Source organism: Elephas maximus, chromosome 25, assembly GCF_024166365.1.
Source record: "Elephas maximus indicus isolate mEleMax1 chromosome 25, mEleMax1 primary haplotype, whole genome shotgun sequence".
Taxonomy (NCBI): Eukaryota; Metazoa; Chordata; class Mammalia; order Proboscidea; family Elephantidae; genus Elephas; species Elephas maximus.
The window spans coordinates 57,529,815-58,085,829 of record NC_064843.1 but is presented as its reverse complement, the minus strand read 5'-3'; the positions used below and the strand labels follow the sequence as shown (position 1 = coordinate 58,085,829).

Below are 556,015 nucleotides of genomic sequence, written 5' to 3'. Positions count from 1 at the left end.
GAGGCGTGGGGGGCCGGGCCGCCTCCGCCAGCTCGGGCCTCGGGGGTCGTGGACCCCCCGTCGTCGGCCGGGAGCGAGGAGGGGAGCTTGGCTGGCACCTGCCGCTGAGGGGCGGGGAGAAGCTGGGTTGGGGAGGGGTGGTCCTCGCGCCTCCAGGGGCGGGACCACGTGGCGCCCCGCCCCCTGCGCCGCCGTTGCCCTTATATGGAAGTACGTAGCTACCTGGCCAGGTACAGGCCGCCGCTGGGGGCGGGGCCTGGGGGGCGGGAAAGAAAGGCTGGGCGGGGCCCGCAGGCCCCAGGGAGGGGGCCAGTGGGAGCGGTGGGGCGCAGTGGTGCAGGCAGGGGACGCGAACCGCATTTTTTACCTACTTTGGTGCGATTCCCGCTACCCTCTCCGGATTGGCCCAGGCCGGCACGTCAGGCCCTCGGGTGAGGGGAAAAATCTGCACATTTTTCCCCCTTCCCGCGGCGACCGTGGCCATTTCGAGTGCTCTATGACTCACCGCTAATTTCAGGTCTGGAAAACAAGCAACGATTTATTTATCTTTGGGAACAGCCTGGGGAAGGAGGCCCGGCAGCCCGCAGGGGTGTGGCTGGGAAACGGCAAAGTTGTCTCAGCACGATGGCGCCAGCCCCGCTGCTCGGTTTGGGGGCTTTTAAGTTTGGGATTGTGATCTTTTTAATGGATGGTTGCATCAGAAACCGTTTTCAGAGAGCTAGAAGGAACGAATCCAGGCTTTTTGCTGAGGGCGTTTTGGTGGAAAATAAAGGGAACGGAGACAGATTCCCAGCTGGAATGATTACCTAACTTTGTTTTAAGTTTAATTTAGGCTACCGAGAACATCGTGGCTTCTACCAAAACTATTTTAATTCCCCAAATGTTGAGGCTTTTGGACAAGGCGGTTAGTATGTTTTTTTCTTCTGGGCTCTGTGTAATATATAGGTTGTCTGAGGTTCTTTTCCTGCCCGCTCGACATAGAAACCTGTTTCTCTTTACTCTTGTCCTGGGTTTTTTTTTTTTTTTTTTAAGAGAGCAAGCCAAGTTGTGGCATTTCGTGGCTTTTCCTACCTGCCCCCCTCCCCCCGATTTCTGGGCAGGCTAGAGCAGTGGTTCTCAAACTCGGCCATTCATCAGGATCACCTAACTTGTTAAAAGTCAGATTTGTGGGCCCCACCCCCATAGTTTCTGTCTGCATGTCTGGGGTCAGGCCTGAGAATTTGCATTTCTAACAATTCCCAGGTAAGGCTAATGCTGCTGATTTGGGACCACACTTTAAGAGCTCTCTCTGCTGAGGGAACCTACCTGTATCCAACTGCAGCTGGAACCTTTTCTCTATCATATAGAACTCAATGGCCCTCCCACCTCCAAGTCTTTAAAGACTTATTTCTGGTCCAAAATCGAATCGTGTTCGTTTAAGGACACGTATCTGCCTGTTCCAGCCTCTCTGCTACATTTCATCCTCCACTTTGCCACCAAACCAAAAAAAAAAAAAACCCAAACCCACTGCCATCCAATGGATTCCGACCTATAGTCACTCTGTAGGGTTTCCAAGGCGATGGAAGTGGAGTGCCACATCTTTCTCCCATGGAGCAGCTGGTAGTTTCGAACCTCTGACCTTTGGGTTAGCAGTTGATTGCCTTAACCACTGCACCACCAGGGCTCCTTTTGCCACCAGAGTTATGTCCAAACCTGAATCTCATATCACTTCCCTGCTTAAAACTGACAGTGACTTCCTCCCAGTTCTCCTAGGTCAGTCTGGCCCTTCTGCTCTGGCCTCAGCCTACCTTTTCTGCTGTGTCTACCACATCTTCCTAAGCGTTTCTACTGCTCCACTCAGACTAAACTTCTAATTCCAGAATCCTTCTTGGTCTTTCTAACTGCCATGATCATGGGCCTGGTCTTTTCTCAGCCTGGAAGTTCTTAATCACCCTCGAGTCTGTGAAGACTTCTCTGACCAATTCCCAAAGACTTCGACAGTGGTTCCTTCTATAATTCTGCAGTTCAGCCTTCTCAGACTTTACTAAGCATCCAGATCACTGAGGATCCTGCTAAAATGCAGACTCTGATTCCGGAGGTTAGAGGTGGGGCCTGAAATGCTCGCAGGTGATGTGGATGCTGCTGGTCCTGGGACCACGCATTGAGTAGAGAGGACTTCAGGTTTTCCCCTACTCTTCAAGTAGCTCAGTAGTTGTTTATATGTATTTGCCACCACCACTGGTTAGACTGGGCTCTCCTCGAGGAGAAGGGGGTTTAGAGTACATCTTATATGAGCTGGCATAGCCTGGACATATTGTCAACCCAACCAAACAAGTTGCGGTTGAGTCGGCTGTGACTCATGGCGACCCCATGTGTATCAGAGTAGGACTGTGCTTCATAGGGTTTTCCATAGCTGACTTTTCAGAAGTAGATTGCCAGGCCTTTCTTTCCAGGTACCTCTGCACATGGACTTGAACCTCCAAGCTTTCTGTTAGCAGCCAAGCATGTTAACTGTTTGCACCACCCAGGGACTTGTGACACACAGTAAATTGCTCAATAAATATTTATTCACTTAAATAACCAGTATCTGAAGAAGTTTTAGGATTTATCAGGCAAACTTCTATACCAGCTCATTGTAACCTAAGATGAGCCCCCATTTTTCTTAAGGTCCCATTGAACATTAGTCTCTGCATTTGCACCCTAATTTTCCTGGGTATTTTCATCCCTCCTCAACCTCTAGCGGAATGAAAAGGGGAAGGGTTTTAACATAAAAAAAAAAAAAACAACAAAAAAAACATAAGTCTCTCCTTAAGTACTAAAGCTGTATTCCATTTCTCATTTAGAAAACATTTTGCATACTTGATAATCTGTGAACATACAAGCACTTTCATTTAAAACCGTAAGTGGCAGGGGAGAATAAATTATGCATTAATGAAGAGTTTGGGGAGAGACATGTGTTAATATTCTGGGAAAAGCTCCTTTGCAAGGGAACATAACCCTATCGGTATACAGCATAGCAAAAAGTATTTTTAGTCCCTTTTCTACCTCCCTGGAAATTCACCTGTTCCCTATCCAGTGCTCTTATTTATGTCTGTAGTCATTTTAAAAAATAAATTTTATCACATAAGTAAGACATGAATGTATTATCATAAAATGCTCAAACACTACAAATAAAAGAAATCCGCTGGAGCACCCCTACTCCCCACTCCCATACTCTCAGTCCCCTCCCCAGAGGTAACTGCTGGCAATGGTTTGGTCCATGGTGCTACAGACTTTCTATGCCTTTACAATATGTAGGTACTCAAAGGAAGATACCTTGTGAATGTGTTTTTGTGTGTGTTTTGTGTAATAGTTTTATGCCGGGTGTTGTCAGGTACTGCCCCTTGCTTTTGTGCACTTAATGGTGAGCTTGCCGTATCTATAAATCATCCCTCATAGTGGCTGGAGAGCACAAGTGTCGTTTGTTTAACCTTTCTCCTATTAACGGCCATTTAGGTTGTTTAAAATTCTTAGCTATTACAAAGAACGCTGCAATAAACGGCGTTGTGCACAGCCTCTTTGTATGTATAAGTTTGTGTGTGTATACACACACAGGAAAAAAAAATAGACATTCCTTCTGGGCTCATAATTTCAACTGCAGGTATTTCTCTGAGAAGTGAGATATACCTGCAGTTGAAATTGTTCGGCCAGAAGAACTGTGTATATTTTTAATAATTAAATATTAAACATTGCTGGATTACTTTCCAAAAAGGCTGTGCCAATATATACTCCCACCTACATACAGTATTTGAGAATATCTGTGTATTCTCCACTGACTTTTTTTTTTTGCTTTGCAAATTTTTTTATGTAATTTTATTTATTTTTAGTTTTTGAGACTATACACAACAAAAGATGCACCAGTTCAACAGTTTCTGCATGTACAATTTAGTGACATTGATTACGTTCTTCGAATTGTGTAGCCATTCTCATCCCTTTCTGAGTTGTTCATCCCCCATTAACGTAAATTCACTACCCCCTAATCTTTCGGGGCTGATGTTATCAATTTGGTCCATATAGATACTTCTCAAGGCAGATATCTTTTACTAAAATTAAACTTTTGTTTGGTTTTAAGAAGACTTCGGGGGATATTTTTGGTTTAAGGTTTAAAAATTATCTTAGGGCAATAGTTTTAGGGGTTCATGCAACCTTCATGACTCCAGGAAGTCTGGAGTTCATGAGAATTTGAAATCCTGTGCTGCCTTGTCCCTCTTTTGACTTCTTATTAAAAGTTTGAGATGTCCCAGAACAGACAAAACCTAAACTATGATGAAAAAAATCAGAGCAGGTGCTGACTGGGCTGGGAGTGGGGATTGACCCAAGAGGGGCCTAAGTGAATTTTTAGTGATGGAAATGTTTTATATCTTGATAAGGGTTTAGGTTATATGTTGCTGTTAGGTGCCATCGAGTCTCTTCCGACTCACGGTGACCCTATAGGTTACATAGGTGTATGGCTTTCTCAAAATTTGTCTTAAGATTTGTGTGTTTCACTGTATATAAATTTTACTTACAAAGAAAAGTTGATAATAAAAAAGAACCCTGGCCTAAACAAATACTGAACTCTAATTAAGTGTATGTTGAAGTGTTTACAGTGAAGTAAAGTGATGTCTGCAACTTACCTTGATATGCACCCAAAAAATGAGATGGATTAATGATGGATTGATAGATGGATAGGTCTGCGATAATGTTAGCCTATGAGTGTTACTTGTAGAATCTAAGTGGTGAGTATTTGGATGTTCACTGAACAATTCTTTCAACTTTTTTGTATATTTGAAAATTTTCATATTAAAATTTGGAGGGGGGAATTTTGAGGGGAGAGAAAACATTTATTGAGGACATACTATATGTTGGGCACGTATATCATCTCATTTAGTTTTTCTAGTACAAGCATAACTCAGAGATATTGCACGTTCCGTTCCAGACCACCGTGATAAAGTGAATATCACAATAAAATGAGTTGCAGGAATTTTTTGATTTCCTAGTACATATTTTTTTTTTTATAAAAGTTATGTTTACACTATACTGTAGTCTATTACATGTGCAATACCATTATGTCACAAAAAAGTGTACATACCTTAATTAAAAAATACTTTATTGCTAAAAAATGCTAACCATCAAAATGCTGGCCTTCGGCCAGTCACAATCTTTTTGCTGGTGGAGGGTCTTGCCTCAATATTGGTGGCTGAAACTGATCAGGGTGGTGGTTGCTGAAGTTTGGGGTGACTGTGGCGATGTCTTAAAATAAGACAATGATGAGGTTTGCCACATCGATGGACTCTTCCTTTCACGGAAGATTTCTCTGTAGTATGTGATTCTGTTTGATAGCATCTTACCCACAGTAGAACTTCTTTCAAAACCGGAGTCAGTTCTCTCAAACCCTGTCACTGCTTTATCAACTAAGTTTATGTAATATTCTAAATTCTTTGTTGTCATTTCAACAATGTTCACAGCATCTTCACCAGGAGTAGATTCCATCTCAAGAAACTGCTTTCTTTGCTCACCCATAAGAAGCAACTCCTCGTCTGTTAAAGTTTTGTCATGAGATTGCAGAAATCAGTCACAGCTTCAGGTTCCACTTCCAATTCTAGTTGTCTTGGTATTTCCAGCACATCTGCAGTTACTTCCTCCACAGAAGTCTTGAACCCCTCAAAGTCATCCATGAGGGTTGGAATCCACTTCTTCCAAACTCCTGTTAATGTGATATTTTGACCTCCTCCCATGAATCCTGAATGTTCTTAGTGGCATCTAGATTAGTGAATCCTTTCCAGAAGGTTTTCAATTTACTTTGCTCAGATCCTTCAGAGGAATCACTATCTGTGGCAGCTATAGTTTTATGAAAAGTATTTCTTAAATAATAATAAGACTTGAAAGTCGAATTTACTCCTTGATCCATGTGCTGCAGAGTGGATGTTGTGTTGGCAGGCATGAAAACAGTATTAATCTCCTTGCACATCTCCATCAGAGCTCTTGGGTGACCAGGTGCATTGTCAGTGAGCAGTCATATTTTGAAAGGAATCTTCTTTTCTGAGCAGTAGGCCTCAACAGTGGGCTTAAAATATTCAGTAAACCACGTTGTAAACAGATGTGCTGTCATCCAGGCTTTGCTGTTCCATTTATAGAGCACAGGCAGACTAGATTTAGCATAATTCTTAAGGGCCCTAGGATTTTTAGAATGGTAAATGAGCACTGGCTTCAACTTAAAGTCACCAGCTGCATTAGCCCCTATAAGAGGGTCAGCCTGTCCTTTGAAGCTTTGAAGCCAGGCACTGACTTCTCCTCTCTAGCTGTGAAGGTCCTAGGTGGCATCTTCTTCCAGTACAAGGCTGTCTTGTCTACACTGAAAACCTGTTGTTCAGTGTAACCGCCTTCGTCAGTTATCTCAGCCAGATCCTCCGGATGACTTGCTGCACCTTCTACAGCAGCATTTGCTGCTTCACCTTGTACTTTTACGTCATGGAAATGGCTTCTTTCCTTAAACCTCATGATCCGTCCTCTGCCAGCTTCAGACTTTTCTCCTGCAGCTTCCTCACCTCTCTCAGCCTTCATAGAATTAAGAGAGTTAGGGCCTTGCTCTGGATTAGGTTTTGGCTTAAGGGAATGTTGTGGCTGGTTTGATCTTCTATCTAGACCATTAAAACTTTCTCCGTATCAGCAATTAGGCTGTTTGCTTTCTTATCATTTGGGTGTTCCTTGGAGTAGCACTTTTAACTTCCTTCAAGACCTTCTCCTTTTCATTCACAACTAACTGTTTGATGCAAGAGGACTAGCTTTTGGCCTATCTCAGCTTTCGGCATGCCTTCCTCACTAAAACTTAATCACTGTTATCTTTTCATTTAAAGTAAGAGATGTGACTCTTCCTTTCCCTTGAACACTTAGAGGCCGTTGTAGCATTATTAATTGGCCTAATTTCAATATCATCATATCTCAGAGAGTAGGGAGGCCCGAGGAGGAGAGGAAGAGAGATGGGAGAATGGCCGGTCAGTGGAGCAGTCAGAACGCACACATTTATCAATTAAGTTTGCTGTCCTATATGGGCATGGTTTGTGCCGCCCCTAAACAATTACAATAGTAACATCAAAGATCACTGATCACAGATCACCATAACAGGTATAATAATAATGAAAAAGTTTGAAATATTGCGAGAATTACCAAAATGTGACACAGAGACATGAAGTGAGCATGTGCTTTCGGAAAAATGGTGCTGATAGACCTGCTCAACATAGGGTTGCCACAAACCTTCAATTAAAAAAAAAAATGCAACATCTGCAAAGTACAATAAAGGGAAATGCAATAAAACCAGGTATACCTGTAATTTTTTGAAGCTTCCAGGCTATCTCTCTGATCTCAGGTCCTACCACTGTCTCCCTCGTTCACTTCCCTCCAGCCACTTGGCCCTTCCTGCTGCTCCTCAAAAACTCCAGGCATGCTCCTTCCTTACCTGGACCTTGGGGCTTTTACACTGACTGTATCTCTGCCACAAGAACACTTCTTCCCCAGACATGCACAAGCCTTGCTCCTGTGTGACGTCCTGGTGAAACATCACATTCTCATGGGGCCTTCTCTGTCCACCTACTTAAAATGGAAACTCCCTCCCCAAACACCCTGCTTCCTCTTTCCTGTTGTATTCCTCTCACTGTGCTTATTATTTTCTAACACATTGTACATTTTGCTTACTTCTTTTTATTTTCTTGCCTGTCTCCCTTACAGAAACGTAACTATCAAGGCTGGAACTTGTCTCTGTTCTGTTTAACTCTCTGTCCCAAACCCCTAGAGTTGAGATTGTCACAGAGTGTGTATTTAATAACTATTTGTTAAATGAATAAAAGAGGTAGTGCTTTAGCAAGGATTGTATTCTGCTGTAAACTTATGAAATTGTGTTGTTAAAAATAAATCAGAACTCTAAAGAGATTGGAACATAAGGTTTATTCTGAACAGTTATTCTATATTCATATAGGGAGATCGTTCTGATTGCCCAAAAAAGGCTCGAAGTAGGCTAGTTACAAAAAAGCTTATAAAGAGAAGAGGAGAGAGAAGAATAGAAGAGTGACCATTGGCTAATCTTAACAGGATTGATTGAATGCTGCTATGATACCTTTTGAAATTTAAGTAAACCTGGCTTTGAACAGGAAAGAAAAGATTAGCAACTTTGGGTGAAAAAAAGCAGCTGGTGGGATTAATTTTGGGTCAGGAATCTTTTTTATGGATAATATTTGGGTTCTGGGGTAAGAAAAGCCTTAAAATCAAAGCAAGATGTCAGTTATTAATTTTTTTTTCTTTGTCAGTGTCTTAAGCCACTATTTTTTTATATGTGAGGTTTATTTAATATACAAAAGAAATATATAGGTAAGAAATTCTGATTTGGTTTATTGGCTGTACTGTGTTGGAGACCCAGGCTCAATCTTGTTGATTTCTACTGCATAGATTCCCAAGATCAACTCATGGTCCAAGATGGCTATTAGGGCACCAGCCATTAGTTCCACATTCCAGGCAGTAAGAAGAAAGAAAGAAGGTAAAAAGGGCAGCCCTTTCCTTTTAAAGAAACTTCTCCAAAGTACCACACAGGGCTCCCACTTATGTCTCAGTGACCAGAACTTAGTCACATGGGAAATGTGGTCTGTTCTCTGAGCAGCAATGTGCTCAGCTAAAAGACTAGGAAGAGTGGCTGAGTGAATATTGGTAGATAACTAGCGGTGGCTGCCACAGGCAGGTATTGTTATTGGTCCCATTCTATAGATGAGGTAAGGTAAAGAAGTGTTCCTTGGGAAGCCAGAGGGGTAAGTGATCTGCTCCCAAACCCATGAATTTTAACACCAGGCTACATGACACATCACTCATGGATGAGACTGAAAAGAGAACTGAGCTCTCTCTTGTTGCTTCCCTAATACCGTAAAATAATAGAGGGGGTTTGTTGGCAAAACTAAATAAATGGAAGCTAGAGAAAATACATTCTGGACATCCCTTCATTCACTGCTCATAGCTTAGTCCTGATGGATCAGGCAGCCCCAAGGGTCCTGGCATCTACTTTAGAGAAAGGCCAGATATACGTATGTATATTCATGGGAGTGATGCAGTTCCACATGGTAACAGTATTGATTTCTCTATTAGTCCTCAAGGTAAAGTCACGAACCTCTACTTTATTTTAAAAGTTGTACCAGCCTGAGACCAGAAGAACTAGATGGTGTCCGGGCACCACCAATGACCATTCTGACAGGAGGGAACACAACAGAGAGTCCTGCATGGAGCAGGAGGAAAGTGTGGAACAGAACTCAAATTCACATAAAAACCAGCTTAATGGCCTGACAGACTGGAGGAACCCCTGAAACTATGGCCCCCAGAAGTTCTGTTAACCCAGAACTGAAACCATTCCAGAGACCCACTGTTCAGATAAAGATTGGACAGGCCTGTAAAACAAAAAATAATTCATGTGAGGAATGCGCTTCTTAGTTCAATCAGATACAGGAGACTAAATGGGCGGCACCTGTCTGGAGGTGGGATGAGAAGGCAGGAAGGGACAGGAACTGATTGAATGAACATGGGAACCTGGAGCGAAAAGGGGGAGTGTACTGTCGTGTTATAGGGCTAGCAACTAATGTCACAAAACAATATGTGTATAAATTTTTGTATGAGAAATTAACTTGAGCTGTAAACTTTCACCTAAAGCACAATTTAAAAAAAAAGTTTGAACAGCTATCATAAGTATTTTTTTTTCCTCAGGTAATAAATAGTGTGCTTCTTGAGTTGAACGATGAATAAATGGAGTAGAAAGTGGAGCAACAATAGTAACCCATAATCCTTAATCTTTGGAACATATACTGTCTCTGAGAGTCTGATGAGAAGTATAGAGCCTCTCTCCAGAAGAACATTCACTTCTACTCAAAAGCGTGGCCTACAATTTCAGGGAGCTCATGGACTATCCTGAAACCTGTCCTTTAAGTTAGATATTTCAGGAAAGCTTTGGGAAATGTTCTAAAAAGGAATCCAGTGTAGGGGTAAACAAACAATTCCGCAGTCCCTCACCCCTGACCCCACCCCTACACCAAAATAGGAGTTGGTACTACAGTGGTTATCAGTTTAGCATGGAATCTTCCAGACCTTTATAAAAATATTAAAAAATATATTTTTATAACATAGAGCACTTTAAAAAATGTAAATGGTCTCAACAATTCTTATAGGACTTCAGCTTGGTTTTATTCATTCGTTCAACATATCTTGGGGATCTAATCATGGTGTCTTCCCATTCTTAATTAGCACGGTACATTCTTTCTGTGGTTGTGAGCTGGTTGCTATATTTGCAAAGAACGAAAATGAGCCACAAGAGATTCTGAAAGGGACACGTAAAGGAATCAAGTATTTGGCTTAAGAACAGACTAAATGAGTTTGAATTTTTCAGAGTGGGAAGATGAAGCCCAAGGGTTGAATATAATCCCAAGTTATAAAATCATGAAGGGTAAGAATGAAGTGAATAGAAATTTCGCGTTAAATTCTAACAAATAAGAATAAGAGAGCTTCTCTTAAAGCTCAAAAGAGGTAATTTTAGGTAAAATAGAAGTACTGTTTCACACAGTGGGTAAGAATGGGAGGAAGATGGCAAGGGAGAAGGAAAGTGTGCCACAGATATCGACAGGCCAGGAGTAGCAAGCTCTCTGGTTGGGATCCATCTTTCCCACCCCGATCCTATTACTCTCTGCAGACCTCTGCCTCTCCCGTGGCGACTGTAGGACAAGAAAGCCTCAACCTGCAAAGCACTAGAGCCCTGCTGGTATGGCGAAATGATACCAACACACACAAGTGGGCTGCTCAGGCCCTAAGCTTTCCTTCCCCTGCCCCCTCACATCCTGGAACAGATAGGGGCAAGGATACTAGGAAATCATCTTTAGGGTACAGGACCTGCTGGTTGGGGTGTGGTGGAGGTTGAACTCAGATCGCAACATCAGAGGTTCCCGAGCTTGGTGCACCCCCATCTGTCCCCCTAAACCCTGTGAGACCGGCATCAGTTCTCACCCCTCCTCCAAGCCAAGGTAGATGAAAATCCCGAAGAAATATGAGCCCACAGGTAAAGATCATGAGACAGGTGGAATTCAAGCATTATGAATGAAAGACAGCATGCTAAATAAACTCAACCAGAAGATGCAGTACAGGAAATTAGAAATCAAAAGATCATAGTAAACATTCTCAGGGAGAAAGGAAAGATATTGGGAAACCAGAAGCAGGACCAAGAAGTTGTGGAAAAGTTGGATGCATTGGGAATATAAAAAAAAAATTTTTTTTTGTACTAGAAGACTCGATGGATGGATGGAAAATAAACTAAAAAAAAAGTTACGAAGAAAAGACAAAGATGCAAACAGTACTCGGTTTGGCAGCACATATACTAAGACTGGAACATTGCAGAGAAGATTAGCATGGCTGCTATGCAAGGGTGACATGCTAATTCGTGAAGGTTTGCATATTTGGGCAGACAAATACCAAGAATGGTGACATAATGTGAAGAATGTAACCAATGTCATTGAACTGTACATCTAGAAATTGTTGAATGGGTGTTATGATCTACTGTGTATATTTTCACAAAAATAAAATAGGCATTAAAAAAATTATTTGTAAACGTCAAAAAAGAGATGTGGAGAAAGTGTATGGAGACCAAAGCTTATTAGCGTTACGAGGAGTGGGATGGAAGAGGGAAGAGGGAGTCAGTGCTTAGGAGGCACTGAGTTTTTGTTAATGATGGTGGAGTGATTTGGGAAAGAGATGTAAAGCATGGGATACAAGTTGAAGAGGCGTGGAGGACAGAGGCAGAAGGGACAAGATCCGTGTGAAGGAATCCCAGGAGAGTGAAATTAGTACTGAGGGAAGGAGATGTTTGAAGATATATTGACCACAACTTTGGTTCTGCTGCATTTTTAAATTACTGAATGCATTATTTTAACATTTATTTTGTGCCTAAAATGTGCTGACTCTGTTCAGAGTCATGAATAACACAGAGAAGGTTCCTGCTGTCCTAGATCTCCAATTCTAGTGTTGGCCAGAGGCAGACAATACACAAATAAAAAGCACTGGGTAGTGATAGGTGTTGTGTTAACAATAAAAACTGGCTGATGTGACAGGGAGTAACTGGGGGAGGGGGCAGATGGCAGCACCATTTACCTTGGTGCTCAGAAAAGTCTTCTCTGAAGAGGTAAAATTTAAGCTGAGACTTAAATGCCAAGATGGATCTCAGCCATGTGTGAAGTTAGGAGGTGAGAACATCCTAGGCAAAGGGAATGAGCTTGGTGTGTTCAAAGAACAGAAGAAAGACAGTGTGGCTGGAGCCTAGTGGGCCAGGGTGGAGGGACCCAGAGGAGTTAAAAGGGTAATCAGTGGTGACCAGATGTCACAGAGCCATATGGACCATGGTAAGGAGATTAGAGGTGCCTGGGTGGTACAAATGGTTTGCATTCAACTACTAAGTGAAAGCTTGGCAGTTTGAACACAGTCAGTGATGCCATGGAGGAGAGGCCTGGTTATCTGCTTCTGAAAAAATCACAGCCAAGAAAATGCTATGGAGCACAGTTCTACCCCATAACAGATGGGGTCACCATGAATCAGAATTGACTTGACGGCAACGAATTTGGTTTTGTTTTTTAAGGAGATTGGGGGAAATTAATGGAAAAAACTGAATTATGGCCTCAGTTAAAGGAGGCGTATTAATAGTTATATTATTTTCACTTACATTAGGGTGAACGTAGGAAATTAACAATATTCTACTATCTTCGAATTTCTTACTCTTCAATCTAATATATGCCAACCGAGTAGGAGTCTAAGCAGCCTGGCTCTTTTGAAGGATTATTTGCATCCTATCATCTGTTATTACCACCTGAATTAATAAAAGAAGCTACACGTTTAAAAATAAAAATTTGTGGCTGGAGGCAAAACAAATATCTTGCTGTGATGAAATGAGTTCCTTTTTGCAGCCTTTTGCCTTGGTTGTTTGGAAAACCAGCTTAAGAGATTTTTCCCCTAACCCCTGAGGAGTTACCTTTGCTCTAGTTTTCTACCCCTCAGATTTTGTCATTTTTGTCTAGGTTGATTGACATTTCCTGGGTAAACTGTAAACAACTTGATGGTTTGATACCTTTTGTCTGGCCCCGGGCTGCAGCCTGTCCTGTGATTTGCCTATTTTATGTAACTTATAGGGATTGGTCAATACACTATAGACTATGCAATGAAATAACTATAAAAAAAAAAAAAAAAAAAACTATAGACTATACAAATTAAGTGACTATGGTCCACCCAGAGGATTGATTGGTTCATGGCCCTGCTCGGGGAGCCATGCCTTGGAACTGACCAGGAGTTTGGTTATATATGCAGCCAACCCCACAGAGGTTTCACAAAGAAGGAAAGGCGAAAGGCAAAAGAAAGAAGCAGCAAAGAGAGAGGAGGTGAGGAACCTCCTAAAAGAGCTGTAACACAAGTCAAGGGCTGTAACACTGAATCCAGGGGCCCTGCAGTAGAACTGGTGGTAACAGGCCCCGAAGGGCCCTGCCGCAGAGCTGGCAATGGCAGAAACCTGCTGCTAGGAGTGCAGCCAAGAGAGCTGAACAAAGCTGCTACACTTGCTGTGAGCTGGGTCAGTTAGCAGTGGGGAGGCTGATGGCAGAGACATGTGTGGCTGAGAGGGGGTGTGTCCTGAGAGGGCTGAAAGGAGGCCTCCCGGGCGAGAGAGGGTATGCATGGCTACTAAGGAGGCCTGTCCTGAAGGGGGCCAAGAGGAGGCCGACACAGCTGCCAGGATATGCACAGCAGAGAGAAGGGCCTGCTCACAGCCAAAAGGAGCTGAGAGAGCTGTACTTCATGAACGAGGGAAAGATGTGCTCTCCTCTTCTAGGGGAGCCTTCCATACTCTGCCTACATGCTCCCTGATCCTGATCCCGAGTTGTACCCTGTTTCTTCCTTAATAAGCCATTTAGCTTTAAGTACAGTTCATGAGTTCTGTGTGGCCATTGCAATGGATTATCAAACCCAGCAGAGAAGTAGAGAGTGCCGCGGCGGGGATGGCTGGTGTCAGAACTGGTAAAAATGTTGGAGAGCGGAGGCATGTCTGACCTCCGCCTCAGGGGAACCAGCTGTATACTGATCCTGTTTCTTATCCCTAAGGAATCTAGACAAATTCCGGCCCTACTAGAACATTACACTTGCTTATGTTCATAACTGGATGTGCCACCCTGACATTTTTTCAATGAGATTTTACAGGTGCTTACTGAGGTCCTACTGTGTGTCAGCTGTGGCTGTGTTAGGTACCAGGTACCAGGAATACAAAGATGACTAAGTCATGGGCTCACAAGTGAAAGTGAATAAACACCAAGATAAACTTGGCCCAAGTTCCCTTGGGAGTTCTCAGAGCCTAAATGGTCCGGGCAGATGGAACTGGGGAGATACCCAGATCTTAACAAGGTGACAGGCAGCCACAGAGGAAGGAAGTTAGCATTTGTTACCTCCATCTTTCACTTATGTTGGTGAGTATGAGTATGACAGAGTTGGCTAGAGGGTTCACTCAAAGTTTGATGTTTAGAGGAAGAGAACACTAAATGTTCCTACCAAAAAAACAGCTTCCATGGACCTAGATGTATAGCTATATTTTAGAAACTCTACGGGGCAGTTCCACTCTGTTCTATAGGGTCGCTATGAGTCGGAATCAACTTGACGGCACTGGGTTTTATCTATCTATATATATATATATATATTTGCTTTGTTGGGCTTTGCTGGCTTGCTTCCTAGTTTTCCCTTTTTCTGGGGGTGGAGGGAGATGTCAAATGATGGTTCAGACAAAGAAACCCAGCTGTATCCAATGAGAGAATTCAAAGTATGCTCAAGGAAAATTCCATCAGAAATAGCCAATGGATGATGGTCACAATATTAAATGTGAGTGTCTTTTACCGTAACTGCTCTGCTTTTATCACTAAGACTCCGGTGTTTCTATCACCAGTCCATCAATGAGGTGTTTGACATGGGTGTCACATGTTCTAGTCTTGCCTGGCCTTGCTATTGCCTGGCTGAGTGGCCTTGTGCTGTGTGACCCTCTCTGGACCTCCTCTTCCTCACCTAAAATCTGGAGGTGTTGATGAGTTTAACCCTTTTAGCTCTAGCACTTGATGTCTGCACTATACGGAAGATTTATTGAGTACCTAGCACAAAATTGTCCCTGGATGGTGCAAGCAGTTGATGTCCTCGACTGCTATCCAAAAGGTTGGAGGCTCGAGCCCACTCTGAGGTGCCGCAGAAGAAACGCCTGATGACCTACTTCTGAAAAATCAGCCGCTGAAAACCTTGTGGAGCACAGTTCTGCTCTGACACACATGGGGTCGCCATGAGTCGGGGCTGACGCAACAACAACTGGCTGCTGGCAGCACAACGTTAGCAATTTGTAGAGTATCCTCCTCTAGCAATACCAAGGCAGACCCTTGGGTTTTGGTTTATAACCTCTATAGCCTTAGATACTAGACTCAAGCCCTGCTTTACAGCAAAATCAATAAATTGCTCTAATTTTGGTGGATGTGGACTAATGGTGCTCTCTGAGCTATCCGTGCCTGGGAAAAGCAGCTGGTGGCACAAAACGAGCCAACAGCATTAGCTTCACACACTCTGAAGCATAAGAGAGGCAAAGCCGTTATATCTCGCAATAGTCAATTCTGCTCTCTCTTTCTCTCTCTTTTTAAGTCAGTAAATTCAGGCCAGTCATTAAGAGGTGGCCCCCTCCCAAAATTTTCCATGATGGAGGTAGAAGGAATCATGTGTTCATTTATGTTCCTCTCACTCCTGTGGAAAACCTTCCCTCCCATCCCTTGAAGCAGTGAGTCAGTTCCTCCCCTTAAGCTCGGAAAGCTCCCTTTCCATCCCAGCTCAGGCCTGGAGAAGGTTCTGGGCTGTTGGGTCTGAAGGGTGCTTCAGGAGGCAGGCAGGACACCTTGGATTGCCTTTGACAAGTTGGAAAAGGCAGAAGATAGGTGTGTGGTCTGAAAAATGCTGAGCTCTGGATTCCAGGTTCAGCATTTTCCCTGTTACTTTAAACAACTCTGGGAAAGTAACACCCATAGAAGGTACAGTGGGTTGAGGGTTTATTCTATGACTCATGGAAACTTCTAAAATGATAAATATTGGCTCAGCAGAAGCCTGGTATAAGAAACACTTGACTAAACCAGACACTATGGTTACAAGAAACAAGAAGAGTGTGGTCAACAAATAAAGCATGACTCCACAAAAGAGAAGAAAGCCAGGCCTGGCTTCTGAGGTTCACTTCCTGGCCACACCAAGGTTTCCACTGCTTTTCCTGTAGCCAGAAACTGTCCCAAGATGGTTGCAATATCTCCTTGGCCAGGAAGACATTTTAAATAGTTTTCGGTTTAGCTTTTACTTACTCCAGATTCTTTTTGGCTAATATAATAAAAGTACTTTGCCAATCATAAAAATTAATTAGGGTGAAAATGAAAATATTTTTCCCTCAGGAAAAAAAAAAAAAAGGAACATAAATATTTTCCTTCCTGAGTAAAAATCCCTCCATCTGTATGTAGAAAAACCTGGGCATCCTGGAGAGATGTCAGGACTCGGACTATCAATGTGTTTCAGAGGAAATTTGAAAGTCTGAACCGTAAATAGTAGTTTGGTCTCTGAGTAAAGTTTTCATTTCTTATGAAACAAATCCAGTCGGCTGGTTTTATTTTCTAAAGAAAATGTAATATTCTAATGTTCACAGTCAGTGAAAAGGCTAGTAAAACAACTCATCAGAAACTAATAATGAGAAATGTGAGTCTGCCTCTTGGCTGGTTTATCCACTATAACAGTTGTGGGTTTGTTAACAGAGCAGCGTTGCTTACTAGCAGTGTTCTGTGATAAACACATAGTCAGGTGAATTGATAAATGAAGTGAGAAAAGACTCAGTCAGAATTTTGTGCTTCAGCAGAAGGGGCTGAAGGACTGTTAAGCTTTTGAAGATCCCCAGGAAGGGACCAGGAGGAGGTACCAAATCTGAGAAGGCATTTCGGTAAATCTGCCAGGCTATTTGGAAGCCCCCCTTACACCCAGTCACGGCCGTATGAACTTCCTTTGGGAAAGAGGGAGGCTGTGTTGGGACAGACGTAGAGACGCCGGGACTAAGACTCTGCAACACATTGAGAGTAAACAGCTTTACGGCATCTCTTGCAGAGAATTTGTCTTGCGGGAAGAGAGAGCCAAGGTGCCTGGCATGGTCTGGAACACACCTGTGGGTGGGAAGGATGTGAAAGAGATACTGTAAGTCAACTGCCCTTTGACCCAGCTGCTGGGAAACTTGTCTCAAGTTTCTCGAGAGAGAGAAACTGTGAGAGTCAGGTTAATCAGAGAGATGCGTGATATGGGCCTGGTGTCCCTACTGAGGAAACAGGAATTCTCCTTTGGAAGACCTGGCCCTCTGTATTTTTCCTTTCTTTCCATCTCTGCTCACCTTATATTAATAAGCATTGCAACCCGATGTGGGGAGAGATCTCCCCACCTGAAAGACAGTGGCACGCATGCCTCTCAGGTAGCCAGGGTAATGCTGGCAGCCCCAGAGGCAGCAGGTGTGGAGATGGCTCTGGCAAGATGCCCTGATGGCTGCCAAGGGGAGAGAAAGCCACACAGGCTCTGGGCCAGGCGATGTCGTGCCCTGGGTCATTCTGTTGGTTGAGCCAAAGAGCATTAAAAATAATTTCAGAGTAGAAATCATAGTGTTGCTTTTTGTTGTTGTTGTTGTTATTAAAAAATACAGATTTTTTTTTTTTTGCAAAAAAAAAAGAAACATGAAAATGTACAACAAAGAAAATGTAAGTCCTCTATTCACTGTTACAACACCATTTTATCCAGTGATAAGGACTTTTGAAAAATTTTAATTACCCAAACTATCTGGTAATGGAAACCCTGGTGGCGTAGTGGTTAAGTGCTACAGTTGCTAACCAAAGGGTTGGCAGTTCGAATCCTCCAAGTGGTCCTTGGAAGCTTTATGAGGCAGTTCTTCTACTCTGTCCTGTAGGGTCGCTATGAGTCGGAATTGACTCGACGGCACTGGGTTTGGTTTTGTTTGGTACCTGGTAATACCTTCTCCTCATTAAAAAAAAGTCCATAGAAAATTTCACCTTCATCCCCCGCAATTCTTTTTCCATCACCATAATTAAATGCTATTGTTAGTTTGAAATGTATCTTTCCAGAACTTCTATGCATTTACACGCTGCACACCATACACAAACACACACACACAATGTAGATAAATACATTGCATAAGATAGGTAGGCAGATAGAAAGACAGATGTTGTTAGCTGTCATTGAGTAGATTCCAATTCAGAGCAACCCCAGGTGTCACACAGTAGAACTGCTCCACATGGTTTGCTTGGTTATAATAATAACAGAAGTAGATTGCCAGGCCTTTTGTTCCACAGTCCTGCTGGGTGGCTTCCAACTGCCAACCTTTAGGTTAACAGTCAAGCGCAAACTGTTGGTACCACCTAGGGACCTCATAGGTAAAATAAACCCATTACTGTGAAGTTGAGTCTGACTCTTATCGACCCTATAGAGCAGAGTAGAACTGCTCCATAGGGCTTCCAAGGCTGTACATTGTAAACTTGATGGCAACTGGTTACCTGCCTGCCCGCCTGCCCGCCCGCCTGCCTGCCTGCCTATGAGGAGCCCTGGTGGTGCAGTGGTTAAAGTACTCAGCTGCTAACCAAAAGGTCAGCAGTTCGAACCCACCAGCCGCTCCATGGGAGAAAGATGTGGCAGTCTGCTTCTGTAAAGATTTACAGCCTTGGAAACCCTATGAGGCAGTTTTACTCTGTCTTACAAAGTCTCTATGAGTCAGAATCGTTTCGACAGCAATGGGTTTGATTTTTTGGGGTTTGGTATCATATTCCATCAACAACTTGCTTTCAGTCAGCAATATATCTTGGAGACTGTTCTACATCCTTACCTTATGAATTTTCCAGAGTTCATTTTTCCATTACCTTACCAAGAGATATCTAGGTAGCTTCTCATGACAAGTAAGGCTGCAATTAACATCCTCGTCCGTTCACCATACTTATTCAATCTGCATGCTGAGCAAATAATCTGAGAAACTGGACTATATGAAGAAGAACCCGGCATCAGGATTGGAGGAAGACACATTAACAACCTTCAATATGCAGATGATATGATCTTGCTTGCTGAAAGCAAAGAAGACTTGAAGCACTTACTGATGAAGATCAAAGACTACAGCTCTCAGTATGGATTACACCTCAACATAAAGTAAACAAAAATCCTCACAACTGAACCAATAAGCAACATCATGATGGAGAAAATATTGAAGTTGCTAAGGATTTCGTTTTACTTGGATCCACAATGAATACTCATGGAAGCAGCAGTCAAGAAATTAAATGACATATTGCGTTGAGCAAATCTGCTGCAAAAATCTCCTTGAAGTGTTGAAAAGCAAAAAGATGTCACTTTGAGGGCTAAGGTACACGTGACCCAAGTGACGACATTTTCAACTGCCCCCCACCCCATACGTGCAAAAGCTAGAGAATGAATGAGGAAGTTTGAAGAAGAATTGTTGCATTAGAATTACGGTGTCAATGAAGAGTACTGAATATACCATGGACTGCCAGAAGACTGGTAGCATAGTGGTTAAGTGCTGTGGCTGCTAACCAAAAGGTCGGCAGTTCAAATCTGTCAGGCGCTCCTTGGAAATTCTACAGGGCAGTTCTACTCTGTCCAACAGGGTCGCTATGAGGTGGAATCAACTCCACAGCAGTGGGTTTGGTTTTGGTTTTTTTGCCAGAAGACTGAACAAGTCTACCTTGGAAGAAGTACAGCCAGAATGCTTCTTAGAAGCGATGATGGCAAGACTTTTTCTCGTATACCTTGGACATGTTGTCAGGAGGGACCAGTCCACAGGACTGAGCATGTTTCATACATGGAGTCCTATGAGTTGGAACCAACTCGAGGGCCCCTAACAACAACAATCAATTTAGAATTAGTTTTATGTGTTGTGAAGTATCTAAGTTTATTTTTTCCCAATGTATATCCAATTTCTGCAAGACTGCTTGACGAGTCAACTCCTTTCCCACTGAGGTGAAATATCATTTTTACCATATGTTCAGTTTCCATGTTGAGACAGACCCACATGGACTTATTGCTTATTCTATTTTTTCCACTGGTTTGTTTATTCTTAAACAGATACCACCTTCTTAATTGCTCTAGCTTTATAGTATATTTTGAATATTTGATAGATCCTTATTCTTTAAATTGCTTTGTTAGTTTTTTTTAAATACATTTTCTCTTCCATATGAATTCTAGAATCAGTCTGTGAAGTTCTGTGAAAAGTTATAATGGCATTTTGCTGGGATTACACTGTTTTTAATCATTAATACGTGGAGAATCTTGACTATTTTCATCCAAGGAGATGGCATGTTTCCACACTTGTTTAGTTCTTCCTTTGTGCTACCGAGGAAAACTTGATAAGTCAGAATTGACTTGATGGCACACAACGACAACAAGAGCAACAGCATCTGTGTATTTCCGAATTAGATTTTTTAAAGATATTTTATGAATTTTATAATTAATTATTGTTAGAATAATGGAAAGCAATTAATTTTTGTATGTTAGTCTTACAGCCAGCTACCTTGCTGACCCTCCTTAATTCTGGTAGTTTCCCTTAGATTTTTTCTGGGGAGATTACCATATAAGCCACAAATTATTATAATTCTCTTTCTTTGTTTTCAATATAACTAAATTTTAATTCTTGTCATTGCATGGGTTTGGTTTAAAAGCAAAATGGTGGCTAGTAGAAAGAATAGTAGATGTCTTTGCTTCGTTCCTGACTTTAGTGGGAATACTTCTATTATGCTCTTTGCATTAGGGTTCTGGCAGATATCCTTTAACAAATCAAGGAAGTTTCTTGCCTAGTTTATTAGGAGTTTTTATCTGTTAAGGGTGTTCAGTTTTATCCAATATTTTGGGGGATGTTATAGGATTAAATTTGTTAATGTAGTAAATTGTATCAATGGATTTTCTAATGTTGAACCATTCTTGCTTTCTAGGGTAGATTCTACTTAGACATGATGCTAGTTCTCTTGACCCACTGCTGGATTTTGTTTATTTAGAATCTTTTAATCTATTCTCACAAACGACGTAGGTCTATATTTTGTTTTGATTTTTATGTTTGTGATATCCTAGTCCATTTTTGTCCCCAAGATAGATAATAAGTTAGGGTTCTTTCCTTCTTTGCCTTTGTTCTGGAATGTGTTGTATAAGGTAGGACTTAACCTATACCTTAAAAGTTTGATTAATTGACCCAAGAAGCAATCAGGTTCTCAGGCCTAATCTTAAACTTAAGTCTAACTTAAAGTTAGACCTTGAACTAACTTCTAATTTTTATCTGTAAGTGTTGTTCTACTCAAGTTTTTATATCTTGTACCAATTTTGGTACTTCATCTTTTTTTTTCTAGAAAATCATGCATTTTATGCAGATTTTCAATTCAGGGGATATAATTTTGTACATAATGTTCCCTATTTCCTTATACTAAAAATATGTCACTGGTAATTGCAGATTTCATACATTTTTGCACTAAATATAAATAACTTGTCTTATTTTATATTGATCAGACTTGCCTATATATGTATATGTATAATTATATAATTTAATTTATACAATTTTAATATATTTATGTTAAACTGATATTTTCAAAGAAGTAGTATTTGGTCTTATTTACCAGCTCTAATGCCTCTATTTTATTTCATTAATTTTTGATTTTATCTTTAATAATTCCTTCCTTCTACCACTCATTAGTTAAGATATTTCATGATTGTTAAGGTTGTATGGCAACTTGGCTGGGCCATGATTCTCAGTGGTTTGGCAGTTATGATGTAGTTTGGTAGCCATGTGATGATGTAATCACCTCTAAGATGAGATTTGGTATAACGTGATCATCTCATGATGGGATCTGCTGTGAGTGGCCAATCAGTTGAAAGGGAGTTTCCTTGGGGGTGTGGCCTGCATCCAATGTATGTGGACTTTCTGGCATGGTTCCAGGGCTTTTGCTCGCTCTGGATCCTGTAGCTGGCTTCTGTTCATCTGACTTCCAATTCTTGGGACTTGAGCTAGCAGCTTATCTGCAGTCTTGGCTGCCAGTCTTGGGATTCGTTGGTCTTTGCAGCCTGTGAGCAAGAGCCCAGCTGTCTGTCCTGCCAATCTTGGGTTCACTGGTACCTGTGGCTAAGTGAATCATGAGAAGCCTCCAGCTTGACCCATGGACTTGGGAGGTTCTAGCCTCTACAACTGCATGAGCCATTTCCTTGATATGAATCTCTCTCTGTATATGTATTTGTATGCTTTACTGATTTTGTTCTCTAGAGAACCCAGCCTAAGAGATGTTTCTTCTAGCTTCTTGAATGGAAACCTTAGTTTCCTTATTTTAGATTTTTGTTGTTGTTGTTCTTCAGTTACTGCATTTAAGGCAGAGTCATAACCTCAATTGACTAGGGGAGTCAGGCACTTTATATAAATAAGTGAACCAGACTACAACTGGGGAGCACAGGAACCATCTAAGGGGGCAGCAGCCTCTTCGTGTCAGAGAACTGTTGCCATCAGGAATGCGGGCCCCTTGTTGCCAGCTCAAAATTTCCAAGAGAAGCCAAAGTCAGAATTTTTCTAACTCCTCACTTTCTCACAGCCCATCTCTAACACATCAATAAACTCTGTTGGGTCTACCTACCATAAAACATTCAGGATCTGACTGCTTCTAACCACCTTCATTACTACTCCTGGTCCAGGCCACCATTGTCTTTCACCTGGTTATTCCGTTAGCCTCCTAATTGATCCTCTTGCTTCCACTCTTGCCCACCTACAGTCTGTTCTCCATAGAACAGCTTGAATGACCTTTTTACAAGGGAAGTCAGTGTTGCTCCTGCTTCACTCCAATGGCTCCCACCTTACTCAGTAAAAGTTCTCACCTGGCCTATAAGGCCCTACATGGCTACCCCTCTGAACTTACCTCCTGCTCATCTTTTCTTGGCTCTCTGACATCCAGCTACACTGGGTTCATTGCTGTTCTTTATCATGCCGAGTGTGTTCCCACCTCAGAGCCTTTGTGATGGCTAGTACCTTACCCCAGATATGCTCTTGTTTTTTTCTCCCACCCATATCTGTTTTCCCTCCCTTGCTTAGAAATAGAATATCAAATTTGTAGCTGAGTACATGGCTATCCAGGATAAAGACTGCATATCTCACTCTCCATAGCAACTTGGTGGGTCAGGAGACTAAAATCTGGCCAATAGCATGTGGGTGGAAGCATTGTATGTCCCTTACAGAGTATGTCCTTAAAGGAGGAGAGGGTTTCATTTTCCTGTTCTCTTTCCTTCTGGCTGGAATATAGATGAATTAATTGGAGTACAAGCAGCTATCACTGACCAGTATGAATTGGAAGCCACATGCTGAGGATGGTTGAAAAAAAGGAGGAGGCTAGGTCACTGATAATTTTGTGACACATTCTTCTAGAAGCTTCGATATTGTTTAAGCCATTGTTGTTTTGGTTTTTCTGTCATTGAAAGGCAATCCTAATCCTAAGTGATGTAAGATCTCTACTCAAATGTCACATAATCAGAGAGGCTTTGATGATCACCCAATCTAAAATAGTATGCCTTCCATCACTCTCTATTGTCTTCCCATTCTATATTTCTTTTCAAAGCATTTGTCAAAACCCAACATATTACATATTTATATGTTTAGTTGTTTGTTATCTCCTTAGCCCCAATAGAATATATGCTCCATGAGAGCAGGGACTTTGCTTTCTTCATTGCTGAATTGCCAATTCCTAGAGCATTGCTTGGCACATAGAAAGCAAACATCAAATTGTTATTGGATACTTGTGAAAGTTGTTGGTTGTGGTAATTATACCTCTTTTGAAGCTTCTTTTGTCTGTTCTATTAACAATTTTCTAGGTGTTGGTTCTTCTGCTTGTTGAGTTTGGCATTTCGTCATCACAATTTCATGCCCACCACTTTCCTGAGACTGGTCTTACCAAGGTGACAAAGAACTTCACACTGCTCAATCCAGTGGCCAATTCTTGATCCTTATCTCACCTGACACATTCGATCACACCTTCCCCTCTCCTTCAAACACAGTATCCTATGCTCTTCTGATTTTTCAACTACCTGTCTGGCTGCTCCTTACTCTCCTTTGCTGGTTCCACCTTACTTCTCTGACTTCTAATCCCTGGAGGGCCCCTGTACTCAGTTCTTGGACCGCTTCTCTTTTCCATCTATATTCACTCTCTTGGTATTCTGATTCATTTTCATGACTTTAAATATCATCTTTTGTTTGACGTTTCCTACATTTACATCTCTACCCATCACCACTCTCCAGGGCACCAGACCCAAATACACCTGTCACTGGTGGTTCAGTGGTAGAATTCTCACCTTCCATATGGGAGACCCAGGTTCAATTCCCAGCCAATGCACCTCAGGCACAGCCATCGCTCATCTTTCCCTGGAGATTTATGTGTTTCTATGATGCTAAACAGGCTTCAGTGGAGCTTCCGGACTAAGATGGACTAGGAAGAAAGGTCTAGTGATCTTGTGAAAGTCAGGCAGTGAAAACCCTACGCATCACAATATATTCTAGTCTGATCCACAACTGATCATGGGGATGGCACAGGACTGCGCAGCTTTGTTCTGTTGTTCATAGGGTTGCCAAGTCAGGGGCTGACTCAATGCAGCTGATGATAACAACAACATTGAACATTTGCCCTTGGGTATTTGATAGACACCTCACTTACAATGGTTAAAACAGAATTCCTAAGATTCTCGCTTCACCTGTAATCTTCACCATCTTGTAAATAGCAATATCATCCCTCGGTTGCTCAGGTCAAAACTTTCAGGCATATACTGGACTTCCTCTCTTTCTCTCATACCTTGCATCAGCAAATCCTGTTGACTTTACCTTTAAATAATATCCAGAATTCTATCCCCTCTACCACCTCCATTAATACCACCCTGGTCTGACTCACCATCACTTCTGAAGTGGAGTTTTACAATTCCATCTTAACTGGTTTCTTTGCTTCTGCTATTGTCAACACAGCCAGCAGAGTGATCCTGTTAAATTGTAAGTCAGTTTTTCATTGTCAAAATTCTCAACACCTCTTTTCACTCTCATAATAAAGGCTAAAATCCTTATGAGGGTTTTGTTACCTGGCCTCTTGTTACCTTTCTGACCTCATCACCCACCACTTTACCCTAACTTAGTCTACTCTAACTATCTTAGCCTCCACCCTCTTCCTTGAACAAGCCAGGCAGGTTTCTTAGAATTTACTCGTCCTATATTTTTTTTTTATATCTGGAATGCTCTTCCATCAGGTACTCAAATGGCTTCCCATATCACTTCCATCAAGTCTCTGCTCAAATGCTACCTCCTTCATGAAGCCATCCCTGACCACCCTGCCTAAGGTTACCACACATATTCTCTATGCTGCCCGTTCTCCTTCCCTCCTGTATTTTTCTCCATAACACTTATCACCATCAAGCACAGTGTATTTTTCACTCATTTATTTCCTGTTTCTCCCATTGGAAGATAAACTGTACAGAACAAGGATTTTTATCTTTTCTTTCACATGTGTATTATTAGTGTCTAGAAGAGTGTTGGCACATACTAGGCTTTCGGTAAATATTTCTTAAAAAAATAAATGAGTCATGTTCCAAAAAGTTGGTGGGAAGACACTGTTAGTGTAGACATGATGTTTAGAGGGGCAGTAGCCATCTCGTCAGCCTGGACACCAAAGCCACATACTAAGGAGGGTAGAGGGAAGAGTTGGAAAGAGTCCTGGGCTGCATGGATCCACTATACCAGCCCTGAAATGTCTACCTCTGGACTCCTTCTTATAAGATTAAAATAACCCTTATCTGGTTAAGCCATTGTTGTTGGGTGCTTGTTACAGGCATTCTGAACACAATCCTGAGAGATAATCTATGGCTCAGAAAAGGTAGAAAACTACTCTAAGGGTGAAGAGAGAAGAGGGCTTTGGACAGAACGTCCAGGAATCCCAATTATGAAAAAAATGTACAGTTGAAGAGGCTGCCTTCTTAGATGTTTTAGGTAGAGTAAAGAACGGGAGAAAACCCAGAGGCAAGTGGAATCATGGTGCTCAGAAAAGAGAGTGATTCAAAAAGGAGAATGTGCTCAACAGAGTCACATGATGATGAGAGGTCTCCAGGAAAGGATGATGGATATCGGGCTAAGCATACAGAGGACAAGAAGTTGAGAGAGTGTCTTTTTGTTGTCTCTTATTCTCTCTGCAAGATATTAGGCATGACCATCCACTGAGAGTATGAAATATTCAGACATCTGTGTAGTTATTTCCCCAGGCTAAACTTCTGGAAGTAGAATTGCTAGGTCAAAGTTCATGAGCTAATTAAAGAAACGTGATGCATATTGTCAATTTGTTTTCTAGAAATGTTACATCAATGTATACTCTCAGGAGTAGTGTAAGCATGTCTAGGTCCTCAGCCTCACATCAACACTGGGTAAGTATTATGACCTTTTCATCTTTATCTGTTCTTTGGGGGGTACTACCTTCTCATTTTATATTTGGAGTATTTTTTGTAATTTTTATTGTAGTAAATATATATGTGGCGTAACATTAGCCAATTCAATATTCTTCATATGAACAACTCATTGACAATAATTGTATTTATCGTATTGTTTAACCATCACCATTATCCGGATCCAAATTTTTCCATCACTCTTAACAGAAGCTCAGTGTCCCCTAAGCAATGAGTCGCTCTTTTCTCCTACCTTCTCCTCACCCCTGGTAACACTAATAAACTTTGGTCTCTGTATCCTGCATATTCCAGATATTTTACATAAGTGGGATCCTATAATGTTCGTCCTTTTGTGACTGACTTGTTTCACTCAGCATAATGTTTTTAAGGTTCATCCAGGCCACGGTATGTGTTATGGATTGAGTTATGCCCCCCAAAATATGTGTCAACTTGGCTAGGCCATGTTTCCCAGTATTGTGTGGTTGTCTTCCATTTTGTGATCTGATGTAATTATCCTCCGTTTCGTGATGTGTTGTAAATCCTAACCTCTATGCCTGTGATTATGATCTCATTTGTGAGTGAGTTGTCTGTTACGTTAGTGAGGCAGGATTAAGGTGGGATGTATCTTGAGTCACCGCCTTACTAGAGGGTACAACTCGAGTCACCACCCTCACCACCCTTATTCAAGTCATTCCCTTACTTTAGTCACACCTTTTAACTACAAGAAATAAGAGGAGAGAGAAGCAAGCAGAGATAGGAACCTCAATACTACCAAGAAAAAGAGATGGGAGTGGAGCAAATCCTTTGGACATGGGGCACCTTTGCTGAGAACCTCGTAGAAACAGAAGACACAGAAAGAAAAGTAACACTGGAGATGGAACAAGATGGTGAGAAGCAGTGGCAGAGAAACAGTGGCAGCAGAACCAGGAGACCAGCGCAGGGTGGCAGAGCCCACCCATGGAGTGAGAGATAGCTGAGCACCTTCTGGCAGCAGGCTTCCTGGCAGAGTGGGGTGCCTCAAGGCATTTACCAGTGGAGCTAAAGAGCTTTGTAATCCCTGCTTAAACGGGGGAGAGGCTGGGCCAAAGGGCTGAGAGGCCAAGGGCCAGAGAGAGGGCTGCCTGTGGACACAGCTGAGAACAGGCTGTCCTGATTGACAGGGGCCTTCCTCAAGAGCTCACAGAGAGAGAAAGGCTTCCTCTCAAGCTAGTCCTCTAAATTCAGACTTCTGGCCTCCTAAACTGTGAGAAAATAAATTTCTGTTTGTTAAAGCCATCCGTCTGTGGTATTTCTGTTATAAGCAGCACTAGATAACTAAGACAGCATGTATCACAACTTCATTTCTCTTTATGGCTGAGTAATATTTCATCGTATGTATATACCACATTTTGTTTATCCACTCATCTGTTGATGGGCATTTAGGCTGTTTCCAACTTGTTACTATTATGAATAGCGCCATAATGAACATTGGTGTACAAGTCTCTGTTGGTGTTCCTGCTTTTGGCACTTTGGGTACATGGCTAGGAGTGGAGTTGCTGGATCACGTGGTAAATTCTATGTTTAACTTTCTGAGGAACTTCCCGACTGTTTTCCACAGCGGCTGTACCCTTTTACAATCAGTGGGTAAGAGTTTCTGCTTCTCCACATCCTCTATGCTTGCAGGATTTTGATGAATAGTGACATTAGACATCTTTTCTTGTTTCTTCACCATCTGCCTTTCTTTTTAAATTCTAACATTTTCTGTCCATCTCTGAAGTAATTGCTTATTTTAGAAATTTAGTCCACTTGTGTATAGTTATTTCTCCTTTTTGTTTGAAAAAGTTGCAATTGGTCAGATTCTGTAACAGAAAAAAATCTCAATTGCTTACGTCCTTTATCCACTTTTCTATCAAATATTTGTCTTTTTCTTACTTATTTGTAGTCTCTTTCTATATAGTTATACTCAGATTCATACTTCCTACATTCCACATTCTGATTATTAATGGATGTTTGTAGCTGTTTTCTTCTCATTTTGGGTCATGCCACATCAGCAAATGAAGGTCCCGAAAGCTTTACTCCGTCTACATCATTAAGGCCAACTCTACTCTGAGGAGGCAGCTCTTCCCCAGTCATCTTTTGAGTGCCTTCCAACCTGGGGGGCTCATCTTCCAGCACTATGTCAGACAATGTTCCACTGCTATTCATAAGGTTTTCATCGGCTAATGCCTTTCAGAAGTGGACTGCCGGGTCCTTCTTCCTAGTCTGTCTTAGTCTGGAAGCTCAGCTGAAACCTGTCCTCCATGGGAGACTCTGCTGGTATCTGAATACCTGTGGCATAGCTTCCAGCATCACAGCAACATGCAAGCCCCCACAGTATGACAAACTGACAAACTACTTGCTGAAAGTGAAGAGTAAAGAGGACTTGAAGCACTTACTGATGAAGATCAGAGATGACAGCCTTCAGTACAGATTACACCTCAACATAAAGAAAACAAAAATCCTCACAACTGGACCAATGAGCAACATCATGATAAACGGAGAAAAGATTGAAGTTGTCAAGGATTTCATCTTACTTGGATCCACGATCAACAGCCATAGAAGCAGCAGTCAAGAAAACAAACGATGCATTGCATTGGGTAAATCTGCTGCAAAGGACCTCTTTAAAGTGTTGAAAAACAAAGATGTCACCTTGAAGACTAAAGTGTGCCTAACCCAAGCCATGGTATTTTCAATCGCAGCATATGCATGTGAAAGCTGGATAATGAATAAGGAAGACCGAAGAAGAACTGACACCTTTGAAGCCTTTGAATTGCAGTGTTGGTGAAGAATATTGAATATACCATGGACTGCCAAAAGAACAAACAAATCTGTCTTGGGAGAAGTGCAACCAGAACGCTCCTTAGAAGCAAGGATGGTGAGACTGCATCTTACATACTTTGAACATGTTGTCAGGAGGGATCAGTCCCTGGAGAGGGACATCATGCTTGGCAAAGTACAGGGTCAACAGAAAAGAGGAAGACCCTCAACGAGGTGGTTTGACACAGTGGCTGCAACAATGAGCTCAAGCATAACAATGATTGTAAGGATGGCGCAGGACTGGGCAGTGTTTCGTTCTCTTGTGCGTGGGGTCACTATGAGTCGGAACTGACTCAATGGCACAACAACTTCTATATGGTATTTTGTCTTTCATCTAATATGCAAATTTCCCCCAGTTTTTAAATTAGCTTTTAACATTGTTTGTGTTTTGTTTTGCCATGCAAAAACTTATATTTTATGTTGTCAAATCTACCAGTCTTTTCCTTGTCAAGCTCTGAGGCAGTTATTTATTTTAGCAACGTTGTCTCTGTGCGTACGTTTTCACGTGAGAAGGACGCAAATGATCAGATTATGTAACAGATAAGTTTCTCACTTTAGCAATGGTGTTTAGGGGTCTTATTTACCTTTTTAGTGTTTGAACCTCTGTCTGAATGCATGAGAATGTCTTATAATGCTATTTGTTCCCAAAACTTGAGTGATTTCAGTTACTGGGGAAGGCCGTCATTGCTGTTACCGAAAGCATGGAGATTTTTGGAAAAGAGGGTGTTTTCCCTTTTCACGAAGGCTTGGCTATTCCACAGCACAGTGAAAAGTATTAGGTACATCCCTAGCTTCTGGCCATGGATATTCGGGAAGAGGTAAGAGGTTCCAAGCAGATCTCGGGGTTCAACTCCAGATTTTATTCCCAACCCTGTGTTGGTCTGATAGGTGCTTCCATACAAAGTTTTTAAAGTGACATAATTTATTTCTTGCCTTAATGCCTCCATTAAAACCAGCATAGAATAAACACAGTTTGTTTTGTTGTATTGTTGTCATGGGTTGGCCTGTAAGACAAATTTATAGAGAAACTTCAGCTAATTGACTCATCTGGAAACAATGGCTCAGGGCTGTGGCTGGTACTGCTGGTACCCTCCCTGTCCCCTCAGCCTCACCTCTGCATGCTGAAGGCTGCCTACTCTGCACTACCTGGCACTTCCTGTCAGATGTGCTGAAGCGTTAGGGTTCCTGGGAGCAGCCTCAACCAATAACAGACAGGGGAGTTGGTGAGTAAGGACCTACTTCCTCACTCCTTGAGTGGGCAGGCCACCACTGTGGTGTGTTCTACCGTCTCCTAGAGTCTCCAGATGCATTGAGTTCCAGTTGCCCACAGTGGTAACTGACTTGACAATGCCCCCACTATTGGCCGTCTTTCTTTCCCTGTTTCACTTCCCCATTCTTCCACTAGGGTTTCCTGGGCTCACCTCCCAAATAAACCACTTGCACTCAAATCCTTGTCTCAGGGTCAGCTTCTGGAGGACTTCAAACTAAGACGAATGCTTAAAATAAATCAGGTCACATGCAAAAAAAAAATGATGGCCAATATTTATTGGACGCTTACTCTGTGCCAGATGCCACACTAAGCACTTGGCAGCATTTAGCACTCACAACAATCCTTTTGGGAACTACAGTGACCTCCAGTTTACAGATGCAGCACGTGTGGCTTAGAGAGGTTAAGTATCTTGTCTGAGGTCAGATAGTTAATGGCTCCTGACAGATTTAAACCTAGACCATTTAACTTAAGTGTACATGCTTTTAACCACCGTCTGTCCTGTGACACAGTATGTTAACTTACTTCAGATACCTTCACTGATAAATATTTAATGGGCTTGCAAGCGCATTTGGCTTACGGGGGTGAAATTTGGGTGAGCTGATCGGTTTTTTTTTATTTTGTTTTGTTTTCAGATTGTCAGCAATAATAAGTTTGCAGAATATAGACCATCTGGATCACCCAGCTGGAGCCTGTGTCACATGCAACAAGCTTTCTTTTTCTCCAACCGTGTCAGGAAGTTCAGCAGTGTTTTCTTCTCTCCTGGCACTTCTCAAATTTAAGTGTGTTTTTTACAGTTAACCACTGTTCCTGCTGTTTTGGTCCAAACTTGCACCCCAGTTCACAATTTATCAAATGGTAAAGAAAGGCCACCATCTATGCCCTAATGAGCAGCTGAGTGGATCCAGGATTGTAGCTGGTTGTGATGTCGTATGTGCTGTGTTCATTACCAATGTGGAAGACAGTATTTCACGGGCTCTTGGTGACCCTTATATGAACTGAAATGTTCCTCCAGAAGCCGACCTTACCACGGCTTTCCTTTGTTACACAGCTAAATATTATGCTCTCCACCCACCCAGTGCTGGCCTTCTAAAAGATAAAACAAATGTTTTGTGCTTCCTAGAAAATGTTATAAAATTGTTTCCCAAGTTAGGTCATTGCAATTGCAAAGTTTTTCTTTCAGTAGAAGACTTGGCCAAAGATAACAGAGCTGACTGTCAGCCATTATTTCAGGGAAAAAAAATCTTGAGATTAGCTAGGGACTGCTCTCTCCCCTACCACTGAAATAGAGACGAACTCCTCTAGAAGGCTTTAGGCTATTTTTGAGATAAATCTCTTTCTCTCTTTATAGAGAGACATTCGGTTTACTGGCTGACTTCCCTGATTTCTGAAATGGCCCCATAACATTTTGGAAAGCCTTCTAACTTTATAAGGCAATTTATCATAAATTAATTTTCAGAAACTTCTTGGGACAACTTAAAATCAAAACAAACCATGTTCTCAGGCTGTATACTCTAATTCTAGTCTCTCTCTTTCCTTTTTTTTTTTTTTTTAAACTGGGCATTTAAATTTAGGGCAATTTTTTTTTTTTGTCCCCACTTTTTTTTTTTTTAATTGTACTTTGGTTAAAGACTTACAAGACAAGCTGGTTTCTCATTAAACAGTTAGTACACATATAGTTTTATGGCATTGGTTAGCAAACCCATGACATGTCAACACTCTCCCTTCTCAACCTTGGGTTCCCTATTACCGCCTTTCCTGTTCCCTCCTGCCTTCTTGTCCTTGCCCCTGGGCTGGTGTGCCCCTTTAGTGTCATTTTGTTTTACGGGCCTGCTCAATCTTTGGCTGAAGGGTGAACCTCAGTAGTGACTTCAGTACTGAGCTAAAAGGATGTCCGGGAGCCATATTCTCAGGGTTTCTCCAGTCTCCGTCAGGCCAGCAAGTCTGGTCTTTCTTTTTCAGTTAGAATTTTGTTCTACATTTTTCTCCAGCTTTGTCTGGGATCCTCCTTTGTGATCCTTGTCAGAGCAGTCAGTGGTGGTAGCTGGGCACCATCTAGTTGTCCTGGACTCAGTCTGGTGGAGGCCATGGTAGATGTGGTCCATTAGTCCTTTGGACTAATCTTTCCCTTGTATCTTTTAGTTTTCTTCATTCTTCTTTGCTCCTGAAGGGGTGAAACCAGGGGGGTATCCTAAATGGCCACTCATAGGCTTTTAGGACCCCAGATACTACTCACCTAAGTAGAATGTAGAACATTCCCTTTATAAACTGTTATGCCAATTGAGCTAGATGTTCCCCAAGACCATGGACCCCACAGCCCTCAGCCCAGTAATTTGGTCCCTCAGGGAGTTTGGATGTGCCTATGGAGCCTCCATGACCTTGCCTTGTACAAGTTGTTCTGGCTTCCCCAGTATTGTGTACTGTCTTACCCTTCACCAAAGTTACCGCTTATCTATTGTCTATGTAGTGTTTTTCCATGCCCACCCCTTCCTTCCCTCGTCACCATCAGAAAGATCGTTTCTTTTTGAGTATAAACCTTTTCATTAGTTTTTATGGTAGTGGTCTCACATAATGTTTGTCCTTTTGTGACTGACTTATTTCACTCAGCATAACCCAAGGTCTGGCAGTTCAAATCTGCCAGGTATTCCCTGGAAACTCTACGGGGCAGTGTTACTCTGTCCTATAGAGTCACTATGAGTCGGAATCAACTCGACGGCACTGAGTTTTTTTGGTTTTAATGTAAGGCAATGTTTTAAATAGCATACCCAGGAAGACTAATTCTCTCCTTTGAGCTTGTAGAGACTGGGAAAAAGACATCAAACATTTCTTCTTATGCATGTGTCAGTGACAACCACCACCACAATAAAATGTGCACAGCTCTAGCATTGTCTCCAGCAGTTTCAATCATTTGACAGATGACTCTACATTATTTCATGGCAATGTGATGCTGATCCATGCTTACCACCAATTCTCCAGTGGAGAAACATTATGCTTTGTAGTGCTTGTTGGTTTCTGTGGTACAAATACGCCCATCATGGCTGAATTCAAGCTACCAATGAGGCCTCAACCAGCTCAAAAAGTTCCTGAAAATTTAACGCTTGGCTCTCATGAGCTCCTACGAGCCAGTCCAGAACAACACTGCAGATGACTTGGCCAGTTAGTGCCCCAAATGCAGGCTTGGGAACACGGGTTGGTTGGCTCTGTGATGCCCTGGAATTATCTTAGTGGTCGCTAGGACATCATGTAGCAAATCCTGGCAAAGTGGCACTTTTGGATCCAGTAGTATGTGTTACCCAAAGACTCAGGCTATCTTGGGGAAAAAAATGTACCCTGGGGGAATTTGACCCCAAAATCTCTGTTTAATTGCTGTCCTTGCAGATTATAAGTCATACAATTAGGGTCATTGAGGTCCAAGGGAGAAAGATGTGGCAGTCTGCTGTCATAAAGATTACAGCCTTAGAAACCCTATATAAAAAAAATAGGGCAGTTCTATTCTGTCCAATAGGATCTCTATGAGCTGGAATTGACTCAGTGGCAATGGACTTGGGCTTGAGGACAGTCCAAAGGCATTTTGGAGACAGAGGCATTCACAGCTCTGTGGCTCAGGTTTAAATTGCTATGTTCAGCAAGGGCTGACCGCAGAACAAAACAAGCAGTCAGAATCCAACTGGAATGCCACCCATTATGATGGATTTTATTTTAGGTTTACATCTGAAAAGCCACAGCCTTTGAGGATGTCTGGGAAGTGTCTTCATTATCTATCACTTGAGGACATCTCTTCTTTTTTTCATAGTCTTAAAATAGAAAGCTTTTTTTCAAGGAATTGATTTTTCCCTTTAGTGTGTTTTGTTAACTACTGTCATTCTGCTGACTGGTGCGCTATTCTCTTTTTTAATGAATGTATTTTTTTCTCTGTCCCTGTGTATTTCTTCTAATGATGAAAGACAGCATAGACCTAGTCATAGTGGAGAACGAAGTAAATTTCACTTCGGGGCTGCTACTAAATTTGGTCATGCCCTATGAAACAGCCCTGTCAGTGAGCGTGGGTAAGAAGGCCAGGAACGTCAGTACAGCTGTGAATCAGAGCTCTTGCAATGATTCGTCTTTGGTCAAGTGACTCCAGCTTCCCCATCCAAAAAGTTTAACATGAATCTCCCACATTTGAAAACTCTATGTTTCATCTCAAGTTTCTATCTAAGATTCACTCTTTTTTTTAAATTGTGTTTTTGGTGAAAGTTCACGCGGCAAATTAGGTTCCCATTTAACAATTTCTATACGTATAGTTCAGTGATATTGGTTATGTTTTTAACAATCTGTTAACGTTCTCATTATTTCTCTTCTGGTTGTTCTGTTTCCATTAATCTAGTTTCCCCACCTCCCACCCCCTTAGCTTCTTGTCTTTGCTTTAGGGTAAATGTTGAGCATTTCATCTTATATAGATGATTTTTTTTAAATAAAGGAGAACAGTACTCTTGGGTGACATTTGGGAGTGGTTTCATTATAAAGCTTAAAGGGTATCTCAGGGTGATAGTCTTGGGGGTTTGACTAGTCTCTACCAGTCCAGTTAGTCTGGACTTCTTTAAGAATTTGGGTTTTGTTCTGCATTTTTTTCTCTTTCTATCCAGGACCGTATATCGTGACCCTAGTCAGAACAGTTAGTAGTGGTAGCCAGGCACCACCTAGTTCTTCTGGTCTCAGGATAGATGAGGTCATGGTTTGTGTAGGCTATTAGTCCTGTAGTCCAGTTTCTTCTTTGAGTCTTTGGTTTCTTCTACCTCTTTTGCTCCAGATGAGTAAAGACCAATAGCTGTATCTTAGATGGCTGCTCGCAAGCTTTTAAGATCCTAGATGCTACTCACCAAACCAGGACATAGAATCATTCATTCTTTAATTCACTTTATTGAGCACCTACTTTGTGTCAGAAGCTATACTAGCTGATGAATGAGATATTGTATCTGTTAGCCTTCTGTATCTAGCAAGAAATAAATGGCATAAACAAAGGGTTTAACAGAAGAGAATTAAATGAAGGGACAATTTCCAGAGTTGTTGGGAGGGTTAAGGGAACCAATAAAGAATGATGAAACGTCTAGGCACTAGCACTAGCTGAAAGCCATTGCTACCCATAGGTCTAAAGGGGCAAGATGAGGGAGCCATGGAAGGGAGGTTAGGCTTAGAGGGAGAGGGAAGCAGGAAAGGTGTCATGACTACTGGTGATTCCCATTTGCCAAGCCCTACAGGAAGCCATCTGTCAGTTTGTCATACTGTAGTAACTGTGTGTTGCTATGATGCTGGGAGCTGTGTTACTGGTATTTCAAATATCAGCAGGGTCACCCTTGGTGGACAGGTTCCAGTGAAGCTTCCAGACTAAAATATACTAGGAAGAAAGCCGTGGTGATTTACTTCTGAAAATTGTTGGTGAATATTCTATGGATCACACCAGAATATTGTCTGATACAGTGCTGGAAGATGAGCCCTCTAGTTTGAGAGGCACTCAAAATACACAGTGGCCTTAACAACGCACTCAAGCATACCCACTGATCATGAAGATGGCGCAGGACAGGACAACATTTCATTGTGTTATACGTTAGGTTGCCATGAGTTGGAGCCTACTTTGATGGCAACTGACAACAGAAGCCAGAGGGCAAGGCAGGTGCTGCAGTCTGGGAGGGTCAGCCTCTTAGGGTTTAGAGCAGCATGGAGAAGGTAGAGGATAGATCCCTGTGGTGATTGGGTGGCTAATGAGGAATGACCAGCATTGAAGTCAGTCCTGCCCTCAAGGAGCTGCCATCTAATGAGAATATTCCTGTGGGCTGGTCTGCCAGGACGGTGAAAGGTGGAGCCTTAGGCAGAAGGGTGTATTGGCTAAGCTTTTGCTGGGAAGGGGTGTACCTCAGGTGTGTGGAACTGAAAACCTCAATGGATGTCTATTTGCATACATTAATATGCATGAGAGGTTGGGTAGGAGGTGCAAAGGAGTAAAAAAGACTTTGGTATCCAAATCTAGGGAGACAGGCAAAAGGAGAACAGGATGGTGTCTGCCGGGTGAGAAGAAAACCTAGATGACAAAAATTTTAAATAAATGAAGGAGTGGGGTCAGAAGATGTCAACCATGAGCAGGTGAAAGAGGCTGTAGTAGGATAATACATCAACCACAGCCCCTTTCCAAATGAGCTGACTAATCAAATGGTTGGAATAGGTGGTTCTTTGAATTTTAGCCAGACCCATGTGCCTGCTAATAATGGTCATCTTCTGAAAATAGCTTATTGTTAGAAATTTTATTAGAAAACTTCTTGTGAAGCTTAGAGCTGAGAGTTGAAGGGTAGGGCTTATGATATACAGTCTTAATACCCCTTACTGTACTTTTAAACTGAAAGTGGCTGATAAAATAGCTTGGGGTATTGTCTCTCCCGATTTCGGATCAAAGCTGAGAAGTTGGTAAACTTTGGAAGATAGAGTAGGTTCTCTGGTGAAATAGTTCTATCAGCTTCTCATGGTATTGGTGGGAAAGTAGACATGAAATATTCATAGAAACAATGTATATTTCAAATGTATGTTTGAGTCTGTGAATGTATATTTCTTTTTTTTATGTAGAGATATATACATATAATTTTATTGTACTTTAGATGAAGGTTTACAGAGCAAATTAGTTTCTCATTAAACAATTAATACACATATTGTTCTGCGACATTGGTTGCCAACCCCACGACATGTCAACATTCTCCCCTTTTCAATCTTGGGTTCCCACTACCAGGTTTCCTGTCCCCTCCTGCCTTCTCATCCTTGCCCCTGGGCTGGTGTGCCCATTTAGTTTCATTTTGTTTTATGGGCCTGTCTAATCTTTGGCTGAAGGGTGAACCTCAGGAGTGACTTCAGTACTGAATTAAGAGGGTATCCCGGAGGCCATACTCTTGGGGTTTTCCCAGTCTCTGTCAGACCAGCAAGTCTGTTTTTTTTTTTTTTTTTTTTTGGTGAATTAGAATTTTGTTCTACATTTTTCTCCAGCTCTTTCTGGGACCCTCTACTGTGATCCCTGTCAGAGCAATCGGTGGTGTGAATGTATATTTCTATTAGAAACGCCTTCATTATGTGTGTGTCCAATTCCTTGGGATTCATTTCCTTAGTGGTGTGAAGAAGATTCTGGAACATTCTCCTGCAAGTGCAAAGTGGGCATTCCAGTTGGTCAGCCATGGCTAGATGATACATCAAAGCACTTAGAAGTCTATTCCCATGAGAAAAGGGGCTGTGTTTCAGATGTTTTGCTGACTCAACTTCAGAGTAGTGGTAGGACTGTTTAATGCTATCTTAAAGAGAAGTAAAAAGTACAAAGCAGAAATAGGAATAGCTTGGATAGATTTACACCCACAAAAATTATAACTGTTAAAGAGACTTCTTCATACTCGGTCCTGTGGACAGTGCCTGGTGGGACAATGACTCACTTCTGCATCCCTAAGATCATGAGTATAGCCACTTTTCATGCATAACTACAGTGATGACAATGAGTAGGTGTGACAATGTCCAAAAAAGTATTTATTTATTTATGTACATATTATTGTAAGGAGCCCTGGTGGCACGATGGTTATGTGCTGCTAACCAAAAGGTTGTTGGTTCGAACCCACCCAGCGGCTCCACAGGAGAAAGAACTGGCAATCTACTTCTATAAAGATTACAGCCTAGAAAACCCTATGGGAAGGTTCCACTCATCACATGGGGTCACTATGGGTCAAAATTGACCCGATGGCAACTAACAATAACAATATTATAAAATATATATATATATATATTATACATATGCACATATATAATTAGGTATGTATAATGTGAGCCCTGGTGGCATAGTGGTTAAGAGCTATAGCTGCTAACTAAAAGGTTGGGAGTTCAAATCCACCAACCCCTCCTTGGAAATCTTATGGGGCAGTTCTACTCTATCCTACAGGGTCACACTATGAGTTGGTTTTATGGATTTTTTATACATAAAATTTGTAGGTGTCATGGGTTGAACTGTGTCCCCCAAAAATATGTGTCAACTTGTTTGGGCCATGATTCCCAGTATTGTGTGATTATCCACCATTTTGTCATCTGATTCGATTTTCTTATGAGTTATAAATCCTAATCTCTGCCTGTAGTTAATAAGGCAAGATTAGATTATGTTAAAAAGGATTAGGGTGGGATGTAACACTCTTACTTAGGTCACATCCCTGATCTAATGCACAGGGAGTTTCCCTGGGGTGTGGCCTGTACCACCTTTTATCTTACAAGAGATAAAAGGAGAGAGAAGGGAGCAGAGAGGGGGTGACCTCATACCGCCAAGAAAGCAGTACCAGGAGCAGAGTGCATCCTTTGGACCCAGGGTTGCTGCACGGAGAAGCTCCTAGTCCAGGGGAAGATTGATGACAAGGGCCTCCCTCCAGAGCTGATAGAGAAAGCTTTCCCATGGAGCTGATACCCTGAATTTGGACTTCTAGCCTCCTAGACTGTGAGAGAATAAACTGTTTATCAAAGCCAACCACTTGTGGTATTTCTGTTATAACAGCACTAGATAACCAAGACAGTAGGTATACATAATATATGTATATATGTACATATAATATGTGTATATAATACATAATTTATTTTCTGAACCACTGAGAATAAGTTGGACATTGTGCCTTCTTGTCTTCGTTATCTAGTGCTGCTACAACAGAAGTACAAGTGGATGGCTTTAACAAAGAGAAATCTATTCTCTCACAGTCTAGTAGGTTACAAGTCCAAACAGGGTGTCAGCTCCAGGGGATGGCTTTCTCTGTCAGCTCTGGAGGAAGATTCTTTGTCATCGATCTTCCCCTGGTCAAATAGCTTCTCAGGCCTAGGGACCCTGGGTCCAAAGAACGCTCTCTGCTCCTGGTGAAGCTTTCTTGGTGGTATGAGGTCCACCTGTCTCTCTGCTTGCTTCTTTCTTTTACATCTCAGGAGATTGCCTCAAGACACAATCCAATCTTGTAGGTTGAGTCCTGCCTCACTAACACAACTGCTGCCCATCCTCCCTTATTAACATCATAGAGGCAGGATTTACAGCATACAGGAAAGTCACACAGTACTGGGAATCATGGCCCAGCCAAACTGATGCACACTTTTGGGGGGGGGGGATGTAATTCAATCCATGACACTTCTTATTCCTAAATCAGTGTGTATTTCCTGAGAACAAGGTCATTTTCTTGCATGCCATAATAAAATCATTAAAATTAGGTGTTTTCTCACTGTTACAATATTTCATCAATCATGAATGTCCCTCATAGCTTTTTCCCCAGTCTAGAATCCAATCCAGGATCATGCATGTAGTTTTCATGTCATGTTGATGCCCGTCAGTCAGACCACCAGGAACACACTTATCGTCAAACAAATTTGGGTTTTGATTCCTGCTTCTGCATTAGATCTTGGAAAAAGCAGGTGTGATGCTTAATGTGCCCTCTTGCCTTTGATAGTGTTTGAATCTCTGACTTCGCTTTCCAGAAACTCTGTAGGATCAACTATGTGTGTGTAGTTGGAGAAGCCTTATTTCTGAATGTGTTTGCCCATCCAGTGTCACCCTTGTGTGTACTCATCAGTTACAGGGTGCTGAGCCTCCATGACACTGTGTTTAGAGACTGGGGTATGGTGGCCAGGTCTGTCTACAGGGTCAGGCCTTCCACCCCTTGTTTTTCTGCCACCTTGCTCGATGAGCCTTCCCATGGCTGACTTACCTTTTGAGTCTCTCTGGACTCGTAGAAAGACCTCAACCAATGCATCTGGGTGTATGTGTGCTTTAGTCTGCCCCTGCCGCTCTCTGCCATCAGCCTGGGAGGCCACAAGGCAGGATGCTCCCTCTTAAGTGAGGGTGCATGGCCCTCTTGTGGCAGACAGTTGTGTTCTGGGAAAAGGATGGGCTGTGCAAGGAGATTGTGCAGAAACACAACGTTAGAGCTGGAAGGAGACCTTAGAGACTCTTTAACTCAGATCTGCCACTTTAGAAAACAGGTTAACTGATTGTCCAAGGACATGGCTAGAGGACAGCAGGCACCCAACATGAATCTACGTCTACAGAATATACAGATTCTCTTCACTACCATTTGCTTCTATAAAAAGCTCAATGCTAACTCAGAATAATGTGAAACTGAAGAAAAGATGAACCTTCTATGCCTATTTTACTAAGACTTTCTTATACTTATTCAGTGGGGAAAATGTTAATTAAACTCTAAACAGTTTCTTATTTATTCAAACAACTTTAAATGGAAAAAAAGATGTGCTGACAACTCACCAAGAAGACATAACCTTAATAAATATCGATGTACCCAAAAAAGGGCTCTAAAGTACACAAAACAAACTCTAACAGCACTGAAAAGAGAAATACACAGCTCCACAATAATGGTAGGAGACTTCAACACTCCACTTTCATTAAAGGACAGAACATCTAGAATGAAATTCAACAAAAGATACAGAAGATCTAAAGGCCAAAATCAACCAACTTTACTTCACAGAGGTATTTAGAACACTGCAACAAAGTATACATTCTTTTCCAGCACACATGGGACATTCTCCAGAATAGACCACATCTTAGGCCACAAAATAACCCTCAATAAAATCCGAAACATCAAAATAATACAAAGCATTCTCTCTGATCACAATGCCATAAAAGTAGAAACCAGTAACAGGAAGATCAAGGGAAAAAATCAAATACATGGAAACTGAGTAACACCTTGCTTTAAAAGAACTGGGTAATAGAAGAAATCAAAGAGGGAATAAAAAAAAAAATTCCTAGAATCAAATAAGAACAAAAACACATCATACCAAAACCTTAGGGACATAGCAAAGGCAGTGCCCAGAGGTCAATTTATAGCAATAAACACATCAGAAGAAGAGCAGCCCAAAATCTAAACACTAGCCCTGCAAGTCAAACCAATAGAAAGAGAACAGCAAAAGAAGCCCACAGGCACCAGAAGAAAGGAAATAATAAAGATTACAGCAGAAATAAATAGAATACAGAAAAACAACAGAAAGAATTAATAAGACCAAAAGTTTGTTCTTTGAAAAGATCAACAAAATCCACAAACCACTGGCGAAACTGACAAAAGAAAAACAGGAGAGGAGGCAAATAACCCAAATAAGAAAGGAGGTGGGGGAAATTACAACAGACCCAACTGACATAAAAAGTATCAACAGAATACTATGAAAAATTGTACTCCAACAAATTTGATAATCTAGAGGAAATGGAAAAATTTCTAGAAATGGACTACCTACCTAAATTAATACAAGCTGAGATAGAAAATCTGAACAGACCCACAACAAGAGAAGAGATTGAAGAGGTAATTAAAAAAAAAAAAATCCCCAAAACAAAAACAAAAGCCCTGGCCCAGAAGGCTTCATTGAAGAAGTCTACCAAACATTCAGAGAAGACCTCACGCCTATGCTCTGAAATAGGACTACTCCTGAAGTCATTCTATGAAGCCAGCATAACCCTGATACCAAAGCCAGGCAAAGACACAACAAAGAAAAAAAGAAACTTACAGACCAATATCTCTCATGGGTAAAGACACAAACTTTCTCAACAAAATTTTAGCCAACAGAATTCAGCATCATAAAAAAAAAATAATACGCCATGACCAAGTGGGATTCATACCAGGTATGCAAGGAGGGTTCAACATTAGAAAATCATCAAGGTAATCCACCACATAAATAGAGCAAAAGAAAAGAATCACATGATCATCTCAATTGACAAGAAAAGGCATTTGACGAAATCCGACACCCATTCCCGATAAAAACTCTCCATAAAACAGGAATAGAAAGGTCACTCCTCAACATAATAAAGGGCATCTATAAAAACTAAAGCCAACATCATTTTCAAGGAAGAGAAGCTGAAAGCATTTCCCCTGAGAAGGGGAACAAGACAAAGATGTCCTTTATCATCACTCCTATTTAACATTGTGCTGGGAATCCTAGCTAGAACAATAAGGCAAGAAAAAGAAATAAAGGGCATCCAAATTGGAAAGAAAGAAGTAAAACTATCCCTATTCCAGATAATACGGTTTTATACAGAGAGAACCTCAAGCATTCCATAAGAAAACTACTGGAACTAATAAATTCAACAGAGTAATGGAATATAAGATCAACGTAAAAAATCAGTCAGATTCCTATATGCCAACAAAGAGAACTTTGAAAAGGAAATCAGGAAAACAATACAATTTATAACAACCCAGAAAAAGATAAAATACTTAGGAATAAATCTAACCAGGGACCTAAAAGACCTATACAAAGAAAATTACAAAACACTAAGAAAGCAAGAGACCTACATAAATGGAAAAACATACCATGCTCATGATTAGGAAAACTCAACATTGTGAATATGCCAGTTCTACCTAAAGCGATCTACAGACATAATATGATCCTGACCCAAATACCAACAGCATTCTTTAACGAGATGGAAAAACTAATCACCGGCTATATGTGGAAAGGAAAGAGGCCCCAGATAAGCAAAGCATTACTGAAGAAAAAGAACAAAATAGGAGGCCTCACACCACCTGATCTCAGACCCTACTATACAGCACTGTAATCAAAACAGCCTGGTACTGGTACAACGATAGACACATAGACCAAGGGAATACAATCAAGAACCCAGACACAAATCCATTCACTTATGGCCAGCTGGTCTTTGACAAAGGACCAAAGCCCATTAAATGGGGGAAAAGCAGTCTTCTTAACAAATGGTCCTGGCAAAACAAAATGTCCCTCTGTAAATAAATGAAACAGGACCCATATCTCACACCATTCACAAAAACTAACTCAAAATGGATCAAAGACTTAAATGTAAAACCTAAAATGACAAAGATTGCGGAAGAAAAAATAGTGCCAATACTAGGTGCTCTAACACATGGTATAAATAGAATACAAACCATAAAAACGCACAAACACCAGAAGATAAACTAGATAACTGGGAGCTCATAAAAATGAAACACTTAGGCTCATCAGAAGACTTCACAAAAAGAGTACAAAGAGAATCTACAAACTGGGAGAAAATTTTTGGCTATGGCATATCTGACAAGGGTCCAATCTCTAAAATCTTTAGAATACTTCAATACCTCAATAATCAAAAGATAAATAATCCAATTAAAAAATGGGCAAATGATATGAACAGGCACTTCACCAAAGAAGACATTTGGGTGGCTAACAGACACATGAGGAAATGCTCATGATTGTTAGCTACTAGAGAAATGCAGATCAAAACTACAATGAGATACCATCTCACTCTGACATTACTGGTACTAATCAAAAAAAAAAAAAAAACCAAAAACAACAAATGTTGGAGAGGTTGTGGGAATATTGAAACTTTTATGCACTGCTGGTGGGAATGTAAAATGGTACAACCACTATGGAAAACAATATGGTGCCTCCTTAAAAACCTAGAAACAGAAATACTATACAATCCAGCATCCCCACTCCCCGGAATATATCCTAGAGAAATAATAGTCGTCACACAAATAGACATATACATGCCCGTATTCATTGCAGCATTATTCACAATAGCAAAAAGATGGAAACAACCTAAGTGCCCATCAACAGATGAATGGATAAACAAACAATGGTACATATGCACAATGGAATACTATGCAATGATGAAGAACAATGATGAATCCATGAAACATCTCACAACATGGATGAATCTGGAGGACATTAGGCTGAGTGAATAAGTCAATCACTAAAGGACAAAGATTGTATGAGACCACTGCTATAAAAACTCAAGAGAAAGTCTATACACAGAAAAAAAGCAATCTTTGATGGTTACGAGAGAGGGGAGGTGTGAGGAGGGGAAATCACTAACTAGACAGTAAAAAAAAAAAAAGATAGTAGACAAGTGTTAAATTTGGTGAAGGGAAAGACAACACACAGTGTAAGGGAAGTCAGTACAGCTTGACCAAGGCAAAGCCATAAAGGTTACCTAGTATATCTAAGTAGCTTGCTGGGGCTGAGGGCTGGGGACCATGTTCTCAGAGGACATCTATGTCAATTGGCATAACATAGTTCATATGTTCTACGCCCTACTTTGGTGAGTAATGACTATGGCCCCCAGACACCCTGCTCCCTGAGAACTGAAGTCACTCCTGAAGTCAACCTTTCAGCCAAAGATTAGGCAGGCCTATAAAACAAACAATAATACATGTGAGAAATGTGCGTCCTAGTTCCATCAAGTATATGAGACCAATTGGGCAACACCTCCCTGAAGCAAAGACGAGACGGCAGGAAGGGACCAGAAACCTGGATGAATGGACAAGGAAAACCCAGGCTGTAAAGAGAAAGGGAGAAAATGCTGATGCATTGTGGGGATTGCAACTAACGTCACAGAACAATTTGTGTATGACTTTTTGAATAAGAAAGTAATTTGCACTGTGAACTTTTACCTAAAACACAATAAAATAAAAAAAAGTGCTGAACATAAAAGCCAGTATATTCACTAAACTCTGTATAGGTATAATTTTATATGACTGTAATCACTATGCCTATAATATTCCATTTTCTGTTCCCCTTCATGTTTGTTATAGACATTTTTCTTTATAGCACAGCATTTCATGATTAAAATTGTTCGGTGGTTATATATCATTTTTTCCTAGTGCTACTACACAGTTGGCTAAACTATTTGCCGGGCCCTTGCCCTTGCCCTCTCTCTTCGCTATTGTCCAGGTGTCTGTAAAGTAAAGCAAGCATTTTTAATTGCCTACTCTGCGAAGTGCTTTATTTATAAGGTGTTCATGTTGTTGTTGTTTGGTGCCGTTGAGTTGATTTCAGCTTAAACTTCTCAAAAATGTTTTTGAAAATAATTTCAAACTTTCAAAGAAAAAGTGCAAAACCAGTACGAAGAACATCCCTATGCCCTTTACTCAGATTCTCCCACTGTTTACAGTTGGACCCATTTCCCTTTCTCTCCCCATGTATTTTTTTACTTATGGCTCTATTTACATATGTCATTTTTTTCAGAAGCATTTGTGAATGAGTTGCATACATCATGGCTCTTTACTCCTAGGTGGCTTGGAGTGTATTTTCTAAAAAGAAGGATATTATTTTACATAACCATGGTGTAGTTATCTACTGCAGTAATTTAACCTTCATACAACCATTTCATCTGAGCCACTGTCCATATTTCAGTTTTGCCAGTGGACCTAAGGACGGCCTCTAGAGCATTTTTTCCCCTCCAGTACAGGATCTAGTCTAGGATTGAGTATTGCATTTATATGTAGCATCTCCTTAGTTTCCTTTAACCTGAAATATTTCTATCGCTTCTCGTTGTCTTTTATGATACAGACATTTTTGAAGAATACTGTCCTCCTCCTGTTTTTTTTGGAGTCCCTGGTCGTTGCAAATGAAAGGTTGGCGGTTCAAGTCTACCCAGAGGTGCCTCAGAAGAAGTCTGCGTAATGTACTTCCCAAAATCAGCCATCGGAAGCCCTGTGGAGCAGGGCTCTGCTTTGACAGACACGGCGTCACCATGCGTCAGGATCGCCTCCATGTCAACTGGTTTACTAATTTTGTTTTTATTAATAGAATTACCCTAAATTTAAATCTGCCTGCATGTTTTCTTATGATTAGATCCAGGCTAGACATTCAGCTTAAGCAGGCCAGAATACTGCTTCAGAGATGTTGTGTCCTTCTTAGACAAACCAAGATACTTTTGAGGGTGAATATGCCCTCTATTCCCACTGAATAATCTCTCACCAGAGGTACAGTCATTAGGGTGTTTGACAAATATGCCTACCCTTTCTTCTTCAGGTAGCTGGAGAGATTGCTTTTCTCAGCACAGTTTGAAGTTAGGTGGGGCTGCGTGACTTGTTTTGGCCAATTTAATGTGATTGGGTGGAAATTTTATAAGCCAGTGCTTATTGTCTCTTTTCCTCTCTTAGGATGACTGGCAATGTTCAAGATGGCAGCCGCTTCAATAGCCCAGGTGCCAGAGCGAGGACCACATGAGCAGAGCCCCCAGCTGACCTTAGATGGGCGTGTATCACGAGTGAGATTGGAGGATTAGTTGTTACTATAGCATAATCCGGGAAACTCTGGTGGCGTAGTGGTTAAGTGCTACAGCTGCTAACCAAAAGGTCAGCAGTTCGAATCCGCCAGGCGCTCCTCGGAAACTCTGTGGGGCAGTTCTACCCTGTCTTATAGGGTCGCTATGAGTCGCAATCAACTCGACGGCAGGGGTGGGTATAGCATAATCCAAACTATTGACCAGCCCACCTTACTTTTGTTTTTAATTAATTAAAGTAATATATAAACATTTTTTAAAAGTCAAATAATACTACAAAGTTTAATTTGGTAATAAAAAGAGCTGCCTTCTGTCCTCTTTCTCCTCTTCATACTCCTCTCCATTCCCCAGAGCCAATCACTTTTAACCTCCGATTACTTTTTCCGGTATTTATATCTCTCTGTAATAAGCTAATATTATTATTTTTGGTTTAACGATTGTAAACAGTATGTATTATCTTTCTACTATGAAAGATGAAAACTGAATTTCTTATCAAAGTTAGTAAGTCCTTTTACACACATATCCTACTCACCCCCTCATTCTCCTAATACATTTATATTCCAATTTTTAGATAAATCAATAATGAGTGTTTCATCAGTAGGACCAGGTATATATGATTTCTCTACTGGGTCCAGTAGAAAACTTTGATTATATTTCCTTTCCCCTTCAATTTTTTGTTTTTCCTGGAGTTATTAATTGTATTGTTTTTTGTTTGCTAATTTGTCTAGGCACTCATCATTAATCTCAAAGTCTCTAAGAGAAACATAAAACCTCCCTCAAAACTCAATTCTACATATTAAAATGCATCAGGTAATTTGTCATCTTTTTTTCCTTAGAGACTTAGATTAGAAGAAAATCTTAGTGGTCAATAAATCCACATAGTACAAGTATAATACATTATACAGTAAGATAACTGGTATGAATTCATATACAGCCCAACTCTATCATTCCTAAGAGTGGTTAACGCAGCTGCAGTAGCCGTGGGGCTCTTACCCATCACCAACTTGTATATGCCTCTCCTGTGGCTAGATATCAGCCCCCAAATCAGCTCTTCACCTAAAGAAAACAGGAAGTTTTGATGGAAGTTGATTTCTGTGTTGGGGTGAAAAAAAAAAGCAGATGTGTCTAAAATATCTTGGTCCACAAGGGAAGGATGCTTTCAAGAACAGTACGGACAGTTGGTGGCACAAATGGTTAGCTGCTGGCCTACTAATAGAAAGGCTAGCGGGTTAAACCAACCCGGAGGTGTCTCGGAAGTAAGGCCTGGCCATCTGCTTCCGAAAGGTCACAGCCTTGAACCCTATGGTGCAGTTTTAATCTGCACACATGGAGTCACCATGAGTCGAAACCAACTCGATGGGAACCAACAGAAACAGGGACGGTGGTAGACTCCCACTGACCATGTTGGAATAGGCACATAAAATAATTAGACTGAAGATAATGCCTAACTAAGACAAGTTGAGCCCATAAACAATTATTTATGATACCCAAACCCAATGCCGTTTTTTCTGATAGTGATCAAAATTTCAGTGAATACAATGCATTCTAAATAAATATTTGTAAAACAAAAAGAGAATGAATATAATAAACAACATTTAATTTTTTTGGTGATTTTAACAAGAGGGAACATGTTAACACATATGGGTGCTTTGCTTCTCTATTAAGATCGTATCAGCGTATAATGTATAGATAGGTACCTGTTGTTACCTCCTTAAACAGGAAAAAGTGAACCACACTTGTGAGAGAGTCCATTAGTCCCAAGAAGTACAGAAATCATGTAGGGACAGGGAGGAACAAAGACTGATGGTCTCCTCTCACTGTTGTAGGAGCCGCCGTTGATGCCCTGACCATTTCCATGCTGGCTGGCCCATTTTCCCACTGTCAGCAGCTGAGTCTGGCCACTGGAGTAGGAGTCCATATGGAGCGCTCTGGTGCCCCCCATGGGGCAGGTCAGAAATCCTGGGCCGCAGGGGTCTGCCCTCAACCAGCGGGAGTTGGTGGGGAATCTCTAGCTCCCTCACTTCTTCATGGGGTAATTTGGAGGCAGCTGTCCTACACAGTCTCCCAGAGTCTTGGCAGGATTAGGATTGCCGTTTCCCCACAGTGGTAACTTGCTGGTAATATTCCCTGCTTTGCCTTCCATCTCTTCCCTGTCTCCCTTTCCACCTCCCTCCTGCTTCCTGGGACCACCTTTCCAATAAACGACTTGCATTCAAATTCTTGTCCCAGAGTCTGCTTCTGGGGGACCCAATCTAAGACAACCAGGTAGAAGGGAAATCCAGCTGTGGGCTAGCACTGGTTGTCATATTTTACAAGCCCTGGTGATGCAGTGGTTAAGCACTTGGCTGCTAACCAAAAGGTCGGCAGTTCAAACTCACAGCCACTCCACAAGAGAAATACGTGGCAGTCTGCTTCTCCCTCTCTCTCTGTAAAGATTACAGCCTTGGAAACCATATGACGCAGTTCTGCTTTGTCCTGTAGGGTTGTTATGAGTCGGACTCAACTTAAACAATAGGTTTTTTGGTTTTGTCATGTTTTATAACCAATTAAAAATAGAATTCAATAGAATGTTCCAAAGTCACAAATCAGCCAAAAATCCCATGGAGAAGAGCTAACCACACCAACTTAATCTCTTGTACTATAGGAGATGAAAACCTTACCAAAGCAGGAGGGAGTAAATTCTAATGAGAAATATTTACACTTTTAATACCATCAACAGATAGGGTCAGAATGGCAGATGAAATAATGGAATTGCTAGTTACATACATTTTAGAGAATCTATACTTTTTGGGGGAAAACATTAAGTTTCAAAGACAAAAATATGATTGAAAGAGATTTAAAAATCCAATGATGCATGCAGTAAGTAAAATTTTATTTTAAAAGGGGCCTAGTCTGATGATCAATGGCTTGGGCTTCAATTACCTTGGACCACAAACCATGCTCCACGTTTGGACCAAAATTCCAAATTCAGTATCTGGAGGATTTTTTTCTCTGAAGTAATTCGGTTTCTCTACAGACTAATCCCTAAATCTGCCTGGTAGAACACATGCCAGGTGACCTCCTGGGAGTGAAGTCATCAATGGGAAGTGGGGAGGGCACAGCTCACCCTTCACTATGCATCTGCTCCCTTAATCCCCTTGTTCTTAGTATCATTCCTGCCCTTGGCTGTGCCTGGTGTCCTTGAACTCAGGACCTCTCTGGTTCAACTTCCAGGTCTGTTATGATGACGGGGCTTGGGCTGTTGCCTGGTTGTACAGGAATGGGGCTGTTGTTAACTGCCATCACGTCAGTCCCTAGCTGGCAACCCCATGCACCGTGGAATGAAACACCCTGTTCCCTCCACGATGGATTTCAGATCAGACTGTCGTGATCCACAGGGCTTTCCTGGCTGATTTTTGGAAGTAGATTTCCAGGGCTTTCTTCGTAGTCCATCTTAGTCTGGAAGCTCTGCCGAGAGCTGTTTAGCATCACAGCAACAGGTAATCCTCCGCTGAGGATGGAAGGTGCATTGGCCGGGAATTGAACCCAGGTCTCCTGCATGGTAGGTGAGAATTCTACCACTGAACCACAGTACCTGCAGGACTCGGGTAGGGGATCTGTAGGTGTAACTGCTCCTTATACAGACTCTCCACCAACCATCTGTTTTTCTAGCTCTACTGCTCACCCCACCTTCTGAGTTGTCTGGTGCCTCTCATTCCTGAGCTTTTCGGAAGCATGAAATCAGCTTGTTTCTCTTTCCCGTTTCCCTCTGTAAGCACTTCTGTTTTAGCTGTCCCCACTCCACTCAGTCACCACTAAACTACCTCTGTTTAGCCTTCAGAAAACTTGACATATCTTGTCCACTGTAATCTTTTCTTTAGTTCTTTTAATGGAATTTTAATCTAAAAAAATTCTTCGCCGCCCTTTTTAGCGGGGTTTGGGAAAGGAGTAGAGATACTGCCCATGTTCAATCCATTGCAACGAATTGGAAGCCCAGCAGTCCTTTCTAGCTTTGTTTTTGGGGACCCTTCTTGCCACGAGGGGTTCAGTGGCAGAATTCTCACCTTCCTCATGGAGACCCACTTTCAATCCTTGGCCAATTCACCTCATGGACAGTCACTGCCTCAGTTGAGGTGTGTGTGGTGCTAGGATGCTACACAAGTTTCAGTGGAGTTTCCAAACTAAGGCTAGGAAGAAAGGCCTGGTGATCTGCTTCTGAAAACTAGCCAATGGAAACCCTATGGATCACAATGGTCAGATCCGCAATGATCATGGAGACGGCACCGGACCAGGTAGCATTTCTTTCTGTTATGCATGAGGTTGCCATGAGTCAGGGCTGACTCGAGGGCAGCTAACAACAACATCTTGCCATGTGTTGTTCAGTTCGGCCTCACCATGTTACGGGAGAATTTGCTCACTCTCCTGTGGAACTGCTGGCAGGTTCGAAACTGACCTTTTCAGTTAGCAGCCTAGCTCTTTAATCATTGCGCCCCTAGGGCTCCTTAAATGGCAAATAGATTACTGTATATAACTTTACAACTAAGACAGAAGCCAAAAAAAAAAAACAAAAGGAAAGAAAGGCTGTACCTGTTGATATTACATAAATACAAATAAACACCTCAAGTGAATAGTTATATCAAAGGTTTGGCCCAATACTGTATTTAGAGTTTCTGTCATACCTCCTAGTTCAGTGTGTAGTGTCTGGGGTCTTAAAAGCTTCCGAGCAGCCGCCCAAGATACAACAAATTGGTAACTCTTTGTTTGCAGCAACAGAGGATGAAGGAGACCCAGGAATTTGAGAAAGTCTAATTGCCTCCATGAACTACTACCTCCTTTGCCATGAGACCAGAAGAAATGGTTGGTGTCTGGCCACCCCTACTGAACGTTCTGATCAAGGACTCAATGGTTGTATCTTGATCAAAAGGAGGAAAAATGCTCAACAGAACTTTAAATTCTTACTGAAAACTAGACTCACTGAATACACTGAGACTGGAGGACCCCTCAAATCTATTGCCTGGGAACAACTTTTAAGCTTTGAACAGGAACTATCCCATGTAGTCATCTTTAAACTATTTAGCTCATGTCATAAAGAATGTTTATCTTGAGAATTGTGCTTTTTAAAAGAATTATCTGTATGAGATTAAATAGACAAGAGTAAGTCTAAAACACAGACAAGAACTTTCAAAGGCGCAGAGTCCAAGTTAATGGTGGTTAAATATGGGCATAGATAGAGAGAATGGTGCCATAGGTGAGTATGTAACCACTGTCAAACAGCTGTACGTGTAAAAATTGTTGAACAGGTGTAGGTTTTGCTGTGTATATTTACACACACACACAGACACAGGCTCTCTTGCCCTCCTGACCCTCCATTCAATCATAAAGCCACAGGCCTTAACCCTCACCGAACAAAGAGCTCATTGACGAATTTAACCTTCCGACCCCAGAGCTTTTGTGGTCTGCTAATCTAGCCCACAAAAGCAGGCGCGCGGCTCTTTTATTCTTTCTCAGCCTGGGGATAGTGCGGAGCTGAGCTCAGCAGCTGATCGGTTCTAGAACGTCCCAGCCATGCGCCAGGGTCCCCCGACATTTATTTAGGAGGTTGCTGGCCTGCGGGGGCCTCGTGGAGGGGCGGCTCTGCGCACTCCGAGGAACATGTACAGGCGCAGCTACGTCTTCCAGACCCTCAAGGAGCAGTACAGGCGCTCCGAGGAGGTGCCGCGCTCCCCGAAGCCCGACGGCCTGGCCACGGGCGCAGGCGCGGCGCAGAGCCTGGCGGCGCTGCAGGGGCTCGGCCAGCGCGTGGGTGCCTACGTGCAGCGGGCCCGCGCTCTCGAGCAGCGCCACGCCGTCCTCCGCCGGCAGCTGGATGCCTTCCGGTGCCTGGGCGACCTGCCCGACCCCGAGGAGGCCCTCGCCCGCCAAGTCGAGGGCAACCGCCAGCGCGTCCGGGACCTGGCAGCCGAGCGCGCGCGGCTGGAGCGCCAGGGCGCCGAGGCGCAGCGCGCGCTCGACGAGTTCCGGTGCAAGTAAGCGTTGGTGGTGGGGGGAAACTGAGGCAGGGCGTTGGCGGGTCCGGGAGCACGCTGTCACCAAGGTTGGAGGGCCGCCTCTGGTCTCCCGGCGCTGACGATCTTATCCCTTCCGAAGACGTGCACGTGGCACACTTCCTTAAGATAAGACTAGCTTCCATTTTGAGGACATTTCACAGATTACAAAGTCCCTTTATATGAAAAAAAAAAAAATTTTTTTTTCATAAATGAAATGGTGTCATTTAAGTTTTAATGCATTTTTTAAAATCTAGGTATAATTTACATACAATAAAATGCAGATTTTAGGTTCATAGTTCAATGAGTTTTGACAAATGTGTATACCCTTGTACCAGCAAAACAAGCGAGATACTTCCACTACCCCAGAAAGTTCCCACCTGCCCTTTTTCCGTCAGCCCCCCGCCCCCAGGCCCTCAGTGTTCTGATTTCTATCGCCATGTATTAATTTAGCCTGTTCTGTTGTTGTTAGGTACCCCGCAGTGGGTTTTCACTCATTGTGATCCCATGTGACAGAGTAGAACTGCCCCATAGGTTTTCTAGGTTGTAATCTTCATGGGAGCAGATCACCGGGTGTTTCTCCTGGGGAGCCGCTGGATGGGTTCCAGCTGCTGGGTGGGTTCGAACTGCCAACCTTTTGGTTAGCAGCAAAGCACTTAACCATTGTACCACACGGCTCCTTTGAAGCTCTCAAAAATGGAATCTTAGAGTATGCAAGCTTATATGTCTGGCTCCTTTTGCTCAGCACAGTGTCTTTTGCGCTTCATACATATTTAATCCTCACAGCTTCATCCTATTATAGACAGCACTGCCCCTATTTTACGGACTAGGGGATTGAAGCTCAGAAAACCAGGGATTTGGGGCAAGATCACTCAGCTAATAAATTGCTGCACGTGGACTGGAATTCCAGTCCTGGGCATGCTAGTCTAATTAATTGTCTTTTTATCATATCACAGCTGACACCTGGAAATTATATTGTAATGTGTCCTCTAGGGTCTTGCTATTCCAAAGTATGGTCCGTGGACCAGCAGCACCAGCATCACCTAGGAGCTTGTTAGAGATACAGAACCTTCAGGCACTTTCCAGAACACCTGAGTCAGAATCTGCATTCTTAACAAGATCCAGAGGTGATTCCTGGTTTAAGAAATTAAACAACAATGTTTAAGAAGCACTGCGCCAGGGCACTGTCCCTCCTCCCCATAGTCCGAACTCGGGGTTAAAATCACCCAAGGAATTGTTAAAAAGACAAAAAGCATGCTCAGCAGTTGTTAACATCTTTTAAAGTTATACATGCCTGTGCTCTTTGACTCAGCAGTGCCACCGAGGAATTTACCCTATAGATACCCTCCAACAGGTCTGCCTTCGCAAAAGTCTGGAATGAACCTAAATGCCCATTAGTAGGAGACGGGCCATACAGACCTGGTTCATCCATGCAATGGAATACTATGTGGTTGTAAAAAGGAATAGTATGTTATCGTTTATTTAAAGAAGAAAGGGGGGAAAGAATAAAAAAAAAGTTTTTTTTTTTTTTTTTGCTTGCGTAAGGGTAAAGAATTGCTGGACACACACACACATAAAAATAATGACACTGGCTGTCTGTGCAGGAGAATGGAGCAGGAGCTGGGCAGATGGAGACAGAGGTGGGAGGGAGACTTTTAACTGTACATATTTTTATATCTTTAAAAAATTGCTTAACCATGTAAGAGATATATCCATTTAGGATTATGTAAATTAGTTTGATTTTAGAAAATACAGATGTCCAGGCCCTACCCTGGACCTCAAGTGGGGCATCTAGGAATTTTAATTTTTAACAAGCTCTGTGGGTAATTACAGTGCACAGTCAGGTTAGGGGACCCCTAGCCTAGAGTCCCCAGAGTGTCCTCTCCAAATTTGTTTAAGTTCCACATATTCAAACCCAATTTTCAGCAGGCTATTCAACATAGTACACGGAGCACATTTATCAAATAGTATTCGTTGATGATTTAGTTCCCATCCGCCTTTTGGCTTTTGATTCACAGAGACAGGTTTGGAGCTGGAAGAGGGACCTGGAAATCCCCTTCATGGGGCAGCGGAGACTTGGAGAGGGCCTGTGGGCGGTAAGGCTTGAACTTGAGTTTTCTTGCCCGGGGCACTTATTTTTTCCAGAACAGCATGTCCTGGAGAGAGGCTGTTCTTGGACTCTTGTGGAGCGATGCCCGGAGATAGGACCACATTCAGCTGAAGCACATGTTCTCCCAAGTGAAGGGAGGCGGACCTGGTTCAGACACCCGGGGCAGCTCTCAGGATACCCTAGGTCCAAAACTGTCTTTAGGTGGTCACTGGGCCAGGGTCTGCTGTGAGTAGGCTGGGCAAGCGTGACTCTCCTGAGCCCTCTTTGATGGAATGGCCTGGTTGAGTTTTTCCTGTCTTTGCTTGATTTCACTTGGTTCTGAGCTAAATACCCATCACAGAGCAGTTCTTCAGGTTCTGCGACTTATGTAAAAATTTCCTTTAATTTATTCCCTCCCACTGCTGCATTCCAGAGGTTTGATATTTTGGTAGTGGGACTTGTAATTTATTATAAAAATCACACGTGCACGTGCAGACACATGCACCCATGCACACGTACTGAGTTAGGATTTACAGTTCAGAGGTGAATTGATGACTAGTCAAACCAGGTGAAAATAATGCAGAAATGGGAAGGTGTACGCAGCCTTGGTTGTATTTTGGCATTAGGCATTTAGGCATATTCTCTACCTGGGTAGTTGAATAATTTCAAAAATCAGGTCTTCAGAAAATCAAACAAAGGCTAAATAAGACAAGAACTAAAACATAAATAAAAGTACCAAACTACAATGAATAGTCAATTACAAGATTACTGAAAACCACAGATAATTTATTTAAGACAATTAGATAATTGAGGCCCAAGTGTTTTTTAATGAGCTTCCTTATGTATTTATTAACATGAATATTTATGACTATATGGTGGTATAGTGGTTAAGGGCTTTGGCTGCTCACAAAAAGATCGGCAGCTTGAATCCACCAGCTGCTCCTTGGAAACCCAGTGGGGCAGTTTTACTGTGTCCTGTAGGGTCGCTATGAGTTGAAATTGACTTGATGGCCAACAGCTTTTTTTGGTTTGTATGAATTCTTACCGTGAATTCTTTGTAATGAAATCACTTGTATTTAACATAATATACAGACTTGTTATAGCGTGGATATTATGCGTGGTATCATTTTAGTGTATTATTTATCAAACTTTTTTCAGCTACAGGGACTCTTAGATGTTTCTAGCAGGGAAGAGCAATGAGAAAATTAGATTTTGTTAAAAGTTTTATTCTCAAAGCTAATTATGTACATAAAAATAATTTCTGGCTCCATTAGGGCTGCACACAAAAGAAACGGCTAAGTGTGACATCCTGGTGTGAAATGTACAGGTTGTGCAAGTATGTTTTGCTTACTGGCTGTAACTACTTCTTAGGTGGCTTTAAAACTGTGCACACAATCCTGATTATCCTCTGCTGAGTTCAGCACTTTTATTCTGAGGACACAGTTCTAATACTTTTCTCATTTGTGAATACGGGCACCTAAAGCTATGCCTTGTTGGTTGGGCTGAGTGTTAACTAAGATTCGTTTCAACTGCAGATGACATAAACTTGGCAACAGTGGTTTATCCAAGATGGAAGTCTGTTTCTCTCTGTGAAAGGTCTGGGAGAGTTTAGTATGGTGCTCTGTAGTATTTGACAGCATCCATGTTTCAGCCTGTAGGGTAGAGGGAGAGATGCGGAAGAGAGGCAGGGAAGAAGAGGCAAAGGGCACACCTATACCATCTCTTACAGAAGGTTTCTGGAAACTGCCACACAGACTTATGGTTACATCCCATTGGTCAGGACTTAGTTTACACCTAGCTGCAAGGAAGGCTGGAAAATGTGGTCTCGTTTCGAGGCAGCCATGTTCCCACCAAACATCAAGAGTTCTAACCCTGTGGAAGAAGGGAAGAATGGATATTGGGGTGCTATGTATCGGTCTCTATGAGTTGGAATTGACGGCACTGGGTTTGGTTTTTTGGTTTATGTATAGGGAGGAGGGGAGGGGTCATTTGGAAAGGGCCTTCTGTCTTTCTTGAGGGGGTGAAATGCCCAAAGTAAACCCTTGATCTGATCAGAATAATCCCTATCATTTTCTAGAAGTCAAGGAAAGAAATTAACTTGAAGAAAAAATACACCTGCTCCTAGTATCTGTTGCTTCTGTTAATCTTGTGTATGTTTAAATTTGGGGGCTTCCCTGCTCTATTGAGGCAATTTGGTGTGGTTGTTAGAACACAGGTTTGGTGTCAGACAAGTTCGAATTTTGACTCCACTGCTCTTGTAGTTTGGGGCCCTCCAGGAGCCAACCCTGAAACAGAGATTTGAGGACAAGTGGCTTACTTGGCAGATGGCCTCAGAGCACCAGTAGGGTAGAGGGGAAATGAGACAGAGAAGGGGAGGCAGCTAGTACTGAGTGCATTTTCAAGTGAGTGACCATCGTGGGCAACTGCAGACTAACCTGCGGGGGCTCTCAGAGCCAGTGTAAAGTACTTCTCAGTAATCCCAACTAAGGGGCAAGGGAGCGAGGGTATTCACGTGCCAACTCCCCATCCTTCAGAGGCTGAGGGCTGCTCCCAGGGGCACTGCCTGTCTGGTGAGTCCAGCCTGCTCTGCTCATTGGCCCAGAGGAAAGCCTCTGGTGTGCAGGCGAAGTGCTGACAGCATCTGCTTGAGGCCTTGGACAAATTTCTTAGTTTCCATTTTCTTACCTTTAACACAGGCATAACAATAACTGCTCTCATACAGGGTTTGTGAGATTAAATGACGTAATCCAGAAAAACTGACCTACGTTACATGTATCAGTAAAGAAAGTAGTGTAGGAAATCCACACAGATGTCAGATTAGTGTGTTTGCTGTAGGCCGTGTAGGGCCACCTCCCAGTCTCTGCTTCAATGCTGCACTGGGTTCCAGGTGTGCCAGGAAAGGATTTCCCCATCGTCAGGATGGCTGGGCTGCTGGTGGGTAGGGTGAAGGGCAGAGTGGGGCCGGGGGCTAGGGCCCCCAGGCTGTAGACTCCTGGTCCATTTCAAACAAACAAACAAACAAACAAAACCCTGTTGCTGTGGAGTCAATTCTGCCTCATAGCAGCCCTCTAGGACAGAGTATACTGCTTCCAGTGCCCCCACGTACCGTGCAAATACTATCCCTTTCTCCACGCACCGCGATGTGAGCAAGGTTGGAAAGTAGAGGGCTAGGAAATTCAGCATCACTCACTGCTTTAAAGTGAAGAATTCGTCACTTCAGCCTTAAAGGAGAGGGTGTAATTCTCATCTTAGAACAGTTGCGTGCTCGTTATATGATCAACACATTCGAAATCACAGAAGCTGCCCGACTCTTATTTATGTATCTGATTTCAGGTATGAAAATGAGTGTGAATGTCAGCTGCTGCTGAAAGAAATGCTCGGACGGCTTAACAAGGTGAGCTGAGCACGTGCTGGGTTCACGTGGGTTATTACCAGGGTCGAACTAAATGGGGGAGACGATTGTTTCTTACACCTTCTCTCTGTGTCACTTTAGGATTTGCCAATTTCTTTAGCTGTCACTCTCCTCTTAACTTCAACTACATCTTTGTGCGTGAACTCACCCACCCATACACAGATGCACATACACCCTTCTAACACAGTAAACATGCTTTCATGATAGAAATATGTCTGTTAGGCTTATTGGTGATGTTAAGCTGCCAAAATGGGGCAGTGGTGGTTCTGTGGTAGGCTTCCTACCTTCTATGCAGGAGACCTGGGTTGGAATCTCAGCCAGTGGGCCTCATACCCAGACACCACCTGTCTGTCACTGGAGGCTTGCGTGTTGCTATGATGCTGAACAGGCTTTAGTGGAGCCTCCCGACTCAGACGGACTGGAAAAACAGGCCTGATGATCTACTTCTGAAGATGAGCCAGCGAAGACCTTATGGATCACAGTAGACCCATCTGCAGCTGATCGTGGGGATGGCGCAGGACTGGGCAGTGTTCCATTCTGTTGTGCATGGGGTCGCGTGAATTGGGGGTGACTCGAAGGCAGCTAACGATAAAAAAAAAAAAAAAAAAGATAACAGACTGCCAAAACATGCCAGCAGTACGATGGCCAGCTGGTACTTTACCATTCATACATACTGGCACCAAACACCAAACTTAGGGAGGATCTTGCTTTGGGCAGTGGTTGGTTATTTCAATCCAGTGATTGTCTCCATAGGAAAACTCTGAAGTGAACAGAGGAAGAAGTTTTCATTTCCTCTCAAGTTCCCCTCTCCTGGAGCATAAAAAGTAGCCACAGGGGGACCATCAGCATTCTTAGCTTCTTGCCAGAGGCCCTCTAGCAGGGGCGTGTGGGGTCCTTTGCAGGGGCAGTTTCCTTCTTCAGATCCTCCATTGTCATCCTAACTGATGGGATTTTTTTGCTTTAGCCTGGAGAATTTGACTACCAAATAGCTGAATAATCCTGGAAAACAGAGGCTGGACAAAACCAGGGATGGCAAATGGCTGTAAGCATAACTCATTTCCGTTCATTTCAGAGCACAAATGTTGGAGTGGAAGGGCCCGTGGGGACTGTTTAGTTGAAAAGTTGCTTATTTAAGGCACAGGGTCTACCATCCTCATGCCTATAACCTCATCAGAATTGCTGACAAAATTCAGCATTCAGAATTGCCAATAAAATTCACCCTTTCCTGCTATGCCTAGATGTTGCCTTTGAGTTCTGCACAAAGACCTCCAGGCAACCATTTCAGACAGCCAGGGTGAGTTCAGGATGTTTGCCATCCCTGGCTTTTGTCCAGTCTTTGTTGTCCAACTATTCTGCTAGTTGGTGGGAAAGTCAGAACTAGAATCAAGGACGACCAAATTTCGCCTTCCCCATGTTACCTACTGCACGATGCTTCTGTGCCTTTACCTGGGTGAGTGTATAATGTATCATCCAAGCCAGGACACTTGTGTGAAAGGGGTGCTGTCAATAACTACACAGGTCAGTTGGCATAAACTGGGGCTGTCTCTGGCCAGCTGGCACACGTGAGCCCCCTAGATACAAACATACAGGTGGCTATGAGAGTGGTTGGCCTCTGGGTAGAGATGGGTCCCTAAATCCTGTTGGAAGGCTGAACTGAGATTTTGGCCTTAACATCCTATACCTCCCAGCTGTTCAGCTGAATGCTAGTAGCTTGTCCCCATTCTTGCTTTTGGTGGTGATTCCAGGTTGCAAGATGGAGCTGCCATCTTGTCCACAAACTACCACCTTCAAGGATTTATATATCTACTATCCTTCACTTAGATGCTGACTCAACCCCTCTCAACACCCCCTTCCCAACACTGCACCCCCAACACCACCACTGTTTTGCTTTCTGAGTATTTATCCTTACTGCAAGGAGGGCTTTCTCTGGACTACCTCTAAGTTTATTACTCACACCAGTGCCATCTTGTTTACTCTTCAAAGAAAAAGGAGAAGGAACGTAGTTCTTTTTACCATTGTTGGAAAGTGACATTGAATTTAAAATCAAGCTCCAACCTTCTATAATACATACTCTCAGTAGAAAAAAAGACAATACAGGTAATGAAAAATAAGAAAAAAAAAAAAAGCAACAACCCATTGCTGTTGAGTCAATTCAAACTCATAGCGACCCTCTAGGACAGAGCAGATCTGCCCCATAAGGTTTCAAAGGAGTGGCTGGTGGATTCGAACTGCCAACCTTTTGGTTAGCAGCGGAACTCTTAACCAGGACTCCAAATGAGGAAAGGGCATCCACAATTTCACCACCCAGAAAAAAATGGCTACAATGCTTTCACGTATATTTGTGACGCAGAGTTATCAGCCCTGTAAGAATATCACGAAGGTTCTGGGAAAGATACTATCCAGTACATGGATGAGAGCCAGCACAAGGAATGGACATGGCTGCTTCCTGGGTCCAAAGGAGGATCCTACTTTCCACAAATGAGCTGCTCAGTGCGAACAAGAGTGAAGCCTTTTAATAGGATCCTCATGCCACTGCAGAACGTTGGGCAAATTGCTTTATCTCTGTGTGATAGATTAATTACCTTTGTTTGTGGGCTGTATAGCCATGGTCTTATAACTCCCAACCAGGTGGTAGTGTGATGGGGTAATTGTGACCTACCAAGGGGATTGTTCAGTTTTGCCTTAAAAGAGCCAATTCCAGAGCAAAAAGGAGAGCCCACCACCACCAAGGAAGGCGAGACCAGCAGGAGATGGCGCAGTGGGCTTCCCGGACCTCGGAGCAAGAAAGCTGAATGCCTTTTGACAGAGACTCAGGGCCGGGGAGAAGCCTATGCCTGACCCATGAATTTGGGACTTGCCATCCTCCAAAACCTTGTGAGCCATTTCGTTTATATGGTCCGTGAGTTCTGTGAGAAACTAGGGAACACAAAGGCAGGAGGGAGAGTAATGAGGCTAGAGGGAGTAGTTGATGTTAGAGATGATGGAGTGGGACAGCAGCTTGGAAAAGCTGGGCATTTGGGACATCTTTAACCTCTGCCTCATAGGAACCAGCTTTGTGCTGATCCTTATAAAAGAAATGATTTGTTTATTCTCTGAGCCTCCGCTTCTTTATCTGTGGATAAATAGCCCCCACCACACAGGAGTGGAAGTCTGTCTAGTGGGAATTAAATGACAGTGACGTCTGTGACTTGCCTGGAATGTGGTGGTTGCCATGCTTATTGCAGAGCACTTGACGTGATAGACGCCTGCCTCGTTTTCTCCCCAAAGCAGGTGTGTAACCTGGTGGGGTGGGAGGTGCTTTTAGGTGGTACGTGGAGGACAGTTTAATGGTTGTGAGTTTATTCTTACAGTTACCTTTTATTTAAAGCAGGAGACATAAAAAGTTTCTTTTGACATAAATCTAAGTAAAAATGAGTCAATTTAGATAAAAATACAGGGTGAATAATAGCACAGGTGGTGCTGGCATAGGGCGGAAATCTTGAACACAGCATGCAGGTACAGAAAGCTGGGGCAGCCCCTGCACTAGCCCATGTGATCCTCAGGACAGCCTTGGCAGCTAGAAGGAAGGTGACCTTAACATTTTTGGAAGGGTTTTTGACATGTATGGTTGAAGTAAAAGTTTTTTTTTTAATTAAATCCTAGTTAATTAGATATCTTAATAAACTTGAATACCGTTATTTAGCAGTTGGGTTTTAAATGGTCTTTCTAGAATCCCTGTGAATGGGCTGATGAGGCTAGTTTTAAAGGTTAATTGGACTCTAGTTATTTCTCCAATCCCTTTCTCAAAAGTGGTTGTAACTAGTCTAGACCAGTGGTTCTCAAACTTGAATGTATATCAGCATCACCAGGAGGGTGTGTTAAAGCCAGATTGCTGGACACCCCCCCCCCCCAGAAATTCTGCTCTAGCTGGTTTGGGATTGGCCAGAGAGTTTGCATTTCTAACTAGTTCCCAGGTGATATGGTCAGGAACCACAGTGAGCACCACTGGTCTACGTGTAGACTATACAAAATACCAGGCTTGGGATGTATTGGACAATGTTTCTAAAATTAAACTGTTGACTCAGAGCCTCACTGTGAAAAACTAGAGGCTTCTGCTGGTGGAGCTTTAGAAAATACAGCTGACAGCATCCAAAGCGTAATAAAAACACAGCAGCCACACATTTCTGAGTTCTGGTGCAAACAAAAGAAGACCCTCCCAGATGAATTCTCGGTTTGTCAGTAGCTGCGCATTCCAGTGGCGCTGACTCACCTCTGCGGGGTTTGGGTGCTTTATCAGAGGATTGCCTTCGAAGCAACGGAACATGCTTGCAGAAGCATCTGGTGGAGTCCCTGTTTTAAGGACAAATGTCAACTGACCTTTTAGTACCACGAGAACTTTTTTTTAATTTTTATTGTGCTTTCAGTGAAAGTTTACAAATCAAGTCAGTCTCTCAATACCAAAATTTATGTACATCTTGCTACTAGTTGCTGTCCCTGTAATGAGACAGCACACTCCGTCCCTCCACTGTCTCTTTTCGTGTCCATTTGGCCACCTTCTGACCCCCTCTGCCCTCTCATCTCCTCTCCAGACAGGAGCTGCCAACATAGTCACATATGTCTGCTTGATCCACGAAGCTCACTCCTCACCAGTATCATTTTCTATCCTGTAGTCCGGTTCAATCCCTGTCTGAAGTTGGCTTTGGGAATGGTTTCCATCCTGGGGTAACAGAAGGTCTGGGGACCGTGACCTCCAGGGTCTTTCTAGTCTCAGTCAGACCATTAAGTCTGGTCTTTTTACGAGAATTTGGGGTCTGCATCCCACTGCTTTCCTGCCTCTCAGGGGTTCTCTGTTGTGTTCCCTGTCAGGGTAGTCATCGGCTGTAGCCGGGCACCATCTAGTTCTCCACAGGAATTTTTAATTAGAGTTTTAAAGGCTTGGCTGATGGGACCCAGAAGGAACTTGTTTTGTATGATCCTACAAGGTAGGTAGGGAAGAGTGGCAGGCACCTCGAACGATGGGGTCAGGATTCAGCACTCAACTCTTGACTAGGAGAGAGAAGCCCAAGACAGATTCCAGCCCCACTCTTTCTCATTAATGTCCGTTAAGTAGCTAAATGCTATGTTGTTGTTAACTGCTGTGGAGTTCGCTTACAATCATGGTGAACCCATGCACAACAGAACAAAAACCGCCCTATCCAGCGCCATCCCCGTGATCGGTTGTCGATGGAGCCTTTGTGACCATTGGGTTTTCATTGGCTCATTTCCAGAAGTAGATTTCCCGGCCTTTCTTCCTAGTCTACCTTAGTCTGGAAGCTCTGCTGTAATCTGTTCAGCATCACAGCAACATGCAAGCTTCCACTGACAGACGGGCGATGGCTGCGCGTGAGCCCCATTCGCTTGGAGTCAAACCCGGGTCTCCCGCGTGCGAGGGAAGAGCTCTCCCACTGAACCACCAAGGCCGTTAACTGGGACCTTGAACCCGCTTGACCTGTGTGGCCTTCGCTTCCCCATCAGTAAAATGAGAGTCTGGTTTTCTTGTGCATTTGGCAGAGCCCTCAGTCCAGTGGATTGCTTGAAGGCCTCTGAGGAAAGAGGCTTGCTGGGCAGGAGGGAGTGCTTGTGGTCCCCTGTCATGCCCCTCAGGAGGAGCATCTCTGCCCTGCCCCTTCATATGTTGGCTCCGTGGGGTGTTGTGTGGGAAGAATGACACCTGTGGCTTAAAAAAAGTTTGAGGACCGGTGACCTCTAGCATCCTTTCTATTTCTAAAATTCTGCGTGTTTGACCCTTTTATAAGGAATAACACAAAGGGTTCTTGAAGCCCTATTTCCAGTTCTTCAGCTCCAGTAATTATGGATAAACTGTGGATGGATTTCTGGTAAAAATTAAGGTGATGAAGAATCCTCCGCCCCGCTCCCACCCTCCAGAGTCTGAAGAGAAGCGGGGGCGGGGGAGGGGCAGGAAAATGCCCAGAGGGACTGACTGGCTCAGTGTCGGCACCCCTCACCTCCCCCCTCCTCCACCCCAAATTCGGCCATGCCTCTCAAAGGGGGTGCCCGCATCCCCAGGGTGGGGAATCACTGCCACAACGACCCACTTCTCCGGAGAGGGGTGGAGATGATTGTCCTTCCCGGCACTGTGGTCCTGGTGGGGACTTCCGGCAAAGTGATGGTCACGTGACCCATCTGGCCACTCGCAGCTGTCTCCCAGAGATGCGATTTCTGAGGTAGAGATGGAGCCTTTGGGAGCCGGGGAATTCTGGGGGGAAGTGTCACTAATTCCTGCTACCTAGATTGCTGCTACATGGATTCCTGGGACCGCCTTGACTCCTGCCCTGCCTGAGGCCTGGGTGTTCCCCCTTTGAGTCTATAAATTACCGAGGATCTTTCTGGTTCTTTAGCCCTTTCCCTTTGCTGGAAAGACACCTGGGCTATGTTTTTCCCACTGTTCCTCTCATGAAAGGGGCTTGACTAGGGCTTCTGTGATAATTCTGCATAGTTCAAAAAGCCAGACACCAGGATTCCCAACGGGCCTGTCCAGTTTCCCATGGGCAGGAGCGCCTTGGTTTGCAGGCGTGAGTCATCAATGAGGGCTGATCGGCCAGGGGTGGGTGGTGTGCATGTTCCCAAAGAAGCCAGACTCTAAACTCTTTGGAACCGACCCTGTGGCGACACAGGATTTGGGGACCCATCATCATTAAGCCCCAAGAATTGTAAACTCCTGAAGGCAGCGTTCATGAAATGCCAGCGACTGATTAAGTAATCAGACGAATGAGCCCAGAAGTGAAACACCTACAGTTAGAGCTCACCTTTGTTTAGAGCTGTTACCCGCTTAGGGTCTGTGCCCTGGAGCAACCGAGCCACTGAAGAGGACTCCAAGTTGGAAAGAGTGAGAAAGTTTACTCAGGAGATGATACGTCACCGGGGACCTGGCAGCAGCACAGGCTGCCTCTGTGGAGTCCCGAAGAGCACTTTTTACATCAGAGCTTGTATATCATTTTGGCCAGGATTACCTAATGTTTTTAAGCACGTAGCCCACAGATAGTCTTTTACATCACAAAACAACTGCAAGAAACTCTTTATTAAACTAAAGATATGCATGTCAGACATCTGGACTCTAATCTGCATCTTTGTAACAGTCTGAAAAAAACTTACATAAGAATTTCTCGGCTAGTGGACCTGCTCTGCCAAATCCACTCTGATTGAGATAAGAAGAAAGAAAGTTGCAGAGCGAAAGCACCAGGCTTCCGAGCTGCCATCTCGCAGGCTGAAGGCAGTTTCTTGAGATAAGAAGAGGAGAGAGCCCAAGGCCATAGGAGCTGAGAGGGCTCCTCACCCCTTTGGAAGAGACCAGTGCAGCTGGTGCAGTAAAAAATGCTTAGAGATTACTTAGCTTATCATTATGGTGTCAGTTATGTCAAGCTCTCGATCACCCGTTTTCAGTAGGAGAAAACATGGTGCAAGGCATTAGGGTCACAGAACCCAGATAGTTTGGAGCCCTGTACCTGGAAAAATGCCTTTTTGTACTTTGGTCCATTCTTTCGCTTCTGATTTAAAATAAACAAACAAAAAACCACTTCAGACCATGTGTGGATTTCTTTAAAAGAACAGTTCTCCCACAACCACTTGCTTCTCCCAAAGGGCAGTGCAGCAGAGGCTGGACTCGAGGGCAGAGAAGTGAGTCCAGTCTCTGAGGAAGCAGGCAGGAGAGTCCAGGGGGTCCTGGGTGAGGAGCCAGCATTGGGTTTGGTGTCTTTCCCTCCTCTGAAGAGTCCCTGCGTGGTTCAAACAATTAAGCGCTCAGCTGCTAACCGAAAGATGGGAGGTTCAAGTCTACCCAGAGGCTCCTCGGATGAAAGGGCTGGCAATCTGCTTCTGGAAAGTCAGCCATTGAAAACCCTATGGAGCACAGTTCTACTCTGACACACATGGCATCGCCATGAATCAGAATAAAAAAACGACTGGTTCCCTCCTCTGTGCTCCTTACATGGTCGCCCAGTGTTGGGGTCCCTGGTGCCAAAAGAAGGGGCTTCAGAGTCTTCAGAAGGAAGGATTCGGTAACTGGAAATTAGAGGGTTAAGAGGCTGAGGTGATTCACCCCGAAGCAGAAACCTGGAAGAGACACCGGATCGGATCGATGAGACATTCCACTGCACTTTAAAATTAATCCCGGAAATCTGTGCTCCCCCGTGTGGGAGCCACCAGCCAGGTGTGGCAGCTGAAATGTGGAGAGTACACAGGAGATGCGCCTGCACTTGTAAAACGTGCCTGCTTTCTAAGGCCTGGTATAAAGAAGGCAAGATACCTCGTTAGTGTCTTCTTTTTATATTGATTACATGATGAAATGATAATGTTTTTGATATATTGGGTGAAATGAAATACATTATTAAGATTAACTTCACTCGTTTCTTTTTTGTTTCCTTAATGTGCCTACTAGAACATTTAAAATGATGTCTGAGGTTGTCACTATACTTCTATGGGACAGTGCCATATTAGAATAACTTATTTAATTTTTACTTGCATGAACCTTATGCAAAAAGGAATGCTTTAAGAGACAGTCTTCCCTTGGTATCCATGGGGGTTACTCCAGTTCCTTATATAAAATGGCATAGTATTTCCATGAACCTAGGCACATCTTCCCGTATTCTTTAAATCATCTCCAGATGACTTATAAAACCTAATACAAAGTAAATGCTGTGTAAATAGTTGTTATACTATATTGTTTAGGGAATAATGATGAGAAAAAAAAAAGCCTGTATGCGTTCAGTAGAGATGAAACCGTTGTAGTCCTCACTACCTACTACATGTCAGACACGAGGAGAACAGTGCTCAGACGGCGGGCGCTGGAGAGAGACTGAGGGTCTGTGAAGTGGTAGGAGCCGCGGCAGGGCCTGCCTACACATCACCTTGTTTTTTCCATCCGAGCATGTGGAACCCGTGGGGATGGAGAGCCGACTATACACTCCTAATGGTTGCAACTTGACTTGAGCCCATTTGATCTTAAACAACTCTTAAGTTATTTTGGGTAGGTTAAGTAGAAGTTCGAGGTGGGTGAGGGCTAGTTATTCCCCTACAATGTTGCTGAAGTTTTAAACAGAATTCTCAGGTGCCTATTTATTAAATGAACATTTTTTCAGATGCAGGGCCCCAAAAGTTCGTACAACCTATTTTGTAGGCTCCACGAAGCCCCAGCTCTCAGTTGTTTTAGGTGCTAAGACAACACTTTGCATGAAAAGTTCACTCAAGGCAGACGCTACAATAGTCCAGGGTCAGAATTCTGATGTCCTTGTAGTCAGCATCAAGCAATCAAAAATCTTCCTACACCAGTGGTCCTTTATGGAACAATTAAGGAATCAAGCGCCTTTCGCCATAGTACTGGTCAGAGGCCTCCTGGAACCTTGACCTGTGAGTGCAAGGTTGGAGTGTGTCAGAAAGATCCTGGCCAATCCATATACTTTGACTGTCTTATCTCTGTTCACTCGTGGATGGGAGTATATCTACCTTTATTAATGAAAGACCATTTCTAACATTCATCATACTTATTAACAAGTCAGTAAGTTAGTAAAAATCAACTGAATATTCAGTAAACCATGTTGTAAACAGATGTGCTGTCATCCAGGCTTTGTTGTTCCATTTATAGAGCACAGGCAGACTAGATTTAGCATAATTCTTAAGGGCCCCAGGATTTGCAGAATGGTAAATGAGCAATGGCTTCAACTTAAAGTCACCAGCTGCATTAGCCCCTAATAAGAGAGTCAGCCTGTCCTTTGAAGCTTTGAAGCCAGGCATTGACTTGTCCTCTCTAGCTGTGAAGGTCCGAGACGGCATCTTCTTCCCGTATGAGGCTGTCTTGTCCACACTGAATATCTGCTGTTCAGCGTAGCCGCCTTCACCGACTGTCTCAGCTGGATCCTCTGGAGAACTTACCGTACCTTCTACGTCAGCACTGGCTGCTCCACTTTGCACTTTTACGTTACGGGGACGGCTTCTTCCCTTAAACCTCATGAACCGACCTCTGCCAGCTTCAGACTTTTCTTCTGCAGCTTCCTCACCTCTCTCAGCCTTCACAGAATTGAAGAGAGTTAGCGCCTTGCTCCGCTTAGGCTCTGGCTTAAGGGAGTGTTGTGGCTGGTCTGATCTATCCACACCCCTACAACTTTCTCCACATCGGCAATGAGGGCAGTTGCACTTTCTTATCGTTTGTATCTTCACTGGAGTAGCATTTTTAATTTCCTTCAAGAACTTTTCCTTTGCACTCACAACTTGACTAACCATTTGGTGCAAGAGGCCTAGCTTTTGGCCTCTCAGCTTTTGACATGCTTTCCTCACTAAGCTTAATCATTTCTAGCTTTTGATTTAAATTGACAGATGTGTGACTCTTCCTTTCACTTGAACCCTTAGAGGCCTCTGTAGGGTAAATAACTGGCCTAATTTCAATATTATCGTGTCTCAGGGAATAGGGAGGCCTGAAGAGAGGGAGAGAGACAGGGAAGTGGCCGGCGGGTGGAGCAGTCAGAACATACAACATTTATTAAGTTCGCCATCTTATATGGGTGCGATTTGTGGCACCCCAAAACAATTACAATAGTAACATCTAAGATCATTGATCACATGTCACTGTAACAGATACCATAAAAAAAAATAATAATGAAGAAATGGGAAATATTGCAAGAATTACCAAAGTGTGCCACAGAGACATATATAGTGAGCACGTGCTGTTGGAAAAATGGTGCCGATAGACTTGCTCGGCGCAGGGTTGCCACAAACCTTCAATTTATAAAAAATGGAATACCTGCAAAGCACAGTAATGTGGAGTGCAATAAAACGAAGTATGTCTGTATATATTTACTAGAATTCAAAAAAAAGTTTGGTGAGAAAATTCAGCCTTCTGTATAAATGTCATTTACAACTTTAAAGGAACAAATGCTATTTGACATGGCAGTCATGCTAAAAAAATGCACGTTTGTATTAAAAGATACATGGTCTTAAGGTTAAGTTCAAGAGTTCTTGGAGAAAACTATGAAAACAAAGGTTTTAGTATAAAGGGTAAACTATCTCTCTATTTAGTAAACTCTAAGAAACTCAGCTCACTGGGGATGCTACAGAAAAATACAGATGTAACGTAATTTTTAAGATATGTGAATAATGGTGTGTATAGTATGGTTCTGACCATTCTAGCTCAGGGCTTCTCAACCCAAGAACCGTTGACATTTTGGGCCGGGTCATTTTTTTGTTGTGGGAGACTGTCCTGACTGCAGTAAGTTCCCAGGTTACGAGCATCTGATTTATTTATTTTTTCTACTTGCCCTTTAATGTTACGTAAATTTGGCTCACTTTGAAATGACTGGACCAACCTGTACTCGCGAAAAATTCTTCATCACAGTCACCTTCACTTGCACAGCTTTTAAATCGTTGAAAAGACTTCTGGCCTTTTCTTGCACTAAAATAAGGCTAAATAAGAACTGTATGTATCTGTTCCGACTTACCTACAAATTTGACTTAAAGACACACTTGGGAACAGATCTAGTTCGTAACCTGGGGACTGCCTGTGTTCTGAGATGTTAAGCAACATCCTTGGCCTCTAGCCACTAGATACCAGCAGCAGCCCACTGCCCACGTTGTGATAATGAAAAGTGTTTCCAGACATTGCCAAATATCTGCTGGCGGACAAAGCCACCTACAGTTGAGATCTACTATTTTAGACCAGGGCCAAGGGGCTCACCTGACACCTTGCTAGAAGGGCTCCAAGGTGGTTCGCGTGCTCATGCACCTGGTTGATTGCACGCCTGTGTCTTGATGCCTTCACTGTAGGACCCTCCAAGGCTGTATACATGATTCTTTCTCTCATCACAGGAAGCAGATGAAGGCTTACTGTATAACCTTGGCCTTCAAATCGAAGCCCAGTTTCTGCAGGACGATATCTTTGCAGCAAAGGACAGGTTCAAAAAGGTAACTGTGATCCTTCTGAAGCCCCCTGAAAAAATCGAGTTTGGGTTTGGTCAGACAAGGCCAGGCCACTCGGGCTGAACGATGAATGAGACTGCAGAGTGGGCTCCCTTTTTGAGTGCATTTTCCCTTGAACCAAATGGGTGATGGGCTGGTCACTGGACGGCACTTAATTAGCCAGCTGGAGTTGGCAAGCGCCTTGTGTATGCGCACATGCACACACACACACGTGCACATGTTTTGGGGGTGGTATTGGAACTAATATTAACACAGGACTTTACAGTTTGCAAAGTAATTGTACGTAGAACCGATTGATTCAGCTACAATCTGTCGACTGTTTCAGCTCTGAGAATACAGGCGCACTGCTTTTCAGCTTTGCCCCCGAGCCGATTAATTAAGGGAACACGTGGCATTCTGGAGCCTCCTCTCTGTAGTGCTCTGAGTCCTTCCTCGCCTCTCCCAACTTTGGGGTGCCTCTGTGTACTGGAAAAATCCAAGGCTGCCAGAGTCAAATCTGAGTTCAGATTCTGGAGTTGTATAACCAAGGGTGAGTGGCCTAGCTCTGAGCCTCATCTGAATCTCTGAAATGGGTTAAGTGAGTGCAGCTGACCTGGGGGCTCCTGACCTGGATGCCAGTTTACCTCTGCACGGGCTCTGGCCTGCCTCCGGTGGTCAGCATCTGCATCTCTTCACCTTAGGGCTTTCTCCATGGCTGCCCTATCTTAAAGCGAAATCCAAAAAAAAAAAAACACCCCTTTGCCATCGAGTTGATTCCAACTCATAGTGACCTTACAGGACCGAGTAGAGCTGCCCATAGGGTTTCCAAGGAGCGGCTGGTGGATTTGAATTGCTGACCTTTTGGTTAGCTGCCAAGCTCTTAACCACTGCACCACCAGGGCTCCCCTTATAGGGAAGTGCTGGGGAATTACTGCCCCTTCACCCAGTGACTGATGGGCTGTATATCCCACCAGTTGCCAGGGAGTCAGTTCTAAGTCATGGTGACCCCGTCCATGTCAGAGTAGACACACCATAGGGCTTTTAATGGTTCTTTTTCAGAAGGATTGACAGACTATTTTGGGGCACCTCTGGGTAGATTCAACCTCTAACCTTTTGGTTAGCTGCTGAGCATGTTAACCATTGGCACCACCCAAACCAAAAAAAAAAAGCAAACCCGAAAAAATTCCGACTCGTAGCGACCCTATGGGACAGAGAAGAACTGCCCCATAGGGTTTCCAAGGAGCTCCTGGTAGATTCAAACTGACGACTTTTTGGTTAGCAGCTGTAGGTCTTAACCGTTACGCCACCCGGGTTTCCACTGCACCATCCAGGGACTCCAGAATAGACCAAGCCTCAGTTCATTCATCTCCCTAAGGTTCTTGTGAAGATTAAACGAGATACGAACCATCCACCGCAGGGACAGCACATGGTGGGCGGGGCCGGAAGCGGCAGCAGATTCACCGTCTTCATCGTCATCTTGTTCACAGTCTGTCCTATTTGTGATGGTGAAACACAGGAAAGTATTCATCCTTTAGGTTCCTAGTGTTATCAGGAGAAACTCAGGCAGCTCAAGTGTTAATGAGAATGCTTTCCGTCCCCCAACAGAATCTTCTGGAAGTTCAGACCTATGTCAGCATCCTGCAGCAGATCGTACAGGTGACCCCTCAAGCATCTACCATGCTGGGTGGAGTGGTGGAGGTAAGGATTTGAGCTGCAGCTTGCAGGGAAGGTAAACCAGGCCTGAGGGAAATCGCTCCCGGGGATAATGTCTCCCACCTCCCCTTGGACCTGCTAGACCTGGGCGGAGACCTAGGGAAAGGTGCCAGGCAGAGCTGTTAGGGGAGAAGCTGGGTGTTTACCTCTTCCCTACTTCCACCTTGTATCCAAATCTGAATACAAATTTGTATTCCTGTTTTTTTTTTTTTTAAACTCATACTGCAAACAGTGATACTTGGACATCTGAGGACATAAAGTACCCCTGACCGTTTTTCTTGGTATTTCCTTTGGAGAATTATGGGACTTCTTCCTTGTATGAATTCACTCAATAGCAGCTAGTTCTTCCTTGTGCACTTTATAAGAAACGAGCAAAGCCTGTGTGCCATTGTTGATTCCCCAGCAGCTCTGTGTGGGGATCTTGTAGCTTTGCACTTGATACTCAGTTTTTTTTTTTTTCCTTTTTCTTGCTATTCTAATAGGTGTGTTGTACCTCTCTTTGTGGTTTTAATTTGCATTTCCCTAAGGACTGATGGCATTGAGTATCTTTTCATGTGCTTATTTGCCATTCATGTATCTTCTTTGTAGAATATGTGTTCAGATCTTTTGCCTTTTTTTTTTTAATTAGGTTTTTTGTTCCTGTTATTAATTTGACCATAAATTTTGAACATAGAGAGCCTCAGATGATTAAGACGTGTTTTCAAGACCAGGTTCTGCTAATGATTACGTGAGGCCAGATTATGTGTGGTGAACAATTTCACACTTTTTTCACCACATCAAAGATTCTGCTTCTAGGTATGGCTGGCATCTGTCTCTCTCCCAGCCCCACAGCAGCTTCCTACAGAATCAAAACCTCTTTTCGAATTTACAGTCCCTGACAGGGGCGAATGACCCAGTAAGCATGCGTAAACCTGGGCTTACGTGTGCTGACTTAGAGATCTGAAGTGAAATTGTCTGCTACAGAGGATTTGGTAAGCAAGGTACGCACCGTGCTTGCCTTGCCTACTGGATACCCCACCCCTGCACTGTGAGTCTGTGGCATGAAAACGATTCGGGAAGGCAGTAGTTTAACTAATAAAGAATTCTGCCTTGAGCATTATTATACTCTTGTAAGATCTGTCTGCATGGGATCAAATTGACAACGGCAACTTGAAAGATTAGATGGGAACCTGAGGAGGCAGCGAGTTTATGTTCACAGGGGAGGAACAGCTCAGCTCACAGAAGGAGGTGAGAACAGTTACGCAGCTTGAATTGCGCATGTAGAAACTTGAATTGGTGTATGTTTCTGCTGTGTGTATTTTCAACAGCAACAGAAAATAAAATAAATTATAAAAAAAAAACTATTTGGACAGGATAGAGATTATTGAAGCTGGTTTTTTTTTTTTTTTTAAATGAGGCTTCGGATGTAAACCGTTATTCCCAGTATCAGGCTCCAAATTTCTTCTTTGCGTAGCTTTCTAGCTGCTCAACAGGATGGTAATGTATTTTTTCCCTGATGTTGTTCCTATTATTTTGTGATGTATAATATGATATAAAAACCTGTTGCTGTTGAGCCAATTCTGACGCATAGCAGCCCTATAGGACAGAGTAGAACTGCCCCCATAGGGTGGCCTAGAGCAGCTGGTGGATTCGAACTGTTGGCCTTTTGCTTAGCATCCAAACACTTAACCACTGTGCCACCAGGGCTCCATAATATGACATATGTGGACATAAACTGAAAAGGTTGCCAATTAAAACAAAAAAATGTAACTTTGCCCCTTCTCTGGAGAATATTGTGGGCTGATTCCATGGACAACTCAGCTGGTAAGAGTCTGCTTCCTTTTGTAGGGATGGGAGGGAGCCCTGGTGGCGATGTGGGTAAGCATTTGGCTGCTAACCAAAAGGTTGGCAGTTCAAACCCACCAGCTCCTCCTTGGAAACTTTATGGGGCAGTTCTACTCTGTCCTGTAGGGGTGCTATGAGTCGGAATCGACTCGAAGGCAGTGGGTTTTGCAGAGATGAGCAGGGACAGTGGTCCTCACCCCTGGGGGCACTTGGGATCACAGGGGAAGTGTGCTCAGGCCACGCCCCAAGTAGATGCAAGTGAGACTCCAGGGAGGCGGAGCCCCACCTCAGTGGTTTTCAGCTCCCCAGGGATTCCAAGGTGCAATGTCCTTGAGAACCAGTGGGCCAGGACAGCTAGTTGCTTGAACTTTTCTTCTATCTTAATTTTTTATATCAAAGCCAAAGAAATCCCCCAGTTTGTTACAAAATGGACCTTTGAACCCTGCCAAGTAGCATCTAAGAGGCAGGAAGGTTACCTTTTTAGCCTTCATTAAGATATTCTTGTCTAAATTGCCCCCAGTTACCTCTGCAGGTTCTTGCTCTCGTTAATTAACCTAATAACCAAGGCTGCTACAAAGACCTAAGATAGTTTCCCCTCAGCCTTCATTTTCTGTGTCAGGGATTACTTCCCAGATACCTGATTTTTATTTTTCGCTTATTTCCCCTCTAATTCAAAGGTGTCCTACATCGGAGTGCACCTTTTAAATCTTAATAATCTATTACAAAATTCTTCTACATTATGAGAATATAGATAGAGGTTGTCTGAACCTACTTTATATTGTTGAATTGGCATCCCCTGGGGGCTGGTTAGAAATGCAGGCTCCCCAGCCCCTGCCCTCAGGCCCACTGAGTCAGAACCTACGTTTCAGCCAGACGCGGGCAGTTCATGTGCACAATCAGGTTTGAGAACTCAGTGCTGACTAAGAAAGCATTACGTTCTTTATTAGCCTTAGCTTAAAAATTCTCAATACAAGTTAGATGGTTGCTTTCAGTTTACTTCTGTGGGCTCTTATTACTGTCCTAGAAAATGTCCAAGTTGCTTTTGCACAGATGAGGGTTCAACCAGCGTGATCCCGGGGAACATAGGCCAGTTAGCTAACATGTCAGTGTGCACCAGCCAGAGCCCACTGACAGCGTGATCCCTGGGAATGCAGGCCAGTTAGCTAACAAGTCAGTGTTCTACCAATCAGAGTCCACTGAGGGTTCAACCAGTGTGATCCCTGGGAACGCAGGCCAGTTAGCTAATATATCAGTGTTCTACCAATCAGAGCCCACTGAGGGTTCAACCAGTGTGATCCCTGGGAATGCAGGCCAGTTAGCTAACATGTCAGTGTCCACCGGCCAGAGCCCGCTCAGGGTTCAACCAGCATGATCCCTGGGAACACAGGCCAGTTAGCTAACATGTCAGCATCCACCAGCGAGAGCCCACTGAGGGTTCAACCAGCGTGATCCCTGGGAACACAGGCCGGTTAGCTAATATATCAGTGTTCTACGAATCAGAGCCCACTGAGGGTTCAACCAGCGTGATCGCTGGGAACGCAGGCCAGTTAGCCAACATGTCAATGTCCACTAGCCAGAGCCCACTGGGGACACCCTTCTGGTCAAATACAGTTGGGTTTGCCATCTACTCTTAATCAAGGGAGTGTGCACTTGGGGAGAGCTGAAGCGTGTCTCAGCAAGAGGGTGTGGGAGGGACTGTCATAGGAGCAGGGCCTGTGTCAGGAGATTTTGGAGAGGGGTCACATAAGCAGGGAGTCCCTAGATGGTGCAAATAGTTAACACACTTGACTGAAAGGTTGGAGGTTCAAGTCTACCTAAAGGCACCTGGGAAGAAAGGCCTAGTGATCTATTTCCAAAAAAGCAGCCGCTGGAAACCCTGGTGGCCTAGTGGTTAAGTGCTACAGCTGCTAACCAAAGGGTCGGCAGTTTGAATCCACCGGGTGCTCCTTGGAAACCATATTGGGGCAGTTCTACTCTGTCATATAGGGTTGCTATGAGTCGGAATTGGCTCAGTGGCAATGGATTTGGTTTTGGTTTTGAAAACCCTGTGGAGCACAGTTCCCCTCGGACATGTAGGGTCGCCATCAGCTGGAGTCGACTTGATGGCAGCTGATTTACTGGCCTTTTCAAGTAAGCAGGGGCTTACTCTGGGTTGGGTGTTCTCAGGAAGAGGGGGCTAGTCCTATGATCCAGTACCTTCATCTTCGTAATTTGTATCTAGGAGGTGGGAGGAATGGAGTGTGGCCAAACTGCAGTTGACAAAGGAAACTGCATCACGTGTGTTAATGGGGAGAGTGATGTTTGGTCGTTTTTGCGGTTGCATGATGCTCTTTTTGTCTGCACTCAGACATGGTGATAGTGCAGTCTTGTTTTTGTCCCATTCCTGGCCACCAGCGGATGGCTGCAGGGCTGTTTTGCTTCCTTTTCAGTAAGTACGTGAGGTCTGAGTGCTTAGTACATGTGGGGCACTGTGCTGGGCACCCTGCAGACAGGGATAGGGCAGGTATAAAGATGAATAGGTGTTAAGGAGTGAGCAGAGGCCTGGCCAGACGCATTGTTTAGGGGCTGGGTGGGAGGTGGTCTGTGTGTCTCCCTCCATGCCGAGGCTGCAAGGCTAGAATTTGCAAAGCTGGGATTTTTGCATATCCCTTATACATCAGTCCCCAGGGATATGAGTCCCTTCTGCTCCCAGCTACCCCCTTGTCTGTGTCTTTGAGTCAGGGAGACAGGGACTGAAAGACAGAGAAACAAGGAACACAGAGATGGAGGGAAACAGACTGAGAGACACAGAAAGAGAGGCCAAGAGAGACCTGTGCCTCCATGGTCTGAGGAGCGCAGGAATGAACAGGTGAGGGCTTCTGTGGTTTATGTCTCCAGATGTCTTCTCCACGTGGTTGGCCCTGAGACCTGGGGTCACACCTGCTTCCTTTGCTGTTACTCTAGTGTTGTGTCTGTGTTTCTGCTCCCGCCACATCGCTAGGTGTTTGTGCATCGGGGGCTGCTATAAACATATAGGCTTGGACATGTGAGCACTTGGTGTACATATTTGTTTTCTGTTTTGAGGAGCTTTGGATTGGCGTGTCTGTGTCAGAAGGCGCTGTTCTAGTGCAGCCAGGCTTTGGGAAGCAATTGAGATACGGGAGTTCCCGGGTTAGGAATGTCCGACTTACACACAACCCTTCGTTATAAGCCAATCCCCGTAAAGCCTATTGTATTAAAATTCGAGTCACATTCAATGGCTCATAATAACAAACAGGCACTACTTTGTGACGCACATCAAAACATTATCGTTATTGCCGTATTATTATGTTAAGGATGTCTTCATGTATCTGGAAGTGTTTAAATTTTTATGCGTAGAAAAGTACACTCTGTACTATATACTAACACAAACATTTGACTGACTGATGTTAGATACCAACTATACCGAACTGTTTCAATTTACGTACAAATCTGATTTAAAGACAGATTTAGGAATGGAGCTCGTTTGTAATCCGGGAACTGCCTGTTTGAATAGACAGTGGAGAGGCCAGTCAGAAAAGGGGCGTCCACTGGGCAGAGTGTGCAGGGGTCGAGGCAGGGTTTTCCCCTCTAAGTCATTCTGAGCAGTGTTAACGGTTCCTTGGCCGCCTCCCCGGGACTCCCAGCTTCCCTCTCACCTCTGGGAGCCCCAACGGCTCAACTCCTGCCGTAAAGTCTAGCATGAGTTGACAGCTCAGAGTTCAGACTGACCAGGCTCACCCGAGTCTTGTTTCTAGCAGCTATCCGGTTGGCCCCGTTCATGGTGACCCCACAACACAGTAGAACAAAATGCTACCCAGTCCTGTGCCATCCCCATGATTGGCTGCAGATTGTACCATTACGATCCACAGGGTTTTCATTGGCTGATTTTTGGAAGTAGATTGCCAGGCCTTTCTTCCTAGTCTGACTTAATCTGAAAGCTCTGCTGAAATGTGCTCAGCATCATAACAACATACAAGCCTCCACTTAGAGATGGGTGGGAGCTGTGCATGGGGTACACTGGCCAGGAACTGACCCTGGGTCTCCCCCACAAGGTGAGAATTTACCACTGAACCCCACTGTCATCCATAGACACAGAGAATTAGAGCCAAAGAAAATTCCTCAGTACGAATTTTCTTTTTTACACAAGAGAAAACCGAGGCTTTGAGAACAGCCAAGTCTAAGCTCGGGTCTCCGGACACAGTCTCGTGCATTTTCCACTCATAAGCATTTGATGATTCTGATGTGACTGAAGACCAAGTAGAAGGGCAGTCACAGTGGCCATGTGGACCCTACACCTCCTTTGCCTGTTCTTTTCTGGATTTGGGAAGTGAGGCCCTCAGAGGCCCAAGCGTGCATGACAGCTAAGTCTGGCCTTCTTCCCACAGGAGGAGCTCCTGACTGAACAGAAAGTTGCTGCCCTGCAGAGCCGGCTGGAGGAGAGCCAGGCCACCCTCTCCCACCTGCAGACACAGAAGTCCAGGCTGCAAGCTGAGGTACTGCTCTGCACCCCACTTTCCACTGCTTGCTGTTGGTGGGCCACTGTATGAGTGCCCAGCAGGTTAGGTTGGGTTTTACACCATGCGTAACATACGTACGGAAAAGCATGTAAGTATTCAGCTGATGGACTCCACAAAGTGCACGCACCCGTGTACCCAGCATTCAGCTGAAGAGACAGAGCATCCCACGCAGGGGACCAAGCATCCTGGTTTGCCCAGGATTGAGGAGCTCCCAAGGATGCTGGACTTTCGGTGCTAAAACCAGTAGAAACCAAAAAAAAAAAAAAAAAAACCACAATCCCGTTGCTGTCGAGTTGATTCCTACTCATAGTGACCCTATAGGATAAAGTAGAACTGCCCCATAGTTTCCAAGGAGCGCTTGGTGGATTCGAACCTTTTGATTAGCCCCTGAACTCTTAGCCAGTACACCACCAGGGTTCCCAATAGAGTGTTGGGCAATTTACGACAGTTGGCCATGCCAGTTCCCAGGCCCCTAGAAGCTTCTGGCATTTCCCCTTCAGTCACTACGCTCCCCTACCAAGGGTAGTGCTGTCCTGACTTCTAACACAAGTGACTCGGCTTGCCCCATCAACTTGTTTTAAAGAATAAGAAGAAATGGACACATTCTGAGATTTTGGGGAGCCCTGGTGGCACAGTGGTTAAGAGCTCAGCTGCTAACCAAAAGGTTGGCAGTTTGAATCCACCAGCCGCTCCTTGGAAACCCTATAGGGCATTTCTACTCTGTCCTACAGGGTTGCTGTGAGTCAGAATTGCCTCGATAGCAGCAGGTTTGGTTTTTTTTTTTTTTTTTTTGGTTTGGTAGCGCAGTAGTTAAGTGATTGGCTGCTAACTAAAAAAAAAAAAAAAAAGGCAGTTCAAACCTACCAGCTGCTCTGAGGGAGAAGATGTGACAACCTGCTTCTCTAAAGGTTTATAGCCCTGGAAACTCTGTGGAGCGGTTTTATTTTGTCTTACAGGGTCATTATGAGTTGAAATTGACGGCAGTGGGGTTTGGGGATTTTTATCCCACATGTGCTCGGATCCGTGCTTCCTGTTTCTCGTCTCACGTCCTTGCACCCTCTCCTTTGGAATTTGATTACAGACCTGGGAGAGTGGTTGTGTTGGTTTCTGCCTCAAGTCAGACACTGTTAGAGGAAAGCTCACATTCCCCCCCCCCTTTTTTTTGGTGAAGCTTAATTTGGAAACTAAACTCTATGGAAAATCTCAATTCCTGTTTTTGTGACCTGCCTTCTTGGCTAATGAGTTTCATGGTTTGTTTGATCATTCCTTCCGGTTTTCTTGTTACGGTACACCTGGCCGTTCTGATGGAGAATGTCGGGTTAAAATATAATACCATCGTACAGTTGTATAGCCACATTTTCCAAATCAAAAAGTAAATCAACATTTAGTTTGACACTACTTGGAAGGGGCAGGAGAACAAAAATTGTAAACATCTGACTCTAATAGAAAACCTAGAATGTTTGGTAACGTATGTTGTTCTGTCTCCTACCGATGCCTTGTTGTTGTTGTTAGCTACCATTAGTCATTTCCAACTCACGCCCCCCTCCCGCCCTGTGCAGAGTACAACTGCCCCATAGGGTTTTCCTGGCTGTGATCCCCAGGCCTTTCTTCTGTAGTACTGCCTGGTAGGTTTGAACTGCCAAGGTTTAGGTTACCCGTCGAGCGTAAACTGTTTGTACCACCCGGGGTCCTTTACCAGTGTCTACAAAATTGGCATAATTGTTAAACCCACAACTAAAGGTGGCAACTTTCAGACGATACTCAGTGCCCTCCAGATCTGCTCGGGATGCTATTTTGGGACGTAGAGGTAAGATATCCTAATTCCCACCCCCACGCACTGCACAAACCTCTGTGTCCACCTCTCCCTACACGGCAGGTCTTTGAGGGCCAGTGGAATGGAACTGGGGTCTTTTGATTATCCGCTGAGGTAAAGGTCACGGTTCGAGAAGTGGAATATGCCCTTAAAACCCATCCTCCTTACATGGACAAACCATGGCTTAGGGATTAGACACTTCAGTTTGGCTGCTAGGTGATGTGCAGTTTTTCCTGAGAGGGAAGGTGTGTGTGTGAGAGACAGAGTATGTGTGTGTGAGAGACAGAGTATGTATGTGTGAGCGTGTGTGTTTGTAGGTGCGTGTGAGTGATTAGGGAAGTGGGAGGCGAGACCTCTCCTGGTCCTCCAGACCAGTATTTTTCAAACAGTGAGTTATAACTCGTTAGTTTCATTTGTGGGTTGTAAAATCAATTCAGTGGAATCAGCTGGCCTTAAAAGAAATCAACACTAGACTAAAATAGAATAAGAAATAGCAGCGCACACTGCAGGTAAAAAGGTAGGATTTGGCTTGAGGAACCTGTCTGAGTACACACACGCACATTCGTATGATGTGAATAGCTTACAGTGTGAAATGTGTTTCTTCCTGTGGTCATGGTTGTAAAGCTGGACAACACTTCCCTCAACACTGAGAAAGATAAAGGGCCCAGCCTCATACAGTAAACTCCAGTTCCAGGGTAAAAAGAGTGTTTCTCTCTCTGTGTACCTAGGTGTGTTTGTTGAGTATAAAAATACATTTCATAAAAGATTAACTTAGTTTCTGAGAATACAAAACAAAACCATCTGGCTAGCCACCCATTTCCACCCTTAGTTGCTACCACAAGACTTACTAGTTTACTCAGATGCTTCCGTTTCTCTAAAGCGGGCTCTTAACCTTCTCATTTGTGCCATAACTCCTCCCCACTTTGGTGTCTGGTCAACCCCGTGGACCCCCTTCTCAGAAAAATGTTGTTAAAGGTACATATAATTAAAAGGAAACCACTTATATTGAAACAGGTATCAAAACATGATAAAACCATTTCATATATCATAATATGTTACCTTAAATAACAAGACCTAGCAGTGGGCCTAGTAAAATACAAGTCATATTAGTTTTCTGGAGTCCTGGGTGGTGCAAACAGCTAATACGCTTGGCTGCTAACCAAAAGGTTGGTGGTTTGAGTCTACCCAGAGGCACTTCGGAGGAAAGACCTGGCCATTTATTTCTGGAAAACCAGCCACTGAAAACCCCATAGAGCACACTTCTGCTCTGACACATATGGGGTCACTGTGAGTCAGAATTGACACCGACTGGAATGGAAATTCATTTTCTATTGCTGCTGTAATGAGTTACCACAAATTAAGGGGCTTCAAAACAAAACAAAACAGCCACTCATCCCACAGTTCTGTAGGTCAGAAGTCTGGTCAGGCTTTGTGGTAATTGAAAGATTTTAGTGGATTCCTAATGGAGGAGCTAGCTAAGCTGAGAGCTGCAAGGGAGGTTTGGTGGTCCAGCCCTTCAGCATGGCCACCGTGATTGTGGACACGGTGGTGATGGTGTGAGTACGCCTTGCAGCCTGAGGGCTCCAGCCTGGCGGGGCTGTGGCAGCTGGTTCTGCCTACGGTCAGGGCATCACATCTGATGCTTCCAGAACCCTCCACAGCAGGGGTTCTCAGACTGTGGTCCCTGGACCAGCAGCATTACATCACCTGGCAACTTGTTAGAAATGCAAGCTCTTGAGCCCACCTCAACCTGCTGACTCAGGAACTCTGGGGAGCGGGGTCCAGCAATCTGTTTTAAGAAGCCCTCCAGATGATGATGCAGGCTCAGGTGTGAGAACACTGACCCACAGGATGGAAGATTGCAGCTGCCCGAGATTGGAGCTGGTAGCCCCTCCTTCAGGTAACCTGAACTTAGACCACGTGCAAAACCCCTGGGGGTGACACCTTTACAGGTGCAACAGAAAGGACAGGCAATTCTGGTTCCCTGAATCGCATCAACTGAAGTTTCTGTGACAAGGAAATGAAAAATGCCATGCTAATTGCAAAGTCTGAACTGCCCAGATAGCGTATTTCATTAAAGGCACTTCGCGCCATCTAGTGGTAATTTTTGGTAAGACACTATGTAGGGGCTCTGGTGGCGCAATGGTTAAGAGCTTGGCTGCTAACCAAAAGGTTGGCACTTCGAATCCACCAGCCACTCCTTATAGGGCTGATAGGAGTCAGAATCGACTCGATGGCAATGAGTTTTTTTTTTTAAGGAGCCCTGGTGTTGTAGTGGTTAAGTGCATGGCTACTAACAGAAAGGTCGACAGTTTCAAAGATGTGACAGTCTGCTTTTTAAAGATTACAGCCTTGGAACGCCTATGGAGTAGTTCTACTCTGTCCCACAGGATCGCTATGAGTCGAAATCGACTCGATGGCAATGGGTAATCACTCAAGGACACTTGATTTCTTCAGCTTCCTCTTTTAAAAAGACTTTGAACTCTGGGGGCCTAAGAGATAGGTGCTCCTTGTTCAACAGTTGCCCTGGGTTGAGTCATGCTCTGTAGAGGCCAGCTGTCCTGGTCCCTGTTGACCCACGCTGTGTAAAGCCCAGCCCTGTAGCCACGCCTCTACTGCCAAGCTCCACATGAGGTTTGGAGAGCACCATATGGAGGACAGTGAGGGGGTCCTGCCCTCAGCTGCTCAGGGCCTGCTGGGAGGGCACACAGACAGAACAAGTGATAGAAGTGGTCCACACAGAATTCCACAGGTGCCCTACTCTGGACAAAGTTCAGGATCTGCAGCAGGGGCCCACAGCCCGTCTCTCTCCAGTGCCTCTCCGGCAGCAAGCCTGGGTGGTTTGTGGGGTGTTGTCTCCTCCTCTTCCTCTCCTGACCCCTCATGCAGTTTACGGCACCTGCCCCTTGGCTCATCACTTTCTGGAAGTCTCTGTCCTTCTTTAGTACCCAGACAGGCCCCAGCCCTTCCTGGAAGCTTCTCTGATACCCACCCACCCCCGAGCACCCTGGGCCCTCCATGTGTTCCATGACACCCTGGGTATGTCTCTGTAACTAAGTACAGGTCACTCCTGGCTTCCGCCTCCCTCCCTCTCCCTCCCCCGAATGTAAGATCCAAGCAGGTGGGTTTGGGTCCCATTCTCCTGTTGTTGGTAGCTGCTGAGTTTCCCGTAAGTCATGGGGACCCCATGCATGACAGAATGAAGTATTGCTTGGTCCTGTACCATCTTGGTTGTTGATATGTTTGAGTCCATTATTGCAGCCACTGTGTATTTAGAGTGCCTTCCAACCTAGGGGGTTCATCTTCCAGCACCGTATGGGACACTATGCATGGGACATGGGTACTTCATGCAGAAAAACACCCACCAGAAAGCAGGCAAGCAAACAGCAACAATGACAAACCACTGACTTTTGAGACATAAAAAAGATCATACTTGCCCTGTAGGGTAGAGAGATCACAGATGACTTTTCCTAGCCTCTAATTTCTCCATTCGTTATTCTATTTATAGCTTAAAAGTTTTCTAAGTAAAAGCACTTGGGGAAGGATCTGCTGGGGTCACACGGAGTCCCCAGTGTTTTCAGGGGGATGATGCTGGTCCAAGGTGGCCTGCATGATGTGGGAGAATGGGGAGCTTTCTAAGAGGGCCCTGAGGGGAGGGGCTGAGGCAGGGAGGTCTGTGGTTTCAGGAAGGGCCTCAGACCTGGTACAGGTGGGTTTGAATCCTGCTGTGGTATTTATGGGTAAGTTGCTTGGCCTATGTGCCTCAGTCTCCTTCTCTGTAAGGTGGAATGAATACCTGCTCTTCCCTCTTAACACTATAGGGAGGTTGGATGAGTTGATACATGTTAAACTTACCAGCATGTTGCTCTCGCCCCAGGCTGGGGAACCCATACCCAAGGGGACAATAGGCTCCTTTCATACAGTATTTTTTTCTTTTACTCTTTGTGATGGAGCACTTCAAACACATATAAAAGTGAGAGAATAGTTTAACGAGCCCCATGTCTCCATTCACATCTTCAACAGCTACCCACAGTCCCTCTTATATCATTTACCCACCCCGCCCCAGCCCGCCATAATTCTGAAGCAAATCCCAGACACTGGCTCATCTTATCCATCAGTAATCCATATCTCCCAAAGATGAGGGCTCCGTTTATAGAACGTAAACACAAGACCATTAACTCACTTTTAAACATTAACAGTAATTCTTTAATATCATCAAATGTCCAGTCAGGGGTTACATTTTCCAGTTGTCTCATAATTTTTATTTATTGAGGTAATAATTACAGAGTAAGTTTTCTTATTGTGTGTTAGGTGAAAGTTCACAGAACGCATTAGTTTCTCATTAAACAATTAATACACAAATTGTTTTGTGACATTGGTTACCAACCCTGCGATGTGTCAGCGCTCTCCCCTTCTTCATTCTGGGTTCCCCATTTCCATTCGTTCAGTTTTCCTGTCTCTCCCTGCCTTCTTGTCTTTCCTTTTGGCCAGGTGTGCTCATTTGGTCTCGTATACATGATCAAACTACGAAGCATGTCTCTCATGTGTGTCATTGTGTGTTTTATAGGCCTGTCTAATCTCTGACTGAGGGTGAACTTTGAGAGTGACTTTGGTTCTGGGTTAAAATGGTGTCCTTTTCATTTTTTTCATACATAATTTTTTCTTTTACTCTTTGTGGTGGAACATTTCAAACATGTATAGAAGTGAGCCGTAATCTCAGGCTTTCTCCATTCTCTATCAGACCAGGAAGTCTGGTCTTTTTTGTGTGAATTTGAGTTTTATAATACATTTTTCTCCTGCTCTGTTTGGGACCCGCTGTTGTGATCCCTGTCAGAACAGTTGGTGGTGGTAGCCAGGCACCATCTAGATGGGCTGGACTCAGTTGGTGGAGGCTGTGGTAGTTGTGGTCCATTAGTCCTTTGGGCTAATCTTTCCCTTGTATCTTTGGTTTTCTTCATTCTCCTTTGCCCTGGACAAGATGGGACCAGTAGTTGTATCTTAGATGGCTGCTCACAAGCTTTTAAGACCCCAGATGCTATTCATCAAAATCAGATGGAGAACATTTTCTTTATAAACTGCGTTATGCCAGTTGATCTAGGTGCCCCCCAAGACCCTGGTCCCCAGCCCTCAGCCCAGTAACCTGATCCCTCATGGAGTGTGGATGTGTCTATGAAGCTTCTATGACTTCGCCTTGGTCAAGTTGTGGTGACTTTCTGTGTAATGTGTATTGTCTTTGCCTTCACTAGGGTTACCACTTATCTGCTATCTAGTTAGTGACACCGTCCCCCCTGTAACCATCAAAGATTGTTTCTTTCTGCATGGAAACATTTTCATCAATTTTTATAATACTGGTCTCATACAGTATTTATCCTTTTGTGACTGACTTATTTCATTCAGCATACAAAAACCTAAACCCATAGCCATTGAGTTGATTCCAACTCATGTCAGCCCTATTAGACACAGTAGAACTGCCCCATAGAGTTTGCAAGGAGTACCTGGTGGATTCGAACTGCTGACCTTTTGATTAGCAGCTAAACTCTTAACCACTATGCCACCAGGGTTTCATCACTCAGCATAATGCCCTCCAATTGATCCATGTCGTGAGATGTTTCATGAATTCATTGTTGTTCTTTATCATTGCACAGTAGTCCATTGTGTGTATGTGCCATAGTTTTTTTATCCATTCATCTGTCGATGGGCACTGAGGTTGTTTCTATCTTTTTGCTCTTGTGAATAAAACTGCAGTGGACATGGGTGTGCATATGTCTAGTCGTGTGATGGCTCTTATTTCTCTAGGATATATTCCTAGGAGTGGGATTGCTGGATCACATGGCATTTCTATTTCTAGCTTTTTAAGGAGGTGCCATATCATTTTCAAGAGTGGTCCCACCAGCAGTGCATAAGAGTTCCAATCTCCCCACAATCTCTTCAGCATTTGTTATTTTCTGTTTTTTTGATTAGTGCCAGTAAAGCTGGGGTGAGATGGAATCTCATTGTAGTTTTCACTTGCATTTCTCTAATGGCTAATGATCAAGAGCATTTCCTCCTGTGTCTGTTAGCTGCCTGAATGTCTTCTTTGGTGAAGTGCCTGTTCATATCCTTTGCACATTTTTTAAATTAATTTCTCGTCTTTTTGTTGTTGAGGTTTTGGAGTATCGTACAGATTTTAGAGATGAGACCTTTGTCAAATATGTATGTAGAGTAAATTTTACCCTTTTTAGTGCACTGTTCTGTCCATTTTGACAAACGCCTGCAGCAGCGTAACCACCCCCACAGTTGAGATCTAGAACAGTCCCTTTGCCCCCAAAATGCCCTCACACTGCCCTTTGTAGTCAACCCTCCCTCCCACCAGGCCCCTGGCAACTACAGATCTATTTTCTGTCTCTATGGGATTGCCTCTTCCAGAACGTCCTATAAATGAAATCATACAGTGTACAGCCTTTTTCGTAATTTTTTTCTATAGTTTGTTTGAATGGGGATTCACATAAGGCCCACTCGTTGTAATTGGTTGATATATTTCTTAAGTCTCTTTTAATCTATAGGTTTCCCTCATCTCTATTTTATCTTGAAATTTGTTGAAAATACATACTTCTAAAGTGTAGGTGCTGTGGGCACCAGCTGTTTGCTGCACAGATGGGAGAAAGCTTGTTGTTTGTTGTTAGGTGCCATTGAGTTGGTTCCGACTCATAGCAACCCTGTGCACAACAGAATGAAACGCTGCCTGGTCTTGCACTATCCTTAAAATCGTTGTTATGCTTGAGCTCATTGTTGCAGCCACTGTGTCAGTCTACCTCATTGAGGGTCTTCTTCTTTTCCGCTGACCCTGTACTTTGCCAAGCGTGATGTCCTTCTCCAGGGACTGATCCCTCCTGACAACATGTCCAAAGTATGTAAGACGCAGTCTTGCCATCCTTGGTTCTAAGGAGCATTCTGGTTGCACTTGTTCCAAGACAGATTTGTTCATCCTTTTGGCAGTCCACGGTATATTCAATATTCTTCGCCAACACCACAATTCAAAGGCATCAATTCTTCTTTGGTCTTCCTTATTCATTGTCTAGGGTTTGATAAAAGGCCATTGTGCTGGACTTCTACGCCCTCCATGCTGGTCTCTGCCCTGACCCTGCAGTGGAGGTGGAAAGCCTGGCTTTGTGACTCAGTCATTCTTGGGTGGCCTCTTGTCTCTGAGACTCAGGCCTCAAAGGAGTCTTTTAAATCCTTCTATTTCTTGGGAGCATTTCCTGGAGTGTGTAATGGGCCCAGTGAACAGTCTTGTGTGGGTGAGCTTGTGTGACTGCACCAGGAGTCAGTGGGTGTGATCTGGTATTTGACAAACAGGCGACTGTTTGAGTCAAGATTTTTTTATTGAGGAACAGAAACTTCATCAAACTAGCTTAAACAGAAAGGGCACTATTTTATTTTGAAATAATTTTAGATTTCTAAAAAGTTGTAAAAATAGCACCCAGATTTCCCGTATAATCGTCATACAGTCTCCCCAAATGTTAACATCTTAATCACCACAGTGTTAGTGTTAGGTGCTGTCAATTCTGACTCCTAGTGACCCCATGTGACTGAGCAGAACTGCCCCATAAGGTTTTCTAGGCTGCAAATCACCAGGTCTTTCTCCTGGGGAGCTGCTGGGTAGGTTTGAACTGCCAGCCTTTCAGTTAGCAGCCAAATGCTTAACCATGGTGCCACCAGGGCTCCTTAATAACCGCAGTACAATTATAAAAACCAGGAAATTAACATTGATATGATTATCTACAGACCTTACTAAAATGTCACCAGTTATCCCACTGATGTTTGTTCTGATTTTCCTTGATAGGTGTTGTGTCTTCTTAGTCTCATCCTATGTGGGATAGGTCCTCATTCTTTGTCTTTAATGATGTTGATGCTTTTGGAGAGCCCAGGGCAGTCGTTTTCTGGAACGTCCATCAACTTGGGTTTCCATGATGTTTTCTCAAGGATTAGATTGAAGTTATGCATTTTGGCAGGAACACCCTAGAAGTGATGTGTCCTTCCTGGTGTATCATGTCAGGAGGCACATCGTGATAGAGTCCCTGGGTGGGACAAATGGAAATCACATGATAGAATTTTGCAAGACCAATGACTTACTCATCAGAAATACCTCTTTGCAACAACATAAACAATGACTATACACATGGACCTTGCCAGATGAAATACACAGGAATCAAATCCACTACATCTGTGGAAAGAGACAATAGAGAGGCTCAATGACATTAGTTAGAACAAGGCCAGGGACTGATCACGGAACAAACTATCAGTTGCTCATATACAAGTTCAAGATGAAGCAGAAGAAAAGCAAATCAAGTCCACAAGAGCCAAAGTATGGTCTTGAGTATATCCCACCTGAATGTAGAGACCATCTTAATAACAGATTTGACACATTGAACACTAATTAAGAGCAGATGAGTTGTGGGGTGACATTATACATGAGGAAAGCAAAAGTCCATTAAAAAGACAGGAAAGAAAGACAAGACCAAGATGGATGTCAGAAGGGACTCTGAAACCTGCTCTTGAGTGTAGAGTAGCTAAAGTGAACAGAAGAAATGATGAAGTAAAAGAGCTGAACAGAAGATTTCAAAGGGTGGCTCCAGAAGACAAAGTAAAGTATCATAATGAAATGTGCAAAAAGCTGGAAATAGAAAACCCAAAGGGAAGAACACGCTTGGCGTTTCTCAAGCTGAAAGAACTGAAAAAAAAAATTCCAGCCTCACATTGCAATATTGAAAGATTCTATGAGCAAAAATTGAATGACACAGGAAGCATTAAAACAAGATGGAAGGGAGAAAGAAGAATCTCTTCAATAAATGGCGCTGGGAAAACTATTTTTACATGCAGAAAAATGAAACACACCATACACAAAAACGAATTCAAAATGGATTAAGGAACTTATTGTGCCAACTAAAACCATAAAATTCTTAGAAGAACAAACAGGGACTAGGCTGTCAGGCCTAGCTTTCAACAATGGATTATCTAATAACAAAAACACAATCTACAAAAGACAAAATAAATGAACAGGACCTCATAAAAATTGAAAAATTTTGTTCATCAAAAGACTTTACCCAAAAGGTGAAAAGACAAGCTGCTGACTGGTAGACTATCTTTGGAAACCATATATCCAACAAGAATCTAATAACCAAAATATATATAAAACTTTGACAACAATAAAAAGACAACCCAATCATAAAATGGGCAAAGGACTTGAATAGACATTTCACCAGAGTTGACATTCAGATGGCCTCCAAATACATTAAACAATCATCAACGTCATTAGCCGTCAGAGGGATGCAAATCAAAACACAGTGAGATATCATTTCATTCCCACTAGAATGGCTAAGATAAAAATAAATAAATAAAAATAAAACAGGAAATACCAAATGTTGGTGAGGATGTAAGGAATTTGGAACCCTTACCCATTGCTGGTGGGAATGCAAAATGGTACCGCTGTTGTGGAAAACAATGTGGCGGTTCCTCAAAAAACGTAAAATAGACCTACCGTAGGAGCCAGCAATTCCACTCCTAGGTATATACCCAAAAGACTTGAAAGCAGATACTCAAGAAGAGAGTTGTATACCAATGTTCATTGCAGCTCTACTCGTAATAGTCAAAGGCAGAAGCAGCCTAAATGCCTATCAGCAGATGAATGGATAAACAAAATGTGGTATATACATGCAATGGAATACTACTCAGCAGTAGGAGAAATGAAGTCTTGATACATGCTACAGTAAGGTTGGAGCTTGAATACATTATGCTGAGTGAAATAAGTCAATCCGAAAAGGATAAATACTGTTTGATCTCACTTATATAAAAAAACAAGAAAAGGCAAATGTATAGACACAGAAGTTTATTAGTGGTTACCAGGGGCAGGAGGGAGGAGGAAAGGAGAGGGTAATGGTGATGGAAAAATCACATTAAGAGTAAGGTTTGCACAGCTGATTATTGTAACTGCTGTCGTTAAGTTGTATACCTCCTTCTGGAGCAAGGGAGAATGAAGAAAACCAAAGACACAAGGGAAAGAATAGTCCCAAGGGCTAATGGACCACAACTACCACAGCCTCCACCAGACTGAGTCCAGCACAACTAGATGGTGCCTGGCTACCACCAGTGACTGCTCTGACAGGAATCACAATAGAGGGTCCCAGACAGAGCTGGGGAAAAATGTAGAACAAAATTCTAACTCACAGAAAAAGATCAGACTTACTGGTCTGACAGAGACTGGAGCAACCCGGACGGTATCGCCCCTGGATACCCTTATAGCTCAGTAATGAAGTTACTCCTGAGGTTCACCCTTCAGCCAAAGATCGGACAGGCCCATAAAAGAAAACAGGACTAAATGGGCACACCAGGCCAGGGGCAAGGACAAGAAGGCAGGAGGGAACAGGAAAGCTGGTAATGGGGAGCCCAATGTCAAGAAGGGGAGAGTGTTCACATGTGGGATTGGCAACCAGTGTCACAAAACAATGTGTATTGCTTAATGAGAAACTAGTTTACTCTGTAAACCTTCATCTAAAGTACAATAAAATAAAAAAATAAGTTGTACACCTGTAAAAAATTGTATGATATATTTATAACAATGACTAAAAAAAAAAAAAAGTAGCTGCTGAGGCTGCTTATGTACAACCAAACACCTCATGGAATTTGGTTCCTTGGTTTGGAGGTTTAGGGTCATGGTTTCATGATAAATCCCAGTTAACTGGCCTAATAACATGTTTCGTGCTTCTGTTCTACCTTCTAGTTCATTGTACAATACCAGGGGTCTTAGAAGCTTACAAGCAGCCAACAATTGGTCTCTATTCACCTGGAACAACAGAGGGAGAAGGAAAGTCAGAAATAGGAGGAGGATATGGAATGTGTGGCTAGCTGCTTCCATGAATAACTGCCTCCTTTGCCATGAGAACAGAAAAATGGATGGTGCCTGGATACCATCACTGAACATTTTGATCAAAGATTGTGTACAAGAATCCTGATCAAAAGGGAGAAACGTAGAACAGAATTTCAAATTCTCATGGACTCTAGACTTTCTGGAGCTATGGAGGGTAGATGAACCCCTGAAACTATTGCCTTGAGATAATCTTTAAACCTTAAATCAAAAATATCTCTTGAAGTCATCTTAACACCCAAAAAAAGTAGTTTAGCATAACTAGTAAAAAAGGTCTGCCTTGAGCATTTGCTCTTTTAAGAACTATCTATGTGGGATCAAATTGACAACAGCAACTCAAAAGATTAGATAGGAACCTTAGGGGGTAGTGAGTTTATGTTAATGAGGGAGGAACAACTTAGAAGAGGAGAGTGAGAATGATGGCACAACTCGAAGAATGTAGTCAATGATGCTAAATTGTACATGTTGAAACTGTTCAATTAGTGTATGTTTTGCTGTGCATATTCTCAATGACAACAGCAAAAGAAATAAAAAAAGGTGGAAGGAATACACAGAATCACTGTCCCAAAAAGAATTGGTCGATGTTCAACCATTTTAGGAGGTAGCAAATTGATCAAAAACTGACAGTACTGAATGAAGAAGTCCAAAGTGCACTGAAGGCGTTGGCAAAAAACAAGATTCCAGGAATGGACGGAATACCAGTTGAGATGCTTCAACAAACGGATGCAGCACTGGAAGAGCTCATTCATCTGTGCCAAGAAATTTGGAAGAAAGCCACCTGGCCAACTGACTCTAAGAGATCCATATTTGTGCCCCTACAGAAATTATTGAACAGCATCATTTATATCACATTCAAGTAAAATTTTGCTGAAGATAATTAAGAAACGGTTGCAAAAGTACATTGACAGGAAACTGCCAGAAATTCAAGTAGGTTTAAAAAGAGGACGTGGAATGAGGAATATTGTTGCTGATGCCAGATGGATCTTGGCTGAAAGCAGAGAATATCATGAAGATGCTTACCTGTGTTTTATCAGCTATGCAAAGGCATACAACTGTCTGGATCACAACAAATTATGGATAACATTGTGAAAAATGGGAATTCCAGAACACTGAATTGTGCTCATGTAGAACCTATACATAGACCAAGAAGCAGTTGTTCAGACAGAACAAGGGGATACTGGGTGGTTTAAAATCAGAGAAGGTGTGTTTCAGGGTTGTATCCTTTCACTATACTTATTCAGTCTGTATGCTGAGCAGATTAATCAGAGAAAGTGGGGTATATGAAAGAGAACATGGCAGCAGGATTGGAGGAAGACTCGTTAACAACCTGCAACATGTAGATGACACTACCTTGCTGAAAGCTAAGAGGACTTGAAGCACTTACTGATGAATATAAAAGACTACAACCTTCAGTATGGATTACACCTCATCATAAAACAGACATCCTCACAACATCGTGATAAATGGAGAAAAGATTGAAGTTGTCAAGGATTTCGTTTTACTTGGATGCACAATCAACACCCATGGAAGCCGCAACCAAGAAATTGAACAACATATTGCATTGGGCAAGTCTGCTGCAAAAGACCTCTTTAAAGTGTTGAAAGGCAAAGATGTCACTTGTGGACTAAGGTGACCCTGACCCAAGCCGAGGTATTTTCAATCATCTCATACGCATGCAAAAACTGGAGAATGGATAAGGAAGACCAAAGAAGAAGTGATGCCTTTGAATTATGGTGTTGGTGAATATTAAATGTACCACGGACTGCCAGAAAAAAAGAACAGGTCTGTCTTAGAAGAAGTACAGCCAGAGTGCTGCTTGGAAGCGATGATCCTGGTGAGACTTCATCTCCCATACTTTGGACATTGTTATTAGGAGGGACGAATTCTGGAGAAGGACATTCATTATGCTCAGGGAAAAAGAGGAAGGAAGACCCTCAACAAGACAGATTGACACAGTGGCTTCAACTGTGGGTTCCAACATAGCAGTGATTGTGAGGATGGCACAGGACTGGGTAACACTTTGTTCTACCTCTGAAAAGTCAACTGTTGAAAACTCTGTGGTGCAGAGTTGTATTCTGACACACATAGGGTTGCTGTGAGCTGGAACCAACTTGACAGCACCTAAGAACAACAGCAATGCACTGTTAACTGGTTATCGTCGAGCTGAATCTTGACTCGTGGAAACCCCACGTGTGTCCGCGTAGAACTGTGCTCTGTAGAGTTTTCAATGGCTGATTTTTCAGAAGTAGATTTCCAAGCCTTTCTTCCGACGCACCTCTGGGTAGACTCGAAACACTAACCTCTCGGTAAGTAGTCACGCGTGTGTTAGCTGTTTGCACCACCCAGGGACTCCTTCTCCTGCATTGCTAGAAGCTCTTAAAGTGTGTATAAGACCACCCCTTCCTCTTTTTTGCCTTGATTTTTACTTGCCCTTGGTTAGTATGTATTATGTTCCTAACGTCATTTTATGTATATGCAAGTACGTGCACACACACACGCGCGTTTTAGCTGCCAAAACATATGTAACTTCACTGATCAAAATCAGGAAATTCAAATGCCTTAGTGACTGATTTAAGAACAGGAAACTTCCCTGCCTTAATTATTTTGGTGACAAATAGTATCTTACGTATTTAGTATGCATTCTTCTTTTTACTTACTTTTTGCCGTCAGACCTGTATGACTCCATCAAAGCGTGAAGAATGTACTTTAATTTGGTTACAGGTGTTACCCCGTGGACCCCAGGTTGTTTTCACTTCCGGGTTGGCCATCTTGGGGTGGGGCTCCATCATGGCTGAGCTCAGAGGGTGCAGCTGCTGCAGGAGACGTGAGTCCAGGTCTCACATTCCTCTTTGGCTTAAGGATTCCAAAGTGATCCATCGCTCTTCTCTTACTGACAGAAAAGCAAACAAACAGCAATAAACTTCTTCATTCCCTGAGGCTTGGTTCTCTAGGAGAAGTCTGTGTCCTAGGGGAGATAGCTGATGGTTTCCCTTACAGTTGTGTCTTTACCTACAGACAGCAGGCCTGGAGCAGGCAATTAAAGATGCTCAGGAGTGTTACGACGGTGAGATCCAGCTTTATAACGAACAGATTGAAGGCCTGCGGAAGGAGATCGAGGAGACCGAGAGGGCTCTGGAGAAGTCTTCCTATGACTGCCGGCAGCTGGCAGTCGCCCAGCACACCCTGAAGGCAGAGCTGGACCGGTATCAGCGCATCATTGAGAATGAGGGCCACAGGTGTGGATACGGAGGGCACCGTGGGGGGCGTGCACATGTCTCTTCACCCTGGCTTCTTCCTGGGTGCCTGTCATGCATTGGTCTGCTAACCAAAAAGTTGGTAGTTCAAACCCACCCAGAGATGCCTCGAAAAAAAGGCCTGACGATCTACTTCCCAAAAATAAGCCATCAAAAACCCTGTGGAGCTTGGTTCTACTCTGACACACATGGGGTTGCCATGAGTTAGGGTCCAGCTCGACAGCAGCTAACAACAACTATGTGCCGGGCTCAGTCTGGACAGCGGGAGTGTGGCACGGGGAATAAAACACAAACACCCATGACCGTGCGGAGCTTGGATACTATGAGTGAGGGAGAGACAGTTGGTGATGAATGTGTAACCTAGGGGGTCTGACATACAACAGGTGTGGTGGAGAAAATTATGGCAGGGCGGGGTGGCGGGGGTAACAGCTGGAGCACTTGAGGCTTTAGGGTAGTCAGAAGAGGCCTCACTGGGAAGGCAGCTCTTTGCCCCACAGGCTTCTGGGGACATAAATGGCTTAACAGATAGGATGACCAGGAGTGTTAAATGAGAAATGCAGGTGAGGCACCTGGCACTGTGCTGGCCCATGGCAGAAGCTCAGAGGTGTTGGTGTTATTAGCATTGTTACCTTCAGTAATGTGGCTGTCGGTATCCTGTCTAGTCTCCTCCATAAACGACCTGTGACTTGAACCCAACTCATTTCAGTACAACTGGGACATGTCTGTATGTCTATGTATCTCCATCTCATCATCTCCATCTCCAGTCTCCAGCCGCGTCTGTGTCCTCGTCTGCGTCAGTACGGGTATCCACATCCATATCTGTATCCGTGTCCACCCTAGTTACCTCGTGCTGCAGTAACAAACATACCACGAGCGAGTCGCTTTGAAGAACAGAAATTTATTTTCTCACAGTCCTGGAGGCTAATAGTCCAAATCAGGGCCTGGCCACGTTGATTCCCTCTGCTAGCCTCTCTTAGTTTCTGGCATCTGCCGGCAATCCTCAGTATTCCTGGGCATTTGTCTTCCCCTGTGTGTGTCTCTGTGTCTCTCTTGGTCTTTTTGTAACTCAGAAGGGATTAGGTTTATGAATGACCCACCCTACTCTTCAATGACCTCATTAATATAACAAAAGGAAGTTTCTATATCCAAACAGGGTCATATTTACAGGTACAAGGTTTAGGATGTCAACACTTATTTTGGGGGGACATAATTCAGTCCATAGCATTATCCATACCCACATCTGAGATATCCTTCAGAGAAAAGACTGGGCACAGTGACCTCATAGAAGGGTACTGATTCTCTACCAAGTCGTGCTGCTTCATTCCATATTGCGAATTTTCTATGTTCACGTACATACACACCAGCTGCTGTGGAGTTGGTTCCCACTCATGGTGACCACATACATGTCTGGGTAGAACTGTGTTCCATCGGGTTTTCAATGGCTGATTTTTCAGAAGGAGATTGCCAGGCCCTTCTTCCAAGGAGCCTCTGGGTGGACTTGAACCTCCAACCTGTCGGTTAGCAGCCGAGCGCGTTACCCGTTTGCACCATCCAGGGACTCCTTTCTGGGTTTATGCTGAATTAAAAGAGAAACACCTGACATAGCCCACAAGGAGCAGTTCTTTCCTCCACTCGGGGCGCTCTCTCTTGGCTGCCTGCGTTTGAGTGTTTAGCGGGAGGAACAAGGTTATCTTTTTCTTTCTCTGTTTACGGTTGATGTTCCAAATCATATTTCTGTTACAGTAAAAGCTTTATGTGGACATTTACAAAAATAGGTCTTGATCTAGCTTTCAATGCCCTTGGGAAAATTTTTGTTCTGCGGACACCCCTTTGCCCCCCCATCTCTTCATGAGAAGGTAATGGTTACCCCTCCTGTTTGTTTGTAACTTAATTTTGGTAGAACTTCAAATGAAGAGAAGTGTTGCAAGAATAGAACAAGGGACCCCAGAATACTCACTGCCTGGAGCCACCACCTGTTTACATTTTGTCCCAATTGCTTGATCATTTTTTCCCTCTCTCTACTTACATCTAATGTATCTTATTTTTTAATAACAAGTTAGAGATATTATACCCTGTTTGCCTTTGGCATGTACTGGCCGCCCTGTTATTAAATCCAAAACCAAATAAAAACCCTGCCCAACAGAGAAGGGGCATTTTTAGATTATAAACTTGCCCTACTTCACAATTTTTCTGCAAGCGTGTTTCACAGCTTATGAATTGAGCACAAAGAAATGTTCATTTCCTTGACATTTTCACCCAGTGTATTAGTGTATATGTGGTTACCTGTTTAAAGTTGTATGTAATAAATAAGCAGCTGGATGTAGGGAAACTTTTTTCATTTTTGCTTAACATTAGAGAGAGCTGCCCTGGCTCCTGGCCGTCTCTTTGGCTTGGTGAGATAAAGATGGCAGCCACACTCTTTCTGGTTCCTTCCCTCAGGCTTAACTCCGCCTTCACGGAAACTCCTGTCACCCTCTTCATCCAGTGCCCCAGAGCGTCCCTCAGCCCTCTTCCTGGCGGGAAAGGTAACACACTCCCCAACCCTGGCTTCTGTTGTTTTCTGTTGTGTCAAAAATAGAAAAAAAACAAGCGGCTTTCTTCCTGACCTTCACATTCATGCTTCCTTCTAATGCGTCTGGGAATTACATGCGTCTATGTGAGGGTCCCATCCCTCCCTCTTTCAGGTAGCCCTGCGGGTGCTAAATGAGCAAAGAAGTTTGCAAGGAGAGAATCAGACTTGGGGGATAGGTTGTCCCTTGAATGCCATTCCTGAATGTGAAGCAGGTTACCCTGAAAAAATCCCTGAGCTCAAATTGCTGAAATAAATACCAACTTGTATTTTTTTCCCCAAACTAAACGAACTATCTTATGTAAGGTGCGTCATCCAGGGCCTGAGTTGGTGCTCAGTTATTGTTCGCTTTCTCCCCTTTCAAAACCCAGCAGAAATAGGCCTGCCGGGCCAATGCAGCTTCTGCCTTTAACTTTAGGTCTTTCTTGGATTGGTTGCACACACCTTTGAGGGGTCACCTCAGACATCTAAATCTCCCCGGTTCTGAACCAACACAGCATTTCGGAAAGAAAGAAAAGATGGTAATGTCAGTTGTTCGTTATTTCTAGGGCCTTTAAATCCATGTTTCTTATGTGGAAATGGGGATTCAGAGTCAGAATGTTGTTGGAAGGAACGGCAGTCCCAGTGCCAAACCCCCAGGGCCGGCGCCATGTTGTGCGACCTGGGCAAGGGCCCGTGCCCCCAAGGGTGTCCACCTCTCTGCTCAGAAGCCCCCTCGCGTACCTAGAAGGCTCCCCCCAATACTCAGGGTCTCCACACTCAGAAGGGCTCCCATGCTCAGAAGGGTCCCCTCATCCCCATCCCAGAAGGGCTTAATGCTCTGCTGCTGCTGCCTTGAAATTCTTAATGAGTTTTGAACAAAATCACCTAGGCTGTCTTGCAAACATGCCTTCCTCCCCGCCCTAGCACCCTGGCTGGTCTGTTCCTCTGACGTGTTCCCCCTCTGCATCCCCTTCTCATTACTGTTTCATGGCCGCTTTCCACTCCCTGAGTTCTCTCCATCTTGAGTCGACCCACCTAGATGCCATTGTGTGTCTGTCTCGGGCCAGTGGCTGACGGTGGAAAGAGATGAAGAAGGCCTTTGGGATGAAAAAGCTCAAACATCACTACGTTAGTGAAGTGGGGTAGAAATGCTTCTTAGAGTGAGTCAGGGTGAGATTGTTGGATGATCTTCTCAACTTACAGTTTTTCCTTTCGCTAGTCTGAAGAAATGAACGTGGCCTTGAGAGCACATAATTCCTGTTATTTCTGAATTTAATAGCATCACTTTCTCTGTTTGCTCAGGAGGAAGGGGGTGTGACTCAAAGGGCAGCCATATTGTTTAGCTTGGGTCAAGTGGAGGAAAAGTATGTCCTGTAGATTCCGTAGCCTGTAATTGTTCTGAATATGTCAGGGGCACAGGCTGCTGTCTCTCTTTGGAGGAGAGATTGACCTTTGAGGAAAGGGTGTCCGTTGCCTGGCCTGTGGATCCATGTATCTGCCATTAGCTCCGCAGGGGCTGTAGTTGGCAGGCGCTGTTGCCCACACTGAGTGTTAGGGCAGTAATATCAGTGTGATGACCAGTGTTATGGCGACTGACAGTGTCAGAACAGGAGCCTTCAGCAGCTCCTTCCCCCAGCTCTGGAAGCCCAGAGGGGCCGAGTGATTCATTCAAGGTTGCCCAGCTCCTTAGCAGAGCTGGGACCTCAACTTAGGCCTTGGGTGCTAAGAACCAGGGCCTTTGTCTCATTGCTTTTGTGCCATGTATAAAAATTCTGTTCCAGTGCTAGGCGTTTGTCTCCAATACAGTTAGTGTATTTTTGAATGAATACTGTATTTTCTTTCCCTTTCATTGCCAATTATACTTGATTTATTATGTATTCTCCTTTCCTTTTTTTTTTTTTAAGATCTCACCAGGGCTGTGCAGGATATAACAACAGCCAAGCCAAGACAAAAAGGCCTCCTCAAGAATGTTTCAAGGAGAAAGGAGATCATAGTTAAAGACAGAGCAGATGAAGCTCTGGAAGACATACCATTCAGCGGTCTGGAAGACTCAGAGCAGGTGCAGGTGGTACTTCAAGAAGAAGGTGAATTGAAGCTCGAATCAGGGGCTGAGAAAGCAAGTTCCTCAATGCAAGAAGGGGCTCCAGAGGACATCCCCGATGGAGGGCAGATAAGCAAAGCCTTCGGAAAACTACACAAGATGGTCAAGGACAGGGTGAGAAGCCCCAAAGAGCCTGAGCCCCCAGCCGACCTCTATACTAAAGGGCGGTATGTGCTGGTCACAGGGGACGCCAGTCATGTGGACCCTGGGTTCTCTCCCTCCTCTATCCCGGCCAAAGGTGGGGTGATTGTTTCTACTGAGGAAGACTCTGTGCATCCTGACAGCCCTGTGGAGCCTACTCCTGAGCAGCCCACGCCCCCTTTGGAGAACGGACAAGGGGATACCCAGGAGAGGGAAGATGGGCACCCTGCCGACCAACCCACCACAGACGAGGAGAAGGAGATAAATGCTGAAGAGCTTAAAGGGCCTGAGGAGAAACATGATGGCCAGGAGGGCGAGGAGACTGGGAAGCCCCACGTCGAGGTCATTCCAGAGGGACCATCTACACCCCAATCTGAAAAGCCTGAGGCCGACCAGGATACCTCTGAGGAGCATGGGTCTACCAGCAGTGACCTGATAGGAAAAAGCCCTCCCAAGGCATTGGCATATGAGAAGGTGGAAGTGATGGAATCCATTGAGAAGTTTTCGTCTGAGAGCATTCAGACATATGAAGAAACTGCCATCATTGTGGAGACCACAGTGGGAAAGACAAAGGCAGACAAGAAGAAACTGGGAGAGAAAGGCTCTTAAAATGCCTAGGCTCAAATGGAGCAAACGTCTTTGGGATGGGAAGTGCTTTGATTTTTTAGAGCAGATGATCTAAGAGTGAAGGTTTTTGTTTGGATTAGACCGTAGTTGACCCATCTGGCATTGCCAATGAAGCCTTAATTAAAAAAATTTTTTTTCCTTGCACCATCCTTTGTCTAATTAATAGGGGCCTTGGGAATGTAGGTGGGTCCACCACACTTAGGACTAAGGCGTGATGAATATTTTAATGAGCATGCTCTGTTAGAGGGCCACTAAACCAGACTTGTTTAGGAAAGAGAGATTTGCCCTTTATCATGGTTCATGCAGAAACTCATCAGAGGCCCAGATAGTGTCTGAATTTCACACAGAAATGCTAATTGTTGACATTTGGCTTACTTTCATTCCATTTCCAGCACAAGAGCATGCTCCTGGTGGATGAGTGTTTTGTTAAAGATAAAATGACTGGAGGTGTCTGTTTGGGTTCCCCCAAAGGCAGACCCTGAAGCCAGTATTTGGATGTGAGTAGTTCCTTTGGGACGAGATCCCAGGAAGCACCAGTAGGGGAATGGAGAAGTGTGACAAGGAGAGCCAGGTAGCCAGTAAAAGATGTTAGTATTTTCAGAGTTGTGTGACCATCGCCACAGTCAATTCCAGACTGTTTTATCACCTCCAAGAGAAACCTGTATCCTTTAGCTGTCACCCTTCCGCCCTCCCTCCCCTGTCCATACTGAATGTACTTTTGCATAAAAAAACCAAAAACCAGTGATTGTCGAGTCGATTCTGATTCACAGTGACCCTGTAGGACAGAGTAGAACTGCCCCATAAGATACTTAATATTTTCTCGGTCAGAGATGACAATTTTAGGTCATTGAATTATTAGTCCAACAAGCATTTATTGAGCATGTTGTTAGGTGCCGTCGTGTCAGTTCCAACTCACGTGCCAAATGGTATGCTGCGTTGGTAAGGGGAGATGTTTTCAGTTTATCAATGATCTCAGTTTACTCTAACCCTGTCGTGTGTGTGTGCACACTCTTACACACCCACACATACCCACACACATGTGCAGCCATGTCCTTACCCCGTGTCACATCCTAAGAAATAGAAATTACTCAAAACTAGAATCTTTACAAAAATCTTAATGTTACCTTTAGGCACCTATTTTTTTCACTAAGAGTCCAAAAATGTTTTTTGTTTATACCAATTACAGTTTTTTTTTTTTTTTTTTTACTTATCAGGAAAAGTGTATGTGAGGGTTGTATCCTTTCACCATACTTATTCAATCTGTATGCTGACCAAATAATCCAAGAAGCCGGACTCTATGAAGAAGAACGTGGCACCAGAATTGGAGGAAGATTCATTAGCTACATGCAATACACAGATGACACGATCTTGCTTGTTGGAAGTGAAGAGGACTTGAAGCACTTACTGATGAAAATCAAAGACTCCAGCTTTCAGTGTGGACTCCACCTCAAAGAAAACAAAAATCCTCACCACTGGACCAGTAAGCAACATCATGATAAACGGAGAAAAGATTGATGTTGTCAAGGATTTCATTTTACTTAGATCCACAATCAAAGCCCAGGGAAGTAGCAGTCAAGAAATCAGAGGACGCATTGCATTGGGCCAATTTGCTGCAAAGGACCTCTTTAAGGTGTTAAAAAGCAACGTAGTCACTTTGGGGACTAAGGTGCGCCTGACCCAAGCCATGGTATTTTCAGTTGCCTCATATGCAAGTGAAAGCTAGACAATGAGTAAGGAAGGCTGAAGAAGAATTGACGCCTTTGAGTTACGGTGTTGTGAAAGATATTGGATATTCCATGGACTGCCAAAAGAATGAACAGATCTGTTTTGGAAGAGGTACAGCCAGAATGCTCCTTAGAAGCAAGGATGGTGAGACTTTGTCTCACATATTTTGGACAAGTTATCAGGAGGGACCAGTCCCTGGAGAAGGACATCATGCTTGGTAAAGTCGAGGGTCAGTGAAAAAGAGGAAGACCCTCAACGAGATGGATTGACACAGTGGCTGCAACGATGGGCTCAAACGTAACTACAATTGTGAGGATGGTGCAGGACCGGGCAGTGTTTTGCTATGTTGTGCGAAGGGTAGCTATGAGCCGGAACCGATGTTGACAGCACCTAACAACAACAGCCTATTTTTTTAAAAAAGCATTTGCCATTGAGTCGTTTCTGACTCATGGTGACCCCATGTGTGCCAGAGTAGAACTGTGCCCCGTAGGGTTTTCATGGCTGATTCTTCAGAAGTGGATCTCTGGGTGGACTCGAACCTCCAACCGTTCAGTTAGCAGTTGAGCACTCCAACGGTTTGCACCACCCAGGGACTCCATACATCTCCCCTGTGTAGATACTCTAAGGTAGATGCTGGGCACTGAGTAATACGCTTAAATGGATTCTTGCATCAAAAAAAAAAAAAAAAAAAATCTGTTAAGACAACTACGCTCATCAGAGAAGATCAACGGGGCCATCGGTTACATTCTGTAGTTCCATTGTTATAAATAACAGAAAGAATACTAAATGGAATCACCTTTCCTTTCTATTAAGAGCTTAAAAAAACTCAGAAATGAGCTTTTAAAAAGATGAATGGAGAGCCCACTCCATTGCACAGTTGTGAAATATTTCTAATTTAAAAGCTGAAGCAAGAATGATGAAAACCATTAGGGGGAGCTCAGAACATACTAGGAATTCTGGCCAGTGTGTGTATTTAACATGAGTAGCCACAGCAAACGCTTTCTTTTCCCCCATTAAGTCTTTATTTTTTGACCTATTTGTTCAGTTAGTATTGTTATTTAAAAAGGGCAGGGCATATCTTTTTGGAAGGAGTTCCTGGGTGGTGCAAATGGTTAACATGTTTAGCTGCTAACTGAAAGGTTGGTGGTTCAAGTCCCCACAGAGGCACCTCAGAAGAAAGGCCTGGCACTCTACATCCAAAAAATCAGCCGTCAGAAGCCCTGTGAAGCTCAGTTCTACTCTGACGCATATGGAGTCACCATGAATTGGAATCCACTTGACGGCAACTGTTTTTTAAAAAATATTTTTGGAAAGAAACTTCATGTTTATATTCAATCTATCAAAAAAAAAAAAAAAAAGGACTGGGGGCTCCTTCTGTGCCAGGCACGATTCTGGGTAGCAAGGAGGCAGCAGAGAACAATCACAGACGTGATGTTCCAGTGAGGAGTAAGGAAATGCCTAAGCAAGCAGATAACGAGAAAGTTAGAGACGGTACTAGAAGTCATATAGGGCGACGTGCTGGTGACTGGGAGCGGTGGTGGCGATTCGGAGTTGGTGGTCCAGGGACCTGGTGGAGGAGGTAACACGTGATCTGAATGACAAGATGGGGCCAGTCATGTGAAGGTCCGAGGGAAGAACATTTCAGGCCTTGGGGGCTGCAAGTGCAAAGGCCCTGGGGTGGGAATGGGCTTCATGTGCTTGGGAGGAGAAATAAAGGGAACTGTAGGGGGACGATGGAAGGAGATGAGGTCATGGGGGGTGGTGGGGAGCAGGACTAGAGAAGCACCATTTTCTGGGCAGGCTCACCTCGGCCTGAAAGTTAGGCTCACAGTGTGAAATGTGGGGACAGCTGGTGGCCAAACTGCAGTGGGGACTTTGGGGCCTAGTCGGGCTCTTCGTTCCTCTGAAAGCACCAGGACTTGCCCCGCTTGTTCATTTTCTTTGCTGCTCTCCTTCTCCCCTGCTTGGAGAGCTGTGTAGTGGGTTAATTTCCTGGCCCTTCCTCTCCCTGTGATCTCTGAAAACAAGCACAGTCACTAGTGTTTTCTGAAAAGTATTTCTTGTTAGTAAACATGGTGCTGAGCGTGGGCCTCCCGGTGGCATCGATGACAAGAAAACACGAGGACTTTGACAAGACCTGAGATACATAATGTACTGGGGCTGGTCACAGAGTTAAGCAAGAGGTCTGGGCCCCTCCTCCCTGATTTGGCCTCAAGCCTGGTCTAGAAGGGAGACTCCGCAGCTGTCTCCGTAAAGAAGCCTTATCCTGGCTCCCTACCCCTCCTATTTCCTCAAGCATTAGGGCTGGGACCAATAACTGCTGCTGGATTTGGCTGCTTGCGTGCTTCGCTCAGATCCCCTGACACTAGGTGCACTGGTTCATGTCTGCACTCCGTGGCTTCTCATGGCAGGTAAACGTACTTCCAGGCCTTAGGGTTTCCTCTGTCTGTAGCTGTATGCTTGCTGCACGAACTGGGTAGGTCCGAAGTGCTGGGGAGTTAACACCTCCAGGAGCAGCCCTCAGCCGGTGATGGACATGACCTAGTGGATAATCACCCCAGTTCTCTCCTCTGTTAGGCTAACCCTGGGGCATGCTCTATCTAGTCTCTCTAAGGTCCCCGGCGGGTTTGAGCTTAGAAGCCTGTAAAGAAACCCACTCAGCAATGTGTCTTTCCCTGCCCTGTCTCACTTTTCTGCCCCTCTAGAAATGATTTCTTTCAAATAAACCGCTTGCCCTCGAATCCTTATCTCAGGGTCAGTTTCCGGGGGGACCCTCCCTAAAACAGCTAATCGGCGTGTGCTGCCAGATACTGTATTCAGGATGCTCCGCCCACACTGGACACAGCCCTGACCCGACTGTCAGGTTGTCTTGCCTTTGGGTAAGCAAGTGACAGCAATTAGATTCTCTCTCCTGGGGATTTGAAATCTGAGACCAGTGAAACTTTGTCCCTCAGTGGGGTGTTCTCACGAGGCCATCCACTGGTCCCTGGAGTGTAGTCAAGTCCCCGTCCCCAGCCGTGCTGTAATCTCTATGGTCTTCCAGGGTGGTTTTGGCTGGTTCTTCAGGCTTTCCTTCAGTTCTGAAAGTGACTCCACAGGATTTTGATATATTATTTCACTAATTAGCATTGGTCTGTTGCTTGCAACCCAAAGATCAGAAAGATAACTGCTACTTCATGAGGTTTAATATCAACAGAGGACTTGAAGGAGGTTTGAATCAAGTTAGGTTGTCACCAAAACAGACCCTAAACAAGGTCTTGGTTGCAGGTGGTTTGTTAGAGTGATGATCAAGGAAGCTTGGGTGCCAGCTAGTAAGCTCTTGTTTTTCTCAATCCAGACCTGCCCTCCTGTGCCCTGTTCTGTGGAGCTGGAACTGGGACTCTGCAACCTCCTTCCTGCTTTGCCAGCTGCTCCCTGGTAGGCTCTGTCAGTAAGGGAAGTAGAGGAAGAATGAATGGCTGGAGGAGGGAGAAGGCACTCGTTCCTTTTTGCTTCCTGTACCTGTCAGCGTCACTCAGGAGTGCTGCTTCACCTGGCAGCAGCAGTGCCTTCTTGTAGCAGCAATTGATCCAATTTGCAGTTTTTCCAACATTTGCGGAACCAGCCTTGTTCCCTTCTCCTCCGAGATACCAGCACCTGCCTGTTACACTCCTCCTTAGGGGTCTGGGTGCCAGCCCCATGGCTCTTCTTCAAAGCTGAGACGTCCCCATACCACAGTGTGTGCCCTCACAAAGGTCTGGGTGCCAGCCCCACTGCCGCCTCCTCCAGGTTTTAAGCCTCTTTCCTTAGGTAGCAGTTGCTTCTGGAAGTTGCTGCCTCTGTGATACATTAATGTTCTCTTCTGTCTTTTTTTTTGTTGTTATTGAGAATGTACGCAGTAAAATATACACCAGTAGTTTCTGCGTGTAATTCAGTGACATTGATTACATTCTTTGAGTTGTGCAACCATTCTCACTCTCCTTTTCTGAGTTGTTCCTCCCCCATTAACATAAACTCACTGCCCCCTAAGGTTCCTATCTAATCTTTCGAGTTGCTGTTGCCAATTTGATCCCAAATAGATAGTTCTTAAAAGAGCATAGTGCTAACACACCAACTACCCAAACTAATGCAAACTGAGGTAGAAAATCAGAACAGACTCATCACAAAAGAAATTAAAGAGGTCATAAAAAAAATTCCAACAAAAGAAAGCCCTGGCCCAGACAGCTTCACCATAGAATTCTGCCAAACATTCAGAGAAGAGTTGATACCAATACTACTCAAACTATTCCAGAACACAGAAGAGGAAGGAATACTCCTGAATTCATTCCATGAACCCGGCTTTCATATATCGAATTGTGTCCTCCAAAAATGTGTGTCAACTTGGCTAGGCCATGATTCCCAGTATTGTGTGATTGTCCACCATTTTGTCATCTGATACAATTTTCCTATGTGTTGTAAATCCTACCTGTATGATGTTAATGAGGCAGGATTAGAGGCTGTTATGTTAATGAGGAAGGGCTCAATCTACAAGATTAGGTTGTATCTTGAGTCAATCTCTTTTGAGATATAAGAGAGAAGTGAACAGAGAGACAGGGGGACCTTGTGCCACCAAGAAGGAAGAACAGGGAGTGAGCACATTCTTTGGTCCTGGGTCACTATGCTGAGAATCTTCTAGACCAGGGGTAGATTGATAAGGACCTTCCCCCAGAACCAACATGGAGAGAGAAAGCCTTGCCTTACAGCCAGCACCCTGAATTTGGACTTCTAGCCTCCTAAGCTGAGAAAGAATAAATCTCTCTTTGATAAAGCCACCCACTTGTGGTATTTCTGTTATAGCAGCACTAGATGACTAAGACACCAGCATAATCCTGACACTAAAGCCAGGCAAAGATACCACTAAAAAATAAAATTATAAATCAATATCCCTCATGACTATAGACACAAAAATTCTCAAAAAAATGCTAACCAATAGAATTCAACAGCATACAAAAAAAAAAAAATGACTAGGTGTCATACCACATATGCAGGGATGGTTCAGTGTTAGAAAATGTATCATTGTAATCCACCACATAAATAAAGGACAAGAATCGTGTGATCATCTCAATCAATGCAGAAAAGGCATTTGATAAAGTCCAACACCCATTTCCTGATTAAAAAAACTCTCAATGAAACAGGAGTAGAAGGGACATTCCTCAACATAATTAGGAGCACATACACAAACCAACAGCCAACATTCTCAACAGAGAGAGACTGAAAGCATTCCCTTTGAGAATGAGAACCGGAAAAGGATGCCCTTTATCACCACTCTTACCCAATATTGTACTGGAAGTCCTAGCTAGAGCAATAAGGCAAGAAAGTGAAATAAAAGGCATACAAATTGTGAGGAAGAATTATCCCTATTTGCAGATGACATGGTCATATACACAGAAAATCCCAGAGACTCCACAGGAGAGCTACTGAAACTAGTAGGAAGATTCAGCAAACCAGCAGGGTATAAGATCAACATGTAAAATCAGTTAGATTCCTCTACACTAACAGACAGCTCCAAAAAGGAAACCAGGAAAACAACACCATTTACAGTAGCCTTCAAAAAGATAAAATAGGAATGAATCAAACTAGGGACGGAAAAGACTTACACAAAGAAAACTACAAAACATTACTGTAAGAAATCAAAAGATACATAAATGGAAAAACATAACCATGTTCATAGATAGGAAGACTTAACATTGTGAAAATGTCAATACTACCTAAAGCGATCTACAAATATAATGCAATCCTGATCTAAATTCCAACAACGGTCTTTAATGAGTTGGAAAAACTAATCACCAACTTTATGTGGAAAAGAAAGAGGCCCCGGATAAGCAAAGCATCACTGAAGAAGAGCAAAGTAGGAGGCCTTCCACTCCCTGATCTCAGAACCTACTATACAGCCACAGTAGTCAAAACAGCCTGGCAGTGGTACAACAATAGACACACAGACACATAGGCCAACGGAATAGAATTAAGAACCCAGAAGTAAACCCATCCACCTATGGGCAGCTGATCTTTGACAAAGAGTTGAAGTCCATTAAATGGGGAAGAGAAAGTCTTTTTAACAAATGATGCTGCCAAAACTATTTGCATAAAAATGAAACAAGGTCAATCTCTCACACCATACACAAAAACTAACTCAAAATGGATTAAAGAGACCTAAATGTAAAACCCAAAACAATGAAGATCATGGAAAGAACAGTAGGGACAACACTACGGGTTCTAACATACAGCGTAAATAGAATACCAAATATAACCAAAAATACACAAATACAAGAAGATAAACTAGATAACTGGGATCTTCTAAAACGTGAATATACTCATCAAAGACTTCACCAAAAGAGTAAAGAGAACGTACAGACTGGGGAAAAAAAAAATTGGCTATGATATATCCAACAAGGGTCTAATCTCTAAGATTTATAGAAAATTTCCAGGCCTCAAGAACAAAAAGACAAACAATCCAATTAAAAAATGGGCAAAGGACGTGATCAGACACTTTGCCGAAGACATTTGGGTGGCTAACAAACACATGAAGAGATGCTCTCACGATCATTAGCCATTAAAACCCAAAAAACCAAACCTGTTGCAGTCGAGTCGATTCCGACTCATAGCGACCCTATAGGACAGAGAACTGCCCCATAGAGTTTCCAAGGAGCACCCGGTGGATTCGAACTGCTGACCTTTTGGTTAGCAGCTGTAGCACTTAACCACTACGCCACTAGGTTTTCCATTAGCCATTAGAGAGATGCAAATCAAAACTACAATAAGATACCATTTCACCCTGGCAATAATGGCAATGACCACAAAAAAGAAAACAAAAAATGCTGTCAAGATAATGGGGAGATTGGCACTCTTATATACTGCTGGTAGGAATGTAAAATGGCACAACCACTGTGGAAAACAGTATGGCGCTTCCTTCAAAAGCTAGAAATAGAATTACCATATGATCCAGCAATGCCACTCCTAGGTATATATCCTAGAGAAATAAGAGCTGTAACGTGAATAGACATGCACCCACATGTTTATTGCAGCACTATTCACAGTAGCACAAAGATGGATGCAACCTCAATGCCCAACAATGGATTAACTGTGGTACATACACACAATGGAATATTACCAACAATAAAGAATAATGATGAATCCAGGAAACATCTCACAACATGGATGAATCTGGAGGGCATTATGCTGAAAAACCATAACGCTGAAGCAGTGTGGGTCTTTGAGTCACTGTATGGATCCATGGTTCTGAAGAGTCACCTGAACCCTCAGTGGAATTTGTGTAAATGATAAAGAAACCTCTGTTGTGTTAAACCAGTAAGATTTTGAGGCTGTTCGTTACACAGCATAACAGTCTAGACTGACTGATGTACTCTAGAGCAGTGTTATGAAATATTTTTGACCATTAGCCACAATAAGAAATGTATTTTACGTTGTGAGTCAGTACATACACATTCAGACACACACACCCTCTTCAAACAAATATTTCAGGGAACAGTAAAGGACTAGTTGCTGTCAAGTTGACTCTGACTCATGGTGACCCCATGTGTGTCTCAGTAGAACTATGCTCCACAGGGTTTTCAATGCTGACTTTTCAGAAACAGATTACCAGGCCTGTCTTCCAAGGTGCCTCTGCGTGGATTCCAACCTCCAACCTTTCTATTAGCAGCTAAGTGCATTTGCGTCACCAAGGATCTCCCAGGAAATGATACGTATCTATGAAATGTGTTCTGTTGTTGTCTTAAAAAGATGCTGCTCTTGACCCTCCTAAATTGATTTTATAACACCTGAGTTTGAAAAATGCTGATCTAGGTCATAACTCATATGTGATTTATATGCTAATTATAACCCTTTCATGCATATTTGTTAGAGCTGGTTTTCTAGATTTCTCTTTGCAACTTTTTATTATGTCATGCTCGAGTGGTTGGAAACATTTTTATGTGATAGATGGCACATCCCACGTCATTTCTGGAAGGTAATGTTTTATTGTTGAGCCTCCTAATTTACATGTCTTTTCCAATACTTATAAAATTTTGTCACAAGGAGTAACAGTGTTAACATGATTAATCATTATTCACTTCTTTTCATTTTTTTTTAAATAAATGACTAGAAATAACTGTCTCTTGCATTAGGATCAGGGATCTCATAAAAACATCACTAGCTAGACATTTTTCAGTGTTAATACTGATGCCAAAAATGAAAGAGACCAAATATTTATATATAGCATTATATATATACTTTTATATACTGTATATTCATATCAAAACTTGCCATTTCAATTAAGAAGCTGATAAGTTACTCTCTAATTTCATAAATTATACAACTGTGAAAATACGGACAACTATTTTATATTTTTGCTGCTATATAAGACATTTAATGTTTATACAGAGAGCTGCAAAATTACAGAGGTGATGGTATGGGAATAGATGAACATTTTCACCTGAATTTCCACTGGCCTTTTTCTTCAGCCAGAATAATCTTGATATATTCTTCGAATATTCTTTTAGAGATGAGTGTGGTGTCTTGTCTTCAATAAATAAATATACACACATTCTAGGTATATGTGTGTATATACATTTATACAAGTGTGTGCATATACATGTATATTCACACACGTGTATACACACATGTATATAGTCTACATATGTATGTATATATTTCTGTGTGCAGTTATACACATGCACACATAGTGTCCTTTGGTTTATTTTCAGACCACTAATGTGAAATGAATTTTGGATGATTTCCATTAATTTTTTTCTTTAAATCTGAACTGGTTTAAAAAGACCTTCACAACAAGTAATAAATTTCTTTAAAAAATCATAAATATTCTTACATGTTAAAGCATTATATAGATCACAGGTATTAGAGAAGATGTAACCTCATGTCAGCGTAGGGGGGAAAAGAAAGAAAATGGATTTTCCAGACTGGGGGTTTCCAGACTTTTAAAGTTGCTCCCTTTGGGGAACTGAAACCTAGTACAGCACTGACTTTAAATAAGGAACTCTAGGCTTAGCTACATGCTCCCAGGGGAAGGGCGAGATGGAGCGGGAAATGGCTGAGAATTGGTGGCCACTGGGACTGGGGACGCCAATCCTCCGTGACAACAGGTCAGAAAGCATTTCTATTTAGTAATGAAATAGCGGGGTATCTTTTGGGGTTGGCAACTATAGCCTTTGGGCTGCATGTTAACACCCTGGAGGATTTGTAGTTGGCAAGATGGTAACTGTATGCTTTCCCAACAGAGGACTTCTCTTGCATCCTTTAGGCTTCAGGGTACCAGTGGACGAGCTGGTCCTCACCCTTCTTGGCAGAAGTTGGAGGTCCATGTGGAGATGCCCATATCTTCACACAGGCCCCCTATCCCCTTCATATACCTCTTCCAGAACAGAAGCTATTTCCCCAACACATCAAAGAAATCCTAACATGTGGGAGTCAGTTACTATCCTCCATTTATATTTTTTGGAAATCAAAACCCAAGTATGTATTTGTAAAGCTGTCAAAAATATCTCTCCTCTCACATCAGATTAAGATGCGCCAAAGTGACGTAGGGCAAGGAATGTTCCTGATATAAAAACTTCTAAGCTGCTTTTCACAGACATGTTGCCAGACCTGCCTCACCTGTTTTTCTTCTGGACAGCAATGTGAGGAGCCCCAGAAAATTGGGGCTGGGATGAACTCTATACAAACTGGGGGTAATGTGGGCTGCTCTTGCAGACTTTTCCTTCAGTGAGAGCAGCAGCTGGTGCAGGACAGCCAAGCACTTACATCGCATATTCACTGTCTGGCTGAGCAGGGGGAGCTACGTATGGCCTTGGGGCTGGTGGTAACATTTCCCATGCCTGTGCTTTCTCTTTCCCCATCTGATAAATAGGACTCTCTACCAATGGCATCTTTCGAATCATGGCACCTTAATCGATGTCACTGACCTGTCTTGCTAAGTTCAAAACACCTTTCCCCAAAGGACTGGCACCATCTCTGGTCCCTTATGACGCTCAGAGCTCGCCCTCTGTCATAAGCGTCCATTTTGTTTTTACATCACAGGTCCTCCACTGAGACTACTGAAAAACGTTCTTGGAGTCTCTGTGTGTGGCTTTTTAAATTATCTTTTTCTCTTCTTGGATATGAAAAAAGTGAGGGGAAATCTGTCCTAGTTTTGTTTGCAAGATACCACCTACTTGAATGACACAAATAAAGAAGTTAGAGTCACACATAGGACATGGAGGGGGTGGAGTGGGAACACTATGTATTTGTGGCATAGAATAAAAAAGATTTTCTCCATTGCAATGAAAGGAATCATTGACAGTGAGTGAAGCGTCTGGGTGAGAAGACAGAATCACTTGTCCGGGGTGACAGTCATTGCTGGGTGCCTAATAGGAGTGTGGAGCTAGGGAGGGGCACCACAGACAGGGACGGAGGGAGTCAGTGCAGACGGGCAGTGCTAGTTCTTGCTCAGGAGGCTCTTGAGGCTTCTCTCCACAGCTTCGTCCAGCTCCTCCTCCAGCTCTTCCTTCTTGGACATGGCTAGCTTGGACTGGTAATCTCTCACAACCTGGTCAATGTAAGGGGCACTCTGGGTACCATGGAGCATCAAGGTCCACTCCTTCAGCACCCCCCTCTGGGGCGCACTGCCAACAAACCCCAGCTCAAGGGTCCAGGTTCCCCGGGCGTCTTCCCCCCAAGTGTGCGTGGTCATAAAGGGCCACTTGTCGAAGCCCACTTTTGAGTCATCATCTCTCGGGCGCCGGCTCAGCAAGATGGATTTGGTGCCCATTGGGGAAGTCATGTTGATGTTCAAGTCCCCTCTCCTGCTGGCGTTGACCGTGATGACAGCTTGGACGTGCTCAAGGTAGCGGACAAAATTTTCCTTCCCCTCGCAAGCGTCAGTTGTGAGCGTCAGCACCAGTTTGCCAGTGGATGGTATTTTCCTGGGGAAAGTGATAAGGAAATCTGTTAACGGAGGAGCACCACAAGCTGCATGGGTTTGGGTAGCATCAAGAGCAGGTGCTTTGGGGTTAGTAAGAAACACCTGGGTTTAATTTCCACACTAGCTGTGTGAGCCTGAGCAAGTTACTTGTACTCTGTGAACCTCCTTTTAGAATGGGGAGTGGAGCAGGTGCTACTGAACCCCCTCCACACATCTCCTATCTCACCTGAGTTCACCTGCAGCTGCAGTTCCGTGAACCCTGACTGTTTCCCACCTCAGACACCTGAGCTTGTCTCCTGGGGCTTTTTCGGGCACCATGGAAGCTTTCAGTGGGCAGGGTACCCACCTACCAATGATTGACAGGAGGTGCAGGATAAATATCCCAGTTTGCCCAGTGGAACTGAGCCTGATGGAACTGAGCCCACTGTGATACACTTGCTCATTAACGCACACTTCTTGGCCTTTTCCCCCCTCCTTGTTTTACATCTCTACTTCTCACTGGCGTTTCCTAGGATCATCTCTCAAAAAGCTATCAGCATTCAAGTCCCTGTCTCAGAGTCTGTTTTTGGGGGAACCCAAACTGAGACAGGGTGCCAAGTACCTTGATAAAAAGAAACTATTGCTATATGGTTGTTATCACTATCATAAAAAGAAGCTGAAGTTAGGCTAATTAATCCTATAAAAGACAGTTTTGAAAGATCAGGAGACTTTGGAGGTCTCTTTGGTCTCGGTGTTGGAACTTCATGGAGGCTCCATCTAAACATCACCCCAGCTGTCTTTCCATACAACCGATCCCCTTTCTGGAGATGGCTTCCTTCGAATATGAGATATAGTAAGTCAAGCTACATTTGAGGATTGCATGGTGTAATGCAAAGTCTCCAGACTGTGGGGACAAACCTATTTGAATTACAATTCTGCTTCCACAAGTACCAACCATGGGAATTTGGACAAGCTATTTAAGTACTCTAAGCCTCAATGTCATTGTGGGGTAATTTTTGTGAAGTTAAAGAAAACAATGTATGTATGGGATTCTGGGAAGATGGCAGCATACACAGACCATGATTCTTACCCTCCCCCACAAATACAACAAGGAAATTGTGCTTGGCTTTGAGGGCCTCTGAATCAAAAAGCAGAGGAAAGCAGCGGGGAATTGCAGACAGGTAAGAATCAATGAATCAACAATGAGTTGCACATGGTAAAAAAATTCCTTCTCCCACTGTCCCTGCCCTTTCCTTCAGCCATGCGCAGGCTGCCGGCTGCTATGAATTGGGAAGTGGCCCTAGCAAAAGAGCCAGCTTCCCTAACCACCACAACCCCTGCCTGTACAAAGAGATAGGACTCCAAGCTTCTGCTCTAAAATCAACAAGACAGACCTCTCTGTGGGTTCGCTTGGAGTGTGCCAGCATCCCTCCCATGCAGGCACTGTCAGCTGCAAGCCTACTGTGAATTACTAAAGAAGGCCCTTACAGTGGAGTCTACTGTTGTAGTCAACACTCCACCTGCCTCCCTGCATACACCATGGCTCAGGCCTCTGAAACCAACAGGACAAACCTCCTGGGGAATAAGTTCTGGTCTATCTGCTCCCTCTTCTGGTTGGCACTGGGAACTGCTGACTAAGACTGCTGTTTGCTAGGAGGAAGGCATCTTGAGTGGAGGCCAAACCACAGCCAATATACTACAGAGGGGGCTCTGATAGCAACAAGGCAGACCTCCCTGGGGGTTCATTTGGAGTGTGACAACCTCTCCCCACACAGACACTGTCAAACACAAGCAGGCTGTGAATTGCTACAGAAAGCCCCTGCAGGGGAGTCTTCTCCCATAGTCGGCACCCTACCTGCCTCCCTGCACACCCCGCAGCTCAGGTCTCTGACACTAGCAGGAAAAAACTCCCTTGGGGTTAATTTGGGTTAGCCTGCCCCACTTCCTGTTGATGCTGAGAAGTGCAGACAGAGGCTGCTGCATGCTAGGAAGCAGGTGTGTTGAGTGGAGGCTGCACTCACAGCTAACAATTTACCAAGGCGGCTCTGATAGCAACAAAGCAGGCCTCTGTGGGGATCTGACTGGTGTGTGACACTCCCTCCCCACCTGGTAACTGTTGATTGCCAGGCTGTTGGGAACTGCTGCGGGAGGTCTCTGCTGTGGAGCCTGCTCCCATTGTCAGCACTCTACCTGCCTCCGTCTTCACCCCACAGCTCAGGCCTCTGAAAAGAACAGGACAGACCTTCCTGGGAAAAACTTAAGGTCTGTCTGTTCACTTTTCTGGTCAGCACTGAAGACTATTGACTAAGGCTGCTGTGTACCAGGAAGCAGGCATCTTGAGTGGGGGCTACACCTGCAGTCAACACACTAGGGGGTGGGCTCTGATAGCAACAAGGCAGACCTCCCTAGGGGTTTGTTCAGAGTGTGACAACCCCTCCCCAACCTGGTAACTGTCAGATGTGGGACTAATATGAACTCCTGCAGAAGGTTCCCTACAAAGGAGCCAGGAGGAGGGTCACCTAAGTGGAGATTGCTTCCCCAACCACCACAGGGCCACTGGGGCTCTGAAAGCAACAAGACAGACCCCTGGGAGGTACTCCTGGGGAGTGCCAGCCCTTCTTCCTCCTGAAATGAAGGAAAGCCTGCCTGTGCTTCCCCTGAATGCCAGCTCGGTTATGAGGAACCCCCATAAAGCAGAGAAGGAAGCCTCAGGCAAAACCCAAGGGTAACACCCAGCCCAGAGGAGGGCTCTTGTGAGTGGGTTTTCTGACAGAAGATGTGGTTGCAGAAAGAGAGACAGGAAGAGAGTAATAACCAGAGGGAGGACTGTGCCCCCTGGTGGACAGATTGATTAGTGCATGGTATCTCACACGAGTGGTGGTGCTTGTTGGTAGAGAGATTGATCACAGCATATTCTCTTGTGTGTTTGGGAGACATTGAAAGTTGAAAATCGACATCTGGAACTTCTAAATCCTAATTAAAGACCAGGGAGGGAGAAGGAGCTATCACAGACAGAGAGGGGAAATGGTAAGCAAAGGCTGAAGGCTCTAACAGTTTTTTTGCAGAAAGTAGCACAGGTAAAAATATAAAATACTGGGGAGAACTGATAAAGTTACACCTTCAAAAATTCCAGTGCCCCAACAAAAAACCACAAGACACACAAAGAACGAAAAATGATAGCCCATCCAAATGAACATGACAAAGGATGTGAAAGTGCATCTAGGGATGGCCAAATAATGGAAAAAAAAAAAAAAAAAAAAAAGGAAGAATATAATACAACAACATAAATATAATTAAAAAGTTAAAGGAAACCACAGACAAGATAAAAATCTCAAAGAAATAAGAAAAACAATACAAAATAAAAGGAAAATCTAAAAAAGAGATATTGCAACTGAAAGGGACAATAATGAAACAAGAAACAAAATGGAAGGACTCGTCAACAGATTTAATCAGGAAGAAGAAAGAATCAGCAAATTAGAAGATAAGATAGTTAAAATTACTGAGGCTGAAGATCAACAAGAACGCAGGCTCAAGAAGGCTGAGCACATTTTAATGGAATTATGGGACAACAACAAGAGACCTAATATATGCATCATGGGAATTCCAGAAGGAGATGAGAGAGAGGAATGGACAGAAAGAATATTTCAAGAAATAATGACAGAAAATTTCCCTAATCTAACAAAGGACATAAATCTATAAATCCAAGAAACACAAAGAACCCCAAGCTGGATAAACTCAATGAAATCTACAACAAGACACACCATAGGCTCTCAAAAAATAAAGATAAAGAGAGAACCCTGAAAGCAGTGAGAGAAAAGCAAACAGCTACGTACAAAGGATTTCCAATAAGATTAAGTGCTGATTTTTCTACAGAAACGTCAGCGATGAGAAGGCAATGGAATGAAAGATTTAAAGGGCTGAAAGAAAAACAAAAACAACAACAAAAAACAGTCAACCAAGAATACTGTACCCAGGGAAATTGTCCTTCAAGAATGAGGGTGAAATTAAAATATTTCCAGACAGAAGCTGAAAGAGTTCATACCCACCAGACTGGCTCTACAGAATGTGAGTTCTGTGGATGGAAGGGAGAAGACATTAGAGAGTAATTCAAACACACACACACAAAGAAAGATTCTTAATAAAGGGAATTGTATGGACAAGCATGCGGGCAAGTAATAAGGTATTCATGCTTGTTAACTCTAATCATTTTGTCATTCATGCTTTTTAATGACAAATGTACAAAAAACGGGTAAAATTTTGTTATAGGGCACATGAAATGTAAAGACATAATTAGTGATAACCCAGTACCATCGAGTCCAGCCTGGCAGATTTTAACTGCCAACCTTTTGATTAGTGATAACAACAACGAAAAATTAATAGCATAATAATAACAACAAAAAAAAATTAGTGATAACAACAACAAAAAATGGGGAAGGAGGGCAGGAGGAATGGTATAGGTATAGAATTTCCTGTATGGTATTGAAGTTAAGTTGGTACCAACTTACCCTGGGAGGTTATAAATACAAGCTGTCAAATGCAATGTTCATGGTAACCACTAAGAAAATATCTAAAAAACATGCAGAAAAGAAAAGGAGAAGGAAACCAAAATGAGTCACTACAATAAAATAACAAACACAAAAGCAAGCAGTAGTAAAAGACAAAGAAAGCTTAAGACATACAAAAAAACAAAAGGAAGAAGTAAGTCAGTTCTTATTGGTAATTACTGTGAATGCAAATGGACTAAAGGATCCAATCAAAAGGCAGAGAGTGGCAGAATGGATAAAAACAAGACAAGACAAAACAAAACAAAACAAAACATGGTCCTACTATAAGCTGTTTACAAGAGACACACAATTAGGTTGAAAGTCAAAGGATGGTGTCTTAGTTATCTAGTGCTGCTATAACAGAAATACCACAAGTGGATGGCTTTAACAAAGAAATTTATTCTCTCACAGTCTAGTAGGCTAGAAGTCCAAATTCAGGGTGCTAGCTCTGGGGGAAGTCTTGCTCTCTCTGTTGGCTCTGGAGGAAGATCCTTGTCATCAACCTTCCCTTGGTCTAGAAGCTTCTCTGCACAGGAACCCTGGGTCCAAAGGACTCGCTCTGCTCCCAGCACTGCTCTCTTGGCAGTATGGATCCCCCATGTCTCTTTTATTTCTCAAAAGAGATTGGCTTAAGATGCTATCTAATCTTATAGATCTCATCAATATAACTGCCACTAATCCATCTCATTACATCATAGTGATAGAATTTACAACACATAGGGAAATCACATCAGATGACAAAGTGGTAGACAATCATACAATACTAGGAATCATGACCTAGCCAAGTTAACAGATATTTTTTGGGGGACAAAACTCAACCCATGGAAAAAATATTCCATGCAAATAATAAACAAAAGAGAGCTGGAGTGGCGATCTTTATATCAGACAAAGTAGATTTTAGGACAAAAGCTGTCAGAAGAGATAAAGATGGACATTAAATAGTGATGAAAGAATCAATTAATCAAGAAGATTTAACAATCATGAATATATATGCACCCAAACAATGGAGCACCTAAATATATAACATGAACACTGACAGAATTGAAGGGAAAATAGGTAACACTAGAATAATAGCAGACTTCAGCACACCACTTTCAATATTAGACCGAACATCTAGAAAGAAGATCAACAAGGAAATAGAGGATCTGAATGACACTCTAAATCAACTAGACTTAACGGACATATAGAACACTCCACCCAACACCACGATATACATTCTACTCTCATGCACATGGATCATACTCCAGGATAGACTCAAGAGGAAATCAAAACCCATAACAAGCAAAGAGATCAAATCAATGATCAAAAACCTTCCAACAACAACAAAAGTCCTGGACCAGATGGCTTTACTGGGGAATTCTACCAAACATTTAGAGAAGAACTGACACCACTGCTGTTTAAACTCTTAAAAAGATAGAAAAGGAAGGGGCACTTCCTAATTCATTCTATGAAGCAAACATAACCCTGATACCAAAACCAAAGACACCAAAGAAAACTACAAGCCAATACCTGTTATGTAGGTAGATGCAAAAATCCTCAACAAAGTACTAGCAAACAGAATCTAACAGCATGTTAAAAGAGTCGTACATCATGACCAAGTAGGATTTATTCCAGGAATAAATTTATTCAACATTAGAAAATCAATCAAGATAATACACCACATCAATAGAACAAAAGAAAAGAACCACATGGTTATCTCTATGGATGCAGAAAGAGCATTTGATAAAATCCAACACCCTTTCTTGATGAAAAACCTCAAGAAGACTGGAATAGAGGGAAAATTCTCAATATGATTCAGGACATACACGAAAAGCCAACAGCCAATGTTATAGTTAATGGAGAAAACTCGGAGCTTTCCCCTTGAAATAAGGAACAAGACAAGGGTGCCCACTCTCACCACTTCTAGTCTCTTGTATTAGAAGTCCTAGGCAGAGCAATAAGACAAGAAGTATTCAAGTTGGAGAAGTAAAATTATCTTTATTCACTGATTTTATGATCCTAAAATCCCAGAGTCTGCAATAAAACTTCCAGAGCTAATAGAGGAACTTAGCAAAGTTGCAGGGTACAAAGTCAACAAATATAAATCTGCTGGGTTTCTATAAACCTGCAATGAGAAACCTGAAAGGGAAATTAGGGGAACAATTCAATTTACAAGAGCATCTAAGAGAATACTGAGGAATAAACCTAACCAGGGATGCGAAGGACTTATACAATGAAAATTATAAAACACTGCTGAAAAAGATTAAAGAACATTTAAATAAATTGAAAGATGTTCTGTGTTTTTGGGTTGAAAGACTTAGTATTGTTAAGATGTCAGTACTACCCCAAATGATCTATAAATTCAACACAATCCCAATCAAAATTCCAACAGCCTACTTTACAGAAATGGAAAATCCAATCCTCAGCTTTATATAGAATGGCAAAAGGCCTTGAATAGCTAAATTAATGTTGAAAGAGTAGAACTAAGTAGGAGGCCTCACATTTCCTGATTTTAAAACATATTGCACAGCTACGGTAATCAAAACAACCTGGTACTAGACACAGACCAATGGGATAGAATTAAGAGTCTGGAAATAAACCCACACATCTATGGTCAAATGAATTTCGACAAGGGTGCTAGGTCCATCTGATGGGGTAAAGACGAGTCTCTTCAATAAATGGTTTTGGGAAAACTGGATTTCCACAGGCAGAAAAACAAAACAGGATCCATATTTCACACCACGCACAAAAAAAAAAAAAAAAATCAAAATGGATTAAGGACCTAAATGTGAAAAATAAAACCATAAAATTATTAGAAGAAAATGCAGCGGCAAGGCTGTCTGGCCTGGCTTTTAACAAAGGATTATCTAATAACAAAACACAAACAATAAAAGACAAAAGAAATAAATGGGACCTCATAAAAATTAAAAACTTTTGTTCATCAAAAAGCCTTACCAAAAAGTGAAAAGACAAGCTACCACTGGGAGAAATATCTTTGGAAATCGTATATACAATAAAAATTTGATAACTAAGATATATATAAAACTTTGACAACTTAACAACAAAAAGACAAATAACCCAACTATAAAATGGGTAAGGAACTTGAAGAGACATTTCACCCAAGAGAACATTCAAATGGGCACCAGACACATGAAAAGATGCCCAACGTCATTAGTCATCAGAGAGATGCAAATCAAAACCACAACGGGATACCATTTCACTCCCATTAAGATGGCTAAGATAAAACAAAAACAGAAAATAATAAATATTGATGAGGATGTGGGGGAACTGGAAGCTTTATTCATTGTTGATGGGAATGCAAAATGGTACTATTTTGGAAAACAGTGTGACAGCTCCTCAAAAAACTAAAAATAGAACTACCATAACCCAGTGCCGCTGAGTCGATTCCGACTCATAGCGACCCTATGAGAACTACCATATGCCCCAGCAATTCCACTCCTAGGTATATACCCAAAAGCCTTTAAAGCAGAGACTCAGAGACTTGTACACCAATGTTCATTGCAACACTATTCCTGGCAGCCAAAAGATGGAAACAACCTAAAAGCCCATCAACAGATGAATGGATAAACAAAACGCGGTTCATACACGCAATGGAATACTACTCAGCAAGTAGAAGAAACGAAGTCTTGATATAGGGCTACAGCTTGAAGGCATTATGCTGAATGAAATAAGCCAATCACAAAAGGCCAAATGTTGTATGATCTCACTTATATAAAAAGACAAGACAATTCAAATGTTTAGAGACCAAAGTTCATTAGTGGTTAGCAGGGGCGGAAGGGAGGGGGAAAGTACGGGTTAAGAGTAATGAAAACAGTCACAGTGTGCAAGGCTAGGGCTGCACAGTTGATTATTGGATTGCTGTCAATAAGTTGTACACCTGTAAAAAGCTGAAGTGGCAAGAGTTGTGTGATAGATATAACTATCAAGACAACAAAAAAAGAGTAGCTGCTGAGGGTGCTTGTATACAACCTCATGGGATTTGGCTCCTTGGTTTGGAGGTTTAGGGTCATGGTTTCATGGGACATCCCAATTAATTGGCCTAAACATATTCAGTGCTTTTGTTCTACCTCCTAGTTCTTAGCGTAGTGCCTGGGGTTTTAAAAGCTTGCAAATGGCCCAAATCCAAGCCATGGTAATTGGTCTCTATTTGCCTGGAGCAACAGAGGAAATAGAGCCAGGAATAGGAGGAGGATAGAGAAAGCGTGGATAATTGCCTCCATGAGAAACTGACCCCATTGCTATGAAAGAAGAAGAAGTGTATAGTGTCCAGCTACCATTACCTTAGTCCTCAAAGTGACATTTTAGCTTTTCAACACTTTCAAGAGGTCTTTTACAGCAGTTTTGCCTCATGAGATGCGTCCTTTGATTTCTTGACTGCTGCTTCCGTGGGTGTTGATTGTGGATCCAAGTAAAATGAAATACTTGACAATTTCAATCTTTTCTTTGTTTATCATGATGTTGGTTATTAGTCTTGTGAGGATTTTTATTTCCTTTTTGTTGAGATGTAATCCATACTGAAGGCTGTGGTCTTTGATCTTCATCAGTAAGTGCTTCAAGTCCGCTTCACTTTCAGCAAGCAAGGTTGTGTCATCTGCTTATCGCAGGTTGTTAATAAGTTTTCCTCCAATCCTGATGCCCTGTTCTTCTTCATTGAGTCCAGTTTCTTGGATTATTTGGTGAGCATACAGATGGAATAAGTATGGTGAAAGATACAACCCTGACGAACACCTTTCCTGACTTTAAACCATGCGGTATCCCCTTGTTCTGTCTGAACAACTGCCTCTTGTTCTATGTGCAGGTTCTTCATGAGCACAATTAAGTGTTCTGGAATTCCCATTCTTCACAGTGTTTTCCACATTTGTTATGATCCACATAGTCAAATGCCTTTGCATAGTCAATAAAACACAGGTAAACACCTTTCTGGTATTCTCTGCTTTCAGCCAGGATCCATCTGACATCTGTATGATATCCCTGGTTCCAGGTCGTCTGAATCAGGCTTTAATTTCTGGCAGTTCCCTATTGATCTTCTGCTGCAACTGCTTTTGGATAATCTTTCAGCAAAAAAATTATATATATATGTGTGAACATATATATAATACGTATATTGTTGTTAATGCTGTCAGATGGGTTCCAACTCATAGCAACCCTATGTACGAGAGAATGAAACACTGCTCTCACAATCGTTGTTATGTTTGAACCTATTGTTGCGGCCACTGTGTCAGTCCAGCTTGTTGAGGGTCTTCCTCTTTTTTGCTGACCATCTACTTTACCACTATGTACATAAACACACTCATATACATAATAGTTTATAAATATTTGGAGCATCCCTGTCCAGTAGAACTTTCTGTGATGAAAGAAGTATTCTATATCTGTGCCGTCTAATACAATAGCCACTGGCCACATGTAACTATTAAGAATTGAAATATGGCTAGTGTGAATAAGGACTTGAATTTTTAATTTTGTTTATTTAGTTTTAGTAAACAGTCACATGTGCCTAGCTGCTTCCGTACTGGTCAGCACAGGTCTAAATTGCTTGTGGGACGTTGATTTTGGATCTGGTAACAACAGGAACAGTGACAACAACAAAACCCAGACAATCTCTGGGCTCCTGGCTCACAGATGTTCCCTTCGCCCTGGCTAGTAGACCCTAGGAAGGGCGACCACGGAGACTGTAAATCCTATTACATAGGTTTTCTGGCTGTCTCTCTGGGGGGCCTCAGGAACGTCAAGAACCATAAGGACTACCACAGGCCTTCTTCCTAGGCAAGTGAAAAGGTCCTGAATGGAACTTTTCTTCTATGGTTGAGGCTGAGGGGCTTTGGAGTGCTCCCAGAAGCACACTTTGAGGTGACAGAGAATGAAGAAGGAGCTGCGGCAGGAAGAGAGGCCCAGCTCTGAGTCCTGTGTTGAGTTTGATCACCTTTCCTATCTTACAAGCGGGGCTGCCTTGAAAAGCTCAAGAAGAAAATTCACCAGACAGCAACCAGGGGCTGTTACTCTGAGTGAAAACCATTCTAGGTATTATAAAAACCAGTTGCTGTCAAGTATTTCTGACTCATGGTGACCCCACGTGTGTCAGAGGAGAACCATGCTCTAGGGTTTTCCATAGCTGATTTTTTGGAAGCAGATCTGCTGGTCCTTCTTCTAAGGCACCTCTGAGTGGACTTGAACTTCCAACCTTTTGGTTAGCAGTCAAGTGCATTAACCATTTGCCACCACCCAGGAACTCCACAGCAGCTGTCTTATCTGTTTCTCCATGGTAGAAGCCCCATGGGTAGCAGGGCAGCAATAGAGACGAAGGCAGAGGGAAGTGACATGATGGCAACAGTGACAGGGCTGCTTACGGACTCGTGGGGAAATGAGAACACAGGCTGCCCACTGCCCAGTCTAAGGGTCTGATGTGAGAACAAGCCTGTGTGTTTGTGGAAGAGGGCAAGAGGGAGAGACAAGGACATTGAAATAATGATTTGAGTCTCACCATGCACCTTGGAAAGGCTAAGGACAGGCTGGAGTGGGAAAAAACAAACCTGTGTTAGGAATCACAGACATGGTCCTAGAAGCCTTGGGTGTTGAGGTGTTTGGAGAGGTCAGAGGTCATGCCAGGTGCCCGTGGGAGTCTGGTTGGTTAATGCCATGGAGGAACTGCCTGCTGGCCCTGGACTCAAGGTGAGCTGGTCACTGAGAGCACACTAGCTGGTCCTCCAGAGAGGGAGACATTGTGTTCGGACTCTCCTCTGAATTTTAAGTTACTTTGAATTAAGTTAAAAGCCTGATGTGAATTCCAGAAGCAGCAAGCTTGGCAAAGAAAGAAGACACACCTCTCACAGATAAGCAGGCTTCATGGCACTGGGAAAGCCTAGGTGCCGTATTTGTCAGGTGTTTCTTGTTGACTTCCTTTTTTGCTCATTTGCGTTTTCTGATTTTCCTATGGTGACCATAAAACAACAACAACAACAACAAAAAAAACTAAACCCGTTGAGTTGATTCCAACTCATAGTGTCCCTATGGGACAGGGTAGAACTGCTCCGTAGATTTCCCAAGGAACACCTGGTGGATTCGAAATGCTGACCTTTTGGTTAGCAGCTGTGGCACTTAACCACTACGCCACAGTGACCATAGATAGCTTTTATAGGAAGAGAAGCAGTAAAATTCATTCTTATTTTAAAGAAAAAAAGAAAGATGCTCAGGAAGTGTCGATTTATAAGAAGGTTAAAGTAGAGGATGCTTGCTTGTGGTACAAAAGGAAGCTCTGCAGAGACCTTTTAAACAGCCCCGGGGTGTTAGTCCCCAGGCCAAGTCCCAGACTTCATTCACCGCAGACAGTGAAGCACACGTCCAGAAGGGTAGGAGCTGCTCCCGAACGGTTAGAGGTTATGTACAAAGCCTAGCGTCCAAGTCCAGTGTCAGACACTTGGGGGTGGCTTATAACTTATCTCATTGCACGTTGTTGCAAGTAAGTGGTCAGCTGCCTTGTGCCTAGAAATAGGCGTTTCCCAGAGGGCCTGGTGGAATGTTTTTTGTGTTACGAATCTCAACCGTATGATGAAAACAAAGACTTATGAAGCTGTAATGGTTTTGTTGGAACAATGCTAGTAATAAAAGCAACCAAACCCAAACCAAACTCACTGCCGTTGAGTCGATTCTGACTCACAGTGACCCGACAGGGTTTCCAAGCTCCATAAATCTCTGCCGAAGCATACTGCCACATCTTTCAGAGCTGCTGGTGGTTTTGAATCACCGATCTTTTGGTTAGCAATCGATCACTTTAACCACTGCACTATGAGGGCTCTTTATAATAGTAACCCTGAAAAAACCCTATGGCTCTCGAGTTGATTCTGGCTCATAGCGACCCTACAGGACAGAGTAAAACTGTCCCGTAGGGTTTCCAAGGAGCGGCTGGTGGATCTGAACTGCTAACCTTTTGGTTAGCAGCCAAGTTCTTAACCACTGCACCACCAGGGCTCCTATAATGGTAACAGTCCCCTTTACTGTGTGCCCAATGCCTGCTATGTGGCCCTCACGTAAGAACACTCAGCAGGTGGTTGCTGCGATGTCAGCTTTTTCCCATGTCATGGCGGCAGGTGGGCATCAACTCCCATAGGAAGAAGCAGCAGCTCAGAAGTGACTGGCCCACAGCCACACAGCTGGTAGGTGGCCAAGCACACCCTTGTCTCTCTGTCACTTGCTGCTTCTGGCATTCTTAACAGGGTTTTGTTTCCCCCTCTCCCATACAGAAAGAGTCCCCGCGTGGTGCAAAAGGTTAACAGGCTTGGCTGCTAACCTAAAGGTTGGTGGTTCAAGTCCACCCAGAGGTGCCTTAAAAGAAAGGCCTGGCAACCTAGTTCCGAAAAATCAGCCATTGGAAATCCTGTGGAGCGCAGATCTACTCTGACACACATTGGGTTTCCATCAGTTGGCGTCAACTTGACCGCCTTGACTGGTTCATTTTTGGTTTCTCCTACAGAAATATGTTTCATTTTTTTAAGAACTGGAACACATATGTATATATATTTTTCTTATCGTGGTACGATTTATGTTAAAAAAAGTGCACAGATCTGAATGTGTGCAGTTCATACCAGGCTGAAACATTTATTTTTAATTTCAGAGGATTGAATCATACGTTTCGCCTAAAGGAGGTAAATGGACAGTTCTCAGGGGCGTAGAGGAGGGTGGCGTGTGCTGAGCCGTTCACTCTGTAGGTAGCACGTTTGGGGGCGACATGGCCGCTGCCGGCCTAGGGGGCCGGCCTGGCTTTGTTCTGCTCCCTCCGTAGGCTCGTGGAGCACAGTGGATCACAGCCAGCTTTTTCCTTCTCTTTTAGTCGAGCTCCCTTCACTACTTTTTTTTTTTTTTTGCTTAATATCGAATCCAGTCCACCAATAAAAGATTGCTTTTATTGCAGCCCACATCCCATACAACTGACGATAAATGCAGTTCCAGTATGTGGCTCTATGGAGGCTGCCGTGCTCTGGAAGTTGCCATGAGGATACTGGCAATTGAGCAGGCCTTCGAAACAGAGAGCAGGAGTAATGGGACTGTGTCATTGAATCACAGAGGGCTTTCATTAGATTGAATCATGTTGCTTTAGATTGCTACAAACATAGTTAGAATGCTAAGAACGATGTTTCTTATTTCTTTTTTCCTAATCTCATCCGCCATCTTTCTTCCAACACATAGGATGACCCAATAGCAATTCATACTTTTTAATGCAACACATCTATAAACTCTAGCCCCTTTTTCACATCAAGCAAATATCCCTTGAAAATTCATAAGAAACACCATGAATATACTGATAGTTACTCTGTGTCCTCAGAGCTTCCCTGGACGACACACTGGTGGGTCATCTGATGTCACTGACTCTCTTGATAAAATCTCTTCAGAAAACTGATTTCCAAATCTCGAGGAAGATTAATGCTGAGGACACCCACAAACCTGACAGTCAACCTCGCCCCACCTCTGAAGCGGTTTCTGTGCAGCCCTGCGTGGCTGTTCTGTCCTCGCTTCTGTCCCTCGATGCTCGAGCCATGGAGAGAAGGGCCTCCCCTGCTACATGGCCCAGCCAGCCCTGGGTGCTCCCCCAGCCTCTCAGCCTCTGAGCTCTCCAACCAGCGCATGCTCAGGGAAGCACCTGCACCTGAGAACAGAGCAGGTGTGCAGGGGAGTGACGCAGAGCAGGCGGGGGCCGAGGGAGCAGAGGACCCTGGAGGGCACACGGAGCCCCGCCAATGGAGCCTGGGCCTCCACTGGTCCTACTCTCACCGTTTAGACCTTTCCCTTGTGTCCAGCCAGTGCTGGCTGAATGTCCATTCATTCAGAAAATATTTAGCACTATCCTAGCACCGGAGCAGGTAGCGGTGGAGCAGTACAGCAGAGAGGAAGGGAGACAAGGCCCTGTCCTCGTGGGCCTGGCTGAGTTAGCACCGAGCTGGCTCCCCAGTTGCTTTCGGTTAAAAATAATGCTCCTGGTGTCAGCTGGTGTGGGATGATGGGACAGTAACATCTCTGGGCCTCAGAGTTCTTGACCGTAAAATGATGGACTTGATCAACAAGATTCCCAACGTTCCCCCTCGCTCCAAATTCAATATTTATAGGAATTGTGACAGAATGCTAAATGCATTCAGTAGCTGAGCAATAAACTGTCACTCATCTCCACAAGTAAGCTGTCATTCATTTCTCTTTCCCTCCCCGTGTCCTCCTCTCACAAACACACGGATTCTCCGTCCTTCTCGTCCAGTGTAACCTCGGAAGACAAGGGCTTATGTTAACAGGCACCGTGACTCAGGGGGCCCCAGCACATTCCCAGCTGAGTGGTCCCTTCATGCTGCCGTGATGCCACCTTTTTGTTACTTGCGAATTAGCTGATGTGCAACTGGCTGTAGATGCGGCTCCAGGCTCTGCGTGTGAGGTCCTTGCGGCCCTGCCTCCTGCCGGCCTGGCAGCTGTAAATGCACAGATGCCGGACACCGTTCCCTCTTTGCAAGTCCCTGGAAGCCCCTCTTTGTAGGCCTTTCCCTCTTTGCAAGAAGGGACTGCAGTTCCAGGCCCCAGGGCCTTGTAGAGTGAAGAGGAGGTTGGAGTGGCTGGTTCTATGAACGAGAGTCTTTAACTTTCTGAGCCTCCATTTTCTCTCTACAATGAGTCCCTGGGTGATGCAAATGTTTAATGTGCTTGGCTGCTCCCCACAAGTTTGGAGGTTGGAGTTCATCCCAAGGCGCCTTGGAAGAAAGGCCTGGCAATCTACTTTCAAACCATGAGCCATTGAAAACCTCACGGAGCACAGTTCCACTCTGACACATGCAGGGCTCCCATGAGTCTGAATCCACTGGAAGGCAACCAGTAAAAAACCAAAAAAACAGACTAGTGATGCCAGCCTCCTGTGAGTTAATGAGATGACAGACAGAGTCCTGGTCCTGGGACTACGGGGCACAGTTCCTAGTAGGTGGTAGCTTCAAGGACTCCCTGCATTCTGATAGGGCCGCCCTGAGAAAGCCTTCTGGGCTGTAGGGGCTGGGGCATCCCGCTGTCTGCATGTGGGGAGTGAGCAGTGGAGGCGGGTGAGGAGGTGGAGGGAGCCAAAGCAAGAGGGTCTTCAGGGGAAGGATAAGGCCGTGAAGTGGGCTGGCCACACTCTCCAGCAGTCTCCACTTCTTGACACTCCTTCACTGAGCTGATGTTCCTAAATTTGCACTTCCCATTCTGTTTGCACTATTTAGTATCCCTCCTGCTAAGGTGTGCCTTACAGCAGAGCCTTCCAACCCATTAGTCTCATGTGGCTGTTTAAATTAATTAAAATTAAATTAAAGAAAACTTTAGCCCCTTGTGTCATAGTCACATTTTCAGTGCTCAATAGCCACAGTTGTTGGATTAGATAGCATAGATACAGAACATTTCCGCCATTAGAGGAAGTCTCCAAGCCCTTCCAAATCACTCAGAAAAAATTATGAATTCTGACAAGGGAAAGCCGGTTGTCAATACCCATTCGATGTTTATTTTGGGTAAAGTTAGTTATGATGAGTAGGGGTTAGCTTTAAATTCCCCATTTGGACAGTGGTTCCCAGGCTTGTCTCTGTTCAGTCACTCCCAAAGGAGAGTCTAGACCCCTGCTGGTGACAGGGCCTCTGGAATGGCAGCTATGAGCTATGAAGTTCGGGGAGGGAGACCCACCCCTAGATACGTGTTTCAGAGTTCCTGGGGAATGTGTGTTAGAGAAGGCCTCCTCCCAGGCCCTTCTGATATTCCTGAGCTTTGCGCCTTCCAACAGAGAGTCACAGAAGTACAATGAGAAGCCCTCAGAGGGGTGGGTTCTGTAGTCACAGTGCCGGGGTTCAAATCCTGGTTCAGCCACTAAGCAGCTGTGTGAACTTGGGTGTGTCCTTAGCCTCCCCAAGCCTTTTCTCCTCCTTCGTAATGACCCTACTGAGCTTATACAAGGGCCTAAGTGTGCAGTGGGCATGGTGTAGGGCCTGACTGCACAGCTGGAGCTCATGAAAGTCAATGTTGGGTAGTATAAAAAGCCTGGGATTTGGATTCAGATTAGCCTTGCTTCAGGTCCTGTTAGCCTTTTGTGACCTTGAGCACGTTTCTTATCCTCTCTGCATCTCAGCTTTACCACCTATAAAAAATAACAATGACAGCACATAGCTCTTGTAAAATGAGCCCCTGGGTGGAGCAAATGGTTAACATGCTCGGCTGCTAACCGAAAGGTTGGAGGTTCGAGTCCACCCAGATATGCCTTGGAAGGAAGTCCTGGCAATCTACTTCCACAAAATTAGCCATTGAAAACCCTATGAAGCACAGTTCTACTCTGCCACACATGGAGTCACCATGAGTCAGAATCAGCTCGACTACAACCGGTTATTTTAACTCAAATTCTCCATCAGAATGATAACATGTACGGTAGCAAGAGAAGGAAAACACAGTGTTTGCAAAAGGTCTAGCACATGCTGGGCGCATAGTAGGTGCTTCACCCTGAGGCATAACATAAAACCAATTTGTCGTTAATGCTTCGAAGTATTCATCACCCTGATGGTGTGAGTGTATACAAGGTTAAGTGGAGCTCATTCTTCTGGAAAGTGTGCAACACAGTAGGTGCCCAACCAAAGTCAGTTCCTCCCTTCACTTACGGATACAGACTCTGTGACCTTGGCTGAGTCAATGGACTTGTTGGGCCCCGTGAAGCCTATCTTACCAGCAGTGGGTACAAGGAGCAACAGACATGATGTAAGTACGTGGCAGCTTGGGAAAACTTTCAGGACCTCTGCAGAGCAGCTATTTTTATTGTAGGACATTTATACCATCATGCAGGACCTGCGCAGTTCTGTTTTCTGAGATTACGATAGGGCTGGGGCTGAGCTTTTCTTTCCCACGTAGGCCTGACTGGAGCCATGCCTTATGGGATCCTGGGCCTGTCCTGTCCAGGGAAATATGCTCTCTGCTCTGCAGTGGTCCCATTGGTGCCTCATATCAGGAGGCATCCAGTGCACAAGGACACTTGCCTCGAGGAGGGGCTCTTATCCATGGGGGGCCCTCGTCCACTGGGGGCCCTCACCAATGGGGGGATGCTTGTACATGGGAGATGATTGTTCATGGGGGAATGCTCGTCCATGGGGGAATCTCACCCATGGGAAAATGCTCAGCTATGGTGGAATGCTTGCTGGGGGATGTGATGGTGCTTATTCTTGGCCGAGATGCTCGGCCTTGGGAGGATGGTTACCTGGAGGGGATGCTTATCCATGGGGGAGGGAGGCTCAGCCACAGGGGGATGCTCACCTCTGTGACTTTAGGCCACGGGGATATACAATCCAGAATTCACATAAGAATCAGACAATTATTGCATTCAAAATTCTAGGAGACTGTTATCTTTCTTTTCTCCACAGTGTGAGTTAGAAGTGTCTAAAGTCATGGATGAGGGGAAAAGGGGGAAGTGACATTTATTGAGTGCCTACTCTGTGCTAGTTTTTCACTTGTCTTGTTAAAGTCTCCCAGCACCTGATGAAGAAGGAGATAACAGCTCCATCTCACTGGTGATGAAAGAGATGAGGCTCTTATTTTGTGATCCTTAAGGCACCCATGGACAGAATTCTGGGGGTCTAAGAATTTAGATGGAAAAAACTTGACATCTTAATTGCACTAACCTATAACTGAAATTTAGCCCCTCCTTCGATCATGAAAGCAGGGAATACAGCAGACTGTTATTAGCACTTCCTCACACTTTGTAGCCAAAAGCTCAGATATTTCCACATTCCATCACAGCATTGCAGCTATCTTGAAATAACATTTTGATCATTACACTATTTTGAAATTATTGTTGCCATTAGACTTACCACTAGAGTTTTTTTTAATTTAATATGTTACTAAATTTGTTTTTTTAAAACATTTTTATAACTGGTTTTCAATATAATTGGCTTCCTTTGTAATCCTATGTATTTTATCTAATGCATTTAAAAACATTATACTGAGAAGGCGTCCATAGTCTACACCAGACTACCAAAGGGGATCATGGTACAAATAAAAGGTTGGGAACTGCTAGGGGGTCAGAGTAGTCGAAAGTCTTGTCCAAGCTGGTGACGTCAAGATGTGAATCCAGGTCTGGATAACTGACTACAAAAGCTGCAGAGAACACAGGACCAAAGGGGAAGGGAAGAGAGAATATAGCCTGAGAGGTGTCTGACTCTGGCCAAACTCAGATGATTGACAGAAATAGGCCATGGTGGAGGTGGTTAAGGGGGATTAAAAAACCCAAAAAGCCAAACCCACTGCTGTTGAGTCGATTCCGACTCATAGTGACCCTATCTATAGGACAGAGTAGAACTGCCCCATAGAGTTTCCAAGGAGTGCCTGGCAGATTCGAACTGCCGACCTCTTGGTTAAGAGCTGTAGCACTTAACCACTACGGCACCAGGGTTTCCAAAGATGTTTCTGCCTGGTTTCGAACCAGGGACCTTTCGTGTGTTAGGCGAACGTGATAATAGAACTGCCCCATAGGGTTTCCAAGGCGCGGCTGGCAGATTAGAACTGCCAACCATTTGGTTAGCAGCCATAGCTCTCAACCACTGTGCTAGCAAGGCTCCTCCTGTAAGGGGGATAGGTGGCATATTTTACCATCATTTAAATGACAGAGACCACAGAGTTGTATTCTCACAATGAAATGCTACACAGCAACGAGAATGAACACACTACTACTACACGTGATAACTTGGATAAATCTCACAAACATGATGTAGAGTAAAAGAAACTGGCCACAAAAGTGTACAAACCATGTGATTCTATTTAGACAAAGTCCAAGAGCCAGTAAGACTAATCTGTGGTGATAGGAATGAACAGGGGTTATACATGGGGTGTGGGGATTAACTAGAAGGAGACATGAAGAAACTTTGCGGGGGTACGGCAATGCTCCATCTCTTGATTGGGTGGTGGTCATCTTGGTATACACATTATCAAAGCTCAAATAACACACAAATTTTATGCATTTTGTTGTATGTAAATAATACCTCAATTAAAAATAATAATGATAAAAATTGCTATTTCCATTTTACTGATGGATCAATGAAGATAGAGAGAAATTAAACAAAGAGGTATCTTTATTGGCCAAATCCTTTTGCCATGATAGGGAAGCTGGAAGGGGAATAGGTACACTAGACCAGGCCCATGGCTTCTGTATGGGGAACTCTTTGCTCGAATCCCTCCAAATGGCAAGTGACCTCACTCTGATAAAAATCAATCCCTTACCCTGGCCCACAAGTATAATGAATAAATAAATTGTGTTATCGTCACATAATTGAACACTATTCAGCACTGAGAATAAACAAACTGTGAGAATAAACAAACTACAAGTACATGCTACAACATGGTTGTCGTGGATTGAATTGTGTCCCCCCAAAATATGTGTCAATTTGGTTAGGTCATGATTCCCAGTATTGTGTGATTGTTCTCCATTTTGTGATTGTAATTTTATGTTAAAGAGGATTAGGATGAGATCGTAGCATCCTTACCCAGGTCATATCCCTGATCCAATGTAAAGGGAGTTTCCCTGGGGGCGTGGCCTGCACCACCTTTTATCTCTGAAGAGATAAAAAGGAAAGGGAAGCGAGCAGAGGGGGGACCTCATACCACCTAGAAAGCAATGCCAGGAGCAGAGAACGTCCTTCCAGCCCAGGGTCCCTGCGTGGAGAAGCTCCTAGTCTGGGAGAAGATTGATGAGAAGGCCAATAGAGAGAGAAGGCCTAGCCCTGGAGTTGATGCCCTGAATTTGGACTTTTAGCCTACTTTACTGTGAGGAAATAAACTTCTCTTTGTTAAAGTCATCTACTTGTGGTATTCTGTTATAGCAGCACTAGATGACTAAGACAATGGTCAAATCTCACAATTCTGAACAAAAGAATCTAGACATAAGAGAGAACATACTGTATGATTCAATTTATATTAAATTTTACCACCAGTTGACCCATGTGAGTCAAAGTAGAACTCTGGTCCATAGGGTTTTCAACGGCTGATGTTTTGGAAGTAGATCGCAAGACCTTTCTTCTGAGGTGCCTCTGGGTGGATTTCAATCACCAGCCTTTCAGTTAGCAGCAGAGTTCATTAGCCATTTGCACCACCCAAGGACTCATATTAAGTATAAAACAGGCAAACTAATGTATGGAGTTAGAAGTAAGAATAGTGGTTAGCCTTGGGGAGATGATGACTGGAAGGGGGCACAAAGGAGCCTTCTACAATATTGGTCATGTTCTGTTTATTGATCTGGGTGCTGCTTACACCCAGATTTGTGAGCCTACAAAGAAAAAATGGCATAAGCTGCTGAAGTAGTTAGGGCTCACACCAAAAAGCAGGGGTTCTGAGTTACACAATTATATTTTATGTTAATGGCACCCCTGAGGTTGTGCAGCTCTACAGCTCTGCCTAGAAGCTGGCTGTCCCTGCATCAAATCTAGGCATTTCAACATAGAACACAAATTTGATATTGTTGCCAATGCCATGGTGCCATCTCTGGGACATTCTCCACAAGCAGCAGCAGAACTGCCACCCTCACTTACTCAGGGTCCTGCATGGAGCCGCCCACGCAGTGAAATCGCTCGGGCACGGTTTTCCAGTCTTTAGCCATTTTCACCATCGAGCCTGCGTCAAGGACCCCGTAGCCAAAGAGGTGATTAAACTCCAGGCCGACCCCATTCCGCCGCCACTGATGGACCTCGTCGTGAAGCTGGTTCCGCTTGGAGGTGAGCACAGTGAGATGCTGCATGTCTCGCCAGGTCAGAGCCAGGCTGGGTATTGGAGGCAGATGATGAGAGAGCAAGAGAGCAAGGGCAAGGGAGAGGGTGAGAGGGAGAGAAAGGAAGAGAGATACGGTGACTAAGATAAGTAATATAGGCTTCTCGTAAGACTTTAGAACATCTGTGAACCCCCAAGTCAAGAGAGGGTTCTGTGTACTATTAATAACCATTATGTATGTCAATAAAAACCATCTTCTTGCCTTTCTTATTTAAATAAATTTATTTCAAAAGAGAATTCTAATGAGCCCACTGGAATGGCCAAATTGGAAAAGATTGACAATACCAAGCGTTGACAAAGATGTTGGAGCAACTGGAACTTACCCACATTGCTGGTAGGAGTGCAGATTATTGCAATTACTTTGGATAACTACTTTGGATAACTTAGAATCTTCTAAGGTTGTTCATATTGCATAAGCTATGGCCCAGAAATTCCATTCCTAGATATGTACCCAACAAAAATGTGTATATATATAGCCACCAAAGACACATACTAGAATGTTCATAGCCCCAAACTGCAAAGCTTCCAAATGCACATCTACAATAGAATGAATAAACCAGTTGAGATGTAATTATAGAATGGAATACTATACAGCAATGAGAATGAATGAACTACAGCTACTCGAAATAATATGGACAAATGAATCTCACAAACAAGTTGACTTAAAGAAGTCAGACGCAAAAGAGAACATGCTGTATGATTCTATTTGTGAAAACAGGTAAAACTAAGCTGTACTGTTAGAATCAGGTTAGTGGTCAGCCTTGTAGGGTGATGATTGCAAGGGGACCCAAAGTGACTTCTAGGTGGTGGGGGTGCTATTTCTTGATCTGGGTGACGGATGTGTGTGTTCCTTTTGTGAAAATTAATAGAGCTGAGCTCTGAACTCTTACGATTCACTTTCTTTGTATGTTTGATATATATAAAAAGTTAAAAAAGAAAACTATTTTACTGGTATAAACGTGGAACCAATATTAATATAAAGAATAAAAATAAATATAAATAAATTGATGCTTTTTAAACTTCAAGTTAGATACTCTTGTGTGCCAAGGGTTCTTAGCCTGAGACCCATTTGCTCTTTGTTAAAAAGGAGGATCAGCAAGTGGTAGAGCGGTGTTAAAAACATGCAGGCACCAAATGGAGAAAGAGAATTGAGAGGAATAGCTTCCTCATTTTGTGATCCCAAGTTTTTAAATGACATGTTTCTGTCTCAACTGAAATCATCTCAGAAAACCATCATGACACTTCGTGTGATGGTTAAGACTGTGTTTCAACTCGGCTGGGATTCTCAGTGTTTTGGCAGTTGTATAATGTTGTGATTTGGTACGTGATCACCCCCATGATGGCATCTGCTGAGTGGTACCAGCGGGGGTGGAGCCTGTGGTGGCTTACTGCCCCCGCCCCCTCAGCCTTCATCTCTCTGCCTTCTGCCTACTTACTTCCTGCTCGCCTTGCAAAGGTTGTTGGCTTGTTTTGGATCCAGCAGCTGTCTCTTGTCTGACCTCTGGTTTCTGGGACTTGAGCTAGCAGCTTACCTGTCCATCTTGGGATTCACTGATCTTCATGGCCTGCGAGCAAGAGTTCTGCTCCCCAACCTACCTATCTTGGGTTCACCAGCCCCTGCAGCTAAGTGATTCAGGAGAAGCCTTGCGGTTTTGACTGCTGACCTTGGGGATTCCTCAACTGTTACAATCTGTGAGTGGGATCCCTACTCTCCAACCTGCTCATCTTTGGTTCACCAGCTTCTGCAGCTCCGTGAATTTGGAAAGGACTCTATCCTGATCCAAGGACTTGGGACGTCCCAACCCCTACAATCACGTGAGCTGTTTCCTTAATATAAATCTCTCTCTATATATTTATATGCATTACTGGTTTTGCTTCTGTAGAGAACCCAGCCTAAGACACTTGGGTTGTGCCATTTGAGTAGATGGCTTGGTAGATGGAAGCTGTGGCATGTTTGAGAGGACTTAGTTTCCAAATAATCCTCCCAAACATACAAATGTAGTTATGGTATTCTCAAATGCTGTTCCATCTGTCTGGAATGCTCTTCTCCATCTCAATCTGGAACACCTTCACTTAGCCTGGAGTACTCAGGTGTTGCCTACTCCCAGACATCCCGTGGTAGCTTCTTGATGCCTTGGTTATAGCAGATATTCTACTGCATTGCTACAGCCTTGATACACACCCCTCTCTCTCATGAAGCTGCCAGTTCTTTTGGGGTAGAGACAATACCTTCAGCACATTTCTGTACTCAGTACCCAGGACAGATCTTGGCACACTGTCCAGTAAATAAACGAATCTGCTTGCAAATGCTACTGTCTTGGGAAATTTGTATATCATATTACTCGGTATCTGTATTTTTAAAACTACACATCATGACCCATTTGTGAGCCAGAAAATCAATTTATTGTAGAGGTTCTCTACCTGGGTTGCACATCAAAATTTTTGGGTGGTAGTAGGAGGACATTTAAAATCTCACTGCTTAGGCCACACCCCAGACCAATTACATCAGAATCTCTGGAAGTGGAGACCAGGCTCTAGAAACTGTTACTACTTCCCAGGCCATTCCAATGAACACCCAAGTTTGAGAACCGCTGATTTAATGGATTGGACTATCATTAAAGAAATGAAATGAAATTAAAAAAGAATAACTGTGCATTGCATGCAATATGGAAAACTATTTCTTTTTTCTTTTTGCCTTCTCACAGTATTAACTTTACGTATTTAAAAAAAAAAATAGTTTATTGTTTTTTGGTAAAAGCTTACCCAGCAAATTAGATTTCCATTTGACAGTTTCTACACAATTTATTCAGTGATGTTAGTTACAGTTTTCATGGTGAGTCAATATTCTCTTTAACTGTGTTCTCGCTGTTCCATTTCCAGTGCTCTAGCTCCCCTGTGGAAACCCTGGTGGCATAGTGGTTAAGTGCTACGGCTGCTAACCTAAAGGTTGGCAGTTCAAATCCATCAGGCACGCCTTGGAAACTCTACGGGGCAGTTCTATTCTGTCCTATAGGGTCGCTATGAGTCGGAATCGACTCGACGGCAATGGGTTTGTTTTTTCTTGGTTTTAGTTTCCCTGCTCCCTTACCTTCTCATCTTTGCCTTAGAGTAATTGTTGACCTTTTGGTCTCATATAGATGGAATCTTAATGGCACACCATACTCACAGACAAGACCCTTAATTTTGTGCAACAATCTGGTATTTCGATAAAAAGTGACCTCAGGGGGTTGTTCCGGTTTAAGGTTTAAAGGGTATCTCAGGGTGATAGCCTCAGGGAATCCTTTAGTCTCAACTGGTTCAGTAAGTCTGGACTTTTTAAGAATTTGGGTTTTGTCCTGTGTTTTTGTCCCATTCTTTCAGGGTCCATCCTTTGTGGCCCTGATCAGAATGGTTGGTAGTGGTAGCCAGGCACCATCTAGTTCTTCTGGTCTCAGGGTAGATGAGGCCATGGCTCACATAGTATATAATACTCCTGTAGACTAGTTTTTTTCTCTGAGACTTTGGTTTCCTGTCTCCCTTTTTGTTCCTGATGAGTAGAGACCAATAGTTAAATCTTAGATGGCAGCTTGCAAGCTTTTGAGACCCAGACACAACTCACCTGACTTGGATGCAGAACGTGAACTCTGTGATGCCAATTGACTGAGTTGTCTCATGAGACTAAGGTCCTAAGCCTTCAAACCCAGAAAACCATTCTCACAAGGTATTTGGTTATATCTGTGAAGTATCTGTAACTGTGTCCTCTATGAATATATATGCGTGCACACATATATCTGTATGTACATGTACGTAGAGGTACTTCTATCTGTGCACACAACTGTAATCAAATGTACCTGCCCATACACATGAATGCCTGTATACCTACATATGTAACCATACACTTGTTTTGTGGCTATTGTTCCTGTTGTTGTTAAATTATATACGTCATATTCTTTAGCACAAACAGCCTTTTCTCTTGTGTTTCTTGGTGGCATTGTTTACTTTGGTCAAGCTGTGCTCATTACACCCACATTCTGTGCTACTTTCCCCATCACCAAAAATAACAAGTATATACAATCTAGGGAGTAACCACCCTCTTGCCCCCCATCCCTGGTAACCACCAGTGAACACTGGTCTGTGTATATATATATTCTTGTGTTCTTATAAAAGTGGGATCATACAGTATTTGTCCTTATGTGATTGACTTATTTCACTTAGCATTATGTCCTCCAGATACATCCATGTTATAATATATTTCACGGACTCATCGTTGTTCTTTACGGTTGCTGAGTGTTCCACTGTATGCGTGTACCACATTTTGCTTATCCATTCATCTGCTGAAGGGCACTTAAGCTGTTTCCATTTTTTTGCTATTGTGAATAAGGCTGCAATGAACATAGTTGTGCACATGTCTGTTTGTGTCACTTCTATTAAGTCTCTAGGGTATACACCTAGGAGTGGAATTGCTGGATCAAAAGGTAGTTCTATTTTTTTGAGGAAATGCCATACCATTTTCCATAGTGGTTGTACCATTTTACATCCCACAAGCAATGGATAAGGATTCCAACCTCCCCACATCCTTGCCAACATTTGTTAAAGTTTTTTTTTTTTTTTAAATTCAGTGCCATTTTAGCTGGGCTGAGGTGGTATCTAATTGTAGTTTTAATTTGCATCTCTCTAATGACTGATGATCTTGAACATCTTTTCATGTGTTTGTTGGTTGATTGAATTTCCTCTTTGGTGAAGTGTCTGTTCAAGTCCTTTGCCCATTTTTTAATTGGGTTGTTTGTCTTTTTGTTGTTGAAGTTTTCTGTATATTTTAGAGATTAAAACCTTATTGGATATGTTGTTTCCAAAGATTTTTCCCAGTCTGTAGGTTGTCTTATTACTCTTTTGATGAGCATAAGTATTTAATTTTTATGAGATCCCATTTATCTAATTTGTCTTCTGCTATTTGTGCATTTGTAATTATGTTTGTTAGCCTATTTTTTAAAATTAGGTCCAATAGTTTTCTTCCAGGAACTTTATAGTTTTAGGTTTAATATTTAGGTTCTTTGATCCATTTTGAGTTAGTTTTGTGTATGGTGTGAGATATGGGTCCTGGTTAGTTTTTCTGCAAGTAGATATCCACTTTTGCCAGCATCATTTATTAAAAAGACTATTTCTTCCTTATTGAATGGATTTTGAACTCTTGTTGAAAATTAGTTGTTCATAAATGGGTAGATTTACTTCTGGGGTCTCAGTTCTATTCCACCAGTCTATATGTCTATCATTGAACCAATACTAGGCTGTTTTGATTACAGTGGCTGTGTGGAATATTTTGATATTGGGGAGTAAGAGGCCTCCCACTTTGTTCTTTGTCTTCAATAGTGCTTTGGCTATTTGGACACTCTTTCCTTTCCATATAAGGTTGGTCATTAGTTTTTCCATTTCAGTAAAGAAGGTTGTTGGAATTTGTATTGGGATTGCATTGTATCTGTAGATCGCCTTATATAGTACTGACATTTTCACTATATTAAGTCTTCCAAACCACGAGCATGGAATGTTCTTCCATTTATGCAGGTCTCTTCTAGTTCCTTGTGGTAGCATTTTGTAATTTTCATTGTAAAAGTCTTTTATATCCCTGGTTAGGTCAATTCCTAGGTATTTTTGGGAACTATAAATGGTATTGTTTTCTTGATTTCCTTTTTGGAATACTCCTTGTAAATGTCAAGGAACCCTACTGATTTTTTTTTGATTGCTGAGGGAAACTATTTTTTCATGAAGCTTTTGTGCCATGTGTGTGGGTGTGTATTGGGTGTAATGCAAAAGTTATTTCTCACTAAAAGTCATGGTTATAAAAGTTTGAAAACACTGCACTGTGGCTCTCTTCAGAATTTGAATAATTCAAAGGACTAGGAAGAACATAACCCATTTGATAAAATATCAAGACACATAAAGTTTGTTGGCTTGAAGGTTTGAATGAGAGCCAAAAGGTTCTAATTATTCACATGCTCTTGAAATACAGACCTCCTTTTAATGAGAAAGCTTCGGGGAAGGCTGATGCCTTTTTGAGAAAACTCAGGACATATCTTGGATATAAATAGGGTCCCCCAGGACTGAAGTGAATGATGTGAAACTTTCTGATGTAGATCCTGGCTAAGAGCTCGGTGCCACTAGAATGGGACTCTGAATTTGACAAGCTCAGAGGTGTTAACAGAGGAGGATCTGAATGCCCTGAGAGCTGCTGGCAGCTGTGCTTCCCAAAGGCTGGAGAAGGACCCCCTCAAACTTTTCTCCAAAGATTTATTCTCATGGGGTCCATGAGAGAGTGAAACTGTCACGATGAGCTTCTTACTTCTGCATAGTTCATACCCCAAGGTGGCCAGCCCTTTGCCTATGTCTGAAAAGTAAAACTGGGTTAATATCTCCTTCTGAGCCATTTCAGAATTGACTGAGAAGTGTAAAGCAACTATTGTGTAAAACTAGGTATTTCATCGACATGTCTTAAGCTTTAATTCTTCCAGAGCATCAAGAATCCCAGGTGATAGCTATTAAATAATAATAATAAAAATAAATTTACAGAGTATATCTAGAATGTAAAAGCCACTTGTTCAGTGTAATGTGTTCTTCCTTGTTCTCAGATATTTTACATAAAAGCTGAGCAAACAAGAGACAGATATGGGAAAAAGTAATGCACTGTTAAATGAATGCATGCCTGCTTTCTAAGTGTCTTCCACGTATAGGCACGATGCTAGTGGGCAGACGAACAACTCAGTATTTAAAAAACGACGAATGCCCTGGTGGGGGAAGCTCAGGCTTTTGAGGGAGCCAGCAGTGGAGCCCCTGTGCTATCCCAGCTCAGGTTTGCAGACTGTGGTTCTCAAACTCCCAGCACCAGGATAACTTGGGGGCTAGTGAAAAAAGGTAGATTCCCGGCCTCAACTCCAGCTCTCAGGTGCAGGATCTCAAAGGTTGTGGGTCTGAGAATTTGCACTTAAAACAACTCCCCAGCTGATTGCTCTAAGACGGTGGTTCTCAACCTTGACAGCACACGTGATCATCTGGTGACTGTTAACAAATAATGATGTCAGGGCCCAGAGATTTTGAGTCCATGGACTTGACCAAGCATATGGCAATTCCAATATGCAGCCAAGCTTGAGCAGACTCATCCAGGGGAGTGTTTCCTAACTTCATGGACAGCCCTGGTGTCCTTGTTAAAAATACAGCTTTCCAGAAATTTGGATTCTGTGGATCTGAGATGGGCTTGGGAATCTGTATTTGTAAAAAGTGCTCCAGAGACTCTTATCATCAAGAAATGTGAGAAACACTGGTTCTGGGGGTCAGCAAGGATCTCTTAGGAAGTGACAAAGGGACTCGTAGGAGTGGCTGAGTGAAAGGACAGGGAAGTGGGGTCTTAGAAGAGAGAAGGTTCTGGAAGGAAGGATCTAGAGGAGGGAGAGTGCAAGCATTGTGCAGGTGATAAACTTAAAACATCTCTGGAGGGCAGGAGCAAGGAGCGTGAGCAGGGTGGAAGGGTCACCGGCAATGAGGTCAGAGGATGACAGGGTATTGTTGGCATGTTAGAACATTGGGACTTTCATAAACATCACCAGAGAGAATGGGATGGAGAAGTGTGGGACTGAAAGGCAAGACTGTACCCATTAGAAGGCTGTTGCAGGAATCTGGCTGAGACTCGACCATAAGGAATGAAGTTGGGAACTGTCATGAGGTAAGAGAAGAGTAAATCCCAGGTGCATTGTCAGTAACGACTGTGAACTGTGACCTTAATGCTGCTAGTGGGAACTCGCTGGGTGGGTATGATCACTTGTAGGACTCTGTGATGTTCAGGAGTAAATGGTTAATTGCTAGTAGATTGGTCTGAGGTCAGTCAGGATGGACCAGCTGGCTCTTGGTTCAAAGAGGACAATCACAGAGAACAAAGTGGAACCCAGGACTTCTAAAAGAGAGGTGAGGATGATTAAATTTTCATTTGGAGGGACCAGGCTCCAAACAGAGTGGTCACTTAGGACAATATGGAGAAAACCCTGGCCTGAAATGGCAGTGAACTTGAGCAAGAAGGCTGTGAGGGGCTTGGAAAAGCCAGCCCAAAGCACTGGACTTCAGTGGCTGATAGAGAATCGTGTATCAGTGAGACTAGGAAGAGCTGTTTCCAGTTAAGCAGTTAAAGTTGGGCCCTGTAACTGAGAGAGATGCTTAGGACGTCACCTCTGAGCAACCGTCAGCACTGTATCTGCCAGAGTCCTGCATTTGCCAAAACTTACATTTGGTTTATCGACTTCCTGCTAAGAAGAATAAAGTGCAAAATATTGATCTTTTTTTCTTTTGAGTTTCCTGTTCGTGAGGATTTTTCCTCATTATCTCTCTGAGTTCTGCAATTTATGTAGTATCAAATTCTCCCGGAGCCAATTAGCATTTTTCACCTAATTATCCAGGCAGCAAGGGGAGCTTAAGGAGCGCACATCCATCTTTAGAAACTGAACACTGAAATGTTCTAAGGAGATTGCAGTTTTAAGGTTGGAAGAGGAACTTCTACTAACACCTGGTGCATTGTAGGAGCCAACGGGAGAATTTTAATCCCTCTTCTTCTTGGATATGACCTTTATTTGAACAAAGTAGAATGTGTGAACCTGAGCAATCAGCTTCACTTTTTTTGGTCCTGTTCTCTTGATCCTTAAGAAGAGAAGTTTGGAGTAGTAAAAGATCCATCTGGTTTCTTTCAGCTTCAGAATTCTGAGTCTATTCTCTAAACTCTGATAGCGTTAAAAAATAATTTCAAAGGTCTGGATTATTTCCAGTCTGAGAAAAATAACGCATGTCTAAATCAAGTAGTGTTTTCGCCACAGCCCTAGTCTGCCACTTCTGTAACCTGTGAGAGAAAATTCAGTTTACATGATAAGCTCATGTAGCTGTGATGTGGAAAACCTCATCTTGAATGAATCGAAACCTGAGTTTTGGCAACATGTTTGAAGAAGAGCCAATTCATTCGCTGTGGGCCAGTGGACAAAATGAGCGGTGGGATCCTCCGCCATGATGGTAACCAAAGGAGTGGACAAGTTGGTGGGGAGTTCTCCTATCCCCCATAACTGGGCTGAGGAAAGGCCCCAGAGCTGGAACCCTGGCACTCCAGGGTTGAAATCCCAGCTATGCCATTTTCCAACTATGTGAAGGTGGACAAGTTACGTTACCATTCTGAGCCCCAGCCTTTACCTCTGTGAAACAGTGCTTAGGCCTCATATGCTTGTTCTCGGGTGTAAATAGGTAATGTGTGTAAATTACCTAGCACCCTGCCTAGCATGTAGTGAGTACTCCATAAAGTTTATCATTATTTACAATAAATTATATCTCATATTTTGGGCATGAAGTAAGTTACAAGAGACAATCTTTCCCAAATAAAGTATTGGCTGAAATATTTAAGACTATGTAAAGGAATGCTTTTCATTTTTAAGGCGTGGTCAGCCCTCAAGCCAACACACACCCAGTCAAAAACTGCACTTTCTTAAAAGTATGATATTTTGGAAACAGAGCTACAGTATTCAAGGAGGTCATAGGAACCCTATTCATTATGTAACTTTCTATACTTTACAGGTAATAGAGATCCAGAAAAGGTGAGTTCACTTAGATTCTTTAAGACACAAGCAGTTGCCCCCCTCTATCCATTCTCCTCTTCTTCCTTATTAAGAAAACCTCAATTTTATTTGGGAAAGCAATGTAATCAGCTACAAAACCACATTTCCCAGCCTCCTTTGCAGCAAATGTGGTCATGGGACAGTTCTGGCCAATGAGGAATAAGCAGAAGTCACGGGGCAGGGCTTCTTGGAAAGGCTGACCTTAGCTGGTAGACTTCATATTTGCCCTTTGCTCTTCCTCTTTTCCTGCCTGAGACATAGACATGATGGCTGGAGCTCCTGAAGCATCTAGAGAACATGAAGGTGGCAGAGTAGAGAGCTAGAAAGAGCTGGGATCCTTGACTCACAGTGGCACCCTCCTACCAGGTTTCACTTATCTCCTGTCTTTCACTTGGGAGAGAAATAAGCCCGTCTCCATTTAGCTACTGTTGTTTGGATTTCCTGTTTCACACAGCCACATTCAATCTTGACCTAATACTGACACTTGGGCAGAGCTCACACACCCATGCTCCACATGACTACATCCTGATTCATAGATTCCCAGAGCCATTGCCTTATTGGTCATCTACACAGTGATTACACCCACCCCAGTCTACAGACCAGTCATAGCTGGCTGCTTACATCTTCTCTGGGAACAGGGGTTGGAAAGACGAATTCCTGGGCCAGCTCAGACTCCAGGGTCCACTCAGGCTTCTGGGCCCACTCAGGCTTCTGATGGTTTCACCTACAGGAAATGCACATACTTAACAGACCAAGAGGACCAAGTGAAATGCTTCGGCCAGTGTCCATCTCATGGTGTCCTCAATTTTCCACCTGACTTTTGTTAGAAGAATCATTTTGGCCTGTTCCAAAGAGAGGGGTCACTTGACATTTGAGGCCTTATCTGCAAAAGGAGGATAATTATGCCATATCTGTTTGAAGGCAGAGGGTTGGACTAGATAAGCTTTTAAGGTCCCTTCTGGGAACAACTTGCACTTCCTTTGCAACTCAGAAAACACACTGCACATGTGGAGAGAGACAGGCATGACTGCCTGGAGATTGATGCTGGAAGCTCAGGTTGCTTAGCAACAGCTGACAAGGATGGTGAGCTCAGCTTCCCTTCTCCAGGAGTCTGAATCCAACTTCTCACAAATTTCTGAGTGCTGGCATCTCAGACAGCTCCTCACACAGCCGGCTCTTACACACACCCTGCTTGGTGCCTGGAGCCGAATGATCACTCCTTGAATACAGGTCAGCCTCTGGTTTGCACTGAGAAGAGTTAGAGCGGCAGGTGGGCAGGTACCTCCACTGAGGCTCAAATCCAAGATGGGTCCAGCAGTTGCAATAGGTGGGAGGTGGAGATATGGGGAATGCTTCTTCCTCTCCCTGTAGTTTGGAAGCTTTCCCAGGAAAGTCTGTTTCTTGGTCTACATGGCATGACTTCGCCCACCTTGTTTCAGTGTTAAGATGGGAATTCTTATAAATGAACAGATCTTGAGTGGGAACACCATGTGCTCCACATGTTCTGAAATACCTTGCTATACACTCAGCTTGATGATGGTATTTTTTCTTCAACCAGCTCATTGTGAGTATTATGGGAGTAAAATAGCCAAGGGGATACAGAGGATAAAGGGTTGGGTTCCATCTTTTTGTGCTCTTATGTGGCACCTGAGCAAGTGGCTGATATGTGCTGCTGGGTGTTGGGGTTTTGGGTTCTCTTTGGTGTGTGGTTTTGTGGGGCAGTGGTATGTGTATATATTTTGTGTGTCTCTGTATGTGTATCATTTAGGGCCAATGGCTCATTTAGAGATGCTCACCAGAGTTCATGGGTCCCAAGTATTCATTAGCTTTGCCTCCCACTTTTGCCTCCATGAACCCGTGGTGTACGAGTGGGGAGATACATCTTAGTCCGCTGCAGAGCTGACCCGGGGCCCACATCTGTAAACATACTTAGCCTCTAAAGCCAGTGCAAACACGCCGGCTGCCTCGGGAGCAGCCGCGGACGTCCCCGAATGCCTCAGAGTGCAGTTCCCATACAAATCTGTGGTTGCCTGGAAGGGAAGATATTGATTAATGAGTGAACAAGTCACGCTGTTTGAGCTCCAAAACAATATGGAGCAAGGGATTATCTGTTTCTTTTATTTAAACCATGCCTCTTTCTGAAGTTTAAGATGAAGCTAAGGAAAAGCTCAATATTAACACATATTTCGCCAGAAATTTTATCTCTGAGCTTCTCAGTAGCCCATACAAAAAAAGACATATGTTGGGCTATAATTACTGTGTCTACAAAATAAAAATGAGTTAATTTTTCAGAGAAGCAAAGCTGTGGCTTGTTCCAGAGACAAGAAAGAGATTTATTTGCTGGATCTGAAAAGGAAACACAGCAATGGAGAGTGACAGATCAATCTACCACCACAGTTAAGGCAGTGGTGAGTTTCGTTGCATTGGGACGAATTCTTGGAAGGCCTCAGGGCTATTGCACCGGCTTTTCTTTTTCCTTCAGGAAGGAAATAGTGGCACACCCAAAGAAGGTAGAATAAATATGTCCAGCTAAATTCTATCTAGAAGGACAGGCCATTAAAAAGAAAGTATTTCTCTACATTTAAAATTCATGGAGAGATTCTAACACATGCTGAGCCAAGACAACCCAATATGTGGTTGATCACCTCTACAACTCTTATTTACGGAGGAGATCAATAAACTCAGTTTTAAAGGATTTTCACAAAGCGAAAAATATTATTTTCAGTGCTTGTGAGAGCCAAGGTTTTCAGTAAATTTATGTACCTAAAAAACAAACAGTCGCTGTTGAATAGGTTCTGGCTCATGGCGAACTCACGCATGTCACAGTAGAACTGTGCTCTACAGGGTTGCCTTTTTTTTTTTTTTTAAATCTTACTGTGCTTTAGGTGAAAGTTTATGGCTCAAGTTAGTTTCTCATTCAAAAATTTATACACATACTATTTTGCGACATTGGTTGCAATCCCCACAAAGTGATAGCACTCTCCCCCTTTCCACCCCAGGTTCCCTGTGCCCATTTGTCCAGCTCCAGTCCCTTCCTGCCTTCTTGTCTTGTTTTTGGGCAGGAGATGCCTGTTTAGTCTCATATATTTGATTGAACTAAGAAGCATGCTCTTCACATGTGTTATTGTTTTTTTTTTTTTTTTTTTACAGGCCTGTTTAATTTTTGTCTGGAAAGTAGGCTTTGGGAGTGGTTTCAGTTCTGAGCTAGCAGAGTGTCGGGGGCCATAGTCTAGGGGGTTCCTCCAGTCACTGTAAAACCAGTTAGTCTGGTCTTTTTTCGTGACTTTGAATTTTCTTCTACATTTTTCTCCCACTCTGTCTGAGACTTTGTTGTGATCCTTGTCAGAGTGGTCAGTGTTGGTAGCCAGGCACCATCTAGTTCTTCTGGGCTCAGGCTGGTGGAGGTTCTGGTTCATGTGGTCCTTTACTCCTTTGGGCTAATATTTTCCTTGTGTCTTTGGTTTTCTTCATTCTCCTTTGCTCCTTTGCTCTGGACAGGATGGGACCCGTAGATGTATCTTAGATGGCCGCTCACAAGCTTTTAATTATATTATGCCAATTGACCTAGATGTCCCCTGAGACTATGGTTCCCAGCCCCAACAACTTGGTCCCTCAGTATGTTTGGGTGTGTCTAGGAAACTGCCATGCCTTTGCTTTGGTCACATCGTGCTGACTTCCTCTATATTGTGTGTGGTCTTTCTCTTCACCAAAGTTGACACTTGTCTATTCTCTAGTTAATGATTTTCCCTCCCCCCTCCCCCGCTTACATCAAAGAATGTTTCTTTCTGTGTGTAAACCTTTTCTTGAGTTCTTATAATAGTGGTTTCATACAATATTTGTCCTTTTGTGACTAACTTATTTCACTCAGCATAATGCCCTCCAGATTCATTCATGTTGTGAGATTTTTTGCAGATTCATTATTGTTTTTTACCATTGCTTAGTATTCCATTGTGTGTATGTACCATAATTTGTTTATCCATTCATCTATAGATGGGCATTTAGATTGTTTTCATCTTTTTTCTATTGTGAATAATTCTGCAGTGATCATGGGTGTTCATATGTCTATTCACGTGATGGCTCTTATTTCTCTAGGATATAGTCTTAGGAGTGGGATCGCTGGATCATACGGTATTTCTATTTCTAGCTTGTGAAGGAAGTGCCGTATTGTTTTCCAAAGTGGTTGTACCATTTTACATTCCCACCAGCAATGTATAAGAATTCCAATCTTCCCACAACCATTCCAACATTTGTTTTCTTCTGTTTATTTGAATAGTGCCAGGAATGTCAGGGTGAGATGGTACCCGATTGTGGTTTTGATTTACATTTCTCTAATGGCTAATGATCTGGAGGATTTCTTCATGCATTTGTTAGTCACCTGAATATCTTCTTTGGTGACATGTCTGTCATATCCTTTGCTCATTTTTTATAATCGGATAATTTGTCTTTTTGTGTTGAGGTGTTGAAGTATTTTGTAGATTTTAGGGATTAGGCCCTTGTCGAATATGTTGTAGCCAATTTTTTTCCCCCAATCTGTAGGTTCTCTTTTTACTCTTTTGGTAATGTCTGTTGATGAGCATAAGTGTTTAGCTTTTAAGCGGTCCCAGTTATCTAGTTTCTCTTCTGGTATTTGTGCATTGTTAGTCATGGTTTATATAATATTCATGCCATATATTAGGGATCCTAGTGTTGTTCCAATTTTTTCTTCCATAACCTTTATTGTTTTAGATTTTATCTTTAGGTTTTTGATCCATTTTGAGTTATTTTTTGTGTACAGTATGAAGTATGGATCTTTTTTCATATTTTACAAAGGAACATCCAGTTATGCCAGCACCATTTGTTAAAGAGGCTGTCTTTTCCCCATTTAATGGACTTTGGCTCTTTGTCAAATATCAACTGCTCACAGATGGATGGGTTTATGTCTGGGTTCTCAAATCTGTTCCATTGGTTTTTATGTCTGTTCTTGTACCAGTACCAGCCTGTTTTGACTACCGTGGCTTTATAATAAGTTCTACAATCTGGTAGTGTGAGGCCTCTCACTTTATTCTTCTACAGTGGTGCTTTACTTATCTGGGGCCTCTACCCTTTCCATATAAAGTTGGTGATTTGTTTCTCTATCTCGTTATAGAATATTGTTGGAATTTGGTTTGGGATTGTATCTGTAGATCACTTTGGGTAGTATTGGCATTTTCACAATGTTGAGTCTTCCTATCCATGAGCATGGTATGTTTTTCCACTTAAGTGGGTCTCTTTGGGTTTCTTGCAGTAGTATTTTGTCATTTTCTTTATATAGGTCTTTTACATCCCTGGTTAGGTTTATCCCTAAATATTTTATGTTCTTGGGGGCTATAATAAATGGTATTGATTTGGTGATTTCCTTTTCAAAGGTCTCTTTGTGTAGAGAATTCCAACTGATTTTTGTATATTAATCTTGTATCCTGCCACTTTGCTGAAATCTTCTATTGGTTTCAATAGCTTTCGTGTGGATTCTTTGGGGTTTTCTGTGTATAAGATCATATCGTCTGTGAACAGGGATAGTTTTACCTTTTACTTACCAAATTTGGATGGTTTTTATTTATTTTTCTTGCCTTATTGCTCTAGCTAGCGCTTCCAGCTTGATGTCGAATAAGAGTGGTGATAAAGGACATCCTTGTCTGGTTCCCATTTGCAAGGGAAATGCTTTCATTTTCTCTCCATTTACAATGATGTCGGCTGTTGGTTTTGTATCAATACCCTGTTTTAGGTTGAGGAATTTCCCTTCTATTCCTATTTTGCTGAGAATTTTTATTGGGAATGGGTGTTGGACTTAATCAAATGCCTTTTCTGTGTCAATTGAGATGATCACGTGATTGTTTTCTTTATGTGATGGATTAAGTTGATTGATTTTCTAATATTGAACCATCCCTGCATACCTTGTATGAATCCCACTTGGTCATAATATATTATTATTATTTTCTGATATGCTGTTGTATTCTATAGGGTAGAATTTTGCTGAGAATTTTTGCTTCTATGTTCATGAGGGATATTGTCTGTAGTTTTCTTTTTTTTGTGGTTTTTTGCCTGTCTTTGGTATCAGGGTTATGCTGGCTTCATAGGATGAATTTGGGAGTATTCCTTCCATTTCTATGCTCTGAAATAGTTTGAGTAGTATTGATTTGAGCTCTTCTCTGGATGTTTGGTAGAATTTACCAGTGAAGCTGTCCAGACCAGGGCTTTTTATTGATGGGAGTTTTTTTTTTTTTTTTTTAAATTACCTCTTCAATCTCATCTTTTGTCATGGGTCTGTTTAGTTTTTCTACCTCAGTTTATGTTAGTTTAGGTAGGTAGTGTGTTTCCAGAAATTTGTTCATATGCTCTAGGTTTTTGAATTTGTTGGAGCACAATTTTTCATAGTATTCTGTTATGATCATTTTTATTTCAGTTAGGTCTGTTCTGATATCACCTGTCTCATTTCTTATTCGGGTTATTTGCTTCCTGTCCTGTTTTTCTTTTGTCAGTTTGGCCAACAGTTTGTTGATTTTGTCGATCTTTTCAAAGAACCAACTTTTGGTCTCGTTGATTCTATTGTTTTTCTGTTTTCTATTTCATTTATTTCTGCTTCTGTCTTTTATTATTTTCTTTCTTCTGGTGCCTGTGGGCTTTGTTTGATGCTCTCTATTTTTTCGAGTTGTAAGCTTAGTGTTTTGATTTCGGTCCTTCTTTTTTGATATGTGTGTTTATTGCTATAAATTGACCTCTAAGCACTGCTTTTGCTGTGTCCAAAAGGTTTTGGTAAGATATTTTTTCTTTCTCATTTGATTCTAAGGATTTTTGTATTCCATCCTTGATTTCTTTTATTAACCAGTAGTTTTTAGCTTCCTTTGTGGTTACATTGAAATTTACCTTTAGTTTTCTAAGTTTAAATACAGTTTCCATGTATTCAATTGTTTTTCCTTGCTATTTCTTTTATTTATTTCTTCTTTCACGACATTATGATTGGAGAAGAAGCTTTGTATTATTTCAACGTTTTGGATTTTTTTTTAGGCTTGTTTTGTGACCTAAAATGTGATCTATTCTGGAGAATGTTCTATGTGCTTTGGAAAAGAATGTATACTTTGTGGCTGTTTGGTGGAATGCTCTGTATATGTCTGTGAGGTTGAGTTGGTTACTTGTGGCATTTAGATCTTCTGTATCTTTGTTGAGTTCTTTCAAGGTATTCTGTCTGTCACTGAAAGTGGCATGTTGAAGTCTCATACTGTTATTGTGGAAATGTCTATTTCTCTTTTCAATGCCGCAAGAGTTTGTTTCATATATTTTGAAGCCTTGTCATTGGGTGCCTATATATTTATTATGGTTTTGTCCACCTGGTGTAGTGACCCTTTAATCATTGTATAGTGTCCTTCCTTATGCTTTATGGTGGATTTTGCTTTAGAGTCTATTTTATTGGAGATTAATATTGCCACTCCTGCTTTTTTTTTTTTGGTTATTGTTTACTTGATATATATTTTTTCCATCCTTTGAATTTTAGTTTGTTTTTTTTTCTTTGTATCGAAGGTGTTTCTCTTGTAAACAGCATACAGATAGTTTTTTTTTTTTTAGTCCATTCTGCCATACTCTGTCTCTTTATTGGTGCATTTAGGTCATTTGCATTCAGTGTAATTATTGGTAAGTGTGAGTTTACTGCTGTCATTTTGTGTGTGTGTCTATGTAGTTTCGACAGTTTCTTTGTTCTGCTTAATTTTTTGTGTTGAGTTTTTTTTTTTTTGCTGTTGTCTATGGACTTTCTTTTCATTGCTTTCATTATTATTGATTTTGTGTTTGCTGAGTCTTTATGTTTTTCTTCTTTTTTGTTTTGATGGGTAGGTTTGTTAGCTTCCTTTGTAGTCACCTTGAAATTTACCTTAGTTTTCTAAGTTTAAACCAATCTTTTATTTCTTGATATCACCTTGACTTCCTCTCCATATGGAAGTTTTATGACTATGCTTTTTATTGCCTCTTTTTGTTTTGATGTTGTTGTCATATACATATTGATATCTCTGGTTCCTTAATTTTAGTCTTTTAACTTTGCTTTATTTTTGAGAATTCCCTATCTGGGTTGGTATCTGGTTGATATGTCTTGTTTCTTAGTCTTGGATTGTTATCTGATGTTGTTGGTTCTCTAACTGGAAGACTACATTTAATATTTCTTGTAATTTTTGTCTGGTTTTTACATATTTCCTTAATTTCTGTTTATCTGGAAATGACCTAACTTCACCACTGTATTTGAGAGACAGTTTTTCTGGATATATAATTCTAGGCTGACAATTTTTTTTCCTTCAAGGCTTTACATATATCATCCCATTGCCTACTTGCCTCCATGGTTCCCGCTGAGTAATCAGAGCTTAGTCTTATTGGTTGACCTTTGTAGGTGACTTTTTGTTTACCCATAGCTGCTCTCAAGATTCTGTCTTTTTCTTTGGTTTTGGCAAGTTTGATTATGATATGTCCTGTTGAATTTCTTTTCAGGTCTATCTTTTATGGGTTTTGTTGAGCTTCTTAGATATCTTCTTGTCTTTCATGATATTAGAGAGGTTTTCTGCCAGCAAACCTTCAACAATTCTCTCTGTATTTTAAGGTATCCCCCCTTTTCTGGAACTCCTACCACTCTTAGGTTTTTCCTCTTGATAGTATCCCACATAATTCTTAAGTTTTCTTCATATTCTTAAAATTCTTTTCTTCTGATTTTTCCTCAAAACAATTGGTGTCAAGGGACTTACCTTCAACCTCACTACTTCTGACTTTCATTGTTTCAATTCTGCTCCTGTGACCTTCTATTGAGTTGTCTGATTTTGAAATTTTCTTGTTAATCCTTTGGATTTCTAGTTACTGTTTTTGTGAGGTTTCTAGTAGCCTACTTATTCTGTCATTTGGTTGTTGTATTGTTTTCCTGAATTCTTCTATTGCTTTGTCTGTTCTTTGGTTTTGTCTGTGTTTTCCCTGATCTCTTTCTTGGTCTTTTAGAGAACTCTGTATATTACTCTTTTGAATTCTTTGTCAGGTAGTTCCATTGCATTATCTTCCTCTGGAAGGTTTTGTGGTTCTCTATTTTGGTTGCTTTCTGGAGCCGTCATGTCCTTCTTCTTCATGTGATTTGATACTGACTGTTGTCTCTGAGGCATCGAGAAGTTATTATATTTATTTATTGTATGTTTGTTTACTGTTTTTTTTTTTTTTTTGCTATATCCAAGTAGGCTGGGCGTGTGTGCTACTCTGGTTGTAAACCTAGCCACACTGAAGCTCTCACCTCCTGTCTCCAGGTGGGCAGAGCAACTACTAGGTGTGTGAGCCTGGGAATCTGTTTGCTGTTTTTGTGGGGCTATTGAGGATTTAGGTAGCATTTTTTGTGATGTGATATATCTGTCCTGCTGGTCACCTGGTCATGGGTGCAGAGGATGTTCTCACTTGTTGTTGGGTCTGGTGTTGTGTGTGTGTTTCAGAGCTTGTTGGATAGTCGGGGCAAGGGTGCCTGAGTCATTGGTTACTGAGTGTGTGGTGTGGAGACTCTTATCTACATTCCTGGGTGGATAGGGCTGTGTGATGGCTTTCAGAGCAGGCATAGGTCTCTGCTTGCTGTGGGGGATGATGTGAAGGGTGAGGTAGAGGGCTGTCAGCTGCCCCTGGGTGCCTGGATGGAGGGCGTGACCCTGTCCACTAAAGCGTGTAGTCGGGGCGGTAGTGCTGCCAGTCCTTGGGCACCTGTTGCTGTTGGCTGGAGGGATTGGGGGGTGCCACTTGTCCTCAGGCCCCCATTGTGGATGGCTGGTACCACTGGCCCTCAGACCCCCGGAATGAGTGGTTGTGGCCCCTATTTAGGGGGTGGGGTGTGTCAAATGCCACAGATCTGTAGTTATCACATGGCTGTTGCGGGTGAAAATGGGCTTTAGCTGGAAACCCTGCCTGCTTTGTCCTAATGAGGGTGTGTTGTGCCAGGTTGGCCAGTAAGGCACTGGTGTAGGTGATTCGCAGGGGTGAAGGATGCTGCAAGTCCATGAACCCCCTGAGACAGTGGTTGGGCTAAGGGGTAGGCTTCTGGGACAGTGCTGAGAACTATGGGCTTAGGGGGTGGGAGGCGTTGAATGTCACAGATCTATAGCTCCCACTTGGCTGCTCCTGGTGAAAATGGGCTTCAACTGGGAACTCTGCCCACCTTATGCCAATGTATACTTGCTGTGCTGACTCAGCCAGCAGTGCACTGGTATAGGTGATCTGAGTAGGTGGAGGGCACTGCAAGCCCATGGACCCCCTGTGCCAGTGGTCAGGTGACTCCAGACCAGGCTGTGCATTTCCCACTTAGGGGACATGGCACTGGTGTTGTTGCTGGATCAGTGTCAGAACAGGGAGGGGGTAGGTGAGGGGAGGGAGTGCTCCGTGTCCTGTGGTGCTCTGGTGAGATGGGCTGAGCTGTGGTATAAGTGGTGGGTTGGGAGCATGCATTTAACTTTCACAGGTTTAGTATCATTCATGTTTGATTCTGGAGGTGTGTGCAGAGTTGCCCCTCCTTAGCAGGACCAGATGGAGTGGGTTTTGGCTTGGGATGCTGCTGCTTGCCTCAATATGACCATGTTGTGGGGGATTGGCTAGCAGGATGCTGGTGATTTGGCGATCTATAATTCCCTGTTTCTGCTGTTTTTGAATTGTCTTTCCTTCCACCCGTTACTCAGTCTGATTCTTCAGCTTTGTCTTTGATGCTTAGGGTTCCTAGATTGTCACATATATCCAATTTACTTTTTTTTTTTTAATCTTTGTTGTATAAGGGATGGCATGAAGCATCTGACTATTCCACTGTCTTGGCCCCACCTCTATAGGGTTTTCAATTGCTGAGATCTTTTTAAAGAAAGATGGATTTGAACTACCAACCTGTCAGTATCCACGCATTTAACCGTTTGCACCACCCATGGACCTAAGATCGTGGATAAACCACATGAGCTCTCTCTCCTCTGTTTGTCTGTAGGATCCTCAAGCAGGCCTGCTATTTTGAGGAACAAAGTGTCAGGAAGATTTAAAAGCATCTATTGGGCAAAACTACAGTATTCAGAGAGAACTCAGGGCCCCTTACCAGCCCAAGTAGAGAGGGCCATAGGTAAGGGTTGAGGACAAATGGACACGAAGGTCATTGTGAGGCCTGTGGGGTAGAGCTCCTAGGGGGAGAAGCAAACCATTAAATGGAACAGGACTGAATCTTCACTTACTCATTCCTTTTTAGGGGCTTATGGACCTGGAACAGTCCATCCATGGAAGCCGTTTTTAAAATGCTATAATAAATGGAAGAGTTCTTAGCTCAGACGGGTGGTGGTGTGATGCCCTGATGCTTACAATTAGTTTTCCTTATAAGTGACTTGCTGGGACAACTTATTGATAAACAGAGTTCCTCATTATTTGGAAGCCAAAACGATGAGCAAGAAAGACAATCTATGGAAAAGGATTGGTGGGGTCATCATGTTCTTGCTTCCACTTGCAGACCCCATAACTCTACCTTGAGAACAAAGCTTGGTCAGGCACTGGAAAAAATCAGTCTTCCCCTCAGAACACCTGCTAACTCTTTGTAGGAAGGGAGGGAAGCATAGTGATTCCTTGTTCCCAGGAGTCATACAGGTGCCCTTGCCTTTCACCTGCACCACCTAGAGGGCTGGTGGGATCTGAGAACAAGGACAGGAAGCTGGCTGCACTTACCACGCCAGCCTCAGGGTTCCGCTTCCTCCCGTTGCTGAAGGTGGAGGCCAGGGTGGAGGAGCAGCTCTCGTCGTACAGGGCCGTCCTGCCGTCGTTGATGGCCGAGTTGATGGAGATGGTCCACATGCTGGAGGCATAGCCGTCGCAGTTACAGTCATCGTAGCTGCCGCCATCCCCAGAGGCCCACACATAGATGCTGCCCTTGCCCCCTCGGCCCTGAGGGATAGACAGACAGACAGACAGACAGAGAGATGATGATATTCCACTCGACACTAACTGGATGAGGGCTGGGCCTAGCCTTGGAAGTGTCAGGGATGTGGGCTTCCCCAGCAGCTGAAGGAAACAACTGAACTGTTTTTCATCTGCAGTTGAGAACCACTATCCTTCTGGTGGAGCACTGTGCAAAGTTTTTTTTTCAGGAAGTTTCCAATATAAAAAGTCACATGAATTTACAGTGCAAGCTGATGATAAAAAGATTAAAAAAGTTGAAGGAATCGTTTTCAACAAATGAAGTACTTTTGAAAAAGCTATAAAGATTTCACAGTAAAAGAGTGAAAGCGTATGGAAAGGAAAATGAAAAAAAATCCTCTGTAGTTGTGATCAATTTCTTATATATCTTTATAGATTTTTTTTGGTGAAAATGTAAGTATATATATTTATACTTAGGTATGTAAGATATTTATAATAGATATGTGCCTTTTATTTTTATATAGTTATATTCATAGATATTAATTTACGTACATGATATATAAAGAAAAAATAGCTACTGTAAATATAGAATACACCTTTTACCCAAAAATACATAAATTATATATATATACATTTTTTTTGCTCAGTTAGATCACACTAGTATTCTTTGAAATATAATATTATATGACATTTTATTTGTGTAAAAGAACAACAAATATAGGAAAGAAAGTAATATGATCAAATAAAACACACACATATAAAGCAAATATAACTTTAGACACAATAATGTGCACAATGATTACTTGTTGTTGGCGTTAGTTGCCTTTGAGGCAGCTAGTTATAAACGAAAGCGTCACAAAATATCTACAGTTAACATTGGGCTTCTGCCTCAAAACATGTTCTTATTGTTTATCTTTTATTTTTCCATTTCCTGTCTTCTGTGACTGTTTTCCTCTATCTCAACAACCCAGGATCGGGCCATTAGCATCTTACGTTTTATTTGCTCACTGCTGATGCAGTAGGGGTTGGGGTACTCTATTTTCACCTGCAGGTGGACAGTAGGAAGGACAGCAGTGATCTAACATGGGAGATGGGGAGCAGTATGTACAGCCTCCACCTGCTCCACAGCCTGGCCCAGGGCTGCTCAGTGACCCTCTTGTGTGAGCAGACAAACAGAAGATGTCGGCAGAGAAAGTCTGCCCTGCCTAGCTCTGGGTTCCCAGGTCCTGACTCAGTCAGTGGTTAAGGGCAGACGAAGATGCCAGAAGGCAGTGAGGTGGACTAGATTTACTTTCAAGTTCTCTACTTTCTCTGACAATGAGAAATTATATTTTTCATTGCTTCTAACAGGACTTGGAGTTAATTAGCCTGTGAGTGATTGAGTCAACAAGTCAACAAATATTAATTCAAATACTAGCTGGGAATGGTCCTCCCTGTCTTGGTAAATTGACATTGGAAAATGCCCACCAAAGCAAGCAACTCTTCTCAGAAACCAGGACAGAGGAAGGAAAGGGTCATCCTTTCGGTTAGTGCATAGGATCACAATCTCCAAACAGACTCAGCAAGGGAAACTCATGTGAAACAGGACAAGTAGATGAGATGGACTATGTGTGGACCTTCACCAGAATCAGTCTACAAGTAGGCTGCTAATGAGATGAAATAAACTTGGCTAAAATGAAATCAATGCTAAAAGGTTCTCACTTTGGTGCTGTTTGATTGTGACCCCAATTTTTCATGCTTCCTTGTTTTCATGTCCCTTTGTAATGTGACTTTGCAGCTCCCCACATCAAGAGGTAGGGTTTGTCTCCCCCCACCTCCATCTGGGATGGCCTGTGACTTGCTTTGGCCGGCAGAATGTGGTGGAAGTAATCCTGTGACACTTCCAAACATAGGTCTCAAGAAGCCCTGGACACTTCTGTTATCTTTCAGAACCCTGCTGCGCCGTGGGGATAGACCCGGGTTAGCCTGCTGGTTCATTAGGGACACATGGCTTAGTCAAACTCACCACCTCAGCTGACAGCCAACCAACAGTTAGACATGTGAGGAAGGCCATTCTAGACCAGCCAGTCTCTAGCTGACCCTCCAGATGACCATGGATGCACGAGTGAGGCCAACTTCAATTAGCTGAGGCTGGCCCAGGTCAGGAGAACCACCCAGCTGACCTGTAGACCCTTGAGCAATCCTCAGTAGTTGTTATTTTAAGCCACTGACTTTTGGGTCAATTTGTTATGTAGCCTAGCTCTGGGATATGAAAGGAGTACTGTCAACCTGTTTATGAATAAACTGATTCTAAAAATCAGTTTTGTATTGGGCTGTTAAAAATTGCTCATCAGAATGCTTTGGCTCCTAGGAATGTTAGACTTTGTTTTTCTAAGCAAGCTAGAACCCAGGAGCCAATAATAATTATATCCTTGCTTCTAATGATTGGTTTTATCCCCATTTTTTCCCTGTTTTTTGGAGAAGATAGGCCAGTGAGGAGAAAACCCTAGTTCTTCCGTATTGGTTTTCTAACTCTAGGTCTTTGCACATTTCGTTATAACACTTTACTTTGTCTTCTTGAGCTGCCCTTTGAAATCTTTTGTTCAGCTTTTATTTAATCATTTCTTCCATTTGCTTTAGCTACTCTACATTCAAGAGTAAGTTTCAGAGTCTCTTCTACATCCATTCTGGTCTTTTCTTTCTTTCCTGTCTTTTTAATGACCTTTGGCTTCCTCCATGTATGATGTCCTTGATGTCATCTCACAATTCTCTGCTCTTCAGTCATTAGTGTTCAGTGCATCAAATCTATTCTTGATATGGTCTCCAAATTCAGGTGGGATGTACTTGTTTGTACTTTGGCTCTTGTGGACTTGTTTTAATTTTCTTCAGCTCCAACTTGAACTTGCATGTGAGCAATTGATGGTCTGGTCCATAGTCGGCCGCTGGTCTTGTTCTGATAGATGATATTGAGCTTTTCCATTGTGCTTTTCCACAGATGTAGTTGGTTTAAAGTCTGTTTCCCATCTGGTGAGGTCCATATGTATAGTTGCTGTTTACATTGTTGAAAAAGATATTTGCAGTGAAGAAGTTGTTGGCCTTGCAAAATTCTATCATTTGATTTCTGGTGTCATTTCTATCACCAAGGCCATATTTTCCAACTACCGATCCTTCTTCTTTGCTTCCAGCTTTTGGATTCCAATCACCAGTAACTATCATTGCATCTGGATTGTATGTTTGATCAATTTCAGACTGCAGAAGTTGGTAAAAATCTTTAATTTCCTTACCTTTGGCATTAGTGGTTGATGGGTAAATTTGAATAATAGTCATATTAACTGGTCTTCCTTGTAGGCTTATGGATATTATTGTATCACTGCCAGTGTGGTACCTGAGGATAGATCTTGAAGTGTTCTTTTTGATGATGAACGCAACGCCATTCCTCTTCAATTTGTCATTCCTGGCATAGTAAATATTATGGATTGAATTGTGCTCCCCAAATATGTGTATCAACTTTGGCTAGGCCATAATTTCCAGTATTGTGTGATTGTCCATCATTTTGTCATCTGATGTGATTTTCCTATGTGTTGTAAATCCTACCTCTATGGTGTGAATGAGGCAGGATTAAAGGTAATTATGCTAATGAGGCAGAACTCAAGCTACAAGATTAGGATGTACCTTGAGTAAATCTCTTTTGAGATATGAAAGAGAAGGGAGTAGAGTGTGTCCTTTGGACCCAGGGTACCTATGTGGAGAAGCCCCTAGGCAAGGGAAAGATTGATGACAAGGGCCTTCCTCCAGAGCTGACAGAAAGAGAAAGCATTCCCCTGGAACTGGTGCCCTGAATTTGGACTTCTAGCCTACTAGACCGTGAGAGAATGAATTTCTGTTTTTAAAGTCATCCACTTGTGGTATTTCTGTTATAGCAGCACTAGATAACTGAGACGGTAGACCATATGATTATCTGATTCAAAATGGCCAATACCAGTCCATTTCAGCTCACTAACCTGGTGCACAGTGGTTAAGAGCTCTGCTGCTCACCAAAAGGTCAGCAGTTTGAATCCACCAGCCACTCCTTGGAAACCCTATGGGGCAGTTCTACTCTGTCCTATAGGGTCGCTATGAGTTGGAATTGACTCGATGGCAATGAGTTTGGTTTTTTGGTTTTAATGCCTAGGATACTGATCTTTATGCATTCCATTTCATTTTCGATGACTTCCAATTTTCCTAGATTCATGCTTCATACATTACAGGTTCCAATTATTAATGGATGTTTGCAGCTGTTTCTTCTCATTTTGAGTTGTGCCACCTCAGCAAATGTATGTCCTGAAATCTTTACTCCATCTCCTCTGAGGAGGCATATTTTGAGTGCCTTCCAGCCTGAAGAGCTCATCTTCTGGCACTATATCAGATAACCTTCTGCTGCTATTCATAAGATTTTCACTGGCCAATTTTTTCAGAGGTAGACTGCCAAGTCCTTCTTCCTAGTCTGTCTTAGTCTAGAAGCTCCACTGAAACCAGTCCATCAAGGGTGACCCTGCTGGTATTTGAAATACTGGTGGCAAAGCTTCCAGCATCACAGCAACATGCAAGCCCCCACAGGAGACAAACTGACTGACGCGTGGTGGCATGAAGAATGATCTGGTCCCAAATGTCAATAGGTTGAAAAACCCTGCTCTAACCTAATGTCAGAGAGCAGTGAATTGGGACTTGGTGGTTTTAAGGGTGTAGGCTAGTAAAAGCAGCCTTTCATAAGCTCCAAACTTCTTAAAAATGTAGGCATATTTTGTATCTTGCTTATAATATAAAAATAATGTTACCAGTAGTTTACTACTAGCTAAGGTGAAGTATCAGATAAAGACTGGGTCTGTGGCCCCCTCCCCCTGATTGCCTATACCCCAGAGGGTGAAAATCCCACTTTAAGAAGCAGGGCTAATGCTAGACAGTCTCTCCACCCTAACCAATGAGTGCTGGCTGGGTTAATGACCAGACTGACCCTGGCCCAGTGGACTTATTGCTGTGCAGATACCTGGTAAACCAAGTTTGGGATTGCTTGCCTTTTCCTAAATGCTCAATTATACTAGTTTTTATTTTCTCGTCATCTTAATACAACACTGACATACTTAAAAAGAAGTTATTGTACTTTTTATTATAAAAATAATATTCATTGTAGAGTAATTGGAATATAGTTTAAAAAAAAAAAGACTAAGTATGTAAAATAAAGTCCTTCATAATCTTCCATGATTATCTATCCATCACCACTGGTAATATTTTGTGGATTCTTGCCAGTTTTGTATATAAATAGAAAGTATATGCATAGGTTTAAAAATGAAATTAGGATCATAAAATATATCCACTTTTGTGGCCTGCTTAAATGCAATTCTCACTATTATATCATTAACACTTCCTCATGTAATTAAATATTCTTCTACACTATGTTTTTATTACCATCTGTTAACCAGTAATTCCATAATTTTTACTCCTCTTAGATAAGTTGGAAAGTTGTTTCTAGTTTTTTAAAATGCTGCAGTGACCATCATTCTGTACAGGTCTTTGTACCTCTTTTTAATTCCTCAGGCAAAGTTCCTGAAAGAGGAAGCTTGGGTGAAAAGGAATGAATGTTTGAAGATTCTTAATCCATGTCGCCATTTTACTGCTCTTCAGAAAGTTTGTTAAAAACTTATATTTTCACCAGCAGTGAATGGGAACTCCATATTCAGCCCACCTGGGTCAAGATTTAGAATGATTTATTATCATTTTTTGAAATAGTTTTGCCAATTTAGTGGGCAAAAAATGGTACCTAATTGTTTCGGGTTTTATATTTTTGCACTACCAGTTCAGATTATCTGTTTGTATCTTTACTGCTCATTTAAGGAGCCCTGGTGGTATAGTGGTTAAGAGCTCGGCTGCTAACCAAAAGGTCAGCACTTTGAATCCACCAGCTGCTTTTTGGAAACTCTATGGCGTGGTTCTACTCTGTCCTATAGGGTCACTATGTGTTGGAATCGGCTCAACCATAACAGATTTTAAGGGTGGCACAATGGTTAAGTGGTCAACTGGTAACCAAAAGGTTGGCTATTCAAAGCCACCAGTGGCTCTGTGGGAGGAAAGGCTTGGTGATTTGCTCACATAAAGATTACAACCTAGGAAACCTTATGGGACAGTTCTACTGTGTCCTATAGGGTCGCTGTGAGTTGATATGGGAACCTACACACAACAGAAACAGAACAGACTGCTCATTTGTATTCTTTGTGACTAGCTTTGTGAATAGCTTAGCAAAACACCAAGCCCCAAAAGATAATATCCTTTTATTGATTTGTAAGAGCTCTTCCTATATTAACCTTGTTTTTGTCATCTATGTTGCACGCATATTTGCCCAATTTTTCCTTTTCCCGTTTTTTCGTGTATTGTGTTTTTGACTTGCAGGAGTTTCCCACTGTTAACCTAATCTATTAATTTTTAAAAATACATGTTTTAAGTGTCATGTAAAACCATGTATTAATTTAGAAATATTACTCCTTTGCACTCAGTCCATGAAACAATTTTCTTGAAACCATTCACAAAGATCTTTGATACTCATGCCTCTGTCCTCACTAGGTCACTGGTTACATTTTGAGTAACCTAACCATTTTTCTGTGTTTTTTTTTTAACCATTTTTCTGGGCTCACTGTGGTAGTCATTGGTGCCGTCGATCAGATATTTCCAGCTATCCTCTGTCTGGGCCCATGATAAGGCCCCTTATGATTGGGTGGGGCCTTACAGGTCATGATCTGTGAGTGGGAGGGATTGATAGGCGCACCTTCATTCCTAGGCTCGAATGGTCAGCTTGAGAAGATGCTGCAAAACTCTCCCTTTTCCTCTGTGTAGTGACTACTAATGTTCTGGAGGCCCTGGATGGTGCAAAGAGTTAATGCGTTCAGCTGACAGCCAAAAGATTGGCAGTTTGAGTCTACTCAGAGGTGCCTCAGAGAAAGGCATGGGGATCTACTTCAAAAAACAAAACAAAACAAGCCATTGAAAGTTCTATGGAGCACAGTTCTATTCTGACACATGTGGGTGCCATGAGTCAGGATTGACTCGAGGGCAAGTGAGAAAAGCAATGTTCCAGATGTCAGCCTTGATCCATGAGAGACCATGATGAGTAGACCGCTACTGAGCAGGATGGGTGTGTAATAGTTTGAAAAATACATCTTTGTGGTTTGAGGACCCTGAGCTGTAGGGGCTGTTTGTTACCACAGCATAACCTAGACTCTCCTGACTGAAACAGTTCATTACCTTCATTTCCATCTAGGTTATAACAGATACAGCATTTTTTGTATCCCTGTGTGATACAGTCCCTGGAGTTTTTATCTCAAACCACAAATAGCCTCTGACATAATATTATGGCGGTTGCTGTTTTCATTTTTTCCTAGATATGTACTCTTACTCTTGACAACTTAAGCACTTGCTGTACTGCTTTTCATTTTTTTAGTGTGAATAAAAACTTTTATTTTGAAAAATGTTAAATACCACAAAAGTAGAGCGACTAATGTAATGAACCCCAAGTATCCATTGACTAGCTTTAACAATTATGAACATCCTGACTTGCAGATATTTTTAAAGGTTTTATGTAATAATATTTATTACTCTTTTAAATAAGTATTTTCCCTTTCCCTTTATGTTTAAAAAGTCCTCCTGAGTCACAGTATCCATGATGCAATTCTATTTTCTTTTAGCTGCTTTATGCTTTCATTCCTTATTCACTTTTAGGCTTTTCTGTATTTGGAGTGTTGGAAGTGGCAGCTGAGCAGAAAGGGCTGTTACAGGGAGATGACAGGTGACTGAACCCTCCTCCTCCTCCTCAGCTGGCTGTACTTCTAGAGAACCGTTGGCCACATCTACAGGCAGAAAGGGACTGGCAGCCATGTTGATTTACATCCTTTTAAAATTAGATGCTGAGGCAAGGACTTGAGAGCAGGTATTTATTTGGGGATTGGGGGGATGGTCCCAGGAAGCCCAAGTAGTAACTGGTGGACATGAGACAGGGAAGGAAAAAGGCAATGAAGAAAAGACAATGACGAATGAGCAGGTTACCACTGCTGGACCTTGGGCTTAGTCTCACTGGGACTGCCTGAAGAACTATGGGAAGCCCTTCTGAGGAGAGTGAGATGGAGTTTGCCCTAGGGTGTTGCCTCCCCCACATTTCTGTGCTATGTATTCCCTGGGGGAGCAAACGCCTGTAGTGCTGAGAAGATCCTTATTCAGAGAAGCAGAAAAAGGTAGGCAGGTGAGGCTGGAGCTGTTGGCTTGAGGAAGTGTCCACCACAGCAGTGGTGGAGTCAGGGGGCCACGGGTTTCACAAGGTCTGTGTAGGTAGTTCCACACAGGGTTTGGTGGTAGTTCAGCAGGAGTGGTGTGTCAGGTTCTCCGGAAAAGCCCAACAATGAATGGCATAGTTGTCCTTAAGCTTCTGATTTAAACCTTTAACTCAAGGCATGTTAATTGCCCCCACGGTCATTTCTAGTTATTGCCTGGCTTGCTGAGTAATTGCCATGGAGGTAAGAATCCTGTGTAATCCTTCCTCATTTCTAACAGGATCCAAACACCATCCTTGTTGTTGTTAGCTTTCGTTGAGTCAGCCCCAGACTCATGGAGACCCCATGCACAACAGGCACCATCTTCAAGATTGTTGGTATGCTCGAGCCCATTGTGGCAACCACAATGTATTTTGAGTGCCTGGGACTTTCAGTGCTAAAGCCAGCAAAATCCTGGGCAAACCTGGGTCACTCTACTAAGGCTGCCCATCACCGAAGAAAAAATAAAATAAAATAAAAACCACCCATTGCTGTAGAGTAGATTCCGACTCATAGCGACTGTGTAGGACAGAGTAGAATTGCCCCACAGGGTTTCCAAGGAGTAGCCTGTGGATTTGAACTGCTGACCTTTTGGTTATCAGCCGAGCTCTTAACCACTATGCCACCAGGGATCCAGCACTGAAGAAGGATCCCTTAAAACCCACCAACTTTTTCTTCCATTTTTCTGTATCATAGAACTGAAAGGAGGGATTTCAAATGCCCTGACTCCTTCAGAGGCTGCATTGCTGACGCCACACTGCGGCAGTCCCTGCTCAATTGAAAACCTTCGTCCGGTTTCAGACATAAATCAGGGCTCATGAAATATTCCTGAGAGCTCCTTGGCAGAAGCTTGCATTCATTGCCTGCCAGCGACCTGACACTTGCTGCCACTGTGTCATGCCTGTGGCTCTGATTAAGTTTCCACAGGCGGCACCAGGGCCCACCCTTGCCCTGTCTGATTAACCGCTGTCTCCCTAGGCAGACATCTGACCTCACTTTCCTGGATGATGGTTGTACAGCCACGTTCTTGCAAGTGACCTCTCACCAGCAATTCCAGCCCAAAGATGTGGGATCCGTGATTAAAAAAAAAAAACAAAAAACGCTTGCAATCCCTCAAGGCAATAAACAATCAATTCTCTGGCTCACTTGTGCCTCAGGATGTCTTCTGCATCCCTGGTCTTTAGGTTTTGTTAAGATGGTCCCTCTGGTAGCAATCCTGAAGAGTGATTAGAAAGAGGTTATGGTGTTGCCATCAGGGCAAGCCAGACTTGCCAGTGCTGCCCTGGGTGGTTGCATCCTCTGGATATGGAAAGAAGTTCATGAATCAGTGGTCCCTTTTAAGGCCCTCAAGTGTTGTCTGAGACCGTTCTGGTTGTCAGAGCCACACAAGACGCTGTTTTCTCTGAGAGCTGGCTCTTGTTGCTCCATCATCCTTCCCCGACTAGTAAACACAATGACTCTAAGTCTCAGACGAACTTTTGCTTGAAGTACACTCTAGGGGGTTGTAGCAGGGGGCAGTGGACGTTGTCCATATATCCCTTAGACCTTAGAATGTCACTGGGCCCTGATGATTTCCAAATGCCAGGACATGCATCTGTTTGTCTCAGGGCTTTCTCCCAAGAAACTGAACCTGTTCTGCACACCTTTCTGGGGTCAAAATGCTCCCTTGCCACTAGGGGTTCCTAGGTGGTGCAAATGGTTAAATGTTCGGCCACTAACCAAAAGCTTGGTGGTTTGAACCCACCCAGAGGCACCGTGGAAGAAAGGCCTCGTGGTCTGTTTCTGAAAGGCCACAGATAGGAAAACCCTATAGAACACTGTTCAACACTGAAAGACATGGGGTCGCCATGAGTTGGAATTGCCTTGATGCCAATGAGTTTTGTTTTCCCTTGTCACTGAGGTGGGGTCACTTCATGTGCGTTCTGCCTGGTTTTCTAGAGCTCCCCGGTGGCACCGAGCTCCAGCTGCTGACAGTGCTAACTGGCGCAGCAACACGCCCTTTATTGGCCGCTTCCCTTCTCTGTCTTACCTCCCCATTCACTGCTGCTGTTCCTTTTACCTCCCGAACAAGCTACCTGAACTCAGTTCTTATCAGGGGCTGCTTCTGAGGAAACCCAAACTAAGGCAGAAGTCAGTTATTGGACTATCTCATAATTCAGGGGTCTCTGACTTTCACCCGCTTCCCATACGTATTGTGAAAACTGCTTCAACTGTAAACAAATGAACAAAAAAGTAAACTACAAAGTTAGAGAGGAAAAGATTAAGATAGGCAAAGGAAAAAGATTTCTTCTTTCCTTCTTTCTTGCCTGCTTCTTGTGGCCTCCCTTAAGTATTTTTTGAACAAACTTAGGAGATGCAAACTCAAATTCCTAAGGAGGCAGGCAGGTGACTTTTACATGTGAAGCAGGCATTAGACAACTGGGAGCGGTGGGGTCTGTGGCCGTCAGTGCCTGCCCTGATAAAGGTGTTTTATCCTTCTCGTCTTCCTCTTCCTCCTCCTTTTTAGCATCACTATGTTGGTCAAGGAGTCCCCGGATGGTGCAAATGGTTAACGTGCTAGGCTGCTAACAGAAAGGTTTGAGGTTTGAATCCACCCGGAGGCACTCTGGAAGAAAGACCTGGTCATCTACTGCCCAAAAACCCAGCCATCGAAAACTCTGTGGAGCACAGTGCGGCCTTGACACATATGGGGTCGCCATGAGTTTAAATTGGCTCCACGGCAACTGGTTTTTTATGTTGGTTAAATGAAACGTTTCTGCAAGGTGATAAAATCCAAACACCAATGTAAGAACTGCCTTTGTGCAGTAAGTAATTATTTGACCCCTTTATTGAGGTGGAGCTCACCTTTCTGACACAGGCTTTCCTTTAGAGTAGACCAGAACAACTGACATACTGGGAGGAAATCTTTACTAATGCCACTTCTACAATCCTGTCCCAAATATGTCACCTTGAAACAGTGAAAGAATCCTTCCTATAACCTGGGGAGAAATGGCGTGTTTTTCACCATATTCACTTCTCTTTCTAAGATATTTACATGCTGGCATCTGAAGAGAAGCCAGAGAAATTTTCCTCTTACGTTTCAGCTGGCTTGAAATGCTTCAGAGCAATTACCCTGGGAACGGCCTTTGAGTTGTAGCGGGGAGACCACAGATTGAGGAGGTGGAAGTCCTCAGCCTTGAGATGCCCCTAAGCAGTTCAGAAGTCAGGGGCATGACAGGAGCTGCCTGTGTGATTCGATCAGCGAGCACCGTCTGCACTGGGAATCTGGGCAGGGGGCAGAAGTCACCTACTTGCCTGACAAAAATGTCTTTCAGTGAAAATCCACATCTGTTGGGAAAACGGGCATCTGTTGAGTGTTCCCCTGGTATCTGCTATCACCTGGTCCTGGGCTGGGATGTGTGACCATTTCGCTCCAGACACACAGTGAGTAATGCAGCAAAGAAACAAGCTGTTTATTGTCAAAAGTGTCATCCTAAATATTCCCAAGGGTCCCGGCGTTGGAATGGGCAGCTTCAGCCCTCCTTCCACCCATCCTGCTGGGAGACGCTCTGCAAATGGCACTGTGCTCCTCTTGTATCGGGGCCTCGTGGCTGTTACAGATGGACTGCATTTCAACAGCAAGCAAGTGTGACCTTCTTAAAAAATGCCATTTCATTATTTCCTCACTTGCCTGTGCAAATGTAGCAGCTGGTGTTTGGCCACAGTCACAGATACTGCTCACTTTCTAGGACTTGAGTTCCCGATCCATAATTGTATTTCCAGGATCCTTTTGTTAAATGTGTGAGTGCTGAGTCTCTCAGAAAAGTTGCTGTTATGGTTTGAGCTGTGTTCCCTAAAATCTACATTGAAGTCCTAACCCCTGATACCTGCGAATGTGACCTTGTTTGGAAATGTTATCAGTTAATACGAGGTCATGATGGAGTAGGTGGGTCCTAATCCAATCTGAGTGGTGTCCTTGCACAAGAGAAGAAGAAACACCAGAGAAACCGTCAGAAGGAAGACAGCCAAGGAACGCTTGGGGCTACTGAGCCGAGAGACAAGAAAGGCTCTTCTTTTAAAGTCGTCAGAGAGACCATGACCCTGCTGACACCCTGAATTCAGACTACTAGCCTCCAGAACTGTGAGGTAATACATTTCTGTTGTTTAAAACCACCTGCATTGTGGTATTTTGTTACGGCAGCCATAGGCAGCTAACACAGTTGCCCTACATGGTCTTTGGAAAATTCTATTGTCTGGTGTTTTTCCCCTTCTCAAAGGGAATTTCTGAACTCATTACATTCAGACTGGCCTTTACATGCAGGGAGATAAGATGAGAATCTAAATGCTATAATTTAAAGGAAGTAGCAGAGCCCTCAAGGAGCCCTGGTGGTGCAGTGGTTAAATTGGTTGGTTTCTAATAAAAAAATCAACTTTCAAACCCACCGGTTGCTCCACAGGAGAAAGATGTGGCAGTCTGCTTCTGCCTCTAGGGCAGTTCTCCTTCATCCCATAGGGTCGCCATGAGTTGAAATTGACTCAATGGCAGTGGATTTGGTTTGGATTAGCAGAGCCCTCTAACCAGTGGTGTGCTGGTAAATGTCTAACAACCAGCTCTCTGATCTTTATTTGTAGTGTTTGCCAATTTCCCTATCTGAGTTCAAGCTATCAAAGTGATGCCATTGGGAGCCAACCCCCCCTGGCACTACCCCTAACTCAGGAACATTTCCTTCCTTGCATTACATCATAAGAATGTTTACATTACTGCTTTGAGGTACCTGTTATAGGATGGAGGAAGGACACCGCTCAAGGTCCCAAGTGAAAAGAAAAAGTTGTAATTGGATTAATTCAACCATTTTGGCTATAAAAGAGAGGCAAGGTGACATCGAGGGTAACCTTGAACAGTGACTAGATCATTCCTACACTGTTTAAATCTGGCCGGAGTCCCAGCCTGGTGCAAATGTTTAATGCACTCAGCTGCCAGCTGAAAGGTTGGCCATTGGGGTGCACCCAGAGGTGCCTCAGAAGAAAGGCCTGGCAATCTATGTCTGAAAAATCAGCCACTGAAAACCCTGTGGAGCGCAGTTGTACTCGGACACAGCGAGGTCGCCACGAGTCAGAACCAGCTCTACGGCAACTGGTTTTGACGCTGGCCAAATCCCTGTTTGCCTGTCCACCCTGAGACTGGGAAGGGTAGCGCGTGGTCTCATGTCTCTGTTCAGACCTTTGAAAGGGTTCAGCAGTTGACGAGAGCTCCACCAGAGCTGAAAGACCAGAGCGAGGAATGTCTGACGGCCACTCGGTACCGCCTTGAACAGAGAAGAAAAGGGTTTTGGTGTCTAACCCTTCAAGTTCTGACCCTTTACTTCCTGACTTATAAACAGAACCACATTTCTTATTTTTGGAGCCTAGCTGGGAGGAGAGGGTGTCTCCCCTAATTTTGAGACAAAATCTCCGCTAAAGCACTGGGGCGGGTAGCAGCTGGAGAAGAAGCTGGAAGGTTGTGGCAGGCAGGGTCAGAGATGAGCCACGTTCAAGAACTATGAATGGAACGTAAGCGTCAGGGAAGAGGAAAATGGATTGAAGAGGGAGACAGAGCGCCAGGAAGAAGCAGACCGAGCCCCACGAATGCAGAGCCCTAGAGCGGACACCCACTCTCTTGCGAGGCTGTGCTTTGCCACAGCCTTGGACGTGGAATGTCTTTCTGGTCCTCGACTTAATGAGATCCTGTCTGAATGCTTCCCATCGCATTCTGACCACAAGAAACCCTGTTAGTTGAGTTGCCTGGACCTCTGTTCCTGCCACACAGAGACAAGCTGGAATGCTCTGTCATCTAACAGTCCATCCAGAGCGTTGTCCTGTGAGGAAACAGTGTCGTTGTCTTCAGAAAATGAATCACCACTCTGCCTTTCTACTCATTGTTATGTATTGAATTATATCCCCTAAAGTGACCCTGTACCCTTCATAGGCACCTCTTCCAGTAAGTCTCTTGAATGTCTAATCTTGTCTTGGTGTCTATTTCTTGGAAGGACCCAAACTAACATGCAGAGTAACAGCCCGCCTCTGCCGCCTGCCTGCCCCTCCATCTATCCATTGTACTGTCTGTCACCCATGTCTCCCACCTGCAAGTGGACCAGAAACACCTTTACCTTGTTCACACCATCAGCCATCGCCTGGAGAGTGAGCTCCCGGGGCCCATCCACCGTCTTCCCGTTGTCTGTGGGGCCCCAGCTGGCGCTGTAGATGTCGATTAGCTGCGGCATGTGGCTGATGGACGAGGCCTCAATGATGTCAGTCATAAAGGGCTGGTCCAGCATCCGGATACCTGCAGACATGTGTGAGCACAGAAACACTGGTTTTTGGTACCACTATTTATGAGACAGCAGCGTTGGACTAGTGCAAGTCCTGGGTGTGGTTGGAAGGCATTGTGATCACTGGGTCCCTGGGAGGCATGCTACGTAGGGTGACACCACAGAGGGTCAAGAAGCAGGTACAGCCCATCCTACTTGCTCCTATTTGGGACCCACCTACACCTTTCCTAATGTAACTATTGGGAGAAAGCTGTATTCACCTAGCAAACATCACCGGAATTCCTCATGGGGAGAGACCATCTCTGTGAAGAGATTCCTTGATGCCCCTGTTTCTAAGTGGAAGCTCAGCCTCCAGAAACTGGGTGTCGACATGGGTAGGGTGTCAGAGAAGAAATAAAGCTACTGTCCATGACAGGTATTTGATATTTTAGGAGAAATGCCAGAGGAAGAGGCAAGGTGCTGGGAAAACAGGAACTCCAAGGAGTGTTGTGGCTGAGAAGGGGCTTTGGGGAGGACAGAAATGTTGAACGGGCTATCCTAAAATAAATTAGTAATGGGGAGTGTGATACAGCTCCCTTTCTTTCTTCTCTATGACATCTTTGTAAAGTTTGTGTTAGTCTCTGGTGTCCTGAAGGAGTGACTTCTAACTGGGAATTTGAAAAAGAGCAGAGTTCTGCAGTCCAGGTTTGTGTGGGCATGGAGAGACAGGGCAGGAGTGCCCTCCGTTTCTGGCTGCCATTGCCCATGGGCACCATGGTTCATGTCTCCTCTGGCTGTCCATGGAAGGCCACTCCAGGATCAACTCAGCAGCAACCACTGGGACGAGCGTTCTCCATCACTACCCTCAGAGCATCCCTCTTTGGTTCTTATCTCTACAGGGCTGTGTAATAAGGGGTGTGTCAATCTGAGGCACTGTTCCATGGCAAGAAGTCTATCCATGGGGATCATGGGATGGAGGGGCTGGATCCCACAACACACTCAGACACCTGGACCCTGGTGCTCCTTGCTTGTCACGCTTGGTCTAAGGGCATTATTTCACAGGCATCTCTTTTAAACATGGTGTGGAAATCAATTCAATTAAGGGCAGCTTCCTTCTTGCAGGGCACATGAGGTTGACATGAATGTGCTCTCTAAGTGTGTCCTACTTTCAGATCTCAGCAGGCCCAGGGCTTCTCATAGACCAGCCCTGTGCATGGATTGAAATTTTCCCCAGTGCTCACCCTTCTCCTGACTAATTCCTGCCTGTTCAGTAGGCATTTCCCCTGGGAAATCTTGCCTAATCCAGCTGTCTCTCTCTCTTTGTACCTCACACTTCTGTGTTCCCAGCTTCTAATTTCTCTTACGACTGCTTATTTGTGTTTCATACGCCACCGTTAGCAAGGTCTTTGGTGCAGGGGATGGGTTAGTTCCCATATCCCTGGGTGTCAGCATCATACTTTTTGTTTATTTTAAGCTTGATGAATATTTGGTGAATACATGCAAGGTGTGATCGCGTAATATAGTTGTGTTTCTGTCTAACAGAAGGGACAGGTAATAGCAGGTCTAGATTTTCCATCCTCTACAATTAATCCATAAATCAGGTCACTGTTTTTGGCAAACCAGAAGACATCCAATTATCAGTTAACATTCTTTCCCTTGGAGGAAGCTTATTCAGAATAAGCGTGATCTTTGGTTGGAAATTTCCAGAATCTAAGTTTTATGGTTCATTTTATAAGGAGGTAGGAAGTGAAAGACCCCACATTTTGCTCTTGTTCCCCCTACATTTTATTTATTTTAAAAATTTACTCAACAAAGGTGGTCAAAAGGCCACAGAATAAACCGAAGAGCACAGCCTCTTCTTGTGCTAAGTCATGCCACCTCCAGGGTGGGAGCATGGGAGACAGCAGGTGTTCACTTGCCCATGGGGAGGAAACTCATATGGTCTTGAACTCTACTGTAGTGTCCAGATGACCGGGACCGAACAACCCACCTCGATGGGAAGGTGAGAGAAATTCATCCCAAAGTAGGGCTTGATTCTCACATTGGCACAACGCTGACATGTGATTCACCCAAATGCTGCTGCCTGGGCCCTCTCTCACAGACTTTGTCCCTCTGCCTCTTGCCCTCTTCCTAGTGTCCCCCTCTGCCCTGCCCGAGAACATGGGAACTCGGGCGTATCAACCTCCTGGCTGCTTCAGCATTAGGAGCACGGGGCCACAGCTTGAGAGCAAGGTTCTTATTCACACTGGGGGTGGGGGCAAGGCTCTCTGTCCTTTTAATCTCATTAAGCTCAGGAGGAACGAGGCATGCGTTCATCAAGTGAGATAAGAGTATTCATTTTGCAAGTTACTGCACCATCAGCAGCCAAGACACAGGCTCCGGGGACCCCAGGGTTTTAGGGAGGGCCTCGCCTCTGCTCCTGCCTGCTCTGAAAGCCTGATTACCTTGAGCTTCTGCGGGGGAGGGTGGAGAGGAGGAAAGACAGAGGAGACAGCATGGCAGAGGGAGAGAGGGCAGACGAGCGAGTGGAGTCAGTGTTTTCACTCTTGGGAAATGCTCTACTGGCTGATGTGACTCAGTGGGTAATCACTCCTTAAGATAAGAGCCCTGGTGGCACAGTGGTTAAAGCGCTTGGCTGTGGACCGAAAGGTCGGTGGTTCAAACCCACCAGCTGCTCCTAGGGGAAAGATGTGGCAGCCTGCTTCTGTAAAGATTACAGCCTTGGAAACCCTGTGGGACAGTTCTACTCTGACCTGCAGGGTCGCCATGAGTCAGAATCGACTCGACGGCAATAGGTTTGGTTTGGGTTTTCCCTAGGTAGGCCTGAACACCAGCTAATGACCTTTGGGAACTCTGGGTCCCTTTCTCCATTAGTTTAGAGCTGGAGCCCTACTGTCTGTGTACAGCCTGATCTGCTGCTAGCGCTGGTGGCTGGGAAGATTTGAGTGAAATCCTTCTGTCTCAAAAAGCATCCTTGAACAAAAAGCTCCTGTTACAAAAAGTACCCTTGTACCCGACGCCAGTACATCTGCACACAAACCTCAGTGTCGGCCAGCTGTCACCTGTGTGCCCATTGATACTAGTCCTGAAGGGTAAGGAGCAAAGTTGTGCTCATCCAGGTCCTAAGGGTCTGAAAATTCGTGTTCATCATTGTGCTAATGGTAATTTTCAATGTTTTAGTGTCAACTCATGGAAATCTTATAAGATTTATTGCCCAAGTATATGAAATTTACTTAATTAACCCAGAGAAATTTCAGGGTTTTTTGACAACGGTCAATGGTGTGGTTTTCAAATGTCTTTTAGAAATCTGATCAAAGGTGCTGTAACGCAGAAGCACTGGGGGATTGCTTCGGTTTAACAAGGAAGCCGAGTAAAGCCCCACACATGGCATCATCTCACCCTGGGGGAGCTCTTTGAAGGCCCTTAAGTGTTGGACTGTGGGGTTCCCCTCAGGGGCTTGCTGCCCCACCTTGTTACTCTCTGCCATCTCACTTTGTTTCCTTCAAACCACAACTCATTATCTGAAATTATTTTCATATTTGCTCATGATCCATATGGCCTACTTGACTGTGCTGTACAAGGGCAGGGGCCGGGCAGCTGGTTCAGCACCTATTCCACCACCTGGAGCAGGACTGGCCGAGGTACGCCCCCTGCAACAGTCATGTTGATTGGTGACTGGACTGAAGGCAGGAGGTGGCAAGTCCCCAAAGTCTTAGTGCAGTTTTAATAATTTCAGAAATATAAATTTGACAAACTGACAAAATACTCCATTGGAAAGGCTTATTGTTTATATTTGTCACACATTTATTTGGCTTTGTGCTTTTGAAATCTACATTTGTTATTTCAATGTTTTGTTTGGTTGAAAATGTCAAACATTGATTGAACAGCGAAAAATAAGAAAAGAACTGTATTATCTTCTTAAGGAGTTACTTGAATTTTTTTCCAAGTCAGAAATTTAAAAATTTTCTTCAAAATTTATAAAACTAAATAAGGAGATAAAACAATATAAATAATTAAACTCTTGAATACTCATTTCTAAAAAGTTATTAAAGCCCCGTGACTGCATTAAGACTTTTGGGACATGCCTGTTGTCCTGACGACATGGCACTGAGCAGCTACTCTTCGGCAGCTAAATGAATTAGAAGTTTTCCTTCCTCCCTATCTTGCCTGCTATCTAGAAGAGCTGGTAATAACTGTGTCCATGAAAACGGGCAACCAAAACAGCAGTACTAGGATCAGGGAAATCAAAGAGAGAGCTCATCTTAAAGAAGACATTTCTCACAGTCAGTCACATCCAAAGGCAGAACAGACTTCGTTGGAAGGGAGTGAGTTTCCTGTCACTGGAGGCATTCCTCGTTGGATTCAGGTCATATCAGGAGGGCCGGAGAAGAGGGCTTTCAAGCATTTTAGCGCAGTAGTCAAGGGGCAAAGTCCTGAGGCTGCTCTGTACTGGGTGCTAAATTGTTCCACCACTTACTAGCTGTGTGGCCTCCAAATTTCAGTTTCTTTTTCTGTAAAATAGGACTGATTTAAAAAAAACATGCTACACATTACAGTAAAATATGTAACATATTACAGTACAATATGTAACATATATTAAAAAACCAAACCAAACCCAGTGCCGTCAAGTCGATTACGACTCATAGCAACCCTATAGGACAGAGTAGAGCTGCCCCACAGAGTTTCCAGGGAGTGCCTGGTGGATTTGAACTGCCAATCCTTTGGTTAGCAGCCATAGCACTTAACTACTATGCCACCAGGGTTTCCGTAACATATATACGTATATCTAATATATATTTGGAAACCCTGGTGGCATAGTGGTTAAGTCCTATGGCTGCTAACCAAAAGGCCGGCAGTTCAGATCAACCAGGTGCTCCTTGGAAACTCTGTGGGGCAGTTCTACTCTGTCCTATAGGGTCACTATGAGTCAGAATCAATTTGTTGGCAGCGGGTTTAGTTTTTTTGGTTTATATCTAATATGGAGCCAAGGTGGGGCAGTGGTTAAGAGCTCAGCTGCTAACCAAAAGTCGGCAGTTGGAATCCAATCTAGTGGGGATATCTAATATATGTATTAGATATATACCCATAAAACCCATTGCTGTCAAGTCGATTTAGACTCATAGTGACCCTATAGGACAGAATAGAACTGACCCAAAGAGTTTCCAAGGAGCGCCTGGTGGATGTGAACTGCCGACCTTTTGGTTAGGAGCTGTAGCTCAGCTATCAGGTATAAAATACATAATAATGTATCATAGGGTTGTAAATAGGGTTGAATGAGTAAAGGTTTTGCATTGTGCCTGACACACAGAATCAATAGATGTTAGTTATTCTTATTACTACTGTTATCGTTGCTATCATTTTGCAAGTATCAGTGTGTGTTTGAGCTAAAGGATATTTAGGGCTCCATTTGCAGCCCAAGATTTTGAGATTCTGTTGGAAAAGGCGGAAAGATGAGCCCCTGGAAAATTCACACACTATACTTTCACTGCCTGAATGACATGTGGCCCTGCAGCTCCATCTGCCTACAGCAGTCTGGGGTGGGTGTGCAGGGGAGTCACCAGCCTGTCTGGGCCCTGGGGTAGCTCACACTGATATGGTTGGTGGTGCTGGCCCTTAGGAAGCTCCCACAGTGCCCATGAGAGAGGGAAGGAAGAGATGAGAAGGCCCAGGTCTCACTGGAGCTGATTTGATAGGCAAGAAGTTGCAAAGGTGAGGTGGGGCCAGTTTTTGTTTCTTGGGTAGAAATTCTACCCCCTTTGGGTCTTTAGATCATCATGGCCTTAATCCTTCAATTCCATTCACCCACCCATTCTGTCTTTCATTCAACAAGTCATCTCGTCTGCTTATTAATGGGTGTATTCGTTGACTCTTCCTTCTCTTTATTTCTTCATTGCTTGATTTCTGTCATTCAGCAAATAGGGTTTGAGTAGCCCCTGTGTTCAAGGTGCTGAGGTAAGAGTAAACAGACATGGTCCCTGCCCTGTGGAGACTGCTATATGCTGAGGGAGAAAAATACCAATCAAGTAATCCCTTAGAAGAATTTGTAATAACCAGCAGTAGTTAGGGCTGGGGAGGAAAAATTCAGCGTGCTTTACAAAATGAGCACATAAATGAGGAGACTGGTCTGAAAGGTGAAGTTGGAGGAAGTAATGGGGGAGCGGAGAGCTGAGGGATGGAAAGCAGATAGCCAGGTGAAGGGTAGGGGGTTATCCTGGGTGAAGGGGAGAGCATATACACATGTCCAGTGGAAGGACAAGCGTGGCTACACTCGCCACAGGTGCTGGGGGGCTTTATCTAAATTACATTTACTCAAAGACTGGCCCGTGTATGTGGGAACTTCAAATGCAATAAAGGTGTACCACAAATCAAAGGACAGGATAGAGTGTTGAGCAGATGGAAATGGGAACATTGGTTCACCATTTGGAGAAAAAGAAAACATGATCCCATCACATACCACGGTGGGATTCAGACGGGCAAATGACCTCATGTGAAAGTCTGGGAGAAGGTATTTGCAGTGACTCAGATTGACAAGGGGCTAGTAGCTAGGATATATGAAGAACGCCTGCAAATCAACAAGAAAAAGACAGAAGCCCCAACTGAAAAATAGGCAAGTTTGCGAACAGGCAGTTTATAGAAGAGGAATCCCCACAGGCTAAGAAGCAGATGAAAAAATGATCAACGTTCTTTTTTCCCCTTCAAATAACTCATTTTATAATCTAATTTTAATTTTTATTTCTCTTTCTGGACCAAGACTTGACAGCACTTTAATCTTTATTTTGAAGAGAGACAGTGCCTCTTTTAACCAATCACCCAGCACCTTGAGACCTCCAGAGACTAGCAATAATCCGGATTGGCCAGCAGGTGGTGCTCTAGGCCTCTCTAGCTCAGCGCTGGAAAGACTGGAAGGGGCTGGTATTTGTGGGGTTCATTTTTAGCGAATCATTTAAAACCATCCAACTATTGGAATTGACAGCAACAGTCAACGGAATGTCCCCCTTAAATCTGTAAGGTGGAAGAACCCGAAACGAGAGCTTCCCGGGCCCTTAAGCAGGTAAAACCAGCATGCGTGGTACCTAAGAGCAAGGCTGGGCTAAGCTGGTGGAAAAGGGAGAAACTCTCTGTGTGACCAGGGCATGCATCCCACATGGGCCGTTCCTGAGTTTCTGAACCTCAGAGCCTTGACGTGAAGCATCAGGCTGTGTTCGCTTTGAGATGCGGAGGCAGGCTGGGGGCGGGGTGGGGGAGCAGTCAGCAGAGAGCCAGGTGCGATGGCTCAGCCCGTTCTCTGGCCACCGAGCAGCAGCGCCATGTTTCTTTGGCGGGGACCTTCTCTGGCCTAGCGAATTCCCCTCAGGCCAAGCAGTGGCTGACTGAGTGCACCAGGGTGTTAATGGCCTAGGAGCCACTCCAAACCAACAAGGGATGGGAGTTGGTGGGTAAACCCCCCAGTCTCCTCCCCTTTGAGTGGGAGAACTCTGAGGGGTCTTCCCACGGTCTCTCAGAGGGTCCTCTGCAGGACCAAGTCCCAGTTGTCTGCAAGAGCAACCCAGCTTATCAACACACTCTGTCGGCTTCCCTCCCTTCACTGTTTTCCTTCCCCACTCCCTCACTCTGGATTCCTGGGACCACCTCCCAAACCAACTGCTTGCACCCTAATCCTTGTCTCAGGGTTTGCTTTTGAAGGAATCCAGGCTAAGAGAGCAGGAGGATTAGGCAGACTTGATGAGCAGCTCAGATGTTTGCACAGTGCAAACAAAGAGAGAAAAAAACAGAAGCCGCAGATGGGTAAGGCCCCCTAATGAACCTCCAGAAAGCCAAGAGCTGCTTCAAAGTCCTAACTTTTTTAAGCAACCCTTCTACACATCCTTTTGTTAAAAAACCCAGCTACTTCGGGCATGCAGACCCTTCTGCATTTCTCAGGTGCTTCCAGTTCTGCTTGTGAATAGAGACCCCACCTCACCTCAGATACTACCACAGGTGGGAGCCTGGCGTATCAAACATTAACCCAGTGATAGTGTTTCTCCTCAGCCCATAATGGCTCCTGACATTTCAATGCCAGCATTTTGGTTGCTCATAAAGTCCAGAGAGCTGAAACCTGAGGGGGCAAAGCTGGTCTATTTACATTGCAGAACCTTCCAGATGTATTCTTTTGTGCAACTCAGCACCCAGTGTTGGCAAGCCTCTTAGCAAGCAGTGTTGAGAAAGGCGGATGGCTGGTTTGTACAGGTTGCCTTGCTTTATTTAGATCTCTGGAAATGCAGGTGTCAACTTGAAGTATGTTTATGGTTCTATTAAATCGCCAGGGAAAAAAATATCAAGACTGTTGAAAAAAAGAAAACTAAGGTTGAGTGACTCAGCCTGATAAATTAAGGACCAGTTTGATGCAAAACTTGGAATGAACCAGGAGTCATTCCATTCTGGGCATTTTGTTGACGTCTTAATAACCTCTTTTGCTCTCTCTTTGGAAGGAGTGTGTTTTGAAATGTCCAGCAACCTATCACCCCCATGTCTAAAGCCCCTATAAAGGGGAAATTGTTAGATATCATACTCATAGGAACTTTAGAAAAAGGTTCTAGTTGGAAAATATTCCCTTATACAATATTTTGAAGGGCTCTGAGCATGTTTACAAATAATTTGTAAAGAAATATTATACATATTCTACCATTTTATACATTTGAGTCTCATTAAAAAGTTACTGATACTGACACAGAAGAGTACAGTCTGTACGATTCCATTTGTAAAAACTTCCAAACCTGGCAACAACCCATTTTTGCTGCTAGAAAACGGTTGTGGCTATCCTTGTATGGAAGGGTAATACTTGGGAGGGGACATGAGGGTGGCTTTTGGGGTGCTGGTAATGTTTTGTTTTTTGATCTAGGTGCTGGTCAGTTTGTGAAAATTCATTGAACTGTGTGCTTATGATCTGTGCACTTGCCTGTATTTACATTAAATTTAATTAAAAGAGTTAAAAATTTGTTGATATTGTGGTGCAGATTAAAAAAAAAATTCACTCTTGCTAATCCAAGAGTCCCAGCTCTTCTGCCCCAGTGGATATTTTTGCGGGGGCCCTGGCCAGGCTGGAGACCAGCGGATGTGGCCTACCGGTGCTGGTTTCCCAGCATGACACTTAAAGTTCGGCCTGGGACAGCTTACCTGCGACCTTGGAGTTGTATGCCACCCCGACCCCACAGATATTGTTGTTGGCTGCAGCAGACACTTCCCCTGCACATCGGGTCCCGTGGCTGTGGAGAAAAGTAAAGTCAGGTTGTGGAGACGGCATCACAAGAGTTTGGAGAAGTTTCTTTAACCTAGTTGCCATTGAGTTGACTTGATTCATGGTGAGCCCACGCGTGTCAGAGTAATCTATACTCCACAGGGTTTTCAGAACTAAATTGCCAGCCCTTTCTCCTAAGGTACCTCTGGGTGGGTTCGAACCTCCAACCTTTGTGTATTAGCACTACCCAGGGACTCTGGAGGAGGTTTTTTAGATTGTATCCATTGGAAGCAATTTGGTTCTTTTCAATGGTTCTGCCAGCAATGAGCTAGCACGTGGCCCACCCAATTTGCTCTGGGTTCCGTCTATATATCCCAACTTCCTGTTTGTTCCCCACAGCTGCCCTCTTGACCTTAGGTTGTTTCTCCCATAAAGAGGCTTCTCAGAATATGAACCTTAAGATTTGATCTTTACTTTAAAATTCTAAGTATCTTGCTGCAGAAAATACAGTTACAGGTTTCCTGTGAAAACAACACATGTTGTAAGAGAGGTTTGTGCTTGTTGGAACTGGTCTCATTTGTTTGAAGTGCTGGAACTACGGTCTGGTGCTATTTCCAAGACTGGTTCAGTATTTTGGGGTGTGATGCTGCCTGTCGGTAATGGGATGGTGGTTATTTGCCCTTTTGGGTCATAGTCTCCTTTGAGGGCATATTGAATGCTATAGGTTCCCACCTTTCTCCAGTGGGGAAAAGTATATGTTGGCAATAATTTGCATTAAGAACCCCAGGCATTAGATGATCTTTTCAAGGCTTGCTCAGCCTTATGATTCTGAGCAAGGCCTTCTTAGGGCTCATGTACTAAACAGAATGTTCTTTGCAACAGACACAGTAATCTTATTAAATTTCTTTTTTTTTTTTCTTCTCCCCTCCTTTATACCAGGAGGTTCCAAACAGTTCCTTCTTCTCTGTACATATTTCCCCTCCCCTTGAATTGGCCTTGCTTTGACCAATAGGACACAGCAGAAGGATGCTGGGCCAACTCGTAAGAGGCCTGGCAGCTTCCACTTTCATTCCCATGGGTTGCAGGTGCTGTAAAGGAACTTAGGCTGGCCCTCAAGTGAGAAGCGCCACGTGGCCATGGAGTGGTCCCACATCCTCCAGGTGTTCTGACCACCTGAGATGGGGCACCAGACCTCAGTGTGAGGGAGGACATCCCGCATCCCCCAGCCCAGCCCAGCCACCCAGTCAACAGCATGTGGGATAGAGACAGGTTGCCCCTGCTGAGCCCTACCCAAATTACAGGATTGTGAGCAAATCGGTGTTTGCCCTTTTTTAAGCCACTGAGGTTTAAGGTGGTTTCTTAATTAAGCGGCAATAGAGAACAGAAATAAGCTAAACTCTAAATCAATCAAAATACTGTGTTTTAAGCCCTAAACAGTACCAAAGATGTGGACAATTCGAATGATACCAGTCATTTCAAAACTACCTGCCCCAACCCTGCAAAGTCCATTTCCTTAAAGTCTACTGAGAAACCGAAGTCCGATGGGATGGTGTGGGCACAGCCTTCCGCAGGGCCAGGGCAGTGAGGGCACCTTCCTGCCCTCTGTTCAAGCTGGGTGAAGGAGCTTATCTGTCGCTTATCTGAGAAAAGGTTGATTTCTGCAGTGCTGGCTAGAGTACTGCTACGCACATTCTCTCGGATGCTATTGCGTCAGCTCTTAAAAAAAAAAATCACATGAAAAATTGTTGCACATTTTTCTTTCTCTATATGAGTGAAAGTCAATCCTGCCTCCATAAAGGCTATATGTCTCATGGGCTCAAAATTCCCTCTGGAACACGGCTGAAATCTGTATACTGTGTAGAAGTTAACCTCGTAGCTGCTGCGGAGATTGGGCCCCTGTGTATGCGGATCTGGGGAAACTTAAAGTGTTCAGCAAACCATTGTTGGCTTGTCTTGAAGGGCTCCGAAAACCACGTTTGAGGTTTTTGAGAAGGTGCTCACTATGGTTTTACTAGATGAGGCAGCCTGTCATGGGTGTGGCTTTTGTGGCTATCTTCTTATTCCCAAAGCTGAAAAAAAAAAAGCTAAATAAAATACTGTATAAAATGGCACTGACATCCACCACACTGATTTATATACACATACGGTAAATGTGTGTAAGTATATATTTGTACTTACATACACTTCTATACAGGGGACAGTGGTGGCTCAGCGGTAGAATTCCCGCCTTCCACATAGGAGACCCAAGTTCAATTCCCAGCCAGTGCACCCCATGTGCAGCTACCACCCATCTGTCAGTGGAGGCTCATGGGTTGCCATGACGCTGAAGAGGTTTCAGCGGAGCTTCCAGACTAAGACGGACTAGGAAGAAAGCCTGGTGATCTACTTCCAAGAAGTCAGGCAATGAAAAACCCTGTGGATCACAATGAACCAATCCCATTGTGCATGGGGTCACCATGAAAACCCATTGCCGTCAAGTTACTTCTGACTCATAGCGACCTTATAGGACACAGTAGACCTTATAGGACAGAGTAGAACTGCCCCATTGGGTTTCCAAGGAGCAGCTGGTGGATTCAAACTGTGCACCTTTATGGTTAGCAGCCGTAGCTCGCCGTAGCTCTTAACCGCTGCACCACCAGGGTTCCGGGTCACCATGAGCTGGGGCCAACTGAATGGCAGCAAACAACAATGAAACACATATATTTATAAATATACACCTACAGTTTTATATCATATATAGAAGAAGAATTGACGTCTTTGAATTGTGGTATTGGCAAAGAATATTGAATATACCATGGACTGCCAAAAGAACGAACAAATCTGTCTTAGAAGAAGTACAACCAGAATGCTCCTTAGAAGCAAGGGTGGTGAGACTGTGTCTTACATACTTTGGACATGTTGTCTGGAGTGATCAGTCCCTGGAGAAGGACATCATGCTTGGTAAAGTACAGGGTGAGCAGAATAGAGGAAGACCATCAAAGAAATGAATTGACACAGTGGTTGCAACAATGGACTGAAGCATAACAATGATTATGAACATGGTGAAGGACTGGGCAGTGTTTCGTTCTGTTGTGCATAGGGTCACGATAAGTCAGAATTGACTCGATGGCACCTAACAACAATAACATACTTATATATGCAGTGTATATGTGCATATGTTATATATCTAAATACATACTAATATAAATACATATTATATACAAAGCACACACATATACACACACACACATATACTTTAATGAACCCTGATTAAATTTGGCTGGCTTGCTTGCTGTTTAGCTCATGCTCAACAAATAAATGTTTAATAAAAAATTAAAAATCAACCCCATGACTAATTCGGCTGAGCACTAGTTTCCTTATTATGTCATAATCAGCCCTGGCAAGATCTCCCTTCTAAGACCGATATCTGTGAAGCCACAGGCATACTAACTAGCCCTCTTGTGTGTGGAGCCCTGCTTTAGGTGGGGAAGAAGAGCAATGTGCCATTTATTGGGCAGGTTTTCCGAGACCAGGTACTGTGCTTGGTGCTTTGCTTGCCTCATGCCCTTTAATCCTCACGAGAGGGCTGTGAGCAGACACTGCTGCTCGCATTTCACAGATACCAAAGCTGAGTCTCAAAGTGGCAAAGTGCTTGCCCAAAGGCACACAGTGAGAAAGTGGCTGAGCCAGGTCTGTGACCAATGCTCAACTCCTGAACCCTTCCACCATCTTCCCAAGGAGGCAATAAGTCCATCTCTGTCCCAAAGCTGCTTACTAAAGGCTGGTGGACTAAATGGCATGAAAAAATGAAGGACTTTGAACAAAGCTTCCAGACCCTTAATTTTGGCCTTTAAGTGGGGAACTTAATGCCAGGGACTACCCAGAGGAACATATGGGAAGAAACATTTCATTGCTAAATTAGCCAACGCTAATGAATTACAAGCAATGGATGAGGGTTTTCTGAAATTGTTCATGACACTATGTCTTTTCACAGCCCTGACCTTCGTATGCTGTTTCCACAGCCTTGAACACCTTCCCCGCTCTCCTGCTGGCAGCCTTCCTCATGGTCTCAGGCAGAGACTCACCACCCTGAATGTGAGGAAAATCTTTCTGAATCCATTTTTATGTGGTCGCTTCACTTTCTCAACAACTTTCAGTACGTCAGGAGGGGAAATAGCTGTAGCAGGTAAGGAAGGAACCTCTGCTGCTTGCTCAGCAGAAGGTCAACGGAAGGCAAGTGGCAGGAGGGCGGGTAAGTTGCGTTGCAGAAATGTCCGCAATCTACCACCCTTTCCTGGGTCTTTGCCCTTGGTAACGCAAATTTCTATTTCCCACTTCACCTTCCCATGAAGAAATAATATTTATTTCCTTGCCCCCTGAATCTGGGCTGGCCTTGTTACATGCTTTGGCCAAAATGTGGCAAAAGTGATGAGCCTTGGCCTCAAGAGGTCTTGAAACCCTGCCTGGGCCCCATGTGAACAAGCCTGGGACAGCCTACTGGATGATGAAAGACATACAACCCAGTTATGTCTGTCATCCCAGCCAATAGCCATTCACACTCCAGACATGTGAGTGAGGCCATCCTAAACCAGTGAGCCCCAGCCAACCTGCCAGCACACCATGGATGCATGGGACATGGCTGAGCCTGGGCCGGATCAGCAAAACTGTCCAGCTGACTGATAAACAATAATCAATGCTTATTGTTTTCAGCTACTAAGTTCTGGGGTGGTTTGTTGTGCAGCATTTTTGTGGCAACAGATAACTTATACAATTGATAAACTAGGCTAGAGGTTTGGTTAACATGTAGGGGCTTGGGGTCCCAATCTGTATTCAACTAGATTGTTATGGGGACTGAAGGGGGCCTACCCTGAAGCAGCCTGAAATGGCTACTGGGGTGTCCAAGTGAAAACCTGAGGCCCTACCCCCAACCCTGCCATCTCTAGAGACACAGCCAGTTTGGCAGGTCCTAGTCATAATCCCTAGCACCCATCTGTCAGTTTGTTGCGCTGTGGTGGCTTGCCTGTTGCTATGATGCTGGAAGATATTTCACTGGTATTTCAAATACCAGCAGGGTCACCAATGGTGGACAGGCTTCAGTGAAGCTTCTGGACTAAGACAGACTAGAAAGAGAGGTCTGGGGATCTACTTCTGAAAATTAGTCAATAAAAACCCTATGGAGCTAATGCTGGAAGATAAGCCTCCGGCGCTGATTAAGGGTAGGGTCGCACAGACAATTTAAGTGCTGTCAATAAATTGTACACCTGCAAAAAGTTGAGTCGGCAAAAGTTGTGTGAGAGATATACTGTATTTTTGTGCAAATATGCGTGCTTTCTGTGTTTGTTTACCAACTGCTCCCTCCCCACCATGAGGTACTTTCACAAGAGCCACTATGCCAATTTTTTTCACATGTAAAAAAATTTTTTTTAATGTTAAAAAATTAGCATAGCATACTTAGGAAAATACCTTGTGGGGGAAAGGGAGCGGTTGGCAAACGAACATAGAAGGTGCGTGTTGTTTGCATAAAAATCCAGTATTTACAAAAATGAAAAAAAAAAAAAAATTAGCTGCTGAGGCTGCTTATATACAACCAAACACCTGAGAGGATTTAGTTCTTTGGTTGGGAGGTTTGGGGTCGTGGTTTCATGGGACATCCCAGTTAATTGGCCTAATAACGTGTTTAGTGCTTCTGTTCTACCTCTGTGGGGCCCTGGTGGCACAATGGTTAAGAGTTTGGCTGCTAACCAAAAGGTTGGCAGTTTGAATCCACCAGCCCCTCCTTGGAAACCCAATAGGGCAGTTCTACTCTGTTGTATAGGGTTGCTATGAGTCAGAATTGACTTATAGGCAATAGGTTTTTTTTTTTTTGTTGTTGTTCTACCTCCGAGTTTGTTGCATAGTGCTTGGGGTCTTGAAAGCTTGAAAGTGGCCATTCGAGGCACAAAAATTGGTCTTTATTTGCCTGGAGCAACAGAGGAAGAAGGAGAGTCAGGAATAGGAGGAGGATATGGAATGTGCGGCTAACTGCCTCCATGAACAACTGCCTCCTTGGCCGTGAGACCAGAAGAACTGGATAGTGCCTGGCTACCATTGCTGAACATTTTGATCAAAGATTCTGTAGAAGAATTCTGATCAAAAAGGGGAAAATGCAGAACAGAATTTCAAATGCTCACGGACTCCAGACTTTCTGGAGCCATGGAAACTGAATGAACCCTAAAAATGTTGTCCTGAGATGATCTTTAAACCTTAAACCAAAAATATCCCCTGAAGTCTTCTTAAAACCAAGCAACAGTTTACTTTAACTAGTAAAGAATATTGATAGATTCTATTAAAAAAAGAAAAAAAATTTTTTTTTTTTATAGAGTGGGAAGGACCAGCCCTTGGAGAAGGACATCATACTCGGTAAAGTAGAGGGTCACCAAAAGAGAGGAAAACCCTCAATGAGATGGATTGACACAGTGGCTACAACAATAGGCTCAAACATAGCAATGATTATGAGGATGGTGCAGGACCAGGCAGTGTTTCGTTCTGTTGTACATGAGGTCACTATGACTTGGAACTGATTCGACAGCACCTAACAACAATAGTAAAGATTGTATGTCTTGAGCATTGTGCTCTTTTAAGATCTGTCTATAGGGAATCGAATTGACAACTCCAAAGATTAGATAGGAAACTTAGGGGGTGGTGAGTTTATGTTAAAGGGGAGGAACAACTCAGAAAGGGAGGGTGAGAATGGTTGCACAACTTGAAGAATGTAATCATTGTCACTGAATTTTACATGTTGAAATTATTGGAGTATAGTCTCAACAACAACAAATAAAATAAAAATTTATAATACATAAGTGAAATAAATGAGTTTCAAGGGTGTCACAAATACTAAAAAGATGTGACTGGGATGAGTGTAAAGCAGTACTTGATAAGAAGAAAAAAATGGTGCCTGGTTTACTTGTATCATCTCCTGCCCTCCCTAGGTTCATGCAGTTTGTATGCTGGATTTAACATACTTGCTTTGAGGGTGGTATGTGGACAGCGTTCTGTTAGGGTGACTGGGCCTGGCTGACTCTTCAGTGTTTCTATCTTGGTTCATGATATTTAAAATTATTATTGAAAAAGTTTTGAAATTATGAAATTTTAGAGCTAAAATTCAGAGATTACCTAGCTAGTTTGGCATCAGCCATGTTTGGTGGCTAATGTCCAGCGTGTTAAACTTTGTGGTCTCAAGAGGCTGCTGGTTTAGGTAGATGAGCATGTGAAAACCCCTTGGGCTGCTGGCAAGTACCCAATACTTTCTGGACAAGTGAGGAGGCTCCCCATTTTTCTGAGGCTAGGCTTCTTAATTTTCCTAATCGACCTTGCCTCATGCATATAAAGTGTTGTTGGATAGAACTCTTTTGGTCAGCAATGCAGAAACACAGGCACTAGATTCTTGCCAGGAAGTTTAAGGCTACCATTATCTGTTGTTGTCAGGTGCCCTTGAGTCGGTTCTGACTCATAGCGACCCTATGTACTACAGAACCAAACACTCCCAGTCCTGCACCATGTTCACAATCATTGTTATGCCTGAGTCCATTGTTGCAGCCACTGTGTTAATCCATCTCGTTCAGGGTCTTCCTCTTTTTTGCTGACCCTCTACTTTACCAAGCATGATGTCCTTCTCTAGGGACTGATCCCTCCTGATAACATGTCTGAAGTATGTAAGATGTAGTCTTGCCATCCTTGCTTCTAAGAAGCTGGTTGTACTTCTTCCAAGACTTATTTGTTCACTCTTTTGGCAGTCCATGGTATATTCAATATTCTTTGCCAATACCACAATTCAAAGGCATCAATTCTTCTTCGATTTTCTTTATTCATTGTTATCTAGTTTCTGTCAAGAGCTCAGATGACAGTATGGATGTCTGAGGAAGATGGGTGAATGACCTGGCCACCCATTTGATCCCTTTGGTATAAGTTCTCCTAGTTTTCTATCTAGTTGGAGAATCCTTGAGTTAGCTCCCTGTAGAAATCTCTTCACTGAATTTCATGATTACATTAGCTGCCATTTATGGAGTGCCTGCCATGTGCCATGCTTTGTACCAAATGCTGTATATATACACATAGCTAATTCCTAACATAAAACCAAAAAACCAAACCCACTGCCATTGAGTCGATTCCTACTCACAGCAACCCTATAGGACAGAGTAGAACTGCCCTGTAGAGTTTCCAAGGAGCGCCTGGTAGATTTGAACCGCTGACCTTTTGGTTAGCAGCCGTACCAGTTAACCACTATACCACCAGGGTTTCCAAATCCCTAATATGGAGTTCCAAAAAATCCAGGGCGTCAGCTCCAGGGGAAGGCTTTCTCACTCTGTTGGCTCTGGAGGAAGGTCCTTGCCCTCAATCTTCCCCTGGTCAAGGAGCTTCTCAGGCGCAGGGATCCTGGGTCCAAATGATGTTCTCTCCTCCTGGCACTGATTTCTTGGTGGTATGAGGTCCCCAATTCTCTGCTTGCTTCCCTTTCCTTTCATTTCTTGAGAGATAAAAGGTGGTGCAGGCCACACCCCAGGGAAAATCCTTTTACATTGGATCAGGGATATGGCCAGAGCAAGGGTGTTACATCTCACCCTAATCACCTTTAACCACAGGCAGAGATTATGATTTATAACACATAGGAAAATCACAAAATGGAGGGCAACCACACATGGCCTAACCAAGTTGACACATATTTTTGGGGGACACAATTCAATCTATTACACCAAATAGCCAACCAACGAAATAAACAGGCCCGTTGATTCTGACTCATGGCGACCTAGTGATCATAATAATAAAAAAAAAAGGACAATTTTGTGGTATTTCTCCAATGGCCTGCAATAGTTAACAAAATTAAACTCTGTTGGATTTCACTGTGCTTTGGTGTGAATGCAAGAAAGCATTGGTTTCGAGCAGCAACGTTGGTTGCTGCTAATATTGCCTAAGAGGTAGTCTCAAAGGTCACATGAAAAGAAGTTAGATTAGGTCTTTGAAAGCAGTTGGAATTTTATTATCCAGGAGGTGATTTCAGAATTAGTCCACAAAGATGGAAAGGAACGATGCTCATCTATTTTTAAACAATAAAGTGTCATGGGGGCAAAGAATTAGCTTACATCAGTGTGAAAACTGACAACCAGAAAGGGCAATTTTTCTCACATGTTCTTTGGCCTGTTGCTTAGAGTTCTTCAAAATGAAATATGTCTTTTAATAAGGGGGAAAAAAAGCTAGTCATGGAAAATCTTTCTTATTCAAAAACGATCGATAGCATTTAATGAATTTTTTTTTTTTAGCAGTCAAATTCCACCACCTAAAGATGATTGCTCTGCTGCAACCATTTTACCCTTCCCTCCCCCCACGTTGGTTGCTGGAGTAATAAGTGTCTTCTCTCTTCATGAATTTATAGTAAACTTTTTGCAGCCCAGAATGGCGTAGAATTCAAAATCCCTGACTCTTCAGGGCTTAATAGATAGAGCGTGCTCCAGCCTGTGATGCCCCATAAATATAGCTGATGGCATGGAGGACGTTTCTGTGCAAACATCTGTCAAAGTAACGCTACGCAAGAGGGATTTTTTATGTACAACTGCACAGTAATGGAATACAGACCTGCAATGCATCACCTAACATTGACCTAAAACCTAGCAGGGCTGGGAGCTTATTGACAAAACCAGGACTATAAACCTTGAGAGAAGCAAGCATCCCTAAAATGGACAGATGTCAAGGCCACTCAACTTCTCAGCATGGCTACAGAGGTAGGCCACACATCCGTCAACCAGCCAATCGATGTTTATTGAGTGCTGGCAAGGAAAACAATGTGAAGTTGGGTCCCAATGCCTCACAGCAAAACCGTTATATCTGTTTTGCACGTTATTGATGCTCATTAGCTGTGTATTATTTTATATCTTTTGCAATTTGGGTCATTATTATTATTATTTTGTTTGGCCATCTGCATTTCTCTGATCACAAGTTAGGAGGAAATGATACTCTTTGCAAATTTCTCAACTGTGTTGCAGAAACTCCATGTAATTATTAAATGGTTCACAGTAGAATAAATATACTTGCTCTGCTTAATAAGGAATAATCCTACAAAATTAAATAAAGCACAGGGCAAGAAATGCTAATAGCCATAGTCCCCAAAGCAGCTCTGCATATGTATGAAGTTTGCTTTCAAAAAGAGTCTTTGGCTTAGAGTCTTAAATATGTTCTTCTTAAAGAAGAGTAGACTTGAAGGAAAACAAGTTAATTAGCATGTATAGAGGATTAAGGGAGTGATATGATGGTTTAAGGAGTCAAGAAAGCCCAGGAGGGATACACTGCCGCTGAGCTCACTTTCTCAGCCAAGGGGAGCATTTTAGGTGCTTGACTGAGGGTGTCCTCCTAGTGCATTTCATTGTCTACTTTCCACGGCAATGAGAAAGCCCTGACGGCGTGCCGGCTGCCTTTCCCTGTGCAGGAATTGCTTCTGTGTTCCAGCTGGCCTTTGTGGCGGACAGTGTGACTGGGATAGTCAAGGACAACGAGCTCACTGCTGGACAATGTCAGTCCCTTGTTGGTTGTTCTGTACATGAGCATCTCTCAAGAGTTCTGAGTCTGCTGAATAGAGAGGGGATACTGGATTTGGTGCCCATGCCAAGAAGGGAAAACCTGGCAACACTGTGGCATGCCTCAGTGGCCCACGGCTGGCAAGAGGCTCACGCTGGCCCAGTAGCAGACCCTGAGCCAGCCAAGGGCAAGTTCTGGGCCAGTGGCATCACTAGGGTTGGTGGCACCCCGGCCTCCCACTGCCATGGACCTCCTCTTGTACCAGACCATACAGAATCCTTAATGTTTTTTGTACTAATGTTACTTGTAGATCATAATTCCTGTATATCACCCCTTTTTCTTTAATCACTACTTCATTCTCAAAAAAGTTATTGATATAGGTTCACAAATACTAATTGCCACAATATTGTCACTAATCCCTTGAAATCCCCCGTTGCCACAGAGTCCGCTCCAACTCATAGCGTCCATATAGGACAGAGTAGAACTGCCCCATAGGGTTTCCAAGGAGCGCCTGGTGGTTTCGAACCACAGACCTTTTGGTTGGCAGCCATAGCTCTTAAGCACTATGGCACCAGGGTTTCCATTGTCGCTAAAACACCAGAACATTTGACGAAAATCAGCGACAATAAAAACACCAGCAGCAACAAAGACAACAGTGCCTGCTTGTAGTGTGTGCGGAGGAAACCACGTGATTCGAAGCGTCGTTGTAATTGGGTAATAACGACTGCTTCCAATAGGAGTGCATTAAAAAAAAAAAAAAAAAAAAACCCAAACCCTGTGCCATCGAGTTGATTCCGACTCATAGCGACCCCATAGGACAGAGTAGAAGCGCCCCATAGAGTTTCCAAGGAGCGCCAGGTGGATTCGAACTGCCGACCCTTTGATTAGCAGCCGTAGCACTTAACCACTATGCCACCAGGGTTTCCAGGAGCGCATTGGAAAGTTCAAAAAATAGGTTAGCATAGAACTTAGTCTTGTAGGTATATCGGTACATGTAAGCTAGGCTTACGAATTATGTTTTTGTTGTTAGAACTAACTACAGGGATATAATTTTATAGACAGTCATTTTGGTGTCACCCCCCCCCCCATGGTGTCACTCGGTGTGGTCCACCCCCCCCCTCCGGGGGATGCCGTTGTGCTGGGCTCGAGGCCAGCACCTCTCGGTACCGATGTTCCTGGAGCGTGAGAGAATGATCTTCCTACAGGCTACAGTTCCAAACCTTTGATGCCCCACCTCTTCCAAAAGACTTCTTAGAATGCTGCCTTCTTGCACCAGTCTCTCTGACTCCCAGAGCAGCTCTCCAGGCTATGTCCTGAACACGTCCTGCACCTCCCGGCCTCCCTGTCTTTGTCGAAATTGTACTCTTGCCCCAGAATACACTGATCAGCCTTCTCCCAACTCTATCTATCACCTTCATTCAAATCCTGGACCAAATGTCACCTCTTCAAGGAAGTCTTCCATTTTTTCCAGCCAGAGATACTTTCACCTGTTCTCCCAGTACCTTTATTACAGAGCCAGTGCACCGACGGCAGTGGCCAGAAACATAGGTTATGGAGTCCACTCACGGCCTTCAAATCCTGCCTCCAGTGGTTACTAGCTGTGTGACCTTGGGCAAGATACTTAACCTCTCTGTACTTCAGTTTCCAAAATGAAGATGATTACAATGATAATACCTATTTCAGAGGGTTGTTATGAGAACTAACCAAAAAACCAAACCAAACCCACTGCTGTCGAGTCGATTCCGACTCATAGCGACCCTAACTAGTTCAGTTAAAAATGCAAAGCACTTAAACAGCACTTTAAACATAGTAACGGCACAATATGTGCCAGCTATCCATGTTATTTTTTTGATCCTTGTTATTTTAGCCTTGGCTACATTTAGCGTTGCAGTGATTGGGGCATCTGTTGCCACACGGCATGGTGTTGCAAGCTCCTCAGAAACAGGGTGGCCACATTTGCCTTGCCATCACCCCTGGCACCTGGCAGAGTGCACTGTGACACCCTATTTGCCAATGGGTGCAGATGCGTAAGGCACATCCCAATTCTATAGGAAATCATTTTGGCAAAAATGTTTTTCTTATCCATGTACTGATCATGGCTCAAAGTGAACATGTAAAGAAAACCATTATGTTTTTCATGTAAATACAGCCTCCTGGTGCTCGATAGGGAATCATCAGAGTTGGATACACAGGGGTTGCGTATGAGGTGCAGTATCACAGGGTCATAAAGGTGGGTGCTGATATCAGTGAGTCCCGATGCCAGAGTGTTGCAGGCAGGGCTCTTTGTGGGCGGCAGCTTTTACTGGAAAATGTGTTGGTGGTTGTTGTGTGCATCACGTTGTTCCTGACTTGTAGTGACTTTACAGGGCAGAGTAGACCTGCCCCGTGGGGTTGTGCCAGCAGCTGCTTTGGGAAATGTGGCAGTTGGTACTCAAAAGATCATTGCTTAGTTAAATCACATCAACACTAACTGTTTGATGGGGTGCTAAACTGAAGTCCCAGTTCTCTTTGTTATCTCTTTTTATGCCCTATGACTTTTAAAACTTATTATTACGGAGAATATCAAAGACATACAAAAGAGGAGTGAAAATCCCCTGTACCCATCCCCCGGCTTTACCAATGATTAACTCCTGACTAATTTTATTTCCTCTACATCCTGACCTATCCCCTTCCCTCCCTCCCCAAGCCCTAAATTAATTTGAAACAAATACCAGGCATGTATCGTTTCATCCTGGAGGTAATTTTTAACATATATATATCCTATATTCATGGGAGGGATATTCGATTCAAATTCTCTTTATGTCAAACAGGAATCATCTCCAGGACAGATCCCCAATCCTTCAGACAAAGGATTTTGCCAGTACCCATGGACTTGAACTTTGACCCCCCCGACCATAATCATTTACCATAGTAGTCATGCTTTGAGAATTCATGATTTGAACTGTGGTATAAACCAATTTTCGTAATAACAAGCAAAGGTGGATGGAATATTTAAAAATGACTTGAGTATGGGGGGAAAAAAAGCTCATTTATTGGTCATAGTGGACTATTTTTACTCATTCGCTCCCTAAAGTACGGGGATCATGCTTGCTTTAGTCACTATGACTGTGTCTCAGGCAATTGGACACTTGAGAAGTCTTACCAGTGACAAGACAAACTCATTTACACTAAGCACCCACCAAGACCTAATTAGAGATCTCTAGCCAGTTTAAAATTGTACTTTCGAGAACAGGTTTACCACTGACTCACCTTGGTTTCTTTCTTTTTGTGAAGATTATTCTTAAAGCACATAACACAGGAAGATTTGGTTGGGGAGGTTTTACTTGGGTTCAGAAAATGGGGAAGGAGAAAACTATTCCATCAGCTATATTTTTGTGCCTGGACCAATCCATCAATCAAAGATCAATTTAGTACCTACTAAGCTACAGAGATTGGAATCCTGGTGGTGCAGTGGTTGAGAGCTACAGCTGCTAACCGAAAGGTCTGCAGTAGGAATCCCCCAGCCGCCCCTTGAAAACCCTTTTGGGGCAGTTCTACCCTGCCCTATAGTGTCTCTATGAGTTGAAATCGACTCGACAGCAATGGGTTTGGGTTTTTTGCACAGGTATTGCTATTGCCCTTTCTGATACCTGTGCAGACAGTTGGTAATGATCTGAAGCCAAAACCCTGTCATGATTCTTCGTGACACAGTGTTCCAGACTTCCAGACTGCCATTGCACAATCTGTCTAACTCCTGCCTAGTGACATTCATTTGGTAACTTCATACTCCTGTGACTGGCATGGTTTATTTGCTCAGGGTATGCTAGGGTCCAGGGTTGTTTAAGTCAAGACGATAAGAGACACTTGGTGTCAAAAGCTCTCAGACCCTTCTTATATATCCTTACCCCGCGAACACACTCTTCCAGACATTGCATGATAATTTTCAGGCTGCAGATAAAATTGTCAAAGAGTGAACTGTGCCATTGGATCTCAGCAATGATCTTTTTAAAATGTTACACATTTGAATTGCATTTTCTTTTTTATTCTTTTTTTGTATTTTCTGTAATTGTCAAGTCCCACAGACCATGTGTGCTGTCTCCAGTCCAGACATTTTCAGGTCAACTGACTTACCACAAGGACAGCCTTAGCAACCTGGTCCACTGGGGACATGTCCCTGGCCACTCTTTGGGCATCATGCTTACTGTCTTTTATAATAAAAATGATACTTAAAAAATGGTACAAATTTGAATTTAGAAAGCTTTAGGAAGCTTGGTTTTGGGTTCATGTCTTGACTGTGACATATACTAATTGTTTGACCTGGGAAGTCACCTAACCTCCTGGAGCCTGTTTCCTTATGACCAAGCTGAGGAAGGCAACGCTTACTTCATCTACCACTTGGGTTGCCATGAGAAGCAAAAGAAATGGGTAAAGTGCTCCACAATAAAATATTTTTTTAAATGAAGCTGACCTGTTCTCATAAACCTCACCTAAGGACATCGATAATGGTGAAGCCCTAGGTTTAAAAATTACGGTATTCTTTGACTGAGCAAGCCACGCATCTTCATTTCTTGATATTATATGCAATCAACTACTTCAGCAAGATATTTACTTGGAGAAAAAGAGAGACAGTATTCAGGGTGATGCAAATGGTTAGTGCACTCAGCCACTAAGCAAAAGCTCGGAGGTTCAAGTCCACCCAGAGGTGCCTTGGGAGAAAACCCTGGCTGTCTACTTTCGAAAAATCAGCCATTGAAAACCCTGTGGAGCAGAGTTCTACTCTGACACACATGGGGTCACCAGGAAGCAGAATCGACTTAACGGCAACTAGTTACTGGTTTATCTGCACGTTTAGTAGCAAGACACACCAAAGAAAAACCTCATACCTTTGGATGGACCATTGGGGTATTTTATGTGGTGGGACCACTATCCCGAATGATAATTCAAGCCTCTGACAATCACCTTTACTGCTTTTTTGAAAGGGACTCTGTGAGCTGTTCGAAGGTTACAGCAGAAACACGTTTCAAAAACATACACACTGGCTCAGGGACAAAAGAGTTTTCTGCAATTGTTTCAACAGACCAAGTCAAATCAACATGTTTTAAATCACTTTGTAGTGGGCCGAGACAGGACTTATTATTTCTATTTTGTTTTATTTCTAACAGGCTAAAGCAGCAAATATTTCCTAGTTCCACCGAACAGGACAGTCAAAAGATAATTCTAGAAGAGCATGGTAATATTAAAATATCCAAGTATTTAGAGAGTGTAATCACTAAGAAGAAGAATAACAATATAGAGAAGGGGAGTTCATTTTGTTAGTGGTATTCAAGTCTTAAGAAAAAAACCCAAAGCAAAGCAAAACCTTAACACCTAAAGTTAAAGAGACTAAATTTACCTGTTAAACCAGTCGTCTGTGTACCGAGGATACGGGTAGGGGTCGTTGCTGCTGAAGTCATAACTTGCTTTGGCATTCTGAAAGATACAAGATGTCTCATTAGGTCAATAAAGCCAAAAAAACAGGCAAGAGAAAATGCTGCAAGACGTGGCACTTTATGTCCACAGCCCCTCCCTGGAGTCTGTGCTCGTGTGCTGAGCTGGCCACCCTTGAAAAGTCATGACAGAGCTGAAGTGTGTCCTTGGAGTTTTCTACACTCTCTTTCTACCCCTTTCAAGCTTCCTAATCCCATCCTATTTCAGGCCTTCAAGGCTTTAGCAAATTCGAACCTGTGTTCTCTAGGACCGTCTCTATTTTAAGCCGAGATACCCCTGTGGGTAAATAGGCTTTATCCAGAGTCTGGGGCTTCCTCGGACCGGTGGCCAGAATGTTCTAGTTCTCATGTTACGAGTAAAACAGCTTCTTGTGTTTTTTTTAATTTAATTTTTTTATTAACATTTACTGAGCTTCAAGTGAACGTTTACAAATCAAGTCAGTCTGTCACATATAAGTTTATATACATCTTACTCCTTACTCCCACTTGCTCTCCCCCTAATGAGTCAGCCCTTCCAGTCTCTCCTTTTGTGACAATTTTGCCAGCTTCCAACTCTCTCTATCCTCCCATCACCCCTCCAGACAGGAGATGCCAACACAGTCTCAAGTGTCCACCTGATATAATTAGCTCGCTCTTCATCAGCATCTCTCTCCTACCCACTGTCCAGTCCTTTCATGTCTGATGAGTTGTCTTCGGGGATGGTTCCTGTCCTGGGCCAACAGAAGGTTTGGGGACCATGCCCCTCGGGATTCCTCTAGTCACAGTCAGACCATTAGGTATGGTCTTTTTATGAGAATTTGGGGTCTGCATCCCACTGATCTCCTGCTCCCTCAGGGGTCCTCTGCTGTGCTCCCTGTCAGGGCAGTCATCGAGTGTGGCTGGGCACCAACTAGTTCTTCTGGTCTCAGGATGATGTAGGTCTCTGGTTCACGTGGCCCTTTCTGTCTCTTGGGCTCTTAGTTGTCATGTGACCTTGGTGTTCTTCATTCTCCTTTGCTCCAGGTGGGTTGAGACCAATTGATGCATCTCAGATGGCCGCTTGTTAGCATTTAAGACCCCAGACGCCACATTTCAAAGTGGGATGCAGAATGTTTTCACAACAGAATTATTTTGCCAATTGACTTAGAAGTCCCCTTAAACCATGGTCCCCAAACCCCCGCCCTTGCTCCGCTGACCTTTGAAGCATTCATTTTATCCCGGAAACTTCTTTGCTTTTGGTCCAGTCCGATTGGGCTGACCTTCCATGTATTGAGTGTTGTCCTTCCCTTCACCTAAAGCAGTTCTTATCTACTAATTGCTAATTAATCAGTAAAAAACCCTCTCGCTCCCTCCCTCCCTCCCCGCCTCGTAACCACAAAAGTATGTGTTCTTCTCAGTTTATACTATTTCTCAAGATCTTATAATAGTGGTCTTATATAATATTTGTCCTTTTGCCTCTGACTGATTTCACTCAGCGTGATGCCTTCCAGGTTCCTCCATGTTATGAAATGTTTCACAGATTCGTCACTGTTCTTTATCGATGCGTAGTATTCCATTGTGTGAATATACCACAATTTATTTACCCATTCATCCGTTGATGGACCCTTGGTTGCTTCCAGCTTTTTGCTATTGTAAACAGAGCTGCAATAAACATGGGTGTGCATATATCTGTTTGTGTGAAGGCTCTTGTTTCTCTAGGGTATATTCCGAGGAGTGGGATTTCTGGGTTGTATGGTAGTTCTATTTCTAACTGTTTAAGATAACGCCAGATAAATTTCCAAAGTGGTTGTACCATTTTACATTCCCACCGGCAGTGTATAAGAGTTCTAATCTCTCCGCAGCCTCTCCAACATTTATTATTTTGTGTTTTTTGGATTAATGCCAGCCTTGTTGGAGTGAGATGGAATCTCATCGTAGTTTTAATTTGCATTTCTCTAATGGCTAATGATCGAGAACATTTTCTCATGTGTCTGTTAGCTGCCTGAATATCTTCTTTAGTGAAGTGTGTGTTCATTTCCTTTGCCCACTTCTTGATTGGGTTGTTTGTCTTTTTGTGGTTGAGTTTTGACAGAATGATATAGATTTTAGAGATCAGGTGCTGGTTGGAGATGTCATAGCTGAAAATTCTTTCCCAGTCTGTAGGTGGTCTTTTTACTCTTTTGGTGAAGTCTTTAGATGAGCATAGGTGTTTGATTTTTAGGAGCTCCCAGTTATCTGGTTTCTCTTCGTCATTTTTGGTAATGTTTTGTATTCTGTTTATGCCTTGTATTAGGGCTCCTAGGGTTGTCCCTATTTTTTCTTCCATGATCTTTATCATTTTAGTCTTTATGTTTAGGTTTTTGATCCACTTGGAGTTAGTTTTTGTGCTTGGTGTGAGGTATGGGTCCTGTTTCATTCTTTTGCAAATGGATATCCAGTTATGCCAGCACCATTTGTTAAAAAGACTATCTTTTCCCCAATTAACTGACACTGGGCCTTTGTCAAATATCAGCTGCTCATATGTGGTTGGATTTATATCTGGGTTCTCAATTCTGCTCCACTGGTCTATGTGCCTGTTGTTGTACCAATACCAGGCTGTTTTGACTACTGTGGCTGTATAATAGGTTCTGAAATCAGGTAGCGTGAGGCCTCCCACTTTCTTCTTCTTTTTCAGTAATGCTTTGCTTATCTGAGGCTTCTTTCCCTTCCATATGAAGTTGGTGATTTGTTTCTCTATCACCTTAAAAAATGACATTGGAATTTGGATCGGAAGTGCATTGTATGTATAGATGGCTTTTGGTAGAATAGACATTTTTACTATGTTAAGTCTTCCTATCCATGAGCAAGGTATGTTTTTCCACTTAAGTAGGTCCTTTTGAATTTCTTGTAGTAGAGCTTTGTAGTTTTCTTTGTATAGGTCTTTTACATCCTTGGTAAGATTTATTCCTAAGTATTTTATCTTCTTGGGGGCTACTGTGAATGGTATTGATTTGGTTATTTCCTCTTCGATGTTCTTTTTATTGATGTAGAGGAATCCAAGTGATTTTTGTATGTTTATCTTATATCCTGAGACTCTGCCAAACTCTTCTATTAGTTTCAGTAGTTTTCTGGAGGATTCCTTAGGGTTTTCTGTGTATAAGATCATGTCATCTGCAAATAGAGATAATTTTACTTCCTCCTTGCCAATCTGGATGCCCTTTATTTCTTTGTGTAGCCTAATTGCCCTGGCTAGGACTTCTAGCACGATGTTGAATAAGAGCGGTGATAAAGGGCATCCTTGTCTGGTTCCCGTTCTCAAGGGAAATGCTTTCAGGTTCTCTCCATTTAGAATGATGTTGGCTGTTGGCTTTGCATAGATGCCCTTTATTATGTTGAGGAATTTTCCTTCAATTCCTATTTTGGTGAGAGTTTTTATCATAAAAGGGTGTTGGACTTTGTCAAATGCCTTTTCTGCATCAATTGATAAGATCATGTGGTTTTTGTCTTTTGTTTTATTTATGTGGTGGATTACATTAATGGTTTTTCTGATATTAAACCAGCCTTGCATACCTGGTATAAGTTCCACCTGATCGTGGTGAATTATTTTTTTGATATGTTGTTGAATTCTATTGGTAGAATTTTGTTGAGAATTTTTGCATCTATGTTCATGAGGGATATAGGTCTGTAATTTTCTTTTTTTGTAATGTCTTTACCTGGTTTTGGTATCAGGGAGATGGTGGCTTCATAGAAGGAGTTGGGTAGTATTCCGTCATTTTCTATGCTTTGAAATACCTTCAGTAGTAGTGGTGTTAACTCTTCTCTGAAAGTTTGGTAGAACTCTGCAGTGAAGCCGTCCGGGCCAGGGCTTTTTTTTGATTACCGTTTCAATCTCTTGTTTTGTTATGGGTCTATTTAGTTGTTCTACTTCTGAATGTGTTAGTACAGGTAGGTAATGTTTTTCCAGGAATTCATCCATTTCTTCTAGGTATGCAAATTTGTTAGAGTACAATTTTTCGTAATAATCTGATATGATTCTTTTAATTTCAGTTGGGTCTGTTGTGATGTGGCCCTTCTCGTTTCTTATTTGGGTTATTTGTTTCCTTTCCTGTATTTCTTTAGTCAGTCTAGCCAATGGTTTATCAATTTTGTTAATTTTTTCAAAGAACCAGCTTTTGGCTTTGTTAATTCTTTCAATTGTTTTTCTGTTCTCTAATTCATTTAGTTCAGCTCTAATTTTTATTATTTGTTTTCTTCTGGTGCCTGATGGATTCTTTTGTTGCTCACTTTCTATTTGTTCAAGTTGTAGGGACAGTTCTCTGATTTTGGTTCTTTCTTCTTTTTGTATGTGTGCATTTATTGATATAAATTGGCCTCTGAGCACTGCTTTTGCTGTGTCCCATAGGTTTTGATAGGAAGTATTTTCATTCTCGTTGCATTCTATGAATTTCCTTATTCCCTCCTTGATGTCTTCTATAACCCAGTCTTTTTTCAGGAGGGTATTGTTCATTTTCCAAGTATTTGATTTCTTTTCCCTAGTTTTTCTGTTACTGATTTCTAGTTTTATTGCCTTGTGGTCTGAGAAGATGCTTTGTAATATTTCGATGTTTTGGATTCTGCAAAGGTTTGTTTTATGACCTAATATGTGGTCTATTCTAGAGAATGTTCCATGTGCGCTAGAAAAAAAAGTATACTTTGCAGCAGTTGGGTGGAGAGTTCTGTATAAGTCAATGAGGTCAAGTTGGTTGATTGTTGTAAGTAGGTCTTCCGTGTCTCTATTGAGCTTCTTCCTGGATGTCCTGTCCTTCTCCGAAAGTGGTGTGTTGAAGTCTCCTACTATAATTGTGGAGGTGTCTATCTCACTTTTCAGTTCTGTTAAAATTTGATTTATGTATCTTGCAGCCCTGTCATTGGGTGCATAAATATTTAATATGGTTATGTCTTCCTGATCGATTGTCCCTTTTATCATTATGTAGTGTCCTTCTTTATCCTTTGTGGTGGATTTAAGTCTAAAGTCTATTTTGTCAGAAATTAATATTGCTACTCCTCTTCTTTTTTGCTTGTTGTTTGCTTGATATATTTTTTTCCATCCTTTGAGTTTTAGTTTGTTTGTGTCTCTAAGTCTAAGGTGTGTCTCTTGTAGGCAGCATATAGACGGATCGTGTTTCTTTATCCAGTCCGAGACTCTCTGTCTCTTTATTGGTGCATTTAGTCCATTTACATTCAGCGTAATTATAGATAAATAAGTGTTTAGTGTTGTCATTTTGATGCCTTTTTATGTGTGTTGTTGACAATTTCATTTTTCCACATACTTTTTTGTGCTGAGACGTTTTTCTTAGTAAATTGTGAGATCCTCATTTTCGTAGTGTTTGACTTTATGTTTGTTGAGTTGTTACATTTTTCTTGGCTTTTATCTTGAGTTATGGAGTTGTTATACCTCTTTGTGGTTACCTTAATATTTACCCCTATTTTTCTAAGTAAAAACCTAACTTGTAATGTTCTATATCGCCTTGTATCACTCTCCATATGGCAGTTCTATGCCACCTGTATTTAGTCCCTGTTTTTGATTATTGTGATCTTTTACATTTTGACTTCAGTGATTCCCTGTTATCAGCATTTTTTTTTTCATTAATCTTAATTTGTTTTTGTGATTTCCCTATTTGAGTTGATATCAGGATGTTCTGTTTTGTGACCTCGTGTTGTGCTGGTATCTGATATTATTGGTTTTCTGACCAAACTATAGCCTTTAGTATTTCTTGTAGCTTTGGTTTGGTTTTTGCAAATTCTCTAAACTTGTGTTTATCTGTAAATATCTTAATTTCGCCTTCATATTTCAGAGAGAGTTTTGCTGGATATATGATCCTTGGCTGGCAGTTTTTCTCCTTCAGTGCTCTGTATATGTCGTCCCATTCCCTTCTTGCCTGCATGGTTTCTGCTGAGTAGTCTGAACTTATTGATTCTCCCTTGAAGGTGACCTTTCTTTTCTCCCTGGCTGTTTTTTAAATTTTCTCTTTATCTTTGGTTTTGGCAAGTTTGATGATAATATGTCTTGGCGTTTTTCTTTTTGGATCAATCTTAAATGGGGTTCGATGAGCATCTTGGATAGATATCCTTTCGTCTTTCATGATGTCAGGGAAGTTTTCTGTCAGCAGATCTTCAACTATTTTCTCTGTGTTTTCTGTCCCCCCTCCCTGTTCTGGGACTCCAATCACCCGCAGGTTATCCTTCTTGATAGAGTCCCACATGATTCTTAGGGTTTCTTCATTTTTTTAAATTCTTTTATCTGATTTTTTTTCAGCTATGTTGGGGTTAATTCCCTGGTCCTCCAGATGTCCCAGTCTGCATTCTAATTGCTCGAGTCTGCTCCTCTGACTTCCTATTGCGTTGTCTAATTCTGTAATTTTATTGTTGATCTTTTGGATTTCTACATGCTGTCTCTCTATGGTTTCTTGCAACTTATTAATTTTTCTACTATGTTCTTGAATAATCTTTTTGAGTTCTTCAACTGTTTTATCAGTGTGTTCCTTGGCTTTTTCTGCAGTTTGCCTTATTTCATTTGTGATGTCTTGAAGCATTCTGTAAATTAGTTTTTTATATTCTGTATCTGATAATTCCAGGATTGTATCTTCATTTGGGAAAGATTTTGATTCTTTTGTTTGGGGGGTTGTAGAAGCTGTCATGGTCTGCTTCTTTATGTGGTTTAATATCGACTGCTGTCTCCGAGCCATCACTGGGAAACTTGTTTTTCCAGAAATTCTGCTAAAAAAAAAATGCAGTCAGATCCCTATCAGAACTGCCTTTGGATTATAACCGCCACCTTGTTCCCTGTAAGGATGAAAGTCCGAGATTTGGATCATATATGCTTGGCTGTAGCTGGTTCTGTGTTTTTAGTCCAATTAGGGATGCATTTTTGGTCCCTGGGTTTTCTGTGGTTCCTTTTCTCAGGCCGGAAGAGTGGGTTAGGAAAAGACCAAAAGAAAAAAAAAAAAGGTGGGGGGGAAGTAAAGCCACCTCGGAGCCGGAGCTGTTCTCCCTCTGGCTCAGGAAATTCCAATGTTAATGAAGCCGACTGGGGAGGGTGGGGGAGGGATCAGAGAGATAGGTGGGTAGCACCTCAGAGTATAGCCAGAGTTGCTTGTCTTGCTTGGAATGACTATTATATCTGAGATTCCCGCAGGGCGTGTCGCCTATGTGTGTTGGCTGTGTCGAGATTGCCCTCGGGGGTCTGGCCCGCTGAAGCCACGGTCAGATCCTCCTCTGCCAGTCCAAATCCTAGCGTCAAGGATCCCCTGCTGAGACGCTTTACTCCCGGCTCCAAAATGAGTCGCTGCCTCCCGGGGATTTCTCGTCCCGCCAGCCGCATCGCCGTGCCGCCTCCATAGACCGGCTGGGCCCCCTAGCGGGATTAGTTCAGGGGAGTAGGGTTGCGCCCCGTGCTTGCGCCGTGACAGCGCCCAGTCAATACCCGGCGCCAGGGTTCCCCAGCTGGGACGCAGCACTCCCGGCTCCAAAACCAGTTACTGCCTTCCGGGGAGTTCTCCCACCAGCTATGTCGCCACGCCACCGGCGTGGACTGGCTGGGCCTCCTCCCGGATTTAGTTCAGGGGGGTAGGGCTGCGCCCCTTGTTTGCGCCATCACAAGATTTATGAGATCAGCTCCCCTGGGCCCAGATGCCCAGCGCCAAGGTTACCTGACTGGGACCCTGGCTCCAGGCTCCAAAAACAGTCGCTGCCTCCCCGTATTTGTTCGTTTTCCATCTCTAAATCTGTGTTTGTTGTTCAGGGTTCGTAGATTGTTATGTATGTGATCGATTCACTTGTTTTTCTGAGTCTTTGTTGCAAGAGGGATCCAGGGTAGTGTCTACCTAGTCCGCCATCTTGGCCCCGCCCCTTCTTGTGTTTTTTGATTTATGTAGAAGGCTCACTTCTGGCTTCCTGCATCAGACTGGTATAAGGTTTGTCTGCTTTTCCCTTATGGGCATGAAACCCCTGCCAAAGCCCCTGAGATCGTCCATAATATTGACCTCATTCTTCATTTAACAAATATCATTAAGCATCTAATATATGCCAGAGACTTTGCTAAGTATGGAAACACAACGGTGACATCCCTGCCCTAGTGCAACTTACAGCCTAGTCAGGGAGATGGACAGCAATCAAATGATCAAGCCTACTGGGCTAAGTATCTCCTCTTAAACCCTGCAGCATACCGTTAGAAGTTTAAAATTCTTTACAATCCAACATCTCCATTTTTTTCCCACTGGGAGTCTTTCCCTACAGAAGTCATTTAAGTATTCACTCATATTTTCTTTAAGTGATTCCACATTGCAAACTTGTATGCTTAAATCTTTAGTTGGTCTGCCTTCTATTTTGATCTATGATGGGAGATGATCCATGGCCATTTGGTGAGCAATTCCTTCCTTCCTCACTGCCTTCTCCACTTGCCTGGGGATGCAGATTTTGTTAAGCTCCTCTCTCCTCATCTCGCTGTCCTCGTCCTTGTCTTTGGGGTTCACAGTAAAGACTCAGACTGGTTTCCTGGTCTGCAGTATACACTAGGCTAGGAAGCACTGAGTGGGGTGCATATTCCAGCTCTGTCATTTCCTTGATTCCATGGATCCTGAGAAATTTGGGGAAACTGTGCTCCTTTATGAGGTAAAACACTTTAGTTTGTGACACACTTTAGTTTGTAAACCTGGCATATTATTGCCATAATGTTTTAATAGCAAATTGAGTAACTCCATTAATTTTTGTTTGGATGTATTAGATGAAAATGGGCTGCTAGTCACCAATAGATACAATGATCAGAATTACAATACTAATTTATTTAAATATACACTTTGTTTGGGAGAGGAGTCACTCGAAATTTGGTCCAGTCACTTTGCCTTGGGTCTGGAACACATCTGCCTTTTATTCCAGAACCTCGGTATTCATCCAGCAACTGGGTTTTAGGGTAGACTGCCTCCTGACTGCACTGGCTGTAATTATTGGCAAGTCCCCTGTTCTATTCCTCCTGCCTCACTTCGATTTCAGACTACTTTCATTAACTAAAAAAAAAATTAGTATCTTAATAATATTTTTTATTGTAGAGCTGTACATACACTGAAACATACTGTATCAATCAATTTCTACATGTACGTGTCAGTGACATTGATTACATTCTTCTAGTTGTACAACCATTCTCGCTCTCTTTTTCCAAATTATCCCATCACCATTAATATACAGTCAATGCAGCGTAAACAAAAACTCCTGCCCCTGGTAACCACTAATTACTTACGGTTTCTATATAATGACTTATTTCATATACGTGATATCATACAGCATTTGTTCTTTTGTTTCTTACATTTCACTCAGCATAATGTTCTCTAAGTTCATCCATGTTGTGGCATGCCTCAGGACTTCATTCATCTTTATGGCTAAGTAATATTCCATTGTGTATATATACCATATTTTGTTTATCCATTCATCAGTTGATGGACATTTCGGTTACTTCTACTTTTTGGCTGTTGTGACTAGTAGAATTGCTGGATCGTATGGTAGTTCTGGAAACCCTGGTGGCGTACTGGTTAAGTGCTATGGCTGCTAACCAAAGGGCAGTTCAAATCCACCAGGTGCTCCTTGGAAACTCTATGGGGCAGTTCTACTCTGTCCTACAGGGTCACTATGAGTCAGAATCGACTCAACAGCACGGGGTTTGGATTTGGTTTTTATGGTAGTTCTAAGTTCAACTTTTTGAGGAACTGCCAAACTGTTTTCATAAATGGCTATACCAATTTACAATCCCACCAGCAACGAGTGAGACTTCCTGTTTCTCCACAACCTCGTCAACACCTAGTATTTTCCATCTTTTGAATCATTGCCATTTTAGTATGGGTGAGACAGTATCACGTTGTGGTTTTGGTTTGCATCTCCCTAATGGCTAATGCTTTTGAGTATCTTTTAATGTGCTTATTTGTCATTTAAATATCTTCCTTGGTGAGATGTTTGTTCAAGTCCTTTGCCCATTTTTTGATTAGGTTGTTTGTCTTTTTGTTGTTACTTTGTAGAATTATTTTACAAATTTTGGATATTAGATATTTATCGGATATATGGTTCCCCCCCAAATTCTCCCACTCTGTAAGCTCTTTTCACTTTTTTGATAAAATCTTTTTTTTTAAGCCCACAGATGCCAACTTTTTTATTTGTGTATTTGATTATTTTTTTTCTTATTCAAAAATTTATACACATATTGTTTTGTGACATTCGTTGCAATCCCTGCAATATGTCAGCACTCTCCCGCTTTCCAACCTGGGTTCCACATGTCCATTCACCCAGTTTTCCTGTCCCTTCTTGCCTTCTCATCATTGTTTTTGGGCAGGTGTTGCCCATTTGGTCACATGTACTTGATTGAACTGAGAAGCATGTTCCTCATGCGTGTTATTGTTTGTTTTATAGGCCCATCTAATGTTTGGCTGAAAGGTTCAGTTCTGAGTTAGCAGGGTGTCTGGCGACCATAGTCTCAGGGGTTCTTCCAGTCTCTGTCGGACCAGTAAGTCTGGTCTTTTTTGTGTGTGTGTGTGAATTTGAATTTTGTTCTACATTTTTCTCCTGCTTTGTCTAAAACCCTCTATTGTGATCCCTATCAAAGTGGTTGGTGGTGGTAGCCGGGCACCATTTAGTTCATCTAGGCCCCGGATGATGGAGGTTGTGGTTCATGAGGTCCATTAGTCCTTTGGACTAATATTTTCCTCATGTCTTTAGTTTTCATTTGCTTTGGACAGATGAGACCAATAGATGTATCTTTGATGGCTGCTCCCAAACCTTTAAGACTCCAGACGTTACTCACCAAAGTAGGATGTAGAACATTTTCTTTGTAAACTATGTTATGCCAGTTGACCTAAATGTCTCCTGAGACCGTGGTCCCCAGCCCTCAGCCCCAGCAACTCGATCGCTCGAGGTGTTTGGATGTGTCTAGGAAGCTTCTATGACTTTGCCTTTTTCAAGTTGTGCTGACGTCCCCTATATTGTGTGTTGTTTACCTTCACCAAAATTGACACTTGTCTACCATCTAGTTAGTGTTCCCCCCTCCCTGCTTCTCCTCTCTCTCTCATAACCATCAAAGATTTTTTTTTCTGGGTGTAAATCTTTTCTTGAGTTTTTATAGTAGTGGTCTCAAACAATATTTTCCCTTTTGTGATTTATTTATTTCACTCAGCATGGTGCCCTCCATATCATCCATGTTGTGAGATGTTTTGTGGATTCATCATTGTTCTTCATCTTTTTGTAGTATTCCATTGTGTGTATGTGCCATAGTTTGTTTATCCGTTCATCTGTTTATGGGCACTTAAGTTTTTACCATCTTTTTGCTAATGTGAACAATGCGCAATGAACATGGACATGCATATGTCTATTCATGTGATGCTCTTATGTCCCTAGGATATATTGCTAGGTGTGGGATTGCTGGATCATATAGTATTTCTATTTCTAGCCTTTTAAGGAAGGGCCATATTGTTTTCTATAGTGCTTGTACCATTTTACATTTCCATCAGCAATGCATAAGAGTTTCAATCTTCCAGCAACCTCTCCAACATTTGTTGTTTTCTGTTTTTCTGGTTAGTGCTAGTATTGTTGGGATGTGATGATATCTCACTGCAGTTTTGATTTGTATTTCTCTAGGTTTTTTAATGGCTAAGGTTTGGGAGCATTTCTTCATGTGTCTGTTAGTCATCTGAATGTTTTCTTTGGTGAAGTGTCTATTCATATCTTTTGCCCATTTTTTAATTGGGTTATTTGTCTTTTTGTTGTCGAGGTGTTGAAGTATTCTATAGATTTTAAAGATTAGACCATTGTTGGTTGTGTCATAGCCAAAAATTTTTTTCCAGTCTGTAGGTTCTCTTTTTACTCTTTTGATGAAGTCTTTTGATGAGCATAAGTGTTTAATTTTTAGGAGCTCCTAGTTATCTAGTTTAGCTTCCGATGTTTGTGCATTGTAGCTTCCGATGTTTGTGCATTGTTAGTTATGGTTTGTATTCTATTTGTGACATGTATTAGGGCCCCTAGCATTGTCTGTAATTTTTCTTCCGTGATCTTCACCATTTTAGATTTTACATTTAGGTCTTTGATCCATTTTGAGTTAGATTTTGTGTATGGTGTGAGTCATGGGTCCTGTTTCTTTCTTTCTTTTTTTTTGCAGATGGACATCCAGTTTTGCAAACCCAATTTATTAAAGATGGTCTTTTCCCCATTTAGTGGACTTTGGTCCTTTGTCAAAGATCCGCTGACCATAGGTGGATGGATTCACATCTGCGTTCTCAGTTCTGTTCCCTTGGCCTGTGTGTCTGTTGTTGTACTAGTACCAGGCTGTTTTGATTACCGTGGCTGTATAGTAGGTTCTGAGATCAGGTGGTGTGAGGCCTCCTACTTTGTTCTTTTTCTTCAATAATGCTTTGCCTATCGGGGTCTCTTTCTGTTCCGTATAAAGTTGGTGATTAGTTTCTCCATCTGATTAAAGAATGCTGTTGATATTTGGGTTGGGATTGCATTATGTCTGTAGATCACTTTGGGTAGAATTGACATTTTCACAACGTTGAGTATTCCTATCCATGAGCATGGTATGTTTTTCTATTTATATAGGTCTCTTTTGGTTTCCTGCAGTAGTGTTTTGTAGTTTTCTTTGCATAGGTGTTTTACATCCCTGGTTAGATTTATTCCTAAGTAGTTTATCTTTTTGTGGGCTATTACAAATGGTATTGTTTTCCTGATTTCCTTTTCATAGTTCTTTTTATTGGTGTATAGGAATCCAACTGATTTTTTTGTGTTTAGCTTGTATCCTGCTTCTCTGCTGAATCATTCTATTAGTTTCAGTAATTTTCTTGTGGAATCTTTGTGGTTCTCTACTTAAAGTATCTTATCATCCATGAATAGGGATGGTTTTACTTCTTTCCACTTTGGATGCCCTTTATTTCTTTTTCTTGCCTTATTGCTGTAGCTGGGACTTCCATCACAATGTTAAATAGGAGTGGTGATAAAGGGCATCCTTGTCTTTTTCTTCTTCTCAGGGTGGATGCTTTCAGCCTCTCTCCCTTGAGAATGATGTTGGCTGTTGATTTTGTATAAATGCCCTTAATTATATTGAGGAATTTCCCTTCTATTTATATTTTGCTGAGAGTTTTTATCAGGAATGGGTATTGGACTTTATCAAATGCCTTTTCTGTGTCGATTGAGATAATCATGTGATTCTTTTGTTCTATTTATGTGGTAGATTATCTTGATTGATTTTCAAATGTTGGGCCATTCTTGCATACCTGGTATGAACCTCACTTGTTTATGGTGTACTATTTTTTTGATATGATGCTGAACTCTATTGGCTAGAATTGTGTTGAGAATCTTTACATCTATATTCACAGAAAATTTTGGTCTGTAACTTTCTTTTTTTGTGGTATTTTTGCATGGCTTTGGTATCAGGGTTATGATGGCTTCATAGAATGAATTTGGAAGTATTCCTTACTTTTCCATGCTCTGAAATAGTTTGAATAGTACTTGTGTGAGCTCTCTGAATGTTTGGTAGAATTCTCCAATGAAACCATCTGAGCCAGGGCTTTGGGTTTTTTTGCGGGGGGGGTAGGGGATTTTTTTTTTTTTTTTTTTTTTATTACCTCTTCAATCTCTTCTCTTGTTATGGATCTGTTCAGATTTTCTATCTCAGCTTGTGTTCGTTTAGGTAGGTAGTGTGTTTATAGAAATTTGTCTGCTTTCTCTAGGCTCTCAAATTTGTTAAAGTACAATTTTTCATAATACTCTGTTATGATCCTTTTTATCTCAGTTGAGTTTGTTTCATGGCCCCTATCTCGTTTCTTATTTGGGTTATTTTCTTCCTCTCCTGTTTTTCTTTTGTCAGTTTGGCCAATGGTTTGTCGATTTTGTTAATCTTTTCAAATAACCAGCTTATGGTCTTGTTGGTTCTATTTTTTTTTCTGTTCTCTATTTCATTTATTTCTGCTCTAATCTTTATTATGTTCTTTTTTTTTTTGGTGTCTGTGGGCTTCTTTTTCTGTTCTCTTTTGGCTCAAGTTGTAGGGCTAACGTTTTGCTTTTTGCCTGTTCTTCTTTTTTGATGTGGGTGTTTATTGCTATAAATTGACCTCTTAGCATTGTTTTTGCTTTCTCCCAAAGGTTTTGGTATGATGTGTTTTCATTCTCATTTGATCTAGGAATTTTTTTGATGCTCTCTTTGATTTTCTGTATTACCCAGTTGTTTTTAAGTAAGGTGTTATTCTGCTGTCATGTATTTGATTTTTTTTCCCCTTGCTCTTCCTGTTATTGATTTCTGCTTTCAAGGTATTGTGATTAGAGAGGATGCTTTGTATTATTTCAATGTTTTGGATTTTATTGAGGCTTGCTTTGTAGCTTAAAATGTGGTCTGTTCGGGAGAATGTTCTATGTGCATTGAAACAGAATATATACTTGGCTGCTGTTGACTGGAGTGTTTTATAATATTTATGAGATCAAGTTGGTTGATTGTGGCCTTCAGATCTGTATTTTTTTTTGAATTTCTATCTAGATACTCTGTCTTTCACTGAGAATGTTATGTTGAAGTCTCCTACTATTATTGTGGAACTATTTCTTTTTTCAGTGCTGTTTTATGTATTTGGAGCCCTTTTGTTGGTGTGTAGATATTTATTGTAGATATTTATTAAGGTTATGTCTTCTGATTAAATTATCTCTTAAATCATTATATAATGTCCTTCCTTGTCTTTTATGGTGTAGTTTATCTTAAACTCTAATGTCTGAGATTAGTATTGCCAATCTTGCTCTTTTTTGGTGACTGTTTGTTCGATGTATTTTTTCCATCCTTGGATTTTTAATACTTTAGAATAAATATTGATTTATTTTAACATATTGATGGGTCATGTTTTTTTACCCATTCTGCCACTCTCTGTCTCTTTACAGGTGCATTTAAGCCATTTACATTCTGTGTGATTATCGATAGTTATGAGTTTGTTGCTGCCATATTGTTGTGCTTTATTTTGTGTGTATGTTGCTGACATTTTCTTTGTTTTTCTTCCTTTCCTGTGCTGAGTTCCTTTTGTTTGTGACTTTTTTTTTTTTATTATAGACTTTGTGTTTACTGAGTCTTTGCTTTTCTTCCCTTTTATTTTGATGAGTAGGTTTGTTAGCTTTCTTTGTAGTTATCTTGAAATTGTCTTAAGTTGGAACCAGATTTTAATTCCTTGATATTGCCTTAACTTCCTCTCCATTTGAAAAGTTCTATGCCTACACCACTTGTTCCTCCTTTTGTTGTTTTGATGTCATCATTTACATACTGGTATCTCTTTCCCTGTTTTAAGCCTTTTAGCTTTGTTTTATTACTGAGAGTTCTTTACCTAGATGTTGTCCTGTGTCCTAGACTCTGGTTGCTGTCTGACGTTGTTGGTTCTCTTACTGGAGTCCCTTTAATATTTCTTGTAAGTTTGGTTTGGTTTTTACAAATTCCCTTAATTTCTGTTTACCCGGAAATGTCCTAATTTCGCCACTGTATTTGAGAGAGAGTTTTGCAGGACATATTATTCTTGGCTGGCAATTTTTTTCTTTCAAGGTTTTATGTATGCCATCCCATTGCCTCCTTGCCTGTATAGTTTCTGCCAAGTAATCAAAGCTTAGTATTATTTTTTTTCCCTCTGCTAGTGACTTTTTATTTTTTCAAGAGGCTCTCAGGATTCCTTCTTTGGCTTTGGCTTTGGCAGTTGTGATTATGACATGTCTTGGTAATTTTCTTTTGGAATCTATCCCATATAGGGTTCGTTGAGCTTCTTGGATGGCCAACTTTTCATCTTTCATGGTATTTGGCAAGTTTTCTGCCAGCAAATCTTCAACAATCTTTTCTGTGATTTCCATTTTCTCCCCTTGTTCTGGAACTCCAGTCACATGCAAATTTGCTCTTGATTGTGCCTCACATAATTCTTAAGTGGTGTATGGAGCTAGGTGAAATGTGGACAGAAAAGAAAAGAGAGAGAGAAAACAAGCAAACAAAAAACAGGGCAGCATGATGGAAGCCAGAGGTTGGGTGGGGTGGACCTGGGCTTGGCAGGAAGGGGAAGGGAATTGGCATATGGGGCTAGATGTGAGGGAGAAAGAAAGCAAGAAAGGAGAAAAGAAAAGAGAAAAAAATGGTGGCATGGTGGGGGCTAGAGAATGGGTTGGAGTGGACCTGGGGCCGGAGGGAAGTGAGAAGAGTTGGCTTACAAGGCTAGGTGGAAGGGAGAAAGAAAATAAATAAAAGAAAAAAAAAATAGTTGCGTGGTGGGAGTCCGCAGGTGGGGGTGGGGTGGACCCAGTTTAGCAGCAGGCCTGAGTGCCAGTGGAACTGTAGCTGCAGAGGTGTGGTAGGGGCTGGCAGGGAGGTGGGGGAGGGGGCTTATGGGGCTAGGTGGGAGGGAGAAAGAAAAAGGAGAGGAAAAAAAAAAAGCTGTGCAGTGGGAGGGGATGGGGTGGGGCCAGGAGGGAGGCTCGTATTGTGGACTGCTGGAATGGGGGGCGGTTCTTGCTTCTACTAACCAGAAGGGCGAGGGGTGGGAAAGTGTGTTTCTCTGGTTATTGGATACTCTGCCTCCTGTTGAGAGCTCCATGAAGTTACCTGCCTGTGCTCCCTGTCTGGGATCATTGCTGGCTGTGTTTCAAGATGGCCACACTGTACCATGTTAGTTGGCAGGAGACATCCACTCTGTATCTCTCCTTCTTCTCTGCTTTCTGTCAGTTTCTTCTTCCATTCAGTGTTTTATTCAGTTCTTTATCCCTTCATTTGATGCTCAGGATCCCAGGACTGATGTTTGTATCTTAGTTTTTGGGGTCTGTGCTGCTTGGTGCGTCTGTCTAGGGTACGAAGTTGGCTCTGTCCCCCTGATGGAAATATTTCGATGAACAGAAGTTTTTGATTTTTATGAGGTCCCATTTATCTGTTTTGTTTTTGCTGTTCATGCTTTTGTTGTTGTATCAGATAGTCCATCACAAAAACCTAGGTCCCACAGCTTCATCTCTACATTTTCTTCTGTAAATTTTATGGTTTTAGTTTTCTGATTAAGGTCCTTGACCCATTTTGAATTGGTTTTTGTATATGGTTTAAGTATTAGATCCTGGTTCATTCTTTTTTTAAATAATATTTTATTGTGTTTTCGGTGAAAGTTTACATAGCAAATTAGGCTCCTCCTGTTTAATTACTCCACAAATTGTTGGAGCCCTGGTGGAACAGTGGTTAAGTGATTGGCTGCTAACCCAAAGGTCGGCACTTCAAATTCACTGACCATTCCTTGAAAACCCTATGGGGCAGTTCTACTTTGTCCTATAGGGTCACTATGAATCAGAATTGACTTGATGGCAATGGTTTTGGTTTTTGGTTTTGCTTTACACAAATAGTTCAGTGACATAGGTTATATTTTTTACAGTGTGTCAACATTCTCATTAATACCGTTGTGGATGTTTTGTTTCCTGTAATCTGATTTCTCTATCCTCTTATCCTTTCATCTTTGCTTTGGAGTAATTGTTAACCATTTGGTCTTATGTAGATGATTTTTTAAAGATACACAGTACTTAGTGGTAATAGTCTTTATTTTATGAGCCAACCTATTATTTAGGTAAAGGTGACCTTGGGGGTAGTTTCAGTTCAAGGTTCACGGAGTATCTCAGGGCAATAGTCTTGGGAAGCCTTTACCTCAACCAGTCCAGTAAGTCTAGACTTTTTAAGAATTTGAGTTCTCTTCCACATTTTCCTTACCTTTTATCGGGATCCATATATTTTGGTCCTGATTAGAATGGTCAGTAGTTGTGGTTGGGCACCATCTAGTTCTTCTTGTCTCAGGGCAGATGAGGCCATGGTTCATGTAGCCTGTTAGTCCTGTAGACTAGTTTCTTCTGTGAGTCTTTTGTTTCCTATTTCTCTTTTGCTCCAGGTGAGAAGGGACCTATAGTTATATCTTATATGGCTGCTTACAAGCTTTTAAGACCCCAGACACTACTCACCCAACTAAGATGAAGAACATAAACTTTATGAACTATATTATGCCAATTGACTGAGCTGTCCCATGAGACTATGGTCCTAAGGCTTCGAACCCAGAAAATCAAGAAGTCTAAGAAGTATCTGTAACTGTGCAATCTATGTTCTTTATCATATATATGAACATATATGCACACACACACGTATATACATATACTTAAGGATACATGTGTAGATGCACACACATATTCATACCTACTTGGTTCATTCTTCTGCATGTAGAAATACGGTTTCCCTAGCATCATTTATTGCAGAGACTCTTCCTTTCCACTGGATGGATTTCATTCATTTTTAAAAGTTTAATTCTGTATCTGGTATATATGACCTGTCTCTGGCAGACTCTCAGATTTGGCTTTTTTTTTTTTTAATGATTCTCCTTGAGATATTTGGAGATCGGTTCTTTTGAGGGATTCTGTTTTGAAATATTAACTTATTTGTCTTTCCTAAGTATGTTCTTCCACCCATAACCTTTCCCCCAAGTTTTCAGTGACAAGTGTGTTCTTCGTTAGAGTTGGTTGGGTAGGAACATCAAGAAAAACACAAGTAAGGCTATGTTTTTTCTTTTGAGCTTCAAAGCCGAGGTTGAATCTTAAACCATAGATTTCAAAGGCTATATGCTAGGCCTGGTTTGTTTCTCCACCTGTAGCCAGTTACTGTTGAGTCAGTTCCGACTCATGGCAGCTCCATGTTTGAGAGAGTAGAACAGATTAAAAGCCCCTGGTCTAAGGCAAGTTGGACAGGAAATTCGGCATGAGTAGCCATGTGAGGCCCTTGAGCGGGCTGAGTGTTCCTTCTTTCTTTCCAGCTGTGTTCTTGGAGTGGGATGGAGGTATGTTGGAATACCAGACCTAGAAAGGCTTGGGAATGGTCCTAGAACAGAGGCATGGAGCAAGAGATTTGACTGGCTCTTTGAGGCATCTTAGGTAAGAAGCTTGGGGCATCCCCACTCTGAGTTCCCCTGGCCTCGGTGTGGGTACAGAGCAGGAGAATATTTTGTGAGGGACTGAGGCTGGTGCGGACATGGCGTTGAGAATGAGCTGACCTAGAACGGTCTGGGGGCCAGGACAGCAAGGACCCAGGGTTCAGTAAGGACCTGCAAGAATTGATGACCAAGGTCAGTGGGAGTGGGTTTCAGCCATAGATGGGGGGCAGTGGGAGTGACAGAAAATAAAGACTGAGGACCCGGACTCTGTCCCCTGCCCTTGAAGCTTGAGGGCAATATTGGATATACGAGTGGTGTTAGGCGGGGCAGAGTGGGGACAAAACCTGAACTGACCAAGATCATGTCTCTACCATCAGTGCAATTAGGCCTGTGAATAGAAATTAAATTCAGTAAAAAAAAAAAAAAACCCATTGCCATCAAGTCGATTCCGACTCATAGCGGCCCTATAGGACAGAGCAGAACTGCCCCATAGAGTTTCCAAAGAGCTTCCAAGCAGAAGGAAGAGAACGCTCCAGCATTCCCCAGAAACCTCTGCCCATCACGGCCTGAGGGCTGCTGTGTGGAGCACCAGCTCTCCAGCTTGTTAACTTTCCAGCCGCAAGTGCTGTGCTTGTTCCCGTGGTTGGAACAGCATCCTCATCAGAGAGCCGCAGTGTTTGCAGCAAGTAGCCCTCAGGCACGCAGAGGTTATTGCCAGGTGACATGGGGACATATGGTGTCTGCTACCAGGCCTCACCCCTGTTTCGTTTTTAAAAGTGATGACACATCAGCATTTTGAACAATATTGGACTTTTGTAATAGGCCAGAATATTTGATGTGGGCGTCCACTGATGGGGTTGAACAGATATTTTTATAGCCTTGAGGGCAAGCTCTATGGTCTGACTACAAAACTGGGAAAGTGGTTCTGCAATCAGGCTGCCATGTACAGTTGTGCAGGTTGTGCCTTGCACAAAGGTGCCTGCCTGAGGGGAGCAATGGGGGCTGAGCCTAGCCTGCATTGAACTCACCAAGCCGTGTGCTCTGGGATTTAAAAAAATAATTCATCAGCCCACGGGGGCAACATTTTCTCATCTGTCTGCCCAGAAAGGGGGTACCTTCGCTAATTTGCTTGTCAGAGAGGCTTTTTTGCAATTCACTCAGAGTTACCAAAAACAACCAAACCAAACCTGTTGCCATCAATTCCAACTCATAGTGGCCCTATAGGACAGAGCAGAACTGCCCTATAGGGTTTCCAAGCAGCGGCTGGTGGATTCGAACTGCTGACCTTTTGGTTAGCAGTGGAACGCTTAACTACTGAGCCACCAGGGCCTCAATCCACAGGTAGGGGGCACCTTTTTTGATACCACACAGATGAACTATATGTACTAGCATGTCCATAAGCCATGATGAGAAGTGAATCTCTACAGTTATAGTCTATAGTTATGTGTTATATGCTATAGTTACATAACTACATAGCTAGAAGGGCAGACCCCAGGGAAACTGCACCAGTGGACAAGATGTCGCCTACGAAATGTCAGACAGTAGAAGACTTAAATAACATCTTAAGACAACAGGCATGTATAATCATAAGTACAGTGTGGCATATGATTAATTACCAGAGAAATTTCACAGCTACAGGAACTCAGGACAAGAAATTCCATGGCACCCGTCCCTCTAGTCTGGCTTGCTACGTTCCCTGAAGGAATTTAACCAAAGAATCCGGCTAGCAGCTGTGTATCACCATTAGCTAAAATTGCAGTGTGCTCATGGGCTAATGAAAGAGAAACGAGCTTCCCCAGATGGACTCTCAAACTGCAACCATATTGCCCCAGAACAAAGCTCATCTGCATGGAAACTGAGCAGCACCATAGCCCAGTCCATTACAGCCTAAAGAATTTTGCTCTTGCGCCTGCTTGCATCTAATATGGTCATGGCTGAGTGTTCCCAACTGTGCCTATTTTGATTTTCCTCAAATAAGTCTCCCACATGCACTGGTTTAACGATAATGTTCAGCTCACTTTTGACTGAAACCAACATTAAAGGGATTTATGTCTATATTAAGTCTGGCTGTAAAACTTAATGAAATTTAACATTTCTCCAGCACTTGAAAATTTTAAAAAGATGCATAGTCAGAAGATTTTCTGAAGCCTCGCTTTGCCACTGAGATTTCCAGAGCCGTACATTTTTCCAGTGACAGGGTACTCGCTGGTTGTGGACTTGCCGCCTCCTCCCATCACTCCCTTCTTGCTCTTGGAAATTCTAGCAACTTCTCTAGTCCCTGGAGCCCTCTTTTGAGAAGAGGAAGAGTCCAGCAGCTAGGCCAGGCAAGCATCACCATTCCCCAAGCCGTACCCATGGACCGCTGGATTTTTTATATTTTCCAAAGCTGAGCATCTCCATCCTTTGGCCCTCAATGTCGTGCCTTTCAGCAGATTTGGGAGAGGCTCTAAGCCATAAACGTATGCAAAGAATAATATTAATTCATAATGGTTAACACGGTGTGCCAAATTAATAGAGTGCTTTAGACCTTTTCAGAAGAGAATCTCTGATTTTATTTGACTTTGTCCAAAACCCTATGGAGTGGGCGAGCAGAGCTATGGAATGAAGGAGGGGCCGTTACTACCTCTAAGAAACAGCTGAGACGGCGTCTGTGGATGACACCTTCAGAGTTGTCCTTTGCCTGTCTACACCTTCCTGACTTGTCTTGCTATTTTAGGAGACCAACAGAAGCTTGCGTTAGGCTAATTTGAAGCTGATTTATACACACGGACCTGAAGAGCTGCACTAAAAGCATAAATTTCCAGGGCTGACCTGCAGGAAAGCTAGGCCATGCATTGTAATTAATCTCCAAGTGCTGGCTCCGACACAGATATTTTAACCTGGAGTCCAATCACTTGGGCAGAAAAAAATTGCATCTTTTTTTTAACTAACTGCCCACTTATATTTAGCATTTCCTTCTATTACCGATGTAGACTTCGAACCACAATATTATTACCAGTGACTGTGACCTTGTCACCAATATGTATTTTCATGTCACATTGGAGGTGTTTCAGATATCCTGTAATAGCTTTTGCACTCACCCGTACTGGCCACCAGATTTTGTTATGTAATGCGTTAGTAAAGAAGTGCATATATTAACACTTCGCAAATGTCTATTTTTAGTCTTTTGATAACTGTATTTTAATATAATTGCTTTCCTTGGTTATCATATGTATTTCGTTTCATGTATTTAAAATATTATTCTTAGAATGAGGGAAAATAGGTGGTTGGTTGGTGTGCTTGGTGCAACCTCTCTGAAGAGGAATTTGGCAATATCTATGAAATAAAAAATGCACATACTCTGACCCAGTGAGTCCATCTGTAGGAATTTATCCTAAGGATATACTTGCACATACATGAAAGGTATATGTTTAAACATATTCATGGCAGCCGTGACTGTAATAGTGAGACAAGAAGCAATCTAAGTGTCCAAGAATTGGGGATGAGTTAAATGCACCTGGATGATGCAAAGCTTTGCCGGCTTGGTAAAGAATGAGGTAGAGCCGTGTGGTCTGCAATAAATTCATCTCCAAGAAATATTGTTCAGTGAAAAAGGCAATGTACAGAAGAGAGCCTGTTGTGAGCTCCCATTTGCACAGAAGTGGATATACTTGATGGTAAATGCATAGGGTATTTCTGGAAAAATCCACAGAGCTTTTTTATAGTGCTCTGCGTCTAGGGAAGGAAAGGAGGTTTGGGTTGGAAGGAAGACAGTTTTCATTGCTTAACTTTTTGTTTTGCATAACCTGAGCGCCTTTGGGCAGGAGGCTTGCCTTCGGGAGTAAAGGAGATGTAACTCTTGCTCATGTAGGGCAGAGGCCTGAGTGTGCCTCGTGCAGGGGTTTCCTCAGAGGATCCTGCGCAGGGATCTTCCTACAGAAGGACAGGGCTGGATGACCCTGGGCAGGAGGCTTGCCTGCAGAGCTAAGAGTCGTAACACTTGGCAGGGCAAGAGAGGCCGGAGTGTGCCCCGTGCAGGGGTTGCATGCCTACCCCACTGGGCAGCAGGGGCCCGGGTAGCTTGGCAGCAAAAGAGCCCCACAGGCCTGGCTAGCGTGGCAGGAGCCAGCAGCAGAAGCTTAGAAGGGCCCAGCAGCAGAGGCTTGGGAGATCCTGTGCCGGGATCTTCCAGCTGGCAGGGAGGCCCAGTGAGGCCCAGCAGCACAGCAGGAATCTGGGGAGCCTTGCGGACACGCCCTCCCCCCAGCAGCGTGGTGGTAGCCAGAGACAGCAGTGACCACGGCTCACCTGCCCAGTGATGTAAGAATGGACATGGGTAATTTGGGGAAGGATAAGTGGTTTTTCTCTGGGAATCTGTTATTGTTTAACAGTTGCTTTTATAAATAATAATAATGGCTCTAACTTTGTCAACACTGTGTAAGTGTCTTGTGTGTCCAGCTCAAGCACGGATGAACATAGCACCCGTGGAATGGTTGATGTCAATGGGCGTATGTGCCTCATCTTTAGCAGTCTAATGGCAGCCTGGGAGTTTGAGGCACGGCCTGTCTGCATGTGCAATGCAGATAGACAGACATGTACCTAGACCTGGGGATGTGATCCTGTCTGGAAATAGGTTTTTTTTCGTTGTGTTAATGAGTCATACCAGAGTAGGGTAGGTCCTAAACCTAATCACTTCTCAGTTATAAATAGAGCAGAATGGACGCAGAGACACACATAGGGGAAAGACAGATGCCAGGCAATGCCAAGGAACTCCTGGAGCTGCCAACAAGAAAGGACCCGCTTCCAAAGCCAATGCCCTGAAGTGGACTTCCAGCCTCCAAAACTGAGACAATGAATTCTTGTTTCTTAAAGCCACCCACTTGTGGTATTTTTTGTAATAGCATCACGAGGTAACTAAGACATGATCTGATACCTTAGTCAGGAACTGATAGCTGAGTTGCCAATGAAATCTTTAGCTGTCAGCTAACAGTAGTTCCTGACTCTGCCTGCACAGTAGACTCACCTGGGAAGTTTTAGAAATACGGATGCTTGGGCGACCCTTCGATTCTAATATAATCGGCGTGCAGTGGGGCCTGGGCACCAATTTTTTTTTTTTTTAAACTCTTCAGGTGATTCTGATGTGCAGGCAAGGTTGGCAACCACTAAGCTAACACATTTATTAATCGGTCACGTCAGCCTCCTCGCTGCTTAAAATGTGGTCCATGAAGCAGTAGCACCGACACCTGAGAGCTTGCTAGAAATTCAGGCTCTCAGGCCCCACCCCAGACTAACTGAACTGGAATCTGCAATTTAACAAGACTGCAGGCAATTCCTGTACACATTGATCCTTCTATTTGTAAAATGGGTACGTGTGGCCAGGTTTTCCTATGACCTCTACTTCCCTTTTATGCATCCATAATCTTTCTTTTATTATCTTCTCTCACACACACTCCTCCCTCCCTCATCCACCCAAACTCTTTGACAGGAAGAAAGTGAGTTTGACAAGCCATTCGTATCTTAGTATAAGTAAGTTCAGTACATCGCCTTTTCCAAAATTATTTATGTTAACAGAAGAGAATGGACATTGGGAAAGGTTAAAGAATTCGTTCTCTAATGGTAGAGGTTGGAAGGTGGTATTTTGGACGTGTCAGGAACTTCTTGGCTATTCTCAGACTGAAGTTCTTTCTATGTAAAAGGCCAGTTCTGAGAGCGAGGTTGTCACAATAGGTTCCCTTGTTTCCTAAGGAGAGGCCTGATGAACCCAAGAAAAGAAGATAAAGTGTGTTATGATTATGCATAATATTACTGAATTCTCCGTGCTCTGGCCGGTCAGGGCTGTTAGAGGAGATTGATTCTGCAAAAAAGAAGTGTAAAAGTTGGATGAAGGGTTTCCTGCTGTTAAATACATTTTGACGAATATTAAGGTTTGAATTATTTTTGCCTCCTGCTGTTTCTGTCAAAACTTTAAAAACATATCCAATTATAGACAAACTAAATGTCAAGCTGCTTTTAGCAGTGACAGTGGTTAAAACATTTGTTTTTAAATGTATTTATATATCAGTGCATTCTTAGTTTTACATCTTGCCTCTTTCCTGAAAAGAAGTGATATATGTGTCTGGATTCTAACAAATGATAGAGGAAAAATCAAGTCAACAATATAGTGAGACAAAGAAAATGAAATCTGGATTTAGTAAAATTGAGGGTGTACTGAGTGTGCTGTGATGCTGTGCACAGTCATTGCTTGGCCCGTTGTCCAAATTTGACCTCTTTGGGTACAGGTAGTGCTTGAAGTAAATCCAAGTTCAAGACCCATTCACTTAATAACTTCTCTGCTGTTGCTGTTAGCTGTCCTCGAATGGGCCCCTGACTCATAAAGACTCCATGCGCAATGGAACAAATGCTGCACCATCCCCATGATTAGTTGGGCATCAGACCGCCGTGATCCATAACGTTTTCATTGGCTGATTTTTTGGAAGTAGATCTTCAAGGCTTTCCTCCTAGTTTGTTTTAGTCTGGAAACTTCACTAAAATCTGGTCAACATCATAACAACATGCAGGCCTTCACTGACAGATGGGTGGTGGCTGTGCTTGTGGTATATTGTTTGGGAATTGAACCTAAGTCTTCCACATAGAAAGTAAGAATTTTACTATTGGATCACCAATGTCTCCACAGGCAACTGCCCTAGAATTGGTCAGTTCCCCCAGCTCTATTCTAGCCCTGCTAGATTTCTCCCCTTTCCCAGTGTTCCCTACTGCTGAGGACTTCCCGTACCTTGGCCGTGACAAAGCTGACATTGAACAAGTTGTATAAAAGCAACTCACAGCAGTACTGTGAGCCAGTCTCACTTTATTTCCCATCAATTTCAGAGAGGGTGCTACAGTAGCAATGGTTAATTTGAGTTTGAGTGAAAAGAAAAGATGTGGGTTTAAGAAAGGCAGTTGGATTTTGCCTTGATGACTTAACAGAAGGTTAAGAATAGCTATCACACACAGTACACACAGGACACACTCGGGGGCTCAGGACAGAAGGAGGCCAGCCAACCAATAGCCTTACAATAGCAGCTGTTAGGGAATGTGCCAGGGTGGAAGACTGACAGGGCAAGGAGTAACTGGCTCAAACAGCAGTTCAAGTCTAGTTTTCAGAGTTTCATGAAAACTGAGCACATAGCCAAGGCCTGCAATAGCAACCATGGAATTCTACAAATGGAGAAGGAGACGTGGTTCTGGAGAATGAATATGGAGATAATGTGGCAGCTGGGTCTAGATATGTGTGGTCAAGGTGATGAGGTACAAGTCAATTTGTACTTCCTGGGGACATTACAACTGACCTGATATAAATAAAGAGAATTATGACAGAATATTATGAACAACTGTATGGCAACAAACTGGATAACCTAGATGACATGGACAAATTCTTAAAAGCATACAATCTACCCAAACTGACTCAAGAGGAAACAGAGAGTCTCAACAGACCCATAAACAAGTAAAGAGATTGAATCAGCGATCCAAAACCTCCCATCCAAAAAAAAATCCTGGACCAGTTGGCTTCGCTGAGGAATTCTACCAAATATTTAGATAAGACTTGACACGAATACTGTCTAAACTCTTCCAAAAGACAGAGAAGGGAAGGCTACTCCCTAACTCATTCTATGAAGCAAACATAACCCTGATACCCAAACTAGACAAAGACACCGTAAGAGAAGAAAACTACAGGTCAATGTCTCATGTATATAGATACAAAAATCCTCCACAAAATACCAGTGAACAGAATCCAACAGCATATTAGAAGAGTCATACTCCATGACTAGGTGAGATTTATTCCAGAAATGAAGGAATGGCTCAACATTAGAAAATCAACCAAGGTAATACACCACATCAATAGAACAAAGGAAAAGAACCACACGATCATCTCTATGGATGCAGAAAAAAGCAATTTGATAAAATCCAAGACCCTTTCTTGATGAAAATCCTCAGAAAGATTGGAATAGAAGGGAAGTTCCTCAATATGATTCAAGCATATATGAGAAGCCAACAGCCAACATTATACTTAATGGAGAAAGACAGAGAGCTTTCCTCTTGAAATCAAGAAAAAGACAAGGGTGCCCACTCTTATTACTTCTATTCAATATTGTATTAGAAGTCCTAGCCACAGCAATAAGACAAGAAAAGGAAATAACATGTATCCAGATTGGAAAAAAAGAAGTAAAATGACCTCTATTCATGAATGATAGATACTATATATAGAAAATCCCAAAGAGCCTGCTAGAAACCTTCTAGACCTAATACAGGAATTTAGCAAAGTTGCAGGGTACAAGGTCAACAAACAAAAATCAGTTGGGTTTCTATACACGAGCAATGAGAAATCTGGAAGGGAAATTAGGAAAACAATTTCATTTACAATAATATCTAAAAGAATGAAATACCTAGGAAAACAAGTTCTTTTACAATAGTATCTAAAAGAATAAAATACCTAGGAATAAATTTGACCAGTGTAGTATAGGACTTACACAATGAAAATTATAAAACAATGCTGAAAGGGATCAAAAAAAAAACAAACCAAACCTGTTGCCATCAAGTCAATTCTGACTTATAGAAACCCTAATAGGACAGAGTAGAACTGCCCCGTGTAGTTTCCAAGGAGTGGCTAGTGGATTCAAACTGCCAACCTTTTGGTTAGCAGCTGAGTTCTTAACCACAGTGCCACCAGGGTGTAAAGAAATGGAAAAAAGTTTCATGTTCATGGATTGGAAGACAATATTTTTAAGACGTCATTACTACCCAATCTATAGATTCAACAGAATCCTGATGAAAATTTCAAAAGCCTTCTTTGCAGAAGTGGAAAATCCAATCCTCAACTTTATGTGGAAGGGCAAGAGGCCCTGAATAGCTAAAGGAATGCTCAAAAAGAAGAACAAAGTAGGAGAACTCACACTTCCTGATTTTAAAACATATTACACAGCTACAATAATCAAAACAGCCTGATACTGGTATAACAGTAGACACATAGACCAGTGAATAGAATTGAGAGCCCAGAATTAAACCCACACATCTATGGTCAATTGATTTTTCTTTTTTTCCTGGTTTCCAGACAAATTCTTTTCTTTTCTTTAAATAATATTTAATTGCATTTTTGTGTGAAAGTTTACACAGCAAATTTGTTTCCCATTTAAAAATTTCTGTACGTATTGCTCAGTGATATTGGCCACATTTTTCAGAATATTCAACATTTTCATTATTTCCATTCTGGTTGTTCTGTGTCCATTAATCTAGCTTCCCTGCCCCACCTTAACTTCTCATCTTTGCTTTAGGGTAAATGTTGACCATTTGGTATCATATCGATGATTTTTTAAAAGACCTCAGTACTCACTGGTGATATTGTATATTTTATGATCCAATATATTATTCAGCTGAAAGGTGACCTCTGGGAACAGTTTCAGTAGAAAGTTTAAAGGGTATCTCAGGATGACAGTCTCAAGAGTTCCTCTAGTCTCTACCTGTTTAGTAAGTCTGGCTTTTTTTTTTTTTTAAGAATTTGAGTTTTGTTCTACATTTTTTCCCCATTTTATCTGAGACAATCTCTTGTATCCTTGATCTGAATGGCCAGTAGTGGTAGTGGAGCATCATCTAGTTCTGGTATCAGGATAGACGAGGATGTGGTTTGTGTGGGCTGTTAGTTCTGTGGACTAGTTTCTTATTTGAGTCTTTGATTTCCTTCTTTATCTTTTGCTCCAGATAATTAGAAAACAATAGTTGTATCTTAGATGGCCGCTTGCAAGCTTTTAAGAACCCAAACGCTACTCACCAAACTAGGATGTAAAACACAAGCTTTATAAACTGTGTTATGCCAATTTACGGAGTTGTCCCACAAGACTATGGTCCTAAGTCTTTGAACTCAGTAAACCAATCCCACGAAGTGGTTTTGTCTAGAAAGTATAGGTAACTGTGCCCCCATGTGCTTTGTTATGTATATGAATATATAGGTAGCACACACAAACATGTATATACATATGCCTACAGATACACCTACAGATACACACACATATATTCACATATGCCATCCTATGCACATAGATGCATGCATACCTACCCATGCAATCACACATTTTTTGGTTGTTATTGCTGTTGTTGCAAAATTGTATATGTTATAGCATTTACCAAAACTGTCCCTTATACTTGTGTACTTCTTAGTGTCTTCATTTACCTTGGTCAAGTTGTGCAGACTTCACCTGCATTAGGTATTGCTTTTCCTATCACCAGAAAAAACAAGTGTCAACTATCTAGAAAGTGAATGCCCCTCCCTCCCTCTCCTATCCCTGGTAACCACCAAAGAATGTTGCTTTCTGTATGTATACCTATTCTTGTCTTTTTATAAAAGTGTAATCATACAATATTTGTCCTTTTGTAGTTGACTTATTTCACTCAGCATAATGTCCTCCAGATTCATTTGTGTTGTACAATGTTACGAGAACTCGTCATTTTTTATAGCTGCATTCCATTGCGTGTATGTGCCACAATTTGTTTAAATTCACCTGTTTCTGGGCACTAGGTTGTTTCCATTTTTTGCTATTGTGAATAATGCTGCAATGAACATAGATGTGCATATGTGTATTTGTGTCACTATTGTTAAGTCCCTTGGGTATATATCTTGGAGTGGGATTGCTGGATCATAAGGTATCACAATTTCTAGCTATCTGAGGAAGTGCCATACCATTTTCCATAACGGTTGTACTGTTTTACAATCACACCAGTCATGGATAAAGGTTTCAATCTCACCACACCCTCACCAGCATCTGTTGTTTTCTATTTTTTGATCAGTGTCATTTTTGCAGAGATTTGAATCCATCCAGCGACTCCATGGGAGAAAGATGTGGCAGTCTGCTAAAGATGGTATCTCTTTGTGGCTTTGATTTGGATCTCTTTAATGGCTAACGGGGTAGTTCTACTCTGTCCTATAGGGTCGTTATGAATCAGAATCGACATGACGGCAATTTTTTTTTTTTTTTTTGGTTTTAATGGCTAATGGTCTTGAGCATCTTTTTATGTGTTTGTTGGCTGCTGGAATGTCCTCTCTGGTGAAGTGTCTGTTCATGTCCTTTGCCTGTTTTTTAAATACGATTGTTCGTTTTTTTGTTGTTGAGTTGTTGAAGTTTTCTATATATTTTAGAGATTAGACCCTTATTAGATATGTCATTCTCAAAGATTTTTTCCCAGTCTGTAGGATCTCTTTTTACTCCTTTGGTTTAGTCTTTTGATGAGCATCCAAACCCACTGACGTTGAGATGAATTTCAACTCATGGTGACCCTATAGGACAGAGGGTTTCTAAGGCTGTGAATTTTTATGGAAGTAGACTGCCACATCTTTCTTTCATGGAGCAAGTGGGTGGGTTCAAACCCCTGACCTTTCAGTTAAAGCCTTGTACTCCCTTGAAGAGCATAAGTATCTAATTTTTAGGAGGTCCCAGTTCTCTTATTTGTCTTCTGTTGTTCATGCATTTGTAGTTATGTTTGATAATTTATTTCTAAAGAAAATTAGGTCCCATAGTTTTGTTCATATTATCTTCTAGGAAGTTTATAGTTTTAGCTTTAATATTTAGGTCTTTGCTACATTTCAAGTTAATTTTTGTGCATGGTGTGAGGTGTGGATCCTGTTTCATTTTTCTGCAAATGGGTGTACAGTTTCGCCAGCACACATTTGTTAGACTGTTTCTTCCCCGCTGAGTGGAATTTGATCCCTTGTTGAAAATTATCTGCTAGATGGATGGATTTACTTCTGGGTTCTCAATTTTATTCCATTTACCCATAAGTCTGTCATTTAACCAATACCAGGCTGTTTTGATTACTGTGGCTATATAGTACGTTTTGAGATTAGGAAGAATGGGGCTTTCTACTTTGTTCTTTTCAATACTGCTTTTGCTATTCAGGGCCTCATTCCTTTCCATATAAAGTTCATGATTAATTTTTCCATTTCAGTAAAGAATAACACTGGAATTAGCCGATTTAAGAAATTTTTTATTGTGCTATTTACAGCACAAATAAATTTCTCATACAAAAATTTATACACAAATTGTTTTGAGACATTGGTTGCACTCCTTGCAATGTGTCAGCACTCTCCCCCTTTGCTTTTCCATTCTATGTTCCCTGTGTCCATTAGTCCAGTTTTCCTGTCCCTTTCTGCCTTCTCGTCTTTGCTTTTGAGCAGGTATTGCCCATTTGGTCTCATGTACTTGACTGATCTAAGAAGCACGTTCCTCATGTGGGTTATTATTTGTTTTATGTTATTATTAGATGCCATTGAGTCAGTTCTGATTCATAGCGACCCTGTGTACAACTGAACGGAACAAGGACTGGTCCTGCACTATCCTCATAATCTTTGTTATGTTTGAGCCCATTGTTGCAGCCACTGTGTCAATCCATCTCATTGAGGGTCTTCCTCTTTTTCGAAGACCCTCTACTTTACCAAGCATGATGTCCTTCTCCAGGGACTGGTTCCTCCTGATAACATGTCCAAAGTATGTGAGATGAAGTCTCACCATCTCACTTCTAAGAAGCATTCTGGCTGTACTTCCTCCAAGACAGATTTGTTTGTTCTAGCAGTCCATGGTATATTCAATGTTCTTCACCAATACCATAATTCAAATGCATCAATCCTTCTTCAGTCTTCCTTATTCATTGTCCAGTTTTCCCATGCATATGAGGCCGTTGAAAACACCATGGCTTGGTCAGGCGTGCCTTAGTCCTCAAAGTCACATCTGATCTTTAACATTTTAAAGAGATCTCTTGCAACAGATTGCCCAATGCAGTATGTCATTTGATTTCTTGACTGCTGCTTCTATGTGCGTTGATTGAGGATCCAAGTAAAATGAAATCTCTGACAATTGCAATGTTTATCATGGTGTTGCTCATTGGTCCTGTTGTGAGAATTTTTGTTTTCATTATGTTGAGCTGCAATCTATACTGAAGGCTGTGGTCTTTGATCTTCATCAGTGTTTCAAGTCCTCTTCGCTTTCAACAAGCAAGGTTGTGTTATCTGCATATCAAAGATTGTTAATAAGTCTTCCTCCACTCCTGATGCCCCATTCTTCTTCATATAGTCTAGCTTCTTGGACTATCTGCTCAGCATACAGATTGAGTAAGTATGGTGAAAGGATACAATCCTGATACACACCTTTTTACAATTTTAAACCACGCAGTATTCCCTTGTTCTGTTCGAAAGGCTGCTTCAGCATGAGCACAATTAAGTTTCCTGGAATTCCCATTCTTTGCAGTGTTATCCATAATTTGTTATGATTCACATAGTTGAATGCCTTTGCGTAGTCGATAAAACACAGGTAAACATCTTTCTGGTATTCTCTGCTTTCAGCCAAGATCCATCTGACATCAGCAATGATATCCCTTGTTCCACATCTTCTTCTGAATCCAGCTTGAATCCTGTCAGTGTTCTGCTACAACCACTTTTGAATGATCTTCAGCAAAATTTACTTGATGTTAATAATATTATTTGTTTTATAGGCCTTTTTTTGTTTTATAGGACTGTCTAATCTTTGGCTGAAAGCTGGACATTGGGAGAGGCTTCACTTCTGAGTTAGCAGGTGCCCAGGGGCCGTTGTCTAGGGGAGTTCCTCCAGTCTCTGTCAGACCAGTAAGTCTAGTCTTTTATTGAGAATTTGAATTTTGTTCTACAATTTTTTCCTGCTCTGTTTGAGAGCCTCTATTGTGATCCCTATCAGAGAGGTCAGTGGTGGTAGCCAGGCACCATCTAGTTCTTCTGGACTCAGTCTGGTGGAGGCTGTGGTTCTGGTGGTCCGTTAGTCCTTTGGACTAATATCTTCCTTGGGTCTTTGGTTTGCTTCATTCTCCTTTGCTTTGGACTGGATGGGACCAGAAGATGTATCTTAGATGGCTGCTCACAAGCTTTTAAGATCCCAGGCACTACCCAACAAAGTAGGATGTAGAACATTTTATTTATGAACAATGTCATACCAATTGACCAGCGTTATACCCCCGAGACCATGGTCCCTAGCCCTTAGCTCAGTAACCGGGTTCCTCAAGGTGTTTGGATGTGTCTAGAAAGCTTCTATGACTTTGCCCTGGTCAAGTTGTGGCGACTTCCCCTATATTATGTGTTGTCTTTCCCTTCATCAAAGTTAACACTTGTCTCCTATCTAGTTAGTGTTTTCACCTCCTCACTCCTTCCCTCTCTTGTAACCGTCAAAGATAGCTTTTGGCTGTGTGTAAATCTTTTCTTGAATTTTTATAATAGTGGTCTCATACAATATTTGTCCTTTTGTGATTTACTTATTTCACTCAGCATCATGTCCTTCAGATTCATCCATGTCGTGAGATTTTTTTTTTTTGCCAGATTCCTCATTGTTCTTTATCATTGGATAGTATTCCATTGTGTGTATGTACCATAATTTGATTATCTATTCATCGCTTGATGGGTACTTAGGTTGTTCCCATCTTTTTGCTTTTGTGAAAAATGCTGCAGTGAACATGGGTGTGCATATGTCTATTCGTGTGATAGCTCTTACTTCTCTAGGATATATTCTGATGAGTGGGGGGTGGCTGCTGGATCATATGATATTTCTATTTTTAGCTTTTTAAGGAGGCACCGTATCATTTTCTATAGTGGTTGTACCATTTTACATTCCCACCAGCTGTGCATAAGAGTTCCAATCTCCCTGCAACCTTTCCAACATTTGTTATTTTCTCTTTCTTCTTTAATTAGTGCCAGTAATGTTGGGTGAGATGGTGTCTCATTGTAGTTTTGATTTGCATAATGGCTAATGATCGCAAGAGCTTCCTCATGTGTCTGCTAGCCACCTGAATGTCTTCTTTGTTCATATTCTGTCCCCATATTTTAATTGGATTATTTGTCTTTTTATTGTTGAGGATTTGAAGTATTTTATAGATTTTAGAGATTAGAACCTTGTCCCATATGTCGTAGCCAAAAATTATTTCCCAGTTTGTATGTTCTTTTTTCACTTTTTCATTGAAGACTTTTGAAGAGCATGTGTTTAACTTTTAGGAGTTTCCAGTTATCTAGTTTGTCTTCTGGCGTTTGTACATTGTTAGTTATGGTTTGTATTATATTTATGCCAGGTTTTAGGGCCCCTAGCATTGTCACTATTTTTTTTCCATGATCTTTATAGTTTTAAGTTTTACATTTAGGTATTTGATCAATTTTTTATTAGGTTTTGTGTATGGCATGAGGTATGGGTCCTGTTTCATTTTTTTACAGATGGATATTCAGTTTTGCTGGCATCATCTGTAAAAATGATTTTTTTCCCTCCCATTTAGTGAACTTTGGTTCTTTGTCAAAGATCAGCTGACCATAGGTGGATGGATTTGTGTCTGAGTTCTCGATTCTCTTCCCTTCGTCTGTGTGTCTGTCATTGTACCAGTACCCGGCTGTTTTGACTACTGTGACTGTATAGTAGATTCTGAGATCAGGTAGAGTGAGGTCTCCTACTGTGTTCTTTTTCTTCAATAATGCTTCATATATCCAGGGCCTCTTTCCGCTGCATATAAAGTTGGTGATTAGTTTTTCTATCTTGTTAAAGAATGCTGTTGGTATTTGGATCAGGATTGCATGATATCTGTAGATCACTTTAGGCAGAATTGACATTTTCACAACGTTGAGTCTTCTTGTCCATAAATGTATGTTTTTCCATTTATGTAGGTATCATTTGGCTTTTTGCAATAGTGTTTTGTAGTTTTCTTTGTATAGGTCTTTTACGTTCTTGGCTAGATTTATTCCTAAGATTTTATCTTTTTAGGGGTTATTATAAATGGTATTGTTTTCCTGATTTCCTTTCAAAGTTCTCTTTGTTGGTGTATAGGAATCCAGCTGATTTTTGTATGTTGATTCTTGTATTCTGCTACTTTGTTGAGTCTTTCTATTAGTTCCCGTAGTTTTCTTGTGGTATCTTTGGGGTTCTCTATGGCATCATATCACCCATGAATAGGGATAGTTTTACTTCTTTCTTCCCAGTTAGGATGTCCTTTATTTCTTTTTCTTGACTTATTGCTCTTGTTTTCGCTGGGACTTTAAGCACAATGTTAAATAGGAGTGTTGATAAAGGTATCCTTGTCTTGTTCCCCTTCCTAGAGGGAATGCTTTCACCTCTCTCTGTTAAGAATGATGTTGGCTATTGATTTTGTGTAGATGCCCTTTATTATGTTGAGGAATTTCCTTTCTGTTTTTATCTTATTGAGAGTTTTTATCAGGAATGGTTTTAGACTTTATCAAATGACTTTTCTGCTTCAATTGAGATGATCATGTGATTCTTTTCTTTTGTTCTATTTATGTGGTAGATTATGTTGGTGAATTTTCTAATGTTGAACCTTCCTTGCATACCTGGTATGAATCCCATTTGTTGTGGTGTATTATCTTTTTCATATAATGCTGAATTCTATTGGCTAGATTGTGTTGAGAATTTTTGCTTCTATGTTCATGAGAGATATTGGTCTGTAATTTTCTTTTTTTGTGATATCTTTGCCTGACTTTGGTATCAGGATTATGCTGGCTTTGTGAAATGAATTTAGATGTATTCCTGCTTTTTCTAGCCTCTGAAATAGTTTGAGTAGTACTGGTGTCAGCTCTTCTTCAAATGTTTGGTAGAATTCTACCATGAAGCCGTCCGGGCTAGGGCCTTTTTTTCCCTTTGGGAGTTTTTTTTTTTTTTTTTTTTTAATTACTTTTTCAATCTCTTCTTTTGCTAGGGGTCTGTTCAGATTTTCTGTCTCAGTTGTGTTAGTTTAGGTAGGTAGTGTATTTCTAAATATTTGCCCATTTCCTCTGTGATCTCAAGTTTGTTGGAGTACAGTTTTTCGTAATATTCTGTTTTGATCCTTTTTATTTCAATTGTGTATGTTATCAGGTCCCCCATTTCATTTCTTATTTGGGTTTTTGCTTCCTTTCCTGTTTTTCTTTTGTCAGTTTGGCCAGTGGTTTGTTGATTTTGTTGATCTTTTCAAAGAACTAACTTTTAGTACTGTTGATTCTTTCTTTTGTTTTCCTGTTCTCTATTTCATTTATTTCTGTTCTAATCTTTATTATTTTCTTTCTACTGATGCCTGTGGAATTCTTCTGCTGTTCTCTTCTATTTGTTCAAATTGTAGGGTTAACATTTTGATTTTGGTCTGTTCTTTTTTGATGTGTGCATTTATTGCTATCAATTGACCTCTGAGCCCTGTCTTTGCTATTCTCAAAGGTTTTGATATGATGTGTTTTTACTCTCATTTGATGTAGTAATATTTTGATTCCCTCTTTAATTTCTTCTATTCCTTATTTTTTTTTTTTTTTTTTTGTGCAATGTGTTATTCGGTTTCTATGTATTTGATTTTTTTCCCTTGCTTTTCCTGTTATTGGTTTATACTTTTATGGCATTGAGATCAGAGAGGATGCTATGTATTATTTTTATGTTTTGAATTTTATTGAGGCTTTCTAAGTGGACTAAAATGTGGTCTATTCTGGAGAATGTTCCACATGTATTGAAAGAGAATGTATACTTTGCTGATGTTGGATGGAATTTCTCTGTAAGTCTATGAGGTCAAGCTGGCTGCTTTTGGCCTTTAGATCTTCTGTATGTTTGTTGAGTTTCTTTCTAGATTTTCTTCCTTTACCAGGGATGGTGTGTTGAAGTCTCTTCTAATATTGTTGAAATCTCTATTTTTCTTTTCCTTGCTGTTAGAATTTGTTTTATGTGTTTTGGAGCCCTTATGTTGGGTACATAGATATTTACTAAGGTTATATCTTCTTGGTGGATTGCCCCTTTAATCATTATATAATGTCCTTCCTTGTCTTTTATGGTTGATTTTGCCTTAAATTTGGTAGCAGGTTTGAGCTCCAGGAATGCTGTAGCTGCAGTGGCATGATGGCGTCAGGTGGGAAGGAGGGGGAAGTGGCATACGGGGCTGAGTGGTGTTGCAGGGAAGAAAAGAAAAGAGAAAAAAACAAAAAAAGTCTAGTTGGTATGTGTGGTCAGGGTGGACCAGGGGGCTCGTGAGATCGGGGTGTGATGTATGGGGCTAGGTGAGAGGTAGGAAGAAAAGACAGAAAGAAAAAGAGAAAAGAAAAAAAATAGTGGTGCAGTGGGAACCAGCATGTGAGGGCAGGGAGGACTCAGGCTAGTGGTGGGCTGGTGCACCTGTGGCGCTCTGTCCATGGTGGCATGGCAGGGGCTGGCGGAAAGTGGGGGAGGTAGTGTACAAGGCTGGGAGGGAGGGAAGAAAGAAGAAAAGAGGGAGAAAGAAAAAAAAAGGTAGCCAGTTGGTGGGTGTGGGTCTGGTGGGAAGTGAGGGGAGGTGGCGTACAGAGCCAGGTGAGAGGGAGAAAGAAAAAGAAGAGAAAAGAAAAAAAAGAAAAGAAAAGAAAAAAATGGTGGTGCCCGGGAGGCCAGCAAGTGGGGGGGGCAGACCTCGGGATTGGTGAGAAGGGAAGGGAGGCGATGTACTGGGCTAGGTGGGAGGGAGAAAGAAAAGAAAGAAAAAAAATGGCATGACAAGAGCGGGTAGGTGAGGGCAGGGCAGACCAGGTGTGGCCATGGGCCAGTGGCACTGTAGCTGTGGCATGCACCACCAGTGGGAAGGGGGGGAGGTGGTGTATGGCTATGTGGGAGGGAGAAAGAAAAGGAAGACAGAGGAAAAAAAAAATCTACGTGCCAGGAGGGGGAGGGGTGGGCCTGCAGGGGGTCTTGTATTGTGGACCCTGGTGGCAGGGGCTGCTGGGATAGGCAGGCTCTTGCTTCAACTTACCAGAAGTGTAACGGGTGGGCAAGTGTGTTTCTCTGGTTACGGGGTGCTCTGTCTCCTGTTGGGAGCTCTGTGATTTTGCCTTTCCATACTCCCTGGCTGGGGTCGTTGCTGGCTGTGTTCCAAGATGGTGATTTCCATGTTAGTTGGCAGGGGACCTTCACTCCTTATCTCTCCTTCTCTATTTTCTGTCAGTTTCTTCAACCATTCAGTGTTTGATGTAGTTTTTTATCCCTTCATTTGATGCTTAGGGTTCCGGGATTATCATTTGCATCTGTTTTGCTTAGTAGTTTAGGTCTTTGGTGCAGAGGGATGGCACGGTGCTTCTGTCTAGGGCACCATGTTGGCTCTGTCTCCAATCAACTGATTTATGACAAGGGTACTAAGTCCATTTGATGGGGAAAGAAGATTCTATTCAATAAATGGCACTGGGAAAATTGAATTTCCGCATGCAGAAAAATGAAACAGGATCCATACACTATAAAATACACAAAAACAAATTCAAAATGGATTAAGGAACTAAATGTGGAAGCTTAAACCATAGAATTCTTAGAAGAAAACGGAGGGGCAGTGTTCTTGGGCTTAGCTTCTAACAATGGATTATCTAATATAATTACAAGAGCACAAACAGCAGAAGACAAAATAAACAAATTGGCCTCATAAAAATTAAAAATTTTGTTCACCAGAAGACTTTACCAAAATAGTGAAAAGACAAGCTACTTAGAAAATGTCTTCAGAATCTAATAAACCAAAATATGTATAAAACTTTAACAACTTAACCACAAAAAGACAACACAATCAAAAAATGGACAAAAGACTTTAATAGTTCACCAAATTGGACATTCAAATGGCCACCAAACATGAAAAGATGCTCAACATTATTAGTTATCAGAGAGATGCGAATCAAAACCACAATGAGATACCATTTCACTCCTACTGGGATGGCTATGATTTGGAAAAAAAAGACAAATGTTGGAGAGGATGTGGGGAAATTGGAATCCTTATCCACTGAAGGTGGAAATGAAAAATGGTCCAGCCCTTGTGGAAAACAAAGTGTTGTTTCCTCAAAAAACTAGAAGTACAACTAACATGTGACCCAGCAATTCCACTCCTAGGTATACACCCAAAAGAGGAAAACAGAGACTCAAACAGAGACTCGTATACCAATGTTTGTTGCAGCACTGTTCACAATAGCCAAAAGTGTAAACAACCTAAATGTTCATCATCAGATGAATGGATAAATAAAATGTGGTACACACGTACAATGGAATATTATTCAGCCAGTAGGAGAGATGAATTCCTGATTCATGCTACTGAATATGAATGGAGCTTGATGGCATTATACTCAGTGAAACAAGTCAATCACAAAAGGACAAATATTCTATTATCTCACTTACATAAAAAGACAAGGAAAGGCAAAAGATAATAAAGACCAAAGTTTCTTAGTTGTTATACTCAGTGAAACAAGTCAATCACAAAAGGACAAATATTCTATTATCTCACTTACATAAAAAGACAAGGAAAGGCAAAAGATAATAAAGACCAAAGTTTCTTAGTTGTTACCAGGGGCGGGAGGAAGGCAGTAAGGGGGATCATTGTTTACAGAATACTGAGTTTCAGTTTATGGTGATGGAAAAATCGAATTGATTAAGGATAGGGTTGCACAGCTCATTATTTTAAGCACTGTCAGTAAGTTGTACACCTGTAAAAAGTTAAATTAGTAAAGTTGTGTGATAGACATATTTACTATAAACAAAAAAAAACCAAACCCAGTGCCGTCGAGTTGGTTCCGACTCATAGCGACCCTATAGGACGGAGTAGAACTGCCCCATACAGTTTCCGAGGAGCGCCTGGAGGATTCAAACTGCCCACCCTTTGGCTAGCAGCCGTAGCACTTAACCGCTATGCCACCAGGGTTTCCATATTTACTATAATGACAGAAAAAAAAAAAAAAAAGTAGCTACTGTGGCTCCTTATGTACAACCAAAAACCTCTTGAGATTTGATTCCTTGATTCGGAGGCTTAGGGTCATGGTTTTATGGGACATCTCTGTTAATTGGCCTAATAAAATGTTTAGTGCCTCTGTTCTACCTCCTAGTTTGTTATGTATTTGTTTGGGATCTTAAAAGCTTGCAAATAGCCATCCAAGGCACAACTATTGGTGGTTGTTGGAGCAACAGAGGAAGAAGAGGAGCCAGGAATAACTGGAAAAAAAAAAAAGAAGAAAGAAAAAACTGCCACTTTCTCTGGAGGAGTTGCTGATGAGTTCGAACTGCCGACCTTTCTGTTAGCAGCTGAGCTTAACTGTTGGGCCACCAGGGCTCCCAAGTCAGGTATGTTGTTGTTGTTAGGTGCCATGGAGTTGGTTCTGACTCATAGCGACCCAATATGCAACAGAACAAAACATTGCCTGGTCCTGTGCCATCCTCACAATAGTTGCTATGTTTGAGCCCATTATTGCAGCCACCGTGTCAATCCATCTTATGAGTCAAGAAAAGAAGGAGGAAATAGAATGCATGGCTAATTGTCTCCATGAACATTCTGTCTCCTTTGCCATGAGACCAGAAGATCTTAATGGTGCCTGGATACCATTACTGAACATTTGATCAAAGATTCTACAGAAGAATCCTGGTCCCAAGAGGGAAAATGCAGAATGGAATTTTGAATTCTTGTGAACTCCAGACTTTCTGGAGCCAGGGAGGCTGGATGAAACTACTGCCCTGAGATAATCTTTAAACCTCAAACCAAAAACATCCCCTGAAGTCTTCTTAAAACCAAACAATAGTTTAACTAGTAAGAAATGTTTGCCTTGAGCATTACGCTCTTTTAAGAACTATCTATATGGGATCAAACTGATGACAACAATTCGAAGGATTATTTAGGAAATTTAGGGGCAGTAAATTTATGTTAATGTGGAGGAATAACTCAGAAAAGGAAGATGAGAATGTTTGCACAGCTCGAAGAATGTAATCAATGTTGCTGAATTGTATATGTAGAAAATGTTGAATTGTATATTTTGCTGTGTATATTCTCAACAACAATAAAATTAAAAAAAAGTGTGCTTCCCTCCCTTTTGACTGGGTGGTAAAGGACGTTGTAGAACACACAAGGCTCCTCCACCCTTGCTTCCTTTGTGAATGTTCTACTTGCCTTTGAGTAGGTAGTGAGGTCAAGGCCATTGCCTCTGAGTCCTGACATCAGAGGGTGGCATCAATTTACATTAATAGGCTGCTCACCAAAAGGTCTGTAGTTTGAACCTACCAGCCACTCTGCAGGAGAAAGATGTGGTAGTCTGCTTCTGTAAAGATTACAGCCTTGGAAACCCTGTGGGGGCAATTCTACTCTGTCCTATAGGGTCACTAGGAGTTGGAATCGACTCGACACGAGTGGGTTTGGTTTGGGGTTTTCCATGCCTCTGGTTACAAAACTTCAGAATCATCTGCCTCTCTTGTTCCTGCCCTAAAAATAGCAAAGATGAGTTCACTGATAGCTGAGTCACCTCATCGAAGGGGTTGTTCTGTCCAAATATCATTTATTGGACAGTCTGTTTTAAACGTATCTTACACAGTGTTTTTTTTCTTCCTGCCAAAAGCACAGCTGTATGGCAGGAGAAAATTCTACCACTGAATCACCAACGCGAGCTAAAAACACAGCTGTATAGATTATAAATCTATCACATTTAGCAAAATAGATGCAGGGGTCTGTTGTTTTCATAATATATATACAGCAATTCTTCTCGTATTATTTGTTACTCGTAAATAATCCGAGAAGCTGGACTATATGAAGAAGAACGGGGCATCAAGATTGGAGGAAGACTCATTAACAACCTGCGTTATGCAGATGATGCAATCTTTCTTGCTGAAAGTGAAGAGGACTTGAAGCACTTAGTAATGAAGATCAAAGACCACAGCCTTCAGCATGGATTATACCTCAACATAAAGAAAACAAAAATCCTCACAAATGGACCAGTGAGCAACATCATGATAAACGGAGAAAAGATTGAAGTTGTCAAGGATTTCATTTCACTTGGATCCAGAATCAACAGCCATGGAAGCAGCAGTCAAGAAATCAAAAAGACTCATTGCATTGGGCAAACCTGCTGCAAAGGACCTCTTCAAAGTGTTGAAGAGCAAAGATGTCACCCTGAAGACTAAGGTGCGCCTGACCCAAGCCATGGTATTTTCAATCACGTCATATGCATGTGAAAGCTGGACGATGAATAAGGAAGACCGAAGAAGAGTTGATGCCTTTGAATTGTGGTGTTGGCGAAGAATATTGAATATACCATGGACTGCCAAAAGGATGAACAAATCTGTCTTAGAAGAAGTACAACCAGAATGCTCCTTAGAAACAAGGATGGCGAGACTGCGTCTTACATACTTTGGACATGTTGTGAGGAGGGATCAGTCCCTGGAGAAGGACATGCTTGGCAGAGTACAGGGTCAGCGGAAAAGAGGAAGACCCTCAACGAGATAGATTGACACAGTGGCTGCAACAATGAGCTCAAGCATAACAATGATTATGAGGATGGTGCAGGATGGGGCAGTGTTTCGTTCTCTTGTGCATAGGATCACTATGAGTCAGAACCGAGTCCATGGCACCTAACAACAAACAACAACATATAGCGATTATATGGACACATATAAGTTTTATAGAAAAATTGCATATGCATATAATTCAACACGGGTTAATTTCATTTGATCACCGAAATTTTAAGAATTGTGTATTGTAAACCCCATTTTACAGATAGGAAAACTGGGGCTCTGTGAGGTCATATAGTTTGCTCAAGATTTTTCAGCCAGAAGCAGTGAGTCAGTACTAGAAATGAGATCCTCTGACTCAACTCATTCTCTTCTCTCTGATCTGCACAACATTTGCAGTTCATTCCTATGATTAAAAAGTAAAGAAAAAAAAATGAGACTCTGTGCACCTTGCTTATCCTAGCATCTTTGGCACTGAGTGGGAGCAATAAGATTTAAGATATATTAAATGGCAGCAAGATCAGGATTAACAACTGGGGGTGTACTGAGGGCTTTGGGTTGCTACCCTCTTGTGCATCCGTAATAAGTCAAGCTCAAAAACTTGTCGCTAGTCTTCTTGCTTGTCTCTTTTTGCTTCAGACAGTTAATCTCTGCTTTGGTGATTCTTTTAAGGATAACCTTACTAAGAGGAGAAGGTGGAAATAGAGTATTAGGACCTCGGAAGATAAGCAGAAACGAAGCACAAAGCACATTGCAAATATCTCAGTGTTTGTATCTGGAAAAAGCTAAGTGCATCAGTTCCCTTTTACGAAGAAGTTGTTTGAGTCTTACCTTTGAACAAGGCCAATTTTATGTTCCCAGCTAATGTGAAATGTGACAAAAAAGGACTGATCCTCAACTGTTACGGAGAAAGATTAAATGCACTTCTGGTTCCTTGCACAGCTATTCATCATTTTAATTGGTTTTGAAGCCAAAAATCTTTGACAGCATTTGTGATGGGAACCTAACTTCATAATTCATAAACTCTGGACAGGCGATTACGGTCTTCATTTGGAGGCTGTGCACACACCTTATTAAGTTGCTACAAGGATGGAACACCTGAATCTGCATTAATCACACAATTGCTTTGCTGCAAGGAGGTTTCAGCAGTTCAATCATGTACACTGGTCCCCTGAGGAGGAAATACTCTACTCCAGACCTTCGGGGAGTCCCCGGGTGCTGCAGATGGTTAACAAGCTCCACTGCTAACTGAAAAGTTGGAATTTCAAATCCAACCCGAGGCATCTTGGAAGAAAGTCCTGGCTATTTACTTCCAAAAAATCAGCCATTGAAAACCCTGTGGAGCATAATTCTACTTTGACACACATGGGGCACTATGAGTCAGAGTCAACTCGGTGGGAACTGGTCAAGACCTTTTGGAGATGAAATACCCCCAACTCACACTGTTCCTGGCCATCCCTGCTTCCACCGCCTTTCTTGGCATTTTCAGTAACTATGAAGACAGCTCATCTAATGACAATTCCATGACCCCTTCATCTCTAACAACCTTCCCTTTCATTCCATCTCTGTGTCTTTCTTGACTTTCTCATAACCCAGCATGGTGCCAGCATTTATATCACCAAGACTTTCATTTTATTCTCCGACCTCCATCGCTTGTTCTCCCAGTTCTCTAACCACCAATATGGGTGGGGCCTGCCAATCCCTTGCCCACTCTTTTTTTTTGTCTGCCAATGTCTCCATTTCCTTTTGCATTTGCATGTTTCCTGTCAGTATTGAACTACACAGTCCCCAGAGCTTTCAGGGCTAAGTTCTCACGCCTTAGCTTCACATGCAAGGCCGTTCAGGAACTGCTTGCTGCCAGTTTCTCTCTCACTCAGGTGTCGCCAAACTTCTTCTGTAAAAGGTTAGATGGTGAATATTTCAGGCGTTGGAGGCCATATGGTCTCTGTTGCGACCACTCAACTCTTCCTCTGTGGTGAGAAAGCAGCCATAGACAGTACATAAACAAGTGGGTGTGGCTGTGTTCCAGCAAAAATTTATTTCCAAGAAAGAGGCAATGGGTGGGCTATATTTTGCCAAAGTTAGCTTTATCTTTTCCCATTCCCCTATAGACGTCTCCATCCACCCATATCTTCCATGTTGTTCCCTCTGTGTGGAATTCTCTCCTCCCTTCTGCTGGCTAACTAGAGGTCAGCTGAGATAGAGGGTTGATAACCCCTGCTCTTCATTACACTGCACCCTGAATAGATGTCTCCCCACAAAACTTGCCTCACTTTCCCCCCCCCTTCAAGGGCAGGGACTGTGCCTGTTACCTGATATCACTATGCACATGGCAGACATTCAATAAATGTGCTGAATGAATAAACTAAGCCAAGAGATTGAACTATTTTGTTGATTCCAGTGTCATTGGACATTACGTGAGTTATCAGGTACAGCGAGCTAATTTTCTCTACATTAACAAAATCGTTAAAATGAGATTGCATTTGGAATTGGGCGAACACCACACTTATGTTTCCCAAGGGTACCAAATAATCAAACAGCCAATTTGTCATTACTTGTACTTTTGTACATTTAATTTGGACATCTCAAACCTCCTTTTTAATATACCAGAGCTGTATCCTTTTTATTCATTCCACTTTAGCTATGGCAGGGCTGGAAGCACCATTACTTACATCTTTGAATTGCGTTTTGCCCTTATTATTTTAGAAAAACAAATGAAAAGGGGGAAAATGAAATCGCTGATACTCGAGTTAAAAACCACCCCTCATCTGTCGGTTTGTTGTACTGTGGGAGCTTGCGTGTCGCTGTGATGCTGGAAGTTACCCCACTGGTATTTCAAATACCAGCAGGGTCACCCAGGGGGAACCCACTTGGCGGCATCTAACAACAACAATAACAACAGCAACAACAAAGAGTTAAAAATAGGGTCTCATAAACTTAGTACAATTGAGACGAGTTGGAAGTTGGTAGGTGCATCGAAAACAGCAGATCTTTATCCCCAAATGAATACAGGGAGTCATTGGGTTTATCTCATCCGTGTATTCAATTGTGATAGGAAAGAAGAAAAAAATTAAAAAGTTTACCTTTTTGAAGATAAATAATAAAAAACGTGTCTAAAAGTTGAGGTGGAATAGGTATTGTATAATTACAACCGTTTTTATAATTCATTTTTAGGTTTCTGGGAATATAATCCTGCATTGTAGCTGCCTATCTGTTGTTCAAATTTGGTGACTGTCTAAAACATTTTTTAAAAAGAGGAGCAAAAATTTCAAATGGAAAAATAATCAGAATTTTATTTAAATTTATCATGTACTTAAAAATCCCAAGATATTTCTGGCTATAAAGCTTTATGAAATTTTGAAGACACAAAAATTAATGGAAAAATTGAAGGAAATAAAGTGTTGTGGCTTAGCTTGACCTAGATCCTAAAACAAAGATGGCCAAGTGACTTTTTTGGACTCATTGGATTGAAGGTGTCAGAATCCACGTACTGAATTTCTTATCCTATTCAGGAGGAGCACAGCTGGGATGGACAGCCGGGCAAGGCCAGATTACAACCTGTTCACTCCTAGACCAGTGCTATGTAAGTGAAAGCAGTGTTCATAAAGAAAAGCATCCTTAACCCCAGGGACAGTTTAACTGTTGCTGGGTTCCCTGTACTCCCAGGACAGCTCCATTTTCTAGAGATTAAGTAGCATTTGGGTTACTGCATGGGCCAACAATCCTAAGAGAAATGAAATTCTAGTTTCACACAAAAACGATTTATGTGAATGTCTATGACGATCTTAGTCATAATTGCCCAAACTGGAAATGACCGAAATGTCCCGCAACTGGGGAATGAACAAACAAACTGTGGTACATCTATACAATGAAATACTACGTACCAATACAAAGGAAAAATTATTTATATACGAAGCTCCGTTGGTGAACCACAAATGCATGAAAGAGACTCAAGAGGCTACATACAGTATGATTCCATTTCTATGGCATTTTAGAAAAGGCAAAGCTATACCAAAAGAACCCACTGCCTTCGAGTCAGCTCATTTAGAAAAGGCAAAGCTATACCAAAAGAACCCCCTGCCTTCGAGTCAGCTCCAACTCATAGCGACCCTATAGGACAGAGTAGAACTGCCCCATAGAGTTTTCAAGGAGCGCCTGATGGATTTGAACTGCAAACTTTTTGGTTAGCAGCTATAGCACTTAATCACTATGCCACCAGGGTTTCCAGCAGAGATATAGGGACAGAAAATAGACCCGTGGCTACCAGGGGCTGAGGGCAGGGGTCGGGGAGTGATTAACTACAAAGGGGCAGCACTGGGGAATTTTGGGGGGGATGTTCTGTTACATGATTTTATGCATTTGTTAAAACTCATAGAACAGTGTGCCAAAAAGAGTAAATTTTACTTTACGTAAGTAAGGTGAATTAAAAAATAGCAATGGTCTACCATACTAGAGCAATTTTATGTGATAATTAGCAAAGTGCTCTTACTCCGTTGGAGTTTTTTAGATAATTTCTATAGGTAGCTTTGGAACATACTGCTTTTTCTCTCCAATAGTTACATTTATTATTATTTTTTGGTCTCTTCTATGGGGTGGCCATGAGTGGAAATCAACTTGACCGCAACAAGTTAAGGGGTAAAAAAGAACCATTTGCCACAAAATGGACTACTGGTTGGGTCCGGAATCTCTTTGATTTGGCCGACAAGGTGTTACCAGCGCTGCCTGGGGCGCTCTTCCTGCCTGTGAATTTCATCACAGGCTCAGGCTTAGTTTCCTTTTGGGACGCATTCTCTCAGGTTCAGAAAGAGTTTAACTCCATTTGAGGAAAAAATAAAATACCTTGGGGCATGCAACAAAAATGTGTTTGTTAGAAAGTGTTCTGTTCCCTGGCGGGTGAGCTACACGCATAGAAGTTCTTTGGGGTGCATGGTGAGATGGATTTCTCGGGCCCTGAGAGCACAGCATACTTTCTGGAGGGTGAGAGCTGCTCCCTCAGTTCCTGTCTTTTGCCTCCACCAGTAGCTCATTACTCAGCCTTTGAGTTAAGGCTTGGCTGGCAGGAGAGGTTCCCTTCAATTCATCTTCATTTCTGGTTAATTACTGTAATTGATACAACACTGTTCCTATCCCTAAATCTATTAACCAGCAAATGTTCAAGTCATAGGTTCTCAACTCTCATTAATCTCATTGTTTTAGAGTTGTTTTTAAAATCATGTGTTTTATTCCCTCATCGTGGAAAGCGTGAGTCAGCAGTGAACATAAGGACACATTGGCTACAAATGTATGTCTGCTTTTCAAGGGCATCGGAAAGTCTTTGACAATCGAGACGTGGTCTTGAATTGATTTTCTCTCTCTTTGAGATTAAAATGAGAAGTGATGCTCCTGGAAGGACTGGAGGTTGGTGCCACCTTTATGGAGAATAATTTGATAAGGTTTATCAAAAATTAAAATTACATGTACTCCTTGACCCAGGGGGGTCCATGGGTGGTGCAAAGGGTTAACACCCTTGGCTGCTAACCAAAAGGTTGGAGTCTACCCAGAGGCAACTCGGAAGAAAGGCCTGGAGCACAGCTCTGCTCTGACACACGTGGGGTCACACACGTGTTGGGATCGTCTCGACAGCAACTGGTTTGGTTTCCTTGACCCAGAAATTTCACTTCTATTCATTTATTCTAAAGAGATAGTCACACAAGGATTTAAAGAACTATGTTTAAAGAAATGTATTTATTACATGTTTATAATTGTGAAACAGTCAGGGGCGGGGGCAGGGGGGACCAAAATGCCAGTCATTAGGTACTTGGTGGAGTGGATTACGATATACACATAACTCTGGGGGCAGAATATGTTCTTACATAAAGGATCTACTCTATGATTCCAGCTTTGGAAAAAAGTCTGGAAGGATCCAGACAAAACTGCTACAAGACCAAAATTGGAAGGTGAGTGGGCTTTGGCAAGGAGGAGCCGGAGAGGGAGAGGAGGGAAACTGCAGCTTTTATTTTATCTGCCCTTCTGCAACGTTTAAATCTTGTTTATGATGAGCAAGCCTCACTTCTATATTAAAAACGCAAATATGTAAAAAAGCACGAGCGATACATTCCTAGGCATATGATAGCAATCATTAACTCTATCCACTTCAGCCCGCACAGCAATGGGAGGTTTTCCAAGTGTCTCGACAGCTGTTATCTTCCTTTGGCTTGAGACAACCTGGGGAGGTGGTCAGGCAACTGTTATCTCCCAAGTGGGCAGTGAAGATATGGAGGCTTAAATTACCCAGGACACAGCAGGTTTCCACTCTTTCTTCCCAGACTTACAGGGCATTTTCCATAGTAATTGATTTCTAAATTGGTTCTTTTGCTACTAGGTTATTTTTCAAATAGCATTTTTTATTGAGGTATAATTTACATACAGTAAAATATGTGATCTTAAGCATGTAGGTCGATGAATTTTTGGCAAAGTATATGGGGCACTGGGTTTTTTTATATGAGAGCAGTGATGGTTCAGTGGAAGAATTTTTTCTTTTTTTAAATTGTACTTTAGATGAAGGTTTACAGGGCAAACCAGCTTCTCATTAAACAGTTTGTACGCATATAGTTTTGTGACATTGGTTACCAACCTCACAACATGTCGACACTCTCCCTTTCTTGACCTCAGGTTCCTGTTACCAGCTTTCCTGTCCCTTCCTGCCTTTTCATCCTTGCCCCTGGGCTAGTGTGCCCCTTTAGTCTTGTTTTGTTTTATGGGCCTGTCTAATCTTTGGCCGAAGGGTGAACCTCAGGAGTGACTTCATGACTGAACTAAAAGGGTGTCCTGGGGCCATACTCTCGGGGTTTCTCCAGGCTCTGTTAGACTAGCAAGTCTGGTCTTTGTGTGTGTGTAAGTTAGAATTTTGTTCTACATTTTTCTCCAGCTCTGTCTGGGACCCTCTACTGTGATCCTTGTCAGAACAGTTGGTGGTGGTAGCCGGGCACCATCCAATTGTGCTGGGCACAGTCTGGTGGAGGCTGTAGTACTTGTAGTCCATCAGTCATTCAGACTAATCTTCCCCTTGTATCTTTGGTTTTCTTCATTCTCCCTTGCTCCAGATGGGGTGAGACCAGTGGAGTATCTTAGATGGCCACTCACAAGCTTTTAAGATCCTAGACGCTACTCGCCAAAGCAGAACGTAGAACATTTTCTTTATAAACTGTGTTACACCGACTGAGCTAGCTGTTCCGCTCAGTGGAAGAATTCTTGCCTTCCACGAGGGAGACCAGGTGTGATTCCTGGCCAACGCACCTCACGTGCACCACCACCCATCTGTCAGTGGAGACTTGTGTGTTCTTATGATGCTGAACAGGTTTCAGTGGAACTAAGACAGACTAGGAAGAAAGGCCTGGCAATCTACTTCTGTAAAATCAGCCAATGAAAACCCTATGGATCACAGTGATCTTATTTACAACTGATCATGGGGACGGCTCAGCACTGGGCAGCGTTTTGTTCCATTGTGCTTGGGGTTAGCATGAGTCAGGGGCCAACTCCACAGCGGCTAACAACTACAAACCGTCACTCCATCCAAGATACAGACCACGCTCATCACCTTGGAAAGGTTCTCGCATGCCATTCTCAGTTAATCTCCACCCACCTCAGGCAACTACTGTCCTGATTTCTATCACTATAATTGAATTCTGCCTGTTTTAGGACTTCATGTAAATGGAATCATACAGTATATGCTATTTTGTGTTTGACTTTTTTTCCTAACATAGTGCACCCATTTTGTCGCATGCATCAGTAGTTTGTTCTTTTTGTTGTGGTATAGTATACCATTGTATGAACATGTTGTTGTTGTTAGGTGCCAAGGAGTCAGCTCTGACTCATAGGAACCCAATGTACAATAGAATGAAACTGGGTCCTGTGCCATCCTCACAATCATTAATATGTTTGAGCCCATTGTTTCGGCCACGGTGTCAATCCAACTTTTTGAGGGTCTTCCTCTTTTTCGCTGACCCTCTGCTTTACCAAGCATGATGTCCTTCTCCAGGAACTGATCCCTCCTGATAACATGTCCAAAGTATATGAGATGAAGTCTTGCCATCCTCACTTCTAAGGAGCATTCTAGCTGTACTTCTTCTAAGACAGATTTTTTCATCCTTCTGGCAGTCCAAGGTATACTCAACATTCTTTGCCAACACCATAATTCAAAGGCATCAATTCTTCTTCAGTCTTCTTACTCATTGTCCAGCTTCTGCATGCGTGTGAAGCAACTGAAAACGCCATGGCTTGAATCAGGCGCACCTTAGTCTTCAAAGTGACATCTTTGCTTTTTAACACTTTAAAGAGGTCTCTTGCAGCAGATCTGCCCAATGCAACACATCGTTCCATTTCTTGACTGCTGTTTCCATGGCTGTTGATTGTGGATCCAAGTAAAATGAAATCCTTGACAGCTCCATTATTTTCTCCATTTGTCATGATGTAGCTTATTGGTCCAGTTGTGAGGATTTTTGTTTTCTTTATGTTGAGGTGTAATCCGTACTGAAGGCTGTAGTCTTTGATCTTCATCAGTGAGTGCTTCAAGTCCTCTTCACTTTCAGCAAGCAAGGTTGTGTCATCTGCATATCACAGGTTGTTAATGAGTCTTCCTCCAATCCTGATGCCCCGTTCTTCTTCATATAGTCCAGCTTCCTGTGTTATTTGCTCAGCATACACATTGAATAAATATGGTAAAAGGCTACAACCCTGACACACACTTTTCCTGATTTTAAACCACACAGTATCCCCTTGTTCTGAACATACCACAGTTTTATTTATCTATTCGCTTCTTGATGAGCATTCAAATTATTTCCAATTTTCGGCTAATATATAGGGTCGCTATGAGTCAGAATCGACTCGACGGCAGTGGGTTTTGGGTTTATGAATAAAGCTGCTATAAACATTCTTGTATATGGTCATTCTTTCTGTGAGTGTTTGTTTTCATTTCTCTTGGGTAAAAACTCAGGAGTAGAATTGCCCATCATATGGTAAGAGTGTTCATAAGAAGCTACCAAACCTCTTTCCAAAGGGATTGTACCATTTTACATTCCCACCAGCCATGTATGGGGTTGCACACAAGATTTGTCCTCTGCCGAGGCCCTGTAGAGGAAAGGTTGCAGGAACCTTTCAGTGACAGCAAACCCTGTACAACCCTTAGCTTCCCAATGCCCAGGCTCTCCCCATATTACAGAGATATAAGAAAAACGGGCCATGTTCCTTGCCCAGGAGGCTAGACCAGATAACTACTTTCTCTGTTCTTTCGCTGGTGGTTCCTGGAGCTGCTCAGCCTAAGAAATCTCCAGGCCTGAGCATATTTTCACATCCTTTCCACGTACTGAAGAGCATTTATTTTTTTAGATTCATGCATTGTTTTTCATTTGAGAAATCTCCCTCTTTCTTTCCCATTCTTCCTTTCTATCAGTTGCTGTAGGAATACACAGAGTCATTATACCAAAAAGAATTAGTTGATATGCAACCATTTCAAGAGGTGGCATATGATCAGGAACCGATGGTACTGAAGGAAGAAGTCCAAGCTGCACTGAAGGCACTGGCGAAAAACAAGACTTCAGGAATTGATGGAATATCAATTGAGATGTTTCAACAAACAGATGCAGCGCTGGAGGTGCTCACTCATCTATGCCAAGAAATATGGAAGATAGCTTCCTGGCCAACTGATTGGAAGAGATCCATATTTATGCCTCTTCCCAAGAAAGGTAATCCAACCGAATGTGGAAATTATAGAACAATATCATTAATATCAGAAGCGAGCAAAATTCTGCTGAAGATCATTCAAAAATGGCTGCAGCAGTATATCGACAGGGAACTGCCAGAAGTTCAGGCTGGTTTCAGAAGAGGACTGGAACCAGGGACATCATTGCTGATGTCAGATGGATCCTGGCTGAAAGCAGAGAATACCAGAAGGATCTTTACCTGTGTTATATTGATTATGCAAAGGCATTTGACTGTGTGGATCATAACAAAGTATGGATAACATTGTGAAGAATGGGAATTCCAGAACACTTAATTGTGCTCATGAGGAACCTTTACATAGATCAAGAGGCAGTTGTACAGACAGAACAAGGGGATACTGATTGCTTTAAAGTCAGGAAAGGTGTGCGTCAGGGTTGTATTCTTTCACCATACCTATTCAATCTGTATGCTGAACAAATAATATGAGGAGCTGGACTATATGAAGAAGACTGGGACATCAAGATTGGAGGAAGACTCGTTAACAACCTGCGTTATGCAGATGACACAACCTTGCCTGCTGAAAGTGAAGAGGACTTGAAGCACTTAGTAATGAAGATCAAAGACCACAGCCTTCAGCATGGATTACACCTCAACATAAAGAAAACAAAAATCCTCACAACTGGACCAATAAGCAACATCATGATAAATGGAGAAAAGATTGAAGTTGTCAAGGATTTCATTTTACTTGGATCCGCAATCAACAGCCATGGAAGCAGCAGTCAAGAAATCAAAAGACTCACTGCATTGGGCAAATCTGCTGCAAAGGATCTCTTCAAAGTGTTGAAGAGCAAAGATGTCACCCTGAAGACTAAGGTGCGCCTGACCCAAGCCATGGTATTTTCAGTCACATCATATGCATGTGAAAGCTGGACAATGAATAAGGAAGACCGAAGAAGAGTTGATGCCTTTGAATTGTGGTGTTGGTGAAGGATATTGAATATACCATGGACTGCCAAAAGAAGGAACAAATCTGTCTTAGAAGAAGTACAACGAGAATGCTCCTTAGAAGCAAGGATGGCGAGACTGCATCTTACATACTTTGGACATGTTGTCAGGAGGGATCAGGCCCTGGAGAAGGACATCACGCTTGGCAGAGTGCGGGGTCAGCGGAAAAAAGGAAGACCCTCAACGAGGTGGATTGACACAGTGGCTGCAACAATGAGCTCAAGCATAACAACGATTGTAAGGATGGCGCAGGACTAGGCAGTGTTTTGTTTGGTTGTGCATAGGGTCACTATGCATCGGAGGTGACTCGACGGCACCTAACAACAACAACATCAGTTGCTGTGTGCAGATATTCACAGCCGTCTGAACCTATGGCCCAGCTATCCCTCCCCAAATCCTCTGCTACAAGCACAGACAGCTCCAACATTTCCCTGGCCATGGTGTGCCCTCCACAGGCCATGCACAGGGGCATGGTAGGGGTGGAGTGTATCTATTTTTATGATCTTCCTACTTGTATGGGAAGTGAATTTTTCCATCTAGGGTAGTAATATATAGTAAAACCAGTTGCCGTCAAGTCAATTCCAACTCACGGAGATCCCACGTGTGTCAGGGTAGAACTGAGCTCCATGGGGTTTGGAGTACATTACCAGGCCTTTCTTCCAAGGCCCCAAGCTTTAAAAACCATATATTAAGTTAAAATAATGAGTTACTAAGTAAAAATGATTAAAACAAATAATAGCACAGTGAGTCATGAAAATCTAGGCATGATTTCATATTTAGAAAATCCTTTTTTCTCATTAGCTTTTAAAGACACTCTGAGCAATGTGCTTTATCATCACAATCAAAAGAGACTTGCCGAGCAGCCGTTGTCACTCAGAGTATAATGAGCCCCGAAGCAGACAAGGGTCCCTGGTTGGGATGGAACATCAGTGATACTTTTACTAAGTATACTCCTGTCAAAATCCTTGTAATATCTAACTCTCCGTGATGTGAAAAAAGCCCAAGCATTCAATTAATTTCCAGCTCAACGCTGCATGCTTTCTGATTAAGCATCATAACTGCTATTGGGAGCTCTCTGTGGGCTGGACAGGCTTCCCGTTGTGATGGATCGAGGCGTGAAGCTTGCTGCTGGCAGCTCTGCTGTGTTCCCACCCACCATGCCCCCTGCACCCTGGTGCCTGAGCTTACCCGGAGCCCTGATGATGCCTGTGTTATTTAACGGTATTTCTGTCTACTCTTTTTAGAGGTAGCTGTGTTACAGAACAGTACTTCCTTCATCTTATCTGAACTGCTCCTGAGTTTTGTTTTTGTTTTTTAAGAGGAAGAAGGAAGTAGTATTTAATGAGTGTCTCTCAAGTACAGGGTACTTTAAATACATTTTCTCACCTTTTTAATGGTTGTAAAAATATATATAACACAACATTTGCCATTTCAACATTTTTCAGGTGCACAATTTAGTGATATCAACTACATTAATCATATTTTGCAACCATCATCCATAATTGTTGCCCAGTTTCCCCTCAATAAACAGAAACTCATTGCCTCCTAAATAGTAGATCCCTCTCTCTCCCTCCCTCCCTCCCGGAAACCACTATAAAAGCTGGTCTCTATACATTTGCCTATTGTCATTTTATACAAGTGAGATCCCACAATGTTTTTTATTTTATGATTGGATTATTTCACTCAGTGTAATGTTTCCAAGGTTCATCCATGTTGTAGCATGTATCAGCACGTAGCTCTTTATGGCTGAGCAGTATTCCAGGGTATGTGTGTACCACATTTCGTTTATTCATTTTCTTTTTTTTAGCACAAAAGCTCTTGCTCAAATAATCTTTCTAGAAAGGCTTTCCCTAGGGTTCCCCTGCTTCAATTTTCTCCTGCCAATCCATCTCAACTGCAGACAGATCTTTGAAAAATGCCAAATCCAGGCTTGCCATTACTCAAACTTTCTAAAGATTCCCTTTGCTCCTAGGATGGAGTCATCCATCCTTATGGCTCTCAAGTTCCACAGATCAGATGTCTTGATACACAACTCCCTCCCCCTACAACACCCGCTGGCCTTCGTCAGATTTTAGAAAGGGTGCACAAGCGGTTCCCTCTGCCTGAATCCCTTCTTCCCCTCTGCCACCAGATACAGTAGTGGACTAAGCCCTCCTCACCCTGAAGGCATCAGCGTAGGTGTCCCTTCCCCAGGGCTGCCTTCTCTCACCCAGCAGACCAGATCGAGTTTCTGGATTAAACACATTCATAGTGCCAGAGCTCTCCCATCGCAGCAATGCACCACACTTGTCGATAAACAATTACTTCTGTAGTTATTTGCTCAGAGTCTCTTTTCCCCTCCAGATGCCAAGGTCCTTGAGGGCAGAACTATGTATGCTTTATTCACCAACTTATCTCTGCCTCCAAGCTGGTCCCCAGTGATCCTAGCCTCTGGGAATTCAAGACCTTGCATATAGCTCCTCACAATGAACCAGGCTGACCCATATATACAATAGGATATTGCAGAAATGACAGCATGTGACTTCCAAGACTAGATCATAAAAGACATTGTAGCTTTCTTGGAGCTCCCCCTCTTGGATGGCTTGCTCTGGGGGAAGTCAACTGCCATGTTGTGAGGATTCATAGATCTTGTGGCTTTAAAAGTAACTATTTCTGGAAACTTCTTTTGAACACAGTGCTGAGAGTCAGATCTGACTACTAGACTTTTGTTGGCCGAGTGACTTTAATTGAATCACATAACCTCATAGAACTCCCACCCCTCCATTTGGCATTTGCCTAATGTGCATGAAAATTACAAACTCAACCTACCTGAGTTTTTCTCAAGATAAAATGAGAAGAAAACAATTTATCTGTATCCTCATAGTTTGTGAAAGGCCAAACAAGGGGAAAAATTGATGCCTCCTGTCAACCACCACCAGGGGAATCATCTTGGAAGCAGATCCTCGGCCTTAATTGATGCAATCCCCGCTGACATCTTGACTGCAACCTCCTGAAAGACCTCGAACCAGAGCCACCTAGCTAAGCCACTCCCAATTGCTAACCTATAGAAACTATGAGATTAGAAAACAAATTCTTATTTTATGATGCCAAGTTGTAGAGTAATTTGTCGCACAGCAGTAGGTAACTACTATGCCACAGTTCCTGGCGTGGTATACCAAACCCCAAACCAAACCTGTGGCTGCCGATTCGATTCCGACTCATAGCGACCCTACAGGACAGGGTAGAACTGACCCACAGGGTTTTCAGGGAGTGATTGCTAGGTTGGAACTGCTGACCTTTTGGTTAACAGCTGAGCTCTTAACCACTGTGCCACCAGGGCTCCTAGCATAGCATAGTATAAAAAAACACTCATAAATTATTGTTGAATGAATAAATACAAATATGCTGTCTTTTTTTTTTTTTTAATTTGAGGAATGTGCAACTCTGAGAGGTTGATTTAACTTGCCCCAACTCACAGTAACTAAACAGTAGAGGCAGGGTTGGAGCTAGGTCTACCTGTCTGCACGAACGTCATTGGTGTCATTTCTACAATACTGTTTTATCACTCCTGAAGAGAAAAAGCTTAACATCTAACTGTTCAGATTTTACTGATCACACTAAAGACAGGGATACACACTGGTTATTTAGCACAAAGGGAGCAGTGGTGGTTCAGTGGTATTATTCTTGCCATCCATGCCAGAAACCTGGGTTCGATTCCCAGCCAAGGAACGTCAGGCACCGTCACCACCCATCTGTCAGTGGAGGCTTGTGTCTTGCTATGATGCTGAACAGGTTTCAGTAGAGCTTCCAGACAAAGACAGATGAGGAAGAAAGGACTGACGATCTACTTCCTTAAAATCAGCCAGTAAAAACCCTGTGGAACACTACAGTCTGATCTGCAACCTGTCAAGGGAATGCACAAGACAGGGCAGTGTTTCCTTTCATAAGGCAACGGGTTGCCACGTGTTTAGGGCTGGCTCCGTGACAGTTAACAACAACAACAACAACAACAACAACAACAATTTAGTACAAAGATCCCAAAAGTGGGGTGTGCTCATCCCAGGGGATATGCAAGATCCATTGGGGTATGGAGAGAAAATACTATAATTTCATTTATTTTAATTTTATCCTTTAAAATTTTGTTCATGAATGTTTTGTAATGTACAGAGTCCACTACTACAGCAGTGCGCATGTATAATGTGTGAATAAATGACTGTGCGTATATCGGGAGAGCCGGCTCAAACGTTTTTACTGATAGAGGTGTGTGCTTAACAGTTTGGAGAGCTCTGATTTCATAAGCGTAGCAGACAGTGTTGGGGCCCCACCCATAACTTCTTACTGTTAGCATTTCAGTGCACACTGACTCAACTTCTCTCAGCATGCTCATCTATTTTGGGAGCCCAATCTTCCCTTGATTGCAGCAGCCCAGCAGTATGGGAAATCTACCCCCACCCAACCTAGTATTACTCCTCAGCCAATGACTAGTAGGAGTTGGTGTGTTAATGCCACAACGCTTTCTCCCTCCTGTGTTCTCAACTATCTCCTCCTGAATGTTTCCCAAGCAGAACTGAGCTCCAGTTGCCCACAGTGGCAGCTCCCTTTTAGCGTACCCTGAACTGACTTGCTTTCTTGTCTCATTTCCCCGCCCCTCTACCAGTGCTTACAGGGATCACCTCCCAAAGAAACTACTAGTCTTTGAATCCATGTCTCAAGGTCAGCTTCTGGGGGAACCAAACTATGAATGCAAGACTTTGCAGTCACTCAGTCGCAGCGATTAATGTTGCGAGCCTCCTGTGTGGGAAAGGAGGCTAACTTTGACTTTATGTCTGTCATTCTCAAGAGCAAATTAACTAGATTCAAACTATTTGGCAATTTCATTTCTTTACGAAACTAATTCAGCTTTTGTTTCTTAATCAGTGATTTTATGGGAAGGGAGGAGAGTGTCATAAAGTTTTAGAGTTATGTCAGACAAGTCTGATTTTCTCCATTTACAATGAGGACGCAATGTCCCTGAAAGGTTTAGCAGCTTACTAGACGCCACACAACTAGAAAGTGGTATGGCTGCAATTGGACCTGCATTGCGGCTCTCTGGGCTCATGTTTCCAACAAAACCACTTTCCTATATATTAATACGCAAATCGTTAAATCAGGACATCAGCATTTTTTAAACATTTAAACTTTTTTTTTTAAGGCCCAAATAGCAAAAATTTTAGATTTTGCAGGCCATATGATATCTGTCACAAGGACTCAGCTTTGCTGTTGTCACATGAACGTAGCCATAGAAAATATGTAAACAAATGAGTGTGTTTGTGTTCCATAAATAAAATTTTATTTACAGATGGCCAGTCTCTATTTGTAGTTTGCCAATCCCTAGGTTAGATTATAGAGTCTCTGGGTGGTGCAAACAGTTAAGAACGTTACCAGCCAAAGGTTGGTGGTTCGGGTCCACCCAGGGGCACTGTAGAAGAAAGGCCTGTGGATCTACTTCTGAAAGATCACAGCCATTGAAAACCCTATGGAGCACAGTCCTACTCTGACACATATGGGGTCACCATGAGTTGGAATTGACTCAAAGGCAACTGGTTTGTTTGGTTTTGGTTTAGGTTAGATCATAGAGAAGTCAAAGGTATTCTTGTCTTTACGTTTAGAGAAATATTTTAGTTTTTCAGGCTTTCCTTATACTCTTTAGTGTTTGTGGAATAATTCAACTTTAAGTAATGTGTACTCACTTAAATACATGTTAAGCAGGCCTTTCTGAGACCAAAGAATAGCTTACTCTCTCCGAAGATGTATCATTGCCATCTGTCTTGCTCTCATATTTCTGTTGTGTCAGTCTTCCTGGCACTGGGGAGCTTGTGTTCTAGCCACTGCTTATAGTACACATGGCATATGTAGGCAAGATTTCCTCACCAAAATATGGAAATAAGAGTGTATTTTTTTCATTGTGTCAATATTAATTACTCTTGATTTAGTGTTCAATATGATTTTCTATATTAATTTCAACCCAATGGGATAAGTCTAATTTGGAACGATAAGATTCATTTGCATTTAAATTGATATTTTAAGCATCTACTGTGAGGCACTGGGTTTTTTTTTTTTTTTTTTTTTTTTTACTGTGAGGAACAAATGGCATCCATGCTTATAAGTATTGTTTCCAGGGAAGGTTTGTTTTCCTTTGGAAGGATTTGAAAATGTGGTTCATTGAGTTTAATATTAATAATAAGACACAATAATACCACATGTTTCCCAAGAAAGCCCTGTGAATAGAGCTCCTGTTTTGGGGCATTCCTTTCTCCCAGTGGAATTGTGGATAAACAAAGCTTATTAGCTATGAATATATCCATGTATATCTTGTTTTTCAGTGTTCAAAAATCTTCTAGATGCTTCACTGAGTATTGAAAAAAAGCCTGGGTTAATTTTTTAGTTTGAAAATGTGTGGTTTGAGAATGGATATGGCTATTTTTAATTGCGCATAGCACAAATGAATGATTAAAAGCATCAAGGCAATCACTCCTGCTGCTTTCCCCAGTTCCTGTTGCTATCCTGGGGTGGACAAAGCAGCCTGGGTAGATGGGTCTTCTGTCCCTTGGTGTGTGGCTACGAAGAAATCCACCAGCTCTCCCTAGAAGCCAGGAAGTACTAAAATATATTCATTTCCTGAATAGACTATTTCCCTGATGGCACTGGCCAGAGGCTTTTGTTTCAAAGCCAAATGCATGTGTTTATTGAGGTATAAATAAATAATGCCTACTATGTTTTTTACTATGAGCAGAACAAAAGGGAAGAGCAAAGGCAGAGAGAGGGGTTATGTGAGGAGAGGGCATGGCCAGAAGAAATTACGGGGGGAAGGCAAAAGATTCACTCATCCAGCCAGTCAGTCACCCAATACATATCTGTTGATCAGTTACCAGTACTCTGTTGCAGCCGTGGTGCCATCCTGAGGATAAAAGGGTAAACACAACAGATAAAATCCCCGCTCCTGGAGCTGACAGTCCAATGGGGAAGCACAAAATTAGAAAGTTGATGACAACAAGTACATAATTATAGATTATTCTAAGAGTCAGGAAGAGACCAAACGGGATATGATATTTAATGATGGACTCAACTGTGGGCAAAGCCAGGATAAGAGTTTTCTAAGTTTTAATTGGCGGGGCGGGGGGGGGCGGATCTTGGAGTTCTGGAGTGTGATGCATAGTGAGCAAGTTGGAGAAAGATTAGAAAGGCCAGTTGGAGCCAGAACAAGTCAGCCACATAGAAGCTGGGAAGGAGAAGGGGTGTGAGTCCAAGTGCAAGGGGAGTTGCAGGATGGGTGTAAGTAGGGAAGCAACAGGGCCTTAGACTTCTTTCTTCGTGATGACCTTTCTGATTGTTTTGGGGGAGAATGCACTGGAGAGGGTAAGCGTGGGAGCACAAAGCTGAGGCTTTTGTGGGGTCCAGGAGGGATGTGGAGCCCTGGTGGCACAGCGGTTAAGCATTTGGCTGCTAACCAAATGGATTTGGCAGTTTGAATCCACCAGCTGCTCCTTGGAAACCCTATGGGGCAGCTCTATTCTGTCCTACAGGGTCACTGTGAGTTGGAATAAACTTGACCGCAATGGACTTGGTTTGGTTTGGTTAGAAGGGATGTGACGTTGGCTGGGTCCAGGACGCTGGCGGTGGAAACACAGAGAGGAGGATATACTGCAGCATGGAGCTAGGGCTCGCAGAGTGAGCTGAGGGGGTGGCCGGAGTGAGAGAGGAAGAGGGAGGAGGAGTCCAGGATGACTGGCATGTGTGGAACTTTAGTCACTGCATTTGTGGAGATGCCATTTGCAGAGATATGGAAGACTGTAGGGGGCCAGGGGGATCAAGTCACAGTGACAGATGGCAAACTTCACATTTCACTACTCACTGGCTGTGAAAACTCACCGGCTGTGAAAGCTAGGGCAAATCACTACTCTCTCTGATTGTCGGTTTCCCATACGCAAGAGGCAGATAACAAAGAGCCTACCTGATTGATTGAATATGCAGGTTAAACGCACTAATGCATATAAAACACAAGGCAAGGCATGTAGTCAACGGCCTACAAATGCTGGGTTCTGCTGATGCTGCTACTCAGGAGAAGTCAACACAGACAAAAGGGGCCAAGTACAAGCACCAAGGCAGGGAGAAGAGGTGGGAGATGAAACATGGGTCTTATACTCTATCAGCCCTGGTGGTGCAGCGGCTAAGAGCTCGGCCGCTGACCAAAATGTTGGCAGTTCCAATCCATTAGCCACTCCTTGGAAGCCCTATGGGGCAGTTCTACTCTGTCCTGTCGGGTTGCTATGAGTCAGAACGAACTTGAGGGCAACGGGTTTGGTTTTTTTTATATTGAATCAACCAACAATCAACTCTCCTTGTGAAGTAAAGACAAACAAGCAATAAATAAAAACTGTCATATAGTATAGGATGATTTTAAGTGTTTCTGAGTGATTGATTTAAATGTGGATGAACCTTGGTTACGGTCTTATTCACAGAGGAAGTACTCTTTGTAAGGTGCCAGGGTAAGAATCCCAAGCGGGTACTATGTCAAATGATTCAGTGCCTGCCTGGTTACTACACTGGTGCCCACGCTGGGACTGGCTTCTGTCCGCTGAGTCTCCTGGGACTTTTTCTACCAGTTAGAGACAGGATATATGCGTGTTTGTGTGTGGATGGTGGACAAGAGAAGGGAGGCGTGGGTGATCCAGGGTCAGCTCCAGAATAGCATCAATGCCTTTAGCATTCTGGAAAGTTCAACTTACATTTTTTTAAAAACTCAACAAAGACCCAGGATTCATATCAGTGATATCAATAATCATTATACTCCTTTGATTCCAAATCAGGAAAGCCAACCATCCCTCTTTTACAGATGGGGAAACTGAGGACCTTTAAGGTCAAACAATGTGTTTTTGCTCACAGTGACTCATTGGGAGTCCTTGAACGAGTGTTCCCTGAATAGCTTGGGTTTACGCTAACCCCCTTCTATTTCCACAGTTTAATGAAAACCTCTCCCACATACTGTAATGCATCTTAGTCCTCCGCTTAGCTGAGCGCTCACTGTGGAGAGGTTGTGTGCTTGCAACATGAAAAGCACAGACCTCACTGTAACACTTGCTATGATATTCAGGGACATGGCTGAGGGCCAAGCCCTGGGCTTTCTGCATGGGTTTTCAGGCTTTAATTACTAGTTAGTAATTAAGGGTTCTTTTCTAGTGAAAAATAATTTCCTGTAGGGCGGGAGTCAGGAGGGTTAGCATGGCTGAGAAGCTAATCTTATTTCTACGTCACAGATGCTCTCTGCCTTGGCCATGTGGGATGGAAAATTCTGCTTTGCCAAAGCTCCGGACTGCTCACATATAAGGAGGTCAGGATTCCCAGAAGCAGACCCTGAGGTGAGGACTTGTGGGCAAGTGGTTTTCTAAGGACATGCTCCCAGGGGAAAGCAGTAAGAGGGTGGGTTGGGGAGCGGGAGAGGGCAGTGGGAAGCAGGGGGGGCCATCAGGGAAGCCAAGCAAAGATGCGACGATCTCAGGCAAAGTTCTGCATGCATCTTCCAGCTTCACAGCCAGCAACTGCGGGTGAGTGCCTTGCATGCTTTAAAAGACTATGATACCTCAACTGGTCTTTTGAAGACTGTTTTGATATTGTTTCATTTTGATCAGGCTATTGTCAGTTTCCATGGTGACCCCACGAGTTTCAGAGTAGAACTGGGTCCCACAGGGTTTACAATGGCTGTAATCTTATGGAAGTAGATCGCCAGGCCTTTTTTCTATGGTGCCACCGGGTGGATTTGAACCACCAACCTTTCAGTTAGTATTTGAGTGCAGACTGTTTACGCCATCCATGGACTGCACCCCCGTATGTTAAATCTTTCTATCTCTTCCATTGCTGTTGCATCTCTCTCTGACTGCCTTTTCTGCCTTCCTTTTCCACTTTTAAGGGCACATATGATCACATTTGGCCTGCTCAGATAATCTAACTATTTTAAGTTAACTGTAATTCCCCACCTGCAAAGTTCCTTTTGCCATGCAAGCTACCACACTCACAGGTTGCAGGTAATTTTCGCCTGGCCCTGCAGGGGGCTCTGGAGGGTTAGTTACACCTCAGAGTTTTCCCACCCAAGGTAAGGTTTTCACACTCTCAAGGTCAGTCTTAGATTAAGGGCTGCTCAGAAAACCGAAAAAAACAAACCCGTTGCTGTCAAGTCAATTTTGACTCACAGCGGACCTATAGTGACCCTGTAAGACAGAGTAGAACTGCCCCATATGGTTTCCAAGGAGCTCCTGGTGGATTTGAGCTGCTGGCCTTTTGGTTAGCTGCTGTAGCTGTTAACCACTACGCCACCAGGGTTTCCACGTGCTGCTCGGAGGGGGTGTGAATTCCAAGACATCAGGGCTCCATGCACATGGGGTAAAGTAGGTTCTGGTGGCCCTTGGGTAATCCTCCAACAAAGAGCAGCAGTTGCTGGTGGTTGGAGGCAAAAGTAGACCAAAGCCAGGGTGGAAGCCACACAAAATGGTAGAAAGGGGCCGGTTCACACACAACCTGCCCCAAGGATTCCTTTGATGGTTGTAAGTGGCAAAGAGTGTGTTGGGAGGACTTGGCAGGGGAAGGATTGTATTGAGAGAGGAGCCAAGAAGCTTGAAGCTCCCATAGAAGGATCCACATATGGTTCTCTGCCTGGGCCAGGATTTGTTGGAACATGTAGTACAGTGAATTATTAATCTGGCTCTTCTAGCCATTCATGGTCTTGTGACTCCCACAAAATGATTGGTTAGGACTATGCAAATAAGGTGCTTGTGGCCACCAAGGGGATTGAGCAGTCTGCTAAAAATGCAAATAAGGTGCATGGAACCCTTGAGGGGATGGACCATACAAATATGGTGTATGGAACCCTAACAAGGGGATTAGTCTCCTTTGCCATCCTGCTAGGCTTAAACAGAGAGCAAATCCCAGAGCAGAGGAGGAGCTCACTACCATCAAGAAAGAAGAGCCAGGAGCAGAGTATGTCCTTTGGACCCAGGGTTCTGTGTGCCAAGAACCTCCTAGACCCAGGAGACAGAGATCTGTAACACCAAAGACAGTGCGAGATGGCAAGAAGCGGCGGCAGAGAAGCAATGGTAGAGAAACGGTGGCAACAGAACCAGGAGACCAGTGAGAGATGGTGCAGTGGGCTTCCTAGCACGTGGAGCAAGGTGGCTGTAGTGGGTGTGCCAACCCACACAGCTGTGTGCCTTTGGGGCAAGGTTTACTGGCAGAGTGGGGTGACTCCAGGCACTTACAGGTGGAGCTAAAGAGCTTTGTAACAGTTGCCTGAGCAAGGCCAAGGCCTGGCCAAGGGCCAAGGAGCTGAGGGGCCGAGAGGCCAAGGGGCTGAGGGGCCACTATGAGTTGGAATTGACTTGATGTTAATGTATTTTTTTTTTTGGAAGCCCCCTCAGGGGGCAGTGGTGGTTCAGGAGTAAAAGTCTCACTTTCTGTGCAGGAAACTGGAGTTCAGTTCTGACAAATGCACCTCAAACGTAGCTATTACCCACGTCCGTGGAGGGTTGAGTGTTGCTATGGTGCTGAATAGGTTTCAGCAGAGCTTCCAAACTAAGACAGACTAGAAAGAAAGGCCTGGCAATCTACTTCCAGAAACCAGCCAACAAAAACCCTATGGATCACAGTGGTCTCAGCCCCAACTGATCATGGGGATGGCGCAGGACTAAGCAGCAGTTTTGTTCTGTTGTGCATGGGGTTGTGAGGAGTCCGGGGCCAACTGACAGCAGCTAATCATACAACAGCAAACCCCTTAAATCAACCTAGAGCAAAAGCAGTTTCAGCTTTGAGAAAGAGCATGATAGGGAAGTGGGGATGGTAAGAAAGGGAGCTGAGTAAATCACTGTGCTGACCCCTTTGCCACTGCTGTTGAGTAAGGACTGAGAAGTTCCAGGGAGTGGACTTTGCCACACGGACCCAACTCAAAGCATGTTTGCCCACTGTGCCATCTGAGTGGCTTTGCTTTCCTTCAGTTCCGTGTAGAACCACTGTAGGCTCAACCAGGCAGCTGCCAGCTTCCGAACTGGCTTATCTGTCCCCATTGATCCTGTTGTGCTGGGCTAGTGGCTGAGAAGTTGCATCAACCCTCTACCACCTATGAGATTGGTGTGTTCAGTTCTTATCCAGGTGGAGGGAAAACACCATTTTCTGTATTTCTATTGCCACCATAAGAAGTTACCACACACTCAGCAGGTTAAACAACATCAATTTATTACCTTATAGTTCTGCAGATCAGAAGCCTGACATGGATCTCACCGGCTAAAATCAACGTGTCAGCAGGGCTACATTTCTCTGTGGAGGCTCTAGGCATAGAATCCATTTCCTGGCTAACTCAAGGTGTCGGCAGAATTCAGTTTCTTGAAGTTACAGGAGTGAGGTCATCGTTTCCTGGCCGGCTACCAGCTGAAGATTGCTCTCAGCTTCTAGAGGCCGCCCATATGCCTTGGCTTGTGGCCCCCTTCCTTCTTAAAAGCCAGCAATGGCTGGTTGAGTCTTTTTCACTATTTGAATCTCTTCTGCCTCTTCTTCCATTGTCACATCTTTCTCTGTTCAACTATTCTGCCTTCCTCTTCCATTTTTAAGGGCACATGTGATTACATTTGACCCACTCAGATAATCTCCCTATTTTTAAATTAACCCTAAGTCCATCTAAAAAGTTCCTTTTGCTATGCCACCTAACACATTCACAGGTTGCAGGGATTAGGGCGTGGGCATCTTTGAGGGTCATATTTCTGCTGACCACACAGCCATTCTGCCCTCGTATCTTCCATTCTACTCTTGGTTTAGATGGAACCCTTCTCTTTAATCTTTGAGGTCACATCCTTTTCTTGACTTCATTCATTCATCCATTTGACAAACAAATAGATGTTTGACCCTCTGTTATGTTCAAAGTCATGTGCTAGGCATTGAGGATATGGAGGATAATGGGGCATGGACCTTGTCCTCATTCAAGAGAACCACAGGGACGCAATGCCTGTGTAGTGCCCATCCAAATCTTCCTTCCTGGGCAGCGCACCTTTCCTCAGGTCTGTGAGTGTGCTGCTGTAAGTTCACAGCTGTCTCTTTTTCTGAATAATGGCCCCTGGACAAGTGGGAGTCTCCAGGCCCAGCGAGTTATACATGCTCACTTTTCCAGGGGCTGCTGAAGTCAATGATTGACTGATAAAGGGGTACAAAATGCTAGTTCTCTTCTTCGGAGATGGACCTATTCTGTGGTGTGATCCTGCCTGTGGGATCAGGCTGAGGCTGGAATCGAGCTAAGAACTTGACTTTGCTTAGTTCCTTAGTTCCTGTCCTGCTTCCTTCTTTTCCCTTTTTTGAGAGTTCTTCCCCAATAAATCACGTTCTCAAGAATCCCCATCTCAGGATCAGCTTCCTGGGAATCCAATCTAGATAGTTAGTAATAACAATAACCAACATAACATCTTTTACCAAAGTTTTCCATCTATCTCTGATGCCACGTGAAGATCTGGTTCTTAGTTGGAGATTATGTATCTATCTATATAAAATGATTGTTCATATATATATATATATATATATATATATATATATATAGTCCCTGGGTGGTACAAATGGTTAACGTGCTCGGCTACTAATCCAAAGGAAAAATTTTATAGAGATATTTTAAAGTAAAGCATGATTTTCAATTGAAACAAAAGTTGTGATCTTTATGACTGCTCAACCCAACTGCAGAAGTTAATTATGCGTTAGAAAGCTCCATGGCTCAGGATCTGGTTCCCTTTAATTGAGGCCTTGGAATTTGGAGCATCTTGGCCTTTGTTGCCACTTCAGAAAACTGAGAAGAATGGACCAGGCCTTTGGTCTCCATTAGATCCATAGTTTCCCTGGCAATGAAACATAGGCTGGGCTCTAGAGGACATACGCACTTGGGCTCCATTGCTTGGCAACAAGGCATAGGTAAGCACTGTAGATGGCCACACACTGGCTGTGGCTGCACCCACCACTTTTCTCCTGCGTTGGGCACGTGGAATCTGGGGAGACCCTCATCAGACAACCAAAACTGTGACTTTAAGGAAGTACATTTGAGAAATGGGGACCTGAAGGGAGGGAGAAAGTAAAAATGAATACCACCTCAGTAGGTGCTGCATATTAATATCATGCACAAGTAAGATTTTGCTGAAGGTCATTCAAAAACAGTTGCAGCAGTACATCGACAGGGAACTGCCAAGAAGCCAAGCCAGATTCAGAAGAGGATGTGGAATCAGGGATATTATTGCTGATGTCCGATGGATCTTGGCTGAAAGCAGAGAATACCAGAAAGATGTTCACCTGTGTTTTATTGACTATACAAAGGCATTCGACTGTGTGGATTATAAAAAATTATAGATAACATTGCAAAGAATGGGAATTCTAGAACACTTAATTGTGCTCATGAGGAACCTGTACGTAGACCAAGAGGAAATCATTCGAAAAGAACAAGGGGATGCCGTGTGGTTTGAAGTCAGAAAAGGTGTGTGTCAGGGCTGTATCCTTTTACCATACTTATTCAGTCTGCATGCTGAGCAAATAATCCAAGAAGCTGAACTATATGAAGAAAAAACTGGCATCAGGATTGGAGGAAGACTTATTAACAACCTGTGATATGTAGATGATACAAACTTGCTTGCTGAAAGTGAAGGGAACTTGAAGCACTTACCGATGAAGACCAAAAACTACAGCCTTCAGTATGGATTCCTCATATCAACATAAAGGAAACAAAAATCCTCACAACTGGACCAATAAACAACATCATGATAAGTGGAGAAAAGGCTGAAGTTGTCAAGGATTTAATTTTACTTGTATCTACAATTGACACCCATCAAAGCGTGTATTGCACTGGGCAAACCTGCTGCAAAAGACCTCTTTAAAGTGTTGAAAAAAAGCAAAGATGTCATAAGGTGCACCTGACCCAAGCCAGGCTGTTTTTCAATTGCCTCATATGCATGCAAAAGTTGGACAATGAATAAGGAAGACTGAAGAAAAATTCTTGCATTTGAATTATGATATTAGCAAAGAATATGAAATATACCATGGGTGTCCAGAAGAATGAACAAATCTGTCTTGAAAGAAGTATAGCCAGAATTCTCCTAAGAAGTGAGGATGGCAAGACTTTGTCTCACATACTTTGGACATGTTATCAGTAGGGACTAGTCCCTGAAGAAGGACATCATGCTTGGTAAAGTGGGTCAGCAAAAAAGAGGAAGGCCCTCAGTGAGATGGATCGACACAGGGGCTACAACAATGGGCTCAAACATAACAAGGATTGTGAGGATGGTGCAGGACCAGGCAGTGTTTCATTCTGTTGTATATAGGGTTGCTCTGAGTAGGAACTGACTGGATGGCACCTAACAACAACAACAATAGGTCCAGCACATTTCATCACACCTGCATGCAACAAGGCATTATTGGAAAATTATTTGTAAGTCCATCCACCTTAAGCAAGGCTGAGCCACGTAAGGTTTTTTGATTTTGTGAGATAGAAACCCAAAGAGGCAATAAGTGAAAGATTTCATATCTTAGAAATTCAGTGAGTATATACTGATGCTGAAGAAGAGAATATGAAAGAAACAAAGGCAGTGGAGAAAAGCCACCTTTCAAAAGTTTTTTTATTTGTATAAATAATTTTCTTGTGGCATGTCATGTAATGTGAATATTTCTATCCTTTTTCTGAACATGTATACTTGGTGATAAACAACAAAATCCTAATAGTCTCATTAACATCCATCTACCATCCATCCATCCATCCATCCATCCATCCATCCATCCATCCATCCATCCATCCATCCATCCATCCATCCATCCATCCATCCATCCATCTATCCACCCACAGTTAAGTCATTTATTTATAGAAGAAGTCTGTACTAATGATCTCCTTGGGAATGAGGCCTCCATTTGGATAAAAGAATTGGAAGATGTCTTGTTTGTTAAGTCAGTTAGATTCAGTCAAAGAATCAAAGACCTTTAGGAAATTTGGGGTAAGAGAATGGTTTTTATGGGCTGTTTTTAGTCTAGGCTTCTTGAAAGAAAAATCAATTACAATCCTATCATCCAGTTGTTGAGTGTCCTCTAGATCAAGCTTCTAGATGAATTAATGTGCTGTACTGATTTAGGAAAACAAATCCATTCCCCACTTGGTACGCTGCTGCTCATTCTTCAAATGCATTTAAATATCTTTCCATCGCTTACTTGTAGGGCAAACTTGGTTGTTCTTACTGCTGTGTTCCCATAGTGGGCCCTGGTCTTATTTCTAGGACAGCCCTGAGCACATTATAACGTAATTATGTATTTACATATGTGCCTTCCTACCCAACTCTGAACTCACTGAGGGCGGGGACTGGATTTTTCACATTTTATAATTCAGGTGCCTATTACAGTATCTGGCACACAGTAGGGACTTAATACAGGTTTTTGAAATGTTGACTAGGTTCAATGCAACAAAAGCTAGTAGGTTGAGCGATTTGAAAAAAATCAATCAACCAGATGATTTTCTTTGCTTTCAGCTGCAGCTGTAGTCTATGTGCAAACAAGTAATTTCAGTTAAATAAGATTTTATTTTTTCTCATTTTTGTATCAAAGTATGTTCCTGTAAAAATGGAAAAGTTTCTCTGCTACCTAGATTTCATCAGATGAGAGCCATTTACCGACAGTCTGTCAAAATGATTTAAAAAAGTTTGTATCCCCAGTATTTGTCCTGGCATCATGGTGCCCAAGAGCTAAGGATGAGCTGGCCGACATTAACGGGTAAAAAGAAGACAGCCAGCCCTTCCTTTTGATAAGACACAAAGGTTATTTTAACCTCCATTTCACATGCAATATTAATGTGCTTATTTAAATATTAATAGATCTAAGAGCCTGGAGCGATCAATACTTCACAGCCTCTGAGTCACTCGGGCTGGGGACTGTGCACATCTCTAGACGTCACTCTTTCATTGTGGCAGCCACATGCTACCTGGAGCCCTGGGGTGCGCTGGCTGCCAAGCTCAAAGGCCCTTCCTCAGGCGCAGTCCTGGCAACACTTCAGAGCACCCCAAGGGACCCTCTTCACAGAGTACCTGTCAGGGGCCCATCAAAAGAATGGAAAAGGCCAGGTCCATGGGGGTGGCTTTTTTCCTTTCACAAGAACTTCTATTGGCAAAATGACAACCCTAGAGCATAAACAGTGTTCCAAATTCTGAATCAAACCAAACAGCACAATTTGCTTTCTCCCATCTTCAAACTTAATTGCATTTTCATCAGTCTGTGGGGTTCTAGACAATAAAGAAACAGCGATTGGTTGTCTGCATGTAGATTATTCACACTAAGAATCATACTGTCATTAGTTAATTAGGGCTGCTATACCAGAAATACCACAAATGGATGGCTTTAACAAACAGAAATTTATTCTTTCTCTGTTTAGGAGGCTAGAGGGCCAAATTCAGAGTGCCAGCTCTAGGGGAAAACTTTTTCTTTCTGTCGGCTCTGGAGGAAGGTCCTTGTCTCTTCAGCTTCTGCTTCCTGGTTTTTTGGAGATCTCCATGAGTCTTAGCATCTAGCTTACCCCATCTCTGCTTCTCTCATGCTTGTTTAATCTCTTTTATATCTCAAAAGACATTGACTCAAGACACATCCTACACTATGTGTCTCATTAACATAACAAAGACAACCCATTCCCAAATGGGATTATAACCACAGGCATAGAGGTTAGGAATCACAACATATATTCTTGGGGGATATAATTCAGTCCACAAGACATACTATCTCTAGGTCTTCAGCTATGGGATCTCAGCTGGGTTCCATGGGACTTCTAGTCCCTTCGGTGCTGAAGTGCACTATGGGAATGGAGTGGTGCCATCCTCCTACAAGGTAGCCTGCGAGCTGGGGACTAGAGGGTTCTGCACGCTAGAGTTCCAGTCATCGTCAATACACGATCTTCCTGTGATTTAGCTCCTGATTGCATTTGTAGTGGTATTGATAGACTAATAATATTCAATGCAGTTTAACAAATATTTATTAAATGCTTGCTTAGCACTGTGCTAAGTGTTAAGAGTAGTCCATAGACGGTGAAATGATTAATGCACACGGCTAATAACCAGAAAATTGGTAGTTCAAGCCCACCCAGAGACACCTCGGAAAAAAGGCCTGGTGATCTACTTCCAGAAAATCAGCCACTGAAAGCCCTGTGGAGCACATTCTACTCTCACACACACGGGGTCACCCAGAGTTGGTGTTGACTTGACGGCAACTGGTAAAAATAACGGCAAGAGGAATTCAAAACACGAAGTATGTACTTTCATACAAACCAGACCTGTTGCCATTGAGTCGATTCTGACTCATAGCAGCCCTATAGGACAGAGTAGAACTGCCCCACAGGGTTTCCAGGGAGCGCCTGGTGGGTTTGAACTGCTGACCTTTTGGTTAGCAGCCATAGCTCTTAACCACTGCACCACCAGCGTTTCCACTTTCATACAAAGAGCTTGCAATCTAGTTGTGATTCGATCATACATATAGGTGAATATTAATGTCAAATGAATGAATGAATAAATGCATGAGTGAAATGCCAAAGTGGACAATGGGGCTAATCATCAGCATCCCGGAGTGTTTTAAAAGACATACAGATTATGAGGCCTAAACACAGCCATAATGTTTCATCAGTATAAATAATAAGCATTTATATAGCTCAGAGCCTGGAGGTCAGCTGGGAGTGGGTGATCTCGGCCGGGCTCACTGAGTAGCTCTGCTGATCTTGCCTGGCTTGCTGATTCTGCGGGTTGGCTGGGGTTTGGCTGATATTGGTGGGGCTCAGCTAGGTGACTCTGCTTCTCACTGCAGTTCTGTAGGTCAGCTTGGGTGTATCTGCTTCAAAGTGTGGCAGCTGGGGGGGTCTCCCTCAGGTGCCTCTCATCCTCCACCTGGGACAAGTAGGGCAGCCTGCTTTTCCAACGGTGATGGCAGAGGCATAGGAAGGAATAGGAAACAGACACGCCAACACTTCTGTATCATTCTATTGCCCTACACAAGTCACAAGGCCAAACCAAAGTCAAAGAGTGGGAAATATACTGCGCCCCTTTAGACATGGTCCTGCAGAGCTACATGACAGAAGTTATAAATCTAGGGACCGATGAGGCATTGACATCAATGATGCCATTGTCCACATTTGCTGCACTCAGGAAGAATTTGTGGAAAATGGTACTTGAGAGGGGCCCATGAACCTGGGCTGAGTCTCAGCACAGGACTTTGGAGCTCCTTAGAGGGCGGCCCATTGCTTCCCCGCTAAAAGAAGTGGCCTCTCTCCCAAGCATCTGGGGTCTGGCGCCTCTCTCTGTGATTGCTTGGAAGCCAGGAGATGTAGTTTCCTAGGGCCCAGAGAAAACCTCATTTGGAGAAACTAGTTGCTACCTTACACTGTCTTCACCCACTTTGGGGACTAGCCCTCCTTTATGAATATTCATGAATATCCTTTTAGTTGGAAGATCTGTGAGAGAAAAGATGATGGAGATCAGAAATTCTGCTTTCCCTGGAGCACTCTTAATTGCATCCCTGGTCATCAGCAGTGGGTCTTCTCTTTCCCTTTACCTTCTGTTTGCTTGGATGCTATTTTCCAAAGCCTTTGCTCAGCCTTTTGGCCTTAACTCTCCCAGCCTCACCATCTTGTGTTGACCCAGGTGATGTGCCCCTTTTTCTATGTTTATAACTCTGCACACACTGGGTAGGCGGTTGGGCACTCACGCTGGTTTCCGGAGGCATGCCTCCATTTCATCTTCATCAGGGTGATCTGCAGTCGTGCAGAGTTGCAATCTCAACTCTTTTGAGAAGGAAATGAATGTTTACTGAGCATCTATTACATGTCAGGCTCCATGCACGTGTTATCTCAATGATTCCTCACAAAAAGCCTGAATGATAAGATATTCATTCTGCCCATTTCATAAATGAGGCAATTAAGTCCAAAGAGTCTGAACACTCCAGTCTAAGGCTGTACAACTATGAGTTAGGGAGCCAGGAGTCATGCTCAGGTCTGACTCAGTTTCCGCTCTTGTCACATTGTCATTGCCCTGCCCATACGCCTTTGTTCTTACGATTTCTGTTCGTGATGGTTGTTTTCCAACTGTCAGTGCTGTAACGCTGCCTGAAGACTCCCTCTGTCTGCTGGGTCCTATCCTGCTCCTGTGTAAGATGGGACAGAGGAGCCGGGAATTAACCACCTCGTAGCCCCACAGCCTCACACCTCACCCTGCTTCAAGGGAGCAGCTCTCAAGCAGTGACTAACAGGAGCTGGGGGGTAACTCTGAGGCAGGCTCTGTCTACACAGTCTCCCAGAGTTCCCCAGGGAGATGAGCTTCCACTGCCCACAGTGGAAATGGCTTGATAACAAACCCTTTCCTGGCTGTCCCTCCTTTCTGGTGTCCCTGCCTTTCTCCTCTGCTGGTGTTTCCTGGCATCTTCTCCCAAAGAAGCTCAACAAAACACAATAAAACAAAATAACCAGTTGCTGTGGATTTGACCTCGGCTCATGGTGACCTCATGTGTATCAGAGTAGGACTGTGCCTCATTGGGTTCTCAGTGGCTAAGTTTTTGGAAGTAGATTGCCAGGCCTTTCTTCTGAAGTGGCAGGGCTCAAGAAACAGTGAGTGCATTCAATGGGAGCGTATATCCAGACTGTGTTCACAGGGATAAAGGAAGCCCTGATTTTAACACGATCTAAAACAGCTTCTTGGCCGATACCCATTTCACGTTATTACCACTTAGGATGGAAAAAGGCGAATTTTAATCATTTGGAATAGTGAGCGTTTACCAGTGTAACTGGATTCCTCAGACTAAATTCAAGGTCCTTAGAACAATAGGGTGGTAATAAAGGCGGCTATTATTATCGATGCAGGTTTGTTGAATTAAATTAACAGTAACAACTTATATTTATACATTGATTTGCAGTTTTCAAAGTATCTTAACTCTCAGTCAGATCCAGAGAAACAACAATGACGACCAGCATATTCTCTCTCTTGTCATATACAGAATAATGAAACCTTGAAAATTCTGCTTTTGAGAACATTGTGTGACATGATTACGAAAAAATTTTTGTCGTATTTGTCTGAAAAACCTCTGATAGTTTTCACTTCTCATTGAAAATAATTAGTAACAAGAAGGAGTTTTCCCAACATAGCACATCTGTATATTTTAACCTTCAATGAATTTCCAGTCATCCCGTCTGCGGCAGATGTTACAACGCCCTGCCCACACCTCTTTGGCCAGATGCCCTCAGGACCCCTGGGCAGTTCCAACTGCTAGTATCTGCATCTCTTTGCCCAGGGCAGGGGCAGATTATCCAACAGGCAGGGTAAGCAAGGTGTTCACTACAGATTACTAAGTAAGCACAAATAAGCCCATGCTTACCTCTCTTACTGGGTCATCCGCCCCGTCAGGGATTACAAATTTGAAAAAAGGCTTTGATTCTGTAGAAAGGTGCTGTGGGGTTGGCAGAGAGACAGGTGCCAGCCACACCTAAAAGCAGAATCTTTGAAATGGTGAAAAAATGGGAAATTGTTCACGACAGCTAATGGTAAGCAAGGTAAGCACTGTGCTGACCTTGCCTATTGGATAATCTGCCCCTGGCCCAGGGATTTCTCTGAAGTTGTAGGAAGCTGCTCTGCCCCCTCCCACCGAAAAGCAGGTAGGAAGTGCTGCGATGTTAACACGCTCTGGGACCAGCCCTCACCCAATGCCTGATGGGAGCTGGTGTATAAATACCCCAAGCTTCCTACTGCTCCTGCAGGGAACTCTGATGCACAATCGACTGTACTGTCAGGAATCCCCAGAGGGATTAAGCTCCATTTGCCCCCTGTTGTTACTTATTCGATAAAGCAATTTGTCGGCAGCCTTCCTTGCCTGTGTTGTTACCTCCTCCTCTACTTCTGTTGAAACCCTTGTCTCAGGGCCTGCTTCTGGGGGACCCAAACAAAGACCTTCCAAAGTACATTTCCTTAACAGGGCACTGGCTTACCTCATCACGTCCAAGCTATTAAGTCACTTAACAAGGTGTGAAGCTGCCTGTTAATCCTTTGCTCAAATAATTTTGGAGCCTATTACTATCCACTGATTTCATGGCTCTCCTGGGCACGTCTATTTTACTTGCAATTCTCATTCTGCAAATTATAGTGTAAAATTTATAATTAAAAATAAAGATGATAAGTGCGATTAGTAACTTGACTCAACTCTACACAGGCTGAGAGGGGCACGGGGACTGGCAGAAACCAGTTGGTTTGCGTTCCCTGCTGAAGACTTAAGAATGAGATATTTGAATATTCCGGTTTTCTCACCTCTACCAACAATAAAGTTTTCATAGCCGCCTGTGTGCGTGTGTGAATGTGTGTGTGTCTGTGTATAAATGTCTCTGTAAGGCTCCAAGTGTTTGATGAATGATGAAGACTCAGATCTTGCTCCATAGGAGTTATTAAGACGTGCAGTTTTGAACAGAACTGAACACATTTGCTGTTCAATGCTTAGATGCTATCTAGTTGAAGTTTAGCATAGGTGCTGTCATCTCTACTACAACTTCTCCACCAAAGAGCCATTAACCCTCTTCTTGACCATTTCTAGATATGGAGAACTTATTACCTCCTGGGAGAGTTATCTCCATTTATTTACTATCCTTAGTGGAAACCCTGGTGGTGTAGTGGTTAAGTGCTACAGCTGCTAACCAAAGGATTGGCAGTTCGAATCCACCAGGTGCTCCTTGGAAACTCTATGGGGCAGTTCCGCTCTGTCCTATTGGGTTGCTATGAGTCGGAATTGACTCAATGGCACTGGGTTTGGTTTTTTTTTTTGACCCATTAATTAGACTATTCTTCCTTTAACTAAACCAAAATCTTCCTTTCGCAATGGGAATTTTCTTGGGGGAAAATCACCAAACAAATTAAATGCCTCATCCCACACGGAGACTTTGAAATATTTGGAAACATATTTAATGTCCCTCTTAAGTTTTCTTTTTTCCAGGATAAACGTTTCCAGTTCTTTCAGCTTTCCTTAGCAGACCGTGGTTTGGAGGCCCTCTACTGCCCCTGTCATTTTCTTCCCTGTCGCTGTCCCTTTTGGAGCGAGAACCAGTTGGAAACAGCCTAATTGCCTAGCAATTCCGGACTGGCATATGTAGAAAAATTACGGCATAGTTACACGAGGTCATACTCTATGTAGCCCTTAAAATCATGCTTTGAAGAATAGTTAACAACACAAGAAGTATTGTCATGACATCATATCGAGTGGAATATGGGAATGATGTATACACAAAAAGGGCCCAACTTCATAAAAAATGATACAAGTGCATGTAGAAATAAAATTCCAAAAATCTGTCAGAATATTAAGAATGGTGATACTAGAGTTAGTTTTGAATCTGTTTTATGCTTTTCCAAGTTTTCTACAGTGTGTATTTTTTAATTAGGAAAAAAAAAATTTTTCTCTAAAGAAACGAAAGAAAAAAGAATACTCACAGAACCATAGAGTGCTTCTAGTATGTTCTGAAGGTTGCTGATTTGAGGGGAGCTGACACCTCTCAGTTTGATGCTTCACCTCTACCGATCTGATCTGTTTTAGATTAGGATTTTTGGTAGGTGAGTCACTCTACTAACTGCATTGACCTTCAGGTAATCAGAGCCTCTGATGATTTTTTTTTTGCATATGAATTACTATTACTATATCTTTTAAACCTGGTAACTGGCATTGGGGCAGCAGAAGTGCCTGGGCTGGGCTGGCTGGAAGAAGGGAAGGACACCAATGCCCTGCCCCATGACCTGGCAGTGTGTGCAGGAGGTGACTCACCCTCCTTAGTTTTACAGCACAACAGGCAGTTGCCCCACCTTGAAGCCCCCCAGATGGTGAGATGGATCAACCGTGGTTTACCAGAGCACGCCAACCCTATCTGGCTGTTCTTACTGAAGATGGATGGAGCCCTGGAAGCGCAGTGCTTAATTACTCGGTTGCTAACTGAAATGTTGGCGGTTGCAACCATGGCTTTGAACTAGTCAGCTCTGGTCTGAACCCCTGCTGAGAATTTGCATTTCTAACAAGTTCTCTGCTGAGAATTTGCATTTGCACCCCAGATATACTGAATCTACAGTTTAACAAGATCCGCAGGTGATTCTTATGTATAACTTCCTGGGAACTTGTTAAGTCAAACTCATTGCCATTGAGTTGAATTTGACTCATTGCCACCCTGTAGAACAGAGTAGAACTGCCCTGGAGGGTTTCTAAGGAGCAGCTTCTTAACCACTGCACCACCAGGGCTCTGGGAACTTGTTAGAAATGCAAATTATCAGCAGGGCTTCGAACTGGAATGAACCGGTTTGAAGCCCTGTTCTAATCCCCTCAGTCGCTCCTCCAGAGAAAGATTACAACCTAGAAAACCCCATGGGGCAGTTCTATTTTGTCACATGGAGATGCTGTGATTGGACTCCACACCACACGGCAACAAAGAAAAATGGAGGGAACTCATGCACAGTCACAGCCCAGCCGGGGAAGCACTCACCTTGGAGCCCCAGGACAAGAAGACAGATGCTGCCTGGATGGCAGGGAGCAACCCTCTGGGGCCAAACGTGGTGCCCTGCCTCTATTATCCCAGCCATGTCTTTGTAAGGAAAGGCCCCTGGCACCCCAGAGCCTGGGAGCAAATGTAACACAAACATTTCTAAATCTCCCCTTTGGAGAAATCTCCAGGGTCTGCAGCTCCCAGGGAGGCAGTAGAGGAGGCAGCTGAGTCAGGAGCCGGCCCTACTTGGGGTGACCCCTCGCAGTTCGGAGCAGTGATCTTTAAGGAAGTAAAATGAAGTTTGCAGGCGGAGCGGAGGTGTGGGGAGAAGGAGACAGAACTGCTCCTTAGGTGTCACCGACGGCAAGGCAGCTGCTTATTGTCTTGCCTGCAAGATGGGTTATAATCTCTGGGAATGTAGCCTTGGTTTAGTCATTTCTCTCTGGGGGCATATTGGCTGGATTATGCCAGTGAGTCATTTAACATTTTTTTTGTTTTTAATTAACAAATATGCCCAGCCTGATGCATACTCTTCTAGATTTAGTAAGCCCACGCAGGACATAGAAACCCGACTCCTTCGTAATCACCAATACCCTCGGCATCCCCCAATACACTAAATGCTTTGAAACTTCTCATTGTTTTTTGCAACAGGGACACATAGTTTCCTGGACAAATGACTTACTGGTCAAAAAGCCCAGCCGTGTTTACTGTCATTCTCTGCTAGTATTTCTTGTTTGTGGATGCTGTGAGGCAAACTGGAAGGGCAGTAGGCATTAGCAAAAAACAACAAAAAAAGATAACGTTCTCGCTTTTGTAAAGCCATTGTTGTTTCACTTTCTCGCTTTTTTTTTTTGCTATTGGTTTTGTCCAGCAAGAACCTAAACAGCTTATTTCCCCACTTGTATTTAGTGTTACCTCACCAAGTCTCTGTCTTCTTCACCTCATCCCTGTATCTATTTTCTTGGCCCTCTGTGCTTTCAGGCTGTGGGTTTCCTTCTTTGCTTCTCACAGTCATCTGTCTTCGCCTGCAGCCAGACCCCACCCCTTAGCCTTTTGCCTCCAGGCCGAGCTTGGCTCCAACAGAAGGGCAGCTCCAGCGTGCGTGCGTGTGCGCGCACGTGCATGTGTGTACCTGTGCCTGTGTGTTCCTAATAAAAGGTGTCAGAACACTTAAGCTGCACACATTTCCGAACATAGGTCAGCTTGTACTTACATAGTTGGAGGCGAGGTCCGGATGGAGGTAGTCAATCCCTGTGAAAAGACAAGGACAGCACAGGAACCAAACATTAATATCTGCCAACTCTGTCCTCGGGAAAACTGCCCCAAGCTCCCTCCTTAGGTTGAGAGACTGGCGAGTGAGGTGAGGGCTGAGGGGCACACACCCCGAGGCCTCCCAGCCTTGTGTCTGTTGCCACATTAGGATGTGAGCCATTGCCGTGTGGAGAGACACTGCCGTGTGGAAAGACAGCTGCCATCAGAGGCACGGTGGGGGAGTGAAGCCAGCTAGAGCTTGGGGCCCACGGATACAACTTCTGACACGAACGTCAGCACGAAGGGGCTGAGTGACCTCAAGATTGATGGCTCATCGGAGCGGTGATTATAAGAGACTGGCAGGAATCCTGACATTTCTAAAGCATCAACTGCCATTTCTTCTGCAAGGCAACTGGCCCAGGGGAGGAAAAGTGATTATTATTTAACAGGGCACAGACAGCAATGGATTCAGAGAACATTCTCTGGCGTGGAAATAAGACGAGTAGCATGGCTCAGAGAGAAAAGCCATCAGGCCGTGGGTGGATGGTTCCCGGTGCAGTGTCCGGCCGGGAGCTGACGCTTCAGACTTATCAGAATGTGGCGTTCCAGAAAGCCTGAGGACTCAAATCTCTCAGCTCGGGCCGTGTGCTTCCTCCGGAATGAGTGTCTACCTTGTTGTGCAGTAGTTATTCCAAGGCTGGAATTTGGTCTGGGAGCACTGCCGAGTTCCACCAGACTCTTGGACCTCGGCAAGTATCGTGGAAATTCAATGGCAAATTGAAAAGCCCTCACCCAGGTCTGCAAAGCTCAGGTATTCTCTGTAGCTCACAGCCCTCCAAGAACCAAGCCAGGGACCTGACGTCATTTAGCCTAATGGTTAAGAGTGTAGGTTTTGGAGTCAAACATCCGAGCCCGAATCCCAACTGCCTTGCTAACTGGCTGTGTGACTTTAAGCAAGTTGCTTGGCCTCTCTGTGCTTGCTTCTTCCTACAGTGAAGGACTAAAGAAACCAATGTGTGTGGTGTGTGTCACCTAGCAACTGGTGCAGAGCCAGCATTTAGTAACTGTGTTGGGTTGACAATACTTAAAAGCTAGAAGTATCATTAACTCCTTCCTGTGGCTGGCGTCTTCACCATATGCATCCTAAGGCTGGGTCACAGTTACAGTGTTGCCTTGCAGAAAGGAACTTGCATCTGGGACATATACTTCTAAAAAGGAATTTTCCTTTGTTTTTTCTGGTTATACAAATTATTTCTGGACTGGGAGTCACTGTCCTACAGCACGCGTTCCATTTTTCTGCTAGTGTTTTGACATAGGAAACCCTGGTAGTGTAGTGGTTAAGTGCAACGGCTGCTAACCAAAAGGTAGGCGGTTTGAATCTGCCAGGTGCACCTTGGAAGCTCTATGGGGCAGTTGTACTCCGTCCTATAGGGTCACTATGAGCCGGAATCGACTTGACGGCCCTGGGTTTTGGTTCGGTTTTGACATATAAAGCAATTGATGTCATTGTGGAGTCTTTCTACATCTAGGGAGAGTATAGCCAGGTACTTCCTACCTACCTCCCACACACCAATCATAACACCCCATCCTTCCACTCCCCTCGCAGGGATGGAGGAAGGAAAGAGATCATGACACTTAAAGACAGTATTTTTAAAGGTTGCTGGTCTTTGTCTTGGACCTGATTCAGAGACGGTCAATGTGGCTGGGGTCGTGGGGGGGAGTACAGGCTTTGAGACCAACAGATCCAGCTCCATTCCAGGCTCAGGCACGGTAATATTTGTGTGGCTTGGGTCAAGTGACACGATCTCTCTAAGCCTCAGTTTCCTCTTCTTTGAAAGGGGGATATTACTTACCCAAAGCAAAAGCATTTGCTAAGATTAGAGATAATTCATTGGAAGTGCTTGGCTGGTGGGAAATACTCGATAAGTTATGTTTCTTATCATCGCCAGTGCCCTCACCTACCACAGCACTGGAGTAATGTGGGCGACACAGCCGAGCAGAGACCTTTTTAAAAACCGACTTGGCTTTAGAATGTTGCCTTGAAATTAAGTGGTAATTGGTTACATCTGATCTTGTCCTCACTGAATGGGAGGCCACTCTTACCCCAAACGTGCTCATCTTGCTAGTTAACAGTGGGTTTGGGGAATGGCTTTGTAGCCATTCTTTTCTTCATTTTTTGGAGAGTCTCACTGGATAAGCATGAATTAACAATGGCCACAATCCTTTGTCACTCTCTTCCCCAGGAGGTGAAGTCTATTTCCCCTTGCCTTCCCCTCCCAGTCTGGACTGGCCCTGTGACCGTTTATCCCCTAGAAGTCGTGGGAGGAATGCTTGCCCACTCCAGGTTCAGCCTTTATGAAGACTGGGAGCATCTGCTTTTTTCTATCTTGGAATGCCTACTCTTGGAAGCCCTAAGGAGACCTGTAAGAAATCTAGCTACCTTGCTGGAGAGACTACCTAGAAGAACCTTATGGAAAGGAGAGGCCCTGGGAAAATTAGGAGAAGGAGGGAAGCCAAACCAGCTCAGCATCCCAGTTGATCCTCTAGTTGACACCAATCCCAGCTATCGTCTTACTCCAACCATATGAAAGACCCTAAATAAGACCATCAGCAGATCTGTCCAGAAGGTCAACTGAAAGAAATGGTTGAGAGATAGCAAGGTTGTTGCTTTAAGCTATTTCATTTTGGGGTGGTTTGTTCTGCAGCAGTAGATGACCAAACGATGGAGAATTTAGGAGTTATAATGGGAAGGTCAAAGAGCTCACTTTTTAGGAGATCCCGAAAGCCAGCAATCAGCTGAAGAAATAAGATCGATTGAGAAATTCTACCGGGACCTTCTAAAGGGCTTGGCCTCTCAAGGCCAGGAAATGTAAAATAGAAGCAGGCTTCTTCCCTCTTCTTTCTTATATTTGAAAGGGAAGATTTAAGAGTCAGTCAAGGCACTATAGTTAAGGAATCTCAAAATGGCAACTGCAGCCCTGTTGGAAGTTTTGTAGGAGCAATGAACATGCTCATTGCCACTGTAGAACTACTTCTGGGGTGGCTTCTCTGGTACCAGCAGGAGAGTCCTCAGTAAATATGTTGTTAGAAATGGTCAATACAACATATCTTAACCAGGTTCCCTTCAAACTAGATGCAATGCTTCTGGGTGAGCTAGCCTCAACCACTTTGAAAAGGTTTCGAAGCCAAAGCATTAGGAAGAAAGAAAAATATATAAGCACTTGACATCAATGTCTGCACGGTCCTGTGCAGTGCTCTGTCTTCTTATGAACATCCTTGGCCACTGAAGAAAGCTTTTACTCCACTTCAGAATGTTTCACATATAAAAAACACTAAGACAGTGTTTTTATGTGGATATTTAATGAATCCACATAGAGATAACGTAGGTTTTCAGTTCTGGCTTCCTTTGCTTTACCCATCAACTCAGCTTCAAAGGTTTGATGCAGAGAACATGGAGCTTTTTGAGGATCTTCAGAAGGGAAAGGATCCATTGTTTTCATCTCTGTACAGCTTCTCCATGTAATTGAGACAATAATGCATCCAAAAAATCCAAAACCCGCTGCCACTGAGTTGATTCTACTCATAGCGACTCTATAGGACAGAGTAGAATGGCCCCATAGAGTTTCCAAGGCTGTAAATCTTTACGGAAGCAGACTGCCACATCTTTCTCCCTTGGAGTGGGTGGTGGGTTCAAACTGTCCACCTTTTGGTTAGTAGCTGAATAATGCACAGAGGAACTTTTATTGGAGGACCCAGATAGCTGATGCAGGGCCATGGCACATCCTCAGTGAAGTGACTACACGGTGATGACTCTCCAGAATCTTGGCAGAGCCAAGGACATGTGTCATTGGAAGAGCGTCAAAGCAGCAAATCCATTGATTTTCCTATTGCAAACTGTAGAAATAAAGCTCTGCCAAATCTTTGGCTGGTAGACATACATAACTCATGGTAAGGGGCATGTGTAATAAAATGTTATCAAAGTGTGGCTTACAAGGTTCAATCTGAGAGCAGCAGTAAAGACAAAACTTCTTTAAACCCCAATCCTGTTACTGAAAATCTATCTCATGGATCTAGATCCGTGCTGTTTAATGGAGCTTTCCACCATGATGGAAATATTGAATTCAGTACACTAGCCACATGTGTCTATTGAGAACTCAAAATGAGGCTAGAGTGATTGAGGAACTGAATTTTTATTTAATCTTACTCAGTTTAAATTTCAGCCACATACGGTTAGTGGCTACTACATGGGACAATGCACATGTAGAGATAGATTTAGAAGACACTTGAAGGTGAAGTGTAAGTAGAGGCCCAACAGAAAACTGCACGTCAGTAATGGATAACGAATTTCTTTGTTCATTTGTTGAGTTTTTTTTTTTTTAATTTATTAATTCAACAAATATTTATTAAGGTCATAATCAAGTTTGAGAGCCACTGTTCTGGAGCATGGTGAGGATTTGGCCCCAGGGCAGCGTGGCACTATGGCCCAGCATGGGGCCATTTTGTCTCTGATTAGCATCTCCCAGTCAATGACTCTTTCATCTTCCAGAGGCATGCAAACACACAGTTGCTTCCAAACAATGAAAGGGCTTCAGAGTACTCACCATCATCCATGATTCCAATGGTGACACCTTTCCCAGTGTAGCCCAGCTCCCAGGCTTCTGCCACATTCAAGTCAAGGCCGGGAGTGCCATCAGCTTGTCCGGTGTTGATCTGGTACATGAATTTACAAGCAGAGACTCTAATTAATTGGTGTAGTAAAGCATTGTATAAAGCGTTTGCTTGACCTGCACTGCAGTGTGGTCCAGCCCAAAGGCCACATCTTCCATCAAACAGTGCTCTTCTGTGCCCCCACCCACCTCCTCCAGCTTTCTATTTCCTTTTTTTTGTATAAACAATTGATATTTTCTGTTTCATGTAAATAAGCAAACACAGTTTCAAGTCCTTCCCCATCTCTTACAACTAGATTGATATTTTTAAACTTCTCCTATATAAACATCTTAGAGCTGCCATTGCAAAAAAGCCTTCCCAATTTAGAATTAAGTGCTCACTTGGGTAGCTCTTTGCTTATGCCTCACATTTTGAACTTAGCAGGTATTGTCTTGGGTTATTCTTATTTGAAGATGATTTCCTCACTAAATAATAGTATCTTTTACAGGAAGGCACATGTCCCATTTATCTTTGTAATTTCAGCACCACCACACCAAACTTTGTTCAAAACTATTTGTTGAAATGAGTTAAAGAAAGTTGGCTCAACTTTAGTGCATGTTCTAATGAAGAAAAATGAAACCATCCCCTCCAAAATATACCAAAAAAGAAAGAAAAAAAAAAAAAAGAGTAAATCCCAAGTAAATATGTTTACTACATTCTTTCTATGCATCTTGTTCCATGCAGATTTCCTCAAAATGGGTCATAAAAAAATAATGGAGTCAGAGCATTTACGGTACTAGCTAAAACGTTGTGTGAATGTCATTACTGTTCTTTACAGAAATTATGGTTCTCCTTCCAAACACATGTTAAAATTACACTGCCCCACCCTTTGAAGTTAGAATGGCCCTGTGACTGGCTTTGGGCAATAAGATGTGAGTTCATGTGCCATGTGTCCCATCCAAGCAGAAGCTTTAAGAATAGTGTACAATTTGCCCCTTCCCCCTGCTAAGGTGTTATGAAAGCAGCTGAGATGGAGCATCCATCAGCCAGAGTCCATGAGGATTCTGAAGCACTGGACATGTTACATGAGTGGGGAACAAGCTTTGGTTTTGTTAAGCCACTGAAATTTGGGGGCTGTTTGTTGCTGCAACAAACCTAGCCTATCCTGACTAAAAGAAAATTTGCTGATGAGTTGATTCTGACTCATGACAACCCTGTGTGTGTCAAAATAGAAGTGTGCTCCATAGGGCTTTCAATGGCTCATTTTTCAGATGTAGATTGCCAAGCTTTTCTTCTGAGGTGCCTCTGGGTAGACTCGAACAGCCTACTTTTCAGTTAGCAGCCAAGTTAACCATTTATAGCACCCAGGAACTTCTGCTCATACTTAAGCTTGTTCAGAAATTTCAGAATTCCATGCCCCAAAGCGTAAGACACAGTCAAGCTCTGAAACTCCAAGAAGGACGGTGGATGTCTTCCCACAATGTAGCAGTCTACAGGGTCACAATTGAGTTTTCTCTCTTGATCATCCCCTTTTAATCTTACAAAAAGAAAAACTTCATTCATGTTTACCAATTGCAGTCCCTTCTTTCCCTTCAATATGCCCTGTAGTTCAGGTTGGCTTGGAATCACTGGACCCATTTTAAACATAACCCAATCAATCCAAATGGATCATGGAAGACTATTGGCAAGCCAGAAAATATTCACAGACAGTCTGGGTTTCAGTGCCTTTAATATTGCATCAATGAAGCCCATAGAACTGATTTCCTGCCATTATTTTAGGAAGCACTTAAAGCTGCTACTTTGTTACTTTAGTCTCCATGCTTTCTCGCTTGTCTCTTTGTGAGGTCAGCTGACTCATTCTCTGGTGCGTTATATCCTCCCATTTCTCTGTCTGTTGAGACCCCTGAATCACTCCTCCCAGGCCCTGGACTTTTTTTTACATGTTATTGCAAGTCTTCAATCACAAACTGACACACTTTTCAGAGTGCTGGGAGAATCTCATCAGCCGTTGGTTCTAGTTGGGAGAGCATGACTGTCTAGCAGTCCCCTAAGAAAGTGGCCTAGAGAACAAGATGCATATCAATACATGTCAGAGAAGGCAGAAAGGTTCACAGAGTTGGATGTTGGCAACATCTCATAGCCTAATGAAGAACCAGAAATACTTCTCTTTGTGCAAACTCTCAAGATGAAAAACATTAGAAATGACACAGAGACACTTACCAGATACCATTGCTTTGTAAAAAGGGGATCATTCATGTTAATGTCGATCTCATTGATGTCTCTATACCCTCGCTTTTTTCTGTCAAACCCTTCCTGTTGCAAGGCCATCTTAACCTGAAATGAAAACATTGGTATGTTATCTGAAAATCAACCTGAATACCTCTTTTCTGGAATTTAGTTATTTATTGAGTGAATTCAAAGGTCATTTGTATATCATGTTTTTTTTTTTTTTTTTCTCAGCATAAACCAAGTTTATCTCGTGTACATTCTTGCTTCGTGATTACTTTCCAAGAACGTCCACATATGCTTGTGTTGAACGAAACTGCCTTGGTGATGGCTCAAAGTAAGTTTCCTTAAAATAAGAATTGGGTAGAGAAAAGCATTCCCAAGGAAGCTAAGGTGGTAAGGACCACTGTGTGAAATGAAACAACACAGTGGGCTAAGTCTGTGAAGGAAAGGAGATTGGCGGTGGGCTGAGAGAGGGAGAGCGTGAACACTGCAGAGAGCACTTTCCTGGAGGCTTCCCAGGCTTTACATTTGTTGACAGCACTGCAGTATCACACTTAGGGATGAGCCAAAAAACTGCCTGGAGGACCAGCAAGTCCTATAGCAAGGCTCCAGAACGTTACGTGAGGGACCTCTGAAGAGAAGTGATGGATGGTGTCTTCCTGGCAATAGCCAGACACTTTATGTTTAGGTGGTCTGACAGAATCCCAAATTCTTGGATGGAGATGAAACTTACAAGCTGAGGTAGTTCAAGCACCTCCTGGCAACAGCTGGGCTTGGTCTCAATCAGGGCACTTTCACTCGGTGTAATAACTAATTGACATTCCAATAGCAATGGCTGGTCTCTGAACATGTAACAACTCAAGGACTACACAAAGATATAAAGGCTGTATACTGGATATTTGTTGTTATTTTTAAAAATTATATTTTGCTGCCCAGCATTCATTTCTCCCTTTCTCAAACCTCCTCAATGTATTTGGGGGATTGCCTCTTGTTCCTTGGGTTTGGTTTTGGTGAGAGTGGAATTCTGGGCACCTCCCTGCTGCAAGGGAGCTGAAAGCTCCTTCTTTCTGGTGCAGGCAGAGGATATCTCAATGGGTATCTCTCTCCTGGGATTTTGAATCTTGGCAAAATGATGTAAGAACAGAAGGAAACTTTGCATACTCTTTATCTCTGAGATTCCTTCAGCAAATTCTCTCCTTGTTACAGTTCCTGCTGCCCAACTCTGGAAACCCTAAGACTAATCCTTCAGCCCCCCATAGATTCTGAGACCCTGATATCTTTCCAATAGATTATCTTTTGCTTAAGTGATCCAGAATCAATTTCTCTTGCTTGCAATCAAGAATTTTAATGTATACCGGATGAGAGTAGGACTACAGGGTCCAAGTCAAGACTGATGGCAGGAAGGAAAGAATGAAGAGATCTCGGATGTGGCCAAACCCTCCCCTTCCTTGGTGCCCTGGAATGTGGAAGAGCATTGTGAGAAAGTAGTTCCTCACTTCTTTGTTCTACACTCACACACAAAAAGGCCTGGGGCTCATTTGTTAGAATTTTTTGACTCTATCAGAAATCCTATACATGTAGAAAAGAAATGTTTAGGTGTGTAGATTTAGTTCTGTGAGCTCTTCAGTGGTACTCCAGCAAGGGACTTCACTGTGGCACAGGTTTCTAAAATAATTTCCCTAAAGGAATAGTGAAATAACTGGGAAAATGGGATAGGTGGGTATACAACCAAGACCCATCAAATGGGGATAAATTATGATTTATAGATATGCATATATATTTGTATGTACAAACACACACATATACATGAGCCCTTTGAGAAGCAAAGACTTTATATTAGGAGAGAAAAATGCAAGAAACTATGAAGAAAGTCTGACCCCAAGTGAAAGAGAGAATGAAGGAAGGTTGAGCAAAGCTTCCTCCCCTGTCCTATAGTCTAAGGAAGGTTTGGCAAGGCCATGGGGGATCCAAAGTCTGCTGTCAGAGGAGCTGGGTGTTTCCCAGAGTGGGCCTGCCTGAGTAGCTCAGCACCCCAACCCCTGCTGCCATGTTCAATGGCTGTGGCAGTGGCTCATGGGAAGTGTAGCTTCAGCATCAACGTAGTGATGGATTTCAGAGGGCAGCAACTGAGGTTCTTGTTCGACCATGTTCTCTGAATTTAGCAGTCTCGATGGTGTATTCTCATAGCTGCCACAGAATATATGTATATTTATAGTACACAGCTACAGTTATAACAATTGCCTGGTACCAGTTCAATGATAGGCACATAGATCAATGGAATAGAATTGAGAACCCAGAAATAAGTCCATCCAACTGATTGGGGTCAAACTCTATTCAATGGGGGAGGAAAAATACCCCTTTAACAAATGGTGCTGACAATATTCAATATCCACTTGCAGAAAAATCAGACAAGGCCCATGTCTCATACCATACACAAAAATTAACTCAAAATGCATCAAAGACCTAAATGTTAAACCTAAAACTATGAAGTTCTTGGAAGAACAGAGAGAAAACTATGGAACCTAATCTTTTTTAAAAATAAGCTATCAAACATGACTATAAATGCATGGAGAGCAGAAAACAAATTAGATAACTGGGATCTAATAAAAATTATGAAACTATGCAGGAAGCATCCAAAAAAGTTGGAAGGAATACACAGAATCACTATACTAAAAAGAATTGGTCGATGTTCAACCATTTCAGGAGGTAGCATATGATCAGGAACCAATGGTACTGAAGGAAGAAGTCCAAGCTGCATTGAAGGCATTGGCAAAAAACAAGGCTCTAGGAATTGATGGAATACCAATTGAGATGTTTTGACAAATGGATGCAGTGCTGGAAATACTCATCTATGCCAAGAAATTTGGAAGACAGCTACCAGGCCAACTGACTGGAAAAGATCCACATCTGTGATTATTCCAAAGAAAGGTGATCCAACAGAATGTGGAAATTATCAATAGTACCATTAATATCACATTGAAGATAATTCAGAAACGGTTGGAGCAGTTCATCAACAGGGAACTTCCAGAAATTCAAGCCAGATTCAGAAGAGGATGTGGAACAAGGAATATCATTGCTGATGTCAGATGATCCTGGCTGAAAATAGAGAAAACCAGAAAGATGTTTACCTGTGTTTTATTGACTATGCAAAGGCATTCAACTGTGTAGACCATAACAAATTATGGATAACATGGTGAAGAATGGGAATTCCAGACCACTTAATTATACTCACGAGTAAACTGTACATAGATCAAGAGGCAGTCGTTCGAACAGAACAAGGGGATACTGCGTATTTTAAAGTCAGGAAAGGTGTCCATCAGGGTTGTATCCTTTCACCATACTTATTCAATCTGTATGCTGAGCAAATAAGCTGAGAACCTGGACTATATGAAGAAGAATGGGGCATCAGGATTGGAAGAAGACTCATTAAAAACCTGCATTATGCGATGACACAACCTTGCTTGCTGAATGTGAAGAGGACTTGAAGCACTTACTGATGAAGATCAAAGACTATAGCCTTCAGTATGGATAACATCTTGACATAAAGAAAACAAAAATCCTCATGGCTGGACCAATAAGCAACATCATGACAAATGGAGAAAAGATTGAAATTGTCAAGGATTTCATTCTCCATGAATCCACTGTCAACACCCATGGAAGCAGCAGGCAAGAAATCAAAAGACGCATTGTATAGGGCAAATCTGCTGCAAGAGGACCTCTTTAAAGTGTTAAAAAGCAAAGATATCACCCTGAAGACTAAGGTGAGCCTGACCCAAGCCATGGTGTTTTCAGTCACCTCATATGCATGCGAAAGCTGAACAGTGAATAAGGAAGACCGAAGAAGAATTGACACCTTTGAGTTATGGCTTTGGCAAAGAATACTGAATATACTATGGACTACCAAAAGAATGAACAAATCTGTCTTGGAAGAAGTACAGCCAGTATGCTCTTTAGAGGCAAGGATGGTGTGACTACATCTTGCATAGTTTGGACATGTCATCAGGAGGGACCAGTCCCTGGATAAGGACATCATGCTTGGTAAAGCAGGGAGTCAGCAAAAAAGAGGAAGACCCTCAATGAGATAGATTGACACAGTGGCTGCAACAATGGCCTCAAGCATAACAATGATTGTGAGGATGGTTCAGGACTGGGCAGTGTTTCCTTCTGTTGCATGTCTGGTCACTACGAGTCAGAGCTGACTTGATGGCACCTAACAACAGCAACAATAAAAATTAAGTACTTATGCTTATCAAAGGACTTTAAAGAGTGAGAAAAACAACCTACAGACTGGGAAAAAAAAAAACTTTGAGAATTTATCTGGTAAGGGTTTCATCTCTAAAATATATAGAAAATTTCAACAACTCGACAACAGAAAGACAAACACCCCAATTAAAATATGGGCAAAAGACATGAACAGACATTTCGTCAAAGAGGACATTCAAGCAGCCAACAAACACGTGAAAAGTTGTTCATGATCATTAGCCCTTAGAGAGGGGCAAATAAAAACTACAATGAAATATCACCTCAACCCTGCTAAAATGACACTGATTAAAAAAAAGAAAAAAAAACCGAAACAGAAAACAACAAATGCTGGCGAGGATGTGGGGAGATTGGAACTTTTATCCATTACTGGTGGAGTTGTAAAATGGTACAACCACTATGGAAGACAATATAGGGCTTCCTCAAAAAACGAGAAATAGAAATTCCTTATGATCCAGTAATTCCACTTCTAGATACCTACCTAAGAGACCTAACAGAAATGGCATGAAAGACATGTGCACACCTGTGTTCATTGTGCCACTATTCACAACAGAAAAAAGATGGAAACAACCTAAGTGCCCATCAATGAATGGGTGGATAAATAAAATGTGGTATATGCACAATGGAATATTACACAGCTATAACGATGAGTTATAGAAACATAAATGAATGAATCTGGAGGATATTATGCTGAGTGAAATAAGTCAATCACAAAAGGACAAATATTGTATGATCCCCTTTTATAAAAAGACAAGAAGAGGTATATATACAGCAATCAGCATTCATTGGTGGTTTTCAGGGATAGAAGGAGAAGGGAGGGAGAATCACTCCCTAGATAGTAGTCACTTGTTTTTTCTGATGGAAAAGACAATACTGAATGTGGGTGAAGTATGCACAGTTTGACCAAGGCAAATAAAGACATTAGGAAGTACACAAGAATAAGAATAAGAATAAGGGGTATTTTTTGTAAATTCTGCAATATATACAATTTTGCAACAACAGCAATAATAACCAAAAAATATGTTTGTGGTTACACAGGTAAATATAAATGGATATATGTGTATAGGAAGGTATATGCATGTGCATGTATAGGCATATCTATAGGCATATGTATATACATGTGTGTGCTGCATATATATTCATGTATATAATAAAGCACAGGGGACACAGTAAAGAATATTTCCTAGACATAACCAAAAACCTCGTGAAATTTGTTTATTGAGTTTGAAGTCTTAGGACCCTAGTCTTGTGGGACAACTTGGGCAATTGACATAACATAGTTCATAAAGTTTATGTTCTATATCCTAGTTTTGTCTGGGTTGGGTTGGGTTATCCTAGTTTGGTGAGTTGTGCCTGGGGTCTTAAGAGAGTGCGAGTGGCTGTCTAAGATACAACTATTAATTTCTACTTGCCCAGAGCAAAAGAGAAAGAAGGAAACCAAAGACTCAAAGAAGAAACTAATCTATAGGATTAATAGTCTACATGAACCATGGCCTCATCTACCCTGAGACAAGAAAAAATAGATGGTTCCTGGCTACCACTACCAATTGTTCTGACCAGGGACACAGTAGATGGCCCCGGTTAGAATGGGAGAAAAATGTAGACTGGTTGAGATTAGAGGAACCCCTGAGGCTATTGCCCTGAGATACCCTTTAAACTCTGAACTGAAACCACTCTTGGAGGTCACCTTTCAGTAAGTAACAGATTGGCTCATGAAATAAGCAATATCACCCATGAGTACCGTGCTCCTTAAAAAAAAAAAAAAATCCTGTGAGACCAAGCAGTCAAAAGTCACCCTAAAGCAAAGATGAGAAGGTAAGGGGAGCAGGGAAACTAGATTAATGGAAATGGAACAACCAGAACTGAAATAATGAGAATGTTGACTCGTTGTGAAAAATGTAACTAATGTCACTGTACAATATGTATAATATTAAGAGGGAACCAATTTGCTGTGTAAACTTTCACCCAAAACACAATAAAATATTATATAAAAGAGAATATATGTATGTTTATACATGTATCTCTGTGTGCATGTGTAATCATTAATGTAGAACACTGAAAATGTTGAAATAAACACATAGTTCTCAACCTGAAGAACCATGACATGCCCCTCTTGAAACCTTTTACTACAGAAGCAAGTATTCAAACAAGAGTATCACTTAAGCTTGGGAAAGGAGGAGTCTGAATTTTGCCATTGCCTCTTTGCATTTTGGTCCTACAATAAGGTCTTTTACGTGCTCTACTCACAAAAGGGAGGAGGCTTTGATTGGCTTTCATCGAGGGGATCCGCATTATGTTGGATTCATTGATGTGAATAATTTCCTTGTGATAGCACCTTTGCTTTTGCCCTTGCAAGAGCAACTACCATGTGGAAGTGTTAGGGACTGAATTGTGTCTCCCCAAAAACGTGTGTTGAATTCTTAGCCCTTGTACCTCTGGATGTGTGCCTGTTCAGAAATAAGGTTTTTCTTATGTTATGTTAATGAGATCATACCAGTGTAGGGTGGGTCCTAAACCTAATCTCTTCTGAGTTACAAAAAGACCAGAATAGACCCAGAGAGATGCATGGGGGAAAACAGATGTCATGTGAGGATTGTCTACAAGCCAAGGAACCAAGGAATGCCTTGGCTTCCCACAAAGAAGGAATCAATGTGGCCAAGACCCTCATTTGGGCTTTTAGCCTCTAGAACTGTGAGAACATAAATTTCTGTTCTTTAAAGCCATCCACTTGTGGTCTTTGCGTTACAGCAGCACTAGGTACCTAACACAGGAAGTTTGAAAATCCTCATCTGTAGATTGTTTCCCAGAGCCACGTGAGAACAAAAGAAGGTCCACGTCAGATTTCATCTTCTTAAATAACAGTGCAGGGAAGGCTATTACAACATCACTCCAAACTCAATTAGACCAAGAGCCCTCTACTGAAGATGACTGCTTAAATTCATTTCCATAAAATTAATTTTTAATTCCATAATTTTGATTTTAATGGGAGCCAGCAATGGTTAGGAATGCCACACTCCCTGGACACCAGCGCTCCTCTGCAATTTAGCACTGCTGAAGCATGACTGAGGTGTCTGCAACGCTGTCATCTTCTGTTCCTAAACATTAGGAGTCCTCAGACTGGAAGAGGCTTTCCCAGTCTATTAGCTAATCGCTCTGTCCTTAGGGAAGACCACAGTTACATAAGCAAGAGAGACGAGAACAGGGTTTTCACAATGACACCATGTAACCCCATCAGCTGTTTTTATTTTTCTGGGATTTGTCAAATTCTAATTTGTGTTCATACTTAATTTTTACATAATAGTAATCGTACTATAGATAAAATCATGTATTCTTCACTAGGTATCTTACCGTAAGAATTTTAAAATGCTGTTACATAGCTGGAATATTTTAATTTTTAATTGCTGCCTTAATATTCCATAGAATCGTGTATTGTAATTTACCCAACTGTTTCCGTCTTCTTGGTCATTTTGACTGTTTTCTGTTATAAGTGAAACTTCCATGACCAGAGAGACGAAGGTTATAAACTCTTTTAAAAGACCTTCAGGAAAGATCTCAGTATTACAAGTCTGTGTGTTATCAGCCCTTAATGTGAAAGCGGTTCGTCCTAGTGTCTAAATGGTATGTCTCACATTTTAACTAAAAGACCATGACTTTTAGTTTCTTTCTCCTCTGAATTTTAACCTTTCACATATGACGTTTTATATTAATACTTAGATTTGGCACCCAGCACATGTGTATAACTTAATCATAGCTTCCTCCCCTTCTCAAAAAAGAATGTACAGGTAACTTTGATATTTATTTTTAGAATGCTTCTCCACATTGGTCCATTCACCTAAACATTTAAAAAATAAAATAAGAAAGTAGAAGTTTTTTTATTGGCTATTATGCTATTAAAAATAAACAGATGGATATTCTACAGTTCCGGTTCTACTTTTAAACCTTAATTTACCATAATGTGTACCCATTTCACCCAAGTAACTCCTCCCACCCCCAGGCCCTCTCCTCAGTTAAGAATTTCTTAGCCAACAATGTTTATTGTGCTCCCACACTTAGCCAGTTACGGTGTCTTACAAGGATGATGCAGACACCATCCTGCATATTTACATACCATTTTATAGTTAACAAGGTACTTTCACTACGTTTTATCTTCTCAGCAAAAACTGCGGAGAGGAGGTGGTTTGTTACAGAAGAGGGAATGGAGTTCAGAGGCCACTGTCCAACAGTTCAAAGTATGGTGGAGTCGCACAGGTTGTCTAATTCTAAACGCTGTGAACTTTCCTCCAAACTGCATTAACTCTTCCTTAAGGGCACTTAACACAGCCAGGCTTCCAGATTCTGGGATGGCTTAACCATGGATGTGATGCTTGAGAGACCTAGGACCTGATCACTTCCCTGCTGGACTGATACTTAAATGGCTGTGGTTAGGATTAGCTGTGCTAGGCAGTGGTTAAGAGCTCTGCTGCTAACCAAAAAGTTGGCAGTTCAAAATCACCAGCTGCTCCTTGGAAACTCTATGGAGCAGTTCTGCTCTGTCCTGTAGGGTCGCTATGAGTTGGAATTCACTTGACAGCAATGAGTTTGGGTTTTTTTGTGTGTGTGTGTGCTGGGCAGGGGAGGCCAGGAGAAAGAGAATCAAGATGAGAATCTGCCTCACAGGGCATGAGGAGCAGCTTTGCTGGCAGTGAGTATGCAAAAAGAAACATAAAACACAAAATTAACCCATTGCTGGAAAAACTGATGCTTGTGACTATATGATGCCATTGATTGTGCCACACTGTTATGTTCTGTGGCACTAAGAGTTAAATATGTCACAAAACCCTTTTCATTTATAAACTTTATCTCATACTTAAACAGCTCTCTTAGTTTTATTTGGACAGATTTCTTTTACCATATGTGCAAACCAGTCCAAGGAGACTAAGATCACCCACCTCTGATGCCAAATTGTGTGGTGGATAACAAATCCCACTCCACACTCCAGCTGCATCCTGTGGAAATCTCAACTTCCCTTCCCTGTTCGGTTCAGACCCCAGCTGTCTATGCAGCCCTTCGGTCTCTCATCCCCAGGCACATGGGGCTGGGCCAGTGGGTAGTGGCTGCAAGCTCAGCAGTCCACATGACTCTCCTCACTTTAGACCAGCTGACCCCAAATTTGGGGTTTTCCTCTATCCTAACAGGGTACCATCCATAAGCCCAGGAGACTACATGACTCCCAATACCTCAGACCTGCTGGTTCCCCCTGCTCCTTCGGGTGCAATAATTTGCTGGAATGGCTCAGAATTGACAAAGAGATACCATACCCGTGATATAACAGCTTCAATATGACAGAAGAGGATACAAATAAAGAAATGGCTACGGTGAGACCTGGGAGGGATCACAGTGTGGAGCTTCCATGTCACCAGAGAATGTGCTACTCTCTTCTGTGCATAGTCACCAACCAGGAAGCTCTAAGTCTTAGGGTTCAGAGTTTTTTTATCAGCCTCACCATGTCGTAATGATAGATTACATCATGCCTTCTGAGGGTTAGTTAGCACTGGGCCCCCAGGTGGTCCCTTTAGGTCTGTTTAGGTCTCATTCACTAGCCTTAGGTGTAGTTTGGCTCTGAGAAACCCGTAACAAAAGACCAAATTGCTTTCTGCACCTCACACCATAAATAACTCTTCTGCAAACAAACAGAAAAAGGAAAATGTTAGCCAAATCTATTGTTTATGGTGCTCCTAAAACTCCCACACATCTGAAGTCTAACTCAGAACTGTCTGGGTCTGTGATTTCCCACACGATATCATCCTCTGTGCCACTGAACCACCCACCGTTGCCTCCCAATGCAAAATAATCCCCCTTATTTAGTTGGTGAGGGTGGTGGTGATAGCAGGATCCAGGGGTGGGCTGGGATGGGGTTGGATGTGGGAGAAATATTAAGAGTAGAGAGAAGTGTCCAAAAACTTGGATCTTTTATTTATTAAAACCTTCTTAACTTCACCTAGCCTTTATTATGGGCTGGGAACTTTTTTTTTTTTTCCTTCCTGGTAGATTAAAACAACACAAAATATCTATGTCAGAAACGTCTTTCCCAACACTTCAGCTAGAACACCCATGGACCACCTCAGAGAGGCATACACATGGGGCAAAATATTAAGGCATAAGCAGGAAGTCCCGTCTGCTTCCTTGCCTGGTTTTTCCTGTCGTTTTTACTCTCTGTGGGAGGAAAGGAGATCTGAACCATTTCCGGTATGTGCTTACAGAGGTGGGGTACAAACTGAAGGAGAGGGTCTGTCTGATCTCCCTTTCATGAAATGCCAGAGGCACAGCGGAGTGCTTTGTTTCAGCTTCGAGCTGCTGGGGAAAACTAAACTGGATTGGATTGGGTCTCTGTCACCTCGTAGAAAGGAAAACATAGCATGACCTCTATTAGACACACTAGCAGTATACAGTGTGGTGGAAAAGTGGCAGCATAGCATTATGGTTGAGAGCTTGGACTTTGGGCTAGGCAAGCATGAGTTACAGGCCCTACTGTACCTACCACTCACTGGTTGTGACATCTGGAGAAAGCTACTGAACTTATTTATGGCTCAGTTTACTCACCTGTAAAATGGGGATGAGCCTTAATAGTGACTAACATTTACTGAGGTTTAACTGTATGCCATGCAGTGCTTTAAGTACTTCATGTATATAATCTCAAGTATTTTTCACAACAGCCTCACAAGGGGTTGGGAATCAAGGCATTGGAAATTAAGTGACTGGCTGAGAGTTGCACAGCTAGCAAAGGGTAGAGACAGGGTTCAGACCCAGCAACCTAGTAGCAGAGCCTGAGTACTCCCTTACTACACCAGGTTGCCTCTCTGTTCCTACCTCCTATTTGGGTTGTTGTGAGGATCAAGCAAGATAATGTGTATGGATGCCTACACATAGTACATGCTCAATAAATGCCAGTGATCACTACTCTAATTATTGCTACTCTAATTATATATTGTTATAATATTTCAGGACCTGTGGAAAGGCAGTGGCATGACACCTTTCCTTGTTCCATCCCACCTGAAGCCAGGCTTGTCTTATTCCAAAGCAGCCCATGATGCCTTTCTTTCTTTCTCCTTGTTCTTAGCTACTTGAAGACAAGTCGAGCTAACCATAGGAAGAGAAACCAACTGGAGTCCATTCCATGCGAATCCTGAATACAGAAGACCCCACCTGCAGGAAAAGTACCTCTCCACCCTTTTTTGACTTTGCCTTTCCCAAGCAATGTGTTATCCCAGTGTCTGTAATGATAAACAGAACATGACTCATGGAACAAACAACCCCAAAAAACCCATTGCTGGGGGTCATGTTGAGATTTTGAAGGGAGGTGGCCACTCCTAGGCTCAGAAGTTCTGGTTCATCTGCTTTTTCACCAAATGCTGCCCTGGGTTGTCAAGATCCCAACAAGGATCTGGAGATGAGGGATTTGGGATGAAGGAAGGTGTAGGCCAAATCAAAAAACCCCCAAACCTGTTGAGTTTGAGTTGATTCCAACTCCCAGGTGTGATCAGGGGAGGGCAAATGCTGGAGGGAGGGAGTAGGTGGTGACCTGTTGGGGAGACTCGCTGCTCCCTTTCCTACTTGAGCGGGCAGGTAGGACTTTTTGGGAAGCTTCAATTGTAGGCAAATCACAGAGCTTAACTTCCTCAAAGACACAGAGTTAAGCCTCCATTATGGCTGAGTGCATTGCATTGATTGCCCTCATTTAGAGAGGTTTGCCCATCTTGTAAGAATGAAGGAGATCAACTGAGGAGAGAGGATATGGCTACATGCCATTGGCCACAGTTCCAGTCACTGCATTTTAGTGACAAGATATTAACAAATTGCTATCTATCATCTGAAGCCTTGCATACAAGGTATACCATGAAGTGAATCAATGTAATTAGGGAAGGATCGAAAGATGTTTCTAGTGGAATGAGTGCAAAGAGAGCTGCCGGGAACACCTTTACAAGGTAGAATCCCAGCACCCAGGTTTGATTCATGGCTGGGGTTGTGTTCAGCACCATCTTGATCTCCCTCTTGTTCCTGATTCCAGGATGGTAGGGGAAAGTTAGGAGTTGAATTTAGGGGATTACAGAGGCAGATATATAAAGAACTATAGAATTTTGCCCTCCATGTGGGAGAGCTGGGATTGACTCCTGGCCAATGCACTTCGTGTGCAGCCACTACCGACACATCTGTCACTGGAGGCACGTATGCTGCTTTGATGCTGAACCGCTCTCAGCAGAGCTTCCAGTCTAAGATGCACTAGGAAGAAAGGCCTGATGACCTGCTCCCAAAAATCAGCAGATGAAAACCCTGTGGATCACAACAGTCTGATCCACAATCTATCACGGAGATGGCACAGAGCTAGACAGCATTTTGTCTCACTGTGCATAGGGGTGCCAAGAGCCTGGGGCTGACTCAATGGCAGCTAACAACATTAAGAAGAAGGATATTAAAAAATGGTAAGTACTATGCCAAATATCAAGAAGTAATGGTTAGACTGGGGTGTTCTTAAGAGGACAATTTTCCGGAGAAGCCAGAAATCCTGAATTACTGTCCTTGGCCAAAATGATATGGTCTTCTGCATGGTTATCCTGAGAGTTAAGTGTGGAAAAGAGACAAAGCAAGGCTCCCATCCCATTGCTGTCAAATCGTTTATGACTCATAGTGACCCTACAGGACAGGGTAGAAGTGCCCCATAGTGTTTCCAAGGAGTGGCTGGTGGATTCGAGCTACCAGCTTTTTGGTTAACAGCCTGGGCTCTTAACCACGGTGCCACCAGGGCTCCAAAGCAAGGCTAAGTCACTTTAATATATTAGTGGCCTCGGCCACACATGCAATGGGCCATGTGGAAGGTACTGTTTCCCAGCACAGGTGGGCTGAAGAGCCTCAGCCTAACAGAGAAGGCTCCTGAGATGAAAAATATACCCCCAAAATGAGAAAGGGAGGAGGAGCAGAATGAAGATGGGAAGAGGAAAAGGAGCAAAGAGAAGTCTCTGCCCCCTCCATCCAGCTGTGGCCCAACCAGAGTTCTCACATCTGTCAGCCCACTGAGTTCTCCACCTGCCCCAGAAGGCACTCCAGGTGAGAGGCAAAGGGCCACAAGGAAGGTACTTATGGACCCAGCTGAGAATGAATGGCTCTAGCATAGCACAGGGACACAGCTTTCAGAAGCTTTACGTGCTGCAAAGCCCCACTGGGGTGTTCATATTTCAGCTCTGCCAGAAGTCAAGAAAGGATGCTGGTGGGGATGTGTCTTGGATGCCTTGTCCCCATTCTGGTCTAGGTAGGGAGGGCCCAATAGCGTGCTTCTGCAAAGGAAGGTGTGAAAGTACTTCAGTCTCATGGAATACTGCTGTCTATGACTGGCAAGCTCTGCTGGGGACAGCCATTGGCATCAAGATTTCCTGCCTTCTTCCTGTGGGTCAGTCACATCCATTCTTTCCGTGTCCACAGGCTAATGCTGGTATCCCAGCTACTGTTTCACAAACATGCATGAGAAAAGGGGGTTGGATGGAGAGTGGAAGTGATTTGATGAAAAGCCATTACTCAACAAAAAACTAAAGACCAGGCCCTAAAGGCAGTGTGGTGGGTAACCAAGTACTGGGTATGGAGTCAGAAAGAACTTGGTTCAGGTCCTGGCATGGCTTGCTTCTTATTTGTATGTTTTCTGAAGTAGCTCCCTCAAATTCTCTGAGTCATGTTTTATTCATCTAGAGCTTGTTGTTGTTGTTGCTAGCTTCTGTCAAGTCAGCCCCCGACTCAGGGGAACCCCATGTACAATGGAACAAAACACTGCCCAGTCATGTGCCATCCCCATGGTTGGTTACCAGTTGAACAATTGTGATCCATAGGGTTTTCTTCAGCTGGTTTTTGGAAGTAGATCACCAGGCTTTTCTTCCTGGTCTGTCGTAGTCTGGAAGCTCCACTGAAGCCTGTTCAGCATCATAGCAATATGCAAGCCTCCACTGGCAGATGGGTGGTGGCTGCACGTGAGGTACATTAATTCTATCACTGAATCACCAATGCCTCATTCATCTAGAGCAAGGGTTGGTCATTCCAACCCACTGCCTGTTTTAATAACTGGAAGTTCAACTGGAACATAGCCACGCCCATTCATTTACATATTGTCTATGTTTGCTTTCATGCTATAATCAGTAATTGCAACAAAGATCGTATGGCCTGCAAAGCCTAGAGTATTTGCTGTCTGGCCCTTTTTAGGAAAAGATTTGTTGACCCTGATGGATAGCACAGAGATAATGGGACTCTTGATTTCCCAGGCTGATTAGTTGGGATCACATGAGATAGTCTTTCCTTGATAGAAATTGTGAAATATTATATAAATGTTACTGGCTATAATTGTTGTGAACAATATGTCTGTGGAATCTATTTCACTTATGGGGTGGAAGCAGGGGCAACATTTTAGGTAGTGGTGCCAATGGTGTGGTTTGAGGGGCACAAAGAAAACCTCCTGTGACCCAAATCTCCTTCCCTGAGGACATGCCACACTGACTGAATTCCAGCAAGGAGGAGTTAAGCTTTAATTTTAAGCAATCCCTGGGAAGGGCTGCACACCCAGGTGTTATCACTTACCAGTCCTTGCCCATGAACTCATTAATTAGATGGCTTTTCTCTATGATGCTGGTTGAGATTGATGCAAAAAAGAAATTAGAATTTATGGAAAAGTTAATTTTGAAAACTTGGGCAATTTCCAGCAAGCCAGGGAGGCCTGCTACTGAAAGCAGGAACAAAGGATCAAGTGTTGAGAATTGGGTGTCATTAGAAGAGGGGGGATTAAGACAAAAGAGGTAAGAGAACACTGGGAAAAAAAAAAAGAAACTCTCCTGAAGTTGTTTGTTTCTCTAGCCACATTCGTTATGCATGGCATGCCTTCAGCATGGAAGCATACATCAACCATTTATTTGTTGTGACAAAGGTTGCAGATGATTTCTTCATAAATTTTCAGTGGAAAACAAATATAAAAGCTATCTGTTAGGAAATACAAATGGATTCTTGAAGATTCACAATCCTTTTGTCAAACTAACAAACCTCTATGTAAGGTTTGATATTTGGAGTACAACAATGTCTTAGTCATCTAGTGCTGCTGTGACTGAAATACCACAAATGGATGACTTTAACAAACAGAAGTTTATTCTCTCACAGCCTAGTAGGCTAGAAGTCCAAATTCGGGGTATCAGCTCCAGGGGAAGGCTTTCTGTCTCTGTCGGCTCTGGAGGAAGGTCCTTCTCATCAATCTTCCCCTGGACTAGGAGCTTTTCCAAGCAGGAACCCCAGGTCCAAAGGATATGCTGTGCTCCCAGCACTACTTTCTTGGCGGCGTGAGGTCCCCCTGTTTCTCTGCTTTCTGCTCCCTTCTCTGTTTTATATCTCAAAAAAGATTGTCTCAAAACACAATCCAATCTTGTAGATGGAGTCCTGCCTCATTAACATAACTGCCGCCTATCCCACCTCATTAGCATCAAGAGGTAGGATTTACAACACATAGGAAAATCACATCAGATGACAAAATGGTGGGCAATCACACAATACTGGGAATCACGGTCTAGCCAAATTGATACACATATTTTTGGGGGATACAATTTAGTCCATGACAGACAATATACTAAAGAGTAAAAGAAGAGGAAAGTTTTACTTCCTCAGTTCTTTCTTCATAAGGGCATCTATTTTTAATTCTCCTTAAATGTTAGTCCCTTTGTCAACAGCAATGCCTTGTCAATTCTTCCTCCTATTGGTAGGTCATTAGTTGACACCAGTGGAACAATTTCAGCTTGACAAGGTGGAAAAGAAAACGTGTGTCGAGTAGAGACTAGATGAACCTTTGAAACTATTGCCCTGAAAACTTGGAACTCAAACTACTCCCAGAGGTCACCCTTCAGCCAAATGACAGATTGGACCATAAAATAAATAGTAGCACTCACGAGTACTGTGTTCCTTAAAATAATAGTTTAGATGAACCAAATGGTTAACATTTACCCTAGATCAAAGAAGAGAAGGCAAGGTAGGGCAGGGAAGCTACATTAATGGAAAGAGAGCAACCAAAATAGAAATAATGAGAATCTTGATATATTATGAAGAATGTAACCAGTGTCACTGAACAATATGTATCACTATAGAAATCATTAAATGAAAACCTAATTTCCTAGGTAAACTTTCACCCAAAACACAATAAGATATTAAAAAAAAATGTGTGTTGAACTTGCAGTCAGAAGTCTGAGATATTCGGGAGCTGGTTAACCGTGCATCCCCAGCAACAGGCAGCTGGGGAGTAATTCATTTGTCAAGTCAAGCAGCCCATGGATGACAAACATCAACAAGGAATAAAGGTCAGAGTGATTGATTTTCAACATACTTCTACTTATGCAAGGAGCACCCAAGGCCTGGCATTAACGAGCCCTAGCACGGTGATGCAGAACAAATGAAGAAAGCTATGAATCGACTTTGCAGTAGTGCTCTGGAAGGTACAGAACCAGCCATGCACTGAGAAATGCCAGGAAGAACAGGTTTTCATTCCTCAGTGTCTTAGGACTGCTGCAACAAATTACCACAAACTTAGTGGCTTGAAACAACACAAGTTTATTCTCTTATAGTTTTGGAGGTCAGGAGTCTAAAATCAGGGTGCCAGCCAGGCTGGTTTCTTCTGAGACTCTAGGGGAGGATTGTTTCCTCGATTTTTCCACTTTCAAGAGGCCATCTGCAGTCCTTCACTTATGGCACTCTTCCTCCACCTTTAAGCCAGCAATTATGATCGAGTTCCTTTCATATCTCATCACTCTGACCACCTCTTCTGCCTCATTCCGCTTTTAAGGATTACACTGGGCCCACCCGGATAATCCTGGATAATCCCTTTATCTTAGAGTCAGATGATTAGCAAGATGAATTACAGCTGTGACCTTAATTCCCACTTGCCATGTAACAACTTATTCACCAGTTCTAGGGATTTGAACGCAGACATCTTTGGGGAGCCATTATTCTGCCAACCTCATGCAGGAAGGGAGCTAATAGTAATTCATGCGAAGCAAGGCTGATTGTTGACAAGTTGTACCGAAGATATCTGCGAAGCAATGAAGGAGGTTTGGTGGACATTACAGGGTACCCAGAATTCTTTAGGAAAAAGAAACAAAGCAGTCACATTATTGAATGAGCCATAGTCACAAAGTGTTGATGAAGGGGCCCTTATTTAGTGATGAAAAGCCTATAGTGGGGTAACCAGGGCCCCCTGGCCAATATTTCAACCAACGGTTGATGCATGGCATGAATCCAGGAGGAAAGGCTAGTTTGTGGGTATAGAATCAGCACCACAAAGGTTATTAATAGGTTGAACTGGTTGGCTTAAATCAATTAAACAAAATTTGACAGCACATATAGATGTAAAATGTTACCCTTAGGTTAGGAAACCACACCCAACCAAACAACTGCTGCACAGCTACAGGAGAGAGGAGAGCTGCCTGAAGGGAGTGTAGGGCTTTAGCTGACCGCCAGCTTAATGTGAAAGAATAGTGTTAACACCAGTGGCTAAAAAAGCAAACTCAACTCTGGCTGTTTTAGGAAAAGCAGAGTCCCAGATGAAACAAGGCCAGATGTTGTTGAGACCTCCGATGAGATCATACCTGACAAATGACCTTGTCCAGTTCTGCAATCCACTTTAGGAATGGCGTTGGCAAATTTTATGTCTACAGGAAGGCAGCTAGGGTGATGACAAATCTGAGAAACATCATACCTAGGACACTGGAGGTCTGTAAACAGGGCTAATGGAGTGGACTGCGAATGGTGGTACTCAGACGAGGAGAACGTCCCTGTGTGTTCTAGATGGTGGGCCAGTTATGCAAAAGACTTCCAAGGCCTGTTTCAGAACTTTTTACCCCACCTCCCTGGAAGGAAATTATTTCTCTCCCCCATTGTTGTTGGGTTTGTCAATGTGACTTGCTTTGGGCTCATGCCAGGAGAGGTATACTTGCTCACCCCTTGACTTTGGACTTGGCCATATGATTTGCTTTGGCCAATGAGATGCCAGTAAAATCGACTTGAGCAAAGGCTGAAATGTATCAGTAAAGTTGGCCTTTTGCATTTCAGCCATTGCCATGAGACGAACATGCCCAGCATAGACTGCTAGGCCCCAAAGAACAAAAAGATATTTGGAGCACAGCTATCCCAGTTGGCCTGAAGATTTTCCCCTAGGAGCTCAAAGAAGAGTTGCTCCGGTCAATCCACGGAAGAATAGATAAGAAATAAATGCTTATTGCTGTATGCCACAGAATTTTGACAGTATTTGTTACACAGCATTTTTGTGGTTATAGCTGACTGATACATTTGGGATTATGTATTCCCTTTTACTTCAGAGTACTGTTTTTTGATAGGGTATAGTTGTATTTACTCCAAAGGTTTTCTGAGATCTCAGTAAATCTTCACTGCATAGGTATTGGATACTAAAGAGGACATACATAATTTTGAATAGACATCCTAGAATTGAATTATTAGGAGTGTCTTTATCCAGATGGGGGCCTTTCAAGTGCTGATTTGAAAAGTAGAGGCGTAGGTACAAGAATTGACATCGCAACAATGTCTGTATTCAAAAAGAGGGGCAGGGGAAGAAATTACATGTTCACTGATAGAAGAACAGTTCCAAGAAATAGAGCAGTTATTAAAATGAATCATTTGTTAGCAATTAAAAACAGTTTCCCTGTTTTATTGTTAGGCAAAAACACACGTTACAGAGAAATATGTACAGCATTATCCTATTTTTATGAAAATAGCACGATGAACTCTGTGTGTGTGTATGTATGGGTATGAATGATTAAGAATAGAAAAAAATCTGGGAGGATAGCGGCAAATATTGGCTACCTCTGGGAAGCAGTTTTAGAGGAAACAGAAGGGGTAACATTTTGTTTTTTAATGTAGCCACTTAAAACAGGAAAAAAAAAGAAAATGAGTAATTTTTTACTTTCCTTTTTATTCTCTTCTATATTTTCCAAAAGGAGCCCTGGTGGCGCAGTGGTTAAGCGCTTGGCTAATAACTGAGCAGTTCGAACCCACTAGCCACTGCACAGGCGAAAGGTGGCTGTCTGCTTCCATAAAGATTACCTGTTGCCAGTGAGTCGATTCCAACTCATAGTGACCTTATAGGACAGAGTAGAAGTGCTCCATATAGCTTCCAAAGAGCACCTGGAGGATTCAAACTGCTGACCTTTTGGTTAGCAGCCAGACTCTTAACTACTATGCCACCAGGGTTTCCTGCATAAAGATTACTGCTGTGGAAACCCTACTCTGTCCTAGAGGGTCGCCTATGAGTAGAATCAGCTCGATGGCAGTGAGTTTTTTTCTTTTTTGCTAGAGAACATTCTAGTGCTGGAAGACAAAAAGATCCATAGGGAAATGGGAGAGATTTGATAGCTGGTGGCTGCAGATTTTGTGGGAAAAATAGGAAAGTCTAACAGGAATTTTTATTAAATTATTTGCCATAGGAGGATGTGACATAAAATCATTTCTTCCTTTCACAAAGAAACTTTCAGCCAATCTATATCACTACTTAAGACTTCATGGAGTGGGTCTGCATTTTGGCAGATGGGATCAAAAGGTTGAGTCCTGTTTCATGACTGGCAGAGTGAAAATTAAGGCCTTCACAGGAGGACAGCTACATGGGGGTTGTACTATTTTCTTGTATGAGTCAAACTGTGGCTATTAAAAATGTCTAATTCTGTCCAGTTCCACAAATATTTAAGATGGGCTTATGACGTCTCAAATATTGTGCTGGTCATTGGGGATTTGGAAGTAAATAGACCTGTCTCCGGAATGTAATTGATGAGAGTTGTATTAGACTCACCTATAGAGGCAAAAAAAAAAAAAAAAAAAAATTTTTTTTTTATAGATGCGTATGTATTTCTCATACAGTACAGAGAATACTGCAAGCGGGCTCTGGAGAAGGCCTGTCTAGCTCCAAACACTATATCTAACACTCGCTAGTTGTTTGACCTAGTCAAGTTTCTTAAGATTTCTGTGCTTTTCTTTTCCCATCTATAAAGCAGGGATAGTAATAGTAGGAACCTCACGGTGTTGTGAAAAAATAAATGTTTGTAAGAGTTTTATACAGTGCTTAGCACATCATAAGTTCTAAATAAGTTATCTATGAATAATAATACCACCACCTCTGCGATAGGGTGAATGTGTTTTGCGTGTGGGAAGGGCATGAATTTTGGGGCCACAGGGTGGAATGTTATGGATTAAATTGTGTCCCTTGAAAATATGTATTGGAATCCTAACCCATATACTTGTGGATGTAATTAAATCTAATGCAATGTAATTACTTTCCGTAATGTATTCTAATATAACGTAACCAATCGGTTGAGGTTATATCAGTATCAGGTGGATCTATACCTAACCATTTTTGAATCACTTAAAGAGAAGCATCTGCACACAGACCCAGCGAGGAGACAGACTCTATCTGAAGATGAAGGCAGATGAGTCTACAAGCTCAGGCACTCCAAGGATTCCCAGCTACTAGAAGCTAAGCTAGACAAAGAAGGACCTTCTGCTAGAGCCACACCTTGAATTCAGACTCCTAGCTTCCTAAATTGGGAGAAAATAAACTTCTGTTCTTTAAAGCCACCCACTGGTGCTATTTCTGACACTGCAGCACTAGGAAACTAAGACAACCTCAATAATATTTCTTGGAAAGTGTATGAAGGACTTCTGAATGATACAAATTTTGCTTTGTGTTTGTTTGCCTGTGTGTGTGTGTAATTTGCCTGTGTGTGTGTGTGGGTGTAACACACAGCCACATCTTATCACTCAAGTACATTTACGGCCACTCTTTAAACTGTGAACTCATTTTCCTCTCTATAAGTTGGACTGTGTCTTAGGTATCTAGTGTTGCCATAACAGAAACACCACAAGTGGATGGGTTTAACGAGGAGAAATTAATTTTCTCACAATCTAGTAGGTTACAAGTCCAAATTCAGGGTGTTGGCTGCAGGGGAAGGCTTTCTCTCTCTGTCGCCTCTGGAGGAAGGTCCTTGTCCTCAACCTTCCCCTGGTTGAGAAGCTTCTCAGGAGCAGGGACCACAAGTCCAAAGGATGTGCTCTGCTCCTGGTGCTGCCTTCTTGGTGGTTTTTGGTCTCCAACTCTCTGCTTGCTTCCCTTTCCTTTTATCTCTTGAGAGATAAAAGGTGGTGCAGGCCACATCCCAGAGAAACTCCCTTTACCTTGAATCAGGGAGGTGACCTGAGTGAGGGTGGTGTTACAATCCCATCCTAAACCTCTCAACATAAAACTACAGTCACAAAATGGAGAACAGCCACACAATACACACATATTTCTCGCTGAGAAGCAGGCTGGTCATGGAAGGACAGAGGTGAACATGCATTTTGCACACATGGGCACTGAGAGGCGGCCATGGCCGTTTTCATGGAGGACTATGAGAAACGAGTCATGGAGAGATATTTCTCAGTAAACGAAGTCTGGCTTCTGAGTGCACATGGGATTATTCTGATCCCATGCCCATTTCTCTTAAAAACAGCTTTTCTGCTAGAATTACTTCTCTGCAGTGGGCTTCTGGATAGTAACCCCTGGCTTAGTGCCTTCAGATTTCTCACTGAAATACTTAAGACATACTGAAAAAAGATGAAAATATCCACCACCAGAGAAAGTATGACTGACAGCCCAACTAGTTAGTATCAGAACTAGAAGGAATTGTTAGTAAATACCAGGTCAGTAAAGTTATATAAACACATTTGATGACCCATCTATGTAATGTCCTGAAAACAGGATAACTTTTTACCCCCGAATGTGACATGATAAGCCTGGTCTGTGCCCTGCTGTCTGCCTCTTAGTTCAGAAACACAGGTCTGTACTAACCACTGAGAGAGGCAGAGTGTTGTGCTTTCCTCTTTCTTCCCCGCTCCCCATCTCAGCTGCCCCCAGCCAATACCAGTCTTTCCACATCTATGAGAAACTTCCATTTCCAAAAAAACACAACTGATGGAAAGGAGGTAGAGACTAGCAGTGGCCATTTGACTTGGGAAGCTATAAATACAAAAGTTGATGCCATTTATGTGAGGCTATCAAAAAAAAAAATTTTTTTTTTTTTTAATCAGGATAGATCTGCCTGAAGGAATAATACCATTTCCTTGCCCTATACACTCGCTGTCATTTCCAAGTGTTTGCAGATAAGACAGAGGGTCGGCTAGAGAAATCTCTTTCTGTCTCCCAAATGTCAAAGTTCTATATTCTTCTCTGTAGCCACAAGCACCTCTTCTTTCTGTGGAATGCAAAAACGCTTTAGCTTGGATTTCAAGATGCCAAAGCATATACCCTTCTCCCTATCGGCTCATCCTACATTCTCACACCCCATTCCCTTCACCATGATTCAATCAAACCATTCTCTTTACTAAACCCTCAGGTGTCCCCAGGTGCCTTCTACCCAGGGCTTATTCACTACATCTTAATGTTTTTGTGACAAAATATCAATGCACAAACCATCCCCCATACCTTCTGCATTCTTTAAAATCTACTATATTTCCTGATGAGGGGTCCTTGGGTGACACAAAATGGTTAAGCGCTTGACTACAAGCTGAACTGTTGGAGGTTCGAACCTACCCAAAGGATCCTTAGAAGAAAAGCTTGGCAGCCTACTTCTGAAAGGTCACAGCCTTGAAAACTCTATGAAGCAAATCTACCCTGCACACATGGGGTTGCCATGAGTCAGACCTGACCTGACAACAACAACAACATGCCCTGACAAGTCATCATTTTTCGTAACTCCCCTTGCAAATGGATTGTTTGAGCTACATCATGACTTGAATGGTCATTGAGCACCAGGCCATTGGATGTTTCCTGCACCTTCGTATTGCACGCACCATTTAACTGGAATTTCCTTGGGGGACAACAAAACCAAATGTAAAAATATCTTTTGCCCTACTTTCAGGGAAAAAAAATTTGTCACCTTCATGATACAGTTTTCTGTTTATAGAACAGTGAGCATCTGAGAGTACTATTACCACCTCCACCACCTCTTCTGCATGTAGACAAGCCTACCATTATCTCTGAGTTGGCTGTGCTATCTATTCACTTTCTTTTTAACTTCCAAACATGAATTGGATCATCGTAGGGTTAAACAGGCAAAGCAAAGTCTCCAGGTTGCTCCGAGCCTCGCCTCGCCTTGTCAGCATTCTAAAAATCTGCATTGCACTTCATTCCACACTGTGAAATGCCATCACTGTTATATAGCAGGTTTATGGAATCTGAAAAGTGCCGAGTATCCCCAAGAAGTCTTCTAGAGGAGGGCCTTGTTATTTTAATCATTGAATGCATCTTCCTAAAACCGTGATATTCTTGACAAAAAAATACATGGCATGTCCTGATGAGTCCAGGGAAATTGTTTCAAAAGCAAGAGGCTATGTGGATGTTCTTCTAACCTTCCTCGGAGTGCTGTCCTGAATTTTAAGGAGGGGAAATTTGCTTGAAATTCTGCTACCAGTTTGGATTCATCTGTCACGCTATAATTTTGAGGTTATTTTCTCTTTGAATTGTAACAGAATCTCTTAATCATTCTATAAATGGGATGAGTTTCTTTGGCCCTGCCAATGGCACTCAAAGCTCCTTGAACACCCAAGCAATGCCCCTCTTCGTTTCTGAGTTCCCAGAAATACCAGGTGTCCAGGAGGAATTCAATAAATATTTATTCTATTTTTTTCAAGATGAAAGATGTTTTGAAGAGAAGAGAGTATTCTTCAGGGTTGCAACTTCCCTGAAATGTTCCAGCCAGGACAGACAAAAACATCTCTTTCAAACAAAAACAGCAACAACAGAAAAATCAAGCTTCTTCTCAGAAGAAAGAACCTGAGTTCAGAGAGGCCTCAGGCGTAGAAGGGCCTGAGTTCAGTTGGAGAAGACCTGCAGCTTCCTGCCCCTGCACTTGGCCACATCATGTGTAAAAGAAAGACATTTAGACTCTGTTTTCCTCTCCCAATGCTTTTAAACAGCTTTAATATTCATCTCAGGGAAAACAAAGGAATTACCTTTGTATGGTAAGACAAGGTGGCTTGCCCTTTTTGTTCCTTCTAGAAAATGAATAGAAAAGCCAACTCTTCCTTCTGGTTTGGAATAAAATCACTGCATCCTGTTCTGATCTACAGCTGCAGGTAGAGTGGATGTTCTTCAAACCAAGCACTGAACATGTGCTCACAGACGGAGCTTGGCAAACCTGCCCCATTACAGACTTAAGAGAACATCGCAAAACCCTTAGCCAACCCCTGGAATGCCCCACTATGGTTTTTCACTATAGTCTGATGAAAGAAATCATTTAATTAAATTCAGAAAACCTGAAGAAATCACTAGACAATATCACTCTCTGGAAATTCTCCTTTACTGTTCTTTGAGGCAAGTGTGCTGGGACTGTATGGATCTGGAGGCAATGCATCTTGGCTTTTTTTTTTTTTTTTTTAATTGTACTTTAGCTGAAGGTTTACAGAACAAACTAGTTTCTCATTAAACAGTTATTATTTTTTATATACATATTGTTTTATGACATTCGTTAACATCCCCACTCTCCCTTCTCAACGTTGAGTTCCCTATTACCAGCTTTCCTGTTCCCTCCTGCCTTCTAGTCCTTGCCCCTCGGCTGGTGTGCCCCTTTAATCTCATTTTGTTTTATGGGCCTGTCCAATCTTTGGCTGAAGGGTGAACCTCAGGCGTGGGCTCATTACTGAGCTGAAAGAGTGTCGGGGGGCCATGCTCTCAGGGTTTCTCCGGTCTCTGTCAGGCCAGCAAGTTTGGTCTTTCTTTTTGAGTTAGAATTTTGTTCTACATTTTTCTCCAGCTCTGTCCGGGACCTGCTATTGTGATCCCTGTCAGAGTAGTCAGTGGTGGTAGCCAGGCACCATCTAGTTGTACTGGACTCAGTCTGGTGGAGGCCGTGGTATATGTGGTCCATTACTCCTTTGGACTAATCCCGGTCACTGGTTTCTTTCTCATGGAAAGTTGCAGGTGATTTCCATCCTGCTTCCCTTAGACTGCTCGAGGGAATCCCTGGCTTTTTTTTTGGCAAAGATAACCACACCTCAGTTTCTCTGGGTGTCAATAGCAATTGAGTGTTAATGGATGGTTTCTTGGTTATCCTCTATATCAAAGAAACCAAAAAACGCCTTACCCTGTGTCATCACTGAGACAGACAAAGACAGACGTTCCTTACCATTTCCAAGGGTATAATCACCTCTGCACTTGACACCTAGGATGCACAGCCCATGCTTTGAAACACACAACAGCAGCAACCTTGTCATTAGCACTCAATCCATCTCAATCTTTAGCCAGCTCCCTTCAGACAGGGTTAGAACTTAATGTCCATGGATTCTTTGGAAATATTTTCCATGATGCTAGTTAGTACCACCTGGGTGAACTGTATTATCAATTGGCAAATAACAAAGTATGAACAGTGAGAGTATTTTTCAATCTAAAACAAGAGAGGCAGGTGCCTGAAGCTTAACCAGCTTCACGTTCAGAAAGCCACGGCTGCCTTTGTTCCTCCTCACTTGATGTATTTCTATGTGGTCTGCCATTTGCCTAATGTTTGCTCAGCACCTGGTAAGCAAAGAGCTTTCAAAAAAGGTAGAAAAGAAAATCAATATCTCTGACCGTTTAGACAGCCTCTCACCATTCAGTGACATTCACATAGGGCTGGGGAGGAAACCGAGATCAGTGCATCTTAGGGACATGGAGAAAGCATTCGGTCAACTCATCTAAGCGATTGATGGCGTTCAACTAGTTGCTAGCCCAGACTGCAGCGACTGGGTTTTTATGAAGCTTTGGCTTAAAGATTTGGCACTATGTACCTGTGTTTCTCTCTTATAACCTGCATCTTTCCAGCTGATGAGAAGCAACACACTATCATATTAGCAAATAATTATGAAAATCTTAACAATAACAGCAATGCAAAATCCTTTACAATTATTAAATCTAGTTTAACCTAATAATGTGGTGTTATTACTGTTGTGGTAGCTTAAAACTTTGATGGTTCCTCCCACCCAGAGGTAGGGTCTGAGTCCTTCCCCTTTAATCTGGGTGGGCTTGTGACTGACTCAAGCAGGAAGCCCTGGTGCAAGAGGCACTATCTGACCTCTGAGACTGGGCCAGAAAAGGCCACTTGAGAAGCCAGCCACCACGTCAGAAATCCAACAACCCTGAGACAGTACTGCGGGAGAGGTCCTGGGAAGAGGCACCCTGGCGGACGTTCTCAGTAGGGTCATAACTACAGCTGTGTGATGAGCCATCGTGGCTGTACAGTTCACTTGAGACTTCAAATGACCCACCTCACTACCTTCTGACTGCTACCATGTGAGACCCCAGTGACAGCTGCTGAAACCTCCCCAATTCCTGACACACAAAAGAGTAAGCCAAGTAAAATTATTGTCATTTTACATGTCCAGATTTGTGGGTCATTTGTCACACAGCAATAGTAACAAAATTTTTTGTTTTTTTTTTTCAGTAACTTGCCCAAAGTCACGTAATTCACAAGCGGCTGAACCATAATCTTATACCAATCTATCCTGGTCTAAAACCAGTGTTCCTGCCTCTATAGCATAAAGCCTTTCTCATTAGCCAGTTTTGTAGGAGAAACTCACCACGCCTGAGAATGTGTAAATAAAAATGGAAATATTGCTGTTTTATATGCTTCCTCAAAGATCCGGTTGGTGACAAACATCTCTGTCCCAGCCCACAAGTGTATAAATGAAAAAAACACTGATCACTTGGCTCTAGGCCCTCTTTCCTTTGCTCAGGTCAGAAAAGTCAAAAGCTTTGCTTCCAGTTATTACTCTCCACCCTGCTTCACCCCTTCCATTGACCTTTATCATCTGTTTTTCTCCTAAAAGTCAGCCATCTCTTTTTCTGAAGTCAAGAACGTGCCAGCGTTGTGCATGGAGTCGCCACAAGTTGGGCCTGACTCCATGACAGGTAACAATAATATTCAGAATGAGCTTGCTTTTGGTTAATTGGGGACGTATATATAAGATCAACATTAAAAAATTAAGAAGATTAAGGTATTTTGGGGTTGGCTCATACCCAGCTACATTTCTGATAACTTTCCGCTGTTAGAACATAAGCAACTTGCAAAACAGCTCAGACTCATCTGGCTCTTGCCTTTTTGTCTGAAGCCTTTGGAGGCTGATTTTTCTCCAAAATCCCCACATCATTGAATTTCAGAGTTAACACTGATTTATTCCTTTTGAGAGTTTGCCAAATGCAAAGATAAATTGTGCGGCCTAAGTGATTAAGGAAGAATAATGATTTGTTTCTAGTCAACACTGTGTTTAGTCCTTTAATGATTATTATTTTTAATTAAAAAACCAGCACACGATTCTCAACCTGCTGAAGGAGATGGAGAAGAAAATAGCAACCAGCGTCCTAGAAACCAGTGGAGTCTGATTTAGCAGGCCAGCTGGCGGGGAGCGGGGAGAACCCACAGGATATCTTGGTTTGACTTTGCTGGGTTCTGGCAAAGTTTAGATAATAACTGACATTTAGCGTATGCACTCTGAGTGTTATTTCATGATTGGCCACAACTCACACAGAAATCTAAGTGATTCTGCTTTCATTTCATCATTTTACTCACAACTCAGCCTTGAGTGGGCTGTGAGATGTTGGCCAAATCAATCCCCCTCCCAGACCTCATCTTCCAAGCTGGTAGGAAAGGTCGTTGGGCTGGAAGATAATCTCTGAAATCTTTGCCAGTTTCCAACTCGCCTCCTTTGCTCCTTTTCCTTTCCCCTTCCTCTTCTCTTTCTAACCCAGGGAGAGTGGGAATTCATCACCCTCTTTCACCACAGAGTCAATTTGTCAGTAAAACACATGGATTGTCCAATATTTAAAAAAAGCTACATTTAATTATCTGTATTACAAATGTCCCCTGCTAGTAAAATACTGTTGCTGTTGTTCTCTTTAAGTTGACTCTGACTCAGAGCGACTTGGTGTGTGACAGAATGAAATGTTGCCTCATCCTATGCCATCTTAGTGATCAGTGGTGTGTTTGATACACACACACACACACACACACACACAGACACGCAAGGGGAGAAACTATTGAGGAAAACACACAGAAATCCTCAGACTCCAAAAACTTCTCTGGGAGAAGTCAGAGAAAAAAAAAGTAATGATATTTTTAAATTTGCAATAAAACCTAAATTTGAAAATGTTTTATAATCACTGTTTGGAGTTTCTCTCTCTCTTTTTCATTTTTGCTGTCCCTCAGCTAAGACTGTTTAGAAAATGAAGGAAGACTTCTTTGTGGGCATTCATTCTGTTACTGACTAGAATTTCAGTACAATTGTTTTGGGTGACTAGCCAGACTCAGGACTCCACAAACACAGCCGATTAATAAATCACTTCTCAACATGGCCCTAGCGTGCGTGTATAAAAGCATGATTTACTTGGAATTATAGAGGCGGCAGTAAATAAATTTGGAAGCACTGAATTGTATTAGAAAAACATGACTGAGCATTTAAAGCTTTTTCTCAGTGAAATAAATGATATGTTGGCCGACAATCTCTTTCCTGTGTGGAAAAAGTGATTTACCAAAAAATGGTAATAGAAACCAGCAAATACCTTAATTTGTATCATTATTCTGGCCGATGTAAAAGTCAGGGAAGCAAAAATGGCCCTGGTGGAGACCCAGAGGCAGCAGCTGCTCCATGACATCATGGAGTGGGATCTACTCGACGGATGCCATGTCGCCATGGCAGTGAGCTATGCCTATGAGCTGCCTGCAACCCCAGACAGCAGCTCAGCCCCAGGCAAGGGCCAGGGGAAGGGCAGAGAGCATTGATCGTTCCTCGAGTATTTCAGGGAGAGTACATAGTTTACCACTTTGTTGGATTTTTCAAGGGTATAAGATATATTCAAACTGGTACCTGCCTTCAAGGAACTTACAGTTAAGTCAAGGCTCCCTAGCAAAAAAATAAGAGTTTTTTATAAGGCATATGGTTATATGGGAGGCAGTGGTGGTTCAGTGACAGAATTCTTACCTTCTATGTGGGAGACTTAGGTGTGATTCCCAGCCGATACACCTCACGTGCGGACACCACTCGGAGGCTTGTGTGTTGCTATGATGCTGAACAGGTTTCAGCAGAGCTCCCAGACTAAGACAGACTAGGAGGAAAGCCTGGTGATCCACTTCTGAAAATGAGCCAATGAAACTCTATGGATCACAACATTTCGATCTCATTGTGCGTGAGGTTGGCATGAGTTGGAGGGTCAACTTGATGGCAGCTAACAACAATGCGGTTATATGACACAAGGGCTTCGTGTGTTCATGGAAAGGGCAGTTCACGAAGGCTGTAGCAGTTGAGGAAGTTTTCTCAAAAGAGGATGGTATTTAAATTAGATTTCGAAGAGTAAATAAAATTGAAATGGGCTACCCCTACCCCATCCTAGCAGTGGACTTTGAAGTTGGTCTATTTATGTTACGTTACTCCTTCAAAATCATGGAAGTTTGGAGTTGGGTCTAGAAATTATCCAGTCTGACTCATTGTGTACAGATGAGAAAATGAGAGAAGTAGAGGAAAGAGGAGAGAGTATATGTGCTGAAAGAAGTCAGGTGGGGGTAGGATGAGGTCAGAAGAGCCCAGAGGGAGGCACACAGAGGCCCCACATCCTGAGTGGCTGTGGTGCTGGTCTGATTGGTGATTCCTGTCCACAGAGCTCCTACCCCTTGCCAATTAGTATAATCTCTTGTCCCAGTGTCTCAGAAAAGGGGCTCTCCACCCAGGCAGCAAATCTGACATTTATGAGATAGTAATAAGTTTCAGTACTTAATGTATCTAGACAAGAAATGATTCTTGCTATCATAAACCATATTCCATCTCTGACTGCTATTTTGTTTAAAATTAAATTTTTATTGTAGACTAGTTTTGTTGTTGTTAGCTACTGTTGAGTTGGCTCCTGACTCTTAGTGACCCCATGCACAATGAAATGAAACACTGCAGTATCCTGCACCATCCCCATGCCAAGTTGTGGATTGAATCATTGTGATCCATAGGGTTTTCACTGGCTGATTTTTGGAAATAGATCACCAGGCCTTTCTTCCCAGTCCATCTGCTGAAACCTCTTCAGCATCAACCCTTCACCGATACACAAGTGGTGGCTGTACCTGAGGTGCATTGGCCAGGATTCAAACCCAGGACTCCTTCATGGAAGGTGAGAATTCTACCACTGAATCACCAATGCCTCCTAGTTTCAGATTTGTGGAAAAGATGCAAAGATAGTACAGAGTTCCCATATGCCCTACACCTAGTTTCCCCTATTGTTAACATCTAACATTAGTATGGTAGATTTGTTAGGATTACTGAAACAATACTGATACATTATTACCGACTAAAGCTCATACTTTATTCATATTTTCTTAGTTTTTAACCTAATATCATTTTCTGTCCCATCCGTGATACCACGTTACATTGAGTTGTCATGTCTTCTTAAGCTTCTCTCGACTGTGACTGTTTCTCAGACTTTCCTTGCTTTTGATGACCTTGAGAGTTTGCAAGAATATTGGCTCTGACTGATCCTCAAAGGAATTTGAACCTATATGCTGATTGAATTATTATCATTTGGTCATTCGATTTTCCAAATGCTTCTTGTTATTTACTTGACCACTAATCTTGTGGTACCTTGGATTGTTGGCCTCAATTTTTCATCCTTGCCTGCGTCCTCACCCTTGTGGTATCCTCATTGTGTGTGGGGTGTACTTCCCCACCTCTTGACTTTGGGCTTGAGTACATGACTTGAGTTGGCCAATGGCATATTGTGGATGTGACAGGGGACCATGGCTGAGCCTGGGATCTAAGAGACTTCCTGTGGTTTCACCTGATGTCCACTTCTGTTATTTCCACTAGAGGAACATGCTTGGGCTAGCCCACTGGTGGCACAAGAAGGATGAGAGTCACATGGAACAGAGCCACCCTAAGCTGGGCCCAGCTGAGATCATCTCACTCCGCAGCGAACACACAGATGAATGGACACGAATCAATGATCATTGTTTTTAGCCTCTGAGCTTTGGAGAAATTCGTTATGCAGCAGTAGTTAATGGATACATGCCCTAAGACTGAATATACTCAAGACTTTTAAAAACCATGTAAAAGACTGATAAAAGCATGTCAATCTTTTTAAAAAACATTTCTTTGGGACCATCCAATCAAGGAGAATGCTTGCTCCACTGGGCCATTTTAGTGTCAGAGAGGATAAGTACCTTACTGAAAACCTGAGCTGCTTCACCTCTGAGCCAAAACGACAGTCTTTTTTTTTTTTGAATTGTGTTTAGGTGAAAGTTTACAGAGCAAGTTAGTTTCCCATTCAACAGTTTATACACAAATTGTTCTGTGACATTGGTTGTACTCCCTGCAGTGTGTCAGCACTCTCCCTATTACCACACTGAGTTCCCCATTTCCATTCCTCTGGTTTTCCTGCCCCTTCCTGCAAAAGGACAGTCTTCAGGTCTGGACAAACTGTGTAGTGATTTGTGTAAAACCTAAACTAAACTGCTTAAGAATGTGTTCATTAATTTATTCCTTCCTTCAACAATAGCCTATTTTCTGCCTAACTTATGTTGGACCTTCTGCTTGGTGCTGAGCACGGGGCTGGGAGGAAACAGACTGACTTGGCCCCACCCTCAGAGAGCTTATTTCATGGTGTGGACGTCAGTAAAAACACAATTGAAAGGGGATGAGTTTCTCCAAGGAAAGGTACCATGCGTGCATTTGTAGGAGAGTTGGCCTGTTTGGGGTGTCAGGAAAAGCTTCCCTGAGGAAGGCTGACCTGGATTCTGAAGCAAAGGGGAGCTGACTGGGCAGAGAGGGGAGGCATTATGTGCAAAGAGAACAGCATGTGGTCCTGCAGGAGGAAGAATGGTGCCCACTACGTGAACGCTCTGATTATTTGGGAGTACACACTTCCCCCTGCAGATGCTGAAGTGGGGAAGGCATTCCTCTCCTCATACCCTCGTAGCATGTTTTTCAAGCATGTCAAGCCTCAAGCTCCTTCTTAGGGCTGAGACTCTTGAAAGAGGCCTGGGAAAGCTAGTGCTGGGTAGGGACTTTCCGTGGGGGCTGCTGTTTTTGGGTATTGATGGTAGAAGAAGTCTGGGCAGTGGAATCTAGCAGCAGGACGAGGGTGATCAGGACAGAGATGTGGTGGGGCCTGCAGGGGTGCCCTAAATAGACAGTCCTTGTGCAGGCATTTGGCTACTTGCCTCTGAATCAGCCCTGTTCTCTGCCTTTGAGCTGATTCTATAAGAAAGGTCCTTCTCATGAGTTCCTTTTCTGCTTTAGTCACTCAGAATCTATTTCTGTTTTTACGCGAGGGACCTTGACAAGAACAGATAGGTAAGTGCCAGATAATTCCAGGTCTTCCAGGTCCTGTTAAGTATATTAGCCTTTAGCCTAAGAGAGCTGAGGTCCATGGGGTGTTTGAGGCAAGGCACTGTCAGATGTGAGCCAGTGTCTCCTTTTGAGCTCCTCCAGAAGCAGACCCTACGACAAGGATTAATGTGCAAATAGTTTATTTGGGAGGTGGTATCAGGAAGAACCAGGAGGGGAGGAAAGACAGCCAACAAAGGGTGATCATCAAGCCAACTACACTGTGGGCCACGAGGGAAGAATCCCACCAGGAACCTCTGGGAACAACACAGAACATGCCTCGGAGTCATCCCACTTGAGGGAGGAGGGAGCTAAGGTATTTATCCACCAACTACCATCAGTCATTGGACAAAGGCTGCTCCAAGGGGTGTAGGCATTTATTTCCCGGAACTTCTTGCCTTCCAGAACAAGGGTAAAGGGTGTCCAGTGGCCAGGGAACCTTCTCAGGTGAAGGTATTGGCAGTTAGAAATTACAGGCTTTCTGTGCCCCGAAATGGTCAATGCTAAGAGAATGTGGGTGGGACACAGTAGTGTCTGCTCTCCTGAAAAAATGTTTTATAGATTGCAAAATACTATCTGAGGCTGGAAGCTGTGGGGAAAAAAAACTGCCATGGGTGTCTTGTGCTCCCCTGTCCATGGTAGACTGATCAATCCAAAAAAAAGGTGTAATAAAGCCCGTATTACTTTCTATTTGGTCTTCAATTATAATTTGTTTCTGCTTCAGAGGAAAGTTCAAAACAGGGGAGAAGATAGTCTTGAGTCCAGTAGACTGAAGTCAGAATCTTGGCTCCACCTTCATAGCTTTGTGATCTTGAATATGTTATTCTTCCTCCTGCTCCCAGAATACCTACTTCTACAAGAGAAGACTGTGAACCGCCTTATTGTCGCTGTGTGCTATTGAGTCGATTCCAACTCATAGCAACCTATAGGACAGCCCCATAGGGTCTCCTGTGGGAGCAGGTTGCCTGGTCTTTTTTCCCACAGAGCCGCTGTTGGTTTTGAACTGCCAAACTTTCAATTAGGAGCCTAGCATTCTAACTATTAAACCACCGGAGCTCTTGTGAACCAACTAACAGCTTCCTTATCAAGATTGACAGTTTACTCATGAAGATTCCCTTCAAGTCCCTTACCTTAACGTGTCCACCACTTCAAAGTTTCTGTCATAAACTTTACCTAATCCCAACCAGTTCCCCGCCTAGCAAGACCCACCTTAAAATCACCCAGCTCAGGCCCCCAAACCATTCTCTGTCACAGTAGTGTTCTCCCTTATGACACTAAGGCTAGTAAACATAGCTTTTCTTGATCAACAGGTTTGTTTGGTGGTCTTTGGGGAGTCAACTGTCTGCAAGATCAAATAAAATGATGAATGAAGACTCTATCACAGTAGCTGGCTTTTAGAGGTGCTCTCTAGTCTAATCTTATCACCAGAGAAGGAATTTTCAAAGCTTGAACGCTAATTTTTATATTTTTCCTATTGCCATGCCCAATTGACAAAATCTGTTTTCAAAAATCTTGTCTCTCTGGTTTGTCTAAATAAATCTAAGCTTGATGCAAGTTGATAGTTTCTAAGTTATTTTCAACTCTTTCTCATGGTCCTCAGAATGTTGGAATCAATTAGAGGTTAGTAAAAGCTTTTTTTCATGTGTAGCACAAGCCCATTGAACGTGGTGGATGGTGGGAATTTTGCAGACTCTTGCAGTTGAGTGTGAATTATGGAATCAACTACTGCTATGTAAATTACAGGAAAATAGAAGATAATTTCTCTCTTCCTGTAAGATCATTGCCTGCTTTTATTAAATCTATTTTTTAAATGTCTGTCTTTCTCCAAAGCAGAAAGCTACTGGAGAGGAAGGGTTATGTTTTATTAGCTCTATACTTCCTATGTAATCTACGATAGATTTTTCTGCACAGTAAGACTTCAATACAAATTGATTGAATAGAATTGAATTTAGTCTTCAGCAATGAGGAGGGTACTGGAGAGTGAGGAAGAAGGGGGGCAAAATTTGTGGGTCTTTCATGGGTCTGCTGCTTAACATACTTCCTTTCATTCAATCTTCCCTACAGCCCTATGAAGTTAGCGTTACTCTTTCCTTTTAACAGATGAGGAAACTAAAACTTGGAAAGAATAGCTTGCCCAAGATCACAGTTTTGAGAAGTGACAGCAACAGAATGAAACCTAGATCTACTATTGCTTCCAAATAGAAAGCAATGAAAAACAAAACAAAAGAAAACAAAAAACTTTGGTTCCCTGATGAATGACTTGGGTAGATAACATTGAAGGGCATTTATTTAAAGCAGTACAGGAATTATTTTTTTTTGTAAAAGTAACATCATAAGCCAAACAGTCAATTCAAGGAGGAAAGATAGAAACAATCAGAAGGGCTGTTTGATGCCATAGCATTTTACTCATTTTAATAATACTCTGCTTTCTATGTTCTTGCTCTTGCATTAGTCACCGCCTTCATCCGTTCAAGCTATTCTTAACTTTCTAGTTAGTTCTCTTGGGATGGCCCATTTACTTTTGCATTCTCCTCTAAAAGCTGAAAGCTGCTTCCTGGAAAACCCCGTGACTTTCTGCCTGAAGGCCTCTCTCTGGCGTAGCCCCATGACGGGGGGAGCCAGAAGTGCTGGAGAAGTAATTATACCAGGCACATCCTTGGCCAGTACCTGCCGGGGAGTTGGTGCATAAACACCCCAAATTCCTCTCCCTTAGGTGGGATAACTCTGAGGCGTGTTCTACACAACCTCCCGGAGGCCTTCAGCAGGCCTGAGCCCTATTTGCCCATGGCAGTAATTTGCTTGATAACACACACTTGATTTATTAGCTTCTTTCTCTTTCCTGTTCTCACTTTCCTACCTGTTACGGAGCTTCTTGAGGAACTTATCTTGGGTACAAAATTATTTTGCACAAAGTGGCCTGGACAGGGAGTGAAAGCACAAGAATTCAGCCCCTCTCTGTCTTCAGTGGGTGACAACTGTAGTTATGAAAAGAAGGCACTGTTTCCAGAAGAAAGAAAGAAAGAGGTCTGGGAGAAGCGGGGGGTGGGGGTGGGATTGTGGGGGGGCACTGGGGAGACTTCCTGAGGCACACTATGAGGAGAGGAATCTAGTTTTCAGGACACGTCCTTGTGCTTTCTGTATTATTTCTGGAAGCAACATGGATGAGAACTCAGTGTCTCATGGGTACACACCTCTTTCAGCAGGAAAGATTTCCCTGGGAGGGCATCACTGGAAGATTTCTGACATGTCAATATAGGAGACGTGATGTTAAGGAGGCGGGAGGCCTTTAGAGGCTGGAAGAAGTTGAGAGATGAGAAACTGGATAAATAAGAACATGCATATTAACAAGATCCCAAGGTGCTTCATAAGCACATTAAAGTTTGAGAAGCACTGCCTTAGGGCCCTAAAAATAATATGTGGAGAGCAAGACACCTTGAGATTTAATTAGTTTACTCTCATTATTTCCACTTGTTCACCTGCCCACCTGAGCTCTGTCTTTTCTTTCCTAAAATATTTTTTAGGATCTCTAGTCCTAATAGATTTTTCCCCCTAATCTATATAATGGAAACCCTGGTAGCATAGTGGTTAAAAGCTACGGCTGCTAACCAAGAGGTCGGCAGTTCGAATCTACCAGGAGCTCCTTGGAAACCATATGGGGCAGTTCTACCCTGTCCTATAGAGTCGCTAGGAGTGGGAATCGACTCGACGGCAACGGGTTTGGAATCTATATAATTTTACCTGTCCTAAACATTCAATGAGGGCAGTGGTGGCTCAGTGGTAGAATTCTCACCTTCCACTCAGGAGACCTGGGTACAAGTCCCAGCCAATGCCCCTCATGTGTAGCCACCACCCATCTGTCGGTGGAGGCTTAAGTGTTGCTGTGGTGCTGTACAGGTTTCAGCAGAGCTTCCAGACTAAGATGGACTAGAGAGAAAGTTCTGGTGATCTGCTTCTGAAAATCAGCCAATGAAAACCCTACAGATCACAATGGTCCATGCTGCAAATGATTAAGCGGATGGTACAGAATCATAAAGCATTTCATGCAGTTGTACGTGGGGTCACCGTGAGTTGGGGCTGACACTTGATGGCAGCTAACAACAACAACAACAAATATTAAATAGAACTGCTATATCAGTGATTCCAGATGCTTCCCAATGCCTGCATTACTAATATATTATCAAGTCAATCATGTGATCTTGGGCAAAAAAGTGACCTCTCTGAATTTAAGTAGCCTTGTCTGTCAAAGGAAGGATTTGGGTCTGAAACCACTTAAGATTCATTCTGTCGCATAGTCGCATGTTTCTATGTTTCCATAGTTTCAGTCTGAAAGATAAAGATAAGAATGTTTCTAAGAATATTTCTGTGGTAGATCGTTGGAGCAATGGCCGCAGTTTATCTATGTCTCCCTATATCCACTCCCAGAGCCCTGGTGACACAGTGGTTAAGAGCTATGGCAGCTAACCAAAGGTTGGCAGTTTGAATCCACCAGCCACTCCTTAGAAATCCTATGGGGCAGTTCTGCTCTGTCCTATAGGGCCACTATGAGTCAGAATCAATTTGGTGGCAATGTTTTTTTTTTTTTTATCCACTCCCTTGAGTACTTCCCTCCCACACTGACCCTGGGCTTGACCATGGGGCTGGCTTTGGTCAACGGAATACAGCAAACATGACATAGTAGAGCCTCGAAAAGTGATTACACTTTGGAGATGTCATCTCTTCCTGTACCTGGGACCATTGCGATCACCAACATGTGAATAAGCCTGGGCTAGTCTGTTGAAAACACAGGGCCCAGTCATCCCCATGTTACCAGCTGACAACTAGCAACAAACAACAGGCATGTAAGTGAGGTCATCTGAGACCAATCAGCTCCCACCCATGCCACCAGATGAATGCAGCCACATGAGTGAGCCCAGGCAAGACAAGCAGATGAGCTACCCAGCTGCACCAACCTAAATTGCCAACCCACAGAATCCTGAGCTAATAGATGTTTGTTGTTGTAAGCTACTACACTTGGATGGTTTGTTACATAGCAAAGCTTACTAGATGTAATGTCTTTGTCTTTAGTTCTCTACTTCAGGTGCTCACAGAAGCATAGCTTGGCAATGATTTACAATGGACATTAAAGCAGCCCAGGCATAAAGATGTCATTTTTATCATCAGAAATTTATCTCCCCCCTTCCCCATTAGTGATTGATTCTGGAGTCCCTGGGTAGTGCAAATGGGTAATGAGCTTGGCTGCTAACCAAAACATTGGTGGTTTGATTCTATCCGGAGGCATCTCGAAAGAAAGACCTGGAACTATACTTTTGAAAAACTGGTCGTTGAAAACCCTACGGTACACAGTTTTACTCTGACACACATGGGGTCACCGTGAGTTGGAATCAACTTGACAGGAATTTTTTTTTTAATGATTTAATGATTGATTCTGGGTTTACTACACCCTGCCTGATGAAAAACAAAGTATGTTTTTTTCTTACATATTTAGCAGCATGTTGCATCCTCAAACACTGGCTTAGACATGGACATTGGATATAAGAGATGAAGGCTTTTCTTCTCTCTTTTTTTCGTCTTTCTGACTGCAGCTGAATTGAGTGATCCTATACCGGGCCATCCTGATTGTGTGTATACTCTTCCAACGGGCTTTTCGTCTAAAGTAGCAAATACATCTCTCTCTGTCTCGCTGAAAATACAATAGAAGCAAATTGTGGCCCAGAAGCTTATTCAAAGCCACTGAAAGCGAAGGTGGGCTTCAGAGAAACCCAGCTGAACTCTGAAATTCATAGGCATCCCTGGAGATGGTGGTTGTTGGGTGGGATGCCTTGGGGAGATGAAAGACCCCCAGCCACAAGTGGCTTGGGACTGCATTATTTAGGAATGACAAACATACTCATTGTTTCCTGACTTAAATCAAAACAAACAAACCCAAACAACTCCTACGCCACAATCATAGCCACTTGACATTACCCATCCAATACACAATGTAGAATGCAGTTTGCCTTTGAAACAGGGCTGGTGATGTTGTTTTCAATCTACGTGGGACATGGCAAATGGAAAGCATGATGTGACGACCTCAATACATTTTGGATTTCAAATGCCCATTCATAGGAGCCAGTCCATGCCTCATCTCTCAAAGAGAGGGCACCCATGAAGCAATGTTTCCACAAAGCCTCCGAATGGCAAATAATAGGCTGGCTCTCAAGTCCAAGCGGTTGGAGTTTTCTTTTGCCGCATTGTGGATGGAAATAGAAGTGTTGTTCTGTCCTCAGATTTCTTTGGCATTTGGAACTGTGTCCCTGCCAAGAGCTCACTGTAAGCAAGCAAATCAGCATGGAACCTGGGTGGCAGATCTTAAAAGACATCCAGCTGTCCAGCTAAGTTGCATCCAAAGCCCAGGACAGATACTAGAGATATCCTCCATATCAGAACAAATTCCAATTACGTATAAAGTTTTAAAGGACTTTCTGTGAACTAGAATACAGCAAACATTTTTTCTTTTGATTTGTGTCCTTCATCTCTGCCTCAGGCTGTCTTCTAGCTTTTTGGTTATTATTCATCTTTCCAAACATTCCCTAATTGTCTTTTCTGGCATCTAGACTTTTAAAAATTATTCCCCAACTTTTCGTGTGTTGTTTATATGTTTTCTTTTTGACTCTTCCCATGTCTCTTATTTCTGTTTTGGGGTATTATTTTATCATTATTTCTAATGTTGAGTTACTTTTTACTTCTCTTTGAAACATTGTTGCCTGACGATTGACTGGATAAATGAATAACGATCGACTGGAAATCAAATACCTCAAGAGGACACTGGAGGGGCAGAGGGGGTTGGAGAGGAACAGATGGCAGACGTTAGTGAAAGAAAATCATGTCTAATAAATGAGTATTTAATTGCCCGTTTTCCAAATCTAAGTTTGCAAAGCGTGGCACTAATGAACACCACCAGAATCAGCCTGGCAACGCCACTGGACACGTGGGGAGAAATTAGGCCCGCATCAGTGAGAAAAGTGAGAGAGGGGTCAGCTGGAAAGAGAAGGAGCTGCTGGATAAACCAAATGGATATTGGACTTCTGTTTGCCATCCAGGGGTCCTTGAAAGTCACAAACAGTAAGTGCTCGATTACTAACCAAAAGGTTGGTGGTTTGAATCTACCCAGAGATGCTGCAGAAGAAAGGCCTGGTGATCTAAATCTGAAAACCCAGCCACTGAAAACCCCTGTGGAGCACAGTGCAGCTCTGACATACATGGGTTCACCGTGAGTCGGAGATGACTTGCTGGGAGCTGGTACTGGTACACACACACACACACACACATCAGCCTGTATGTGTTTCAATTTCTTTACAAGTGTGTGGATAGTTGAAATACCATGCCGGTGCAGGTTTATATAATTTTCTTTAGATAAAGGACCTGAAAACACATCCTCTATGCTTCTTCCCCTTCCCTGTCTCCATTCCTTACATTCAAATGACTTGGATAAATTGCTTTGCACCTAAGGTGTTGCTTATATCAGCCTAGCTTTGGGTCAGTCACAATCCAGGTGGAAGGAAGAACAGAAATGGGTGATGGCAACAAAAAAGGCAGAAAGAGGAGCAGGAACTGTGGGGATCACAAAACCCAGTGCCGTCGAGTCAATTCCGGCTCATAGCAACCCTATAGGACAGAGTAGAACTGCCCCATAGAGTTTCTGAGGAGCACCTGGAGGATTCCAACTGCCATCCCTTTGGTTAGCAGCCATAACACGTAACTACTACGCCACCAGGGTTTCTGTGGGGATCATAGCTAGTATTTATTGAGCACATACAACATGCTCATACATGCTGTGGGAGCTTCGATGGATTAACAACACCATGCAGACAATACTATTGTTATTCTCATCTGACCAATGAGGAATTAGCCATAAAGGTTTGGTGCAGTGGTTAAAAGCTCCACTGCTAACCAAAAAGTCAGCAGTTCGAATCCACCAGCTGCTCCTTGGAAACCCTATGGGGCAGTTCTCCGTGTCCTACAGGGTCACTTTGAGCCAGAATCGACTCAACAGCAATGGGTTTTTTGGTTTGAGGACAGAATAGTTTTAGGAGTGGTTAGGAGAAGACAGGTTTAGGAGTGGAACCCTGACAACTTGACTTCAGAGGCAGTGCTCGTAGCCCAGCACTACACTTACCCCCAGGTGGGTAGTTGAGAAGCTGGAGTCGTGTTGCCAGCAGTAATGATGGAGCTGTTAATAGACATGCCAGTGGAGTCCCAGTGATAATCTTTAATGTTTGGGCATAGAATGCGTGTTCAGGAAACACATAGATTCCCTCATCCCGTGCTTGCTAGGCTGGGATTGCCTAGCTGCCTGTGTCTTCCCACCAGAGGGGTTGGATCTGGCAGTGGGTGGACCCAAGGGGGAGTATAGCAGTCAAAGGGGTTCACTGCAGTTTATATTAATACCAGCTCCAGCTTTTCCCCAATATTAAAACACATTTACTCACTAAATACATAATGGGAGCCCACGTGTGAGAAAGGACGGGCGTGTTGTGACCCCAGCACCACCCTGGTTCTCTTGCCTGTGCAGGCAACAGCTGTGTCTCTGCTCCACCACTCTGGCTCTGCCCAGTCTTTGGGGTGTGAAAAGAGGGGAAGGTGAGGGGCACAGGGGAGGGTAAGAAAAAGGCATCTGAGTTTTCCTTGGGTGTTGCAGAACCTCTGCTTCGCCCTCAGGAACATGCCCGTGGCTTTCCTTGGATGGAGAGACATGTGCACCTGCCAGCATTCCCACTAAGGACATAGCACCCCTCTGGAAGGGGGAAAAAATTCATTGCCATCATATGGATTCTGACTTATAGAGACCCTGTAGAACAGAGTAGAACTGCCCCGTGGTGTTTCCAAAGAGTGGCTGGCAGATTCGAACTGCCGACATTTTGGTTAGCAGCCGAACCACCACCACCACCACTGCACCCCCAGGGCACTCTCCAAAGTGTGCTCTTCCCTGGGGGGGTTCCCATAGCCCAGAAAAGGCTCAGCCGTTCACGTCCATAAATAACTTTGCTAATACCATTGAAGGCTGTGCTCTTCTGGATTCTGAAAGAGCTAATTCCCAATTTTCTTTTTCTTCTCCCTCTTCCCTACTCATGATGTCCTTTTCCAACAATTAGTCTTTCCTGATGATGTGTCCAAAGTAAGGAGTTGAAGTCTTGCCATCCTCACTTCTAAGGAACATTCTGGTTGTATTTCTTCTAAGATTCTTTGTAAAACACAGGGCCAACAAAAACTGAGGGAAACCCTCAGTGAGATGGATCAACACAAAAGCCATCACAATGGGCTCCAGCGTATGAACAATCAGGGAGAGAGTGCAGGACCCAGAAACATTTTGTTCTGTAACGCATAAGGTCACCGTGAGTCAGAGCTGACTCGTCAGCAAGGAACAACAACAACTTCTCTGTTTAGCTCCCTTCCCAACCCCTCCCACCTCATCCCCAACGAACACATTCATAGAGACACACACCAATAGCATCACCACGCCAAACTTCAAGTCAGGCAGTGATGCTGAAATCGTGTCAGGAGTCAGATCAGGAGTCACCACTTAGAAGGAGCCTGGAGGTCAGAGGCCCTGATACCTCGGGTAGTGGCTGCCATCCTAATTGGAGGGTTCAGAGAGAAGGCTGCATAGGCTTTTCTGGAAAAGCCCAATAGAATGGTCTAATTGCTTATTTCCCTGGCTTATTTCAGAACGGATTTGAGAAGCTTTTTCAGCATTTAAATCCTCTTTGTCATAAGGAAGTCCTTCCTTAGGTCTTTTCTAAATCTCTTGTGCTGCAATTTAATAATCAGCACATCCCCAAAGAGTAATTTTGCTAACACAAAAGCACAAACAGTATAAAAGGAGTCACATATAGATGGGTAAACATTTAAGAAGCATCTGATAACAATAAGTGGCAAAAGCAACATGAGAAAATTTAATTTTTTAGGCCAGTGACTAGCAGACCCTGGAAAACTGGAATCTTTAAAAATATCAATAGAGTAAGTCAATTCCCTACTAGAGATATTATTTAAAAAATCATTCAAGAGCAATAACCATTGTCTTTGGGCTCATGTAGTTTAATATACAATAAAAGCAGAAAAAACAAACCCATCTTTCCAGCTTGCACTCCCCTCGGGGCCCCTGTACATACACCACGTCCCTTCCCCAGCTCAGCCACATCCAAGGCAGGGACCTGCATGTTATTCAGAGCCTAATTCAGGAAACATCCTTCCAGGTCCACAGCTGCAAATGGTCACGGTTTCTACACAGACAGTAAACAATCCCTGGAGCTGACATTTTTCATTTCCTCTGGATTTGGAAAAATTTGTCTGGCTTAATCCACTCACACTTATTTCTGGGTTGGAATCTCAACATCCCTGCAGTATTTTCAAGCCTGGCTTTGGTTTTCCCTTGATATTGCAAAGTTGGTACCTGATGAAACACAAAATAAAAGGCTGCATGGACAGAGGGGTTAGTGGTGGTTCAGTGGTAGAATTCTTGCCTTCTAAGGGGGACCCAGGTTCAATTCCCAGCCAATGCACCTCAAGAACAGCTACCACCCATCTGTCAGTGGAGGCTTGCATGTTGCTGCTATGATGCTGAACAGTTTCTGGTGGAGCTTCAGACTAAAATGGACTAGGAAGAAAGACCTAGTGATCTGCTTCCAAAAATCAGCCCAGGAAAACCCTATGGATTACGATGGTCTGATCTGCAACTGATCATGGGAGTGGCGCAAGGCCGGATAATATCTTGTTCTGTTGTGCATGTGGTCACCATGAGTGTGCATGTGGGGCTAACTCGGTAGCAGCTAACAACCACAGCAACAACAACATAGAAAGAGAATCACAGCAGATTTGAAATCCCACAAATTGCTAAGTGGGAAACTTGTTTATTCAGTGAGGTAAGATCTGGAGACAGACTTTAAATGTCTAAAATTGCTCAGCATTGGGTCCCCAGCATATTTATTTGACAACATACATTAATACTCAGAATAATTCAGCATCTTTGGAGGGAGGGGTGCTCAAGTACTTCTTACTGGAAAAAAGCACTTGGTCTTTGGTGAAAACAAAAACGAGTCATTAGTCACTGCTGTCTTGGCATGAAAAATGGAGTTTTCAGAGTTTACCTTGTGCATGCAAGCTATTCATTTACAATCAGGAACACATGGTTTGCGTCTCATTTATCTACTAGGAAATGTTCTGAAAATGGGTTTGGACCTGGATTTTTCAATGGCTGGTGGAACAAACATCCACTCTTTTATCTTCGTGGCTGTCAGCATCAACATTAATGTTGGCCTGCCATTAGCAATAGTTGACTTGTGGGGAGAAATCTTATAAATTATGGTCCCATCGTTGAGTGAATTACCCAGCAGTGACCCAGAAAACAACAGTGGATGCCTCTCCCTCTCCAGGATGCAAACAGGGTGGGAATGAGTGACACCAAATGTGTGTGGTATACTCACAGCCCAGGTCAATTTGAACTGGCCAGTGGTCAACAGTTCTCCTGAGCTGTTTCTCAGATTTTATAAAACTGATGGTTTTGGCCTTGTTTCCTAGCCTTTCTCTGCTTTCCCTATGAAGTGAGCCACTCTAAGGTCTAATGTTACTTGCTCTCTCCGGCTTTAGTGCTGCCCTAATGCCAAGTATGCCATGGGAACTTGGGCCTCTTCAGAAACAAAAATACGACGTGTCTGATGTCTTTGGGGTCCTCTCTGGTGATGGAGGAGTCCCTGAGTGGAGCAAACAGTTAATTCTCTTAGCAGCTAACAGAAAAGTTGGAGGTTGGAGTCCGGCCAAAGGTGTTCCAGAAGAAAGGTGATCTACTTCTGAAAAATCAGCCACTGAAAACCCTATGGAGCACAGTTCTGCTCTGACACAAATGGGGTCTCTGGGAGACTCGAACCCAGCTGGCTAGTGACGGAGGCCAGGTGCAGTGGAGGTGGGAAAGCGAAGGTGGATACATCCCTAAGGAGAGTTTTATAAAATCTGAGAAATAGCTCATGAGAGCTCTTGGAGCTCTACTGCCAGCCACTGGCCACGTGTAGCTGGGGAGCACTTAGAAAGTGGCTGGTGCAAATTCAGCTGTGCTGTGAGTGTAAAACACTCACAGGATGTCCAAGACTAAGTAAAAAAATGGGAATGGAACTATCACGTTGACATTTCTTAGCATATTGACTGCACGCTGAAATAATATTTTGGATCTTGGGTTAAATGAAACATACTATTAAAATTACATTTTAATTACTCTGTTTTGCTGTTTTTAAGGTGTCTTCTAGAAAATTTAAAATCACCCATGTGGCTCATGTTATGTTTCTATTGGACAGCGTTTGCCTTTACAGTGAAATCAGAGAGGAAGACAGTTGATCGGAGTAGTCATGCAAATTCTCCTTTTGGGAAATAGTTCTAGGAAGAGTTTGGAAGGCAAGGGAAAGACTTGGGGTAGGGACATAGAAATCTAACAATTTTTCAAGTTCCAGACAGACTTGTGCCCTTCCATTATCTAGTGTAATTGAAATGTCTTTGGGGCGGACTTGGTGGCTATAGCTAAAATATTCTTGGAAACACTCTTCACTCACCAATTTCTCCCTCAGAGTTGTACCTCTCTGCTCATATCCTGAGGAGAAACAATGCACAGAAGGGTAGACAATTTTCCAATTAGGGGTCAGGTCAGGGGACTTTTTTTTCCAGCTGTTTCTTTTTTATTGTACTTTAGATGAAGTTTTATAGAACAAACTAGCTTCTCATTAAACAATTAGTACACACATTGTTTTGTGACATTGGTTACCAATCACATGACATGTCAACACTCTCCCTTTCTCGAACTTGGGTTTCTTATTACCAGCTTCCCTGTCTCCTCCTGCATTCTCGTCTTTGCCCCTAGGCTGGTGTGCCCCTTTAGGCCCGTCTAATCTTTGGCTTTTAATCTTTGGCTGAAGGGTGAAACTCAGGAGTGACTTCGTTACTGAGGTTTAAGAGTGTCCAGGGGCCATACTCTTGGGGTTTCTCCAGTCTCTGTCAGGCCAATAAGGATCTTCCGGTTGTGGCGATGGTTTCCTCAGATGCAGTCATACTGTTCAGCCTGGCTCCCCGTGGGACAGGCTCACAAGGGAGAAGGGAGCACCGTTCCCTGTGGTGACCAGCTATAGACTATCCTTAGAGGTCCCGAAGGCCCAGAAACTGCAGTGGCTGGGAATCCATCTGACTTTGGCGACTCCAGGCTGAGAGCCACATCCAAGCTGAGGAGGGTGTGGAGACCCAGAACACTGACCTTGGGCAGAGCCCTCGACAACTAGCAAGTAATATAGAAATCAGGCCAAGCTCTTTGTCAGAAGTTGGAGGGGAAGAGGTGGGTGTGGTGGAAAGAGAACAGCCTTTGGGGACAGACAGAGAGACAAAGGTTGGCATCCAAGCTCTTCCACTGAGCAGCTTGGGCAACTGCTGTCCCCTCCTTGAGGCTCAGCTTTCTCACACAGAAAACAGAGACAGTAATAGCTCCTGCTTCATTGGGTCACAGTGAGGATTAAATTTGGGGCAGGTGCAATTGCAGTCAATAGTTACCATTTTTTGGCCTCCTCATATCTATTCCCACCCTCTGTCCGCCATTTTGTCGTACTGTGGTGGCTTGCATGTTGGTGTGATGCCGGAAGCTATGCCACTGGTATTTCAAACACCAGTGGGGTCACCTGTGGTGGAAAAATTTCAGAGGAGCTTCCAGACTGAGGCAGACTGGGGAGAAAGGCCTGGTGATCTGCTTCCAAAGTTCATCAGGCGATTTTTTGCTGTCCTGCTAAGGTGTGGGCTTTCCATTTGGCCTTGGACTAGCTGTTTGAACACTCTGTACCTCACTGTTTCATCTGCTAAAATTGTTAATATTTGGCCTGCTGACATCATAAAGTTTTGGTAGATGATCAAATGAGTTATGGATTTGAAAGTATTTTAGAAAGTACTGAGTGGTTCTTTGGAAACCCTGGTGGCGTAGTGGTTAAGTGCTACGGCTGTTAACCTAAAGGTCAGCAGTTAAATCAGCCAGGCGCTCCTTGGAAACTCTATGGGACAGTTCTACTCTGTCCTATAGGGTTGCTATGAGTCGGAGTTGTCTCGACGGCAACGAGTTTGTTTTTTTTTTGGTTGAGTGGTTCTTAATAAGCGAGCTGTTACCTAAAACCAAACCTGTTGCTGTCGAGTTCATTCTGACTCATGGTGACCCCATGTGTGTTGGAGGAGAACTACTCCCATAGAATTTTCTTCGTTGTAGTCTTTATGGAAGCAGATAGCCAGACCTTTCACTGTGCTGCTGGATGACTTTAAACCTCCAACCTTTAGGTTAGTAGACAAGCACAAACTGTACCACCAGGGACCACGTGGGCTGTCACTGGTCCTGAAGAGAAGAGAAGGGTGATGGTTAAAGAGAACAGAGGTGTTACTTCTTGAGAAGTTACAAGGAATTCCAAGCCCCCTCTGTTTCTCGCCTCTGCAGTTGTTGTCATGCTGTTAGTATCTCTATACTGACTTCAGAATTTGGGGATTGGAGAGCTGACTTGTGAGTTTTGAAGTCCATACAGCCTAATTTCTAAACCTGAGAAATGAATGACTTCCTTTCAGTGTCATTTACTTTGTAAAGAACCTTTGAGGAAATGACATATTTGCGGCCAGAATAAATCATTCGCAGCCATAGAGATTGCAGAGTGAAACAGTCAGGTTATGAAACCTGGATGAAACCTGGATGGACTAGCTCTTATTTATTTAGCTGTGTCCCTCAGCTTAGTTAGGTCTGCTATGGGCACAAATTGAATGAGGAGCTGGTAGATAGGGGAGCACTTATCACTACAGAACTTTTGAACAAGCTGAGTATATGCCAAATTAGAGTATATGCCAATTGTAGAAGGAGGGAAGGAGAAATAGAATTATTCTCTGGGAATATTACTAAACCTATAATATCAGGTTTAGAGCTATTTTTTTTTTTTTTTGTCTTGTAAAACTTGCAGCCTCCTATTTCATTCCAGTCCAGATCCTTTGCACGGTCATCTAGAAGGGTCATTGCTTCATGAAAGGAAGACTGCATGGGAGTCAGAAGATGCAAGTTCTTGTCCCAGCCCTGATCTATCTACTATAAACCACACACTGAAGGCACATCTGTCATTGTCAACGTGCACTTTAATGGCCCAAGGTGCATCCTAAGAGCCAAGAACTTCTTCACATTCTCCCAGAATGAAGTGATAAATCACCCACCTCTAGATTCAGTCATCTACTCGCTGTGTCACCTTGGAAGGCCAGTGGCTAAGCCCGTCTAATTCCATCACCGGTTAAATGGTGTTAACACCACCTAACCCTTCATTGCTCATGTTGGGATAACAATCAGGTTATAAATATTTATGCTTGTTAATAAATATGTACATATGAGATATTCATCTAATATTTACTTTATCTGGATTTATCAGGAAATAAATTATTGCACTGAAGTGAATTTTCCCAGGAATTAAAATTTATCCATTTAGCATTTTTAAAAAAGTAAAAAAAGTAGATTGTTTTAAATGGAAATCTTTCCAAAATCTACTAGAAGGTAGAATAGAAATTAATCTTTTTTTCTTAAAGGTAGAGGTTTTCATTATGGTGTTCAATTAACACTATGATGAAATAGAAGGGCCTCAGGAGATCTTTGCCCTACACTTACAGGCCCCGAACTACTCTGGTAGTTTCTGATTTTTTTAAAAAAATCTCCTTTATGAGAAGAAGGTGTCGGTGGTTCAGTGGCAGAACTCTCACTTTTCATGTGAGACCTGGCTTCAATTCTCAGCCAATGCGCCTTATGCACAGTCACCGCCTGTCTGTCAATGGATGCTCGTGTGCTGCTGTGATGCTGAATAGGAGCTCCCAGACTAAGATGGACTAGGAAGAGAGAACTGGCTATCTATTTTCCAAAATCAACCGATAAAAACTCTATGGATCACAATGGTCGAATCTGTAGCCCATGATGGGTATGGTGCAGGACCAGGCAGGGTTTTGTTCTATCGTGCATGGGGTTGCCATAAATTGAGGGCTGAATCCACGGCAGCTAACAACAACATCCTTGAGGAAGATTTTATTCATTTATTTGCTTATCTACGAGTATTTTCTGATGGCCTACTCCATGATATGTGGCCTACTGGATACATAAGATGAATGAGACAGTTCCTGACCTCAAGGAAATTACTCTTTCTTGAGGCAATAGACTACTTTTGAGACTTATGTCTCAGAGGAAAATATAGTTGAATACCTTCTCATGCATGAATTTCACAATATCCATTTTTGGTGAGATGATGTAAGAGGAACAAGGTAATTTCTTAACCAATGCTAGCTGTTATCTCATATGATTATTTTCATTAGTTCCTCTCCGGCTGCTCCTGCCACTGCCACACCATCTTTTGGCCTCAGCAGGCTGTGTGGGATATTCCCTAATGGCTCATTTCTTTGACCATAGTGTTGACTTCAAAATGGCCTTTGACTCATTTCCACTGCATCCCTTAAGACTCTTAGCTCAAATTCTAACTCCTGTCTATTAATTTCTGGTCACGAAGGAGAATTAATTATTCCTTCACCTATGTTTCTAGAGTTCATAACATGTGTTTCTGTAATAGTCTTCTTCAATAACCTGAAAATACATTGAGATTAGAGACTGTTCTTTTTTCAACTTTGTATTCTCACTGTTTGAAAGGAAGGGCTTTCAAAGATATTTGCCAAGTTGAATAAGATAAAGTCTGTGAAATGATTCTGCCTGGTATATGGAATTGTAATCTTACAACTCAACATGGGTGACGCTCTCATTTCTGGGGTTGATCTAGCCAGATAAGACATTAAAAAATAACATCTCATACCAGCCTCAATGGAATGAATAAATGACCCAATCCCATTTAGAATATTTTTTCTCCCAAATTAGCTACTGAAATGAGAGATACACGACATTTGCATTTCAAGGTTTTTCTATGAGCCAGTATAGCTCCAAGAGAGACTTTTCTGTAAGAGTTCTGTAATGAGGTCAAACAGCAATTTCTTCAATAAAGGAATCAAGCTGAAAGAGTTTATATGCCACTCATCACATACCACTCTGAGGTCTTTACATAGGACCTCTAAAGGATTCTGGAGTTACTCAAAGTGTTTCTGTTAATGGAACCAAGGGTTTAACAAGTCCTTGCACAGGTGGAGTGCTAATGAGAAGTAGGGAGTGGGGGACACTGAGTCACTATTCTCATGCAATATGCATTTGAACAAAGAAAAAAGCATTTCATGTTCAAACTCCAATGCCCACTAGACACGCCAAGTCCCTACCTGCCCAGGGCCATACTCTTTGTGAGGATTCAAACGGTTCTCTTTGGGAAACGTCACTCTTTCATATCAGTAAATATGAGGACTCACTCACCAATGGGGCTCATTTTGATTTATTTGTTCTGACATACATAACTCATTCAGTGTCAATGCCAGGTTGAAAGCAAATCATTTAATTAACTTGAATAATTTATTTACAAACTGAGAAACAACCAAGTAACTTAAGAAGTTCACATAAACTTTGTACAAATTGCATTGCCAATATTCTCAGGCTAAAGGGAGTTAAGATTGTATTGTCCATCCTTACATTCTTATAATTGGACTTGAGAAAGGCCTATAAAAATACTTTATCCTAATAAATCCAGTTTTTAGTACTTAAACACTCTTTATGCAAATTCAACCCTCATTTTGAAAGTAATCTTTTTGCAGAAAAATGTCTGCTAAGAAAAGACTGTGGCATTCACAATGGGAATGGCTATGGTAACAAAATTCCATCATATAATGTTCAACTTGATTACAATAATAATATTGTTTTTAATATTTTTAAATAACTTATTTTATTTTTGTTGTTATTGAAAATACATACGGAAGAACATAAAGAATTCACAGCAGAGGCCAAAATGGCACTATGGATAGAAGCACCATGCTGTCCCTCTATAGCAAAGACCCCCAAAACTAAGTAAAACAGATATAAATGTCAATCCTGGAACCCTAAAAGTCAAATGAAAGGATAAAGAACTCAACGAAGCACTGAATGGAATAGAAACTGACAGAGAACAGAGAATAAGGAGAGCTATGGAGTGGAGACCCCCTACCAGCTAATGTGACATGGACTCACCATCTTGGATCTCAGCCACCAAGAACGGTTAGCAAGGAGTATGGGAAGGCAACTTCACGGAGCTCCCAACATGAGACGGAGCACCTCCTCCACACATCACACCATCTTCCTTCCCTCCTAACTATCTGGACTGTGCACCAGGTGCCACATACCAAGTGGCACAGGCACAGACTGCTCGACCCTGCCCTGCACTGCCCCCAGCCCCACCCTGTAGGCCCCAGTACATGCTGCAAATGACCCATCCCAGCCCACCCTTCACTTGACCTGCCTTGCTGCACAATAGCTAAGCAACAGGCCTTGCCCAACTGGACAAGGTGGTGAAAAGTATCGTACCCACAGATGAGCAAGTAACAAAGCAGGCCCAGCTCGCCTGCCCACACATAACAAAATAAAACAAAAAAGCAGGATGAAATAAACAAATTTACAATCAATAAATGAAAAAATAATTCCCAAATGTCCTGAAGACAGCAGGCAATATAAACACATATAAAAAAAAAACAGGACAGATGGCCCCAGAAAGCATCCAAAATAAAATACCAGGTTACCTTCTGGTAGAAGAAAAGGCACTGGAACTCTGATAGGGAATTCAAAACTCTAATATTCAGGGCTATCCAAGAGATGAAGGAAAACACAGACAAAAATAAGGAAAAAAAATAGACAAAATCATGGAAAAGACAAAGCAATAGAAAAATTCAGGAATAAATTGTCAAAATAAACAAACAACTAGAAATCATGCAAAAACTGCAATTAGAAATCCAAAAGATACACAGCAAGATTTCAGAAATGAACAGAGCAATAGAAAGTTTTATGAGCAAATCTGAAAGACTAGAAGACACGATCAGTGAAATTGAAGACAAACCCTTGGATACCACTTTGTTTGGGGGAAAAAAATCAGAGGAAAAATGAAGAAATCCTGAGAATGATGTGGGATACAATCAAAAGTGAAAATTTACGTGTGATTGGAGTTCCAGAACAGGGGGAGAAAATAGAAAACACAGGAGGGTCATTGACGATTTGCTGACAGAAAATGTCCCTAATATCATGAAACATGAAAGGCTGATTATCCAAGAAGCCCAATGAACCCCATATAGGATAGAGTCCAAAGGAAAATCACCATGACATATCATAATCATATTCACTAAAACCAAAGACAAAGAATCCTGAGAGCGGCTTGAGAAAAATGAAAAGTCATATACAGAGGGGAGACAATAAGACTAAGCTCTGATTACTCAGCAGAAACCATGCAGGCAAGAAAGTAATGGGATGACATATATAAAACTTTGAAAGAAAAAATTGCCAACCAAAAATAACATATCCTGCAAAACTCCTTCTCAAATATGATGATGAAATTAGGACATTTCCAGATAAACAGAAATTAAGGTAATATGTAAAAACCAAACCAAACTTCCAAGAATTATTAAAGGGAGCCCTTCGGTTAGAGTACTAACGACATCAGACAACAACCTGAATCTGGGTTGCACGACAGCATCAGCCAGATACCAACCCAGGTAATGAACTCTGAAGGATAAAACAAAACTAAAAGATTTATTATGGGAACCAGAGAGGTTAATTTTCAAATGACAACAACATTAGAACAATAAAAGAGGGAATAAATGGTGTAGGTATAAAATTTTCAAATGGAGAGGAAGTGAATAGGATATGAAGTAACAAAAGACTAGTTTAAACTTAGGAATATAGGGATAAATTTCAGGGTAACCACAAAGAAAGTTAACAAACTACTCATCAAAATAAAGAGGAAAAACATAAAGTCTCAGTAAACATATAATTTACAAAAATGAAAGAAACAACAACAAAAAAATCCACAAACAAAAGGAATTCAGCACAGGAGAGTAAAAGGAACAAATAGAATGACAGCATTGCAAAAAAAAAAAGAAAAAGAAAAAAAAGCACTACAAAATGACAGCAAGAAACTCTCACCTATCAATAACCACACCTAGTGTAAACGGCTTAAATGCACTCATAAAGACACAGAGAGTGACAGAATGGATTAAAAAAAAAAAACAGACCCATCACTATGCTGTCTACAAGAGACACACCTTAGAAACAAAGATGTAAATATACTAAAAATCAAAGGCTGGAAAGAATATATTAAGCAAACAGCAACTAAAAAAGAGCAGGAGTGGCAATACTAATCTCAGATAAAATAGACTTTAAGACAAAATCCATTATAAAAGATAAGGAAGGACATTATATAATGATTTAACAGACAATTCACGATGAGGACATAAAAAAGCAAAGAATCACATCATCACCTCAATCGATGCAGAAAAGGCATTCAATAAAGTCCAACACCCATTCCTGATTAAAAAAAAAATCTCAATAAAATAGGTATAAAAGAGAAATTCCTCAACATAATAAAGAGCACCTACACAACCAACATCCAATATCATTCTTAATGGAGAGAGGCTGAAAACATTCCCTTTGAGAACAGGAACAAGACAAGGATGCCCTTTATCACCACTTCTATTTAACATTTCCTGGAAGCCCTAGCTAGAGCAATAAGGCAAGAAAAAGAAATAAAGGGCATCTAAATTGGTAAGGAAGAAGTAAAACTGTTTCTATTTGCAGATGATATGATACTATTTTTGTTTATGATACTATACATACAGAACCCAGAAGACTCCACAAGAAAACTACTGGAACTAATAGAAAGATTCAGCAGCGTAGCAGGATACAGTATCAACATACAAAAATCAGTTGGATTCCTACATACCAATAAAGAGAACTACAAAAAAGAAATTAGGAGAGCAGTACCATTTATAATAGTCCCTAAAAAAAACCCAAAATATTTAGGAATAAATCTAACCCGGGATGTAAAAGACCTATACAAAGAAAACTACAAAACACTACTGCAAGCAACCAAAAGAGACCTATATAAATGGGAAAACATACCATGCTCATGGATAGGTAGACTCAACGTTGTGAAAATGTCAATTCTACCCAAAGCAATCTACAAATACAATGCAATCCTGATACAAATACCAACAGCATTCTTTAGTGAGATGGAAAAAGTTATCATTAGCTTTATATGGAAAGGGAAGAGGCCCTGGATAAATAAAGCACTACTGAAGAAGAAGAATAAAGTAGAGGACTTGGGTTACCTGATCTCAGAACCTACTATACAGCTACAGTAGTTAAAACAGCATGGTACTGGTACAATGACAGACACACTGACCAATGGAACAGCACTGAGAACCCAGATGTAAATCCATCCACCTACAGTCACCCGATCTTCAACAAAGGCCCAAAATCCATTAAATGAGGGAAAATTTTTTAACAAATTGTGCTGGCAAAACTGGATGTTCATCTGCAAAAAAAATGAAACAGGACTCATACCTCATACCATACACAAAAACTAATTCAACATTGTTCAAGACCTAAATATAAAACTAAGAAGTATAAAGATCATAGAAGAAAAAATTGGGTCAATACTAGAGACCCTAATACAAGGCATAAACAGGATACAAACCATAACTAACAATACACAAACAGAAGATAACTGGGATCTTCTAAAAATTAAACATTTGTGCTCTTTGAAAGATTTCACCAAAAGAGTAAAAAGAGAACCTACAGACTAGGGAAAAAAATTTGCTTATGACAAATCCAACAAAGGTCTGATCTCTAAAATCTATAGGAAAATCCAACACCTCTACAACAAAAAGACAAATAATCCAATTAAAAAAGGGCAAAGGATATGAAAAGACATTTCATGAAAAAAGACATTTGAGTGGCTGACAGACACATGAAGAAATGCTTGTGATCACTAGCCATAGCCATTAGAGAGATGCAAATCAAAACTACAATGAGATACCATTTCATACTGATATTACTGGCATGAATAAAAAAAAAAAACAACAACAAAAATAACAAATATTAGAGAGGCTGTGGAGAAATTGGAACACTTACACAGTGCTGGTGGGAATGCAAAATGGCACAACCATTATGGAAAATGATATGGTTCTTCCTTAAAAAGCTAGAAATAGAAATACCATATGAACCAGCAATCTCACTACTAGGAATATATCCTAGAGAAAGAAGAGACATCACACCCATGTTCATTGCAGCACTATTCACAATAGCAAAAAGATGGAAACAACCTAAGTTCCCATTAACAGATGAATGGATAAACAAATTATGGCACATACACACAGTGGAATACTGCCCACGATAAAGAACAATGATGAATCCATGGAACATCTCACAACATGGATGAATCTGGAGGGCATTATGCTGAATGAAATAAGTCAGTCACAAAAGGAGAACTACTGTATGAGACCACCATTACAAACAGTCTTGAAAAAGTTTACACCAAAAAGAAACAATCTTTGATGGTTACGAGGGAGGGGAGGCATGGGGAGGAAGAAACACGAAACAGACAGTAGATAAGTGGCATCTTTGGTGAAGTGTAAGACAGTACACAATACTGGGTAAGCTAGCACAACTTGAAAAAACGCAAGGTCATGGAAGCGTCATAGACACATCAAAATTCCCTGAGGGACAGAATTACTGGGCTGAGAGCTGGGGACCATGATCTCGGGGAAAGTCTAGCTCAATTGGCATAACGTAGTTTATAAAGAAAATGTTCTACGTCCAACATTGTTGAGTAGCATCTGGGGTCTTAAAAGCTTGTGAGCACCCATATAAGATACTTTACTAGTCCTGCTCCATCTGGAGCAAGGGAGAATGAAAAACAAAGGCACGAGGGAAAGATTAGTCCAAAGGATTAATGGGCCACAACTACCACAGCCTCCACCAGACAAAATCCAGCACAACTAGACGGTGCCCAGCTACCACCACTGACTGCTCTGATAGGGATCACAATACAGAGCCTCGGACAGAACTGGAGAAAAATGTAGAACAAAATTCAGACGCACAACAGAAGACCAGACTTACTGGTCTGGCAGAAACTGGAGAAACTCTGAGGGCATGGCCCTCGAAGAGCATTTTAACTCAGTACTGAAGTCATTCCTGAGGTTGACCCTTCGGTCAAAGATTAGACAGGCTTATAAAACGAAACAAGACTAAATGGGCACACCAGCCCAGGAGCAGGGATGAGAAGGCAGGAAGAGACAGGAAAGCTGGTAATGGGGAACTCGAGGTCTAGAATGGGAGAGTGTTGACAGGTTGTGGGGTTGGCAACCAATGTCACAAAACAATATGTGTATTAATTGTTTAATGAGAAACTAATTTGCTCTGTAAACCTTCATCTACAGTACAATAAAGAAAAAGAATACACAGCAGAAATTCAACAATACGTATGTGTACAATTTGGTGACATTAATTATATTCTTTGAGTTGTGCAACTATTCCCACCCTCCTTTTCTCAGCTGTTAATCCCCTTTGACATAAACTCACTGCCCCTTAAGTTTCCTGTCTAATCTTTTGAGTTACTGGTGTCAGTTTGATCCCATACAGATGAATCTTAAAAGAGCACAATGCTCAAGGCAGACATTCTTTATTATTTAAACTATTGTTTGATTTTAAGAAGACTTCAGGGATAATTTTGGTTTAAGGTTTAGAATGTTATCAAGCAATAGTTTCAGGCGTTCATACAGCCTCCATGGCTCCAGGAATCTGGAGTATGGGAGGCTTCGAAATTTTGTTCTGCATTGTCTCAGTCTTGATCAGGATTTCCCTATAGAACCAGTTCTTCTGGTTTCATGGCAAAGGAGATAGTTGTTCACGGAAGCAGTGAGCCATGCATTCCATTTCCTTCTCCTATTCCTGGCTCTTCTTTTCCCTCTGTTGCTCCAGGTGAATAGAAGCCAATTGTTGTGACTTGAATGACCTCTTGCAAGATTTTAAGACCCCAGGTCCTACGAAATGAACTAGAAGGTAGAACAGAAGCACTAAACACATTATTAGGCCAATTAAATTGAGATGTCCCACGAAACCATGACCCTAAACCTCCACCAAGGAACAAAATCTCATGAGGTGTTTGGTTGTACATAGCACCCACACACAACTTTTGCCAATTCAACTTTTTACAGGTCTACAACTTATTGACAGCACTTATAATAGTTGGCTGTGCAACCTTCACCTTAATCAATGTAATTTTCCCATCACTGTAAGCTGAAACTCAGCAATCTATAAGCAATAAACCGAATTTCTCCCTCCCTCCTGCCCGATAACCACTAATAAACTTTGGTCTGTATACATTTGCCTTTTTTTGTCTTTTTATATAAGTGAGGTCGTACAATATTTGTCTTCTCTTGATTGACTTATTTCACTCAGCAGAATGTTTTCAATCTCCATCCATATTGTAGCATGTATCAAGACTTCATTTCTCCTACTGGCTGAGTAGTATTCCATTGTATGTATGTACCATATCATTTGTTAATAGGCACTTAAGTGGTTCCCACCTTTTGGCTGTTGAGAATAGTGCTGCAGTGAACATTGGTATACAAGTCTCCATTTGAATCTCTGCTTTCCAATCTTTTGGGTTTATACCTAGAAGTGAAATTGCTTGGTCATATAAACAAAAAAAAAAAAAAACAAACCCAAGGCAGTCAAGTCGATTCTGACTCATAGCGGCTCTGTAGGACCGAGTAGAAGTGCCCCATAGGATTTCTGAGGAGTGGCTGGTAGATTCGAACTGCTGAACTTTTAACCACTGTGTCACTAGGGCTACATATGGTAGTTCTATTTTTAGTTTTTTGAGGAACCAACACATTATTTTCCACAACATCTGTACCATTTTTCATCCCTAGCACCAATGGATAAGGATTTCAATTTCCTCGCATCTTCACCAACATTTGCCATTTTTATTTATTTTTTAATCTTAGACATCCTAGTAGGAGTGAAATGGTATTTCATGGTGGTTTTGATTTGCATCTCTCTGATAGCTAATGTTAAGTCGGAATCCACTCGACAGCAACGGATTTGACAGCTAATGACGTTGAATATCTTTTCATGTGTTTGGTGGCCATTTGCCCTCTTTGGTGAAGGTCTATTTAAGTTCTTTGCCCATTTTATGATTGGGCTATTCGTCCTTTTGTTGTTAAATTGTAGCAGTTTTATATACATTTTTTGCTTATTATATTCTTATTGGGTATATGGTTTCTAATGATATTCTCCCAGTCAGTAGCTTGTCTTTTCAGTTTTTGGTAAAATCTTTCGATGAACACAAGTTTTTAATTTTTATGAGGTCCCATTTATTTATTTTGCCTTTTGTTGCTTGTATTTTGTTATTATAATAGATAATCCATTGTTAAAAGCTAGGCCTGACAACACTGTCTCCATATTTTTTCTAAGAATTTATGGTTTTAGTTTTCACATTTAGGCCCTTAATCCATTTTGAATTTATTTTGTGTGTGGTGTGTGGCATGGATCCTGTTTTATTTTTCTGCACGTGGAAATCCAATTTTTCCAACACCATTTATTGAAGAAACTGTACTTTCCCCATCAAAAGGACTTAGTGCCCTTGTCAAAAATCAGTTGATCATCAATGTATGGGTTTATTTCTGAACTATCAATTCTATTCCATTGCTCTATGTGTCTATTGTTATACATGTACACAGGTTGTTTTGATTACTGTAGTCCTATATCATGTTTTAAAATCGGGAAGTGTGAGTTTTCTTTCCTTGTTATTCTCTTTCAACATTGTATTAGCTATTTGGAGTCTCTTGAGATTCCAAGTTAAGGCTTGTTTTTATCATTTCTGTAAAGATGGCTGTTGGAATTTCCATCAGGATTGCACTGAATCTACAGATGACTTTGGGTAATATTGACATCTTAATATTAAATCTTCTAATCCATGAATACGGAATATCTTTCCATTTATTTAAGCCTTCTTTAATCTCTTTAGCAGTGTTTTAGTTTTCATTGTATAAGTCTTTCACATCCTTAGTTAAATTTATTCCTAGATATTTTATTGTCTTAGGTGCTATTTCAAATAAAATCTTTTCCTAATTTCCTTTTCAGATTTCTTATTGTCTGTGTATAGAAACTGAACTTATTTCTTGAAAGGCAAACACTGTAACTTTGCTGAATTTATTAATTCTAGAAGCTTTCTTGTGGGCTCTTAGAAATTTTCTCTATATAGGACCATGTTGTCTGTTAATACAGATAATTTTATGTCTTTTTTTTTCCAATCTGGATACTTTTTATTTCTTTTTCTTGTCTTATTGCTGTGGCTAGGACTTCTAATACAATATTGAATGGAAGTGGTGAGTGCAAGCACCCTTGTCTGGTACCTGATTTTAAAGGGAAAGCTCTCAGTCTTTCTCCATTATGTATAATGTTGGCTGTTGGTGTTTCATATATGCCCTGATTCATTTTGAGGAGTTTTCATCAAGAAAGGGTGTTGGATTTTTTCAAGTGCTTTTTCTCCATCCAATAATGTTGTTCTTAAAGTCTATGTGTATGGTATAGTGCTAAACTTGCAAAGGTTTGATTAATTACCCATTCAGTGAATTTAATAAGGTTTCTTGGCTCAGTTGTTTATTTAACAAAGATTTAATGAGTATCCTCTATTATAGCTGCCATGGCAAATGCTAGGAATGCAAAGAAAAAATAAGGCAAATAAGCCAGTTTTCTGTGTTTCTTTTGTCATTGTTAGCTGCAGTTGAGTTGGCCACTGTCTCATATGAACTCTACGCACAAAGAAATGAAATGCTGAAATGCTTCCACTAGATTTTCATTGGATGATTTTCAGAAGTCTTTCCTAGTCTGGAAGCTCTGCTGAAACATGTTCAACATCATAACAACAAACAAGCCTCTACTGGCGGACTGATGGTAGCTGCTCACGAGTTGTCTTGGCAAGGAATCGAACCTAGGAGTCCTGTATAGAAAGCAGGAATTCTACCACTGAAGTACCTCTGGCCCCTGTGCTTCCTTTAGGCTTAAGGTTTCCTGAAAGTATACTTAGTATGTTGTGTGTTTCATGTCTTTTTTCCAACTAAATCCCCACAGTGACCATTTAAAGTATCTATTACAATACTGTTTTAAAGATGAGGAAACAAAGTCTAGAAGAATTAAAGTGACTAATTTAAATTCCCACTATTTGTTTATCAGTTTGTCATACTGTGGTGGCTTGTGTGCTGTTGCGATGCTAGAAGTTACGCCACTAGTATTTCAAACACCACCAAGGTCATCCTTCATGGACAGGTTTCAGTGGAGCTTCTACACTAAGATAGACTAGGAAGAAGGACCTGGTGGTTTACTTCTGAAAAAATTGGCCAGTGAAAACCTTATGAATGCCGGCAGAACATGGTCTGTTATAGTGCCAGAAGATGAGACCCTCAGGTTGGAAGTCTCTCTAAATATGACTGGGGAAGAGCTGCCTTCTCAAAGAAGAGTCGACCTTAATGATGTGGATTGGAGTCAAGCTTTCAGGGCCTTCATTTGTTGAAGTGGCATGACTCAAAATATGAAGAAAAAGCTACAAACATTCATTAATAATTGGAATGTAGAATGTAAGAAGTATGAATCTAGGAAAATTTGAAGCCATCAAAAATGAAATGGAACTCATAAAGATCTATATCCTAGGCATTAGTGAGCTGAAATGGACTGGTATGGGCCATTTTGATTCAGACAATTATATGGTCTACTATGGCAGGAATGATAGATTAAAGAGGAGTGGCTTCACTTTCATCATCGAAAAAAACATTTCAAGATCCCTCTTGAAGTACAACATTGTCAGTGATAGGATAATATCCATAAGCGTACAAGGAAGACCACTTATTCAAATTTATCCACCAACCACTAAGTCTAAAGATGAAGAAATTAAAGATTTTTACCAGTTTCTGCAATCTGAAATTGATCAAACAAGCAATTAAGATGCATTGATAATTACTGATGATTGGAATGCAAGTGTTGTAAACAAAGAAGACGGACTGGTGGTTGAAAATATGGCCTTCGTATTAGAAACTACACTGGAGAACACATGACAGAATTTTGAAAAACCAACAACTTGTTCATTACAAATATCTTTTTTCGACAACATAACCAGTGACTACATGTGGACCTTGCTGGATGGAATACACAGGAATCAAATCTACTACTTCTGTGGAAAGAGACAATGGAGAAGCTCAATATCATCAATCAGAACAAGGCCAGGGGCCATCTTTGGATGAGGCCATCAATTGCTCAGATGTGAGTTCAAGTTGAAGCTCAAGAAAATTAAAACAAGTCCATGAGACCAAAAGTACAACCTTGAGTATATCCCATCTGAATTTAGAAACCATGTCAAGAAAAGATCTGATGATTTGAACACTGATGACCAAACACCAGACGAATTGTGAAATGACATCAAAGACATTATACATGAAGAAAATAAAAGGTTATTAAAGAGACAGGAGAGAAAGAAAAGACCAAAATGGATATCAGAACAGATTCTGAAACTTGCTCTTGAACGTTGAGTAGCTAAAGTGAATGGAAGAAATGATGAAGTAAAAGAGCTGAACAGAAGATTTCAAAGGGCAGCTCCAGGAGACAGAGTTGAGTATGGTAATGCAATGTGCAAAATTTTCTAACTCCCTGGAGTTAGAAAACCAAAAGGGAAGAACATGCCCAGCATTTCTCAGGCTGAAAGAACTGATGAAAAAATTCAAGTCTCAAGTTGCAATATTAAAGGATTCTGTGCACAAAATATTGAACAATGCAAGACACATCAAAAGATGGAAAGAATACACAGAGTCACTGTACCAAAAAGAATTGGTTGATGTTCAACCATTCTCGGAGATATATGATAAAGAACTGATGATACCGAAGGAGGAAGTCCAAGCTGCACTTAAGGCATTAACAAAAAACAAGGCACCAGTAATCGAAGGAATACTAATAGAGGTGTTTCAATAAATGGATGCAACGCCAGAAGTGGTCACTTGCCTATCCCAAGAAATTTGGAAGACAGCTACCTGGCCAACTGATTGGAGGATATCCATATTTGTACCCATTCCACAGAAAGGTGATCTAATAGAATGCAGAAATTATCAAACAATATCATTAATATCACACACAAGTAAAATTTTGCTAAAGATCATTCAAAAGCAGTTGTAGCAGTACATTAACAGGGAGTGCCAGAAATTCAAGCAAGATGCAGAAGAGGACTTAGAATGAGGGTTATCATTGCTGTTGTCAGGTGGCTCTTGGCTGAAAGCAGAGAATACCAGAAAGATGTTTACTTGTGTTTTATTGACTACGTAAAGGCATTGAACTGTGCGGATCATAACAAATTATGGATAACACTGGGAAGAACGGGAATTCCAGAACACCTAATTGTGCTCATGAGGGCCAAGAGGCAGTTGTTTGAGCAGAACAAGGAGATACCGCATGGTTTAAAATCAGGAAAGGTGTGCGTCAGGGTTGTGTCCTTCCACCATACTGTATGCTGAGCAAATAATCTGAGAAGCTGTACTACATGAAAAAGAACATGACATCAGGATTGGAGGAAGACTCATTAACAACCTGCAATATGCAGTAACACAACATTGCTTGCTGGAAGAGAAGACAACTTGAAGCACTTACTGATGAAGATCAAAGACCACAGCCTCAACATAAAGAAAACAAAAATCCTCACAACTGGACCAATAAGCAAAAGCATGATAAATGGAGAAAATATTGAAGTTGTGAAGGATTTCTTTTTATATGGATCTACAATCAAAGCCCAGGGAAGCAGCAATCAAGAAATCAAAAGATGCATTGCACTGGGCTTATTTGCTGTAAAAGATGTTACTTTAAGAACGAGGGTGTGCCTGACCCAGGTCAAGGTTTTTTCAATAGCTTCATATGCATGTGAAAGCTGGACAATGAGTAAGGAAGACTGAAGAAAAATTGATGCATTTGAGTTATGGTGTTGGCAAAGATTCTTGAACTGCCAGAAGACTGCCAGAAGACTGCCACGCAAGGGAATTGACATAGCTTAGTGATAAAGAATGCAGAGTTTTAGAATGAAAAAATATCTCTCGGAAGAAGTACAGTCAGAATGCTCCTTAGAAGAGAGGATGGCAAGACCTTGTCTCACGTATTTTGGACATCCAGAGGGATGTCCCTGGAGAAGGACATTATGCTTTGTAAAGTAGTGGATCAGTGAAAAAGAAGACCTTCAGTGAGATGGATTGACACAGTGGCTGCAACAATGGACTCAAACATAACAACAATTGTGAGGATGGCGCAGGACCCAGTTTTGTTTTGTTGTATAGAGGTTCACTATGAGCTGGAATCAATTTGACGGCACTTAAGAACAACAACACTCAACCAGTAATTGACTATTTTAAAAATACAAAAAAAAATCACAGAGTGAAATGCCTGATCAGAGTGCTGTACTGAAATTCTATTATTCCAACTTAGAGTACACTGTTATTTTGTCTGTTTTGGGCGTTGGGATGTGTTGCTGCTATTTATTGCTACCAAAATATTTACTGAGTGACTACTGAGTGGCAGATATAGTTCTAATAATCACCACAACAGGGAGTATAATGTTAATCAAAACACATTTAATGCCAGTCCCGTAAATTTTATCCTAAATTCCAAATATCTACTCATATAACATCAGACAGAATTTCCTTCATTTATCCTGTAGGTCAGGGTCTCCAAACTTTGTGGCTTGCTTTTTAAACTGATTTTTGTTTATGACAACACATAACCCTTGAAGTGTGAGGCTGTACCCCAAGAAATAATGACTAAGTGTTTTCCAAGCTTCTTTGCATACTTTTTTTCATTTATTCCATCTGGTCACTTCTATAAATACCTCAGAGTTCGTGTAAGGTCTTAAAGTTGTTTGAGGCAAGATATGTCTTTCTCAAATACAGAGTAATTTTTCAAGTAAAATAATTGCGAGAGCACCTAATACTATAAGGAACTTTTTGGAGATGTCACCTTAAGACAACATTCTCCTTTCTGAGGATAATTTTGATAAAACTTCAACTCAATTAGGACAAATTCATTATTTTATAAATTGTTTTGAATACTGTTGCTTAAAAATCTTTCTATTTATTACTAATTGAAAATGTAAAACATGAAAATATTATTGTAAAATGGAAACAGAAATAAATCTCAAGCTTCCCTGGGCTACCTCTCTACTTCTTAAGTGTCCAGAGAGAGGGCTGGACAAAGATGGAAATCCTACCCTTGCAAACGCCTCTGGAAATGAGCAAAAGGGATGCAGGATGAGAAACCTGTATCTGAGTTCTAGGGAAGTAAACTCGGATTGTGCCAAAAGCTGGGCAGCGTTTCTTCCAGATTCAAGACAGATGGGCTGGCAGGGAGGGACCTGTCTCCACGCCCTGTCACACAGCCAGCCAGGCCCCTGGAGACACGTTTTGATCCCATCGATGCCCTTCGGTAGCTGCATCCACGGAAGGGCAGACTTCGGGCTACCGCCGGCACAGATGGCTCCTTGGAGGTCTGGGCTGTGGACTTGTAAGGCAGGCAGCTGAGCCAGGTGGAACCGGGGAAGTCCTGCTGGGCTAACTCTGGGCTCCTCAATGAAGGGGGGAGGGGGCATGGCTGAAGGCTGTGACCATCGCCCCTGGCTCTGACATTTTCCCCTGGGCGGCTGTGTCTCTGAGCAGAGGAAACCAAGCCAGAGTGAATCTCAGCTTTTCCCTCCTTCCTTCTCTGGGCCTGAAACATATGGACATCAGTCTTTCACCAAACCATCTCAACTGTGAGCAAGCTTGGGTAAACACAGCCCTGCCTTTGCTAGCAAGAACAGAGACATGACCAGGCTGCAAGAAAGCTGGGATGTTCAAACAATGAGGACCATTCCGAAGGTGAGAGCAAATGCTTTCCACCAAAATAGATTCACAGCAAGGAACAGGAGAAAAAAAAAAAAAAAAAAAAACAGCAGATTTCTAATCCTCAACCAGATTTATGAAAGTAGAGCTGAGAGTCTCCAAAAGGAAGTGCTCCCAGACGGGAAAAGATTGCACCAAGAGGAGAACCAGGATTATTACACTCAAAACCACCTTGCCAGAAGAATGACAGATAATAGGGAAAATCAGGTTAGTGAAGGAGACAGTGAATTTGAGAAATTCTTCCAGAACACAGAGGAGACGAAGATACAGAAATGATGGGAAAGACGAGAAATGGAAGACGGATCAGGATATCCAGTATTGCAAAGATGTGGATTCTACCCAAATTAATTGGAAAATTGAATGCAATTCCGATCAAATAGCCGAAGGGATATTTTTTGAAACCTGATAAAATTACTCCAGAGTTCTTCTGGAGAAAAAATGGGCAAGGAAATTAAAAACGAGGGCTGTTAAAAGTTATTGTAATGAAGGAAGACTGGTAGGTATGACCACATATTTTCCAGGCAAAATAATGAAAAGAGTGGTACTAGGGCAAGAAAAGATACAATAAAACAAAAGAACAATTCCATATGATAAAAATGGCATTTCAAATTAGATGGGACATGGTGAATTGTTTAACTCTTTGGAGTACCAAACACCAAGATAAGTCCTGAGGGGTTAAAATTATCTCATGTAAAAACATAATTTCAGGCAATACAGGAAAATAATCCAATCTCAGGATGGGGAAGGTCTTTCTGACAAAAATGTGAAGGGATCACAAAGTAAATTTTTTAAAAAAAGAAAATTTAAATTTTCTGTAGAGGAAAAAAATTCTGGAAATAAGTTTGAGATATCAGTAATATCTTAAATACCCAGTACATTATGGGTTAAATATTTATAGTACACATTTTAGACATAAAATTACTACTCATTAAGAATACAATTGCTCTAAAGTTGCATTATGGGGAGAAAACAAGTCTAAAACCTCCACCTATATCAACTAAAGAAACGCTGGTGGCGTAGTGGTTGAGTGCTGTGGCTGCTAACCAAAAGGTCAGCAGTTGGAAACCGCCAGGCGCTCCTTGGAAACTCTATGGGGGCAGTTCTACTCTGTCCTATAGGGTCACTATGAGTTGGAATGGACTCAACGGCAACCGGTTTTGGTACATCAGCCGAAACTGGTAAGTAGCTGAGTAGAGGGGAAGCAACAGTGTGCTAAAATTTAGGATCTTACTTCAGGGATAATTTAATATATATTGCTTGATAGTTAACATTTATAATTAGAGAAAAATGGGTTCAAATATGTTTTCATTTTTGTAACAATCATGCAAAAAATAAAAATAGATTATAACATTCAAAACACTAGAGAAAGTATAAGAGCCAGAAAAATATAATCAAAGAAACTAGTCAAGAATTTGTAAGGATCAATATATTCATTCTGATAATAGCTAAAAATGCCTTTAAGTGCCCTGCTAAAAGAAAAATAGTTTTAGTTTAGACCAAAAACCAAAATCCAACTGTATGCTATTTTTTAAAATGATCTAAAAAAAGTAATTGCCACAGGAAGGCAAAAATGAAAGGAGAGATATATCTGGCACATGTAATAACAAGAGTGCAAAGATGGCAATATTAATATTGGAATTGAAGACAAAAAGCATTGAATGAGATGATTTCATGTTGATCAGCGACCATGTTCACAATGAGGATGTAAAAATGATGATTCTACACCACAGAATATCACATCGAAACTCCTAACCCGCTCTTGCCATTGCCCATGACAAAGGCAACCCAGGTAGCTGCTAAGTTATCCAAAAAAGAGTGCCACATGGAAAAGTGATACCTGAAGCCCACCTGTAACCTGAAGTGGACAGCTCCCGCCAGCTCTTAGACCTGTCAGTAGGGCATCGGATCCAGCTCCATCCAGGGGTGCCTTCCCACCTCCCCAGGGTGTGCTGCATAGTTGTATAGACCCTCTGCCCTCTCTGCCTATATGGATTGAGCTGTGTCCCCCAAAAAGTTACATCGAAGTCTTAACTCTATACCTGTAAATATGATCCTGTTTGAAAATCGATGTTTTCTTTTGTTATGTTAATGAGGTCATACCAGAATAGCATGGGCCCTAGACCTAATCCCTTCTGAGTGATAACTGTGTTCGCAGACACACAGGAAGAAGACACCGTGTGAAGATGGAGGCAGATGCATCTACAACCCCAGGGATGCCAAGGATTGTTAGCAGCTACTACAAGCTGAAGGGGACAAAGATTTCCCCGAGAGCTGACAAAGAGACAGAATTTTGTCCTGCGGAGGCTCTGCATTTAAACTCTTAGCTTCTAAACCTATGAGGCAATGAATTCCTCTGTGTCTCCCTGTTGCTCAGGCCTCTCCACTGCACTGGACTCTTTGCTATTTCTCCAATGTAAACAGCTTCTATTTTGTGTTTTAACTTGGTTGTCTCCACTACAGAGACCACCCAGTACTCATAATTTGTGTAACAGACACTCCCATTCATTAAATTCTCTGTTCAAATGCTAACTCTTTTAATTAATGTAACTTACGTGATTGTAATTGAATTCAGATGTCATGAAAACATTAATCCTTTAAAATACCCTTAAAGATAAATCCATAAGTACAAAGGGGTTGCTCTGAATTACATTGACGGTTTGGTTAGCCTGCCCTCCAGAGATGTTGCTTCCTGATCGGCTATGACATATAATATTGCACTTTCATGTAGCAGCTTTGGGCCAAGGGAGCGAGCCTTTTTTTTAAACAAACATTAACTTACTGTTAGAAGCTACCATAAACGGGTTTGCTGCTTACCCTTCAAAGTTGAAGAGAATTCACTAAACTTTTTAGCATTGAAGTGACTTTACCATAAAGGAATCCTTCCCACATTTTCTCCTTACGATGAAAAAATTATGATAATTAATTTAAATATATGCAACGCAAAATCTGTTGGAAAGACAACAAGCTCTATTTTCAAAGCAGTGGCTTAAGCTCAGGTGTTCTCTTCCCTTCTCAACCAAAATCCTATTGAAATAACCGATGAAACGTAAATTTCAGATAAAATATGCAACAGGGCCGGAAACCCCGGAAGGACAGACCCGACTGCCAAGTTGGAAGGATTTCAGGGATAGGGAACAGATGGCTCCAAGGTGAGTCCAGGCGAAGTGGTGACAGGGGCACGTATGGCTGGCTGAATTAAAGGTAGGGATGTCTATAAAATGTCATCTGTGGGCTCTTTGAATTTATGCTCTATCTTGAAAAAAAATGTGAATTTTTTTTTCCTACCAGTTTCAGATAAAAAAGAACCTATGATTTGTGTTTCACAATTTACGTGGCTGATTCAATCTCCCTGGCTCTGGGGTGTTGGGAACTTTGAGACGTTGAGATGGGATCAGACTGTCACGCCTGCTCGCAGGCCTGTGGCCCTCGCTGTCACCAAGCTGCATCTCTGCTCTGTGGGAGTTGTCTGCTTCCTGGGGCAGCCTGGCTGCTTTGCACTGGCAATTATACCTTTGCCCAATTACAGTCGTCTTTAAGTCCCACCCACAATCAGAGGCTGGAGCGGAGAATGGGGCAGACCCCAGATCTTGGGCTTTAGGACTCCTTTGAGCCCTGCACCCTCAGAAGATGGCATGGCTTTTACCCCATGCCTGTGCCACTCCTGGGACAAGAACTTTTTCAGATCCCCTGTTATTGGCTTACCTTGATGGGGGAGGGACAGCGGTACAGGCCACACTGGTTATCAGTATGGACACAGAAGGCAGACAACAGAAAAGTCATGGACAAAGCTGTAGGAGCAGCAGCCTGAAAGAGGAAACCCTAGTGATCATAAAGAGCAAAAACGCTGGGCTCGCCTGGTGGTGAAGATGCAGGGCTCTGGAGCCGGATGCTAGGCTTGCCTCTGGCCTCTATCCTGCTCTCCTCATATGTAAAATGCTGATAATAATAATAGTACCAGTAGTAATAGCATAACCCTCTTGGGGTTGTTTGGGATTAAATGAGTTAACATTTGCCACGGATTTAAAACAACGTCTGGTACATACTAACTTGCTATAAACATTAGCTGAGCGTAAATGTGAACCCCACTGAACAACTGAAAAATCAGTAAGGATTATCACAATTTTGAGTTCATAATCTCAGTGAAGGTTGAGGGATACTTCTTTCAAGGCAACGTAAGCCATCTGCTGTGAGAAAAGGATTAAACAGGAAAAAGAGAACACTTTAAGAAATTTTAAACAATTACTATCTCAAATTTGACTCAAAAGCCAAATTAATGAATAACAAATTCAAAATGATCCCAGAGAACAGAGCAAAAAGAGAGAGAAGGAAACAGAGAAAGGAAGGGCTAAAGGCCTGGAAGAGAGACCCAGAATGTCCTATCTATCTAATAAATGTAGGAAATAAATAAATAAATAAATAAATGTAGGAGGGAACAGAATTAGGCAAGATAGTTCTGTCTGTAGAAAAGTTTTAGTCTTCAGATTGAAAACCCTCATTGAATGATGGACAAGGCTATTAAAAATAGAACATATCTTGGGAAATTTCTGAATTTCCAGGTAGAGGAAAAGTTTTATAAGCTTTTAGAGAAGAAGAAGAAGAAAATATATATATATATATATATATATATATATATATATATATATATATATATATATATAAAGGAGAGAATAAAACTGGACTTCTCGGATAATGGAATTCATTTGGAATACTAAATGCTAGGAGACAGTGGAATAAGGTTTACACAGTTAAGAGGAAAATGGACTTTGGCCCCCAAATTCAATTTGAAGCTGTCTATTTTTTTTATCCTTCATGTGTAAGGGCAGAAGAAAAAGTAAAGTTGATTATTTCAGCAAAAGACAGGAAAGGGAACAAAGGAAATATCAGAAAAGAATAATATGCAGTGCACTGAAAACGGGAAAGGAAGGCACACAGTCAGTGCTCACCATGAGTGGGGTCAAACTGAATAATACCGTCGCCGAGAGACATACCTGAAAGAGACAGGTTGAAAATAAAGGGATAGTCAAAGATCCACTGAGTAAATGCAAACCCCCATTACCTCAAAAACAAGGTGGGCATAATAACATCAGGAGAAGCACAAGCTAAGTGAAAAGTATTAAAAGGGACAAAAGGGAATACTTTACATTGTTGGCACAATGGTTAAGAGCTTGGCTGCTGACCAAAAAGGTTGGCAGTTCGAATCTACCAGCCGCTCCTTGGAAACCCTACAGGACAGTTCTACTCTGTCCTATGGGGTCATTATGAGTTGGAATCGACTTGATGACAACAGGTTTGGTTTTACCAAAGAAATGCAGCAGTCACAAGCCTTTAAGCATTCCACGTAGCTTTGGGAAACATAAAGTAACAACTCTTAGAAGTAAAAAAAAAGTCACTGGACGTCAAGGAAGATGGAGACTTCACAACTTCTTTCAGAAATTGACAGCTCAGGAAGAACAAAAAATAAATAAGGATAAATAAAACCCAAACCATACCCACTGCTGTTGAGTAGATTCCGACTCATAGAGACGCTATAGGAGAGAGTAGAACCACCCCATGGAGTTTCCAAGTAGCGCCTGGAGGATTCGAACTGCCGACCTTTTGGCTATCAGCTATAGCTCTTAACTACTACGCCACCAGGGCTTCCAAATAAGGATAAAGAGTATTTATATAGCGCAGTTAACACGTCTGACTTAATAGCTATGTACAACTATTTGCGATCCTCGAGATACTGGACATTTTCTTCAAATACCCATTTACAAAACAATTCTCGACCACTTAGAAAGAAATAATAACGGCAGCTCTCATGTCAAAACCTGTGAGATGAATCCAAACTGTGATTCAAAGGAAAATTCTTGATAAAATAATATTATATAATAATATATGGTTTTTATTATAAATAAAATAGCATAGCATTAACTCAAGAAACTAGAAGAAATAACAAAAGGTGATTTATAAGTAAGAAAGAGATGTTATTAAGATAAAAAAAGAAACAAAATCTCCACGCACCCCAAAGAGCTGTTGTTGTTTTCGTGCGCTGAGACTTATAGCGACCCTATAAGGACAGAGGAGAGCTGCCCCATAGGGCTTCCCAGGCTGAAATCTCTACAGAAGCAGATCGCCAGGTCTTTTCTCCAGTGAAAGGACTGGTGGGTTCAAAGCACCAGTTTCAGTTAGCAGCCAAGCGCTTGAAAATGCCCATATAATAGACTAGCCTCTAAAAAGTATAATGAAAAAGAGAAAGAGAGAAAATAGCAACATACTACAATAGGAATAAAAGCATATAATTACAGAAACTGAAAGGACATTTAAATGCTAAGAGAAAATTGTGCATAAGTTTACAGAAACAAATTTGATAATTGAGATGAATAAATACTATTAAAGGAACATATAAATTACCAAAATCAACTCAGGAACTGATAGAAAACCTGAGTAGACAATATGCATGAAAGAAATGGAAAAGTTGTCAAAGATACAAACAGGAACTGGAGCAGTACAGTTTTGAAGAAGCACAGAAAAACACAACATTTTCAGTTCATTTTAAGGGCTTAACAAGCCCTGAGAAAGTGCCAAAAAGGGCAATTATAGGCAAATATCTCTTAGGAATATAGATTTTTGTAAGTCTAATTAAAATATCAACAAATTGAATCCAGAACATAATAAAGGATATCTCATGTCAAAGTAAAACCTAATCTAGTAAGTATGGTATGTTTTTATAATAGGAAATCTATTAATATAATATACTTTATTAATTCGGTTAAAGGAAAAAACAATATGATCATGTAGACACGTTTCAAGTCTATTTGATAAAGTTCAGCATCCATTTCTGTTAGTCTTTATAAATAAATTAGACACATAGACATGTTTTAAAATATGATAAAAGGTTATAAACCAAAAGCAAACCAGAGGTATTCTCATTAAAACAATGAACAAGACAGGGAGTCCCACGCATACCGCTAATATTCAACATTTCTCTCGGAGTTTCTTCCTGGGAGATTCAAGAGTATCAATTCATACTATTATAATTAATAATTAATAAGAGTCTAGCCAGCTGGAAAAAATCAACATTTAAGAATTTCATAGTTTCCCTATGTACTTAGTACTTACAGCAAAAGTAATAAGAAAGAAAATTTCCAGTAACAATCTAACCTATAAAAGCCCTGGGAATAAGTCTATAGAAAATATGCAAGACCTCATAAAAGAAAGAAAAAAGATCCCTGGGTGGAGCAAACAGTGTGCACTTGGCTACTAACTGAAAGGTTGATGGTCTGGATCTACCCAGCAGCTCTGTGGAAGGAAGACCTGGAAATTCACTTCTGAAAAATCAGCCATTGAAAACCCCGTGGAGCACACTTCTACTGTGACGCACACGGGGTCACCATGAGTTGGAGTCGACTTGACGGAAATGGGGTTATTTTTATTTTTTTTTAATGAATGAAAACTAAGAAATTTTACTGAAAAGCCTACAAGGAAATATGAATAAATTGAGAGACATACGTTACTCAAGAGAAAGACTCAAGGCTGTAAAAGTGTTGCTTTCTCCCCTCCTCAATAATCTATAAGTTTAATGGAAACCCAATCCAAGTATCTGATTTGAAACTTTTGTATATCAGAGCTAGATGAATTATTCAACAATTAGCTAACAAAAAACCCCTGTATCACATCATGCACAGAAATAAATTCCAAATCGATTAGCTATGTAAATGTGTAGTTTTTAATCAGTTTGTCTAACACTTTCAATACTTTACCTTGTATAAACAGGGAAATACGGACGTATTTTTTTCCTATGCTCTTTTGGAAGGACTTAATGGGGAAGGCCTTTCTAAAGCCTTCTTTTTTTTCTAGAGAAAGACAAGCCTACTTAAAGAAAAAAAAATGCTAGGTGCCAAAATGAATTCAAGATGAGTTAAATGCGGTTAAAATTGAGACAATAAAAAAAGTAAAAGAAGATGCAGACCAATAGTTATTTGATTTTGGAATGGGAGCTCTATGAAGAAAAGACTGAGACCCGTAACACAGTGGTAGAGATTGTGGCTTGTCTATTCAATATCCATACTTGTCATTCTACCTTCCTCACAGAAAATGAAACAAAAACCCAAACCAACTGTCATGGAGTTGATTATTCTGACTCATGGTGACGCCATATTCCGAGTAGAACTGTGCCCCATAGGGTTTTCAATGGCTGTGCTCCATAGGGTTTTTGGTAGGTAGGGGTGAAAATGGGCAAATAGGACAAGGGGTGGGAGGGAGACTTAAAAAAAAAACTTTATATCTATATATATTGTTTATGTATATAGTCACGTTGATTAGTCATGTGATCCATGCGAATATATTATCTGTTCAAAATTTTTTACAAATCCATTAATATAATTAAGAAGGAGGCAGTATAGCATAGCAGTCCCTGGATGGTGCAAATGGTTAACGCATTCAGCTGCTAACTGAAAGTTTGGTGGTTTGAGTCCACCCAGAGGTGTCTCAAGAAAAGCCTGGAGATCTGCTTCTAAAAAATCAGCCATTGAAAGAAAACCCCATGTAGTATGGCTCTACTCTGACGCACACGGGGTCACCAAGAGTGAGAGTCAACCCATCAGCAACTTTTGTTTTTTAATGCCTTAGTGGGTGAAGGCTTACGGAATTTCAGATAGAACTGGGCTCTACCATCTCCTGACTTTTGACCAAGTTATTTCACTTCTAAGAGTCTTAATTTCCCTATTAGCGGATGGGATAATAATATGTACTTGTACTTCCTAGTGTGGTTGTGAGAACTAAATGAAATAAAGTAGGTAGAGTACATATCCCAGGATAGATATATGGCAATTAATTAGTAGTGAATATGATTATTAGAAATTGTAAATGACAAAGGGGACAGACTGGTTTCTCCTACCTGAATGCTTGAAAAAGAGCTAATATTCTTATGATAATATGGGATCATATAAATCCTTAGGGAAAGATGAACACTCCCCCCAAAAGATGGCAAGAATATAAAAAAGGCAAATCATCCATGTAGTCCTTCAAATATCGATAGGAGACCTACTGTGTGCAGGGTACTGCTCTGTGCTACGTATGCAGCTTTGAGCAAGGCATTCAAGGTCATTGTCTTCTCACCAAAAAAGAAATGTAAGTGACTGCAAAATACATGGAAAAATTTCACTTTCAGTAAAAACCAAGTATATGCAAATTAAACTAAAACAAGATATCATCTGTTGTCTGTCAAGCTGACTAAAATGAAAAATTATAATAATACCCTGCTGATAGAAATATGTGTAAAAAAACCTAAAAAAATAAGCAAACTGGCTAACCGAGCTGTTCTGCTTCTAGGAATTTATTCTCCGCAAATAATCAGAAATGCATTTAAAAAGTACATACAGTATTTTATTTACGACAGTGTTCTCAGACACTTGTTCAGAGTTTAAAAAATTGGAAATGGCCATTATTTCAACATAGGGCGATTGTTAAATAAATGATGCTACCACCATACAGTGGAAAGCAATGCAGCTTTCAAAAGCAGTATTAAAAAGTAAAGCAAACATTGATTATACAACAGGATGCCAGTTCCATAAATTATATATATATATATATATATATATGTGTGTGTGTGTGTGTATGTATGTAAACAGAAAGAACAATAAAAGGATATAAATAAAAAAAATGTTCAGTGATGATTGCCTCTGGCTATGGGAAATTTTATTTTTAAAATTATACTACCTACCCCTTGCCATCAAGTTGATTGTGATTCACAGCGACCCTGTAGGACAGAGTAGAACTACGCCCACAGGGTTACTTTGCAAGGCAGACTCTCACATCTTTCAGCTGGTGGGTACGAGCTGCTGCCCTTTAAGTTAGCAGCCGAGCACCAAGGCTCCCCTTTAAAGTCATATTCTTTAAAAATATATGTTGATATATGTTGTTAGCTGCCGTTGAGTCCGTTCGGACTCATAGTGACCCTACGCACAACAGAATGAAACACTATCTGGTCCTATGCCATCCTCACAATCATTGTTATACTTGAGACCGTTGTTGAGGTCACCTTGTCAATCCATCTCCTTGAGGGCCTTCCTCTTCTTCTCTGACCCTTTACTTTATCAAGCATGATGTCCTTCTCCAGGGGCTAATCCCTCCTGAAAACGTGTCCAAAGTATGTGAGACGAAGTCTCACCATCCGTGTTTCTAATGAGCATTTTGGCTGTACTTCTTCCAAGACAGGTTTGTTTGTTCTTTTGGCAGTCCATTCTATATTCAATATTCTTTGCCAACACCATAATCGAAGATGTCAATTCTTCATTGATCTTCCTAATTCATTGCCTAGTTTTGCATGCACCATTGCTCGGGTCAGGAGCACCTTAGTCTTCAAAGTGACACCTTTGCTTTTTAACACTTTAAAGAGATCTCTTGCAGCAGATTTGCCCAATGCAATGTATCTTTTGATTTCTTAACTGCAGCCTCCATGGGAGTTGATTGTGGATCCAAGTAAAATGAAGTCCTTGTCAAACTCAATCTTTTCTCCGTTTCTCATGATGTTGCTTAGTGGTCCAGTTGTGAGGATTTTTGTTTTCTTTATGTTGAGGTGTAATCCATACTGAAGGCTGTAGTCTTCGTCTTCATCAGTATGCACTTTAAGTCCTTTTCATGTTCAGCAAGCAAGGTTGTGTCATCTGCATAATGCAGGTTGTTAATGAATCTTCCTCCAATCCTGATGCCACTCTCTTCTTCATATAGTCCAGCTTCTCGGATTATTTGCTCAGCATACAGATTGAATAAGAATAGTGAAATAATACAACCCTGACCCACACCTTTCCTGACTTTAAACCACACAGCATCCCCTTGTTCTGCTCGAACAACTGCCTTTTGGTCTATGTACAGGTTCCTCATGAGAACAATTGAGTGTTTTGGAATCCCCATTCTTCCCAATGTTATCTATAATTTGTTATGAATACAGGTAAACATCTTTCTGGTATTCCCTGCTTTAGCCAAGATTCATCTGACATCAGCAATGATATGCCTAGTTCCACATCCTCTTCTGAATCTGGCTTGAATTCCTGGCAGTTTCCTGTTGATGTACTGCTGCAATTGTTTTTGAATGATCTTCAGCAAAATTTTACTTGTGTATGATATTAATGATATTGTTTGATAATTTCTGCATTTGATTGGATCACTGTTTTTTTGGAATAGGGATAAATATGAATCTCTTACACTTGGTTGTCCAGGTAGCTGTGTTCCAAATTTCTTGGCATAGCTGATTGAGTGCTTCCAGAGCTGCATCTGTTTGTTGAAACATCTCAGTTGGTATTTCATCAGTTCCTGGAGCCTTGTTTTCTGCCAGTGTCTTCAGTGAAGCTTGGACCTCTTCCTTCAGTACCATGGGTTCTTGATCATATGCTACCTCCCGAAATGGTTGAATGCCCACCAATTCTTTTTGGTACAGTGACTGTGTATATTCCTTCCATCTTCTTTTGATGTTTCCTGTGTTGTTCAATATTTTCCCTATAGAATCCTTCAATATTGCAACTTGAGGCTTGAATTTTTTCTTCAGTTCTTTTAGCTTCAGAAATGCTGAGCATATTCTTCCTTATTGGTTTTCTGTTTCCAGGTCTTTGCACATTTCATTGTAATACTTTACTTTGTCTTCTGGAGCTGCCCTTTGAAATCTTCTATTCAACTCTTTTTCTTCATTTCTTCCTTTTGTTTTAGCTACTCTATGTTCAAGAGCAAGTGTCAGAGACTCTTCTGGCATCCATTTTGGTCTTTTCTTTCTTTCCCGTCTTTGTAGTGAGCTCTTTATTTCTTCATATATGATATCCTTGGTGTCATTGCACAACTGTTTCTTCTCACTTTGGGTCACGACACATCAGCAAATGAAGGTCCCGAAAGCTTGACTCCATCCACGTCATTGAGGTTGACTCTACTTTGAGGAGGCAGCTCTTCCCCAGTCGTCTTTTGAGTGCCTTCCAACCTGAGGGGTTCACCTTCCAGCACTGTATCAATGTTCCCCCTCTATTCAGAAGGTTTTCACTGGCTAATTTCCTTCCGAAGTAGACTGCCAGGCCCTTTTTCCTCATTTGTCTTAGTCTGGAAGCTCAACTGAAACCTGGCTACCATGGTGACACTGCTGGTATTTGAATACTGGTGGCAGAGTTTCTAGCATCACAGCAACACCCAGGCCCCCACACTACGACAGACAGACATGTGGAGGATATTGATACATACAAATCAACGTTAGGTCTCAAGAGTGGAGCTTTACACTGAACCTAGAGTATGCATCTGTGATTTCCAAATTACTTTTATATGTAAAACTAATTTGCTTTTTAAAACTATACACCTCTAGACTTCAAAAAGACTAATTTCATCACTCATTTTGCTTTTCAATCTAGGTGTTGACTAACCTAACAAGCTTAAAAAAACAACCAAAGTTGAAAGGGAACATTCTCTGCATAAATTTATATTCAAAATGATTTGGTATTTTATCACTTATTTATTCAGCATCATCTGGGAATCTGTTGTAGTTCTTCTGTTGAATGAAATGAAATATCCCCTTCCAGGCACAAGGTGGTTTGTAGCCACATTTGTCACCCTTATTTGCTTCTATGATTCAGTGGTACAGCATAAGAACCTAGCCTTTCTTTTACTGTAGCCTTTTAGGATAGCTCTGTGTAGTCCTTTAGAATCATTAACTACAATTAAATTTAGAATGACAGCAGGCATGGCACTGTTTCAGCCACCGGTGGCAAAGGAGATGAGGGGGGAACCCGGTGGCTCACTCTTCAGGGTCTTGGAGGTCTCTTCTGTGATTTTGGAATCATACCCACCCTGGTCTTCCTGCCTCTGGCCTTGATGTCAGTCAAGACAAGCAGCCAGTGGGCCAGAACTGTCTTGCCAAACCACTTCTCATTCCTAGCTGTGAAATGTTATCCTGGATTTCTGCTCCTTTGGAAGCATTCCCGGAGCCCTGGTTTTTCCGTTGATTAAGGACTTGGCTGCTAACCAAAAGGTCAGCATTTCGAATCCACCAGCTGCTCCTCGGAAACCCTATGGGGCAGTTCTACTCTGTTCTATAGGGTTGGTATGAGTTGGAATCAACTCAATGGCAATGGGTTTTGTTTTTGGTGGGAGCATTTCTATGCTTTAGGGTAATGGGGTACATGCTGAAATGGAGGTTTGATTAAAGGACATCCTTTCCCATGTCATCTTCCGCAAGTGGGGTCAGAGGCCAGGCTTCTTCTAAGAGCAGAGCTCCACATTCAGGAAGAGCCTCATGAATGGCTCCCACTTGGGCAGGTAGATTTCGGATAAGAAGGGCACCATACTTGGTAAAGACAGCAAAGCTGGCCACTAGGTTGGAGTTAGATCACTTTGCCTAAGGAAGACAGGTAATTCTGGGAGAGAGGGAAAAAACATTGAAACCCTCAATTTCTGGGCAGGGAGCTCTTTCAGGGTGAGCTAAGGGTGGGCACACCAAAGTCAGACTTATGGCAAGGGCATTAAGGCCCTGAAGTAAAGTCATCTTGAGGAAAAAGGCAGGTAAGACTTAAGGCCAGGCCCTATACAAGGTCCAAGATTGCAGGGAGGCTCCCAAGCCTTCTAGTAGGGTAGTTGAGGGCATTGCTGGCTGGACAGAGTTGTGAGTTTTAAGTAAAATGAGCTGAGAAGGACTAGCACCCGCTGTGGCTGCCAGTAGCATTTCTACCTCTAGAACTCCAGGGTTTTCTTAAGTATTAAAAAAAAAAAAAAAGTATTAGGGGCCTCTTTTTTGCAAGGTATGTGGGTGCTCAAGCTACTCAAAAAATTATAACCATATTTATATTTGTTTCTATGTTTGAAGAGCACATCGCCCTGTACAAGAAGAAAATAAACACTCCTTGACCTGTTTACTTCTTCAGCTTCACCTCTCTCACTTCCCTGCCTTCTCCCTATTCCAATACACGCATTCCCTCTCTATTAAAAACATCCCGACCCTGAAAAAGACCCTGAGGATCCTTAAAATGCCTTTGTCCTTGTGGAGAAGTGTTTTTTGCTGTGCTTCACTCTTTCTTACCCTTCAAGACTTATAACCTTCTCTCAGCAGTCCTCTCCAACCTCCCTGGCTGTTCATCGTTGTTTTGTGTATTTGCCTGTCCAGCACTCTGTGAGCTATGCCCCCTCCATCAGGGTAGGGATGAGGGGGTGGTGAGGGTGTGGGACAGGGAGGTATGGGCCGGTCTGTGATGCATAAAGCAAGGCAGGTGGGCTTTAAAACAGTGGAGACTCTTACTGCATCCCTGGCCAAACTCAGGCGTTAGATATACATGTCTACCAAAACGTGGCTTAAGGATGGATAATGTTCAAAGCATTGCAATAATTGCTACATTTTTCTCCCTTCGGTGCATCTTAGTAGTTTTACTTTTTTATTTGAAGCCTAATCTCCTGGAATGGTATTTAGGACATTTCTTTTAAAGCATCTGACATATTTTAGGTGTTAAAGAAAAGGTTAATTTCCTTTAAAAAAAAAAAAAAATCTGTGCAGAGAATTTGCTCTTCCAGCAGCATTGAGACCGCGCCTAATTTCCCCATTTATCTCCAACATTCTTCCTACTGACTTTGAAACGCGCCCATAGTTTAACATTAGCATTTGATTAACCTTTTATTCAAGAGACATCTGGGTTTTGTTATACACTGTTACGCTGATTTCAGCTTGTTTTTATTTCAGATAATTTCCAAGTAGCCACATTTTCCAGGTAACCAGGTCTGCGTTTACTGCTAGATTTTGGCAATGAGGTTTCAGGAAGAGCTGTTACGTCATTGTCCAAAACTTGTTCATGGTGCGGAAAACTGGAACGATCACGTAGTGACGGTGAGATTTTATTTACTGGACAGAATTCTTTGGAGGAAAACCTTGGCCATCTTATCTATGTATTTTCTGTAGGATTTGAAAATTTTATTTCCTGTCAATTAAAAAAAAAATGTACAGTCCAACTTAACTGAAAACACTGAAGATATATCTGTAATTGCTGTCATATGAGATATGCTCAGCAGTTCCTGTGGCTTCTGGCAGTAAGAATTTTTTTCAAGTGTCCTTGGAGGCCATTAGTGCTGACCCACAGGTGGATCTGTGACATGCTAGGGCATTCTTTAATAGTGATGATGGGCCATGGTTACCAGGGATAAAACTGATCCAGGATTTGTGTGTGTCTTTGGCATGCCCTCAAAGCTTTGGTCTGAAGGTTACTGCTCCCCTGGGACCACACTGTCTGCTGTCATCCATAGAAAAGCTCATATACAGTCTTCTCAAGAATTCAGGGCTGTCGAAAGGTTTACAGCATGCACAGGCCTGCTGTCATACACAAGGAAACCACAGGAGAAATGGCAGAGACCTCCTTGAAGACAGAGCCCTGTGGTAATGGTGGCGATTAGGGTATAGTTTAGGGAAAATGAATAAATACTTTCATGAATAGAATGAAAGACACTGTCAGTTGCATGGTGTGCCTTGTAATTAGCCCAAGATAAGAGTAATTCTAGGACTCTATAACTCCCAGTCACTGGGTGGTACAAACTGTTAATATACTTGGCTGCTAACCAAAAGTTTGGTTCAGGTATACCAAGAGGTGCCTCAGAAGAAGGGCCTGGCAGTCTACTTCCAAAAAATTGACCATTGGAAACCCTATGGAGAACAGTTCTATTCTCACACACATGGGGTTGCTATGAGTCAGAATCAACTTGATGACAACCAGAATGGAAAATGGTGTCACTCCTGTTAGTTAAGAAATAATCAAGGCTTTGTGTATGGGGGCAAGACCACGGCCACTGAAGAGCTCAAGATTACTCTAACTCTTTCACACGTGAGCTCCATAAGCCTCAGTATCTTCACCTGATATGGGGACCATGATACTCTCTGGTCTATCTCACAGAGTGTTCAGGAGGATGAAAGAAAGAGCTTTTTATGAAGGAGTTTTGTAAACTCCCCAACCCAGCTGAGATGCTGCTGTTGGCCAAGAGAGCCAGGACCGGGTGGATGGCTGTCAAAGATCTAATTATCAAGGCAGAGCAATGGTGAAGCCACACACGTTAGAGGTAAGACACGGATTCTACGGTTAGCTCTAGCAACAGTAACCTGGGTGATCTTAGGGAAGCCATAAAGCTTCTGTGAGGCTCATTTCTTCCTCCGTACCCGTAAAGAGAGGCTTGAGCACAAGTGAAATGTTGTTAGCTGCTGCTGAGTCAGCCCCTGACTTACGGTGACCCGGGGCACAACAGGACAAAATGCTGTCTGGTCCTACACTATCCCCATTATCAGTTGCAGATTGTATCGTTGTGCTCCAAAGGGTATTCATTGGCTGACTTTTGGAAGTAAATCACCAGGTCTTTCTTCCTGGTCTGTCTTAGTCTGGAAGCTCTGCTGAAACCTGTTCAGCATCAAGACCACCACTGCCAGATGGGTGGTGGCTGCGCGGGAGGTGCATTGGCTGGGTGTTTCCTGCATTGGAAGGCAAGGTTTCTGTCACTGAACCACCACCACTGCAGTCTGCAAACGAAGTAGGTAAAGCGATTTCTACTGTAGCTGCCCCTAGGTTGAAAGTTTGGGTTAGGTGGAGTAAGCAACCTGAAGTGCCTACCTACACCTGAAATCAAAGTGTCCTCTGCCTCTTCCCTTAGCATGACAAGGGCATTAGTGATGTAGTTCTTCAGTACAAGAAACTAAAGCTTTAAGTGACTTTCAAAAAACAATGCTTACCCTTGAATCATACAGTGGTAACACTCTGGATTGAGAGAAAGAGTCAGAATCAGGCCTAGTCTAAGAAATCCTTTAGTGACCCACACGTCTTGGCCCCAGATATGTAGATACTGAGTGTGTGGAAGCTCAGCCTCAGCGTCCCTTCATCATGGCCCAGCTGTATATGAGCTCAATGAATTGGCCATTTTTTTTCTGGAGACTTTTAGGCTGTTTGAGTGTATCCTTTATGACAGTCTGTGGCAAAATGAGCTCAAAGTAAGATCTCAATTTATTATGCAAATCTAAGACATTACCCCATGCCTCCTTGAAATCTCCTTAAGGATTCAGACTTACCCTGAACTCCTCCATCTGTGAATATGTTTTATCATTATAGATCTGCCTGCAGTTTGTTGTTGTTGTTAGCTGCCATCATGCCAGTTCCAACTCATGATGACCTTACATACAACAGAACGAAACATTGCCCTGTCCTGCATCATCCTCATAATCGCCAGCATATTCAAGTCCCTACAAGGTTTGGCTTTCAATTTTTCTCTAGTCTCTTTTTCTATATTTATCTACCTACCTACCTACCTGTCTATCTATCTATCATCCATCATCCATCCATCCATCCATCCATCCATCCATCCATCCATCCATCCATCCATCCATCCATCCATCCATCCATCCATCCATCCATCCATCATCTATCTATATCTATCTGTCTATCTACCATAGCATCTTTTGCCTTTCCTGTTTGAGTGTAAGCATCTTGAGAGAAGGGATCAGGTTCCCAGTCAATAGCTCAGTGGGGCAGGACCCATAGAAGGTGTTCTTGGCAAGTAGTTTGATCAGTTAACTGGGCTCATGGGGCCTAAGCCACCATTCTAAAGAGGTCCCCAGTTCTAACCTCCATCCTTCAGTCACGGGAATGAATAATGAAGAAAAAACTGCCTCCAGAATAGGGAGAAATAAGAAATCTGAGATCCGAATAATCTTCAGATTGTGTAGCTTATCCACAAGCCTCACTCAGACTCATTCTTTCCAACCCATGTGATTAATAGGAATAAGACAAAGGGTCTTGTTTCATTAAAAAAAAATCTGACATATCACTTTTTCTCAACACCATGTATGCCCTTTTAAAGGAAACATTTCTACTAATGAGCCTCCTTTCCTTGTCCATTAGTTATTAGATACATCTTAGGGAAAAAAAAAAAAAAGCTCTTCAATTAATGTGGCTGTTCTTTAGGCTTGCTTTGGAGATTTTCCTTTTATTCTGGGCTCAGGAATAAGATGAGGAAGATGAGGTGGTGGTGTTATAGCAACATGAACTTATCTGTATTTGATACAGTGGGGCGCTTTCTTTTTTTTTCCCAGAGCAAGCTTGCCTTAGAATAGAATAGTCCAGGGGCTGAAGATAACATTTGGGTAAAAAACAAGCACAGTCAGTGAAATAAATAGATGTTTTGTATTTCAAGTTACACAGGAATCAGGAGGATGGCAGACTGGAGCTATCCCCATCTCCTCTCTCTCCCTCAAAACCTTAGATATTATAGGAGATAGAGAGAAAGAGAGAGAGATGGGATACACAAGCCTGTTGCCATTGAGTCAATTCCAACGCATAGAGACCCTATGCTATATAGAACAGAGTAGAACTGCTCCATTGGGTTTCCAAGGAGTGGCTGGTGGATTCTAACTGCCCACATTTTGGTTAGCAGCCGAGCTGTTAACCATGGCTCCACCAGGGCTCCATAGACGGGATAGACAAGGACACACACACACACACAATTGCATTGGAAAACAAGAAAGGATTCTCTTGAGAACATGCATCACGAGAAATCCCTGAAAGATGAAGTCAGACTGATAGAAAATATTCAAGGGCAGGAGAGAACTGTATGGATTGAGTGCATAGGCACTGGGAAGTTCAAAGTTTGAGACATGGATATAGGGAAAGGGTGGTATCCAAGGGCAAGAGTCAAGTGGTTTGTTGGGGCATCATACCAGGAATTGTCAAATGGGATACCAGCTGCCCTGTATTCCCAGAGAAAGCCTTTGTCCACAGGTAGGAGCAATGAGTGTGAGAGTTAGGGGAGAATGGCAGGGTGATGTCCAGAGGGTTCAGAGTCATCATTCCCACAGAAAAAGGTACCGGAACACCCTTCTTGCACGCACTGGCTGTGACTTATAGTTGCTGGACGCATAGGAACAGCAGTCACAGAGCAACCAACAGGGAGCAGCGAACATAAAGACGAGTATGTGATAAAAGGCTGGCCAGGGACGAGAAATCATCCCAGCCATGTTAAGGGGGTTAGATTAATTAGAATAAGAAGAAACATTTACAAATGGTCCCCCACATGCCCATACCAACCACCTTTAACTGGTATAATAGCTGGCTGGAAGTTCTTTGAGATTCTCTCAGCATCACCATGGGAACACAGGTGTCATAGCAAGGGGTGGGACTAGTGGCATGAAAAACCCAAGTTTGGGGTCCAGTCCTTTGGAGGTTTGCACCCAAGGGACAGGAGCACCTGACTCCAAAGACCTTTGGGTTTCCTTCTGGACCCCACTCTCCTGGTTTAGGGAAAAGCGTCCAGATGAGAAGGGAGTTACAGGAGGGCTGGAAACCTGGTGAGGGGCCTGGCCAGCCAGACATTGTGCATGATGCAGGTGTCTTCTCTATCAATTTTTTGTAGTAGAAAAAAGGCATTATGCTGTCTATAAACTAAATAAAAAAAACTGCTTGCCATCAAGTCTTCTCTGACTCATAGCGATCCTACAGGACAGACCAGAACCACCCCGTAGGGTTTCCAAGGAGTAGCTTGTGGGTTTGAGCTGCCAACCTTTTGGTTAGCAGCCAAGCTCTTAGTCACCAGGGCTCTTATATGTCCTTAGTAGCACCTACAGCTGGGAAGGGTAATCTGAGATACTCAAACTTCTTGCAACCTTCTCATCTTTGTTTTCAGTAATATTCAAGGATGCCCTTGAGCCAGTATGTTGCTGGATTCATCTCAGGAGCAGTGAAAATTTCATTTATGGGACAGTGGATATTTTTATGGGGATAGTGAATATTTTCATGGGAGACAGAAAATAAAGACAACAATTAAGGGATTATGTGTCACCAGGGACAGGTTATCCAATCAACAAGGTAAACATGGGTTTACTTGTGCTCACTTACTAATCTGTAGTGAACAATTTCAGATTTTTTCACCACATCAAAGATTCTGCTTCTAGGAATGGCTGGCATCTGTTTCTCTCCCAACTCCACAGCCTCTTTTCAAATTTACAATCCCTGATAGGGGTGGGTGACTCAGTTAGCAAGGTTAGCGTAGGCTTACTTGTGCTTACTTACTAATCCGTAGTGAACAATTTCATGTGGGTTTCACCACATCAAAGATATGAAATTGTTCACTACGGATTAGCAAGTAAGCACAAGTAAGTCCGTGCTTACCTTGCTTATTGGATAATCCATCCCTATCAGGATCATATATTCCACTGAGGGAAGGACATGTTTTTCTTATGTATATCTTTTATCTTTTTTTAAATCAAGTGAAAGAATGATGTAGAACTTAAGAAAGAAGGAAAGAGGGAAGGAAAAGAAGGAAAGAAAACAAATCCAAAGTAGAAAAACAACATATATCTTGGAATTATAAGTCACCCTAAAAATAGCTATTCATAGTTTTTTATGAGTTTCCACTCAGAGACGATGTAACTTCGAGTTAACTAATATTTAATAACAGTGGACTATGTATGTGTTCACCACTTTGATGAGTATTCTAGAAATGAAAAGTACTGAGATATAATTTTCCTTTTCTTAGGGTTTAGAATTTAGCTGGGAACCAATCAATCTTTTATTCATTCACTCAGCAAACGGACATTGACTTGAACACTCACAATGCCCTATGGTTCCATTCAACAAATACTTATCGAGCCACTGCTGTGTGTCAGGCACTATGTTAGGCATTGAGGAGAGTGAAATAGTCATAGAACCTGCTTTATGATGCTCATAGTCAAGTGCAGGAGAGATGGAAATGATAATTTTACACGCCCCTTGACTTCTGGTTAAATATGGCAGACTTGTTTATCTCTTCTTCCTCCTTAAATGACACTAAAATAGTGGTTGTTGTTAGTTGCCATTGAGTTGATTCTGACTCATGGCAACCCCATGTGTGTACAGCCGAACCGCCCCATAGGGTTTTCAAGGCTGTAACCTTTTGCAAGCAGATTGCCAGGCCTGTCTTCTGAGGTGCCTGTGGATGGGTTGGAACTACCAAACTTTTGGCTAATAGTCGAGTGCTTAACTGTTTGTATCACCCAGGGACTTCTAAATGATGATGAAGAAAAAAAAAAGGTATAAACTCACAACAACGAATGGGATTGGAATTATAGCAGATGAGAGATATGAGCAGAATATGGGAAGGTGGAAAGAGAATGGACAAGGTGTCATTGATTTAGCTAAGCTGGGAAGCTGGAACTTAAGTGTGTGTCAAGGGTAGAAGTCAACAAGACATAATCTAATTTGGACTGTAGAATCCTAGGAAGACTCAAAAATCAGAGGCACCAAATACTTCAGGGAGAGAAGTTGAAAATGTGTATGAAAAGCGATTAGACTTTGTCTCTTTGCAGGTGGTCCTCTATGGTAGGAGATAGGAGGATTACTATTTGGGAAATTGAACCAGAAAGGCTCCATGATGGGAACACCAAGTATACAAAAGGTAGGGAGTAGCTGCCCTATTAAAAGTGGGGATTAATTAAAATAGCTTCCCCACTGTACTGTGACCATCCCCTCTTGTGACTGGATCCTAGAATGTTAGCAGCCTCTGAGGGACTGAGACTGGGGGCTCAGGACAGCTGGGACAAAAGACTGCTGTATTTAATGACAAGCCTTGAATATGATTTTTAACACTGTATATGTGTATTGTTTTGGAAAAATTACAATGAAATAAAATCAACCACTTACAATTAAATATGATAAGTGTTATATGTATGTAAAATTGTTGAAGGAAAACAGTGGATAAAAGAGCTAACATATAAGTCAATTTCAGAAATCATCATCAGTTACTACATAATTAAATCCTAGATAATGAAATATTAATCATGTCTATTATCTTTTGAATACTTATCCTAGCACCATCTTATTTAACCTCACACTGACCCTTGAGATAGGTGTTATTATTATTAGCCACATTTTATTAAAAAAAAAAACCCACTGCCGTCAAGTCGATTCTGACTCGTAGTGACCCTATAGGACAGAGTAGAACTGCCCCGTAGAGTTTCCAAGGAGCACCTGGTGGATTCGGACTGCCTACCTCTTGGTTAGCAGCTGTAGTACTGAACCACTATGCCACCAGGATTTCCAAATTTTATAGATGAGGTTAAAAAAAAAAAGTTGCCATCTAGTTGATTCTGACTCATGGTGACCCTGTGTGTTACAAAGTAGAACTGTGCTCCATAGGGTTTTCATGGCTGTGACTTTTCAGAAGCAATGTCACCAGGCCTTTTTTCCAAGTGCCCCTGAGTGGGTTTGAACCGCAAACTTTTCAGTTAGTAGCTGAGCTCTTAACCGTTTGTACCACCCAGGGACTCCTTTATAGATGAAGTTAAGAAGCTAAATGACTTATGTAAACTCATGCATCTGGAAAGTGGAATGGTAGCCCTGACATTGAAGTCTGAATTTATTCAAAGCTCATAAACCTGGCCACAAATCTATTCTCCAGGTTAGGAGGTAACAGAAATTCTGAGAGGGGCAAATGCTCTGAATTCATCCTTATCCTCCAGGCTAAGCAGTGTGAGCGTTCCCGGAAGACTGGAAGTGTCCCTGATCTTCAAAGAAAATTTAAATCTAATGTAATATGTCATTTGATCAGGCACCGGCTTGAATTTTAAAAAATAATTTTATTTGAAGTTCTTTTCAACTCCATTCCTACACATTTTTAGTCAGGTTATTTTTGGGAGTTGTCAGCATCGACTTTAAAATGCTGCCCTGAATCTCAGTGAACAGTAATAACACTTCACAGTTTTTAGAGAACTTTTCTTTCTATCATCTTATTTGATCATCACAGAAACCCCATGGCATAAACAGAGCTGATGTAAGTCATCATTTTACAGATAGGAACATTGAGGGCCATAAAAGACAAGTAGCTTTCTGGAGCCCACACAGGTAATAAAGGACAGATTTGGGATGAGAACAGGCCCTTCCTTCGGCTCTCTTTCCATCACACCCATTGTCCCGCACACGGCACCCACTATGTTTACAGCCCTGAAAAAGGCACATTGTTTTTGTCACACAGCAAAGTTCACAATTTGGGAAAGCCCATCTCTTTTACATCTCTTTCACATTCATTGATTTCTTAAACTTGAACAAGGGATGGGCTCTTTTATAAGGAAAATCATTTTTCATTGGTCTCTGAATATTGATATGTTATTTAAAATGTGCACAAAATAGAATTAGGGAACAACTCCTAATGCTTATAGTTCTTACAAAAAAACAAAACCAAACCCATTGTGTAGAGTCAATTCTGACTCGTAGTGACCCTACAGGATAGGGTAGAACCGTCCCATAGGGTTTCCAAGACTGTAAATCTTTACGGAAGCGGACTGCCACATCTTTCTCCCTCAGAGTGGCTGGTGTGTTCAAACCACCAACCTTTTGGTTAGCAGTCGAGCACTTAACCACTATGCTATCAGGGCCACTTATAGTTCTTATACGATTATACAACTAAAACAATTTACAAATTAAGTTTCAACAATACCACAAAAAGAATAATATTAAAAGAAACAACCTCAACAGGAAGATGATGTGGATATGGACTGGTGAGGTGCAGTTTCCTTAGGGTTCAGCTTGTCTCCACTTTAACGTGATCTGTGACTCAGTCTCATCTCAACTGGTGGAGATATTGGTTACCTCTTACTGTGTGATAAACGTATGCCAAAAGTGAGTGGCTTGTAACAACCATTTTATTTTGCTCATGATTTTGTGGGTCAGGAATTCAGAAGGGTCATGACTGGATTGTTTGTCTCCAGTAGCATTAGTTGGGATGGATGTGGCTGAAAGATCCACTTCCAAGATAGTTTCTTCACTCATATGTCTGGAACCTTGGTGCTTCTTGGCCTTCTCACAACATGATGGTTTCAGGGTAGCCATAGTTCCTGGAGGTTGGTGTGATAGAATGAATGTGTTTTGCATATGAGAAAGACATGAATTTTGGGGGACTAAAGAGTGGAATGTTATAGACTGAATTGTGTCTCCCCAGAATATGTGTTGTAAATCCTAACCCCTATACCTGTGGATATAATCCCATCTGGGAACAGGGTTTCTTTATTATGTTAATGAGAGCGCACCAATGTAGAGTATGTCTTAAACCAAATCATTTTTGACTTAAAGAAAGAGCAGATTAGGCACAGAAATTAGCACAAACTGGGGGAGACAGAAATACACATGAGGATCACCAAAAAACCAAGGAAAGCTGAGGCTATAGAATCTGAGACAAGGATCATCCCCCAGAGATGACAGACAGAAAGAGCTTTCCCCTATAGCCAGTGCCCTGAATTCAGACTTCTAACCTCCTCAACAGTGAGAAAATCAATTTGAAGCCACCTATCGATGGCACTGGGTTACTGGGTGGATTGTAGTGTTTATGTTATAGCAGCACTAAGAAACTAAGACAATTGGCTTCCAAAAGGCAGGAACAGAAACTGCCCTAGGCTAGGTAAGGGTTATACTCAAAACTGACATCACATCACTCCTATCATATGAAACAAAAAAGTCACAGAGCCTGCTCTGATTCAAGGGAGTGGGGAAATTGACGCTTCCTTATTGATACAGGGTCGCTATGAGTCGGAATCGACTCGATGGCACTGAGTTTAGTTTTTTGGTTTTGGTATTGATAGAGGAGCGCTGGTGGCACAGTGGTTAAGAGCTCGGTTGCTAACCAAAAGGTTGGCAGTTGGAATCCACCAGCTCCTCCTTGGAAACCCTATGGGGGCAGTTCTACTCTGTCCTAAATTTAAGTGCTACGGCTGCTAACCTATAAGGTCACTATGAGTCACAACCTGCTCAATGGCAATGGGTTTGGTTTATGGGTTTTATTGAGAGAAGAGCTCAGTTCTACACTGACACAATATGGAGTTACCATAAGTCAGAATCAATTCATTGGCAATTGGTTTGGTTTTTGGTTTATTGCTAGAGAAACAGTTGGGTCATCTTGCAGAAGAGCACTCGTGACGGAAGATATTTTTCCAGCTATCTTAGGAAAATACAAATGCTTCAGTTTGGCATGTATGCCCCATCCTTTCTTATTAGCCAGAGACTGCATGGCAGTAATTGTTGCCAATATAATTAGAAATGTGAATGCTGACATTACATGAAATTCTCAGTTCTAAGGAATCAACCAGAAGAACAGAACATGTTTTTATTCATTTTTTTTTTTTTTTGAGTGAAAAACACACTGTGTACGGGACTTCTACTGCTCATTCTTATACAGCCTGCCTCTCGTTCATGAGAACATGGGAAAACTACACTTCCCAGCCACTTTGCATTGAGACGTGCATTGTGCCTGTCTCAGGCCAATGGGTGGTGAGAAGTGGTATGTGTCATTAAGGCATTTAAGAGTGGGCTAAGCTTGTCATGCTTCTTCTTTCCCTTTCTCTTTCAGTGCCCTGGAAACCATATGTTAAAATGATGGCACCTCAAGAAGGCAGAACCTTCAATACCATCACTCGCTGAAAGATTCTGTTAATCAGAGCCCCCATAGACTCATGCTGGACAGGCAGCAAGAACAAAAAGTAAGCATTTGTTATGTTAAACCATTGGAAGTTAGTTCGTTACTGCAACATAGCCTAGCTTATCCTAACGAATATAGTTATCATTTACAACGTTCTTGTAGGAAATTCAAGGACCCCAAAATACTACAGTTTGAGGAACACTGTTTTAATTTGCAAGGAGAACAAATGGAGAATTAAATGGGAGAGAGTGTAAAAGAAATAGATGACACCATCACCTTTTCTGCTCTGGCAAAAGTTATGTGTTTGTGAAACTAATATACTTTCGAAGATGAAATCACCTATCTAGCTTTAAAGCGTTAGATATTTATTGCCAGACATTTGGACTTTCATTGTTATTTAATGCAAAAAGAGGCAATTAGTGAAGGTTAAATGACTTGCTCATGTCACAAGAATAAGTGGTAATTTTTTGGAATGCTCTGATATAACTAAAATGATAGGTTGTATTTTAGCTATACAGGATATGATTCTTAGCTGAATTAGTATATTTCTGAGATGGCTTGACTTACTCATTTAAAAGGAATCACTTCATTAAGTTTAGAAAAAATTGAGTTGGTCCACACTTGACTGTCACCTGGTTCTCCCATGATTAACAACTGCTCAATGATTTTGGTCCCTGATTGAAATTTTTCATGATTAAACACCAACCAGTTGCAGATATATAGACAAGTTATTAACTGAATTCAAATTGCCTCAAAGGACCAGACTGAAAACTGGTTAGTCTGGTGATTATGATTGTGTGAATGGTTGAATTAGATCCCTCCATGGCAAGGAAAGTTGTTGCTCAGACAGCAATATACACAAACAAATCAACTAGGTTCAGGCTGATGCGGTTAAGTCATGTAAACTCAGCCTTCAAATGGCCTTCCTGGTGAGATACTGTTTTTCATTTAACCTGAATAATGTTTTGGGGACTTGAGTGCTTTATAACTTCCTTTTAATATGGGGTCAGTGTGTGATACTCCTGAGAATCTGTATTAATAGATTTATATCAACCTGCAGAAAGGGTTCTGGGCTTTGTCATTTGTTCTGTCCTATTCAACCTTTTTATTAAGAGCTGGCTGAAGACGGTGATGTTGATCAAAATCATAGATGACAGGAAGCTGGGAAGAAGGCTGAATCAGGATCCAATAAAATCAAGATGAAAAATTCAAAAAGTAAACCTAAGCCCTTGCGTTAGGACCGATACCTGATCTTCCAAGGGTGCCTTGAGTAGCAGCATATACGAGAAAGATCTAGACCTTTTGGCTAATTATAAGGTCAATGTTAGTCAATAATGAGATCTATGCCTTCCAAAAAAGGCTAAAGTGATCCTAAGAAGTGTTAATAAACGTGTTTAAAATATGGAAGGTGAGGCTTCAGTGCTGCTCTGACATCATTAGATGGTAGCTAGATTGTGTGTTTAGTTCTCAAAGAACATTCAGAGAGGTGTCACTAGGAAAGTATGAGAAATGAGCACCAAATTCAATAAAAATATCTGAAAGACCCAGGAATGTTTACTCTGAAGAAGGTTCAGGAGGACGTCGTAACTATCTTCAAATGTTTGAAAGGCTCTCACAGGGAAGATGGAATCATCTGGTTTTGACTCCAGACGGCAGAACCTGAGTCATGGATGAAGACTTTAAGGCTGAAGCTTTGGGGTCGCCTTAAGGAAGAACTTTTTAATGGGCTACCTTGGCAAACAGTGAAGTCAGGGACTAATCATAGAAGTGTTTTGCCAAATGCTCAGTCATGCTATCCTGAGAAGTTTTAGAGTGTAATTTGCAAAATGTTGGCCCATGGGAAAATGTGTTCCATTGTTGACATGTTTTCCTTAGCTTGGACAATGGGTTAAGAAATTTTGACTTAGTCACTAATTTTTTTTTTAAACCTTGAAGATTTTGCACCCATAGTATTACTGTCAAGTCATTTCCGACTCACAGAAGTTAATATTTACTGATTTTCTTGAAAAATTGGGAGATCTGGCAACCATACCAAGAAACCAAACCTGTTGCCGTCCAGTCAATTTTGGCTCATAGGGACCCTAAAGGACTGAGTAGAACTGCCCCACAGGGTTTCCAAGGAGTGCCTGGTGGATTCAAACTGCCGACCTTTTGTTTGGCAGCCGTGGCTCTTAGTCACTATGCCACCAGGGTTTCCAGCTGGCAACCATAGGCCTCCATTTTTTGCAAGGAAACAACAAGCTGGGTAGGAAGAGATGCTTCCTCCTTCTCACAGGTTGTATACTCTCTTGTCCTCCATGGACCCCACCACTCCGTCGTACGTTACCTACCTGGAGGCAGAAGATATGTCATCATTTGTACTCTTTCTTCAGCTACTGCTTTGCCTACACCCAGCCCACCTCAATTATTTGCTTGGCCTCTCTAGGCATTCAGTTTGTAATTCCTGTTGAACACACTGATTGACTGGGTTCGAGAACAACACTTGTTTAGAAATCAGGGGTTTTCAAACTCTACTTTTTAGTTGAAAGACTCCTACTTCTCCATACCCACCATGAAAATAAAATCTTACACAGAATTCCAGTTTAAAAACATGATAGAGAAGCTAATATCTTTGAAGTGGGTGAATAACCTCTACTTCATAATCTAAGGTTTCTCTTGTGGCAACAAATGAAATTTTAGAACTCTGATAAACTCGTTTGAAGAAAATTTGAAATTATCTTCTAAAAGATGAGGATACACCTGTTGCCATAGGACTGATCCTGACTCACAGTGACCCTATAGGACAGAATAGAACTGCCCCATAGGGTTTCCAAGGAATGCCTGGTAGATTTGAACTGCTGACCTTTTGGTTAGCAGCTGAACTCTTAATCAGTATGCCATAAAAATGGTAGTTCTTCCAATTATCGTGCAGTATTGGTTAAAAGAAAAAAAACATTTCTCAGATGAAAATAAAGTTAAGTACAGGAAAGATTAGAAACTAATAGGAATATCTGGGTTTAGTCCCAACTTTGACATTAACCATTTGGACAGGCTTCAGACTCGCCCCTGGAATTTCATTTTGGGGCATGTTGGAGCCTGATGAGCCCACACTCCTTATTGTATAGATAAGGAAACTGAAGACTGGGAGATGAAATAGTTTGTTTAAGGAAACATGGTTAATTGGTGTCAAAGCTTATACTAGGAACCAAGAATGGCCTCAACTTGGGCTCTCTCCTTTATGCTTCTTGTCTCCCTGAGGTCCTCTCCCAGGTGTCCTTACAAACTAACATCCATTAAGCAATTCTTTACTTGGGGTGGGCCACTCTTCCTTTTCAGGAGGAATCAAAAATAAAAACATTGTTTTGCCTTATCTGTTTTCTCTCAGGCAATAAGTTTTTCATTGCTAAATGGGACATACTTGCCATAGAGAAAATGGAAAATGCAACATTTTTGGTATAGATAATGGGAAACCAATTAGATAAACTCCAGTAATTGGGTTGTTATTTAGACATGAATCTCTGTCTAACTGCTGTTTACCCATTTCTAGACCTAGCTTCACAATTACATTTTCCTGAACCCACAGGGTTTGAAATTACTGGAAATGGTAGGAATTCAATTCCACTCATTTTCAAAATTCCCTTGGCTTGGATTTAAGAGCATGAAGCCTGTTTATAAATGGACATATGATCACAAACATACCAATGGGTATGGTAAATGTAAAATGGCTAAACCAATTAAAAAATGCCTAAAGAGAGTTCAAAACTGTTTTTTCTTTCTTTCTTTTTTTAACCATTCTGAGGCATATCCAACTTCAAACTTAACTGGGTTCCACAAAAAATTATCTTAGGAAAATTCAGTAGCTAGCTAGGTAGACCTACCTATTTTAACCATTCATTTATGTCATCATTAAGGAATATTTATAATCCCCTTCGGCTAAGGATTGAATGAAATTCATTTTGGAGCAGTGGTTTGAGGAATGAGAAATTACTTTCTAGACAGGTTTTGAATCTTAACAGGGAATTATTTTAAGAACTCCATCTTTTTGAAGTATGTGAAAATGTGATCAGGATTGAATCAACACAGCTTAGATTTTTATTTTCCTTAATTGGAGATTAAGGTTCTTTCCTTAGATTTATAGTCAAGTTTGGTGATTCTCATGGCTTTTATATATATATATATATATATATATATATATATATATATATATATATATATATATATATATAACCCACTGCTGTCGAGTCGATTCCGACTCATAGCAACCCTATAGGACGGAGTAGAACTGCCCCATAGAGTTTCCAAGGATCGCCTGGGGAATTCGAACTGCCGACCTTTTGGTTAGCAGCTGTAGCACTTAACCACTACGCCACCAGGGTTTCCATGGCTTTTATAGTTCCTTAAAAGTAAAAATAGGTGCCAACCTCAGATCCTTCTCTCGCCATGTCAAATAGAGGCTGTTTCCTGGTAACTCCACCAGACAATTCCCAGAACCAGATCTCAGCTCTGAGATATTTTCTCTAATTATTACCTGCAGTTTTTAAGAATTTGATTCCCATCCATTTTGTGTCAAATGCAATTCTCTATTTTAAAGCACATCTTCCACATAGCAGTGTCCAGTTGAAATAAAATTCACGCCACCATTTTTATTTCATAAGCTTATGTGTGCACCAAGAATGTCAGTACTTAAAAATAGATTAGTGTTACAAAGGTATAGCACAAGGGTTCCTTGGGGTGGTGGAACTGCTCTGTTTCTTGACCTTGGTGGTGATTACTTTGCTGACTTTGGTGACAGTGCCATCAATTGCATAGAACTAAATACACAAACACACAGGCATACACACACATGCACATAACATTTTGCAATCTGAATGAAATCAATGTATTGGTTCAACGTCAATTTCCTGGCTATAATATTGTACTATAGTTGGGATAGTTATACAAGATGTTACCACTGGGGAAACTGGGTGAAAGGTACAAATGATCCTTCTGTATCACTTCTTACAACTTCATGTAAACTTACTATTATCTCAAAATCAAAAGTTTATTTTAAAAATAGTTTAGGGAAGGAAAAGGTAACAAAATGCATTTTACTGATATCTTTAAGTGGTCTTATTAGGAAATAATTATAGAGATGGCCAAGTTAGTCTGATAAAATGTAGATATGCTTAAAATGAAGCTTTTGATTCCTTATTCACTTCCTATCAATCTGCTCCTCCTACCACCTTGCCTATGTACATAAATGCTCTTTCCATTATATAGTAACTGAGCCAAAAAGCTTTGGAGTCAAGTCCATTAAATGGAGAAAAGACAGTCTCTTTAACAAATGGTGTGGGCATAACTGGATATCCATCCGTAAAAAAACAAAACAAAACAAAAGAAACAGGACCCATACCTCACATCATACAAAAAAAAAAAAAAAAAAAAAAAACTCAAAATGGATCAAAGACCTAAATATAAAATCTAAAATGATAAAGATCATGGAAGAAAAATAGGGACAATGATAGTGGCTCTAATACATGACATAAATAGTATACAAATGATAGCTAACAATGCACAAACAGCAGAAAAGAAACTCGATAACTGAGAGCTCCTAAAAATCAAACACTTTCATCAAAAGACTTCACCAGAAGAGTGAAAAGAGAACCTACAGACTGGGAAAAAATTTTTGGCTATGACATATTCGATAAGAGTCTAATCTCTAAAACCTACAAGATACTGCAACACCTCAACAACAAAAAGACAAATAATCCAATTAAAAAACGGGCAAAGAATATGAACAGGCACTTTATGAAATGCTCACAATCATTAGCCATTAAAGCAATTCAAATCAAAACTACAATGAGATACCATCTCACCTCAACAAGGCTGGCACTAATGCAAAAAAGACAAAATAACAAATGTTGGAGAGGCTGTGGGGAGACTGGAACTCTTATGCACTACTGGTGGGAATGTAAAATGGTACAACCACTTTGGAAAACAATATGGCGCTTCCTTAAAAAGCTAGAAATAGAAATACTGTAAGATCCAGCAATCCCACTCCTAGGAATATACCCGAGAAAAATAAGAGCTGTCACACAAATAGACATATAGACACCCATGTTCATTGCAGCACTATTCACAATAGCAAAAAGATGGAAACAACCTAAATGCCCATCAACAGATGAATGGATAAACAAATTATGCTACATACACACACAATAGAATGGAAATAAAGAACAATGATGAATCCATGGAACATCTCACAACATGGATGAATCTGAAAGGCATGCTGAGTGAAATAAGTCAGTAACAAAAGGACAAATATTGTATGAGGCCATTATTATAAAAACCTCAAGAAAAGATTTAAACACAGAAAAAAGCATTCTTTGATAGTTATGAGGGCAGGGAGGGAGAAGGAGGGGAAATCACTATCTAGATAGTAGACAAGGGTCAACTTCAGTGAAGGGAAGGACAACACACAATACAGGGGAAGTCAGCACAACTGGACCAAAGCAAAAGCAAAGAAGTTTCCTAGACACATCCAAACACTTTGAGGGACACGGTAGCTGGGACTGGGGCCTGGGAACTGTAGTTTTGGGGGACATCTAGGTCAACTGGCATAATATAGTTTATAAAGAAAATGTTCTACATCCCACTTTGATGAGTAATGTCTGGGGATTAAAAACTTGCAAGTGGCCTTCTAAGATACATATATTGGTCCCATCCCACTTGGAGCAAAGGAGGATGAAGACAATGAAAGACACAAGGAAACTACTAGCCCAAAGGACTAAAGGACCAAATAAACCAGAGACCCCACCAGGCCTGAGACCAGAAGAACTAGATGGTGTCTGGCTACCACCAATGACCACTCTGACAGGGAACACAACAGAGAGTCCTGGAGAGAGCTGGAAAAAAGATGTAGAACATAATTCAAATTCATGGTCTGACAGAGACAGAGGAAGCCCTGAAATTATGGCCCCTGGATGCCCTGTTAACCAGAACTGTTAAACATTCCCAAAGCCCACTCTTCAGACAAAAATTAGACAAGAATATAAAGCAAAAAATAGTATACCTGAAGAACATGCTTCTTAGTTCAATCAGATATATGAGACCAAATGGGTAGCTCTTGTCCAAATGCAGGATGAGAAGGTAAGAAGGGACAGGAATGGGGCGAATGGAGACATGGAACCTGGGGTGGAAAGGGGGAGGGGCTGCAACTAATGTCACAAAACAATATGTGTATAAATTTTTGTATGAGAAATTAACTTGAGCTGTAAACTTTTACCTCAAGCACAATAATTAAAAAAAGAAAAAAACCCTATGTAGTACAGTTCTATTCCAACACATACGGGGTTGCTGTGAGTTGGACTTGAAAAAAAAACAAACGAGCAAAAAAAAAAAAAAAAAACTAGAGTCACTTTGACTTCTCTCTTTCTGTCAAATTCCACATCCAATCCAACAACAAATGCATCAGCAAATTTGAAGACTCTTCTTCATAATATATGGCAAATCTCACTTGTTTCTCACCACGTCTACCACTTCAACATGGGTGAAGCCAGCAGCCTTTCTTTTCCGGAATATTGTAATCACCTTGTACTGATCGTCCTGGTTTCCAGTTGTGCCCTCTCTACCCCACCTTATCTTTAAGTCTTACTCACCCAAAGTCAGAAAAATCCCATCTCAGTCAGAGTCATTCCAAAGTCCTTACCCTGGCCTCCATGGCCTCCATACTCTTTTTTCCTTGCTCCTCTCTTACCTCATCTCCTTTCTAAGAACTGAGGTCAAATGATAAAGAGCTGGATGCAGGATCCAGAGCAAGCAAGTGAGCTTTGCCAGAACATCCATATGTATATATGGATCCCATATATATGGAGCTCTGGTGGCGTAGTGGTTAAGAGCTTGGCTGCTAACCAAAAGGTTAGCAGTTCAAATCCACCAGACACTCCTTGGAAAACCTCTGAGGCAGTTCTGCTCTGTCCTGTAGGGTTGCTATGATTAGAAAACAATGACAACATATATTTTATTAGATGCGGGCCTCACCTCTGAGAAAACTTCCCTTACAACTGATTGGCTGATCACATCAGATCACGTCATGGAGGATGACTACATTGTTACATAACTGCCAAACTCATCATTGCATGACTGCTAAACCACTGAGAATCACGGCCCAGCCAAGTTGATATACAACCTTCGCCATCACACCTGGCTTCCAGGCCTTTGCCCTTGCTGGTTCCTCTGCCTGGAATGCCCTTTTTTAGATATACACTTGGTTACCATCCTTACCTCCTTCAGGTCTGTATTTAAATGTCACCTTACCATAGTAACCAACCTGGATACGCTATAAAATAGAAATACCCCTCTGGGCCTTGCCCTTGGCACTCCTTTTTGCCCACACTCTGCTTTGTTCCTCCTCATAACACCTTCACCACCAGTCATGCAACTGCTTTGTTCACCTGTTTGTTTCTCTCCTTCACCCTCACTGGTATATAAGCTTCATGGGAGGAGGACTTTGTTTTGTTCACTGCTGTGTTCCAGTACCAAGAACAGTGCCGCATCCTAGAGCTTGGGCTTAATAAATATATGTTTAATGTATAAATGGTTTCCTAGCAAGCAACTAGATAACGGAGTCACATTGTGAGTTTAATAAGCATATACAAAACACTCATTTTTAGAAAATAAAGGCATTTTAGATGTTTAAGCACATTCTAATTTGTATCTTAGAGGAAGAATGAGGAGGGAACCAGGTAAGGCATGTGTGGAGAGATTTGCTCTACAGACATCTAAGATTTTGCCTGGAAGTCCTAAGAGCTTGCCAGCTCACCATTTCACAATCTTCATCTCTTGAGTTTTAAAGATGATGCAGAGCCACTTTCGTTTCTCCAAATTGCTTTTCTCTACACTAGGGCTTGTTAGAATTCTCCCAAAGACAGCAAAAACTCCCCAAAGTTCTCTGGGCTTTCTGGAATCATGTCTCCCAGAGCTCCCTGCTTCTCTTTTAGTAAGCCTGGCAGCGGGATTAGTAGCGATCATTTAAAAATGTGCTTACGGCATCTAGGAAAAAGGCAGACTTAGTCATTAGCAGCTTTCCCGAAGCTGTAGTAAATAATTCTCTCCTCTTCCCGACAAAGAGTTAATTGTAGCGTGAGCAGCATCTCTCTGAGGCTGGAAGCCAGGCACATCTGCGATGCCCAGTGGAGGTACTGAAAGCCCTCCCTGCTGCAGGATAAAACCAGAGGATGACACAGAGGAGAGTTCCCCACAGGTTGGAACACCACTGACTGCATCCCCTGCTTCTTCTCCCACCTCCCCAACACATTTCTCCTCCCGACACTGCCAAGCCACTCTCAAAATGCAGGCCCTATGAAAGGTTAACACCTGCTGACCTTACCTCTTGACATGGTATCAAGAAGCGAATTTGCTACTAGGTATGAAGCTAACTGGAAACCCTGGTAGCATAGTGGTTAAGTGCTATAGCTGCTAACCAAAGGGTTGGCAGTTTGAATCCGCCAGGCGCTCCTTGGAAACTCTATGGGGCAGTTCTACTCTGTCCTATAGGGTCGCTATGAGTCGGAATTGACTTGATGGCACTGGGTTTTTTTTTTTTTTTTTTTTTTCCATATGAAGCTAATTCAGAATCCACTTCCCTTGGGTCTCTCTGCTTTACTGATTGGGCTCACAGCTTGTGAAATTCCTGTGCCCACAGACTCATGTTTTCCCCTCTGAGTTAAATGCTCACCCTGGAGGAGGGCACAGGGGGCTGCCTCGGGAGAGGTGCTGACCCTAGAAGAAAAGTCAAGGGTCCAGGGCTTTCTTAGGTGGGTCAAAGGTAACGGAGGAGAAAAAAGTAAATCTGTTTATTCCACACTAATTAAGATGTGTGTGGTAGGCAGAATTTTGACCCCCAGGTCTCTGCCACTCCTGTAGTCATGTTACATTATTTGGTAAAAGGACTGTGCAGATGTAATTAATGTAACTACAGATCTTCTAACTTTAAGTGAGGGGAGTTATTCTTGGATTAACCCCAGTAAAACTAATGAAAAAAATCATTGGGGGGAAAAATACAAAAAAACCGTTGCCATTCAGTTGACTTCAACTAATGGAGGCCCCAAGTGTTTCAGAGTAGAACTGTGCTCCACAGGGTTTTCAACGGCTGATTTTCTGAATAGATTGCTGGGCCTTTCTTCCAAGGTGCCTCTGGGTGGACTCAAACCTCCAACCTTTCAGTTAGTAGCTGAGTGCATTAACTGTTTGCATCACCCATTGACAAATATCAGTTGCTTTAATCCCAGCTCATGGTGATGTCATATGTGTCAGAGTAGAACTGTGCTCAACAGGGTCTTCAAGGCTGAGTTTTTGGAAGTAGATAGCCAGGCCTTTCTTCCAAGTTTCCTCTGAGAGGATTCAAACCTCCAACCTTTTGGTTAGCAGCCGAGCATGTTGTGGTTGTTGTTAGTTGCTATGAAGCCAATTCCAACTCATGGCCACTACAAATGTACGGAGTAGAACTGCCCCCCATAGATTTTTCAACGCTGCAACCTTTCAGAAGCAGGTCAGCAGGCCTTCCTTCTGTGGCATCTCTGAGAGGGCTTGAACTGCCAACCTTTCTGTTAGTAGTCCACTGCTTAACCATTTGTGCCACTCAGGGATTCCTCAAGCACATCAGAGCCTTTAAAAGCAGAAGAGGAAGTCAGAGGAATTTGAGCACAGAAGAATTTGCTGCGCTGTTGCTGGCTTGAATGGAGGGAGCCACGTGGGAAGAAATGCAGGCAGCTCCCAGAGCAGAACACAAACCCTGGCTGACGGCCAGCAAGGAAACAGGGACCTCAGTGCTACAAATGCAGGCATCTGAATTCTGCCAGGAACCTGAATGAGCTCTGATGTAGATTCTTCCTTAGAGTCTCCAGATAAGAGCCCAGCCAAGCCAATACCTTGATTTTCGCTCAGTGAGGCCCTAAGCAGAGAATCCAGCCACACTGTGGCTTCTAAGCTACAGAAACTGAGATAGTAAACTTGTGTTCTTGTAAACTGTTATGTTTGTGGTAATTAGTTATGCAGCTATAGAAAGTTACTCTACTATGCTAAATGCTCCATAAACTATTTGATTCTCCATTTGATCCTATGAGCTACTTCCTACCAATACCCCATTTTACAGACAAGAAAACAAAGTCCTTGAAGGTAGTTACTAATCTACCTAAGGTCACACAGCTAGCAAGGACCAAAGCTGGAACCACGTCACGGCTGACTCTAGGGCTATTTCCCCACACCAGGGTTTCTCAGTCTCAGCACTACTGACAACTTGGGCTGGATAATTCTCTTTTTGGGGCATGTCCCGTACCTTGAGGATGTTTAGCAGCATCTCTGGACTTTACTCACTAGATGCCAGTAGCACCCCCAATTATGACAACCAAAATGGTATCTACGTGCTGTCAAATGTCCCTTAGGGACTAAATAGCCCCCAGCTGAGGACCACTGTCCTACACAGTAAGCCTCATTGTATCCCTGGATCCAGGAGAAAATGCCGGTCATGGGCCTGAGAGTTAACTGGAGCTCTCTTTGCATCTCCGGAGGCACCACCATCAGCCTGAGCTCTGTCTAAGGACATTGCAGGGGCTCCTCTGACCTGTGCAACAAGCTAGAAATGTAAAAAATGAGATCAGATTGGGACCGATCAGGGGATGGTAGGGATGAGTAGATCAGAACCTTCTTCTCCTCAAAGGGATGATACCCAAAACCCATTGCCGTCGAGTCAATTCCAACCAATAGCAACCCTAAAGGGATGATAAGGTTTCCTTTGTTTCTGTGGGTGTGTTCTCAGATGCATCTAGGGCTGATCCATGGATGGACTTGATCTGAATCAAACGTGACTTTGCCTCCTCTTTCAGGAGACAAATAGATCTATGTGGGCATGTCAACAGTAGTGGACAGCATGGTGCGTCATCTAGATCTCCTTTTCAGAGCTGTCATATACATCCTCTATCTGCTAAGGATGGCTTAGAGTTTGTCTTTTACTGAGAGTTTCCTTTGCGGGTGGAGAAGCCTTGCCTAAGACTATACCTTCTTCCAGGGAATGTCCATAGGCAATAACTGGCCACTGTGCTTCTCTTGCCTCAAGTTGGGACAACTCTGAAGGTCCATTCCTGCTTCTGAGTTACCGGTAGGATTTACTGAAGTCTTATTGCCACCACATTCTAGATCAGCTTCTCTCAGTGCCTAATCCAGCATTCCTCACTTCCTTACACTCCCCAAGTAACCTCCTGCATGTAACTGCCTCCTCAAAGTCTGTTTCCAGGAAATCCACACTAAATACCACTTCGTTTTACTCTTTCATAGAGGAATCACATCTTGGGGCTTGAGTTCTAAACCATGTAAAATGGAAATTATGCATAGTTAAAATTAACTTTGAAATTTTCTTAGGAAGGTTAGATATATCTCAGTATATCACAAAGAGTGAAAAATTCCTTTTACATTGGAATCTGGTCCTATCCCTTTGGTCACACAGCAGGTGAAGAAGTTGGCTTGTGTTTGGGAAATATTTTGTGCCAAAAGTAAGATCTTTAATTGCTAGAGCCTCTCACCCAGAGAAGCAAGATTCTCTCCCTGTGAGAGTCACAAGAAAACTGAGACGGAATGCACGTTCTGCGGACTTGAGCAGAACGGTGAGTAGAACTATCCACCCTTAGCATCATTTCCCTCTCTTCTTATACTTTTTCATTTATAGTTGAGCTTGTTGAATCCACATATTACATAAACTTATTATGCAACTTCAAAGTACTTATTTTTTAGAGCCCAATTATTAAAGAATAAGAGAATCTTTTCAAATCACAAATTGATAAGCAATATCAATCCTCATCTAGCTTTTTATTAGAATCAGACTTAGTATTGAGAGGAGTCATGGGTATTATTTCCTTCCCATCAGTTATGCCGCTGTGATCTTAGGTTGCTGTTAGTTGCCATCGAGTTGGCTCTGGCTCGCGGCAACCTTGAGTACAGCAGAACGAAATGGTGCCTGGTCCCGCGCCATCTTCGCTATCATTGGTAAGCTCGAGTCCATCGTTTTAGCTATTGTGTCAACCCATTGCATTGAGGGTTTATCTTATTTTTCACTGACCTTCTACTTTACCAAACATATATACTTTTCTAGCAACTGATCTTTCCTGATCACTTATCCCTTCTGTGTCTATTTTGTCTCAATGGCAAAATTATACTTCAAAGCTTCAAGACAAAGGCCTGGATCAGTTTTTCCTCTGGGCTTTCATTGCTCTGTAGTTTTCTCTGTGTAGAGGAGAGGGGGAAATTAATTTATGGTATACAAATCAGTGATTCAGCAGCAAGACCCCTTACAAACTATGTGTGACTTTTGTTTGCTAAGTCACAAACTTTCTTGTCCTCATTGGTACGTTGAGGATCTCACAGTACCTAACTCACAGGGGATGAGTGTGGTTTCCTACAACGATGCATGTTAAAGACTGAGCCCGGCACTGCACTGTAGGGTTGTAGCAGTTGCTATTGGTGTCATTCGTATTTTCTCAGCCCACCTCTGAGTTCACCTGTGGCTGTTGATGGCTTCCTGCTCTAAGCACCTCCATCTTTGCCTCTCCATTTGAGGGCTTCTTCAGGCATCGGTAGGCTTCCTCAGCCTATGCAGGCCAGAGATGCTGGGTATTTAACATTCCAGTGAAATCAACAATGAGGAACAGAGGCAGTGGATTACTAACTCGGCAACCTTGTCCCTTGTGGGACAGCCATGAAGCACCACTACAATACCTCAGAGGGTCCCTGACAGCATTGAGTCCCAGTTGCCCACAATAGAAACCCACTAAAAGCTCTCAATTTGCTTTACTCACTTGCCTTTCTCACTTCACTCCTTCTCTTGTGCTTCCTGGAATCACCTCCCAAATGAATTACCCACTTCCAAGTCCTTGTCTTAGTTTTCAGAAACCCAAACTAAGACAGCAGCATTCAGCATGCATTGACTCTTTTTACAATTAGTTTCAAATGAAAAGAAGCATCTGACCCAAGAGGAAGCCTCTGAGAGATCCTTTCTATTCTCTTTTCTGACTCAGTGGTCTGGGTCCTGCCGAAACATTGTTAGCACACAAGTTGAAGAACTGCGCCCTTGGTTTCTCCTTACTGAAGTGCAGAGGATTGCTAACTCGCTGGCTGAACATTGAAGGATATGAGCCAAATGTCCTCCTAATAGATTTCACTGTGTACATATTCTCAAGCTTTTAATTTCATTTTTTGTAAAGCACCTTTCCCCTTGAAGCCTGAGACAGATGACATATTCTAAAAGTGAGTGCTTACTGTTCACAGATACTTGAGAATTGGAAATAGGTAGGTGTATGGGTGGGCTGTGGGGTAGGGTTTGGAGGGAGAAACCAGAGGAAGGGAGGAAGAAATTATATCTGCTTAATTTTATACTATTTTTGGAGTTGCTTGCCCCCTCAAGGTGGGCCAAGTGATTCCCTTTCGATAGGAATTTATGATAGAAAATTGAGCTATTTACAAAACAGAAAAGATTGAGGTCATGAAGGGGCCACAAGGTCCAGATGATATTGAGACAACTATCAGATGGGGAGATGCAATGTTGGGCATAGAGCTCGGTCTTGCCCACTTGCCACCGATCAATTTTTTTTTTTTTAATTTTAAACATTTCATATACCTCTGACTCTTATTCTCTCCCTTACTACCAAGCCTCAACATAGCTTTATTCTAGCCCCATAACATCTCATTTTTCTTTATTACTGTTTTGACAAAACATGCCAGGGGCACCCACGAACACTTATGAGCCCAGACAAGAGTCTTTTGTGGAAATTGTGCTAATATTTATCTCTAAAGCTCCAAGAGTTAAAGGAATTTCACTCTACTTTCAAACTCCACCAATGACTGGCGCTATACTGGCACAACTTTCTTTGTGGCACACTCGGCTGGGAACTTTGCTACTATGATCATGTATACCAAACAATTCTTTCTCCAAGAGGGTCCCAATTCCCAATTGGTTATTCCATTGTCAAACCACAAAACCTAAATCCAGATTGGAAAATAAGCCCACCATTGTTGGAGACCCTAGTTGCTATTTTGAGCCTTTCACAAACTCACATGTGACTCAGGCACACTCAAACCTCTTTGTTTCTCCATTTCAGGATAGAATAACACCAGTTGGTCCAATTCACTCTACAAGAAAATGAGAATATAAAGAAATGCCCTCTGGAGTAAAAGTTCTATAAAAATACCAGATATTATTATTACTATGGTATTTGCGATAATATCAATAATAAATTTACCATGTCTATATTAGGACTGCCTAGCAGCAGAACATTATCTATATACTGACGAAGATGAGCCCCTCAGGTTGGAAGGCACTCAAAAGACGACTGAGGAAGAGCTGCCTTCTCAAAGTAGAGTTGACCTTAATGATGTGGATGGAGCCAAGCTTTTAGGACCTTCATTTGCTGATGTGGCACAACTCAAAATGAAAAAAATGGCTTCACACACCCATTAATAATTAGAAAATTGGAAGTTGTCAAAAATGAAATGAAATACAAAAAAATTGATATCCTAGGCATTAGTGAGCTAACTCATTGAACATTAATGACTGAAGAACAGACAAGTTATGGAATGACATCAAGGACATCATACATGAAGAAAGCAAAAGTCACTAAAAAGACAGAAAACAAACAAAAGACCAAAATGGATATCAGAAGAGACTCTGAAACTTGCTCTTGAACTTAGAGCAGCTAAAGCAAAAGGAAGAAATGATGAAGTAAAAGAGCTGAACAGAAGATTTCAAAGGGCAGCTTGAGAAGATGAAGTATTATAATAACATGTGTGAAGACCTGGAGATAGAAATCCAAAAGGAAAGAATATGCTGAGCATTTCTCAAGCTGAAAGAACTAAAGAAAAGAATTCAACCCTCAAGTTGCAATACTGAAGGATTCTATAGGCAAAATATTAAACAATGCAGGAAGCATCAAAAGATGGAAGGGATACACAGAGTCACGGTACCAAAAAGAATTGCTGTTCAACCACTTCGGAGGTAGCATATGATCAAGAACTGATGATACTGAAGGAAGAGATTCAAGCCGCACTGAAGGCATTGTCGAAAAACAAGGCTCCAGGAATTGATGGAATACCAACTGAGATCTTCCAACATATGGATGCAGCACTGGAAGTGCTCACTCCTCTATGCCAAGAAATTTGGAAGACAGCTACCAGGCCAACCAACTGGAAGAGATCCATATTTATACCCATTCTAAAGAAAGGTGATCCAACACAATGTGGAAATTATCAAATAATATCATTAATATTACACACAAGTGAAATTTTGCTGAAGATAATTAAAAGATGGTTTCAACAGTACATCAACAGGGAACTACCAGAAATGCAAATCGAATTCAGAAGAGGACGTGGAACAAGGGATACCATTGCTGATGTCAGATGGATCATGGCTGAAAGCAGAAAATACCAGAGAGATGTTTACCTGTGTTTTATTGGCTATGCGAAGACATCCTACTGTGTGAATCATAACAAATTATGAATAACATTGCAAAGAATGGGAATTTCAGAAGACTTAATTGTGCTCACGAGGAATCCGTACTTAGACAAAGAGGCAGTTGTTCAAACAGAACAAGGGGATACTGCATGGTTTAAAGTCAAGAAAGGTGTGCATCAGGGTTGTATCCTTTCACTACTCTTATTCAATTTGTATGCTGGGCAAATAATCAGAGAAGCTGGACTACGTGAAGAAGAACGTGGCATCAGGATTGGAGGATGATTCATTAACAACCTGAGATATGCAGATGACACACCCTTCTTTGCTGAAAGTGAAGAAGACTTGAAGCACTTACTGATGAAGATCAAAACTACAGCCTTCAGTGTGAATTACACTTTAACATAAAGAAAACAAAATCCTCACAACTGGACCAATAAGCAACATCATGATAGAAGGAGAAAAGTTTGAAGTTGTCTAGGATTTCATTTTACTTGGATCCACAATCAACACCTATGGAAGCAGCAGTCAAAAAACCAAAAGACACGTTGCATTGAGCAGATGCGCTGCAAAAGACCTCTTCAAAGTGTTAAAAAGCAAAGATGTTAATGAGCAAGAGGCAGTTGTTTGAACAGAACACTGGGATACTGCGTAGTTTAAAATCAGAAAATGTGTGCATCAGGATTGTATCCTTCACCATATTTATTCTATCTGTATACTGAGCAAATAATCCAAAAAGCAGGACTATGAGGACTATGGTGCACCTGACCCAAACCATGGTATTTTCAATAGCCTCATATGCGTGTGAAAGCTGGACAACGAATAAGGGGAACGAAGAAGAATTGATGTCTTTAAGCTATGGCGTTGGCGAAGAATATTGAATATAACATGGACCGCCAGAAGAATGAACAGATCTGCCTTGGAAGAAGTACAGACAGAATACTTCTTAGAAAAGAGGATGGGGAGACTTTATCTCATGTACTTTGGACATGTTATTAGGAGGACTAAAGAAACTAGTCCCTGGAAAAGGACACAATGTTTGATAAAGTAGAGGATCAGGGAAAAAGAGGAAGACCCTCAGTGAGATGAATTGACACAGTGGCTGAAATGGTGGGCTCAAGCATTGCAACGATTTCGAGGATGGCACAGAACTGGGCACTGTTTTGTTCTGTTATACATGGCGTCACAATGGGTCAGAACCAACTCAATGGCACCTAACAACAAACAACAACAACAACAGGCTGCTGTAAGAAAATACCACAAACTGGACAGCTTAAAACAGAAATTCATTCTCTCAGCTTTTGGAGGCCAGAAATCTAAAATCAAAATGCTGGCAAGGCCATACTTCCTTTGAAGGCTTTAGGGAAAGAGTCCTTCCTTGCCTATTCTAGTTTTTAATGGTTCCAGGTGTTTCCTTGGATTGTGGTAACATAACTCCAATCTCTGCCTCATTCTTTACGTGGCTGTCTTTCCTCTGTACCTCTGTCTCTATGTTTCTTCTCTTCATTTTATAGGGACACCAGTCATATTGGATTAAGGCCCACTCTAATTGGACCGACTTGCAAAAACAGGTCAGATTTTTAAAAAATTACTTGAGGGATAATTGTAATGGTCTAGTAAAATTGCTTACGAAAGAAACGTTTATAGTATTGAATCTACTGTAAGTTCTCTCAAAAAATCAAGGTTATTTTTAATTAAGTTATTCGGCTTCCATACAACTCATGTGTGCTGCTCACAAAACAATGTGGGTTCTTTATGTTTTTGAATGCATCTTATTTCAGCACTCTATATATTTCAGAGTTGGAGCCCTGGTGGCACATTTGCTAAGAGCTTGGCTGCTAACCAAACGGTCCGCAGTTCAAATCTGCCGGCCACTTTTTGGAAACCCTATGGGGCAGTTCCACTCTGTCTGATAGGGTCACTATGAGTCAGAACTGACTCGACAGCAATGGGTTATGTACTTCAGATATGCAAGTATGGTTTAATAGAACTGTGGAGCAGATATTGTCTTAAACAGGTATATTCTCCAGCAACTTTTCAAGTACTTGTAGAATTTATGGGGTTTTGATACGTAGGCTGCGGACCACAATTAGGTTTGCTTTAAGATTTGTTGATGCTGTTCTAGTGAAAGTTTCTCAAATCCCACAGAGGTTTGGGCAGGGAATATTTGTTCTTGACACTGATACTGAGAAGGCGTTTTTAGATTTATGATTTAATCTCAGTTTTGATTTATTTATTACATGTTTAAATTATTTTAGCTACCAAAAGCTTTCCAAACGCAGTCCTTGCTTTGGTGGCAGTACCCTGATGGTGAATATTAACAAGAACACAGTCTATTGGACTTTAGAAATTAAAAACTGATTCTTCATGGGATCCTTAGCAATAAGACTTGAAAGTAGTGAAATACTGATCAGGTTTTCTTTACTCACAGTTAAGACTGTATCTAAAGGAGGAGATAGAAAGAAGGCTGTACTTCTGTTTCTTAATGGATGCACCTTCTAGAATAAGGATAAAAATATAAGATGAAAAGGACAATACTATTTTATGGATTAAAACACTGAGGGAAATTTATTAATCACCCATTCAATCCACAATCATTTATCGAGCATCCACTATGTACTTAGAACTGCACTATGCAATGATATTACAGAAATAAACAAGACACAATTTTTGCTTTTTAGCATTTAAATGATGTTACTGAACATTTTGCTAATCCTTTTAGGAGAAGGAAATGGAAAAGAAAGAGAACACTTTTAAAGCAGTCTATATCAGAATCTATGTTCTTAGCTATTTCCAGGCACATTGATGAACAAAGATAAACATAGTAAAAGTAGCACTTTATTGACTGGATAAAAAGCACCTAGTGGTCCCCAAGAATCTCTCTCAACCAAACAATGGCTTTAGTTTCACTTTTCCTTAGTTCTCTTTCACAACTCAAGTCTCTTAAGTATCTCTTTCCTATAGCCCCTCGTTTCTCTTTGAGTGCTCTTTCGGTAATGCCTTTAACCATGGAAGAGAAGAAATCAATGAAACTTTTAAGCAAATACATAAATAAAAGGGAAGCGATTGACCATATAGGGCAAGACCATGGTGACAGAGATGAAGGAAAACAAGTGTCACAGTGCACCAGAGTGGTCTTTGGCTACTGGGTTCACAGATGAGACAGAGTATCTCTGTTCAGTTGGATGCCCAAGGATATTCCTCATAAAATTAAACTGGAACAAACTGGGTCAAGACTTTTTATCACGCACAAAAAGAGCTTCTCCCTTAGGTAGTGGTGCCAGTCTCTGCAAAAGAGCCTTCAAGAATGCTTGCACTGGCTGGCAGCACAAGCAGCTTGGCTTTTATTGGGAGAGCAAAGACAAAGTGGTTTCTCAGAATAGAAATTTCACTCCTGGGAATGTTGGTATCTTTGGGTTGAGGAGTTATAGGAAAATTGCATGTGGCTTGTCAGTTGGTGGTCTGCTGGGGAGTCTGTTTCATCTGCATTCCTAATTGAAGCTCGAAATTAAACCCAATCAAAATGTTCACATGAAAAGCCCCACAGGAACAAGTTTCCAGATTCTATCAGCTTAAAAGATGTCTCATGCGTAAATCCCCAGCTCAAACATCTGACCCTCTTTACATCAGTTTTTCTCCAGGAGTCTTGTTGGTTATGCTATCTTTGATATATAGAGATCAACTTGCCTGCATTATTACTTTGCCCTTAGTGAGTTGAATCAGAGAAATTAGAATCTCCCCAACTGGGTGGGTTTGTAGGTATATGGGGGATAATAGGAAAAAATGGAAGAGGGAGGATTCTATGATGACAAAATTCATATTCTGAAAAACAAGGAGTGGAAATACTTGGAGAGAAGCAGCTTTGGGGTGAAAAAGATAAAAAATGGTTAGGGGAAAGTTGAATTTGAGTTGCCAGGTGGAGTAGGAAATGGGATCTGGAGTCCAAAATCAGCACAAGAAAATACAGCATGGAAGGACAAGCTGAGAAAGTCCCACAATCATAGCCGTGCACAGACATTGAGAAGCTTATTGATTGCTCTGAGTGATCACTGACTGGCCCATTCATATTCCTGTTCACAATAAGGGCCTGGCAACCTCATCAGAGCTTGTGAATTCACCAGTAGCGTTCTTCCAAATAATGACTCATTAAACTTCTTATTGTTTTCCCATTTATGACAGGTCAAGACATGTTCCTAAGCAACCAGAAGTTTTCACACATTAACCCGGCAGTAGACGGCCAGTAACGGGGTGATATCCCTGTTTCCTCTTCCTTCAGCCTATAAGAAGCCTGAGGTTATTTATTACGTACAAAATTGAGGAGCAGAGAGCCCCTGGTACTACTGTTTCAAAGATCGACTTGGCCTATCACAATCCACTAAGTGCCGATGCTTCAAAATTTCCTAAGTATCCACTCTACACCTCCATTAGTGGGCTCAGATATGGGAAGCAGATTTCGAGGGAAACTCACCCTGGGATCTCTCTCCAGCTGTTGTTTGTGGTGCAGGCTGCGTCTCCTCTTGGCCTTTGCGAGACCATTGTGATAAAAGTGGTACAGGCCCTCAGCAAAGGGGAGCTGTGGAGACAGAGTAAAACAGATACCAGGCGTGGTTAGCTTCTAGGGATAGCCCTTGGACAGAGGCACCAAAGTTGGGGATGCACGCAGAGGTTCGATGGGGTGTGAATGTATGTGAGAAAACCACTGGCAAACCTCTTATCAGATTTGGCCCACTCTTTATATTTATATCTCTGTATTCCTGCCTTCCTCCTTGTCTTTACTTATGCTGTGGCTGTTCTTCTCTTTCCCAAATACCTTCTATTATTTCCTCCACTTATCTAGTTTCCACTCATCCTTCAATCCCTTCTCCTCCTCTATGGGGCCTTGTATCTACTCTCATGTCCACACAAAGTTCTCCATTCTCCTCTCTTGGACTAGTGTTTACACTGGTTGCTCCAAAGTTGCTTTGCAACGTCGTCCTGTCTTCACAGCTCCATTTCTGTCCTGTGCCTTGGACTTTCTCTGTGACCCCTTGGTGCCTTTTAACTTGCTGGGCACAGCACAGTCATCTAAATCTAGTAAGTACGTGTTGGATAACTGGCCAGGTTTATCTTCTCACCCCAAGGAGTCTTGGAATTGGGTAAGAGTGTCACAGTCAATTAGATAAGCCACAATAATGATGCCTTATGCTCAGGGTCTCTAATAAGCTGAGAAAGACTAAACAGGACTGTAATTTGTTCTATGATTCAAGGTAACTTGGTGGGAAGAGCCTTCACCTGGGTGTCAGGAGACTTGAATGGGCTCATGTCCGTTACTGTCTAACAGTGTGACTTTAGACAAGCCACTTCCCCTCTGGGCCTCTTTTTCCTTTTTATGTATAAAGAGAGAGCCTCAACTTCCCTTCCCAGCTCTCTGTCCATTCTCCACTTAGGTTCACATTTGGGAAGATATGTTTTTTGCACTTCTTAAACCTGATCAATCAATTTAGCTGAATTCTTGAAATCTGTGTGCATATGTGCATATTGCTGGAGAGAGGAAACATGGTTTTCATTAGATTCTTAAAAGAGTCCCTCAACCAAAAAGGATTTTACTATTCTAAGTATTTGGTTTTGAAACCTTTAGATAAACTATGAAAAGAGTAACTAAAATAAAGGCAAAGTGGCTATACTAATATCAGACAAAATCAATTTTAAGATAAAAATTGTTACTAGAGACCAAGAAGTACATGTTACGATGATAAAATAGTCAATCCATCATAAGGCCATAAGAATTATAAATGCATATACAACTAACAGCAAAGCCTTAATTATATAAAACAAAAATGAGCTAATTGAAGAAAGAACTAGCCAATTTATCAATAATAGTTAAAGACTTCAATCTTCACTTTCACTAATGGATCAAACAAGTAGGCAGAAGATTAAAAAGGAAATTGAAGACTTGAACAAGAACTAGACCTAATAGACTTCTATGGGACATTGCGTTAAACAACTGCAGAATACACATTCTTCTCAAGTGCACATAGAATATTCTCCTAGATAGAACATATGTTAGGCCATAAAACAAGTCTTAGTAAATTTAAAAGGAGTAAAATAATGCAAAGTATATTGTATCACCAAAATGATGTCAGCTATGGGTTTTTTATAGATGGCATTTGTTAGTTTAAAGAAGTTCCCTTCTATTCTTATTTGTTGAGTGTTTTTTATCACTTGCTACTTCTATTCAAAGTATATGAGAGGGTAGATATATTGAGGCAATTATGCAAGAAAAATACATAAATGCATCCAGATTGGAAAGGAAGAAGTAAAATTATCTCTATTCACAGTCAACATGATCTTGTATATATTGAAATTTCTAAGAAATTCACACACAAAAAAAACTATCAGAACTAATGAATGAATTCAGAAAAGATGCAGGATATAAGATTAATATACAAAAATCAATTGTATTTTTATACACTAGTAATGAACAATCTAAAAACAGAATCAATAAAACAATTCCATTTACAGTAACAGGAAAAGAAAAATATTTGGAATAAAATTAACAAAAGAAGTGCAAGATGTGTACACTGAAAAGTACAAAATATCACTGAAAGAAATTTTAAAAGATCTAAATAAATGAAAAGGCATGCCATAAAAAATGATAATACTTCTCAAATGAATCTATTGATATTATACAATTTCTTTCAAAACCCCAGCTGCCTCTTTTGCTGATCCTGAAATTCATATGGAAAAGCAACGGATAAGAATAGCCAATACAACCCTGAAAAAAAAAAAAAAAAGAACAAAGTCGAAAGACTCACATATTCCAATTTTGAAATTTACTACAAAGCCACTGTAATCAAGAAAGCATAGCCCTGGCATAAGGAGAGACTTATGGAATAAACCTGAGACTCCAGAAATAATTTATAATCACCAATTTATGGTCAATTGATTATAGACAAATCTGCAAAAAAATTCAATCGGAGAGAATAGCCTTTTCAACAAATGGTGCTGGGACAACTGGATATCTACATGGAAAAGAATGAACTTAAACCCCTACCTTAGTGTGTATGCCAAAAATTAGCTAAAAATGAACTATAACCCTAAATTTAAGAGTTAAAAGTATACCACACTTAGGAGAAAAGATAGGAGTAAATTTTCATGACTTCGGGTTTGGCAGTGTTTTTTTGTATACCACACCAAAAGTACGAGTGACAAAACAAAACAAAAAAACATAAGTTGGACTCCAACAAAATTTAAATGAAAAACATTCATGTTTCAAGAAAATGAAGACACAATCCACCAAACGGGAGAAAATATTGTCAAATCACATCTCAGATAAGGAATTTGTTTCTAGAATATATTTGAATTCTTATAACTCAACAATAAAAAGTCAAATAACTCAAAAGATTGAGCAGAAGATTTGAACAGGTATTTCTTTAAAGATGATATACAAATGACCAATAAGCACATAAAAGACACTCAACATCATTACCGATTGCCATCAAGTAGATTCGGACTCATAGCCACCCTGTAGGACAGAGTTAGAACTGCCCCATAGGGTTTCCAAGGAGTAGCTGGTGGATTCAAACGGCTGACCTTTTGGTTAGCAGCTGAGCTCTTAACCACGGCACCATCAGGGCTCCCATTAGTCATTAGGGAAATGCAAATCAAAACCACAATGAGATACCACTTCACACCCACTAAGAAAAAAAACCAAACCCAGTGCCGTCAAGTCGATTCTGACTCATAGCGACCCTGTAGGACAGTGTAGAACTGCCCCATAGAGTTTCCAAGGGGAGCCTGGCGATTAGAACTGCTGACCCTTTGGTTACCCACTAGGATGGCTAAAAACAACTGAACAAGCAAACTAAAACCAAAACACACAAACAAGCAAGCAAACAAAAAGTGCTGATGAGGATGTGAAGGGACTCAAACACGTGTATATTGCTGGTAGGGTTATAAAATGGCACAGCCACAGTGTAAGAAGATACTTTGGTAGTTCTCGAAAATATTAAATACCAATTTACCATAAACCCCCAAAAACCAAACCCAGTGCTGTCAAGTCGATTCCGACTCATAGCGACCCTATAGGACAGAGTAGAACTGCCCCGTAGAGTTTCCAAGGAGCGCCTGGTGGATTTGAACTGCCGACCCTTTGGTTAGCAGGTGTAGCACTTAACCACTACACCACCAGGGTTTCCCAATTTACCATATAACCCAGAAATTTCACTTACAGGAATACATCCAAGAGAAAGGAAAACATATGTCTGCTCAAAAAAAGTTCTACATGAATGTTCATAACAGCTTTGTTCATAACAGCCAAAAAGTAGAAACAACTCAAATGTCCATCAACTAATGAATGAATAAACAAAATGAGATGTATCCATGCAATGGAAAGTTATTTGAAAATAAAAAGAAGTGAAGTAGTGATACATGCTATAACATGGGTGAACTTCGAATACTTAATGCTAAGTGAAAGAATCCAGACCTAAAAGGCCACATATTGTATCATTTCATTTACATAAAATGTCCAGAATAGAAAAATCCACTGGAGACAGAAATAGATTAGTGGTTGCCTAGGGTTGGGAAGCAGTAGGAATAGAGAGTGATTGGAGGTGATAACAGGGTTTCTTTCGGAGGTGACAACAATCTTCTAAAATTAGGGAGCGGTGATGATTGCACACCCTTGTGAATATACTAAAGATCACAGGATTGTACATTCTAAAAAGACAAATTTGATGGCATGTGAATTATCTCTCAGGGATGTTGTTATAAAAAGTTCTGTGATGAACAGTCTTATAAATGTCACTGTATACATAAACGACAATGTCCCTGTAGAACACCAAAACAAAAACAAACCTGTTGCGGTTGAGTCAATTCCAACTCGTAGCGACCAATCCTGATCACTAAGTCATAGATTATGAATATTTAGAATTCTGATAAATACTTCCATGAAGTTTTCCTAGAAGGCTGTATATTCCAAGAAAAATGAACGAGAATATCCGTTTCCCCTACCTTCAACAACACTGGTTTATACTGGTTGACATTGATTGATGAAAACATTTCATCTTATTTGGATTTAATTACTTCAAAAGTTTGAGCATCTTTTCATACATCTATTGGCCATTTTTCTTCTCTTTGAATTTCTTGTTTGTGTCTTTTGCACACTTTTCAGGCGAAATGTCTATATTTCCAAGCATTCGTGAGGTTTACTGATGAGGCTTATTTAGAAAAACTGTAAGATTTTTACCGGGGTGAGGGGTTGGATTGTCTTCGGCATTGGCAGGAACGAAACAACTTCATTCTAATGGAAGCTCACATTTAGACCATTTCTCTCAATTTGATCAGTGATTTATTTAAGAATTAGCTTGAAGAAATCAGATAGTAAAGCCACTAGAAATAATTCCTTTTATTTAGTCATTCCACATTTGTTAAGTGTCTGTCATAAGCCAGGCACTGTGTTTATCACTGGAGAGACAAAGGTAAATATGACATGATTTCAGTTTGCAAGTAGCTCACAATCCACCAGGAGTGGCAGATTTGTACACAACAACATATTAATGGTACTCTGTTGTGGTGTGATTTAAAAACATGAGTTGTGGAGCCAGACTGCTTGGTTTTAAATTCTGCCTTTTCCAGTGAATAGCTGTATTACACTTTGACAAGTTATTTCACCTTTCTGGGCTTTAGTTTGGAGCCCTGGTGACACAGTGGTTGAGAGCTACGGCTGCTAACAAAAAGGTTAGCAGTTCAAATCCACCAGCTGCTCCCTGGAAACCTATGGGGTGGTTCTACTCTGTCCTTTAGGGTCGCTATGAGTTGGAATCAACTTGACAGCAACAGTTTTGGTTTTGGGGCCTTAGTTTACTCACCTGTAAAATAGGATAGCTCTTTTTCCCATTGTCATGGAAGTTAAAGGGGACAATGCATGAAAACTTCTTAGAATAATGCCTAACACGTAGTAAGCTCTCAATAAGTGTTAGCTACTATTTTAATAAAAACTATTTTTTACTATTAATATTGTTAGAGTACAATGTTATACACTATGTATTTATAACAGTTATGGATAAAGTGCTACGGGGACTCTGTGGAAATATTATTTCAGGCAGAGTACTACCTGGGTAATGTTTCATGGAAGGGAAGGGGAGGACATTTAGACGATGGGAATATTTTTCATTTTTATTAAAGTTCATGTTTTTCTAGTGCTTCAATTTTGAAGGATGTGGCCACAAGTTCTTTGGTGCTCTTGCCATCAGGAGATGAGGTTCATAATTCCAACCCTTAAATCTGGGGAATGCGACTGCTTTGACTAAAAGAATATGGCAGAAGTAATGCCATGTGACTTCTGAGTCTAGGTCATAAAAAGCCATGTGACTTCTGCCTTGTTCACTAGAATATTTGCTCTTGAAGCCCTGACCTGTTATTTCAGACTCCATCTTCTCGACCTGTCATGCTATGAGGAAATCCAACCCACAGTGGGAGGCTTGTGTAGTGTTTTGGTTGGCTAACAATTCCGGTTGAGCCTAGCGTTCAAGTCATCCAAGTTCAGGTGCTAAATATATAAATAGAGAAGATTCCAGATAATTCCAGACTTCACCTTCAGTCATTCCAGTCATCTGTCAGATGTTGAGTCTTCCCAACCAAGTTCCCAGACATTGTGGAGCATAAAAAAGACATTCCTGTGCCTTATCTGAATTCTAGATTCCCAAGTCCATGAACATAATAAAATGATTGTTTTATGCCACCAAATTTTGGGTTGATTTGTTATTCACCAATGGTGAACAAAAATGAACAGCTAACTGAAAAAAAAAAAAGTTTGATTCCCTCAGCTTTCAAGGCTGTGCTGATATAGTATTCTCCAATAATATTGGTTATGTCTGCCAACTGGTGGCACCAGCCTGGACTAGCTCAGAAAGGGACCCTCAAGAGGCATCCTTGGCATAGGGCAAGGGAGCCTAGGGCCAAAGTGGTGGAGTCTGGATGAAAGTCAAGGAAGCAATCAGCTTGGCTTGGGGTCTGATGTGTGAACGAAAATCTTTTAGAATGCCATAGCTTTTGTGATTTAGTTCCTGTTCATTAAAAACCACATTCTTTCCCCAGTTAAGTAAAGCACTATCGAAGAAGAATAAAGTAGGAGGCCTCACACTCCCTGACCTCAGAACCTACTATACAGCTACAGTAGTCAAAACAGCCTGGTACTGATACAACAGACACGTTGACCAGTGGAACAGCATTGAGAACCCAGATGTAAATCCATCCACCTAGAATCACCTGATCTTCAACAAAGGCCCAAAGTCCATTAAATGGGGGAAAAGACAGCCTTTTTTAAAAATGGTGCTGGCCAGCCAAACTGGATGTCAGTCTGTAAAAAAAAGGAACAGAACCCATACATCACACCATACACAAAAACTAATTCAAAATGGATCAAGGAACTAAATATAAAACCCAAAGCTATAAAGATCATCCCACATAGAAGAAAAAAATCGGATCAACGCTAGAGGCCCTAATACACGGCATAAATAGGATAAAAAAATAGGATACAAACCATAAATAACAATATACAAATATCAAAAGATATGCTAGATAACTGGGATCTTCTAAAATTAAACACTTAAATGCTCATCAAAATACTTCACCAAATGAGTAAAAAGAGAACCTACAGACTGGGAAAAAAATTTTGGCTCTAACATATTGGACAAAGGTCTTATCTCTAAAATCTATAGGATAATCCAACAATTCTACAACAAAAAGACAAACAATCCAATCAAAAAATGGGTGAACAATATGGACACTTCACCAAAGAAGACATTCAGGTGGCTAACAGACACATGAGGAAATGCTCGCCATCACTAACCATTAGAAAAACGCAAATCAAAACTAAAATCACATACCATCTCTCCCTGGCATTACTGGCACGAATTAAAAAAAAAAAAACAGAAAATAACAAATGTTGGAGAACTGAGGGGAGATTGGAACTCTTATGCACTGCTGGTGGGAAAGCAAAATGGAACAACCATTTTGGAAAACTATATGGTGTTTCCTTAAAAAGCTATAAATAGAAATACCGTACAATCCAGCAGTCCCACTCCTAGAAATATATCCTAGAGAAACAGGAACTGTCATACAAAGAGACTTTTGCACACCCATGTTCATTGCAGCATTATTCACAATAGCAAAAAGATGGAAACAAATGTCCATCAATAGGTAAATGGATAAACAAATTATGGCACATACGTACACTGGAATACTATGCAATGATAAAGAACAATGAAGAATCTGTGAAACATCTCACAACGGGAATGAGTCCGGAGGGCATGACGCTGGGTGAAATAAGTCAATCACAAAAGGACAAATACTGTATGAGGCCACTACTATAAAAACTCATGCAAAGGTTTACACACAGAAAAAAACAATCTTTGGTGATTACAAGGGAGGGTTGAGGGGGAGAAACTAACTAGACAGTAGGTAAGTGGTAACTTTGGTGAAGGGTAAGACAGTACACAATACTGGTGAAGTCAGTATAACTTGACAAAGGCAAAGTCATAGAAGCTTCATCCCTGTTGCTGTCGAGTTAATTCCAACTCACAGTGACCCTATAGGAGGACAGAGTAGAACTGCCCCACAGGGTTTCCAAGGAGCAGCTAGTGGATTCAAACTGCCAGTCTTTTGGTTAGCAGCTGAAATTTCAACCACTGAGCCACCAGGCCTCCACAAGATAGGTCTGTAAATTTGGATGTGTCTCTGGATGTGTCTAGAAGCTTAATAGACACATCCAGATTCCATGAGGGACCAAATTACTGGGCTGAGGACTGGGGGCCATGGTCTGTTCTACATACTGCTTTGGTGAGTGGTGTCTGGGGTCTTAAAAGCTTGTGAGCAGCCATCTAAGATGCTTTACTGGTCCCATCCTGTCTGGAGAAAGGGAGAAAAAAGAAAACCAAAGACGCAGGGGAAAGATTAGTGGAGATTAATGGACCACAACTGCCACGGCCTCCACCAGACTGAGTCCAGCACAACTAAATGGTGCCTGGCTATCACCTTCGACTGCTCTGGCAGGGATCACAATAGAGGATTCCAGACAGAGCTGGAGAAAAATGCAGAACAAAATTCAAACACAAAAAAAGACCAGACTGTCTGGTCTGACAGAGACTGAAGAAACCTTGAGAGTATGGCCCTTTTAACTCAGTAGTGAAATCACCCCTGAGGTTCACTCTTCAGCCAAAGATTAGATAGGCCCATAAAACAAACAATAATACATGTAGCTTAGCTATGTATATGAGACTAAAGGGGCACAGGAGCCATAGCGGCAAGGATGAGAAGGCAGGAGGGCACAGGAAAGCTGGATGAATGGGAATGGAGAATGCAAGGTCAAGAAGGGGAGAGTGCTGACATATCACCGGCTTAGCAACCAATGTTGCCAAACAGTATGTGCACTAATTGTTTAATGAGAAACTAAATTGCTCTATAAACCTTCATCTAAAGCACAATAAAAAATTTTTCAAAAGTAATAATAATAAAAAAAAAACCCTACACTCTGCTCATTTTCTGATTGGGTTATTTGTATTTTTGTTGTTGAAGATTTATACATATTTTGGTTATTAGATTCTTATCTGATATATGTTTTGCAAAGATATCCTTCCAGTCAGTAGCTTGTCTTTTCTCTCTTTGGTAAAGTCTTTTGATGAACAAAAGTTCTTATTTTTTATGAGGTCCCATTTATTTATTTTGTCTTTTGCTGTTTGTACTTTTGTTACTATATTAGATAATCCGTTGTTAAAAGCCAGGCCCGACAGCATTGCCCCCAGCATTTTCCCCTAAGAATTTTATGGCTTCAGTTTGCACATTTAGATCCTTAATCCATTTCGAATTTGATTTTGTGTATGCTGTGAGGCGTGGGTCCTGTTTCATTTTTCTGCACACGGAAATTCAATTTTCCCAACATCGTTTATTGAAGAGACTTGCCTTCCCTCATTGAATGGACTTAGCACCCTTGTCAAAAATCACTTGACTGTACATGTATGGGTTTATTTTTGGACTCTCAATTCTATTCCATTGGTCTATGTGTCTGTTATACCAGTACCAGGCTGTTTTGATTACTGTAGCTATATAATATGTTTTGAAATCAGGGAGTGTGAGTCCTCCTACTTTGTTCTTCTCTTTCAACATTACTTTAGCTATTTGGGGCCCCTTTCTATTCCACACAAAATTGAAGACTGATTTTTCCATTTCTCTAAAGAAGGGTGTTGGAATTTTGATAGAGATTATGTTGAGACTATAGATTGCTTTGGGTGGTATTCACGTCTTCACAATATTGTCTTCCAATCCATGAGCACATAACATCTTTCTATTTATTTAAGTTTTCTTTACTGTCTTTAGTAGAGTTTTGTAAATTTCATTGTATAAGTTTTACACATTTCTGGTTAAATTTATTCCTGGGTATTCCATTCTCTTATATGCTATTATAAATGGAATCGTTTCCCTAATTTCCCTTTCAGGTTTCTCATTGTTGGTGGATAGAAACCCAACTGATTTGAGTTTGTTGACCTCATACCCTGCAACTTTGTTAAACCCCTCTATTGGCACTAGCAGCTTTCTTGTGAACTATTTGGAATTTTCTATATACAGGATCATGTCATCTGCAGATAGAGGCCAAACACACGTAAAGATGCCGAACATCATTAGCCATCAGAGAGATGCAAATCAAAACCAGTATGAGACACCATTTCATCCCCACCGGGATGAGTAAAATTAAAAAATGTAAAATAAAAAACGTTGGTGAGAATATGGGGAAATTAGAACCCTTACTTATTGCTGGTGGGAATAAAAAATGTTGCAGCCATTGTGGAAAACAGTTTGGTGGTTTCTCAAAAACTAAAAATAGAACTACAGTATGACCCAGCAATTCCACTGCTAGAAATATACCCAAGGGACTTGAAAACACTGATGCAAACAGACATACGCACAAAATATTCACTGCAGCAATATTTACAGTAGCCAAAAAGTAAAAAAAAAAAAAGAAAGAAAAGAAAAAATCCAAGTGCCCATCAACCAAGGAGTGGATAAACAAAATATTGTCCATGCATACAATGGAATACTATTCAGCCAGAAAGGGAAATGAAGTCTTGATATATGCTACAACATGGATAGAGCTTACAGACATTATGCTGAATGAAAGAAGTCCATCACAAAAAATGGCAAATATTGGATAGAGCCCTGGTGGCATAGTGGTTAAGTAGTTAAGGATGGCAGTTCAAATCTACCAAGCACTCCCTGGAAACCCTACGGGGCAGTTCTTCTCTGTCATATAGGGTTGCTATGAGTTGGAATTGACTAAATGGCAATGAGTTGTTTTGTTGCTGTTGTCACTTATATAAAAAGACAAGAAAAGACAAATATATAGAGATCAAAGTTTATTAGTGGTTACCAGGGGCAGAAGGAGAGGAGAAATGAGGGATTATTTGCTCATGGAGCATTGAGTTTCAGTTTGCAGTAATTGAGAAATTGTACTCATTAAGAATAAGGGTTGCATAGCTGATTAATGTAATTTATGCCAGTAGCTTGTACACTTGTAAAAAGTTGAGCTGGCAAATGCTGTGTGATAGATATATTTACAGCAACAACAAAAAGACGAACTCCTGAGGCTGCTTATATACAACCAAACACCTAATGGAATTTGTTTTCTTGGTTTACAGGTTTAGGGTCATGGTTTCATGGGAAATTCCAGTTAATTGGCCTAATAATGTATTTAGTGCTTCTGTTCTACTTCCCCATTTGTTGTGTAGTTCCCGGGTTCTTAAAAGTTTGCAAGCAACCATCCAAGGTACAACAAGTGGACTCTATTCTCATGGAGCAACAGAGGAAGAAGAGTCAGGAATAAAAGGAGGAAATGGAATTTGAGGTTAATTGCCTCCATGAACAACTGCTTCTTTTGCCATGAGACAAGAAGAACTGGATGGTACCTGGTTACCATTACTGAACATTTTGATCAAAGATTCTATAGAAAAATTCTGATTAAAAGGTGGAAAACATAGAGTGGAATTTCAAATTCTTGTTGAATCAAGATTTTCTTGAACCATGGAGGATAGATGAATCCTGAAACTATTGCCTGGAGATAATCTTTAAACCCTAAACCAAAAATACACCATGAAATATTAGCTTAATTAATAAAGAAACTCTGTCTCGAGTATTGTGCTTTTTCTTTTTAAAAATTTTATTGTGTTGTAGGTGAAGGTTTGCAGCACAAATTAGTTTTTCATTCAAGAATTTTATACCCAGTGCTCGCTTCGGCAGCACATATACTAAAATTGGAACAATACAGAGAAGATTGGCACGCCCCCTGTACAAGGATGACACACAAGTTAGTGAAGTGTTCCATATATATATATATATTATATATATATTTTTAAGAATTTCATACACAAATTGTTTTGTGACATTCGTTCCAATCCCCGCATTGCATCAGCACTCTCTCCCTTTCCCTTTCCCCCTGGGTTCTTTCTCAGTGTCCATTCATCCAGTTTTCCTGTCCCTTCCTGCCCTCTCATCTTTGCTTTTGGGCAGGTGTTGCCCATTTGGTCTCATATACTTGACTGAACTAAGAAGCATGTTTCTCACGTGTGTTATTGTTTGTTTTTTAGGCCTGTCTCATCTTTGGCTGAAAGGTGGACTTAGGGAGTGGCCTCAGTTCTGAGTTAGCAGGGTGTCCAGGGGCCATAGTCTCAGGGGTTCCTGCAGTCACATCACACCAGTAATTCTGGTCTTTTATTGTGAATTTGAATTTTGTTCTTCATGTTTCTCCTACTCTGTGAGAGAGCAGTCGGTGGTGTTAGCCAGGTACCATCTAGTTCTTCTGGGCTCAGGCTGGTACAGGCGGTGGTTCATGTGGCCCATTAGTCTTTTGGACTAATATTTTCCTTGTGTCTTTGGTTTTCTTTGTTATCCTTTGCTCCAAATGTGTTGGGACCAATAGAGGTATCTTAGATAGCTGCTCACAAGCTTTTAAGACCCCGATGCTACTCACCAAAGTAGGATGTAGAACATTTTCTTTATGAACTATGTTATGTTAATTGGCCTAGATGTCCCTCATGACCATGGTCTCCAGCTGTCAGCCTCAGTAACTCAGTGCCTCAAAGTGTTTGGATGTGTCTAGGAAGCTTCCATGACTTTGCATTGGTCAAGTTGTACTGACTTCCCCTGTATTGTGTGTTGTCTTTTCCTTCACCAAAGTTATTACTTGTCTACTATCTAATTAGTGATTTTCTGTCCCGCCCCTCCCCTTCCTAGGTACCATCAAAGATTGCTTTTTTTCTGTGTGTAAACCTTGGGTTTTCGTAATAGTGATCTCATATAATATTTGTCCTTTTGTGATAGGCTTATTTCACTTAGTATGATGCCCTCCAGATTCATCCATGTTGTGAGATATTTTGCGTATTTATCATTGCTCTCTATCGCTGCATAGTATTCAATTGTGTGTATGTACTATAATTTATCTATTCATCTGTTGATGGGCACTTAAGTTGTTTCTATCTTTTTGCTATTGAGAATAATGCTACAATGAACACGGGTGTGCAAATGTCTATTCGTGTGACAGCCCTTATTTCTCCAGGATATAGTCTGAGGAGTGGGACTGCTGGACCTATGGCATTTAATTCTAGCTTTTCAAGGAAGTGCCATATTGTTTTCCACAGTTGTTGTACCATTATACATTCCCACCATCAGTGAATAAGAGTTCCAATCTTCTTACAACCTGTCTGTTTTAGTCATCTAGTGCTGCTGTAATAGAAATACCACAAGTGGATGGCTTTAACAAAGAGATATTTATTCTGTCACACTCTAGTAGGCTACAAGTCTTAATTCAGGATGTCAGCTTCAGGGGAAGCCTTTCTCACTCTATTGGCACTGGAAGAAGGTCTTCGTCATCAATCTTCCTGGTTGAGGAACTTTCTCAGCACCAGGACCCTGGGTCCAAAAGATGTACTATTATCCTGGCTCTTCTTTCTTGGTGGTATAAGGTCCCCATGTCTCTCTTCTCGCTTCTGTCTTTTATATCTCAAAAGAGATTGTCTCAAGACATAATCCAATCTTGTAGATGGAGTCCTGCCTCATTGACATGACTGCCACTAATCCCATCTCATCAATACCATAGAGATAGGATTTACAACACATAGAAAAATCACATCAGAGACAGCCGAGGCCAAGATGGCGGAATAGACAGACACTTCTGGCGAGCCCTCTTACAACAAAGACCTGAAAAAACAAGTGAAATGAGTATATTTATGACAAACTAGGAGCCCTGAACATCAAAGGCAAGGTTAGAAAATGAACTGAAGGGAAGGGGGAGGAGCAGACAGTTCAGAACCGGAGAGGAGCTACTGAACATGATTCACTGGGAGCCCTCAGGCACTGTTCCTGGGAGCAGCTGTGAAGGGCTGGTACTAGTGTTTGGCCGCAGTTTTCTCAGGGAGAAATGGTCAACCACACAGTCTACTCACACCCTCAAGACCAGAGAAGAATGGCACTCTTGGCAAAAACCAAGTACTTGCGTATATTTTACCATGCCACCCATCCCCCCGACTCCCAAGCAGGCTTCAGTGGCTGATTTCCCTGGGTCTGAGATAGGCCCTGTTGAGCACCTAAAGCCATCCTCCCAGCTTTGGAGAAGGACTAAATTTGCAATTGGGGTAAAAGATAATTTGCCAGCTCCACTAACTGGGGGAGCTCAGGACAGAAGCAGCTCCTGTCCAGGCATAAATGGTCTGTGGACTTTGAATGCCTTTCCCCTCTGCATGGACCTGTGTGGGCCTATTTCAGGAGAATACACCCTTGTTGGCAGACTACAAACTGTCTCAGCTGTGTGGTGGAGAGGTGGGTGTTTGATGTTTGACATTGCCTTGCCTATTACACAGGGTCCTCACCTACCCACATCAGGGGCCTAAGGACTGGTGCCTCCATTCAGGTCACCCAGCCACCCGTGACAGGGATCCAAGGATAACTGGTACCTCCCAGTCCTTAAAACCAAAGCATTGCGTGCCCATGGTCCATCTGCAGAACCCACCCACATATATGCTTTAGGGAACAGGGGCATGCTTTCCTCACATACATATGGGGGATGATTCTCAGCCTTCTGCCTTGTTCAGAATGTGACACTCTGCTACAACCAGATACTGGTACCTACACCAATCACCCCTGCCCCTCTAAAGACTGTACGACAGAGCCTGTACCACACACTTGATGATCAGCTATCTGGACACCTGAGGTGAATTCACACAAGAAAAGTGGATGGACTCCTAGACTGATATACCTAATAACAGCTCTAGCCATCTGGGTACAGGATGTCAGAGCTCCAAAGGTGAGAATAATCAAGCTAGCTCACTGAAGCAACCCATGTGGGCATATTAAAACAAAACAAAGCAAGAAGCTACAACACAGTAAGCAAACAGAAAATGGACTAATACAATAACTTATGGTTGGCTCAGAGACAACAGTTAATATCAAGTCACATAAAGAAACAGAGCACAATTGCCACAACAAGCTCTCAAAAGGAAGAATCAAGGGATCTTCTAGATGAAAGTGCCCTTCGGGAATTATGAGAGGCAGAATACAAAAGAGGAATATACAGAACCCTTCAAGACATCAGGAAGAAAATCAGGCAATATGCAGAACAAGCCAAGGAACACACAGATAAAGCAGTTGAAGAAATTAAAAAGACTATTCAGGAACATAATAAAAAATTTAATAAGCTGGAAAAATCCATGGACAGACAGTAATCAGAAATTCAGAAGATTAACAATAAAATTACAGAAGTAGACAGCTAAATAGAAAGTTAGAGGAGCAGATTTGAGCAACCAGAAGGCAGAATTTGTGAACATGAAGGTAAAGCACTTGGCACCAACATGTTTGAAGAAAAATCGGACAAAAGAATTAAAAAAAATGAAGAAACCTTAAGAATCATGTGGGAATCTATCAAGAGAAATAACCTACGAGTGATTGGAGTACCAGAACAGGGAGGGATAAGAGAAAATACAGAGAGAATTGTTGAAGATTTCTTGGCAGAAAACTTCCCTGTTATTGTGAAAGATGAGAAGATACCTATCCAAGATGCTCATCAAACTCCACATGAGGTAGATGTTAAAAGAAAGTCACCAATACATAATCAAACTTGCCAAAACCAAAGAGAGAATTTTAAGAGCAGCTAGGGATAAACGAAGTCTCCTACAAAGGAAAGTCAATAAGAATAAGCTCAGACTACTTGGCAGAAAGCCTGCAGGCAAGAAGGCAATGGGATGACTTATATAAAAAGTTGAAGGAAAAAAAATGCCTGCCAAGAATCATATATCTAGCAAAACTGTCTCTCAAATATGAAGGTGAAATTAGGACATTTCCAGATAAACAGAAGTTTAGGGAATTCGTAAAAACCAAACCAAAACTACAGGAAATATTAAAGGGAGCTCTTTGGTTACAAAATCAATAATATCAGGTATTAACCCAAGACTAGAACACTGGACAGAGCAATCAGAAGTCAACCCAGACAGGGAAATCACAAAAATAAATCAAGATAAAAAAATGCTCAAAAACAGGGAAACAGCGATGTTATTATATAAAAGAAGACCACATTAAAACAATAAAGAGGGACTAAGAAATGTAGTCATAGATCTTCCACATAGAGAGGAAGATAATGCAATACAAAGAAATAAAATAAGGTTCAAATTTAGAAAAATAGTGGTAAATAATAAGGTAGCCACAAAGGAGACAAACTATCCCACACATCAAAATAAAATACAAGAAAAGAATAGAGTCTCAGCAGAAACAAAACTGACAACGGATATGAAGATAATCTATTCAGCACATAAAATTAAGTGGGAAAAAGAAACTGTCGACGCCACACAAAAAAAGACATCAAAATGACAGCACTAAATTCATGCCTATCCATAATTACTCTGAATGTAAATAGACTAAATGCACCAATAAACAGACAGAGAGAGGCAGAATGGATTAAACAACATGATCCATCTATACGCTACCTACAAGAGACACACCTTAGACTTAGAGATGCAAACAAACTAAAACTCAAAGGATGGAAAAAATAAATCAAGCAAACAAAAATCAAAAAAACAGCAGAAGTGGCAATATTAATTTCTTACAAAATAGACTTTAAAGTTAAATCCATCAAAAAGGATAAGGAAGGACACTATATAATGATTAAAGGGACAACATACCACGAAGATATAACCATATTAAATATTTATGCACTCAATGACGGGGCTACAAGATACATAAAACGAACTCTTATCAGCACTGAAAAGTGAGATAGACAGCTTGCAATCACAGTAGGAGAGTTCAACACACCACTTTCGGTGAAGGACAGAACATCCAGAAAGAGGCTCAATAAAAACACAGAAGATCTAAATGCCACTATCAACCAAGATGACCTCATAGACATGTACAGAACACTCCACCCAACAGTAGCCAAGTATACTTTCTTTTCTAGTGCACATGGAACATTTTCTAGAGTAGACCACATATTAGGTCATAAAGCAAGCCTTAGCAGAATCCAAAACACTGAAATATTTGAAAGCATCTTCTCTGACCACAAGGCCATAAAAGTAGAAATCAATAACAGAAAAAGCAGAGGAAAGAAATCAAATACTTGGAAACTGAACAATACCCAGCTCAAAAAAGACTGGATTATAGAAGACATTATGGATGGAATAAAGAAATTCACAGAATCGAATGAGAATGAAAACACTTCCTATCAGAACCTTTGGGACACAGTAAAAGCAGTGCTCAGAGGTCAGTTTATATCAATAAATGTACACATCCAAAAAGAAGAAAGGGCCAAAATCAAAGAATTATCCTTACAACTTGAACATATAGAAAGGGAACAACAAAAGAAACCTTCAGGCACCAGAAGAAAACAAATAATAAAAATTAGAGCAGAACTAAACGAGGTAGAAAACAGAAAACCAACTGAAAGAGTTAACAAGACCAGAAGCTGTTCCTTTGAAAAAAATCAACAAAACTGATAAACCATTGGCCAAACCGACAAAAGAAAAGCAGGAGAGGAGGCAAATAACCTCAACAAGAAATGAGATGGACGCTATTACAACAGACCCAATTGAAATTAAAAGAATCATATCAGATTACTATGCAAAACTGTACTCTAACAAATTTGAAGATCTAGAAGAAAATCATGAATTACTAAAAACACACTACCTGCCTAAACTAACACAGAGGGAGAACAACTAAATAGACCCATAACAAAAGAAGAAATCGAAAAGGTAATCAAAAAACTCCCAACAAAAAAAAGCCCTGGCCCAGATGGCTTCACCGAAGACTTCCATCAAACTTTCAGAAAAAAGTTAACACCACTACTACTGAAGGTATTTCAGAGAATAGAAAAAGATGGAATACTACCAAACTCATTCTGTGAAGCCAGCATATCCCTGATACCAAAGCTAGGTAAAGACACCACAAAAAAAGGAAATTACAGACCTATATACCTCACGAACTTAGATGCAAAAACCCTCAACAAAATTCTAGCCAATAGAATTCAACGACATATCAAAAAAATAATTCACCATGACCAAGTGGGATTCAACCCAGGTATGTAGGGATGGTCCAACATTAGAAAAACAATTAATGTAATCCATCATATAAATAAAACAAAAGACAAGAATCACATGATTTTATCAATTGATGCAGTAAAGACATTTGACAAAGTTCAACACCCATTCATGATAAAAACTCTCAGCAAAATAGGAATAGAAGAAAAACCCCTCACCATAATAAAGGGCATTTATTTATTTTTTTGTACAAAGCCAATAGCCAACATCACCCTAAGTGGAGAGAGCCTGAAAGCATTCCCCTTGAGATAGAGAACCAGACAAGGATGCCCTTTATCACCACTCTTATTCAGCACTGTGGTGGGGGTCCTAGCCAGAGCAATTAGTCTGTAAAGAAATAAAGGGCATCCAGATTGGCAAGGAAGAAGTAAAAATATCCCTGTTTGTAGATGACATGATCTTATACATAGGAATCCTCCAGAAAACTATTGAAACTAATAGAAGAGTTCAGCAGAATGTCAGGATACAAGATAAACATACAAAAATGAGTTGGATTCCTCTCCACCAACAAAAAGAACATCAAAGAGGAAATCACCAAATCAATACCATTTACAGTAGCCCCCAAGAAGATAAACTACTTAGGAATAAATCTTACCAGGGATGTAAAAGACTCACACAAAGAAAACTACAAAACACTTCTGCAAGAAACCAAAAGAAACCTACATGAGTGGAAAAATATATCCTGCTCATGAATAGGAAGACTTAACATTATAAAAATATCTATTCTACCAAAAGTGATCTACAGATTTAATGCAATTCTGATTCAAATTCCAACGACATTTTTTAACAAGATGGAGAAACAAACCACCAACTTCATATGGAAAGGAAAGAGGCCCCTGATAAGTAAAGCATTACTGAAAAAGAAGAACAAAGTAGGATGCCTCACTCTACCTGATTTTAGAAACTATTATACCGCCACAGTACTCAAAACAGCTTGGTACTGGTACAACAACAGATACATAGACCAATGGAACAGAACTGAGAATCCAGACATAAATCCATCCACATAGGAGCAGTTGATATTTGACAAAGACCCCAAAGCAGTTAAATGGGGAAAAGACAGTCTTTTTAACAAATGGTGCTGGCATAACTGGATATCCATCTGCAAAAAATGAAACAAGATCCATACCTCACACCATGCACAAAAACGAACTCAAAATGGATCAAAGGCCTAAATATAAAATCTAAAATGATAAAGGTCATCGAAGAAAAAATAGGGACAACATTAGGAACCCTAATACAGGGCATAAACAGTATACAAAACATTAGTAACAATGCAGAAGAAAAACTAGATAACTCGGAGCTCCTAAAAATCAAACACCTATGCTCATCCAAAGACTTCACCAAAAGAGTAAAAAGACTACCTACAGACTGGGATAAAGTTTTCAGCTAGGACATTTTTGATCAGCACCTGATCTCTGAAATCTACATGATACTGCAATAACTCAACTACAAAAAGACAACCCAATTAAAAAATGGTCAAAAGATATGAATAGGAACTTCACTGAAGAAGACATTCAGGTAGCTAACAGATACATGAGGAAATGCTCACGATCATTAGCCATTAGAGAAACACAAATCAAAACTACAGTGAGATTCCATCTCACTCCAACGATGCTGGCATTAATTCAAAAAACACAAAATGCTAAATATTGGAGAGGTTATGGAGAGACTGGAACACTTACGCACTGCTGGTGGAAATATAAAATGGTACAACCACTCTGGAAATTGATTGGCCCTTCCTTAATAAGCTAGAAATAGAACTACCTTTTTTTGGCTTTTAGGTTTTTTGGGTAGAAATCCCACTCCTTGGAATATATCCAAGAAAAATAAGAGCCTTTACACGAACAGATATATGCACACCCATGTTCATTGCAGCACTGTTTACAATAGCAAAAAGTTGGAAGCAACCAAGGTGCCCATCAACGGATGAATGAATAAATAAATTATGGTATATTCACACAATAGAATACTACACATCGATAAAGAACAGTGATGAATCTGTGAAATATTTCCTAACATGGAGGAATCTGGAAGGCATTATGCTGAGTGAAATTAGTTGCAAAAGGACAAATATTGTATAAGACCACTATTATAAGAACTTGGAAATAGTTTAAACAGAGAAGAAAACATTCTTTGATGGTTATGAGAGGGTGGAGGGAAGGAGGGTGGGAGAGGGGTATTCACTAATTAGATAGTAGGTAAGAACTACTTTAGGCGAAGGGAAAGACAACACACAATATAGGTGACGTCAGCACAACTGGACTAAACCAAAAACAAACAAGTTTCCTGAATAAACTGAATGCCTCGAAGGACAGCATAGCGGGGGGGGGGGGAGGGGGTTGGGGACCATGGTTTCAGGGGACATCTAAGTCAATTGGCATAATAAAATCATAAAATCTACTAAGAAAACATCGTGCATCCTACTTTGAAGAGTGACTTCTGGGGTCTTAAACGCTAGCAAGCAGCTGTCTAAGATATATCAATTGGTCTCAACCCACCTGGACCAAAGGAGAATGAAGAACACTAAGGACACAAGGTAATTAGGAGCCCAAGAGACAGAAAGGGCCACATAAACCAGAGACTACATCAGCCTGAGACCAGAAGAACTAGATGGTGGCCGTCTACAGCTGATGACTGCCCTGACAGGGAACACAACAGAGAACCCCTGAGGGAACAGGAGAGCAGTGGGATGCAGACCCCAAATTCTTGTAAAAAGACCAGACTTAATGGTCTGACTGGGCCTAGAAGGACCCTGGTGGTCATAGCCCCCAGACCTTCTGTTGGCCCAGGACAGGAACCATTCCCAAAGCCAGCTCTTTGGACAGGGATTGGATTGGACAATGGGATGGAGTGTGATGCTGGTGAGGAGTGAGCTTCTTGGATCAGGTGGACGCTTGAGACTATGTTGGCATCTCCTGTCTGGAAGGGAGATGAGAGGGTAGAGGGGGTTAGAAGCTGGCGGAATGGACACGAAAAGAGAGAATGGAGGGAGGGAGTGGGCTGTCTCATTGGGGGAGAGTAACTGGGAGTATGTAGCAAGGTGTATATAAGTTTTTATGTGAGAGGCTGACTTAATTTGTAAACTTTCACTTAAAGCTCAATAAAAAAAAAAAAATCTCATCAGATGACAAAATGGTGGACAGTCACACAGTCACACAGTACTGGGAATCATGGCCTAGCCAAGTTGACAGACATTTTTGTGCGACACAATTCAATCCATGATGCTCTCTAACATTCATTATTCTCTTTTCTCTTTTTTGATGAGTGCTTTTAATATTGGGGTGAGATGGCATCTCATTGTAGCTTTCATTTGCATTTTTCTAAGGGCTAATGATAGCCAGCATTTCCTCAAGTGTCTACTAGCCACCTGAACGTCTTGTTTGGTGAAGTGTCTATTCATATCTTTTGCCTTTTTTTTTAATTAGGTTATTTGACTTTTTGTCATTGAGGTGTTGAAGTATCCTATAGATTTTAAAGATTAGATCCTTGTTGGATATGTCATGGCCAAAATTTTGTTCCCAGCCTATAGGTTCTCTTTTTTGATGAGTGTAAGTGTTTAATTTTTAGGAGCTCCGACTTATCCAGTTTCTCTTCTGATGTTTGTACATCCTAAGTTATGGTTTGTATTTTATTTATGGCATGTATTAGGGCCCGTACTGTTGTCCCTATTTTTTCTTCCATGATCTTTATCATTTTAGGCTTTACATTTAAGTCTTTGATCCATTTTGAGTTAGTTTTTGTATATGGTGTGAGGTATGGGTCCTGTTTCATTTTTTTACAGATGAACATCCAGTATTCCCAGCACTATTTGTTAAAGACTTTCTTTTCCCCATTTAATGGACTTTGGCCCTTTGTCAAAGATAAGTTTAGCATAGGTGGATGGATTTACATCTGGGTTCTCGATTCTGTTCTGTTGCTCTATGTCTGTCATTGTACCGGTGCCAGGCTGTTTTGATTACCATGGCAGCATAGTAGGTTCGGAGTCAGGTAGTGTGATGCTTCCTACTTTGTTCTTTTTCTTCTATAATGCTTTCCTTATCTGGGGCCTCTTTCCTTTCCATATAAAGTTGGTGATTAGTTTTTCCATCTCATTAAAGAATGCTGTTCATATGTGGATCAGAATTGCTTTGTATCTGTAGATTGCTTTGAGTAGAACTGACATTTTCACAATTTTGAGTCTTCCTGTCCATGAGCATGGTGTATTTTTCCATTTATGTAGGCCTGTTTTGGTTTTTTGAGGTAGTGTTTTGTAGTTTTCTTTGTATATAGGTCTTTTATGCTCCTGGTCAGACTTATTCCTAAGTATTTTATCTTTTTCTAATCTCTTGTTAAAAAAAAAAAAAAGGTTAGGGGCTATTAAAAATGGTATTGGTTTCCTGATTTCCTTTTTGAAGTTCTCTTTGTTGATGTATAGGAATCCAGCTGATTTTTGTATGTTGATCTTGTATCATGATACTCTGCTGAATCTTTCTATTAGTTCCAGAAGTTTTCTTGTGGAATCTTCGGGTTTCTGTATGTATAGGACCATATCATCTGGTATAGGGACAGTTTTACTTCTTTCTTTCCAATATGGATGCCCTTTATATTCTTTCCTTGACTTACTGCTCTAGCTAGGACTTCCAGCACAATGTTAAATAGAAGTGGTGATAAAGGGCATCCTTGTCTTGTTTCCATTCTCAGGGGGAGTGCCTTCACCCTCTGTCCATTGAGAGTGATGTTGGCTGTTGGTTTTGTACAGATGCTCTTTATTATGTTGAGGAATTTCCCTTCTATTCCTGTTTTATTAACAGTTTTTATCAGGAATGGGTGTTGGACTTTATTAAATGCCTTTTCTGTGTCGATTGAGATGATCATGTGATTTTTTGTTGTTCTATTTATACAGAGAATTACGTTGATTGATTTTCTAATGTCGAAACATCCTTGCATACCTGGTATAACTTCCACTTGTTCATAGTGTATTACTGTTTTGATATGATACTGAATTCTATTGGCTAGAATTTTGTTGAGAATTTTTGCATCTATATTCATGGGAGATGCCAGTCTGTAATTTTCTTTTTGTGGTATTTTTGTCTGCCTTTTTTTTTTTTTTTTGGTATCAAGGTTATGCTGGCTTCACAGAATGAACTCAGGAGTAGGAAGAGTCCTTCCTTTTCTATGCTCTGAAAATGTTTGAGTAGCACTGGTGTGAGCTCTTCTCTGAATGTTTGGTAGAATCCTCCAGTGAAGCCATCTGGGTCAGGGCTTTTTTTCTGTTGGTTTTTTTTTTTTTTTTTTTTTTACCTCTTCAAGGTCTTCTCTTGTTATGCGTCTGTTCAGATTTTCTATCTCAGCTTGTGTTAGTTTGGGTAGGTAGTGTGTTTCTAGAAATTTGTCCATTTCCTTTAGGGTCTCAAATTTGTTGGATACAGTTTTTCATGTTATTCTGTTATGATCCTTTTCATTTCAGTTGGGTCTGTTTAATGTCCCCCATCTCATTTCTTAACTGGGTTATTTGCTTCCTCTCCTGTTTTTCTTCTGTCAGCTTGTCCAAAGGTTTGTGAATTTGGTTGGTCTGCATTGTGCTGTCTTAAAGTTTATCTGTATGGAATCAAATTGACACCAGCAACTTGAAAGTTTGTATAGGCAACTTGCAGGGCAGTGAATTTATGTTAATGTGGGACGAACAACTCAAAAAAAAAAAAAAAAAGAGAGTGAGAATGGTTGCAGAACTCAAAGAATGTAATCATTGTCGCTGATTTGTACACATAGAAATTGTTAATTTGGTGTATGTATGTTCAGCTGTGTATATTCTCAGCAACAATGACAACAACAAAATAATTTTTTTTAAAAAGCAAAGAAATTTTAACACATATTTCATGTGTTTTTTCCATGCTTAGAGGTTCTTGAAAGCTTTCTCTACTTTTCTACTGGTTTACTCAGGGTAATGTTAAACTTTGATTTAAAAAAAAGGAAGGGGGAGAAAAGAAAAATGTAATTTTCCTGTTATTTTCTTTTCCTTAGACTTGTGCTTCTGATCACTGTCAGCTGGTGAGAACTTGGTGTTTTGTTTTCCTGTTGTGGAGGGTACTTGTACATCTGAAAATTTTTAACACTTAAAAGGAAATTTGGGGCTGTTAAGTGCCAGAGTGCATTGGAGGAACATATTATGGTAGTATTCTGCCTTTGTTTTACTGATATTTTTAGAAATTAAATGTGAATGGGGCAAACAGAAATTCTCTCTTACAGTAGCATTCCAATTAACAAATGTAGAGGTTGGCTATCATCATTTATCAAAACACCACAGTAATAATTGTGGTTGGAAAGCATCACCAATCGATGCTGAAATTTGTGGGTGAAATATAGTGAGAAACAAAGGAGAAATAGTATGTTTATAGTAGAGAAATCCAGCAGACTCCATCTTAACAAAGTGATCTAAGTTAAGCTCACTTATGATGAAAAAATATATAGTTAAATCATGTGTATGATGATAAAATGCACTGAGAAGGACACAACATCATGTATACGGTATTCTTGCCCCAAATGCAAAACTATATTTAGTAAGGAAGAAAACTCATAATTGGTTGCATTCTTCAAAAGTGTCAAGTTCATGAAGCATGAAGAAGGATTATGGCACTTTTTCAAATTGGAGGAGACTAAGAAGATATGGACTGGGCAATGTTTCGTTCTGTTCTGCATGGGGTTGCTTTGAGTCAGAACCGACTTGATGGCACCTAACAATAGCAACAAGATATGAGAACTAAACAGAGAGTATATCTTGGATTGAATCTTGGATCAGAAAAAAGGCCATTAGTGGGACATTGGAAAAAAATGTGAGGAACGTTTGTAAATCGGTTCATAGAATTGCATCAGTGTTAATTTACTGGTCTTGGTAATTGTACTTTGGTTATGTAAGGCGTTAACTTTGTGGAAGCTGAGTAAAGGGTATATGGGGACTCTGTGTGCTATTTTTGCAACATTTTTTAGGTCTGAAGTTATTTCAAAGCTGAAAGTTTAAAAATGTGAAATTATTTTAAAAATTAAATTGTAATGTTCTTAGAAGGGCCATATGTTTGCTAGTTTCAAGCCAGAGGCTCCACCACTTCCTGTTTTCTCAAACTGATGCCACTTCACATGGGTTGTGTTACCTGAAGGCAACTGAGTTTGCACCTTCTTGCTTAGTCTAGCTGCCTCAGTTTATAGACAAGGACATTGTGTTTCAGGGAGTGGCAGGGGTTGCCCAGCTGAGAGGGAGCTCTCGGCAGGAAGCCCTGGTCTCCTGACTGTAAATTCAGCACCATTCCCACCATACTGTTTCCGTTGCAGTCCAGTTCCGTTTTTCATCCCCACTTGTAACCATGGATATGAATCCATGTGATTGTGTGCTGGTTTCCTGACAAAGGTCCATGTGAGTGCAACTCAAGGGCAGCCAGGTCAGTGAGTGAAATCCGCACTGCTGTGACCTTGGAACTCATGACCCAGGATGCTTTGATTAGAGACATGTCTTGACTATGGAAGAACATGAGTGGGAAGTTTGAACACCTTTACAAGAACTAGTCGCTGTTGAATTGACTCCAACTTATGGGACACCCATGTGTGTCCGAGTAGAACTTTGCTCCCTGTGGTTTTCAATGGGTGATTTTTGGGAAGTAGATCAACAGACCTTTCTTCTGAGACACTTCTGGGTGGACCCCAGCCTCCAGTTTTTTGATTAGCAGCCAAGAGAGTTAACTGTTTGTGCCACCCAGAGACTCCATTAACACCTTACTGTCGGGTAATTAACATATAAATTGACCGATAGACCTTTCTAGGCCCTTTTTGCCCCTTGTTTTTGGAGTGTAGACAGACCTCAGAGCCACCGTCCTCTGAGCACTGGAGAAACAGCTGTTGGAGGAGATCCTTGTCAAAGCAGGAGCCCCACAGGAGGAGGGAAAAGACAGATGCTTTGTAACCTGCAGTGGTATAAGGTGCTTGCCTCCCACGCAGACTTTAATCCTGTGGTGCTGATGCATTTGTCAGCTTCCTAAGTAGAATGCTAATCTTATAAATAAGAAAGACTTATTGAAACTGTCTTAGATCTCCAAATACACACTCGAGTGTCCTAGTAAGAAGGCTGTCATACCTCAGACACTTAGTACACTTGCAAATGTTTTCTTTATTTAAACACACACACACACACACACACACACACGCCCTTTTTTTTTTTTTTTTTTAAATAAAATGACCTTTTTTAATCAGGCAAAAATCTGCATGTTTCCAGGAGGAAGGAGAAGAAAAGTGGAAGGAGAATTCACAGCATATTGTCAGCTTGAAGGTTCAGACTGGGTGACAGTACAATAATGCTGCTAACTTGGTCTTGCAGAGTTTTTAGAAATTCTCACTGTGCCACAGGAATTTTATGAATCTCAGCAACGCTTCTCATTGTTTCTCTACCTTCCCTCTTGTTTCCATTTTTCCACTGATAACTATGGTTCCAACCTAAAGCACCTCTCTGAACCTACACATTCCCCTTCCCTAACAACAGGGAACCCCAGGAACTGGTAATCAACTGAAAACAGATAAAAAGGCACATTCGATTCTCTTGGAGCCCACTGCCTGCTTTCCTTTAGAATAGAGTTCTTTCCCTTTAGGCAATCCATGTATAATACAGAGGGTCCATGAACCCAGCCTCTACCACAAATAAAATTTTGTGCAACTGTGCCTTTATTTGTTTTCAGGAGAATCCATTGCTTATAATAGATTCTCAAAAGGGCCAGAATTCCCCAAAAGCTGACCTCCCCTCCAACCCCAGTTCAGACCCATTGCTTTTCCTCTGGTTGCTTTTTTTTGCATTTGTTCACTGTGGTGGTTTGCATGACCCTCAATTAGTTTTAGTTAGGAGTCTAGTTTGGAATCCCATTAGACATAATTCTGCATATAAAGATTCCTGTAATTTTATTTTTAAGAGGAACCTGCTATCAAGAGGTTTAAGGAATAAAAACTGGAAAATACAACAATACATTGAGCAGTTCCAGCTGATAGGGGCTTGTCAGCCTCATTTTGGGGCTTGCATTTTACTCACATGGACAGACTCTGCATGTTATTGACATTTCTCAGGGAGCATTACCAATTTCCCTGGATTGCAGGCAAACTCTTATGGGCAGGGGACTGCAGTCTGCAATAAGGATGGGACAGAAAGGCAACTGGGGGTCCCAGGCCTGCCTAAAGATATGTATAAGCCCATGAGAGAAAGGATAAACAGGAAAATTACTTTGTGCAATTGGCAGGAACGTGTAACATTGCAGGAACAAAGAAGGATAGAAAGAAAGATCTTGGTTGTAAACTAGGCAGGGAAAAGTGGGAAGTGGAGAGGAGGAGAAAAGAAGGAATAGGCTCAGGACTTCTTATGGGAAAGGCAGGATTGATGTGATTGAGATAGTAGTAGAAGTCCTCTTTTTGCCTCAAGATGATCCCACTTAGCCCTACTTTAAATTTCACTTATTTGCATATTGATGACTGAGTCTCATAAAAGAGAAATTGTCTCTGGGAGGGCTAACACCCTAAGCTATGGCCAGCTAATTCATATTAAGAATGGAGGCCTCTGAGGGGGAGGGAGGGGGCAGAAAGATAAGAGAGAAGAACTAAGAGTGGTAGGATGGGGATACAGAAGGCATAGTTCTGCCTTTATTACAACTATGCCTCAGTTAGCCTGAATAATCTCTTCTTTCCAGCTTCTAAATGCTCACGTGTACTGACTCACTTCTTCCCCTAACTGAAAGTTCCTTCTCTTAAAGCTTAGATCTAGGATCACACTTCTCAGCTCTTTGAATCTGGAAGGGCCTGTCTGTCTATCTGCATTGCACATCAGACAGGCTGTGCCTCAAACTACCAGGCAGCCATAAGACTGCTGGGAATGAGACACATACACCTACTGGCATCAACCATTCTATGGGCGCTACATTCATCTGTGATTGAGCTGAACACGTGAGACGCTTACATAGTGTTGGCAAAATGAAAGCCATTATTATTATTTATAGAAAGCAAACAGTAGACAATAACAGATTCTCAAAGGAGAAATTCTTATCCCTCCCCAAATTACCCATGTCCATTCTTATGTTGCTAGGCAGGTACACTGTGGTTCAGGTGAGATGCTGGTTCTCCCTCTTGGTGCCATGCTACCTGGGCCTGCATTGCCCAAGGGCCCACGTGGCTTTTGCCACATTACTCATGGGGGAGCGGGAATGCGGAAGGCATGCAAACCCTGCACTGGGCACTCTCAGGCCTCTGCCCTGCACAGGCAAGTGTTACAGCTCCTTTAGCTCCATGCAAACCTCTTGCTCAGAGGCACCCTGCTCCATTAGCGACCTCCTGCATGGAGGTGCCCAGCTCTTACTTTCTCTGTGGGTCACAAGCCCACTGCCACTCATCACTTATACTGCTACCACCATTTCTCTGCAGCTCAGCTCTGCTATGCTCGCCACTGTTTCTCACCATCTTGCATCATCATCAGTGTTACAGTTCTCTCTTCTGGGTCTAGGAGGGTCTCAGCTCAGGGACTCTGGGTCCAAAGGATGTGCTCTGCTCTAGATTCTTCTTGATGGTAGTGAGGTCCCTCCAAACCTCTGTGGAATTGGCTCTTATATAAGTAAGCCAAAACCAAAAACCCATTTGCTATATAGGACAAAGCAGAACACCCGTAGAGTTTCTAAGGCTGTAACCTTTACGGAAGGAAACTTCCACATCTTTCTTCTGCAGAGCGGCTGGGGGGTTCAAACAACTGACCTTTCGCTTAGCAGTTGAGCGCTTAACTGCTGTGCCACCAGGTCTCCTATATAAACAAAATCCTTGTCAGTTTCAAGTCATGGCCCTCCCAGCAGGACCATGAACTGACCAATCTCTTGCAAGATTGTGGCCCAGCCAATCATTTTGGAAGAATTACAAGACCATGGCTAGAAAGGCTATATGAAACTGATTCATTGCATTGCAGAATATTTTCACTTCTCGCCTTGCCTTGAAGACAGAGATAAACAAAAAGTAGGTCTGGAGAGATACAGATAAAGACCACCTCCTTTCCATGCCCAAGATTATTCATGTGTCTTTTTCCTCCATAGGACCAATATCATCCACCTCTGTTGTCAGATTTTCTGGTAGTTCATAGAGAAGCTTAGAGGATGTGATCAGTGGCTTAACTTCGGAGATATAGGCAAACTCATGGACTGAGGCTGCTGGTCTGATGGCTGAGAGACCTCAGTGTTCCTCACTAAGGTTATCCAGCACTGAAAAGAACCCCACAGTCACTCAAGCATCAGCTATGTATTGCCATGATAATACTGTTTTATGAGGCAATAAAATGTTAGTGGCTTATAACAGCAACCATTTGTTTAGCTCAGTAAATAATTTTTTGAGTCAGCAATTTAGGCTCAGTTGAGTGGTTGCTTGGGTCTTGACCTCATGCATTTGTGGTCATCTACAATTTGCCTAGTTGGCTGTTAGTTGGGTGCCTCAGTTCTCCACATGGTCTCTCATCCTCCAACAGGCTAACCTAGGCTTGTTCTACAGATGAGGTAGGTTTACAAAAGTAAACCCAATAGTGCAAGAAACTAAATGAAAATGTGTAAGGCCTTTCGAGTGTGCTTGGAATTGGCACATCAATATTTCTGCCGTATTCCTTTGTCCAAATCAAGTCAGAGGTTAGCCCAAAGTCAGAGTAGGGTACAGCTACAAAGTTCCAGGACAAATGTAGGGAGGCCAATCATTGGGGCCATTAATGAAACCAACCTGCCACAGTGAGTCATAATGAACCAGGACGTTCACCCCAAAGATGCCTCACACACCAGTATAAAGGTGTTGGCTAATACTTTAGAACATTCCAATTGCCGTATTTCCCTAGAAGGCAGGACATGAATGCCAACATTTTTAGATCTCTCCAATGGGGTAATCAATGCATGAGGAAAGCCACCCTCAGTGCAAGATCCACAAGCCAGTTTCCAGAAGAAAATAGTTCAAAGAAAATGCCCATTCTGTAAATTAACATTGCCTGAGATATGCCAACCTCTTCACAAACAGTATCTCATTTATTGATCATAAGAATCTTGCAAGGTGGGTGTTACAATCTCTATTTTACATATGAGGAGGCAGAGATTCAGAAAAGCTAATAAGAACCCAGGTCTGGCTGAGTCTGAAGCTCATTCTCTTTCTCTTGTTTTTCACTCCCCCTAAAGTTTCTTTCCTACAAACCACATGTCTCTTTCCAGGTCAAAAAGGGGGTGGGTTCTGCATGTTGCTGCCATCTGACCAGAGACCAATATTGATTTTCCTAGATTGCGTGAAAGGCAAGGGATCTCACCAAGAATTCTGAAGCTTAACAAACAGGTCCGAATGTCAATTTCAGAGCAAAGGAAGGAGGGAGAACATCTTTCAGCGTGATTTTATTTCTCAATTAACAACAACAAAAAATGAATGGGTTTAACCTAATACACAGATCAAATATCTCTTCCCATTATGAAATAAAAATTATTACTCTATATCACCCACCCAGGGCAAGGGTGAGGTTAGTCTGATTGACAGTCAGAAAGAGGAGGGAAAAAAATCACCCTCGTCAGGTCCAATTTGGATCACATCTCCTTCTTTGGATGGGCTGGATCCAAGTTTGCATAGTACAAAGAGTAGGCACCACTCCCTTAGGCATTGGAGGATACCCTGCATTTACTAGCCCACCCCTTAAACCTGGAACCCTGAAACTCTCTTGGTCCATACTTTTTAGATTAGGTCTTTACTTTGCATTTTTAAGTTTGTGATTTACTACCAAAGGCTAGTAGTGAGTAATTACTCTCATCGCTGTAATCATCTGTCTTGGCTTGTTCTCATTGTCAACCAGCCAACTATAGATCCTATCAATCCCAGAGGAACCATACCAACCCATTAACGAAGTGCATCATGCACACTTAACAGTAAAGAAATGATTTTTTCTTCATACCCAAGACTGGATTTGAATGAAGTAATAGAGATTAGAAGAATCTTAAACTTAAAAAAGAAAAGTGAACTATTGACATGTTGCCTAAATCTTCATCTTTCAAAAACGTTCTTCCGTGCTGAAAAGAACCTTCTCTCAGGATATAGACATGGGAACAGCTGGACTGCAAGCTCCATAAGGATGATGTCTGTTTTACGCATGAGTGTCTGGCGCAGAGTATGCTCTTCACGAACAGCTGTTGAATGAATACCAAAAGATCAGAAGGGTCTAGATTCTGGAAAGAGTCACTAAGTAGCTGTGTGATTCAGTGTGCATGACTAAACCTCTCTGAGTATGTTGTTCTTTGGACAATAGTGCTTTGGAAGTTTAGTGTTTTGGGGGTCAAGCAGGCAACGTAAGTATGTAAACCAGGTATAAGACAACTGGGAGTGGTGAGACCTGTGGTAAACTGGAGAACACATGCCCCTACAGATTGAAAGCTCTCTGCTGGCTGAACAAAACTCAATCTGAGATATAAAGAGTGAAGCCTGATATACTGTCAAGCTCTGATCAATCTAGGACTCTATGAAGCATTTAGCAGGACACATATTTTAAGAGGATTTGAACTCAGAAACTCATGAGACTGAACTGGGAGTAGAAATGCCCTCTTGTATTTCAGAAGGAAAATTCCAATTAATTACAGACATGTTACTTTTGTCTGTAGTTGGGCTCAAATTCTCTGGAGCAGCACAAGAGAGAGTAATCAGTACTGGGTTTAGGGTCATCTGTAAATGATGAAGAAGAAAAGATGAAAATGCCTACTCTGTGAAATTACTTGCTAGTATCTTCACAATCAAATTGTTCCTTTAAAATCTGGAATAACCCAGAGAAAAGCTGCACTTGGACAAGTCAATATTAAGTATGATTTGTTTTTTTTGTTAGCTGCCGTTAAGGCAGCGCCGACTCATGGTGACCTTATATATAGCAGAACAAAACATCGCCTGGTCCTGTGCCGTCTCTATGATGGTTTACATGATCGAGCCCATTGTTTTCGCTATTGTGTCGGTACATCCCATTGAGGGTTTGTCTCATCTTTATTGACCCTCTACTTTACCAAACATGACGTCCTTTCTAGCAATTGATTTTTCCTATTGATGAGTCCAAAGAAAGCTAGTTTTTTGTTAATGAGTCTTTATTGGCGCTGTATTAAATCCCATATAGATTAGATTACAAGGTTGGAAGAAAAGGAATTTGTTCTTGACATTTATTGGTTTCTTTTCCAAATTTGTATATCTGTGAGCAATTAAATTAAATATTAAATTAATATTGAAATTAAATATTGAAATATTAACCTCCATCTTACTGGTGTGAGGTTACAGAATGCATAGAAAACATTAAGAAGGAAGACAGGAGTCTACAGGAAAGAATATGAATTCAAGTGTGAATGCTGGAATGCTGCATTTCTAGTCCTTGACACAGAAAGACCTTTACAATATATTATTTTTGGAAAAACAAAACAGCATGTACGGGTTCTCCTTTGGGAGGATGTTCACCTAATGCTCACCCAAATGTTAACAACAGGTGGTGAGATTTAAGATGATTTAATTTTCTTCTGTCCACCTCTCTATATTATTTCTTACAATGAGGTTTGTATATATTTTTTATAGTTGACATATACAATAAAAGTAATTCATTTTGTAAAATAAAAGCAAGTCTATTTCTTAGCACCTCAGCATTTTCACCTGGAAATGACCTTAAAGAGTATCTAGCATGTATCTCCCTTAACGGAGGTTGTAAGGGTGAGGATGTTATCATCTAAGCTGGTGCCTGAGTTCCTCTTGTGGAAAGAACTGTCTTTACTTGGGAGAAAGCTGTGATGGGTGGTGGGTCCCTGAAGTTGTGGATGCCTAGAGAACAAAAAATAATTTCTGCCCTGCCTGGGAAGATGTTGCCTTCGTCCATGAGAAGTGGGGGATGCTAAATAAACCAAGCGGCAGAGAAAGGGAGGGGAGACGAGCCAGCAAGACATGTGAGTCTGGGCAAGACATGGGCACAGGCGCCACTGCACATGCCCCAAAGGTGGGATGACTAAAGAACTTTTCAAAGCATGTCTGGTGCTTTATTTAATGTTCTTCATGTTTCACAAGAGAAATCCTCTCTCTACACCCCTACCCTCTCCAGTAAAATACATTACAGTCACAAATGCCTTGGATGAGTGGTTAGGGCTTTGAGCATGTGAGGAAATGAAGGAAGAGGCCGAGTTTCACAACTGAGTCATCATGGTGAGGGACAGAATCTCATGCATGGGATGGAGACATAATTTCTTAACTGGTAAGTTTTGTTGGAAACAGAAATCTGGACCCAGAATGAAACGAGGACCTAACACTTACCCTCAGAGTTTATAGGAATATTGGGAAGGGCTTAGTACTTCTACAGAGCACATAATGTGGTTCAACTGGGTCTTTTTTAGATTTCAAGAGTCCAGGTATTTCTAGTTGACACCTGGTTGATACAGATAAGAAAAGCGAAGCTCAGAAAGCTAAATAATTTGCTTAGGGTCACACTGCTAAATAGTGGCAGAGGAAGAACCAAACCTCATGGTTCTGAGGTATTTTAACCTCTCTCAGTTTCAGAGGGACAGGCCTGAATGTTAGTTTTGAGCTGATGTACATATTTTTGGGTAATTTCTTATTTTTGAAATAATTTCAGACTTACAGAAAAGTCACAGGAATAGTGCATAAAAGTCTCATAGACCCTTCAATTGACAATATTTTACCACATTTGCTTTTTTTTATATATGCATATTAATCTTTTGAATAATTGGAGATAAAGTTGCAGATGGTGTGTTTCCTAAGAGTAAGACAGTACAAGAATCAAAATAAGGAAATTAACATTGGCACAATATTGTTTTCTAATTTCCAAACCTCATTCATCTTTTGCCAATTGTCTCAATAGTGTCTTTATAGCAAAAAATAATATGATCCACAGTCCAACCCAGGATCAAACATTGAATAAGGTTATCATTTCTCTTTATTATCCTTAATCTGGAAGAGTTCCTTGGTCAGTCTGTCTTTGTCTTTCATGACCTTAATACTTGTGAAGAGTATAGGCCAATTATTTTGTAGAATGTCCCTCACTTGGGGATTGTCCAATATTTCTTCATTGTTTGATTGAAGTTATGCACTTTGGCAGTAAAACCACATGCATCATGGTGTGTCATTCTTGATGCAATGTACACAATTTTTTTAATGCAGCTAAATAACCAGCCAGGTCTCACCTACTTAATGGGAAAATTATAAACTGAGTATAAGACATAGTTGTGGGCAATCTCAGTACTCCATACTTACACGTTTCTGAGCCTCCAAGTGCGAGACTGTTGAATAACTTAAAAATACATTTTACATCACTGGACTTTGATTGTGACAATGACCCAAACAGCTGCAAAATGGGAATGGGAGATTGAGCATGTGGATTTTCTTTTTCTTCTTTTTTTTTTGGTAGGGCGGAACACATGGTTGGTGTGAGGTGTGGAATTACCTTGCAGAAATAAATTTGGCCGTTGCTGTTGGTTCTTTCTAGCCAGGCCATACCTGAGGCTAATGACTGGAGGCCTGGCCAGCTCAAGAGGGACCATCTGTGGGCGCTATGCTGACTAAACCTCAGAAGGCGTGATATAATCTCTCATGGACATGTGGCGAGACCCATAAGAGCCCTGAATGCTGAGGCTCGGATGAGCTTCCTGGTTGGTGATCATGCACAGAAGAAGGTAGCATGTCATTCTTTGGGACATGGAAGCTCCACCCAGGGGTCCTCCTAGACCTTGTCCTATGAGTCTCTTCAGATGTATCATTTTTGGTTGTAATAAAGTAGCCATAATCGTAGCTCTTAACCACTACGCCACTAGGGTTTCTGAGTATGGTATACTCTCTCTGAATTCTATGCGTCATTTCAGCAAATTAATGAACTCACTGGGGCAGTGAGAGTCAGCAGGGGCTGATGCCTCCTATTTGGCAGTCTAAAGGAAGGTGTCCTTCTAACCTGTGAGCTCTGACACAGCTCTGGGTGGCTAAGGTCAGAGAAGGGCTGCATGGGCTGCTAGTTTGAAGCACAGTGTCTGTCTAACTTGTGAGCTCTATTCCAGCTCTAAGTGGCTAGGGTTGGAGAGAGAGTGCCACCTGGGTGGCTGAAAATTAGGATGGAGAAGTGAAAAGGTGAGAACTAGATCTATTTCCCCAATATGAGAATTGGATTCATAAGATCCTTACCATGCAGTTAGTGATGAAGGTGAGATTTGCCCACTTTGCTCCTAGGGCAGTTGGTCAGTGCAGAAGAAGATGAGGCTGAGTAGCTGTACATTTGGAGTAAAAACAATGACTCCAAAACTACAAAGGATATGATAATTGAAACTACTGAAGAAGAAGCCATTCCATCCTTAGCAGACTGGCATATGGATGCACAAAAAATGATCTCGGAAAACCAATGAAAAATAGTGCAAGACAATTTCATACAGAAGGCAAAAAAAAAAAACCACATAGCTTAGATGAATAAAATAAATATGATTTCACTAGAGGAGTTGAAGGCTCAAAAGCTGCATGCAGAAAAGGAGCCTAATTGTTGATATGTGTCTTCAGTTCCTCTGTCAACCGGAGGAGGTCATGAATGAGGACATTGTTCCTTTGAGTAACCAGATTTGACAGAGGATATTATTCAGCCTCAGCTTTTCACAATATACTATAAGATTAGCCTGGTATGAGATGGCTCATTTTAATGTAGACCTAGAGACCAATGGCTAAAACAGACTTATATACATCCCAACTCATAAAATAAGTCTTAGGAAGAGATGGATGGAGTCATCAGATCAGGTGAAGTCTTATAACCCAGCCCCAAAATCAAAAACCAAACCCAGTGCTGTCGAGTTGATTCCAACTCATAGCGACCCTATAGGACAGCGTAGAACTGCCCCATAGAGTTTTCAAGGAGTGCCTGGTGGATTCGAACTGCCAACCCTTTGGTTATCAGCCGTTGCACTTAACCACTATGCCATCAGGGTTTCCAAACTAGCCCCAAGAACAAATAAATACTGTTCTTCATACATACATTTGAAGGTATAATATTTCTGTGTGTAGAACCTATTCCTTTCATTTTGCATCATCTCCTTGAAGCTCAATAAAATTCTTATTAATAAAATATGAACATATGGATGATGTACCTCCAGAATTAGCTGATTCAGATGGGGCTAGGTAGAAGGGAGCTGGGGTAATAGTGTAAAGTCACTGGCCTGACACTCGGGAGATGCAGCTCTAGGCTCACCTAGTTGACTTCTAAGCCTCTCGGAGCATTGGTTCTTTGTGAATAATGCGCAACCCTGTTCTGTGATTTTAGGAGTCACTCTTCCCTGTGACCAAGAGCACAAAAATGTGAAATAGCTTGGGTTGTCCATGAATGTTCACTATTATAGGACTGAACTAACAGTCCACAGTGGGATTTATACTCAAGAACAAAACAACTGATTTATATCAGGTGTAAAATGATGACCAGATAATTGGACAGGCAGAGGGTACATGTACATGCCAAAGTCTTCATGTATCTCTCTGCATAAGGGTGTTCTCTGGCTGCATAAGCATGCTCACCCCAGAGCAGCCTTCAACCAATGAGGGATGGAAGGTGGTGGTTGAATATCCCAGCTCTCCTCATCCCTTGGTGGAACATTCAGAGGTGTGTTCTATACACTATCTCAGAGGGTCGTACAACCATGAGTTAATGGGCTTCATTTTGTTTGCACTCTTTGTTTCCATTCCCTTGGTTATTTCCCTTTTGTACTGACTTGGGCTTGGCCACGTGACTTGTTTTGGTCAATAGGACTTGAAAAAGTCCTTTGACACAAGCAAACACTTTAAAAGTGCTTGCACATTGGGGCTTGATCTCTCTTGTGTCTCTTGGAACCTTTCTTAGACCAATGGGATTGAGCTCTAAATGCCTACTTGTGTCCAATCTTTGTCTCAGCATCTGGCATCATACATGCTTATTGAATGTACTCAGATATTTATTGAATGACCTTCTATACATTCACCTGGTATGACTGTGGCTCCTGTTAACTTCTTTGCCTATTGGTTTGAAACTCCCATAACTCTTCTTTCCAGTTAATAGCCTGGATGGTTTGTTTCTGGCCTAAGTTGATGGGCCCAACTTTTGGTTCATGCCATGCCTCATAGATCACTTAACTCTCCAAGGTTCCCTTTGACTGGATTCTGGACACCTTCCATGATATTGCTTCTGAACTTCAGGATATCAACAGTGGTTTGTTTCCCATCCTTCTCCCCACATTTTAGGCTCTGCAAAGTCCGTCTTGATCTTCCATTCCTGACTGACAGTCCCTAGAAACATAGTCTGACTAGAATTGACTTTTGGAAAGCAACTACCTTCTTGTGTTTCAACTTCTACCACCTTTGAAAAGCATTGATAACCACTTGATAAAATGTATTTTATTGACCTCACAGAATTGGACAACAAGCTAAGGACACAGAAGGATAGGATTTGTGGATCATCTTATTCTCCTCTGTTACTGGCTTCTTCATTAACCATTAAGTCATAGAATTCTAGGTTATCGATGAAATCAATTAATATAAGCCATTTAAAACAAGCATATTAGACTATTTTCATCGCATTTCCTAACATGCTTCCTTTGCAGCAACTCATGACACATCTGTCTGTCATTCAGGAGCTTCTAGAGATAGTGCTAAGCCTTCAGATGTTTTGCAATATATATATATATATAGATGTTTATTGCTATACTAAGGTGTACAGCACTGTATTAGTCACTAAGGGGGCAGTCAAAGACATAAGTTCCTGTTCTATTTTTCACCAAGTATAAATGCAATAAGTGATTGTTGTAGAATCCCTGAAACTATGAGCAGGCCTGTTTGAAAGATTTTGGAGTTAATGAAAATTTTAGGGGTAAGATGGTGAAAATCAGATCCAAAACCAAAAAAACGCCTTGCCATCAAGTTGATTCCAAGTCAGAAATCAAATCAGGAGACCCTAAAAATGAACAGACATGGTCCGATCAAATTAGTTTTGTGGTTATTTGCTCATAGGACTATCACCTGGTCCAGTTCTCTGTCTCCTCCAGTCTGAAAAGCTGGTGCAATGGTTCCAACAGTGCATTGTCCAAACCACAACCCAATGAACAACAGGGTTCAAAGCTCTTTGCAAAGAATTAAAAATAGGTCACCACTGTTCATTGTGGAGCCCTGGTGGTGCAGTGGCTAAGAACTTAGTTGTTAACTAAAAAGTTGACAGTTTGAATTCACCAGCCACTTCTTGGAAACCCTATGGGACAGTTCTACTCTGTCCCATAGGGTCACTGTGAGCTGGAATTGACTCGGTCACAATGGTTTTGCCTTTTCTGGCAATAGTTCTTTGCAGTACTGTTCATAATAGCCAAAAAGTGGAAACAGCATAAATGTCCATCAATACATGAATAGATAAACAAAATGTGGTACATACACACGATAGAGTATTACTCTGCCATAAAGAGAAATGAAGTTCTGATAATGCTACAACATGGATGAACCTTGAAAACGTTATGCTGAGAGAAAAAAGTCAGTCACAAAAAGACAAAATTGCATAGTCCAACTTATATGAAATATCTAGAATAAGCAAACTTATAGAAATTCAAGTTTATTAATGGTTACTAGGGGAAAATGGAAGGGAAAAAGGGGGAGCCATTGCTTAGGAGGGCACTGAGTATCTGTTAAGCAGCTCTCCTCGCGCAGTGGTCAAGCACTTGGCTGCTAACCGAAAGGTCAGTCGTTTGAATCCACTAGGTGCTCCATGGGAGAAAGATGTGGCAGTCTGCTTTTATAAAGATTACAGCCTTGGAAACCCTGTGGGCAGTTCTACTCTGTCCTATAACGTAGCCGTGAGTCAGAATCGACTCAATAGCAATGAGGTTTTTTTTTTTTTTTTGGCCCTAGTCATAATCTTGTAGTTCCAGAGGAACTGTCCTTTAAAGGCTTCTTAGATAGGAATACTTAGGATCAAATCTATAACCTTATTATTGTTTTTTTTTTTAATTTGCCAAACCATGTTATTCTTGATCTAAAGTATGGGCAGGGGATGGGAGTAAGCACTAGACAACTCTTCTGGGATTAATTTAAAATTGACTGCATGACTGAGTGAGCAAAATGATATATTCTGGATTCAATATTGCTGAGATGTTATTGCTGTTGTTGTTAGTTGCTATCAAGTTGATTCCAAATCATGGCAGTCCCATGTGTGCAGAGTAGAACAGCTACACAGGGTTTTCAAGGTTGTGATCTTTCAAAAGCAAATTTCCAGGCCTTTCTCCCTAGGTGCCTCTGGGTAGGGTCAAACTGTCAACCTTTTGGCTAGTAGTTGAGCACTTAACTGTTTGCACCATTCAGGGACTCATTAAGACATCATTAAAAGAGTAGAACTCCTGAGATTCACTTTTCAGCCAAGATTAGACAGGCCCAAAAAACAAAATGAGACTAAAGGGGCACACCAGCCCTGGGGCAAGAACTAGGCAGCAGGAGGGGATGGGGAAGCTGGTAATAGGGAATCTAAGGTTGAGAAGGGAGAGTATTGACACGTCATGGAGTTGTTAACCAAAGTCATAAAACAATATGTGTACTAAGTGTTTAGTGAGAAGCTAGTTTGTTCTGTAAACCTTCATCTAAAGTACAATAAAAAAAGAGTGGGAGTAGTTACTAAAAATACATATATTTGACAAAAGACTACTATCCATAATAGGCAAAGAACTCCTGTAAATCAAAAATGAAGACAGCCCAAAAGAAAAAGTGGGCTAAATATTTGAACACGTATTACATAAAAGAGGATATCCAAATTACTAATAAGCATATGAAGAAGTGTTCAGCTTCAATTTATCACCAGAGAAATGTGTATTAAAGTCACAATGATGTACCCCTACATACCACTGGAATAGCTAAAAGGAAAAAGATATCAGATATGAAATGTTGGTGAAAATATGGAGCAACTGGAATGCTCTCATACTGCTGGTGCGAAAGTAAATTGATATAACTACTTTGGAAATCTGGTAGTGTGTTTGTGGTAGGCAGAATTCTGAGATGGCTTCAAAGATTCCTGCTTGCTGGTGTACGAGCCCTGTATAATCACCTCCCACTTAAGTGTGGGTGAGTCTGTGAATATGATGGATTCCACTCCTGTGACTAGATTACTTTCTATGACAAAGATGAAGGAATTTTTCAGATGTAATTAAAGTCTCTAATCAGTTGACCTTGAGTTAATCAAAAGGGAAATTCACCTTGGTGGGCCGGACCTAATCAGGTGAACTCTAAAAAGGACTAGGTCCTTCCTGAAGAGAAAATTTGAAGGGTGAGAGTATGAGAAGGCCTATGGAGAGGGACATTTGTCAAGGACATAAGGGTAGCCTCCAGGAGCCAAGAGCAATTCTGGCACAACATCCAGCAAGAAAATGAAGACTTGCATTCTGTAATCACAAGGAATTGGATTTGTTAAAAAACCAGGGTATATTTGGAAGTGGATCTTTCCCTAGTCATTTCTCTGAATGAGGACACAGCTGGCCAACAACTTGATTTCATCCTGTGATGCCTTGAGCAGAAGACCCCAACTAAAATGTGCCAGTCTCCTTACCCATGAAAACTATGAAATAATAAATATGGGTTGTTTGAAGCCACTAAGTTTGCAGTAATTTGTTATGAAGTGTCATGGATTGGATCAAGTCCCCCAAAAGTATCTGTTAACTTGGCTAAGTCATGATTACCAGTATTACATGACTGTCTACCATTTTGTCATCTGATGTGATTCCCCTATATGTTGTAAATCCTATCACTATAATGTAGTGAGATGAATTAGTGGCAGTTACGCTGATGATATCTACAAGATTAGATAGTGTCTTAAGCTAATCTCTTTTGAGATATAAAAGAGAGAAGCAAGCAGAGAGACATGGGGATATCATATCACCAAGAAAGCAGTGCCAGGAGCAGAGCACATCTTTTGGACCTTCCTCCATAGTTGACAGAGAGAAAGACTTTCTCTGGAGCTGGTGCCCTGAATTTGGACTTCTAGTCTACTGAACTGTGAGAGAATAAGCTTCTCTTTGGTAAAGCCATCCACTTGTGGTATTTATGCTATAGAAGCACTAGATAAGTAAGACAGAATTTGGTACCAGGAGTGGGGTGCTGCTATAACAGATAGCCAAAATGTGGATTGGTTTTGAAACTGTGAATGGATAGAAGACTCAGAAGGAACTGAGGAAAACTGTTAACACCAGAGACGGCACAGATGGTGAGAAGCAGAGGACCGGCAGCAGCAGAGGACTGGTGACAGCAGAACCAGGAGACCAGCACTAGATAGTGTTGGAGCAGACCCATGGAGTGAAAGTGCTAAGTGCTTTGGCACAGAAGTCTTCCTGGCAGAGTGGGGTGCCTCCTAACACTTATTGGTGGAGGTAGGCTTGCCGACCCACGGAGCAAGAGAGCTAAGTGCCTTTCAGCCAAAGGTTACTGGCAGAGTGAGTTGCCTCCAGGTACTTATCGGTGGAGCTACAGAGCTTTGAAACACTTGCGCCAGCAGGGCAGATGTAGGCATGAGGCCCAAGGAGCTGAGAGGCCAAGAAACCAGGAAGCAGAAGCCGAAGAGATAAGAAACACAGGAAGCTGAGCTGCCTCAGTATCGAAGGTATGGACATGACCTCCGGGGTTTCAAAGGGTGGAGTCATGGCCCCTGGTGTTTCTAAGGATGGAGTTGCTACTCAGATGCAGTAGGAGATTTGTGCACTTAAAGCCAAGGAAGCAGTTGCCTGGAAGGGGAACTGAAGCCTAGGGCCGAGGGGCCTCCACTCAGAATCCAGAAAGTATGGCCTATACCTAGAGTCTGGAGGGCAGGGCCATTGTGAAAATTCTCTCAGAGAACAGAGGATTATTTGCAAAACCTTGAGGGCTAATGTAATGTATTCTGCTGACTTGCTAGGTGTCTGTTATGCCTTCTTTCCCTCTAATTTCTCTATTTGTAATGGAAATATCTACCTTGTGGCTGTTGCACAATTGTACTTTGGAAGCAGATAACTTGTATTCTAGATTTCACAGATGAAGAGAAATTTTTGGATTTTGGACTTGGAGTTGATTTAAAACTTTTGCTATGATATGATGGGGTGAATATGTTTTACATGTGGCAAGGACATGAATTTTTTGGAGCCAAAGGGTGGAATTGTGTTCCCCCAAAATATCTGTCAACTTGGCTAGGTCGTGATTCCCAGTACTGTATGATTGCCTACCATTTTGTCATCTGATGTGATTTCCCTGTATGTTGTAAATCCTGTCACTATGATGTAATGAGATGGATTAGTGGCACTTATACTGATGAGGCTTACAAGATTAGATAGTGTCTTAAGCCAATCTCTTTTGAGATATAAAAGAGAAGCAAGCAGAGAGAAATGGGGGCCTCATACCCAAAAAAGCAGTGCCGGGAGCAGAACGCATCCTCTGGACCTGAAGTTCCTGAACTTAGATGCTCCCAGTCCAAGGGAAGACTGATAACAAGGACCTTCCTCCATAGCCGACAGACAGTGAAAACCTTCCCCTGGAGCTGGTGCCCTGAATTTGGGCTTCTAGCCTACTGGACTGCGAGAGAATAAACTTCTCTTTGTTAAAGCCATCCACTTGTGGTATTTCTGTTTTAGTAGCACTAGATAACTAACACATGTAGCAATAGAAAACTGATACAGTTTCCTAAAGCTAACGTATGCATACCCTTCGACTCAACAATTCACTCTAGGTATATTCCCAACAAAAGGTGTATAAGTATTCACCAAAATACATATAATACACTATCCACAGCAGCACTATTTATACTGCCCCCAAACTGGAAAGTACCCAAGTGAGCAAGAGGGGGACTTATGGGATACAGATAATGTTTTGTTTCTTGATCTGGGTTCTAGTTACACATGTGTGATCAGTTTATGAAAATTTATTAAGCTGTGCTCTTTTGTAAATTATATTTTATTTCAATAAAATTTTTAAAAAGACTAGAAATTTATTCTTTCATTATCTGACAGCACAATTATTACAAGATTTTTTTAATTTAAAAAATGATCACACATATAGAAATGGTCACAAGATTTTACTTGTTTAATGTTTCCAACTGTAGTCCTACATGGACAAACCAAAACAAAAAAACCCTAATGTTTATTTTTGGGGATTTTTCCTGAACTCTTACTTTTGTGATTTTTGGCCAAGCCTCAGTAAATAAATTTTGTTTTCTTTTTAAATGGGACTAAAATTAGTAGTGTTCTGAGAATTTTAAGACACTTTCTGCAATAACAGTTTCTTCATGATTATAAATTCACTCACTCTTCTAGATGTATGTATCATTTCTTATAAACTTTGGTCTTTGGGCCGTGTCATGATGAAATAGATGCTTTAGCCTCAGCACACCTTTCTAAGGAAAAGTTATTGATATTTTTACTCCATTTTAGAAAGGAAACATAAATGCTTGCTCACAATGTTGTAAGAGTTAAGCATCATAATTAACAAATATTTATTGAGTACCTCATATACAGGCCACTGTGTTAGATTAAATTGGGGCTAGTAAAAACAGAACAAAACAAAACAAAACAAATAACACTACCTTTCTTCTCTTGAAGAAGTAGAACAAACACATACACATTAGTTAATGGCATAGGTTTTATGTTAATGCCAAATAAGTGGTAAATATAGGAGAAAGTAAAAAGAAAAGAAAGAAAAATGCCAGAATTCTAACATGGCAACTCCAGGGCAGAGTTCTGAGTAGCCAGGGAAGGTTTCCTGGAGGCTGCATGGTGTAGAAAACCAAATGATTATTTTGGGCCAAGCAGATTTGGCTTTAAATCTCACCAGATATTACTTAGCCTCTGGGAAACTTAATATTTTCATTGGAGACATAGGGCTGATGTCAATAATTTCTAACATATAAATTTGTGAGATTGGAATGAGATAACTCGGTAAAATAGCAGGTTCTTCTAGCCTGTGTAATTGACTTCACTTGGATGAGTAAATAACTACCAAGAGTTTTTGGTGTTTGACATTTAGCATGAGAAAGTATGGGGGCAGTAGGTGGGCATGCTAAGGGCCAGACTGAGGAAGGAGAGAAGGGGTTGGGTGTTTAAAATGCAAAGCAAATAACAAATATGGCAAAAGCTTGGAGCAGAGCGATGAAAACAAGACAGGACAGTATGTGTGGGAAACCCAGGGTGATAAATAAAGCCAAAGATGTTTCTTTAAAGGCTAGCAAGCCCAGTTCTGTACTGGTTAAAGCAAGAAAACAAGAAATATGGAAGACATCATCCCTGAATAATTTACCTTTGGAGTAAAAAGACAATACCATATTGACTTACATACATGAAATGACCAGAGGACAAATGATGGAACATACTAGTTATGTAGCCAAGGCTTTGCCTGTTGGTACCACAGGGATTTGGAGAAAGGAAATCTCATTGTGGCCATACATCAGGGGTTTGGATCTCGGTCTTGCAGGATGGGTGCTAAGTGGATCTATGGGAGGAAAAGAAGGCTTATTCTAGAGAGAAGTAGCACCATGCAAAGACAGATCAGACAGAAGTATTTTGCTGTAGACCGTTCTTTACTTCAACAAGTACCAGCGCAAAAATCACTGGATTTGGTTAAGAGGTTATGGAGAGGTAAGGAGAGAGATGGTAAGGTGGAAGCTCATTTCTCCCAGGTTGGAACTGCAAGTTTGAGGCTGTGCTGTAAACCAGTAGACCCCTTTCCAAGAAGAAATGAGGGAGAAAGAGGTCTAGGCATCTGTCATCTCTGATTTCACCCCAAAGTACAAGCTCCCTGAGATTTTAAGGTACGTGTATCTGCAGATGATGAATATATGATGGGATTGTTTCCATACCTCCTTGCTCAAGTCCATTATCAGAATTGTGAACCTTTCACTGAAACTATTTATCCCTTTACAAAAAATTCCTTTGAAGGAATTAATAACTTAATCCATTGTCAGTTTTACACCTAGATTTGGTCAAGTTTCTCAGATCACCTCCTCTAAACGTATTTTCAGAGGGGGAAGCAAAAACGAGAGAAACCATTGACTGTGTCTTGGTCACACTAGGGGAAAGTGCATGGTGAGGGAGAGTGACAGGTGTTTCTGTGTCAGCTGCATCCCTTTTCCCTAAAGAGCCTGATACTACACCTATCTTAGCATACCCAAAGCCCAGCACACCCAACAGAGCACCTAACTTGGTCCAGCATGTACTGAGGAGTAATGAGTATGGCTTTCACTGGTGGTTTTACTTCAGGCTTCTGTCTGAACCAATTTCCTCACCAGCGTCTTAGGGGCCACAGTAAGAGTAGCCTCTTCAGAGTTGTTGAGAAGATTAAATAAGGATGTATGTAGGAAGTCCAGTACATAAAACTTCCCTATAATTGTCAGTTAATAATAATCATTATTACATTTTTTAATGGTGCTTTAGTCCTGGGTCTTGCAGAGTTTTGAGGGGAAAAGGAGGAGGGTCTGCTTGTTTACTCCGTTGGTGGCATTCATGCAATGGCCCCCAGGCCTTGAGCCAGTGCAACAGCGGGCGCTCCCTCAGCTGGCGCCATCTCTCCCCTGCTCCACCCACGCTTCCCGGGAGCAACAAGTTCCCTTCTGCAGGACCCGCCCGCGCCACTGGCAGACACAGCGCCTCTTCCCAGACCTCTATCACACTTTGCTGGCAAACCCACTTGGGACCGAAATCGAAGCAGCTGCCTACGCCTTACGGGGGGCGGGAGAGCCTAAAGGAGTCCTCGCGGTGGCTGGGAAGGAGGCGGGAGGCGTGGGAAGTCGGGACAGAAGGGACTGCTAGGAGCCCCAGTCTGCGGTGCCCTTGAAAGGCAAAAGGAACATCCAGAAGCACTCAGCGGACATCTCACGCCCCTGTTCTCCAAATTGTGCCTTCTGGAGTCAGGAGAGAGAAGATGGGCTCCGGAATGCCACCGACCTCCACCCACTCCTCTGGGAGCCACATTGCTCTCTTAAGTCCTCAGGGTTCCCTTCGGACCCTCACTCTACCCATCCCGCTCAGGTCCCCTAAAAACACTCTAGATTCTAGACAAGATATTTCTCAGGAGGAGCAAGTAGGTCAGCCACCGCCTCCACCAGCATTCTCCTCTCCCTTGCCCTCCCAAATGGGTACCCAGGAGTCTCCAAGGGAGTCCTGAGGTGTTCCAGGCTGGGAGCCTACTCTGGCTGCCCGAACAGTTGAATGCCAACAACTTCTTAAAATGGGGATCCCCGTGCTTTTGTCGGAAAGCCAGGCTGACCGCCCACATACCAAGAGAGGACACTCCGACTTCTCAGTAGGGACTCCTCCTCAATATCCTCCCCTCGGGCTCCTACAGCCAGAGTTGCGAACTAGGGAGCCAACCAGGAGCGCGCTCCGGGGTGGGCGGGCGGGGGCGAGGGAGCTGAAGTTCCGCCCAGATTTTGGAGAGAGAGACCAGTTCCAGTCTCCAAGTCTCCTAGAGCCAGGGAGCTGTTGTTCCTGGAAAAGCGCAGGGACCGAAGTCACCGGGAGGGAAGTCATCCTGGCGCGGGGTCCCAGAAACACCGAGGTGAATCGCAGTATCCAAAGTGCAAGCCCCGACCTTCGAAAACTACTCCTTCTCCGGGGGATGGGGGTGGGGGAGACATCCCTGGGAAAGCAGCCAGCGCCAAACCAAGCTAACCAGCGCTTCATTCCTCCAACCCCAAGCAGTCTCCAGAACTTGGTACCTCGGACAGCAGTCCGGGCGCACAGCGCGATTTGAAAGATGTTATCCTATTTTCGCCACAAAGTCAGAGGGCAATAAATTATTTTTATGACCTTACTAGTACAATCTGAAGGACATTTTAATTACATAACCCGTGAAAGATCACCGGAGGCAATGTCGTGGTAAAGAGCCGGTGGCAGAATATCTGCATCGCAAGAGAAAGAGAGAAAACTTGCAAATCTGCAGGGAGATTGCGCAGGGCTGCCCCCGTTTTGGAACAACATACGAAATGCAAGGGAGACCTTACCTTTCGGACTCCAAAACCATGTTCTGCTGCAACTTGGCGAGCTTCTTCCTCTCCCCCTTTATGCAACTCCACGAGAAAATGATTCGTGAAGACCGGTCTTTCGGCAGATGAAAAAACCGTGACACAGAAGAGGAGCCCGGCGGCCACCTTCCACTGGGAGACACAGCCACCCTTCATTTTTCTTTGGGAGTGAAAAGTGGGGCTAGGAGGCGCGCCGGCTGGCGGAGACCGGGACCCGGAGGGAAGGCGCAAATAATAAATATATACGGATATATATATTTAAATCTTTATATAGGGAGAAAGACTGGTTAGGGGCTTGGAAAGCTGCAAATCAATGTGTTCTCCTCCAGCACCTGGCTGGCAGAGAAGCCGGGCAGTCAGGCGGCGCGGCTTGCTGGCAGCGGTGCGAATGTGGGGAGCTGTGTGTAGCTGAGAGAAAGAGCAAGTATGTGTCTGTGTTTGATGCTAAATCTGCATTTTTTCAGCTCCTCCTCAGCTCAATTCCACAGGGGATGGAGGAGAGCACCAGTCCGGGTGACGTGCGTCCGCCAGCGGCCAATGAGGGTCGGGGAAGAGGCGGGCCCCTCCCCGGCCCACACCGACCCCGCCCCTGCCCGCCCGCGGCCCGGCCCTCCGGCCTCCGCCTGCTGGGGGCGCCGAGTGCCGAGCCCGCGCCCCCGCCCCTTTCAGCACCCTGGAGAGTGCCTCCACCGCTCAGCTCGGGCCCGGCGCGCTCCCAGGAAAATCCCCCCAGCTGTAATCAGCCTGGCGGTGCCCGAGTGATGTCATTGTTTGTGGAAATCTGTAGCCTCGGGAAAGGGAATTACGATGTGAGCTGCTCTGGAGGCCGGAGGGGAGCTGGGGCAGGGGCCTTTCCCTATTCTACTTCTTGCTTATTTCCCGCTGGAAAACAACTCTACCTCTCTGCCACTCTCTCCTTCTCTCTCACACAGATACACACGCAAGGCACACTTGCCTCCTTTTCTCCCAATAACAAGCCAAACATTACCCCTCCTTCCTCCACTTTGGGCAGATCCCAGCGGAGATTTTCTCCCCTTCCTGAAACGGGGAGGATTGGGAAAGCAGCCTTCTGTATGGACTCATTGGGGAGAGAGCTCAGGAACGAGCTTTTTTTTTTTTCTTTTTTATAGGTTCCCGGAAGGTCTGGCACCAAGCAGCCGCTAAGCCTAGCAGGAGACTAGGCTTGCACCCATTAGAGATTGTGATTAGATGAGACTTCTCCGTCAGGCTGCTCCACCGCGACTGCCTTCAGGAGGGCGCAGCTAGGATTGACACGCCTCGAGGTGCATTCGTAGACTACAGGATAGCTGGGTGCACAAAGGCAGCCAGCTGCGTATTCTCGCGCTTGGGAGGTGTAGCCACCTATGCCACGCTCCGGGCCAAGACTCCCGCTGAGCGTCCTAGGCTGGGGACGTTCTGGCGAGTGGCAGGGGTCAACTAAACTATCTAGTTAAGGAATTTGCACTTGCACTCAGCCAACTGCTGACCACCAACTCTTCCTGCCCAATTGGAAGGGAGCAGGCATGCACTCTCTGTAACAAATGAGGGAGATTGTTTTTAAGCAACACAACTATTGTTGAATTATAGAGGGTTTACATTGTTCGCGTATATCATTGAGCTTCAAGAGTTCAAATTCTACCTTTCTTGGGTAAGAGGTAAGAGATCTTTTCTTAGAAGCTTAAGTGTATGCAATACAGCCAAAGAGGAGAGAGAGACAGAGACAGAGAGAGAAAGAGAGAATGAAAGGTGGAGAAAATGATAACATTGACTATATATACAGCACTGCTAATAGAGAGGTCAGCAGTTCCAGCCTACCGGGCACTCCTCAGGAGAAAAGACCTTAAAATCTGCTCCCATAAACATTAACCCATTGCCATGGTGTCAATTCCAACTCATATGGACACCTTAGGACAGAATAGAACTGCCCCATAGAGTTTCCAAGGCTGAAAACTTCACAGTCAGTTGCTCCTCAGTCACTTTGTCATACTGTGATGGCTTGCATGTGGCTGTGATAGTGAAAGCTATGCCACTGGTATTTCAAACACCAACACAAGCACTCATGCTGGACAGGTCTCAGCGGAGCTTCCAGAATAAGACAGGCGAGGAAGAAGGATCTGGCGATTTACTTCTAAAAAAACTGCCCAGTGAAAACCTTATGAATAGCAGTGGAACATTGACATAATGCTGGAAGATGAGGACCTCAAGTTGGAAGGCACTCAAAATAAGAATCCTCAGAGTCAACCTGTATGACATGGATGGAGTCAAGCTTTCAGCACCCTCATTTGCTGATCTGACAAAACTCAAAATGAGAAGAAACAGCTGCAAAATCCATTAATAATGAGAACATGGAATGTATTCTGAAGTAAAATGTCATCAGCAATAGGATAATATCCATAAGCCTATAAGGAAGACCAGCTCAAATGCTATTATCCAAATTTACACATCAGCCACTAAGGCCAAAGATGAAGAAATTAATGACTTTTACCACCTTCTGTCTGAAATTGATCAAACATGCAATCAAGATATGTTGATAATTACTGGTGATTAGAATGTGAAAGTTGGAAACAAGAAAGAAGGATTGGTAGTTGGAAAATATGGTCTTGGAGATAGAAATTATGCCAGAGATCACATGATAGAATTTTGCAAGACCAGTGATTTTATTCATTGCAAATGCCTTTTTTTCACCAACATAATGGTGACTATACATGTGGACCTTGCCAGATGGAATACACAGGAATCAAATTGACTGCATCTGTGGGAAGAGACAATGGGGAAGCTCAATATCGTTAGTCAGAATAAGGCCAGGGGCCAACTGTGGAACAGACCATCAATTGCTCATATGTAAGTACAAGTGGAAGCTGAAGAAAACTTTAAAAAACCCACAAAAGCCAAAGTATGACCTTCAGTGTATCCCACTTGAATTTAGAAACCATCTCAAGAATAGATTTGACACACTGAACACTAATGACCGAAGACCAGATGAGTTATGGGATGACATCAAGGACACAATATATGAAGGAAGCAAAAAGTCATTAAAAAGACAAGAAAGAAAGAAAAGACCAAAATGGATGTCAGAAGAAACTCTGAAACTTGCCCTTGAACATAGAGAAGCTAAAGAAAATAGAAAAAATGATGACATGAAAGAGCTGAACAGGTCATTGCAAAGGATGGCTCAAGAAGACAAAGTATTAGAATGAAACGTGCAAAGACCTGGAGCTAGAAAAACAAACGGGAAGAACTCACTCAGCATTCCACAAGCTGAAAGCACTGAAGAGAAAATTCAAGCCTCGAGTTGCAATATTAAGGGTTCAACGGGCAAAATATTGAACTACTCAGGAATTATCAAAAGAAAGTGGAAGGAATATACAGAGCCACTGTACTAAAAAGAACTAGTTGGTATTCAACCATTTCAGGAGGTAGTATATGATCAAGAATCAATGGTATCGAAGGAAGAAGTCCTAGCTGCACTGAAGGCTGAAGTGAAAAGGGCTTGAGCACTCACTGATGAGGATCAAAAACTATAGCCTTCAGTATGGATTACACCTCAACATAAAGAAATTGGTGGAAAACAAGTCTCCAGGAACAGACAGATTACCTACTGAGATATTTCAACAAAGGATTGCAACATTGAAAGAACTTACTCAGCTATGTCAGGAAACTTGGAGGATAGCTACCTGGCCAACCTACTGGAATAGATCCATGTTTATGCTCATTCCAAAGAAAGATGATCCAACAGAATGTGGAAATTACCAAACAATACCATTAATATCACACTCAAGTAAAATTTTGCTTAAAATGATTAAAAAACAATCACAGCAGTATGTCGACAGGTAACTGCCAAAAATTCAGGCCAGAATCAGAAGAGGACATGGAACAAGAGATGTCATTTTTGATGTCAGATGGATCTTGGCTGAAAGCAGAGAATATGAAAAAAAGATGTTTACCTTTGTTTTATTGACTATGCAAAGGTATTAGACTATGTGGATCATAACAAACTATGGATAACATCGTGAAGAAAGGGAATTCCAGAATGCTCAACTGTGGTCATGGGGATCCTGCACATAGAGCAAGTGGGAGAAAAACGTAGAACAAAATTCAAATTCACACAAATGCACACACACACACACAAAGACCAGGATTGCTGGTCTGACAGAGACTGGAGAAACCCCAAGAGTATGGCCTTTTACCTCAGTACTGTCACTCCTGAGGTTCACCTTTCAGCTAAAGATAGACAGGTCTATAGGGCAAACCATAACACACATGAGGGATGTGCTTTATAGTTCAATCATGTATACGAGACTTATGGCCACTCCCACCAAAAAGCAAAGACAAGAAGGTAGGAAGGGACAGGAAAATGGACAAATGGAAACAGCGAAGCTGGGGTGGAGGAGGGGAGGTGACACATAGTGTGGCTGGCAACCAATGTCACAAAACAATTTGTGTATTGACTTTTAAATGAGAAACTAATTTGCTCTATAAACTTTCACCTAAATCACAATTTTTAAAAAAAAGATTAATGTTGTCAAGGATTTCATTTAACTTGGGTCCACAATCAATGCCCATGGGAGCAGCAATCAAGAAATCAAACGATGTATTGCACTAGGCAAATCTGCTACAAAGACCTCTTTAAAGTATTAAAAAGCAAAGATGTCACTTTGGTGATTACGGTGCTCCTGACCCTACCCTGGTGGCGTAGTGGTTAAGCGCTACATCTACTAACCAAAAGGTCGACAGTTCAAATCAACCAGGCACTCCTTGGAAACTCTATGGGGCAGTTCTACTCTGTCCTATAGGGTCGCTATGAGTCGGAGTTGACTTTTATGGTGATGGATGGATGGACCCAAGCCCTGGTATTTTCAATCGCCTCATATACATGTGATAGCTGGACAATGAATAAGGAAGACCAAAGAAAAATTGCTGCCTTTGAATTATGGTGTTGGTGAAGAATATTGAATAAACCGTGGACTGCCAGAAGAACAAACAAACCTATCTTTGGAGAAGTACAGCCAGAATGCTTTTTAGAAGTGAGTATTGTGAGACTTCCTCTCACTTACTTTGGACATGTTATCAGGAGGGACCAGTCCCTGGAGAATGGTATCATGCTTGGTAAGGTGGAAATCAGTGAAAAAGAAGAATCTTGATGAGATGGATTGACACAGTGGCTGCAACAATGGGCTCAAACATAGTAACGATTGTGAGGATGGCACAGGACTGGGCAGTGTTTCATTCTGTTGTGCATAGGGTCGCTATGAGTCCAAACTATGTGGACAGCACCTAACAACAACTACAACGTATTTGGTAGAAACAAATACACACTTAATGCCATGGGTCACATTGTTTTCAGAGCTGACCTGGTTGCTGACATAGTAAGCTCTCCTGGTGCCCTTTCAAATAAAAATGTGGGCATTGCTAAAGGTAAGAAACCTGTCTTTCATTATTATTATCATTATCTCACCAGATTGTGCTATTTAATTCCTTTAGGAAAAACCAAGTGAGGTATTGAGAAGAGCTAGGACATGGGCTAAAGGTGAAAAGGGCCAGAGCAGAGACATGTTTCTGGGAAAGTGGTCATCAAGTGAGCGGACCCATTCTGTACCCCTCAGTTCTTTACTGCTCAGAGACTCATTTCTTCAAAGGTTTTTCTATCACACTATCTTGCTCCACAGCTTACATCCTATCTTGCTCCACAGCTTACCCCAGCATCATCTGTTAGTTTGATTTTAACATAAGGTTTTCATACTCTGAGACCTTCCACTCTCTCTCTTTCCTCTATGTCTCACCCTTGCTTTGAATCTAAGTACTAGGCTGGAATGGAACAATACTAACGGGTTCATCCTGCCCTGTATTGTCGTCTGAGAAAAATGACACCAAATGCGAAAATTATGTTAGATGGATTCACAATCATGGAGAGCATTTTAAAATGTAGTAACAGAGATAAAACTCTAAGTCTTTAGAAAAAAAGATCTGAAGAGCATTAGATAAGTCAATTTAGAAGATTATGGGTATTGGAAAATAGCACTGCTAATGTAGCTAAATCTCTCTGAAAATGAACATGAAATTACCATCTATTCAGAGTATTTATTAATTTTTTTCTGAAACCACAAACCAACACTTTATTTCCTAAATTCCAAAGATGAGATGCTAGTAAATGTTGAATTTTATATATCTGCACTTTAAATAATTAAAGTCATGTAAAATTAGGTACAAGCTAGATAAAGCCTGAGCGACTAACTAAAATAAGCCATTCTCAGTGATTAATGCTGAATACAGTTCATATATTATAATACTGTCAGAACATCACAGCAAATGAAAAAAGAGAAATAGATTTTATGACATGAATGGTAAATTTCTAATACAAAACAATACAGTAAGTGGAGGAAATGAATTGATACACTGGATTGCTATTTGAAATATAAAAATACATCCTTATGTACACGCACACGGCTTCTTCTAGAAAATTACTTCTCTCCTTCCTCTTCCTAATACCAATAGTAACTTTGGAGCAAGAGGTGAATGAGAGAGAGACAGGAGACCTTTTCAAGGACAGCAGGCTCTGCTGTCACTGCGCATGTGCTGTAGGACAAACCATTTCACCTCTCAAAGCCTCTATCTCCTGTGTGAAAGGAGGCCGTTGAATTAGATACCCACCTGATTCAAAAGCCTGTAGTCTCAAAGAGATGTTACAGCACAGATTACGAAGTAGAAATTATCTTCAGTAGCCTGAAAAATGTTGAGAACAGTCATAGTTTTTGATAACATTATGATGGCCAAGAGACTTATTTTTATATGACCTCCCCATAATGATCTCATATTTACTAATTCTGTGGATTGAAGCGGGAATTGTTGACACCAACTGGCTGATTCTCAGTACCAGACATGAAAACCATCAGCATCTTGGGGTTCTTTCAATGCATTTACTATTATATCTGTAGTGACAATGTGAGGGACTTGGGTCAGGTTCAGGTACGCCACAGCCTCCCTAGAGACTTTTTGCTGTTGTTGTGTGCCTTACAGTCAATTTTGACTCATAGCTACTCAATATGGTAGAGTAGAACTACCCCATAGGGTTTTCTTAGCTGTAATTTTTGCGGAAGCAGATTACCAGGTCTTTCTCCTGCAGAGCCACTGGGTGTGTTCTAACTGCCAATTTTTGGTTAATAGGTGGGTACTTAACCATAGTGCTACCAGGGTACCCTAGACTTTTTTTTTTAAGGAGTTTTATTTTGAAAACATATACCAGATATTCCCATTTTATGGGACCTACTATAAATCAGACTCGTCTGTCACTTTTTAGTACTGTGGTTGCTTGTATGTTGCTATGATGCTGAAAGCTATGCCATTAGTATTTCAGATACTAACAGGGTCATCCATGGTGGATAGGTGTTAGTGGAGCTTCCAGACTAAGGTAGACTAGGAAGAGGACCTAGCGATTTTTACTTATAAAAAAAATTGGCCAGTGGAAACTTTATGAATAGCAGTGGGACATTGATATAGTTGGGGTAGATAAGCTCCTCAGGTTGGAAGCACTCAAAATATGACTAGGGAAGAGCTCTCTCCTCAAATTAAGTCAACCTTAATGACATGGATAGAGTAAAGCTTTTGGGACATTCATTTGTTGATTTGAAAAGATGCAAAATAAGAAGAAACAGCCACAAACATCCATTAATACCCAGAACTTGGAGTTTATGAAGTAAGGGTCTAGGAAAATTGGAATTAGGCAAAAATGAAATGGATTGCGTAAAATCAATATCCTAGGCATTAGTGAGCTGAAATGGACTGTTATTGGCCATTCTGAGTTGGGTGATGATACAGTCTACTATGCCGGGAATGATAAATTGAAGCGGAATAACATTGCATTCATCAACAAAAAGAACATTTCAAGATCTATCTTGAAGTACAAAGCTGTCAGTGACAGGATAATGTCCATAAGCCTACAAGGAAGACCAGTTAATACTATAATTCAAATTTATATACCAACTACTAATGCCAAAGATGACGAAATTGAAGATTTTTACCAACATCTGAAGTTTGGAATTGATCAAACATGCAATCAAGATGCACCGATAATTACCAGTGATTTGAATGTGGAATTTGGAAACAAAGAAGGGTCAGTAGTTGGAAAATGTGGTCTTGGCGATAGAAGCAACACCGGAGATAGCATGATAGAATTTTGTAAGATCAACAACTTATTCATTGCAAATACCTTTTTCCAACAACATAAATAGTGACTATACATGTGGACCTTGCCAGACGGAATACACAGGAATCAAATTGACTGCATCTGTGGAAAGAGACAATGGAGAAGCTCAATATTATCAGTCAGAACAAAGCTAGAGGCTGAAAGTGGAACAGACCATCAATTACTCACACGCAAGGTCAAGCCGAAGCTGAAAAAAATTGAAATAAGTCCATGATAGCCAAAGTATGACTCGAATATATCCCACCTGAATTTAGAGACCATCTCGAGAATAGCTTTGACACATTGAACACTAATGAGTTATGGGATGACATCAAGGACACAATACATGAAGAAAACAAAATGATCATTAAACAGACAGGAAAGAAAGAAAAAAAAATGGGTGCCAGAAGAGACTCTGAAACTTACTCTTCAACATAGAGTAGCTAAAGAAAGTGGAAGAAATTATGACGTAAAAGAGCTGAGCAGGAGATTTCAAAGGGTGGCTCGAGGAGACAAAGTATTCTAACGAAATGTGCAAAGATCTGGAGTTAGAAAACCAAACAGAAAAAACATACTCAGCATTTCTCACGCTGCAAGAACTGAAGAAACAATTCAAACCTCAAGTTGCAATTTGGAAGGATTCTATGTGCAAAATATTGAATGACGTAGGAAGCATCAAAAGAAGATGGAAGGAATACACAGAGTCACTGTACCAAAAAAATTGGTCGACATTCAACCATTTCAGGAGGTAGCATATGATCAAGATTCAATGGTAATGAAGGAAGAAATCCAAGCGGCACCAAAGGCATGGGTGAAAAACGAGGCTCTAGGAATTGACGGAATACCAACTGAGAAGTTTCAACAAATGGATGCAGCACTGGAAGTGATCACTCATCTATGCCAAGAAATTTGGAAGACCACTACCTGGCCAACCCACTGGAAGAGATCCATATTTGTGCTCTTTCCAAAGAAAAATGATTTGAGAGAATTTGGAAATTATTGAACAATATCATTAATATTAATATCACATGCAAATAAAATTTTGCTGAAGGGCCTTCAAAAATGGTTGCAGCAGTACATTGACAGGCAACTGCTAGAAATTCAGGCCAGATTCAGAAAAGGGCTTGGAACAAGGGATGTCAGACAGATCTTGGCTGAAAGCAGAGAAAACCAGAACGATGTTTACCTGTGTTTTATTGATTATGCTAAGGTATTTAACTGTGTGAATCATAACAAATTATGGATAACATTGGGAAGAATGAAATTCCAAAACACTTAATTGTGGTCATAGGGAACCTGTATCTAGGGAACGTGTCGTTCAAACTGAATAAGAGAATACTGCATGGCTTAAAGTCAAGAAAGGTGTGTGTAAGGGTTTTATCCTTTTACCATACATATTCAGTCTGTATGCTGAGCAAATAGTTCAAGAAGCTGGACTATATGAAGAAGAATGTGGCATCAGGTTTGGAAGAAGACTTAATAACTTGTGATATGTAGATGACACAACCTTCCTTGCTAAAAGTGAAGAGGACTTGAAGCACTTACTGATAAAGATCAAAGACTACAGCCTTCAGTATGGATTGCACCTCAACATAAAGAAAATGAAAATCCTCATAACTGGAACAATAAGCAACATCAGGATAAATGGAGAAAAGATTGAAGCTGTCAAGAATTTCATTTTACTTAGATCCACAATCAACACTCATGGAAGCAGCAGTCAAGAAATTAAATGGCGGTTTGCGTTGGGCAAATCTGCTGCAAAAGACTTCTTTAAAGTGTTGAAAAGCGAAGATGTCACTTTGAGGACTAAGACGCTCCTGAGCCACCCATGGTATTTTCAATCATTTCATGTGCATGCAGAAGCTGGACAATGAATGAATAAGGAAAACCTAAGAAGGATTGATGTCTTTGAATTATGGTGTTGGCAAAGAGTAGTAAATATACCACAGACTGCCAGAAGAACAAAAAAATGTCTTGGAAAAATTACAGCCACAATTCTCCTTTGAAGCAAGGATGGTGAGATTTCATCTTGTGTATTTTCAACATATTATCATGCAGGACCAGTCACTGGAGAAGTACATCATGCTTGGTAAATAGAGGGTCATTGAAAAAGAGGAAGTCCCTCAACAAGATGGGTTGACAAAGTGGCTGTTACAATGGGCTCAAACATAGCAATGATTGTGAGGATGGCACAGGACTGGGCAGTGTTTTGTTCTGTTGTGCATGGAGTCGCTATGAGTTGAAACTGACTTGATGGCATCCAACAACAATAACAACTATAAATCAGTAGAACTTCAGGTGGTTACAAGAAACTAATTCCCTCAAATGTAGATCCAAAGAGGATTTCGGCCCAAAGAGCATTAGGTTAAGGAAAACCTACCAGTGGAGGGACGGAAGTCGTCCTAGGAGAAGCTACAGATTGTTTGAATATTCATTTAATCATTAGGGGAAAGAAATCAAGTTTCTGCTGATTTCTCTTAAATTGTTGTGGTATAATCTGGAGAGGAACAAGGTAATGTCATAGATTGAATTGTGTCGCCCCCAAAATACGTGTCAACTTGGTTAGGCCATGATTCCCAGAAATGTGTCCTTGTCCTTCATTTGTGATTGCAATTTTATGTTAAGAGGATTAGAGTGGGATTGTAACACCACCCTTACTCAGGTTACCTCCCTGATCCAGTGTAAAGGGAGTTTCCCTGGGGTGGGGCCTGCACTATGATTTTGCTAATCAAGAGATAAAAGGAAAGGGAAGCAAGCAGAGAGTTGGGGACCTTATACCATCAAGAAAGAAGCACCGGGAGCAGAGCGTGTCCTTTGGACCCGGGGTCCCTGCACCTGGGAAGCTCCTCAACCATGGGAAGATTGGACAGAGAGGGAAAGCCTTCCCCTAGAGCTGATGCCTTGAATTTGGACTTTTAGCCTACTTTACTGTGAGAAAATAAATTTCTCTTTGTTAAAGCCATCCACTTGTGGTATTTCTGTTATGGCAGCACTAGATGACTAAGACAGGTAAATAAAATTGAAGGTCACAATTTAAAATAGAGCCCTGCTAAAAATCAGGCTGGACTTTGTAATTTCTGCTGCATTCATTCTGAGCACTTTAATTTAAGTAATGATACTTCCATTCAGGTGGTCATAATTCTCTAACATGGTGTTATATTACCAAGTCATTTAAGTAGGTTCCTCCTAATTACCTCATCATCCTGCCGCATACCCAGGCTTTCTGAGGTATTGTTAACTATTTTATAGGTTTCCTCAAGATTTTTAATTCAATATTGGTCAATCTTTTTTCCTCCAGGTAAGTCTTATTTTCCAAGATTTCCCTTCATTTCCCTGTGATGATTGCCTACATTCTTATGTGATTTGTAATTCAAAATATAGGAGCTTGTATAATTTTAATTAGTTCTGCAGTATATATCCACTCCTTCCAAGTAAAAAAAAAAAAAAAATTTTTTTCTAAGTCATTGGTATTCACTTGATCCCACCTCCAATTCTGATTAAAAAACAAAAAACAAACCAAACCTGTTTCAATGTTGAGTCCAGCCCAACTCATAGCGACCCTATAGGACAGAGTAGAACTGGCCCACAGGGTTTCCAAGGAGTGGCTGGTGGATTTGAACTGCTTACCTTTTGGTTAGCAGTCAAGCTATTAACCACTGCAGCACAGCTTTTGCCAAATTTTACCTTTTCCTTAATGATTTATCTCTGTTTTTCCTTCACTTGCAGTTTCTCAGCTTACTTTTATTATCTTAAGCCATATATTAAATTAATACAGTGGAGGAGGGTGTGTTCATGGGGTTCATCAAGTGTTTTATTATCATTAAGGCATTGAATCTAGAGTGCTTTAGGTTATACTCATGTTATAACTTCATCAACAAGTCATCAGATTTACTCAGACTAATCGACTCTTCATAAACAAAAGCTATTCATTGCTCACTGCTCCTTATTTTCCAGGGTGATGCAAATTATTTTTTGTGCTAATTTAGGTTCTATTATTTTGATAGAATTTGAAGGAGCCAAACAATGAAGACCAAGGGTCCTTTTAATCTTCTTTTGAAAATTAGGCACACATTGCTATCCACTATCTTTAGATTCCTTTTTAGGTCTACAAGACTACAAAATAATGTTTGCTCACTTGGAAAATTAATTAGTTATCTCTCAGGGCTTATTGGAACATTGCTTATTGTCTACTGAAAGTGATTACCTATTCATGAATTCTCTACCTTGTGTTATTTCCATTTTCTTTTTCATGGTCTTAAAAAAAAATACAGTAAATCTCCCTGAATTCACTTTTTGAATGATTATGTAAATTATCTTTAACGGGGAGATTTTTTTGTGCTTCTCAAACTATCTACAACAGAAAAGATTCAGAAAGAACAAATTACATGGCTTGTTTGCTTAATATAAACTGGAATTTAAGAAGATTCATACTTTATGCATAAAATATAAGTTTAAACATTAAAAGTTATGTACTAGTTCTACAACGTCAATTTTGCCCATTTGTAAGGAAACATGATTCTAGGGAAGTCCTTACTTTGAAATGAATACTTTGGGCAATTATACACTATTTGGTAATGGTTATAGGTGACCTAGCCCAAGTAGTGAAATTGATACATAACTTTGTTTAACACTTTGGAAGAACATTTATAAATTTATGACTGCATAATAAGATATACCATTTTCTATTCCTTCTTGAAATATTCTGTCCTTTCAAGGTTTGAAGAAACATGGCATAGTCTATTTCTAGGAAACCTCATCAAACAACATCCATTTTATCTTCTTTTGGGACTGGAGAGATTGAACCAAAATGTATACCCATAGAAACAGGTATTTCTGGAATTAGTAGTGGGTAAGTGCTATGATTGCTAATCAAAAGGTTGGCAGTTCAAATCCACTAGGCACTCCTTGGAAACTCTATGGGGCAGTTCTACTCTGTCCTATAGGGTTGCTATGAGTTGGAATCAACTCGATGGCAACGTTTTTTTTTTTTTTTAAGTCTCTCAACAGAATCTTTAATGTCTTTCATAGATTTATTTTCTGTTTTTAAATTCTTCAATCAGGAGATCATATCAAGTAAGAACAAATCACAGTAATCTTAATTTCTAATAATGTGCCCCACTATGCATTAATTTATTCTAGAAGTTTTGTTCTAGAAGTTGCATGCTGTGTCCAGCACACCAGAATGTTTTATATGGATCATGGTGTTCATAAAAATAGTCACCATCCTTTAAAAAGTGGTCATTTCCCACTAAAAAAAAAAGAAAATCCAGAGATGTGGCTTCTTTTGGAATAACCAAAGATTTGGCAACATGGGCACAATTAGAGCTACTAGCTCTGCCCCCACCTCTATGTAACAGGATCTGAGCTGTCCAGTCTGCCAGAATCCTCACCCAGCCTCATTCATTTGCTCTACATTCCTGACCAGGTCTATGGGGCCTGAATTCATTTTGCCGTAGAAATTTTATAATGCCATTAATAGAAGGGAGCCTTGGTGGTACAGTGGTTAAGATCTTGGCTGCTAACCAAAAGGATGGCACTTTGAATCTACCAGCATCTCCTTGGAAACCCTATGGGGCAGTTCTACTCTGTCCTATATTGTCACTAATAGTAGAAATTGACTCTATGGCAATTTTTAAAAAATGGAATATATTAAAATAAACATGGGAATAAGAGTGTGTTCTCTAAATAATTATTATCATAGATGCAAAAAACAAAACAAAGCAAATTAAACCCAGACTTTTAGAATGCAGTTTTCAGGGGAAAGAATGCAGTCTTGACCAAAGGCACTATCTGTCCACATCTAATAACAGAGTAAACAAATTGGCATTCCCTCCCTTCTCTGGTAGTGAGAACATTTGCAAATGTTCAGTGTTATTAGTTTTCTTATGTTCTGTATGTTGATGTAGGGTAATCCTTAGAGGAATGCCAGGAGAAGACAAAACCAGCACTGCCATATGAGAAGTATAATATGCATTAGTTTATAAATACCCAAGAGACGAGATGGTAGCATGGCAACATGGGAAGGTTGAGGCTAGAAGCAAAGACTCCTTTGTTCAATGCTGACTCTGGGTCTTTTTAGCCATGTGACCAGTTCTCCGGGTCTCTGTGCTAATTTGGCATGGGAATTATTTGCTTAGACTGATTGTGTCTAAGATTCTCTCGAGGACTAATATTAACTGATAGCATTCTAGACCAAGCATTTATTTCTCTCATTCCTCTTATTTCTCTCAAGACGTATTAGCTGCACGAGCTATGCAATAGCATATGAAGCACCGCAATGTGGATAAACAAAGCATATGAGTCAACTATGGAAACTATAATGCTGTGTAACAAATCAGCCTAATCTCGGTGGTTTACAAGTGTTTTATTTATGTGCCAGTTGCCTGTGGTTTGGCTGACCTACGGTAGGCTTGACTGAATGGGTTTACTTCAGGCCTCAGGTTGACTCAGCGTGGCTCCAGGCTGTGAGTTTGGTTCAGGTCTGTTCCACATACATTTTTTTCCAAAGCCCTGACTGAAGTGGCAGTAGCTACCTGTGATGGTTAAGATTGTGTGTCAACTTGGCTGGGCCATGATTCTCAGTATTTGGCAGTTGTATAATGCTGTAGATCACTTCCATGTCGAGATTTGACATGAGAACACCCCCTTGGTGGGCTCTGCTGTAAGAGCCAATCAGTTGACCGGGAGTTTCCTTGGACATGTGGCCTGCATCAAATGTAAGTAGACATTCTGGCAAGACTCCGGGGCTTTTTGCTCAGGCTGGATCCTGCAGCTGGCTCCTGTTCCTCTGACCTCCAGTTCTTGGGACTTGAGCTAGCAACTTGTGATCTTGCCTGCCAGTCTTGGGATTCATCGATCTTTGCAGCCTGTGAACAAGAGCCCTACTCTCTGACATGCCAATCTTGGATTTGCCAGCCCCTGTCGCTACGTGAATCAGGAGAATTCTCTAACCTGACCCAAGTACTTGGGATGTTCCAGCCTTTACAACCACATGAGCCATTTCCTTCATATAAATCTCTCTCTATTTTTTTTATGCTTTGCTGGTTTTGCTTCTCTAGAGAACTCAACCTAAGACACTATCCAAGGCATGTTCTTAAGGCTTATTACTGAAGCTCAAAATTCAAGCCAAGCCATGCAAGAATACTTAAAGTCTCTGTATGGCCAAACCTAACTGTGCATGTAGTGAGAGAGAAAGGAGAGAGAACATTTGTTGAACAATATTCCAAACTATAACACCTTGCAAGGTCTAATATCTATAGACATTTTTATTGACAACCATATTTTCGCAAGTTTGTATAATATAAATAATTGGCTCAGAAATAATTTTAAAGGGTTAATTTTTTGTTAATATTTATAATGTATCTGGGAATTGTTCTGAAAAGTTGAGAAAAAACATTTCAGTAATCTCATTTCTGTGTGGAAAAATGAATAACACTCCTCTCAGAGGCCTAAAGAATTTGAGTGGGGGACTTGGACGTTTTCATTAGAGTAGGAAAGTAAGCATTGGTGGAGTCTGAATCTGAATTGAATGTCAGTGTGTGAGGACAACAGAAGTAAGGCTTATCTTGCCTCAAAATGGATCAGCTCAGATTCAACCAAAATAAGATATACAAAGCCCAGAGTTAAGAAAAGGTAATAGAATCTAGTTATATGACCTTAGACCTTTGGACACATTACAGATTATAGTTTCTCACTCGTATTAATCAGGATTCTTTCTTTTCGTTACAAGTGATAGAACTACAATTAACAATGCCTTAGACAATGGAGAACACTTCCTGTCTTGCATCCTTGAAAAGTCCAGAGGCAGATACAGACTCAGGAATGGCTGGATCCAGACATTTCTCTACTTCACTTTAAGGATGTTTTGTCCTCTCTGCTGGCTTATTTTCAGAGCAAAGAGAGCTTCTTTTCCCCAGTAGTTTCTCTATAGCCTCAGAATAGCAGCTCATTAACTTGGCTTGTGGAATGTGACCAATTCTTCCCCAGTTATAGGGTACAGAGGATTGAGAGAAGCTACTTGGCCAGGCCCGTGTTGTGTCTTCTCCTAGTGATGAGGGGTGGTATTGGTCTCACCTGACCCACATGGACTGAGAAATGGAGAAATGCTCATTAGATAAAGAAAACAAGGGGGTAAGGATAATAGATAAAAACAGCAGACATCTATTACAATTCCTGTTCAGTAAGGGTGGACAATGCAGTAGAGTGCAGAACGATTTATGAAGCAGAACTATATTAAATTGTGTTGACTAAAATAAATCAAAATGTAAATGGTCTGATGGTATATTAACAGATCTTCTAAATACCAGGCAGAGTTAATGATATTTGATGCATTCAGAGAGGTTAAGAAAGATCACTCCATTTGTATGGGTCCAGCAGGCAAGGATAGCTCTTTGCCCATGGCATAAATGTGTCACTAACTCAGGTCTAGTGACTTGACTATGATTGGTTGTCTCAGCTGGTTAGAGTATGTGAGTGGCAAAACCAAATTATGGGTTCAGTCCCCATGAGGGGAAGCCAGTTGGTCATTTTACCATGTAGAAGTATGTAAATACCAGGATTCAAACTGTGACAAAAATAAACTGTTAAAAAATATGCATTTATGCTAGAGTGAATCTTCATAGTTCTTTCATTAGCAGGGAGAGGAGGGCTCTTGTTCTCAGTTACACATGAGATGGCAAAATCATCTCAACTTTCACCATTGCCCACAGTACTTTATACATAATTACATTGTTTCGTCAAGGTGCCCTTATTATTTCGTCTCTCATATTTCCCAGGAGACATGCACTAGGAGGAGCTGGCAAGTTTCCTTGGCAAGAACAGATGAATAAATAAGGAGCATGAGCTTGCGTCTTTTAGCTGAGGTGATTTGTCAAAAACCACAGTTCCGTGGCTGCTTTCAGATATTAAGGATTATGTTCAACCTTAATCAAGAGGATCTTTAAAAGCTAAATCATTTAATGAATCAAGGAAAAGATTTTGATAGAACATAAAGTCAGTTGTACACATGTGCGTGTGGCCTAAATGTATTGTTCTGAAAGCGTCTCAAACATACACTAGAGTGTTAGGTAATGGTGATTTACCCACTCATGTTTGTCTAAGTCATTGAGTAATGAGAAGCGTTGAGTGAGGAATTTCATAAAAAATAATTAACTTTGGCTCCTGTTATGGATTGAATGGTGTCCTCCCCCCAAAATATGTGTCAACTTGGCTAGTCCATGATTCCCAGTATTGTGTGGTTGTCCACCATTTTGTCTTCCTATGTGTTATAATTCCTACCTCTACGATGTTAATGAGGTGGGATAGGCTGCGGTTATGTTAATGAGGCAGAATTCAATCTACAAGGTTGGATTTTGTCTTGAGCCCATTTCTTTTGGAACATAAAAGAGAGAAGCAAGCAGAGAGACAGGGGAACCTCATACCACCAAGAAACAAGAGCCAGAAGAACAGTGTGTCCTTTGGACCCAGGGTCCCTGCACTCAGAAGCTCCTAGACTGGGGAAGATTGAAGGCAAGAGCATTTCCCCAGAGCTGACTGAGAGAGAAAGCCTTCCCTTAGAGCCAGTGGCCTGAATTTGGACTTCTAGCCTCCTAAACTATGAAAGAATAAATTTCTATTTGATAAAGCCATCCATTTGTGGTATTTCTGTTATAACAGCACTAGATGATGAAGAAACTACCTAAGAGAGAACAAAGTACCTGAGCAAGAGATGAAAAGAGGACCCCTGAGGTTCAGTTACCTGTTATAAGTACCAGATGATAAATATAGATAAGTAGGGTTCTATGATACCATCTGAGTTTACAATGTGTTTGTAATTTTTCAACATTACTATGTAGATCAAAACTAAGCATAGTATGTACGTCTGGCTATTTTGTTTTTTTCCTTTCAGACCTCCTATCCATCTGTCTTCACTGTGTGCTATGCCTTGCAACATTGACTATTAGGGATTACATCTGAGATTCATTGCTGTATGGATTCCTGTTGAAGTCAGCAAGCAGGAAGCACTGGTAAAAAATTAGAGAGGGAGTAGGAGAGTCAACTCAGTGTTTTTGCTTTCCAGGCTCCCTCCCTCTTGGCACTGCGTGGATTGACTTCATACAACTACCCTCTCCAGATTCAACCAACCAGTCTTTTACCCCGTCTCTTTAAGCCAATGGGATAATGAAAGATGTCTCCAGCCTGTTGCTAGTCCCAGGGGCTTTGTTGAATTTGCTTTACCCTCTTCAATTACTCTGAGTGTACTATCTCTTTCTTGCTGGCACCTTCACTGATACATTGCCTATGTAAAGTACGACACATGCTATATCGTCTGGATATAGAATACACTTACATTCAAATTTTACATTCAAATACTACATATTTAAGCGGAGCACTTTTGATAAACATAGCCAAAACAAAACTTAGCCTCCTGGGAGGCTAGCTGGATGAACACAGTAGTCAAAGTTAAAAAAAAAAAAAAGAAAAGAAAAATACTAATGAGCAAAAACGTGATTTCTACTGAGGCATGTTAGGAGGCATGGAAAAATCATTTTTGGAAAAAGTCCCCGGGACCAAACAACCAGAATTCAAATTGTGAACAACCGGGAAATCTAAACATCGTAGGACTAGAAAATTAACCCACTCCACCCCCTGAAGAAATAAGAAATTGGAGAACTCTCTGACAAAATCCGTGGGGCAGGGAGGAACTATACTCTGCAGAGTGACAGAGAGCTAGGCTCTGTCCATGGTGCTGGCCAAGTCAATACTGTCAAGTATTTCACTTCCCCCTGTGCAGACCAGGCGAGCTAAAAGAATTCTTGGTGATTTTAATTGATGTGCCTTCAGACTTCTATGGAAATTACTTTCTACTAAAGGCATCCTTCAGAAGAGCAAATTGTACCAGGCTAAAAAAAAATTTTTTTTTTAAAGGAAGAAGAGGGGGGCATCTCATTTGTCTCCCAGCTAGTACACGGGTGTACATGATTGATACTGGCATTACTGCCACTGGCAATTGATCTGAGAATATTACCATGCTACGACAATTTTCCATGAAGGTAGGTGCAAATATGAGAACTCCGAAAAGCAGTTTAAAATAAGAGGTCAGGGTGAAAATGACTTTTAAGTCCATAAGATAGAAATACTTCAAATGTCTGTACATAAATATAGAAGTGGTTTCTTCTATTATTTTGTCCTGGGATGAAAAATGATTGCCACATGTGACGACATGTTCCAAATGTGAGAAGATATGTTAAAAGAATTAGATGGGAATACATTAGCTAATACAACAAATAATATGTTTGTGTTTCTAGAAGAAATCACAACTTTACAGTTTTACTATACTATAACATTACTACTTCTAACTACACTAAGAAAAGAAGTAGATCTTTTCTTTAAGGTAATTTCAGTCTGATCATTCTTAACAGAAACAAAAGGTGGAGCTTCTCAGGAAAATATCAAATGTGTATGCAATAAGAAAAGCCTACCCATTTGAATTTCATATAATTTTTTTATTATTGTACTTTAGATGAAGGTTTTCAGAACAAACTAGCTTCTCATTAACAGTTAGTACATGTATTGTTTTGTGACATTGGTTGCCAACCACACGACATGTCAACACTCTCCCCTTCTTGACCTCGGGTTCCCTTTTACCAGCTTATGCGTCCCCTCCTGACTTCTAGCCCTTGCCTCTGGGCTGGTGTAACCCTTTAGTCTTGTTTTGTTTTATGGGCCTGTCTAATCTTTGGCTGAAGAGTGGGCCTCAGGAGTGACTTCTTTACTGAGCTAAAAGGTTGTCCAGGAGCCATACTCTCAGGGTTTCTCCAGTCTCTGTCAGACCAGTAAGTCTGGGCTTTTTTGTGAGTTAGAATTTTGTTCTACATTTTTCTCCAGCTCTGTCTGGGGCCCTCTTTTATGATCCCTGTCAGAGTAGTCAGTGTTGGTAGCTGGGCACTATCTAGCTGTACTGGACTCAGGCTTGTGGAGGCCTTGGTGGATGTGGTCCATTAGTCCTTTGGACTAATCTTTCCCTGGTGTCTTATTTTTCTTCATTCTACAAAAAGGCAACATTTGGATGCTTGCAGAAGTTTTGCAGCTCTTAAGTTTAAAATGTAGGATTTAATATTAATGGGAACATTGCAGTGACTTCTGAGAACTTCTTCATGGATTAGAATGAACTGGGGTGAAGGTGACAAAACAAAACTGAGACACATCACAAAAATGAGAGGAAAATCCGATGAGACTACCAAACAGAAGTTGGAATTGTTTCCTCAGTTTTGTGATCAAGGTCTCAAAAAGCACAGTATATATTTACAAACTTAGTTTCAACCAGTGTCACTTGGAAATGCAATTGTGTGAAAGTCACCATGTGTTTAATCTTGCCTTTCATCCTCTAATTTTGGAAAAGTCTCCAGGTATAGTGGCAAAAGCATTGAAGGATCTCACAATACAGACTTCCAGTCTTAATCAGAATGATGCTGGACAAGTTGTGTAAGTTTTGGGTATTCAGCTGGTTTATTTTCCCCCTTCCAAAATAATACATGAGCTATCTGGTTCACAAGGTTTTCTTGGGTTTTAAATAAGCATGCATGAATATAATATATATATATATATGTTTTGTATGTGTGTGTGTATATATATATACACACACACATACATAAATAAAAAGTAACCCAGAGATCAGCTGAGGCTTTTCTAGTTCTTGGACCTAAGTAGAATTTTTCCAAATTCCAGCTGGATGGTCTGAGGTAATCCCAATTCTCCCTGAGATATCTGAAAGTTCCTGAAGAGAACTTGTTCATACATGCCTCCACTCCTGGACTCCTGTATAACCACTGATGGCTCTTCACAGCATTTTATTAACTCAGACATGAAATCTGAGACCCCCTTGAACTTTCTCTCCCAAACTTACATATTCAAACTCTTCAAGGTACTCAAGAATACCTTTGCCATCAAGTTAGCAGAAGGCATCTTTTGTAAATAGCAGCTGTTACAGAAAGCAAAAATACTTTTTATGTTATATTGATTTTAATGATTATTAATGAATTGATCATTTAATAATGGAATTACGGAAACTTCTTTAAAACGGCACAAAAATTAATAACTAGAATAGAAAGATTGTACTTAAATAAAACTGTATAAATACTAACTGGTGCAGTTCAGTGAAATACTAAAGACAGAAAGCGCTAAAACCTAGAAGCAGAAGTTATTCCATCTTTGTGATGATTTGTTCACATCAGTAGAAGAGAAATGGAATGAACCTATGTTGGGGCCATTCATTGGGCACTCACCAGATGTTTTAAGCAAAAATAGGTTCAGAGCACACGGCACAGGCTTTGGACTTAACGTGCAACTTGCTTGTAGTTATGTGCCTCCTCCTCTTAGAAGTTTGGTTTATTAGAAGTTTATTTACTCATGTACAAAATAACATAAAGTACATCCAATAAATTTCTTTTTGAAACCATGATGGTCCATTTTTAGGTGTTCCTTGGGCCTTTGGTGAGGGCCTGTTTTGATTACCTTAAAATTTTTGGAGAATGGTGTTGTGGGAATGAAATACAAGGACCATTACCCTCTCTCACCCTGCTTCAGAACAAATTATTGGTAGTTTTATCCCATCAGTGACATAAGAGGCTGTCTTAGCTTGCTAACTCTACCACAACAAAATATGCCACAAATGGGTGGTTTTTAAAAAAACAGAGATTTATTTTCTCACAGTTCTGGAGGCTAAAAGTTTAAATCAGGATCTTGGCCATGTTGATTCCTTCTGTGAGCATCTCTTCCAGTTTCTGGTATCTGCTGGCAACCTTTGGCATTCCTTTGCTTGTAGACAATCCTCACATGGAGGCTGTCCTCATGTGTGCATTTCTGTATCTATTCTGCCCTTTTTATAACTAAGAAGTGATTAGGTTTGGGATTCACTCTACTCTGGTATGATCTCATTAAAGTAACAAACAAAAAACCTAAGGTATTTCCAAATAGGATCTCACCCACAGGTACAGGGGCCAAGACTTCAATACATATTCTGGGAGGGACACGATTCGATCAATAAAAAGATGCTATGATTTTACAATCAGAAAAAAATGCCACTTGATCTCCAGAGCCTGATATATGGACAATGAAACAAAGACCTGGATTATCCAACAGCAATATATTAACAGGGATATCTTCCAGTGGATAGGTAGGTGGACATATAATGTCTTGGCCCAAAGACCAACTCATGGACTGTGTTTGTGCCAATTTGAAGGAGGAGGACTTTAAGCATTTAGCCTCCAAGGCACATTGAGATGACTCCTGAGAACCAGGATGCCAGCAACAAAGTGCTTGGCAGCTCCAAGCAAGCCTACAGAGTTACTCATCTTACCATTAAACAGGTCTGGCAGGGTGGAGAGAAGATAAAGGTGATATCACCTGTATTGGCTGAAAGCTATCACATATGCTGCTGTGATGGCTGGAGCCAAAGCAGCAACCTTGGACCATGAGATAACCTTGAGAATGGAGTTAACACAGAGCTTTCTTGTTATGCAAGAACCAATCTTCACTAATATAGGTTGCCAAGTTGCTAACATAGCCCTAGCACCCTTAATAGTTAAATTTTCCCTCATGCCTCTCTTTCATGTTAAGCACTTCGAAGTACCAGGAGTTACTAAACAGTGTGGGTAGAAACAAGGGAAACGAGGGTGGGTGTGATGAAGTCAGGTCAGGTTTCAAGACCTGAATTTAGTATTTGTTAGCTGTGTAACAAGGGGCTCTAGTGGTACAGTGGTTAAGTGCTTGGCTGCTAACCAAAAGGTCTGCAATTCAAATCCACCTGCTGCTCCATGGAAGAAAGACGTGACGGTCTGCTTCCATGGAGATTATAGCCTTAGAAACCCTACGAAGCTGTTCTATTCTGTCCTACAGACTCACTATGAGTTGAAATTGACTTAATGACCCACAATGACAACAGCTGTGTGACTCAGACTCAGATTTTTAACTTGCTGAGCCCCTGTCTATTCTGTTGTGAAAGGTTATAGGATTGTGAGAATTAAATAAGACAAAGCATACACAATGCTATGTACATAATAAATACTCTGTAAAATTATTGTATTGTTACTAGTATAATGCCACCACACTTGGCATTTCTCAAGCTGAAAGAACTGAAGAAAAAATTCAAGCCTCTAGTTGCAATATTGAAGGATTCTACAGGCAAAATCAAAAGGATAGCAGTTCAAATCCACCAGCTGCTTCTTGGAAACCCTATGAGGCAGTTCTGCTCTGTCCTACAGGGTACTTATGAGTAGAAACTGACTGTACAGCCACAGGTTTTTTTTTTTTTCTGAGCAAAATATTGAATGATGCAGGAAACATCAAAAGAAGATGGGAGTAATACACATAGTCACTGTACCAAAAAGAATTGGTTGACATTCGACCATTTCAGGAGGTAGTATATGATCAAGAACCAATGGTATTGAAAGAAGAAGTCCAATCTGCATGGAAGGCGCTGGTGAAAAACAAGGTTTCAGGAATTGATGGAATACCAATTGAGATGTTTCAACAAATGGATGCAGCACTGAACATACTCACTTGTCTATGCCAAGAACTTTGGAAGACAGCTACCTGGTCAACCAACTGGAAGAGATCCATATTTGCATCCATTCAGAAGCAAGGTGATCCAACAGAATTCAGAAATTACGGAACAGTATTTTGGTTTTTGTACCATTAATATCACACACAAGTAAAATTTTGCTGAAGATAATGCAAAAATGGTTGTAGCAGTACATCAATAGGAAACTGCCAGAAATTCAAGCTAGAATCAAAAGTGGACATAGAACAAGGGATATCATTGCTGATGTCAGATGGATCCTGGCTGAAAGCAGAGAATACCAGAAGGACTTTTACCTGTGTTTTATTAACTATGCAAAGGCTTCCTATTGTCTGGATCATAACAAATTATGGGTAATGTTGCAAAGAATGAGAATTCCCGAACACTTAATCACACTCATGAAAAACCTGTACACATACCAAGAGGCAGTTGTTAGAACAGAACAAGGAGATATTGTGAGGTTTAAGATCAGGAAAGGTGTGCATCAGGGTTGTATCCTTTCACCATTTTTATTCAATCTGTCTGCTGAGCAAATAAACTGAGAAGCTGGACTATTTGAAGAATGAGGCTTCAGGATTGGAGGAAGTCTCATTAACAGCCTGTGTTACGCAGATGACACAACCTTCTTGCCGAAAGTGAAGAGGACTTGAAGCACTTACTATAGAAGATCAAAGACTACAGCCTTCAGTGTGGATTACAGCTCAACAGAGAGAAAACAAAAATCCTTACATCTGGACCAATTAGCAACATCATGATAAATGGAGAAAAGATTGAAGTTGTCAAGGATTCCGTTTTACTTGGATCCACATTCAATCCACATGAAAGCAGGAGTCAAGAAATCAAACAATGTATTGCATTGAGCAAATGTTCTGCAAAAGACCTCTTTAAAGTGTTGAAAAACAAAGATGTCACTTTGAGGACTAAGGTGCACCTGACCCAAGCCATGATATTTTCAATTGCCTCATATGTGTGCGAAAACTGGACAATGAATAAGGAAGATCGAAGAAGAATTGATGCCTTTGAATTATGGTGTTGTTGAAGAGTATTGAATACACCATGGACTTCCAGAAGAATGAACAAATCTGTCTTGGAAGAAGTACAACCAGAATGCTCCTTTGAGGCGAGGATGGCGAGACTATGTCTCACATGCTTTGGGCATCTTATCAGGACAGACCAGTCTCTGGAGAAGGACATCATGCTTGGTAAATTAGAGGGTCAGTGAAAGAGAGGAAGAGCCCCAGCAAGATTCATCAACACAGTGGCTGCCACAATGACTTCAAACATGGCGACGATTGTAAGGATGGTGCAGGAACAAGGCAGTGTTTCGTTCTGTTGTACACAGGGTTGCTAAGCGTCAGAAACGACCCAACAGCTCCTAAGAACAACATAAATGAAACGTAAATATACTTATTATATTGTAAGAGGACAGTCCTTTAGCCCACTGGATGCTATCACCTTCTCATTGGAAGCCTCATTTTGGTCCTGGCCACCTTTGTTTTAGTCAGTTTTTTTAGTATATTTTAGATTCAGCTAACAGTCAGGTCATAGGAAGTGATTAGGTATCAATGCATCTTGGAGGTTTTGGTTAGGGCAAGCATTCAGACAAGAAAATTTTGGGGGCTTCTCTCCAACATCCCGAAATTTTACTTGAAAACCAGGAGGCAATTTGAAAATGATCTAAGTGCTTGTCATTGTGATATAAGCAGAAATGCCATGAGGAGCTTCCAAAAACAATCCTTACGAGGAAGGAAGAATGCTCCCTTAGGCCATTTTCTCTTTGGGGGGCCTCTTTTCTCCTTTTTGCCATGTGGAATGTAGATGTAATAACCAGAGATTCAGCAGTCGTTTTGGAGCATGAAGTGATGTGGGGAATGTAGTTAAAGTACAGTAGAGCATGAAGATAGAAGGGGCCCAGGATCCTGATATTATGGTGGACCACAGCGTTCTTGAAACTGCATTTTTTTAAATATTGTTATATTGATTTTCTGTTACAGCCAAACAATCCCAGTTGATACACTGACACCTTTGTTGAAGAAAGGAGTAGAAAAGTTATTTTATGGTGTGCTAACAAACCCTGGTGGCGTAGTGTTTGAGAGCTATGTCTGCTAACCAAAAGGTTGGCAGTTTGAGTCCACCAGGTGCTCCTTGGAAACTCTACGGAGCAGTTCTACTCTGTCCTATAGGGTCACTATAACTTGGAATTGACTTGATGGCAACGGCTTTTTTTTTTTTAACAACCTTATTTTAGAACTGAGGATCACATTATCAGCATATTTAACTTACCTAAATTCAAGTATACGCATATGCAATAAATTAAAAATAAATTAATTTAAAACTGTGGGCCATTCAACTCCCTGTGCCACTTAATGCAGCTGTGTTTCTGGGTGAGTGTGAGCCAAGGAAACCCAATATGCCGTTCCCCAGTCTGTGTCTGCTCCTGTGTAGGGTCAGGAGGCACTGGGTGTAATTCTGGAGTTTAATAAAGATCTATATATATATATATTTTTTTTCTATAATCTGTACAGCATGGGTCCTAAAGTTCAGCCTGATTTTTTCCTGGTACTGATTCAAAGAAACAGCCACTAAACGTGATTTCAATCTCATCTTGCTTTCCCTTCACTTTCTGGCTTTAACACTTACTCCCTGCATAAGAGTTGCCTCCACTGTGTTTGAAATCAGGAATGGTCTCAGGGAGTAATATGTTTTAGCATCTGAAAAATGGGTAGAGAGCTGAGCTGGATTGTGAAAACATGGAATCTGGAACCCTAAGACCAGGTCATTTTAGGACCTAGAGTTTTCAGTCCAGGTATTGAAAGGAACAAACATTTTTGGAAGATATACTATGTGCCAGGCACTGTAGTAGGCCCTTTATGCAGTCTAACTCATTTATCCTTCAGAACAGTCCTATGTAATTTTTATACAGGGACTACTGGGCCAAACTGGCACTGTGTTTCCCTGAATTTTCTTCCCCATGTGGATCCAGATTAGAGTCAGCCAAAAGAGAACTTTGTGAGGTATTTGGAGGGGCCAAATACAGCCTCAGCCATTATCCTTTGGAGGCCATGGTGGTTAAAAGCAGTCAGAAGCAGAGGTGCTGATGGGCTCTGGTTTGTCTCCACTTTTCCACTCACTCTATGTCCAGGTTTCTACTGACTCCCAGCAACACCAGGCCCATCACTGGACTCATTACCCCAGATTCACAAAGGCAGTAGCCATGAAGAGGCAACAGCCCTCCACAGAGTACTACAACAGCTGCTAGTGGCTCCACTCCAATGGCTGGACGTGCTTAGATTCCAAATGCCCCTGAAAGCTCTGGCATGCCCACCCGTGCCCATGCTTCAGGAAGCCTGGTCAGTGATATTCCCTGACCCTCCTACTCCCCTTTGCAGATCTTTTCTCCCTAGTACCTCTAACAATTGTATAAAATTGAATTCCATAATAAACTCCTTATTCTATAGGACTCTGTGTGATTATGCTTTCCGGATTCTGCCCTTGCATTATATTTGATCACTATCTAGCACCATTATCAACTTAAACATCTCCAGAAATACCTGAGCTGAAATGGATTTTGATGTTAGTCTCTAGCAGTTGTAGAGAAACCAAAACCCGTTGTCGTCGAGTTGATTCCTACTCATAGTGACCCTATAGGTTAGAGTAAAATTGCCCCATAGGGTTTCAAAGCTGTAATCTTTATGGAAGCAGACTACCACATATTTCTCCTGTGGACGGGCTGGTGGGTTTGAATCATGGAGTGCTTAACCACTGTGCCACCAAGGTTCCTTGCTATTATTCAAGTTCCTTATTAAAACATCCAAGTAAAACTCTGTTCTGTGTCTTTTAAATAAAATTGATGTCAGGAAACTTGTCTGTCATGTCATTCCATATCATCTTTATGCAGGAGCAGATCAAAGCATGTGAGGGCTCTAAACACTGATAATCTGTAGTGCTCCTTCCTCTATGTACTCATGGATTAGAATGGGATATGTGACTTAGATATATACATATATATGTATGTATATGTGTGTGTGTGCACGTGTGTCTTAGCTATCCATGATGTAACTTCTTTTTAAATGCAACTATAATATTAATAATTGAATGCAAAAGTGGTGTACGCAATTTTAATAGAATGAGATGAACAGGATTATAAAATTTTTAGCGGATGCGGGGCACTAAATGAATAATTTCTTTTATAAAGATCAGCACAAAGCTAGTTCCTATGAGGCAGAGGTTAAAGATGTCCTGAAAGTACAACTTTTCCAAACTGCTGTACTGCTCCATCATCTCTAACATCAACTACTCCTCCTCCCCTCAGTACTCTCCCTCCCGTCTTTAGGTTCCATAATTCGCTGCAACATCTCACAGACCTCATGAGCTGTATCAAGGAAATGGCTCATGTGGTTGTGGAGGCTGGCAAATCCCAAATCTGTGGGTCAGGCGCAGGCTTCTCCTGATCCATGTGGCTGCAGGGGCTGACAAACCCAAACTGGCTTGTCAGACCAAGTCTGCTGGCTCACAAGGATGCAGAAGATGGTGAATCAGGTCATACAATAGGCTGCCATCCATGGGGCATGGAGGCTGACAAATCCCAGAATTGGCAAATCAAATGCCAGGCTACTGGCTCAAGCCCCAAGAATCAGAGGTTAGATGATCACAAACAGAATGTGGGATCCAGATACAGAGAGAGAAAGCCCCATTAGGACACCCACATATATGTCTTCGATGCAGGCCACACTCCAGGGAAGGGTGTAACTTGAGTAAAGGTGGGGCTTGAGTCACTCCCTCCTTCAAGGCTGTGACTCACGATACACCCCGCATCAATCCTGCCTCATTAACATGTAGAGGTAGGATTTGCAACGCATAAAATAGAGGACAACCATGCAATAGTTGAAATCATGGCCTAGCCAAGTTGACACATAACCCCAAACATCATAGATTCCATATACCCCATTTGCATAGTCCCACTCACTCATAGTTTCGTTCTGTTGTACATAGGGTCGCTGTGAGTCGGAACTGACTTAACAGCACCTAACAACAACAACTCAACCATTGTGTGTGAGTCACAAAGACCATGGCTAGAAGGGCATATTAAGTAATTCATTGAACTACAGGTACTATGACAACTGGTGTCACTATGTTGTTGATGCCCTAAGCACATGCTTACCTTAGTTATTAGGTAAACTGTCTCTGTCTTTACAAGGTTTTACATGAGAAATATATCTCATTATTTGTTGCCAGTTTAGACTTCATTTCTTTTGAAGACTTGGTATGCTTCTTCCTTTTTTGGAAGATCTGTTGGTTTCAATTTTTGCCCTGGATTCCAGGAGGCTCAGAGTAATAGACGAGTAACAGTTGAGTAATTAGTAATAGCAATAAAATATCTTATCCCTCAACGTAAGTGGTTATCCTATCTTTCATGCACTTAATTCTATTTTATCAATCTTGGAGCACACTTGTACTTCGTTTTAAGTCACATTAAATTAGAAATGGTTTGGAACGGACAAGATACTGGCAAGATCTGTTTATTCAGTGCCTACTTAGTGTCATCTCTGCTAGACACTATACCTAAATTTCCTGTCATTCTCTCTAATCATTTTTTCTTCCATTCCACATACGAAGAAACTGAGGTTCAACGAGACGGAAAAAAAAAAAAAAGGTTGACATGAAGTCAGAGAAGAACTTTGCTCCACAGGTTTTTCAATGGATGATTTTTTGGGAGTAGATGACCAGGCCTTCCTTCCAAGGCCCCTCTAGGTGGACTTGAACCTCCAACTTTTCAGTTAGCAGTTGAGTACTTTAACTGTTTACACCGTCTGGGGACTTCTCAACAAGATTAAGGGATGCTAAGTGGTCAGTGACCTTGCTGGAAACTAAAAGCAGATTCATTTGATCTGTGACCCATTCTTTATCTGCTATGCAGGCTATCTTACTGGCTGAAAGAGTCCAAATATAAACAGTGAAATAAGCATCTTTGTCTCTCTTAAGCTGACTCAATAATGATGACCTTGACATGGTCCCTTTTCTTGTCTAGCTGAGAAGCTTGTGCAGATAATTAAAAACATGAAAAAAAAAGTTATCAAATGGAAGTTGGTGATGGTGATTATTTTGATGAAGATGATGGTGAAGAAGATAATGGAGAAGGGGCCAAGATGGCAGAATAGACAGACAATTCCCACCACCCCTCTTACAACAAAGACCTGAAAAAACAAATGAATTGATTCTATATGACAATCGAGGAACCCTAATCATCAAAGACAAAGCTGAAGAATGGGATTGAGCAGCAAGTGGAAGGAGAGACAATTCAAAAGCAGTGCAGAAGTGCAGATCATGAGATCCCCAGTGCTTGCTAGCTGAGTCTGCGCAGCACACGATCTGAGGCGAGCAGCATCATTCAAAGATGAGCTCGCCACATCGGGCACAGTGAGGCAGCAGTGGATCAATCTCCATGCACCTTCAGAAACAAGGAGTGACACCAGACCTGCAAAAGTTAAGTGCAAGCTTCTAACCTACCATGTGGAGGCAAAATAACCCCTGACCCCTCAGAGTTTCATAGTAGAGAAGTACTTCCTTCCCCTCACCCACCACATACCCCACTCAGCTCCGACAACAATCCAGCAGTGTTCAACAACTGCCTTGCCCCCTAAGCCAGGAACTCAGGGCTCTCAGCACCCACACCAGTCTTGTGGCTTTAAACGATGCCACACCCCCTAATCCGGTAACCCAGGGCTGGGCAGAGGCCTTGACCCCTAGCCCAGCCACTGGCTTAAGGGGTCCATGAACTTGCAGTGCCCTTCACCCCTGCCCAGACCTGTGTGGGCCGATTGAACACCACATGCCCTCATTTGCATAAAATTGCAGGGTGTACACCTGAAGCCCATTTTCAACTGCAGCAACCAAGGGGAGTTGCAGATTCATGACATCTGAGACCACCCCACCCACTAAGCAGGGGCCTCACCCACCCACACTGGGGAGCTGAGGGCTGGCAGAACCACCCACTCCACCTATCCACCCACGACAGGGTCTGAGAATTAATGGTACCTCCCAATTCCTCTAGCCAAAAGCACTGGGTGCCCAAGGACCAGCTGCAATACCCCCCATTCTACACTCTAGGGGACAGGAACAGTCATCAGCTCCCTGCCTTGCTCCACACATAGTTCCCTACTGCAGCCAGATACCTGTGCTGGCTCTGAAACCCTTACACAGCCCTGCTTGCCTAGGACTGTAGGTGAGAGTCTGCACCCCACACTTGGTGACTGGCTACCTGGACACCTGTGCTGCATCCACACAAGAAAAGTGAACAGACTCCTGGGCTCACACACTTAGGAGCTGCTCTGGCCACCTGGAGACAGGGCATGAGAGCTTCAAAGACACCAACAACCAAAGTAGCCCACATGTCCAGCTTACTTGGGCATACCAAAACAAAACAAAAAGTCAGAACACAGTAAACAAAAATACAATAATTGAATATAACAACTCATTGATGTCTCAGAGACAACTGTCAATATGAAATCACACAAAGTAGCAGGTCAAGATGGCTCCAGCAAGCAACAAAAATAAAGAACCAGGAAAACTTCCAGAGGAAGATAAGGCAATAGAACTACCTGACGAAGAATTCAAAAGGCTAATATAGAGAGCTCTCCAAGAGATCAGACAAAACTCAGACCAAGCCAGGCAACACACAGACAAAGCAATAGAGGAACTCAGGAAAACAATACATGAACAAAACAACAAATTTAACAGGCTGCTAGAAACCATAAGGAGTCAGGAAATAGAAATCCAAAAGCTTAACAAAAAAATTTCAGAATTAGACAACTCAATAGAAGGCCATAGGAGCAGGATTGAGACAGTGGAAGTCAGAATTAGTGAGACCGAAGATACAATCCTTGACACCAATTTATTTGAGGAAAAGTCAGAAAAAAATAATTAAAAAAAAAAATGAAGAAAGCCTAAGAATTATATCAAGAGGGAAAACCTACAAGTGATCACAGTACTAGAACGAGGGGGAGAGGCGGGGGATAACAGAAAACACAGAGAAAATTGTTGAAGATTTGCTGGTAGAAAACTTCCCTAGTATCATCAAAGATGAAAAGGTATCTATCCAAGAAGCTCAAAGAAATCCACACAGGGTAAAGGAAGTCATCAAATTATATCATAATCAAACTTGCCAAAATCAAAGACAAAGATAGAATCTTGAGAGCAGCTAGGGATAAATGAAAAGTCATCTACAAAGGAGGACCAATAAGACTAAACTCTGACTACTCAGCAGAAGTCATGCAGGCAAGAAGGCAATGGGATGGCATATATAAAGCCTTGAAGGAAAAAAGTTGCCAGCCAAGAATATATATATGTATCAAAACTGTCTCTCAAACACAATGGCAAAATTAGGTCATTTCCAGATAAACAGAAATTAAGGGAATTTGTAAAAGCCAAACAAAAAATTATAAGAAATATTAAAGGAAGTCCTCCAGTTAGAGAACCAACAATATCAGACAGCAATCCAAGACTAGAACACAACACAGATCAACCAGTTAACCCAAACAGGGAATTCATGAAAACAAATCAAAGCTAAAAGACTGAAAATAGGGAACCAGAGACGTCAATATGTAAATGATGACAATGCCAAAACAAAACAAAAAAATAAAACAAACAGTGTAGTCATAGAAATTCCATATGGAGAAGAAGTTAAGGTGATATCAAGAAATAGAAGATTGGCTTAAACTTAGAAAAATAGAGGTAAATTTCAAGGTAACCATAAACAAAGCTAGCAAACCTACACACCAAAATAAAAAAGGAGAAAAACATATTCAGCAAACACAAAATCAACAATATTGAAAAAGATGAAAAGAAAACACATAAAGAAAAAGAGCTCAGCACAGAAAATTAAGTGGAAAAAAAAAAAAAACCTGCCAACATCACACACACAAAAAATACATCAAAAAGACAGCTGTAAACTCACACCTATAGATAATTACACTGAATGTAAATGGCCTAAATGTACCAGTAAAGAGACAGAGAGTGGTAGAATGGGTAAAAAAACACAATCTGCCTACACGCGGTCTACAAGAGACACAACTTAGACACAAAGGCATAAACAAACTAAAACTCAAAGGGTAGAAAAAACTGTATCAAGCAAACATCAACAAGAAAAGAGCAGGAGTGACCATATCAGTCTCTGACAAAATAGACTTTAAAGCAAAATCCACCAAAAAGAATAAGAAAGGACACTATATAATGATTAAAGGGCCAATACACCAGGAGGAAATAAGGATAATAAATATATACACACACAATGACAGGGCTCCTAAATACATAAAACAAACTCTAACAACATCGAAAAGAGAAATAAACAGCTCCACAATAACAGTAGAAGACTTCAACAAACCACTTTCAGTGAAGGAAAGAACATCTAGAAAGAAACTCAATAAAGATAGGGAAGATCTAAATGCCACATCAATCAACTTGACCTCATAGACATTATACAGAACACTCCACCCAACAACAGCAATGTATATGTTCTTTTTCAACACACATGGAACATTCTCCAGAATAGATCACATTTTAGGCTACAAAGCAAGCCTTAACAGAATCCAGAACATCAAAATAATACGAAATATCTTTTCTGATCATAATGCCATAAGTAAAAATCAATAACAGAAACCATAAGGGAAAAAAAATCAAATACATGGAAACTAAACAACACTTTGATTAAAAACTACTGGGTTATAGAAGAAATCAAGGATGGAATAAAGAAATTCATAGACTCTTATGAGATGAAAATACATCTTACCCAAACCTTTGGGACACAGCAAAAGCAATGCTTAGAGGTCAATTTATAGCAATGAATGCACCTATCCAAAAAGAAGAAAGGGCCAAAATCAAAATATCAACCCTACAACTTGAACAAATAGAGAGCAGCAAAAGTGCCCTCAGGCAGCAGAAGAAAGGAAATACTAAGATTAGAGCAGAAATAGAGAATAGAAAAAACAATTGAAAGAGTTAACAATTGAAAAATGAACAAAATTGACAAACCCTTGGCCAAACTGATGAAAGAAAAACAGAAGAGGAAGCAAATAATCTGAATAAGAAATTAAGTAGTTGATATCACAACAGGTCCAACTGAAACGAAAAGGACCATAACAGAATACTATGAAAAATTGTACTCCAACAAATTTGAAAACCTAGAGGAAATTTACAAATTTCTAGAAACATGCTACCTACCTAAGCTAATACAAACCAAGGTAGAAAAGTTAAATAGACCTATAACAAAAGAAGAGACTGAAGAGGTAATAAAAAAAATTCCCAACAACAACACAAAAAGCCCTGGCTTGGACAGCTTCGGTGGAGAGTTTTACCAAACTTTCACAGAAGAGTTAACACCAGCATTACAAAAGGTATTTCAGAACATAGAAAAGGAAGGAATATTCCTGAACTCATTCTGTGAATCCAGCATAATCCTGATGCCAAAGCCAGGCAAAGACACCACAAAAAAAAAAAAAAAAAAATTACAGACCAATATTTCTCGTGAACATAGAAGCAAAAATCCTCAACAAAATTCTAGCCAATAGAATTCAACAGCATATCAAAAAAAAAAAAAACCATGACCAAGTGGAATTCATAACAGGTATGCAGGGGTGGTTCTACATTAGAAAATCATATAAATAAAACAAAATAAAAAAGCCACATGATTCTATCAATCAATTCGTAAAAAGCATTTGACAAAGCCTAATACCCATTCCTGATAAAAACTCTCAGCAAAATAGGAATAGAAGGGAAATTCCTCCACATAATAAACGGCATTTATACAAAGCCAACAGCCAACATCATTCAAGAGTCTGAAAGCATTCCCCTTGAGAATGGGAACCAGCCAAGGATGCCTTTTATCACTACTCTTATTCAATACTGTGCTGGAGGTCCTAGCCAGAGCAATAAAGCAAGAAAAAGAAATAAAGAGAATACAAATTGGTAAGGAAGAAGTAAAAGTATCCCTATTAGCAGATGATATGATCTTATACACAGAAAACCCCAAAGAACCCACAAGAAAACTACTGGAACTAATAGAAAATTTCAGCAAAGCATCAAGATAGAAGATAAATATACAAAAATCAGTTGGATTCCTCTACACCCACAAAGAGAATTTCAAAAGGGAAGTCACCAAATCAATACCATTTACGATAGCCCCCAAGAAGATAAGAATATATTATTTAGAAAGAAATCTAACCAGAGACAAAGAAAACTATAAAACATTACTGCAAGAAACCAAAAGAGAACTACATAAGTGGAAAAAACATACCTCGCTCATGGATAGGAAGACTCGATATTGTGAAAATGTCTATTCTACCAAAGTGATTTACAGATACAATGCAATTGCAATCCAAATTCCAATGGCATTTTTAATGAGATGGAGAAACAAATCATCAAGTTCATATGGAAAGGGAAAAGGTCTTGGATAAGTAAAGCATTACTGAAGAAGAACAAAGTGAGAGGCCACACACTAGCTAATTTTGGAACCCATAATACTGCCACGGTAGCCAAGACAGCCTAGTACTGGTACAAAAACAGACACATAGACCAATGGAACAGAATTCAGAACCCAGACGTAATTTCATCCATGAGCAGCTGATATTTGACAAAGGCCCAAAGCCCATTAAATGGGGGAAAAGATAGCTCTTTAACAAATTGTGATGTCATAACTGGATACCCATCTTTAAAAAAATGAAACAGGACCCATACTTGAAACCATACACAAAAACTGATACATGGCATAAATAGTGTACAAACCATAACTAACAATGCACAAACACCAGAAAAGAAACTAGATACCTGGGAGCTCCTAAAAATCAAACACTTACGCTCATCAAAAGACTTCCTCAAAAGAGTAAAAAGAGAGCCTACAGACTTGGAAAAAAATTTGGCTACAATGTATCCAATAAGTGTCTAATTTCTAAAATCTATAAGATACTGCAACACCTCAACAACAAAAAGACAAATAATCTAATTAAAAAATGGGCAAAGTATATGAACAGACACTTCACCAAAGAAGACACTCAGGTGGCTAACAGGCACATGAGGAAACATAATCATTAGCCATTAGTGAAATGCAAATCCAAACTACGATGAAATACCATCTCACCCCAACAAGGCTGGCACCAATCCAAAAAACACAAAATAACAGATGTTGAAGAGGTTGTGGGGAGAAAGGCACTCTTATGCACTGTTGGTGGGAATGTAAAATGGCACTACCACTTTGGAAAATAATATGGCACTTCCTTAAAGAGCTAGAAATAGAAATACCATACAGTCTAGCAATCCTACTCCCAGGAATATATCCTAGAGAAATAAGAGTTGTCACACGAATAGACATAAGCACACCAGTCTTCATAGAAGCACTATTACAATGGCACAAAGATGGAAACAACCTAAGTGCGCATCAACAGATGAATGGATAAACAAATTATGGTACACATACACAATAAAATTTTACATGATGAAAAAGAACAATGAAAAATTCATGGAACATCTCACAACACGGATGAATCTGGAGGACATTATGCTGAATGAATAAGTCAGAAAAGGATAAATATCGTATGAGGCCACTATTATAAGAACTCAAGAAAAGGTTTATGCACAGAAAAAAGCATTCTTTGATGGTTACAATGGTAAAGAGGGAGGGAGAGGGGCAATCAGCAACTAGTAGTAGACAAGTGTCAACTTCAGTGAAGGGAAGGACAACACACAATACAGGGGAAGTCAGCACAACTGGTCCATAGCAAAAGGAAAGAAGTTTCCTAGACATATCAAAACACTTTGAGGGACAGAGTAGCTGGGACCGGGGCCTGGGGATCATAGTTTCAGGGGACATCTAGGTCAATTGGCATAACATAGTTTATAAAGAAAATGTTCTACATCCCACTTGGGTGAGTAGCATCTGGGGTTTTAAAATCTTGTGAGGAACCATCTAAGATACATCTATTGGTCCCATCAGACTTGTAGCAAAGGAGAATGAAGAAAACCAAAGACACAAGAAAAACAGTAGCCAAAAGGACTAAAGGACCAAATGAACCAGAGACTCCACCGGCCTGAGACCAAAAGACCTAGATGGTGCCTGGCTACCACCAATGACTGCCCTGACAGGGAACACAACAGAATGTCCCATACAGAGCAGGAGAGAAATGTAGAACAGAACTCAAATTCACATAAAAAGACCAGACTTCCTGGTCTGACAGAGACTTGAGGAACCCCCGAGACTCAGAACTGAAACCATTTCCAAAGCCCACTCTTCAGACAAAGATTGGACAGGACTGTAAAACAAAAAACGATGCACGTGAAGAACGCTCTTCTTAGTTCACTCAGATATACAAGACCAAACGGGCAGCTCCTGTCCAAAAGCAAGATGAGAAGGCAGGCAGGGACAGGAACCCGTCAAATGGACACAGGATAACCTGGGGTGGAAAGGGAGAGTGTGCTGTCACATTGTAGGGATTGCAACCAATGGCACAAAACAACCTATGTATAAGTTTTTGAGTGAGAAATTAACTTGAGCTATAAGCTTTACCCTAAAGCACAATTAAGAAAAAAAAGAAGATAATGAAAACCATGGTGCTAATGAAGATGATGGTGTTGACAAAATTGGTAAAACTGATGATAGTGATGAAGACGGTGGTGATGTGTCACACGGCACAAAGGAAAATTGTGAGAGTTTTCACGCCATTTCCTCTGTACCTTCATTATGTGTATGTTTCCAGAGATGCAGCATATGGAACTTATACCTTAGTTCACAGATGTAATTCCTGGAAGGAACATATCCCCTTACTCTAATAATCATGAAACCCTGGTGGCGTAGTGGTTAAGTGCTACAGCTGCTAACCGAGAGGTCTGCAGTTCAAAACCACCAGGCGCTCCTTGGAACCTCTATGGGCAGGTCTACTCTGTCCCATAGAGTCGATATGAGCTGGAATCGACTGGATGGCAGTGGGTTTTCTAATAATCATATAAAATGGCTAAAATGATTAATTACTGCTCACTATAAAAAAATTTTTTTTTATATATCAGTCACTATTCTAAATATTAACTCACTTAATACTTAAAACTTTGAAGTAGATACCTTTCTTATCCTCATTTTACAGATGTTAAAACCAAGGCACAAAAAGGTTAAATTACTCCCCCAGCCACGGTCACAGGGCTACTACTTGGTGAAGCCAAAATTCAAATTTGGGGAGCCTGGCCCATGAGCCTGAGCTCTTAACCATGGTGTTGTGTCTTATTCGCTCTCTGTCAGTGGCCAGGGAAAAGAGAGTATTAACTGTTTTGTTAAACAGATTTGGATTAAATCTGAATTCCGTAACTTCCTAGCTGCGTGTTCTTGGGCTAGTTATTTAACCTCTTTAAATCTCAATTTCAACATCTTCAAAAGGGGAAAAGTAATACATCCCTCATTAGGCAAATGTGAGGATTAAATATGTCGCATTTAAAGTACGAAGCATGGTAACCGGCACACAGTAAGTGCTTCAAAATAATAGCTGTCATCAACCCTATTCGTATTTTTAATAGACTGTATTTGGTATAAAAACTTGACATCTACATGTATTTGGTTTATATAGTTTATTTTCTTCATCTGTATACATTTTGTTTTGTGTTTCTCTGAGAGTTCTTTGATGTGCCAAGCGATGGAATTCTACTGAATCAACCATTTATTGATTTGTTGAGCACCTATGAGCTTTGAACTCAGCTAGGTGCTATGCGAAGAGAATTAAACCACTATTCAAGAGTTTTGCTCACAGCCACAGGCATAAAGATGCTCAAAATACTTGCTTAATTGGAATAAATTTTCCTGCAGCTGGCCCTCAAACTCACCAGCCTCCCTAAGAAGGCAAGAAAGGCTGTTATTGGAGCAATCTTTCTCTTTTGCCCTGCAGCCCACTGTAGCACATTTTTAGGAAATTTTCTTTACTGTATTCCTTTGGCAATGCCAACTCCTTTGAAAATCTGCCACCTTCACAAATCGCTAAAGCACCCCAGGACCCTTCTTGAGACCTGGCACTATTAATATTCAGATGAGTAGGTTGCGATGCCATTCAGAGGCAGGGCAGAAAAAATGGCATTCCACACTCCTACATTAATACCATTAGGAAGACAGCACCTGGTTGTGGGTTTGCAAGAGCTGACGTGGAGGCCATTCCTCAGAGATATGAGAGGCTGCAGTTTGGCTCTGGGCAAGCAGAGGCAGCAGATCCAAGAGACAGGTTGTGGCCGTTCTTTTTTTTTTCCCCTCTCCCTTCAGTTTGGTGGCAATACCCCGTGTGACATGGATCTCCCAGCCCCATCACACTCTCAGGTTACTAAATAATCTCCAGGATTTATGAGGACACCACACACAATATCCAATGAAGAGAAACCATAGAACAAAGAACACAATTGCTTCCAGTGACTGAATTCTGACCCCAATCCATTTAATCACCAAAGCTTATCAGAGCAAGGGAGTGCAAATGAAAGAGAAAGGCTTGAATAGATCTGCAATCTGAGCCCTCTGGGTTCAGGTTCATTTGGCACAAACTGAGCAGCAGAAAGGAGACCTGGCTGCTTGAAGCTGAGCATCCTTTAGGCGTAACTTAAAGCAAGCCCAGGTGCTTCTTCTTTGAACAAGGGATCAATTTTTTTCAGTACTGTATTTTCCAATCATTTATCTAACCAACTGTGGAACTCCATTCCCTCTGAGAAGAGGAGTCCCATGAATAGCTTGAGAATCTAGGAGAGTCCTCTCCAACTCTCTTCCCCAAAGTTTTCTTGTCCCCCATCCACTGAGACCCCGTTTTTGTGGTTTGAGCCCCAGTGGCACAGTGGGTAAGATTTCTGCTGCTAACCAAAAGGTCAGCAGTTTGAATCCACCAGCTGCTTCTTGGAAAACTTTTGGGAGAATTCCATTCTGCCCTATAGTGTCACGGAGTCACAATCAACTCAAGGGCAACTTGGGTTGTGGTTGTGTGTGTGGGGTAGGGTTGGCATGGAGGTGTGGCCCGGGCTGGATTGGCACTTCTATTTGTTGTTGGAGGAGAAAAAAGTCCGAAGGCCTGGCCAGATGCCAGAGGAAGACACACCCAAGAACCAGGAATGATTGGCAGGTAAGGGAACCAGTGCTTGTAGCTGAGTCAGGAGCTGGGATTTGGGGGTATGCAGAGGAGAGAGTGTTGGTTGCCCGGGGGGAGTGTTGTGGTGATTTTGGGGAAGAGGAAATTCTTGATACTCTGTGCTTTTGAAACTTTGTAGTTGCTCACAAAACAATTGTAGAATTGAATTGAGCTCCTAATCTTCACTATTCTCATTGGAATATAATCCCAACACCAAACCTGTTTCTGTCGAGTCGATTCCAACTCCTAACAACCCTATAGAAGGGGGACTAAATTGGCTGTAACCAAAAGGTCAGCAGTTCGAACCTACCAGCAGTTCCACGGAAGAAAAAGCCTGACAACCTGTTCCCATAAAGATTACAGCCTAGGAAGACCTAGGGGGCAGTTCTACTCCGTTGTATGTCACTACGCACCACCTTCTACTCAGCAGCACAGAACAACAACAAATAGGGGCAATGCAGTCTCCGGTGGTACAAACGGTTAACGAGATTGGTGCTAACCAAAAGGTCAGTGGTCCGAGTTCACCCAGAGGCTCTTCAGAAGAAAGGCCTAGCGGTCTACTTCTGAGAAGAACAGCCACTGAAAACTCAGTGGACGGCAGCTCTGCCCTGACACACACGGGGTCGCCATGAATTGGAATACTCCGAAGTAACTGGTTAAAAAGAGACTTACAGCTTACTTTTCATAGCGACAGAGGCCCTTTGTGTGGAGCCATTTAGGTCTGTAGGACACCTTCCAACTAGAGTTATTCTCCATTATCCTGGGAACTGGGAACAAGCAAATCTTTTTCTTTATTTTTATTTTTGGTTAAAGTTTGCTAGCATCAGTCTCTTTGGGCATAAATATACAGTGACTATAAAGACCAATACCAGTTAAGCATCTTTGCTGTGTTATTGTTGTATTATTATTGGGTCGGTCGTTATCATCTCCATTTTGCAGATGAGAAAACTGAGGATCAGAAGATTTTTACAGCAGCAGAGCTGTAATTCAAACCCAGGTCTCTGGGTCTCCAAACTCAGATGCATGCTCCTTTTGTTTTCCCTTCAAACATCAATTTCTGTAGGGTGTTGTCAGCAACACTGAAACCGGAAATGTAGCGGATGAGGCTCAGTACACCTCCTGGCACACATCAGTCTTTCATTAAAAAAAAAAAAAAAAAATTGTGTAAGAATTTATACTGTGTCCTCCTCCCCCATGAGGGAGGGACCGGAGAAGCACCAGCCTCTAGGAGTTTGATATCTAGTTGGGAGAACAAATTCTGGACACATGGAAAGGTAACCTTTGATTAAAAGCTGGGAAAGCTGTGTGTCAAATCAGTGTAGAAAGGGGTTGAAATAGGAGGGAGGGCTTTCTGTAGGAGGCAAACCTTCACGTAGCAAGGAAGGCAGGAAAGGGTCTATATGTGAGAAGGTTGTTCCAGGAGTGAAGGTGAGATGACTGAGGAGACAACCCAGTTAGAACCGAGGTTTTAAGGGAGAGGAGGGTGGTGATGAGGCTGGAAATGAAGATTGGGCCACATTGCAAATAGGCCCTGAACGCAAGGGATAGAAACTTGTGCTTCATCCTGTACACCAAACTGTCTTGCTCACATATGCTAACAGCAAAATATTTTTGAGTTGCACCTGATACATACGTTTTTATTTATTAAAAATAATCCAATAAATATGTTATGAAACATACCCCAAAATAGAAGTTAAAAGTAATGAATTAAGATGAAATAGTTTTGAATGCTTTGCTAATTGAGGTGGCCAGTATGTACTTAAGCTGAGGTCCATTGTTATGGAAAACTGATTTAAATTCATGTTTCAAATAGTTTTGGATTTGGATTTATTTCTGTTTATTTATTTATTTATCTTCCCTAATTTCAGTTTTGGAAACCTTGGAGGTGTAGGGGTTAAAACCTTCAGCTGCTAACCGAAAGGTCAGTGGTTCGAATCCACCAGGCACTGCTGGGAAACTCTACGGGGCAGTTCTACTCTGTCTTACAGGGTTGCTATGAGTCGGAATTGACTTGACGGCAATGGATTTTGGTTTTTAATTTCAGTTTTGTACCACTGGTTTGAAAATTAAACTTTGTATTTTTATCCTATAGGTCTTGTAACATATAAAGACCAACTGTTAAGTTGATTTATCCCTCTAAGTGTCTGAAGCTGTGTCATTCCCCTGAGGGGAAAAACGAATCACAATTCTTGTTTTCTACCTCTCTGTACCTCCAGTCTTATTGGGGTAATCTGGAATTTGGGTTGACTATTATAGCTATACTTATTTATTAAGTATTTTGTCCACAGTAAACATTACTCACTTTTCCCACAAACCATTGCTTTCTCCTGAAATCATGCCTCTATTTTCTGGAGAAGGATTTCAACAAAGCAATTCTTCCTATGCTATTCTTCCATCTTTCACGTGCCTGAGAATACTGATATTTTGCCTTTGTAATTAAATTGTAATTTTGTTGAATATAAACTGTCAAGTTTTAACTTTGAAGAAATTTTGCTTTATTATCATCTTAGGGTAAATATTTCAATGATATGAAAACTTGTGTTCATGTAGACTGAATTATTTTTGAAATAGCTGTAGAAAGTCAATTGGTTATATAACTGAGGGAAGATACCAATAATGTGGTTTAGCAAATTCTGTTCACTATTCCACCATTCAGCAGCCTGAGACATTTTTTTCACATTTTAATAGTTTTCCGTTTCTATTGTTTCGAATTTTTTTTTTTTTTAATTTTGCCAGTACTTTTAATGATGTACTTATGTTCCATTGGGAAGTGTAGTGGTTAAGAGCTATGGCTGCTAACCAAAAGGTTGGCAGTTCGAATCTACCAGGTGCTCCTTGGGAATCCTATGGGGCAGTTCTACTCCATCCTATAGGGTTCCTATGAGTCGAAATTGACTCAATAGCAATGGGTTTTTCAGCTTTAAGTTCCATTAGTAATAATACAAAAGATAATGTAGTTTGATTACAGGGGGAAAAAAACCCACGAATTAATTTGTCTGGTGTTGTTTTCTGTAGTAGAAACCTTTTGGAGTTCTCTTTTATTTATTTATTTATTTATTGTACTTTAGTTGAAGGTTTACAGAATAAACTAGTTTCTCATTAAACAATTAATACATGTATTGTTTGGTGACATTGGTTCCCAACCCCACAACATGTCAACATTTCCCCTTTTCGATCTTGGGTTCCCCATTACCAGCCTTGCTTTCCTTGCCCCTGGGCTGGCTGTGCCCATTTAGTCCCATTTTGTTTTATAGGCCCGTCTAATCTTTGACTGAAGGGTGGACCTCAGGAGTGACTTCCTTACTGAGCTATAACGGTGTCCGGGGATCATACTCTCAGGGCTTCTCCAGTCTTTGTCAGACCAGTAAGCCTGGTATTTTTGTGTGTGTGTGTGTGTGTGTGTGTGTGTGTGTGTGTGTGCGTGAGTTAAAATTTTGTTCTACATTTTTCTCCAGCTCTGTCTGGGACCCTTTATTGTGATCCCTGTCAGAGCAGTCAGTAGTGGTAGCCAGGCACCATCTAGCCGTGCTGGACTCAGTCTGATGGAGGCCGTGGTAAATGTAGTCCATTAGTCCTTTGGACTAATCTTTCCCTTGTGTCTTTGGTTTTCTTCATTCTCCCTTACTCCAGATGGGGTGGGATCAGTGGAGTGTCTTAGATGGCCACTCACAAGCTTTTAAGACCCCAGACGCTACTCACCAAAGCAGAATGTCGAACATTTTCTTTACCCATTTCTATTCTTTTAAAAATAAAAGACAAATGATATGATATCATAGTACCTATGAGAATACAGTTTTTCAGATCTGACACACCTATAACTGGACAGGTAATTAAAATACAGCAAATAGCTTGTAGCTCTTAAGCACAGAGTGGAAACTTCCAAGACTCAATCTGTCTACTGATTGTCACTTATCACTAAATGCATCTGAAATATCACTAGATATAAAATACTCAACCAAATTATTTTGTAAAATGCATTATGATTTCAGCACTGTTTCTGTTATGATTAGCTGCACAAATATTTGTTAGTCCAATTATGTATCTCCCTCTCAAATTGTTGTGGAATTGATTAGCTTGTGTTACTAAAGAAATATTTCCTCCATTTTGGGATTTGGAAAAATAACGCAATTGTAAATGCCACCTTTTTTATCTTCTTGTTTGTAAGAAATAATATCCCTGATTCCCAAACACAAGAAATGGTAGAATCATGATTCGCATCCTACTGTCTCCCCTCTGCGTGGCACAAATGGTGAAACCCTCAACTACTGGCCAAAAGGCTGGCAATTCAAACACACCCAGAGGCACCGTGGAGGACAGGCCTGTGGATCTGCTTCCCAAAGGTCACAGCCTTGAAAACCCTACAGAGCAGCTCTACTCTGCACACATGGTGTCACCATGAGTCATGATCTGCTCAATGGCAACTAGCAACACCATCTCTCCTCTGATGAATCAGTTAAAATGGCTTGGTTCTGCTTTGTTTTATTGCGATGATGGTTTGTCTAATGCCTAGATGTCCTTAATGGCATAATGAAGATTTATACCAAAACAAAAAAACCAAACCCACTGCCACCGAGTCGATTCTGACTCATAGCAACCCCGTAGGACAGAGTAGAGCTGCCCCATAGAGTTTACAAGGAGCACCTGGCGGATTTGAACTGCCCAACCTCTTGGTTAGCAGCCATAGCGCTTAACCACTATGCCACCGGAGTTTCCAAGGGATTTATACCGCTCACTACTATTTAGGAGGATAAACAACAACAACAACAAAAACCCTTGACAGTTGAATTGATTCTGACCCATAATGAGCCCATGCATTACAGAGTAGAACTGCTCCATAGGATTTTCTTGGCTATAATCTTTGCAGAAGCAGATCGCCAGGTCTTTTTTCACTGTGTCTGAGTGGTTGGAACCTTTAGATTAGTAGTCGAGGACAAACCATTTGTACCACCCAGGGACCTTCACCTAGTAGGGTACAGATTCATTTAGTAGGACAGGGTGTCATGAAGGATGTAACCACTTCTTACGTAACTTTTAAAGTGTAACCATTTATACCCACACACACATCACATCATATCACGTGGAAGAATTCAATCAATTTTTGGATTTCTGGCATCTCTGAAAAAACTAGAAGAGCTGGTGACATTATATTGGCATTATTTCACACCTACAACTTGTTAGAGTAAAGCTTGAGTTGTTTCCTCTGGATGTGCTTTTCAATTTGACACAGTCTGTACCCCATCCACTTTGCTCATTTCCGTTACCTCCTGGCCCTAATCATTATCCTCACCTGCTGCTCTTGGATGGCTTAAGTTGGTCAGAGGAGAGGTAGATAATACGGAGGGCCTTGCACTATTGGTTACTGCTTTTAATGAACTTAAAATTTTTAAATGAACTTTATGAAGTAAACAGAGACTGAAGAATCTTTGTTGTTAGTTCATGGGAATACCCCCTATCCTCCATTATTCAAAGCCTGGTTCCTTACTTTATGAACTGTTTTGTCTATTGGACTTTCCCACCCGCTTTCCTTTGGGCTGCATATTTCTTAAGCAGTTCATTGTTGATCAGCATCTTCTATGAGAGATGGCTTGGAAGACAGGTCTGATGATCTGCTCCCAAAAGGCCACATCCTTGAAAACCCTATGGAACTGTTCTACTTTGGACACATGGGGTACCAAGAGTCCAACTAACATGAAAGATAAAATGGAAACATACAGAAAGCACAAAAAATATTTTATCTAGAAGGAAATATGAAGCTAACTAGTTAAATTAAGTCTTCCTCATGTCCGTAACATTTTTTCCTTCCTATCACTCTTCTGTTTCATTAGCATATATGAAGTGTTTGTTTCCTTGTGAATACACACATGCACATGCACACACCAGACTTTTGCATGCCTTGTGCCTGGTGGTTAAGTGTTAGACTGCAAACCAAAAGGTCGGCAGTTCAAATCCACCAGTTGCTCCTTGGAAACCCTAGGGGGGAGTTCTGCTCTGTCCTACAGGGTTGTTATAAGTCAGAATCGACTCAATGGCAACAGTTAACGGGTGCCCCATGTGGATATATGCAAACCTAGTGCCGTCGAGTCGATTCCAACTCATAGCGACCCTATAGGACAAAGTAAAACTGCCCCATAGAGTTTCCAAGGAGTGACTGGTGGATTTGAACTGCTGGCCATTTGGTTAGCAGCTGTAGCACTTAACCACTATGCCGCCAGGGTTTCCAATGTGGATATAGTCCTAGTATTTTCTCAAAGTTGTAAAAAGGAGAGACATAGATTAAGTGTTTGGAAATCTGCTGCTTTGCCTTTAAATCTGTAACCATGAATTTGTCATTAAAATTCCCAAGGTCTCAGTTTTTTATTTGGTAAAGTAGTGAAGTGGGAAGTCGGGCAAGATGCTTAGTTAGGTTCTTCCTGGACTTAAAAACCATATGATTGCGTAATTCTTCTAAGATTACTTGACAGCTTATTACCCAATCCATACATTTTCCTATGTCTTGAATGTGAGATGGCCAAGATTCTAGGCAGCCAGTCCCTACTGGGAACAACTTCTAGTAAAGCTTTGACAATAGCTTTAAGGATGGGAAGACTAGGGGCTGAAATTCTTACCCATTATTGTACCATTATTGGGTATTTCCAGTGGTATAAATTTTTCAACCAAGATTCTACTTTATTGAGGTGTTACATGAAGAATGATTAAAATGTGACTTGAACACATGCATCATACTCTAAATATCAACTTTACTCTAAGACTCTTCCTAGTCAGGTCTGGGTCCTGTAGATTTTGCCATGAGACATCAGTGTGCTTGCTATGCCAAATTCAAATCATCAGTATCATTCAACCAGACTGTAAGTGAAAAAAAAAAAAAAAGAATAATTCAACAGAAAAATGATGAGTCTGAAGGTGGGTTTTTTAAAAGAAGGGAGACAAAATTAATCTGGTGTTGCTTTAATTTTTGATGATTTACAGTGGCAGTTCTAACACCCAGCAGGTACTGTTTGACATTTTCATCTCCAGTGCCATGAAGAGATTAGAACTTACTGGTATTGATTTACACTAGGATTTACACTAGGGCTATCATTCTTATGGAAAGCATAACAAAAGAGATTATAAAGAAATTGCTAAGTGGCTCAGGTCTAATCAATTGTAGAATGCTTTCATTGGGAATTTGCAATTTTACCAAGCAGAAAGTGAACACATAGGACAAGCAACAGGAAATGAAATTTACATCTGGTCTTGAGAATTTTGATCAGGCCAAAACCAAATCACATCACACAGTAAGGCACAGGTTACAGTTGACCATCACTGTGCTGATTTTCCATGGAGTTCAAGAAAACTCTGTGAAAGATAGCATTAGGGCCTACTGAAGGGGAGCACATTCTTGTTGAAGGGCCAAAGGGAAGTATTTATGATGTATTTTGACACAGAACATTTCAGGCTGCATTTGGGGAGAATTTCTTAGAATTAAAGTCAAGATGAACAAACAAGAGTATATTTTATTTGGCACTGATTAAGAGAGAAGAGTTTGTTTAGGATAGCTGGAAGTCAGGGAGTTTGGTGCCAGTGAACACGAAGTTCACTACTCAAGAGCCCAGGAAAGGGAGAAAAAAAAAGAAGGTAGAGTTAAAAGTAATGTGAGAAAGCACTTGTCTAAACATGACATTCAATGGCCATTATCTGACATGTTCTGTGTTTTTCATCTGAGCTCATCAAAGACAAGTCTGTAGGAAATCTATTATTAACATTGTTTTGCAGTTCCACTGAGGATCGCATCACCACCAAGGAAGAACAGCCGAGAATGGAACCTGTACTTTGGACCGGGTATCCCTGCACTGAGAAGCTCCTGGAACCAGGAAACAGAAAAAAGAGAGAGCGAGAGAGAGTTGTGGCGCTGAAGACGAGGAGAAGAGGTAGCAGGGAAATGGTGACAGGAGACCACACATTAAGCTTCCCAGCCCATGGAGCGAGAAAGGTGAGTGCCTTTGGGCCGAGGCTTACTTGCAGAGTGGGGTGCCTCTGGGAACTTTTTGGCAGGGGATAAGAGAGCTTTGCAACACTTGCCTGAGCAGGGCAGAGGCCAAGGGGCCAGAGAGAGGCTGGGAAGAGGTTATCATGATAGAAAAACTGCATCCTGAGTGTTCAAGAACCTGAACTGTAACCTGTTACTTCCCTTATAAACCCCACAATCATGAGCATTGTCTATGAGTTACGTGTGGCAATGAATTACCAAACCCAGCAGAGTAGGGACGCCATTGGAGGAAATAATTGGTAAAGATGGTGGAAAGAGAAGACATGTCTGACCACCACCTCATGGGAATCAGCCTTAGGCTGTGGGTCTTGATTCTCCTTCCCTCTTGGGAAGTTAGAGGAGGTCTGCGACAGTCCCCACACCATTTTTTTAAGACACTTTTACAAATTCCTGTGAAGTAAGCACTCAAGGAACAACCACACAAGTGAAGAAATAGAAAGTTGCCACTACTCCTGAAGTTCCCTCTCCACATGCCCTTCTCAATCATATCCCTCCTCTCCCACCTAGAAGCAGCCATTCTCCTGAAATTTATGGCAATAACTTCCTTGCTTTTCTTTATAGTTTTACCAGCTAGAATGCATCCCCCAAACTATCACTTTGTCTGCGTTTTAAACTTTATGTCAGTGGAATTTTTCTTTTGGTCTTGATTTTTTGGTTCAATGATAAATGTTAATGATTCAACTATGTTTTTGTATCAGAGCCTTGAAGGCATAGTGGTTAATAGCTCGGCTGCTAACCAAAAGGTTGGCAGTTTCAATCCACCAGCTGCTCCTTCGAAAACCTGTGGGGCAGTTTTACTCTGTCCTATAGGATTGCTACTAGTCAGAATGACCCTATGATTTTATGGCAGCTTTTTTGTTGTTGTTACAGCATGAGTCAGAAAACTTTTTTTTTTTTTTTAAGGAACCAGTAAGTATTTTAGTTTTTGTGTGCCATGGAAAGTCTGTCATTTATTTTCTTTTTAGTTTTGTTTCTTTTATTTTTACAACTCTTTGAAAATGTATAAACTGGAGGTGGGGACAAAATGGCGGAATAGTCAGACGCTTCTGGTGAACCCTCTTAAAACAAGTAAAATGATTATATTTATGGCAAGCTAGGAACCCTGAACATCAAAGGCAAAGTTAGAAAATGGACTGAGCTGCAGGGGGAGGGCGAGATGGTTCCGAAGCGGAGAGGAGTTGCCGGACCTGAATTGCTGGGATCCCTCAGGCACAATTCCCAGGAGCAGCTGTGGCGGGCTGTAGGCACCATTTCTGGGAGCGTCTGAGGTGGGCTGCTGGTGGCATTCAGCTGCAGTTTCCTCAGGGAGAAATGGCCAACAGCACAGCCTACTGACACGTCCGGAACCAGAGAAGAAAAGCGCTCTCAGCAAAAGCTAAGTACTTGTGGATATTTTACTGTGCCCCCAGCCCCCAAGCCAGCTTCAGTGGCTGTTGAATTCTCTGGGCCTGAGGTAGGCTCTGCTAAGCACCCTGAACCATCCTCACGGCCTTGGAGAAGGAATACAATCACAATTGAGGTAAAAGATAATTTGCCAGCTCCACTAACTTGGGGAGCTCAGGACAGAAGTGGCTCCTGTCCAGACATAAATGGTCCATGGACTTTGAATATCGTTTCCCTTTTTCATGGATATGTGGGCCTATTTTAGGAGAATAGGCCCTTGTTGGCACACTACAACTGTTTCAGCTGTGCGGTGGAGAGGTGAGTGTTTGATGTTTGACACTGCTTTACCTATTAAACAGGGTCCTCGCCTACCCACATCAGGGGCCTAAAGACTGGTAGCTCCACTCAGGTCACCCAGCCACCTGCAACAGGGTTCCAAGGATAATGGCTATCTCCCAGTCCTTACAACCAAAAGCAATGGGTGCCCATGGTCCATCCGCAGAATCCACCCACCTGTATGCTGTAGTGAACAGGGACGCTCTTTCCTCACAGACACTTGGGGGATGGTTGTCTGCCCTTGCCTTGTTAAGAGCGTGATCCCCTGCTGCAACCAGATACTGGTACCTACACCAATCACCCTTGCCCCTCTAAAGACTGTAGGACAGAGCCTGTACCACACTTGATGATCAGCTACCTGGACACCTTAGCTGAATTCATACATGAAAAGTGAATGGGCTCCTAGACTGATATACCTGATAACAGCTCTAGCCATCTGGTGACAGGATGTTAGAGCTTCAAAGGCAAAAATAATCAAACTAGCTCACTCAAGCAACCCATTTGGGCATATCAAAACAAAACAAAGCTAGAAGCTAGGATATAGTAAGCAAACATAAAATAAACTAATGCAATAACTTATAGATGGCTTGGAGAAAACAGTCAATAACAAATCACAAAGAAACAGACCATGATTGCTTCAAAAGCTCTAAAACAAAGAATCAAGGGATCTCCTGGATGAAGGTGCCTTCCTGGAATTAGCACAGCCAGAATACAAAAGATTAATACACTGAACACTTCAAGACATCAGGAAGAGATCAGTCAATATGCAGAACAAGCCAAGGAACACACAGATAAAGTAGTCAAAGAAATTAAAAAGGTTATTCAAAAACAGAATGAAAAATTTAAGAAGCTGCAAGAATCCATAGAGAGACAGCAATCAGAAATTCAGAAGATTAACACTAAAATTACAGAATTAAGCAACAGAAAGTCAGAGGAGCAGAACTGAGCAAGTGGAAGGCATAATTAGTGAGATTGAAGATAAAGCACTTGGCACCAATATATTTGAAGAAAAACCAGATAAAAGAATTAAAAAAAATGAAGAAACTCTAAGAATCACGTGGGACTCTATCAAGAGACATAACCTATAAGTGATTGGAGTACCAGAACAGGGAGGGGTAATGGAAAATACAGAGAGAATTGTTAAAGATTTGTTGGCAGAAAACTTCCCTGATATCATGAATGATGAAAAGATATCTATCCAAGATGCTCATCGAAATCCACATAAGGTAGATCTTAAAAGAAAGTTACCAAGATACATTATAATCAAACTTGCTAAAACTGAAGATAAAGAGAGAATTTTAAGAGCAGCTGAGGTTAAACGAAAAGTCACCTACAAAGGAGAGTTAGTAAAGATAAGCTTGGAGTACTCAGCAGAAACCATGCAGGCAAGAAGGCAATGGGATGACTTATATAAAGCATTGAAGAAAAAACATTGCCAGCCAAGAATCACATATCCAGCAAAACTGTCTCTCTAATACGAAGGTGAAATTAGTACATTTCCAGATAAACAGAAGTTTAGGGATTTAAAGGGAGCTTTTGGTTAGAAAATCAATAATATCAGGTATCAACCCAAGACTAGAACACTGGACAGAACAATCAGTTGTCAACCCAGATAGGGAAATCACAAAAATAAATCAAGATAAAAAAAATGCTCAAAACAGGGAAACAGTGATGTCATTATGTAAGAGAAGACAACATTAAAACAATAAAGAGGGACTAAGAAATGTAGTCATAGATCTTTCATATGGAGAGGAAGACAAGGCAATATAAAGAAATAAAAGTTAGGTTCAAACTTGGAAAACAATCCTACTCATCAAAAAAAAATGCAAGAAAAAAATAGAGACTAAGCAGAAACAAAATCAACAATGAATAAGAGGAAAAGACAATATATAAAGATAAACTACTCAGCACAAAAAACTAAGCATGAAAAAAACTATCAACAACACACACAAAAAAGACATCAAAATGACAGCACTAAACTCATACCTATCCATAATTACACTGAATGTAAATGGACTAGATGCACCAGTAAAGACACAGAGTGGCAGAACAGATTAAAAAACGCGATCTGTCTATTTGCTGCCTACAAGAGGCACACCTTAGACTTACAGACACAAACTAAAACTCAAAGTACGGAAAAAATATATCAAGCCAACAACAAACAAAAAAGAGCAGAACTAGCAGTATTATTTCTGACAAGGTAGACTTTAAAGTTAAATCCACCACAAAGGATAAGGAAGAACATTATATAATGATTAAAGGGATAATATACCAGGAGGATATAACCATATTAAATATTTATGCATTCAATGACAGGGCTTCAAGATTCATAAAACAAACTCCACAAGCATTGAAAAGTGAGATAGATAGCCCCACAATTACAGTAGGAGACTTCAACACACCACTTTTGGTGAAGGACAGAACATCCAGAAAGAGGCTCAATAAAGACATGGAAGATCTAAATGCCACAATCAACCAACTTGAACTCATAGACATATACAGAACACTCCACCCAACAGTAGCCAAGTATACTTTCTTTTCTAGTGCACATGGAACGTTCTCTAGAATAGACCACATATTAGGTCATAAAGCAAGCCTTAGCAGACTCGAAAACACTGAAATATTACAAAGCATCTTCTCTGACCATAAGACCGTAAAAGTAGAAATCAATAACAGAAAAAGCAGGGAAAAGAAATTAAACACTTGGAAAGTGAAAGACTGGTTTATAGAAGACATTAAGGGTGGAATAAAGAAATTCATAGAATCCAACGAGAATGAAAATATTTCCTATCAGAACATTTGGGACGCAGTGAAAGCAGTGCTCAGAGGTCAATTTATATCAATAAATGCACACATACAAAAAGAAGGGCCAAAATAAAAAAATTATCCCTACAACTTGAACAAATAGAAAGAGAGCAACAAAAGAAACTCACAGGCACCAGAAGAAAGGAATAATAAAAATTAGAGTGGAATTAAAAGAAATAGAGAATGGAAAAAAATTGAAAGAGTTAACAGGACCAAAAACTGGTTCTTTGAAAAAATTAACAAAATTGATAAACCATTGGCCAAACTGACAAAAGAAAAACAGGAGAGGAAGCAAATAACCTGAATAAGAAATGAGATGAGTGATATTACAACAGACCCAACTAAAATGAAAAGAATTATATCAGATTACTATGAAAAATTTTCCTCTAAAAAATTTGAAAACCTAGAAGAAATAGATGAATTCCTAGACACACACTACCTACATAAACTAACACAAACAGAGGTAGAACAACTAAATAAACCCGTAACAAAAGAAGAGATTGAAAAGGTAATCAAAAAACCTCCAACAAAAAAGCCCTGGCCCAGACGGCTTCACTGCAGAGTTCTACCAAACTTTCAGAGAAGAGTTAACACCACTACTTCTCAAGGTATTTCAGAGCATAGAAAAGGACAGAATACTCCAAAACTTATTCTATGAAGCCAGCATATCCCTAATACCAAAACCAAGTAAAGACACCACACACACACAAAAAGAAAATTACAGACCTATATCCCTCATGAACTTAGATGCAAAAATCCTCAACAGAATTCTATCCAATAGAATTCAACAACATATCAGAAAAATAATTCACCATGACCAAGTGGGATTCATACCAGGTATGCAGGGATGGTTCAACATTAGAAAAACAATTAATGTAATCCATCATATGAATAAAACAAAGAACCACATGATCTTATCAATTGACACAGAAAAGGCATTCGACAAAGTCCAACACACATTCATAATAAAAACTCTCAGCAAAATAGAAATAGAAGGAAGTTCCTCAACATAATAAAGGGCATTTATACAAACACAACAGCCAGCATCATCCTAAATGGAGACAGCCTGAAAGCATTTGCCTTGAGATCGGGAACCAGACAAGGATGCCCTTTATCACCACTCTTAATTCAACATTGTGCTGGAGGTCCTAGCAAGAGCAATTAGGCTATAAAGAAATAAAGGGGATCCAGATTAGTAAGGAAGAAGTAAAAGTATCTCTATTTGCAGATGATATGATCTTCTACACAGAAAACCCTAAAGAATCTTCAAGAAAACTACTGAAACTAATAGAAGAGTGCAGTAGAGTATCAGGATACAAGATAAACATACAAAAATCAGTTGGATTTCTCTACACCAACAAAAAGAACATCGAAGAGGAAATCACCAAATCAATACGACTTACACTAGCCCCCAAGAAGATAAAATACTTAAGAATAAATCTTCCCAGAGATGTAAAAGACCTATACAAAGAAAACTACAAGACACTATTGCAAGAATCCAAAAGAGACCTACATAAGTGGAAAAACATACCTTGCTCATGGATAGGAAGACTTAACATTGAAAAAATGTCTACTCTACCAAAAGCCATCGAATATATTTTCAAAGTGGTTGTACCATTTTACATTCCCACCATCAGAAAGAGTTCCAGTCTCTCCACACCTTCTCTAACATTTATTATTTTGTGTTTTTTGGATTAATTCCAGCCTTGTTGGGGTAAGAGGGAATCTCATTGTAATTTTAATTTGCATTTCTCTAATAGCTAATGATCGTGAGCATTTCCTCACGTATCTGTTAGCTACCTGAATGTCTTCTTTAGTGAAGAGTCTGTTCCTATCCTTTGCCCATTTTTTAATTGAATTATTTGTCTTTTTGTAGTTGAGTTTTTGCAGTATCATGTAGATTTTAGAGATCAGACACTGACTGGAAATGTCATGCTTACAAGGTTTTCCCCAGTCTCTAGGTAGTCTTTTTACTCTTTTGGTGAAGTCTTTGGATGAGCATAGGTGTTTGATTTTTAGGAGCTTACAGTTATCTAGTTTTTCTTCTGCTTTGTTAGTAATGTTTTGTATGCTGTTCATGCCAAGTACTAGGGCTCCTGGCATTATCCCTATTTTTTCTTTCATGATCTTTATCATTTTAGATTTTATATTTAGGTCTTTGATCCATTTTGAGTTCATTTTTGTGCATGGTGTGAGGTATGAGTCTTGTTTCATTTTATTGCAGGTAGATATGCAGTTATGCCAGCTCCATTTGTTAAACTATCTTTTCCCTATTTAACTGACTTTTGGCCTTTGTCAAATACCAGCTGCTCATATGTGGATGGGTTTATGTCTGGATTCTCAGTTCTGTTCCATTGGTCTATGTATCTGTTGTTGTACCAGTACTAGGCTGTTTTGACTGCTGTGGTGGTATAATAGGTTCTAAAATCAGGTAGAGTGAGGCTTCCCACTTTGTTCTTCTTTTCCAGTAATGTTTTATTTATCCGGGGCCTCTTTCCCTTCCATATGAAGTTGGTGATTTGTTTCTCCATCTCATTAAAAAATGTCATTGGAATGTGGATCAGAATTGCATTGTTATAAAGGATATGAACAGACACTTCAGTAAAGAAGACATTCAGGTAGCTAACAAATACATGAGGAAATGTTCACGATCATTAGCTATTAGAGAAATGCAAGTTAAAATTACAATGAGATTCCCTCTTACCCCAACAAGGCTGGAATTAATCCAAAAAACACAAAATAATAAATTTTGGAGAGGGTGTGGAGAGACTGGAACTCTTTCTGATGGTGGGAATGTAAAATGGTACAACCACTTTGAAAATATATTCGGCACTTCCTTAAAAAACTAGAAATAGAACTACCATACGATCTAGCAATCCCACTCCTTGGAATACATCCTAGAGAAATAAGAGCCTTTACACAAACAGATATGTGCACACTCATGTTCATTGCAGGGCTGTTTACAATAGCAAAAATTTGGAAGCAACCAAGGTGCCCATCAATGGATGAATGGATAAATAAATTATGGTATATTCACACAGTGGAATACTACACATAGATAAAGAACAGTGAGGAATCTGTGAAACATTTCATAACATGGAGAAATCTGGAAGACATTATGCTGAGTGAAATTAGTCAGTTGCACAATGGCAAATATTGTATAAGACCACTACTATTATAACTCGAGAAATAGTTTAATCAGAGAAGAAAATATTCTTTGATGGTTATGATATGGGGGAGGGAGAGAGGGAAGGAGGGAGAGGGGTTTTCATTAATTAGATAGTAGATAAGAACTATTTTGGGTGAAGGGAAAGACAGAACACAATACAGGAGAGGTCAGCACAACTGGACTAAACCAAAAGCAAAGAAGTTTCCTGAATAAACGGAACACTTCAAAGGCCAGCGTAGCAGAGCCGGAGGCTTGGGGACCATGGTTTCAGGAAATAGTAAAGTCTATTAAGAAAACGTTCCGCATCCCACTTTGGAGAGTGGCTTCTGGGATCTTAAATGTTAACAAGTGGCCATCTAAGATGCATAAGTGGGTCTCAACCCACCTGGAGGAAAGAAGAATGAAGAACACCAAAGACACAAGGTAATTATGAGCCCAAGAGACAGAAAGGGCCACATTAACCAAAGACTACATCAGCCCGAGACGAGAAGAACTAGATGGTGCCAGGCTATAACCGATGACTGCCCTGACAGGGAACACAACAGAGAACCCCCGAGGGAGCAGGAGAGCAGTGGGATGCAGACCCAAATTCTCGTAAAAAGACCAGACTTAATGGTCTGACTGAGACTAGAGGGACCCCAGAGGTCATGGTCCCCAGACCTTCTCTTAGCCCAAGATAGGAACCATTCCCAAAGCCAATTCTTCAGACAGGGATTGGACTGGACTATAGATAGAAAATGATACTGGTGAAGAGTGAGCTTCTTGGATCAAGTAGACACATGAACCTATGTTGGCATCTCCTTTCTGGAGGGGAGATGGTAGGGTGGAGGGGGTCAGAAGGTGGCCAAATGGACATGAAAAGAGTGAGAGGAGGGAAGGAATGTGCTGTCTCATCAGGGGGAGAGCAACTAGGAGTATATAGCAAGGTGTATATAAATTTTTATATGAGATGCTGGCTTGATTTGTAAACTTTCACTTAAAGTACAATAAAAATTTAAAGAAAAAAATGTATAAACTTTTGTCAGCTTGCTTGTCATTAAAAAAAAAACAGGCCACTGACCATATTTATGACTAAAACACTGAATTCTACTGTTGAAGGATATTTTGATTATTCCCATTTTTCGATTATTACAGGTATTATCATTATTGTTTTTGTTGTTATTGCTGAATCATACAGTCAATTGTTGTTTAGGTTTACCCATGTTATTTTTCTATTTCTTTGCTTTTCAGATATTACTGCTTTTATTCCTGTTTATCGTTTCTGCCAACTGTCACTTATAGTATCTCATCTTTGTGTGTACCTGCTCGTTTTTAATTATGTGCTGGACATTGTGTTTGAAAATTATTTATAGAAATAATTTGCAATCTAGGATGACTTTTCTTGTATCTAAAGAAGATTTTTCCTTGACTTTTCCAGGCACTTTGAGACACTAGCAATTCGAGACCATTTTAATACATTTTGGAATTTTCTGGACTGTTCAAAAAGTTGAAGCCAGTCTGCAGTCTATGGTAGGGCCAGTTTGCTCCCAGTTTACCCTTTATCTTGGAATGTTAGACCAAAATAGGGGATTGTTAATCTTGGCAGGCTCAGAACTTTGGCGTGTGTCCTCCTGGCCTCACGGGGTTGTTAAACCTACAGTTCAGGTTGTCAGCCCAGATTTCAGGATTGGCAATTGCCCTCAGGATGGAAATGGCCTGGAGTCCTGGGCTCCCTTCTCTGAATTCCCTTCCTCTCCTGGGTCTTTATACCCAGTAATTCTCTAAACTGTTTTCACCTTTTGGTGCTTTTAAGAAGATTTGTTAGTTTAAATAATAAATTATCTAGGGATTCATTACCAAGAGCGGAAATACACCTGACTTAAACTAAATAAATGAAACATTTAAAGCCAGTTTTTGAAGGAGAAAAAGTACTATTAGAAACTTGGGATGTCATTCTGATAGAATTAAGGCCCCCTCCACAGGGTTTTTTGGTTGTTTTTCCACAGGCACCAAAAACCGAAAAACCAAACCTGTTGCCGTTGAGTCGATTCCGACTTCACACACACAAAATATTCTGAAATCTTTAACCATTTTCTAAGAAAGGGAATCTACCTCTATTACCACTGCCTATTCTTGGAAAATTTATATATACATATATATATATATTTTTTCCATTTTTCTTTTCCTGGAGCCCTGGTCCCACAGTGGTTAAGAGCTCAGCTGCTAGCCAAAAGGTCAGAAGTTCGAATCCACCAGCCTCTCCTTGGAAATCCTAGGGGGCAGTTTACTCTGTCCTGTAGGGTCACTATGAATCGGAAAGCGACTCAGCAGCAACAGGCTTGTTGTTTGTTTTTCCTACCAAATCTAAGTCAATTCTGTTAGATGCTTTAAAATTAAATTTTAGCATCAATACAAAGGAGACTATGCTACATTCCCCTATTCTGACTATCCTACGTGTGGATTTTTTGCCTTCCTCTGATTTTGAATTCAAGAAAAGAATTTGGTCCAAAAAGCTATTCATCTCACACTAATAAACATAAACATAAGCATCACAGCACCTTGCTCTTTGATTTCTTTCCCCACAAAATTGAAGTATAAAGTGAACCTGAGACTTCAGGTGAACAAAAAATACCGGGATCCTAAACATATATTGTCACTTCTTTTAACAGTTGCAGGGTATTTAATGAACAACTCAACAGCGGTCTCAAAATTTGAAAAGAAAACTGATATGACAAGTCGGACAAAACTTGCTTCTCAGTGGAACTGCAAAACAAGATGTTAATAATAGATTTCCTACACTCTTGACTTTGATGCGCTCAGATGAAAAACACAGAGCGTGTCAGCTAATGGCCATTGAATGTCATGTTTAGACAGACACTGTAACAAATAAATCTATTAATTTGAATTGGTTAGAAAATACCAGCAAATTAATAAAGAAAACCACACTGCTAATAGCTACAAAAATTTTACGGTGACTGGGGTGAAAAAGACACAAGCATGAATTTTGTTCTCGTACGTTGTGAGCTCTAAGCTCATCTTTCCCTCTATTTCCTCCTGGGGACCTCTGATCCTCAGTATGTGATGGAAAAAGCTAGAGAATGAAGGCTTCCAGCTTGGATTGGGCCTTTAGTGCATCCAGACTGAACTAATACTGCGACTTAAAGAGACAATTGGCTGGTAATAGAGTCATTATGGCTTTCACTGTGTGTGTTACGCAGCCAAATCAAGGACCGAGTGACTGTGGGAGCCTTAAGATTTCAATCATTAAACAGAAATAAAAATGTGCAATACTCTTCCTGGTCAGCCAAGTAAGCAGCAGCCGTGGCTAATAGGAAGAGACCTGATTGGAAGTCAGAAGTTGCCCTCACTTAGAGATGCTTCTCTGTGTCACTTTGGGTAAGTCGTCTCACTGTTCAGCACCCTTGACCAATTCTCAATGAGAATTTATTAATACTCTGTGCCCAGGACCGTGCTTGATGCTACAGAGATCATGGCCCCATTCAGCTGCGGAGCAGAATGTAAGCTTTGCAGACTGTTCTCATGTGCTCAGTTCTGTGTCTTCTCACTTCCTAGCCAGGAGACGTTAGACAAAATATCCTCCCTGAGCCTCAGTTTCCTCATCTATAAAGTAGGGGTAATATGTTCTACTTTCTAGGAGTGCTCTCAGAATTAGGGATGCTGTCTCTAAAGTTCACTATCCATCTGTCAGTTTGTCATACTGTGGTAGTTTGCATGTTGCTGTGACACTGGAAGCTATGCCACCGGTATTTCAAATACCAGCAGGGTCCCCCACAGTGTACATGTTTCAGCAGAGTTTCCAGAATAAGATAGACTAGGAAGAAAGACCTGGCAATCAACTTCTAAAAATTAACCAATGAAAACCTTGTGGATAACAACAGAACATTGTCCAATATAATGCTGAAGATGAGCACTGTACTTCCTAGGTTGGAAGGCACTCAAAATACACAGTGGCTGAAACCATGGACTCGAGCATACCAACAATGGCGAAGATGGAGCAGGATTGAACAATGAAGTGCGTGAAGTCACCACGAGTTGGAGCTGACTTGATGCCAACTTAAGGGAGTAAGAACAGGACCTGGCCCAATAGACATGGGATAAATACAATTGTTGTTGCTACTGCTGCTGCTATTATTGTTGTTATTATTAGTATTATTTAGACTTTTTCACTAGGAAGGTAATTATCACAATAAGACAATAAATGATAAATGCCCAATGAGAAGTACAGAAGAATGATACTACTTGAGAACCAAAACTATCATCTACATTCATGCAGCTGAATACCTACACTGACATGGCTTTACTACTACATTATCTTCATCAACATGACATTACTATTCCAGGAAAGAGCTTGCAAATAACCTGATAGACTCTTCCAGAAACTTCCTGAAAGAGCCATCAACTTTTTAATAGAAAGCCCAAAATGACAACTTTTACCCGAAGACTCTTGTAACCCTTAGCCAGGAATTTCCCTCTTTGCTGTGTCCAGCACTCCTAAACTACTGTGTTATGGTTCTTACCCAGGCCTAACTAAACCCATGACTCCTCCTCTATTTGAAAAACCCATTGCTGTCAAGTCGATTCTGACTCACATTGCCCCTACAGGACCGAGCAGAACTGCCCCATAGGGTTTCCAAGGAGCAGCTGATGGATTCAAACTGCCAACCTTTTGGTTAGCAGCTGAATGCTTAACCACTGCACTACCAGGCTCCAATTGAAAGACTTAACTTAAACAAGACTTCAAAATCTCCTAAGTATCCCTACTTTGTCTAGCTTCCTCTGACATGCTAATAAGACTCTGAAGGTAGTGCTCTCACAGTGAAAAACCAAAAACTCACTGCTGTTGAGTCAATTTCCACTAGTAAGAGTAAATTCCGCTTTGTCTTATCAACAAGCTGTTTTGCAGATATTTTCAGGAAGCCAGTATTTAACATACTAGAAGCAAAAACAGGGAGAGAGAAATTTATTTTCTTATATTCCTAGCATCAAACACTACACTTTACCCCCAGAAATGCCAATAACGATTTGATGAATACTTGAAATGATGGAACACAAGAATGATATCTTCAGAGTGTATCTTCCTCAGATGAATTTAAAGGGTGACTCAGAAGTCTTTTTAAATATTAATAAAATTAATATTCATTGAGTATTTATTATACATTAAAAAATAGCACCTTTCAAATGTTCTTCCCTTTTGGTTTTCTAACTCCAGGTCTTTGCACATTTCAGTGTAATACTTTTCTTTATCTTCTCTAGCTGCCCTTTGAAATTTTCTGGTCAGCTGTTTTGCGTGATCATTGTTCCGTTCACTTGAGCTACTCTAGGTGAAGAGCAAGTTGCAGAGTCTCTTCTGACATCCGTTTTGGTCTTTTCTTTCTTTCCTGTCTTTTTAATGACCTTTTGCTTTCTTCATGTACGATGTCTTTGACGTTATCCCACAACGTGTCTGATCTTCAGTCATTAGCATTCAGTGTGTCAAATCTATTTGTGAGATGGCCTCTAAATGGCACTTAGGATATACTCAAGGCCCTATTTTGGCTCTCTTGGCCTTGTTCTAATTTTCTACAGCTTTAACTTGAACTTGCATATGAGGAATTGATGGTCTGTTCCGCAGTCAGCCCCTGGCCTTGTTCTGACTGATGATATTGAGCTTCTCTATTGTCTCTTTCCGCAGATGTAATCAATTTCATTCCTGTATATTCAGTTTGGAGAGGTCCACGTGTATAGTTGCTGTTTATGTTGTTGATGAAAGGTATTTGCAAAGAAGTTGTTCGTCTTCCAAAATTCTATCATGCAATCTCTGGCATCGTTTCTATCACCAAGGCCATGTTTTCCAGCTGCCTATGCTTCTTCTTTGTTTCCAACTTTCACATTCCAATCACCAGTAATTATCAATGCATCTTGAGTGCGTGTTTGATTAATTTCAGACTGCAGAAGTTGGTAAAAATCTTTAATTTCCTCATCTTTGACACTAGTGGTTGGTGTGTAAATTTGAATAATAGTTTTAACTGGTCTTCCTTGTAGGCTTGTGGATATCTCCTTACCACTGACAGCATTGTACTTCAGGACAGATCTTGAAATGTTCTTTTTGACGATGAGTGCAACACCGTTCTTCTTCAATTTGTCATTCTTGGGATAATAGACCATATGACTCTCATATTCAAAATGGCCAATACCGGTCCATTTCAACTCACTAATGCCTAGGATATCGATCTTCATGCATTCCTTTTCATTTTTGACGACTTCCGATTTTCCTAGATTCATACTTCGCATCTTCCACGTTCTGATCATTCATGGATGTTTGCAGCTTGCTTCTTCTCAGTTTGAGTCATGCCATGTCAGCAAGTGAAGGTTCCGTGAAAGCTTTACTCCGTTCTCATCATTAAGGTTGACTCTGCTTTGAGGAGGCAGCTCTTCCCCGGTTGTATTTTGAGTGCCTTCCAACCTGATGGGCTCATCTTGTGGCACTATATCAGACAATGTTCCACTGCTATTCATACGGTTTTCACTGGCCAATTTTTCAGAAGTAGGCTGCCAGGTCCTTCTTTATAGCCTAGTCTGTCTTAGTCTGGAAGCTCCACTGAAAACTGTCCACCATGGGTGACCCTTCTGGTATTTGAAACATCAGTGGCATAGCTCAGCGTCACAGCTACATGCAAGCCACCACAGCACAACAAGCTGACTTGTGAGGGATCCTATGAGGGGTGTATGTTTAATTTTTGAAGAATCTGTCAAATGGCTCTCCAAAGTGTTTGTACCATTTTGAATTCCCCTGTCAGTGTGTGAGAGTTCTAGTTCTCCTATATTCTTGCTAACATTTGAAATTGTCTTTTTTTTTTTTTTTAATCATTATACTAGGCGTGTAGTGGCATCTTATTGTGGCTTGAATTTCATCTCCATAATGATTAATGGTATTGAGCATCTTCTCATGTATTTGCATGTCATCTGTTTTTTTTCTTTGGTGAAGTGTCTGTTCACATTTTTTGCCAGTTTTCATTCAGTTGTTATTTTCTCATTGTTGAAATTTGAGGGTTATTTATATATTTTGGATGCAAGGTGTTCATCAAATACATGCTTTTCAAATATTTTAACCCAGTCTTTAGTTTCTCTTTTCACTCTCTAACCAGCGTCTTTAAAAGAGTAGAATTTTAAGTTTTGATTAAATCCAATTTATCAATCTGTTCTTTTATGGATCGTGTTTTTGAGATTATATCTAAGAAATCTTTAACTCAGGTTGCAAAAATGTTCCCCTATGTTTTCTTTGGAAACCTTGGTGCAGTGGTTAAGTGCTACAGCTGCTAACCAAAAGGCTGGCAGTTCAAATCCACCAGGCACTCCTTGGAAACTCTACAGGGCGGTTCTACTCTGTCCTATAGGGTCACCGTGAGTCAGAATTGACTTGATGGCAACACGTTTGGGGTTTTTTTTTTTTTTTTTTTTTGGTTTTATGTTTTCTTTTATGAGTTTTACAGTTTTGGGTTTTACATTTTGAGTTAATTTTCATATACTGTGCCAGGTATAGGTCAAAGATATGAATATATAATCACTCTAGCTCCATTCAGTGAAAAGACTATTGTTTCTTCACTGAACTGCCTTGGTACCTCTGTCAAACATCAGTTGTGCAGATATGTGTCTGCTTCTGTAATTTCTATTTTGCCCCTCAAAATCAGTTAATGTTAGCTCACAACTATTTTCTTTTCTTTTAAAGTTCTCGTGGCCATTTTAGGTCCTTTGCATTTCTACATGGATTGTAGAATCAACTTGATAATTTCTACGTTTTTGGTAGAAAATTTGATCAAGTTGGAGAGATTCGACATTTCAACAATATTAACTTTTCAAATATAGCTGTGTCTCTCCATTTATTTAGATCTTCTTTAATTTTTTGAAGCCATGTTTTGTAGTTTTCTAGGTACTAGTTTCACACATCCATTATCAAATTTAGCCCTAAGTATTTCATTAAATTTGATGAAATTGTAATTTTGATGCTATTGTAAATGCTATTTTTCTTTAAATTTCCAGTTGTATGTTGCTAGTACATAAAAATACGATTTGTTTTTTGTATTGATCTTGTGTCCTGCAATCTTGGTAAACTCACTCAGTGCTAGAAACTTTTTTCTGTAGATTTCATCGAATTTTTTTACATAGATGATCCTGTAAATTGAAAAAAAATAGTTTACTTCTTCCTTTCCAGTTTGGATGCTTTTTATTTCTTCTTATTACCCCAGATAAAACTACCAGTATAATTTTGAATAGAAGTGTTGAGAGTGGATATCCTTGTCTTCCTCATAATTTTAGGGAGAAAACCTTCAGAAACCCCTGAAAGAATTCTGAAAATTTATCTTCAAATTTTCGTCTTCTGGAATCACTCTCGGTACTAAAATATGTATCAGTCAAAGTTCTCCAGAGAAACCGAACAAATAGGATATGTATATCTATCTATCTATCTACCTATATATAAAAGCACCAAAGCTATTGCCGACGAGTTGATTCCGGCCCTATAGGAGAGAGCAGAATCGTCCCACAGAGTTTCCAAGGCTGTAATCTTTATAGAAGCAGATTGCTACACCTTTATCCTGTGGAGTAACTGGTGAGTTCAAACTACCAATCTTTTGGTTAGCAGCCGAGTGCTTAACCACTGTGCCACCAAGGCTCTTTTATATATAACCTGTTACCAGCTAGTCGACTCCAACTCATAGGACCCTACAGAACAGAGTAGAACTGCCCCATTGGGTTTCCAAGGAGTGGCTGGTGGATTTGAGCTGCCCACCTTTTGGTTAGCAGCTGAGCTCTTAACCACTGCACCACTAGGGGTCATAAATATATGCCCGTTGCCATCAAGTAGATTTCTACTCATAGCGATCCTATAGGACAGAGTAGAACTGCCCTATATGGTTTCCAAAGAGCATCCGGTGGATTGGAACTGCCGACCTTTTGGTTAGCTGCTGAACTCTTAACCACTATGCCACCAGGGTTTCCATATATATATGTGAATATATATACCTCACATATATATGTATGAATATATATACATATATATGTATGAATATATATATCTCATATATATATGTATACTTTCTTTTTCTTTTAAAGGAATTGGCTCACATTATTGTGAGGTAGGGAGGCTGGCAGGTCTAAAATTCATAGATATAAAATCAATTTCACTCCTACACTAACTGATCCTTGATCATTTTTCATAATACTGAAAGTCTGTGAGATAAAATGTGTTGGTAGTGTTGAAAAGGAAAATTAATAACAGACATCTGTCTCTGATTTTAAGATTTTTCTTATCCACAAAACCAATTATTAACCATAAAAAGCCTGACACAAACTGCAGAAGCCTGCCAGAGGCTGTTTTATAGGAATGTAAATTTGTTTTATCCTGCTAGAAAAGGATAGTTGTGAAACCATTGCCTCCTCAGTTGAAATCTCAAAAAGTCCCAGGGCAGTAGGTGGGTGGAGGACCAAATTACTAGCAGCCAGGCCAGAAGTAAACTGGTATCAGGTAATCTCAGTAAAGGGGGAAGGCAGGGTTCAATCAATCATGTTAAACTTAGCCAGTGGTCGATCTTCTATATTTCTCCCTTCTTTTTATAAGCTCCATTGTACCCAGCTTCTTCATGTCACTTGCTCTTTCTGGAATCAAAATGACCTCCCTATATACATATAGAACCCCTGGTGGTTAAGCTCTGCGGCTGCTAACCAAAAGGTTGGCAGTTTGAATCCACCAGGCACTCCTTGGAAACCCTATGGGGCAGTTCTGCTCTATTCTATAGGGTCTCTGTGAGTCAAAATCAACTCAACAGCAATGGGTTATAGGCATACAGAAGAGCGGCTCAGAATAAATGCTATGTTCAAATTTTGGTGAGTTTTTATTTATTTTTTTTAATCTTTTTCTTTTGGTGAAGGTACACACATCCACAGATACATCATGTCAACCATTCCTACATGTACCATTCAACGACATTGGTTACATTCTTCAAGTCATGTTACCTACCATTCTCACATTCTCACTACCCTTTTCTACATTACTCCACCACCATTATCTTAAACTTACTGCCCCCTAAGCTTGCCATCCAACCTTCCAAGTTACTGCTGTCAATTTAATCTCACATAGATAATTCTTTAAAAGAGTACAATGCTCAAAGCAGATGTACTTTACTAATTAACAATGTTATTTTTTGTTCAAAGAAGACTTTAGGGGATAATTTTAGTTTAAGGTTTAAAGTTCAAAGATGGCCTCAGGACATTAGTTTCAGTGGCTCATCAGCCTCAATGGCTCCAGAATTCTGGATTCCATTGAGAGACTGAAATCCTATTACCCTGGTACTGATTTTACATTGTGCTCTGAGGGGAGGCTGAGAATACAGCATCACTACTTTGGGCAAGGGGTGGGTCTCCCCTGAAGGGGGGATTTTAATTATTTTTAGCAATTGGTGTCTAAAGTGGGACCAGGAAAAATAGCTGAGAACCCCATTTTGTCGTGAGAGATCAATCACATGCTGCCAAACATGGGCCCCTTGCATACAATCGTTCCCTATGTTTCCCCACGTAGGGAAAATTGGTAAAAAAAAAAAAAAAAAAATCCTGGGTTCAAGTTCCATTCCTTTTGTGTTGAACTCTCTGAGTTTATATCTGAGCTGTTATGGGCATCTTTTTCCTTGGTAAGTTACTCTTTCAGGTTGTCTGTTTGGTGATCTGGGTTCCACCTGCTCTGACCTTCCTTTCCACTTTGGGAAATTACTGTTTGGTGCTCAGGATTTGCCAGGAGTTTTCCATTTAAATTATCTGAATATTTTCCTTGGACTGGTTTCAGCTCATTAAAAAAATGTCAGATTTGATCCAGGGGGGTTGGGGGGAAGCCTCAGAAAATATTTGCTCCAGTTTGGATGCAAGGATTACTTGCCCCACGTTTTGGGTCAAGGGTTACTTGTCCTGGTTTTGGGCAAGAGTTCTCAGACTGGATCCAAGGGAGATCTCCAGTAGTTTTAAGATGGATTGACCTAACTGAAAATGTTACTGGGTGGAAACCCCAGGTTCTTAATCGTCATGACTCATATTGGCAAATAAATGAGAGATGGAGGTGAGAGAACAAAAAGACGCCTTTATTTTATTGTACAAGGAAATGCAGTCAGTCGGTGCTTACTGCTGCCAAGGCTCCTTGTCAAAGGCAGCAGGCAGGTTACTTTTAAAGGGGTTTACAAGTGTGTAACGTCAACAACTTTCTTATTCATACCACACAGGTGCAATGGCATTTACATATAACCTCCAAGAGAAAGCAGGATTCAAACGCAAAGCTGAGGTGGCTGGGAGCCCAGCAAAGAAATGATTTTGCAATACAACACTGTAGGGGAGGAAGGCAGGTAAAGAATAGAGCACTGTGGGGGCTCTGTCTCAATAGCTTGGAATTGGTAGCTACTTTTGTGTGTGTGCATGTGTTCCCTTGTTTTGTGTTATGCTGTTTTAAGAGAGGAGCCCTGGTGATTGACTGTTAACCAAAATGTCAGCAGTTTGAATCCACCAGCCACTCCTTGGAAACCCAATGGGACAGCTCTATTCTGTCCTATTGGGTTCCTATGAGTTGGAACCAACTCGATGGCAATGGGTTTTGTTTTTGGTTTGGTTTTAAGAGTGTTACACTGTTGTTGATTGGCAAAAAATGGAGAATCACAAGGTTAAACCCATGTTACTGGGAATTCCATGTCCTGCTCAGCGGGATTCATCACAGCCAATAAACAAGGAGCTGAGGTGGGAGATCAGAAAGGCAGCTTTATCTGTTGCGTAAGGTGCCTCTAAGACTGCTCATTGAGGGTGAGGGTGAGGGTTACTTTTATGCGGTTTACAAGCAGGAAGTTCATACAACAAGTTCCATCAGCAACAATCTTAATCATACTGTACAAGGCCAATGGGGTTTACATATAACTTCATGCATCGCATGTTCAGAAAATGGTGGTCAAGCTCCACTCACAGGCAGGAAAGTTAATATGCATGAGGCACTTAATGAGCTGGAAGCTCACTTGAGGCGTCAATATGGCACCTAAACTGGTTTCAGCCAATTTCATCTGGTCCTGGGCAGCAGTTAAGAAAAGGGGAACCAGAATATTAATGCAAAGCTGTGGGGCATGTCAAGCAAGCTGCTTGAGGCAGTGGGATTTTCTGCAGCCTGGGGACCTCTGTCTTACACAGGCATAGAATTATAAGCCTGTTGTTTGAGCTGAGTTCAGAGACTCAGTGAATGTGTTATTCTTACCCAAGATGGCCTGTAGTTGACAAAATTTGCAGTGGGTTTCCTAAAAACGTGGATGAGATTTGTCTTGAGGACTTGAGTTTAACTTAGAGCATTCATCTGTGTGTTCTTTTTTTTTTTTCCTCTCTGTGCACTGTCATGTGGTCTCTCCAAGCCTCAGCGACAAGAAAAACTGCTTCTTGTGCCTGTCTTATGAGCTGGGATTTCAGTAGCTACCCTGAGAAAATTTGATACAAATAGATTCATTTGAAAAGTGCACTGAAAAAAGGGTGGATTGTTTATTTTGATTGGTATAATGAGGCCTCAAAAGGATAAAAATTATTCTAAATTTACTTTCCTAAAAAATTCCTTAAAAGCATGCAGAAGACAAGGTTATGAAATTGGAATATTTTCTTACCTCCAGGTGGTATAAATTAGATTATAATATTCCTTTATTCTGATTGGTTTAATAATACTAAATTACAAATTTAGTTTTTTTTTTTTTAATATTCCTAGAAATTAATAAAAGCAAATTCGTTCTGACAAAGGCTTTTATGTTTTGGGCTATGCCAACCTTACAAGCAGTTTCTTAAAAAGCAAAATTTTTCTAAGTAACTTAGGCTAAATATTATGTGAAATGTGTCTTATTCAGGGAAAAAGTAGTAATTTTGTCCTGAAAAAAAATTGGTCCCTGGAAAATTACCATGTCTTTTGTCTTTCAGAATACCTAGGCCAACCTAGGAGCCAACCTATGAACTGAGATTGCACAAATTCTTCTTAACTATGAGGAAGGAGGAGCCCTGGTGGTGCAGTGGTTAAGAGCTTGGCTGCTAACCAAAATGTTGGTAGTTTTAGTCCATCAGTCACTCTTTGGAAACCCTATGGGGCAGTTCTACTCTTTTCTGTAGGGTCACTATGAGTCAGAATCAACTGGATGGCAATGAGTTTTTTTTTTTTTTTTTTTAATGAGGCAAGAAGGGGTGAGGGCAGAATATGGCCTCCATAACCCTACCTCAGGCTTGAAACTCGTCTGTACAGGCCCAGGGAGTTTTGAAGAGGTTACCCATCCCAGGAGATCAAAATCTAAAAATCTGTTGCTGCCTAGTCTCTTCCTACTTGTGGTGGCCCCATAGGACAGAGTAGAACTGCCCCATAAAGTTTCCAAGGAGTGGCTGGTGGATTTGAACTGTCGACCTTTTGTTTAGCAGCCGTAGCTCTTAACCTCTGAACCACCAGGGCTCCAACTAGGTCAAGCTCTTAAAAAACTTTAGAATAACAATTAAAAAAAAAATCTACCTACCCCTCAGTTTTCTCTGTGTAATAGAACTATATAACTTTTCTTAAAGGTTATGATATTAGTTAGGGATTGAGGTTACAGAGAAGAAACCCTTTCAAAGGAATGCAAATGTGTGCATGTTTCTGGGTTTTTTTCTTTTTTAAGGAAAAGGACTAGTTTCATTTCCCAAAAGCAAAGTTTGTTTTATTTTATTTATTTAGTTTTTGTCTCTGAAAGCCTTTGTACTCTTCAAACTTTGGGGATGTAAAAGAACTCAGGAGAGCATTGGCAGGAGAGTAACTATTCAAATTAACCTCATCAGAAATTAAAATTGAGTAATGTTTAATTAAAATGTTCATTCATTAAAATCATTTGGAGATAGCAACAATGAATGCATTGCCTGTTGGTAACCCCTTGATTATATTGTGAAATTAGTCCTGATCTCACAGACCCAAGATAAAATGCCTACTTATTCAAGAATGTAAGAACATACTAGAGTGATGCTGGTGAGGAGTGAGCTTCTTGGCTCAGGTGGACACTTGAGACTATGTTGGCATCTCCTGCCTGGAGGGGAGATGAGAGGGTAGAAGGGGTTAGAAGCTGGTGAAATGGACACGAAAAGAGAGAGTGGAGGGAGAGAGTGGGCTGTCTCATTAGGGGGAGAGTAATTGGGAGTGCGTAGCAAGGTGTATATGGGTTTTTGTGTGAGAGACTGACTTGATTTGTAAACTTTCACTTAAAGCACAATAAAAATTATATAAAAAAGAAAGAACATACTAAGGACAAAAGTTGGAAACATTTTATTTGCCTTGGTTTATAATGCTTGAATCTGAAAATCTGTGAAATATGTTAAAATCTTAACAAAGTTTGCTCAGTTTTAATAGCCTTGCACCCGTAGTTTACTGTGTATTGCCTTCGCCTATAATATGAAAATTTATTCTTTCTTCTATGTGATCTGCCTAGGAGGCAGAGGTTCTGTGTCTCTGCATCTATGCTAACTTTCGTTCCCTTGACTAAGGAAACCAAGCCTTGTGGCTTTTGAAAGAGCTAAGAATTTTATTTTTAAGATATCTCATTGTTACTTTGGAGCCGTGGTGGCACAGTGGGTAAGAGCTTGGCTGCTAACCCAAAGGCCAGCAGTTTGAATCCACCAGTGGCTCCTTGGAAACCCCATGGGGCAGTTTTACTCTGTCCTATATTTAAGGGCTACAGCTGCTAACTGAAAGGTCTGCAGTTTGAATCCGCCAGGCACTCCTTGGAAACTCTCTGGGGCAGTTCTACTGTGTCCTATAGGGTCGCTATGAGTCAGAATCGACTCGATGGCAACAGATCTGGTTTGGTTTACAGTCGAAACCAACTTGACAGCAATGGGTTTGATCTTGGTTATTGTTAGTTTGGTTAAATAGATACCCATTTCAGTGACCTATGATAACTTCTGACAATTTTGAAGCCTTACAGAAAGCCACAGTAGATTTGTTCCTACCTTGTAAGGTGAACGATGAAAATATAATAATAAGGCTTATTCAGTGTGCTGAGTTACATGAAATGTGTGGCCAGATTGGGAGGAGAATTGTCTGATTTTCTTTGGGTTACAACTTCTGTGTCAGTGCCTCTTGTATTTTGAGTAATATTAGACAACAAGAGCATGATATTAACAGTCATAATTTTAGTTACCTTTTTAGTACTAACTTGGTTGCAGCTTTATTCCTAAATTTAAATCTAGCAGCATGAGAGTCCAGGGGTTTCAACTGAGGGTTTACTCCACTTACCTCTAAGAGTTTTATTAATATCCAGAAGTTTAGAAACTTGATATGGTATATTCTTGGTATCTCCTAACCCCATATATTTTATATTCATATTAAGCATGTCTCAGGATTATTATATGTTACATCTAATGTTTTTTTCTCATCAAGGTTTATGATCATCCATGTTCAAAAATTAGAAAATAAGGTTAATCACCATGTTTAGAGATATTTTGTTTAAAATTTTATTTTGGTTGACTTTTATTTTGCTTTGCATTATTTTTTTTTTTAAACAAATTCCCATTAGGTCTTTCACTTGTATAAATTATTATCAATAATAAATTAACCGTGGTTATTTTTTAAGTCTTATCATCTGCAGATAGTTCTTACTTTGATGTCCTGAAGATAACTGCAATAAGGCTAAAGTTTCCCCCCGCCCCCCACAACTAAAGGGACCCATAATGAGGTCTATGCCAGGTATTTGGACACAGGCTTCTCAACATCACTGCTTATACAATTGGACTGAGCCAAAATTTCCAGAATTCTTACGGAGAAGTTAATGGGTTCACAACTGCTGATCCAGGACAAATGGAACAGAAATTAATTACAGGACTGAGTGGATTAAAGGATTATCATGGTTTTATGTAGGGGAATATTACCTGATGTTTAAATGTTCTGTTTTCCGGTATAAGAAACAGTTTTCTCTTTTCTCCTAAATTTTCTGTAACTTATAATAATTTAATAGGCTATGCTTATGCAAACAAACATGAAACATCATTTCTTTCTCCTTCATCCCTCCAGAATTGGAAAGCTATTAGGGAGTGCTGCCATTTTTTATGGCAATATAGTTATTTGTATAAGTTCAATAAGGATCTGTCCCCATTTTTAGCAGGGCATAATGGAATCTCAGTTATATAATCAAGCTTTGACTGGAATGTCATATTTAGGAACAGTGCTCAGAGAATCAGGTAGGACCGGAACTTCCATCAAGGCAGTTCACATGATAAATTATCATTGTTGCTGCACCTATGTAAATCATAATGAACAGCTACATTTTAGATCAAGAAAAACTTTGCATTGAGATTGCCTTTTGATTGAGAGAAGAGAGGCCGTACAGAGAAATTTTATGTTTCAATAGGAAATTATGGCAAGCCTTTGTGGGCTATGGAATTCTGGTTTTTGTTCATTGTCTTTGAGAAACCACAGACAACTAATGAGTTTGTTTTCTCCTTGCAGATTAGAGAATTGTTCTTTTTACCTGGCTTATTTGTTCTCTACATAATCAATTAACCAAAAAGAAAATTTGGAAATATGAGTGAGACTAAGATTGACAGCCATCAAACAATTGACCAAACTGCCATCACATCAGGATCCATTGACAAAGAGTGTTAATTTCTGTTTTATAACAACCATAATACCCTTAGTTCCTGAAATTGGTTTAAACTATGAAAAAAAAAAATATATATATATATATGTAATGTCTTAGTTATCTAGCGCTGCTATAACAGAAATACAAATGGATGGTTTTAAAAAACAGAAGTTTATTCTTTCACAGTTTAGGAAGTTAGAAGTACCAGTTCAGGGTGCTAGCTCCAAGGAAAGGCTTTCTCTCTCTGTTGGCTCTGGTGGAAGGTCATTGTCATCAATCTTCCCCTGGTCTAGGAGCTTCTTGGTGCAGGGATCTCAGGTCCAAAGGATGTGCTCCTCTCCTGGCTCTTCTTGTTTGGTGGTAATGAGGTCCCTCTGCTTTCTGCTGGCTTTTCTCTTTTATGTCTCAAAAGAGATTGGCTCAAGATACAACCTAATCCTACAGATTGTGTCCTGCTTCATTAATATAACTGCCTCTAATCCTGCCTTATTAATATCATGGAGGTTAAGATTTACAACACTTGGTAATTATATCAGACCACAAAATGGAGGACAACCACACAATACTGGGAATCATGGCCTAACCAAGTTGACACACATTTTGGGGTGACATGATTCAACCTGTAAAATTCTACCCTTTGGCCCCCCAAAATTCATGTCGTTGCCACGTGTAAAACATTTTCACCCCATCATATTATCCCAAAAGTCTCAAATCAAGTCCAAGTCCAAAATCTAACAATTCCTCTTCATCTGTGAATCTAGAATATAAGTTATTTGTTTCCAAAGTACAGTGGTGGAACAGACACAGACTAGTTATTTCCGTTACAAATGGGAGAAATTAGAGGGAAAGAAGGGATAAGATGCCCCAAGCAAGTCAGCAGAACACATTATGTCAGCTCTCAAGGCTTGAAAATAATCCTCTGTTCTCAGACCAGTTGGGCAATGGCCCTGCCCTCCAGACTGTAAGTGTTGGCCACACCCTATGGATTCTCGGTGGAGGCCTCTCAGCCCTGGTTTCAGCTCTGCCTTCCAGGCCTACTGGGACCACAACTCTGTTCCCTGGGATTTGAATGGCCCCATTCTCCTAGTCCGTCTGAGTGGCAACCCTACCTTGTTGGCCCCAGCAGGCCCCATTCTTCTGCTCCTTGAGCATGGCAGCTCTGCCCCCTCAGCTTTGGGCAGTGGATTTGGCCCCATCCCCTGGCACTCATGAATGGCAGCTCCACCCTCTGGAATGGAATTGGTGAAGATTTGACACTCTGAAACCTAGGAGGCTGTGGTTCCACCCTTTGAGACCCCAGAGATTGTGGCCCCTCCCATTGAAACTGAGGCAGCTCTGCTTCCTGTGTTCCTTGTCACTTCAGCTTCTGCTTACTGTTTCCTTGGGCTCTCAGCCCCTCAGGTCCTCAGCCCCTTAAGCCTCTGCCCTGCTGGGGCAAGTGTTCCAAAGCTATTCAGCTCTACCCATAAGTACCTGGAGGCACCCGACTCTGCCAGTATACTTCGGCCAGAAGGCATTCCGCTGTCTTGCTCCATGAGTAAGCGAGCCTAGCTCCATCCATAAGTGCCCAGGGGCACTCAACCCCACCAGAAAGCCTCCTGCCTGAAGGCAGTCAGCTCTCTTGCTCTATGGGTCAGCTCCTATGCCATCTTGTGCCGGTCTCCTAGTTCTGCTGCTTCCATTTCTCTGCTGCTTCTTGCTGTCTACACTGTCTCTGATGTTACAACTCTCCTCACTTCCTTCTGAACCCTCACTAGAACTGTCTTTGATTTCCATAATTTCACCAACGATCTCTTCAAGACAATCTAGGCTTTTACTATTAGGTACTTTAAAACTCTTCCAGCCTCTACCCATTATTCAATTCCAAATCCACTTCCACATTGTAGGTATCTGTTAAAGCATCAACCCACTATCCTGGTGCCAAATTCTTAGTTATCTAGTGCTGCTATAACAGAAATACAAGTGGATGGCTTGAACAAAGAAAAATTTATTCTCTCACAGTTTAGGAGACTAGAAGTCCACATTCTGGGAGCCAGCTCCAGGGGAAAGCTTTCTGTCTCTGTTGGCTCTGGGGGAAGGTCCTTGTCATCAATCTTCCCCTGGTCCAGGAGCTTCTGGCTCCTGGTTCTTGCTTGTTGGTAATGAGGTCCCTCTCTTCTGTTCACTTCTCTCTTTTGTATCTCAAAAGAGATTGATTCAATATACAATCTAATCCTGTAGATTGTGTCCTGCCTCATTAACATAACTGCCTATAATCCTGCCTCATCAACATCATAAAAGTTAGGATTTACAGCACATAGGTAATTACATCAGATCACAAAGTGGAGGACAACCATGCAATGCTGAGAATCATGGTCAAGTGAAGTTAACATACATTTTGGGTAGGCACAATTCAATCAATAACAGACTCCAAAAGTCAGACTGGGAATTTATTTAGGGTAAAACAGCAATTATTTTAATTGTTTTGATTAATTTAATTGTTCTTCAAGACAATGCTGCATGGAAATCCACTCTGACCACAATTTATCTGTTGTGTTCCAACTCTATATTCCATGGCAATGCTGATAAGATTTGGTATAAGAATTCTGGAAGTTCTCATCTTCAGAACATTTTTGACACTCTAGTTGAAATTTTACTCTGATTTGCAAATCATTGGAAACCCTGGTGGTGTAGTAGTTAAGTGCTATGGCTGCTAACCAAAGGGTCGGCAGTTTGAATCCGCCAGGAGCTCCTTGGAAACTCTATGGGGCAGTTCTACTCTGTCCTATAGGGTCTCTATGAGTCAGAATTGACTCGACAGCACTGGGTTTGGTTTTGGTTTTATATTCAATAAGCTTCAGTCAACTTTTATTATTGGCTTAATATGATTTTTGTTTTAACAGACCAAAAGAACCTTGACTGGTAACCAGCCAATGCTTAGTGACCAAAGATAATTGTTGAATCATGACCAGAAGGGGAAGGCTGTTGAAAATTAATAACAGATGTCTTTCTTTGATTTTAAGGTTTTCTTATCCAGGAAACCAAATATTAACCATAAAATGCCTGACTCAAACTGCAAAAGCCTGCCAGAGGCTGTCTATAGCAGTGTAAATTTGTCTTATCCTGCTGGAAAAGGATAGTTGTCAAACCATTGCTTCCTAATTTAAATCTCAAAAAGCCTCCTGGCTGCAGGTGGGTGGAGGACCAAATTACTAGCTGCCATGCCAGAAAAAAAAAAAAAAAAAATTTTTTTTTTTTTTATGCCAGAAGTAAATTGATATCAGTTGATCTCACTAAAGGAGGAAGGTAGGGTTCATTCAATCATGTTAAATTTAGCCAGTGGTTGATCTGTATTTCTCCCTCCTTTTATGAGTTCAAAGGACTCTAAGGCAATGGGTTTGGTTTTTGGTTTCTGTTTATAAGCCCCACTGTACCCACCTTCATTACACCATTTGCTTTTTCTGCGGTCAAAGTGACCTCCCTATATGCATATAGAATAGCTGCTCAGAAAAAAACCTTATGTTCAAATTTCAGTGAGTTTTGATTGTTTATAATTATATCAGTGTTTGGGATACTTTATGATATGTTGACAGTATCTACAGTTTTTCTCTTTATCTCCCCTAAACCAAAAGAAAATCCTCACAACTGGCAAAAAAAAAAAAAAAAAAAAGGGCAACATCATGATAAATGGAGAAAAGATTGAAGTTGTCAAGGATTTCATTTTACTTGGATCCACAATCAACAGCCATGGAAGCAGCAGTCAAGAAATCAAAAGACACATTGCATTGGGCAAATCTGCTGCAAAGAACCTCTTCAAAGTGTTGAAGAGCAAAGATGTCACCCTGAAGACTAAGGTGCGCCTGACCCAAGCCATGGTATTTTCAATTACATCATATGCATGCGAAAGCTGGACAATGAATAAGGAAGACTGAAGAAGAGTTGACGCATTTGAATTGTGGTGTTGGCGAAGAATATCGAATATACCATGGACTGCCAAAAGAAGGAACAAATCTGCCTTAGAAGTACAACCAGAATGCTCCTTAGAGGCAAGGATGGCGAGACTGTGTCTTACATACTTTGGACATGTTGTCAGGAGGGATCAGTCCCTGGAGAAGGACATCATGCTTGGCAGAGTACAGGGTCAGCGGAAAACCCTCAACGAGGTGGATTGACACAGTGGCTGCAACAATGAGCTCAAGCATAACGATTGTAAGGATGGCACAGGACTGGGCAGTGTTTCGTTCTGTTGTGCATAGGGTCCCTATGAGTCAGAACTGACTCAACGGCACCTAACAACAACAGCAAACCAAGAGAAACAAACCCAGGGCGTCAGTCTAGTGGATTCTCACTCATAGCGACCCCATCCCATAGGGTTTGCAAGCTGTAAATCTCTATCGAAGCAGGCTGCCACATCTTTCTCCAGCGAAGCCACTGGTGGTTTTGAACCACTGACCTTTCAGTTAGCAGTTGAGCATGTTAACCACTGTGCCACCAGGGCTCCCCTCAAAAGAATATTTCTCCTCTTGCTTTAATAAGAGGAAAGAATATATAATAGTATCAGATTTCTCAAAATGAATGGATGGCAATTGAAAAAAATTCTTCAATTTAAACAGTTCTTAATTGTCCAAGCTATTGAATGTGTGTGTTTGTGTGAATGTGTAGGGACAGATCATATGGAATGCATATCTTCAGATTCCAAGTTGAGGAGCTTTTCCCCCCAACCCCCACCTTTTATTTCAGCTTCCCGAAGCCCTCCAGCTCACACTCCCAAATCTTTATCACGTGAAGGAGCCCTAAGAAATCTAGGTACTTGGCATAAGAAGATGCTTCTGCCAAGATGTAGGCTGCACTCCATTTTTTACCACTCATTCTGAACTGAATCTCGAAAGTCAGCTAGCCAGAATACCTCAGGAAGCCTGCTACCTTGCCTCTCCTCCCTTCCTCTCACAGCACGCCCCCAGGAAGGATACTTACTCAAGTAGGCCCCCAAAATATCCATAGATTAACAAGAAGTTAACTGACTCAAACTCTATGATTAACAAAACAATGCTTAAGGGATTGTGCAATTGTTTGGTGCCTGTTAAGTCATAATTTTGTAAATGTCAACCAATCAGAATTTTCTTCCTTTTAAATTCCTGGATTTTCTGTACTTAAACTCTGTGAAAAATTCTTTTCAATCGAGTGCTTTTGCGAATCCTCCAGAAGTGCTGCAGGATCATTTCATTCCTTCAATAACTCTTTGCTTTAATTTTAACAGAAGCAAAACATTTATAACGTCTTGTACGAGAGCACTCTAAAACCGAGGTGCTTGACGTGACTTCAATGGCTGACACAGATCTGAATTGGACTTCATTTAGTCATAGGCCCCTGTTTCTGCTTTTTACAGTACGTGACCCATGACTGCACCCTTGACCGAAAATAACTTTCTCTGCAACATTCTGAGGTGGCCCACCACAATTGCTGCAGGAACCAACTCCAGAAAGCAGGAAACTTGTGGCTAAGGTTGCGTACCTTAGTCAACAGAAATTCTCGATAAATGAGACTTACAGAGCGTGGTGAATGTCAAACAATCAAATGTACCCCCATAATTTCCCCAGCCTGGACAAAGTTCTGGTAAAAGATGTCATGGATTAAATTGTGTTCCCCCAAATGTTGTGTCAACTTGGCTAGGACATGATTCCCAGTACTGTGTGACTGTCTACCATTTTGTCATCTGATGTGATTTTTCCTATATGTTGTAAATCCTACCTCTATGATGTTAATGATGTGGGATTAGCAGCACTTATGTTAATGAGGCAGGGCTCAATCTACAAGATTGTGTCTTAAGCCACTCTCTTGAGATATAAAAGAGAGAAGCCAGCAGAGAGCAGAGAGACCTCATTATCACTAAGCAAGAAGAGCCAGGATTGGAGCACATCCTTTGGACCCAGGATTCTTGTGTGGAGAAGCTCCTAGATTAAGGGAAGATTGATGACAAGGACTTTCTTACAGAGCTGACAGAGAGAGAAAGCCTTTCCTTGGAGCTGGCGCCCTGAATTTCAGACTTCTAGCCTACTGGACTGTGAGAGAATAAATTTCCCTTCGTTAGAGCCATCCACTTCTGGTATTTTTGTCATAGCAGCACTAGATGACTAAGACAGAAGTGCACTTAAGCTCTGTCTTTGGAATGTCATTTTGAACTTTCATTTTGGAACTTCCCTATTTGCAAATCTTTGAATCTGAATAAAAACTCTTACTTTACAGAAACTCTGTTTCATTTTTAATGCTCCTTAAAGAAGAGTTAACATCTCAATGTAAAAGGTTCCTGTGGAACATCAATATTGCTGGGTCTGAGTTTGAGTAGATATGTTTAAGCTGCAGGCTCTGTGGTCTGTAGGTTTCGCCTCTCCCATCACTCTCTTTCCTCCTCCTCTCCCATCAGGTCTCCCCAGCAGATCCTTCTCACACACAGTTTCCTGAGCCCAGTGGGTAAACCATTCAGCTTTAAAAGTGAAGAAGGAGAAAAAAGTTTATCTTTCATTTTCTTCTTAGAAAATTTAGATTTTAATAGGAACTTCTCCTGCTGCAGCCACTGCTGGGGGCCACATCCCCACCCTGAGATGGGGTCCTATTTAGAATAACTAGATGGAGTATGGACCACTTTCTGCCAAGGGGCGTGAAGGGTTTATCTTTAAGTCTGTGCAGGTCCTGCCTGACTTCAGTATCTCGGCAGGGAGTCCCATTCTTCAGGCAAAGCTGAAAACATGCTATTATGGGTGATTGACAGGAGCTCTTTCCTCCACTGACATGATAAGGAACAAGCTGGCCTCCCTTCCTGCCTGTCTAAGCTGCTGTAGGCATCTAGGTAACCAATCTTACTATATCTTTTAGAATATCCATTTTAGTTTTTAGAACAAGAAGACCTGCATACATCAAATCACATTATGCCTGCCTGTGCATTAAGAGGCTGAAACAAATGAATAAATGAGCAAGAAAAAGCCTTAAAGGAGCTGCACACAGCATAAAAATGTGGCAAAACTTGAAAACAATCACAGGAAAGGGACATGCCACAGAAAAATTATTATATGTATCTCATCCCTAAGCCCTTCACCCCATCCACAATTTGGGTCTTTGGGCATCAGAGGTCAGTCTGCTTCACTGTTTTTTAACATAATTCTGTCTTTGATGCTGGCTCTCAGTGACCCTCGAGTGCCTGCTTATTGTTTACTCCCCAATGGCATTAGAGATTTCATGGTTCTTGTGGCAGGAAGCTTAGAGGATTCCTGAGACATCCTGAAGCTATGCTTGCCAACATTACCAGCCCCAACTCCAGCGTGCATCTATATGACAACTTTGGCAAAACAGTGATGGTTTTTATTCATTTCCCTCATAATTGTCTTGCCTTGACTTCTCACTGGTCCCTTCAAAGGGAGTGTTTCCTGATTCCAAATGGGGTGCCCTCTAGTTGCCTCACTAAGCAGGCTCCTCTTTTGCTTTCTAACCTCAGGGGGAGAGAGGGAAGCAGTATGAAACCGACCGTCAGTGTGCAGTATGGGTTGTGTTTGTGGGTGAGTGCCCAGTGCCTCAATGGATCCCTGGGGTCCTTCACATCCCAACCTGTGAGTCACTGAACTAGAGGCTTGATGCCACCTGACACTCTCGCCTGGCAGGAACTCAGATGAAGCTACAGCCAGAATTCACTTTTTATAGGTTGCTTTATTTAAAAAATACATAATATAACACATGTAGACAGAAAGACTCCTATGATAGAAAGTCCAGAAATAGACCCAAATTTATATGGGAATTTAGTACATGAAAACTCGAAAAAGATGGATCAATCATCTGGGACGGCAGTGTAGCAATGTGGAAAAAAAATTAAATTTAATCCATCTCTCACACCTTAAGCAGAAATGAATTCTAAAATAATCAAAGGTTTAAATATGGAAACTAAAACCACAAATAATGAGAAGAAAGAACTTTTAAAAAGTAATCTTGATGTGGGGAAAACTTTCAAAGTATGACCCCAAAGCCAGTGGTTATAAAATATTGATTAATTCAACTACATAAAAATATTTTTAAAATACTGTATGATAAATATTATGATAAGCAAAATCATTGACCTCCATGTGGCACATCTCTCCTCCCTTGTTTTGTTCCTAACTTGGGGCTCCCCACCTGGCAAATCTTGTCACTGGTAGCTATATACCTTCTAGCCTCTTGCTCAGCAGGCAGTCTTCTGTTCAAACCAGATACTTTCCTCACAGTCCACGTGACTGATGCTGCAGCTAATAGGAATGGAGGCTGTCCTTCTGCTTCCCCCTCATCTTTCTCCAATTCTTCCCCAGCTCTAATAAGTAAGGTACAGGCTCGCAGATCTGCTGCATAATCAGATTTCTACTTAGCAAGGGAATCCCATCTCCCTTCATCCTGAGGGGAGCCAACCTTCTCACTTTAGCTGGAGGCAGGAAGGATAGAGCCCCCTTGCAAAGAGGAGGGATACCTTTCACTGCCAACACTGCACACTCCACCAAGCTGATGTTGCAGGTGCTATCGACTGACATTCCCTCTTCTGGAAGTTCAGCTGGGGAACTGCTGGGGCAATGGATGGGAAGCTAGGGCAGATTCTTCTTATTTATCCTGAGAGGTTGGTGACTCTTGTAAGCATGTGGATTATTTGAAGTCTTTTTGTCCTCAGTTTTCAGCCCTAGTAATGACTTCTGAGGCAACTGAAAAAGCCTCAGTCAATATCCTGTGGTGTGTGTGTGTGTGTACATATCGTCACATACATATATCAATATTTTTAACAAAAATGGCATCAAGCAATATATTTGACTTAGCAAGCTTAGGGAAAAAGAGGAAGACCCTCAATGAGATGAATTGACACAGTGGCTGCAACAATGGGCTCAAGCATAACAAGGATTATGAGGGTGGTGCAGTACTGGGCAGTACTTTGTTCTGTTGTAGATAGGGTAGAAATGAGTTGGAACTGACTTGATGACATCTAACAACAGAAGAAAGTTTATATTTTCTACTTACTATATTGTGAACATATACTTATTGTAGCTCTTTTTATGTATGTACATATGGGATTCTTTTTTTTACATATGGGATTGTGTGACTAAGTCTGCCCAATGGAAAGTGGACAGAAATAATGTGTGCCACTTCCAGGCCTGGCCCCTAAAAACCTCCTAATGTTCTCTCCTTTCCCATCAGCTAGTAGAGACAGCCCTGAGAACCTAAAGGAGGGTGGAGCAACAATATGTAGGGAGCCTGGGTCCATGAATGACAGGGTAGAGCATAGCCACCTTTCCCATTGGATTGTAAAATGAGCAAGAATTAAACTTTTATGGTGTCAAGCCACTGAGATTTCATGGTTTATGTATTAAGCAGTTTTCATTATTTGCCTTGATTAACACACTGTGTAAATCATAATTGATTTAATCCAAGCCCTTACATTTGAAAAGTTTACTACATATTATTAAAAGTATTTAAAATGTAAATTGTTGAATATGTTTATATTATAAGGTTAAATTTCTAGAAGCAACATAGTGAGATCAAAATGTAGACAAACAAAATCGCCTTTGCCTTTAACTGCTGGCATTTCTTGCTGAATAAGACTGACATTAGCATCTGCCCACATCCTGTGCTGTCATCAATAACAACTCCTTGTCTAGAATATACTTTTATAGAGCATTGTACTTTCTGGTGAATCCTAAGTAGTACAGAGACCAAGTACCTCACACCTTCATCCATTTGGAACACAGTTGGAAACTTCTAATAAGCGTTAAAAAGCCTTTTGAATATCTGAAGTAGATATTAAAATGTTTGTTCTTTAAATTTCTTGCACTTAACTTGTGCAATTCTGTGGAAGCACAAACTTTCTAATTCTGTGCCTTTTTAACTCCAACTTTACAGGTTTGTAATAGTCCCCATAATCTAATTTCAACCCTTAGCAGATAGAAGCAGCAAATAGAAATGGGAAGAGGCAAATATGATAAATGCAGACAGACATTATGAAAGCAGCAAGAAACTACAATTTCCAACAAGGGAAAAGACAAAAAAAGTGCTAAAAATGGGAAAATAATAACAAAAATGGAACTCTGTATAGAAGCAAATACTTTATTTATCCTGAGGTCATCAACAAGGTACAATTTTTTTTAACCTGGACCCTGAGTTTTAAAATATTCACTGTATTAAGTTTAAGGCAGAGAATTACGTAACACACTTTGAAATACCTTCATTTCCACAGATTTATATTTCTTTTAATAAAAAAATTGATATGAGTATCATTTATCTAGAACAACCTGCTTCATCTGTAATACCAGATATTCATCCTTGCAGTCAGGCATTTGACATGTTGGAAGGGTCCCTGAGAACAGCAACAAGTGACCTAATGTGCTGTTTTTGTAATGCATGCAAACAGAACCAAGTGCTATGACTGGAAAAGGAGTTTCCATATTGGATCGCTTCAGGCTTCTGTTTCTAGAATCTCACCTCTGACACTAAGAGGTGTTTATTATACATAATTTTCCCAGCTCGCACTCTTTTGAACTCTCAAACTCTTGTCTGTCCCATGCCCCTTGATGACACCTGCCACTTTCCACGTTGCTTAAGTTCATCATCTTCTCATGGCAGGTCTGTATCATTTTTACTTTGAGAGTAATGTGTTTTGAATAAGTGCTCATTATGTCAAAGAATGAATGCTGAATGATTTAAATATTCAAGTTTGCATGGCATCTAACAGCATTTTAGATGTTTACTACGCATGCTTATATGTCAAAGCTGATTGACTCTGGGCAGACACAGACCCAGGGGAAGAACAAGGGATAGGCCTCTGGTTATTGGGCTAGAAGACACAGAGGGAAGTTCCAATCAGTGCCAGGTGTTGGGACTGAAGAGTCATGTAGACTTGACTGTGGTGGCCACTTTGGACCATGTTAATGACAATTAAGCAGAATCGTGTCAGAATGACTCATTGTGAGGACTAACACATTAAGAAAGATGTGCTTAAAACCCATTGATCTGAAAGTATAACATACCTAAGCATCTCTGTCCCACAAACCTCCCTCAGCCCTCTCTGGATAAGATGAAACGATAAAGAGCTAATGTCAAGATAATCATTTGGGGACCATTTGGGGACACCAGATATTGGAAGAGAAAGCAATAAAACATTCATCTTATGACAACACTTTGAAATTCTACCCAGGATTCTCCTGCTTCCAGGCATGTGGTTTTGTAGGGGGGCTTCAGAAAGATGGAAGAAGCAGATTTCTAAACCAAGGATCAAAGACCCCAAGGCCGGACATCTCTTGCAGGGCGCCTGTGCTGGCATTTGTCCTGTTTTGTTGAAACAAGGACTGGTTTTACTAAAAGTTAGAATTCTTCTGTGGCTCACTTCTTCATCATCAGGGGCTGTGGTCTCTTCAGCAGGTTAGGGTGGGCTGCTGAGAGTGAGACTACACAGCAGAACCTTCTCTGTTCAGAAACAGAAAAGCTGCTCTATGTGGTTGAGAGGTGTCTCCTAACCACAGGAAGCTGGGATGAGAAGTGGTTGTGGGGCAGAAGGCTCAGATACAGAGCATGGTGGAAACAGACACTGTGGGCCCCAGAGATGTGTGCAGCACCTGTCTTCCGTGGATCCTGCTCCCAGTTCCTTGCATTAGCCCTCATAGGGCCCAAGTGCATTTCTTGTCCTTGTCCCTTTGCACTTATTTTTTATTTGAACTTTTCTGAGTAGGTTTCTCTTCCTTGCAACCAAAAGTGACCTGATTGAAACATAGGTTCATTTGTCAACATTACTTTTCAGATGAAAAGTGAGCATGCGACATAATCTGAAATCAATACTTGCAACATCTAAGAGGGAATGATAACGTTGTTATGTGAATACAAGATTGAAATTGTAACGATGTAAATTGCCAAATACTAATGGGGGAGGGGGAGGCAGTCAAAAGAATCATATTAGACTCAGACACACCTGTGTTTAATCTAGACTTCATCATTTACTTTCTGTGTGACTTTGGGCAAATGACTTAAGCTTTCTGAGCCTATTTTTCATCTGTGTTTAGAGGAAGTACCACCTCTCATGCTGAGAGAAATAGAGATGTGTGCAGTGCTGGTTTGGAAATAGAGTCTCTGATGATGTTATCTGTTAAGGTCATACTGGAGTAGGGTATATCCTAATCCAATAGGAGTGATGTCCTTCCTTATAAAGCAGAATAGACAGAGAGACAGAGGAAGGACACCATAGAACATTGCAGCTGCAAGCCAAGGAATGCCCAGTGCTACCAGAAGCTCCACCACCTGTCTGACAGTTTGTCATACTGTGGTGGCTTGCATATTGCTATGAAGCCATGCAATCAGTATTTCAAACACCAGCAGGGTTACCCATGGTGGACAGGTTTCAGCAGAGCTTCCAGAATAAGACAAATTGGAAGAAAGGCCTAGAGATCTACTGTTGAAAATTAGTTGGTAGGATCACAAAAGAATATTGTCTGATATAATGCTGAAAGATAAACCCCCTAGATTGAAAAGCACTCAAAATACACAGTGCCTGCAACAATGGACTCAGGCATAACAATGACTGTGAAGGAGGCTCAGGACTGAGCAATGTTTTGTTCTGTTGTACATGGGGTCGCCATGACTGGAGCTGACTCAAAGGTAACTGTGATGGTTAGGGTTGTATGTCAACTTGACTGGGCCATGATTCTAAGTGGTTTGGTGGTTATGATATAGCTTGGCAGTCCTATGATATTGTGATCATTTCCATGATGAGATTTGATATAATGTGATCACTTCCATGATGGGATCTGCTGTGAGGAGCCCATCAGTTGAAAGGGAGTTTCCTTGGGTGTATGGCCTGCACTGAATATAAGTGGGTGTCTGGCAAGGCTCATGGGCTTTTGCTTGCTCTGCATCCTGCAGCTGGCTCCTGTTCATTTGACTTCCAGTTCTTGAGACATGAGCTAGCAGCTTTCTTGTGATCTTGCCTGCCAATCTCAGGATTCATTGACTTTTGCAGCCTGTGCTGCAAAGAGCCCTGCTCTCTGACCTGCCAGTTATGGGTTTGCCAGCCCCTGAGGCTGCATGAATCAGGAGAATCCTCTATCCTGACCCATGGACTTGGGGCGTTCCAGCCTCTACAACTGTGTAAGCTGTTTCCTTGATATAAATCTCTGTGTATACTTATACGCTTTACTGGTTGCTTCTCTAGAGAACCCAGCCTAAGACAGTAACTAACACCACCTTCACCAAAGCTAAGAAAGAGTCCTGAAACAGACTCTTTCAAAGCCTCAGAAGAAATCAGCATGGCTGACACTTGGATTTTTTTTTTTTTAATAACTTTTATTAAGCTTCAAGTGAACGTTTACAAATCCAATCAGTCTGTCACATATAAGTTTACATACATCTCACTCCCTACTCCCACTTGCTCTCCCCCTCTTGAGTCAGCCCTTTCAGTCTCTCCTTTCTTGACAATTTTGCCGGCTTCCCTCTCACTCCATCCTCCCATCCCCCCTCCAGACAAGAGTTGCCAACACAATCTCAAGTGTCCACCTGATATAATTAGCTCACTCTTCATCAGCGTCTCTCTCCCACCCACTGACCAGTCCCTTTCATTTCTGATGAGTTGTCTTCGGGGATGGTTCCCGTCCTGTGTCAACAGAAGGTCTGGAGAGCATGGCCGCCGGGATTCCTCCAGTCTCAGTCAGACCATTAAGTTTGGTCTTTTTATGAGAATTTGGGGTCTGCATCCCGCTTATCTCCTGCTCCCTCAGGGGTCCTCTGCTGTGCTCCCTGTCAGGGCAGTCATCGATTGTGGCCGGGCACCAACTAGTTCTTCTGGTCTCAGGATGATGCAGGTCTCTGGTTCATGTGGCCCTTTCTGTCTCTTGGGCTCTTAGTTGCCGTGTGGGCTTGGTGTTCTTCATTTTCCTTTGCTCCAGGTGGGTTGAGACCAATTGCTGCATCTTAGATGGCCGCTTGTTAGCATTTAAGACCCCAGACGCCACATTTCAAAGTGGGATGCAGAATGATTTCATAATAGAGTTATTTTGCCAATTGACTTAGAAGTCCCCGCAAACCATGTTCCCCAGACCCCCGCGCTTGCTCTGCTGAGCTTTGAAGCATTCATTTTAACCCGGAAACTTCTTTGCTTTTGGTCCAGTCCAATTGAGCTGACCTTCCATGTATTGAGTGTTGTCTTTCCCTTCACCTAAAGCAGTTCTTATCTACTGATTAATCAATAAAAAACCCTCTCCCACCCTCCCTCCCTCCCCGCCTCGTAACCACAAAAGTATGTGTTCTTCTCAGGTTTACTATTTCTCAAGATCTTATAATAGTGGTCTTATACAATATTTGTCCTTTTGCGTCTGACTAATTTCGCTCAGCATAATGCCTTCCAGGTTCCTCCATGTTATGAAATGTTTCACAGATTCGTCACTGTTCTTTATCGATGCGTAGTATTCCATTGTGTGAATATACCACAATTTATTTACCCATTCATCCGTTGATGGACACCTTGGTTGCTTCCAACTTTTTGCTATTGTAAACAGAGCTGCAATAAACATGGGTGTGCATATATCTGTTTGTATGAAGGCTCTTGTATCTCTAGGGTATATTCCTAGGAGCGGGATTTCTGGGTTGTATGGTAGTTCTATTTCTAACTGTTTAAGATAACGCCAGATAGATTTCCAAAGTGGTTGTACCATTTTTTTTTTTTTTATGGTAGTTCTATTTCTAACTGTTTAAGATAACGCCAGATAGATTTCCAAAGTGGTTGTACCATTTTACATTCCTACCATCAGTGTATGAGAGTTCCAATCTCTCCGCAGCCTCTCCAACATTTATTATTTTGTGTTTTTTGGATTAATGCCAGCCTTGCTGGTGTGAGATGGAATCTCATCGTAGTTTTAATTTGCATTTCTCTAATGGTTAATGATCGAGAGCATTTTCTCATGTATCTGTTGGCTGCCTGAATATCTTCTTTAGTGAAATGTGTGTTCATATCCTTTGCCCACTTCTTGATTGGGTTGTTTGTCTTTTTGTGGTTGAGTTCTGACAGAATCATGTAGATTTTAGAGATCAGGCGCTGGTCGGAGATGTCATAGCTGAAAATTCTTTCCCAATCTGTAGGTGGTCTTTTTACTCTTTTGGTGAAGTCTTTAGATGAGCATAGGTGTTTGATTTTTAGGAGCTCCCAGTTATCAGGTTTCTCTTCATCATTTTTGGTAATGTTTTGTATTCTGTTTATACCTTGTATTAGGGCTCCTAGGGTTGTCCCAATTTTTTCTTCCATGATCCTTATCGTTTTAGTCTTTATGTTTAGGTCTTTGATCCACTTGGAGTTAGTTTTTGTGCATGGTGTGAGGTATGGGTCCTGTTTCATTTTTTTGCAAATGGATATCCAGTTATGCCAGCACCATTTGTTAAAAAGGCTATCTTTTCCCCAGTTAATTGACACTGGTCCTTTGTCAAATATCAGCTGCTCATACGTGGATGGATCTATGTCTGGGTTCTCAATTCTATTCCATTGGTCTATGTGTCTGTTGTTGTACCAATACCAGGCTGTTTTGACTACTGTGGCTGTATAATAGGTTCTGAAGTCAGGTAAGGTGAGGCCTCCCACTTTCTTCTTCTTTTTCAGTAGTGCTTTGCTTATCCGGGGCTTCTTTCCCTTCCATATGAAATTGGTGATTTGTTTCTCTATCCCCTTAAAATATGACATTGGAATTTGGATCGGAAGTGCGTTAAATGTATAGATGGCTTTTGGTAGAATAGACATTTTTACTATGTTAAGTCTTCCTATCCATGAGCAAGGTATGTTTTTCCACTGAAGTATGTCCTTTTGAATTTCTTGTAGTAGAGCTTTGTAGTTTTCTTTGTATAGGTCTTTTACATCCTTGGTAAGATTTATTCCTAAGTATCTTATCTTCTTGGGGGCTACTGTGAATGGTATTGATTTGGTTATTTCCTCTTTGGTGTTCTTTTTGTTGATGTAGAGGAATCCAAGTGATTTTTGTATGTTTATTTTATAACCTGAGACTCTGCCAAACTCTTCTATTAGTTTCAGTAGTTTTCTGGAGGATTCCTTAGGGTTTTCTGTGTATATAATCATGTCATCTGCAAATAGTGATAACTTTACTTCTTCCTTGCCAATCCGGATACCTTTTATTTCTTTGTCTAGCCTAATTGCCCTGGCTAAGACTTCCAACACGATGTTGAATAAGAGTGGTGATAAAGGGCATCCTTGTCTGGTTCCCGTTCTCAAGGGAAATGCTTTCAGGTTCTCTCCATTTAGAGTGATATTGGCTGTTGGCTTTGCATAGATGCCCTTTATTATGTTGAGGAATTTTCCTTCAATTCCTATTTTGGTAAGAGTTTTTATCATAAATGGGTGTTGGACTTTGTCAAATGCCTTTTCTGCATCAATTGATAAGATCATGTGGTTTTTGTCTTTTGTTTTATTTATGTGATGGATTACATTAATGGTTTTTCTGATATTAAACCAGCCTTGCATACCTGGTATAAATCCCACTTGATCAGGGTGAATTATTTTTTTGATGTGTTGTTGGATTCTATTGGCTAGAATTTTGTTGAGGATTTTTGCATCAATGTTCATGAGGGATATAGGTCTATAATTTTCTTTTTTTGTAATGTCTTTACCTGGTTTTGGTATCAGGGAGATGGTGGCTTCATAGAATGAGTTGGGTAGTATTCCGTCATTTTCTATGCTTTGGAATACCTTTAGTAGTAGTGGTGTTAACTCTTCTCTCAAAGTGTGGTAGAACTCTGCAGTGAAGCCGTCCGGGCCAGGGCTTTTTTTTGTTGGGAGTTTTTTGATTACCGTTTCAATCTCTTTTTTTGTTATGGGTCTATTTAGTTGTTCTACTTCTGATTGTGTTAGTTTAGGTAGGTAGTGTTTTTCCAGGAATTCATCCATTTCTTCTAGGTTTTCAAATTTGTTAGAGTACAATTTTTCATAATAATCTGAAATGATTCTTTTAATTTCATTTGGTTCTGTTGTGATATGGTCCTTCTCATTTCTTATTTGGGTTATTTGTTTCCTTTCCTGTATTTCTTTAGTCAGTCTAGCCAATGGTTTATCAATTTTGTTAATTTTTTCAAAGAACCAGCTTTTGGCTTTGTTAATTCTTTCAATTGTTTTTCTGTTCTCTAATTCATTTAGTTCAGCTCTAATTTTTATTATTTGTTTTCTTCTGGTGCCTGATGGATTCTTTTGTTGCTCACTTTCTATTTGTTCAAGTTGTAGGGACAGTTCTCTGATTTTGGCTCTTTCTTCTTTTTGTATGTGTGCATTTATTGATATAAATTGGCCTCTGAGCACTGCTTTTGCTGTGTCTCAGAGGTTTTGATAGGAAGTATTTTCATTCTCGTTGCTTTCTATGAATTTCCTTATTCCCTCCTTGATGTCTTCTATAACCCAGTCTTTTTTCAGGAGGGTATTGTTCATTTTCCAAGTATTTGATTTCTTTTCCCTCGTTTTTCTGTTATTGATCTCTAGTTTTATTGCCTTGTGGTCTGAGAAGATGCTTTGTAATATTTCGATGTTTTGGACTCTGCAAAGGTTTGTTTTATGACCTAATATGTGGTCTATTCTAGAGAATGTTCCATGTGCGCTAGAAAAAAAAGTATATTTTGCAGCAGTTGGGTGGAGAGTTCTGTATAAGTCAATGAGGTCAAGTTGGTTGATTGTTGTAATTAGATCTTCCGTGTCTCTGTTGAGCTTCTTACTGGATGTCCTGTCCTTCTCCGAAAGTGGTGTGTTGAAGTCTCCTACTATAATTGTGGAGGTATCTATCTCACTTTTCAATTCTGTTAAAATTTGATTTATGTATCTTGCAGCGCTGTCATTGGGTGCGTAAATATTTAATATGGTTATGTCTTCCTGATCAATTGTCCCTTTTATCATTATATAGTGTCCTTCTTTATCCTTTGTGGTGGATTTAAATCTAAAGTCTATTTTGTCAGAAATTAATATTGCTACTCCTCTTCTTTTTTGCTTGTTGTTTGCTTGATATATTTTTTTCCATCCTTTGAGTTTTAGTTTGTTTGTGTCTCTAAGTCTAAGGTGTGTCTCTTGTAGGCAGCATATAGATGGATCGTGTTTCTTTATCCAGTCTGTGACTCTCTGTCTCTTTATTGGTGCATTTAGTCCATTTACATTCAGGGTAATTATAGATAAATAAGTTTTTAGTGTTGTCATTTTGATGCCTTTTTATGTGTGTTGTTGACAATTTCATTTTTCCACATACTTTTTTGTGCTGAGGTGTTTTTCTTAGTAAATTGTGAGATCCTCATTTTCATAGTGCTTGACTTTATGTTAGTTGAGTCGTTACGTTTTTCTTGGTTTTTATCTTGAGTTATAGAGTTGTTATACCTTTTTGTGGTTACCTTATTATTTACCCCTATTTTTCTAAGTAAAAACCTAACTTGTATTGTTCTATATCGCCTTGTATCACTCTCCATATGGCAGTTCAATGCCTCCTGTATTTAGTCCCTCTTTTTGATTATTGTGATCTTTTACCTATTGACTTCCATGATTCCCTGTTATGTGTATTTTTTTTTTTTAATTAATCTTAATTTGTTTGTTTTTGTGATTTCCCTATTTGAGTTGATATCAGGACGATCTGTTTTGTGACCTTGTGTTGTGCTGATATCTGATATTATTGGTTCTCTGACCAAACAATATCCTTTAGTATTTCTTGTAGCTTTGGTTTGGTTTTTGCAAATTCTCTAAACTTGTGTTTGTCTGTAAATATCTTAATTTCGCCTTCATATTTCAGAGAGAGTTTTGCTGGATATATGATCCTTGGTTGGCAGTTTTTCTCCTTCAGTGTTCTGTATATGTCGTCCCATTCCCTTCTTGCCTGCATGGTTTCTGCTGAGTAGTCAGAACATATTCTTATTGATTCTCCCTTGAAGGAAACCTTTCTTTTCTCCCTGGCTGCTTTTAAAATTTTCTGTTTATCTTTGGTTTTGGTGAGTTTGATGATAATATGTCTTGGTGTTTTTCTTTTTGTATCAATCTTAAATGGGGTTCGATGAGCATCTTGGATAGCTATCCTTTCGTCTTTCATGATGTCAGGGAAGTTTTCTGTCAGGAGTTCTTCAACTATTTTCTCTGTGTTTTCTGTCCCCCCTCCCTGTTCTGGGACTCCAATCACCCGCAGGTTATCCTTCTTGATAGAGTCCCACATAATTCTTAGGGTTTCTTCATTTTTTTTTAATTCTTTTATCTGATTTTTTTTCAGCTATGTTGGTGTTGATTCCCTGGTCCTCCAGATGTCCCAGTCTGCATTCTAATTGCTCGAGTCTGCTCCTCTGACTTCCTAGTGTGTTGTCTAATTCTGTTATTTTATTGTTAATCTTTTGGATTTCTACATGTTGTCTCTCTATGGATTCTTGCAACTTATTAATTTTTCCAGTATGTTCTTGAATAATCTTTTTGAGTTCTTCAACAGTTTTATCAGTGTGTTCCTTGGCTTTTTCTGCAGATATCCTAATTTCATTTGTGATATCATTCAGCATTCTGTAAATTAGTTTTTTATATTCTGTATCTGATAATTCCAAGATTGTATCTTCATTTGGGAAAGATTTTGATTCTTTTGTTTGGGGGGTTGGAGAAGCTGTCACGGTCTGCTTCTTTAAGTGGTTTGATATGGATTGTTGTCTCCGAGCCATCACTGGGAAACTAGTTTTTCCAGAAAATCCGCTAAAAAAAAAACTGCAGTCAGATCCCTATCAGAGCTCTCCCTCTGGCTCAGGCTATTCAGATGTTAATGAAGCCGCCTGGGGAGGGTGGGGGAGGGAACAGAGAGATAGGAGAGTAGCACCTCAGAATATAGCCAGAGTTGCTTGTCTTGCTTGGAATGACTATTATATCTGAGATTCCCGCGGGCGCGTCGCCTATGTGTGCTGGCTGTGTGGAGATTGCCCCCGGGGGGTCTGGCCCGCTGGAGTCACGGTCAGATCCTCTGCTTCCAGCCCCACGCCCAGCGTCAAGGCTCCCCTACTGGGACGGTGCACTCTCGACTCCAAAATCAGTCGCTGCCTCCCAGGGACTTCTCGTCCCTCCAGCCAAGTGGCCGTGCCGCCCCCAAGAACTAGTTTGGCCTCCTCCCGGGGTTAGTTCAGATGGGTGGAGTAGCTCCCCGTGCTTGTGCCGTGACCGAGTGTCCCGGCTGGGACGCTGTTCTCCCCGCTCCAATACCAGTTGCTGCCTCCCGGGGACTTCTCCTACCGGCTGCGTCCCACGCCGCCCACGCAACCCGGCTGGTCCCCTTCCTGGGGTTAGTTCAGGGGGGTGGAGCAACTCTCCGTGTTTATGGCGTACCTGCGTCCAGTCCAAATCCCTGCGGGATGGTTCCCCAGCTCGGATGCTGCTCTTTCTGCTCCAAGACCAGTCACTGCCTCCCGGGGACTTCTCCTACCGGCTGCGTCCCACGCCGCCCATGGAACCGGCTGGTCCCCCTCCCGGGGTTAGTTCAGCGGGGTGGAGCAGGTCTCTGTGCTTGTGCCGTACCTGACCGGTACACTGGCTCCAGGCTCTGGAAACAATCGCTGCTTCCCCGTATTAGTTCGTTCTCCGTCTCTAAATCTGTGTTTGTTGTTCAGGGTTCGTAGATTGTTATGTATGTGATCGATTCACTTGTTTTTCCGTGTCTTTGTTGTAAGAGGGATCCGAGGTAGCGTCTGCCTAGTCCGCCATCTTGGCTCCGCCCCCCCTGACACTTGGATTTTGAACTTCTGGCCTCCATAACTGTAAGACCATAAATTTCTGTTGTTTAATGCCATCCACATTGTGGTATTTTGTTACAGCAGCCATAGAAAACTAATATAACCTTTAAATGTGTTTTAGTACTCACAGATCTTCCAAAAATTAGAAGCCCAAATGTGTGTGTTCTTTGTTCTAAGCCTCTATGCCTGTATGATCTTGAATCACAAAAGATATTAGTTGTTATGCTTGAAAAAGTTGAAATGTTCTGCTATCTAGACTTCTAAGTGCCTCATATTCACCTGAGGACTTTTTAAAATGCAGATTCTGATTCGGTGTGTCTAGGGCAAGGCCCCAGTTGCTGCATCATGTCTAACTAGCTGCTAGGTGATGCTGGTCTGAAAAGGAGCCCTGGTGGCACAGTGGTTAAGAGCTAAGGCTGCTAACCAAAAAGTTGGCTATTTGAGCCCACGAGCTGGTCCTGGAAGCCCAATGGAGCAGTTATGTTCTGTCCTATATGGTTGCTATGAGTTGGGATCAATTCGACAGCAATGGGTTTTTTGGTTTATGTGACATAAGGCTGATTAACAACCTGCACTATGCAGATGACACAACCTTGCTTGCTGAAAGTGAAGAGAACTTGAAGCACTTACTGATGAAGATCAAAGACCACAGCCTTCAGTATGAATTACAGCTCAACATAAAACAAAAATCCTCACAACTGAACAGATAAGCAACATCACGATAAACAGAGAAAAGATTGAAGTTGTCAAGGATTTCATTTTACTTGGGTCCACAATCAACACCAATGGAAGCAGCAGTCAAGAAATCAAATGATGCATTGTACTGGGCAAATCTGCTGCAAGAAACCTCTTTAAAGTGTTAAAAAGCAAAGAGGTCACCTTGAAGACTAAGGTACGTATGTATGCAAAAGCTGGACAATGAATAAGGAAGACAAAAGAAGAATCAATGCCTTTGAATTGTGGTGTTGGTGAGGAATAGTGAACATACCATGGACTGCCAAAAGAATGAACAAATCTGCCTTGGAAGAAGTACAACCAGAGTGCTCCTTAGAAGCAAGAATGGCAAGATTACTTCTCATATACTTTGGACATGTTATCAAGAGGGGCCAGTCTCTGGAGAAGGACATCATGTCTGGTAAAGTAGAGGGTCAGCAAAAGAGAGGAAGACCCTCATCAAGATGGACTGACACAGTGGCTGCAACAATGGGCACAAGCATAACAATGATTACGAGGGTGACACAGTACTGGGCAGTGTTTCTTTCTGTTGTACAAAGGGTCGCTAGAAGTCAGAACTGACTTGAAGGCACCTAATAACAACATGTGACAGAAAAAGTCATTGGTGAAAATAATTTTTAACTATTCCTTTACTTTTCCCACTTCAACTTGTTATGCTTACATGGAAGAAGTTGACAATAAAATAGATCCTCTAAACAATGTATTCCTCAAACTCGCTTGCTAAATCTCGGGCATTGAAGTAGAGAGCTTTGGGCTTGAAACCTCCAGGCTTCAGCCTCTGTGTCCACCTTGGGTCCAAATGGACAGGTGTTGCTTGGTTGTTGCCTCTGCATACCTAGGAACCTCCTCAGATGCTGCCCTACTCTTCCATGCCTATCTCCAAGGTAGGAAAATATAACCCTGCTGGTACTTGAAATACTGGTGACATAGTTTCCAGCATTAGAGCAACGTGCAAGCCACCACAATATGACGAACTGACAGACGGGTGGTGGAGCTTCTGGTAGCATCAGAATCTGTAATCCTTTCAACTGTGAAAGTACATTGTCACTTAGCAGAAATTGCTGGTTATGAATATTTAACAAATTTGCAATTAGCTCATATACCAACATGATTACTGAAATGGAATAAGCCATTGAATAAAGCTGCTAGGATTATGTACATAATGCCTTTCTGATTATACATGCTTACACATCTGTTTTTGTTTTTTCCTCTCCTCTGGCACCACTTTCCACTAATTTTTATAAAACCACATGCCACACCTCACTGCCTTCTGCAACCTCATACGGTGCTAAGTAGATAGATGAAGGCGTTCTCCAGATTCTGGGCAGAAAATTTAGCCTTAAATTTCTAAGTTGACACCAACTGATGCAAGGTTATCCCGCAGTGAGAATGCCTGGCATCTTAACTCCTCACCGATTTCATATGTGGCCCAATTACTAAATTGCTCAAGTTTGTTTCTCAGTTTCCAAAAATATTATCTACTTGATTCATCCTTATTGGGTTGTAATGCGGATTAATTAAAAATGAATTCACAGAGGAGGTGAGAGATCACCTGACTTAAAGTCAGGAAATCTGACAACTCACTGCCACGTGAGCTTGTGCTCACTCCTTCAGCCACAGGGGCTTCAAATTCTCATCTGTCAACTGAGGACACAGAAACCCTGGTGGCAGAGAGGTTAAGTGCTACAGCTATTAACCAAAAGTATGGCAATTTGAATTCGCCAGGTGCTTCTTGGAAACTCTATGGGGGCAGTTCCACTCTGTCCTATAGGGTCGCTATAGGGTTGCTATGAGTCGGAATGGACTCAACAGCAACGGGTTTCAATGCGTAACTGAGGACAATGATCATTACTGCCTGGTATTTAATTATTAAGATCATAGATTGCTCTCCTTACTCTGTTCAAAGTAGCCTCCTACTACTCCTTTGGAGAAATAAAAGCAAAAAACAAAGAAAAGGAGATACTGACTATCTGTTTATATAAGTGCTTGAAAACCAAAACCAAATCAAACCCATTGCCCTCAAGTCATTAAGTGGCAGAGTGGAACAAAAAATGATTGTTCTGTTTTCTATCCAATGGAAACTTTTTCTTGTCAGTGAAAATAACTTGTAGCAGCACCATGAAAAGACTTGGGCTTTATCCTGGAAACAAAAAGAAAACAGTGCACCACTCAAATCAGGCACGATCTATATGCTTTGACTATTAATTGTCTCTGCTGTTAAGGGTTTTTTATTTTCTTAAGTGCATTTCAAACTGTCATTGAGGCGGGCCAGTTATATTATCTTTGAGCTCTTTGCTGAATTGTGTTGTCTGCTTTGTTGATAAATCCAGCATCCTGTTTTCCTTAGTGTTTGAGAAAACGATCTTGATTGTTTCTTGTATGCAACATGGCTTTCAAAAGAGCTACTGTTTCGGAAGTTTAAAAGACAATTATGGGTTATCAGAAGTTTTACTAATAACAGTCATGCTACTTGACTTCATATAGGCACGTAGGGCTTTTATGTTTGCAAAATGTTTTCACATGCATTTAGTCACACATTCTGTCGTAGTTGTAGACACACTATGGTTTTGAGGATGGGCTTTCCCAGCTCTTCTGATGACGTCTGGGCCTTTGCACTTGGAATCATCTCAGCACTGATAGTGTTCTAAGGACCAAACCCATGAGTGAGCAACCTGCATGTCTTCTCATTTCTTTCCTATTTCTTATCATCATTCCTAAAATAATATTTGAGCATCTATTCATTTTGTCAGTTAGTCTTTCACCCAACAATCATTAGGCACTCAATAGAAACCTTGGTGGCATAATGGTTAAAAGCAATGGCTGCTAACCAAAAGGTCAGCAGTTCGAATCCACCAGGCGCTTCTTGGAAACCCTATGGGGCAGTTCTACTCTGTCTGATAGGGTCGCTATGAGTTGGAATAGACTTGATGGCAGCGGGTTTGGTTTTTTTTTTGTTGTTGTTGTTGTTATAATTGTCTACAAGAAAACCCAAGACACTCTACATATCCATTGTTAGAATTAATACAACTACACAGCAAGGTTGCTGAATATAAGATCAGTGTTCAAAAATTATATATATTCTTGGCAACTGACTACAAATAATTAAATTTTTAATTAAAAAAGAGGTGCCATTTACAATGTAACAGAAATGTAAATTACCAAGGAACAAATCTGTTCAAAAATAAGGGAACAAATTTTATTAGGTAGATTATAAAAATTTTTTAACAGCCATTAAAACAGTCTCAAATAGAGAAAAAAAAAAACATGTTCATGATTAGGAAAATACAATATTGCAAAGAGTCAATTCTTTCCAAGATAGACTATAAATTATATGCAATTCTAATGAAGCTCAATTTTAGTAGAGTTTGTGTGATTTTGTGTTTAAATTGACAAGCAGATTCTAAAATGTCTAAGACAACAAAGGACCAGAAGGGCTCAGACAATGTCTGAAGAGAAGATCCCATTATCCAGACTTAGGGGAAGCTCTACTGTTAAATCAAAGTAGAATTGATGAAGACAGCGAACAATGGAACAGAAGAAAAGACCCAGCAACAGGTCCATGCAGACATAGAAACTTGACATACGGCAGTGGTGGCACTGCAAGTTTGTGGGGAAAGAATGGGATGTTCAGTAAATAGCCACTGTTATGAATTAAATTGTGTCCGCTCAAAATGTGTGTTGTATTTCCTACTATACTTGTAGTTATAATCACATTGGGGAATAGGGTTTTCTTTGTTATGTTAATGAGGAAGTATTAGTATAAGGTTTGCCTTAAATTGGAAACCCTGGTGGCATAGTGGTTAAGTTCTATAGCTGCTAACCAAAAGGTCAGCAGTTCGAATCCGCCAGGCACTCCTTGGAAACTCTATGCGGCAGTTCTACTCTGTCCTATAGGGTTGCTATGAGTCGGAATCTACTCTACAGCACTGGGTTTGGTTTTTGGCTTTTTTTTTTTTTTGGTGTCTTAAATCAATCTCTTTGGAGATATAAAAGAGCAGATTAAGGAAGCAGCAAGAAAGTAGAGATGGGGAAGATAGATGCCCCGCCACATGAGGTCTCCAAGATATCAAGAAACAGAAGCTAAAAAGAGACAAGGACCTTCTACCAGAGCAAAGAGAGAGAGAAAGCCTTCCGCTAGAGCTGACATGCTGAATTTGGGCTTCTAGCCTCCAAAACTGTGAGAAAATAAATTTCTGTTCATTAAAGTTGCCCACTTGTGGTATTTCTGTTATAGCAGCACTAGATAACTAAGAATTTGGTATTGAAAGTGAAGTGCCACTCTGACAAATACCTAAAATGGGGAAGTGGTTTTGAATTGAGTAATGGGTGGAAGCTGGAAGAAATTTAAGGTTTCTGTAGACAATTAAATTTTAGTAAAAGCCCAGATTGCATTGAAAAGACTGTTGGTAGAATTATGGACATCAAAGGCAATTCTGGTGAGGGCTGGGAAGGAAGTGAGGAGAGCCATAGAGAAAGTGTCTATAGTCTTAGAGAATACATATGGCATCGTCCACAGAATGTTGATAGAAATGTGAACATCAAATATGCTTGTGGTGAGGCTTTAAAAGGAAATGATGAAAGTGTGATTAGACATGGAGGAAGGGAGATGATTTTTATGCAGTGGCAAAGAATTTGTTTGAATTATGTTCAAATGTTTGGTAGAAGGTAGAACTTGTAAGAGATGAACTTGAATATTTGGTGGACGATATTTCTAAGCAGGATCTTAAAGGGGGCAAGTGGTTTCTTTTCACCACTTATAGTAAAATGCAGGGGAAAAGAAATGGACTTATAAATGAACTGTGCAGAATGAAATCAGAACTTAAAGATCTGGAAAATTCTATTGTACAAACTAGGAACACATGCCATAAAAATCTCAGCAAGGACTTGGTGACTCAATCTTTTGTTAAAGAGATTAAGCCTGTGACTGACGGATCTAAGGAACTACCACAGCAGAAAACCCATCACCTTAGACTGAAGGGGACAGAGACAGCACAAAAGGAAGGAAAGTTGTCTGCCCCTTGGGGTTCTACAGGCAGGAAACAGAACAAAGGTGCTACATCTACTGTCCTTCAAGAAAAGAAAAGGACCATCCCTGGAGCAGCTTGGAGATCAGCAGAAATGTTGGAAGGAACACTAGAAGCAGGGCTGACTCAGTTTCAAGGGGTGGAACACTCATGTACCTATCTTAAAGCACTAAAAATATCATTGGATTTTCTTATGCCTTCTTGTATACTTACAAAAGTTCGTTAAGAAGACAGGAAGAAAGAAAAAACCAAAAAGAATATCAGAAAGAGACTCTGAAACTTGCTCTGAAATGTAGAATATCTAAGGTGAATGGAAGAAATGATCACATAAAAGAGATGAACAGAAGATTTCAAAGGATGGCTCTAGAAGATAAAGTAAAGGATTATAAGGAAATGTGCCTGGACTTGGAGTTAGAAAACCAAAAGGGAAGAACAGGGTCAGCACTTCTCAAGCTAAAAGAACTGAAGAAAATACTTAAGGCTTGAGTAGTAATACTGAAAGATTCTACAGGGAAAATATTAAACAACGCAGGAAGCACCAAAAGAAGATAGAAGGAATACACGGGGTCACTGTACCAAAAAGAATTGGTCGACGTTCAACCATTTCAGGAGGTAGCATATGATCAAGAACTGACTGTAGTGAAAGAAGTCCGAGCTGCACTGAAGGCATTGGCGAAAAATAAGGCTCCAGGAATTGACAGGATACCAATGGAGATGTTTCAACAAACAGATGCAATACTGGAAGTACTAATTCATCTATGCCGAGAAATTTGGAAGACAGCTACTTGGCCAACCCACTGGAAGAGACCTATATTTGTGCCCATTCCAAAGAAAGGTGATCCAACAGAACGTGGAAATTATTGAACAATATCCTTAATGTCACAAACAAGTAAAATTTCCTGCAGATCATTCAAAAGCAATACATCAACTGGGAATTGCCAGGAATTCAAGCTGGATTTAGAACAGAATATGGAACAAGGGATATCATTGCTGATGTCAGATGGCTTGTGGTTGAAAGCTGAGAATACCAGAAAGATGTTTACCTGTGTTTTATTGACTATGCAAAGGCATTTGACTGTGTGGATCATAACAAATTTTGGATTGTATTGTAAAGAATGGGAATTCTAGTACATTTAATTTTTTTTTAACTGTGCTCATGAAGAACTCGTACACAGACCGAGAGGTAGTCATTCAAACAGAGCTAGGGGATACTACGTGATTTAAAGTCAGGAAAGATGTGTGTCAGGGTTATAATCTGCTGGAAACCCTGGTGGTGTAGTGGTTAAGTGCTATAGCTTCTAACCCGAGGGTCGGCAGTCCAAATCCACCAGGCGCTTCTTAGAAACTCTATGGGGGCAGTTCTACTCTGTCTTATAGGGTCGCTATGAGCCAGAATTGACTCGACAACACTGGGTTTTTTTGTATTCAATCTGCATGCTGAACAAATAATTCAAGAAGCTGGACTGTGTGAAGAAGCATGGGGCATCAGGATTGGAGGAAGACTTATTAACAACCTGTGATATGCAGACAATACAACCTTGCTTGCACAAAATGAAAAGGGCTTCAAGTACTTACCGACGAAGATCAGAGATTACAGCCTTCAGTACAGATTGCACCTCAATATAAAGAAAACAAAAATCCTCACAACTGGACCAATAAGCAACATCATGATAAATGGAGAAAAGACTGAAGTTGTCAAGGATTTCATTTTACTTGGATCCGCATTCAATGCCCACGGAAGCAGCAGTCAAGAAATCAGACAGCGTAGTGTGTGGGGCAAATCTGCTGCAAAAGATCTCTTTCAAGCGTTGGAAAGCAAAGATGTCACTTTGAGGACTAAGGTATGGTTGACCCGAGCCCTGGTATTTTCAATCACCTCATATGCATGTGCAAGCTGGGCAATGAATAAGGAAGACCAGAGAAGAACTGATGCATTTGAATTATAGTGCTGGTAAAGAATATCGAATATACCATGGACTGCCAGAAGAACAAACAAATCTGTCTTAGAAGAAGTACAGCTAGAAAGCTCCTTAGAAGCAGGGATGGCAAGACTTTGTCTCAAGTATTTTGGACATATTATCAGGTGGAGCTGGTTCCTGAAGAAGGACATCACGCTTGGTAAAGTACAGGGTCAGTGAAAGAGAGGAAGGTCCTCAAGGAGATGGACTGACACTGTGGCTGCAAAGATGGGCTCAAGCACGCAATGATTCTGAGGATGGTGCTGAATTGGGCAGTGTTTTGTTCTGTTGTAGGTAGGGTCTCTATGAGTCGGAACCTACTCAACAGCACCTGACAACAACAACCATATTTAAAGTTGTATATGTATGTATAAATATACAGATTTATATGTAGTTGCATGATATATACACCAGCTGCCTGTCAATTTGTTTTTCTGTGGTCATTTACGTGTTGCTATAATGCTGGAGGCTATGCCATCAGTATTTCAAATACCAATAAGGTTATCCGTGTACAAGTTTTAGGGGAGCTTTCAGACTAAGAGAGATTAGGAAGAATGGCCTGGAGATCTACTCCCGAAAATTAGTCAGTAAATTACAATGATTCAGCCAATGCACTGGGTTTTTTTTGGTATTACAACACAACATTGTCTGACTAGCTTGCTTTGGGAATGTCATCAGGAGAGATCAATTGCTGGAGGAGGACATCCAAACCGAAAAAAACCCACTGCCATCGAGTCGATTCCAACTCATAGCGACCCAATAGGACAGAGTAGAACTGCCCCGTAGAGTTTCCAGGGAGAGCCTGGTGGATTCGAACTGCCGACCTTTTGGCCAGCAGCTGGAGCACTTAACCACTACGCCACCAGGGTTTCTGGAGGAGGACATCATGTTCGATGAAATAGTGGGCCGGCAAGGGAGACCCTCAGTGAAATAGATTGGCACAATAGCTACAATGAATAACTCAAGTACGCTGGCCATCTCGAGGATGATGCAGAACCCGGTGGTGTTTCATTATGTTGCACATAAGGTTCCCATGAGTCAGAATTGATTTGATGGCAGTTGTTTATCTGTCTGTATAATAAAACCAAAAAATAAAAACCCATTGCTGTCATGTCGATATGGACTCAAAGCAACCCTGTATTTATGTATATATGTATATATGTATATGTTGAATTTCATTAAATAAGTTAGCACAAGGCTCTTTGCAGTGTTTAATGATCTACTGTGAACACTTTCCTTAAAAATTTCATTGCATGGGCACAATGCAATTGAATTTATTTCTTCCCCAGAAACTGGAATTGGCATAATTCAATAGGCAGCCTGCTTTAGTGGAAGAGTTAGAAGCACAGAGTGCACCCTGCTGTAACTGGCCAGATGAACCTGAGGCACGTTGTCAAACCTCTCTAGAACGCAATGGTCTCACTTGTACACTGAAGGTATTCTACGAAAGACTCATGAAATTCTGTGTTGTGGCAGCATTTCTCAAAGTCTGTTGGCAAAAATCCATGGGACGCTAATCAGGATTTCTTAAGAGTAAAGCTCTGTTATCCAGCTAGTTGGCAATCACTTATCATTGTAATGTCATGTCCTCTGGGAGCACTAAAGTGCGGCATGGAGGTGAGGAAGGAGCAGAAAAGTACGTCTATAAAAAATATAGGAGAGAGAAAATAAGGATGAGGATTGAAGCATCTTGGGCATATTCCCTGAGCCGCTCCAATTCTGACTCCACGGATGTGGGAGTCATTTATCTGATGGATATTTATTCAATTCCTTTGTGCGGCCAAAGATAATGAGAGACAGAAGGGGTAGAAAGCCCTGTTCTATGCGACTAAGTTGCTTCTTGGAAATAGGCTTTGGTGGAGGCCATCATATTGTTTTGGCCTCTGAGAAAACAGGGACAGCTTCTACATCTGCTTCCTGCTCAGAGCTCACCAAGTGTAACGGAAATCACCGAGAGGCTCGCTCACAGCCTGGGTACCTGCCTTTGTGAGGCTGGTCAATAGCTTCAGCCTGCAGCTTTATTTTCTGCCAAAAGGAACTGTACAACTAAGAGCTGTGAGCTCTTGGGTACTTCACTCAACCCATTCTGGGTTTCAGATTCTCATCTTTAAAAGGAGGAGGTTTTACTAGACTATTTCTGAAGCTTTTTCTTGTTCACTTAATTCCTAAGATATTTATAAAGGTGGCTGTTTGGAAGCTCTTCAGGTTTTATTGAAAACACTAGTATCAATGCATTCAGTAAGAAAGTGGTTTAGGAAGACATTCATTCAACACAGTATTTATTTATTTTTGATTTTTATTGTGCTTTAGGTGAAAGTTTACAGCTCAAGTTAATTTCTCATTGAAAAGTGTATACGCATATTGTTTTGTGACATTGGTTACAATCCCCACAATGTGCCAGTATGCTCCCCCTTTCCATCCCGGGTTCTGTGTGTCCGTTCATCCAGTTCTCGTCCTTTCCTGCCTTCTCATCCTGCTTTTGGACAGGAGCTGCCCATTTGGTCTCATATATTTATTGAACTAAGAAGCATGTTTCTCACGCGTGTTATTTTTTGTTTTATAGACCTGTCTAATCTTTGTCTAAAAAGTGGGCTTTGGGAATGGTTTCAGTTCTGGGTTAGCAGAGCGTCCAAGGGCCATAGTTTCAGGGGTTCCTCTAGACTCTGTCAGATGAGTAAGTCTGGTCTTTTCATGTGAACTTGAAATCTGTTCTAAATTTTTCTCCTGCTCTGTCCGGACTCTCTGTTGTGATCGCTGTCAGGGCAGTCGTTTATGGTAGCCAGGCACCATCTAGTTCTTCTGGTCTCTGGCTGGTGGAGTTTCTGGTTCATGTGGTCCTTTAGTCCTTTGGGCTAATATTCTCCTTCTGTCTTTTGTTTTCTTCATTCTCCTTTGCTCTGGGTGGGATAGGACAAATGGATGTATCTTAGATGGCTGCTTGCAGGCTTTTAAGATCCCAGATGCTGCTCACCAAAGTGAGATGTAGAACATTTTCTTTATGAACTATGTTATGCCAATTGGCCTAGATGTCCCCAGTGACTATGATCCCCAGGTCCCAGTCCCGGCTACTTGGCCTCTCAAAGTGTTTGGATGTGTCTAGGAAATGTCTACACTTTTGCTTTGGTCAAGTTGTGCTGTCTTTCCCTATATTGTGTGTTGTCCTTCCCTTCACCGAAGTTGATACTTGTCTACTATCTAGTCAGTGATTCCCACCCCCCCGCCCCACTACCCTTGTTACCATCAAAGAATGCTTTTTTCTATGCAGAAACCTTTTCTTGAGTTCTTATAATAGTGGTCTCATACAATAGTTGTCCTTTTGTGACTAACTTATTTCACTCAGCATAATGCCTCCAGGTTCATCCATATTGTGAGATGTTTCATGGATTCATCACTGTTCTTCATCATTGTATGATATTTCATTGGGTGTATGTACCATACTTTGTTTATCCATTCATCTGGTGATGTGCATTTAGGTTGTTTCCATCTTTTTGCTGTTGTGAATAGTGTTGCAATGAACATGAGTGTGCATGTATCTATTTGATTGGTGGCTCTTATTTCTCTAGGGTATGGTCCTGGAAGTAGGATTGCTGGATCATATGGTTTTATTTCTAGCTTTTTAAAGAAGTGCCATGTTGTTTTCCAAAGTACCATTTTACATTCCCACCAGCAGTGCATAAGTTTCAATCTCCCCATAATCTCTCCAATATTTGTTATTTTGTGGTTTTTTTTTTTTTTTTTTTTTTTTTTTTTGATTAGTGCCAGTACTGTTGGGGTGAGATGGGATCACTTTGTAATTTTGATTTGCATTTCTCTAACGGCTAATAAGTCAAGGTTCTGTTCTTTCACCATACTTATTGAGTCTGTATGCTGAAGAAATAATCTGAGAAGCTGGACTATATGAAGAAGAACAGGGCATCAGGATTGGAGGAAGACTCGTTAACAACCTGCATTACGCAGATGACACAACCTTGCTTGTTAACATGAAGCACTTACTGATGAAGATCAAAGACCACAGCCTTCAGTATGGATCACACTTCAACATAAAGGAAACAAAAATCCTCACAACTGGGCCAATAAGAAACATCATGACAAACAGAGAAAACACTGAAGTTGTTAAGGATTTCATTTTACTTGGATCCGCAATCAACACCCAAGGAAGCAGCAGTCAAGAAATCAAAAGACGCACTGCATGGGGCAAATCTGCTGCAAAAGACCTCTTTAAAGTATTCAAAAGCAAAGATGTCACCTTGAAGGCTAAGGTGCGCCTGACCCAAGCCATGGTGTTTTCAATTGCCTCATATGCATGTGAACGCCGGACGATGAATAAGGAAGAGGGAAGAAGAATTGACCCCTTTGAACTGTGGTGTTGATGAAGAATATTGAATATACCATGGACTGCCAAAAGAATGAATAAACCTGTCTTGAAAGAAGTACAACCAGAATGCTCCTCAGAAGCAAGAATGGAGAGACTACGTCTCACATACTTTGGACGTGTTATCAGGAGGGATGAGTACCTAGAGAAGGACATCATTTTTGGTAAGGTGCAGGACTATCGAAAAAGAGGAAGACCCTCAACAAGACGGATTGACGCAGTGGCAGCAACAATGGGCTTAAGCATAACAATGATTGTGAGCATGGCGCAGGACCAGGCAGTGTTTTGTTCTGTTGTACATAGGGTCACTATGAGTCGGAACCGACTCAATGGTACCTAACAACAACAACAATGCCTAATTATTGCTAGGATTTCCTTATGTCTCTGTTGGACACTTGAGTGTCTTCATTGGTGGAGCATCTGTTCATATCTTTTCCCGCTTTTTAATTGGATTATTTGTCTTTTTGTTGTTGAGGTGTTGCAGTATCTTGTAGATTTTAGAGATTAGGCTCTTCTGGGGTAGCCAAATTTTTTTTCCCCAGTCTATAGGTTCTCTTTTTACTCTTTTGGGGAAGTCTTTTGATAAACATAAGTGTTTGATTTTTAGGAGCTCTAGTCTCTCTACTGGTGTTTGTGCACTGTTAGTTACGGTTTGTATACTATTTATGCCATGTATTATGGCACCTAGCATTGTTGTTTTTTCTTTATCATTTTAGATTTTATATTTAGGTCTTTGATCCATTTGAGTTAGTTTTTGTACATGGTGTGAGGTACGGGTCCTATTTCATTTTTTTACAGATGGATATCTAGCTATGCCAACATCATTTGTTAAAGAGACTGTCTTTCTCCCATTTGCCAGACTTTGGGCCTTTGTCAAACATCAGCTACTCATGGATAGATAGATCTATGTCTGGGTTGTCAATTCTGTTTCATTGGTCTATGTATCTGTTGTTGTAGCAGTACCAGGCTGTTTTGACTATCCTGGTTGTATAGTAGTTTCCAAAATCAGATAGTGTAAGGCCTCTCACTTTTCTTCTTCTTCAGTGATGCTTTACTTATTCAGGGCCCCTTCTCTTTCCTTATAAAGTCGGTGGGTATTTTTTCTCCATCTCATTGAAAAATACTGTTGGAATTTGGATTGGGATTGCATTTATCTGTAGATCAATTTGGGTAGAATTGACATTTTCACAATATTGAGTCTTCCTATCCATAGCGTGGTATGTTTTTCCACTTATGTAGATCTCTTTTGGTTTCTTATAGTAGGTTTTGTAGCTTTCTTTGTATAGGTCTTTTATGTACCTGATTAGATTTATTCCTAAGTATTCTATCTTCCTAGGAGCTATTGTAAATGGTATTGATTCTCTTTGTTGAAGTAGAGGAAGCCTACTTATTTTTGTATGTTAATATTGTATCCTGTTACTTAGCCAAAATCTTCTATTAGTTCTAGAAGATTTCTTGTGGATTATTTGGGGTTTTCTGTGTATAAGATCATGTTATCTATGAATAGTGATAATTTTACCTCTTCCTTACCAATTCGAATGCCCTTTCTTTTCTTTGCCTTATTGCTGTAGCTAGGACCTCCAGCACAATGTTGAATAAGAGTCGTGATAAAGGGCATCCTTGTCTGGTTCCCGTTCTTAAGTAGAACCTTTCAGTCTCTCTCCATTTAGAATGATGTTGACTGTTGACTTTGTGTATATGCCCTTTATTTTGTCAAGGAATTTCCCTTCTATTCTTATTTTGCTGAGAGTTTTTATCAAAAATGGGTGTTAGACTTTGTCAAATGCCTTTTCTGCATTGATTGATAAGATCATGTGTTTCTTTTGTTTTATTTATGTGGTGGATTATGTTGATCGTTTTTGTGTTGAACCACCTCCGCATACCTTGTATGAATGGTCATGATATATGACTTTTTTTTTTTATATACTGTTGAATTCTATTATCTAGAAGTTGTTGAGAATTTTTGTGTCTAAGTTCATGAGGGATGTTGGTCTGTAATTTTCTTTTTTTCTGGTGTCTTTGCCTATCTTTGTTATCAGGGTTATACTTGCTTCGTAGAGTTTGGGAGAATATCTAACTTTTCTGTGCCCTGAAATAGCTTTAGTAGCATTGGTGTTAGCACTTCTCTGAAAGTTTGGTAGAATTCTTCAATGAAGCTATCTGGGCCAAGGCTTTTCCTTGGGGGTGGGTGGGGGGAGGAGTTTTTTTTTTTAATCACGTCATCAATCTCTTCTTTTGTTATAGGTTTGTTTAGTTTTTCTACCTCATTTTGTGTTAGTTTAGGTAGATAGTGTGCTTCTAGAAATTTGTCCATTTCCTCTGGGCTTTCAAATTTGTTGGAGTATAATTTTTTATAGTATGCTGTTATGATTCTTTTTATTTCACTTAGGTCTGTTGTGATATCATCCATCTCATTTCTTATTCGAGTTATTTGCTTCCTCTCCTGTTTTTATTTTCAGCATAATATTTACTAAGAACCTACTACTTGGAGCACTGTTTTTAGAGCTAGGGAAATAGAAACAAACCAAACAGACAAAGGCCTTTCTCTTATAAAGGTAAATTTTAGGGGGAAGAGATAGACAATAAACATAAAACTATACGAATATCAGGTAATGCTAAATGCTAAGAAGAATAAAGAATACATGAACAGAGAGTATCACCAAAGGATTATTTTGTGTTCTAAATTTGGGAAGAGTTTATTTTTCCACTAAGGCAACATTTGAGCAGAAACTTGAATGAAAGGGAAGGTGAGCCGCTCTTGGTGTGAAGAGTGTTCTCGGCAAAGGGAATGGCACATGCAAAGACCTGGGGGTGGGAGTATTCCTGGCATGTACAAGGAACAAAAAGACATTGAACATGGTGGTAGAAGAGTAGTTGGCAAGGATGTCTTTTATTACCACTCCTATTTAACATTGTGCTGGAAGTCCTAGCTAAAGCAATAAGGCAAGGAAAAGAAATAAAGAGTTTCTGAACTGGAAAGGAAGAAGTAAATCTATCCTTATTCTCAGATGATATGATCCTATACACAGAGAACCCCAAAAATTTCACAAGAAAAATACTGAACCTAATATATTCAGCAAAGTAGCGGGATACAAGATCAACATGCAAAAATCAGTTGAATTCCTATACACCAACAAAGAGAACTTTGAAAAGGAAATCAGGAAAACAATACTGTTTACGTTGTTGTTGTTAGGTGCTGTTGAGTTGGTTCTGACTCTTAGCGACCCTATGAACAACAGAATGCAACATTGCCTGGTCCTGCGCCATCCTCACAATCATTGTTACCCTGGAGCTGGTTGTTACAGCCATGGTGTCAATCCATCCTGTTGAGGGTCTTCCTCTTTTTCTCTGACCCTCTGCTTTACCAAGCGTGATGTCCTTCACCAGAAACTGATCCTTCCTGATAACAAGCCCAAAGTACCTGAGATGAAGTCTCACCATCCTTGCTTCTAAGGGGCTTTCTGGTTAAACTTCCAACACAGATTCATCCATTTTTTGGCAGTCTACGGTATATTCAATATTCTTTTCCAACACCATAATTCAAAGGCATCAATTTTTCTTCAGTCTTTCTTATTCATTGTGCAGCTTTTGCATGCATATGAGGTGATTGAAAATACCATGGCTTGGGTCAGGCACATGTTATTCCTTAAAGCGACACCTTTGTTTTTTAACACTTTAAAGAGGTCTTTTGCTGCAGAGTTGTCCAATGCAATGCATCCTTTGATTTCTCGACTGCTGCTTCCATGAGTGTTGATTGTGGATCTAAGTAAATGAAATCCTTGACAACTCAAGCTTCTTTCTGTTAATCATGATGTTTCTTATTGATCCAGTTGTGAGGATTTTAGTTTTCTTTATGCTGAGGTACAATCCATACTGAAGGCTGTAGTCTTTGATCTTCATCAGTTTAAGTGCTTTAAGTTCTCTTCACTTTCAGCAAGCAAGGTGTGTTGTCTGCATATTGCAGGTTATTAACGAGTCTTCCTCCAATCCTGATGCCCTGTTCTTCTTCATACAGTCCAGCTTCTCGAATTATTAGCTCGGCATACAGATTGAATAAGTACAGTGAAAGGATGCAACCTTGGTGCACATCTTTCCTGATTTTAAACCATGCAGTATCTTCTTGTTCTGTTTGAATGATTGTCTCTTTATGAGCACAGTTAAGTGTTCTGGAAGTCCCATTCTCCAAAATGTTATTAGTAATTTGTTATGATCCACACAGTTGAATGCCTTTGTATAGTCAATAAAACACAGGCAAACATCTTTTCTGGTATTCTCTGCTTTTAGCCACGATCCATTTGACATTGGCAATGATATCCCTCGTTCCATGTTCTCTTCTGAATCTGACTTGAATTTCTGGCAGTTCTCTGCCAATATACTACTGCAATCACTTTTGAATGCTCTGTAGCAAATTTTACTTGTGTGTGATATTAATGATATTGTTCAATAATTTCCACATTCTGTTGGATCACTTTTCCTTGGAATGCGCATAAATATGGATTTATTCCCATCAATTGGCCAGGTAGCTGTCTTCCCAATTTCTTCGCAGAGACCAGCGCACACTTCCAGCACCTTTTTGTTGAAACATCTCATTTGATATTCTGTCAATTCCTGGATCCTTGTTTTTCACCAATGCCTTCAGTGCAGCTTGGATTTCTTCCTTCAGTGCAAGCAGTTCTTGATCATATTCTACCTCCTGAAATGGTTCAAGGATGACCAATTCTTTTTGGTACAGTGACTCTGTGTATTCCTTCTGTCTTCTTTTGATGCTTACTACATCGTTTAATATTTTCCCTCTAGAATCCTTCAGTATTGCAACTCAAGGCTTGAATTTTTTCTTCAGTTCTTCCAGCTTGAGAAATGCTGAGTATATTCTTCCCATTTGGTTTTCTAACTCCAGATGTTTTCACTTTTCATTATAATCCTTTATTTGTCTTCTCAAGGAGTCCTTTGAAATCTTTTATTCAACTCTTTTGCTTCATCATTTCTTCCTTTCTCTTTAGCTAGTCTGTATTCAAGTGCAAGTTTCAGAGTCTCTTCTGACATTTATTTTGGTCTTTTCTTTCTTTCCTGTCTTTTTATTGACCTCTTGCTTTCTTCATGTACGATGTCCTTGGTGTTATTCCACAACTTGTCTGGTCTTGGGTTATTAGTGTTCAACGTATCACGTCTATTCTTGAGATGGTCTCTAAATTTATGTGTGATACACTCAAGTTTGTACTTTGTCTTTTGTGAACTTGTTCTTATTTTCTTCAGCTTCAACTTGTTCTTGAATAGGAGGAATTGATGATCTGTTCTGCAATTATGTGGGATATGCTATTTACAATATCCCATAAAAAAGATGAAATACTTAGAAATAAGTCTAATCGGGGAAGTAAAAGACATATACAAAGAAAACTACAAAACACCACTGCAAGAAACAAAAGAGGTCTACATAAATGAAAAAACGTATCATGCTCGTGGATAGAAAGACTCAACATTGTGAAAATGTCAATTTTACCTAAAGCAATCTACAGATATAATACAAACCCTACTCAAATGCCAACAGCATTCTTTAACAAGATGAAAAAACTAATCACCATCTATACATGGAAAGGGAAAAGCCCCCAGAAAACAAAGCTTTATTGAAGAAAAAGAATAAAGTAGGAGGCCTTAAACTACCTTGTCTCAGAACCTGCTATACAGCAATAGTAATCAAAACAGCCTGGCACTGGTACAATGACAGACACATAGACCAATGGAACAGAATTGAGAACCCAGATGTATATCCATCCACCTGTGGCCAGCTGATCTTTGACAAAGGAACAAAGTCTATTAAATGGGGAAAAGACAGTTTTTTTTTTTTTTTTTAAACAAACAGTGCTAGAAATACTGGATGTCCATCTGTAAAAAACTTAAACAGAAGCCATATCTCATACCATACAGGAAAACTAACTCAAAATAGATCAAAGGGCTAAATATAAAACTTAAAACAATGAAGATCATGGAAGAGAAAATAAGGACAAAAGTAGGTGCCTAATACATGGTTCGAATAGAATACAAACCATAATTAACAATGCAAAAACCCTATAGAAGATTAACTAGATAACTGGAAGGCCCTAAAAATTAAACACTTACGCTCATCAAAAGACTTCACCAAAAGAGTAAAAAGAAAACTTATAGACTAGGAAAAAATTTTGCCTATGACACATTCGACAAGGGTCTAATGCCTAAAATCTATAGAATACTTCAACACCTCAGTAACAAAAAGACCAATATTCCAGTTAATAAGTGGGCAAAGGATATGAACAGATGCTTCACCAAAGAGGATGTTCAGGCAACTAACAGAGACATGAGGAAATCCTCGAGATCATTAGCCATTAGAGAAATACAAATCAAAATTACAATGAGATACCATTTCAGGCTGACATTACTGGCACTGATTAAAAAAAAAAATTACAAACGTTAGCAAAATTGAGAGGACATTGGCACTCTGTGCACTGCTGGTAAGAATTCGAAATGGTACAACCACTAAGGAAAACAATATGGTACCTCAAAAGCTAGAAACAGAAATACCCTATGATCCAGCAATCCCACTCCTAGGAATGTATCCTAGCAAAGGAAGAGCCATCACACTAATAGGCACATGCTTACCCATGTTCGTTGCTGCATTATTCACAATAGCAAAATGATGGAAACAACTTAAGTGCCCATCAACAGAAGAAGGGATAAACAAATTATGGTACATACACACAATAGTACTGATAAAGAACAATGATGAATCTGAGAAACATCTCACAACATGGATGAATCTGGAGGGCATGATGCTGAGTGAAATAAGCCAATCACAAAAGGATAAATATTGTATGAGACCACTATTACAAAAACCCAAGAAAAGTTTTACACACAGAAAAAAGCAATCTTTGATGGCTATGAGGGAGGGGAGAGGTGGGGAGAGAAAATCACTAACTAGATAGTTGAGAAGAGTTAACTTTGGTGAAGGGAAATACAATGCGCAATACAGAGGAATTCAGGACTACTTGACCGAGGGAAAGCCATAGAAGCTTCCTAGACATATCCAAACACCCTGAAGGACTGAGTTACTGGGGCTGAGGGCTGGGGACGATGGTTTCAGCGGATGTCTAGGTCAATGGGCATAATATAGTTCACAAAGAAAGTGTTCTACATCCTACTTTGCTGAGTAGCATCTGGAGTCTTAAAAACTTGCAAGTGACCATCTGAAACACACCTGTTGGTTCCATCATGTTCAGAGCAAAGGAGAATGAAGAAAACCAAAGACATAAGGAAATTTCTAGTCCAAAGGACTAATGGGCTACATGAACCACAGCCTCCACCAGACTAAGCCTAGAATAACTAGATGGTGCCTAGCTACCATCACTGACAGCTCTGACCAGGGATCACAATAGAGAGTTCCAGACAGAGTGGGAGAAAAATGTAGAACAAATTCAAAATCACAAAAAAATACAGACTTACTGATTTGACAGAGACCAGAGAAAGCCCAGAGACTATGGCTCCTGTACAAGCTTTTATCTCAGAACTGATGTCACCCCTGAAGTCCACCTTTCGGCCAAAGATTAGACAAGTTTGTAAAACAAACAATAACACATGCAAGGAACATGCTTCTTAGTTCAGTCAAGTATATGAGACCAAATGGACAATACCTGCCAAACAGCAAAAGTAAGAAGGCAAGAAGGGACATGAAAATTAAATGAATGGACATGGAGAACCTGGAGTGGAAAAGGAAAGGGGGAGAGTGCTGACACATTTCGGGGATTGCAACTAATGACACAAAACAATTTGTGTATAAATTTTTGAAAGAAAAACTAATTTGCACTGTAAATTTTTACCTAGAACACAACAAAATTAAAAAAAAAAAAAAAAAGGAGAGTGGTTGGAAATTAAAGCAGGGAGCTAGTGGGAAACAATGAAAATTTTTGAATTTCATCCTGAATGAGATGGCAAGCCAAAAGAAGATATTTGACATAATAGAACAAATTTTGGGGAAGAAATTCCTCTGGTGGGTTCAAGGAAAGTAGTCTGTGGAGTGTGAGGAGGGGAGGGTAGGATGCAGGGCACCCAATTAGAGGCTATGCAATAGCCCAAGGGAGAGACAATGGCTGGTACTAGGTCTTACGGGTGAGAATTTCAAAAATCCCAGGAGAGGACTCTGAGTGACTCAAGTACAGCCAGAGGGACAGGATGCTATGACTGACAGTTCTTCTTGAAAACAGGCGGCTGAGACAGGAGAAGCAGGCCCCCAAAGCAAAGGGGTGGGGTGCAAACAGTAGAGGTGAACTGTGACATTATAAAGATAAAATACGACAACTTCAAAGGAAAAATAAATGGGAACAAAGACAAGAATAGAAGATGTGAAAATTAAAAGAGTTATGCTCAAAATTATTTCCTCACATAATCATTGTAGTGTTTTAACAATGAATATAGGGTTACAATAAATGAAAGCTTCTTGTGAAATAATAAATGTATGTGCATTGATTACTTATTATGCCGCAGGCACTAGGTGGGGGTGGAGAGTTCACAGCATTTTAAGACAGAAGAAGTTAACAGTACCAAGCTGCTTTTCATTCTTCCTATTCTCTTGTCTTGAAATTTTGCCATTTCTCGCCTTTAAAATATCCACCCGATTCAGCTCTTCTTTCGTGTCCTTCCTTGTAGCTACCGCCCTCTGTTTGGAAAACTCTTCTTCCTCCTTTCAGAAAACACAAATCATACAGGATGCAGCCTAAAAGAAGGCCTGCTATCTCAGAAAAAGGTGGAAGGCAGAAGTTGATTTGATTAATGTGGGCCTGACAGGCACATGGGGGATTCATCACGGCCAGGCATAGGGGTGGAGTTTGGAGTTTGGAAGGTGTGGAAACCAGACAGAAGGCTTGGGCTTGGTGTGGCAGGCAGGGGGTGTTTAGTTAGGTGAGGTGAGATGAAAACAGCATGTGGCCAATAGGAGACTAGAGGACAGCCAGCAAAGGCAAGGAGAGCACTGAGGGAGTTACTGTGGTAGCTTTGGCCTGGGCCAATGAAACCTTGCCTTAGGGCAATGACAGAAAAGAGCAGAGGTAACAAATTAGAGGTGCATTTCAGAAAAAGAAACTGAAGTTTTGGTCATAAAAAGGGAAGAAACAGCACCATAAGCACAATATAGAAAGAAAATCACAGTAGCCAGTTTAATCCATCAATGTTGATGGATTTTATCTCCTAACGCATTGCGGTGTGATGGATTGATTTTATATGGCCTTTCTTGCCATGATCTTGTAACTCCCACCAAATGATTGGGTGGCGCTATGCATATAAGGTGCTTGTGCCCCACCAAGTGGATTGGGCAACTTGCTAATAATGTAAATAAGGTGCAACTCACCCTTCTGGGGATAAAAAAAAAAAAAAGATAGGGCCATGCAAATAAGCTATAGGGAACTCTAACAAGGGGATTGATCAGTTTTGCCATCCTGCTAGGCTTAAAATGAACCATCTCAGAGGTGGAGAGGAGGGCCCTCACTACCACCAAGAAGAAGAGATGGGAGTAGAGCCCATGGTTTGGACGCAGGGCCCCTGTGTTGAGAAACTCCTAGACCCAGGAGACAGAGAGAAAGAGAGTTGTAACACAAGAGATGGTGCAAGAAGGCAAGAAGCAGCCGCAGAGAAATGGCAGCAGCAGAACCAAGAGACCAGAGCAGTGGGCTTCCTGGCCTATGGAGCTAGGCAGGCTTCCTGGCCCACAGAGTGTGGCGGCTACAGTGAGTGTGTTAACCCACTTATTGGTGGTGCTAAAGAGCTTTGTAACCCTTGCAGAGGATAAGCTGAGGGGCCAATGGGCTGAGGGCCAGAGAGAGGCCAGCCTGTAGGCATGGCTGAGGAGAGGCTACCTTGATTGAAGAACTGTATCCTGAGTCATTTCTGATCCTGAATTGTAACCCATTACTTCCCTAATAAACCCCACAACTATGAGTATGATCTGTGAGTTGTGTGTGGCCATCGCAACAAATTGTCAAACCCAGCAGAGAAGTAGAGAGTGCAGTGGGATGGGTGGCTGGTGTCAGAATTAGTAAAAAGTTTGGAGAAAGGAGGTATGTCTGACCTCTGCCTCAGAGCAATCAGCCCTGGGCTGTTGACACTGATAACGGTTCTTCTCTCCCACTTGTGAAGTTACAGGGGGTCGAAGGACATTGCAGCCATGCCATACATACATTGTTCTATGGACTTTATGGGTGATAACTCATAGACTTCCCCCAAAAATCCCATTTGGCAGATGGAGAAACTAAGGCACCGAGAACTTGGGTAGTGACACAGGATTTGAACAACAGGTTCCTGACCACCTTCTCACAGGGAACTCTGATAGCCAATAATGTGCCAACCTGGCAGTCTCTCATGTCTCAGTTATGGGAAATATCAGTTACATGTCATCTCCTCACTCACCAATGTTTCATTGGATTGGAAGAACAGCTGTTCTTTATAAATATGGCAGGCATTTCAAATTGCATGTACCATTCTCATGTCCTTCTATGATTAAAGACCTTTATTAATAAGGATGTGTATGGGATCTGCTGAAGCATGTACACACGTACACACACACACACACATGAAAAATCAGCTCCTTTAATGTTACCTGGTCAGGGAACTTTGGGTCACCAGTAGAGGGCTGGATTCTGTTTACCTCTCACCTTCATTTCCTAGTCGTAATCTAAGGAAACCACTTCTCTTTTTTCATTGGCTTCCACCTCTATAACACACCATTAAACCCAAATAAACAAAAAAACCAAAACGAATACAGTTGCCATTGAGTTGACTGACTAAATGGCAACCCCACGCTTGTCACAGTAGAACTGTGCTCCATAGGGTTTTCAATGGCTGAGTTTTTGGAAGTAGACCATCTGGTTTTTCTTCTGAGGTGTCTGTAAGTGGACTTGAACCTCAACCTTTTCGGTTAGCAACTGAGCATATTAGCCACTTGCACTACCCAAGGACCATTAAGGAGTCGATATTCTTTAGCCAGAACCTCATGAAAAGCAACAGGCACAACTTCCACAATCGGCAAGTCTATGGCTGTGGAACAAAGGTAGCAATGACCGCAAATGTGATTTACGGCCCAGATTAGACCATTACCTGTAAATGGTTGTGCTCTTTAAGACTCTCAAAGCTGCAGGGCACAGCTTGTTTGGAAGAAATGCCAGCCCACTCATATTTAGATTCAATGCGCCTGCATTTAGAGAAGCACAAATAAACAGCAGGCTTCTTGTTTCCTGAAAACAAAGGGCTAGCCTTTCTTTGCTAGCTATTCCTATGGGCTCAGTCTCTCCACCTGCACCATCGCGGTCACCCTCGTGTGCTGCTTGTCTCGCCTTCCTCTGGTTATCTAAGAAATGTTTACCATTCTATCATTCCTTCAGATTGACCAAAAGGCAACATTGAGAATTATTGGGATCGAAAGAAACTTGAATCTGGTCTCAGAGGCAAAATTAAGAGAAGGTTAACAGAATTGGCTCCATTTCACACTTTACCCTCAAGAAGCAAGACTTTCAGGCAGGCAGCTTACTGGAGAGAAAGGTTCTGTTAGTAAAAAAGAAATTCTTAAGAGCTCTAAATTTCAGCTTCTCCTTCTTACGTGCCTACTACCACACCTGGCATAGGTGTGGCTCAAGAAAGTGGCATCTGGGATGTTTGCTTCGTCCCATCTGCAACCATTCTGGAAAGGCAGTGGAGAGTCCCAAAACCTAAATACAGGTTATCAGCCCTGTTTGTACCTTAGAATTGACGTGAGGCTTCAAGAGCCCCACACTGTGCCCCCACCCAATTAAATCTACGTCTCTGCGAATGGACCCAGAATGGTAGACTTCACATGCCCCCGGGTGATTCCACTGGACATCCAGGGTTGAGCTTTACTGGTTTGCCTATATGACAACTTGTTAGAAGATGAAGGCTTAATATATTTAGTAATTTTAATTAAGAAATAGGAATTACCTATAAATTTCAGACTTGACATTGTGACTTTTGGTAAATATGAAAAAATGAAGTGAATTGCAGAAGCAAATGGGAATTCTTTCCCAGAAATGCTAATAAACAAGATAACTACTTTTACTCCTAAGTTTTGAGAATATGAAATTTCGCTAAATGTGTTAAGAAGGATTGTGAACACATGTATCTTCAAGAGCTTTATAGCTTCTTTGTAAATTTTGAGAGAACAGATTTTCAAAGCCAAATTGAGAAGAAAGTTGCTGGAAGGATTTTTTAAAAATATTAATTGAATATTAGAAAATCATAAAGTGGGAGTACAAAGAGGGCTGGTCTTTTGAATTGGGGTCCAACCATATGATTGAGGACCAGTTACCACACCCCATGTGTGTCAGAGTGGACCTGTGCTCCATGGAATTTTTCAGAAGTAGATTGCAGGCCTTTCTTCTGAGGTGCCTCTTGGAGGACTCCAACCTCTAACCTTTCAGTTAACAGCAAAGTGTATCTATACCACCCAGGGACTCTATTGCTTTAAAATGAGAAGCTCACCATTATGATCTCAATCCTCCCACTTTAGCCCATTACCCCGAGGTTCATGCTACTCTCTCTATCCATGAGAAGAATGGAGGGTCAATTAGCAAGTCATAAAGCAGGTTTCTCGAAATCCAACAATGATGTAATTGATTTGTCTGTTTATTATTGTGTGTTTATCATGTTTATAAGCCACCTTAGATTTGCGGTGTTCTGAAGCTGGAGTTGCCAGGAGCTTAATAAATTTTTGAGGGAGCTGAATGTCAAACATACACACATAAAATATATCTCCAAACCAACATTTTTCCAATTCCCTTTCAACTCTTGAAAATTTTCTATTTCCTATATTGATGAGAATGAAACAATAAATAAATGTAAT

General features: G+C 41.6%; 2 protein-coding genes and 2 non-coding genes across 4 annotated transcripts; 3 read left to right on the top strand and 1 right to left on the bottom strand.

Moving 5' to 3' along the window:
* The first annotated feature begins 11,359 nt into the window (after positions 1–11,359).
* On the top strand, positions 11,360–11,466 carry LOC126067865 (U6 spliceosomal RNA). Its single transcript, XR_007515478.1, has one exon. It is a non-coding gene; the product is annotated as a U6 spliceosomal RNA (small nuclear RNA).
* A 40,841-nt stretch (positions 11,467–52,307) lies between these two features.
* BFSP1 (beaded filament structural protein 1) lies at positions 52,308–99,572 on the top strand. The gene is made up of 8 exons (XM_049869467.1): positions 52,308–52,681; positions 58,122–58,182; positions 70,030–70,125; positions 71,725–71,817; positions 78,042–78,149; positions 93,902–94,122; positions 96,580–96,665; positions 98,596–99,572. Exons 1-8 carry the CDS (start codon positions 52,308–52,310, stop codon positions 99,540–99,542), a joined length of 1,986 nt encoding a protein of 661 aa, XP_049725424.1. The 3' UTR covers positions 99,543–99,572.
* Positions 99,573–111,639: 12,067 nt separating this feature from the next.
* On the bottom strand, positions 111,640–438,414 carry PCSK2 (proprotein convertase subtilisin/kexin type 2). Its single transcript, XM_049869771.1, has 12 exons — positions 438,150–438,414; positions 391,048–391,152; positions 280,181–280,294; positions 277,915–278,023; positions 273,276–273,313; positions 194,663–194,739; positions 178,710–178,798; positions 169,416–169,591; positions 154,796–155,011; positions 145,040–145,140; positions 133,271–133,498; positions 111,640–112,216 (listed from the first exon to the last, which is right to left on the bottom strand). Exons 1-12 carry the CDS (start codon positions 438,324–438,326, stop codon positions 111,730–111,732), a joined length of 1,917 nt encoding a protein of 638 aa, XP_049725728.1. The 5' UTR covers positions 438,327–438,414; the 3' UTR covers positions 111,640–111,729.
* Positions 402,830–402,936, top strand: LOC126067891 (U6 spliceosomal RNA). Its single transcript, XR_007515503.1, has one exon. It is a non-coding gene; the product is annotated as a U6 spliceosomal RNA (small nuclear RNA).
* Positions 438,415–556,015: the final 117,601 nt, after the last annotated feature.

What these genes read in the sequence shown, in the direction of transcription:
- BFSP1 (XM_049869467.1), top strand. Translation starts at nt 52,308, where the DNA reads ATGTACAGGCGCAGCTACGTCTTCCAGACCCTCAAGGAGCAGTACAGG. An exon ending in TGCTCGGACGGCTTAACAAG is followed by an intron (nt 58,183 to 70,029) that starts GTGAGCTGAGCA and finishes CTCTCATCACAG; the next exon opens with GAAGCAGATGAAGGCTTACT. An exon ending in CAAAGGACAGGTTCAAAAAG is followed by an intron (nt 70,126 to 71,724) that starts GTAACTGTGATC and finishes GTCCCCCAACAG; the next exon opens with AATCTTCTGGAAGTTCAGAC.
- PCSK2 (XM_049869771.1), bottom strand. Translation starts at nt 438,326, where the DNA reads ATGAAGGGTGGCTGTGTCTCCCAGTGGAAGGTGGCCGCCGGGCTCCTC. An exon ending in ATGGTTTTGGAGTCCGAAAG is followed by an intron (nt 391,153 to 438,149) that starts GTAAGGTCTCCC and finishes CTGTCTCCACAG; the next exon opens with CTCCCCTTTGCTGAGGGCCT. An exon ending in CATTGGAATCATGGATGATG is followed by an intron (nt 273,314 to 277,914) that starts GTGAGTACTCTG and finishes GTCTTTTCACAG; the next exon opens with GGATTGACTACCTCCATCCG.